Source organism: Carassius carassius, chromosome 10 (assembly GCF_963082965.1).
Source record: "Carassius carassius chromosome 10, fCarCar2.1, whole genome shotgun sequence".
Taxonomy (NCBI): Eukaryota; Metazoa; Chordata; class Actinopteri; order Cypriniformes; family Cyprinidae; genus Carassius; species Carassius carassius.
In genome coordinates this window covers 8,992,551-9,495,387 of record NC_081764.1, presented here as the reverse complement: position 1 = coordinate 9,495,387, position 502,837 = coordinate 8,992,551, and the positions used below count along the sequence as shown (strand labels likewise).

Sequence of the window (502,837 nt, the reverse complement as noted above, 5' to 3'; positions counted from 1 at the left end):
AACTGCAACAATATACCAGTATAAAGATTATAGCACAACTGCAACAATATTCCAATAATTTGTCCATAACTGCAATAGTATAGAAAATATAATTACAAACGATCATAACTGCAACAATATTCCAGTAAAAAAAATAAGCCCAAAGGTTTAAATTACTGTAGATCACAACTGCAACAACATACCAATTCAGTTTGTTCATAACTGCAACAGTATATAAAAATATATATATATATATATATATATATATATATATATATATATATATATATATATATATCATAACTGCAACAACACACAATAAAAGAATTGTTAAAAACTGCAACAATATAGCAGTTTGGTAAACAAATAAAAATTAATAATTAAAATTGTCCTTAAAACTGAACCACATGTGAACAGATTAATTTATCTTGACAACAGATGGTGCATGAAAAAAAATAATTCAACCATGAAATCAAATAATCAGCAAGTATTTTAAGTCTGTGACACTGTCAAGAATTTCTGCTAGGCAATGTAGGAAGATCTGACACTCAAAGTTTTACTCCATCCTTTCATAGTCCGCAATCTTGTCAATCAGTGAAAGAACCTTTGGTCTGACTGACGATTTCTTTCTCGATGTGGTCTTATCCACTTCCGGTCCCTTCTCGGGGTTCATCTTAAAAAGGCATCTGTTGAATGAAAAAAAAACCTTAGTAATAAAACATGGACTGTAACATATGCTGTGAATATATTTAAAATAAAAGCAGAACAATAAGAACTTGTAAAGGGCATGCTTGTGGTGGATGTTTGCTATAAAGAAGTATGTGAGAGGTTGTTGTGTGTGAGGCAGACTGAGAAGGTTGTGACAATGTAAGAGAGTGTGTTGTGTGAGGATGAGAGTGTGAGGATGCATGTAGGGCTGCACGATTAATCACATGCGGTTGTGAGATGCGTTTGCAGATGAATCGCATTCGATTATGAACAGGATATTGTGTAGCTTGTCAGTGAACTACAGCTCTGTGTATTAAATGTTGCTCGATTTGAAAACAGGTGGATATTTACTACTAATCACAGGACCGGCTTTACTGACGAGACACGCCTGAAAAACGCATGTAATTAATCATGCAGCCATAGAAGTGTGTGTGAGGATTGCGCGTGAGAGTGTGTTAGTGTGTGTGAGGATGCATGTGTGACTGTCTATGTGAGAGTGTTCTTGTGAGAGAGAATGTATATGTGAGAGTGTGTGAGTGTAAGGATGCATTTTTAAGAGTATGTGAAAGTGTGTAACTGTGTGTGTGAAGATGCGTGTAAGAGTGTGTGTGTGTGTGGATGCATGTGTAACTGTCTATGTTAGAGTATGTGGATGTTTGTATTCGAGTGTGTGTGTGTGAGAATGCATGTGTGAGAATGTGTATGTGAGATTGTGTGAGTGTAAGGATGCATTTGTAAGAGTTTGTGAAAGTGTGTAACTGTGTGTGTGTATGTGTGTGTGTGTGTGTGTGTGTGTGTGTGTGTGAGGATGTGTGTGAGAATGTGTATGTGAGAGTGTGTGAGTGTAAGAATGCATTTGTAAGAGTATGTGAAAGTGTGTAACTGTGTGTGCGTGAAGGTGTGTGTGTGTGTGAGGATGCATTTCTGAGTATGTGTATGTGAGTGTGTGAGTTTGAGTTTGAGGATGTGTGTGTGACAGTGTGTATATGAGAGTGTGAGGATGCATGTGTGACTGTGAGTGTGTGTGTGAGAATGCATGTGAGAGAATGTGTATGTGATAGTGTGTGAGTTTGAGGATGCTTTTGTGAGTCTGTCTATGTGAGTGTGAGGATGTGTGTGTGACTGCATGTATGTGAGTGTCTGTGTGTATGAGAGTGTGTGAGTATGCATGTGTGACTGTGTGTGTGTGTGTGGGTGCGTGTGTGACTGTGTGTGAGAGTGTGTGTTAGAGTGAGTGTATGTAAGGATGCGTAAGTCAGTGTGTGTTGAAAAAGTGAGTGAATGTGTGTGAGGACACGCATGTGAGTGTGATACGTGTGAGTGAGTTTATGAGTGTGTGTTTTTACCTTTGCACAATCTCTTGCGTTTCTCCTTGGTTTCCTGGGTATGAAATGTTCAAGCAGTAGTATGAAGCAAACATCAGCTTCAGAGCGTCGTAGAAGATGGTGATGTGGCCGTTAACTATGATTTGGTCAACAGAAAACAAAGTTCTCTGTAGTCAAAGGGGGAACTTCCTGTTGTCATGTATAAGAAAAAGAAGAGATCAGTTACACTGTGATAAACTTACTGCAAATATTAAATTGTTTTCCTTTAAATATATTAAAACATACCACACACAATTATTTTTCTGACAGCTAGTAAATTGACATGAAAAGGTCCCTGCCTGTGACACAGAAGATAACTGCTGATGATGATGGTAAACATGACTTTTAAATGCATCATAATTTCTGAACCGTAAGTGCAAGCTGCTAGCAACAAACCAATAGGTAGTGTGCCTCATTTCTGTGTAGCCCTTGATGTTGTGAATTGTGAGTTTTCAAAGAAACACCACAACTATTACAAGTGTAATCTGTGAACATCTTTGCATTGTGCAACTCACCCTTTCATGTTGACATTGGTTTTAGCCACTCACAGAACTTATCTGTAAGGAGAAAAAAAAGCATATAAATGTGAAATTTTAGGAAATCTACAAAAATACAAAGAAATATAATGATATTTAATATACCTGTTCACCCCATCAGTGAGTATCAATAATCCCTATAAGCTTCAATAACAGTCTTTAATTATAGAAGGGTGATTTAAACGGTCATGAAACAGAAGTTGTGAAACTTTTTTCCCTAGGCTAGATTACAAGATTACAAGGTTATATCAATTCTCAGATGACACACTGCAGACATTGTTTTTTCATTCACAATTTTAACTGGTCAATGGTTTTAGTCACCAGCTTTTTTAAATACTTGTTTTAATATTTTTAATATTTGCTTAACCAATAGACAGATATAAAGGGTAACCAACATATATAATTTATTAAAAAGTGATTAAATACTGACTGTAACGATATTTCAGACCATCAGTGAGACTATATCTGGAATTAAAAGAGTAAAACATGCAGACAAAATAAAGTAGTTAAGTGAACTTCATTATAAAAGCGTAATAACCAGTGCTTGAAGAGGGATAACGGTTAAGTGCCCGGCGAACATAACGTTTCAAATCGCGCGTCACTTTAAGCGCTGGTCCTAATGAATCTTTTTCTAAATTCAGAATTTTCATCCAATCTCGCCTCGAAAAATATGATTTTTTTTTAGCTTTTAGACGACGCCTACGATTATGTATATCAAAACCGATTAAAAACACTGCATTATGCATCGAAGTTCGGTAAAGTTGGCAAAATATCTACATATTCGAACTTAACGTTAACAGATTACCTTCGCTAACTGTTAAATTCATGAGTTCTTAAACCACAAATGATAATAATATTTAATAACAGCATCGTAGACAACCAGCCAACGACTTTCCTTAAAGTCAGCCTGTTTTTCCCTCAGGGACAAAATAACGTTAGAAGTTAGCCACACTTAACGACTAACGGCACTGGTCAGCGCCGAAGTTAAACACTGGTTTAACGATTCAAAAAGGTAAACATTCTAAATGCTGGAACTCAAATATAGTAGAAATAACATATAGTAATGACCAGAATTAGAAAACATGAACTTTACCTGCTTTTTTCGCCTCAGATCGAAGATTGACAGTAGGTCGAGTGATTCCTTCTGCGCGCGCTGCAGCCCCACTGCGTGCTTGGAGGAGAACGTATCCTTGCGCTAGGGCGGGAATTCCTTCAGTTCGAATGTTTAAAATGTTTTTTTTTTGTAATTTAAATATCAGCATATTATTATAGTATTATATCACATTATGAAACGGTACTATGAGAATAAATGCGTAATAAAACACCAAACTGAGCAGAACTATTTTGACAAGCGGAAGAAGATGAAGATATCAGTTGACAGTACTATGGAAATACATTCTTTTGCTCGAATTGATTCTTTCGGGAAGGATGTTTCAACAAACCGGTTCAAAAACTGATTCACCTGCTCTTTTATGCAAACACGCAATGTAGGCAACATATACATATTATATCAATAATAATAATAATAATAATATTAATAATAATAAAAATAATAATAATGAACGTGAACTTTTGTACAGTTGTTATTTATATTTTTAATCTGTTAAAAAATATGGCATTATATTAATAATGCCACACACACACACATACATACTGCACATAAACATACATATAGCGCACTGTTTTTGGTGTGTTATGTGAAATAAATCTTCAAAAATATTTTTGTGGCGTTATGCACATTGACATGTTTTTCATGTGATTTTACATAGGATATGTAAATACACAGTCTATTTCTGTAATTTTACAATTTTAAACTTTATTTCAAAATTACGTGAAAAAACTGTAAACAGTAAAATTCCGTAAAATAACAGTTTTTTTTTTTACAGTGTACGTAACCGAGATGTTTCACTTTATCAGGAATCAATTTTGAAACGCCGTACCACTTTGCCCTCCACGGCTTACAGGTTTTCAGGACCGTGCATTTCTTTTTGCTGTCTGTGTGTGAGTGCATGCAGTTAGTCGTGAAACAGACTTTAAACATGGCTGCCACCAGATACCGTCGATTTCTGAAGCTGTGCGAGGAATGGCCAAAGGACGAATCCAAGAAAGGCCGAGATTTAGGAACGTTTTTACGCCAAAGAGTCGCTAGTGCTTTCCGAGAAGGGGAAAATACGCAGGTATTGTAAGGGAATTATTGCAGGATTTAACGTTATTTGCAGTATTATGTATGTATGAAGAATTATTGTTTGTGCAAGTACACTTGGCAATAAAGCCCTTTTCTGATTCTGAAGGTTTATTTCCTCTTCAGTGTCTAATATGTTATGGTTAATGTTATGTTAAAATATGTTATGCCAAAATGATTTAAGCAACTGTTCAAACATCTTGCCTTGCCTATGTTGTCTTGTGTTTTACACTTTAGATTTCAGATCCAGAGAAATGTGATCAGATGTATGAAAGTCTGGCTCGCATCAACAGTAATGTGTACAAAGAAAAGGTGCGTCGTCTTTTCTATGTTTCTAGATCTAAACCTTTCTGCGTTGATTGGAAATTTTTTTTTTTTTTTACATCTTTAGATTTATTTCAACATACGTTCTTTAGGAATATTATATTTTAGTGTCTTTGAAAGATGCGTATCTTATTCTTTAGGGACTTTGGAGTAGATCAAGACAATTACAGTATGTGCGTATACTGGATTTATCGTCAAAAGACCTTTCATCACATTTGTTTTTACTATTAGTGTGGGTTTATATATATATATATATATATATATATATATATATAATTTTGTTGGTTTAATTTACCCAAGCCTCTTTAAATAAACGTGACCGAATCATAATGTTTGTTTTTCAGTTTCCGAGGGCAAAAGATACAAGTTTTACAGGTGTAACGTTGGAGGAGTGCCGAATACTTTTGGCAACAGGTGAGGATTTCTTAAGCTCAGCTGTTAGACATTTTCAATTTAACTACATTAATTGGTTGATTTAATTCTTATCTGTCAGGATACGATGGACTCAGAGATCGAGGTGATGTTAAATAACACAACTTTATTGAATTTTAGGATAGCAGGTGTAAGGGATTCGGGGAAAAAAAACCCGGAGCAACAAAACATAGGCATTCGGGATCCACAGCGGGTAATTTTTCACTCAACGGGTTAGGGACTCAAATTATCTTTCAGAATAGTTCAACAAAGGGTATCAGAATCCACCACGGGTGAGTATTCCTCTTCAGATCAGTGAATGTGAATTGTCTTTTCCAGACGAGAGGATTTAAGTGAACATAAGATGCGGGATCCACAACAGGGTAATGCACATTCTTGAAATCATGTATTCCGTAAATCCAATCCCAGAATGATAACACTGGCCTTATTTCTTACAGGATAAGGTGAGGGTTCAGCGGGAGAAACTGAGGTATCAATGAGCCTTGGATGAGTGCTGGAAGCTAGGACATCGGTGATCAACAGCAGCTCTTCTGAGGATTACAGACAGAGTCAGAGGTTAGTGATACACAGGTGAGTATTTTCAGTGAACAGAGTATTCAACAGGTTTTCTCTAATAGACGGATGACAGAGGAAATACGGTCAGTTCCTGTTGGAGGCTTGACGCTAGACTGCAGTGAGTGTGAGTGTTTTATGGAGCTGGTTGATGAGGTTACTGATTGTGAACAGGTGTGGGTGATTAGAATTCTGGGGAGATTGAACGTTGTGTGGATCGTGATGCAGAGTCTGCTGATTGGTTTCTGACATTACCCCCCCCTCTAGAGTCCGCGCCAGCGGACCTTAGACCTCGATGTCTTGGAGGTCTGCCTCTGGGTCGAGGTGCCGGTTTGTCAGGATGCTGAGCATGGAATTCGAGAAGCAAAGTAGGATCGAGGATATCCTTTCGAGGTATCCAACATCTCTCTTCCGGTCCATATCCCTCCCAGTCGATCAAATACTCCAATTGACCATTTCGACGTCGAGAGTCCATCACTTCTTTAACCGTATAGATGGGATCCGGTTCTATAGGTGGAATAGGAGGATCGTCTCCGGGAGCCAATTCTGCTGGGGAGCCAGGTACAGGTGGGTAATGAGGTTTGAGAAGGGAAACATGGAAGGTAGGGTGGATCCGATACTGAGCGGGGAGTTGAAGCTGATATGTGACCGGATTGATCTGCTTGACAATGGGGAACGGTCCGATGTATTTTGGGCTAAGTTTACGGCAGGGTTGTCGGATTCGCATATCTTTGGTAGAAAGCCATACCAATTGTCCAGGTTGGTAAACGGGAGTTTGGCGTCGATGAGCATCTGCAAAATGTTGTTGACGATTAACTGCTTGTTGTAGGTGCTGATGGGCTTGATTCCAAACATTTTCACTCTCCCTAAACCATTCATTGACTGCAGGTACTTCAGATGGTTCCCCAGACCATGGGAACAAAGGAGGTTGATAGCCCAGTACACATTGGAAAGGTGTGAGTTGAGTAGATGACTGTCTGAGAGAGTTTTGTGCGTACTCTGCCCAAATCAAGTAGTGACTCCAGATGTGTTGATTGGAGTGGCAGAATGTACGCAAAAACCGGCTTACATCCTGGATCTTCCTTTCAGTTTGTCCATTAGTTTGTGGATGATAACCAGATGAGAGGCTTACCGTCACATTCATTAGGTTGAAGAATGCTCTCCAAACCCAAGAGATAAATTGGGGACCTCTATCGGACACAATGTCTTCTGGTATTCCAAAGTTTCGGAAGACGTGTTCCATTAATAACTGTGCCGTGACAAAGGCCGTAGGAGATTCTTGAGTGGGATTAATTTGCAAGCCTTTGAGAACCGGTCGATGGCAACGAGGATACAGGTATTCCCGGCTGAGTTTGGGAGATCGGTGACAAAGTCAACCCCGATATGGGACCAGGGTCGATTTGGAACAGGGAGTGGGGCCAGTTTACCGGCTGGAAGGTTTCTTGGGACCTTGGACATGGCACATGGAATACATCCCTGGATAAAGGTTGTGATATCTTGTTGCATGTTTGGCCACCAATACCGGAGTTGGAGCGTGGAGCATGTCTTGTGTACCCCTGGATGCCCTGTGCCAACTGATGAATGGGCCGAAGAAATTAAGGAATTGCGGAATTCTTGAGGCACATAAATCTTTCCTGGAGGGCATTCTGGAGGTCCAGGATGCTGTTGAGATAGCTCAAGTAACTGTTCATTGATGTCCCATTGGATGGGGTTGACGAATATCTGTTCTGGTAGAATGGTCTCTGGTTCTGCGATCGGATCTTCAGGGGCATGGATACGAGAAAGAGCATCTGCTCTGATATTCTTGGAGCCCGGACGATAAGAAATTCTAAAATGGAAACGAGTGAAGAATAATGCCCATCTGGCTTGCCGTGGATCAAGTCGTTTTGCTTCTTTTAGGTACTGGAGGTTCTTATGGTCAGTGAAGACTATGAACGGGTGCTTAGCTCCTTCCAACCAGTGCCTCCACTCTTCCAAGGCAAGTTTCACTGCCAAGAGTTCGCGATTACCTATGTCGTAGTTGCTTTCAGCAGTGGACAACTTCTTTGAAAAGAAGGCACAAGGTAAGGGCTTGGAGGAGCTCTCAGAGTATTGAGATAAGACAGCTCCTACACCTGAGGTAGAGGCATCGACTTCAACGATAAACGCCTTTTCAGGGTCTGGGTGCTTAAGCAGGGGAGCAGTGGTGAATGCAGTCTTGAGTGAGTGAAAGGTACGGTCAGCCTCTGGGGTCCATAGAAGGGTCTTGGGTTTACCTTTAAGCAAAGAGGTTAAAGGAGCTGTTAACATGCTGTAACCGTGAATGAATCTTCGGTAGAAATTAGCGAAGCCGAGAAATTTCTGGAGCTCTTTGATCGAAGTTGGAGTGGGCCAGGACATGATGGCATCAGTCTTCCTATTATCCATTTCCACACCTCTTTCACTAATTTGGTAGCCCAAGAATTCAACCTGAGATTGATGGAAAGTGCACTTTTCAGCCTTTAAAAACAGATTTTGAGTATTGAGGAGACATGATGTTGATGTTCTACTGGATTTTTGGAGAAAACTAAGATATCATCAATATACACCAACATAAAGTGCCCCAGGAAGTCTCGGAATACCTCGTCCATGAAGCTCTGGAAGACCGAAGGAGCGTTTACAAGGCCATAAGGCATGGCGAGGTATTCATAGTGTCCTGCAGGAGTGATGAATGCCGTCTTCCACTCATCCCCTTCTCGAATCCTAACTTGATTATAGGCACTTCGGAGATCCAGCTTGGTGAAAATTTTGGCTTCTCTGAGTTGCTCCAGGGCTGAGGGAATGAGTGGTAATGGATAACTGAACTTTGTGGTGATCTTATTTAAAGCTCTGTAATCAATACAGGGTCTTAGACCTCCATCCTTCTTGGATACGAAGAAGAAGCTAGCCACTGCGGGGGAAGTGGAAGGGCGGATATAACCTTGTTGTAAGGCTTCTTTAATGTATGCTCGCATGGCTTCTTGCTCAGGAATTGACAGGGAATAGATGCGACCCTTTGGCACAGATTCTCCGGGAATCAGATTAATTGCGCAATCCCAGGGTCGATGTGGGGGTAACTTGAACGAGGAGTAACAGTGGGGAAAAGTGACAGATACATTTTCTGTGGGACTTTCAATAGAAGTGGAACTCAAACTAATGATTTTTGGTGATTGGGAGTTGGCCTGAACGGAGTGAGGTTCTTCTGAAAGGAGACATCTATTGATTTTGCCAGTCTGCCAGTTGATATCAGGTTGATGACGGATTAACCATGGCCGTCCTAAGATAACCTCAATCTGACTGTTTTCCAGGATAAATGGTTCGAAACTTTCTTGGTGAGTGTTATCGGTGTACAAAGTGATAGGTGGTGTCGGAGTGATAACGTACCCCTGGTTGATAAATTCGCCAGTTACAGCGTGGATGGAGTATGGTTTTGGAATGTTGATCCTCTGGAGTTTGAGTCTCTTACAGAGCTTCCCTGATACGAAGTTCCCCGCTGACCCGGAATCAATGATGGCAGCTGCGGAGACTTGGAGATTGTGGAATTTCAGAATTACTGGAATAGTGAGAGGAGTTGAAACTGGAATTAAAGTTTGCACTGAACTCACCATCAGTCGAGGCGGACGAGTAGGACATGCTTTGAGAAAGTGACCTGCTGTCCCGCAGTACAGACATAACTTCAGTTCTCTTCTTCGGGTACGTTAAGCCAGGGAGATTCTATGAGCATTGACCTGCATCTTTTCGGGTGAACTCTCAGAAGTGGAGTCAGATGGAGGTCGATTGAAATGTGTATTGGGTAATCGGGAATCGTGATAACAACTCTGTGATCTTTGATGAATGCGCAGGGTTTGTTGTATGAATTTTTCTAGCCCTAGATTATCATCATAAATGGCGAGTTGTAGGCGGAGAGCAGGATTTAAACCTCGACGAAACACAGAGATGAGGGCCTTTTCATTCCAACCACTTGCAGAGGCTAGTGTCCGGAATTCGATGGAATATTCTGAAACAGATTTGTTATCCTGGCGGAGCTGCAACAATTTGTCACTAATGGAGGAATCACTGATGGGTTGTTCAAACACCTCCTTGAAATGATTGACAAAACTCTGCAATGATGTAGTAACTTCTGTTTGTTGCATCCACAGTGACTCTGCCCATCTTAATGCTGATCCAGATAGATGTTGAATTATGAACGAGATCTTTGATCGATCAGTGGAGTACGTCTGAGCTTGTATTTCAAGAGCAAGTGAACACTGCAACAGGAATCCATTGCAGTCCTCCGCCCGGCCGGAGAATGGCGCTAGTCGGGAGGCGGAGTTAGCCAAGCACACCAGCGTGGGAGCAGTGTTTGCGGAAGTACCGGGAGCTGATGTTGCTGAAGCGGTAGCATTGCTTGCAGATTGTGTGGGAATAGCGGCGGGTGTTGGCTGTGTTATATCCATACCATCGATTTGGAGTTTAGTAGGTCAAGCCTTCTGTCGGGATACGATGGACTCAGAGATCGAGGTGATGTTAAATAACACAACTTTATTGAATTTTAGGATAGCAGGTGTAAGGGATTCGGGGAAAAAAAACCCGGAGCAACAAAACATAGGCATTCGGGATCCACAGCGGGTAATTTTTCACTCAACGGGTTAGGGACTCAAATTATCTTTCAGAATAGTTCAACAAAGGGTATCAGAATCCACCACGGGTGAGTATTCCTCTTCAGATCAGTGAATGTGAATTGTCTTTTCCAGACGAGAGGATTTAAGTGAACATAAGATGCGGGATCCACAACAGGGTAATGCACGTTCTTGAAATCATGTATTCCGTAAATCCAATCCCAGAATGATAACACTGGCCTTATTTCTTACAGGATAAGGTGAGGGTTCAGCGGGAGAAACCGAGGTATCAATGAGCCTTGGATGAGTGCTGGAAGCTAGGACATCGGTGATCAACAGCAGCTCTTCTGAGGATTACAGACCGAGTCAGACGTTAGTGATACACAGGTGAGTATTTTCAGTGAACAGAGTATTCAACAGGTTTTCTCTAATAGACGGATGACAGAGGAAATACGGTCAGTTCCTGTTGGAGGCTTGACGCTAGACTGCAGTGAGTGTGAGTGTTTTATGGAGCTGGTTGATGAGGTTACGGATTGTGAACAGGTGTGGGTGATTAGAATTCTGGGGAGATTGAACGTTGTGTGGATCGTGATGCAGAGTCTGCTGATTGGTTTCTGACATTATGCTCACCGGTGCTGCTTTGTTTTTTTTTTCTTTTCTTTTCTTTTAAACTGTAATAGTGATTTCAAATAACTTTTCTAATTTGAGATGAATAGCAGCCATTACTCCAATCTTGAGTTTCACACCATGACATGAAGTGATTCTAAATATGCTTGAGTAACATTTCCTGTGGAAACAGTGATACTTTTTTTTTTTTTTTATCAATAGAAAGTAAAAAGAAACAGCATTTTTACTTCTAATTTCTTGGTTTTGCAGGAAACACGTATGAAGAGAAAAAAGGATTGCGGAAGACACTAATGGAGCGCTTCTCCTCCAAACCTGAAGATGGAACCCCTGAAAAAGCTGAAAAATAATCATCATATTGGCACAGATCTTATTTATTCCCCTTTGCACTTTTTCAAATAAAAGGATTAAGGCGTGTATGTAAAAATTCTCACAGCTGCAGCTCTCTTCATGTTGATCTTTCATGTTGAACCGAGACTTCCAAGATGTAAAACTGATTGTTTTATTTGGAATTCTGTGTTAAAGTTGGAGAAATGTGACTAATTCTGGAAAAAATATAGTTATACAATGTTAATCTTCGGTTTTATTGCATATTATTTCTCTTGAATCCATAATAAAAAATATTTTTTTGTATTTCCCATGTAACAGTCCAGTATCTCTCATTTTGATTTCACTGGATAAATGCCATGCTGAATTATGTACACTCTTTATGGTTTTTGCTTCTATATTTGTTTATGCCCTTCATGTTGTGGTTTTTTTTTTCCTAGATGGTGTGTTTTGAAGAATTATTTACAAATGGTCAATAATAAAAAAAAAAGACTTTCTTTGAGGGTTATACACAGGTGTTTTATTCCTAATATATTAATGTGAACTTTTTATTGGCTCAGTGCATGCCCCATACAAGAGTTATGCTGACTTTTTTATATTTATATAATTTGATGTTTGTAAATTTTCATATAATTTATGAAGGAATAACTGAAAGTGCAGTTCAGCTGTAGTACATAAAGCTGATGCACATTGGGGAATTTTCTGGCAGATATTGATAATATGGTCTGTGCCATGACAAAATATGTTCACAGAAGATAGCTAGATGATAAAATCTTAGCCGAACCACCACCCTTGCACAGCCACAAAGGTTTATGATGAGATCTTGGTGTTTGGAAAAAAAAAGAAGTGTGGTGTTTTAACTAAATTTCCTTCCAAAAAACCAAGAGTCATGAAAACATTTTTATTCATAAAAAATTGTCAAGAACCAAGCAAAACATGTTAAAGAGCCTATAAAGTGATTTGTATGAAATGCTGAACTCAAGTGAATTGATGGAACAAGTTTATATAATTCATGGATGCATTAGAACAATTTCATTTTATTGCCTTTCCTTCTTTTATAATTAAGATGCATTGTTCATTTTCTGATATTACATAACGTTTATAAAATATATAATAATTCTTCAGAATTAAAAAGGTAACTTCAAAATGACCAAAAAGCAAAATAAAAAAAGCATGATTGCATTTGTGCTCTATTCAGTGTTAGTTAAAATACTGTTTATTTTTATTTGCCTCTTTAGTCATCTTTTTTGGGGTCTGGATTGTCCCTCAAAATGCAGTAGTTGAGGCTGGTAGCGAGGCAGAGCCAGGCCAAGTATGGTACCATGAGAAGTGTTGCAGTGCGGCTGATGGGATACCATCTACCACTAAGTTGTTTTATTCTCTTATTTGTTGTCCCTCGTCTAAACACTTGATTTTGGTGTAAAGTCCTGATGTTCCCTTTCCAGCTGTCTGTGATCTTTTGTCATTTTTATTTTATAATCTCTGAATCATATATATCAGTTCAATCTTCTATACAGTTTAAAACCAAATAAAAGGAAAAAAAGAGATTCTTGTATTTCAAATGTGCAGCTGTTTTTTTTTTTTGTATTAATTGTATATAGTAGACTGCAAAAATGTGACAATGTCACAATGCCTTCTATGTTTTAAATTGTATTATTTGATAAACTGGATAGATTTGTCAGTTTTGGAAAATCTTATAATGCTAAAATGCCTATTTACTCTAGTTAAATTACTTAAAATTAACAATGTCATTCATCTTTCATAATATGGTGCATCTCACACTGAAAACCAAATACATATATTAATACATATTTTAATTATTTATTATTAAGGAAATGAAACATAATTAAGTTTTATTTATATGCACATTCTTCGTTTGTTCTTATTAATACAGAAACTGCAACTAACGTAACGAATTAAAAGTGAAATTTCGAGAGCGTGAAGTATTTAAATACACTTTGTTTCATTTACATCTTACAAGAATCATTTAAACAGTGTGCAATGTGATGACGATTTTGTTATCTGACATCATTCTTCAAATAAAAAATGTTACACGTGATAAGACACAGACATTAGGTTCAGCCAATAATAAAGTAATCATCGTCAGAGCAACGCCCAATCAATTGCAGTAAAATTGGTTGGGCGAAATTGGACAGGTGAGAACGCTCTTCTGAATCAATTAGACTCTGGTGACTTGCTGTGTAAAAGCAGTACGTTGACTGCAATAATTTATAATCAGTTTTTTTTAATTCAAATTTAGTATTTAACATTAAAACTCTTGAAAGTTAGTAAGCCACGAGAAGGTTTACCGCTTTCGTATGGCTCATGTCATGGAGGATGAGGGGATCTGGTCCGATAGAGATCTTACAGAAGCATTATTTGGTGACACTGATCGCCCCGGGCTGGATGAACACACCTCTAAAACAAATGTAGAGGACTGTGAAGCGTCTGGTGGACTTTACTGGTATGTTATAAAATGAATGATAAATGTTACATTTGTTCGTTATTCCTATGTTCTAACTTGGCCTGGTATCATAACTGTTCCTATCCTGTTGTTTTACTTCCTTTTAACCGCCTATCTCACAGTAAGGATCAAGACTTGTAATGCATCTTTTAAAAAAGGGTTTAAATAGTGTGTTGAATTTCATCTTGATTTCTCTTTTTGTTAGCACAATTGAAGGGTTGACTAAAGCTCTTGGATCAGTTGCAAGCTTGCAATTATGGGACTTAATGGGCTTTTCTCTGCCTGTGCCATCCCTCTTCACTTGGGAGAGCTCCAGTCTGAAATCTTCTGACATGCACTGTGAGGAGAGTGAGGTGAAAAGGTAATGTTTATGATTCACAAAAAGACATTTCAGGCACCCAGTGTTAACTATTTATTAATGTTCATCAGCCTTTGCACAGAAAATGAAGCAGTTTCTTTTCAACCATTTTCCTTGTTTTAGGGAAGATGCAATGGAAGTCAGTTCTCCGCAAGAAACGTATGTTGCCCAGTTTGAATCGGAGTACATCAACCATTGTAAGTTTACAGATGAATCTTATCAAACGGTCAACCAGATACTGTAGTCTGGTCACATTTCATCCCTCGAAGACTGGGGGGAAAAAAAGATGCCTTTTAAGGGCTGCTGTGTAATATTTGTATTGTTTTCTAAGGCCTCTAAATTATTAATATAATCCAAACTTTGCAACAAAAAAAAAGAACACCATCTATTATGTGCTGCTTTTATTTATTTTTTCAGTAAATTTATTTTTAGTATAATTCCAAAAACCCACCACCTCAGGTCTTGGAACACATCTTTTTGCTGTAAGAGCTTTAAAGATTTTTTTTATAAAGTAAACGCACACAAAAAAATATATAAAATGTGTGTGTTCGTGATCTCTTAAGATGAAGACTTACTGGACTGAAGCAGCTTGGGTTTACTTGATTAGTAGTTCTAGTAGCAATGTGGTTTTTTGTTTTTTTTTAATTAAATGTATGACATATATCATGCTTTTAAGGAATGTTAAAATTTATCATTGTATTGCATTGGATTTTATGTTTTCCCCCCTACAATTAAAACCATAGTGCTTTTGATAACAAAACTAAGCATTAAAACTACTAGGACGTATTGTTGGGAGATGTATAAAAGTAGTCGTTTTTTTTTTTTTTTTTTTTTTTCTCTCATTTACATTATTAATTTCATCTTCCATCAGCCGTAAAAGCCTGATATCTGAAATCTCAACTTTGATTTCCTAGCGGTCCCTTTATATCAGGAGTTTTGGATGAGTTCTATGAAGAATGATTTACACAGAGTACAGCACACTGGGTTGTCAGAATTTGTGTCCTCCATATGCATTTCTGGTCTGAAAACTCCCCCTGCGTCAAGCCCATCCTCTGTGTTGAGCCCTCCAGGACTACAGGCCAAGTCATACCCTCTATGGCAGGAGCTACCGCAAGTAAAGCGTCATCTGAACTCTCTGAGTGTGCATGAGATCCAGCTTCAAGAGGTGTGTGTATTGCAGAACACCAACAGGTCTTGCATGCAAATTATGACACTGGTCTGTCTACTGTTTTTCCACAATACTTATCCCTTGTTTTTGTTTTTGGTCTAGGCCATGTTTGAGCTGATTGTGTCCGAGGCCTCGTATCAGAAGAGTCTGATCGTAGCACTGAATGTGTTTCAGTGCTCCGCAGAACTCAAAGGGATCCTGCCCCGTGTGCAGCACCGTGTTCTGTTCTCCAACCTAAAGGATGTCTGCAGAGTCAGTGAACGGTAAGGATGGATACTTGAATATGCTATTAACTTCTAGATCTTATTTTATACAACCTAGAAGTTGGCATGTAGAATGGTATACATGAATTCAAAAGTTATGCTTGGTTAAGTTTCAGCAAGCATTTACTAAACCGATAAAGTGACTGTATAGACATTTTGTAACTTTACAAAAGATTTCTATTTCAAATAAATGCTCAAAGAAGCCTGAAAAAATGCATCTTGGTTTTCACAATTTTTAAGTGTTTCTTGAACACCAAGTCCTCATTACTAGAATGAGATTCTGAAGACCGAAATGACCACTGTTGGAACATTTTAAGCTTTGCCATCACTAGAAGAAAATTCATTTTAAACTGGAATCTGTTATTTCAAATGATTTGTATTTCAATATTAATTTTTTTTTTTTTTAAATTCTTTAACTTTATTATTATATATATATATTTTTTTTTGGTTAATTCAGATTTCTGCAGGACATGGAGTCCCATCTTAGGCAGTATGTGGTAATGTCCCGGGTTGGTGATATTGTTTTGAATCAACGGCAATGTTTCCAAAAAGTCTACGTGCCATATATTACCAACATGATGTACCAGGAGGCTCTTGTCGCTCAACTGACGTTTGTTCTGTTTTCATGCATCTTCCATATTGAACATAATTAAATGACATGCTAGCATTCTGATTCCGTCTTGCTCCCCCCACCAGGCAGGAAAATAAGAAATTTGCACTGATCCTGAAGAAACTAGAGGGAGATCCACAATGCCAGAGACAGACCCTGAAGTCTTTTCTGATTCTTCCCTTCCAGAGGATCACCAGGATGACGCTCTTACTTGAGGTCTGCTTTAATTTACACAAGCCAGAGAGATGTGCAGACTCTTCAGAGAACATCCTGTTGCCATCGTTTAGTGAATGTGAACATTTTATGTTTTGCTCAGAACATCCTCAAACGAGCTGAACGTGTTGGTTCTAATGTCCCTTATCTGATGGAAGCCATTGGAGCTGTACGTAAGGTAGGCTGTATCATGCTTTTGCTTTCAAAATAATAAATGCCTTCCATTTATAATATCAGAATTGGATCCTAATTTATTACTTGCTGATAAATATTACGTATTAATTGTTACCATACAAATTAATGCATATAAATGTCTAGATAGTGGAAGAGTGTGACAGGAATGTCGAACTAATGAAGAGGACCGAGTTGCTTATTTGTTTGGACAAGTTAATGGACTTTGGAAGTGTTAAGGTATAAAATCTTATTCCTGTAATTCCCTTTTTGTGTTTTCTGCCGTCATATTTAAAACCACTTTCTTTCTGTTCTCAATCAGTCCGTTCCATTAATCAGCAGAGGGCGTCATTTGATTCAAGAGGGAACTTTCAAGCATCTAATGATTGGCGGCAGTCACAGAGGCTCTACAGTGTCTTGCAAAGATGTGTACATACACCTTTTCAATGATCTCTTGCTCCTCTCTGTTAAAAGGTATGATATGCTAGAAGATCTCCATTTTATGGACCCTCTAATTTAAGAGTTACCTAGGTTTGGTAACGGATTTTTTATTTTTTCTCCATACTCCACTCAGTGGAAACAGATTTGTTGTGCAGGACCATGCACCATTTCCTGATAAAGTACGTGTAAAGGAGCTCGAAACAAGTTTGGGATTTCCTCCTGAATCCTTCCGGCTCCATCTGAACCAGAACTACAACCAATCTTCCAGAGGCCTGATACTGGCTGCATCAACGAGGTAATTTTCAGCTCAACTTTTTGCCTTGTCTTGGCAATACAATCTATTGCACAGTGGAAGTGTATTCATCCTTATTTAAAATAATAATAAAAAAATCCTTATTTAAGGTAACTTCTAAAATGGGGAATCATTGTGTCCTCAGGTTAGAAAAAGAGACCTGGATGAAAGTTTTCTCTTCAAAATAGGAGGCAGAGAACGTGGAAACGCAGCAGAGTTTGTTCTTAAAGAAATGGGCACCATGAAGTGCTCTAAAAAGGCTAATTTTACTGGATCTTTTCATTTTAATTTATTTTTAAAGTTTCAATATTGATATGTATATTAAATAAAAGGCTGTACGCAACTGTTTAAACATGAGCTTTATTTCAACAAAACGCAGAATGTACAGAGTCTTTACATTTGTAACCATCCAATTGCTGGGATTTATTGTTTAGGGGTGTACAATGCTCTCAAGATTTTTCACCTGTTAAAATATTTTTTTTTGTGGATTGGGAAATAACGTTACGTGAATGGCTGAGGAGACATCAAGTCAAAGTCTGAAAGGTTTCTTGCCACCCAAACACCCGCTGCAAATAAACCCAGGTTTACAAGGAGATTCCTATAACATGAAAACAAAGGAGATGGTCACATGGTGGCAAATATTTAAAACCATAACGTACGTTACATCTGAGCGTCATTTCGAGTTATGAGTTGCACGTAATTCGTTTGAAACTGTAGCCTAATAAACTTTCTAAAATCACTTCTGTCCGCCGCGAAATGGCAAGCTGAGCTTCTCCATCACGTGAGACCACCTGATCATGGCCCTTCTGTTTTCTTTCCGCTCATTTTATTTGTTACTTTATAATAGTAATACCGAGCAAGCCAGATGCACTTTGACATTACCTTGAGATTTCTACGTTAAATAACGAGGTTCACGATATCGCGCTACTGACCCTCGACTGGAACAAACCGTATTGAGACACGTGCGGTTTCACTTCATAGACATCATATAGGTAGACGCCCCATCGAACGCTACTGCCTATTGGCACGAACGAGCCGTGGAGCCGCCATCTTGGACCGGTCGCCAGCTCCACTCAGTGTAACTTGTTTGCCAGGTGCAATGAGCTGTCAGCGCATTAAATTAATCCTATCTCACTGAATACCTAACTGATTTTGACGCGGGTTTTTTTGCTGCAAAGTTCATTCATGCAGCTATGATACAGTTCACATGGTTCAGCGTATTTAAATATTTATAATGGGCTTTACAGTTACATATTATATTCTGATATAAGAAATAAGCGACCAGCTGGGGCCGGTTGCACCAGCTGTGCGTAAGTTATAACTTAGCCTAGTTTTGACGTAAATGGACACTAAGTTACGACTTACGGACTACTAAATATTTTTGCGTTGCACCATTAAACTTAGTTTAAACAACTATACGTTGTAACTAAATATTTACGGAAGCCTCTGTCCATGAATAACGGTCGGAATAAGATGTCAGCCAGATTAGATCACATTGATGAGCTCGTATTTGATCATGAAGAGCCGCAAGTTCGTCAACGAGTTTTACGAGACGGACATCATCCGTTGGATATTTATGATGATGTCGACATATATGCTCGTTTGCGCTTTAAAAGAGAGGGCATAAACGGATAACGGACATGATAGCGTCTGATATTCAGCACGAGACAGACAGAAACGGCGCTCTCTCCCCAAGCCTTCAAGTGTGTGTGTGTCGCCTTACGTTTTTTTGCAACTGGATCAATGCAAAATGTAATCGGCGATTGCATACAGATTCATAAATCTACAGTATGTAGAGTGATCCGCAGGGTGTCACTAGCCTTGTGTCGCCACATGAATAACTACGTGTGTTGCATTTATTTTGTTTATGTCCTGCCAAATCTCACCTTTTTTCAGGTTTGTGACAGATGAGTTTAATTTACTTTCAAGGACGGTTTTCTTTGTATCTGTCATGGGCTATGTTCCATTCAGCTTAAACACTCCCAAGAAACTCCAGGACACAGTTGATTCATTTCCATGAAGTTTACTGGGAATTTTGTGAAACTGCAATACAGTACAATGAGATGTCTATATTATTAATCAAACTCAAATACACAATAACAGTGTAAGTAGCACCACTTAACTAACATAGCAGTGTAGCCTATATGATAAACACAATCAAGCTAGTAGAAACAACCAGCAGCAATAAACAAACTAATTTAACCGTCTCAATAATCTTACTAACTTAAAAGTAAGCAGTAACCAAATATTACACGATGAGAAATACTTACAGACGTTGCCTTAGCAAAAAGGAAAAAGGAAAAGCGATCGACTCAGAACGACTGATAGAGCTCACACATTCCTGTAGCTGATTACCGCATGGCAATTTTACTTCCTATTTCCCCACATGCACTAGTACTAAGTTACTATGGTTACAAGATAGACAAACCACACTGAACTGCTGAAACAAACACATTTTCAAGCGGCATGACACTCCCCGCTTGGGGTCTTTAAAGAGCCCACATTAATTAACAGAATCAGTCTTTGGAGAGAGAAGCAGAACCACTTCTTTAATGGGCCGAGAAAAAGCCTTTCTGGTTCCATCCTTGACGATTTCCACTTGAACCTTCCGGACCAGTCCATCTTCTCCTGGAAAGGTTTTTGTGATGATGCCCGTAGGCCATTGATTTCTCTTTGCCTGATTGTCTTTCAAGAGAACTATGTCTCCTTCCTGGAGGTTCTGCCTTTTTCCTTGCCATTTGTGCCGAAGCTGCAATGTTTTGAGGTATTCATGTTTCCACCTGTTCCAAAACATGTCTGCTAGGCCCTGAACCCGCTTCCATTCCTCTCTGATGAGATGCGCTTCCTCAAAGCTTCCTGACGGAGGAGGAGGAGCAGATCCTGTCTTGAGAGTCAGGAGCATTGCTGGGGTGAGGATGACGGGCGATTCCGGATCCGATGATACTGGGATGAGCGGTCTAGCATTCATGATTGCAGCTACCTCAGCCATAAGTGTGGTCAGAACTTCATGTGTAAGGTGAGACCTCCTCTGCTCAAGCAGCATGCAGTCCAAAATACGGCGGGCAATGCCAATCATGCGTTCCCAGGCGCCACCCATATGGGACGCGTGGGGCGGGTTGAATACCCAGGTGCAGCTCTGTGTGTCCAGGTACTCTTCCACACTGTTGAAGCCTGGATTAGTCTTGTCCATCTCCAGCTCACGAGAGGCGCCGACGAAGTTAGTTCCGCAGTCAGAGCGAATCTGCTTTGCAGGGCCCCTGACTGCAAAGAACCTCCTCAAGGCATTGATAAAGCTGCTGGTACTCATTGCTTCAATTACCTCGATGTGAACTGCCCTTGAGCACATGCATGAGAACATCACAGCCCATCGTTTAGAGTTGGAGACTCCTCCTCTTGTGCGGCGTGAGACAATGTCCCATGGTCCAAAGACGTCGACACCTACGTAGGTGAAAGGAGGTGCTACTTGTAACCGTTCTGCCGGCAGAGCTGCCATCTGCTGATGTTCAGTCTTCCCCCTCAGCCTTCTACAAGTGACACATCTGTGAAGCAGACTGCTGATGCAGCGTTTAGCTCCTACCAGCCAGAACCCTGCCGCTCGAATGGCACCTTCGGTCAGATGTCTTCCTTGGTGTTTCACCGCTTCATGATAGTGAGACACAAGCAGGGTTGCGAGATGATGTTGGCCAGGAATGATGATGGGATGAGCCTCGTCCGTGCTCAGATCTGACTTTCCAATCCGACCTCCCACTCTAAGAAGTTGATCGTGGTCCATGATGGGGTGCAATTTCCACAGGCTGCTGGAAGATGGGATGTTGGATCCTGAGTTGATACACTTAAGTTCCTCTGCATAGCACTCATTCTGGACACTCTTCACAATGCACACTTTGGCCCTTAGCAACTCTTCCTCTGTAGAGCGACAGATGTGCCAGCCCTGACATTCATTCTGGGTGGAGTGGGCAAAGGAACGAGCCACGTGGATGAGGTGCGCTATGGCCGTGAGGAGAGTGCTGAACTTGGAGAAGCGTTCAAAGCGTTGTGGGTGCACCACATCTCTGGTAACATGTGTGAGACTTGTCACCACCTGAGGACGCACTTCAGAGTCAGTGTCAGGGTCAATAAGGTTATAAGTCTCTGGAAACTCAGGTGAATACGAAGATGTATCATGGAGAAAGGCTGGTCCTTTGAGCCAAGTTGTGCTGCTAAGCAAAGCTGGTGTCACAGTTCTTGACCCAATGTCAGCTGGGTTGAGGTGCGTTGGGACGTACTTCCACTGACCAGAACAAGGTGATTGATGGATTCGTTGGATCCTGTTGTGTACATAGACATAAAATCTCCTTGTTTGGTTCTGGATGTACCCTAATACAACCTTGCTATCTGTGTAGTAGGTGATGTTGTCGAATGTTGTGTCCATCTCTGTGACTACCATCTCGGCGATCTCAATGGCGAGTACAGCCGCACAGAGCTCAAGTCTAGGGATAGTTAAACCAGGTTGGGGGGCCAACTTTGCCTTCCCGAAGACGAAGCCAATCTCAGTCTGTTCTTGGTGGCTTGTCACCTTTATGTAGGCAACGGCTGCTATAGCCTTGACTGATGCGTCTGCAAAGACACAGAGCTCTCTTCTTAGCGCACCTGCGGTGGAGAAGGACGTATAGGGGCATGGTATCTGGAGCCCCTCTAGGTCTTGGAGTGACTGTTTCCATCTAGTCCACTCAATCTCCATGTCTTTGGGAAGAGGTGAGTCCCAGTCCTCTGATTGCGTGGTGAGTTCCCTGAGTATAAGTCTTCCATGAACCGTGATGGGTGCAAGGAACCCTAGAGGATCGTAGAGGCTGTTCACGGTTGAAAGTACCCCTCTGCGAGTGAATGGCTTCTGATCATCTTTGATTTGAAACATGAAGGTGTCTGTGCGCATGTTCCAGAACAATCCAAGGCTACGTTGAATGGGCAGATCATCAACAAAGAGATCTAGGTTGTTGACGTCCTTGGTGCGATCTTCGGTTGGAAATGCTTTGATGACTGCCAGTCGATTTGAAGCAATTTTGTGCAGCCTGAGGTTAGAAGCTGCAAGCATCTTCTGTGCTCGCCCGAGGACGCTGATGGCCTCTTCCTCTGTGCCGAAGGACTTTAAAGCGTCGTCAACGTAGAACTCGCGGTCGATGAATCTTCTTGCATCACTGCCATAGTCGGCTTCTGCTTCCTTAGCTGCCCGTCGCAGACCATACACTGCAACGGCAGGCGAGGGACTGTTCCCAAAGAGGTGAACTCGCATTCTATAGTCCACTATGTCGGAGGTAGGGTCGTTGTTTCTATACCACAGGAAGCGGAGAAAATCGCGGTGGTCCTCCTTAACGACAAAGCAGTGGAACATGTGCTCAATGTCGGCGGTGATCGCCACCTGTTCCTTCCTGAACCTCATAAGAACACCTAGAAGGCTATTATTAAGGTCGGGCCCAGTGAGCAAAACATCGTTGAGTGACACTCCTTCACATGACGCGCTGCTGTCGAAAACCACACGGATTTTATCTGGCTTCCTAGGATGGTACACACCGAACAGGGGCAGGTACCAGCACTCTTGTCCAGGCTGCACTGGCGGGGCAACTTCTGCATGTGCCTTCTTAAGCATCCTCTCCATAAACTCTAGGAAATCGGCTTTCATCTGTGGTCATTTTTCCAATGAGCGCCGGAGTGAGAAGACGGTCGAAAGCCTGTTTCCTGTTGTTAGGCAGCCGCTGTCTTGGCGACCGGAAGGGTAAAGGTGCAACCCAACTTTTGGAGCTGTCCTGATAGCACTCAGCTTCCATTATCTTCAGAAACTCTAGATCCTCCATGGATGGAGCGAGTCTGTGGTCGTCGGGAGTACGAGCGAAGACAGTCTGCCCAAGGCAGTCTCCACTGAGCATCATTAAGCCACAGGTGGAGGTAGGTGCAGGATGATGCTGAGTTTTAGGCACTTGACCAAATACCTCTTTCACTCTGATCTGGTTGTTGCATGGCTGAAAATAACTTGTACGACCGTTCTCTAAGATGGCTGTTTTGTAACTCCTCACTTCAAGTGGTCTGTGGGCACCTCCAAGACACACATCGCCGACGACAACCCATCCTAGGTCAAGCCTTTGAGCAAACGGTGCATCTCCTGGGCCACTTATCTGTTCTCGGACCTTGTGTGCCTGTAAGATGTCTCTACCCAGTAAGAGGAGTATTTTGGCGTCTGGATCCAGAGGCGGAATCTTGTCGGCGATGCGCTTCAGGTGGGCATGATGGTAGGCTGCTTCCGGCGTAGGAATCTCGGAGCGAACGTTAGGGATTTGGTTGCACTCAAGGAGTGTAGGCAGAGGAATGCTCAATTTCTTGTCCACCGGCTCCACAGTGTATCCGCTGGCTCTCCTCCCCGCTGTCTCTGAACGCCCCGCACAGGTCTTGAGAGTATATGAGTAGGAGCTTCCAGAGATCTTAAAAACCTCGAAGAACTCCGACCGCGCCAGGGAGCGATTGCTCTGCTCGTCCAGTATGGCGTACATTCTCTTGGACTCCTCCCTGCATCCATTTGGGAACACGCTGACGAGACAGATCTTGGCACATGCTCTGGCACTCAATCCTTCACCACATACTTGAGTGCACGTCGACTTGACCTCCTGGATGTCTGCTCTGTCCTCCTCGCCGCCGTCCTCTGAAGTGGAAGGGGACGACTTAGATTTCCAGGTAGGTGGGCAGTGAGCAGTGCTCTCACACTCTGTACATTTTAACTCAGCAGTGCAGTTCCTTGCAAGATGCTCTGTGGAGGAGCAACAGCGAAAGCAGATGTAATGCTCTTTCAAAAGCTGTTTGCGATCGTTTATGCTCTTCTCACGGAAGCCTCTGCATTTCCTCAGAGGGTGGGGCTTTTTATGCAAAGGGCAGTATTTATTTGGATCAATTCGTTCCATACTTTCTCTGCACTCGGCCTTAGCAGTTCCTGAAACCTGCGTCTTGTGAACATAAACCGATGTCTTTATGGGCCTCTCCCATTTACTCTTTCTCTCTGCTGGAGCTTGCGTGAAGAGGTTAAAGCTTGGATCGGTGCGAGCCCTTGCCTCCATGGCGATGAAGTTTACAAACACGGAGAAGGGTGGGAAGCTAACAAAATGTTCCTGTTTGTATCTGGTACCAAAGTAAAGCCACTTTTCTTGCATGTTGTATGGGAGTTTCTCAATGATAGGCTTAATTCCTCTGGAGGTATCCAAGTATGACAAGCCTGCAAGGTAGCCATCTTCCTTGGCAGCTTGTAGCTCTGACAACAGGTCGGCTAGATCCCTGAGTCTCTGTGGATCCTTTGTTGTGACTTTTGGAAAGTTTTCTAGTTTGTTGAACAGAGCCTGCTCGACGGCCTCTGGCGAGCCATATATTTCGTCGAGGCGCCCCCATGCCATGTTCAGTCCGATCGCTGGATCCTTAATGTTGACTGTTTTTATCCTTCTTACTTGTTCTGCTGACTCTTTTCCCAGATACTTGGTGAGGAGGTCGAGTTCTCCTGCAGCAGACAAGTCTAGATCGGCGATAGCGTTCAGGAACGATGTTTTCCAGGCCCAATAGTTCATTGGCTGGTCATCATATGTGGTGATGCCTGAAGTCACCAGGCGGCTGCGAGCAAGGTATTTGATGAGGTCTCCAGTGGACGTAGAATGGCCATAGCTACCTCCATAAGGCGTCCTGTGAGCAGGCAGGTGTGCAGGAGATGAGGAATCTTTCTTGATGTTCTGTTGCGGAAGATTCCCACCAAGCTGAGGAGTTGAGAGGCTGCTTGAAGCTTTGTTGTGGCAGTGCCCCACTGGTCTGAGGAACTTGGTGTGGCATAATGTCAGCGGAAGCAGCAGCTTGGGTTTGACTTGCATTGAGTGGGTGGTGTGTTGAAGGGATAACATTGATTGGTTGGTGTGGAGGATGAAGCGTTGGCGAAGCATAGTCACTCCCTCTTCTGACGGATAGATCCCTGCTGCATAGGCTGGCTTGTGTCGACACATAGGCGGCGACGAGCTGGTCTTTGACCGATTGGGGGACTGGGCTGTTAGCCTTACTGCATACTTCAAAGCCCATATCTTGTAAACCAGCCACGAGAGCATTTGCCTCTGCAATGGCAGCATCCTTTTCTTTTTCGTCATTTAATGCATCAAGATTAGCTTGAACTCGTGCCTGCTCCACTTTAAGTTCAATTTCCTTTAGCGCATGTACCGCTCTAGCTTGCGCTGCTTCGGCCTTTGCCTTTGCCATGGCGACGGCCATGCTCATCTTCGAGCTGGACGATGTACCAGATGAGCGACTGCTTCTTGAGCGCACAGTCTCAGTCTGGTTATCTCCATTTCCTTTTTTATTGTTGTTACGTTGTGACATTGTGACTCACCGCGTTTTCAATATCAGGAGAAGGAAGCTAGTATGTAGCTGACAGGGAGCTGTAGCGTTAGCCGCTTATCTCTTGGTATTGAGTTGCTCTGTAGGATGGCAATCCTTGTGTCCCTCATTAGCTGTGATGCCGTCTTTTCACTGTCATGGGCTATGTTCCATTCAGCTTAAACACTCCCAAGAAACTCCAGGACACAGTTGATTCATTTCCATGAAGTTTACTGGGAATTTTGTGAAACTGCAATACAGTACAATGAGATGTCTATATTATTAATCAAACTCAAATACACAATAACAGTGTAAGTAGCACCACTTAACTAACATAGCAGTGTAGCCTATATGATAAACACAATCAAGCTAGTAGAAACAACCAGCAGCAATAAACAAACTAATTTAACCGTCTCAATAATCTTACTAACTTAAAAGTAAGCAGTAACCAAATATTACACGATGAGAAATACTTACAGACGTTGCCTTAGCAAAAAGGAAAAGCGATCTACTCAGAACGACTGATAGAGCTCACACATTCCTGTAGCTGATTACTGCATGGCAATTTTACTTCCTATTTCCCCACATGCACTAGTACTAATTTACTATGGTTACAAGATAAACAAACCACACTGAACTGCTGAAACAAACACATTTTCAAGCGGCATGACAGTATCCATTAATTAAAATAAGAATTTCTTCCTGTTTCTTTTCTCCATGTGTGGGATAGATATTTTCAAAGTGTAATGTTTTGAGTTCGATAACGTGTGCTTTAATGTCTTTTTTTTTTTTAACTTTCAGTTTAGGCCAGTCAAGAATGAGTTTCAAATTACGCGCTGTTCAGACTATTTCCTATTTGCCTATTAGAAGGCTTGTGATTGGGTTAAGAAAAATAGACGTCATTCTATGCGACAACGCATTACTTTACGGAGAGCTTACGACCTACTAGCTACGTTCTGCCTTAAGAATAAATGGTGCAACCGAATAAAGTACAGAGTTAGTTATAAACTAGCTAGTTGTTACTAAGCCTCTAGTTTGGACTTTACGTTCCAGTTTAAGTAGAACTTACGAACGGCTGGTGCAACCCTACCCAGACGCCCAAAATCTAAATATGTGAGGTAGAACATTTATAAATCACACACTATAAATATGATGAAGCAGAAACAGATAGTTGCAGTAAAATAAGATATTTTAATAAGATGAAGAGACGATTAATTATAATTTGTGACATAATCTCTCTCTCTCTCACACACACACACACACTCACACTCTCTCTTCTCCCTCCCTCCCTCCCGCTCTCCATCTCACACACACACTCTCTTCTGTGACTTGACACCTTGGAGCTTGTATTGCTGAAGCCTGGCGGATCAACCTCTCTGCAGCTCTCAGCACCTTTTATAATAAGAATACAAATAATACATATTTATATAGCGCTTTACACCATACTCAAATACACTTTACAGAACAGAGAAAATATGAACAAAGCAACCTTAATATACATTACTTCCTGATATCACGTGCGCAAACACAAATAAGTTAAGTTCTGTCGAACAATGTATGTATTAACTTCAGATTGGATTGTGTTGGTAATAGGCACTTAACGTTACCTAACGCTAAAAGTGAGTTTCGTGCATCTAACAAGTGCTTTTTCGAACTTCTTTCTGATCTGAATAGTAATAGTAAGTTATGTGGGAAACACTTGAGTTGAGGGAGGTAACGTTACATAGTCTAACTAACGTTAGCTAGCTACGATTTCAGTACAGTACTATCAAAGATCCTTGCTCCTTCTCAATTATCTGGATTTAAGGACAAACTACAACCAATAGTACAATAGTAATGTTAAATCTTACTTGTGAAAAGTAATCCCGAGCCGTGCTTGCGATGGTACGCCGATTAGAACAGGAAAATGCTGCACAGTGCTCTCGTATCTTAACTGCTGCTACGCAACGAAACTAGGAGTACGACCGGTGTTGTACCGAAATCTGACTCCCCGGACAAATCGCACTCCCCTTCGCGAGCACGCGCGTCACACATTTGAACGCAGCGCTTGCAGTTAACCCTTCAGCGGTTTATTATAAGCCTTTTATTGATCGTTTTTTTTCCACAGTTGGCACCAAGAACGAACATAGAAGCATTGTCTGATTAACAAACAGCTAACGGTTGCAAAAACGCCGACTGGAGAAGGTCGTCAACGGAATTAAACCGCAATTTCCAAAGTAAAAGTGCAAGTTTTACACTTAAATTATTAACTGCGCCAACTTTATCATCTCGCAATGCTCTTCCTATAAAACCTGCTTTTCATTTAAACTGATATTTAATCACATTTTAGTTTGTTAAACTAGGATGAATTTAGTTAGAATTTAGTTCTCGTAAAATATGTATTAATAATATCTAAGGTATTATTATCACGCAATATTTATTGTACGATCAGTATTTATTATTTGACAGTGCCTTTGCATCTTGCCCTATAGACTGTGTGTGCAAAAAACATTTGACTGTAGCTCCAACAGGACAGGTTTGGTGGGGGGAGTGTGATTTTTCACAGCACTAATATTGCACCTGTGGAAATTATACTCCCCCCACTAATACAGGTTAAAAAGGTCACAGTGAAACCAAATGTATGCTGATGTCACATCTTGCCCTACAGACTGTGCAAAAACACTTGACTGTAGCTTCAACAGGACAGGTTTAATGGGGGGAGTGTGATTTTTCACAGCACTAATATTGCACCTGATACTGATGATTCTTCTGCACAATCTGACTTTGCTGCAGCCTGGAATTGAACTACTGGTTTCGTCTGGTCAGAGGAGAACTGGCCCCCCGACTGAGCCTGGTTTCTCCCAAGGTTTTTTCTCCATTCTGTCACCGATGGAGTTGTGGTTCCTTGCCGCTGTCACCTCTGGCTTGCTTAGTTGGGGACGCTTCATTTACAGCGATATCATTGACTTGATTGCAAATAAATGCACAGACACCATTTAACTGAACAGAGAGGACATCACTGAATTCAATGAACTGCCTTTCCTAGCGTTAATTCCACAAACGTTTTCCTAGTTAATGTTGTTTAGTTGCTTTGACACAATCTTTTTTTGTTGAATGCGCTATATAAATAAAGGTGACTTGACTTGACAGAGAAACCAAATTTATACTCATTTTGAGACTAGACAAATACAATCAGCAAGGCTGATAAACCCCATGTTTATTTAGTAGTTTCTGTAAATAGCTGTGGGGTAGCAGGCAGATGCATGTGCAAAAGAGAACTCATTCAGGTGTATGTGCACTTACTGAGAGGCTGCTCTTTTTTTTGTACAATTGAGGCTCTCAAGACTCTCTGTTCATGTGATACATAACGACTCTTTTCAGGGATACTGGTTATAAAAGAGGTGTCAGGGAGGAGACCCAAACTTGTGACCTCTGAGAAGGACTGTACTTAGGGTTGATACAAAATCTTCAATCTCCCCAGGTTGTCCGGTCAGAACAATAATGAGGACGAATTTTACACTCTCATGCCACTCTTTAATGAAACAGTTTGACATAGACGATGTGAGTTTTGTCCATGGTTTTGTTCATGGTTTTGTTCATGGTTTCTAAATAAAACAGAAAATCAAAGTGGACTCATGAATAATAAGTATTCATCACCATCGTAACATTAAATGCAGTTGAGGTATGAAAAGAAGATTTCTAAATCGCTACAATGGATAGAATATAACAATAAACAATCTCAACAGTGCCAAACATTATACAACTAGTACATATACAAATGGCACATACAATACTATCTTGAATTGCACAGATATAATGATTAAACTGCCTAAACATTATCAAAGAAATGGGAAAGTGTGAAACTATAATGTAGCCTAAATTTGGTTTGGTTATTTAGCTCCAGGAAAACACACATCAATAGGCAATGTAAAGTGTACGGAATCGTACACATACACCATTAATCTAAGCAAGGAAAAGATAACAATATTTACATAGACTCACATTCTCATGGACGCATGAAACAGAACTGAAGAATAAAGATATTTTCTCTAGATATATCGGATCAGGAATGGAGCGAGTGTCTCCGATGAAATTTACATGCATACTGACAACAGTTCGGCGTTGCGCTAGTAGAGACTGTCTGATTGGTGGAGAAAAATAAGGGGGATTGCTGATTGGCCTAACTGTTGCTGGGCACGTGGAAAGTGGAAAGTGAAACTACAGTAAACCAGATAATAACTATAATAACACAAACATAAGATAAAGTCAGAGCCTTATTAACAGCCGCCCCCAACTTTGGGCAGCAAAGTTGAACACGAGTCAGTCAGGAATGTCTCGAGGAAGTGCAGGCAGCTTGATGAGCTTGGCGACAGGTCTGGTGTAGGATTTGTCTTTGATCTGAATCTGAGCAATACGAATCCTGCCATCCGCTCCAGGGAAAACTTCTGTGACTTTGCCAACAAGCCACAAGGCACGCGGAAGCTGCTGGTCAACAACAAGAACAATGTCATCAATACGGATGTCTTCTTGGTCTTGTTGCCATTTGGAGCGGCTCTGGAGGGATGGTAAGTAGTTCCTGATAAAATGGATCCAAAAATGATCCGCTAAGACCTGGCAGTGTCGCCATCTGCGTCGACTGAGGAGCTCTGTACCTGAGTAAACAACCTGCGGAGTAGATGGGTCCAGCCGCCCCATCAGCAGCACATTTGGAGTGATTGGATCTGGGTCTGCCACATCAGAAGAGGTGTAACCAAGCGGTTTGGAGTTGATAATACTCTCAACTTCAGTAAGGATGGTTCTGAGGACCTCTTCGGTGACCGTTTGTGATCCCAGTATGGCATGCAGCGCTAACTTGATGGTGCGGATTTCTCGCTCACAGGAACCCCCAAAATGAGGGGCACTAGGTGGGTTGAAGCGGAAATGGATTTGCTGGCTAGCGAGTTGTGACTGCAGAGCGGGGGCAAGTGAGTTGAAGGCCTCTTGAAGTTCTGAGCTGCCACCTTTAAAGTTTGTACCTTGATCGGACAGCAATTCATGAGGCTTTCCCCGTCTAGAGATGAAACGACGTAGACTCATGAGGAACGAGTCAGTGTCCATGTTGGCCAGCAGATCTAGGTAGACTGCATGTGTGGTGAGACATTTGAATATTATGGCCCATCGCTTCTCATTGCGCCTCCCTATTTTAATGAGGAAAGGACCAAAACAGTCCATGCCAGTTGAGTAGAAAGCTGGATGGTGTAACCTTAGACTGGAAGGCGGGAGGTCGGCCATTTTGGGAATAATGGGTTGGCTACGCCACTTGCGGCACTCTGGACAGTGGTGTTGCTGCTTGCGCACAGCCTCTCTGCCTCGCAAAATCCAGAACCTTCTGCGTAGCTCAGCGAAGACTCTTTCTGGGCCTGGATGTGCAAGCTTGCTGTCGTAATCAGCAATGATCAACTTTGTGATAGGATGATGAGGGTCTAAGACAAAGGGATGCAAAGTGCCTGAGCTGAGATATTCACAGTGTCTTAGTCGGCCCCCGACACGGATTAACTGAGTCTCTGGGTCGTATTCTGGGGCCAAAGTGATAAGCCTACTGCTGGATGGAATGGGCTTTTGGGATGAGATGAGAGCAAACTCCTCTGGAAAACAGTCACTTTGCACTTGTCTGAAGAGAGAGAGTTCAGCTTGTCTGAACGACTCAGCTGTGGGTTTAGAGTCGGTGGCCGCCCCGTGACATGCTCGAGCTGTGGCTTCCAGCAGCTCTGGGAAGCTACTAAACTGGCTAGTGTCGGGTAAAGGTGGATGAGGGGAAGTAGAGATGACACCACAAAACTTGGCTTTGCGCAGCTCTGCTGAATCATCAAGGCATGTAATGTCTGGACAGGAAGACCAGGTTGACTCACTTTCATGAAGGAAGGCAGGTCCAGATCTCCAGCGGCTGTGACTCTGGATCTGTGAGAGGGTCAGTCCGCGAGTTATATCGTCAGCGGGATTCTCACTGGAGTGGACATAGCGCCATGAGCTGCTCTCAGTTAATTCCTGGATATCCGCAACTCTGGCACCGACGAACACCTTGTAACGGCAGGAAGGAGACAGCAACCAAGCCAACACGGTGGTGGAGTCGGTCCAGTAGGTGACGGAGGAGATGGAGACTGTGAGTTCTCGTTTCAGGACTGCACCAAGCTGGGCCCCGAGGTGGGCAGCGCAGAGTTCCAGCCTGGGGATGGACTGCTGGCGGACTGGAGCAACACGGGAACGGGCCGCTAGGAACGCTACCTGGACATCATCAGCGGCGCTGACAGTACGCAGGTAGGCGACCGATCCATAGGCCCTCTCTGATGCATCTGAGAAAATGTGGATGCTCTGGGAGGCCGCTGGGAGGTCGGTATCTGAGTGGACATAACAACGATTAACAGTAACGTTAGAAAGTAATGGAAGTTCACTCACCCACGCCTGCCACAGCTGGAGCAGATCCTCGGGAAGATGAGGATCGTCCCAGTCCCGTTTCTTTCCCCAGAGGCTCTGCACCAGGATTTTGGCCCGAGTGGTGTAGGGAATGAGCAGTCCTAGAGGGTCATATTGTTGAGCTAGGACTCGGTAAATGTTGCGCATTGTGGGCTCAGATTGCTTTGTGTGGCGAAGGCGATAGGTGAGAGTATCTGTTTTGCAGTGCCAGTGCAGCCCTAGGGTCCGTTCTGGGGGATCTGCACCCTCCATTGATAGCCACAGATCTCTGCTCTCGGATTTGAGTTCAGGTGGCAGATGACTGATGATGTCTGGAACGTTGGTGGCCCATTGACGCAGCTCAAAAACACCTGATTGGAGCAGAGTCTGAAGTTTGTGAATGAGCTGCTTTGCTTCTGAGATGGTTGGGAAGCTTTGAAGAAGATTGTCTACATAAAAACAGTTCTCCACTGAAAACCGAGTATCTTCATCATGGCTGCTGTGGTCAATGACGTGCTTTTGGAGGGCAAAGGTCGCGCAGCAGGGACTGCAGGTGGTGCCAAAAGGGAGCACCTGCCACTGGTAGATGTCAGGCTTGTTGCTGCGGTTCATGTCCCTCCAAAGGAAGCGGAGGAAGGGCTGATCATCAGACAGGAGGCGGACCTGATGAAACATGCCCTTAATGTCGCTGCTCACCGCAGTGGGATATTGCCTGAAACGGAGCAGGACACCAAGAATACTGGAACCTAGGGTTGGCCCTGGAAGTAGATGTTCATTCAGGCTGGTGTTTTGGAAGGTGAATGAGCAGTTGAAGACAATGCGGTCTTTTCCATTGTGATGGACCATGTGATGGGGGATATACCACGATTGCCTGCTCTGGTCTTCAGGTGATGTGAGCCTCTTGATGTAACACGAATCCACCAGTTTCTTGATTTCTTGGCTGTATGATGCAGCCTTGACTGGGTCTTTGGCGAGACGACTCTCTGTGCCTCGTAGTTGACTCAGGACAGCTTCTTTTGGGGCACTGAGAGGAGGAAGACCTTCCTTCCAGAGCAGTGGGGTGGCATATCTCTGCACGTTGTCAATGTTAACTCTGACTGTCTTCTCCTCCAACAGTTTGATGGCCGCCTTATCCTGTTTTGACCTGGTGATGAGCCTTTCGCTACGATAGGGAAGAATGTCCATCTCCCATAATCTGGACACGTGATTGAGAAGGTCATTAGAGGAAGTGGGAGGGTTAATAAGGAGACACTGGGGGGTGGACGTCTGGTGCAGCAGGACTTTGGCAGGACCTTGCAGAGTCCAGCCGAGACGAGTTTTCAATGCTGCGGGGCCCCCTGGTGGGCCTAGGTGCACAGGCTCAACTGGAGAGAGAAGATGGGGGTAGTCTGAACCAATGAGGAGAAGTGGATGCCCTTGGCTGATTGAATGTAGCGGGAGGCCTCTGAGATGACGATACGTTTTCCGTAGGGCCTCAACAGGATGAGAATGCTTGGAAAGACCAAGCTCTACCGCAGTGAAGGCTTTGTGGATGCGAAATTGTTTCTGAGGATGGGCAGATGAGGATATGGAAAATGACACTGACTTTCCTGAAACAGTCTTCACATCTTGACGGATAGTTCTGAGCGCTAAGTCCTCACTCTGTCCCTTGAGATGTAGCTCTTGAGCGGCACTGTGAAGCAAGATGGTGCGTTCAGAGCCATCATCGAGGATGGCATAAGTCTCTAGTCTGCGTTTGCCATTGTGGAGAAGAACTTTGACCATCTTCAGCAATACACAGCTACTCCTGAGGTCTGGATCGAGGTAGTAGGTAGCTGGTTGTCCAGTCGCTGCAGTTGGATGGGCTGATTTGGCTGCGGGAGTGTTGACCTCATGCAGTATATCAAGATGTGTCTGATTACACTGCTGACACTTAGCCTTGAGATAGCATTGAGAAGCAAGGTGACTTCTGCCACATCTCTAGCAGCGCTTGCCAGTTTTGATCCATGACGCTCTCTGATCAGTGGAAAACTTCTTAAACTCTGAACACTGATTGAAGTAATGTTGAATGTCGTCGCAAAAGGGGCAATACTTCTTAGGTTTCTCAAGTTTAGTGCTGACGTGAGGTCGAACTTGTGACAGAGACTCAGGTGAATTAGGAGAAGGATCAGAGCCAAGCAAAACTGTGGTAGGGCGTGCACTGGACTTCTGCAACTTGGGCTTGAAGCCCTTCTGATATTCGTCTCGTGGAGACCGTGAATGGTAAGGTTGATAGTCCTCATCCTGAACACGGACCTCGTACTCAAGCCAATTAGAGAAGTGCACCAAGGTAGGTATCGGAGTGCGGATGGGGTCTATGTAACGCTTGAATTGTGCTCTGAGTTCATGCGGCAACTTGGACAGAAGTCGGGAGGTGTGTGACCCGCAATCCAGCTCAGTCTTGCCCTCCTTGCCCAGTTGATCTAACATACCGACCAGAGCTCTGACTTTGAGGCCGAAGATGCGAAAACTTCGACTATCCCCACTTCTGATTGGAGGCTCGGCCAGGACTTTATTGATGCGCTGCAGGGCTAGTTTGTGAGGTTGCCCATACATTTCAGTCAGTGAGGCCATTGTCTTCGAGTAGGGGGTTGGACTATTACAGTAGGAGTCTGCAATGAGGAGCGCATCTTCGAACTTGAGGTGATCAACTAGTATTTGGTATTTGAACCGCTCAGTTGCATCTCTAGGCAAGAGGTTGTCAAGCGCTATCTTGAGGCGGGCAAATTGTCGTGGATCATCATGTGTGAAACATGGAATGTCCGGCTTTGGACCTCTGTATGTCGCCTCCACAGAGTATGTATTGTGAGGGAGAGTATACGGCTCTACATACGCTGGAGTGGAGTGAATCCCTCCCTCATATGAAGGCAAATATGACATCGGAGGCGGCGGAGGAGGTAGAGGCTCGATCCAGGGAGGAATTGGTACAGCGTCAGGCCAGGGCGGAAGATCATCCACTACTGCTTGAAGATTGCGATTAGGAGTGGATGTTCTCTCAGGAAGTTGATAAGGCATATATGTGGTGGCGCTATCCCCAAACTGAGCAGAATGCCCTGGATCGAGGGGTTGAGGCTGAGGCGCTGATCTCAGGGAGAGAGAATTGAAGAGGATTTGCATATCTCGCCTGAGCTGGTTGTTCTCCTCTTTCATCTCCTGCAAAGCTGACATGACTGCTTCAGAGCTGAGGTTCTGAGATGCAGGTCCAACTGGATCTGGAGTGATGACTGGAGCATGAGGTTGAAAAGCTGCTCCCTCGTTGGAGTGGCCATGGAGTGTGAGAGAAGAAGGATGACGTGGCGGAATATTCACCAGAAAGTCATCGAGGTAGCGAGGCCGACGGATATCACGGCGAGGACGAGTGTGCTCCATTGTAGAGCTGAGGAAACTGAAGATCCGGCTCGAAGGACCATATAAAAGAGGTGTCAGGGAGGAGACCCAAACTTGTGACCTCTGAGAAGGACTGTACTTAGGGTTGATACAAAATCTTCAATCTCCCCAGGTTGTCCGGTCAGAACAATAATGAGGACGAATTTTACACTCTCATGCCACTCTTTAATGAAACAGTTTGACATAGACGATGTGAGTTTTGTCCATGGTTTTGTTCATGGTTTTGTTCATGGTTTCTAAATAAAACAGAAAATCAAAGTGGACTCATGAATAATAAGTATTCATCACCATCGTAACATGAAATGCAGTTGAGGTATGAAAAGAAGATTTCTAAATCGCTACAATGGATAGAATATAACAATAAACAATCTCAACAGTGCCAAACATTATACAACTAGTACATATACAAATGGCACATACAATACTATCTTGAATTGCACAGATATAATGATTAAACTGCCTAAACATTATCAAAGAAATGGGAAAGTGTGAAACTATAATGTAGCCTAAATTTGGTTTGGTTATTTAGCTCCAGGAAAACACACATCAATAGGCAATGTAAAGTGTACGGAATCGTACACATACACCATTAATCTAAGCAAGGAAAAGATAACAATATTTACATAGACTCACATTCTCATGGACGCATGAAACAGAACTGAAGAATAAAGATATTTTCTCTAGATATATCGGATCAGGAATGGAGCGAGTGTCTCCGATGAAATTTACATGCATACTGACAACAGTTCGGCGTTGCGCTAGTAGAGACTGTCTGATTGGTGGAGAAAAATAAGGGGGATTGCTGATTGGCCTAACTGTTGCTGGGCACGTGGAAAGTGGAAAGTGAAACTACAGTAAACCAGATAATAACTATAATAACACAAACATAAGATAAAGTCAGAGCCTTATTAACACTGGTCAACACAAGTATTTTGACATTATTTTCTGTGCATGTGTCCCATAAAATGTAAAATTGACTATTTTGCGTTCACACTGTGAGGCACAGCAGAGTGCTTGTAGTGAGCACACAAAACCGTGCAAGAGTTAACTGAGTTCATTCTTCTTTTGCTTAATTTTTTTATGTAGCTTTGCTGTTACATTTAACAAGGTATTTGTCCCTTCAAGCTGGAGAAGGAGCAAAAGAGAAATCAATTAGTTGTTGGTGGGATGCCTGGTTCTCTGCTTGTCCATGTGAGGCTCTCTCTTAATGTGACATGTTCATGTTCTATTTTATTTTATAAATTTGGTTTCACTGTGACCTTTTTAACCTGTATTAGTGGGGGGGGGGGGGGGTATAATTGCTGTGAAAATCACACTCCCCCCACCAAACCTGTCCTGTTGGAGCTACAGTCAAATGTTTTTGCACACACTTTAGGGCAAGATGTGACATCAGCATAAATTTGGTTTCACTGTGACCTTGTTAACCTGTATTGGGAGTGTACTGTGGAATGTATGTACTAATGCCACGTAGCTTTGAAAAATGAACAGTCTACAAAAATGTTTTAGTAAATCGCTAGTTATTCTATATTATCATCAAATACCTCAATCTCTTTGTTCACTTGTTTTTATTAAATTAATACTGGTTTTGTATTTATACGTTTTTTTGTGAATAAGTTTATCAATATTTAACATCATAATAGTGTTCTTTAAAGTTTTACCAGGACATTTGTTTTGAAATTTTGAACTTTTCATTTGTGGTGTTCCCGGTCAAAAAAATGTCTGGCCTACAGAAATTGCTTAATAATCTCCCATTATGCTACATTATCATCAATTATTGGATTCTATCTTTTTGTCAACTTGTTTGCTTTCATTTAGGACTGGTTTTGTATTTATTTTTTGGTCATGTTGTTCGAATGCCCCATTAATCATAAAGGAAATATGAACATTTTCCAAAAAATGAGACATAATGTGTGAGCCAAGTCAGTAGGTGTCAGTCCAGTGTAATAAAATTAAATAGTATTTTCAGGGGAAAAAAATCCTTTTGACCCGAACACAAGAGATAATTTATAATAAAAATATTAATTTTATATTTATTATTTTCAGTATTCAAGAATGACGGCAATGGTATTGTATTTTTTTTAAATCAGCAGTAGGGTCATCAAATTATTTAAATAGAAAATAAAGGTTTTGTTTGGGTCATACTAAATGGTACTTTTGTCAAAGTAATTTTAAAAATCATTTCAACCATAAACAGTGTGTACAGTACAGTACTCGGTGAACTCAAACAACGTTCTTCGCAACAAAACAAACAAAATTAAACAAAGTAATAGGAGATAAGACAAAATGTACTAGATCATAAGAGGACTATACGATACAACAACATTTATGAGACCAGTACACAAAGGCACTGTCAAATAAATACTGATCATACAATAAATATTGCATGATAATAATACCTTAGATATTATTAAATTCAAGGCATTGATGTTTGCCTTCAAAAATACCACTGGCTCTTCACCCCTTTACCTAAAATAATTACTTCAGACTTATGTGCCCTCTAGAAGCTTGCGTTCTGCAAGTGAACGTCGCTTGATTGTGTCATCCCAAAGAAGCACAAAGTCACTTTTACGGACTTTTAAATTAAATGTTCCCTCCTGGTGGAATGACCTGCCCAACTCAATCCGAGCAGCAGTCCTGAGCCATCTTAAAGAATCGTCTTAAAACACATCTCTTCCATCTTTATTTGACCCTCTAACTTTAGCACTCACTATTCTAATTCTATTCTTAAAAAAAAAAATCTAACTACCTTTCTAATCTTGTTGTATTCTATCTTTTTTCATATATATATATATATATAAAACTCTAATAGCGTGCTCTATTCTTTTTCTATATGTTTTCTTTTTATTTATTATATTATTTAAAAGCCCTTGCGACGTGTACTGTTTAACCTAACTGAGACTTGTTTTAGCACTTATATATCATTGTTTTTTTGTTGATTTTGATTGCTTCAATGTCCTCATTTGTAAGTCGCTTTTGATAAAATCGTCTGCTAAATGACTAAATGTAAATGTAGCCTAATACATATTATTTTATGAGAACTAAATTCTAACTAAATTCATCCTAGTTTAACAAACTAAATGTGATTAAATATCAATTTAAATGACAATGAAAAGCAGGTTTTATAGGAAGAGCATTGCGAGATGATAAAGTTGGTGCAGTTAATAATTTAAGTGTAAAACTTAAACATCGCGGACGCGATGAGTCAACGAAAGGTAGGAGCCGTATGATGGGTTATCACGAGGAGGCACTTATGAGAGGTTCATTGCAGCCTCTCTACAGGTTCTCTCCTTGATAGCCTATGGCTACAGTAAAATATGCATACACTTCCCCTGTGCACTAACGCCAATAGGAAGTATCCGCGCTCTGGAGTGTATTTCTTAAGTCGCCTCGCGTCTAAAGCCTGGTTTATACTCGACGCGTCCACAGGAGCGCGAAGGTGCGCGCGGCAAAAATGACGTCATTGCGGTGTGGGCGGTCCTGCGCGTTGGGTTCGCAAGACCCAATTTCGCCTGGCGGTGTGCGCGACATTTCTTGTAACAACGCGCGCGGCGCCGCATCCAAAGATGAACGACTTCGAAGCGACTTTGTCCGAGCTGGTTCGTCTGTACCAGCATATTTATGATCCCTCCATGCGGGACCATAGAGACAGCCAGATGGCACAGAATTCCTGGAGAGAAATTGCAAAGACGTTGGGGAAGGAAGAAGTTTTTTGTCGAAAAGTATGGATTTCAGCAATTAATAATACAAACTCCGTTACTGTGAACTAATATTAACAAACTATAAAAATTGTATTTTCATTAACATTGCCAAAGAATAAAAGGTAACGCATGTCTACAGTGGTCAACATTTGAAGTGGATCTGAAGTTTATCAAAGTTGTCCAAAGACAACAACAGGTATTGGTCATAATTCATGTATAACTTTGATGAAAGGTTTTGCTCCACTTCAAATGTTGCCTACTGTACACTAAATGACATTACATTTACAAGATGCTAAATATCAAAAGAGTTCTATGTATATCTTCTCAACATCATATTTTGTTCTCATTTCAAATCAGTGATTGGTCTATGAGCATATTGATACTGTTTATATAACAAGAATGAAAACACACCTTCTGCGTTACATTTTTTTGTTTTATTACAAAAGTTGTAATAACATATACATGTAAATAGAAAATAGGTATTGTGAAACACAAAACAAACACAAGACAACATCAACACTGTTCAATTACTTTGTTGCTAGTTTGCAACTTCACTGTAGACAGCCCCTTCTGACGACAGAGTCCTGCCAAGGTACAAGTCCCTGTTCTGTGTTAAAAAATGACTTCAGGTCATTTCTCACTGCAACTGCAGCCCGGGATGCTCGTGCAGATGACATTCTTCCTGCTGCAATCAAGCCGTTGTCCCCAGACATTCTCCTGCCATCTGTTCCCCCATTGCTGTGGTACCATCTGCAAAATTGGGTGGAATGTACTTGGATGCAGTAGATGTTGCAGCATCAGTGAGGGTTAACATATTGTGAAGAGCCACACAAGCCTTCACAACATCCACAGCTTTCTCAGGATGAAATTCCATTGGCCGTCCAAGAATCCTCCAGCGAGCAGCAAGGATACCAAAAGTGTTCTCGATGACTCGCCTGGCCCGTGAGTGTCTGTAATTGTAAACTTTACGAGCATCATCCAAGTTAACACCTGTAAAACAAACAAGAGCACAGATTAAAGATAATGTTCTTTCTTGCATTTTTCATATCAAATACATGTTATATTAATTTATGGCACAATTTGATTTTGTTTTTACCTGGATATGGGCGCACCAGGTTCACATGGAGTGGAAACGCAGCATCTCCCAGGAACACATGTGGCAGTTTGATGTTGGTGCCCGGCAGGTTTTCAGGCTGTGGGAGTTCAAGAGTGCTGTTAAGAAGTCTGGAACCAAAAATACTGTCCTTGAAAATTCCACCATCACTTTCACGTCCATACGAGCCAATGTCCACCATGGTGAAACGATACTTGGCATCACAGACTGCCATTAGAACAATGGAGTGGGTTCCTTTATAGTTGAAAAAGTCACTTCCAGCATTTGGGGGTGCCTTGATTAGGACGTGTTTCCCATCCACACACCCCAAACAGTTGGGAAAGTTCCACACTCTCCAAAATTCATTCTTGATGTCAAGCCACTCGTTGCCTTTTGGTAGCGAGACAAAATCACCTTTTAAAGCAGTCCAGATTGCTTGGCAGACCTCACTCACTATCACTGAGACTGTGGTCGATCCCAATTTGTAGCTGGAGGCAACACATTTTTGGGAACTTCCAGATGAAAGTATGCGAAGCGTGACAGCCAGTCTCTCTTGCATACTTACTGGGCTACTGTGGGTTCTTTTATGGCCCAAATAAGGTTTGATACGGTGTAGCAAATCGTCGAACCTCTAAGCAGACATTCGAAAGTAGCCAAAGTGCATTTGCTCGTCCACTGCACGCATTTCTTTGATAAGAGCACTGTACTCTCCATCTCTTTGCCGAGTGGTGTTTAAAGGGCTTCTTCTCCTCCTTTGTCTTTTAGTTAACATCAACAAACACAACAACTCTTCTTCAGCATTCATGTTCTTCAGCATGTTGGTTAGGGGCGATATGTGCGGCTTGACTATGAATACAGTGATGCACTGGAGTTCCATGTGCTCGCTCTCCCCCACTCGAGCGCGTTAATCAACAGTTTTGCTCTTCAAATGGTGGATTACGGCTCACACAGCCGCCGCGTTTTCGCTAGCGGCTTGGCCCGATGTTATCTTGTTGGATTGAATTCTGCCGTGGATACGCTTCAGGATTATATACAACGAAACGCATCGAATGTGACGCATGCGTTTTTCCCTCATGTTTGCCTAGGACTGTGCCCGCCTCCAGAGAGCGCTGTTGGACTGCTTATGCACATCTAAGCCTCTCACTGCAGTTTCCACACTCTAACATTTGACTGTCTCGCAGCAAGGGCACCTCGAGCGTCATTTAACTGAGCTATCATTTGAGCACCCCCTCAGACACTCCGCACAATCCAGCCTTCAGAGTTTGAGGGACGGCGTGGAGGCTGGCAAAGATGGCCAGCGGATGACGGTTCACACAGCCGCCGCGTTCTCGCTAGCGGCGTGGCCCGATGTTTATCTTGTTGGATTATATCCTGCCGTGGATACGCTTCAGGATTATACACAACGAAACGCAGCGAGTTTGATGCATGCGTTTTCCTTCATGTTCTCTAACATTGACTGTCTCGCAGCAAAGGCACCTCGAGCGTCATTGAACTAAGCTCTCATTCGCGCGCCCCCTCAGACACTCTGCACAATTCAGCCTTCAGAGTTTGAGGGACGGCGCGGAGGCTGGCAAAGATGGCCAGTGTATGACTGCTCACACAGCTGCCGCGTTCTCGCTAGCAGCGTGGCCCAATGTTTATCTTGTTGGAATAAATCCTGCCGTGGATACGCTTCAGGAAAATACACAACGAAACGCAGCGAGTTTGACGCTTGCGTTTTCCTTAATGTTTGCCAGGGACTGTGCCCTCCACCAGAGAGTGCTGTTGGATTGCTATGCACATCTAACCCTCTCACTGCAGTCCCCACACTCTACATTGTCTGCCTCGCAGCAGACGGTGCTTCGAGCAGCATTGGATTGAGCTGTAATGCCAAACGTTCCCTCAGACACACTGCGCAATCCAGCTTTCAGAATTCGAGGGGCGATTCAAGGGTCTGAACGGATACACCATTCAGTTTCAATAAGGCCCGCCTCCTTCCCGCAGAATTCTTTCCACGGTGGCGAAGCCGATGGAAATAGCGGTGCTGCGACAGGAGATGTCAACTCTGCTGAGCAAAGGGGCTATAGAGGAAGTACACCCCTCTCAGATGGAGGCGGGGGTTTTTTACAGCCGTCATTTTGTGGTTAAAAAAAAAAAAAAAAATACACTGCAGATTACGACCCATTCTGGATTTACACCATCTGAATCTTGCACTCAGGCTGAGGAAATTCAAGATTTTAATGATCATCAGGAGACTCAGGAAGTTCCTCAGATTCGCTTTAGAGAGCAAAGCGTATCAGTACTTCTCAAAGTGCATGGATGGATCTCTGGCCCCGTTGCGGCCCCAGGGCGTTCGTGTTTGAACTATTTTAGGCGATTGGCTGGTGTTTAGCGCAATCGCAGACTCAAGCACACTCTCATGGGGATCTTGTGCTGAATCATTTAACAGCTTGGGCTTACGCATGGAATGTTTCACCCCGTTGTCTCCGCATCGGACGATTCCGGTGACACGGCGATGTGTGATGTTGCTAAAACTATGTATGTCAACCGAATTCTCCTGACCGGAGTCCGGCTGGGGATTTGCGCTTCCCGAGAGACTGTCACGACGGATGCGTCTTTGACCGACTGGGGAGCTGTTTGTCAAGGGAGTTGGCACATAAACAGGTTGGAACTACTGGCTGTTTTTCTGGCTCTCCAGTATTTCTCGAATCTGCTGATCGGCCGTCATGTGCTGCTCAGATCAGACAACACAGCGGTTGTGTCATACCTGAATCATCAGAGAGGATTATGCTCTCGCCCCCTGTGCAGGCTGGCGAAACATGTTCTTTGATTTCAGAACTAAATTCTATCGATCCGAGCTGTTCACGTCCCCGGACGTTGGACTTTGGAGCGAATTTGCTATCCAGGCAGACTCTGGAGCAAGCGGAGTGGGGATTGCACCCCCAAACGGTGAGTCTCCTATGGCAGATTTTCGGGGAAGCGAAGTGGAATTGTTTGCGTCAAACACGACTACGCATTACCCGCTTTGGTTCTCCCTATGCCCTCCAGCACCCCTGGGCTTGGATGCATTAGCCCACAACTGGCCCAGGACCAGTTTGTATGCGTTTTTCCCCAATCTGTCTGATTTCGGCGGTATTATGCAGAATACGGGTGGACAGGGTGGAACAGCTGCTGCTGGTGGCTCCGCGGTGGCAAACACACAGCCGTGGTTTGTGGATCTGATCAATCTGTTAGCGGGCTCTCCATGGGAGATTCCCCTCAGACAGGATTTATTATCACAAGCACAGGGACTGATTTGGCACCCGAGGCCAGATCTATGGAATCTGTGGGCGTGGCCTCTGAGCGGAGTGAGTTCATATGTCCCGGTCTTTCTGCTGAAACTACCGATACTATACTGAATTCTAGAGCAGCTTCTACGAGAAGCTTATATGCTTTCAAGTGGAGACTGTTTACGGCCTGGTGTGAAACTCATAATATGGATCCAGTTTACTGCCCAGTGGCGTCAGTACTGGAGTTCCTTCAGGAACGTTTTTCGGATGGAGTGACACCAGCTACCCTAAGGTTTACGTGGCAGCTATTCAGCTTACCACAAATATATAAATGGTGCCTCAGTGGGCCGTCATCCACTGTTTCTCGTTCATACAGGGTGCGCGACGGCTGAGGCCTTTCCGCCCGTGCGGGTTCCTTCATGGTTTTTCCATTGTGTTGCATGGTTTATCAGGGCATCTGTTGAGCCCTTGGAATTTGTTTCCGGATAAATCCTGACTTTTATAGCACAGATTCTGTGGAAGTGTTGTTGCGACCAAGGCCTAATTATGTCCCTAGGTCGCATCTATCCCTTTCGCTTTCAGCAGGTGGTCCTGGAGGCTTTTTCTCCTGCTGCGGCGGAGTCTGGGGATCTAAGTCTTTGCCCTGTGAGAGCGTTAAAGACTTATGTGGATCGTACTGCCCCATGGCGTGAGTCTGACCAGCTGTTTGTCGGTTTTGGACATAAGAATAAGGCCATGCAGTTACGAAACAGCGCATGCCCCATTGGCTGGTGGAGGCTATTTCCTTGGCCTATGAGGCGCGCGGGCTCGCTTCGCCCTTAGGAGTAAAAGGTCATTCCACGAGAGCAGTGGCTTCTTCGCAAGCCTTTCTCAGTGGATCTTCTATGGATGATATCTGTGCTGCGGCAGGCTGGTCCTCACCGAGCACTTTTATCAGGTCTTACAGTCTGGATGTGAGGATGGCTCCTGGCTCCCGGGTTCTCTCCGCTTGAGCAGATGCTTCCTTGGATCCAAGCTATCAGGTACGTCAGGCGTGATGGTATAGCGTTCCCATACGTGGTGACATCACCGCAGCATCGAAGTGACCTATGAAAGGGAACATCTCGGTTACGTATGTAACCTTGGTTCCCTGAATAGGGAACGAGATGCTGCGGTTCTGGCCGTGCCATACCTTGATAGCTTTCTTCTTCTTCTTCGTCATGAAATCTGAGGTAAATGGCGCGCGGCACCAGGTATATATATACTTACGCATGCTGGGCGGTGCCACGCGCTATTTGGCCAATAAGATTGGCGGGATGGTATAGGGCTTCAGACATTCGTCACACCGAAGGTGTTCCCATACGTGGTGACGTCACCGCAGCATCTCGTTCCCTATTCAGGGAACCAAGGTTACATACGTAACCGAGATGTTTCACTTTATCAGGAATCAATTTTGAAACGCCGTACCACTTGGCCCTTCACGGCTTACAGGTTTTCAGGACCGTGCATTTCTTTTTGCTGTCTGTGTGTGAGTGCATGCAGTTAGTCGTGAAACAGACTTTAAACATGGCTGCCACCAGATACCGTCGATTTCTGAAGCGGTGCGAGGAATGGCCAAAGGACGAATCCAAGAAAGGCCGAGATTTAGGAACGTTTTTACGCCAAAGAGTCGCTAGTGTTTTCCGAGAAGGGGAAAATACGCAGGTATTGTAAGGGAATTATTGCAGGATTTAACTTTATTTGCAGTATTATATATGTATGAAGAATTATTGTTTGTGCAAGTAGACTTGGCAATAAAGCCCTTTTCTGATTCTGAAGGTTTATTTCCTCTTCACTGTCTAATATGTTATGGTTAATGTTATGTTAAAATATGTTATGCCAAAATGATTTAAGCAGCTGTTCAAATATCTTGCCTTGCCTATGTTGTCTTGTGTTTTACACTTTAGATTTCAGATCCAGAGAAATGTGATCAGATGTATGAAAGTCTGGCTCGCATCAACAGTAATGTGTACAAAGAAAAGGTGCGTCGTCTTTTCTATGTTTCTAGATCTAAACCTTTCTGCGTTGATTGGAAATTTTTTTTTTTTTTTACATCTTTAGATTTATTTCAACATACGTTCTTTAGGAATATTATATTTTAGTGTCTTTGAAAGATGCGTATCTTATTCTTTAAGTAAGTAAGTGAAGTGACATTCAGCCAAGTATGGTGACCCATACTCAGAATTTGTGCTCTGCATTTAACCCATCCGAAATGCACACACACAGAGCAGTGAACACACACACACACTGTGAGCACACACCCGGAGCAGTGGGCAGCCTTTTATGCTGTGGCGCTCGGGGAGCAGTTGGGGGTTCGATGCCTTGCTCAAGGGCACCTAAGTCGTGGTATTGAAGGTGGAGAGAGAACTGTACATGCACTCCCCCCACCCACAATTCCTGCCGGCCCGGGACTTGAACTCACAACCTTTCGATTGGGAGTCCGACTCTCTAACCATTAGGCCACGACTTCCCCAGGGACTACTCATAATGTTTGTTTTTCAGTTTCCGGGGGCAAAAGATACAAGTTTTACAGGTGTAACGGTGGAGGAGTGCCGAATACTTTTGGCAACAGGTGAGGATTTCTTAAGCTCAGCTGTTAGACATTTTCAATTTAACTACATTAATTGGTTGATTTAATTCTTATGCTCACCGGTGCTGCTTTGTTTTTTTTTCTTTTCTTTTAAACTGTAATAGTGATTTCAAATAACTTTTCTAATTTGAGATGAATAGCAGCCATTACTCCAATCTTGAGTTTTACACCATGACATGAAGTGATTCTAAATATGCTTGAGTAACATTTCCTGTGGAAACAGTGATACTTTTTTTTTTTTTTAATCAATAGAAAGTAAAAAGAAACCGCATTTTTACTTCTAATTTCTTGGTTTTGCAGGAAACACGGATGAAGAGAAAAAAGGATTGTGGAAGACACTAATGGAGCGCTTCTGCTCCAAACCTGAAGATGGAACCCCTGAAAAAGCTGAAAAATAATCATCATATTGGCACAGATCTTATTTATTCCCCTTTGCACTTTTTCAAATAAAAGGATTAAGGCATGTATGTAAAAATTCTCACAGCTGCAGCTCTCTTCATGTTGATCTTTCATGTTGAACCGAGACTTCCAAGATGTAAAACTGATTGTTTTATTTGGAATTCTGTGTTAAAGTTGGAGAAATGTGACTAATTCTGGAAAAAATATAGTTATACAATGTTAATCTTCGGTTTTATTGCATATTCTTTCTCTTGAATCCATAATAAAAATATTTTTTTGTATTTCCCATGTAACAGTCCAGTATCTCATTTTGATTTCATTGGATAAATGCCATGCTGAATTATGTACACTCTTTATGGTTTTTGCTTCTATATTTGTTTATGCCCTTCATGTTGTGGTTTTTTTTTCCCTAGATGGTGTGTTTTGAAGAATTATTTACAAATGGTCAATAAAAAAAAAAAAAGACTTTCATTGAGGGTTATACACAGGTGTTTTATTCCTAATATATTAATGTGAACTTTTTATTGGCTCAGTGCATGCCCCATACAAGAGTTATGCTGACTTTTTTATATTTATATAATTTGATGTTTGTAAATTTTCATATAATTTATGAAGGAATAACCGAAAGTGCAGTTCAGCTGTAGTACATAAAGCTGATGCACATTGGGGAATTTTCTGGCAGATATTGATAATATGGTCTGTGCCATGACAAAATATGTTCACAGAAGATAGCTAGATGATAAAATCTTAGCCGAACCACCACCCTTGCACAGCCACAAAGGTTTATGACGAGATCTTGGTGTTTGGAAAAAAGAAGAAGTGTGGTGTTTTAACTAAATTTTCTTCCAAAAAACCAAGAGTCATGAAAACATTTTTATTCATAAAAAATTGTCAAGAACCAAGCAAAACATGTTAAAGAGCCTATAAAGTGATTTGTATGAAATGCTGAACTCAAGTGAATTGATGGAACAAGTTTATATAATTCATGGATGCATTAGAACAATTTCATTTTATTGCCTTTCCTTCTTTTATAATTAAGATGCATTGTTCATTTTCTGATATTACATAACGTTTATAAAATATATAATAATTCTTCAGAATTAAAAAGGTAACTTCAAAATGACCAAAAAGCAAAATAAAAAAAGCATGATTGCATTTGTGCTCTATTCAGTGTTAGTTAAAATACTGTTTATTTTTATTTGCCTCTTTAGTCATCTTTTTTGGGGTCTGGATTGTCCCTCAAAATGCAGTAGTTGAGGCTGGTAGCGAGGCAGAGCCAGGCCAAGTATGGTACCATGAGAAGTGTTGCAGTGCGGCTGATGGGATACCATCTACCACTAAGTTGTTTTATTCTCTTATTTGTTGTCCCTCGTCTAAACACTTGATTTTGGTGTAAAGTCCTGATGTTCCCTTTCCAGCTGTCTGTGATCTTTTGTCATTTTTATTTTATAATCTCTGAATCATATATATCAGTTCAATCTTCTATACAGTTTAAAACCAAATAAAAGGAAAAAAAGAGATTCTTGTATTTCAAATGTGCAGCTGTTTTTTTTTTTTTTTGTATTAATTGTATATCGTAGACTGCAAAAATGTGACAATGTCACAATGCCTTCTATGTTTTAATTTGTATTATTTGATAAACTGGATAGATTTGTCAGTTTTGGAAAATCTTATAATGCTAAAATGCCTATTTACTCTAGTTAAATTATTTAAAATTAACAATGTCATTCATCTTTCATAATATGGTGCATCTCACACTGAAAACCAAATACATATATTAATACATATTTTAATTATTTATTATTAAGGAAATGAAACATAATTAAGTTTTATTTATATGCACATTCTTCGTTTGTTCTTATTAATACAGAAACTGAATCTAACGTAACGAATTAAAAGTGAAATTTCGAGAGCGTGAAGTTGTATTTTGTAAAACGTATTTAAATACAATTTGTTTCATTTACATCTTACAATATTTTGTTATCTGACATCATTCTTCAAATAAAAAATGTTACACGTGATAAGACACAGACATTAGGTTCAGCCAATAATAAAGTAATCATCGTCAGAGCAACGCCCAATCAATTGCAGTAAAATTGGTTGGGCGAAATTGGACAGGTGAGAACGCTCTTCTGAATCAATTAGACTCTGGTGACTTGCTGTGTAAAAGCAGTACGTTGACTGCAATAATTCATAATCAGTTTTTTTTTTAATTCAAATTTAGTATTTAACATTAAAACTCTTGAAAGTTAGTAAGCCACGAGAAGGTTTACCGCTTTCGTATGGCTCATGTCATGGAGGATGAGGGGATCTGGTCCGATAGAGATCTTACAGAAGCATTATTTGGTGACACTGATCGCCCCGGGCTGGATGAACACACCTCTAAAACAAATGTAGAGGACTGTGAAGCGTCTGGTGGACTTTACTGGTATGTTATAAAATGAATGATGATAAAATGAATGATAAATGTTACATTTGTTCGTTATTCCTATGTTCTAACTTGGCCTGGTATCATAACTGTTCCTATCCTGTTGTTTTACTTCCTTTTAACCGCCTATCTCACAGTAAGGATCAAGACTTGTAATGCATCTTTTAAAAAAGGGTTTAAATAGTGTGTTGAATTTCATCTTGATTTCTCTTTTTGTTAGCACAATTGAAGGGTTGACTAAAGCTCTTGGATCAGTTGCAAGCTTGCAATTATGGAACTTAATGGGCTTTTCTCTGCCTGTGCCATCCCTCTTCACTTGGGAGAGCTCCAGTCTGAAATCTTCTGACATGCACTGTGAGGAGAGTGAGGTGAAAAGGTAATGTTTATGATTCACAAAAAGACATTTCAGGCACCCAGTGTTAACTATTTATTAATGTTCATCAGCCTTTGCACAGAAAATGAAGCAGTTTCTTTTCAACCATTTTCCTTGTTTTAGGGAAGATGCAATGGAAGTCAGTTCTCCGCAAGAAACGTATGTTGCCCAGTTTGAATCGGAGTACATCAACCATTGTAAGTTTACAGATGAATCTTATCAAACGGTCAACCAGATACTGTAGTCTGGTCACATTTCATCCCTCGAAGACTGGGGGGAAAAAAAAGATGCCTTTTAAGGGCTGCTGTGTAATATTTGTATTGTTTTCTAAGGCCTCTAAATTATTAATATAATCCAAACTTTGCAACAAAAAAAAAGAACACCATCTATTATGTGCTGCTTCTATTTATTTTTTCATTAAATTTATTTTTAGTATAATTCCAAAAACCCACCACCTCAGGTCTTGGAACACATCTTTTTGCTGTAAGAGCTTTAAAGATTTTTTTTATAAAGTAAACGCACACAAAAAAATATATAAAATGTGTGTGTTCGTGATCTTTTAAGATGAAGACTTACTGGACTGAAGCAGCTTGGGTTTACTTGATTAGTAGTTCTAGTAGCAATGTGTTTTTTTTTTTGCTTTTTTATTAAATGTATGTATGACATATGCTTTTAAGGAATGTTAAAATTTATCATTGTATTGCATTGGATTTTATGTTTTCCCCCCTACAATTAAAACCATAGTGCTTTTGATAACAAAACTAAGCATTAAAACTACTAGGACGTATTGTTGGGAGATGTATAAAAGTAGTCTGCTTTTTCTTTTTTTTTTTTCTCTCATTTACATTATTAATTTCATCTTCCATCAGCCGTAAAAGCCTGATATCTGAAATCTCAACTTTGATTTCCTAGCGGTCCCTTTATATCAGGAGTTCTATGAAGAATGATTTACACAGAGTACAGCACACTGGGTTGTCAGAATTTGTGTCCTCCATATGCATTTCTGTTCTGAAAACTCCCCCTGCGTCAAGCCCATCCTCTGTGTTGAGCCCTCCAGGACTACAGGCCAAGTCATACCCTCTATGGCAGGAGCTACCGCAAGTAAAGCGTCATCTGAACTCTCTGAGTGTGCATAAGATCCAGCTTCAAGAGGTGTGTGTATTGCAGAACACCAACAGGTCTTGCATGCAAATTATGACACTGGTCTGTCTACTGTTTTTCCACAATACTTATCCCTTGTTTTTGTTTTTGGTCAAGGCCATGTTTGAGCTGATTGTGTCCGAGGCCTCGTATCAGAAGAGTCTGATCGTAGCACTGAATGTGTTTCAGTGCTCCGCAGAACTCAAAGGGATCCTGCCCCGTGTGCAGCACCATGTTCTGTTCTCCAACCTAAAGGATGTCTGCAGAGTCAGTGAACGGTACACTGTAAAAAAAATTCTGTCGTTTTTACAAAAAAAAATTGGCAGCTGGGTTGCCAGAATAATTTTGTAAAAATTACAGGTCACTGTAAAAAAAATCCTGTAAAATGTACAGGGATTTACTGTAAGAAATACAGACTTTAAGTTTGTTTATACAAAAAAATCCTGTTGTTTTTACAAAAATAATTTGGCAGCTGTGGTTGCCAGAATAATTTTGTAAAAATTACAGGTCACTGTAAAAAAAATCCTGTAAAATGTACAGGGATTTACTGTAAGAAATACAGACTTTAAGTTTGTTTATACAAAAAAATCCTGTTGTTTTTACAAAAATAATTTGGCAGCTGTGGTTGCCAGAATAAATTTGTAAAAACAACTTTGTTTTAAACTGCATTTTAGTACAAAACTGCATAAAAACATCCATTTTCTGCATTGTCTTGTCTTCTTTATTAATATTAAAGCAGCACAACATACACATTTGTAATATGTACAGCTTAATTATCTCATTGGAACTGATAGAGGAAAGATGGAGGTAAAGAGATGGAAGGAAACAAAGACGAGAAAAAGAGTACAAATGAAAAATAGAGAAGGAGAGGGCAAGAAAGAATATTTGTTAAACAATGAATCTCTGCAAACTGACTTGCAGGACAATATCACTCTGCAAACTGACTTGCAGGACAATATCACTCTGCAAACTGACTTGCAGGACAATATCACTCTGCGAACTGACTTGCAGGACAATATCACTCTGCGAACTGACTTGCAGGACAATATCACTCTGCGAACTGACTTGCAGGACAATATCACTCTGCGAACTGACTTGCAGGACAATATCACAAAATATAAGAGCAATAAAACTAAGTTGCATACAAACTCACCTGAAAAAGTTATCTTCAGAACAGAGCATAGAAGCTGAAACAAACCTTATTAGGCTGTTTCGCGCTGATGGATTACACCCCAGCAGAATCGGAGCGGAGCTGCTCTCTGACAACATCTCCAGGACACTTCGCTCCATGTGACTAGTAAGACAATTCTCTAATAACTATAATGATGACTTTTGTTCCACCCGCTTAAATGATAAAAGTACTTGTGCTGTAAAAACTATTAAGACTGTGTCTGTTCCCCGAATAGTGAGGTCAAAATATAATGTAGGATCTAGAAAAAATCTTATCATTAAACCAGAAAAATGTAAAGTAAATGAACAAAAACAATTTTTAAAGTTTGGGCTCATAAATATTAGATCACTCACACCCAAAGCAGTTATTGTAAATGAAATGATCACAGAAAATAGTTTTGATGTACTCTGCTTGACTAAAACCTGGCTAAAACCAAATGATTATTTTGGTCTAAATGAGTCTACTCCACCAAACTACTGTTATAAGCATGAGCCCCATCAGACTGGTCGTGGAGGAGGTGTTGCAACAATATATAGTGATATTCTCAATGTTACCCAGAAAACAGGATACAGGTTTAACTCTTTTGAAATACTTCTGCTAAATGTTACACTGTCAGACATGCAAAAGAAATCTAATGTATCTCTTGCTCTGGCTACTGTGTATAGACCACCAGGGCCGTATACAGAATTCCTAAAAGAATTTGCAGATTTCCTCTCAGACCTTCTAGTTACAGTTGATAAGGCGCTAATCATGGGAGATTTTAATATTCACGTTGATAATGCAAATGATACATTAGGACTTGCGTTTACTGACCTAATAAACTCCTTTGGAGTCAAGCAAAATGTCACCGGGCCCACTCATCGTTTTAATCATACACTAGATTTAATTATATCGCATGGAATCGATCTTACTGCTATAGATATTGTACCCCAATGTGATGATATTACAGACCATTTCCTTGTATCGTGCATGCTGCGTATAACTGATATTAACTATATGTCTCAGCGTTACCGTCTGGGCAGAACTATTGTTCCAGCCACCAAAGACAGATTCGCAAATAACCTGCCTGATCTATCTCAACTGCTATTTGTACCCAAAAATACACATGAATTAGACGAAATTACTGACAACATGGGCACTATTTTCTCTAATACATTAGAAGCTGTTGCCCCCATCAAATTGAAAAAGGTTAGAGAAAAACGTACTGTGCCATGGTATAACAGTAATACTCAAATCTCTCAAGAAAGTAACTCGTAGTCTTGAACGCAAATGGAGAAAGACTAGAAAAAAAACTAGAAAAACTTGGAAGTTTTTAAAATTGCATGGAAAAACAGTATGTCCAGGTATAGACAGGCTCTAAAAACTGCTAGGGCAGAGCATATCCACAAACTCATTGAAAATAACCAAAACAATCCAAGGTTTTTATTTAGCGCAGTGGCTAAATTAACAAATTACCAGACGCCACCTGATTCAAATATTCCACCAACGTTAAATAGTAATGACTTTATGAATTTCTTCACTGATAAAATAGATAACATTAGAAATACAATAGCGAATGTAGATTCTACAGCGTCTAACACTTCAGTTTCATCCATCGCACCCAAAGATAAACTGCAGTGCTTTACAAATATAGGACAGGAAGAGCTAAATAAACTTATCACTGTATCTAAACCAACATGTTTATTAGATCCTGTACCCACTAAATTACTAAAAGAGCTGTTACCTGTAGCCGAAGAACCGCTTCTCAATATCATTAACTCGTCGTTATCTTTAGGTCACGTTCCAAAACCATTCAAGCTGGCGGTTATCAAGCCTCTTATTAAGAAACCAAAACTAGATCCTAGTGTACTGGCAAATTATAGGCCTATTTCAAATCTTCCATTTATGTCTAAAATTTTAGAAAAAGTTGTGTCTGCTCAATTGAGCACCTTCCTGCATAAAAATGATCTGTATGAAGAATTTCAGTCAGGTTTTAGGCCCCACCATAGCACAGAAACTGCACTTGTTAAAATTACAAATGACCTGCTTCTTGCGTCAGATCAAGGCTGCATCTCATTTCTAGTCTTACTTGATCTTAGTGCTGCGTTCGACACCATAGATCATGACATACTCATAGATCGATTACAAAACTATACAGGTATTCAAGGGCAGGCTCTAAGATGGTTTAGATCCTACCTGTCCGATCGCTACCATTTTGTTTACTTAAATGGGGTGTCATCTCATTTATCATCAGTAAAATATGGAGTGCCACAAGGATCCGTCCTAGGTCCCCTTCTATTTTCAATATACATGTTGCCCCTTGGTAATATTATTAGAAAATACAGAATTAGCTTCCACTGTTATGCTGATGATACTCAGCTATATATCTCAACGAGACCAGATGAAACTTCCCAATTATCTAAGCTAACAGAGTGTGTTAAAAATGTAAAAGATTGGATGACAAATAATTTTCTCCAATTAAATTCGGATAAGACAGAGATATTGATTTACATCCCGTGGTAACTAGGATTTACACAAGCTCCAGTCTGGATCCAGAACACCTGAGAAGAGATGATGCTGACCCTCAGAGGACCCGAGATGATGCTAACCTTGAATCAACAAACAGAACTAACAATTATTGCTACATGCGTGACTGCATCCTATAATTACTATTAATTAATAATATTGATAGTTCATCATCTAGCTGACTACGTCTTGTATTATTATTATTATTTTTATTTTTCTAAAATCCTGTCAAACGTGCACAAACTACTAGCTACTACTAAATATTGTAGAAACATAATTTTCTGTAAAGTTGCTTTGTAACGATTTGTATTGTAAAAAGCGCTATACAAATAAACTTGAATTGAATTGAATTATTCAGAGTAATGTCCAAACAAATGTCCATAGTTTCAGACATCGCACCACTCATGATCTGAAAGGTTCACATTGAGTGAAGTTTGTGTCTTCTACACAATGGTGCCCTTCTCTGGGTTGATCTTGAAGAACTGAGCATAGAAGCTAAAACAAAATTCAGGGTAAAGTCCAAACAAACGTCCATAGAGTTTCAGACATCGCGCCACTCATGATCTGAAAGTTCCTGAATTAAAGTAAGGACTCTTGGGTTCACATTGAGGCGTGAAGTTTGTGTCTTCTCCACTTTGGTGCCCTTCTCTGGGTTGATGGAGAAAAAACACCTTGAGAAAGAAGAAAAACAGGCAACTTCTTAATTATAAAATAGTTTTATTAACAGAAAAAAATAACTTAAATTTCTTTATTCAAGATATTTTAGGTATTAAAGGGTTAGTTCATCCAAAAATGCTGTCATTGATTACTCGCCCTTCATGTCGTTCCAAACCCGCAAGACTTTAGTTCTTTCTTAAGTCTTCTTAAGATCTTAAAATAAGATTTTTTTAATGCAATCTGAGATATCTGTCCCTACATTGACTGCTACGCAACTGAAACTTTGCTTTCAGTTAATTTAGTCTTATTCACAAATAAACATTCATCAGCTTACACATCAGTTGTGGTAAATAGAAGCTCAAGCATGTTCACTTGACATGTGAGAACCAGGCAGCCTGTTTGAGCTTTCTCAAGAACCAATGAGGTTTGTTCCTGTCCGTCAAGCAGGCCTGGTTGAGTTTGTTTGTGTTTGCTGACCAATGTTTATGTAAGGGATAATGTATAGAGAGGCGGTCGTTATAGCAAATAACAACCCCAAAGCGGAGGGGTCGATTGTCGAGTTCACGCGCGTGATCATAGGTAACTAAACCTATGCGCGTGAACTCGACAATCGATTACTATGGACTTCGACCGAAAACAGGATGTAAATACAGGTATGTGCGCTGGCTGAAATAACATTTTTATTAATGTGTTCACTCTGAAGGAATCACTCACATGGCTGGTGCACTTGTAATGACACATCAAGGATGTTAAGAGGCTAAAAGCAGGTTTAAAACTTGCCCCATTGAAGTCAACAGGGTGCAAATTGTAAAAAGAGGATAACATGGTGTAGCCAACACCGATTTGTCGTTGTTCTCTGTACTGACAGCACTCTAAATTTACAAAAAAATGAGCTTAATGTTAAAATTGACCGGAGTTCTCCTTTAATACACCCTAGGTTCATTTTGCGCCAGAGTTGTCCTTTAATTTTATGAAGCGACGAGAATACTTTTTGTAGGCAAACAAACAAAAATAACAATTTTATTCAATTTTTTTCTAGCCTGTGTCAGACTCTTGCACTGTTGACGTAACATAAACAGTGCAACGCTTCCAAGTCCTCCAATAAGGAACGAATCGCACGCATGCATCGTGGTGCTCACCTGAATAGCGTCGGCATTCTGGAAGCGTTGCACTGTTTATGTTACGTCAACAGCGTAAGAGTCTGAGTACCTTAATTTTTTTAAGTTCAATAAAGTGAAATTGTTGCATAAAGCCTATTCAAGAAGACATACCTCTGCAGAAACTCCAGGGTTGATGCCAGCTCTGATGGGTAATGGATGTTGAAGATATAATAGCTCCCAAACATCATGCACAGGGCGGAAATGAAGGAGGAGATGTTGTCCAGTATTATGTTTTGATCCACACACAGCATGAACCGTTTCGCTGAAAAACAGGATCGACCTAAAAAGAAAGTAAGAAAAAAAAAAATATTCAAAGATACTACAACATTACAGTAACAAAACTAAAAACTTCATTAAAAGGAACACTCCACCGTTTTTTCATATTAAACTATGTTATTCCCTCAACTAAGACGAGTTGATACATGCCTCCCTCGTCTCAGTACGTGCACTCAATCGCTCTAGTGCGCGGCGACACTTTGATAGCACTTAGCTTAGCCCAGTTCATTCATAAGGTTCCAAACAGAGATGAAGTTAGAAGCGACCAAACACCTCCACGTTTTCCCCATTTAACTACAGTTACACGAGTAGTTACACGACCAAGTATGGTAACAAAATAAAACGTGGCGCTTTTCTTGACTTGACGGGTAAAAAGGATAACTATAATGTATTGCGGAATAGCACTTGGGACTCGGGAGCACTTCGATATTACTGCGCCGAGTCGAAGTGCTCCCGAGTCCCAAGTGCTATTCCGCCATACATTATAGTTATCCTTTTTACCCGCTAAGAAAAGCGCCACGTTTTATTTTGTCACCATACTTGGTCGTGTAACTACTCGTGTAACTGTATTTAAATACACGGAAAAAAATTATTCATTGAATTTACTAAAAAAAAATGTATCGTGATTGGTTGCACACAATTGATTTTAGTACATTTAAACAAATGCATTAGGTTGAACTAGTTCAACTTAACGCATTTGTTTAAATGTAGATAAAATGAATTGAGTGCAACCGCTTACGATAATTTTTTTAATAAAATCAGCAATCATTTTTTTCAGTGTAGGGAAAACGTGGAGGTGTTTTGTCGGTTCTAACTTAATCTGTTTGGTCCCTAATGAATGAACTGGGCTAAGCTAAGTGCTATCAAATTGTCACCACGCGCCAGAGCGATTGAGTGCACGCACTGAGATGAGAGAGGCATGCATCAACTCGTCTTAAGCAAATAACAGTTTAAAGGGTTAGTTCACCCAAAAATGAAAATTCTGTCAGTAATTATTCTCCCTCATGTTGTTCCAACCGCGCAAGACCATCGTTCATCTTCGGAACACAAATTAAGATATTTTTGATGAAATCTGAGAGCTGTCCCACTCCTCCATAGGCTTCTAAGACATTATAACGTGCTGGCCCAGAAAAGTTAGTAAAGACATCGTTAATATAGTCTAAGTGACTCCAGTGGCTCAATCTTAAGTTTATCAAGTGACGAGAATATTTTTTGTGCGCGAAAACAAAAAAATAACAACTTTATTCCACTATTCATTTCCTTCTCTCTGGGCCTCGAGTTAGTTTACGTAGTGTTTTTGCGCAGCGCGTCTGTGTTACACGTCACCACGTAGGCTCACTATTGGCCGACGCTGGTCATGTGTAACACGCCTGGTGATATGTAACACAGACGCACTGCGCAAAAACACTATGTGAATCAACTCGAGGCCCAGAGAGAAGGAAATGAATAGTGGAATAAAGTCGTTATTTTTGTTTGTTTTTGCGCATAAAAAGTATTCTCGTCGCTTGATATACTTAAGATTGAGCCAATGTAGTCACTTGGACTATATTAACGATCTCTTTAATAACTTTTCTGGGCCAGCAAGTGTCGGTCACCTAGAAGCCTATGGAGAAGTGATCCAGCTCTCAGATTTAATTAAAAATATCTTAAGTTGTGTTCCGAAGATGAACGAAGTTCTTACGCGGTTGGAACAACATGAGGGTGAGTAATTACTGACAGAATTTTCATTTTTGGGTGAACTAACCCTTTAATATGAAAAAACTGTGGAGTGTTCCTTTAAGAATCTGACTACAAATACAGAAAAAAGAGAAAGGAAGAAAAATACAAGAGATTTTAAAAGAACAGGGAACTTACCACAAACAACAAGGGTGGGAGTCAAATGAACTTGGTCCATCTGTACTTCCTCTGCCAGGCAGGTGTCCTCCACATAACAGAGCATTGCGTCTTCCTTCTCGTTAAAGTAGGACAGCAAAAGCAGCAACATCTCTTTGACGTATTCAGAGCAACCACTCAGCTCACCCCTGATCACTTTCAAGTTTGTTACAGCCTGTAGGAACTTTTTGTTCCTGTTCACACCAACAGTATTGAGGTAGTTCAAGAGTCGTTTCCCCTTCAGATCCACATTCCGGGTGAAAGTTTCTAACATCCCAATTCCGGCAAGTTCTTTGAAATGGATTCCCATGCCAAGTTCACTGAATAGAAACGGCCACTCTTTCAGGAGGCATTTTATATCTCCGCCCTGGTTCACTTGTTTACGCTGTGTGTAGAAAGTCAATTTCATTAGACGTTTGACCTCCTCTAGATTTGTATCAGTTTGCTGGGAAATCATCTGCAGTGTTTCTTTCTTTTCTCTCTGGCTCTCTGGGGTCTCTTCAATGGGGAGGAATTTTAAATCCCAGTTAATACACCCATAAGTGTCCTGCATGGTTGCTCTTTGTTTTGGAGGGACTTTGTCTGTGTCAGACTCATCAGTGGGAGGCTTTCGTTTTCTCATTTTGGGGGTCGTAGAGCGCTTCGCATTTTCGATTCTATATTGCAGTTGCTTTACTAAAGAGTGGTACCCTGGCCCAATCACATCTCCCTCGATTACGTCTTGCAGAGATTTAGGATATTTCGCCACCATCTTTTTAGCAACTTCTGTAGAACTTTTTTTACTTGGGCAAGAATTTTTTCGCATCATCTCACAGACGACAATCCGAACCATCTCTCTTCTGATCCGTGGACTTGGACGTTTACCTCTCTCTAATAACTGTATCAGTTCCTCTGGTAACTTATCCCATGGTACCAGAAAGGTGTCCACCCAGTCTGGATTAGGGCTTTGGGAGTGGTCGGAAGAGATTAATTGTGAACTTCTGGATAGAGACTCTAAGTTTGTGGGAGGTCTAGGCGTGGCATCAACAGAAGAGCTGCTGCTTTCAGGGGTCTGGCCTGCACAGACAATTATTAACACAATGTGAAATTTGTTATTTCCAACCTTTCAGATGTTTTAGGACATCTAAGTGTTGGCACTGGTTGCATTCTCTAATGTAACATCACTTACATCTCAGCTTCCAAGCAACAATGACTTTTCGGGCTTGAATTGGCCTCAGCGCTGACAGCAAATCAGCTTCCTCAATAAATTTAAAATCCTCATATGACTCCACACCAAGAGATTGCAGTGTCTCTTCTAAAATGTCCTTTGTCACCTCTGGAAGGTCCGGCAAGACCTCAGTAATGGCGGTACGTAGAAACATTCTCTCAGAATCAGACATTTCTAGAATCAAGCAAAAAAAAAAAAAAAAAGGTATTTAGTGAAGTAACAACATGCATATAAGAGAAGCCACTTCTTTTGAATGTGTCTGAGCATTTTAACTTTATGTATTTAAAAGTAAAAAAAAATTGTTCCTTTCACATTTTTCAAATGTTATGTTTTGTTTTTACTATATTTTTTTTCCTAATCATAAATGAGCATTTTTTGTGTGGTTTCTCCACCACTGTGGCCAAGACTCTTTATTTCGACAACACACTGTGTTTCAGTGGAATGACTTGATGCCCGTTAAAAATTTATGATGGTAACGGATAAAAATCTACCAAATCGTTAATGTTAAGACATTGCAACCTGGTGTTCCGTTTTGTCACTGAGTACAGATGGTATTCAGAATGATAGTCAGCTTTATGTACTTCCATCACAAAATACACAGTGTCATCATTTTGAATTAAAATAATGAGAAGTTCTCCAAATTCAATGGCCTCATCATTTTTTGACACAAGAAAATTACCCTTTTTATATGATGTACCTTTGTACACGATGTCTGTGGATACACTAGTATTGATTTCTGAAAAGCTAAACTCTCTCACTGCATGTTTAATTGTGTCACTGTAAAGGTTGGGGTAAAAAGTGCAAGTCTTTGACCTGCAGAAGCTGACTGCACCCTGGCCCAGCTGAAAGATATGCCTGAAACATCTGATGTCTTTCGGATAAAGTTAGGCAGATGTTTTTAAAGTTTTTTAAATGCCTGGCACACCTCTTGAAGTAGCCGTGTTTGCTTTCAAAACGCATCGTCCATAATCTAATCAAGGGGCCAAATTTTAAAATTAGTGCTGGATAGTGCCGCAAGTAATGGTGTTTTGGTTTTAGTAAACTTTCAGGAAATAAAGACTTTCTTGATTCCAAATATTCTTGGATCAGAATGTCAAGATAGGCTACCTGTGCTGATGAAATTGTTTGTGCACAAATCATATCAACAATGTCTTTAAGTTGGAGAGTTAACTGCCACACATCATCTTCTGGATTTTGCACTTTGTCACCAATTAATACAGGAAGCAATCTTAAGAAATTCCAATTCTGAATGGCTTGCCCTGAAAGCTTGGGCACTTGAGAGTTGACAGCACATGGCTTTGTAAGAGCATCAGTTCCTTTGTACTTGAACTGCTTGATGCGCCGGTTCAAAATTGAATATGTGAACCATTGCTTCTTCTTGATGAAATACTTCAGGTACAATGCAACATCATAGGACAAGACACCCTCAAATAAGTCATGACCTAAACAAGGTGGGAGACCAGGCTGGCAAACATGAAAAGATTTCAAAGTATTGAAAACAGAGTTTCCCTTTATGCCTTTGTTGTCTTGAGCTTCTAGATCACGAACAATAGAATTGTAACGTTCGGGTGTGCGCTGTAAACCACAAACATTAGGGTCATCATTTTGAAACTCATGTCGCGTGACTTCACAGTACCTGCAAAAATATTGTGAACGACTGAAATTTTCGGTAAACCCACCAATGCTGTGTGAACCCAAATTATCACCGGCAATACAATACAAAGATCCTTTGACCGTTTCACCACCTACAGTTATTCCATTTTCCTCCAAATCTTTTAAATCCACCAACATCTCTGAGAAAACATTAGCAAATCCGAATTGTTTTAAATCATTCTCTACATATAATAACACAAGGGACATGTGATCAGTATTGTTCCGAACATGTGCAGGTAGATTAGCCACAGAAAGATAAACTGCAACAACTTTGTGCTTTTTCTTAGCAGAGCCGAGAGGATTTACAATTTCAAAAGCATCCTGGTAGAGAATTAGTTTCAGGCATTCTGGATTTTGCAATAAAGAACTGGTTAGACTTGAAGCTTTTACCATCACTTATGTCACTAAAATTATCCGGGTCTGTTTCATGAGACTGTTGTGACACTGAATTCTTCCAGAATTCTGATTCCAGTAAGTTACTTAATGTTTGCTTTACAGGTATGTAGTATGCAAACCTTTGTCTCATATTTTCATCATTTCCTAATGTTACTTTCTTAGGCTCTATGTAATGGAACATTTGTTTGAATGTCTGAGCTCTTGAATATGTTGTTCTCAGCGGACCCTGATGACAGAGGGAGAACAAATCTGAATCCTTTACACAATCGCAGACTTTACTGACAATATCATCTGTAAGACGCATGTCATTTTTTAAAAGTGACTGCAGTTTACTTAAAGTGTATTCTCTTCCTAACTCGTGTACATTTTGCATCTCTTCAACAATCGTTTGTATTGATGAAACTGGAAGGAGGAGCTGCCCTTGCAATTTTAGGTACAGTAAACATACATTCCTAAGAAAGGACTCCCTAAAATTCTGTGGCAATTCAATGTTGTCATCTGTTTCATCATTAAAGACCTGGGAAGCATCTTCACATGCAATGGCAGTAGATGACTGAGAAATAGTTTCCCTGTAAATGTCACTTATGCTATCAACAGAACATGATCTATGCTTCCTGGACATATGAGCAGTAAATGATGATTTCACAGTGAATGTATTTTTACATCCTGTTACTGGACATGCCACAGGTCGCCCCTCCACTATATGCTCTTTTAAGTGGCACGTAAGTTCTTTAACTGTGTGAAATTGTTGATCACACAGTGAAATGGCACACTTAAAATCTGCAACAAATGCCCCAGCAGTAACAGAGGTTTCAGACTCATTGTGAGCCCGATAAAAATGAGCTTTAAAAGCTGCATAAGTACAAAATGTCCGTTTGCAGTCAGCGTCAGCACATTTGAAGAGACAACGGGGCTCGTTCCTATGAACTCTACAATGCAGCACATAACCCCTCAATGTCTCTAGTGTTTTGCTGCAATAACGACAGTTAATCATTTTTTTAACAAACTAATAAAAATGGTTATTTTTAATCCTAATGTTACTTACTCAGCATGAAAGAAACTAAAACCCTGATTAAACCCCAAATCATCAGCATCATTGAATAAATAACCTCAGTCACAAACATATACTTGTATAGTTACTGTTTTTTTTTTTATATAAAAAACGAACTGTTTGTTCACTTACCAGTGCAAGAGATCGCAATTTTACATGTAAACTCCACTAGCTCACTGGAAGAATTGGCGGGCACTCCCACTCATGAAGTTCGTCAAAATGGCTGATCCTGTGATAATCAGAAATCTGCTTTGCTGCAGAAATGACAGTAAACATTAGTCGACTTGAAGCAAACTAACAAAATCGCTCTTTTTTTAAACTAGTTAACATTACTCAGCATGAAAGAAAAAAAAACTGAAAAAGTTTTGAAAAAAAGTTGAAAAAACCCCACAGCTTAACGTTAACAGCCTAATTAACCAAAGTTCGTCTGCATCATTATGATGGCATAGCCTCAGTCAAAACATACACTTGTACAGTTACAGTTTTTTTAAATAAAACAAACTGTTTGTTCACTTACCAGTGCAAGAGATCGGAATTGTGTGTCATGCACAAATCCACTAACAGTTAATGTTAGCTGAGCTCACTGGCAGAAATGGCGGGTGCCACAATGACTTGTGAAGTTCGTCAAAATGGCTGATCCCGTGATAATCAGCAATCTGCTTTGTTGCAGAAACGACAGGAAACGCTCTTTTTATCTCAGTTAACGTTACTCCGCATGAAAGATAAAAACTGACAGAGTTGAGCTGATAATAAAACCCAGTCTAACGTTACAGCCTTTATCAACCAATCGTTAAGGATGGCTGAAGCGAAACAGTCGTTCCGAAGCTTTGCGAGATCCCGAAGCGCAGATGTGTCGAAACACTGATCCGAAGCGTGATTCGAAACACCCATGTCACGTGACTATGACCAAACGAAGCCTCGAAGTGTTTCACTAATTGTTTCATCAGGTGTGGTCCGCCGAATCAGCGTTTGATTGGAACGGTCGGGAACAGACCACACAATCGCACATCTGTATAAAAGTGAAATAAACGCATTTTGACCTCGTGGGTTTTTGTGAGAGGAGTTTGACTTTGAGATAACGGATTTTTGGTGATATAGTGACATAGTGCGATTTGATTAGTTATAGGCAATTTAGACTTACATTTAAATTTACACAACACATTGACTGAGAGGCTAGAGACAGACAGAGTATACATATAATGACACATTAATAGATACATAGATATAAATATATATAGACAGCTAGATTAATAGATAGATACATATATAGATGGATTACAGATACATATATAAATACATATATTATAGATAGATACATATATAGATAGATTATAGATACATATATAAATACATATATTATAGATAGATACATATATAGATACATAGATTATAGATACATATCTAGATACATAGATCGATTCATATATAGATAGATAGATTTGGATAGATAGATAAAATGGAAGCTCCCCAGAAGAGATGCCGTACATCTGTGGTGTGGGAGCATTTCCATTTAGAAACCCCAAATAAAGTGAGATGTGTGTATTGTGATCGGCAGCTAGCCTACTGCAACAATACATCATCCATGATGCGCCATTTGAGGAACACTCATCCTGCCATTTTGCAGGGTGCAGAGGATGGCATTCCCCCTGTACCTAGGCCTGCTACTGACACTGCTGGGCCATCTAAGCAAGGTATGCATTGTTTGGGATATAATTATAATTGAAATATAATTACAACCTTTTGGGACACTGTTTATAAAGTTTATAAGTTATATAAAGCACTGATTATAAACACTGGAAGGTTTCCAAATAATGAACCAGTAGGCTATACTTTTAATAGATGTGCACTAATTGAAGCTGTATTTTTCCAATGTATTTGTCTGAAAGTATGTTTTGTCTTCTCTTTTAAAAGTCAGACAGAGGGAATTGGATGAGGCTCTTATAAACATGGTGGTGAAGGATCTGCAGCCCTTCACCATCGTGGACGATGAGGGATTCAGGGCATTTGTGAACAAGCTTGATCCAAGCTATGTCCTCCCATCCCGGAAGGTGCTTAAAATAATGGTCAGCGAAAAGTACAACAAAGCCAAGGAGAAGACAATGGAGGACCTACAAAAGGCCGAATTTGTTAGCCTTACAGCTGACATGTGGTCCTCCATTAATATGGATGGATATCTTGGTGTGACTTGCCATTACATAACACCAGAGGCAAAAATGGCAACTGTTGTACTGGGTGTAAGGAGGTTTTACCAAACCCACACAGCCCAGCATCTCATGGAGGCTAAAGCCTTGCTAATGGCTGAGTGGGGAATAACCTCCAAAGTTCAGTGCATGGTGACTGACAATGCATCTAACATGATCCTAAGTGCCCAGCTACTCCACCTTCGCCATGTCCCATGTTTTGCTCATACTTTAAATTTGATTGTGAAAAAGGCACTAGATCAAACCCCAGTCATCAATGAAATACGCCAGAAGGCCAGAAAGATAGTGGGGTTGTTCAGATCCAGCTGCAAAGCAAAGGACAAGCTTGTGGAGATGCAGAGCTTGATGGGAAGACCAACTCTGAAACTGATACAGGAGGTTGACACGAGATGGAACAGCACATTTGACATGCTACAGCGCTTGTATGACCAACGTGAACCAGTGGCTGCTGCACTTTCCAACTTAAACAATGATACTGCTCCCCTGACAAGTATTGATTATGACATTATTGAACAATCATTGTCAATACTGCAACCATTCAAACTCGCAACAACAGAGATGTCAGAGGAAAAGAGAGTGTCTGCTTCAAAGCTTATACCACTGTACAGGATGTTGCAGCACAAGCTTGCACAGAAAAAAGGAAATGCAACGCAGGAATCAACTGTTCAATTAGGTAGGCCACAATGACCATACTACCCATGTGATTGGCCATAACTGTCATATTATTGTCATTATTATAAATATGTGTTTCTCCTGTTTTGGCTCATAGGCTCACATCTGCAAGAAGGTCTGCACTCCAGATGTGGAGGTTATGAGAGTTTTAGAGCCTTGGCACTGGCTACACTGCTGGACCCAAGGTTCAAAAATGTGGCATTTGGAAATGCTGCCAAAGCCCAGGAAGCTGAAAAGCATATCACACTGGAGTGTGCTTCACTGATGCGTTCAAACACAAATCCTGGTGAGCAGTTTCAGTCTGTGTTATGTTATGTAATCTGAATCATGTAATATAATATATCCTTCATATATGCCGTCAGTTTAGGATTTGTTACTAATTGCTGTTTTCATTTTTATTCAGACCCAGAAATGTCAACATCACACCCATCATCATCATCATCACCATCAACATCAACATCAACACCAGTAGAAACACAGGACAGTTTATGGGAACTTTTTGATACTCGCATCCATCAAACCAAGATGATACACAATGCTACAGCTGATGCCACAGTGGAAGTGAAAAAATACATCAACGATGCGTATTTGCCCAGAACTCATGATCCACTAACTTACTGGAAAGAGAGAGCAGTAATCTTTCCTCATTTGTATGTCCTTGCAAAAAAATATATTTGTACGCCAGCAACAAGTGTCCCTTGTGAGAAGATTTTTTCAAAGGATGGAGAAATTATCTGTAAAAAAAAGTAGGCTAAGTCCTTCCACAGCAGATAAATTAATATTTTTGAATAAAAATCTCTAAAAAAAGTGAGACATTGTGGCTTGATTTCTTTTATTAATATTCATTTTTCATGACCAAAATAACATTATGCACAGTGAGGAGCCTATAGGTTACAAGCTTCACATATTAGAACATTATAATAATAAAAAAACAACACATTTTTTTAATGGCTCGTCAAGGTTGTTTCAGATCAACACCTGCAAGTGACCACTAGGTGTCACCGTTGAGACGGGTGTCGGATTGATTCGAAGCCTCGAAACAATATGGCACATTTGGTTCAACTGTTTCATTGGTTCACGAGGCCTCGATTTTGCCATCACTACCAATCGTCCGCATCATTATGATGGCAAAATAGCCTCAGTCAAAACATATAACTTGCTTGTACAGCTACTGTTATTTTTAATAAAACGAACTGTTTGTTCACTTACCAGTGCCAGATATCGCAATTTTACATGTCATGCACAAATCACAAATGGCGGGCGCTCTCACTTGTGAAGTTCATCAAAATGGCTGACCCCGTGATAATCAGCAATCTGCTTTGCTGCAGAAACAGGAAACGTTAACGTTAGTCGTTCGAGCAAACTAACAAAATCGCTCTTTTTATCTCAGTTAACGTTACGCAGCATGAAAGAAAAATACTGACAGAGTTGAGCTGATAATAAAACCCACATTAACAGCTTCGTCAGCATCATTATTATGATGGGAAAATAGATATCAACATATACTTGTAGGCTACAGTTCACGTTACTGTTTTTGAAGAAAACGAACTGTTTGTTCACTTACTGCAAGAGCTCGCAATATTACATGATGTCACGCAAAAACTCCACTAACTCACTGGCAGTGGCAGAATTGGCGCGCGCTCACACTTATGAAGTTCGTCAAAACGGCTGATCACGTGATATTCAGAAATCTGCTTTGCTGCAGAAACTACAGTTGGTCGTTTTAGAGGAAACTAACAAAATCGCTTTTTTTATCCTAGTTAACGTTTCTCAGCATGAAAGAAAAAAAACTGAAAGAGTTGTGCGTTGAACATGAAACCCAGTCCACGCAAAATAGCCTCAGTCATAACATATAATTGTCTTACAAGTAATGTATTTCAAGTTTGTAGAAAACAAACCGTTCACTTACCAGATTTGATATGTCATGCAAAACTCCACGCACTTGCTGGCAGAATTGGTGTGCGCACACTCTCGTCGTGAAGTTCATCAAAACAGCTGATCCGTGATCCCGCGATAATCTGAAATCTACTGCTCGACATTCAAACGCAGATGTTCATGTAACGTTACATGGGAATGTAAATTTTACATCGACAAAATATAAATATGAATAAATTATATTATTCTGTAAATGAAAAAAAAGAAAGAAATTATTTTATTTGATCATTTACAATTTAATTAATTGTTCAAAATAACAAGTGAACGGTTTGGCTATTGTATAATGTCCCCTTAACTGTTGACAGATAGCCTACAATGTGCAATTCCTACCAGTTTATATTTAGCTAGTCATTTTACAGTGCTGTTGGACCTAAAAGACCCATTGCCTGTTTTTAAATATGAATTTTAAAATTCATATTAACACAGTTTGAACATTGAACATATTTTGTCTGTAAAATACAGGGACGTGCGGTCAGGGTAGGCAGTGCCTCACCAAAGGAAATGTTGACATTACATTTATTAATTCCAAGAGCTTTATTAATTCACCACATGATTAATTGCATTAATTTTATTCCAAATATTATTTTTTGTAACAAAAATTTTCAGGAATACACATAATATACTCATTTTGCCATTGTTTGCTCCTAAAAACCGTTGTTTCATGCAGGAAATTCAAAAGCCATGGCCATTGAAGCAGAGGTGAGCGGTGCCTCTTTGGTCCATAGAACGTAGTTTATGTAGGTTTGCGCATGCGCAGTCAGTTCTCATGCTGTCTTGAATTATCAACATTGAGGCAGAGACCGAGCTTGCTTCATGTCACGTGATCTACTCGCTCTCACTCAATCCGCGCGCTTCCCGAATACTAGCATCTAGTATACTTGCGTGTCGGTGTGTGCGCCTAGCAGTTTGTAGGAGCGAATAAGCTGTTTTTGTACTTTAAAGCTGTACTGCTGACGCAATGTTTTCTGACTGTAGCCTGGTGCGCCGTCACCAGACCAAAAGTGTGTGTGTGTGTGTGTGTGTGTGTGTGCGCGCCGTGGCTGTCTGTGCGCGTTTGCGCATTTTGATGGAGTGACTAGGCTGCCGCGCCGCCTCCTTCTCTGTGTCCCTCACAAAACATTTGTTTGTTGTATAAGTCATAAGATAGATGTGTCTATTAATTTGATTATTATATTTGATTGTGCATTAGCCTCACATGACTGACTTTGCTGAATGCAGGCAGCGATCTGATGATGCCTGATATGAACTTGGGTTGCTAAATTAACTGAATGAATATATGAACATATATTCCACACATTGATAGGTCACAGCCTACCCATGACAAAATTTCACCGCACGTTACTGGTTACTCGGTAACAATAGTTCTTTAAATGATATGTGTCTTTAAATCACCAGCCACTCATTCACCCGTGTTTTATTTCTTTCACACTTGTCCCTTTATGCAAGGGCTTATCTTTCACTCTCTCGCTCTCTGGGCCACCAGAGTACTGCGTCCGTTCCTACCAGTTCACACTTAAGTGAAGGTCCAGAGAAGGTGCGCAGCACTCTAACCTCCCAAACACGAGTTATATTTTCATGCAATCACACATACACATACATCAGACCAATCCTAGTATTTAAAACTGTTAACCACGCCGGGATTTTTCACAAAGGGGTCTTGAATTTTACATACACTTATTTTTTAACTGTCAACCACGCCGGGATTTTTCACAACAGTTAAAATATGTAAAACCACGCCGGGTTATTCTCACCCTTAAACCTTGCCAGGATTTTCACAACAGTTAAAATACGTAAAACCACGCCGGGTTATTCTCACTCTTAAACCTTGCCAGGATTTTCACAACAGTTAAAATTTCTTAGTCCAATTCTGATTCTTTTTGTTTTAATTAAAATACTGATATTCACCTCTTCTTCAGTCTTTTAAATTTGGTAATTGCCAATATGCAGTACTTTTGTTAAAAAGGTGTCTGCTTACCTTTTTTTTTTTTTTTCCAGCTGGTTGACTGAAAAAGAGATGTCCTTCAGCGTTCAGTCTCGTGACGAATCCGGGTGCCCCCTCCAAATTGTTGGAAAGTCTGCCCCAGCAGAGTTTCCTCCCAGTTCGTTGATTCGTCAAATGATAAACTGGAGACTTGTATATGGTTAAGAAAATCTTTTAATAAAGAATCAGAATTGTCTTTTCTGAGCTCAGGATTACAGTCTACCAAAGACAGGCCCGGAGTGGGTAATCGGGAGGATCGGGAGATTTCCCGGTGGGCCGCTATACTTTTGGGCCGGCCGGCTGGCCGAGTAATTTTTTTTTTTTTTTTTGTCACGTTTGAGTCTATCTTCTCTTTTAATCACGCTCCGCGTCCGCATTCTAACACAGCAGCGCGCAGCCTCTGCATGGGTTGTACCATATGAGGGAGTTCTCCCCTCCCCTCCCATAGAGTTGGTTGGGTCCATAGCCCTCCAAATCGTTTTCTCAGGAAAGCTACCGCGGCACCGCCGGCGGCTACTGATAGCTGGGCCAGCCCGCTTCAGGGAGGAATGGATGGTAGGAAGAGACCAGGAGGGGCTGAAAAAGCCAGATTAAAAAAAAGAAAGGCATTGGAGGAGGATGCTGCCAAATGTGTTAAGCTTACCAATTTATTTTCAAGAGGACAAAGTCAAACACAAGTGGCAACAGGTAAAGAGAGATAATGTTAGGCCTATGATTAGCATTAGCAACGTAATTATTCTGCTAATACCATTGTCAACTTATTCACAAGCAAAATATAACATTTAATCTAAATATTAGCCTTTGTATCATCCAATACATGACGATTCATAGACTTGGCAAATATTATGCAATTTAATATTGATAACAACTCAAGCTTGAGCTGTGTAGCGTTATGCAGTAAAATTACTTTTTATTATTATTTTATTTTAATTATTAATTATTTTTTGTAGCATCTGAGCAGCAGATAAGCCAGTCCCCTGCTGAAAATGAGGAGGCCTTGATGACTACAGCTACAGGTAGAGAGTATACCAGAGTAAACAATATGAATTAAAGTTATACCTCAGGTGTTGTTCAAAACCCTATAACACCTTTTTTGTTCTTAGTCAAAAATGTCCTGGCTACAAAAAACTGTTTATAAATCACTTGTTTTGCTATATAATCTCCCAATATTGGATTCAATCTTTTTGTCAACTTGTTTTCTTTCACTTAGGACTGGTTTTATATTTCTATTTGCATCTGATTAATCATAGGCCTCATAGCATTTGCAACGCTGCAACATAATTATTCAGCTAATACCGTTGTAGCATTGTCAACCTATTCACAAGCAAAATATAAAATTTAATTAAAATATTTGCCTTTTTGTATCACCCAATACATGGCGATTCATAGACTTTGCAAATATTATGCACATTAACATATTGATAACAAAACTCAAGCTTGATCTGTGTATGCACTAAAATGATCTCTTAATTATTTTTTGTAGCATCTGAGCAGCAGATAAGCCAGTCCCCCGCTGAAAATGAGGAGGCCATAATGACTACAGGTACAGGTAGAGAGGATACCAGAGTAAACAATATGAATTAAAGTTATTTAACCCTCAGGTGTTGTTCTAAACCCTATAACACCTTTGGTGTTCCTGGTCAAAAATGTCTGGGCTACAAAAAAATAGCTTATAAATCACTTGTTATGCTATATAATCTACATATTGGATTCAATCTTTTTGTCAACTTGTTTTCTTTCAAATAGGCCTGGTTTTATATTTCTATTTGCATCTGATTAATAATAGGCCTCATTTATCTGAGAGTAGGTATCATGTTTTTTGAGTAAAAAAACATTATTTTTGAATAAATTTGGAAATATTAAATAAAATATGGAGAAAAAAAAAATGGCAATGACGGCCCCCATGAGATCTCATTTCAACAAATCCAGCCTACTGTCTAATCTGAGTCTGACACCCCTGGTATATGTCTTTCTGTCCTATTTGTTGTGTAAGAGATTCCAGAGGCACAGGCAGATGCAAGTGTAGATGAGGAAGCCAGTAATTTTGACACTGTCACTGTTTTCGGTTCAGATCGATACAACCCAAGATGTCACATCAAAGGACCAATGTGCTATCATTGTCAGATATGTCACAGATGTAGTTCATGAGCGGTTGGTTGCTGTGGGTAACTGTGAAAAATCCACTGGTAAATATCTGACACCGCTACTAAAGAACACATTGGACAAACTTGGCATTGATATGGGCATGTGTGTGGGCAACTCCACTGATGGAGCAGCAAATATGCAGGGACCGTATAAAGGGTTCTCTGCATTCCTGTCTGAACAGTCTCCAACACAAATTCATGTCTGGTGTTATGCCCATGTTTTAAATTTGGTACTGGCAGACACAACAGGTAGTGTCATAGAGAGTGCATCTCTCTTCTCACTTCTAAATGATGTGGCAGTTTTCCTCAGGGAGTCTTATAAACGCATGCAGACTTGGGAAGAGACAAGTGAGGACACACATCACAGGAGACTGAGCCCAATAGGGGAAACCAGGTGGTGGGCTAAGGATCAGGCTCTCACTAAGGTCTTTGGGTCTTTTGGTAATCCCCAGGATGCATTGTTTGTTGACCTGCTGCTGACCCTAGCCTCTGTTGAGAAGGATGGGAGTATGAAGTCAACAGTGAGGGTAAAAGCAAAGGGATTAATTGAAAATCTTCTGAAATATGAGATTATCCTTATTGCTCAAACTTTCCTTCGCATTTTCCAACATACATCCCCCCTCTCCAAGTACCTACAGACACACGGAGTGGATATTTTGTCAGCTCAGCGTCTGGTTGAGGGGACAAAGGATAACCTCAAAAAATATGTCAGGGACTTTGAGGGAGTGAAAGTGGCAGCTGCTAAGTTTGTGAGTTGGGCCAACGACAAGCTGGAAGAGATGGACAACTATGAACTACTTGTGCAGACTGCACTTCCAGAGAAGCGTGTCCGAAGAAAGAAAAGAATGCCAGGAGAGCTTTTAGATGATGAACCAGTAGCCTCATCTGATTCTGCCTTTGAGGTAAATGTCCATAATGTTATTCTGGACACTGTGGCAGGTAGCATAGATAGAAGGTTTTCAGCAAATGCAAAACTTGCCTCAGATTTTGCTTGTCTTGACCCCAAAAACTTTCCTGAAATAAAGAGAAATGGGCTCCCTAACTCAGCACTCCAGGAAATCAGCAAATGTCTGCTTAGGTTTGATGACAGAGCTACTGTTAGCACATTACAAACTGAGCTTTCTAGCCTGGCATACCAGTGGGACAGACGGAAACAGTCCTCTCTTGAAGGTTACACTGTCAGGACATGTAGTGAGGTGACACAGGAAGGTCAGGAGAATAGTGGCGGACTACCATATATGGAAGAACCAGAGATGGAACTTGAAAGCAGGACCTGTTCCTCCTGCAAAAACTGTGCCATTTGTGTCCATTTAATACTCTCACAGTATAACCTCCTCACAGATGCTTATCATGTGATTGGGTTAGCATATAAGTTTCTGTTGACTTTGTCCATCACGCAGGTTGCATGTGAGAGAAGCTTCTCAACTTTAAAGTTTGTGAAGAATAGGCTACGAAGCTCATTGAGTCAGGACAACTTGGAGGCTTTTATGTTGATGTGCACAGAGAAGGAAATCCACATGTCTATAAGCAATTACACAGTTATTGATAAAGTGGCTGAAACCAGTGCACTGCTTAGGCGGCTACTGATGCTGTAGATGCTGTTGGTGCTGTAAACAGTTAAATTTGCCTGTTTGTGGAAGAGTGTTTCAAATGCTTTTTTTTATTTCTTTCTTTCTGCTTTTGTTAATTTATCAACCTATCCTTGTGGAATAGTGGAATATTTTTTTGTTAACTTATCATCTTAGGTGAATTATTGTTTAACCTTTAAATTATTTGTTTGTTGAACCATAGTATTAATAAAAAGTAGTAAAAAATAGTAAGAGCTGAACTGTTGCTTCATTTATCCAATTTGGAAAAAGTGCTAATTTAGAATTCCACCATGGAAAAAGTGGGCCGGTCTTGGGCCTGAAACTCCCGGGCTGAAAAGTGGTCCCACTCCGGCCCTGAGCGATATCATTGACTTGATTGCAAATAAATGCACAGACACCATTTAACTGAACAGAGAGGACATCACTGAATTCAATGAACTGCCTTTCCTAGCGTTAATTCCACAAACGTTTTCCTAGTTAATGTTGTTTAGTTGCTTTGACACAATCTTTTTTTGTTGAATGCGCTATATAAATAAAGGTGACTTGACTTGACAGAGAAACCAAATTTATACTCATTTTGAGACTAGACAAATACAATCAGCAAGGCTGATAAACCCCATGTTTATTTAGTAGTTTCTGTAAATAGCTGTGGGGTAGCAGGCAGATGCATGTGCAAAAGAGAACTCATTCAGGTGTATGTGCACTTACTGAGAGGCTGCTCTTTTTTTTGTACAATTGAGGCTCTCAAGACTCTCTGTTCATGTGATACATAACGACTCTTTTCAGGGATACTTGTCAACACAAGTATTTTGACATTATTTTCTGTGCATGTGTCCCATAAAATGTAAAATTGACTCTATTTTGCGTTCACACTGTGAGGCACAGCAGAGTGCTTGTAGTGAGCACACAAAACCATGCAAGAGTTAACTGAGTTCATTCTTCTTTTGCTTAGTTTTTTTTATGTAGCTTTGCTGTTACATTTAACAAGGTATTTGTCCCTTCAAGCTGGAGAAGGAGCAAAAGAGAAATCAATTAGTTGTTGGTGGGCTGCCTGGTTCTCTGCTTGTCCATGTGAGGCTCTCTCTTAATGTGACATGTTCATGTTCTATTTTATTTTATAAATTTGGTTTCACTGTGACCTTTTTAACCTGTATTAGTGGGGGGGGGGGGAGTATAATTGCTGTGAAAATCACACTCCCCCCACCAAACCTGTCCTGTTGGAGCTACAGTCAAATGTTTTTGCACACACTTTAGGGCAAGATGTGACATCAGCATAAATTTGGTTTCACTGTGACCTTGTTAACCTGTATTGGGAGTGTACTGTGGAATGTATGTACTAATGCCACGTAGCTTTGAAAAATGAACAGTCTACAAAAATGTTTTAGTAAATCGCTAGTTATTCTATATTATCATCAAATACCTCAATCTCTTTGTTCACTTGTTTTTATTAAATTAATACTGGTTTTGTATTTATACGTTTTTTTGTGAATAAGTTTATCAATATTTAACATCATAATAGTGTTCTTTAAAGTTTTACCAGGACATTTGTTTTGGAAATTTTGAACTTTTCATTTGTGGTGTTCCCGGTCAAAAAAATGTCTGGCCTACAGAAATTGCTTAAAAATCTCCCATTATGCTACATTATCATCAATTATTGGATTCTATCTTTTTGTCAACTTGTTTGCTTTCATTTAGGACTGGTTTTGTATTAATTTTTTGGTCATGTTGTTCGAATGCCCCATTAATCATAAAGGAAATATGAACATTTTCCAAAAAATGAGACATAATGTGTGAGCCAAGTCAGTAGGTGTCAGTCCAGTGTAATAAAATTAAATAGTATTTTCAGGGGAAAAATATCCTTTTGACCCGAACACAAGAGATAATTTATAATAAAAATATTAATTTTATATTTATTATTTTCAGTATTCAAGAATGACAGCAATGGTATTGTATTTTTTTTAAATCAGCAGTAGGGTCATCAAATTATTTAAATAGAAAAATAAAGGTTTTGTTTGGGTCATACTAAATGGTACTTTTGTCAAAGTAATTTTAAAAATCATTTCAACCATAAACAGTGTGTACAGTACAGTACTCGGTGAACTCAAACAACGTTCTTCGCAACAAAACAAACAAAATTAAACAAAGTAATAGGAGATAAGACAAAATGTACTAGATCATAAGAGGACTATATGATACAACAACATTTATGAGACCAGTACACAAATACAAAGGCACTGTCAAATAAATACTGATCGTACAATAAATATTGCATGATAATAATAATAATACCTTAGATATTATTAAATTCAAGGCATTGATGTTTGCCTTCAAAAATACCACTGGCTCTTCACCCCTTTACCTAAAATAATTACTTCAGACTTATGTGCCCTCTAGAAGCTTGCGTTCTGCAAGTGAACGTCGCTTGATTGTGTCATCCCAAAGAAGCACAAAGTCACTTTTACGGATTTTTAAATTAAATGTTCCCTCCTGGTGGAATGACCTGCCCAACTCAATCCGAGCAGCAGTCCTGAGCCATCTTAAAGAATCGTCTTAAAACACATCTCTTCCATCTTTATTTGACCCTCTAACTTTAGCACTCACTATTCTAATTCTATTCTTTAAAAAAAAAATCTACCTTTCTAATCTTGTTGTATTCTATCTTTTTTCTTTTCATATATATATATATATATATATATATATATATATATATATATATAAAACTCTAATAGCGTGCTCTATTCTTTTTCTATCTGTTTTCTTTTTATTTATTATATTATTTAAAAGCCCTTGCGACGTGTACTGTTTAACCTAACTGAGACTTGTTTTAGCACTTATATATCATTGTTTTTTTGTTGATTTTGATTGCTTCAATTGTCCTCATTTGTAAGTCGCTTTTGATAAAATAGTCTGCTAAATTACTAAATGTAAATGTAGCCTAATACATATTATTTTATGAGAACTAAATTCTAACTAAATTCATCCTAGTATAACAAACTAAATGTGATTAAATATCAATTTAAATGATAATGAAAAGCAGGTTTTATAGGAAGAGCATTGCGAGATGATAAAGTTGGTGCAGTTAATAATTTAAGTGTAAAACTTGCACTTTTACTTTGGAAATTGCGGTTTAATTCCGTTGACGACCTTCTCCAGTCGGCGTTTTTGCATCCGTTAGCTGTTTGTTAATCAGACAACGCTTCTATGTTCGTTCTTGGTGCCAACTGTGGAAAAAAACGATCAATAAAAGGCTTATAATAAACCGCTGAAGGTTTAACTGCAAGCGCTGCGTTCAAATGTGTGACGCGCGTGCACGCGAAGGGGAGTGCGATTTGTCCGGGAGTCAGATTTCGGTACAACACCGGTTCAAGATGGCGGCCGCAAATCTCATCGCCCAGCGGCCAATAGGGTGTCTACCTATATAATGTCTATGGTTTCACTTTATCAGGAATCAATTTTGGTGGAACCGACGGAGGAGTGGGGCGGCAAGAACGGACCGGAAACGGAAGTTAGACTAACTTGTGTTTGCAACCGTCGTGAGTGTTTGAAATAAATTATACTGAATTGCTTTAAGTATAAAAGTTGCTGAAATAAGAAGAATACGATGGGGAAATCGAGGAAAAAGAAAAAAGAGGAGGCTGGATCAGAAACAAGAGCTAGAATTGATGAATCAGAGATTGAAGATGAAAGTGATGAGATGGGTTGGACACAAGTGGACGGAGGGAGAATAAAAAGTGTTGAAAAAGCAAATAATAAGAGGAAGAAAGATAATGAAGATGATTCAGTAGGTACAGATGAGGATAGTGAAAGGGGGGTAATAAGTGAAAGGAGAGAGGAAGAAAAAATGATTGTAAGATTTAAAGAGGGACAAGGAGTAAAAGGGGTAAACCCAATTGAGTTAACAAAGGAGTTGAGGAAACAATCAGGAGAGATTAGGGGTGCAAGAGTACTTCAGGATGGAGCATTATTGGTGATTTGTGATAATGAGGAGCAGAGGGATAAGGTGATGAAAATGAAGGTTGTGTGTAAACAAGTGATTTCAAGTTGTAATCAAACAGGTGGAAAATCATGGGTATGTGGAGTAATTACAGGGGTAGCATTGGATGTCACTATGGTAGAGTTGATGATAAATATTAAAGGAGGAAATGTAATTGAAGCAAAACGATTGCAAAGGAATAGGGAAGGGAATAAGGAAGAAAGTCTTTCTGTAATGTTGCGTTTTGAAAGTGGAGGAATGCTACCAAGTAAAGTGATGATTGGATATGTTAGCTTTCGGGTGAGAGAATATGTGCGTGCTCCGCTGAGATGCTATAACTGCCAGAGATATGGTCATATTGCGAGTGTATGCAGAGCCAAAAAGAGATGTGCACACTGTGGGGAAGAACATGAGTACGGAAAATGTGGAAGAGGTGTGGAGGCAAAATGTTGTAATTGTGGAGGAGCCCATAATGTGGCATATGGAGGATGTAAAGTGAGAAAGAGAGCAGTAGAAATTCAGAAGGAAAGAGATGGAAATAAGCTGTCATATGCGGAAGCAGTTAAAAAAGTAGACTCAAGGAAAAAGAAAGAGAGTGAGGAGAAGGAGATGTGGAAAGATCAAATCAGAAATGAAGAAAAGGAAAGGGAAAAATCGGATGACACAATGACAGTAAGTAAAAAGAGTTTTGTGTTATTCATGGCAGAGGTCATAAATTGTTCAGCGCAGACTGAAAGAAGAACAGAAAAGATACAGATAATAGTGAGAGCAGCAGAGCGGTTCCTGGATATCAAAGGGCTAACATGGGAAATGGTTAGAGATGGTCTAACTTTAGAAGTACAGCCTAGTCAAGAATCATGGGATGGACAATAATTTTGATGTTAGTAATTTTACAATGGAATGCTAGGAGTTTGGTGGCTAATGGACTGGAATTTAAGGGTTATCTAAATAAGATGGAGGAAAAGCCAGATGTGATATGTGTACAAGAGTCTTGGCTGAAACCTAAATTTGATTTTGTAATTAAAGGGTATGTTTCTGTGAGAAGAGATCGGGAAGAGGGAAATGGTGGTGGGTGTGTTACTTTCATTAAATCTGAAATACAGTATAGAATGGTGGGGAAAGGAAGAGAAATGGAATATGTGGTGGTGGAGGTATGGAAGGATGATAAGAGTGTTGTAATAATAAATTTTTATAATCCATGTAGACAAATGACATTGGAAGATATGCTGGAGATAGAAGGGCAAAGTAGAGAGAGGGTGATATGGTGTGGGGACTTCAATGCCCATAGTAGTATGTGGGGAGGAAGTGTAACTGACAGAAATGGGAAGGTGAATGAATTTGATCTGTATGAATGATAGGGGAGGTACACGAGTAGACATGAGAACAGGTCAAGAAGCGGTGTTGGATTTATCTCTTGTAAAAAGTAGGTTAGGGGGAATAATTAACTGGAGGGTATTAAGGAAATGTACTATAGGTAGTGACCACTTTCCTATTTTGATTGAAATGTGTACCAATATGAATAATTGTGTAGAAAGAAGTGAGAGAAGAGAAGGGAGATGGAAGTATGAAAAAGCTAACTGGACTGAATATGTGAAAAGGGTGGAGGAGGGTTTAGACATAAATGAAATAAGAAGGGTAGATGATATAGAAGCTATAAATGAGAAAATTATAGGAGTTATGAAAAACGCAGCAGTAAGTAATATTCCTAAGGGTAAAGGAAGAAGAAAGACAAAAATGGTACCATGGTGGAATAAGGAGTGTGATGAAGCTATTAGAAGGAAAAGGAGAGCATACAAGAAGGCAAGAAGAATGCATAATTATACAGATTTAATCGAATATAAGAGAGAACAAGCAAAGGTTAAAGAGGTGGTAAGAAGGGCAAAAAGACAACATTGGAGAAATTTCTGTGATAGAATAGGGAGAAGTACACCAATAGGAGAAGTATGGAGTATGATCAGAAGGATGAATGGAATAAGGAAAGATATGGAATATCCTGTTTTAAATGAAGGGGAAGTTACAGCAATAGAAAACTGTGAGAAAGCAGAAATGTTTTGTAATACATTTATAAAAGTAAACAGTACGGAAAATCTGACTGAAGAGTTTAAGAGGGAGAGGGAGGAAGTATTACGAGAGCATCCTCATCTATTGGGAAAAAGACAGAAAAGAGATGATATGATGGATGTCCCGTTTGAAATGTCGGAACTAAAGCGAGCGCTGAGGAGAATGAGAGAAACTACTCCAGGGCAAGATAAAATCAGCTATTATATGATCAAGCAGTTAAGTGAGGAATCGTTGAGAGTAATGTTAGAATTCTATAATAAAGTGTGGGAAATGGGGGTGCTACCGCAAAGTTGGAAAGAAGCATTGATATTGCCAATAAAGAAACCAGGGAAGGATCCAAGTAATCCGGCTAGCTATAGGCCAATAGCCCTTACTCCTCATGTAGGTAAAGTGATGGAGAGAATGATAACGGATAGGTTAGTATATTTTTTGGAAAAAGAAGGAAAATTAACACCTTTTCAAAGTGGATTCAGGGTAGGAAGAGGAACTATGGATCCGGTTATGTGTTTGGAAGCGGAAATAAAGAAAGCTCTGTCAAATAAAGAATCAGTAATTGCTGTGTTTCTTGATATTGAAAAAGCCTATGATATGTTATGGAGGGAGGGTCTGATGATTAAGTTGGAAGAGATGGGGGTAGGGGGAAGAATGTTTAATTGGGTTAATGACTTTCTTAAGCAAAGAGTAATAAGGGTGAGAGTAGGAGATACTATATCATCTCCAGGAATAATAGAAAATGGTACTCCTCAGGGAAGTGTGATAAGTCCAGTACTTTTTATAATAATGATAAATGATATATTTAGTAAGGTGGATAGGAGTGTTGGTAGATCACTGTTTGCAGATGATGGGGCTTTGTGGTTCAGAGGGAGAAACAATAAGTTCATTATGGGGAAAATGCAGAAGGCTGTGGATGAGGTAGTTAAATGGTCATATAAGTTGGGATTTAAGCTATCGGTGGAGAAGTCACAAGTTATAATATTTTCCAACAAGAAAGTAGGTAATGAATGGAAGTTAAGGATATATAACAGGAATATGGCACTAGTAACATCAGTTAGATTCTTGGGAATGTGGCTAGATACTAGACTTACATGGAAAGAACATATTGACAAGACAGTGAATAGGTGTAAAAGAGTGTTAAATATAATGAAATGTATGGCAGGACAAGAGTGGGGAGCAGATAGAGGGGCACTTCAAACAGTATATATAGCAATGATAAGATCTGTACTAGATTATGGAAGTATAGCATATGGGTTGGCAGCAAAGTCACAGTTAGAGAAATTGGATAGAATTCAAGCACAGGCATTGAGAATTTGCTGTGGAGCATATCCAACAACACCTATAGCAGCAATGCAAATAGAGATAAATGAAATGCCGCTTAATATTAGAAGACAACAGTTAATGGCTGTGTATTGGACAAATCTTAATAGTCAGAATGAGGTACATCCAACAAGGAAAATATTAGGAAAATGTTGGGAACAAGGAATGAAGAAACATAAGAGTTTTGGGTGGGTGGTAGAAGAAGATATTAAGGAGATGGGGATAGACAATTATAGATGTGTACCAAGAGTAATATATATGCATACTCCTATATGGATTATTCCTCAGCCGGTAGTAGATTTAACATTACTGAAGATAAGACAGAATGATGGAAGTAATGAGAGCAAATGAGTATTTAAGAATAACGTATGGAGATAATATACAGATATACACAGATGCTTCTAAAAAAGGAAGTAGAATAGGAGTGGCAGTCAATGTGCCAAAGTTAATGGTGAAGAAAAAAGCTAGAATTAGTGATCATTTGTCGGTGTATACAGGTGAGTTGATGGCTATTCTGCTAGGAGTACAAATAATTAAGGAAAGGAAAATTCAAAATGCAGTCATATGTTCAGATTCTTATTCAGCAATAATTAGTATTGATAATCAAAAGTCAGAATCAAGACCAGATTTAATCATGGAAATTATTCAAAATCTCTTTGAATTGAACCAAATTAAAATAGAGGTACAGTTTATGTGGGTCCCAGCGCATGTGGGAATTAAAGACAATGAGGAAGCAGATAAATTAGCTAAACAAGCAGTAGATGAAGAGATGGTAGACATTGAGTTACAACATAGTTTAAAAGAAATTAAATCAGTAATAAAAGAGAAAATGAGTAAAAAGTGGCAACAATATTGGGATAATGAGAGTAAATGGAGACATTTATATGCAATACAAAAGAAAGTGGGAAAAGGTAGAAAAAGAGGGAGAAATAGAAGGGAGGAAAGTATAATTACAAGATTAAGGGTGGGACATACCGGTTTGAATAAAACATTACACTTAATATCTAAGCATCCAACAGGTTTGTGTGAGAAATGTGGACAGAGTGAAACTGTAGAACATGTGATTATTAATTGTAATGGGTATGATGAAGAAAGAGAAGTGTTAAGAGAAGAATTATGGAAGAATGAAGGGAAAGAGTTAACATTAAAGAATATATTAGACTCAGATATAGGAAATAGTATGGTTAATGTGTTGTTTCAGTTTTTGAATAATACTGGTTTAATACTGGGGGGTTGGGTGATTAGAAATGTTTCTGATCCAAGATCCAAGCTACCGGGTGATGGCAGTAATGCACTGTTAAGTGCGGTTGCCAATAAAACAAAAGAAGAAGAAGGAATCAATTTTGAAACGCCGTGCCACTTGGCCCTTCACGGCTTACAGGTTTTCAGGACCGTGCATTTCTTTTTGCTGTCTGTGTGTGAGTGCATGCAGTTAGTCGTGAAACAGACTTTAAACATGGCTGCCACCAGATACCGTCGATTTCTGAAGCTGTGCGAGGAATGGCCAAAGGACGAATCCAAGAAAGGCCGAGATTTAGGAACGTTTTTACGCCAAAGAGTCGCTAGTGCTTTCCGAGAAGGGGAAAATACGCAGGTATTGTAAGGGAATTATTGCAGGATTTAACGTTATTTGCAGTATTATGTATGTATGAAGAATTATTGTTTGTGCAAGTACACTTGGCAATAAAGCCCTTTTCTGATTCTGAAGGTTTATTTCCTCTTCAGTGTCTAATATGTTATGGTTAATGTTATGTTAAAATATGTTATGCCAAAATGATTTAAGCAGCTGTTCAAATATCTTGCCTTGCCTATGTTGTCTTGTGTTTTACACTTTAGATTTCAGATCCAGAGAAATGTGATCAGATGTATGAAAGTCTGGCTCGCATCAACAGTAATGTGTACAAAGAAAAGGTGCGTCGTCTTTTCTATGTTTCTAGATCTAAACCTTTCTGCGTTGATTGGAATTTTTTTTTTTTTTACATCTTTAGATTTATTTCAACATACGTTCTTTAGGAATATTATATTTTAGTGTCTTTGAAAGATGCGTATCTTATTCTTTAGGGACTTTGGAGTAGATCAAGACAGTTACAGTATGTGCGTATACTGGATTTATTGTCAAAAGACCTTTCATCACATTTGTTTTTACTATTAGTGTGGGTTTATATATATATATATATATATATATATATATATAATTTTGTTGGTTTAATTTACCCAAGCCTCTTTAAATAAACGTGACCGAATCATAATGTTTGTTTTTCAGTTTCCGAGGGCAAAAGATACAAGTTTTACAGGTGTAACGGTGGAGGAGTGCCGAATACTTTTGGCAACAGGTGAGGATTTCTTAAGCTCAGCTGTTAGACATTTTCAATTTAACTACATTAATTGGTTGATTTAATTCTTATGCTCACCGGTGCTGCTTTGTTTTTTTTTTTCGTTTCTTTTAAACTGTAATAGTGATTTCAAATAACTTTTCTAATTTGAGATGAATAACAGCCATTACTCCAATCTTGAGTTTCACACCATGACATGAAGTGATTCTAAATATGCTTGAGTAACATTTCCTGTGGAAACAGTGATACTTTTTTTTTTTTTTTAATCAATAGAAAGTAAAAAGAAACAGCATTTTTACTTCTAATTTCTTGGTTTTGTAGGAAACACGGATGAAGAGAAAAAAGGATTGTGGAAGACACTAATGGAGCGCTTCTCCTCCAAACCTGAAGATGGAACCCCTGAAAAAGCTGAAAAATAATCATCATATTGGCACAGATCTTATTTATTCCCCTTTGCACTTTTTCAAATAAAAGGATTAAGGCATGTATGTAAAAATTCTCACAGCTGCAGCTCTCTTCATGTTGATCTTTCATGTTGAACCGAGACTTCCAAGATGTAAAACTGATTGTTTTATTTGGAATTCTGTGTTAAAGTTGGAGAAATGTGACTAATTCTGGAAAAAAATATAGTTATACAATGTTAATGTTCGGTTTTATTGCATATTCTTTCTCTTGAATCCATAATAAAAATATGTTTTTGTATTTCCCATGTAACAGTCCAGTATCTCTCATTTTGATTTCACTGGATAAATGCCATGCTGAATTATGTACACTCTTTATGGTTTTTGCTTCTATATTTGTTTATTTGTTGTGGGGGTTTTTTTTCCTAGATTGGTGTGTTTTGAAGAATTATTTACAAATGGTCAATAATAAAAAAAAAAGACGTTCATTGAGGGTTATACACAGGTGTTTTATTCTTAATATATTAATGTGAACTTTTTATTGGCTCAGTGCATGCCCCATACAAGAGTTATGCTGACTTTTTTGTATTTATATAATTTGACGTTTGTGAATTTTCATATAATTTATGAAGGAATAACTGAAAGTGCAGTTCAGCTGTAGTACATAAAGCTGATGCACATTGGGGAATTTTCTGGCAGATATTGATAATATGGTCTGTGCTATGACAAAATATGTTCACAGAAGATAGCTAGATGATAAAATTTTAGCCGAACCACCACCCTTGCACAGCCACAAAGGTTTATGACGAGATCTTGGTGTTTGGAAAAAAAAAAAGTGTGGTGTTTTAACTAAATTTTCTTCCAAAAAACCAAGAGTCATGAAAACATTTTTATTCATAAAAAATTGTCAAGAACCAAGCAAAACATGTTAAAGAGCCTATAAAGTGATTTGTGTGAAATGCTGAACTCAAGTGAATTGATGGAACAAGTTTATATAATTCATGGATGCATTAGAACATTTTCATTTTATTGCCTTTCCTTCTCTTATAATTAAGATGCATTGTTCATTTTCTGATATTAAATAACGTTTATAAAATATATAATAATTCTTCAGAATTAAAAGGTAACTTCAAAATGACCAAAAAGCAAAATAAAAAAAAGCACGATTGCATTTGTGCTCTATTCAGTGTTAGTTAAAATACTGTTTATTTTTATTTGCCTCTTTAGTCATCTTTTTTGGGGTCTGGGTTGTCCCTCAAAATGCAGTAGTTGAGGCTGGTAGCGAGGCAGAGCCAGGCCAAGTATGGTACCATGAGAAGTGTTGCAGTGCGGCTGATGGGATACCAAGACACCATTGTGGCTGCTACTGTGCCGGTCAGCATCACTATCTCTATCATTGCCTAAATATGAAAGAAGAATAGAACATTGCTGTAGTTAATCGTACAAGATATTATATAAACACGGACAAAAAATACAATAGAAGTCAATGGGAACCATTTGTTTACTAACATTCTTCAAAATACCACATTGTGTGTTCAGCAGAAGAAAGAAATGCATATAGGTTTGGAATGACAGAGTGAATAAATGAGTTTTTCAAGTCTTCAAAAAAAAAATAATAATAATTCTCTGATACTATCTCACAACGACTAGAAAACTGCAGAAAAACTGGTCCTGGTTTACCTTTGACACAGTTTCTCTGTATTTTAACCGAAATACCAGTAGGATTTTTGAAACTCAGAATAATATCTAACCAGTTTAATTTTGTGAGCGCCAAAGAAGAGGGGGGTCCAGGCCCAATTAAGCGCCAACTGCATCCCATAGAGCCCCAGTGGTACCAATGCATCCTGGGTGAAGCCTCCAAGCTCTTTCCACACAAGGTATGAACCGTAGCTTTAAACAAAAAAAAAAAAGAGAGCGAGATACAGAAAATCATTTACACCATTTGGAATTACCTTTAGTTACTCATTAACTTTAACTACAACTTCCTTCAAAGTTACTAAATGCGTAACTGCCAGATATAATAAGTGGCCAATGTTTGAACAAACCCCATGCCAGTGTAGAGAGTGGTCCACACCACTGGAAAGGCAGCATTAGGTGGTCTCCATGAGGGTTTGTTGAGCGTAGTGTACCAGGTCTTCACCTCCTTCCGTGTAATTAAACCTCCAAATATTCCACCAACGTGTGGGAGAGCCGTCAAACTTAGCATAGGAATCCACATCCTTTCAGAGCAAACTGGCAAAATAAGGTTTCTTAACATCTGACATTATGTAACATTTGCACCCTTATGTCTCTATAACTTCTTCCAAGTCTGAAAGCTTATCTCCACAGAATGTGAGAGCTTTAGTGCTCGTTTGCAGTAAAATAATTAGAACAACACAATTAGGCCTTCTCTAACAATTAATTAAACTGCCTCATAAGCTCACAAAATATCAGCACAAAAACAAGTAAAACATTCATATATGACAACATTATGCTATAGCTGATGGGTAAACTACTGAACAACAGAACAAAACTAACATACTAAAAAAAAAAATTCTGGTTCATTGCCAGTTCAGTTTGTCCTTCTCTGGGATCGACTTCAAGTACGTACTTCAAGTTCGACTCGTAAAATAGTTTTTAAAGACGAAGATATAATTAGACTTTTTTTGTGCAAAGAGTGTGAAACAGCATGACAGGTTTGCATAATGTTAGTCACGCGATCAGCAGAACATTATTTAACGCGCGATACTGCTTGTGGAATTTAGTTCACAATTCATACGACGAACTAATTAGAGACATAGCAAAGCAAATGACCTGTTGTATTAAATAACAACGCTGCTGACTTTACCTGAATCGACTGGTCGAAGCGCTGTTTGTAGAAGAGACGTCTCGATGGCCTTCTATGACCGGAGTGATCTTGAAATCAAGTTTGTGTAACACACAGTGGGCGTGCAAGAAGGTAGGCTATAGGCTGCTCTCGCGTTCAATGCTACTGAAACGCTGGCCACTTGAGAGAGGCATGTGTATGGCGGGTACTCCGTGCCAAAATCAAACATCCGAACGACCGACCGACTGATCGAACGTCTATCCGAGCGTCTATCCGAGCGTCTTGAACTTTCAAACGGCTGACCCACGTGACGACCTGACGTGACGCCAGCGTCTTGAAATTTGCAGCTTTTTAACCATACAAGTATACAAGCTGATGTGTAAAGGCTATAAATGGACATGATAGGCAATACATATGCCTACAGATGTTATACCTAAAATAATACTCAACCATTTCCTGCACTTCCCTGAATAAGCCTATTGTAGGCTAAGTGATGAACTGACCAAATTACCACCTGTAAGCTATATCATGACTTTCTGTGTATTTCATGACTCTGTTTCAAACACCAGACTGACCTATTGTAACTGTATAGGCTACAGTGGTAGGCTTTTAATTAATGTTGTTGTATTTTTCCTTTTTTATTTTTTTAAGTGACGTGACATTCAGCCAAGTATGGTGACCCATAATCAGAATTTGTGAACTCTTGGGCTACAAGACAGTGAGTTCCTCTAACATAAGATGTTGATGTTTTTTTTTTTACTCTGATGAACTCTGATATATAAATCCTGTCATAGAGAGAGGTCATGTAAACAGTAAACACTGTTTCTAACATGCATTTTCACTGTCTCTTGTGTTCTCATTTTGTAAAAATATTATTAAATAAAGTGCTAAAGGGGCATAAAGGGGCGTTTTCTTATGTAGTAAATGCATCTTGATTTAAGAATGTTTAGATATTTTGAATGGATAAAAGGCTAAGTAAGAAATCATTTTTTTAAAAGTAGGCCTACATTCATTTATTGCACATTTTATTTAATGTAACATCGGAGATGCAGAGCACATTAGTAAGGCAACTGTATCAGAGCAGGAAGGAAAGTGTGCAATTGCTCTCAAGCTCTTTTGGAGTGTTTTTGTGTTGTTTCCTGAACACAAACCAGTGAGATCCATCAAAGAGGAGATTCACAGAGTGCAGGTCAGTGGTTGAGAAATCGGTTTAAATTCGGATAATCTGATAAATGATGTTCATTTGATAACATCTTGTTGTGACCTCTGAAAGTAATAATTATAATTTGCTTTATGATTTCCAGTGTGGTTGGATGCATCGACGACACACATAATCCCATCATCGCACCTTCCAAAAATGAACCAGATACTGGATGCCTGGATTAATGGGAGGATGCCAGATGGAAGGGTAGAGATATATAAGGACCGCAGCTGTTAAATGAACACAAATTATTCACAATGTATTTGGTCATTTTTATTTACTACAAATACAAAAGCAAAATTACAAAAGCCATTTTAATATTCTTCCAATATTGAGTGGTGGGACAGGTCCAACCTCTGTTAGAAGTCAAATGTGAAAACCTTCTGGATTGTTTCTATATATACACAAAGTGAAACTGTTGTGACCTGTAAATGCAGTTTAAAATATGTATAAAATGTTGACCCTTAAGACCGATTTATGCATCTCTGATTTATTTTTGTATTGTTTTGTGAGGTGAATAAAATTTGTCATTTGTTAATAAGTGTTATGTTATGCTGAGAATAAGGGTTTCTGTTTTGGGGGTCACCTGTGAATGAATTGTAGAGCACCTCCTAGTGGTCCAGTTACAGGATATTTCAGGGGGAAAAATCTACTACAATATTAATTATTGTTACTGAAAATGTTATAACATAAACAATAAAAAATACTTTTCCAACAAATGTGACAAGTTGAAAAAACTGTCATATTAAGAACCTTTTTTGTTGATACTTCAGGATTTAGCATTAAGCTTTGTATTATTAGAAAACCTGTAGACCTCCCTCATGTCCCCCTGAGACGAGAGACTTCCTGAAATTAAGTCTGGGTTACATTACACTCTTAAGGGTATCATAAAGTAGACATGTAGGCCGGCTTTGTATTTGAACTGCCAATATGTCTGATAAATGGTAAGCATATTTTACGTAGCCTATATAATTCATTTCCTATTATTTTTATATTTAGGTAAAGCAGATGGGATACTGATTACAGTTTTTGCTGCATTTGAATACACTACAGCGTATTTCTATTCAATAAGATCTATTCCCGATTTAATGGGAGATGGAGAAAAATTATGTGGAATTAGGTTTGTCAATAATATTTAGCCTCTGCTATATTTAACTTTAATAATAAACCATACATAACTTTCTAAATCAGTCATTGATTGCAGTAATCAAATGTGGACTAGTTAGAGGATACAACCGAAGAATAAGAAGTTAATCTAAGGTTTATTTAAAAAAAACGTGTTACAACGTGTCTTCACACGTAAACAAAACGTTGGGAAGACGATCAGTTACTCACGCTTCCGACCGGTCGCCATGGGAACGCGTTAACAACACGTAAGCACATGTAGGAACGTGTTACATATGATTTTATTTAAATATTAATGTTTTCATAACTCAGCAACCGTTTGCACTATGAAAAAAAATCTAATTGCATCTGATAGAAGACACTTGCGCTTTAAGACAACATACAGCTTAATACGGTAACTGCATGCTTTCCAGCAGCAAATCACAGCAGCTTTCGGGGAGAGGGGGAAGGGTGGAGTTGAAGCGGGAGATACTGAGCGCAGCAGGTTTGAAAGTTTGAGAGTGTGAAATATAGACAAAAACATGGCGAAAAAAGGTTTTACACGAGAGGAGGCAATTGATTTGATCTCTGATTACACCTGGGAAGAGGCTGAACATGATTCATCGGACCCGGAGTCTTTATTCAGACGTTGAGGAGGTGTACTGCTTTTGATCCAGTCGTGGATTGGTAAGTGAGGCTTATTTCTTTCTTTCTGATGAATCGATGAGAAATGAATAAAATAATCAGACTCCGTGTTTCAGTTTCACACACTTATATGTGCGTTGCACACACGTGTAAGTGCGTATGGACATGCATGCATGCGTTCATATTTGCTCATGTAACGTTAGCGTTGTGTGTATGGGTGCGTGTGCATGCATACATAATTTTCTGTGTGTATGTAAGTGCATGGACATCTCTCTCTCTCTCTCTCTCTCTCTCTCTCTCTCTCCCTCTGTGTGTGTGTGTTAGTGATGTGTCGTTCTTGAACGATTCGTTAGTTTTGAACGAATCTTTAATGTGACTCGGGAAGAATGAGTCGTCTCGGGGAGTGATTCGTTCAGTCGCGCATGCGCATTATTCTATAGGTTCTGTTCTAGTAGTAGTGATTCACCTGTCAGTCAATGCAGTCTTGAGCCGGAAAGAGAATTGATTAGTTCATAGTTCGGGTCTCGGGTTTTTGACTCGTTCCTTAATCACGTGACAGCCCCATACGCTTACCCAATGCAGTCTGAGCCGGAAAGAGAATTGATTAGTTCATAGTTCGGGTCTATCGGGTTTTTGACTCGTTCCTTAATCACGTGACAGCCACATACGCTAAAACCAATGCAATATGAGCCGGAAAAAGAATTGATTAGTTCATCTCATGAGTCTTCGGGTCGGGTCGAGTCATTCCTTAATCACGTGACAGCCCCATACGCTAAAACCATAGACCAGGGGTTGGCAACCTACGGCACGCGTGCCAACAGTGGCACGCAGAGGGATAATCGCTGGCACGCAAGCAATAAGGAAAACTGTATAATGACGAACAGTTTGATGTAATAACTTCTCATAGTCACACAGCCTGTTAGGAGCTACAAATACTATTAAAGTGTGAGAATTAACTTGCATGGATGCACGTGCAAACACTGCACATACTAGGTGCTTCAGATCAAAGCCTCGGTCTAACAGCACTCGTCAATGTCAAAATGACTGAGATGGCCAATCAGATCAAAGTAGGCGGGGTTTACTGTTCACAGAAGCAGAGCGCGAAGCGTCAGTAACGTTAAAGAGAGTGAGGTAAGATGAAGCTGCAAATCAATTAACATTAGTCAACTTTTAATAATACGTTTTACCATAGAAATGTTAAATGACCTAAAGCTATATCCAGTGATGAAAAATTTTCAGAAATATGGCCATTTTGAGAGAAAGAAAGTGTGTGTGGGGGGGGGGGGGGGGGTAAATTGTCTCTCTCTGTAGACAATGAAGCGATTTTGCCCCTTTGTTGTTGAGAAATATAATGTAGCGATTCAGTATCGATTAATAAAAGTAGCGTGACAACACTCTTAGGTTTATGAGCTTCTGAATGCTACTTTTTGCACAGCACGATCTCAGATCTCTGTGTGCGAGTGGTGTGTGTTGTGTGTGTGTCTGTGTGTGCACGTTCATCAATTAAAGCAGTGCATTAACGTTGATTAAACGTTAAAAAAACTTTTTTTATCGTATAATAAAAAATTGTGTATGTACCGTTTAAATACAGAATTATATCGGGGTGTGGGGGGGGGGCTGTGCACACTTGGCACAGTGGTTAACCATAAAAATAAAAAATGGCACGTCATGCCGAAAAGGTTGCTGATCCCTGCCATAGACAGTAAAAGAATGCAGTATTGAGCCGAGAGAGAATTGATTAGTTCATCTTTCGGTTCTTCGGGTTGTTCGTTCTTTTGTCCCGTGATGTGACAACATTGGCTAGAGTAATTATTAAATCAGATAAACCATACTTTTGTAACATATGACACTTTATAAACATTAAAAAACACTGTGTACATACTTTTGAATTGTTGTTTATTGTTTATTTTTGTGCCATTAAAGCTTTGTAACAAAGAGGACAACTATTCCAAAACAAATCAAAATAATAACAAAGTAAATAATTAAAAATAAAATTAAAATTAAAAGATAATAAAGCCACAGGGTCTAATAACCTTAACAAATGAACTTTAAAAAGTACAATATAAAAAAAAGAAAAACTAAATATTGCACAACAAGCTTTGCTTTTTTTATATAATAATTTAAAATGAATACATTTTAAAATAAATAACACTTTTGTGCCAAAATAAAAACTTTATATCAAAGAGGATAACTTTTCCCCAAATAATTTTAAACCATTTAAATAAAAATAAATGAAAATTAAGAGATACTAAAGCTACGGAGCCTTATAACTGTTGTAACTTAAATGAGATTGAGAATCATAAATTCTTAGTACAATGTTTAATTCATTGTTCAATAATAAGAACATTAACTACACATATAGTAATTAATTGGGCTGTTCCCCTTTAAGAATTCATTGCCCATAATGCTATTCAGGTTGAGAGCTCACTAGAAGTGAACGTTGTATGTGTAAACTGCTAAAGCAAACTCATTCTCTGTAAAACTGTCTGAAACTACAGTAAACCAGTTCTTTGTTTTAATTCGAGTCGTCAGAGTTCATTATTGCTTGTTAAGTGAAGAAGACACGACAAAGTTTGGTGCCGAAACCCGGGAATCAAGCAAGCAACATCCGAAATGGCAGAGCGACTTGAAAGATTAATCAGAAAACGGAGAGCTGTACGCGCTTCCACAACGAGACTTTTACAAGACATCGAAACAGAGGTAGACAAAGAAGATCCGGTCATTGAACGATTACGTGAACTGTTAGCCCTGTTGTCTGTAAAGGAGGAAACGCTGCTGGAGTTGGATGTTGGAATTGAGGAAGGGACGGACACCGATGATTTGGAGAATGAAATCGCTGATGTTGAGGAGTATAAAGAGCGAGTCATCACCGCGAAATCACGCGTGCACCGAGTGATACAGAGAAACCGGGAAAGTAGCAGACCAAGCAGCACAGAGCCCTCGCTGCACAGACAAACAGTTAAGTTGCCCAAGTTGATTATAGACAAGTTTAATGGTGAAATCAGTCAGTGGCAAGACTTTTGGAATCAGTTTGAAACCGCTATTCACAAGAATGATGCGCTGAGCAAAACAGAGAAGTTTAATTATTTAAAGACGTACCTAACTGGCGCTGCTTCAAAGGCAATAGCGGGACTGATGTTAACAGACAGTAATTATGATCACGCGATCGAGCTGCTGCAGAATCGGTTCGGAAGAAAAGACCTGCTTGTTAATGCTCATATGACCAAACTACTGAATCTCTGCCCAGTAAAGAAATCAACCGAAGTCACTGCTCTGAGACAACTTTATGATGAATGTGAAGTACATATCCGCAGCTTAGAATCGCTGGGTGTCGCATCAGAGGCTTATGGCAGCTTGTTGTGCCCTGTCCTGCTACAGATGATTCCAGATGACATTACTCTCCAGTATAGTCGACAGAGAGGAACCAGTGATGAATGGAAAGTCTCAGAAGTTATGGAATTCCTGCAAAAAGAGATTCTGAGCAGAGAAAGAACCATGCAGCTGATTAAGCCATGTAATTCCAGAGACAGTCAAAGTTACCAGAAACCAGTTAAAAGACAAGACACATCATTTGAAATGAAGCACAGAAAACACAACATGCCATCAGCTGCAGTACTGCAAACCACCAGTCAAAGAATACAGAACTGCCTTTTCTGTGATAGTGCGGCACACAAAACGGAACTGTGTCCCGAAACTGATATTGCAGCACGAAAGGACAAACTGATGAAGATGGGAAGATGTTTCATATGTCTTGGGCCAAAGCACATCGCAAGATTCTGTAAGACTAAAATGTGCTGTAATATATGTGGAAGCCGACACCACAGTGCTGTATGTGAAAAAAGAGAGACACGTACTTCTGACACTGATGATAACAAGGACAATGTAGTTTCTTCCTTTGCCTCCCATACAGTAAAGATACAGCCCGCTAAACAGAACAACACTGTACTGCTGCAGACTGTTAGAGCATGTGCAGAAGGACCTGCTGGATGTAGAAGCATTCGCTGCTTACTGGATGGAGGCAGTCAGAGAAGCTTCATCAGTGAAAGCACAGTGAGAGCTTTAAAGTTACCTGTGATCAAGCAAGAAACAGTCACTCTTCATACTTTTGGCTCTACAGCACCAGTTACAGCAAAGCGCAACACAGTAAAATTAACTCTGCAGAACATCTGGGAGAAGGGACAGAAAATTGAAATCGAAGCACTTGAGACACCCCAAGTGTGCACTGCCGTGATGAAGATCCCAGGTGAGCACATCCAAGCAGAGCTGGAACGAAAGGGCTTGCAGTTAGCAGATTATACAGACGACAGCACTTATGATACAGAGTTGTCGATGCTGATTGGTGCCGATTACTACTGGCGTATAGTGTCAGGCCGAGTAGAAAGAATTACAGATGCACTTGTAGCCATTGAGAGCATCTTTGGATGGTCAGTGCAAGGCCCAGTCAAAATGTCCAGTGTTGCTGATGCAGCTTGCATGCAAAAACAAGTTACTGAAGACTCACTGGTTTCAGAGAGTCTGAAAGCTTTCTGGGAAATAGAGTCGCTCGGTATCACCATGAAGCAGACAGACAGTCCTGAGGAAGAGGAGGCTCTTCACAAGTTTGAAAAGACAACTCAGTACAAAGATGGAAGATATGAAGTTGAACTGCCGTGGCGATCTGACAAGCCGGAACTTCCTGATAACTACACAATAGCAAGGAAAAGATTTGAAGGTCTTAAGAGAAAGCTGGAGTCAGATGTAGTGCTGTGTCACCGATATAATGAAGTTGTGAATGATTACCTTGAGCAGGGCATTGTCGAAGATGCGGTGGAGGAGGAGTCATCTCCGATCACTGTGAAATACTATATGCCTCATCATGCTGTTCTCCGCGAAGACAAGGTAACAACAAAACTCAGAGTAGTGTTTGATGCCTCATCACATGACACAGACTCTCCATCACTTAATGACTGTCTGCTTACTGGTCCTAATCTGAATCCAGATCTGCTCAGTATATTAATCAAGTTCAGACTGCATGCGATTGCATTTACAGCAGATATCAAAAAGGCTTTTTTGCAGATTTCTCTTGCTGAGAAGGACAGAGATGCTGTGCGATTTCTCTGGCTCACTGCACTGCCTCATGAAGTCGAAGATGAGAAGCTGCGTGTACTACGGATGACTAGGGTGGTGTTTGGAGTATCTCCCAGCCCATTTCTCCTTGCAGCTACAGTGAGAAAACATTTGAATAAATATGAAGCCCAACTTCCTGAGGTAGTCAAGATAATAAAGGATTCACTTTATGTCGATGACTTTATCTCAAGTGCAAGTGACTTAGAGAATGCCTTCTCCATAACTGCTAAAGCCAAACAGATTATGTCCACAGCTGGCATGGACCTTTGCAAATGGACAACGAACTGTCCAGAGTTGAAGGAGAAATGGAAAACAACGATGAATGAACTTGGACCAGAGACAGAGACACCAGGAGCTGTACTGAAGGTGCTAGGCTTGGTGTGGAGGACTGAAAAGGATGATTTCGTCTTTGATCTGACTGCACTGCTGGACGCTGTAGCAAAAAGAGAGAATACCAAAAGGAGCGTTCTGAAACTCTCTGCTCGCATATTCGACCCAATAGGCTTTCTAACTCCTTTCACTGTGCGGGTGAAATGCCTTTTTCAAGAGATGTGGATACGAGGCCTTGGCTGGGATGAGGAGCTGCCTACAGATCTTGTACAAGAATGGCAAAGCTGGTGTTCAGAACTTCCACAGATCCACCAAATAGGCATTCCCCGCTGGTATGGAATTAAATCTGAGCACAAGCACGATGCACAACAACTTCACGTGTTCTGTGACGCAAGCGAGAAAGCTTATAGTACAGTTGCATACTTGCTGCGAGAGTCGGATGATGGAACAAAGATCACGTGCCTAGTTGCTTCAAAGTCCAGGGTGGCCCCGCTGAAAAAGATGTCCCTGCCACGTCTTGAGTTGATGGGAGCAGTGATTGGAGCAAGACTAGGAAATAACTTGCTAAAGCCTTTGAATATGGAGCTACAACAGGTTCACCTGTGGACAGATTCAATGATCGTACTACAGTGGATTCGCAGTCCAGCATACAGATGGAAACAGTTTGTGTCAAACAGAGTAGCTGAAATACAGTCTTTAACCAACCCGGCAATGTGGTCTCACTGCAAAGGCAAGGCCAATCCAGCAGATCTCCCAACCAGAGGTCAGACCATAGCTAATCTGAAGGAAAGCGGACTGTGGTGGAGAGGACCCCCATTTTTGATTACCCCAAATCTGTCTGAAGAAAATGATGACGATCAGAGTGTCGAATATGTGATTAATGAGCTAAAACAAGTTCAGCAGATCAGTGTGCAACTCAGCAGCAACAGTGATCAAAGTGAAACAGAACCCGTGCTAGACTTGCAGAAGTACAGTAAACTGAAGAAAGTATTTCGGGTCACTGCTTGGATTAAGAGGTTTGTGCACAACACAAGTTCAAACTCAAAGAGAAGAGGTGAGTTGACTGCAGAAGAAATGTTTGAGGCTGAGAAGTACTGGATCAAAGTGACACAAGTTTGCAGTTTTAGTCATGAGATAAGTGTGCTGAAAGCTGGTAAAACCCTGAATTCAGATTCCAAAATCAGAGATTTAAAACCTTTCCTTGACACTGATGAATTGCTCTGTGTTGGAGGCAGATTGCAACAGTCGGACTTCAGTTACAGAGAAAAACACCCATGGATTCTACCTAGCAAATGCAGATATTGTGAGCTGCTGATCCAGTACAGCCATGAAGTTACCATGCATTCTGGTCTAAGAGACACTCTTGTACAAATAAGAAGTAGACACTGGATTTTGCGAGGCAGACAACTTGTAAAAGGTATCCTGTCAAAATGTACTGTTTGCAAAAGATTTAAAGCAAAACCCGCACAACAGGGCACGGCTCCACTCCCACGAGACAGAATAACAGAGACCCCTCCATTCGCAGTGACCGGTATAGACTTTGCAGGTCCACTGTATGTGAAGAATGATCGTGTGCTATGTAAGGCTTATGTTGCTCTGTTCACATGTGCAGTCACCAGAGCAGTGCATTTGGAGCTCGTGTCAAGTCAGTCAACAGAAAGCTTCCTGTTAGCACTTAAGCGATTTGTTTCTAGAAGAGGATTGTGCAAGGTAATTTATACAGACAATGCCAAAACTTTCAAAAGAGCAAACCAAGACCTCAGTGAGCTGTGGCGAGCCATCAAAGATCCACAACTGCTGGAATACTTCTCAGGGAAGGGCATCAGCTGGCGCTTCATTGTAGAGAGAGCGGCCTGGTGGGGTTGATTTTGGGAAAGGCTAGTGAGGTCTGTAAAAACGTGCCTGAGAAAGGTGCTAGGAAGGGCATCGCTCACCTTTGAAGAAATGACTACCCTTCTCACAGAAGTAGAAGCCACACTGAATTCCAGACCCCTTACCTTTGTTCACAATGAAGCTGATGAGCCGCAACCACTGACACCTGCTCACTTCCTGGTCGGTGAACGACTGACTTCACTGCCGCCAAAACCATTCCCTGCGGACCATGATCATACCACTGTGAGTAAGGAAGAGATGACAAGGAGGTGGAGATACAGAAACAGACTCATGACCAATCTGTGGAATCGTTGGAGGAAAGACTATCTGCTAGACTTGAAATCTGCACATTATTGCAGCACACAGAAATCCACTGTGCTGAAAACAGGTGACATTGTTCTTATAGGAGATGCCAACATGCCAAGACAAACCTGGAAATTAGGAAAAATTGAAGAGCTGTTTCCAGGCAGAGATGGCAAAGTTAGATCCTGTGCTGTTAGAACATCCACAGGAACTGTACTAAGGAGACCCGTTCAGTTGCTTTATGCATTAGAGATTTAAGTTGATGAACAGTTGTTCATTGGGGGGGAGGATGTTGTAACTTAAATGAGATTGAGAATCATAAATTCTTAGTACAATGTTTAATTCATTGTTCAATAATAAGAACATTAACTACACATATAGTAATTAATTGGGCTGTTCCCCTTTAAGAATTCATTGCCCATAATGCTATTCAGGTTGAGAGCTCACTAGAAGTGAACGTTGTATGTGTAAACTGCTAAAGCAAACTCATTCTCTGTAAAACTGTCTGAAACCACAGTAAACCAGTTCTTTGTTTTAATTCGAGTCGTCAGAGTTCATTATTGATTGTTAAGTGAAGAAGACACGACAATAACAATAACAAATTACCTTTAAAATCACAACAACAACAAAAATATTGCACAACAAGCTAGTCTTTTTCTAAATAAATAAAAATAAATAAGCTTTAAAATAAATAACACACTGTGGCTATATTTTTAGGACTTGCTTTAAGGCATGTTTGCATTAAAAAAAAAACAAGCTCCCTGACCTTGGATGGGCTGAGTCTGTTTCTTCTATCTGAGATAATCTGCCCAGTTTTAGAAAAAAATCTTTCAGATGGCACAGATGTGGCCACAATGCGAAGTCTTGTCTTTGTGACTTCAGAAAGGCTTTTGTATACTGGTGAACATCTCCTCCACCAGGCCAGAGGGTCTGATGTGCGGGGTAAGAGTGGCTCTGCATTTTAAGGAACGAGTCAAACTCGACCCGAGACCCGAAAGACTCATGAGATGAACTAATCAATTCTCTTTCCGGCTCAAGACTGCGTTAGTTATGCGTATGGGGCTGTCACGTGATTAAGGAACGAGTCAAACTCGACCCGAGACCCGAAAGACTCATGAGATAAACTAATCAATTCTCTTTCCGGCTCAAGACTGCGTTAGTTTTGCGTATGGGGCTGTCAAGTGATTAAGGAATGACTTAAACCCGAGGACTTCTTGTCAGATGAGAGGTGAGGTGAGCTAATCACAGACTGAAGACCCAGGTAAAGAATGATTTTTTTTTCTGTATCTTATAGCATTTTAGTTTTGAATTGTTTTTAGTGTGATCAACGTTTGCGTAAGTACTAGATGTGTTGGGGAAGTAACACATAACATTTTCATTACATTTTGATAAAATGAACGAAATGACTCGAAAAAAGATTCGTTCATTTTGCTGAACGAGACTCAAAAGTCCGAGTCGGTAAAATGATCCGAACTTCCCATCACTAGTGTGTGTGTGTGTGTGTGTGTATGTGTATGGGTGCGTGTACATGCATACATTATTTTCTGTTTGTATGTAAGTGCATGGACATCTATCTCTCTCTCTCTGTGTGTGTGTGTGTGTGTGTGTATGTGTAAAGGTGCGTGTGTGTATGTATGTTTGTGTAAGTGCATGCATTTGTGCATGTGTTTGTGTGTGCTACTGCTAATGTGTGCATGTGTAACGTTATATCTGTGTGTATGTGTATCTGTTTGTGTATGTGTGCATTTGTGTATCTTATACAGTCTATGATGTGTATGCAAATGTGTGTGTGTACGCGCTTGCGTGACTTTGTGCATGCATGCATTTATGTCTATATCTTTATATTAGCGTGTGTGTGTATGTGTGTGTGATTGTGTGTATGCAAATGTAAGTAACTGCAGGCTTTATTTTTATTATTTCATTGTATTATTATTATAGTTATTTATTTATTACATTATTATATATTTATATATTATTTTTACAAATTTTCTCTTACTAATAAATTGCTTCATAATGAAAAGTATTTTTATGTACATATATAGTGAGTTTGTAACACATGTTGCTTTTTTTTCAGTGTGGCTTACTCCAGTTATCTATGAAGAAGCAAATGGGCCATCTACATCGAACACAACCCCATCTCAGAGGGGCCGGGGCAGTGGTCGCTGCTGTAGCTGTACAATAAGTACATGGGGGGACTTGACACCTCCAACAAGATGCTCAGAACAAAGTCGGTGCCCCATAAAACAGGTCATATGTGACCATTTTCCAGCACTTCCTGGACATTGCAGTGACCAACAGCTTCATTTTACACAAAGAGCTGTGTGCCATCCACCATGATAAGCTCATGACACGGCAAAACTTTCAGGAGCTGCTAGCAGCTCCGCTCACAGATGTTCCCCTGGATGGCCGGCTGAGAGAGAGATGCGATCATCTGCCTGTTCCTGTGAGTGATACTCAATACCTTTCACAGAGTTGCATACGATGCAAAAGGAGCACCCCATGAAAGTGCCAGGAATGTGATGTGGGACTATGCTTGCAGTTAGACAGGAACTGCTTCAGAGAGCACCACATTTAAATGACTGGATTGAAGGATCCAAAAACGCCTGGAGGACTGGAGTACAACAAATGGCTCCTGAGTGAAAACCGTGCAATCCAGTGTCTCAAAAAGACTTGTATATATGTATTATAGATCCTTTTTCAAGATTGAGGCATTAGATTCTTTCGATCATGAGTTTTCAGATTTTTTCTAAATAAAAACCAGTAAAATTTCTTCCCGTTTTAAATTTTTTTTGTCTATTTAAATTCTATTTACTAACTCATTACACAAAGTAATGTACAATAACTGTAATTTCCTGAAAGCCTATAATTTTCTGAAAAAAATGACACCTTACACTTGAAGATACCACATTATGTTCTAATTTTATACTCAAAAAAACTAAATGAGTGAAAACGGCCAATTTTAGCTTTGGGTTCTAAAGGGTTAATGAGAGAAAAACTATTTTGCCCAAACTTTTATTGGATGAAGTTTGTATTCTTGATAAAAAAATGTAATAGTAAACTTATAAAGTTATTGTTACATTACACTGTTTACACATCCCCTCGATGTAAATTTTTCTGGAATAATTTTTTGACTGTATTCACTGGAAGAAAGCGTGGTTACTCCCTGAGAAATATTGTATTTCCAATAAAATAAGAGAGGTACACTTTAAGATTCTTCATAATGTTTACCCAACTAACTCACAAATTTCCTCTTTTGTTGATATCTCTGACCTTTGTGTATTCTGTAAAGTTGAGAAAGAAACTTTGTTTCATTTATTCTACCACTGTAATCAGGTTAAGCCTCTTTGGCAGAGCTTGGGTCTTTATCTTTCTCATTTTGTCAAATGTGATTTAAACTTTTCATTGAAGGATATATTCCTATATTTTTCTGGGAGTGACTGTGCTATTGATAGTGTTGTTAATTTCTTTGTGTTGCATTGTAAATTTTTAATTCACAAAAACAAATTTCTCAAGACTTTGCCTAGACTTGAGGCCTTTATTGCTGAGATTTCCCTCGTTGTTAAATCTCTTAAACTCATTGATAATAGTAAGAACAAGAAGTTTCTTAAGGACTATGTACAGTTTTTTCCTATTTGAGGAGGCTGTTGTCTTCTTTTCTTTCTTTTTTTATTATTATTGTTTTCATTGCAGTGCTGTATGTTGTATTTCTTTGTTAAAAGGAATATCAATAAAAAAAAAGATTTTATTTAAATGATCATTACTTTTTTTTGGCTCATTGTATATAAGTTGCAGACATAAAAATCAATGAACCTTAATTATAAAATAAGATATATTCAGCTGATCTTGTCTAAATATACATATGTTTTTAATTAACCTTTCCACTTTAACATTTATGATGATTATTTGTAAAAGATTATGATAATTTAGTAATTTTATTAGGATTGAGTAAGTGTTGAGATCTCTAAGTTCTTGAAACAAAAAAATCATGCTTGATTAGATTTACTTTTTATTAGGCTTACTTTATTTGTTTGATATTATGTATAAAAAATAATGCATGTTTTTAATCTATAGGACAGTTTTCCTGAATTGCTAAAATACATTTCTTGAAACCATCACCCACTTTCTCAAAAATTTTAATACAAAACCAAATCTTCAAACTACATTCAGAGACCATCTGACGCTTTTCAAAATAAAGAAATTTACTCAAAACCATTTTATCTGTGCTCAAAATCAAACAATGCTTTCAGATCATACACAGCTCAATATCATAAACACTGCAGAGCATTCATTAGATCATTCACTCCAAATGTATAAATCTAATATGAAAACCTTCTGGATCAAAAAGTAAAAAATTAAATAATAGACTACATTTATTTTAAGTTAAAATGATTATACTGGTCAAGACTATTGAATGTCTGTATATAGACTATAGGTAGTATTTCTGCTCTTTGAAAGTAAAACACATATCCCCACAAGCACGGGATTCAGGAAAGTTGTTTTTGGGGTACAATATTTAGGCTATATGTATTGCCTATCATGTCCATTTATAGCCTTTACACATCAGCTTGTATACTTGTATGGTTAAAAAGCTGCAAATTTCAAGACGCTGGCGTCACGTCAGGTCGTCACGTGGGTCAGCCGTTTGAAAGTTCAAGACGTTCGGATAAACGTTCGATCGGTCGGTCGGTCGTTCGGATGTTTGATTTTGGCACGGAGTACCCGCCATAGCATGTGAACATCTGAAATGTGTTGTGAAATATGGATATGGAAGGCCATGAGGGTCAAATTCACGAGAATTTTAACGCGTCAACAACACGTTAAATACGTTTATTTCACACGTAAACAACACGTATTTAACGCGTTAGATACGTGTTGCTTACGCGTTAAAAATCAGCGCGTATTTAACGTGTATTTCACGTGTTAAATACACGTGAAATACACGTGAAGTACGCGTTAAAAATCAGTTTGAACGGGTCAATGTCATTGGCTGCTGAGGACTTGGGTCAAACCACTTCTGTGAGCTTATAGGGGTGTACCATTCATAGACAGGCAATCACCATTAAAGGAACACTCCACCGTTTTTTGAAATAGGGCTTATTCACATTATTTCCTACATTTAGATAGGTGGGCAAATGCATTTTTGTGTCAGTGCATGCATTGTTTTAGTTTGACTGGGTCGGCGTTAGCTTAGCTTAGAACAATGAATGGAAACCCTTGGTAAAAGTGATCAAAAAACTTTAAAAAACCCACCTAATTACTTCTTGTGGCCTGCGTATTCACAACGAGTACAAATAGCGATCCAGATTAACACTAGGCGATTTCCTAGGCAGATATTGACTTGGGACTATATTATGGGGAAGCACAGGCGAAGCACTGCTACTTCAGCGCAGAGATATCACGCAACACATGAAATCCCACGACTTCCGTCAACATACCGGCGTGAATAGTAGCTGCCTGGCTATTTTCCTTACAGTACACGAATGGCGATGAACAAGGCTGATTTTGAGAGAGACGAAGAGGGTGACTTCTCAGACAGTCAAGAACCAGAACCATACCTATTTGAACCAGAGTTTACAGAAGACGAGCTGAGTGCTTTGGAAATAGAACGACAGGAGGAGGAAGTTGCGATAGCTCAACAGCCCGAGGACGTGAGGATGAGAGACAACATGAACTGGTGGTGTGAATGTGGGGGAATATGCCAATCTATGCCGACGGAAATAGAGTGTCTGTGCTGTAGAGAGAGGGACATGTTTTTGCCATTGATGACCAGGCTCAACACGTCAGATCAAGATGAGCGTGCCCGAAGTTGTGTCACATCTACAGAGGATTTCACGGCGCTGATCCATTCTGCAGTACTCGATTTTTTTTCCCGTGTGACAAAGTGAACTGGAAAAAATGCCCCACGCCGAATGGACCAAATGGACAGCTGTCCACATAGTAAGTGATTATTTTAATCATGACGCATGTATAGATCGACCCATTATACCTTTATTCACAGAGTTGATGTTTTCACAGGCAATATAGGTTGGTGGCTTATCGTGTTGTGCTGGAGTGGGCCTTGAAGGGAGAGACATTGGGCAGAGGAAATCGAACACCATTGCCATTATGTGTGGTCATTGCTATTCGTAAAAAATATCCATCAAAGTCTGATATATATATTGGCTTTCAAGAGGCACAGTTGGCAATAAATATGCTGTAACTGATTTCATGAATAAAGTCTTTGCAAATCCTGTCATCTCTGTTTACTTGATTTAATAAACTCTGGTAATGTATTACCAACATGTGATAAAAAAGCTTTTACTATATAAGTATTACATCCAAGTCAATGTGCATGCTGATTCGCCATAAGAGAAAACAGAGAGAAAACTGAGCAAAAACTGTTATTTATTATTATGAATAAACGTATGACAAAAAAATTACACAAATATGATTTGGAGAAGGCACTGAAGGTCTAAAACTAAGTTTTGAATCTTGATGTGTGGCCTTCGATGACATCCTCCTTGCTGGGTTTTGGATGGAGGCCAATATTTGCTGCCAGGCACGGGACTTGAATGCGAGATGATGAGTCTTTATATTTGATGGATGGGTCTAGTCTTCTTTTAACAACATCCTCCATAAGGTCATCTCTGAAATTTTGGGTTGTCTTTGTGTAAATAGGTCTTGCAATCCACTGTTTTGACTGTTTTTGGTACACAATGTTGTGTCTTGGGAGGCCTAAAATTAAAACGGTCAGGGATGAGTTATAATAATTTGGTAAGTCGGATATCCATTACCAGAACAAGTATTGTTACATTCTAAAACATTAATTTGGTCAGATATAAGTCAAGGCCAGATATTAGGCTATTTTAAAATCAATAGACATTTCTATTGCTGAAATGTAAAATGTGGTTCAGGTTCTAGTTTATCAGAGTGTGAACATAATTTACCTTCTCCATTTTAGATATGAAAAATAACAATCTTCAATTGGTCATAGGAGAATTTATAATTGGTATATTTTTGGTACTTACCACTTGTTTCTTCCGGTTTACGTGGTGAGTCATGATTTTCATTTTGGTCCATAATGGCCAACATTGTGCGTGCCTGCATGGATTGGTACTCAAAATGCAGGCGCTTCGGGCAGTACTTCAACAGGGCGTTGTGGAAAACCTCGAGTTGTCCTGTTAAAACATAAATCAAAATTGACAGTAGAGATTAGAAAACGATACAAGTTACTGAAACTTGTGTGCTTGATCTGTACTATAGTGGAAATAGTCAAGTTTTGACTAGTGTAAAATGTAGGCACTGGTAAAAATTTCAGGGCATGGCCCCTCACTTGTTTAGACATACCTGTGTGCTTGAACAGCGCCATTTGCTCCAGATCTTTCAGTAGACGCATGTTCAACATAACTTCAGAGAGAGCTTTGTAGGCAGGTGAGTCCTGAGGCAACCATTTCTTCTTCCGTTGTTCATCTGATGAGAGGTCAGCGTGGTAGCACTTGTATTCAATTCCGTTTTCCTCCCATCGATGGACACCACATATGTGATGGAGGATGGACGTCCATCATCTAAGCAACTCCTGATAATTACATTAGAGCACAAACAGAATTTTTTTAGACATTCCATTACATTCCTTTTAAAATGAATCTGAAAAAAAATGCATGCTATAATGTTGTTTGTGTCAACTGTCTGTGATAATAGCAGTTGTACTGTGCATTTTACATCTATTCAATAAGCTTGTACCTTTTCATCTCCTTTAGAGGAGCTGCAGCTCCACCACATATGGTTGCTCACGCTTCTTACCCATGGAGCAAGGTCCTTGCAATGTTTACGGTTAGAGGCCATAACCAATTTCTTTTTTATTCCTGAATTATAACAGAAAAATGTTAGAATGAAAGTGGACCTCAGACAATGCACATATAGATTTTTTTTCTGCAATGGTACCTGTCAAACACAGAGTATCACAGAGAACAAAGGAGAATAAGTATTAGGGATTGTGCATGTAATTAGACTAATAGACTTACCTTTTGCTACATGCCATGGGTCAAACTGGTGTGCGATGTCCGGATTGTCCTCTCGCATCATCTTCCTGATGGAGGGATGTCTGTCAGTGTTCACCACTTTCACATTAATCCCTTCATCTAAAACCTTATCCAGACCTTTTTTGAAACCGATTGGTTCCATGGCGACAGAATTTTTGGCTTGGGTCACCTAAGGGGGACAAGGTTACACATGATGACATTTTAGACCATATTTAATGAAGGTTTGTGTCCATTATTGACTATTTTTGTTTGTTTACCTGAATCAAATCAAAAACAACAATTTGGTTGGTAGAGTCATCCATGAATGAATATGTGGTGTATTTGCACGAATGGCCTGGGCTGTCGCTCCTCCTATCCCCACAGACATGCACACCCTCACCATCCAGAGTCTGGCAGATGAGTCTGGCTTTGATGATGCTTTCCTGCTTCTTGTAGGCTTCGCTGATGACAGGAATGAGGTAGCTTGACTGTATGTTGTAAAATGCGGATTTTTGTGGTAGCTGAAGATTCAATAGCCCAGCCCAGTCAGCAATGTCTGTGTATGTTGCACCTGTGAAAAGTGTGGCTGCTGCTGAAAGGAGGTTATTTTCAGCCATTCCCCGAGTATTGGGACATGACTCCCATTCCCCAGTGTGTCCATTGTTGCATTTCCATGTGATTTGTATTCTGCTGGCAAATGTTTTTGTGTTCTGGTTGAGGTCGCACATTACTACTCCGCAAATTGTACATTTTCGAAAGAGTTCCATTAGTTTGGACTCGTTTACCATCCACTTCCTTTCCTTCCATCCTCGGTGTGGTCCAGACAGGCTAGCTGAGCTTCCTGTGCTGGAGGTGGAGGGGCTTGATAGAGGAACAAAACTGATGTCCGCTGGGTCAGTAGCCGGCTCGGAGGTCATGCTGACATCAAAGGCAGATGTTGAGCTGATGTCCATTTCACCAGAAACAATGTGGTGTCTTTCCTGTTGTTGACAAATCCACATTGAATTATTTTATTACTCACATTTGCATTCTAGTGTTTGAGTACAATGTGTTTGTCACATCACATAAAATGACTTCGATTAAACTGGCAATCATTTGACTGCTCTATGCCTGCATTTGAACGCGTTTCACGTAAATGCCAGCAGAATGACTAAACAATAACTGTAACCTTTTCATAACTTCCGTCATGAATCAAAGATAACACGCAACTTGACCACTCACATCAAAGGTAAGACTCATTCTTGGACCGCACACAGCCGTCATGGTGCAATGTCCTGCAAAAGAAATATATTTCATGTTATTTATTAGTTTTTGCATTCATACAGTATATGTAACTATAACATGAAAAAGGGTTCATCAGCCTACCGATTGTTGTGTCCATGTGGGTGCAAGGGCAATCCATGGCTTAGTACATGTTGCTATCTGTGCAGAAGTCGTCAGCTGCAAAGGCAATGGAACCTTGAACATGGCAGTTTGTGATTTCTGGGGGGTTGATTGTGGTAAACCCGCAAATTGGTGAAAGGATTCCTCAGGTTCTGATAGCTCTTGCAGTACATCACTCAGCTCACCCTGATGGATGATTGTCACAATAAATGAAAAGTGTTACTCCACAAATTCAAAACATACAGGAACATGATTCAAAATCACATGAATGCAATGTCATATTGGATATTCATTGCCATTCATTAGAGCAAGGTGAAGGTAGTATCAGAGGACTGATTAGGCATAATGAAATTAGAGACTGGACACTATCAGTGTTTCACGTAGGAAGAAAAGGGCTCCAGCCTACATTCTCTACAGATACTACCAGTGCTTATGTACTACTCAGTCAACTGACTCATCTTCTCTGACAGTACAGGATCTATAATAATAAAAATATATAAAAAAAAGAATATATATATATATATATATGTGTGTGTGTGTGTGTGTTACATAAACAATGAAGACCGTTCTGCTACCTCCTTTGGTCAAAATGCTAGTAGCCTTCTCTCTAGTAGTTATACTAAAAATCCCGAGTCTAAATCGGTGAGAGAAATATAGCTAGCTAACTTACCCCTCAGTCATTTCATTTTACAGGTTCGTAGTCTAGTCTATCCGTAGTCTAGTGCAGCAACTATTTTACATCCGAATAAAAACATAGATTAACATAAGGAAGAGATATAAAAGACAACTTACATGTGCACTTTGTTCTTCCTGTGCTTTGAAAATAGATGGGACGGCCGTATCTTTCAGACGTAGTACCGTCTTTCTGGACCCATATTCCATTTTTTCAAAGTAGTCCTCTGGTGCAAAATGTTCTTCGCAACACGATACTGCTTTATTTTGTTGAGAGGCGTTGAACTACAGATCTCCAGAGCTGCTAGCCATTTATTTCTCAGTTCCACATTAGATGGAATTCTGTGAAACATTACATTCGTGTATGTCCTTTGCTTGTTCTCACAACCTTTTGCTATGCAGGTAATAACCATGTTTGCTGTAACTTCTCAAAATAAATCATCCACCGCCCAGCATGCGTAGGCATATATATACCTGGTGCCGCGCGCCATTTACCTCAGATTTCATTCCTTCAGTACGAAGCGAATCTTCTGTGCCCTATTGTCTCGCGTTCTCAGCGATCGTCTACGAGCAGTATACTCCTCTCCGCGGACGCGATGAGTTTCAAGAAGTGCAAGGACCCGTGTACCAGGTACATCGTTCAGGGGGACACTCATGACAGGTGCGTAGTTTGCCTAGGCTTACACCACGCACAGGAGGCGCTTAGCGGCCTTTCTTCATGCCCCCATTGCGATGGCCTGCGACTCAGGGTGCTTCGCTCTAGGGTAGATGTGTTCTCCGATGTCGCCGTGTCTAACCCCCGCCACACCACTTCTGCGACTGCCGAGGCACCGCACGAGGTGATAGCTTGGGGTGACACGTGTGACATGGAGTTCGAGGACAGTTCAGCGATGGAAAATTATTCTCCACATCGCTCGCTCTCCCCTACCCTAATACACAGGAAAACTTTTGAACCTGTCGTCTTTTCCTGTGAGGATTTACGGCCCACACCGGGGGCATGTAGTGCCATCTCCTTCGGTTGTGACCGCCATGATGACGACGTTCTTTCCACTGCGGCCTCGGGGTCCGAGGACTTCGCGGCCGACACGAGCCCTCTCCCTCCTAGTGGACAGGAGAGGCGTGTTTCCCCCTCCTACAGTGAGCTGTTGGATGTGGTTTCCCGTGCAGTGGGTACATTGGGGCTGGAATGGGAGGTTGAGAAGGCCGAGGCCCAACCTTCTTCGAAGCTGGACGACCGTTTTCTAACTAGTCGGACACCTGCGCAGCCCCGGAGGCCTTTACCCTTTTTCCCGGACCTCCACCAGGAGGTTTCGAGGTCCTGGAAACAGCCGTTTGCGGCGCGCATCACGAACGCTGCGGCCGCGGATTTCGCCACCATTTCGGGCATGGCGAGTCATGGCTATACAGCGATACTGCCGGTGGAAGAGACTCTCGCCGAACATCTTGTGCCTAATTCGGCCGCGGCGTGGAAGTCCCGCCCCCTCCTCCCCTCGAAGGCGTGTCGAGTCACGTCTAGTTTAGTGGGAAAATCCTATATGGCCGCTGGCCAAGCGGCTGCTTCGCTTCATTCTATGGCGGTCCTTCAGGCCTACCAAGCGGAGCTGTTAAAAGGATTGGACGAGGGGGACGGCATTACACCTGAGGCGGTCAAGGAACTACGGCGAGCAACTGATTTGGCGCTTCGTGCTACCAAACATACTGCTCGAGCAGTGGGCCGTTCCATGGCTGGATTAATTACGGTTGAGCGCCACCTCTGGCTTAATCTCACCGATATAAAGGAAAAGGATAAATCTTTCCTCATGGATGCCCCTGTGTCTAAGGACGGTTTATTTGGAGAGGCGGTCACTTCAGTGGTGGAGAAGTTCAGAGCAGCAAAACAACAATCAGCCGCTTTCCGCCAGCTGATTCCCCACAGACCCAGAGAGGTTGAACGCCGTCAGGCGCCCGCGCGTTCTCGCTCAACCTCCTCTCACCGCCAGCGAGTGCCCTCTCGGGAAGAGCCTTCACCTATGGCGCCCCCTCGCAAGGACTGGGGCCCTAGGGTTGTTCCACCGGCTCAACAACGCCAGCGAAAAAGGTTGAACCTGAGTTCGACGGCCAATGCCTCTCGTTCTCGGGCACCTAACAGCAGCTCCTGATTTTTTCGCTGCCTGCCAGGGACTGTGCCCTCCGCTAGAGAGCGCTGTTGGACCGCTTTCGCGCATCCAACACTCTCATTGCAGTCCCCACGCTCAAACCCTGACTGTTTCGCCGCAAACAGTGCCTCGAACAGCATTGGAGCGAACTGGAACACCAATCGCTTCCTCAGACACTATGCACGATCCAGTTTTCAGAGCTCGAGGAGCGCTTCAAAGGGTCGTCATCGAACGGCCCGTCATGACGGCTCGCTCAGCCGCCGCTGTTTCGCTAGCGGCAGAGCCCGATGCTCAATCTGTTGGCCTAATTCCTGTCGTGGACACGTTTCAGGATTACGTACAATGAGATACAACGCCTGCTATGCATATACTTCCGTGAGTCTTTCGTGCCCGGACATTTCTATGTGTGCAACAGCGTTGCAGGAAACGAACATGTTGAAACCGCTAATATTGTTTCGGGCCGCGTGGGAACGCTTGCCCGGCATTTCTCAATGGGTGTTACGCACAATTTGTCACGGATACACCATTCAGTTTCGGAAAGGCCCGCCCCCTTTCCGCGGAATTCTCTCCACGGTGATGAAACCGATGGACATGGCGGTGCTGAGACAGGAAATGTTAGCTCTACTGAGCAAAGGGGCTATAGAAGAAGTACACCCCTCTCAGATGGAGTCAGGGTTTTACAGCCGTTATTTTGTGGTACCAAAAAAGGACGGCGGATTACGACCCATTCTGGATTTACGCCGTCTAAATCTTGCACTCAGGTCGAGCAAATTCAAGATGTTGACGGTAAACTCTATTTTGTCTCAGATTCAACCAAACGACTGGTTTGTCACGATCGATCTGAAGGATGCTTATTTTCATATTCAGATCATCGAGAGACACCGGAAGTTCCTCAGATTCGCTTTGGAGGGCAAAGCGTATCAGTACCGCGTTCTTCCCTTTGGCTTAGCGCTAGCTCCCCGTACATTCTCAAAATGCATGGACGCAGCTCTGGCCCCGTTGTGGCTCCGGGGCGTCCGTGTGTTAAACTATCTGGACGACTGGCTGGTGTTAGCGCAATCTCAGACTCAAGCACACTCTCATCGAGATATTGTGCTGAATCATTTACACAGCCTGGGTTTACGCACAAATTTCCAGAAAAGTGTATTAATCCCCTCTCAACGGATTACCTTTCTGGGAATAGAATTGGACTCTCGCGCGATGACAGCAAAGCTTTCTGTCCCGCGCGCTCAGTCGATTACGTCATGCGTTCAGCACTTCAGGGCGGGTCACACAGTGACAGTGAGACTGTGCCTCAGACTACTAGGTCTAATGGCGGCGGCGCTTCCCGTGATTCATCTGGGTTTGCTTTACATGCGCCCGTTTCAGTGGTGGACGAAACGACAGAATATTTCACCCCGTTGTTCTCCGCATCGAACGATCTCGGTGACGCGGAGGTGTGTGATGTCGTTAAAACAATGGACATCAGACGAATTTCTCCTCACCGGGGTTCGGCTGGGAATTTGTGCTTCCCGAGAGACTGTCACGACAGATGCGTCTTTGACCGGGTGGGGAGCTGTTTGTCAGGGGCGCCCAGCCCACGGAGTGTGGACAGCGGCACAACGCAGCTGGCACATAAACAAATTGGAATTACTGGCGGTTTTTCTGGCTCTCCAGTATTTTTCGAGTCTACTGACCGGCCGTCATGTGCTTCTCTCAACGTGGCTCCGCGATGGCACACAGCCGTGGTTTGCGGATCTCATCAATCTGTTAGCGGCTCTCCGGTGGAGATTCCCCTCAGACGGGATTTATTATCGCAAGCACAGGGACGGATCTGGCATCCGAGGCCAGATCTGTGGAACCTGTGGGCATGGCCTCTGAGCGGAGTGAGTTGATATGTCCCGGTCTTTCTGCTGAAACTACCGAGACTATACTGAACTCTAGAGCAGTTTCTACGAGACGCTTATATGCTTTCAAGTGGAAACTGTTTATGACATGGTGTGAAACTCATGATGTGGATCCAGTTTACTGCCCTGTGGCTTCAGTACTGGAGTTTCTTCAAGACCGTTTTTCGGAGGGATTGACACCAGCCACCCTGAAGGTTTATGTGGCAGCTATCTCAGCTCACCATGAGCATATAGGTGGTGTTTCAGTGGGTCGTCATCCACTGGTTTCTCGCTTTATACAGGGTGCGCGACGGTTGAGACCTTTCCGCCCTGTGCGAGTTCCTTCATGGGATTTATCCATTGTGTTACTGGGTTTGTCAGGGCATCCGTTTGAGCCCCTGGAAACTGTATCGGATAAGCTCCTGACTCTGAAGACACTTCTTCTCATGGCTTTATCCTCCCTCAAGAGAGTTGGGGATTTACAGGCTCTCTCTGTCTCACCCTCGTGCATGGAGTTTGCACCAGGCTCTGTGAAAGTGTTGTTGCGACCTAGGCCTAATTATGTTCCTAAGGTCGCGTCTAATCCTTTTCATTTTCAGCAGGTGGTCCTGGAGGCTTTTTCTCCTGCTGCGACAGAGTCTGGAGATCTAAGTCTTTGCCCTGTGAGGGCGTTGAAGACTTATGTGGATCGCACTGCCCCATGGCGTGAGTCTGACCAGCTGTTTGTCTGTTTTTGACATAAGAATAAGGGCCATGCAGTTACGAAACAGCGCATGTCCCATTGGCTGGTGGAGGCTATTTCCTTGGCCTATGAGGCGCGCGGGCTCGCTTCGCCCTTAGGAGTAAAAGGTCATTCCACAAGAGCAGTGGCTTCTTCTCAAGCCTTTCTCAGTGGATCTTCTTTGAATGATATCTGTGCTGCGGCAGGCTGGTCCTCACCGAGCACTTTTATCAGGTCTTACAGTGTGGATGTGAGGATGGCTCCTGGCTCCCGGGTTCTCTCCGCTTGAGCAGATGCTTCCTTGGATCCAAGCTATCAGGTACGTCAGGCGTGATGGTATAGCGTTCCCATACGTGGTGACGTCACCGCAGCATCGAAGTGACCTATGAAAGGGAACATCTCGGTTACGTATGTAACCTTGGTTCCCTGAATAGGGAACGAGATGCTGCGGTTCTGGCCGTGCCATACCTTGATAGCTTTCTTCTCTTCTTCGTCATGAAATCTGAGGTAAATGGCGCGCGGCACCAGGTATATATATGCCTACGCATGCTGGGCGGTGCCACGCGCTATTTGGCCAATAGGATTGGCGGGATGGTATAGGGCTTCAGACATTTGTCACACCGAAGGTGTTCCCATACGTGGTGACGTCACCGCAGCATCTCGTTCCCTATTCAGGGAACCAAGGTTACATACGTAACCGAGATGATTTCATGTGTTGCGTTATATCTCTGTGTTGCGTGATATCTCTGCGCTGAAGTAGCAGTGCTTCGCCTGTGCTTCCCCATAATATAGTCCCAAGTCAATATCTGCCTAGGAAATCGCCTAGTGTTAATCTGGATCGCTATTTGTACTCGTTGTGAATACGCAGGCCACAAGAAGTAATTAGGTGGGGTTTTTTTAATTTTTTGATCACTTTTACTCAGGCCATGCTAGCTGGCAACAAAGGATTCCATTCATTGTGCTAAGCTAAGCTAACGCCGACCCAGTCAAACTAAAACAATGCATGCACTGACACAAAAATGCATTTGCCCATCTATCTAAATGTAGGAAATAATGTGAATAAGCCCTATTTCAAAAAACGGTGGAGTGTTCCTTTTAACTGCTTAGAAGCAGATCTTTTAGAAGTGGTGAACGCCTCACTTCTTTCTGGGACATTTCCAAACTCCTTAAAAATGCAGTTGTTAAGCCCCTCCTGAAAATGAGCAATCTTGATGACACCATTTTGAGCAATTTTAGACCAATATCTAATCTTCCTTTTATAGGTAAAATTATAGAAAAGGTCGTTTTTAATCAGCTGAACAAATACTTAAACTCAAATGGATACCTGGACAATTTTCAATCTGGTTTTCGACCGCATCACAGCACAGAGACAGCACTCATTAAGATAATAAATGATATTCGCTTAAATTGTGACTCTGGCAAAATATCTGTGCTTGTATTGCTAGATCATAACATACTACTAGAGAGATTGGAAAACTGGGTCGGGCTTTCTGGGATGGTACTCAAATGGTTCAGGTCATACTTAGAAGGGAGAGGTTATTATGTGAGTCTAGGAGAGCATAAGTCTAAGTGGACGTCCATGACATGCGGAGTCCCACAAGGGTCAATTCTTGCACCGCTCTTGTTTAGCCTGTATATGCTTCCCCTAAGTCAAATAATGAGAAAGAACCAAATTGCCTATCACAGCTATGCTGATGATACCCAGATTTACCTAGCCTTATCTCCAAATGACTACAGCCCCATTGACTCCCTCTGCCAATGCATTGATGAAATTAATAGTTGGATGTGCCAGAACTTTCTTCAGTTAAACAAGGAAAAAACTGAAGTCATTGCATTTGGAAACAAAGATGAAGTGTTCAAGGTGAATGCATACCTTAACTCTAGAGGTCAAACAACTAAAAATCAAGTCAGGAATCTTGGTGTGATTCTGGAGACAGACCTTAGTTTCAATAGTCATGTCAAAGCAGTAACTAAATCAGCATACTATCATTTAAAAAACATTGCAAGAATTAGATCTTTTGTTTCCAGCCAAGACTTGGAGAAACTTGTTCATGCCTTCATCACCAGCAGGGTGGACTATTGTAATGGGCTCCTCACCGTCCTTCCCAAAAAGACCATTAGACAGCTGCAGCTCATCCAGAACGCTGCTGCTAGGATTCTGACTAGAACCAGAAAATATGAGCATATCACACCAGTCCTCAGGTCCTTACACTGGCTTCCAGTTACATTTAGGATTGATTTTAAAATACTTTAATCGTATATAAGTCACTAAATGACCTAGGACCGAAATATATTGCAGATATGCTCACTGAATATAAACCTAACAGAGCACTCAGATCATTAGGATCAAGTCAGTTAGAAATACCAAGGGTTCACACAAAACAAGGGGAGTCCTCCTTTAGTTACTATGTCGCCCGCAGTTGGAATCAGCTTCCAGAAGAGATCAGATGTGCTAAAACACTGGTCACATTTAAATCTAGACTTAAAACTCATCTGTTTAGCTGTGCATTTATTGAATGAGCACTGTGCAATGTCCAAACTGATTGCAATATATATTTTCACTGTTTTTTTTTATTTAATTTTACGTAAAATCATTTTCTAACTGTTTTAAATTCATTTTAAATAAGTACAGTTTTAATAATTTTAAAAGTTTTAAAATTGATTATTTTATTCTTGTTATTATTTTTCTTCATTACTATTTTACTTTCTTTTATGTAAAGCACTTTGAATTACCATTGTGTACGAAATGTGCTATATAAATAAACTTGCCTTGCCTTGCCTTGCCTTAATTTAGATTTTCTTTTTATTTCTTATATCTTGAGATGTTTTAAGTTTAAATTTCACCTCAGTGAAACACTTTAAGCACCAAAACTTTTTCAGTAAGTTACCTTTCTTGTAGAATTGTGCTTCAAATAAAGAACATTATGTTGACCAGATTGTTAATTAATCTTTTAGGCTACAAGTCAATACTGTTTATATGGACAGCGATTTAAAAAAAGTGGACTTGTAAGAAAAAAGTTAGGCGCACTAGTGTAACAAGTGAAAAAAATTAGCCAAGAACCCTGTTGTTTTATTCTACTTCATGAGACCTTTCAGATGACATATGACACATGAATATCCGAGTTGTGTGATAATTTTATAAATATTAGAGTACACGGCAAAATGATTATTATTATTTTTCTCAGCAAATAACTTGGCAATATTTTGGAGTTGATCAACATGCTATATGCATTGTAATGCTCAGACTCTAAGCTTTCAAATGATATCTATTTTTTCTTGATTTTAATTCAGCAGTTTGAAAAATATGATTAGTAATAATGATGCGATGTGGGGTTGGGGGGGGTTCACGGTGGTATGGTGGTAGCAGTAGAATACTTCTGTTGTCCTGACCCTGTTGTCAATGTGTTGTGGCAATGTATTGTCTGCTAGATGTGATGTGTTGTGTTGTGTAATGTGGTCGGGATTGTGTAAAATGTTAATGTTAGTGTTTATAAGGTATTTGTTGCATGATTGTGTAGTTTACACTACGTAGTTTATATTTGGTATATGTTTTTAGAAAGGCCTGACCAGGGACTGGGGTTGCAAATTAGCCTATTGGCTAGAAACCTTTTATGTAACACATTTACACATTTTGTTATGGCTTTGTCTATGATAATTATGTATGTAACAATGTGCGCTGCATTGTCCCTGATAAATAAACTAATAAATTTAAAAAAATTGTCTGATTAGTGCATAATCACAAAACAAAAAGTGCAGAATTTGCTGAACAAAAAGAGGTTTCAATAAGTGCCACCTGCTGGTGATAGCTGTAAATGTAAGCACAATAAAAGCTGTTGATTACTCAGATGATTGTTTTCTAAAGACAGATATTGATTTCAATGGTTTGTATCTTAAACCTGAATTGATTGCTTACCTCCATTGTAACTATTTTCCCCACACAAATGTTAATGCTTGATGCTAACTTAAGTCTTATACTATCACAAAAACATTTGAAACAGATACACTTTTTAACTAACCTTATTTATGTCCTGAGATATTGAATATCAAATAAGACGGATATAAATAATTTCTCTTGAACACTAAATTTTTTTCTTACATTTTTATCAGTTATTTCTCAGTAGGAGAATGTCCAAATATATATAGTTTTTTTTACTGAAAGTCAGAGTTGAGCAGTAAGTAGTTACTAGTAATTTAGTTATTTTAATTATATTACTTTTGCATCAACTAGTAGTGTAACTTATTACTAATTATATTTCAGTAATAATTTTACAGTTACCATCCATAAAACAGATTTGTTGCTTTACTTCTAACCCTTTAAGAGTGACCACTATTAAAGCTAAAATATCCACTAATGTGTTTATTTACAAAAAGGCATGAGTGGTAAAAAATAAATTTTTCATATAACTGAAACTTAAATATATTATTTCTATAGGCTATATAAAAAAAGAAAAGAAAAAAAGACTAATTAATAAGGCTGAATAAGCTGATCTATAGCATGTTAAATGGTGGTTGCCTGTCTATGAATGGTACACCCCTCTAAGCTCACAGAAGTGGTTTGACCCAAGTCCTCAGCAGCCAATGACATTGACCCGTTCAAACTGATTTTTAACGCGTACTTCACGTGTATTTAACGTGTATTTAACACGTGAAATACACGTTAAATACGCGCTGATTTTTAACACGTAAACAACACGTATTTAACGCGTTAAATACGTGTTGTTTACGTGTGAAATACACGTATTTAACGTGTTGTTGACGCGTTAAAATTCACGTGAATTTGAGCCTCTTGGCCTTCCATAGGTGCTGCATGGGGTGAGTTGGGGTGTGCATTAAGGCCCTTTGGCTTGCAGGCTAGGATTGATAATATAATGGTGATTGAAAATGGAGCAGGACTTACCAAACAAAGATCGGCAGAGTGCCAACTCTTTAAAGGGACGTTTTTGTTTGGTAGGCTCCTTGTTCTTTTTTCCAGCCCAGTTCAGTCTTGAAGCCAGATCATTCGACAACTGGTGTGCCATCATACGGCGGACCCTCACCTCTAGGGTAGTCCCTCCAATGGTGGCGAGATGAGCAGTCTGGCAAAGTATTACAAATTTGCAGCGTTAAAGGGATACTCCACTTTTTTAGGCTCATTTTACAACTCCCCCAAAGTTAAACAGTTGAGTTTTATCGTTTTCGAATCCATTCAGCGGATCTCTTAATCCTTCTTTAGAAGAATGTCAGTAACCAGACAGTTTCTGGTACCATTGACTTCCATAGTATACATTTTTTCCTACTATGGAAGTCAATGGGACCAAAAACTGTCTGGTTACTGACATTCTTCTTCTTCCTCACCAATCTCGTATATTTTAGCAGTAAACGCAATGTATTTGTCCCTTAATGTCTGTCCCTCCCCTGCCAAAGCGTACTCTCCCGTCATCTACAGACTGTAGCTGGATGGTTAAAGCATGCAAAAATAAGGCATCAGGAGACCAAAAAGTATTTGTTGATCACGGCAAATATTTATTGCCATTACAGTCAACAGCTCATAATATCTCAGATGTAGGCTAATGCACAATCTGCTTATGACTCCCTTTCTTATAGTCATGTAGCACAGCCATAGGAAATGAATGGTGTGGGCATTCAACAGTGCAAAGCTAGCTACAGTGACCTTATGTAACTCCCGAGTAAAAACAGCTCAAGGTCTTGGATTTCTTGATTCCGCTTTGGTGAAACACCCCTCTATACAGTGCTTCAAGATCGAACATAATTTTCAGCCAATTTGGTCTGTGCAGAATTATTATTTTTTTCAGTCTGAATGTAACTTGGATTGATAAAGGCATACTGAAAAAACAGCAGTTTTAAGGAGATATTGAAATGTGAAATGTGAAATTAACCCATGAGTCTACTGTCATAAAGGTCAGGCAGTTTAAGGAAGTTGTGCATATCAGTGAAGTTTTCTGACAGAATAATGATGTAACTAAAACTACCATTGCCTGTCGGTTTGTGCCATTTAACAGTGTCTCTTCTGCATAGTCCAGGGCCTCCATGGTGTGGAAGGGCAGCTCCAAGGGCTCCGACAGTGGCTGTACCACAGACTCCAATTGTCCACACCTGCAGGACTGGCGGAATTGCCTAAACTCCTCTCACAGGTCCTTCACCTCCTTGGACAGCTATTGCAAGTGGTGCAAGTTGTTTGCAGAAATAAAATAAAATGAAATAAAAAATGTTGTTTTGCTTACTTTGTGTGCAATAGTGTTCTGTAAAAGAACTGAAAAGTCGAAAATCTCTGTTAAAAACAGCAATTAAAATTCACAATCATACAGTGTAACTGTACTTTATACATATGTACTCAGGTAACCAATCTGTTATTAAAAATATAAAAACAAAGAAAGTTTCATATAAACAACATAATATACAAATTAAATATACAGTGGTTTATTTTTTTCAGCTACAGTTGATGTAATAGTAGCATTCAAGAAATAAATGTAAAATATAAAAAACGAAATAAACTTTAATGTAGGCCTATAAAATATACAATTCTCATTAAAGCTTATGAATTACGCCTCATTAACAGCACTCCCCCGCACCCTCAGATCACCATAAATGTTAAAGGGATTTTAATGCTAAAATATCCTATTTTTTATGATGCACTTTCTTCCTATAGTGAATATCAAGCTACAATATATCTGTTTGTCAGCTCAAATGTTTCAGTGATCGAACTTTTGCCTAGCATGTCAGAGGTCCGGGTTTGGGTTTTAACCATAGACTGTATAAAAACATGGACGTAGTGTCCGTGACGTCACCCGTAGACTCCTGAAGTGTGTTTTTGAAGCCTAAAGTGTGTAGAGCGGGCCGTCGCCATCTTGGCAGCGCGTCACCGCGCGACTCTCCCGGACAATCAAAAATGGGCAAAAAGGCGGGAGCTAGTTGCTGTAGCCACACCCACCTAGCACGACGGCAGTGTCAGCAGCGGCAATCCACCTGTTACTCAAGTGGCTACGCCCTTAATTATGCAGAACTTCAAGTCTTAATATAATTTAAACGGATGAGTTATAAAAAAATTCACCCCCCTCACAGTTGTCATGAAGGGCAAAATTAGCTATTTAGACCAAAATCATTTTTTGAACCAGGCTGTAAACATGTTTTTTCCTGCTGTAAAGTTTGGCATTTTAACATGGGGAGTCTATGGAACTGACTCCCTTTTGCAGCCAGCCTCAAGCGGCCAGTCGATGAATTGCAGTTTTAGTCACTTCCTTATTGGCCTCACGAGAGAGAGCGGGAGGTTGGCGCTCGGTTTTAACCCACACTCGTATGTTTTTTTTAATTTATTTATCAAAACTGATTATGTTTATCAGTTGTTGTATATCAGACAGGGATACGTTTGTGTATATTTATGTTTAGTAATTTCACCGGAACGAATAGACCGTCTCCACAACGGATTGAAGCGCGTGTCCGAGTGCAGACCTGATACAGTGCAGACTGTACACAGCATCCGGGCCACTGATCGCAGCGACAACAAACACTTTGATCACTTGATAAAAAATAATAAAAAATAAAACATTTCAACTCTAGATCGCCTCTTATTAAATTAAACTTATTGTACTAACGTACAATTGATGCTCAGCTAAATAACTGGAGATGTTATATTTATTTGTATTGGTACATTCGTGCTGCAAGATGTTTCTATTATGAAGTACCGGTATGTGGGCTATGCCAAAAATCAATTTCAGTGACTGCAGCACTGCGTCGGTTACTACACTAACCATCAAGTTAAAAATCAGCCTAGTATTTGATTTGGTACAATTTATTAATATCGAACATTAAGCAAGCTTACCTGTACGCTTGTGCCAAGGGTCCAGAAATGAGCTGTTTCCGGTGCAGTACGTTGGGTATACTACCCGTTGATCTCCCGGTCAACCAAAAATCGATGGATTTTCAATCATATTTCCCGGTCAACTATATTTCGATGCATTTTCAATCATATTTCCCGGTCAACTATATTTCGATGACTTTTCAACAACCGCGTCGTTTCTCTGTCCACTATAAATCAATGACTTTTCAAAACATTCAGGGATCACCCGGTAACCAAATATCAATGCTTAATCAATCATAAAGATAACTATAGATCAATGTTGTTCCAATATTGTTGCCATCAACATTAATAACATCAGGTTTTCATCGATATTGTAATGGTGATTCAACATTTATTTTGCATTGAAATTTCAATATCAACCATAATGATGATTCAGATGGAAAAACAATGTTTATTCAATGTTGGCTTGCTGTCTGGGTACGCATTATGGACTGAACGGTTCAATACGCGTATTAGTATTGAACCGTTCGGTACGAGGCTTTCGGTTCGGTACGCGGTATTTTACGGTTCGTTGGACTAATTAATTATATTTGGAAAATAAAAAAAATTGTGAAATATAATGATATGCGTTCAACAAGGTAGCCCGATAACCCAAATGACGTAACAGGCAACGCCCCTGACACCCCCGAAGAAGAAAAAAACACCAACTTATATGTTTATGTTAGGCTACTCAGTCAGGCGCTCGCTCACTCAGTACGCGCTGAAGGCTCGTTGCAAAATGGCCAATGCGTTTAACAGACCAGAAATAGAAGATCCTCCAATAACCAACAGGTCTGGTGTTTGAGTGCACTTTGGATTCCCTGTAAGCTATAATGGTGATGGAAAGAGAGTGGTGGATAAAAAAACAACGATATGTCGCATCTAGGGTAGCCTACACCAGCGGGAATACAAAAAAAAAAAAAAAACACCAGCGGGAATACTTGAAACATGTCAACTCATTTATGCCGACATCACCTTAGTGTGTCAGTATCTGGGAAAAGACGGAAAAAAGGAGAAACATACACGCGTGAAAACTATCCCCGCAGCATTTAGACAGACATTTCCAATGGATTCAAACAGGGCAAAAGACATCACCACGGCGTTTGGTAGGCTGCTTTGTTCAAAAAAACATAAGCCCTATAGAGAACCAATTGAGTAAAAACACAGTCAATATAAAGAGTTATAGAGTTCCATATAAAAAGTTACATCTTTGTATTTGTTCATAACTAATATAACATTTTCATTTTTTTTTTTATAAGGAGCTGTTTTAAAGAAAACACCATAGAAGATGGGTAAAGAATAGCTCCATCATTTTTCAATGTAAAAAAAAAAATACGTTGTTAGTTTTAATAAATAAAACATTTTTTAAAAATCAAGGAAATTTATCTGCCAATTTTTTCTTTTTGCTGTATATAAAATGTACCGAACCGAACCGAACCGTGACACCAGTGTATTGTATCGAACCGAACCGTGAATTTTGTGAACCGTTACACCCCTAATATATATATATATATATATATATATATGTATATATATATATATATATATATATATATTTATATAAATGTTTTCACTGAGTTTCGGTTAATTTTTGTACTCCTATTAAAGACAACACGGCAGAACGAGCAACTGTTTTGTTGATATTGTGTGTGCAGTTACGAATAATGTATTACTCTTACCTTTATGAGCAAAAATGAGGCATATCCACGGAAAAAAATGCAAGTGATCATGCTGCCGTCTCCCTGTCCTGAAGCATCTCCTCACAAACTATTGGATATAGCTTACATTTATCTGGGTCTAACGTTTAAACATTGTCATATGCTTCAACTGTTTTATATCTATAGATTTTATTTTAGGTAAGTCGTGATGATTTGAGAAGGCTAAATTGATCAAACATTGGCTCACTGTCTGCCGCTGGCAGCTTGGTCGTTACTTAAAAAAACCTAAAACTTATATTTAACAAACATAAAATGCTCCAAACGCTTTTCTAACTTAACTTAATAAAATATATTATATTAACAAAATATAATCACTTTGCTATTACATACAAAACTGAACTATTTTAATAGCTGATCCAATAAGTACAAGCTGTTTAGGGACTGTTCACCTGTTCAAATCAGACAGGTTTGTCTGATTTGTCCCATTTTTTCAGACACAGTGAAGATCTGATAAGAATCAGTGTAGAGGGCCAAGTCTGGAAGATTTTGATGCTAGAGAGAGTGTGAACAGCTGGATAAGCCAAGGCCAAAGATCAAGAAGGCCAAACTACAGGAGTTGGCCATCCGAGGGGCATGTGACTGCAGTGGAGGATAGTCCATAAGACATTGAGCCATGAGATGTTCAGTTTGAAGCCCTTAAAACCCTTAATTTAGATTTTCTTTTTATTTCATATATCTTGAGATGTTTTAAGTTTAAATTTCACCTCAGTGAAACACTTTAAGCACCAAAACTTTTTCAGTAAGTTACCTTTCTTGTAGAATTGTGCTTCAAATAAAGAACATTATGTTGACCAGATTGTTAGTTAATCTTTTAGGCTACAAGTCAATACTGTTTATATGGACAGCGATTTAAAAAAAAGTGGACTTGTAAGAAAGAAATTAGGCGCACTAGTGTCACAAGTGCAAAAAATTAGCCTAGAACCCTGTTGTTTTATTCTACTTCATGAGACCTTTCAGATGACATATGGCACATGAGTATCCGAGTTGTGTGATATTTTTATAAATATTAGAGTACATGGCAAAATGATTATTATTATTTTTCTCAGCAAATAACTTGGCACTATTTTTGAGTTGATCAACATGCTATATGCATTGTAATGCTCAGACTCTAAGCTTTCAAATGATATCTATTTTTTCTTGATTTTAATTCAGCAGTTTGAAAAATATGATTAGTAATATGGATGCGATGGGGGGTTGGGGGGGGTTCACGGTGGTATGGTGGTAGCAGTAGAATACTTCTGTTGTCCTGACCCTAGTACAAGCTCTCATTTTAATCCTGAAAGTCTTAAATGCTTATGTCTTATAACATCACCTGTGTACCTAATTACTGATTGTCTGATGAGTGCATAATCACAAAACAAAAAGTGCAAAATTGCTGAACAAAAAGAGGTTTCAATAAGTGCCACCTGCTGGCGATAGCTGTAAATGTAAGCACAATAAAAGCTGTTTATTACTAAGATGATTGTTTTCTAAAGACAGATATTGATTTCAATGGTTTGTATCTTAAACCTGAATTGATTGCTTACCTCCATTGTAACTATTTCCCCCACACAAATTTTAATGCTTGATGCTAACTTAAGTCTTAAACTATCACCAAAACATTTGAAACAGATACACTTTAACTAACCTTATTTATGTCCTGAGATATTGAATATCAAATAAGACGGATATAAATAATTTCTTTTGAACACTAAATTTTTTTCTTACATTTTTATCAGTTATTTCTCAGCAGGAGAATGTCCAAATATATATAGTTTTTTTTACTGAAAGTCAGAGTTGAGCAGTAAGTAGTTACTAGTAATTTAGTTATTTTAATTATATTACTTTTGCATTAACTAGTAGTGTAACTAATTACTAATTATATTTCAGTAATAATTTTACAGTTACCATCCATGTAACAGATTTGTTGCTTTACTTCTAACCCTTTAAGAGTGACCAATATTAAAGCTAAAATATCCACTAATGTGTTTATTTACAAAAAGGCATGAGTGGTAAAAAATAAATTTTTCATAAAACTGAAACTTAAATATAGTATTTCTATAGGCTATATAAAAAAAGACTAAATAATAAGGCAAGGCAACTGCCTAAATAATAAGGCTGAATAAGCTGATCTATAGCATGTTAAATGGTGATTGCCTGTCTATGAATGGTACACCCCTCTAAGCTCACAGAAGTGGTTTGACCCTAGTCCTCAGCAGCCAATGACATTGACCCGTTCAAACTGATTTTTAACGCGTACTTCACGTGTATTTAACGTGTATTTAACACGTGAAATACACGTTAAATACGCGCTGATTTTTAACGCGTAAACAACACGTATTTAACGCGTTAAATACGTGTTGTTTACGTGTGAAATACACGTATTTAACGTGTTGTTGATGCGTTATAATTCACGTGAATTTGACCCTCTTGGCCTTCCATAGTGAAACGATCACTTAGCATAGTAACAATTGAAAAATGTGTTCAAGTAGATCAACGCGGCGCTGCGCTGGAACAGATGTCAGTTTTGAAAATTAGCTTTCCCAAATGTGTCAAATATCACAAGGGCAAAAAGTGCTGGTATAATCGAAGACGAACCGTTAACTGCCTCAAAAACGACAACAAAACCCCTTCACTGACAATAAATATATGAATATTTGTTGAAATGTGTGTGTATACGTATATAGATTTAATAAATAATGTGCTAGCGTGAATATTATATGCAAAAGAACACAAAGAGCTCATGGAAATTAGTATTCCCTTGTTCTAGCTGTGTAAGAGCACCAAGGAAACGTGCAAACATGCAGAATGTAGCCTACAGACCATGAGCACGACTCCCTCAGTAGGCTATCTTCATGTGTTTCATAGACTGTTTCTGTGACAGATGCAGTATGTTTTTACTTGTACAGTAGTGGCCAAAAGTTTTGAGAATTACATAAATATTGGAAATTGGAAAAGTTGCTGCTTAAGTTTTTATAATAGCAATTTGCATATACTACAGAATGTTAGGAAGAGTGATCATCAGAAGAATTGCATAGTCCTTCTTTGCCATGAAAATTAACTTAATCCCAAAAAAACATTTCCACTGCATTTCATTGCTGTCATTAAAGGAGCTGCTGAGATCATTTCAGTAATCGTCTTGTTAACTCAGGTGAGAATGTTGACGAGCACAAGGCTGGAGATCATTATGTCAGGCTGATTGGGTCAGAATGGCAGACTTGACATGTTAAAAGGAGGGTGATGCTTGAAATCATTGTTCTTCCATTGTTAACCATGGTGAACTGCAAAGAAACACGTGCAGCCATCATTGCGTTGCATAAAAATGGCTTCACAGGCAAGGATATTGTGGCTACTAAGATTGCACTTAAATCAACAATTTATAGGATCATCAAGAACTTCAAGGAAAGAGGTTCAATTCTTGTAAAGAATGCTTCAGGGCGTCCAAGAAAGTCTAGCAAGCGCCAGGATCGTCTACTAAAGAGGATTCAGCTGCGGGATCGGAGTGCCACCAGTGCAGAGCTTGCTCAGGAATGGCAGCAGGCAGGTGTGAGCGCATCTGCACTTACAGTGAGGCGAAGACTTTTGGAAGATGGCCTGGTGTCAAGAAGGGCAGCAAAGAAGCCACTTCTCTCCAAAAAAAAACCATCAGGGACAGATTGATCTTCTGCAGAAAGTATAATGAATGGACTGCTGAGGACTGGGGCAAAGTCATATTCTCAACAGTAAAGCATCCTGACACCATTCATGTGTGGGGTTGCTTCTCATCCAAGGGAGTGGGCTCACTCACAATTCTGCCCAAAAACACAGCCATGAATAAAGAATGGCACCAAAACACCCTCCAACAGCAACTTCTTCCAACAACAGTTTGGTGAAGAACAATGCATTTTCCAGCACGATGGAGCACCGTGCCATAAGGCAAAAGTGATAACTAAGTGGCTCGGGGACCAGAATGTTGAAATTTTGGGTCCATGGCCTGGAAACTCCCCAGATCTTAATCCCATTGAGAACTTGTGGTCAATCCTCACAAACAAAAACAAAAACCCACTAATTCTGACGAACTCCAAGAAGTGATTATGAACGAATTGTCACAGTGTCTGGGTTGTGTTCCCTGGGTTTCCACTAGGTGTCCTCCTTTCTCACGGTGTCTTTCTCCTTATCACTTCCTGTTCCCTTATTTGGTCACCTTCCTCTTGTTTAGTAATTGATTGTTCCCCACCTGTCTCCTGTTCCCTCATTATCCTTCTGTGTATTTATACCCGGTCTGTCTGAGTCTGTGTTACGGAGTCCTTGTTTAAATGTTTGAAAGTTTATTCATGTCCGTCACTTCTTGCCTTGCTTTGCCTTGTCTTCGTGTCTTGTTTATGTTGGATATTCTGGTTTTGACCCTGCCATGACTGTTTACCCCTTTGGATTACCCTTTAATAAATGACTTACCTGCAATTGGTTCTATCTCCGTGCCTCATTGGATCCCTGCCGTGACACGAATGGGTTGCTATCAGTCAGGATTTGGCCCAGAAGTTGTTTGAGAGCATGCCCAGTCGAATTGCAGAGGTCCTGAAAAAGAAGGGCCAACACTGCAAATACTGACTCTTTGCATAAATGTCATGTAATTGTCGATAAAAGCCTTTGAAACGTATGAAGTGCTTGTAATTATATTTCAGTACATCACAGAAACAAAGATCTAAAAGCAGTTTAGCAGCAAACTTTTTGAAAACTAATATTTATGTAATTCTCAAAACTTTTGGCCACGACTGTAGACGTGATGTAATGTGCACACTAGCTATTAGAAATGTGCAGTGCTTTATTGTAATTCATTCAAAACACTATTTTATTAAGATGTTCATATAAGATATTTGTTAAGTTCATTATTTTAGAGTGGTTATGTGAACTCCTCTGTCGTAGAAACTGATTTATTAATGCCATTTTTACTCTTAAAATGGAATTGCAGTACAGTGTTATATAAAAGTAAGAAATTAATTAAATGTAAAAAAAAAAAAAATCCAATGTAATTTTTATTGCAAATTAGAATTTATTATGAATTTTGTTGTGGTCAAATATTTTAAGAAAGAAAGAAAGAAAGAAAAGCAAGCTTAATAAATAAAAACCAAATGGCTTTATACAGTATTATGTTATGTGTTTATTTTGTGAAAGCAATTTCAAATTCAACCAATCTCAGAAACACAAGATTGAAAAATGAAAAAATGAAAATGTGTGTTGTGTATGCATTATGTACTACTCGCATAAAGATGTTTTTAGCACAATTATTATTTATTATTCGAACTCCTCAAAATGGTTTATGCAAAACATTAAAAATATAAATATTTAAGAATGTTAAAATATTAAAAAATGTTGAACATGTATTCTGTATATTAGCTATATATCTGCATAGTTTTATATTTTTGTGAACATAAATTTAGTGAATTTATGCAGCTGTTAAACTTGCAACTATAAAATCCTAACAGTAATCTTTTTATAACAGATGAGAATATTGAGAGCTAATTGGGCTGGTATTATCTCAGCTGAGCATGTGTGTCTTTTTTTGATTAGAGAGTGCAATCTTTTTCCACAAACATATACTTTTCAATGTATTCCCACAGCTGGTCCCAGAACAAGCCAGGGCACGAGCAGCCTTCTTGTTCTCCACCATCTCAAATATGCCAGAATAATGATAAGAAAGTATGACTTCCTGCTTGAACTGTCTGATTTAAACCAAATTAATCTTCAGTAAGTAAACCTTATAGTTCATAACTTAGTTACCTTACTGTTCGTATTAGTAAGTTATTTAATAAATAATACATTTTTTTATTCTTCCAAAATGCTTTGTTTAATGTATGTAGATGAATAATTTAAATGAGATTTAAAGATTTTTTGCAAGTTTAAATTAAATGGCATTGCATAATTCTTAAGGACCCACCATGACAGAAAACAACTTCATTGAACGAGTCAATCTTTTGTTCGTTATCTGGCTCGGCTCGGTTCATCTTCAGTTCTCTCTTCACAGCAGTTTAGTCAGTGTACTGTTTGAGTAAATGAATTACTCCAGGATATTGGTTTGTTTGAACTCAGAGGGAGTGTCAGCCACATTAAAAAAGTTAACAACTTAGGTCATTTGTGGATTAATGCGTATTGGAGATGAGAACCTATTCAAACGATTCAGTTCGATTTGGTGAACTGGTTCAAGAAGATCCGGTTACATCGAGTGATTCATTCGCGAACCGGATATCATTGAACTGTTGTGTTTTGAACTCTCTCACAACAGACACGGAAGAGAAGACAATGCTGAGTAAAGTCGTAGTTTTTGCTATTTTTGTACCAAAATGTATTTTCGATGCTTCAAAAAATTCTAACTGACCCTCTGATGTCACATGGACTACTTTGATGATGTTTTTATTACCTTTCTGGACATGGACAGTATACCGTGCACACAGTTTCAATGGAGGGACTGAGAGCTCTATGACTACCGTATTTTTTGGACTATAAGTCGCATCAGTCCAAAAATACGTCATGGCGAGGAAAAAAAAATATATAAGTCGCACTGGACTATAAGTCGCATTTATTCAGAACCAAGAGAAAACATTACCGTCAACAGCTGCGAGAGGGCTCTCTATGCTACTCAGTGTAGACTAGAGCTGTAATCGGGCCTTAAAAGTTAGGCCCGACAGGACCCGAGCCCGACAAGTACATTTTGATTGACAGCTTTTTAAAAGCCCGAACCCGTTTACAGCCCGACATTATTCAAATGTGCACACGCATGCAGCTCTTTTGCCTTTGTCAAAAATTAGTCATTTATTCATGTTTTAACATTATTTATTAATAACTAACGTAGACTACACCACTTGGAAGTTGGAATAAAGAAATAAAATAAGTCCTCTGTGACATCTTAACATCTCAGCACTCTAAATAGGCATAGGCTCCTTTAGCCTATAAAAAGGACCAACACACCAATAAAAACTAGTCTTTTTAACAAATTAAATTAAGATAAATTTTTAATTAAGATGGGTATTTGGCAATAACGAAATTAAGATAAAGGCTCCGGATTTGCTTCGCCACTAGCAGCTGACATTTAATAAAAGAATAATGCCAACATTAGCGTATATACTCTGTCCACATTATGCATTTAAGACTCAATGAATATTTAGTTATCATTTGAAAAACCTTTACTCACAGAGATTAGGCTAAGCCTACATGTTTTTGTGGAGGAACATTATTGAATCCACTGTAGATGTCTTCAGTGTGTTCCTGCGCTCACTGATGGTGCGTCATTATTCACTCATTATTTTCATTATAAACATGGTCAAAACTTTTCCACACCTCAGACTTTGCTTTAGTTGCTGCTGCAACAAAAACGTAATCGCCAGATGCAAGCATCCGTTACACCTACTCAGCATTCATTTTCGCATCTTTCTCGCTCTAATCGAAACACATCACATGACCGCTCGTTTACCTCGCAAAACCGGAGCTCAATCCCGAGCCCGCGTAAGATGATATAAATTAAGCCCGAACCCGACCGAACCCCTCGGGTCCCATCGGGTTCGGGGCAAAGATCTTAAGCTCTAGTGTAGACTACAGGAGCACTGAGCAGTATAGAGCGCCCTCTCGCGGCTATAGATTGTAATGTTTTCTCTTGGTTCATTTCTCTTGGTTCATGTCAAATTAATTTTGATAAATAAGTCGCACCTGACTATAAGTCGCAGGACCAGCCAAACTATGAAAATAGTGCGACTTATAGTCCGGAAAATACGGTAAATCTAAAATATCTTAAATTGTATTCTGAAGATGAACGGAGGTCTTACATGTTTGGTACGACATGAGGGTGAGTTATTAATGACATACTTTTAATTTTTTCGGTGAACTAACCCTTTAAATCCCTGAAAGGGGTGATCCATAAATTATCATCAATGTTGAACAAGAATGTCATTGTGAATTACCATTTTACTTCCATAATATGAGATTTTAGATATCATGTGTCATCATTTTTAGATATCAGGAAAGGATTGGTTTTTGAAATCATGTGATCCTAACGTGGTCGCCACAATGATGGAATGTGCTCCATGTAAAACAAACAGCTTATTCTATCCCTCTGATATGCCTTTAACTTCTTCAATCAAACTTGCAGCAAAGTTGTTGTTGCCTTTTACAGGCTGACAGACATGTAATTGATACCTGATGTTGATGTATCCATGTACTATAGTTGTATTCCTTGTCTGAAAAAGATTTTCAGTCAGGATCCATTTCCTTATTATATATTATCTGCCTCAGTAAAAAAAAATTAACCTGACTGAGGTTAAAAAGGATATGCTATAAGATTGACGGACATTCCTAACTTACTGTATTATAAATAAGAAAACATTTAAGCATTCATAAAATATTTTTCAAATATTGTACTTATTTTTGAAAAGACTTGTTTCCTCAAAAAGAGACATTAAATATTTTATTCTATAAATATATTCTTCATATATTTCTCATTTTTAGAACTTTTTTTGAAAATAATGATTAAGTTATCTGATATTTTTCAGAATTTAACCTCAGATATTTGACCTTTTTAAGAAAAACATAGAAACCCCCTCAAAATCCTTATTATTTGTACAAATAATATATATATATATATATATATATATATATATATATATATATATATATATATATATATATATATATATATATATATATGTGTGTGTGTGTGTGTGTGTTTTCCAAAACGTATGAAACTAAAATGTATTTAAAAATGTAGCATCATTTCTAAAAACGTACCTGTGTTTTAAGCTAAATGTTGAATTATCTTTTTATAAGACCTAGGGCATGCTTATTTTTCCATAAACTCATACAAATGGCTCTGAGATTAAACGTTTTCATCACTTAGGTAGCTAAATTTCTATTCTTCTTCTATACGCTCTAACCAAAATAACATGGCACAATTACAAGCGATTCAGAAGTAAAGTTTTAGCCATTTGTCTAATAGTAAAACACCTGTTTGGGAGAATGCTGAACGCATAAATCCAATGGGAATTTGATTCGTCTGTCTTAAATGACTGCAAGGTGGATTTAAACAGAGCTGCTGCCAACACGTCATCGTGTGATGCTCAAACACATTCACACATCATCATCTTCTGGTCCTCCAGCATATTCTACCTTCTTGTCGCTCCAGCAGCCCTCGTTGTCTGCCTGAACTCTCACCCTGGTGGTCGGGAAATGTCAAAGAGAGGCCCGTGCCGCAGCAAGGGGGCGTTACGGGGGGAAAACAACTGCCTTTATTGTTGTATTTTCACGCATTTCGCTTTTTCTTAGTATTGCCACTAGAATAAGCATCAAAAACGACCACCACGCCGACCGACAAGTCCGATGGTGTAGCATCCAGCGTAGACTGCTGTTCGCATCCTTCATCTCTCTCGTCTCGTATTGCAAGCATTGCCAAACATGTGAGTAGCAACCGCAGCTGAATTGTTCTGCAGTAGCCTAAACATGTTTTGATTCTGCTGGTAGGCTACAGCGCGAGTTCGATCGCATCCTGCTCTCATTCATCTCATTAGTTGGCGTGAATATGCTGTGTTTGATGCACAATAGTTACTAGCATCCAGCTGCAAACGGTTAGTGGTAGTGTAACACTAACGTTGATACAAAGGCTGGAACACAGCGAACCTTCTCCTAGAACACCGCAAGTATTGCTTTTACTGGTTCGACTTGTACTTTGCTTTTCTGTCTGAGCATTAGAAAAGCTAGCCCCGCAGATTTGTTCTGCATTTCTCCGTTTTTTCGACTGATTCTTGGCGGTGATGTGCTACAAGACGTTCAAGTTGCATCTATTTGTCACTCAGTGTCTATTCGAGAGACCTGCCGCACGAGATTCGGATGTAAGCTTCTGGGTTATTGCATGATCTGCAGAAAGAAAGAAAAAACCCACACAAATTTCCAGGTGCCCAAAGTCCTGCATAACAGACTTCAGAGAATCAGATTTCAGGTTCGAACTGCTGTGTGAGGTTCTTGTGTGGCCTGATGTTATGAACTGACATGCTCACAACAGATCAATATATTCAATGCATTATCAATATCATTTCCTTTTTCTGTCTACATTACCTAGATATACTTTGTATGTTAGTTTGGGTGTATGTGGAAAGCAACTTTATGACTGGGCCTTCATGTGCATGACAAACTTTATGAATGAATTGCACATGAATGTTAATGAAGAGTCTGGCACACTTTTAAGATGCTGCCATCTTCCATCATTAAACTTTTTGCATTTAATCGTGCATGCTTTATTTTGCTGAACACTTTTATACTGTTGTTTTGAGATGCTCATGATGCTATATTGACCAGTGTGAGCACTGGATTATTAATTTTGAGTCTGGTTAAATTTTATATTAATATTAGACATAAAACAGACAACATATGACTATGACAACATATGATATGATCATTATATCATGTATATATTAGTTAATAGTTTATACATTTCCTTTAATATAATGTTGGCATTCATAAACTCAAAAAAGAATTTCTCTCTCTCTCTCACCGTGTTTAATGCCATTCATTTTGACATGCTTACAAATAAAATTAAGATTCAGTTAATGAAAGGGTTTTAAATCATGTTTATTGGGACAGAGGTTCTATTAGATAGGATTTATTGGTTATTACACACTAAGTAAAGACACCTGTTGGATTTTTGTCTGTGGGGTTTAATGTAATAATGCATCCTTACAGTACCTTAACTATTAAGTAAAGATTTACTACAGACACAGTAATACAGCAATGCATAAATATGGTACTCTGTACTCAGAGTTATTTGCATACTCTGTGATTCAATAGATTCATAACATAACACAAAACCTCATATATTATTAAAAACAATACAAAAATCTAACTTAAAAGTTGCATTTTACTGCATTTTCTATGTGTTTCTACATGGCAGCATAATGTTTACATTAAAGGGATATTTTATTTAAAAACTAAAATTCTCTCATTATTTACTCACCCTCATCTTGTTCCAAACCTGTATGGATTTCTTTCTTCCTGTCGAACACAAAATAAGATATTTTGAAGAATGTGTGGAAGTTAATGGCTACCGCCAACTGATTGGTTACCAACATTCTTCAAAATATCTTGAGGGTGAGTAAATGATGACAGAATTTAAAATGTTTTGGCTGAACTATCCCTTTAAATTGGAATAGCACATTAACTGATTTTTTTTATTTTCTTTGCTGAAGCCACCTGAAATATAAGTTGTGCCTGTCAGTTATTTTTCTAAGTATCTGTGCATATATTATAGGACCTGAAGTTGAAACCAGTTGTTGGCTGATTCCACTTAAGAAAAAGATTCCCAGTATAAAGTAATTACATTTTATTTATCCAGCGGGAGTCAAGAGGAGACAGAGCAATTTCATTCCCTGTATCTTGATCACAGCTAAGGCGTTTTTGAAAAAGAGGACAGGAAACCCAAAGGATTGTACATCAAGTCCTTTCTTTTTCTCTGCTTCATAGGAAAAATGAAACATTTGTGCCCTGGAACTGGATGCTCTTACCAGCACACCCCACTTCCACCATGACACCCAGCAGAGGATTCTGGGATTGACACAAGCATCACTCCCACTGATGGCCTGGACCAGGTGAGCATCTAAGCACTCTTTTTATCTTCAGTCATCTCTTCATGCATTACCTATTTATTTTACTTAAAACAATGTTTGCTTATTAACTTTCAGTTGTCTCCATATAGTCCCAGCAATTTAGAATATGTCTGTTACTGTTTAAGGTTTCAGCTGGCCTGCTGAAGCTATGGGGAGCTGCTGGAGCTGTCTATATAGAGACGCTCTCCGAGACAACCATCTCAACAAATTTAAGGTGCATTTCACAAGACACTTTCTGATAAAAGCAAACCTTAAAAAAGCAGTGTGGCAGTAAATATAAATTTTAAGTGCAACATTTGAGAATAGTTAGCCTAGGAGAGCATTGCTGTAATAACCTGTTATGTCTGACAGGTGACTAATGTGGATGATGAGGGAAATGAGTTGGGCTCAGGAACCATGGAGCTCACACAGACAGAGCTCATCCTGCACACACGTAAACGTGATGCCATCCGGTGGCCATACCTTTGCCTGCGTCGATACGGTTACGATTCCAACCTCTTCTCTTTCGAGAGTGGCCGTCGATGTCAGACAGGACAAGGTGAGATGATTTTTACTTTTACTTTGTGCAGATTTAAGACTAAATTGTGTGTAAAGCATATACCAAAACCTTCAGTGAACTATTTTTTGATCTTTTGGTAGTAACACTTTTGTTTAGGGACAATTTCTCACTATTAACCAGTTGTTTATAAGCATGCATATTGGCTGTTTATTAGTATTTATTTCTGCATGACCATATTTTAAATCCCTTAATCTTACCCCATACCTAGAATTAACAACTATTAATTAACTATTAATAGGCAGCAAATTAGGAGTTAATTGAGTCAAAAGACATAGTAAATAATTAGTTTATCATGAGAATTTGGTCCCAAAATTAAAGTGTGACCGATTTGGTTTAATGCTGTCATCCTAATTTAGGATTTGCGTGCCACTATATTTTTGCACTTTCTCCCATGCATGAAAGTAACACTCCACCTATGCATTAATTAATTTTTCTTGCTATTTTCTTGCATGTTTGACAGGGATCTTTGCATTCAAGTGTTCTCGTGCAGAAGAGATCTTCAACCTGCTGCAGGAGTTGATGCAATGTAACAGCATCAATGTGGTGGAGGAGCCCATGATCATGACCCGGCCTGGGCATGCACCAGAGATGGACATGCCTCGAACTCCACAGACACCCAATAGTGAGTTGGAATATCTACACGCTTGACCACACAGGGTTTCATATCTACATATATGTGTAAATCAAAACTGTTTTCATCAGTTGCTCTGTCTTTACTGTTTTAATACAGTCAAAATATTTGAACAGTTGGGATCATGTTAGATATCAGTTATGAAATATGGATAGACAAGTTAATTATTATCACACGTCAACCGTATTGCTTTTTTTAGCAGTAGAAAAGTGCATGCACATTTAAACACCTAGCCACCTGTGTTTACATATTTTCACACTCCAATCATTAAATTTCTCTCACAACTTTATTTTTATTTTTAGGTGTGCTATGAAGCATTTACATTTCTGTCATAACACTGACATTAAGATTTTTATAACATTTATCTAACTAGTCACCATTTTAGCTTTTTGGAATAAAAGTTTATTTGTAAAGCGCTTTTATGTTGTTTCAAAGTAGCTTTACAGAAAATGCTTGTTTCACTGTTACAGTTCACCTAAATAGTCATAATGAATTTTTGAAAGCATAGCTATTCTATGTAGGTATGCATAATTATTTTAAAGACCCCAAAGAAACAAAATTGGAGTTTTGTGGCTTTTAGTCTTATTAGCATTTGGCTTTTGTTAGACAGACCATTGAGGTCATAGGCAACATGGCCAAAGATAGTAACGACTCATTTAAAATGTTCTTGATTACATATCTTGCCCACATATCAACAGAATGTAGCTTATAGGAGCAAGACTTAAATGTTGCCTGCTTATGTGTACTGTGCTTTGGCCTTTTTGTGTAGCCCCTGCATTCCCGATGCAGGGTTTTCCTAATGGATACCCAGGATACCCAATGAGTGCAGACTCATCGCAGCCCTCTCTCACGAACGATCACAGACACAGCCTCATGGGACTGGAAGACCAAGTGAGAACAAACACCTGCCCGTGCACACATACAGTAGCATCAAAAAGTATCTGGATGCTCAAGCAGCTTTGCATTACTTGAAAAGCATGTTGTGTTACTTTTTTATTAAGTAAATTACTTTACTTTATATTAAGTAAAAAACATAAAGAAAACTTTTAGATTTACAATATCATCTGTGGAAATACATCATGACCGTATGTAATAAGAGTCTATTTACAAATGGACAGCTCAGATCCTGTGCTTCAAAAGTGGACCACTTTATCTTTATCCAGGTGTTACAATGTTTATAATGCAAAACGTAGTCCAGGTAAAAAGTGTGTCGTCAGTCATTTATACATCAATTTAACTACCTTTTCTCATTTGTTTCCAGACCCATACATATGTGAATACAGTGGGCATGGAAACAGACCTCTCAAGCCACCACTGTGTCCACTCCCTGCCCGAAGTGCGGCCCACCACCTACCCGGAAACCTCAACTACCACCACCATACGTGGGGGCCCAGTCCCAGGCCAGCCCAGCATGCACTGTTGCTCCCTGGATGACCCTCACAAAGACCCTCAGGTCTTCCTCCAGCCTGGAGCCCAGGAGGTGAAGTTCATGTTAGGTCCGACCCCAGCACAGCGCCACCTTATGGAAAGAGACAGAGATCGCCATATTACTCACCCCCTTCGAGCACCAGATGGCAACTCCGGAACAGAAGGAGAGGAGACTCCGACTGTACACATGTGCAACACACACTCTTACCACCATTGCCATCATCTAATCCACCGACACCCTAGCATGGAGCCTTGTCCGGAAAGCCAGCTGACATATGAGAATATCAACGGACTCCGTGGGGCACGTAGGCAAAGGCTGAGTCCAAGCACTGTGTCTCAATCTCAGTCTTTGGGCTCCAGTAGCAGTAGCAGCACCACCGGTGATTCCCGCTCACACATGCATCCACACTCTCTCCCGCTAACACACACACACGCTTCCCCGCTGCCTCCGCAGGGATATGGTTGTGACCGGGGAATGGGGGTCGGTGGTCATCGGCGCACCACGTTGCTCAACTATGAGAACCTTCCGTCACTCCCCCCGGTTTGGGAATACCGTGCACTTCAGCGTGAGGAAGAAGAGGATCAGGATGAAGAAGAGGATGAGGACGAATATGAAGAGGAAGAGGAAGAAGAATATGATGAGTATGAGTATTCCGAAGGCCCCATAACCCCAAATGGATACCATCAAGAGAGTGGTGGCAGCAGTGGGATTCATCGTGATGCCCTACAGAACTATGTTAACACTGAACAGGTGCGTAAACAAGAGCATGAGCAAATACATGTAGAGAATATGCCAAATCTAATCCCAGGGTAATACCAGGGAATTGTAAAATACAGATTTCCAGGCCTGGGAAGTCATAAATATACAGAAAAGTTGTTGGAAGTCGTGGCCTATTGGTTAGAGAGTTTGACTCCTAACCCTAAAGTTGTGGGTTCAAGTCTCAGGCCAGCAATACCACGACTGAGGTGCCCTTGATATGAATTAATCAAATGTCATTCAAATATAATAAAATTACAAATTAAATAGATATATATATTTTAAAATAAAATTTTAATACAAATTAAATACAATAATAATTATTATTTTAGAAATGTCAGGTAAATTTCTAGTGTGAATGTTTATTTAGCTCTAAAATAATTTAATTGGCTAGTTATTGCTCTTTGAAAGTTCAGTCTGTATAAAGTTATTTAAAATTTTATATTGACTAGTAACACTGAAATGTACTTACATGCAAACTCTCAATAGCTACAGCCTCCAACACGTCTTCGTCACTCTTGCCCTCCCCACTCTCACCCCCCTGAGAGGGCCAACCGAGTTTTCAACTTCGACTTCAGACGTCAGCGAGCGGGACGTGGCAGTGGCACCTGTGAGCAGCACAGCTGTCACCCGCCTCCTCCTCCCTCTCGCCAGCTCAACTACATCCAGGTGGACCTGGAGGGCGAGCCCTCCATTTGCTCGGGACATGGAGGAGGGGCTCCAGTACCACAGAGACCCCCTCCCCTCAAACGTGGCATGGCTGCCACCACCGCAACAGCTCCGTCCTCCCGCCGTGGAGAATGCTACGCCGTGATTGACCTGAAGAAGACAGCAGCCATGTCCAACCTACAGAAGGCTCTCCCTCGGGATGACGGCACCTCACGGAAGACACGCCACAACAGTACCGACTTACCTCTGTGAGAGGGAAAAAGAGAGTTACAGGTATGACAGGAATAAAAATGAGGGAAATGTTCGGGAAAGAGTGTTTTGGTGGTATTTCCTCCCACCATTATAGTGAAGCCTCTATTTTCTCATTTTCTACACTCATACCAACTGCTGCTTGATGAAATAGTAACTCCATTGAGCCAAACACCGAACATTTTATTGTATTTTTTTTTCTCACATTTTGCGTGGGAAGGTTTGGAAGATGATAGTTGACTACTTATCACCGTGGTTTTTGGTTGCTGCCTGGGCTTTGGGCCAAAGAATTGGGTTCAGAAAAAAATACTTCATTCAGGAAACAATCTGCAATGTCTTAATCCTTTTTTCAGTTTTGTTTTGTTTGTTTGTTTTTTCTATTTGTCATTTATGGTTTGTTGATTTAAAGGAATAGATCACCCAAAAACTAAAACAGCGGCTTGCTAGATAACCAAAATATCATATATATTTTGAGTGAAATTAAGATGAATAGATGATTTTTAGGTGAGCTATTCCTTTACTTTTCAATAAGGCAGCATAGCATTTTGACACTTGAGCAGAACAGACTTGAACCACCGTAAGTGTTTCATTACCACATGTCAGATCATCAAAACAGATAAAAGTTTCTTCCGAAACTAACTGAAGACAAGCTCTTCATCAACATAAAGATACTCGAGAAGTCTCTCTCATTGTCTGTTTCAGTTCGGCCCGTGTATCTTTTGGTCATTTGACTTTCTACTTAAAAAGAAATAAAGATAAATGAGAAACAGTTTGATTTTCGTTTTTTCGTTTTGTTTAAGAAACGGAAATATATATATATATATATATATATATATATTATTATTATTTTTTTATTTTTTTTGACAAAACCGAAATTACTTTATTCTATGACATTTGAATTTTACTGTAGGCCTATATGATCTACAACGACATGAAATATGCTGTTTCCCATCTGAACTCATTATCTGTAATGATGTCACACCATCACTATATTCATACTGTCATCTACGGAGTTCGTGAATTCAGATCATAATTCTAAGTAGGCTATAGCCTACTTAAAGCAGACTAATTATGGGGAAAACTTATTTTATTTTAAATTTTATTATAAATGTGGGTTGGATTTTTCCCATTATTATTTTTTTCTGAATGGCCTAGAATAAATTAAGGAGGCAAACAATTTGTAGTATATTTTATTCCATGTCGTTGTAGATCACAGGCTAAAGTAAAATTCAAATGGCGTTTTATGAATAAAGTTGTCAAGTCTGCTTTGTCAATAACATGCAGCAGCCTGAAAATATAATGTTATTTTATTATTATTATTATTATTATTATTTTATCTTGCAAGCACCACTAGCAAAGAATCGGCAGGATTAATAAGCTCTGCTGTCTGCCGCTTCTCTGCTGTTGAAGATGAACTGAGCTCGCAGAATACAGAATACAGAGTTGAAAGGGGTGTTTCAGCGCCGCCCACACATTCAAACAAATATTAAAGCATAATCTCATTTTATACCCATAAAAAAAAATACAAAAAAATCCAGCTAAATTTTCGTTTTCCGTTTTTTAAACAAAACAGAAAAACGAAAAATCAATCAGTTTCTCATTTATCTTTATTTCTTTTTAAGTAGAAAGTCAAATGACCAAAAGATGCACGGACCCAGTTCCCATGTGTAGCTATTTGGAGGCAGCATCAAGGATGATGAGAGCTAATTGTTGAGTATTTGTATTCCTTTTGATTCTCCTGTTCTCAAGAATTGATTCGATCAATTCAGTTTGCACTTATTAGTCTCAAATTGTAGCTGAGCCTCCCTTTATTTCAGTTATGGCAAAACAAAGTTTACACAATTAAAAGTAATTCTTTAGAACATGATCCATTGTAACTCTTTGGGTTTGTGGTGGTTTTGAAATAGAGAATTCAATGTTTTAAAGTGCTCTGTTTTGAGTACTAAGATCCAGACCTCGGCCCAGCAAAACACATTGAGAGGAAGGATAATTCTGATCCAAAAATTAGCTTATTCTGTTCAGTATCTGCTCAATCATTTGCTCTTTGATAGTCCTTTTTTATTTGACTAATATTTATCTTTTCCTATCAGATCACGGTCAGATATCAGAGCAATTTAAGGCAGACATTTGCATTGAAAAGTAAGTAAATAAATATTTGAAAAAAAAAAAAAAGTTAAAGTATGATACAATAAAAAAAAAACTGCTATTCTCACATTCCCGAAGTGACAATATACCTGAGAGTGACAAATCTCTGTGATTTTCGAGAGTGTATTTATGTACATCTATGTTTTGTAAAGCTACGTAAAGCACCATATGCATATTCAGAGGTATGAATGTTAATTATTTTTTTATATCTTAAAAAGTATGCCAGGAATCATGAGGCAAACATATTTATTTAATTTAGAATTATTTATCTATCTAGCTGTATGTTAGTTTATTTATTAATTTATTTGTTGTTTCGTATTTGAATTATTCATACAAGTAGATAACATGTTGTTAGATTAGTTGTTTTAGAGATACCAAAGGAGGTCTGGGAGACCACAGAATCTACTTTGGTATTAGTTAATGTCTTTTTTAAACTGCAGTTTCATGTTGAATAATATCTGTATTTGAACATATTGTGCCAAAAATATAAGGATATCACTGAACTATGTGCCATTGGTAAATGTTGAATTTTAGGGCTAACAATCAGCAAAATGTAAAACATAAATGCAGCTGTTCTTTACAATTACATCATGATCAGTTCAGGGCTTGATAATATTTTGTCTACAAGTACACTAAAAAAACTAGACATGTCAGTGTATTCCCAATGAAATCCCATTGTATCTATCCTAATTAGTTAAAGGTGATATTTTATAGTCTCTAACATTACTGCAGTTTTTCATTGGAAATTCATAAATATCTATTTTTATAACACAGTGTACTAATATAGTTATGCATATTTTGTTTCTTGATTTAAGCATTTGCTTTCTAATGGTTGTTTATTCAGCCCTAAAATGGATTTATCTCTCACCAACGATACTGATGTAGCTATACATTTCTGATGTTATGAAAATTTTGCTAGGGACCTCCAAGAGCTGAGGTTTTTATCTTACTTGCTGGGCGCGGATGTAGACCCAGTTTTTCAGAATCTTATTGGCAGCCATATTGTTCTGAGCGCAGGGCTTTGTGGGCCTTACTTATTGTACACATATTTTTTAGCAAAAAATTGATCATAACTTGTAACTTAGAAATATCTAATGTGAGATGGGTTGTACTTACTATTTTAACTCCATTGGAAATTAACAACATCACAGTAGATTTCAATGTTTTGCCAGAAGCCATAATTAAAAGAAAATATTTTATGGGTCAGGTACCAGTATCTTGTTTTTAAAGGAAAATGTTTAGAGTAATAAATGTAATAAATGTGATTTATTTTTCTACCACCAAAATTTTCAAAAAAAAAAAAAAAGTGAAAATAACTGATTTAAAGATTATATGCTACATCGTTGTGACGTTTTCATTTTGAGAGCCTTGCAGTTCAATACAATATTGCTGCCAAATAGTAAATCCAAATAAAATCAGCATAATACACTCACAATCACATTTACATACTTGTACTTTTAAGAATGCGATGATGAACTATTAGGACATTTTAGACACTTTTCAGAGGATCAATCTAGTTTTTAACATCTATATTTTGGTATTGTGGTATGATAAACATTTTGCAATAACAGCTAATGGATTCATATCAGATATATTTGTTTGAGTTGTTCAAGAACATGTTCTGTGATACAAGTCACAGTTGTGTGTGTATTCGGAAAGGACTGGATCAGCAGTGGATTTACTGTCTTTCTCAGGCTTCATCTCGATAAACATGCGCTATATGTGTATTTAAACCAGGCTTGAGGAGAAAAAAATCATGTTGTTGTACGTTTGGGATCATATAGAACTTGATTGTGCCATAAGTGATTTTCATCCACTCTTTTAAAATAAGGTGTAGCTATAGTGGAAATTTAAAGGTACGGTAGCACATACTAACTAGAATCCTGTGTTGACTTTGATTGCGTGGGGCCACTTTGGAGTGTAATTGCTTGTTTTGTTGGTCGGTTGGTTTTATATCTTCCATAAAACTCGTTAATTTCATTCATCAAGGGAAATTAACCTTTGAGTTACATGTAAGTTAGACCCAGGTTAAATGCACTTAAATTGTAATTGGGTGAGCAATCATCTGAAAGTACTGTAAGTCCCTATGTGAAATCATATATATTTTTTTTTTTTTCCAAAATTGACCAAGACGTATAATGACTGAATGTGACTATTGACCTAAATGGGACATAGTTTAAACCTTTCAGTTTTTTTTTTTGTCGTTGTTTCCATGAAAACAACATTGAACCTCTTATTTATGGAATGCCAACTCTCATCAGATGATTATAATTCAGTTTCTCATCTAAAGCTGGGAAGGTATTCCACTTGAAGAGGGTTTTGCAGTGACCTTATCAAATGACCTGTAAACTTACATTGCCATAATAAAGCTTAGGGTGAAGCTCAATGACTGTGATGTACTGTACATTAATGTGAATGTGTCTCAAATGTGTCAGAGAACGAGAGCTGCCCATGCATGGACTCTTTACCAGAGACTGCATTTCTGAAGCTCCTCAAACTGTCTCGCTCTCAAACCATATTACTCTCTGTATGAATGTACCACGCAGAGATGGACTTGAAATGCTCAGATGAGTTAATTTACACTCAATGTTTCTATCCTCCCTGATGAAAAGATGTGTTAATGTTAATGTTTCGTCTCAAGAATTCCGATTTCAATTCGATTTTTTGATTGTTACTTTATATACAGTATTTACATTTTCTTGTATGTAATTCTGTGTATGTACATAACATATATTAGTATGCAGTTGTAGTCAGCTTCTCCTGTGTTCGTTTGTGTTGGCGCAACAGACACTACTTTTGCCACAGCCATTTGTAGAAATAGCAACGCCTTGACAGTCATTCCATTAGATGGACATTGCAGTCTCTATAAACAGATCAGAGATCTCATATAGTCTGTTGATGTTGCAGTTGCAAGCCTTCCCCATTCTTACAATGCAAAGCAGGCATGCTCCATGTTGAATGTTATTTTCGGTCATATAAAGTTTTGAAAAGAAAGGCTTGTATAATAAAAATACATTTGATTAAATGTAATGTCAATATTAAAACTGGAAATGTCATCAAGTGTTTGCTCTGATGCATGTTTGAATGTCTGAGAACAAGATGGATTGTTCTCGAAAGAAATGAAACATTATGTACTCTCATTTTCCGTTGTGAGCTGTCTACTTAGTACACTAGATGGCAGCAAAGGCTACAAGAATATGTTAAAGAAGACCAAAGAAATGTTCGAATCTGGTTGACTTTTCAATGAGAACACACACACACACACACACACACCGATAAGTAAGTAAACGAACAACGGAATAGACATACGCTGTAAAACAATCTTTAGTAAATTTAGTAAATAGTAAAAAAAGTAAATTTAAAATAATTTGATAAAAACATGTTAATTCAATATTTATTTGTTATTAATCATCTGTACTTTTTTATAGTATTTGCGGAGTCATTATTACTATTGCTGCCTGGGTTGGATTATAGAAAATATCAGGGTTATTGTTTTATTTAAAATGTTTAGAGTAAGACAAATAGTTTTAAAGCAGTTTAAAGGGGAGAAAATTATCAATCTAATAAAGACCATAAGCTACTCTTGTCTGATCATTATTACGTTTTCATTTCATCATATTACACTCACAATAACAAGTAGGCTAACGTACATTTTGTACTTGAAACACTTCCAGGCGCTTTTCAGGGGGTCAGTCTTAACATCTATAGTTTGGTATTTTACTATGAAAAACATTTCTCTATATTTTGGGGGGATTTTAACAAACTATTTAAAAATTACTATTTAAAAAGTAATAACACTGATAAAAACATTGGGAATGCCTTTAACACTATAGGCTATACCATATAGGCTATATCTATGGGCTATAGTGCTATGTAGCCTACACATAGCACTACTAGTTGTAGACAGGCAAGCACCATTCACATTCTTAAGAAATAGTAAAATCAAGCTTATTAATAATATTTTTAATTCATAGGGAGAATTCCAGACGGCTTTTTTGCGGGAAGGGATTCAGTTGTTCACTTTCGTTTTGAACGTCCTAAAAAATTGTGTCCTCTTCCCGAATGCCCTTCAAGGGCGGAAAAAGCCGTTTGGAATTCTACCTATAATGATGGTTTAAAAATATTAATAAGCTTGATTATACTATTTCTTAAGAAGTTAGCGATGGTCACTTCACTTAAGTGACTTCCGATAATGTTATCTTCAGTTAGAAAATCTTGCAACGCATTTTAATGCAAAGTTGTGGTTGATTTAGACTTCACATACAAACGTTGCCTAGAATCTGCTAATTAAATTTGTCTTTATTTTAATACAGAAATACTATTTAAGATGGTAGTTTAAGCAAGTTTAGTTTGAAAAAGCTTAAACTTATATAAGACACAATTAGACAATATTTAAATAAAACAACAATGAGAAGAAATATTTGCAACAACTGGTAGAGTGCTGAATGCTGCACGCACGCGCAGCGTTGTCAAGGTCTGTCGTTCCCCTCGCCAAATGAGTTCCAGACGCTTTTATGAGACAACCTTCAATTTATGGATTTATCTCCCGGATAGCAAGATGTCAAGGCTTTGAGAGTCTCGTTATGGTCCGGTAAGATGGATTTAAAAAAGAAACAAATATAGTTTCGTGGCCTGTTTCATTTACATTTCACCAGGTTAAAATAATAGATCATGCTTTATGCTTTATTTATTTGTAACACATTAACCTCGATATATTTTTAGCTTTTTCTTTCTGCAAATTGTATAGTTGTATGGTGTATTATAGCGATATGACAGCACCCAAAATACTATCAAAACACTCCAACGCATCTCCGGATGGTTAAAAAGGCGCAAAGGAAACAAAAACCTCGAAAAATGATATAGGCTAGGGCGGCTACGACCCGCCAAATCACAGAGATGACGATTCGCACGGGACTATGTCATCACTGGACCTCGGTGCTCGGCGAAATATATGGTAGGTCATTAGCGGGGGAATTTTTACTTTATAAATTACAGACATGGCCGATTCGCACGGGATTAAGATCACAGACAGCCTCTGCAATTATTACAAAACACTGGAGGTCACCAGGTAATACTAATCCAGTGCGAATAGGGCTTTTGAATAGACCTCAAACTGGTGTTTCATTAGCGTAATCTCCATATAACAGGTAGCCTAGGAAATAACTTCAATGAAGGAAAATGCAGTCAAATGGTAATTAAAAATAGCCTACAAACTGATACAGGTTATTTTGTGTTGATTGTACATTATTTCTACTTTATTATTTACTCAATATTAAGGTTATTTAGCAGCTAGCAGAAAGCTTCTTATGTAAATGATAGCGTAATCGCATTGAACTGAGCAGTAAGGTCACTGTGGGGAAAATGGGAGTTCCCTTTCATAGGTCACTTCGATGCGGCGGTGACGTCACCGTATGGGAACACCTCTCGGTGTGACGAATGTCTGAAGCCCTATACCATCCCGCCAATCCTATTGGCCAAATAGTGCTTGGCACCACCCCACGCATGCGTACGCATCGTATACCTGGGTGCTGCGCGCTATTTCGCTCAAATTTCATTTATTTCAGGAAAGCAAATCATCTGTGCCCTAGGAATAATCTTGCGTTCTCAGCGGTTTTCTCCAAGCAGTGTTAACTCCTCTTCACGGACGTGATGAATTTTCGGAAGTGTAAGGAACCGTGTACCAGGTTCATCATGAAGGGAGACTTTCATGAAAGGTGCGTAGTGTGCTTGAATTTACATCACGCACAGGCAGCACTTAGCGACCTTTCTTCTTGCCCCCACTGTGATGGCCTGCGGCTTAGAGTACTGCGCTCGAGGGTAGAAGTGTTTTCTAAGGTTGCCCCCTTGTCTAACCCCCGCCGTGTCACTTCTGCGGCTGCCGAGGAACCGCACTAGGCGATGGCTTGGGGAGACATGTGCGACATGGATTATGAGGACAGCGCTGCGCTGGAGTTTTCTCCACGTCGATTGCTCTCCCCTACCCTAGTGCAGGAAGCGAGCTTTGTCGAACCAGTCGTTTTCTCAAACGAGGATTTACAGCCCACCCTGGAGGCATATGATGCTATCTCCTTCGGTTGTGGACGATATGACGACGACATCTTATCCACCGCGGCCTTGGGGTCTGAGGACTTCCCGGCTGACGCTAGCCCTCCCCCTCCTAGTGGACAGGAGAAGCGTGTTTCCCCCTCCTACAGCGAGCTGGCCGCAGGCCAGGTGGCCGCATTGCTCGACTCTATGGCGTTCCTTCAGGCCTACCAAGCGGAGCTCCTAAAGGAACTCGATGAGGGGGAGGGTATCACACCCGAGGCTGTGAAAGAGCTGCGGCAAGCAACGGATTTGGCGCTATGCGCTACCAAACATACTGCTCGAGCAGTGGGCCGTTCTATGGCTGGATTGATTACGGTTGAGTGCCACCTTTGGCTTAATCTCACCGATATCAAGGAAAAGGACAAATCTTTTCTTATGAACACCCCTGTTTCTAAGGATGGTTTGTATGGAGAGGCGGTCACTTCGGTGGTGGATAAATTTAGGGCAGCGAAACAGCAATCAGCCGCCTTCCGCCAGCTGATTCCTCGCAGGCCCAGGGAGATTGAACAGCGGCAGGCGCCCGCGCGTTCTCGCTCAACCTCCTCTCACCGCCAACGAGTTGCCTCACGAGAAGAGCCTTCACCTATGGCGCCCCCTCGTAAGGATTAGGGTCCTAAGGTTTTTCCACCGGCTCGCCAGCGACAGCGAAAGAGGTTAGACCTGAGCTCGACGGCTAATGCCTCTCGTTCTCGGGCCCCTAATAGCAGCTCCTGATACTCTCGCTGCTTGCCAGGGACTGTGCCCTCCACTAGAGAGCGCTGTTGGACCGTTTTTGCGCATCCAACCCTCTCACTGCAGTCCCCACGCTCAAACATTGATGGTTGTGTCGTATCTGAATCATCAAGGAGGATGGCGCTCTCACCCCCTGTGCAGGCTGGCGAGAAATATTCTTCTTTGGTCTCAGAACAGATTTCTGTTGATCCGAGCGCTTCATGTCCCCGGACATTTGAACTTCTGAGCGGATTTGCTATCCAGACAGACTCTGGAGCAGGGGGAATGGAGGTTGCACCCCCAAACGGTGAGCCTCTTATGGCAGATATTTGGAGAAGCAAGAGTGGACTTATTCGCGTCGAGCATGACTACGCATTGCCCGCTGTGGTTCTCCCTATGCCCTCCATCACCCCTGGGCTTGGATGCGTTAGCTCACAATTGGCCCAAAACCAGCTTGTATGCTTTTCCCCCGATTCGTCTAATTCCAGCGGTGTTATCCAGGATACGGCTGGACAGAGTGGAGCAGCTGCTGCTGGTGGCTCCGTGGTGGCCCACACAGCCGTGGTTTGCGGACCTGGTCAGTCTGTTAGCGGGCTCTCCATGGGAGATTCCCCTCAGACAGGATTTACTATCGCAAGCACAGGAAATGATTTGGCACCCAAGGCCAGATCTATGGCCTCTGAGTGGAGTGAGTTAGTATGTCCCGGTCTTTCTGTTGAAACCACCGAGACTATAATGAATTCTAGAGCAGCTTCTACGAGACTCTTATATGCTTTCAAATGGAAACTGTTTATGACCTGCTGTGGAATTCGTAATTGGATCCGGTTTACTGCCCAGTGGCTTCAGTACTGGAGTTCCTTCAGGACCGTTTCTCTGATGGAGTAACGCCAGCCACTCTGAAAGTTTACGTGGCAGCCATTTCAGCTAACCACATATATATAGATGGTGCTTCAGTGGGCCGTCATCCGCTGGTTTTATACGGGGTGCGCGACGGCTGAGGCCTTTTCCGCCCTCTGCGAGTTCCTTCATGGGATTTATCCATTGTGTTGCAAGGTTTATCAGGGCATCAGTTTGAGCCCTTGGAAACTAAACCCGATAAAATCCTGACTCTAAAGACAGTTCTTCTTGTGGCTTTATCCTCCCTCAAGAGAGTTGGGGATTTACAGGCTCTTTCTGTTTCACCCTCGTGCATGGAATTTGCACCAGGCTCTGTGAAAGTATTGCTGCGACCGAGGCCTAATTATGTCCCTAAGGTCGCTTCTAACCCTTTTCGCTTTCAATAAGTGGTCTTGAAGCCTTTACCCCCTGCAGAGGCGGGGTCAGGAGATCTGAGTCTTTGCCCTGTCAGAGCGCTAAAGACTTATGTTGATCGAACAGCCCCATGGCGTGAGTCTGACCAGCTGTTTGTCTGTTTCGGACACAAGAATAAAGGCCATGCTGGCACAAAGCAACGCATGTCCCATTGGCTGGTGGAGGCAATATCTTTAGCCTGTGAGGACTCGCTTCGCCCTTAGTAGTTAGAGCTCATTCCACGAAAGCAGTGGCTTCTTCACAAGCTTTTCTCAGTGGATCTTCTATGGATGATATCTGTGCTGCGGCAGGATGGTCCTCACTGAGCACTTTTATCAAGTTTTACAGTCTGGATGTGAGGACGGCTCCCGGGTTCTCTCCGCTTGAGCAGATGCTTCCTTGGATCCCAGCTATCAGGTATGTCAGGCGTTATGGTATAGGGTTCCCATACGGTGACGTCACTGCATCATCGAAGTGACCTATGAAAGGGAAAATCTCGGTTACGTATATAACCACGGTTCCCTGAGTAGGGAACGAGATGCTGCGGTCCCGGCCGTTACATACCTTGATAGCATTCTTCTTCAGTTCATGAAATCTGAGCGAAATAGCGCGCGGCACCCAGGTATACGATGCGTACGCATGCGTGGGGCGGTGCCAAGGTGCCATAGGGCTTCAGACATTCGTCACACCGAGAGGTGTTCCCATACGGTGACGTCACCGCAGCATCTCGTTCCCTATTCAGGGAACCGTGGTTACATAAGTAACCGAGATGTTAAACGAAATGCAATCCCAGTTTAATTGATGGGATTGAAATGCATATCCAGAAATAAGATATAGCTTTCAGAGTCTGGTTCTAATTGGAGTTGTAAACATTCGACATATGCCTACAGAAAATCCAAAATCTGTGGTTTCTGATTTAGCTAAATTGCCTTTTTTAATTTATTTTTTGGACAACTAGGCCTATTTGTGATATCATTTAGGCTAATGGAGAGCAAAAAGATTAGATTTCTTAAATGACTAAACCCTAGGAAGCCAGACAATGTTACTTTCCCACAAACAAGATCAGGCTAGAATGTTTTGAGGTCAAGTAAATATTTGTTATTTTGTACTTACTTTTTTCTGTTCTTCTCTCTTTCTCTCTCTCTCTCTCTCTCTGCCCCCTCAAGCACATACTGTCAGTAAAAAAAAAATAAAATAAAAGGTTTTAATTTATATTTGACTGTTTTACCAATTATAACTGCAGAGAATGAAGGAAAACAACACATGAAAATGTCAAGATGCACTTCAGACTATGATATAAGCCTATGTATAATGATCTGACAAGCAAAATAAAAATGTGGATGTGTACATGCATCTTAACAATAAACAAGGCAAAAGAAAGTGGATGTTTAGTTAGAGCAATTTTACAGTCATTCATCTTGTTATGGACATATTAATTAGAACCAATAATTCAGTTTGACCAAATTTTGATTCATTAATATATATGTTTTAATTCTATGAACTGTATTGTAAACATATTGCAACAAAAAATATTTAACTTTTATTTATTGTTATTTCACTCTTTACTTTTTTCTTGTATTTATTTTAATTTTAAAAAGAGAAAAAAAATAGAAGTTGGTCATGCACTACATTCAGGAGCTCTGACATTTAGACTAAGTAAGATACTGTGCAAAAATATCATGATATAAACTGACAGGCATGGTCAATTTTTAGATGTAATTTTAGAAGAATTTGCCAAAGGTGTTGAAAAGGTGTTAAATGTTCATGCTCTAATTTTAATTGTGATTAAATTGTCAATACTTGAATCATTTATGTACAAAACTCATTGATCTAAAAAACTGCATTATTGTGTTTAAATCAAATTGCTGTTAATAAACTAGATTATAGAAGGATTATCATGATTTCACTGATATATAGATAAATTGTATATTAATAAAATGCTATTTTAATTTATTTTAATAATAAAGACCTGAAATACTCTGAATTTGATTGCTAGTCAAGACATTTTTTTCTCTCACATTTGTATTCACAGAAAATATTGAATAGGCTTTTTGTACCTTATACAATGCATAAATTAATATGCATGCCATGCAGTATGTAGTGCCTTCTCATCCTTCACCTAATCTAGCAGGAAATAATCTGTAATCATGTGGATAATTCAACTGTTAAATAACAGTTTTTTTTAAGAATTCAGTCCTGAGTTATATCAAATCCTGTTATAAAAACTGTTGTGCAATGTACCCATTAGTCATTTATTGTGATGATATAAGCATGAATTTTGTAAGAAGGGCAGAGTCAAGACACTAGACACAAAGAGATTGCAGAGCAAGTTTAGAGGTCAAATTAAGTTATAAAAATACTCCATTTAGGACAAGATAATATGAGAACTTAAAGTTTTCATCTATTATTGCAGTGCTTGAGCCTTACTATTATTAAATTATTAATTAAATCACGTTTTTGAGCAGTTTAACCTTAACACAAGGCCATCTTGACCTTGCAATTGTAGACACAACCGAGCCATTCTCAGATATGTCTTCCATGAAAACAATGAACACTTATCAGAAAACACAGTCTCAATGAAAACATAAGAAAAAACTCTTTAAATTGCAGTAGGAAAAACATTTGAATATTAATTAATTGTGTAAATTTATAAAAGACCTCTTATTTATTACATAAACATACACATATATTTTTTAATATATATATATATATATATATATATAAACCGTAGGTATAGACATAGAATATGCCATTATGAAATTCCTTCTGTCAGGACATAGTGGTAATGTTTCCATAAGAGATACAAATTTATATTTCTGTTTTATATATGATTGTTTAATCTCAGTTTTAGCCTACAGGAAGTATACAGTTCTGCTGGTCTTGAGTGATTTTATGGGAAATGAACGTCATAATTTTTCTTAAAGAGAAATCAAATAGTATATTTTTAAGAACTTTCTAGTGGAAGTTTTGCGATCGCCAGGTACACATTTTTCCCCTTGTGTGTCAGAAATCAATGAACACAGACGAAAGTACCGTGATAATGACTAGCAGCTGTCAGGTTACTGGATTCATCAGATCAACCCCTCATACCTTCCAGAAGCTGAGCATGCCATTAAAGAGCACTGGAAGAACTGCACAGGACATTATAGACAGCATCCTTTAGCTACACTGCTGAGAAGAAACCTTTTTTTTAGTAAGATGCCTGCAGAACTACTGGACTGAATGGAAGAAGTGAACACATCTCTACTCTCACCCTCAGGATAAAAAAACCTGAGAGGCTGATCGCCGGCCGCCCACCCTTGATAATGCTTAAAAGCTGTGGTAACGAATCACGCCCCAGCGAGTCTAGATATTCACTGTGTCTAGACTCACTTCTTCAAATCATTCACACACATCTACGAAAGCACTGCGGACATAAACACTGCGAGTATGGCAGGCTCCTCCACCAGGCGGACAGGGAACCAACAGGTTAATCCAAGTCCTGAAGAGAGAGGCCAATGGGCAAACAAGATTGAATTTCTGCTAACTGTGGCCGGAGCTATCATTGGGCTCGGGAATGTTTGGAGGTTCCCATATCTTTGTTATAAAAATGGAGGAGGTGAGTAGTTTTGGACTAGTTGTTGACAGATTTGATTATGGTTTTTAATTTATGTGTGATTAAGGGACTAAAACTTAATCTGGAACTTTTTATGTGTTATAGTCTTATCATTCACTTCATGTCTGTGATGTTTACTGAGAAGCATTTATAAGCCATCTGTCGATTTACATAAATTGCTGTGCTTGTTTATTATGTCATACAGCCAGTTAACATATTCACTACCAGGTACACCTTTATATGTGATCTGCATTTGTATTCCATTAGGTAGTTAACATTAATCCTAAAAAAAACATTTTATAAAAATTCAAAAATGTAAATTTTTCCCTAAACAATATTAAAATGTTGATTTTTATCATTTATTTTACATTCTATTTTTATCCTAATGTGCCCGACATTAAAAAGTGTACAAAATGAATGTGACATGAGGTCACAATAACCTTGGTGATATTTATTAAAACATTTAACCTTCTAGTACTGATAATGTATGTGGAAAAGTCATATCTTCAGTTGAATTGGGAGATTCCACAACTTGAAAAAAGTATGTATGGTGCCAACTGACTGTTATACTGGACATCGCTGACCTTCTAACGGTATACAAATGATGTCAAATAAATAAATACCATCTCTTAAATCCTCAGGGGCTTTTTTCATTCCATATGTCTTGTACCTTCTTACTTGTGGTATCCCACTTTTTGTGCTTGAGACATCTTTGGGTCAGTACACGAATCAGGGAGGCATCACATGTTGGAGAAAGATCTGTCCTCTTTTTGAAGGTGGGTTCCTCACTTCTTGGTTAGTATGCATTGTGTGATACTTATTACAATGTGGTGAAATTACATGTTTGTCATGTTTTTGTATTTTTTTTTTAAATAGATACATGTCTGAAGCATACAGTTAAAATTTAGATTTTCTTTTTTTAAATACTTGTTGCTTGTAATTACAGACTTGATTCTGCTTATTACAATGCATTTGCTAACAGTTTCTGTGGCCTTGAAGTTAATGTGCTAGAAGTCTATATTTAAAATAAAGGATAGTGAACTGCAATAATGGAGTCTGCTTGAATTATTTTTATTAGACTAATGGGATATGCAGTGACAATTACAGTTCATATTAAAACAAACCATGTATTAAAACTTTTTCAACAACTACATTTAGTGGCAGTTATCTCCCTTAAGATAACTAATTTAGTGGCCCATAACACCAATCTCTTATTACTTACTAAAATAAACCTATAAAGAAATATAATAATAAAATATTTAAGTTAGTTATAGTAAACAGTGTACTCTGTCTCTAACATGTACATTTTCATATTTTATTGCATACTGTGTGTTACATTATTTAAATTTATTGTCAAGTATTTGTTTAAACAGTCAGTACTAACACAACTCTCTTTTTCAGGAATGGGTTATGCAAGTCAAATGATAATTGTCTATGGCTCAATCACCTACATCATCATCATAGCCTGGGCCTTTCTGTACCTTTTCTCAGCCTTCAGTGTGGAACTGCCCTGGGCCAGCTGCAGCAATCTGTGGAACACAGGTACATTTGGTTAAAGATCAGATGTATGTATATATATACATGGAGGCCTTGTATCACATTTACTTGTAAGTAAATATGGAGTTTTTAAGGCTATTTTTTGTCTCTTCTTTCACCAAACATTGATGCTTATGCCAGGGTTGGGAGTGGGATATCTACTGAATATTATTTAGTTACTATATATGAACCAGATGTTTTGTGAAATTATTGCATCAGGTAAGGTCTTGGTATATGAGTTCCTGATGTTTATACTTTTTTTTTTTTACCATATTTGTATGTCTTTGATTTTAGATACTTGTACTGTGCTTGGTGGGAAGAATTCTAGTTCAAAGTGGATGACTCCTCTTAATGCCTCTTCCTCTGTGATGGAGTTCTGGCAGTGAGTTAAATGAAAATTCAACGAACATACACTAAGATCAGTAATAATAATAAATATAGCAATAATATTAAAATAACAATCAATATTAAAGTTTGACATTGTAGAAATTTTATTGTACCATGGTACCATGTAAATACAATGCTGTATGAATATGGTAATGTTTTGCTTGTGTCTGTCTCACATAGCAGTTGATTTACGTAAGTCTGCCAACTAACGGTTTTGTCATATTGCTTAAACGCTTTGTGTGTGTTCAGTCACAGAGTTTTGCGACTGTCCAGTGGAATAGAGCATTTGGGCACAGTAAGGTGGGACTTGGCTCTTATTCTGTTACTTGTCTGGATCCTGGTCTACTTCTGCATCTGGAAAGGCGTGAAATCTACTGGGAAGGTTACAGTCTTAACAGACATACATATTAGCTGTCATTAAAAAACTAAGGGCGTAATGACAAAATGTTACTGCAAATGACTTGTATAAGAAAATAATTGTAAATCTTTTTATTACCGGTTTTAGAACTGAGATAAATTTCCAGCATGCAGTACCCAGACTGTCTATCTTATTGTCAATTAAAGATCTAATTAAAATTATTATTATTATATTTACAGGCAGTCTATTTCACAGCAACATTCCCTTATGTTATGCTCCTGATACTGCTTGTACGAGGGGTCACTCTACCTGGTGCCATAAACGGCATCTACTATTATATATACCCAGACCTGACACGGCTAGCTGACCCACAGGTAAAGGCATTAGAGAGCCTAGAGTGAGTTACAGAAACACTGGACTGGAGAATTTAATCGACCATAAGTATACATATTCTGTATCCTGTTACTCTTTCTGAATTGTATTACTTGTTAATTTCTTTGAAAAGGTATGGATGGACGCTGGTACTCAAATCTTTTACTCTTACGCCATATGTCTTGGATACCTCAGCTCTCTTGGAAGCTACAATCAATATAACAATGACTGTTATAGGTGAGTGTGCATTGTATGAAGGACAACAATTTATTAAAACTGATAGATTCACTTAATGTGTATCTCACTTATTCATGTTTAAATTAGAGCTTTATTTCAGTGAAAGAATCAGAAATTGGTCCTGCTCACTCTTTCTACAGGGACTCTTTCTACCTCTGCTTTCTGAACAGTGGAACCAGTTTTTTAGGTGGATTTGCTATTTTCTCTGTTCTGGGTCACATGGCACTGGAGCAAGGGGTGGACATATCTCTTGTAGCCGAGTCTGGTAAGAGAAAACATATTTTATTGTTCTACCAAATGAACTATCAAATTGAAATTTAAATGGAATAACATTGTTTGTTTTAATACGTAATTGTCATTGCATATCCCAATGGTCTTTAATAATACAATTATTTAAAGCAGACTCCATTATTGCAGTTCACTACCCATTATTTATTTGATCACTAAGTAAGAGTGGGGTAATGCACGGATACTGTAAGGTACTTTAGGTGGTGTTGGTCATTGTACCCCCTTCCCTTGGCTGCCGTTAGGTCCAGGACTTGTGTTTATAGTGTACCCTCAGGCGGTGACATTGTTGCCGTGGTCTCAGTTCTGGGCTGTGTGTTTCTTTATCATGATCATCCTTTTGGGCTTGGACAGTCAGGTTAGACCCCCTTCTCTTTCTTAGCCTAACTTCTGTTGCTTTGCTCTTCTCCCTCTTCCTGCCTCCCCATCCAATGTCCTTTTTTGTGTCACTCAGTTTGTTGGACTGGAGAGCATAATGACGTCAGTGACAGATATCTTTCCCACGGTGTTGAGACGTGGCTTCAGAAGAGAGATGCTACTTTTAGGAATTTGCCTTGTCTGTTACTTGATGGGCTTCTTCATGATCACAGAGGTGAGCCCAAGACAATTCAGCTAATAAATTATAAAGTAACTAATGAATAATTTATATTTTGTTACTGGAAGTCATTCGCGGTCCTACAGAAGTTTGCGATCAACCTCAGAATCAGCTCAGATTTTTAATTCACTTATATTACACTGATATCAAACATAAGGCTTGTACAATCCATGGCTGTGCATTCTGTTCATTAGAATATCGTTGCTAGTGTTCTACTTTTTATTTCACAGGGTGGTCTGTACATCATTCAGTTGTTTGATCATTACGTTTGCAGTGGAGCCACTCTCCTGTTCCTGGCTACATGTCAGTCTGTGGCCATTGGATGGGTATATGGTTGGTAGCTTACATTCAAATACTCCTTAAATTGCTCTAACTACTATTTAATTGGACTTAATGTGCTTATTTTCACCAAGGTGCTGACCGATTCTATGAGAACATAGAAGACATGATTGGCTACAAACCCTGGCCCATGATGAAGTACTGCTGGCTCTATGTCACCCCCTCTGTCTGTGTGGTAAGTTTGTTTCTGTCACATTTTAAAATCAGAACAGTTTAGTGATACATTATTTGATGTGCAATAATTTATATAAAAATGTTTAAAAAAATAATTTGTTAATTATTTCCTATAGGGCACCTTTATCTTCTCTCTGGTCAAGTACAGTCCCTTGAAGTTTAATAACTCATATGTGTATCCATGGTGGGCATATGCTATTGGCTGGTTCCTCGCAGTATCCTCTCTCTCCCTCATCCCCATTATCATGATTTACAAACTCTATAAGCAGAAAGGGACCTTCTGGGAGGTAGGTGTTGTCAAGAAAAATAAAAAGAAATGCCTTTATTTTTTATTTTTTATTTTTTTTTATGTTCATTTCAGCACTTTATACATGTCTGGAAATATTTCTGAAACCTTTAACAGAACCAGCTGGCTACTGCTTCACAACAGGAATGAATTCCTTTCATTTCCTTTGAATTCAAATGCAATAAGGTTAAGTGAAAAATGTTTTTGTATGTGTTGCCCTCAGCGTCTCCAGTTGGCTTGCACTCCAGCAGAGGATCTACCTCAGTCTCAGAGTCTCTCAGCACATCATTATACTCTGTCATCCTGTAAAGACAGAGAAAAGAGCCCAGACCGCCATTAATATTTAAATGCCATTACCTCAATTGTTCCTAAATATTAAATAGCAGGTCAGTCAATTAGTCCTACTGGGTAAATTCATTAAGTTTTCCAGCTTGTAGAAAAAATTTTTTAGGTGGCCTAGTGAAAGTTAAATTTATATATTACAGAGGCAAAACATTACTGTAAGGTGTCAGCTTACATGACTGCAGATATCCTTCCTTCTGCATAAAATAAGCTAATATGGACTGTAATCTATTAGTGCTGTTTCTTAGCCCAAGTTATGACAAAATACTTTTAAGAAGTAATGATTATGCAGATACTTTACAGATGCAGATACTTTTACTATACAAACATATACTGTACAAGATGAACAAAGCAGTCATGCGTTTTGACAGTTGGGTGTTCTCTGAGGACAGCTTATTAGAGATTTTCTTTATGGTTTTCTCATGCAAGTTAACCTGCTATAAAATCAATAAAGCAGTCAGGCATTGTTTTTAAAGTAGATCGGCCATGATGAACAAAGCAGTCATGCGTTTGGACAGTTGGCTGTTCTCTGAGGACAGCTTATTTGAGATTTTCTTTATGATTTTCTCATGCAAGATAACCTGTTATAAGATAAATTGAGCTGTCAGGCATTGTTTTTATGTGATCCCTGGTCAGAGCTTTATTGATATTTCTTTCAGTGATATTCAGTGTTTCACATACCTTGAGGGCATTATGTAAAATTTGCTTAATCAGCACCAAGGTTTTGGAAAGTACAAGTCACGGACAGGAATGATGTATTTTTCTACTTGTATGTTTTGTAGTATGTAGTCTTTAGTCATTTTTTTAAAACGCATATTCTAGTTTTTTTTTAGATTTATCATACATATAAAACAGATTTTTTATAGATTATGTATTAACAGAATGTATAGCAGAATCTTTTTAACATCCGTCAGATTAGTCTACAAATCAAACATATCTTTATTTGTATAGAAGAGAGTTTCATGAATTTTAGAGAGACAATGAACAGACTGAAGAGAGAAATGGTTTTTGTTTCCGTCTGTAAATTTTCCAATCTCCCAGATGATAAAATTCGAAACTCTATTCTATTCCTTCTTGATAGGATCTGCTTAATAACTTCATAGACAAGCACCCATTTTTAGGCTCCAACAATAATAGGATTTTCTAGGTCATAACCTCTATGACTTTGTTTACTTATTTCCATAGTCATAGATTAAACTTAATCCAGGATAGCTGCACTCTGAAATGTGGGTTTCCATAAAAATCCTTTGAAGCCTTGGATCATGAAACATCTGTTTAGAAAACCAGGATTATGGTGATAATGGTTCAAACTGATGTTGCTCTGCCAAAAAAAAATCACTGCTAGGCCACATTGTGTGCTATTTGTTTAACCCTTTTTAAAGTTCTTTGCCTTACATATATTCAATATAATTGCAAGTATTGAATATTTAATAATTAGCCTCACTGGCAGGAGTTAGAAAAGACACAATGATTTAGAAAATTGTATGATCAAGTTTTCTCTAATTCTGTTCCAAAGAAATCATTTCAAATCTATATGCAACTAATGCAGAGTGACTGTGTTGAAATCATGATTGTCATCTCCAATTACATTCAAGCTTGATGCCAAATAATTCATAACCTTTCTGTGTGTCCTTTGGTGTAATGTAAAGGAATGTACACATTAAAAAGACATATTTCTTTAATGAACCAAAACTTGTACTGATAAGACGCCACCATGTGGCCATGGGTTTGTACAGGAGAATCAAGAGAGCACAGAGTATATTTTATGAAAACTCTGAAAGTTTAATGTAATAAAAGGACTGTACAAAAATAAGGCATAAAGGTTATGCAAGCATACGTCTTAGTTAGGTAGATTCACTCTGAGAATTTTAATGTCATCCATAGGGCGGTCCTGACTGTTTGTTTCAACCATGCCAATACGATTAAGAATTCCAATGCCCTGGCAGACCCGTCCAAATATAGTGTGTTTCCCATCCAGCCACTGTGTGGGAGCCAGCGAGAGGAAATACTGGCTTCCATTTGTATCTGGCCCTGCATTGGCCATTGCGAGAATTCCAGCACCTACAAAATACATAAATAAATCAAGCACTTGCTGATTTGTAATATAAAAACTTAAGGTGTAACCTAGTTATTATGCTGGACTTTTTTGGGAACTGACAAAATACTTCCCTAGCAATTTACTCTACTTATCTATTGAAAATAGCAGTGCTATTTACAATATTATTAAATCTACTCATGCATTATATTACTCACCTGTAAATTTTAACTCTGGATGCAATTCGTCTTCAAACTGCTTGCCATATATAGATGCACCACCACGACCTGCAAATATAAAATACATTTTTATATAAATAAATTGTGCAAACTAAACAAACCATTACAGTAAATTAAAATTAAAGTCTACTGCACTGAAGACAAACATAGATGGTATCAGTTGATAAAACATATTCACCACCTTTATTTCATCCTTCATGTATGTAGAATTTGATTCCTTTAACATCAAACAGCTGCTTAAATCAGCGTGCTGTGTTTCATCTTGAATGAAATATCTAAAAGGAGTGTTGAATGAGTATGGTTTTCATCCTCACCTGTCCCTGTTGGATCGCCTCCTTGAACCATGAAGTCTTTGATGATGCGGTGGAACTTGGTGTTGTTGTAATATCCTCTTCTGCCCAACTCTGCAAAATTCTTGCATGTTTTTGGCGCATGATTCCAGTACAGTTCTAACACGATAGTTCCCATCCTGGAAAGACAGTGTAAAGTGATGGTTGGTCGTAATATGCATGCTGGTAAAGGTTAATGTCTACTAATCTCAGATTTGTGTGCGAAACAGTTTGTTTTCCCTCAAGTAGCTGCATTTTGTTTAAGGAACCACTGTAAGTTACAACAGATTGAAACAGATGGCTCATAAAAGACAAGTAAAGATTACTTTAAATTATTACCATTCTGGAAAGAAAAATGCGTAATGCGTTAAAGAAACATTAAGGACTCTTTCATTGACTCAATTACTAGTAAAAGTAAATTAAATATTGGTATACGTTTAGAAATATTTTGTTTGTGAATGTTTTAGCCTATTTGCCATGCCATCTTGCTTCTGTATATGAGCATGCAACATCTTTCAGAAACTTAAAAGTTCAAATAAACTTTAAAATAACAATCGTTTCTTATATATATATATATATATATATATACGATTAATTTAACTAAAAATGGGACGACGTAATAACGTTCCAATGTAAAATAATCAGTGCACGTGTGACTTATTAAACAGCTCAAAAGAACCGAATGAGTCGTGAATCACAATCTAAGTTAACCAGTACAACTGAATGACGTGATTAGATCTTTAACTTTTTTAATACAAACATGCGGGAAAGCTTTGTATTTTCTACATCTATAAATAATGAAACAATTACAGCAATGAACTAGGCTTGTTATTTGTATTATCAAAATGTGGCTCATTCAGTCACAAATCTATTTACTAATGTCTATATTGCGACTTACGTCCAGCGATACTGTGGGGGGTTGCCAAGAATCCGGCGGAATTCCAGACATGTCTTTTGCTCAGCAAATAGGTTTCTGATAGAAAGTATTTTTAATTTTTAAATGAGGTCGTAAAGCGTGATAAGGAAGTAATAATTCGGTTTATTCGTTTTTGTAAACAGTCAAGGCCACATGTTGTAAGTGCTGCCTCCTAGAGGACTGGATGATCATGCTGTCTGAGTTTATACATTAGATCTCGCAATATAAAAGCAGTCCCTAGCCTGTGTGGCTTTCTATTGCTCTGCAAGTTTTTGTGGAAAGTAAACGCTGTCTGATAGATATTGTCTGATCACTATATACATATATATAGTGTATATATAAATGGTTTAAATCTGGTTGATACTATTTTTTTTATCTGGCATACAGATTGAATTATATAATTTCAAGTAGGTCTAAAAATCCTTATCCAGCAACCAAATAAATAGTTAATGGACCTTATTGGTCAAAGTGTCAATCCGGTTTCATCTACAAATTAACACACAAAGTCACTTACATATTTGATCGGAATTCAGTTTTATTGTGTTTATTGACCAAAATACAGAATACATTTACATGTAGTGTGCATTTAAACAAAATAAGTTAAACAATATGGCAAGGAAAGGTCAGAACCATATTTTTTAATACATGTTATAAGAAAATTAGATATATCAGGTACAGCATTCCTATTACTTTTTTTTTTTAGATAGGCTAACAACTCTGATCACTGTTTAAAAAGTAAATAAATAAATGGAAAAAAACACTGTTCCATTGTGGCAGTGTAGGTATGGAGGGAAAAGGAAAAATGGTGATCAAATTCCTTGTGATTGATGGCATTACCAGGCAGTATTAGACAGAGTATCAAAATCTAAACTTGCCTGGTAAGACACAAATCAGTGGATTTTACTGCAGCGGAGAAGCAGAGGAAAGGGGTCTGATGTCATGTGACTGCAGAAGAGATAAAAGCAGAGTGACATAATTAAAGTGGTTATTTTTTCAGGAGAAAGATCTTGAAGGAAACGGTTTAAAGGGTCTGTTAGTAAAGGAGAAAGTGCTAGCAGAGGTTCAAAGAGTCACTGTCAGAACCAAGCATCAACATCTAAATGGACTTGAGACAACTTGTCAGTTTAGGTTTTATATGGACAAAAACAGCTGCAATATTCTTCCAAATATCTTCTTCTGTGATCGTTTATGTCATACAGGTTTGGAACGACATGAAGACAAATAAAAGATGACATAATTTTAATTCAGAAGTAAACATACCCCTGAAATTACTAAATGAATAGAAAATGCATAATTTCCTTCTTCCCATACAACCAAAAGTTTTACTGAGTCATGCCTGCAGATTTATTTTTGTCATGCAAGTTGTCCCATCAGTCTGTATTATTTATATCTCTCCCGTTGTATTTACTCGTTTAATTCACATAAAAGATTTTGTCTTTTCTTATTTACATTCCATTGTAAAATACAAAATGACCTGAAAAATATGTAAAATGGGTTTAAAATCAGTAAATCTCTCTCTCACACACACACACACACAAAGAAAATCAACCTTAATGATTTTTCAAATGTTCCTGACTGGCATTTCTTCCTCTTCGACGTGGTGAACAGGAAAGGTGAACTGGTGCGCTTCAATTGGTGCTTGTCACACAGATCTCAGGTGTCATGCACACAATAAAATGCAAGAAAAGGAGGATGAACTGATCGTTGAGTGGCACATAACACATTAGAGGGTGTGTGAGTAAGATGGAATTACTTTTGTGACATTCATGAAGGCCTTTGGATGTAACAGGGTGGGGTTCAGAACTTTACTGATAGCTTCTTTTAATTATATTTCCTTTCATTATAATCAAGCAGTCTCATCCAGTCTTCCTGTTTTAAATCATTAACTTGATTTATTAAAGAGCATTTAAACATTCTGAAGTCAAAATATTCTACATTCCAAACTTGATCACATTTAATTTTTTTAAAAGCATTTTATGTTCCTTTTCTGTTAAAGTCGTAGTCACTGAGCCCCCAGAGTGCATCGTTACCAAACAGTGTTAGAACATCAGTGAACAGCCAAGCACTGCTGGGTAAGATGTACCTTAGAGACAATGAACAAACTTCTTCTGCATGAAAGTATTCAAATGATCCAGGCAAAGTATGCACATAAAACCAAAACATATTTTACTTTGTGTATTTGTATGTGCTTGTATTTGCATAGTCTGCATGTCCACACCCAGATGCAAAGCATTTTTAACGATGCTCGTGGAGGACCATCTGCATCATTACCAGGCAGTATTAGAGAAGATATAACATCCAAAACTGCCTTGTAAGATGGAGATGGTCATCCAGTGTTTGCCACATTGTTTTTTTTTTCTCCATCTAATTGTTTTCAGTTCAGCATAAAACATGAAGGGAGCCAATGGCTCAGTGCTTTTCTCTGTCAATGTAATCTGTAAAACGATAAAAGTTATATATAAAAGTTACTGTAATTTAGTAAGACATTGTAAGGTGTTTGTTAATGAATATCTTTTTTCCTGACTGGCCCGTCTTCATTTATAGCTTTAAATATTTCCATTAAAATGCCGCTCATCTTGCAACAGACCCCAAAGGCTTTTGATGCAGGCATATTACATACATGACCACTTCCAGTTTCACGATGCATTAATGCATTTTCTTCACAACTATTATTAGAAACAACGCAAACATCGTAACACCAGAAGTTTATTTCTTAGGTGTACGCCCTGGTATGCCTCCTTGGAAACCATGACCTTTGAGACGTCTCCATGACCTGGGAGAGTTTGACTAATTGGTCACACCTTAATCAAAACAAAATTGCGTCTACAGCTTCCAAATCCCATTACAGCCACACAACATAAATGGTAAGGAAAGCGCTTAGTCATGCTAATCAAAATGGCTGATCTTTGTCACCTATACCGGAGTGTGCACCTGACTGACCCCTCACCTGTACAATAGATTAGATAAGATTCGATTAGATAACTCACTTACTTCTGAAACCAAGCTAAGAGAGTTTTTACATTTTGGCTCTATTGCTGTTTAATTATTATTGTTGTAAGAATTGTGTGTATGAGATTGTATCAGAGCGTGGGTCCATGCGTCAATCAATTCTAAAGGTCTTTCAACAATTTCTAATTCATGTTTAATTTGTTCAATACAACTCTATATTATAACATAAAAAAATGTTAGTTTCATTATTTAACATAATTTCTTTCTTTTAATGCTTTACATATTCTACTTCATACCCCTTTGTTTTAAACTGATCAAACAGGTTTGACACATTACGGAAGTGAAAGTTAACATGCTGTGCACTCATAGTCTTTTATGTTTCACAGATCTTAATGATTCATATTTCATCCTGAAATTCATACTCGATTTTTACATTAAAGAGCATAGGGAAGATTTTGTTTATCTAAAATATAATTTATATTGGTTTCCACCTCATTGTGTTTTTTAATAGTTTGCTATTAGCATTTACTATTAGTAAAATATACTAATGTATATATTAACTGAAATACCTGAAAATACAAAATACATTTTTTTTATAATTAATGAAAAATTAAGTCAAATTGTTGAATGTATTAATAAAAAAAAAAGTTACCCTATGAATTCCTGTTGCCGTCATTCGGTATGGAGTCATGGACAAGAGATGCCATTGTGTCGCAGCGTCGCTTTAGCTGAGGAAGAGCACTTCCTGGTCCTTCTACTTGATAAAGGTATGATTGCTCCTTCCACGTTATACCAGACCTCTCGAACCGGTCTGAAGGTACCTGATGAAGATTCATTGACTATAGAAATGGAGTCTGAAGCACGAGAAGAAACACAATCTCCAAAAGCTCCTGAAGCGAAGAAACTGTTCCTACAAAACATCTAGGTTTTCAGGTACACCTTGGAGCCCTGCCCAGGTGTCATTTTTATGCTGGGGCCAATCCCTAGCCTTCTTCTAAGAGCAGGTGTGTCTTGTGTTCTGTGATTGGTTAGTTTAGTGTGGAAGTGCCTCAGGGTTTCTGAGTACACAAATGAGACAAGCTTTTAACCTTCAAAAAGGCCACGCCCCATCCTCAGTTTCTCTTGTTCTGGGACAGACTTTAGGGCAACAGACTAGAATAAGTCCTTTTCTCCTTTTTATTCAGTGTTACTCTCCTTTCCAGTGCTCATCATTAGATTAGAGTTGTAAAAAAAGACGTTCAGCAATCAGTAAATGTGTCCTCTGTGTGCCCCTATGATCATTTACATTGTTTACACTGATAATAAACTCCACTGGGGCATTGAATAGGCAATATGAAAACTGCAGAAATGAAACCCAGCTAATAGTTATGCCTTTTACACTATTTTTACATGATTTACTTATTTGCCTGTTAAAAGCAATACAAAATAAATAATATCTAATTACATGCTAAATAAATTGTAAACATTTTTTTTTTACAAAGATTATGCAAGATTATCAGTGTCAAAAATATTTAACATCATTAAAAAGACTTTGAGTGTGAGTATTGTCCTTTTTTTATAGATTTAGACAATTTGATTGTTATATTCAGACTTATCAGCAGTGAGAACTTGTGTTCCTTTTTAGAACTTAAAGATGAAGAGAAAGTAAGAAGTCTGCCCATCTGTAACATTTGAACTTAAATATGCAATATATGTGGGAAAAGGCAGTTTGTCAAAAGACTGTTGACTATAAAAATAAGGATCCACTCCCTATGCTGTCATAAAAGCACTATTAAATTGTGCTGTTAGCATTTAGAGCTATATTTAAGGTTTCACTGGGACAACGAAGTACTTGTGCTAAAGGTCTGTTCAGGACAGGCCTACTAAACAGGTTTCAGGGATCAGTAACATCACTTGCATATTAGGCAGCTTCAAAAAGAGCAGGTAAAGAATGTCAGTACAGTATTACGGTATACAATAGATTTATGCACAGTACACTTTTCTGGCCATGAATCTGCAGATCCTATGTTTTTAGTGTATATATATATATATATATATATATATATATATATATATGTGTGTGTGTGTGTGTGTGTGTGTGTGTGTGTGTGTGTGTGTGTGTGTGTTTGCTGCACATATAATCATACTTCTTTAAACAACAACAAAAAATACTGTATATATGGGGCTCTGTAGTTTTACAGCCTATTATTGATTCACAATTTAGAACATGCATCTAAACAAAGAATCTGCGAAATCCAACTCTAGCAGGAGTTTATGCTGGGACACGAGGACTGCATTGTAACCCAGGCAACAGGTCAATGCCTCACCATATCCACAAACCTGTGTGGATTGCTAATGAGGTCCCTGAGGTCTTATTTGTGAGGCGAGAGGATGGAGGAACACAGGGATCAGCTGGCTGTTAGGAAGGCCTCCTGAGAAACCTGTACCTGAAAGAAGCAACAAAACATCAACCATCAACTGTTTCCACAACACAAACATGCATGAGGGGAAATACGCACCTGTATGTGAAACTGATCTAAACTTACTCGACTGGTTTGAGCATTTTAGGAAGAGTAAGTAAAAGAATAGTTGGACAAAGGAAGTGTATAAGTGTGAGACGAAAGGTGGAAAGAGAGCGGGATAAAAAGAGGGAATGGAAGAGGGAGGGTGGAGGCAATGACCTGAGGGATTATTGGCCCAAGGGAATGAGTTGCCAGGATTCTCTAGCACACAAACACTCTATTGTGCCTCTTGTTGTTGCATCACATTCTCCCCACAGACAAGAATATGGCAGAAGGTTAATGATTTAACAATCTGAGATTTTGAATTTGAATTATTATATACATTTCTTTCAGCAGCAGAATAGCCCAGTAGGACTGTGCATCATCCTCTTGCTATTCTGTCATAAGTACATTGGCCAACTATTTTGCTTCTATTTTGTTTCTACAAAATCATAAGACCAGGCTTCAAGTCTCAGCAACATTCTACATTCTCAAAATTCAAATTATTTACAGTAAATTATCTATATCAAATCATGGCATATAATCAGATTTATTCTGAAAAAATGCATTTCGGTGCATTGCTGGAGAACGCAAATAACATATCGTATTATTTACCCCCACTAGGTGGAAAATATTGCTAGATAATCACCGTTTCCTATTAGACAAAAGTTTCTTCCTCAAGGGACGAAGGGAGTGCATGGCTGCTTAGAAAGCCGAATCCTCCATTGACCTGCATTCAAATTTCAGATAGTTTTTATCTTAATGCAGATATTTTTACTTTTCTATATAATCGATTATATGGCACTAAATCTATTAATTCCAAAGATTTTACCTGTCATACAAATGAAAATAATTCAAAGCAATCGCTACTAAATAAAATTTTATGATATCTTAGTCTCGTAATAATCAACTACTTTGATTGGTTAAGTCTAAGCAGCGTTGCGAAAAGTAACACGTAACACGTGATAACTCCGTCCCCTTCGCTAGCGTTCTGAACAATAATTTACTGCTGACCAGAATCTTATTATCAATTAAATTGTAAATATACTATTAAGAGTTAAAAAAAGAAGAGTTACAATAAAATATATATATCCGACAATTTACCAGCCGCGAAGCTCCGCCCATTTCCGCACTAAATGTTTCAAGCCAACTGCCATTCTCCTTTCATCTCCCCCTATGGGCGAGTTTCTTCTGAGAGCGAGCACAAGGTGAGCCCTTTACCCAGAGCCGCTAACCGTCTATGTTTTTATCATACAGTCTATGGTCTATGTCTAATCTATGAACTTGAGTCAAAGCTTGATTTCTTCATCTTGTCCTTTAATTATACGTTATCTCTGAGGTAAGAAGAATTCCATTATGGACTTACAAATATCCACTTTATTGTGACCATCTTCTATATTATCACATTTGTTTTACATTGTTATCAGGCTTTTTTTTTGTCCCAGGGAATCTCAGTAAGCTAATATTCAGATATTTAGACAGAAAGCATTACGTTCTCATAAAATAAAATAAAATAAAATAAAACTCTGGATGATAGTCCATAAGCACGTGACATTGAAGACCGTGATTTCCATCACGCCCACTCATGTTCACACCATAGACAGTAAAAGAAATGAACACAGCGACCCCATTGGAACTCAATTGAGACAAGTGAAGCCCATTTTTAGCGTTTTTTAGCACTTCCGTTTCTGAGCAGACTCAAACTAAGCTTGATGACGTCAGCAACCTGTCTGACAGATGTAAATCTTCTAGTAGCTGTGCGTGCAAACTGCCATCGTTAATCTTGCAGAGACGGCGAGCTTGAGCGGGGAGTTCTTTGGCGTGAGTGAGCAGGAGTAAGTATTCTGATTAATTATTTTGTATAGTATTTTAAAATGTAACGCCAGTACGCCATATTAAGTTAATTGCCTGCGAGCTTCTCCTCCTGTCTGTACGGTAATGCGACAGAGAGTCGAGTGGTTATGACGCAATCGTTAGCCTATTTTTACAAAAACTGTTTCTACGGGGCCCTAATGTAACATAGAAGGTAATGGAGCCCTTTATACATTGTCGTGTATCTTTAGAAATGAATAATGGACAAACGGAGTCTTTAAACGCCTCAGATGTAAAGTTATTCGCTGTCAAAGTGACGCCAAAATGAATGGGAATCAATGGGAATGCTAACGCAAGTGAAGTTCTGCTACAAGATGGCGGCACGCGGCCAACTTCAACTTCCAGTCGACTTCCTTGCCGCCTGGTTCACACGCTCTAATAGAGCATCACAGTCCCGCCCACAGCCGGTGCCGGAAGTAAAAATTCAATACAATTTCTGCATTGACAGTTGGGGTATAAGCCATAAAAAGGTAACCATACATGGTAGACTTAAAACCAGCTACGGCTGTAGTAAGCGATAGTATATGCTCACATAAACGCCAAAGGTTCATGGGGCACTAACCTTGTTTTGAGGTAAATGCCTTTTATTCGCGATGTCTTGGATAAGTACTTCATACAATCCTGAACAATCCCACAGTGATGCATCTGATTGGTGGAACTCGTGTTACCGTCTGGTTATAGCCCGCGAAGGTCCGTGAAGACTGAAGATCATTAATAAAAAAATAAATTAAAATAAAAACCTGTGTTGCGTTTTTGCAAGGTAGAATTATCAGTGCAATCATGATCTCCTTGGCTGCCATGATGGCTTTTTTCATGGAGGAAAACAAAAGTGTTTAAAGGGGTGAAAACCACTTCAGATCGTGTCATGTAGTTGAGTGTAGCGTGTCCGAGGGTCAGCTTGTGGGTTTTGTAAGGGCCAGCATGAGGGACAAGACCTACAAAGTTTTGGTGAGTTTTGCAGGGAGGTTACGTTAGTTAGCATTATCGTCCACTTTAGCTAGGCTACTGTAGCCTTCATATGGTAGAGTCATATCAAGCATTTTATAATGCCACTGTCAAAAAAATATTTAGCCTAGGCATACCTTTTTGTGCATTTACTGAACATTTGTGTAATGGCAACGACATATGTTGACGACTGAGCGGTGATTGCAGTCAGGTACAAAGCACTGCACCATGTTGCTGACGTTATCGTTAACCGCTTTCACACACGCACACAATATATAAAATACACGATACCTATATAAAACACTGTTTATTTACACGATTAATACAGAAAGAACTGCTATTACTGCACATTCACTATATAAAATAAAATTAACTGGAGGAAAAAAAAAAGTTAACGCGGCCGTTGTCATATTTGAAGTCGCTCAAAAGGCTCGTTCGCGGTTGTGGCTTCAGTCGACTTCAGTGAGGCGCGGTGGTTTATGGGATGAGTAGTTCCTTCGCTCGAAATGAAAATATGTACACAGTCTTGTACCTTTGACTTTTTTTGGATTTTCTCTTAATTTTTTCACTCGAAATGATATGTTATATGCTTAATAGTTCAGCCGTTGCTGGTTATCCTCACATATGCTCTAAAACTCTTTAGATACGGATTTTTCCGAAAGTCAATGGGAGAAATGAACAGGCAGCAAGGAAGTCGACCGGAAGTTGAAGTCGGCCGCGAGCTGCCATCTTGTAGCAGAACTTCACTTGTGTTAGCATTCCCATTGACTCCCATTCATTTTGGCGTCACTTTGACAGCGAATAACTTTACATCTGAGGCGTTTAAAGACTCCGTTTGTCCATTATTTATTTCTAAAGATACACGACAATGTATAAAGGGCTCCATTACCTTCTATGTTACATTATGGCCCCGTAGAAACAGTTTTTGTAAAAATAGGCTAACGATTGCATCATAACCACTCGACTCTCTGTCGCATTACCGTACAGACAGGAGGAGAAGCTTGCAGGCAATTAACTTAATATGGCGTACTGGCGTTACATTTTAAAATACTATACAAAATAATTAATCAGAATACTTACTCCTGCTCACTCACGCCAAAGAACTCCCCGCTCAAGCTCGCTGTCTCTGCAAGATTAACGATGGCAGTTTGCACGCACAGCTACTAGAAGATTTACATCTGTCAGACAGGTTGCTGACGTCATCAAGCTTAGTTTGAGTCTGCGCGTCAGAAACGGAAGTGCTAAAAAACGCTAAAAATGGGCTTCACTTGTCTCAATTGAGTTCCAATGGGGTCGCTGTGTCCATTTCTTTTACTGTCTATGGAAATGAATGGGAAATTTACTTCCGGCACCAAAACTCTCTCGGGCTGTGGGTGGGACTGTGATGCTCTATGGGATTAAATATTTGCAGAACAAACTATACGTGAAAGAAATCCGATTCCAAGAAGGAAATTACTGAATTTGAGATTCACCATTGCCACTCATAATAGTGCAGTTGAACAAATCATATTTTATTATGTGTATGCAAAAGCCTATAGACCAGTTCAGTAAGCTTTTCTGTTGACCGCATAATGACCAGAGAGTGACTGACATCTGCTAATCTAATTAGATAGAGCTTCTCATGATGCCCAAGGGATAGCACAATATTCAATACACTATGTGCATATTTGAAAGCTAATAACCATGTATTTGCTTGAAGGAGATGTGGATTTATTCATGCAGATGTTTCCCTTTAATATTGATTAGGCTTAATAGCAGGAAAGAGGATTTGACAAAGTGATCCTGTGGGCCAGTTGTATTACAGTACTGCAGATGGCGTTCTCAGGTTTCCCTGAAATCTCCTTTAGATGTGTGGTTAGATTTGTGGAGAGAAACATATCAGTAGACACTGACCCTTTAACCTTTTAATCTGATCTTTTTTATTATTATTATTTTTATTTTTTTATTTTTCAAAGGTAACTCTGATTTTTATGTTTCTGATGAATTCAGAATGATATTAGAAATCACATTTCATCTGGTTTTACAGAATTTATTGTTAATTGTTTTGGAAATAAACAAGACTTATTGAGCTTGATTTGTTTACTGAACACCGGGCTGTTACTCTTTCCCAGCTCTGTTTTTTTTTCTATTAGACTGGAAAAGAGGACTTATCAAATGTCCTGATTAGTGTATTCAGCCTTGTGTTAACAGGTACCCTAAAGAACTAATGAGAAAACGTTTTTTTTTTGGTATGATGGATCTGAGTTATTCAACCCAGTGGCGAATTCTGTGGTGTGAATTATGTATTATGAAAAATTAATGTAAAATCTGAAATGCTTGTGCATGTGATTCAGATCAGTGAATAATGCAAGAATCTTTACAGTGGCACTTCAATATTATTTAATGCACAATGTTTGCATGGAATAAATCAGATGGCTTTTGCTTGTCTGACATTTTCAGATTTTTTTCTAATTTGTAATCTAAAGCTTTGTGGCATAAACCAAGCAAGGGAATGTAGAGGCATGCATGTGTCTAATTGCAGCACCATACAATCCATCTTATATCGTCCGTCTTTTTGTGTAATGTAGGTGTATCAAAGGCTGTCGAGCATTTGAACCAAACTATTGCACCTGCCCTGATCAGCCAGGTGAGTATTTCAGAATGTTACACTGAAACCAAAGAAAGCCAGTGTTATCACTGTAAATGTGTTGGTTTGTTAATTATATTTTATTGTCTGCCTTGCTCTCTTTCTCTCTGTCACATAGGGAATTCCTGTAGTTGAGCAAGAAAAGATTGACCAGTTCATGCTGGAACTGGACGGAACTGAAAGGCAAATACATACTCAAAAGTGATTGTTTCCCAAATTTTGAATAATGCGAATATTATATGTTGTGTCTAGTCATAGTCCTTTAATTCCTGTGTTTGTTTCGAACATCAGCTAAATTTGGAGCCAATGCCATCCTGGGTGTGTCCCTGGCTGTAAGGCAGGAGCTGCAGAGAAAGGTGTTCCTCTGTATCGTCACATTGCTGACCTTGCTGGAAACCCAGAGGTCATCTTGCCTGTCCCGGTAAAAAAAACATAACAATCTTGTATTTGAAATTGTACAATAAGGAAAAGTGTCATGTGAGTGAAAATGTTTCATAGGTATATAGATCATTAATTCAATTGAGCTCAAAGAGATAATGCAATTTTATTTTAAGAGGGTATTCAAGTGCAGACCAGCACTTTTGTTCTCATAAATATATATATATATATATATATATATATATATATATATATATATATATATATATACATATAATGTTTTTTTTTCATTTTTTATTTTTTGCTATTTCAATCTTTATAAGAAAAGAAAAGAAAATTATAGGGTAAAATATTGTTATGCTCCTATTGAATTTTGCGTATTGTTTTCCTAAAGGCTTTTAATGTGATCAATGGTGGCTCACATGCAGGCAATAAGTTGGCAATGCAGGAATTCATGATTCTGCCTGTCAGGGCCAGTAGCTTTAAGGAAGCCATGCGCATTGGTGCAGAGGTGTACCACAATGTAAAGAATGTTATTAAGGAGAAATATGGCAAGGATGCCACGAATGTTGGGGATGAGGGAGGATTTGCACCAAACATCCTGGAGAACCAAGAAGGTATTTAAATAAAACAAATCACACTGATTGAGACTATACAGCTGAAATGACATAATTTTTATTTTTTGTTTGCTTATAATAGCCCTAGAGCTGTTAAAAAGTGGCATCAGTAAAGCTGGATACACAGATGAGATTGTGATTGGCATGGATGTGGCGGCATCTGAATTCTATCGTGACGGAGAGTATGACTTAGACTTCAAGTCTCCTGATGACCCCGATCAGTACATCACCCCCGATGAGCTTGCTGACCTTTACAAAAGTTTAATTCAGGATTATCCTGGTATACATCAGTCATTTGCTCTCTTTTTTAATTACATTACCTATTTTTTTCTTTGAGCACAGACGCAAAGATGTGACTTTGTTTTTATCATTACTCTAGTGGTCTCCATTGATCAAGATGATTGGGAGGCTTGGACCAATTTTACCAACAGCACAGACATACAGGTGATGGGAGATGATCTTACTGTCACCAACCCCAAACACATTGCTAACGCAGTGGAGAACAAGGCTTGCAACTGCCTGTTTCTCAAAGTCAACCAGATCGGAAGTGTTGCTGAATCTCTGCAGGCCCAAATGCTTGATATTACATATATATGAAGAATAACAATTTGCCCATACATTTTTTCAGTGCTGACTTTATAATCCCAGTTAAATATTATTCAAATTATTTGTAATATGCCACCCTGCAGGTGTAAAATGGCTCAGTCCAATGGCTGGGGTGTGATGGAGATTCATCGCTTAGGGGAAACAGAGGACTGTAAGAAAGTACTGTAATATAAGGTACCTACATGGGGTAGGGTTAGGTTTATGGGTTTGTTCAGGCTAAGAACCTACTTATTAACTAGTTATTGTAATTACTATAATAAGTACATAGTATGTACATGAGAAACAGGACTAAAATAAAGTTATGCTACCGATAATTCTGTTAGAATATCAATATTTTTGGTTCTAAACATAGAGGCATAAATAAGGATATGTGTTTCACTTTTTCTGCATACCTGCTTGTTTTCTTCATGCACAGAATTGAAGAGGAACTGGGGGATAAAGCTCAGTTTGCTGGGAAGAACTTCAGAAATCCACAGAACTGAGACCACAACAGTACAGTTTGAACTACTTACCATCCTACAGTAAATGGACTAATAGTTCAGTTCAAGATGTGGCAATATACCAACAGGAAGCAGTATGTGCTTTGACTGAAGAATAGGAGGATACAGGGACCATATCATCAAGCATACAGAAAAAAGCATTATAAACTTTGTGATTGTGTCCATTCGGATGAGTTTTACATGTAGTTGCTTGATAATGAATGTATTGCAAAAAATAATAATAATAATAATAATAATTTAAATCGTCTCCCATTTGCCTTTTTCTGACAGGTTTGAGCATGTCTTGTGCAGATGGTTATACAAATCTTTTGATTCTGTTTAACTTTTCTTTTTTATATACCACAATGGTTGACTGTTAGTTTTCTATAATTGCATGAAGCTTTTAAATTAGAAAATAAATGCATAAACTGCAACACTGTGGTTTGGGGACCAGTTCTCACTATTAATTAGTTGCTTATTAGCATGTATTATACTGATATTTAATAACTATTAATACACAACAAATTAGGAGTTTGAGGCAAAAGTTGTGGTTAAAAGTGAGAATTGGTCCCCAAACTTAAGTGAAAAAATAATAAGGAAAAACTATTGAGGTTAAAAAATAATAATAAAAACAAGTATTATGATTAATAGAAATATGAAGCTGAAACTTACTTGTTTTAATCAGATTCACCGGATTCTTGTTAACAGTAAAGCTGTAGAGATATGAATCCATCTAAGCATACACAGTTGTATTTATATCCTACAACCCCCACAATTACTATAACAAGACGAGATTGTAATTGTTCATTGTTCGTGCATGGTGCCTTTTTTATTAAAGATGCAAAGGAACGCCATCAAGACTAGGGTGGTTAAATTGAATGAGACATCTATATTAGTAAGTGATTATTGACACGGGAGGATGTCCAAACACATCTCCCTGAAGCTGATCTCCATACACAGCGGACACGGAGATGATCCCATTAGCGCTGGCTGCAGCGGCACATGCTCAGTTATTCTTGTTGAAGGAGATCTCAGCAGGCTGTGCGTGAACACTGAGGTCATCGCCTGCGCTGAGGAAAAAATACTCCGCGCAGCCTCCATTTTGAGTAGAATGAAATAGAGGAAAGCATAGTTTTGAGCCGCCGCCGCCGCCGCAAACAAACTGTAAACACTAGCGAAACAGCCTCTGCCATGGACGACCTGTTCAGTCCGCGAAGGTTTGTTGCTTCTTTTTATTATAGATGCATGGTTTTTGAGCGCGGCAGCGCTTTTTGCGACATCGTGAATACTTTTGCATTCTAGTGCAAACCGAGATGATTTTAAACTTGACAGCTCGTCTCGCTCGGCCACACACACGCAGAGGCCAGCTAGGAGCCTGACGAAATAAAATGGAGCAGATGTTGTGCAGATAACGTTACTGTTGCCGACTGCTAAGTATTAATGCACGTTGAGCGCGGTGCTGCTGCTCTTGCTAATTAGTTTGATTCGTCTGTTCTTTACATTAAATATTTGTGCAGGAAATTGTTTTCTTTTGCGCTAAATTATTAGATAGCGTACGGCGTTTGTGCATATCACACTGTAAGTGCATTGTACTGATTTTGATTTGCACTGTGTTTGATTCTGCACGCAGCAATGTAATGATTTATGTGTAAATATATGAGCTGGACGTCCAAGCCCCAGTTTATATAACCTTTGGAGGGAACGGAGCAGGCGGACGTTGATTGGCTGGATATGCAACGTAGGCGGGATTTGGATTGATCATCACGACTGCTGATAGGCAAATCACATTTTATGATTAACACTGAAAGGAGGCGATTTAAAAGGGTGGAAAACAGAGACATGAAACGACTCACGTGATATGGACTACGTTTTTCAACTTATAGTACATTTATAAGTATTTTTGTGATAGTATATTATAGTATGTTTCTCTTAAATATGGTGTTTGTAATCATGTGTTGCTTATTACAGGCGTAAATTTTTAGTATTTACTGGTGGAATATTGGCTGTACTGTATTGCTTCGGTCTTAAAATATTTATGTACTGATTGATTAATGCACTTGGACAGCCATATTTCAAAAAATTAATAATATTTTGTCATTCAGGCAGCTGAACAGCACACAAGGAGAGATTAGAGTGGGACCAAGTCATCAGGTAAAAAGGATTACAAAGAGTTATAAAGTCATGTAGATATGCAGTGCATTAAAGACACTGTCAGTAATTGTTGATAATTAAAAAATAAAAAAGTTTTATTGATAAAAGTGAAGTAAGAAAGTTCACAACAAAACATTTACTGAGTGTAGCTTTAAAGGTCCTGAAATAAGTTCTACTGTCCTCTGTTTTATTCTTGACCGTTATATTGTCATATACAGGCCAAGCTACCTGAATTACAGCCACCACCTGCTCATGGAACAGAGTCCGTCACAGAAAATGAGGAGCTGGTGTGGGCACCTGGGGTCAATGACTGTGACCTTCTCATGTACCTACGGGCTGCCAGGTAATGGTTGCTTGGCTGGATGCCAGTTCCTATTCACTGTTTTACATTTATCTTCATAATCGCTTTAAGGGTATGTCTAAAAAGGGATCTGAGTTGAATGGTGTATGATTCAACATAACCTGTTCTGTGTTCTCTGAATAAACAGGAGCATGGCAGCGTTTGCAGGGATGTGTGATGGAGGTTCAACAGAGGATGGTTGTCTTGCAGCTTCACGGGATGATACCACATTAAATGCTTTAAATACGGCAAGTGCTTATCATTTTGTGGCTTTGCTATGCTTCGTCATAAAATACATTTTGAACATTAATTCCTCTGAATTCAAATGAGTTTCATTGGCTGTAGCATTTTTCAGAAATTATCATAAGTATAATTGAATATCGATTGTAATTTATGATCTTTGTTGTAATTGCATTGAAGGATAGAATATAAACTAGGACGAATATAAACTTTCAACAAAAAAATAATAATATATATATATATTTTTTTACCTCCACTCTTACTATTTGCTGTGCAACTAGATTATATAATTTTATTTTGATTTGTGCACAGCTCCATGAAAGCCAATATGATGCAGCCAAAGCCCTGCAGTGTCTGGTGAAGAAACCTGTTCCAAAACTCATTGAGAAAAGCTGGTCAGAAGATGAAGTGGTGAGAAACTGTATTTTTCACTTCTATCTTGACATTTTTCACTGATACAGCCTGGTAATTTATAGTGGAATGTAGAAGTGTGATACTAAAACTTTTCAAAAAGTCAAAGTTAAGATTTCTCAATCTGTTGACATGTTCATTTACAGAAACGGTTTATCAAAGGTCTCAGACAGTATGGCAAAAACTTCTTTAAGATCCGTAAGGAGCTGCTGCCTAGTAAGAAAACGGTATGGATACCTGCCATTGAAATCTAACTATAAGTGAAAGTGGAAGTGAAGTGACGTGTGGCCAAGTATGGTGTCCCATACTCAGAATTTGTGCTCTGCATTTAACCCATCTAAGTGCACACACATGGCAGTGAGTAGTCTATACACACACACACACACACACACACACACACACGAAGCAGTGGGCAGCCATTTTTGCTGTGGCCCCAGGGAGCAGTTGGGGGTTCTTTACCTTGCTCAAGGGTCTCACCTCAGTCGTGGTACTGAGGGTGGAAGAGAGTACAATCCCTGCCTAATCCGCGACCTTTCGGGGTTACAAGTCCGACTCTTTGGCCACGACTGCCCCCTTAAATGTGTGCTAGTTTCTGTCAAATTGGAGTCTTTTATTTTTTAAAACACATTTGTCATCTCAGGGTGAGCTAATCACATTCTACTACTACTGGAAGAAAACTCCTGAAGCCGTGGCATCACGACCTCATCGGCAGCAGAGAAGGCAGCCAGTGTCTCGCAAAGTGAAAACTCGCAACGCGACAGCTGCAGCCAATGCAACATCTCGCACTTCTTCCAGTAAGCACTATGCACCATTTGTCTGTTCATTTATTGCAGACTCTCAAAACATGATAGCAAGTCTAATATGGTTCTAATTTAAAAGAAGTAACTCCACAAGAAGTAAATGTATTTTTTGTATTTTCTGTCTCCCTGTCTGAAGTGGAACTTAGTTCAGCGAGTGAAGATGATCTGGATAGTGAAGATAGTGAGCAGGGTGGCAAAGGTCAAGCCTGCAGTCACTGTCTTACCACTAGTAAGTTTTTCACCCTTCTCCAGTGGTGTATATAGCTTCTATATCGAGAAAGCTGTTTATACTTTATAATTTGTTGAGCACATGCGTGTGTCCATCAACCATCAAGCTCTTCTGAAAGTGACTTTATGCAGTACTTCGTTAGTCACCCTACACTGCATTCAGCCTGCTTAGGTTTGCAGTTCTTGAAGTCAAATTGAGATACAAAATTGACCCTATTTCCGTAATGGCTTATGAAAATGTTTGTCCCAGTTTTGACAATTCAGACAATTCCTGATGGATATAGTCAAGTCCTGTCTTATTAAAGTAACAGCAGAATAATAGTACTAAACATGTTGCTGCTTGTCATTAAAGGGATAGTTCATCCAATAATTCAAATTCTGTTATTATTTACTTATGTTCTCCCAAATCTGTATTCATTTCTTTCTTGTGCTGAACACAAAAGTAGATTTTTTGGAGAATGTGGGTAACAACAGTTGCTGGTCCACATTGACATTGATAGTAGGAAAAAAACACTATATGGAAGTCACTGGGGACACTTTAATATTAATAAAACGACAAAACACAAAGAGAAAAATCCCGCACTGCTCTCGACTGAAGAACTTCAATACAGTTGCTTTAATATCAATCAATGTATAATTTATACAGTTAAGTAGATATAGTGTTTTATTTTTATATTTTTCATTCAGTTTCTTGAATGCTACTGCTAAATACACCTGTCCCTGAAAAAAAAGCACTGTTTGTTTTATTTCTATCTGTAATGTGTATCTTTGTTTTTATTTTTTAAATAACAAAGATAAAATAATGACAGAGGTTTTTATCTTCGCCCACTTTGGCCTAAATATCCGCCACTCTTTTTTTATTTGATATTTTGTTACCTTGTAACAAAGGCTTTGTTTTTAATTAGTGTGGTTTTACTGCTCAGACAGCTTACAAAAAGGTAAAACCAACATGACAAAGAATCGTGATAAATTGTGATTCATGATTTTCCTGAAAAAATCAAGATATATTTTTGCCATATCGCCCACCCCTCCTTTGAACAGTAGAATATTTTAAATTACAGAAGTAAAATAGGTTGCAAACACCAATTAACTGTTTGTGACGTCTTTGTCAATATGTCTCTCACAAATGTTTCCCTCAGGCTCCAAAGACTGGCATCATGGAGGGAGAGACAATGTCTTGCTGTGCTCTAGTTGCCACTCTCACTTCAGCAAGCATCGGCGCCTGCCACCTGTTCCTAAACCAGCAGATCCGCCCTACCTCTTCAAACCTGTCAAAGAAGAGGAAGAGGGAGTCAGACATGGGATGAAGACCCGTCGGAGCCGGGTGCCATCACATGTAGGTCTATCTTCCACATTAGTTGTGCTCAGGGTGATGTAAAAAGTAGTCTTGTGTAACCAAACCTTTAGACTGATGCTGAAGGACTGAAATCCATGGCAGCTCTCATTGGCCAAGGCCCACCCATGAGGCTGTTTTTAAAGATTCTATGCTGTGAAATGATTAAATGATAATGTTTCACATTCTTTTGAGAATCCAGCGTTTAGTTGATCCTGAGAAGTGCTTGTCGTCACAGTTATAAACACGATGGCTTTCTTGTTTCGTTAGGGGGTTTGGCGCCACTGTATCTTTGATTCTGGGCAGAATGTTAAAGAACACACCACACTTCCCCCGGAAATCCTGTATAATTAAACCAATCCAATGACGACTTTTTCAGAATTTCTGAGTGTTTCACCTTTTGTGTGCCGTATGCATCAGATGTTCAGCCAATGTTCCGTGGGCATGACGTCTGACGCTGAGACTATATAAAGAGTAGCTTGCTTATTTTAGTCTTCCTGTGTCTCTACATGTAGATTTCATCTCTTCGAAGTGGGCGCAACAGACCAACCGGAAGTCCCGAGGGGGACATGTCTCCCACCCTCGAGGATGTGCGATCTAATGGACAGTCCCCCAGAGCCAGTTCCACTGCGATGGCAACCAGGGCTTCCAGCTCCGATATCAAGAATGGAGTGGCTGGGAAGACTAACAAGGTAGTGATAAAAAGGAACCTACTCCGTTTTAAGTTTGCAAAAAGTGCAAACCTGTGTTTATCTTTTTTGTTTTTGTGTTGTTTAACCTTTTAATTTTCAATTATTTTCTTATTTAACTTTAGAAGATAAAAGTAGAGGCATCTATAGTAAAGGGTGTGAAAAGACAGAGAGAGTCAGCAGCTCCAGATGCAGATGAGCCTGAAAGAAAAAACATGAAACAACCCAAGAATCATGTAAGGGAAACTCTGTTTTATCTCGTTAGTGGAGTATAAAATCTTAAGTATTAAAAACTTGGCTAAGTGATCATGCCATTTCATTTTTACATGGCAGATGATAAAACTGGTAGAAAAAATTCCATAGACTCACACTGATGGAGGGACTGAGCCACTGTTAATAATGTCTATACCATATAGCTATGCCATGATGTCTAGTTTTTAAGCGTTGTTTCTCTAAACCAGGAGGGTCCCGATTCTCCATCAGAAGGTGAGGGTGAAGGCGAGAGCTCAGATAGCCGCAGTGCCAATGATGATGGCAGCAGCGACACTAAAGACATTGATCAGGACAACCGCAGCTCTTCCCCCAGCCTGGCGAGTCCCTTGCAGGCCAACGAAAGTGACTCAGACTCCCCGGCACCACCCCCTGCACCAGGCTCAACCCCACAAACCCAACCCCAGCAGCCTGCTGCGACACCCACAACACATGCCCCCTCTGAAACACCACCATCTCCTCAGCCCTCTTTGCCTGAATCCTCATCTGCCCCTTCACCTGGAGCTTCTACCGCCATCTCGAAGGCACCATCCCTAGAGATTTCCCAGGAGGTTTTATCCTTAACCACTTTCAGAAGCGGTCCCAGGGGGCCCGAAGCCCCCACCTCTTATTCAAACTCCTCGTCTCAGCAGGTGCAGTGTCCACGGCAGGGGCAGTCATTTCCTGTGCCGCTCAATTATCAGCACAATTCAGGTCAGCTGCAGAATCCTTCATCCGGCGTGAATCCTCCATCAGGGTTTGCTTCCAGACCACTCCACCTTCAAAGAGAGAGCCCTCTTCCTCCTCTTCCCTCTACAGCAGCATCCCAAATCAAGCCCCCTCCGACCACTCCAATTCCACCTTCTCACAAGCCGCCCCCTCACCTTTCTGCACCTCCACCCCATTTCCTGCAGATCCATCCCAATTTGCCTCCACCTCCTGCTCTAAAGCCGCTTGCTTCCTTGCCCTCACAGCACTTGCCTTGTTCCCAGCCTCCTCCGTTACACATAATTCCACAAAATCACCCCGCTCAACCTTCAGTTCTGACTCAGTCACAGAGCCAGCAGGTCAAAGGTCATACCAGTGGTGCCCCTCCAACTGCATCGAGTTCTCAACCATCGCTCACACAAAATCGTCCTGCTCCTGAGTCCACTACTTCATTTCCTCTTTACACTTCTCCTGTCCCTGCCCATCAGCCTTCCACATCCTCCTCAGCAAGCACTCCTGTTGGACAGGCTCATATCAAAGAGGAACCAATTGATGAGGAGGAAGAGTGTGATAGCCCACCTCCGCCTCGCAGGAGTCCCTCTCCAGTACCAACAGTGGTTGACATACCCAGTCATGCAAGTCAGTCAGCAAGGTATGGCGATCACATTTGTCGGTATTTTACATTTTTTATATTTATTAAATGAAAAATATGTAGATATATATAAGTTTTCCCAATGTAGTAGTCTATTTTTTATATTGCAAACAGATTTTGATAAAATGTATGTTAAATTTACTTATTTTTTATCATTAAGGAAACTGAATTTCCTTTTGAAAACATTTCAAAATGCCATTCACTAAGATGAAACATTTATTATAATAACTGTGCATACATAGCACATATTCAGCATACATAGTAAATTCAGTTTTGTCAACTGCAGATTCATCAAACACCTCAGCCGAGGTTACAACTCCTGCTCTCGCACAGACCTGTACTTTACCCCACTGGCCTCCTCAAAATTGGCCAAAAAACGAGAGGAAGCTGCTGAAAGATCTAGAAGAGAAGCAGAGCTGAGCGCTCGACAGGGACGGGAAAGAGAAAGAGAGAGAGAGCGTGAGAGGGAGAGAGAAAGAGAGCGAGAAAGGGAGAGAGACTCTGATAAAGCCTCTGTAAGTATACAGTATGTGGTGTTTACTTTTGAATTTGACATATTTCACTCTTTAAAAAAAAAGGAAACTATGGTTTACTTAAACTATTTCTAGCTAGTTTATAAAATTTTTTACATTTGTTATGGCAGTTTCCCCTCAAAGTATTCTTACTGTAATGTAAAAAATGTCATGCTAAGTACTGTAATCCAAAAAAAACAAAATTATATTAGTATGTATACATCATTATAGTATTTTTTTTTTACTGTTAAGATCATGTTTTTTTTTATTAATCTGTGAATTTATTTTGAATTTAAATATAAATAAAAGAATGAATGTAATATTAATTTAAAAACTTAGCAAAAAAGAATAACCACTTTTTGTGGTTTTGCTTTTGTGGTGAAATATGTCTCCAACATGCTTTTATAAGATTGATCCTTTTTCAAAAATGTATTTAATATAGTTTGCCAGTCACAGATCTGCTTTCTCTTTAAAATCACTTTTTACTAATTTTGATAAAGAATCTCACTTTAAAGAAGGTTATAATATAACACCGTTTTTTATTTTTTCACATAGCGTGCATCAAGCTCATCACACGATGGCCGAATAGGTGAACACCTGCTTGCTGCCCATGTGCAACCAGGCCGTCCGTCATTCGAACCTCCTCCCCCAACCACTGTGGCTGCAGTCCCACCATATCTCGGCCCTGACACTCCAGCCCTCCGCACACTCAGCGAGTACGCCCGCCCCCACGTCATGTCACCCAGCAACCGCAACCATCCTTTCTTCATGCCGCTTGGGCCAGGTGAGCACCTGCTGGCTTATCACATGCCAGGGCTCTATGCAGCAGACCCAGCCCTTCGAGAGCGAGAGCTTCGTGAGCTTCGAGAGAGAGAGATCCGAGAAAGAATCAAGCCCGGATTTGAGATGAAACCGCCAGAGCTTGAGAACCCACTTCATCCGTCGGCAAATCACATGGAGCATTTTGCCCGCCATGGAGCCCTGCCTCTGCCTCATGTGGCTGGGCCTCACCCCTTCGCCCAGTTCCACCCAGCCATGGACCGCAGCATAGCAGCACCCCCTCGGCCAGAAATCAGCTATGCTGAGCGTTTGACAGCTGAACGGCTTCATGCTGAAAGGATGGCCTCTGTTGCTGCTGGTGACCCTGTTGCACGGCTACAGATGCTCAATGTTACACCACACCACCACCAACACTCACATATACACTCCCATCTTCATCTGCACCAACAGGACCTTCTTAACCAAGGTGAGAACTTATCTAGATCACATTTTTTTCAAGAAAGTAAATGGAAATATCAATGTATTTGTATTTTAGCCCAAGGGCCTCATCCTCTGGTGGACCCATTGGCTGCTGGCCCCCCTCTGGCACGATTCCCCTACCCACCTGGAGCCATCTCCAATCCCCTACTCAGTGAGTTACCCAATGAGCATGAAATGCTCCGCCACCCTCTGTTTGGTGAGTCACCAAATAGACTCCCTGTTTCACTTTTAGGATAAAAGAAAGTTCAGAGTTAATTCTGAATGATTAACATTTTCCATTCATATAGCCAGGTCCAAACGTAACCCATGTCCACTGCTGAGAAGAACTGAAACACCCTCCCCTTTGATTAGCCATATCTCCGTTAGTTGCATGCTTCATTCTTACGGGCTGCTGAAATCTTCATAATTAATAAAGGAGTACTCTCAGCTCCTTTTTTAAACCATGTTTAAATCCATTCTGTGGAATTAATATGTAAGATTAAGATTTAATGTATTTATTATATTTATATTTTAGTCAGTGAGATGTTTTTGAAAGTCTCTCAAGATCAAAAAGCTGCATTTATTTGATTTATTTGAAATAAAATGTTTTCTATGTTTTAAAAATGTCATTTATTTCTGTGAAGGCAAAGCTGAATTTTCAGCACCCATTACTCCAGTCACTTCATTCTTCAGAAATCATCCCAATATGCTTATATCGTGCTCAAGAAACATTCCTTATCATCATCACTGTTGAAAACTGTATCTTAATATGTTTGTGTTAACTGCGTAATTTTTGTTCCAGGGTTCTTTGATGAATAGAAACATCAAAAGAACAGCATTTATTTGCAATTTAAGTATTTTGTAATGTTATAAATGTTTTACTGTCATCTTGATGACTTTAATTTAATTTAAAAGTAATGAATACAAAAAAAACTGACCCCAAAATGTGTAACTGTGTACTACAGTATACTGTATATTAAATTAAATGCATGTGTATATAGCAGACACTTTTATCAAAGGCGACTTACAGTGCATTTTTTACCTAACGTGTTCCCTGGGAATCAAACCCACAACCTTTTGCACTGCTAACGCAATGCTCTACCACTGAGCCACAGGAACATATAATATAATATTAATGCAATTTAATATAATTTAATATTTATACAAAAATTGAATATCATGCTCCAAATCAGTATAACAAATGTTTATAGAGTCTGTCTGCGCCAGTATTTTGCTGCTGATTATAATCAGTTGTGACTTTCATTATTCAAAGAGCCAAAATAGCTGAAATTTACATCCCTAATGTAATGCAATAATGTGTGTAAACCTGTTATTGCTTTGTTACTTCACAAGACCATCCAGCATCTACATAAACATTACACTACCACGGTAGGAAATAGTTCTCTACTATTTGAGGGAAAAGTAACCAAAGTAAGACATTATTTGACTTTCTTTAATAGGAACACCATTCCCCAGAGAGTTACCAGGACCCCTGGCTCCGATGTCAGCTGCGCATCAGTTGCAGGCGATGCAGGCACAGTCAGCAGAGCTGCAGAGGCTGGCCCTGGAGCAGCAGTGGCTACATGGACATGCACACTTACATAGTGCTCCTCTCCCCAGCCAAGAAGACTACTTCAGGTGAACCACATTAACATTCTGTTCTAGAGTGCATGAGTAAATAAGCCTATAGCAAGATGTTTTGATTAAAGATTCCAAAGATTTTTTTCTTTGAAGTAGCGTGCCCATAAACCAGATAAGCTGTGTTTACTGTGAAATTTGTCACCCCACAGTACACTGAAATTGAAAATTTGTATTACCTGTTTACTCGGATGCTTAAGTGACAACATTTTGTTCTGTTGTCTATTTGACAGCCGTCTGAGGAAAGAGGGAGACAAGCAGTCCTGAAATGAACAAATCCTCTACTGTGGATTACAGAGTGATTCTGTGTTCAGGGTATCAGGGCTTTTATTTCAGAAAATCCAGTGTGGGTTTATCCCTGTTTTGGCACTTATAAACGGTTGACCGAATCCTTTGTGCTGTATGAAATAACTAGCCTTTTGGAGCACAGTGAATTTGCTTTCCTTGCATGAACACTATTTAAAAAAAATTCTGTAATTTAGAAGTTTCTGTAAGAAATTAAATTCCCACGTAATGTTGTTATTGTGCTAAAAGCACAGTACTGTAGATTTACTAAGTATTTGAAAAGTGCTGTCCAATATCCAGAGTTTATCACAATTTAGTTTCAAAGTTTACTGAAACATTGGTTTTAAGATTGTAAATATGTTTGAAATAATATATTAACTGTTGAAATGTAAAAGTTGTAATGATAGATTTGGATACAAATACTTCAGATGATCTGTGTGCAAGAAGTGCATGCTTTCCATTCTCTATCCTTCCCTTTCTATGTCAGCCTCTTCATCTATACCTCAGTGTGCTCATCGATATACAGTAAAGCCTACCTGTAGTAAACTCCACAACACCTTATTTTATTGAGCAAGTTAACTTTTTTTAAATTTAATAATGTAGACCAAATCTAGGCTGAGTATTAGCATTATGATTGTAGTGTTGATCCTTCCCTGTCTGGAAACAGAGCTTATCCAGCTCTGCAGAACAGCCGCTTCACTGCCATGGACATATGATGCTGTGGAAGACTGATCAGGCCAACAGTCACCTGCTTGCAGTGTTTACAGCCATGCTTAAGGACACAATCTGATAGAGGAGGCTTGGCTCAGAAGTTTAGGAAGTTCATTTATGGAGAGGTACTGTACCTGCAGTTAGCAATAAAATGCATATGATATATTTAATGGTATCATCAATACCAGCTTCAATTAAACATCCAGGTTACTGTTTAGTAGGTTACATTTTCATAGGCAGGCTGGTTGGGAAAGAGCACAGCATTCTCAGAATAAGATGAAATTCATTATGAACACAAGAGAGAGAAAGAGTAATTTTGTGATGGTTTAATGCAATACAAGTGTATTGTTTTGCACTACTATTAATTGGTAAAATAACAGAAATCATGAAATGTAGTGTCATTGTTTTGTATGTGTTGAACCAGACAGTTGATGAGTGTTATCTGTTAATGCCGTTATTGTGGAACTTTGATGGGTCCCTTTTTCCAAAACTGCCAAAAAGTCATTATTTTCTTTGAATTAGTACTAAACATTTGTACTAGCATTTTATAAAGTATATGGATATTTTTAATGGGAAATATATTCAAATTTTTAATATCCATGTCTTTATGTATATTTGTCTGTACATGCACAGTGTTGTCTGATTGCAATTACCTTATAGTTGGACATTTCAAAGATGAATGCATGATTACAAACAGCTCAAATAATTTTTACTCGTCCTTTAACATGTCATATGAACATAGTCAACTCGGCTCTTTTCATCAGTACATTTTCTTTTAGTAATAAATTCATTCGTTTTTTGTAAGCATATTTTCTTGAGGCTGTTTCATATACACTTAATACACTGACACAGGTCTTTGCTTATGTGTGATAGAAATATTTGACACTCAGAATCAGTCATATTTTTCTGGCACTTTCTGATACCTCCTTAACTTCCAACTATATTTTATGTGCAAATTTATATTCTTCATGAAATGTGCTCAAATCTGTTTCTTCACTGAAAACTATATTAATTATTATTATTCAAAAATTTTTTTAAAGCTTTGGCTGCATGATGTTTTCATATGTAATAGATGCATCTAGAGTGATTATCATTGAAAATGTTTTTTATATGTACACTGCAAAACAGTTTACTTGTTAGTTACATAAATATGTATAGCACAGCTTGAGTCCTGAATATAACTGACGCAAAACTTACCAGTTTTTTTTTTTTTTTGGTCCATATCAAAATAATATTTAAAGCAATATATGTCTTCTAACTGAACAAGTGTTTGTATGGAAAACAACAACTAATGTTTCCTCATTTGCTTTCTATGCTTTTCTTTAACAAAATTGTCCTTTGATAAGTTATTTATTGATTGAACACCTATTTTGTAACATGAATATGTTAAACATGAAAATATCAGACTGTTAGTAAATATGGAATACAATCTAATATGTGTATTTACTAAAGTGTTTGTTGTGGATTTGTGCGAAATGAACCCTTTTCCTGTACACTGGCCCCTTGTGAGAAATCATCAGAAAGCTCTAATATTAGATTTTTATGGCTCATCCTTCTTTTACATATCGCCGCAAGTACTGGATGGCAGAGATCACACTCATGTTTGCCAGAAGAGCTGAAAAATAATATAGGGAAAAACGATCATGTTAATTTTGTGTGCTCATATTATCTGAATAAATTGCCTAATTTAATATGTAACAGCCTGGTCATTGTGTCTTATTGCAGAAATACATGGCGTTCTTACCTGCTTTTACATGTCGTTAGATTGTGGGTTGCTTGACTTCAGTACCCAAGACGCAAAAGCAATGCAAACAAGGCACATGTCTGCTTGCTTTAATGAAAAAAGGAAGCTATCTCTATCTGTAAGCAAAATTTTGCAGTGTTAGACTTGACATTTTCATATCTATTTCATCTATTTGGTCTCAAAAATGCCATTAAGATTGTACCTGCATTTGCAAAAGTTGCCCCAACATGTATATGATGTTCTGTCATTTGTCCAAGGGCCCGGTTTTCTAGGAAAAGCTCTGGAAGCTTTGACTCCGCTATAGAAGAACTTGATGATGTTCTCGTTCTATAACCATAGACTGTGTCAGCTGCCTTGGGAAAACACCCATGGCCATTCTATACCAACTCCTTCCCATTAGAAGTTTTTTCCAGGTAGTTCTCCAGCTAGTGATAAAGCACATGTTTGATGTTTCAGAAGGGCTTGTACACCTCAAAGCTCGGACTGGGGCGTTCCCGTCTTCACAATCTGACTGTATCACCTCTTCTACCTCTGGAAATTTTAGGTCTTTTATCACTGAGTGAGAAGAGGAATAGATAGGTACCAATGTTTTCTCACTCTTTGTTGAAACTTAAATGAGAAAATTGCCAACCTCAAAATCTGAGCTGAAGTCATCATAAGTCTCAGCCACAGATGAGCTCTGTGAAAAACAAAGCCAAGTTTTACTTTCTGGGATCCAAGTCTGGTATTGCTCTGCTTTGATGTCACTTCCCAAGATTTCGAAGAAAGACAGCAGACACTGATCGTCTAGAATATCAGTATTCGAAATAAAAATGGGCTGTTGTTGTTTTAGCTTTTAAAAATACATCCTGCATTTCTGCTTCTGTCTCTGAATACAAATATAGCGAGGGATCACTCTCAGGGCACAGCTTCACCATCTCATTTGATTCACTTGGCCAAGTTTCTTCTGAGTCTATGCCAGACTCAAGAAAACTTTGGGTTTGCTCTTTGTCTTCAAGGGTTTCAGGGCTAGGGTTTGCACTTGTATGAAGAGGTTTCACAAACTCATCATTGAAATCAAAGTCAGTTGAGAATTCACAGCTCGATCGGTCTGGTTCATGGTCATTCGAATGTGTGAAATAGTCTGAATCCGCTTCGTCATCTACCGGGCCAATCTTCTAAACTATCATCTTTAGGTTCCACATCACCCCTATCCGGAACATGAGCATCGATAGTGACCACAGGGCTGCTTTCTTCTGGAATTATGCTTTCTGTTAATAGAGACCTGTTATTGGCTTAGAATTGGCTATTCTAAGCTGCAAAGTATAATTTATTGTCAGGTTTATAACCAAATATGGGTCGAGTTGGACCTGAAGTCTTGGCACTGTTATAGGAGGATTGTGTCTCTTGGGAGGATTCTTCTCTATTATAAGTCTGTCTTAAGGGCTCTTGCGGTTCTGTTTTATCTTCTTCAGTATCTGAAGGAGCAGAGGGTTTAGAGGCACCCAGAATAAATCTGGGACTTTCCAACCCTGAGTCATTATTAAAGTGGCTTAAATTATCAGATGAATGTTGACATTCACAGTTAATATCTACGAATTTGTCATATTTATCACGCACAGTGCTTTCCTGATCCCAGGCAAAGGGTCACTGAGATGTGCCATCTGTTTAGGGGTTAAAAGTGAAATTAGGGAGTCGGCAGGATTTCTTTCTAATTTAGCGTCTGGCATTTATGAAATGCTTTCCTTTTTTAGAATAATAGGACAACTTGTTTTCCCCCCTTTCATCCTCAGACGATCCAGTGGGCGAAATACATTTAACATCTTAAATATGAAGTACCTTTTGAATATTGGGTGAGTCAGAAGAAAAATGTTCTTGTTTTGTCCTGTGTTGTTTGTCTCTCAGTAATTTCTTTATCTGGTTCTGTATTGTTATTTAAGGAAGAGCACTTCATCACTCCGCTATTCTGTCTAAAGTGTTAAGAAAGTGTTTTTTATTTTCCGTCTTTTTTTGGGCTCCTTTACTCTCAGGCGGACTGGGCTGTCATTTACAGTCACAAACCAACGTTCCTTCTCTTTTTTGGCCACTGGTGAACAGTCCGCCACCTCAGTTAACCTTTCTATACCATCCTTTCTCTTTTCATGCCTTATATCTTCTATAGACATTTCTCCTAATTTTTCTAAGTTTAACTTCTCAGTCGGGTTGCTGTCTTTATTAGCTTTGTTGTGACATTCACATGTAGCCCATGGTTCATTTGCTCCAGTATCCGACATCTGCTCAGTGGACCTGGTATTTGGGCTAGGATATTCAGTAAACTCTGAGCTCTTAGGTTTATGTTCTAATTTACATTCTCTTATTTGCTGTCGCTTTTGTCCTTCTACACTATCTTTTTCACAGAGTTGATCAGGGCTGGTCTGGCTGGAAAGAGAGGACAAGTGGACAGAGGTTTTGTCATCATCGGTGTCACTGAAGCCAGACTCGTCTAAGGCTGCAAGCTTGGCCTGCTGAACAGAACATTCCTCAGTGTCCGTACAGAAGCAGTCCCAGTCCTGCTCTGCTATCAGCACACTGTGGTCTAAGTCATCCATTGCAGTTGAGTGCAAAAGGTTTTTTATGACATCTGAAAAATAAATAAAAAAATACAATTATAATGTTTTTTTTTTTACCAAAATATATACACTACCATTCAGAAGTTTGGGGTCGGAATTACATTTAAAGCATCCTTGTTGAATTAAAGTATTTTTGAAAGTATTCTTTCAAAAATTAAACTAATAAAAACAATTCACTGACCCCAAACTTTTAAAGAGTAAAGTATTTTATTCAGCTGATCAGTATATATGAATAAAGTATATATATATTTTTATTTTTGGTATGTAAAAATCATCTGTCATTCATGCAAACTTTTGAGCAACAAGAGCTGAAATCGCAAGGGGTTGAATTCAAAGGCATCAAACCTTTACAGTAGAAAAAAAATTTTAAGACAAAGTATTGAGTGAAAACACAGAAACTATATTTTAAATGTGGTATACATTTTTAATGCCTTTGCATGTAAACCTAATTTAAAATTCTTGTCTGTCTGTGAAAAGTTAACATAAATGACAGATAATAACATTATCACTAATATGAGATTTTATTATGGTTGTGAGAATTTTTATTTTTAGTTACAAAATAAAAAGGTCAAACTCAGCTGATCTATATTAATCTGCTAAATTAAACTATTGTAGAAAATAAAGGGAAAAAAACTAACTATTTTTTTTTAAGTGTGATCATGTGATTAGTTAATGAATATCGAACAATTTTGACAGTGGCCATCACACAATTTTTTTTTTTTGCTTTTTAAGCAACACTGGACAGAAAACATTTCAACTGTTCAAAAAGCAAAATCTGTATTTTTTCACTAGGCCAATCAAATGCAAAAGATGAGAACCCAAACTCCTTTTCAACAAATTAAATGAGAAGTATCCTTAAAAAAAATACAGTAATATGCTTAGACTGTCTCCAAAGCTCCTGTGAGGATGATCTTGGCCTAACTGTCAGCTGACTCCAGATCAGACTGTATCGAGAGTATTCACAACAACTCACTGCAAGGTGATTTGTGGATTGAAAGATCTCAGTGAGAGGAAATAGCCTCATGAGAGCTCCATAAAACACATCAGCATGATGTGCTGTTTGGGTGACTTGCCTTTTACAAATGTGACCCTGGACCACAAAACCAGTCTTAAGTGTCAATTTTTTGAAATTGAGATTTATACATCATCTGAAGCTTTCAATTGATGTATGGTTTGTTAGGATAGGACAATATTTGGCCGAGATAAAGATATTAGAAAATCTGGAATCTGAAGGTGCAAAAAAGTCAAAATACTGAGAAAATCACCTTAGAAATTGTCCAAATTAATTCTTAGCAATGCATATTACTAATCAAAAATTAAGTTTTGATGTATTTACGGTATTACATTTACAAAATATTTTCATGGAACATAATCTTTACTTAATATCCTAATGATTTTTGGCATAAAAGAAAAATATATTTTCAATAATTTTGACCCATACAATGTTTTTTAGGGTGTTGCTAAAAATATATCCCAGCGACTAAAGACTAAATATTTTTCTTTGTCCAGTTGCTTAGAAATGACCTAGATGTGTCTCTTGATGGCAAGAATAAAATCCTGATTTTACAATCTTTAATGAGAAATGGTCTTATCTTATCTAGCTTGTGGTGCGTTTTCTTACAAACACACGTGGATGTGCATTTAGCATACAGAAAATGCATTCAGCTATACTCAGTTTTTTTTTATTTCTCAGGAGCATCAAAACTGTTGTGAAATTATTATTTGATCCAGCCATTGTCTTAATACACAAACTGAGTGTTGTTTGATTATTTAACATTAATGATACCCTGTGCATGATGTTCTTTTATACTGAGTACATGGTTAAGTGGTTCATTTTGATACAGCAGCACTAGTACAAATAGCATAGGCCAATGGAAAATAGTTCCAACCCCAAAACTCCTCTTTGTAGTTCCACAAAGTTCTAGCTCCACAGAATCTGCATAGTCAAATTTATTTTCAACATCTCATCTCTTATATATTTTTCCTACCTTCAGTTGTCAATTATGCTTTCAAAACACTTCAATGTTGATCCGACGCTGCCATGGCAGGCCTTCCAAAACCCCACTGCCCTTGCGATGGGAGAGAGGAGCCCTGCGTCCAGGTCTGTTATAAATAGAGATATGTGTCTGATCACATGGATCATGTGTGTGTGTGTGTGTGTGTGTGTCTGTCCTGCATTCTGAGAGGGCAATTCCGTTTCACATTTATAAATAGGGTTTCTCCGGGGAGATGGTACAAATCTGTCACTGATCAGCTAAGCTGCTATTCAGTAAAGGGTTAAATCCTAAAACAACATGCTGGATGGAAAATCCTTCGCTTTTATGGTTTAACAGAAGTTATAGGATCAATAGCCACTTATCTGTGGTAATAAAAGTCTGATAGTGTTATATAGTGTTATGAAGTATTACTGTAAATATGATAAAAGAATGTTATATTTAGTTAAAAGAGACGTTTACCAAAAACAACGGAAAAATGGCCAATAATTAATCTGCAATAAATTAAATTATTTGATAAGCTCATTTAGTAGTGAAAATATACCAAAATTGGTAGAGCATTGGTAGAGCAAGGTTGGGGGTTCGATTCCCCAGAAACACATGATAGGTAAAAACTGATAGCCTGAATGCACTGTAAGTCGCTTTGGATAAAAGTGTCTGCTAAATGCATACATTTAATTTAATTTAATTTAAAATAGATATAGTGTGACACATTGAATAAAAAGAAATGCAAATGTTTTATATTTTACAAAATATATTTTCGTAATACAATCATTTAAAAAACTCAGTTAATATACATGGTTAATCAATAATAATAATGATAATAAGCAATAAGCATACAGCATACAACAACAATAATAATAATAATAAATTGCAGGCGTATCGTTTTACAGAATGTGCAAAGAGCATTTAAGGGGTTCCAGCCAAAGCAAGCAGAATCCTATTAAAAAGTCTAAATTATACTATTTTTTCCTAGTGTTTATTTGTTTTAGACACAGAAAATTGTATATATTTACAGTGGCATTTAGGAAGTATGTGATATGGCAATGAAAGTTCATGGTAATGACAAAACAAATATTGAGTTAGTAGGAGAAAGTAGCACTTTAAGCAATACTGGTTTGCTGTCATATGAAGCTGTAAAGGTTGTGGCTGCGTTTTCAGCTTATCAGCCATGTTTTTAGACTGATGCCAATCCAACCTGAATGTCATTTGCTATTCATGAACTTCAAAATGATTTTTGGGTTTGAATAAAAACTTCTTGTATCCACCTGTGTGTCTTATGTACCCACTGTAGGTCTGGGAGCAGTGAGTGTAGCTGGAATACCTGAAGATTCTCCGAAGCATTCTGACATGGAGTTTGAGATGATAAAGCACTGGAGAGGCCATAATATAACAAAGAAGATGACAAGAAGCACTATGATGAAAAGCACAAGCCTCTTCCAGTTCCCATAAAAACCTAGGAATCGCAGCAGCTTGTGTCCACATCCCTCTCTTGTCTCCTCTCTCCTCGGTGTCTCCTCTGATTTATGCTCGCCAATGTCAATGCAGATGCAGTTGGGGATCATTGGGTTTGAGTAGCACAGCCTCTTTCCATCTAGGAAAACATTCTCCAGTTGTTGCTGGTCGCCAGGAAGTTGGCCCAAAACTACCTGGCTAGTGGCTAGATCTGGTGTACCATGCTCAGGCACGGATGTTGGCTGCCGACAAAGAGGGCAGGTGATCTGGGTACCTTCCTGCTCTGGTGAAATAGCCACAAAGCGAGACAGACATTCCAGACAGAATGTATGGGTACATTCAAGAAGCTTTGGTGTCTTGAAGGTGTTGTCATATGCACAAAAGCAGATTGAACACTCTGGACCGGCATCCCAGGCATTGTCCTGATCATCACCGGAAGCCACTTGTGTCATGTGTTGGTGCCGTATTGAATTGGTACGTGATGCTGTGGATACTACAGGGTCCTCCATCCTGTTGTGTGATCAGAAGAAAATCTGAAATGCAAAATGAATCCTTCAAGTTATTCAGTGGCACAATGATTACTTAAAAAAAGATACGTATGCTCTACACTACAAAAAAATAAATAAATCCACTCAGAAAATGCTAGTTAATTTCACAAATAATTACAAAGGAACAAATAACATGAAATTAAATGTAAAATTTGAAATAAAAAGAAAAACTGAATTTATATTTTAAACATACTTCAATAATGTTTGTTTCATTTACATATATATTTTTAAGTAAATCCATTTATGAGTTAAAGTATGGCAATATATGATTAAAAAAACTCAAAATATATGGCTGATGCCCTGCTAAATATATATATACATATATATATATATATATTTAACTGAATTAAAATCTTAATGCTAAACTTTTCTTTATGTAACTGAATGAATAGGAAAAGAGCAGGATCCTTTTTTAATTTTATAATCCTAAATGGTTAAATGGTAAGCTAGCAGTATCTGACATCAAATGACCACCACATGTAAATGTGATTGCTATGAGCATCACACAGTGCTGTATTTGATATATGTATATGCAAGTGATGCTGAGACAAAAAATATGCAAATATCTAAAAAGCAATCATGAAAGGAATATGTATTGCAAACTATTTCAGACAAGGACTGCCATGGTGCATATCATCTTACATTTTAATCAGCATCACATATACTTGTTCATCATTTTTACATTTATTGTACTGTGACTAAACAAGAGTACACATCTCCAATGTGGATCAAAGGATTTCCCTTTCATTCAAAATCTGAAATGAAATGAACCTAATAATCACCCTAAGCTTGTTCAATTGCCCAACAAATGCTAATATTAACAGTTGCTAAATTTGCTGTTGTTTCATAGTAACTCAAAAAAAAAAAAGTTGCTGATCAAAGATAGATTTATCTATCTATTTATTTTTAATGTTTGTTGGGGCAATGTAACCCCCCCCCAAAAAAAAAAAGGATTACCTTATTACCTTAAAAGTGCAAGACTATATTCTTTTTTTATCTCGTAGATGCTTGCTTCTTCCTCTTGTAGATGGTTTCAGATATGGCTGAAAGGTTTGAAAAGTTCCCAAAACAATTATTTAAATGCCTGACTTTCTCCTGTCTGTCCTGGTCTTCCAGTAAAGTGTCACCTGCTCTTCAGAACTCTGAATGATACTTCTGAGCTGTGACTCAAGTGAGCATAAATCATTACCTTGTTCTCCCTCTCTCTCTCTCTCTCTCTGATCCTCAACCACTCCTTCACACATACACTGTCTGATACACATACATGTGCCAACTATGGAAAAGCAGGAGTGGTGACAAAGAGAAGGAAGTAGGAACTGATTTCCCGATAGTATTAGGTTACACTTTGTCATTGAATACCTTAGTTAACATAAGAATGACAAAGCATAGCAAGTGACTAAGCTTTAACACAACTTATAAAGTACATTCATTTCAAGCATTGTGAATTATTAAGATTTTAATAGTTTCAGCTGGAGAGACACTTAAACTGAATATTTTGTATAAGATATAAATGCGTTTGTTTTTAAAGTGGTACTTTACCCCAAAAATGAAAATTCTGTCATTGTTTAAGCAGCCTAAAGTTATTCATAACTTGTACGAGTTTTATTCCTCTGTTAATATATTTTCAAGAATGATGGTAAACAAAAACAGTTGACAATAGCCACTGACTTCCAAAGTTCTCAAAGTATGAGAAAAATAAATAAATAAATATATACCGCGTGTGTGTGTGTGTGTATATATATATATATATATATATATATATATATATATCAATGGCTGCTGTCAATTGTTTGGTTCTTTAAAATATATTCTTTTGTGTTCAATAAAAGAAAAAAACTCGTACAGGTTTGGAAAATCTTATGTTAGTAAATGATCACGTTAGTTTCATTTTTTGGTAAACTATCCCTTTAAAATAAATAGAATTTTCTAAAAAAAAAAAAAAAAAAAATTGTGTTGATAAACTACAACATTCTGCATGTTTATTATTATTCATCTGGTTTCACAAAAACGATGCTTACGGGAAATGATAAGATAAGGTTTTGTTATTCACATTACACGCATAATAAAACCATAATAAGAAATTGGTCATAAATTCAAACCATTTTCAAAGTCACATGACGTTTGAATATATAACCACTCTCTCTCACCTGGAGATAAGCGGCCAGGTATAAGGAAAATGGTTGGGATGTGTTTACATGTGCAACAACAGTCAGGTTTTTTTTTCTTTTTCTTTCACAAGTCTCACTGAGGGTGTATGCACAGTGACTTGTGTTTTCAGTATAGTGTGCCAACTACTGTTGCGACTTCACTTTTACTGAACGCTTTAAACAATCCCTTATAAATGTGTATATTTGCAATTGTATTAAATAGTGAGACATGATAAAAATCACATAGAGGATTGAGGTAATGGAAATACAGTAATGTCGTACTTGCTCCATTCTGATCTACTGTCTTATAAGGAAGTGCTTTTAATATTTTAGGTAAATGGGATCAAAGTCCCTCCATCTGTTTACCAAAGACTGACGTAAACTGGTGACTGGTGACATTCACAGGAGCGGTTTCCTGAGCACAAGGATAGTTACTGTAAGTTTGATTATGTGAAACTCCAACCTAATATTTGACCATTTTAATAATTGTTCTACAGATGACAATGCAATGATAGCACTAGCCAGCAATTAAAATGCTAAAGAGTTTCATAAGCACCACTCTCAACCACTTATAAATGATATTTTATGATATAAAGTTTTTATTTTTATTTTTTAAATACAAGTCAATGGTTTCTCATAAATCAAAATATTTTTTTATTTCTGTAAACACTGAAATCTTCATCAAATATAATTCAATATGTGATTAATACTCTGTCAGGACATCAACATACAAAAAAAAAGTTAATAATCAACACCCATCGAAATGTAATTCATATACAAAATCTATTGAAATGCTTTCCAGTTGCTGCACAACAGCCAATAAAATGACATGAGAAATAAGTTGAATTTAAACCATTATCACAGATGTATCCCCATGAAACCACATCATTTACCTCCACCTTAAGTAAACAATCCTTGCTTTCGGTAATCCAGCATACTAAAGATTTTAAACTTTACAATAAAAATGTTCAAATAAATACCCTTCCTAAAATGAAATAGAAAAGGTGTAGAAAAACCATAATAATACTTTAAATAAACAGAACCATTATTACAAATGAGAAAACCTAAAAACTACACCGAAAATCATCAATATATATATATAGGCATAGGGGATGATATGGAATTTTAAAGGCCGCTATTTGCAATAACATCTACTAAAATAAAATAAAGTAAAACAAAGGTAACTGACTTCTCCAGTCTCCTTATATAGAAATACCAGTGTATTACTCCTTTTATAACACTACAGTGATAAAGCATTTTGTTTTGTCCAACCAAGAAACAAGATAAATTTAATAAGTTCTTTCAGAATTTGACATTCTAATTTTGTATAAAATTTCCAAAATCAAAAATGGTGACTGTAGGTCTTCATTCATTAGCATGATCACTTAATGGCACTTTGTCTTATACAATGGAAAGATGGGATAAATAGTTCTGTGTTTGGCAACAATTCTTTGCTTGTATATTGTGTATTTATAGCAAGTTTGCAACTTTAAGGCCTAGCAAATTTTAATTTATCATTATTTACGATCTTCAATGGAGTTTTAGAGCATGGATTTACAGCAACCAATATATTCACAATAGCTATGGCTCTCACATATGTGAAATTATTCCAAAGATTCCTGAAGAGAAAAGACAAGAGATACCTTGGTCTCTGAAATTTCTAACTCAAAAAGAGCAGCACTGAGGATGTAGTAGACTCTACTCATGATGAGATTAGTTACTCCTGTGGGTTAGATGCTGTTTTCTGTTAATTCTATGTTATTTTATATATAAGAACTTAGTGTGGGAGTACTTTAAATACTAGGGTATTTTATACATCATTAATACGTGCTAATGGAATTTGTGGAGATGGTATAGGTTTCATAGAAAATATATTTGTGTATACAGTTACAAAACAATGATTTCAACTGAATATGCGAATGTCTTCTTCATTTTTTTACTTTGTGAAGTGGGAGGAGCTGGTAGTGTGCAAACATGACTAACTCCGGAAGTCTTGTTTTGGATCCTAGTTACAATGTCACAAGATTCAAAAGTTCAATATCACACAAAAATACTGCTAATAAATATAAACATTACAAAATTCTTTCCAAAACAACTTACTAGACTTAATTACAGCTTAACAATCAAAAATACTCTAGTAGTGCAACACCTGGTCTCTTAAAAAAAAAAAAAAAAAAAGGAACAGTGTATTGTGTGAAAATATATAAATAGAAATAAATAATTTGCTTCAGTGAAAAGAAAAGAAATTAAAAAAGATAAATCCTACATCAAGACATGTCCCTTCTTCATGTAGCCAACAAAGGAAAAGTTTCACAAAAAAAAGGCAATCCTATAAGAAAACAGTGCTTTGGGACAGACCCATGTTTTAAAAGGGTCCTCATAGCTGGCCCTCGAAAGCTGGTCACACATTGTATACCTTGGTTACTGCTCCCGTCGCCACAGTAGCACTGCTGGATGCTGATGATGGCCTCTCCCTCCTAACATATCTTGGCTTGCGGACTGTAGATGATTTAACAAACAAACAAATTAATGAATGAATGAATAAATGAATAAATATATGTATATGTATGTATGTATATATATATATATATATATATATATATATATATATATATATATATATATATATATATATATATATGAATGAGATATATATTTTCCTAAAAGTTTTTACAATCAGATATTCCCAATAGATGTTTTGAAATGTAGCACAGTAGTAATTAGGACGCACCACCAATTTGAACCACTAAATTCAAAATACAGATTATGTAGTTCAAATTTCTCCTACCTGAAGATGTAGTTTCTGGAATCATGACAGCCTTAGAGGAAAAATTAACAAGTTAATACTTTGGTATCCACACAATGTTGCGTTTGTTCATAGAACAAAAAAAATATTTAGACAAAAACAAAAAAGGAAATTGATTATAGATATCTTACCCTCTCACTTGGTTGGAATATAAAATCTGATAAAAGAAAATTACATAATTTTACAATCCCCCCCATAACTAATTTTGAATTAAAACACCTCCAATAATAATAACAACAATTAATATATACATACATAAAATATTCAACACAGTTGGGTAAACAAAGTTAACCAAAGCTTTAACCGATTACATATTTAAGGCTTTTAAGACTTTTTTTTTTACCCTTGTTGCGGCTGTAGAAGACACCAGGGAGGCGGTTGGAACGCTTCAGGTAAAAGAAAGATGCAACCGAGAGGATGAGACACAGGCTGATCAGAAGAGTTCCTAGAAGGACAGAAGCTGCTACACCTGGACCACCTGCCATTACAGACACAACGCACAAAAGATGAGATTACGGAGTGCAATTCAATAGAGAAAAAAAGGTTTTAAAGATGCCTACATAACTATTATTATGGTAGTTACTTACCAATCACTGAGAATAAAGGTACTAGAATATGACTAGTCCTTGCTAGAAGGAGAATTAAAAACAAACAATGAAATTGCTAAAAAGATTTTAAAAAACTAAATACATCACAAACAACCCATATAATGTTGCAAGGAATAATTCACCAAAAAAAATGAACATTTGCTGAAAATGTACTTACTGAAAATAGCTCTTCATCAGGTAAAAAAGCCCATTATGTTTTCCTCTCATATTAATACCCACCAACATATTTGTTCAGAACTGAACTTTTTTTGTGGATTTTTGTGACGTTTTCATCAGCTGTTTATATCAACTCATATATTGCAGAAGATCCATTGGTGAGCAAGTGATGTAATGCTAAATTTCTGCAAATCTGTTCTGATGAAGAAACAAGCTCATTTACATCTTGAATGGCCTGTGGGTGATTACATTTTTGAGATTTTTTTATTTTTTTGGTGAACTATTCCTCAAACAACAAAAAATCTAACAACTCTCAAATTGCAGCTTAAACATTTCAATAAAGCATGATAGAGGAATGGTGCATGCATGTGCACAAAGTGTGTTTACTTTTTAAAATACATTATAAGCAATCTTTCAGACTGTACAGATGCTAATTAATGACCATGTCACAGCACTCACTATTGTTCAGTAAAGATGAATTCCCCTGCTCCGTTGAATCGCAGGAAACACAAAAAGTTGTACTGTTCTCCTGAACTAGAAGGAGTCCTAGAGGAGGATTCAAGGTTACAAAATATATATAAATCATACCAAATGTCCATGTCATTTCTCAGGAACAAAATGTGCCCTTAAAAATATGAATATGCTCATGTTGTGTATAAAAAAAGGACATTTGTTTGCAGCTCTGTTTAAATTTAACTAAATTTATATTATTTAAGAAACATACCAGGATCACAGAGTGTAATATTCACACAGGTTTCATTCATTCTCTTTATTCTTTCACAACAGTCATTGGAGTTTTCTAGCAGCGCCTGAAACACATACATAAACAAAAGGCATCAAGAATGGAATCGATCTTGAATTTAGTTTTAGAGAATGGATTTAAAGCAACCAATGTATTCACAATAGTTATGGCTCTCACATACTGAGAGTTGTGTGAAATTATACCTTGGTCTCTGGGATTTCTAACACAAAAAGAGCAGCACTGAGGATGTAGTAGACTCTACTCATGATGAGATTAGTTACTCCTGTGGGTTAGATGGAGTCAATATGGATCTGAAGACCTCTATGTTTATGTTCTAAAATGCCCCAACTGGAGGTATGCTGTTTTCTGTTAAATCTAGCATGTCATTTTATATATTTAAATGAAAACGTAGGGTGGGGCCATCAGGGGTTTCTGTGGACATTATACCCATCACCTCAAGACTGGCCCCTTCCTAGACGTTTAATTCTACAATCTGATTATTCACGCTTTATTTTATTATTTTGGTCGGTGGCTGTATATTCTGTAAAGAAGCACAATTTAACACCAGTTATAAAGACGCACGGTATAAAGAAAAAAAAAAGCTAACGTTACCCCACCAAACAAGTTCTTCAACAGTCTATTTACTAAGCAGCTGGCTAATTACTTTAGCTTGCTGTGTGGATAACTAGGATGTCATAATACAAAACAATCTATAAATAAAAGAGAAGCCATGACTGTTTCGTTTACCGTAGACATAATTCAGATTTTATGATAATAAACACGTGAACTTACCTGTGAAACGCAATGTGTCAGAAATCTGTAGTCAACGGCACTTCACTTCCTGATTAATAAAATGCACTGCCAAAATACAAGTCTTTTACTGTTGTAGCTTTGCTGTCATTAGATAGCGTTTATTATATAACCACTATTAGAACATTTTTATTATTAATTTATGCTCAGGCTGTGATGTGAATTCTAGTAACTAATGTATGAAAGAAATCTCAGAAGTCAATATCGTTGTACGATTAGAGATTTTATTTATCGTTGTGGCATTTGAAGCATTTAAAGAGTTTCTACTGAAAACATATAGGCGTATTATAAAAAAATAATAAATTAATGGTCACGAGACTTTTTATTATGAAGACACTAGAGTTTTCGTAGTTTTGGTTGCTAGGATACAGTTTAGTCTCAACAACGACGATTTATGGTGAACCATACCATAGATATACATAATAAAGGCCTTTATTATGTAACGTTATATATCTATGAACCACACTGCTTTTATACGCAGAAAGATGTTATTGCAGTAAGTACGATTGTTTAACAAGATCAGTAACCTCTAGAGTAGTGGTGAAATTTTCACGAATCCACACTATACCACCGCACTAAGCTTTTAAATGCCACAAGCATATAAATATTAGTTTTAGCTACATGAGACACTGTACAATGCCTTCATAATGTCATTACAAACACGCAATTTAATAAACTGCATTGTAAAGTTTATGTTGTTTATGTTGTACATAAGCGCAATTGTGTTGAACCTAAGTTGTCTGTCTGAAATAAAATAAACTAAACTAAAACTAAAAAAACTAAAGTGAAAATAAATCACTGAATGTATGAAAAAAGCATACATACTAAAATGAAATTATATATTATTATTATAATTATATATAAATTATAAGTATTTAAATAGCGCCATCTAGCGATCTTTCCAGGGCTAGGTGCGTGGTCTATTTAAATTCAGTAGCATGGGAAAACATAACTGCCAGGCCAGCATCAGCGAGCACCATAATTTACATCACGTTACGTTGCTTTAGAATCATTACTGCATATCAAACAAGTAACGTTAAGGTAAGTATCATTTCTTTAAACATTAATTTCTTCTTTAGCTCCGCCATGATGACGGCAGTCGCGAGAAAATTCATTTTTAACACTTGGCGTTTGCTCAGATAAATTCTAGATAGAATATATATATATATATATATATATATATATATATATATATATATATATATATATATATATACAAAAATCATTGTTTAAATCAATAATTAACGGTTAACACAGATAAGTGTTTTGTGATTTCATGTTTATTATTTCTAGTGGAAATAAATGTGTTGACATTCAAAGCCTGGATATGAAGCCTAATATCTGGAATATAAAGGAGATGTTGAACATCCTCGCAACTCTTGGGTAATTTATGTCCCTTAAATTAATTCTTTACTTGAGAATTTGTCAGGAAACATTTACTATTATTTACACTTAACCAATTAATTACCTTGAAATATGGCCTAATAACATAGTGTTTAATATTGATGTTTATTCTGCGCTCTATTCGTAAAAGAGGGATAAACAATGATAAGGGTCCGGGAACCAGTGACTACTCCAGCCTGAGTGACTCCCAGTTTCTGTTGGGCTCTCAGATGTGGCCTGCATTGCCATGTTTTGTTTGGTATAATATAATGAACATGTTCTTGATTGTTTTGTTTTTTCCTGGTCAACAAACCTTTAATAAATGAAAATTAATGTGACATTGTTGTAAACGAGTCTAAAAATTTATTCATATTAATTCCAAATTGTCTAAATCCTCTACAGATGAAGGAAATTATGGTGTCCGGGAGTTACAGTTCTAAACCTTTTTCGGTGGTGATGGCAAAATCTCAAACTTCACTGGTGGCAAATTTGTTGCCATGTTGGACAGATATGAGGAGGAGAAAAGAAAAGCCAAAGAAAAACATGAAAGGTAGTCAGTCTATTCTTGATCCTTGTGCAATGAAAAACTAACTTTCCTTTTATCTGTTTTTAAGTTTCCTATTGCAGTTTTTCACATAGCTCTGATTCTGTCCTGACACATTGTTTAATATATATTTTATTCCCTTTTTAGGGAAATTCTCACTCATGGAATTCTACAATTGCAGAAAACTCTGGAAAATGTAAGTATTGTACTTAAGGCACTCATGCATCTTTAACACATTTAGAATGTTTATATTGCACAAAGTCATGGTTTTAATACTACTGGACTTTGACTTACATTTTTCCTTTTAGACCAGAGAGACTTTGTTAAATCACATTGGATACATTTTCCAAAACAAGTATGTTTTGCTTATGCTTATAACTAAAAATAACAGGTAGCCCATGCTGCCACCCTAAATTCCATAAATACCTCATCATCAAAGATAATTGTTGATCATATAATAGCAGATACATATTTTAAAAGTATTTTCAGTGTTGTAGCTGTTATTTATAAGACTAAGACATTATTTTGTCTATTGCAGTTAAAGGTTATTTAAACAGTGTGAACGTAGGTATAACATGTCAGTTTGAGACTCTGCAGAGCCAAACACTAAAAAAAAAATGGCAGACAGGGAAGCCAAGGTAAGGACTGCATATGCGGTATAACAGATGCAAAGCTAATACTAATGTATTTTATACTGGCCTTTGTAGTAAAGCTACATTTATTTTCTATTAAATAGAACAGTCTGGCTGCAAAAGAGTTGAGCTCAAGCATGTTTAACCTCCAACGGGATCTGAAGCATCTGAAAGCAGAGCAGAGCAAGGAACAGGACATGCTGGGAAATATTCTGTCTCAACTTAGCACTTTGTTTTCTATTCAGAAGCCGATGACAGGACCTGGCACTGCTAGAATGACTGACAGTGAGGTCCGGACATCACCTGGTTTATTAGAGAGGTTCTGTGTCATGTGAGCTGAAAAACACCACAAGAGCCAGATGATATGCATCACGCCTGTCATTTATTCAGGAAAAGCAGTAGAACAGAACCAGTGTCCACTTACAACACAGAAGACACAAAACAGAAATGCACATGCTCTGCTTGTAGATAGACAGCAGTCACAGATGATGTTTCACCTGATACTTCGCAGATATTATGGTGCGAACAATTACTTGAGACCAGACCTTCAAGCCCACATGTGGATGTTCAAATCACTGGATCCATTGAGGACAATGGAGGACAGTATGTAGATAGACATCTGGAGCCTGAAAAACCATTGTATGGGAGAGAGAACTGATCTGTCACTGATGCAATACCACCTCTGAAAGTACGTAGGAGGCGCCAAAAACCACTGAATTATAGGGGGAAAAAGAGAGCCTTTGTTCTCCCACAGAGACAGCTGGTTAGAAAAAAAGGAGCGATGAAGTTCTCAAAGTACAGCCAGCATAATGTAGACCTTCAGTGTGAACAAAAAGACAGAGTACCTTTGGCTTCTCTTTGTGACAACTGGAAAATGACCCACAAGTCTACTGCAGAGAATCCCTTAAAACTACAGCAGCAAGCCACTGTAGCACCAGTCAGTATGTGTGTAGCTGAACAACCACTAAACCGCTTCAGTTTGTGGTCTGAAGACACAGACAGCTCCTAAATTATGATGGAATACAAGATGGCTGAATGGGAAAATGTGGTGCCTGAACCTAAAACTAGTGTCATAGGAGCAGAAGGTGGCCTCTGGCAGCTTTTTGACTTTACTAATGACTCAGAATGAGATGCAGAATTCTTCAGTATTGTATTCTGACTATGCTTACATTGGAGAAATTGCTTCGAGTATCTCCTATGTTCATTTTTTAAAAAGGTAGAACTTGAAATTGCCTGTGAACAAGCAAACCTTGTACTCTAACCACTTTCCTTGCTATAATAGACATTTGTTCTTCTTCTGTTGCTTGGCCTTGTCAATTCTTTTCAAAATATGACTATTATAAAAACTTAAAGTCAAATATAGGCAGACTTTACTACATCTATAATATTTTGTTCTATTTTACTTGTATCATATGACTCTAAAGCGATTACATTCAAACACATTCTGTAATTTAGGCATGTCATATTCTAAAAAATTGGCCTTGCAAATATTTAGGACAAATACAAATAATTGTACAAAATAGTTTAAAAACATATTAAACTGTTTTTAAAAACATATTAAACTATTGTTTGCAGTTGAAACTTGACAGATTTAGCTGTTAACTTTGACAAATTAACATTTTTAATAAATTGCATTCACTGCTTAAAATTACAGTACATGTACTGTATTGTGCAACTCTGCAATGTATTTTTACTTACATATTTTAGCACAGTGTCTTGGAGTGTTACTTAATCTGAGCACTAAATGATGCGAGTTTCTCATATCCTTCGGCATGTATCTTAACTCATATTATATACCTCAGCTATTGGTAATATTATCTGAAACCCCAAAATGTAAAGCATATCAAAGTTAAAATCACTAAAAAACTTGCAGCATTGTAAATCAAAATTGTTTCATAACTATTAAAGAAAGCCTTCTTCTACAGTTTTCTTACAGTTCTGTCTTGTGAATGAAAAAAAAAGCATCTTGTCTTGCAAAATCGCATGGATAGTGTTGTCATTCCTCTACCAAGTCAGCAGGAGGGGGCATGAGTCCACAAGGATTCAGATTTGCCACCAAACACACATCATAACTGTCGTGCATCAGCGCCTGCTTTGCCACCACAGTCCATACATTTTCCCAGGGATCCAACTGCAGGATGTCTTTAGTGATGGTATCGTGACGATCTTGGAAAAGAGTGGAGTACTTACAATGTTGTCTATTAGTTTAATTGAATGTAAATGAGTGTTGAATTCAATTTTGTGATTGCATGAATTTAAATTCAAGTTGAACGCTGAAGTAAATGGACTGATATTGACATTACAATATTTTACCTGCTCCTTTGTAGTATCCACAGACAAAGTTTTCCGTCAACAACACCAGCATTTGATGCATTGCTGCGAAGTGATAAGAGAGGCCATGGTAAAGGAGGACCGTCCCTCCAGAAATCCCCATCAGGGTTGTAGATCTCCACTACATTAAGACAGTGACGTGACTGGCCACACCCAATACCACCTGCAGGAGGGGACACTGAAATTTATTCATGGGCTATGCCTAGTTTTTGATATTACCTTTTTTTTCTTTCTTGAGGTGAATCTGCACCCACCAGTGGAAGACGTACTTTCCTTAAGAGATCTGGAAGGTGCCAGATCTCTATTCCCGTGTAATATTAAGGTCGTCTGAGTCTAATAATGCCCCTAGCTGGTGTGCCTCCAACTCCAGTACTTCATCCCCAAGGCACACTTCAGTGAAGTGCTGCCGCAGATAGCGCTGAGCCTGTTCCCTGCAGTGAGTGGAAGATTGGAGCTGTACATGTATTCCAGCAGAAGGGCCAGGCTTGGGGCCGGCATGTCCCTTAACACCACCTGACAGTTGGTACACTCACAGGCCACAGGTGAACATTACACGGAAGTAGGGGCTGAAGGCAGAAAGCACCACACGGTGGCATTGGAAGCTAACACCTTCAGCAATTAGAACCACATCTGTTAACTGCTCAGCATCCCGCATTCGATTTAGCTGTTCCAACAGCATCAAACCATGCCTGGCTCTCAGATCCATTTAGTTTTTTGTCTCGACAGCATAAAACTTAGAGAAAATGTTGGAGAAGAGAAGTTTAGCCTACATACATCCTGTAGATCCTTCAGAAGTGTCAAGGAACTTGTATCTGAAGAGATAAGACAAATTAATAGCTAATGCAGCTAAATGACAACTGGCAGGGACATGCTAGTGCACCCTTTAATGAAAAATCGACAGAATATCATTGTAAGTTCATTTTGATGCACCAATAATTTTATCTTGCTCTAAGTTTCAGTGCTAAACAGGTCAATGCTCCGACATGTTAAAATAAGTCTGTTATTGGCCCTTGGCTCAAGGGAAGCAACAAAACAAAGGGACACGAAAAACCCAAATTATAAGCTCAAAGTAATATTTATTTACTTACAAAATGACAACACTATATTATAGAATGAAAAAAATTAAAGATATTTCTGTATTCATCAGTAAGGTCAGTGTGTAAAGCAAGATGCAGGTGTGAAGTGTAATGTAGTGTTGAAGTGGAAATGAAAAAAGTAAAAAAAAAAAAAAACACAACCAAAGAGTCCACAACCAAAGAGTCCACAACCAAAGACTGACTCTCCCCAGTCAATTGGTGATCTTTTAAACAGCATCCAAGGCACGAACACAGGCGTTTCCAGTAGACTGGCAATTTAGGTAATTAATGGTCTCAGGTGCCAACCGTAATTCACAGAATCAACCGCAGATGTCGTCACACCCCTCCCCATAAGACAGGGACTCCCACAAAGATCCCTGTAACAAAACAAAATTCAGTCATAGGGTACACTCAAGTTCAGAACCACAGACAGCTCCCAAAAACACAGGAATAGCGTCAAATCCAGTAGATTAAACTGCATCTGGGGCGCGTGACAGCGCATCAGCTACCACATTTTCCGATCCTCTGACATGTCGAATATCTAGACAGAAGGACTGCAAGAATAAGGGCCACCGAACCAACCTCTGATTCGGACACTGCAAAGAATTCAAAAAAAGTTAATGGATTATGATCAGTGTAGATCACAATAGGTGCACTCGAGTTAAGATAAACCGCAAAATGCTGCAATGCCCAAATAAGTGCTAATGCTTCCTTCTCAACAACAGAATAGTTACATTGGTAGGTGTTAAACTTTCGCGAAAAGAAACTAACTGGATGGTACACTCCGTCCACATCAGACTGCTGCAGGACAGCTCCAGCTCCCACATTACTAGCATCAACGTGCAACGTGGAAGGTTTATCAAAGCACGGAGCCATAAGCAGGGGCGTCATGCATTCATGATTTTTTAGGGGGCACATTTTTTTTGGTGGGGGGGGGGGGGGGGGGGTCGGGGTTATAAGTCATTCTACGAAAGCACTGTATAACTGATATAGGCTTTTTATTATTTTTTTTCCTTTTTATTCAAAACCATTCCATACATGCTTAATATATCAGGAAATATCTCGTTTCTCAAATGTGTAGGTAAACGCGTTTTGCACCTTTATAGATTGTTATTTGATCAATATATGGAAATGTAGTGTAGTGTAATCTATTAACTACACATAAAAACCTGACTTTACTCAAGTGCCATATCATGCCATAAAATATTTTTAATACGACTGAATTTGCATTTAATGTAAATTTTAATAACAATATTGTAAGATACTTATTTTAACACTTTCATTTTACAGAGAGTAAAGAACATTTACATTATCAAAAAACTTTCATTCAGTCTAGCCAGAGTTCAGGCACTCTCAAAAACTCCCATTAAAATCACTGAAGCACTTTACATTATGAAACGAATTTCTTACGCACATCTGCACTTTTTGTTGTTTCTGATGAGAGAATTCGCTAAATAATTCAGTCAGCGAGCAAGTGAACAAAACACTGCGTTTCAGTGATGACTCTTCTGGACGTCTCTGATTGGCCATTGCATCCATAAGCGCAACAGAATAGTTTCTGATTGGTTATCATGAAGCGTTGTTACGAACGCGTCTGTCTCTGGCTCAGCGCCAGCCAGCGAACGCAGATTTGAATTTAGCAGCTGATGCTGTGCACTGAACGATCCAATTACACCGCTGTGATTGTATCAAATAAATAAAAAATATTCTGCAATTTTTTTTTTCGTTTGGAAGCTGCATTTAAAATCCACTTGGCTCAGAAATCTGAGGGGGCACGTGCCCCCTCACTTCGAATGGGCACGACGCCTCTGGCCATAAGCACGGGCGCTGAACACAGCAAAGATTTTACATTCTCAAAAGCCAATTCGCAAGTGTTAGACCTGATAAACTTTGTCTTTCCCTTTAACAAGTCTGTAAGCGGTGCCACCACAGTAGAGAAATTTCGACAAAAAGACCGATAGTATCCGACCAACCCTAAAAACCTCATAAGCTCTTTCTTTGTTGTTGGGGAAGGAAAGTTCTGAACAGCCTGCACTTTAGCCTGCACCGGACGCACTTCACCGTTCCCCACCACCTTCCCGAGATATGTCACGGTCGCCTTCGCAAACTCGCATTTGGCCAAGTTCACTGTAAGTCGAGCATCAGCCAAACGTCTCAACACCGAACGCAAACGTTTTAAATGAGACTCCCAACGGTCACTAAAAACTACCAAGTCATCCAAATAAACGGCACAACCCTCAAGACCACAAGTTACTCGGTTCATGAGGCGCTGAAAAGTCGCTGGAGCATTTCGCAGGCCAAAACTCATAACCTGATAAGAATGTAACCCTGACGGAGTGACAAAAGATGAAATTTCTTGCGCTCTCTTGGTTAAAGGCACTTGCCAATAGCCCTTCAGTAAGTCAAACTTGCTGACGAACTTGGCTGAACCAACCTGGTCCACACGGTCTTCAACATGGGGCAGAGGAAAACAGTCTGGTTTTGTTAAAGCGTTAACTTTGCGAAAATCCGTACAAAATCTCACCGAACCATCTGACTTTCCAACTAAAATACATGGGGAAGCCAAATCAGAAAATGAAGGTACTGCAATATTGTGGTCTTGCATATACTTAATTTCCCTCTCCATCAATTCCCGTTTCTCAGGTGCAACACGATAAAAACGCTGCTTAATAGGCTTTGCGTCCCCCACATCGATATCATGTTCAACCCAATCAGTACGTGACGGTGCATTACCGAATAATTCAGGAAAACTACGTAAAATCACATAACTCCTGACATCTTACAGGAGATAAATTGAGAGTAAACTCCAAGTTGTGCAATGACTCAGAATTATTCAAACGACCCCGGAAAACAATCATCGGGCGAAATGGTCTCCTCTTCCTCACCCATCAAACTCACATTACCCTCACCGATGGAAACGGCCGAAAGTGCTGGATGCAAAGATGTCGAATTTTCTTTTTCATGATAGGGTTTTAATAGATTTACATGGCACCGTTTAACTGACTTTTTCCGCGACGGCATTGAGACTTCATAGTTTTCAGTCACTTTCCGTTTTCCAACAAACGGGCCATCAAATTTGGCTTCAAAAGGAGAAGATACCATCGGTCGTAAGACAAGAACTTGATCACCAGGTACAAACACTCGACGTTCAACCGTACGATCATACAATCGTTTCATGTTTTTTTGATGTTTTTCGAGACTTAATTTCGCTAGTTCTCTAGCCTGGATGAGTCGGTTTTTAAACCCCAAAACATAGGACACCAAGTTTTTAGGAGGCTCTACAGCTTTACCAACCTGCTGAAATACAGCCAACAGTCCACGAACATTATGGCCAAAGACCAAGTCGTTAGGGCTGAAACCCATACTTTCCTGCACTACTTCACGTGCAGCTAGCATAATCCATGGTAAACCCTCTTCCCAATCTCTATCCAGCTGCACACAGTATGCACGGAGAAGTGATTTTAACGACTGATGGAATCTCTCCAATGCACCCTGACTTTGTGCATGAAACGCAGTAGATGGATTATGCGTAATGTGCAGCGGTTTTAAAACTTGCTGGAAGAGATGCGAAGTTAGATTTGAACCTTGATCACGCTGGATGATTTTCGGAATTCCGAAAATAGATATAAACTGGGTTAGAGCTTTCACAATAGAACGAGACGTAATTGTACGTAATGGATATGCCGCAGGAAAACGCGTGTTCAAACACACAGTAAACAAATAACTACTACCAGACTTCGAACGAGGAAGTGGCCCTACACAATCAACAACAAGATGCTCAAATGGTTCACCAGTAGCCGGAATTGGTTTCAACGGAGCAGGTTTCAAAACCTGGTTCGGCTTACTGGTTAACTGGCAGGTTTTACATCTCTTAATATAAGCGGAGACATCTCATTTTAAACGCGACCAAAAAAAATATCGCAACAGGCGATCATAAGTCTTACGCACCCCCTGGTGACCCAATTGATCATGCGCAATTTCGATCATCATTTGTCGAAACTTAGTAGGAACAACTACTTGGAAAACAGGATCCCCAACGAAATCTTTGTGAGGACTCCATTTTCTCAACAGCACTCCATTGTGAACGAAATATCCACGGGCAACGTGACACTGCTCTACTGGAAGAACAGCACTCTGAAAAAGTTCATCCAAAGAGGAGTCAGTTCGCTGTTCCTTTCCTAAATCCTCTACAGAGACAGGAAAAGACAAAGCAGACAAGTCAGGCATAAACAACTTAGTACAGCCTTTATCAGATTGAATCTCGTTTTGATCACACATTTCATCCTCATTGGCACATTTCATAGCACGAGTCACGACACATGAATCCTGGCACAAAACACTCTGCTCAGTTTTAATTTTATTATCAGTGGTTACTATGGGAAACACTGAAGTATCAGCCCACACACGTTCACCTACAAGTCCATTACCCAAAATAATATGGACCCCCTCAACTGGCAAAGCTGGTCGTACGCCCACTACAACCTCACCTTGAATCAAATCGGACTGAAGCTTTACTTTATAAAACCCTCTCACCAGTATGAGACTGAAGAAAATAGCAAAACTGATTCCAAAATAAAATGAATCCATTGCGCCAGTGTCCCGCAAGATTTTAACAGGGATTTCCTCTCTCTCCAACCAGAGATACATGCCCTTCTGTAATAAAAGGAGTGTAAGAAGAGAAATCAACATCAAGTTTTTGACTATCAACGATTTCACTCCCTACCAACAGGACTGGTGCTGCAAGAGCAGAAGGCTTAGCTTGTGAACTTTGTGCATTACTTTTGGATTTATTTTTAAGGACTGGACAATCTACTTTCCAATGTCCTTTCTCATGACAGTAATTGCAAATCTTACTTGGATCAAATTTTCCTGTGAAAACACGGTTATACGTAGATGGAGACTTTTCATACTGAACATCACGAGCATTTCAATCAACAAAAGTGGTTTTGTGCGTCAATACAAAATCATCGGCCAACATAGCCGCTTCCTCTGGCGTCCTAACATTATGCTCACTGATATACATAGCAATACGACTTGGAACTGAATTTTTAAATTGTTCCAACACCATCAAATTAATTAAATCTTCCAATGTTTTAAGGTCTAATGCCTTACACCAATGATTAAAGTGTTTTCTCAGATCACGCACAAATTCTAAATTTGTTTGTAACTAGTCTTTTTTCTGCAATCGAAAGTGCGGTCTGTATACTTCGGGAACACATTCATATGCCTTTAAAATGAGAGATTTAACTATCATAATTTTTACACTCCTCAACTGACAATGAAGTAAATGCTACCTGTGCTTTCCCAGTTAAAACACACTGCAGCAGTGCAACACGATTATCATCTGACCAGTTCCTTAATTCTGCCATGCGTTCAAATAGAGTGAAGAAAGTATCAGGATCTTCCTCATTGAATTTGGGGACAAGTTTTAGATTAGAAGTGATCGAAAAAGACACACTGAGCTCCCGACCAAAACTAGAAAGCTTACCTTCTTTCATTAGGTTGAGCTTGAGCAATTCCAAATCCAATTTTGCCTTTTCTAATTCCATTTTACCCTGTTCAGAACGCAGTTTTAACTTCTCGTGATCCATCTGTAAGAGTAGCAGCTCTTTCTGTTGTTCAAAAGACAAATTACTTTTTAACTCAGATGCAGTTGGTACATATTCCTTCATCTCAGGGTCTAATAAACCTTTTTCGATCAACTCAGTTTTCAAAGCTATTTTAACATTTTCTTTGAGCTTTTTTTCTTTAATCAAAATTTCATAACGTTCGGCAATACTTAATTTGTGCTCTTTAGTACACCGGTCCAAAAATTCATGCGAAGGTGAACTAACAAACTCATCAATATCAGCCATGCTAAATATCACCAGAATAATTTAATTAGCACAGTGCAATCAAATAACGAGTTTTCCCTCTACCTTTCAGTACCTCTACCTAACTCAACCCTAGTCTTCATGCGATTACCGGTGGGGGGTATTTATGCACTATAGCCCGCTGGGTGAAAAACGCAACTGGTCAAACCAGCGACGCCTTCAACACCACGGATGTGCTCCCGAGATAATTACTACTTCCCACTTTCACCTCAACACTACACAAAAATAACAAATCCGACACGTCTCAAAAGAAACATGCCGCTATACCTATCAGAGAAAACTCACGTTCAAAAAAAAAAAAATTGCACATGTACTTACCAACTGGTCCCACGGTGAAAAAATTTCACACGGTGAAAAAATTCTCTTTGGTACAAATCAATTTCGTATGTCCAAAAATAATCAATACAATCAAATAACCAAAGCAAGGACGAGCCCCCAATTTGTTACGACCCTTGGCTCAAGGGAAGCAACAAAACAAAGGGACACGAAAAACCCAAATTATAAGCTCAAAGTAATATTTATTTACTTCCAAAATGAGACAACACTATATTATAGAATGAAAAAAAATAAAGAAAACAACAGTATTTCTGTATTCATCAGTAAGGTCAGTGTGTAAAGCAAGATGCAGGTGTGAAGTGTAATGTAGTGTTGAAGTGGAAATGAAAAAAGTAACAAAATACAACACAACCAAAGAGTCCAAAACCAAAGACTGACTCTCCCCAGTCAATTGGTGATCTTTTAAACAGCATCCAAGGCACGAACACAGGTGTTTCCAGTAGACTGGCAATTTAGGTAATTAATGGTCTCAGGTGCCAACCGCAATTCACAGAATCAACAGCAGATGTCGTCACAATACATCCTGGAGATCCTTCAGAAGTGTCAAGGAACTTGTATCTGAAGAGATAAAAGACAAATTAATAGCTAATGCAGCTAAATGACAACTGGCAGGGACATGCTAGTGCACCCTTTAATGAAAAATCGACAGAATATCATTGTAAGTTCATTTTGATGCACCAATAATTTTATCTTGCTCTAAGTTTCAGTGCTAAACAGGTCAATGCTCCGACATGTTAAAATAAGTCTGTTATTGTTGTATGAGTCACATTATTGGAAACAAGCTGCATTATATTAGCACATGCATCAGTGAATCATACCAGATCTCTGGCTTCCTGTGGTGTCTGCCTTCAGGCAACCATTCGTCCATTACCCTCAGTCAACCCAAACACACTGGCTGCCTTGCGTCTGACAGTAAACACTGGGAGAGGGAGCATGCTCAACCTTCCTTGCCCATTCCAGCTAAGCAACAGTGCTAATTATAGACCACGATTTGTCAAACTACCGATTGGGGGAAACAAGAAAAAAATAATGACAACTGAACATTAATTGTTATTACAGCATGTTTAGAAAGTTTTATATATTTATATATATTGTCAGTTTGCTTATTGTCGTTGCAATGCTTATGTTTTGGTATTTTTGGCATGAACGTTTGGGAAAGGCCCTCAGTACATGAAAGCTGAGGTCAGATTTCAGCCCGTCAGGCATTGTGCTGATGACTTACATAGGCAAGCACCACTCATATTTTCTTTAAAATTTTAAACATCTAGTTTAATATTAATATTTAACTATGTTGCTAATTTCCATGATTGCTGGTTTGCCAGTGTACTTATATGTTCATTTCTGTGCTGTTTTTGTGTTTGTAGTTGATATGGTTGGTGACATATGTGTCCACTGTGCTCTTTAATTTGGATATGGGTCTGGGTGCCTCCATGGGTTTTGCTCTACTCACTATTATCTTCAGAACTCAACAGTTCAAAGTCTTACCCTGCTTCTTATCTGTCAGCAGAGTTTCTCACTTCTGTCACCTGCTCCATTCTCTTACTGCATCAAGTCTGAACTTATCGCATGACTTCTATGTTTCTTTCAGGCCCATTTACTCACTGCTGGGAAACCTCCCTGGCACTGAGCTGTATCTAGATATGGAAAAACACAAGGAGGTGAGGATTACATTTATATTTATTCGTTTAGCATACAGGATAGAAATGAAATGTTGAACTGTGTGCCATTTTTCATGATTTGTCTATTTATTGCATTAAAATTTATGTTTATTAAAAAATCACGTTCTCACTGTAACTCCAAAAATATCATACAATAAATACTGCTGTCTTTGAAGATATACCTACATTATTTTCATTAATGCATATTATTTGCTGATTTTTACTCAAAGAGAGGCCTGGACATCGGGAAAATGCTCACCTATAAACAGAGAGAGGCTAAAAGACAGGTAGATGATCTCTGCTAACCATTTCCATGGTTACTGGATAATGATATTATAAACTGCTACATTAGCATGAACTAGGCTTAATCCTGTACTATTATATATGCTCTGTTCCATAACCAGCTGCCTACAAAGATTAGATACCTTGTTTTGTCCAAATTATAAGGCAGCTTTACTTTTGTGGAGAAGGCAATTTCAGAATGCATTCCGATTAATAAAATGTTATTTTATAAAAGAAAGAAAGAAAAAAATAAATACAGAAAAATTGATAAAAAATAGTTGTGTAATTACAAATGGATTATTTTACAAAATATTTGGAATGGGGACACCACCACTAGACTCCAGCAGAAGAAGACACTTCTGGATAGGGTTTCTCTGGGATCCCTTCGGAAGTGGACCTGGGGACATCCATTCCATCATCTTGGATTTCTCCACTGCTAACTTTATTGATACTGTGGTGGCCATTAAGACATTAAGGAATGTGATTCAAAATTCAGCTAATTCGGTCAATGACTGAAAAATATCTGGGCTATTCTTTGTTTTCACCCAAGCACTGGTGGTGGAATAGCTTGAATGTGGTGGCTTCTTTTCTGATGTCATCACTGAAGGACATGTCTTTGTTACTATGCATGATGCAGTTCTGTATTGTCTCAAACATCGGGGAGCCAAGATGGTCCACAGCTATGAGAATGCTCTAGTAGGTTCACCATTATACACATTCATTAATATCATATTCACATAGAGTATACAATTCATGGAATTATTGTAGAATATATACATGATTTATATATATATATATATATATATATATATATATACACATGATTCTTCTTGTTCTACAAGCTCTTCTTATTTTATTCAAGCTATATAAAGAAAAGAAATAGAATTTGACAAAGGAGAGTCACTAATGAAACATGTCTGTTACTTTTTTTCCATTTGATGATGAAACATAGGCTTTAAAATGTATTTAATATGTTTGTATTGTATTTTATGGTTTTAGTTTACCTGTAAAGGATTGTTGTGAAATATACTGACAACATTTTATGAGAATGTATGCAAAATGTCAAATGTTAAACTGGAAAATGCAATTTTTTTTTTTTAAGAAAACAACCTAATTTCTGATTTGTCATTTTAATAATTTATTTGACAAAGTGTTTCTGTGCATTTTAACAGCAACAATGTGATTCAGTTCCAACAAATAAATAAAACAAGATAACTTAAGTCAATCTTTGGATGCACTGCAATTAACAAATAAAACATTACAAAATAAATTACTGAAATCCAAACGAATCATACAAGATTGTGCAAGTTTATATGCTTCTTTTCAGGAATATCTGAGGGAGAAAGTGTAAGGAACATCCTGGCAGAGATGGCGGCTGACTAGATGCTACATAGGTTAAAACATTTAAATCATTTTTTGTTAATAATTACGATAAAACTAACCTGCAGTCTATTGACAGAAAAAGTCCCTACTGAGTGTCCCTGCAGATAACTTTCCTCAAGTGTTTGGTGATTTAGATGTCAGTTTAAATGTCTAATCAGTTTAGATATTTTTGATATCAGTTTAGATATTTAGTTAAAATGGGCTACAATTCTATAGTGTGCATTTGTGTTAATGTAGGGAAGAGCGAACCAAACAGTACTATGTACGAGTGCATTTTAGTGTTTGTTGGTATGAGGTCAGTGCCTCAGAGTGTATGAGTGATGCAGAGGCATGACTGTGTATAGTGATTTTCTACTGGTAAGGTACTGTGTGTCTGGATGTTTATTTGAAAGAGGAAGTGGGTGACTATATATAGATTGCAACACAGAAGTGAATGTGCATTGTTGTAACTGGATGCATCCGTTTACAGGTCTTGGTGTTTCTACGTGCTGGTCTGAGTTGTGAAATGAGTTCTTCTTGCTCTTGTGTCTCTTGTTGTTGAGAAACAAATTGTTGGTAGCGTGCCTACCGCTGGTAATCTGGACCGACATTGATCCAATTATTGGCAACCCACTAAATCCCTCATGCCATACTCATCCTGTTAACAAACCCAACCTACAACAAGATAATGAACTTCTTTTAAAGTGGGTTCAATCAGAGAATGTGTAATATGGCGAGAAGTTTCACTCTCACTACACTTCCGGCTTCTGAACTGGTAGCAGTTACACTCTGATTCCATATGAGGGCGCTCACTTTTCTCAGGACATAATTTTTTGTCTAGTAATTTGAATATTGTATTCGAAAGGAGATGCAAAGAAATTACCTATTGCTGGGTGTTAGATTTTTTAGAGTCACTTATTTGCTTTAAAAAGTATTTTAAAATGTCAATGACGTCATACACATCGTTAGACCAGAGATACTGCTTTACAGCAATCCTTCAGTCCATTTGGTGCTTTAAGAGAATGTCCAGAGAATGTCTAATATCGCAACCTGGCCGATTTTGGACATTAGCCAACTGGGCATTTGGCCAACTTTCCCTCCCACGTGAACCACCGTAAATTCAGGTAGGCTTTGACAATTAACACAGTCCACATGGGTTACCTTTTTTCGTCCTTGGGAAATAAGAAATAGGACAACCCTTGACCTCTATTAGAACAATTTATCATTGCACATTTTTTTTCCTTTTTCAATTTTTATTGATATTTAGCACTATTGAGCGTGACATTTGTTTGTGTTTTTTTAAGGTGGCAGTACTATACCATATGTATCCGGTATTTCTTAACACAAGAATAACACACACAACAAGTACTCAAATTCAATTTTTTTTCCTTGTAAATTTCACATACATAACAATAGGCAGATAAAAGTCCCAGCAACCAAAAAAAAAAGTGGCGTTGAAAAAAAAACTTGAAAAAGTCCGCCTTAACATTCTGATCCCGCTGATTCTGATTCGGATGCCATCATGCGGTATCTCTGGTCGTAATCAGTCCTTCACTGACCAATCAGCGTTCATTAGCATAATGCTATCGTGTTATGGGCAACAACAACTCAACCTGTAAGAAATCGAAACGACATAAGTACTCGTTCATTCAACTTTTGACCTATAACCCATGTTGAACTTGCAAAACCTACAATCAGATCTGAGATTTCTCAACGGCAATCGGGTGAAAGGGACAAATTTAGCCGTCTAGCCCCATAGACTCCCATTCATTTTGCACTCATGGCGATCGCCCCCAGTGGAACTCTGGTGGAACTGCAACCAAAATTCGGTACAATAGGAGTAGGAAGGCTCTCAGTAGACGGGCTCTGGTTCAACCAAAAGTCATGTAAACAGTTTTTGGTGTAGCTTAAATGTAAATTAAATTACTTATCCACTGAAAACATAAAAATAAGGGATTACTGCTCATAAATTCTATGAAAGTTACTTATGCTGGGTATGCCCCAAAATATTTTTTACATCTTATAAGATTTTCTAAATGTAATAGACTACAAACGTGATGATAAAAAAAATCCCAGATTTAACTGTTTTGCTCCACACACAAACAGATTTTCAACCAGAGTCTCGACTGTGAACACAGGAAATCTCGCAAAATCTCGCGAGACTTCAGAATAACATTTGACTTTGCAGCGACACTTGTGTTGTCAAATTGATGGAGATGTTTTTTTTATTTGCTGGTGTTTTTTCAATTGGCATGTGTTTTGTTAAATTGCAGCGTGTTGAGCTCTCTTGGCAACCATATTAAAGGGTGATTGCTTTCCACACAATATCATAAAACATTCCCTTAAAAAATCCCGTCACAACTCCGATATAAATGAATAATAAAATTAATGTTAAATTAAAACAATTAGGCCTACACTTGCACAGTTAGATTTGCAGAAAGAACTTCATGGTAAACCCGAATGAACCTAAAATGCAAATTAAGCCTAACTAGCTATAGTAAAGTTTCATTTCCAAAAAGCATAAATATATCCTTAAATAACATTTAAAAAGTTGTAATTACATAGTTATCACATAGTGTGATTTTTGGTCAATTGTATAAAACTACTAAACATTATTAATAATAATAGTGTATGGATTAAAAACATATAAAAACGTATTGTCCCTGTTTTTTTTTAGTAGTAGAAAACCAAAAGTGAGATTTTAATAATACTTTGGCCACTGAACAAGGACATTTCCCCAGTTTTCATTTCATAAATCTTAACACGCTTGGTTCAACAAGTGTTTTTATAATGCATACAAACAGAGTAATGTAAATAAATTATTTAATAGCAATATGTTCAGCATTTACGTCACGACACTACGTGATGTCCATCGCCTAACATTTTTTTTTTTTTACCTTTTATTTGAAATAAACTGCTCGAAAGATCCGAATCATGGGAATGTAGAACTTCCAATAATAAAGAAGTGACAGTTGTACTGGATCTTAGCGAGTAGTACCTCTGGTGGTCATATATGGAGGTTTTAATGTAATAAAAGTAGAATAAAACAAAACTTTGCCTGCTTAGGGTTCCCCAGAAATTGTGTTTCTATTCTAATAATTCAGCATTTTAAAGTCCTTCTGAGAGATTCTGTCGATGTGGTTTATGAATTATGTGAGACTTTGGGTCATTCTTCTGTTGGGGTGGCAAATGAGAGGCAGAATTTGGAATAACGCTTGTTTGTTTTTTTCTAGTAAAATATATTGCTATGCATTTCAAATTAGTTTAATGTAATATATCAATTAAAATGAAAGCTTAAGAACATTTTGATTTTTAAATAATTTCAATCAAACACTGCTGACACAGTCACTTATGTCTATGTAATTTTGAAGTAACACCACAGACATAATTCTAAAACCACAGACTTTATATTGCAAGTTACTAGCTCTGTGGTGTTACCAGAAAAGACAGTAACACTACAGACAAATCAGCCTAAATCCAGACTTTTCTTAAATAGAGGCTGCCGTCATGATGTTTTCAAGATCAAGGGACTTTTTGGAATGTATTTGTAAAAATTAAAATATGTAAAAATCTTAGTTATAAAAGTTATTAACATAACACCACAGACACTAATCAAGTGCGACACATGAAATTGTCAGACATTAAGATAACTTTAAGAAATTTAATAATAAAGAATGTAATCACCATGCACCCCTGAGATCACCCAGCACCTGCAGTGACCTTTGCACACAAAAAGTAGTCTAAGTAGATTTCCCCCCTTTCTTAAAGGGGCAAAATCCATTGTGGTAACACCACAGGCATGAATTTGGGGGACACAACTTTTTTCTTAAATATAACAAAAAATGTATTTTTTAAAACAATTTAATAAAATTGTACGTGCTAAATAAAATCTATATTCACATTATAACCACTTTATTTGTGTTAAAAATTTTATATTGTTGTAATTAAATTCCATGATACCTCTCTAAGGTATGGCGGGAACATGCAGATTTTGTTACAAATCTCCCAAACTCAATTAAATATGTATTTTAAGACTAAAATTTAACTATTAATGGTGCACAAATTGTGTTAACCCTATAGAATATAAACATGTACACTTTATATAATTTATTGGTATTTAAAGTTTATTTCAACTGTAGTAAAGTAGAGGGACACCATTTGCCACCGCAATTGAAGAATGACCCATTTGCTGGATGCTAATATGGTGTTAAGGTAAGTAATAGCTAGTTCTGTCATAGCTGTGCAGTTTTTTAACCTCTGTTTTTCTCAGTAGGTTTTTCTATAGAAGAATTATACATGTCTTTCAGTTCATTTGTATTCCCACGTATGTATTGGGCAAAAACAAATTTAGTTGGAATCATGTAGAACTAGCATTTTTTTTTCATAATATTTTTTTTTAGTCAGATGAACACACATATAGATACAGATCTAACCAGTGTTTTAAATTATTATTAAAAAAATAACGTTAAAGCTATATAAATGTAACCAAATATTTCATTAAACAAAACACAAATACACATCAGATGAGCATTTTTATTAGTTACTGGTTTTTGTGGACATTTTACAAGGATTTCATATTATATGAGTTTTTCTTTCTCTGCCCACTCTCTTCTTTCTCAGAAGGTTCATTCCTCAGCCTCTTTACCCTGTAAACAAATGAAAAATAATTAAAAACAAGCATTATCAAAATGAGCATAATATTGTTTCATATTGTAGATTTTGTTTAAAATGCTTATGAATAGCAAAATGCTTGTGCACAAGTAATGTAATAAATAAAAGTGTGATATTTACCCTCCCGAGTTCACGGCTTTTAACTCTCAGCTTGTTGACCTGGGACTCAGCGATGTCAGCTCTCTCCTGAGCTTCCTCCAGCTCATGCTGCACCTTTCTGAACCTGGTCAGGTGAGTGTTGGCCTGTTCCTCCTGTCAATGAAATAACACTTGTTTAGGTTTATCATAGCCAGAATATTTTGTAGTGTACCATACTTTAAACTTTAAAATTGCTCACAGCATCTTCACTCTGTCTCTTGTAGGCCTTGACTTTTAGTTGAAGTTTGTCCACAAGGTCTTGCAGTCTGATAATATTCTTCCTATCTTCCTCAGTCTGTGTCAGGAAAACATAATGCCTTAATTGGACCATTTATCATATCTACATTTAGTACATATTTTTGTTTCATGGAGTACCTGATAAGTCAGTTCCTTCACTCTTCTTTCATATTTGCGGACTCCTTTCACAGCTTCAGCACAGCGTCTCTGTTCTGCTTCAACTTCGCCCTCCAGCTCCCGAACCTGAAATACAGATTATAATTAAAATGATTCCTGACTTTATGCTTGTGATAAAGTAAATTAATTTATCGTGTACATTCAACAAAACCGTTTGCACAACAATCTTTCATCTCTTAATACTTTATTTTGGTCAATTTTTTCGATTACCTTTTTATACTGTATGAAACCATGATCCGCACTCACAAAAATAGTCTTATTTTAACATCTTATTTTACATATATCACCAGCAGGACAAAACATCAACATTTCGGCTCAAGGCCTTAAGTGCGTTGAATAATTCAGTCCCTCCACCCACTTTTTAAACCATTAATTATATTGATGTCATCATTCATCTTCAAAATTAGCCAATGTTAAGTCTCTAAAAATGTATTGTACCATGTGTATAGCCACCTACCCTAGCTTCCAGTTTCTGGAGCTGCTTCTTTCCACCCTTCAAGGCCAGACTCTCAGCCTCATCCAGACGGTGCTGCAGGTCTTTGACTGTAACCTCCATGTTCTTCTTCATCCTCTCAAGATGAGCACTTGTATCCTGCTCTTTCTTCAGCTCCTCTGCCATCATGGCAGCCTGGAATAATTTTTTATTCAGAAATTCAGTTTCTTTGGTTAATAAGGATGTGTGAATTAGTAGTCGACAGCAATTTAAAAAACATCAAAATATACACAACTTATAAGTGAACAGTTTTTTTACTTACATCAGTTATTGCTTTCTTTGCCTTATCTTCAGCATTGCGTGCTTCCTGGACTACATCTTCCATCTCACCTTGAATCTGAACAAGATCTGCTTCCAGTTTCTTCTTTGTGTTAATAAGACTGGTATTCTGAAGACATTGAAAAAATGTTACAAATAATTTTGATTTTGAGTTATTCCTTCAGAAAATACAAATTATTCTTCTTACTTGGGAGTGTAAGAGAGTCACTCGCTCACTGGCATCCACAAGTTCCTGCTCAGCCATTTTGCGAGCTCTTTCTGTCTGCTCCAGAGCAGATCTCAGCTCCTCAATCTCTGCCTGCATCAGGTTATTCCTGCGTTCAACCATAGCAACCTGCTCTTTCATGTCCGCTTGTGTTCGTAAAGCCTCATCAAGATGGAGTTGAGCATCCTAAAGCAATCGAGAGATAATTCGATCATGTGATTTCAGATCAAGATATAGTGATATATTGCTGTAACAGAACAAACCTTGAGCTGTCCCTGGACGTTCCTGAGCTGTTTCTGAGCTTCAGCAGCCTGGCGATTTGCATGACTCAACTGAATCTCCATCTCATTAAGGTCTCCTTCCATCTTCTTCTTGATTCTCAGAGCATCGTTTCTGCTTCTGACTTCAGCATCCAGGGTGGTCTGCATGGAATCAATGATTCTCTGGCTGTTTCGCTTGATCTGTTCAATCTCCTCGTCCTTCTCAGCCAATTTCCGATCAATCTCCCCTTTCACTTGGTTCAGCTCAAGCTGAACTCGAAGAATCTTGGATTCTTCATGCTCTAGGGTCGCCTGGAAATTAGGATAATTTGTAGGGAATAGTTTGCTAGAACAGTGGAAATAATGAAAAAAAAAGCACCACATTACCTCAGCTTCTTCAAGTGCGGCCTGGATTTCAGATTTCTCCATTTCAGCAGTTTTCTTTCCTTTCTCCAGCTCATGAATAGTCTTTCCAGTTTCACCAAGTTGTTCAGTCAAATCGGAGATCTCCTCTGTATACATGAAAGGACGCATGATTAACAGTGGGTTGAAACATACTATTCTGGAGAAGATCTAAAAGAGCAAAAGAAAAGATCACTGATAATTCTGCAGTGAATCATTGTACATACGCTGAAGGTTCTTGTTTTCCCTCTTCAGAGTCTCCAGGTGGTCCAAAGCCTCCTCATAAGAATTTTTCATTTTGAAAAGTTCTGTGCTAAGAGAACGAGCCTCCTTCTGGGCTCCTTCCAGCTCTGCCTGGCTCTCCTCATACTTCTGCTTCCATTCTGCCAAGACCTTTATGACATTTAACATTATGGTGAGGTGCATCACAACAATATTGAATGTAAGTGAAATAATGTGCAAAAGACGCGGTTGCTTTACCTTATCAAAGTTCCTTTGTTTCTTGTCAAGGTTGGCAGCCAAAGCATTAGCTCTCTCCACATCAATCATGAAATCCTCAACTTCATTTTGCAGTCGCTGCTTGGTCTTTTCCAAAGAGGCACATTTGGCATTGACAGCCTCAATGGACTCCTCAGCATCCTGCAAACGTTGAGCAAGCTTTTTCCTAAGAGCAACAATGAAATGTTAGACATTGCTACTGCTTAATTTCTTGTTGTGACAACATTTAAACAGGTGATTTCCTTTACTTTGCTTCCTCAAGCTCTTCAGTACGCTGAATGGCATCAGTCTCATATTTGGTTCTCCACTGAGCTACCTCACTGTTGGCCTTTGACATGCCACGCTGGAGCTCAGATTTGGCCTCTTGTTCCTCCTCGTACTGCTCTCTGAGCATATCGCAGTCATGTCGTGATGACTGGACAGCATGAGCCAGGGCATTTTTGGCCTTTTTAAACAATAAAAATGTTCCAGTGTTATTCAGTAGGTTCAGTTCATAAGGTCATTAATTAAGAAAATGCTAATTCCTTACCTTGACTTCTTCCTCAATTTGCCTCTTCAGCTCTTCAATCTGCTGAGTGAAAGCCTGTTTGCTTCGAGTCAGCTGAGAAACCAAAGCCTCTTTTTCTTCTAGTTGACGTCCCATTTCACCTTGCATAGATTTAATGATGGTTAATAACTGTAGTGTGGTATAGGTGTGTGCATTGAGAATGTCATTTTATTATCCCTTCTGTAAAAATACTACTTACCATTTTCAGTCTGAAGTCTTGCCTTTTGAGCACCTAGATCACTGATTTGGCGTACATGTTCGTCATGCTTTGTCTTAAACTCGCTCAAATGATCTTCCTGTGTACGGCACATCTTTTCAAGATTTGTCTGCAAAACACAAATGTTTTTTGATGGATTTTTTTATTTTTTATTTTTACACAATACAGTGCTGTTTTACGTCCAATACTCCATGAATATGTTAATACTTGCCTTAGATTTGGCAACAGCCTCCATACTGCTTGACAAGTCATCAATCTCCATTTTAAGCTCACTTTTCTCTTTTTCCAGCTTCTGTTTCACACGCTGGAGGTTGTCGATCTGCTCTCCCAGTTCTGCCATAGTGTCGGCCTGTTTCTTGCGGAGTGCCGAGGCCGTCGCTTCATGCTGCAAAGAGGACTCCTCCAGATCACGGCGCAATCTCTGGAACTCAGCCTCACGTTTTTTATTCATCTCAATCTGGGCAGAAGTGGCACCACCTGCTTCTTCAAGCCTCTCGCTGATCTCCTCAAGTTCCCTGGAGAGATCAGATCTCTGCTTCTCGACCTTAGCACGAGCAGCACGTTCTGCCTCAATTTCTTCCTCAAGCTCCTCAATACGAGCCTGTGGTAGCAAAACTTTAATGAGTAACAGTTAATTACAAGAAATAAGCATAAAATCTCAGTAGTACTTTGAGTGACCTGAAGTTCTTTAATCTTCTTCTGGAGCTGAATACCAAGAGACTGTTCGTCTTCAATCCTGTTCAGAAGTTGACTTGACTCAAAGTCCTTCCTGTTAAAAGAAAGAAAAAAAACCCCGAAATGTTATAACTATTCTGAAAGTGAACAAGGGGTCTGAATTACGATGGTAAGTAGGATAGAATGACAATGTTTTATTAGTTCCTCACTTTTTCAGCCTTTCTTCTAGTTGTTGCTTGTCATTCTCCAGGTCCATTATGGATTCCTGGGCAAGTTTGAAATCACCCTCAAGCTTTCTTTTGCCTCTTTCAAGGTCCATACGGAGTTTCTTCTCCTGCTCCAGAGAGCCTTCCAGCTGTTTCGCAAATGTGAAACATTAGTAATCATTATTTTCCTCTAAAAGATTAATTTAATGTTTGATTTCTGCTTTTTGTTGTAACAATAACTAGACAAATAACTACTAGTTTGCACTAATTTGTTACATTTCAAACTCACGTCATCAACTTGCTGCTCAAGCTTTGCTTTGGCTTTTGTCAGAGTGTTGACTTTGTCCTCCTCTGCCTGGAGATCATCAAGAGTCTGTTGATGTGCCTCTTGGAGGGCTTTCTTCTCCTTTGTCAGCTTAGCAATAACCTCATCTTGAGCTGTCAATTCTTCAGTAAGGTTTTTAACCTAAGAGATACAGTGGGTAATTTGAGTGACTGCAACCTGATTAAAAGAACATGTTTACCTGTTACTAAAGATATCAACCTTGTTCTCAGTGGCATGTTTCTCCTTCTCCACTTTGGCTAAGGTAAGCTCTAAATCATCAATGTCTTTCTTCAGCTCAGAGCACTCATCCTCTAGTTTTCTCTTCTTGGCTGTCAGTTCAGCATTGATTTCTTCCTCATCCTCTAATCTTTCACTTGTCTCTTTAAGTTTCGCCTCAAGCTGGATCTTGCTTTTGATTAGTCCTTCACATCTCTCCTCAGCATCAGAAAGGTTTTCTGTTTCCTGTTTATAAAAGCATAATTTGTTGTTAGATTAATTTTTTTAAGTTGTGTATTTGTTATGTTATAAAGATGAATAGATTATCTGTGATCTTTTCAGCTGGAAAAACTCACAGATGCCACTTGTAACTGCAGGTCATTTTTCTCCTGCAGGAGGGAAACCATCTTCTCTTCCAGCTCCTTCTTCTTGGCAAGTGCCTTTGTTAGATCCTCCTTCATTTTTTCAAAATTCTCTTTCATGGCTGCCATTTCCTTCTCAGTCTCTGCACTCTTCAGCAGAGGCTTGATCTTAAAGTACAGCTTCATCCATGGCCAGTGTTTCACATTCATGAATGAGCGGATGTTGTACTGGATGGAGAAGATGGACTCTCTGATTCATAGAATCAGAAGAAATAATCAGATCCTGTGTGTGAATATGAAGCGTTACCCCCTAAAATATATTTTTAAGAAAAAACAAACCTTCTCTCCATCATTTTGACAAACTCTTTCCTCATAACATAGCCTCTGCAAAGTGCTTGAGTCATGGTCACAAGGATAACGAGTTTTTCATCTCGCATCTCCTCAAGGGTACCCAGAAGCCCAGCTTTGAAGAACACCTGTAATTTGATTTGGTTTTCACATTGTTAGAGACAGCTGTATTATCAACAGTGATTGCAGTTTTGTAAACATTCTTACCTTGGTGTGTCCAAACTTGTACTGGGTATGATCCACATCAATGGAGGTAAGGAGCTTCTCTGAAGCCTTCTTATTGTCAATGAACTGACCCTCAGGGATGACACTAGCATTCAATACTTTGTATCTAAAGAAAAGTCATTCAAAATATGACATTATTTACCTTGAATTAATTCAATAATGTGGTTTCAGAATCATACCAAGTTGAAATTTGCACCTGGATGGTACATACATGAAGTACGAAGTACTGGTCTCACTCACTAATCTTGTGTACACGTTTTTGTGTGTAAAAGCTGTTTATATGCATTTCCATTTATTCTGCATTTATAAGATATTGTTGGCAATGCAAGAGAAGCATATATGTGTGTGAGAGAAAGCACATTTGTTGCATGCAAATTACTAGCTGTGGGTACATGCTCCTCATTTAGAAAAATCTATATTCATCCACATTACAACAAGGCTGAGAGAATTTTTTGTAAAACATATTTACCTCTGCTTAAAGTCACCATAGAGGATTCTGCTTGGGAAACCTTTTCTGCAAATTCGAATTCCTTCCAGTACACCGTTACAGCGCAGCTGGTGAATGACCAGAGGGTTCTCCATTAGACCTAAAATAAAAAGAGTAAAATGTCATTATTGTTTTAACTTTTTATAAAAGTTGCTCATATTCATTTTAACACAGAATCACTCATTTAAATATATTGCATGCTTTTCTGTATTCTAACATGAATGGAAAAAATATTGACCTGGAGTCTTTGATTCATTTGGAATCAAGCAACGCACAAAATGAGGATGAGTGCTTCTCAGGTTGGTCATCAGTTTGCCCAAGTTCTCCTGAAGGTTGAAAAATAAACAGATAAGCTATCACCCAGTACCCCTTAATAAAATATAAAATATTAAGGAGTAAAATGATTACCCGGAACAGAGCAGAAACAGTCTGGAAGGAGCCACCCTTCTTTTTCCCACCCTTTTTGCCACCAGATTCAGCTGTTGATTAAGCAGTATAGTAAAGAACTCTCTGGTAAACAATGCCATGTACAGAAATACATTTTTGACAAAACTCCATTTTCATATTTGCATCCTAATGTTACAATTATAAATGTGTCAATTGGTTTGACAGACCTTCAGAAGAAGCATGAGCAGCATACAGGTGAGCCAACAGTTTCACTGAAGATTTCTGGTACAACTGAACCACAGAGTCATTCAGAGGGTCCTTGTTCTTATCCAGCCAGCCTGTGATGTTGTAATCCACAATTCCAGCATAGTGCACCAAGGAGAAATGGGCCTCAGCCTTGCCTTTGGTAGGTTTGGGCTTCTGGAAGCATGCATTTTTACCAAGATGCTGGTCATACAGCTTGTTCTTGAAGGTTGTGTCTGTTGCCTTAGGGAACATGCACTCCTCCTCGAGGATGGAGAAAATACCCATTGGCTGCAAGAAACCAAAGAAAAAAGCAAATTTCCTTAAGATAAGAAAAGGAATCAAAGCAAAGCAGTTATGCTTAAAAAGGAAAAACACTATGTCCTAAATTTGAAATTTGTTACCTTCTCAATAAGCTCAATGCAAGCAGCCAAGTCCATACCGAAGTCAATGAACTCCCACTCAATACCTTCTTTCTTGTATTCTTCTTGTTCCAGCACAAACATGTGGTGGTTGAAAAACTGTTGCAGTTTCTCGTTTGTGAAATTAATGCACAGCTGCTCCAGGCTATTGTACTGTAGTGAACATAAAATATTTCAGTATCAGAACCAAGAATCTAAAGCACCAGATTCATATTTTTTTATCTTGTCAACTTACATCAAAGATTTCAAACCCAGCAATGTCAAGCACTCCGATGAAGTACTGTCTTGGCTGTTTGGTGTCCAGCATCTCATTGATTCGGACAACCATCCACAAGAACATTTTCTCATAGACTGACTTGCACAGAGCCATGGCTGAATTATTCACCTAATTTAGAAAAAAAAAAAATTCAATTTTATACCATTTCATTGTTTAAAAAACTATTAAAATATAAAAAATTTAGTGATGTTATCATTAATTATACATTTTCAAATGCACACACCTGAGGAACTGTTTGACCTTTGGTCACAAATTCATTCCCGACCTTCACTCTGGGATAACACAAAGCTTTCAGCATGTCGGCAGAGTTCAGTCCCATGAGGTAAGCGATTTTATCAGCCACTGGAAAAAAATATTTAAAGTAAATTATTAATATATTATTAAAAATAATACATGTTTCCATCCATATTGTAACTATATATGAATGTTTCTACAGCTGAATTTAGACTGAATTCACACCCTCAGTTCCATCAGGCTCTGCTTGCTCTTCCCTCTGCTTCTGCTTGAACTTCATGTTCCCATGATGCATCACAGCTCCTGTCAGCTTGTAGATGCCTATTTTCTCATCAGCAGTAAAGCCCAGGATATCAATGGCTGTCTGCAAGTCAGAGACAATCATGTGTTTCTTGTCATTTGATTCGGACATAATAATGTTAAAGCCTTTTTTGATGAGTATGCAACGCAATTACAAAATTGTCTTTTAATGTAAATTACTTGACAAGCTGATTTCTGCTTACATCAGTTGCAACGAACTCTTCCACATCATTGATGCTCTTGACTGTGATCTCACCATGACTGATCATGGGATAGTCGTATGGGTTAGTGGTGATCAGAAGAGCCTCTACAAAAGGAATATGACAAGAAAGAAAGACTTAATACTACTTCAAAGATTGAATATTCTTTCCTGCATTCTTCAGAAGAATTGTATTAAAATCAAATTAACTATTGTAAAACATGATCTTAATGTAATAATGTACAATTTCTTACCCAGCAATTCTGGCTTATGGCCAGTGCAGAGCTGGTAGAAGATGTGGTAGCTCCTCTCAGCAGACAACTGGAAAGTTACTCTGGACTTTTCCAGCAGATCTATGGATCAGTAAGATGATTATCAGAGAAATAAAAAGAATTATTATAATATCAGTCAGTTGAAATCTAAAAAAATGAAGGACTCACAAGTTTCAATGTCAGCTGAGGCCAGTTTTCCAGTAGTGCCAAAATGAATTCGGATGAATTTACCCTAGATAATTTAAAGGTAAGAAAACAAAGTTTATCAGGAAAATATGTATAAAAATTCCATTACAGAGTCAAAGCACACAGAAGACCATACTTACAAAGCGGGAAGAGTTGTCATTCCTCACAGTCTTGGCATTTCCATAGGCTTCCAGCAAGGGGTTTGCTGCAATGATTTGATCTTCAAGTGACCCCTGGTGGGCACATAATGTGTTAGATATGCCATTCAAATAAGTGTTCTACTGCTTGTTTTAGATTGCTGTTGTAACCATACAATCTAATAATTCCATCCTCATTATCACATTGGCAAAAAAATAGCATAGATACCTTCATTTTTCCAGGAATGGCATCTGTCTTCTTCTGTCCAGATACAGCAATTGTTGCAAAGTACTGGATGACACGTTTGGTGTTCACAGTCTTTCCTGCACCAGATTCTCCACTGAAAATATGGTCCAATATATTATACTATGCAACAGACTTCACAGTTTCTGCTTATCAAACAGTAATGCTTTTGCATCTGTGATCAAAATACTTACGTAATCAGGATAGACTGATTTTCACGATCTACAAAAGAGAAAGTCATTTATTACATTCTAATACTAGCACAGTTAGTTTTTTTTAAAACAAATCTTTTAAGAATCTTAACCACTGAACTTCAGCCATAAACATTGGTTTTTTCGTACCAGTGAGCATGAACTGATAGGCATTGTCAGAGATGGAGAAGATGTGAGGTGGTGCTTCTATTCTTTTTTTGCCTCTGTAGCCTGCCACAACTTTAGCATCATACACTGGGAGCCACTTATAGGGGTTCACAGTTACACAGAACAACCCGGAGTAGGTCTGCAAAAGAGGATTTTAGCTTAACCGAAATAGCATAATACATTTAAAGTATGAAGTTCTGTTCATTTTATTACTTACGTAGATCATCCATGCTGCATAACGCTCTTTGAGGTTGTACAGCACAGTGGGTTCATTGAGGTGGGTCATCATGGCCATGTCCTCTATCTTATCAAACTTGGGGGGATTCATTGGGAAAATGTCATCCTCCTTTACTGTGAGGGTCTGGAAGGAGAGTCATTTTACAGTCACCAAAAAAGCAATGCCGATGTCTGTAAAATTTATTTGGCAAATTTTAAGTATCTCTTATACCTACTTTGCCACACAGAGTTTGCACTGTTGCTTTGCCACCTTCCTTACTCTTGAGGACCCCTTTGAGGTACATCTCCTTGGGTTCAGTCACAAAATAAGCAGTTTTGGCATCAAATGGCTTATTTTGAGCTTCCAGTCGTTCCTTCTCTGGCTTGCGGAGGTAAATGGCCGCAGGGCCAAAACACTCCATTTCCGGTTCCATAGTGGCACTCTTAAAGAAAAACAACAAATACTGTTTGTAATGCAAGTTATATTCAAAGGAACATGTACGATTCTGTAAGTGTGATATTACCCTTTAACATTAGGCTAAAGTATAAAATAACCCATTACTTCATGTAACCCAAAGCCAAAAATTCTACAGTATTGAATCATATATATATATATACAAATAAAACTTAATATTTGAGGGATGGTGGTTGAGAATGACAAAACCTTGTTAAAGAACATTACGTTATGCATGAATTGTCACAACCAACTTCAAAAATGTCAGTATGTCACATTGGTAACATTTAGACCGTTCACTTAAAAGATGCTCCATGTTTACCTTTGTATTGTACCAACTTGATATTGATATTGCACCAACTTGATGGCGATATGGCAGTTCACCACCTCTGTGTACTGTAAACAAAAGCAAGCCAGTTGTTAGTTAGTTAGTTGAAACTTGCCAAAATTATAAAATAAGTAGTTAAGGCAAAAATAATTTCTTAAAATTAGCACAGGAGAAGCACAATGTTTTAAATTGAAATAAAAAGCCTAAAATATCCCTATATAGAAAAAGAAGAACTGTGCGTAGAAAAACCATCTGCGTTGTGGCTTAGCGTTCAAACACTCACCTTAGCTGTGTAGTTGTGAGCCCAAGGAGGAGTCAGGAAAGCCCTGTTTTATACTGAGGCGCAAGTGTCCTGTCAGCACATTTCAGCATCTCATTTTTGGTCATGAGTCCTGTTTGCCCACTTCCATTTGTCCCCTTCAGCAGCATCACTGTATTATTTTTATCCCTTGAAAATGAGAAGGAGTTCCAGGATGGTTTTATCTTTTTAAATTGTTATTGTCGTAGTACAGAAATCTGGAAAGCTTTTTTTTTTTTTTTGCCCATTTTAAGTGTTTCAATGTAAATCTGAACTGTTATGAATTTTTTGTCTATATTGGTCAGAAATTTGCATTGTTACAGTTTGCACAAAAATGAATCGAGTGAGAAAAAAACAAAACTATTCCAAGAGTCCTGAGTCATGACCCTACAAGGACAACATATTTTTCTTTTTAACTGGAAGTATTCAGCTGGTACAAATAAGGAGAGCAAATCAATAACCACAATGTGCAAGTCAGTACAACTAACCCTCAGTCATAAATCCTTCTTATGAATGTCTGGCAATAATAAGTATTTAACCACGCTGATGAGAAGACTTCAAATGTCACCAGTATAAAGTTGCAGGAGCCTTACAAATTTGACATGTTACAAAGAAATCAGATTGGTATACTTCTGTCCCTTCAAGAAACAAGCAGGGATGCCAAAGGATCATGCCCTTCCTCGCTAAGAACAGCTGAGGCTCACCAGGCCTCTCCTGGGAATGAAACAAAGTCCAAGGTGGTGACAAAATCCTTGATGTCAACAGCTTGAGTCATTGTGTGCTAATAGCTGGACCTTTCTATGCCGAGAGTGCTGGATTAATGTGTGCATGGCCTTTTTTTTTCCACTTTTAAGATTTAAAATAGTGGATCAGGACCTCTTTAGTCTGATGGTCCTCCTCTGTTTGGCTAAGTGTGACATGAGATTTGATTTAAAGTAGGCTTTGTGAGCCTTAAGGTCAGTCTTTCCACTGGAAAGGTGATCTCATACTGGCAAAGAGCAGAAAGCTTTAAAAATTGTGGGGGAGTTACTCTTGAGATATAATGGGCTCCATCGAATAAAAATGTGAAACTTGATCGCCCACCCCTAACACTACATTCTTATTTGGACAAATTGCAAATATAGCCACCAGTGCAGTCTTTGACCAACCAAATGGCAGCAGGCTCAGGGGATTTATTATGTCTTGAACTTCCTGCATTATATTACAAAACAAAATCCAAGTGTTTTAGTGTCTGTCAAGAGCCTGCAAGTGTGCGGCATTAAAGATTGTGGATTGGTATAATGGTTGTTGGATGAGACAGTTGTATCATAGTTTCAAGTTGTTTCTGCTTCTTATTTTAGGACTTTGAAATATAATACAGCGTCTTTGCTTCTTGTGGCAAAAGACAAATGAGTTTGTATTGGCTTTGCTTTAATGTTTAATGTCTGAGTATGATGCCGCATTTACACTTTAAACCATGCAGAGATCAGCGGCTTACAAAGCCTCTTGGTGGATGCAGTTGGGTTGAGTACAGTTGAGTACCACCACAGATAAGTATACATTTTCATTATATTCATATAATTATTATTATATAGATCGAGCTATAGCATTTTAAATGTTTTTGCCTTACCAGATTAATAGCCTGATTAAAACATAAGTGACAAAAATAACCAGCGAAGTATCGAAGCGCGAGAATGATTCTTCTAATGTTATTATCCAAAATTCAGTGTAAACTATAACTGATAATGGATAGTATATTTCTGGTATCAAGGTCGCGCTGTTAAGGCTCACTCGGTTTGTCACTTTGTGAGAGACTTCAGAACAAACGAGCGTAAAAGCACAAATAAACTCAGAAGAAACACACTGAGGTAAAAATTCAACATGTATAGTTTATTCATAACATGATATAGTTAAATAACACCATGACAAGTGAGCTATTTTGCCTCAATATTCTCAGATGCAAAAAAAAAAAACAAAAACAAAAAAAAAACATTCTAAACACCTACAGTGTGCGCGCATTGTGCGTGTTCGCATACAGTGCGCTCGTTCACTGCATGATTCTGTCTATTAAAATACTGTCAGAATGATCACAAATTCAAGACATAGGGGCAGAAAATGTGTATATTTATACCACTTCATATAGGTAATGAATTTCACACGAGGAGTGCCTTTTTTCCTCCAAAAATTACAATATACAAATGTGATATTGATTTTACAACAGTTCAATAAACTAGAACTTTTATTAAGACTCTTACGTTTTAGACACCATATTTCCGGTATTTGCTCTATTTCGCCAACAAAAGTAATCCCATACAAAGCCACATGACATCGTTTGGTGCTGAATGAATCAAACGTTTAAATGATTCGGTTCATTCGCTATGACTCACTATTAACAGTGACTTGCTGCCACCTACTGGCGGTTTTAATCTCACATTTAAAGTATCTTTTTTTTTTATATAAATAAATTCAAATATCAGTATTCAACGTTTTATGTTTAACATATCAAAACATTATTTATGCATTTGTAATTGCAGGTTAAATGCATTCATGTTCTGCATTAAAAAGTGTGTAAATAGGTGCCAGCATGATAACACACTCAGTTGAATGAATGACTCAGTGACTCGCTCATTAAGTGACTTGTCGCCACTTTCTGGTTTAGTTGGGAAGTATGGGAAAATATGAATTTTTCCCTCAACATTTCTTATTTGTATATTCATAAATGCATTTAAAACATTATTCTCAAAACATTATTTATTGCAGTTGTAATTATTGTATTTGCAGGTGAAAATATTTATTCTGACTCATAGCAGACCTATTGAATTTATTGATAATTTGTAATAATTTGGCATGAAAGATGATGCATACATCTAAAAAGTAAAAAAAAAAATAGGCCTTTGTAAAGGTAAATAAAAATTGTTAACTCCACCAAAATCTAATGGATGCAGTTATTTTGCAGGGATATTTTGTATGGAACATTGTCTGCTGATATGAAAATTTCACTGTATATCGTAGTAATAAACATAATTTATCACAGCAATGATATTTTGTTTTCTTTTTTATTTAAACACATTAAATATTACATATATGTATGTAATAAAATGTGTATTTCCATTACAGGTTTAGGTCTTATAAGATGGTATTAAAAAGGTCTTAAAAAGTCTTAAATTTAACTTGCTCATGTCTGTAGAAACCCTGACATTTTCATTTATATTATATTTTTGATGCAGTTGCATGATTTTGCACATACTGTACTTGCTTTGGGTTGCTTTTAATATTTATGTTAACCCACAGGGTGTGGTTTTCTAAAATATTGCTTCAAAGCATGGCAGAATGAGTACCTGAGGGAGAGAAAGATAAGATCACCACAGAGAAGCAGAGAAAGTTTATGAGGACAGAAGGCAACAGACCTGTAGGAGCATGTTGACGTAACAAGGGGTTATTCTAGTGGCAGTCCTGACATCAGAGTCTGATAGTGTTTTGACGATTGGGAGAAGTAGATGTGCCACTATATTGTGAATCATATTCTATCTAGAAAATTGGCCCACAGCGAATTGCAGTAGCCTATAGTCTTAAAAGGACAAGACGTTGGTTAGCTGATACAACTTGGACACCCTTTAGATTTCACAGGGGACTGCTATCCGATGTCGCATTACTTCACAAAAGTGTAAACTTTAAGTGGCAGAATACCATGTAGGCTGATTAATAGTCATTTATTTGGTTGTAATCCAGTGTGCACCAGTTCAAGCGTTGCAAAATGCATTGAGGTTACATCATATCCCCAAAGAAGTACACATGAAAGGAAAAAATAGGACACCTACTATATAGGACGAATAGGACGACTTCAGTTCTGTGTAAGCAAAGGACACATCACTTTTTAAACAATTTACCATGTAACCATAGGTTCTGATTGACATGGATACTTTAAACCATGTGAGAAGCTTTAATCTTTATTAAAGATTTATTAGATTTTTGTCATCAGCGAAATTAAGAGAACAAGTCAAAATGTTAAAAGAAAAACAGCAGCCATTGTTGTTTGGTGGTCAAATGTATTCATCACATGACTCATACTCAGCACAAACTCATATTATATGATTGTTTATTGCTGTCTCTTATTGAAATGTGATTCACTCTGCAACCTCTTTTCCCTGTGAAAAAAACCCAAACATAAATAACATTCAAATATTCTGGACTTTTGGGTTTAGTTTATGTATACTCCCATGGGATAAATAACTTTTAAAAAATACCTTTCCAACATAATGGCCCTTTGCCCTGAGCTTGTTGAACACTCAGCAATGTCAGCTCTCTCCTGGGCTTCCTCCATCTCATGCTGCACCTTCCTGTACCTTGCCAGGTGAGTGCTGGCTTGTTCTTCCTTTGAGGATATTACCCAGGAATCAATAGATTATTTAATCGTAAAACAAAATAATAATGTCTTGATTATGATGCAATATGACCATTATAATACTTACAGCTTCCTCAACTTGTCTCTTATAGGAGTTCACTTTCAACTGCAGTTTGTCGACCAGATCCTGCAGTCTGGTTACATTCTTCTTATCCTCTGCAGTCTGTTAAAAAGACTCGGCATTGTAACTAAAGTTGCTCTGTTGACGAGACACTCTTTTTCAGAAGTTAAGTAAAATCACCTACCTGGTTAAGTGAGTTCCTTCACTCTTCTCTCATGCTTCCGAACTCCTTTAATAGCTTCTGCACTATTTCTTTGCTCAGCCTCAACCTCACTTTCCAGTTCACGAACCTGGGAAATAGATCTAAAATAAATTACAAAAAAAGTACCATTTGGATTTCATAGCCTTCTTACTGTGCATATTATTATTTTTTATTAATATTACACAAGTATACCCTAGCTTCCAGTTTCCGGAGCTGTTTCTTTCCACCCTTCAAGGCCAAACTCTCAGCCTCATCCAGACGGTGCTGCCAGACTTTGACTCTAACCTCCATGTTCTTCTTTATCCTCTCAAGATGAGCACTTGTATCTTGTTCTTGCAAATGACTACAGCTCTTTTTCACTGTTCACTAGATGTAATTGATAGGAATTGACTGGATAAAAATGTGTGTACTTCTATGGACACGTAGTCATATAAAACATATCAATGTGTACTTTCATATAAATAGGCACTTACATGATGAGACCAGTTGTCCTGTATTTTGGAAATTAACATGGTTTACTATTGGCTATTCTATCTAAGAGCCCAGATGAATTAAATTGGAAACACTTGAAAACAAACCTGGGAGTGTAGAAGTCCTACATGCTCACTGACATCCACCACTTTGCGGCCTCTCTCGATCTGCTCGAGAGCAGATCTCTGCTCCTCAATTTCGGCCTGCATCATGTTGTTCCTGTGCTCAACCATAGCAACCTGTACTTTCAATTCCTCTAGTCTATACCCCTCAGAGCACCATCCAGGTGCAGTTGGGCATCCCGTTAAAAGATTAATAACTTGATTCAATGTAATAAGTACTTAAGAGGATAAGGTTCAGCTCCCAGCTGAGGAAAATTGGAACTTTTACAAGAGCTCCACGATTTTACTTTGAGCTGTCCTTGGACGTTCCTAAGCTGTTTCTGAGCTTCAGTCACCTTGCTATTTGCATGGTCCAGCTGAATCTCCATCTCATTTAGGTGTCCTTCCAGCTTATTCTTGACTCTTAGGGTTTCATTTCAGCTCCTGATCTCAGAGTCTAGAGTGCTCTGCATGGAATCAATCACTCTTTGGCTATTCCTTTTGATCTCTTCTACTTCCTCATCTTTCTCAGCCAATTTACCATCAGTCTCCCCTTTCACTTGGCTTAGCTCAATCTGGATAAGAATAATCTTAGATTCCTCATGTTCCAGGGTTCCCTGTTGACCAGTAGAAGAACAATAATCAGTTAATCAGCTTTGTTAAGTATTATATTAGTTATTCTGAAAAACTTCAGCTTACCTCAGCTTCCTCAAGAACGGTCTGGATTTCTAGTCCAACTCATGAATGGTCTTCCCAGTCTTACCAATTTGTTCAGTCAAGTCAGAGATATCCTCTATGAATAATATACAAATATTAGTATTCATATGAAATTATAGATAATGTCTCTCTATCATCTGCACTTTGTAATTGCGAAAACAATCGTACATTGAAGGTTTTTGTTTTCCCTCTTGTGGGTCTCCAGATGGTCCGGGCTTCTTCAAAGAAGTTCTCCATCTTTAAAAGCTCTGTACTATAAGGGAACGGGCCTCTTTTTGAGCTCCTTCCAGTTCTGCTTGGTGTTCCTTTTTGCTTTTTCCTTTAAATTTCACTCAGTTGATCTTCAAGGATTCGACACATCTTCTCTAAGTTACCCTGAAAGTAAAATTGCTATAAATATGACTGTTATAATAAAAATACAATGTTCAGGAAAAGCTATTTTTGTGCTTTTGATTTGGCGACAGCCTCCATATTGCTTGACAGGTTATCAATCGCCATTTTGTATTCACTCTTTTCTTTTTCCAGCTTCTGTTTCACACGCTGGAGGTTGTCGATCTGCTCTCCCAGCTCTGCCATAGTGTCGGCCTGTTTCTTGCGGAGTGCCGTGGCCGTCGCTTCATGCTGCAAAGAGGACTCCTCCAGATCACGGCGCAATCTCTGGAACTCAGCCTCACGTTTTTTCATTCATCTCAATCTGGGCAGGAGTGGCACCACCTGCTTGCTAGCAATGTGTAACATTTTACTAGATTTTAGACTTATTCACTCTTATTTGTAAATAAATAATTTCACTAGATTTTATAAAATTATTGTGCATTCGTGATTTTTTTAAGAATGTAGAATATCTTTTGCTGCTGAATTATCCACTAGTTTATAATAGTATTTTTGTCGTAGATTATGATTATATATTTATTCATTTGTTATTTTTAATTAAAATGAAGTTATGTATGTATAGATTGTGATTAACACAAAAGAGTGATGATCTGGTCAACAAAGAAGTATTGAAATTCTACATTTAAATCAAATGTTTAAATTTGGTTAAAAAAAAACTTTGCTGGTATTGATTGGATCGGTATCGGATCGGTTCTGAAAAATCTTTCTCAGTGGCATGTTTCTCCTTCTCCACTTTGGCTAAGGTAAGCTCTAAATCATCAATGTCTTTCTTCAGCTCAGAGCATTCATCCTCAAGTTTTCTCTTGGCTGTCAGTTTTTTCTAAATTCTCTTTCATGGCTGCCATTTCATTCTCAGTCTCTGCACTCTTCAGCAGAGGCTTGATCTTAAAATACAGCTTCATCCATGGCAAATGTTTCACATTCATGAATGTGCGGATGTTGTACTGGATGGAGAAGATTCATAGAATCAGAAGAAATGTTCAGATCCTGTGTTAACATGAAGTTACCTGATACCATATATGCAAAACCATACCTCCTCTTCATCATTTTGATGAATTCTCACCTCATAACATATCTGCAACAAAGAGCCTGAGTCATGTCAACATAATAAGTTATAAAATATGGTATGATAGTGTGTACCTTGGTGTGTCCAAACTTGTACTGGGATCTACATTAATGGAGGTAAGGAGCTTCTCTGAAGCCTTCTTATTTTCAATGAACTGACCCTCAGAGATGACACTAGCATTCAATACTTTATACCTGAAAGAGAAGTGATTTCAATCCATTTCAGATAAAGTTTCTTCTGAAGTACACTTTCACCACAAAATAAAAGTGTCATAGTAAGAAATAAAATATGCATGACATTCACATGTGGTATGTATGTGAGATACCTCTGCTTAAAGTAAACAAAGGTGATATTGTTATACTATGCACTATTTATCATTGTGGAAAAAATAACAATACCAACCTTGACCACTGTATAAGTACATACATTACTAACATAAGCATTTTTCGAACACAAGTAATATGAACACATATTTAACATGGTAAAATTACCCTAAACAGACACTGCTTCTGAACAGAATAATACATAGTACAAATATAATATATACATTTAATAACACATTTGTTAAGAAATAGACCCTGCGGAATGTTAACACTATCAGATATATGTAGTAATTTTTATGAGCCACTGGAAAAATTTATATATTTTAAATAAATAATTTATATGTATCCATATTGTAACCATATCTGCATGTTTTTATAGCTTAATTTGAAGTCACACCCTCAGTTCCATCAAGCTCAGCCTGTTCCTCCCTCTGCTTCTGCTTCTGCTTGAACTTCAATTTCCCATGATGCATCACAGCTCCTGTCCTTGTAGATGCCTATTTTCACCTCAACATTGAAGCCCAGAATATCAATAGCTGTCTGCAAGTCAAAAACAATCAAATGTACCTTTTACAATGTATTTGATATAGTGTATAAAATATATAAAATATAATATATAGAGTATAAAACCATAAGATTATGCATCAAATGTTAAGTGCTCAGACATTTGGCTTCCACTTCCACACCATTGATGCTCTAGACTGTGTTCTCACCCTGACTGATCATGGGATAGTCGTATGGGTTAGTGGTGATCAGAAGAGCCTCTACAAGTGCAAAATGACAAGAAAGACAGACTTCATACTGCTGCACAAATATAATAATTTAATGCTCACATTATCTGTTGTTTCAGATAATCTTTATTTATTTAAAATTATATATTGCAAAATATGATCTTAATGCAATAATGTTCAATTTGTGTCCCCCCATGTTTGATAAGATTCATTGGAAAAATGTCATCCTCCTTCACTGTGGCAGTTTTTTAGGGGGACAAATACTAGGTTCAGATTACTAAAATGCTTTGTCTCAAAACTCTCTCTAACTGCCCTTCGCATCCCTCTCTGGAATATTATTTTTTATCTGATGATAAATTTAAAGTTATTTTAAACAGAGTATTGCAGTTCTGCTACAATATTTCCACTTTTTCAAAATAGTCTGGAGCTTTGCATATCAAAGACATGTACTGAAGCTTTAAACAAAGTAAACAGGCATATTCCAATTTTTTTATTATTATTTTTTTTATTATTAAAATTATAGAAAAGACATGTAACAAAAACTTTAGAATCATGTGAGAAGTTTGATGCTCTTTTATACAATTCATAGCATTGTAGTGTTGTCACTTGTGCATAAGCTGCTAATTTATTGATTTCGTTTCTGCATCTTCATATTGGATATGGCTGTTTGAGACAATGACCATTTTCAGTGTTTAAATAGAATAGTTGTTATACTTATGTGACCCGAAGAGAATTATTTGACCTGTTTTTTTTTTTTTTTAAGGTTTCTATTTTTACGGTACAGTAAGGGCAACTTCACCTCTGCCAGCTTTATTTCTTGACCCATCTCTTGTGGTTGTTAAAGAACTTCCCATCAGTTCAACAAGGGATTAAATGATTTATACCAATTACACTCAGAGTTTTCTTGGGATGGGAAACAAGATAGGGGCTCTGTAAAAATTCTCAAGAGGTTACCCACAAGGGTGAGCTCATCTCCTCAATGAAAAGGGATATATGATATTTAAGATTTCATATCATCTTATAAGAATTAAGAACAAATATAGATGCACTCATGCAGCTACCCTTCGAAAACAACACAAAATATATAAAAGAGCCTGAGGGAGAAGAGGTAGGTGAGTACTTTTATTTCTATCTCATTTTAATTATAAAAAGTGAAAAAAAGTTATGTAAACATGAGATTGCTATCAATTCTTTGCTATACTACCAAGAGAAAACAGATATTTATAAAAGTATTACCAACTCCACTTCAAAATCTTAGTTAAATATAAAATTAATAATTGCAGAATTATTATTCTCCCTAAATCTGTGCAATAATAATGGCATATCCCTAGATTTATTTTTTAACTGAAAATAATTCTGATTAAATAAAGGGAAAAAAACTACAATTATAATAACACCAATTTCTTAAATTATGATACCAACCTATGGTATTTTCTACATATCATGTGACACAGAAGAAAGGTCAATTACCTGGCCTTGGCTGTGTGAATAAACGACTAAAAATAGGTTACTCCTACTACTATTTGAATATCTTGTGATGAGCTTTTTTTTTTTTTTTTTAAATATCATAAAAAGGTATTGCATATCAAACAGTTACTGATCCTTTTCAGGATCTTCAAATATGAGCCATCATTGCATTGTACATACTGTAACATTCAAAGTGTACAGAAGACCGACTGGAACAAAACTTACCGCGATAAGCAATTGAACCTAAATTGAAAGAGTGGTCATTCCCACAGTACACAACACATTACAAGCAATAAAGGGATTTATTTAGCATAATCATTATTTTGCCATGACTGATATGATTTTTAAAATCCATGTGCACCAAGCGTGAGGTTTTTTTTTTTATATCAAAACTTAACTTGAAAAATCTGAACACAGTATACATATTTATAAAAAACACTGACAATGGCAAAACAATCCGTTTTAAATGATTGGACATTGAATATTTTTCCTTAGTACTCATGAGCATCATTGAGGTTTCATTTATATAGTCCCACCCTGATTTTAAGGTTTATTAGAAAGGCAGAGGTAAAATGAGTCTATACTTTAAAATATGTACGGTACCAACTCATTAATATTAATGAGCACGAGGGAAAGCAGAGGCATATTCAGAATATTGCAACGTTGTGAGCGCTTCTCAACTACTAAATAATAGCAAAGGGATTTGGGATAAGACGAACAGAGACAGGATACAAAAATGGAATTGCAGAGTGTGAAGAAACAAAACACATTTAAAACAAAATTAGGCCATTAGCACAAGTTTTAAAAAAATTGAGAGGGGGCAAAAAAAGTAAAAGGAATAAAACAATAACAAAAGGAGTACTGTGGCTTTCTGTGAAAGCCATCACTTTGCTCTTAAGTTACAATACTGCAATACTCGGAATTCATTCCTGTGACAGACGACACCCTCTGGATCCAGCTGTTCCACCTTCACTGGTGGTCCAGGAAACAAATCACACCTCAACTACTTCCTCAGTAGCCCTACAGCTCTCCATCAGTTTTTTCAGCATCCAATGTGACACAGGTATTGCAGCCAGTAGAAGGTGTACTGATAATTTCCTAAAACTGTTGAGCACAAACAGAATATAGAGTAAGAGAGTTTGCTGGTGTGACGGGAACATTCATTCAATTAAATCAGGTTACAGAGAGACTCACATTTTTGAGGAACTCCTCTGCAACTATGCGAGCCCTGGCGTTGACTGACAGTTTCATCTCACTGATTTCCTTATCGATCTCCTCCATAAAATGGATGACAAAGTCCACTAACTTATGCTTGTACATTTGTTCTGTGTGGAAGTTAGTAATGAGGAAGCTGATGTCATATCCCTGACAAAAGAAAGGAGGGTTATTCACTGTTAAAATATCATATTACATGTAGACATTTCACAGCAAAGAACTTATGATATTTGTTGGCAAGAAATAACAATGAATGGCGAACACAAAGCTTTGTAATCACAGAAATAGGCCTAGGGGTTTTGTAAGTTTCTCCGCTCGCTCTCACCTCGACAGGTTTTCTTCGCAGGATGAAGAAGTTCTCAGCTCTCATCATCATGAAGCGCATGAACTTGTGACATAGGATCTTTTCAATCTCATCAGCCTTTAGTGGACCGGTTGAGATGCATCATCCAATCACAGACCATTAAAGACAGAAACAAGCCATCAAACTGGATTCTTAGCTTGTTCTTGGCCTTCCACAGTGGTTCTCAGCCTTTGTGACTCAAAATGCCCAAAATCACCAACGCAATATTCAAAGGACCCCCTCTACCAATACTGACATACTGGAATATATATGTTTGGTATTTCTGCTGTAATTATGAAAAAAATGCTTGTTTTCCAATTTTTATATATTAAACGAATCAGTTACGACTACACCTAGCTTGTTTGTGTTTTTTAGCACATGCTTATTTTAAAACATTAATGAAAATGTATTAATTTAAATCCCCCTGCCCACTTAGTAAGACTCTGGTAAAAAAATCCCCTGGTTTACCGCATTCAGTGGACTGCATGTGTTGAGTCAGAGTGAAACCAGTCTCTCTCACTTGTCTCATCACCACCACAATACTTCTCTTTTTGTATTATTAGTCACATTTTAAATTTTCAATATATACCAATACTTCAAGATCCATCTCTGAAAGAATAGCAAGAGTGAGTTGAGGGTAAAACAACAAGTGTTCTAACCTGTTTGACAGCAATGCTGACTCGCACAGAGTTGATAGAGCCTTCTATAAAGACCTTCTCTTTATCATTCCTACTGATTACAACAGGCTGAAGCAACAACTCCTTACTGCTCCTGTTGAGATAAGACAGAAATAGTAAAGCATACACACAAACACACTGACATTCTGCATACAATGCAATAGAAGTAGGCTAAGTGTCTATTGCAGTAAGCACCACAACTGGTTTTAAAATGGCATGCTGAATCACCATCATATTACCATAGACATTAAATCAGGCTTCGGTTCACTGCCTACTGTGATTTTAATCAGCTGACATACGGTCATTCTAACACATTTTTCTGATACAAATGCAAGGATCAGCATAATTTACATACTATTATAGAATTGATTAATATTTTGAATTCAATTTTATTTTTATATTTTCAGTTATAATAATTAAGTTTAAATTAATACATTTGAATTCATTCAAGTTTTATTATTTTTGTTAGGCAAGTGTCATTTTATTTATAGCTTCTATTAAGTTTTAGCAATTTTAGTACTGTCAAGGCAACATTTCTAATTTTCATTTAAATTTTAAGCTTTTCATCTAATATTTATATTTTGTTTAGGCTTTAGTGAACAAAAATAAAACTGATTTTGTTAACAATAACAACACTATCAGGGGTCTCATGATGTCATGCATTTAAGGACCATGGAATAATCAGCACGAGCAAAAAAAAAAAAACCCAGATGCTCAAGAGTAAAACATTAGAAATTCTCATATGTTCTCTATTTCTTTAAAAGCTGAAATTAAATTTTGAAGAATATATATTCAATTGGTAGGTTAGGTTGGGCTGTTTACTGCAACTTTTGCTACAATAGTATTCGCTATTTCGCTTTCAAACTATCTACCTCAAATTGTTTATATTGTAAACATTTTTATGTTAAGTTTTAACCAGCCAGATCTATGCCACTGACCCTATTTGAATCATGTAACTTTTACACACAAATAAAACACATATGCAAACAGTCACATACACACTTACCGGACTTCAACCTCAGGTTTGTTGTGTCTTTCAACCACCTGTGAGGAGAAGTTTTCCAGACAGAGAGCTGCCTGCAGTGTAGCACGCACCGCATTCAGGTATGGGCGCAGAGTCGCCGTCTGATGAAACAAATCAAACTAAATGAGTACTCAGGATGATGAACAATGTCAGCTACCTTACAGCAAGCAAGCACTTAGCAAATGGCTCACAACTTCCACTCGTTTTGTTCCACACACGCCTGAACCTGAAGGGGAGTTCTTGGGATACTGAACTTAAGCACTTAAGTCCTCCAAAGAAAGAAAAAGAAACTATGCTGTACACTTTAAGTGGCTCAGTCAACCTGCAAACACCAATAATCTTTTCATAGACTGCACACTTCTGAAGCCTGACACTTCCTGAACTTAAATTCAAGACATGGAGGAAGTGCAAAACCTGCATGAAAGATGATGCATATTAAAACTCTGACCTTGTTTAGTATTATGTGGGCTGCCTTGAATTCAGAAATAGCTCACCGCATAGAACTAGACTATAAAACAGCGAGTTGCCTGTACACATAATTAACATACCTAAAGCAAGTTAATATTGTTATAGCTGGGATAAGCACCTATGACATATTGTGTTGTGGATAAGCAAAACAAGTAAATATCACATTAGTAACCAGCAACCAGATCAAGAGAATTTGCACGTATACACCCGTTTATGCGTAACAATACAGATGAAATAAAATGTGTAGCACGACACTGGTATATTTAATAATAAAGGGTTGCTTGTTTATTTGCTAGTCATCGATTAAGATTTAATATGAAACGGGTCAGTTTGAGTTGGCTTGCCCATAATACAAAAACCCTGTATTACAGAGCGCTGCAATTGTTAATACATATTAAATAGTCAAATCAATATCAGTGAACCCGCGACTGAGGAATAAGGGTGGGGATGTTAGCTCTACGAGCCGAATGAGCAACTTCATACCAACGCAGAAACAAACACCAGCAATCAGACATTTGCGTCACAACAGTATAATCATTCATGTAATAAAACTTATATATACAAAACAAAATTTATCTTGTTTCTCGAAGTGCTGAAAGGCAAACCTACCATTTCTGTGTACCCGTTGGAGCAGAAGACGGAAATGCTACAAACACCGGGCGACTTCCGCGTGTAACGCCACTCATCTCATTGGAAGATACCAATTTTTCACCAAGTAAGGGGCGACGACTGTAAACTAATTTTTCTGTACCTACTGTTTTTAGTCAAAGACATCTTGATACTAAAAAGGGCTAGCATGCCTGTATTATGCTTCATTCGCTGACATTAATGCTTACTGTGGACTTTACTTGATACAGACATTTTTGCAATGTTGTAAAATGAGGTTGTCATGCACAGTACTATTGTATCTAAACTACTCTACCAAGTAATATTTTTGATTCATTTTAAAAATATCATTTTGCACGAGGGTCTCTTTTGTTTTTTTTAAGTGCTCCAAACGGATTTAAAAAAAAAAAAAACAGCAGTATGGGGAAGAGATCATACATTAAATAACTTTATGAAAAAAAAGTTTAGGCTATATCTCCAACAACTTGATCCCAAATAAGTAGTTTTAAATGTATTTACCTTTTCACTGGTGATTTCAAATTATTTTTATGTATGCACCCTTTACTGTTCACATATAAAATGCTCAGGGTAATATAATAAAATTGAATCATTAATCTAATCTTGCGATATATTTACGCTGTTGTTTAAATGAACAGGTTAAAAAGGGATCACCATTAAACACCCGTCAAATAAGTTTGTGCAATCATTTAAAAAAAAAAAAAAATCAGATTTATTGGACAAGTATGTTGTTATTTTTTGCAGTTCATCAAAATTTCATATGAAAAAACGCTCTTCTAGCTTATATCCACAAAGCGTCTAGTTAGCTAGTACCACGTATCCGGTTTAGTGCAGCAAATTAAACTTTTACTTTCATTTAAGAATAAGCATGACATCTTGCAGCACAGAAACTAAAGTGGGTGTGTCTCTATGAAGCCGTTTTCTAGAAGAACTACATCCGATCAAACCCTTAGTGACAGCATAACTAAAGTCAACAAAAATATCAATACATACATATATATATATATATATATATAAACCATTCCCCTTTATCTATGTGTTCTCTTTCCAAGAAGCTATACAAAAATATTATTATTCTTTTTCACAGAAAGTCTATTTTGATTTCTTCGCCTTGGTTGCCTTCTTCACCGCGACTTTTGGCTTTTTTGCAGCTGCTTTCTTCGGTTTGGGTGTCGCCTTCTTAACACTCGTCTTCTTCGAGGTCTTCTTTTTAACAGGGCTCTTCTTTGCACTCACTTTCTTGGTCGCTTCTTTTTTGGACCCCGACTTTGAAGGTTTTTCTGTCTTAGTCGTCTTGGTGGCACTCTTCTTTGTTTTTTTCTCAAATTTCTTCTTATTTAGCTTGAATGAGCCGTTGGCTCCCAGTCCCTTCACCTGCACGAGCGTGTCGTTGAGCAGGAGCGCGCGGATGGAGTAGCGCAGATACATGCGGCCGTTCTGCTGATCAAACCAGCTCACTTTCTTCGCTTCGTTGTATATCTTGAAAAGCGACGAGCCGTTTTTCTCGCCCAGGGTTCGGATCGCATCGATGACGAGCAGGCTGTACTTTCCGGGCCCCTTGCTCTTCTTTTTCTTCTTTTTGGCAGGAGAAGCAGTCACGGCAGGTTTTGCCTTTTTCGCCGAAGCCTTCTTCGTTTTGGGGGCTGCTGGAGCAGGGGCTTGGGCGGGTGCCGACTCTTCGACCTCAGCAGACATGATCAAATGTGATGCGTTTATATGGGCGTATTCGAGAACGCGAGAATATCAGCTCTAGAATGCGAGCCTCATCTCAGAGTTCTGAATCATCAGATTTAACGGCGCTACGCGGACGTGATTGAGAACAACAACACCGTCGTCAGAGGCGCTTGTGGAGTTGTGTTTTCTTCCACGACTTTGGGATCTATTATCTTGTTAGGATGACATATATTACTAAGTTAAATGATTCATATGGGAAGTGCAAAAGATGCTCTTTCTGACAGTGTGCAAACGTGGTGAAATAAATGCAAAACCGTGGCGCGAGAAAGCAAAGAAAAGATCTTGCCCACACAATGCCTTGCGATTTTGGGTAGGGGCACTTACTTTGCCAACGAAAATCTTTTTAAGGATATTGAGACGGTTCGTACAATAAACTTGCTGTGAAAATTTATAAAGTAACGATTCTGAAATTATACTACTCAGTCCGTGTTTACCAAACGCCTTCGAGATGCAAGCAGTTTAATTTCACTCAACTAACACATTAAACGCCCTCCCGTGGCTGTGTATTGGCAAACTTTTTATTTCCTTTGCTTTTTTTGTTCCTGGTGACTGTATTCTCCTGCGCTTGTGTGTGAAAGTGACTTTTTTTGCTCGAATAAAAACATTATTATTTGACAGTTGCATGCTACGTTAGTCATTAAACTTTTTATGTTTTAAAAGGTTTATTATATCAAATAGTGTTGAGTATGGGATCAGAATCCCAGTTGAGCTTCAGTTGCTAGAATTTGAGGAGTCTGACAACTCGTTACAGGAACATCTGATCATAGTTAACATCTCAAAAGGATCTTTACTGCACTGAGCAGTTAAAACGACATATTAGAAATCTGTGAAAGCTAAAACGTTCTGTGATTTAATTTTGACCATCTGGATAAACATAATAGTTGGTACAGTAAGAAGAGAACATAAAAATAATTACGACACGATATAACAAATCAAAGTTCAGTTTAACATTGAGACTAACTAACAATGTGGTATTTTTCAAAAATGCTGTGCAATCTCCGCCCCTATTGTGGCATGAGCTGTTAAAAACTTCAGGGGTCGCCACAGAATACATTTGTATAATTAGTCCTACCTTACAGGATACAGATTTGGTTGATATAACCATACAGTGATACTTCTGAGAGTTTCAAAACATATCAAGGGAATAGGATATATATATATATATATATATATATATATATATATATATATATATATATATATATATATATCACTGGTGTTCAGTTACAGTTGCATGATTATTTGCGAAATGTGCATATGATTTTGTTGTTGTTTAGGGTATTTCGTGGCCCCACCCATCACATAAATGGCAATAAGCTTCATAACATTTTATTGAACTAATAACTAATGCCACGAAATAAGTAGATATTTGTATATAATCAAAAGAAAAACCTGAATGCATCATGTCTGATCAACATATCAAGTTGTGGAAGTTCATTATTCTGCAATACCTCAGTTCAGTTTCTCAGAATCAAAACAAATTTTTTTTTTAAAATGAATCCACTTTCTCCTCTAAATGCCTTTATCCCAGACATTCAGCACTAGATGGCAGTCTATCTACTGATAATGGTTTGTGATGAAATTTAATAAACACATGTATAGTACAATGTGTTCACACCTTCCAAACCTTGTAGGTGTAACACATAATAACAGGGTACAGACCTCTTAAATTCATTACAAACTGTAAATCTTACATTTCTGCACCCGATGAATTACAATTTGATGAGGAAATAATCCAACATAGGCATTTTTGATCTGTTCAATACCCACCTGCAGGTGAGTCATGCGTTGACTGTAATATGCATGTTGTCATATTTACAGTTACAGAGTTGTTGTAGCTACTTCCTGTTGCACACAAGCACACAAAGAGCAAACACCTGTCAAATAAAATAAGTCTAGCACCTTCTCACTTGAGACAGAGAAAGGTTAAAGGTCAAAGTGCAGCAGAGGTCACGCTAGTCAATATTTTTTTTCTGTCTGTGTGTGCGTATATATATATATATATATATATATATATATATATATATATATATATATATATATATATATATATATATATATTAATATGCGACTGTCTGTCTTTTAATAAGTTTTAAAAGGGGAAACGTTTTACAACCCCTAACAAACTCAATAATCATTAGACACACTCCCAAAACAGTAAAAAGGTTGAGTTAAAACCTGATGAGGTTGTTTATCTTTGTATTTGAATGTGATTGTATGAGAGTTTGTGTTTATTTGTAGATCCTAGATGGATTTGATGGTGAAATTTCATGCGACCAATTAAATGTGAAGTGTTTAAATGTGCATGTAAACATATAGGAACAAGTGTGTGTACTTGTGTATGTTAGGGGGTGGGTGTACCAGTGCATTTCAGACAGCAAAGAGGCACAGTTATGTAGGAATCTGAGCCAAAAGAGTCTCACGACAGAAGAGAGTGAACAGGAGAGCAAAAATATCCAGATTTTGGCTGCTTGTGCTGTGCAGATCGATCATTGTATGACATTCATAAGAGCTATAGAGAGCAGAGCAGACGGCTCCTTATGCATTCGAATCACTCTTTTGGTACTTTGGTGTCATACAATGATCGGTGCAAAGCGACACTTCAAGTTGAATGAACGAACAAATACCTAACATGTACGTGTATTTGCATTGCTTTGATCGTTCTTTGTAGATCTCACCTTCTCACACGCCACGATTGGTTGATTATGTAACATATCTGCATGTTATTGGTCAAACTACTTTGGATGTTTTAGGCAATATAGAAATCCTGGCAAGGACGCGTCCTGGGAAAATGGCTCATATGGTCACCCTAGAAAAGATAAAATAAAAGAGAAAAACAGGAGAGGAGACACTGACGAGCACATAATGAGAAAAAAGATAATGTCTAGGAATTGATAGACTGTAGATGGTACTGATCTGAACACAATAGTGTGGCTAAAGAAAATCCTATTGAAGATAAGTAGTATAAAGTAGATACTGGTAGAGTAGATAGAGAAATAGACATAGAACAGGTGCATACTATCTCTTTGACTTTGTGTGCTATCCTGAGCAGCGAGTGTGTGTGTGTGTGTGTGTGTGTGTTTTGCCCTTGCTTTTGCTGGTAAGCATACATGATGTGTGTCTGTGTGCTTTGTCAGAGGGACATCCTGGTGACTGGGCCATCCAACTGCAGATGTGAGGGGAGCTGCAGTGCAACAGCATTACCCCCTAAAATACATCACCCTCACTCTCAGGATTCGAGAGTTAGAAAGACTCCAGAGAACTGCAAAAACGCACAGGCAAGCATGGCCTAAATGATCTTCGGTGAGAGATTTGAGAGTGTACTGGGCACAAATTTTTTTTAAGTTACCCTTAAGATGAATAAATGCTGTAGAAATGTTGTTCATTTTTAGTTAATTTTAAACAACTCTATATTACTGACACTAAGATAAAGTCTAAGCATATGGACAATTTGTATATTATGTTGAATATGGTGATTGAGATTGAAGATGCATGTTCTTTGTTTTTTTATGTCTGTGTATGTTTATGTGTGTCATGAAGGTGTGTGATACATCGAAACGTCTCATCCAGCTGCAGCACTGTATGCTGCAACGTGAATCAGACTCCTATCTGATTCTCTCCTTTCTCTAACCTTTGTATGGTCTCGGGGCAAAGAAAGCAAAGGGTTTCTTGTAAGCCACTGTGGTCAGAGTGTTGAGATTTCAGTCCCATGGCATTATAGGTTACAAAAAGACAGCCTTCTGATCCCTGATGCCTGAAAGACAGAAAGTGTGTGTGTTATAGAGGGCAAACAGTGGGAGTGTGAATTTACTGAATCTGCTCCTTTTAGCCATTTTCACAAATAGATGTAAGTCTGTTCAACACATTGTCAGTATCTATTAATACCCTTTTGCCTATGATCTGCTGACTACCAACCAGATATGATATTTCACATACACTCACTTACATACACATTAAAAACACACAAACTCATGCTGCAGCATTTTTATCCATACTGTTGCATGAGTTCTGTCAGGCCTTTGTATACAGAACACAGAGAACATGGGATATTTTGCACAGGGGTTTGGGGATGTTTTTGCTCTCAATGGTCTGTATCTTATAAAGTAGAAACACAACTTTATAATGGCATATTTTTAAGTATTTACAGACCATAAGGATTTGAAGTTCAGCCACAAATGTGGATGGCTTTAGTACAGTCCTCTTATTTTGTGGATATTCAGTCCATTATATGCCACCTTGCTTGTTTAGCTGGTGAATGAATCAAGTGGATCAAGAACAAATATACAGTTACTCACACTGAAGGAGGCTTCTCTGCTCTTCTCATTTCCACCAACAAGATCACTATGGTGAAGCAGAAGCCAGCTTGGCTGTTACCACAGTATCCTGGCTGAGTGCCTGGCTTGTATGACAAGGAGATAAAAGGAGTGATGGGGAGAGAGATAAAAGGAGAGGGAGAGGGGGGACTAACTGTCTGCAGGCACCCAGTCCGGAAACCCAAAGCGGGCAACAGTTACCCAGCACATCCCCTTAAAGCTGAAAACACTCGTGCACACATACACTTACTCTCTTACCACATGTTTTTGCATACTGCACATAGTAATTAAAACAAAGAGTGCATTTGTCCCCAAGGAAATTTCCACATCTAGCTATTTGTATCAGAAGCAGACCTTTTTAAAGTTGAACAACTACTTAATGTGTGTAATCATTGCTATATTGTATTTTTTATCATCTAAATAAGACAGCATATATCTATATTTGTCATTATTTATGCTTATCAGGCAGACTAATGGGAAAGCATGGCCTGAAGTAATCGGGAGGCTGAGTGTTGAGAATTGTATTGATTTATCTGAAGCTCCATGAAGCCGTAAATGGCCAGAAGATGGCGGCTTTGAGTTAAAAATGACTGAAAATCTGATCTCCAGTCCTTTTGTTTTGATTGAAGCATGCTAAAGATGCTTAGTGCCATCTCAGCAGATTCTTAATAGAAGTCCATTATGGCTTAATATAATGGGGACAGGGGAACAACTGCTGAGTATCACCTAATGTAATTATGAATAAAAATATAGCCTGGGATCCAAGATTTGAGTCGCTCTTGTCCCAACCATTCACTAAAACCTTTTTTTAAAATTTTTTTAGCTTAAACTTTTCTTTCCTATTAATTTTGTCCTACTGTCATGGGCGTACACAACCAAAACATGCTCATACATTTATTTAATTTGGCACTACACTAATGGATAGCAGTGACTTTGCTTGAGATCTTGTAAACTTTCACTTTTCAATTTTTAGAAATCTCATTTAGCCATAATATTCATTTAAGGGTATAAATATTCAACTGAATGTCAGAATAAAGTTGTAATGTTACTTGCCTATAAACACATGATACAAACAGGAAACTCCATGCTAGGGCTTCCCAACTATGATTAAAAAGATGCTGGAATCTACCTTTGGCTAATTAACCTTCAATGGTCCATTAGGTTGAACTACTTACTTGTTAGCATCACAAAATACACCTGACACCATCTCTAAAAGATTTTATACAGGCATACATTTTTAGCATCTTCACAATTAATAAATTAAGACTGAAGTATGCTAATTTTGAAAATGTCCTGGCTGAAATTTGAAGCATCAGCTTTAATATGTGTGATAATGTTTTGGTAATTGTCTGCACAGAGTGGATAATTGACTATAAAGTTTGTGTGTGTGTGTGGCATGAAATTAATTGGTGGAATTGGAACTGCATGGTTGCACTTAATGAATGTTACATGTGTGTAAAAGCAAGTGTCCGTTACAGCACCTGTCCATCTTTCACACAGATTGCGGTGCACCAGCGCTCCGTTTCATACCGGAATTCAGGCAGCAGCCATGTATCCTGATGTGGTGAAAACCAGGCCTGCAAGGCATTCTGGGTATGGGAGGGGGAAATTGTTATTCACACTACAACATCTTCACACACATTCAGTGACATTCACAAACAAATACACCCCCCACCCACACACACACACATACACAACCACACACACACACACAATGAAATCCTTATGATTTCCACATTGTCCAAATCGGGACAAAAGTATGGTTTCAGACATCATTGATTTCACAACTGTGTCAAAAAGGAAAATAATTCTAATAGAAGATTTTATTTATTTATTTCACAATAAAAGTCCTTCAATTACTGTAAAAGGTCAGTCTTCAGAGAATAAAAAAGAATTAACAATGCAGGATTTATAAAACAAAAACAAAAAATGTACATACTGGTCAAGAAAAACACTCATAATCTCATCAGGAAATCAGGACTGGTAATAACTGTTCTTTTGCCTGAGAAAGGGAAAAGATAACTGACAGATTGTTACTGCAATGTTGTTAATGCTGCCTTCCTGATTTTCTTTTGTGGAGGAAAGAAATGGGCAATCATGGGCTACATTGTTGAGCTTATGCTGTCAAGTGGAGAGAGAGAGAGAGAGAGAGAGTGAGAGAAAGCCAAATGTAATAAGAGAGAGTTCCAGGTTAAACATGTTTATCATACAAGTTTTATGAAATCTTTAGATTTGTTTAAACTTGAGCAGATGCTCCATAAGATGCACGAGCACAACAACAACGATTGCCCACTGGAGCAGTTAGTCATCACAGAGAACTGACTCCATTATATTTAAAATGTATACTGGAAACGATCAATGCTGCTTTTTACCTTCTTGAACAGCATTAAAAAGCTTTTTGATTAGCCTTTAAAAAAAAAACAATTAAAAAACAGAATTTATGTGAAATTTATGTTTAAGCACTATCTATCTGAAGTTGTCACTTTTTGATCATGATAGAAGGATGGATGTAAACAAACAAATATCTATATTTCATTTACAGATCGATTTTCATAAAGCATGCAAAATGACATTTCTCTATTTTTTTAATGGCTGCGGCAGGCAATGTCTATGAAGCAATGTCATCTCTCTCTCTCTCTCGTTCACCTTGCCTGACTCCCATTCGCTCTCTCGCTCAGAGTGATGGAAAGATCTTATGAGAGTCAGGGTAGGTGGTCAGCGGTTTCGTGTTGTCATTGACCGCGCACGAGAAGTATCTGCCGAGACAGACAATACGTGCGCGCTGGCCAGAAACTTATTCCCTGAATAATTAAAGATCGGGAGAAGTCGATGGAGGACGTTGTATTGCTTCGTAGAGGTGGGGTGGGGTGGGGGGTACTCATCTCACCTGCATGCAGGTTTCTACTTTAATAGGCTATCAGTTTCATAAACTTCGATTTAATTTTCTCAAATCAATTTCAAAGCCAGCATTATACGGGCTGTATTCTTTGTATTTTTTGCATTATATGTAGTTTTTAAATATTAATTATCTATAAATATTATAAATGTGTACACAATTTTTTTCGTAGTGTAAACATGCATCGTTTTCTGAAATCGTTAACAATCAATGACTTCTTCATTCCCGGGAAGCAACAAGATGCTACTGTGTGAAATGTGAAATAACTAGCAGCGCAGACCTGCAGCCAAGGAGGCGTGGTTGGATCCACGAATGGATAAATAGATGCATGGGGTAAATTGCAGTTGCAGGTGTCAAGCTGTAAAAAAAGTGAACTCCAATTGGCTAGAAAGTCATTTATGCTGACGGGAGGAGTCCGTTCTCTGCCTCTGCCTCATATACAACTCTTTTGAACACTGGTTTTTGACTAGTCGCTGGTGTGACTACCTGTGGCTATCACTCTGACACTTATCCTCGTATGCACAAGTGCCTTTTGAACCGTTGTCGCGTGTCCTGAAGTGACGAGATAAAGAAGGTCGGTTACTCTTCTTGGACTATTTTTTTACCTCAGCTTTTCGCCCGAAGCATAGGATTTTGTTTTGAACATTATCTGAGGATCTATCTCAGTGTACACCAGCACATATAGCTGAGGTAATCAGCTGTAGTGGAATTTTTGTGGTATTTGCACCTTGAAAGTGGGGAAGTGTCACAACGCTCCCGGCGACTTAATGCTCCTGTCACACAAGAGACGCACTAACTCTGATTTAATATTTAATAATATAGCCATTTAAACTTACGCTGTCATAGGTGTACTCAGTCATTTAGACTTATAAGACATTCAAGAAAACAATATTTGGGACTGGATGAACTTGGAATAGCTAACTTAAGAAAAAAAGGTAAAGTTTTTTTTTTCGCATACGAAAGTTTGCATTCCTGTCCTACGGGAAAACTTCTACAGATGATGGAGCTCCCTGCGGAAACCCGATGGATGATGCATGCTCATCATTCAGCTTTAATTGCTACCTCAGAATCGGTGTCTCCACACGCTGGTTTAGGACATAGTTCGGGATATATGGAGCCAGGTACCCCATTATTGCCACCAGACGAGGTGGATGTATTTCTCAGTCATCTGGACTCTCAAGGAAACCCCTATTATCACACACAAGGGTCCCACTCCCATACTCGTGCACGAATGTCTTACAGTCAAACGCATGGTGAGTAGGCCTGGAGTTTTTTTTTTCTTTTTTTTTCCTCAGTGTTATATTTTGGCACAATTTTGAGATTTAAGGAAATGCTTTTTACCGCAACACTTAATTTTTTCTAAAACTGTAGGTCATATTTATTGGGTCACATTACTGCCTTAGCCTTTAGTGTCAAACAGATTTAATTTTCCACCATTATTAGATTTATATTGCTGTTATTATACATAATGTTATTGTGTAATTATGTGATATCAATTTCAATGAACACAAGTTCGAATTCAGTTTGACGACTCAAATGGTTTGAGTTTGCGCATACTGTTCTCTCATTGTAATTGTGCTGAGTGTATTTACAAATAGCCTACAAATTAAATAAATTTGCAAATATTGTTATTTTTATATTTTACTTTTTAAATTGTTATATTATATTGGATAATATTAATAGACTGTATTACATTAGATTTATGTTTTAATGTTTTAACTAAGGTAGCTATTTAAGAAAAGAAAGAGTTGCATCATAGCCTATAACAAAATTTCGTTTCGAAAAATATTCTGCTGAATTAAAAATATGTGATGTAGGCCTATTAAAAATACTCCGAGATGTTAATAATAATCCCAAATTGATAGTTTTCTGTTCGTTTCTTCACTAAAAATAAAGGCCTCCCACAAGTTAATTTGTCAATTATTTTTGCTGCGATTTAAAACATTTTCGAGTTTCTTCATTTGGATTGTGCAGTAGGCTAGTCTACCTACTTTTTTTATCTAGGCCTAGTGTTTTTAAAACAGTTTTAAAGTGTGGTCAAACGCGGAGGAAAAATTAGAATCGAACTTACTTTTACCAATGCACGTGTACTTTTTTCCCCTTTTGGCAGCACGGCTTACGGGTGGCTCAATGTGTCGATCTCACCTTATCCACAGTCAAGGTCTTTCTATCCTGGACAACAGCAAATCGACCTTTCCGGTGACCCAGCACCACAGTACATGGGCCGTCAACCACCTGGGCAAAGCAGTTCTTCATTCAACAATTGCCGAGAGCTCAAACGGCCTGTACACGGGCACCGGAGCGCATGGCCCGGGTTCGATGTCGTGCCTGTCAATGACGCAACACTGCAGCCCTCAGCTCTACTGCCTGCCCCCTACTCCACCCAAAGATGCGTCCCCTGACCCTGCTTGTTCTGTGGTGAGGGACGCTGGGAAGTACCATCTGCCTCTTGTCGACGGGATGAAGATCGAGTGCTCTAGACCAATCCGTGGCAATCTGGCACAAACTACAGCTCATGTACCTTCATTTTCTGAATACGCACTAGCTGGAGCACACGAGTACCCAGGCAGTGTGTTTCATTCCAGAAGTCTGCTTGGGAGCAGCGCGAGCAACATGACGTCAAAATACAAAAGTAAAAGCCACGCTTTCTCAGGTAGGTTCAGAGTTCATAATTCATATTAACAGCGGAACTTAAAACTGGTCAATTGTCTAGCGGTAAATGAACCAAACATATAGTTTTCATATAGGCTATAATTTCAAACCAAATAAACATGTTCTACTATATAATTATTTTATGAAGCAAACATTAGTATTGCAATAAATTATAAATACGTGTAACATGGGCACTGTAATGTGTTGACACAACTTTGTTGCAGTAGGTACAGTTTTTCAGGACTGAAATAAAGGAAAATGCACTTATTGTAATATATAACAATGTATTCAATATTATTATCTAAAGATATTCTGTATAAATCTGACTACACATATTACTTTTATATATCATAGGTAACGATAGATTCTTTTTATATTCAATAACATATATTCAGAAATAATTTTAATTAGTTTTATTTTAGCTTAAACATTAATGCTTAATAATTAGTCAAATGACATAATTTGCATTATAAGTATTTTTATTTAGAATGACATAAATAATAATTTAGTATTATATTTATTTAGAACTGTTTTGGGCCATGTCTAAAGGTTCGGTTTAACACACTTGACAAGGAATGACTTTAATGTAAAAAGTTAGAAATAACTTTTAATTTATGAAGTCAATGAATTAAATAAGTTGTCTTGCCTTTGAATACTGTTGCTTCCTGTTGGGTGTTATTTATTAGATACACACCAAATGACGGCAATTACTGGTAGACCCAATTGGAAGACAGATATCCCAAAAGTATGAAAGTGTGCATATTCATAAAACAAATGTCTATTTATCTGATTATCTGTCTATTTGTGCATAATAAATATAGTCAGCATGAATAAGTTATTTACATTGTTTTTCATTTTTTTCATTTTGTGCATCTCTGTGGATAATGTGTGCCAGAAGGGCGTGAATGTGTGAACTGTGGAGCTACATCAACTCCTTTGTGGCGGAGAGATGGATCAGGTCATTATCTGTGTAATGCATGTGGTCTATATCACAAAATGAATGGCCAGAACCGACCCCTCATCAGACCCAAGCGCCAACTGGTAAGTGTATTTTGGGAATGTCAATGTGTGTGTATATATAGAGAGAGAGGGAGAGAGAAGAAATAATTTTTTTTATGTTTATGAAAAATTAAACAGTTGATGAATGTGGACCTCTAGACAGTATTACCACATAAGGAAAAACTGTAGTAATGGTGTAGTATTTCACTTTCTATAATATTGTGCCCGTGTAATGTATGATGTCTGCTGCATTACATCTTGGTCTGAGCTGACGATGGGACAGAACTCATCAAAGTTGCTGCTAGGACACATGTCCTACAGTGAAAATAGAAGCCAGTCCTAGAGGCACATAAAAGAATGACATGCACTGACAGAGAATGTGTACAGACAATGGCGTGAGAAGGACAGAAGAAGAGTGAAAGGCATGTGTCTGGGTGTGTAATGGACCATTGAGTTTCCATGGCCCTATTGAAGGGTTTAAAAAGCAAGTAACAAATTCAAATTCATTAACATGTCAAGTGTAAACTTGACCATCTTAATCAGATACTTCTTTCCAGGCACCCACCTATCGTTTTACCTCATTTTATGTATTCCATGATTGTAATGTTATTAATTCCTCTCCACCAAATATATGTTTATGCTGAATAATTTCAGAATTTCAAATATAAGCTGAACATTTTCATGATTTTATAAATAAGTGGACACTGATCGCAATTTCATTTTCATGAAAGTCCAGTGTGATGGTTAAGCACAGGGCAGCTGCAGAACGGCTGTCACTGGAGGGAAATGTAATAAATTAACTTGAAAGTGACTGCGTCTGTATTTTGTGTGACCCTCGATTTAAAGTGTATTAGCTATAAATTAGGCTGACTAGCTTGGGGTCTTATTCTTTAGTCAGTGTGTGACGAGTGCTTCTGCATCAGCTACAGGTCGTATATTTGAAAGAGCACCTGCAGAGACAGCTCGGTCCATTTGTTTCCTTGGCAGGATGTCTGCTTGGTACCGATAATTTTGTGAGACCCAAAAATACTTCCTTTTGCGGTTGTTTTCTTGCTGTATTTTCTTTTGGCATGTTGAGGATCTACTATATCTCTATAGTTACGTGAATTTATGGTGTTTGAGGGCGTACTTCTGTTTGACATGTGAGTTTGACAGACAACTTAAAGTAAAGATTCTGAAGTCAGTATCATCGTTTCTTTATTTAATTATTATTAAGAATGATTATTTCTTATTTCTAGGTGTATATTATTATTATTATTATTATTATTATTATTATTATATTATTATAGGTGTATATATTTTTAAGTTTGGTGTATTGTATTAAATAAAAATAATATTAATAATAATGTTAAAAATAAAAATAATGTTATTATAATACTAAAGCAATACACATGCTATATTCTTACTTCTCTTACTGTATAATACAAGGCTGGGATGAGAATCAGCACCTCCAAATCCGAGGCCATGGTCCTCAGTCGGAAAAGGGTGGCTTGCCCACTTCAGGTTGGCGGAGAGTTCCTGCCTCAAGTGGAGGAGTTTAAGTATCTTGGGGTCTTGTTCACGAGTGAGGGAAGGATGGAATGGGAGATTGACAGACGGATCGGTGCAGCTTCTGCAGTAATGCGGTCGATGTACCGGTCTGTCGTGGTGAAGAAAGAGCTGAGCCGCAAGGCGAAGCTCTCGATTTACCGGTCAATCTACGTTCCTACTCTCACCTATGGTCATGAGCTTTGGGTCATGACCGAAAGGACAAGATCCCGGATACAGGCGGCCGAAATGAGCTTTCTCCGCAGGGTGGCTGGGCGATCCCTTAGAGATAGGGTGAGAAGCTCAGTCACCCGGGAGGAGCTCAGAGTAGAGCCGCTGCTCCTCCACATCGAGAGGGGTCAGCTGAGGTGGCTCGGGCATCTGTTCCGGATGCCTCCTGGACGCCTTCCCGGGAAGGTGTTCCGGGCGCGTCCCACTGGGAGGAGACCCCGGGGAAGACCTAGGACATGCTGGAGAGACTATGTCTCCCGGCTTGCCTGGGAACGCCTCGGTGTCCCCCCAGAAGAGCTGGAGGAAGTGTCTAGGGAGAGGGAAGTCTGGGGTTCTCTGCTTAGACTGCTGCCCCCGCGACCCGGCCACGGATAAGAGGAAGAAGATGGATGGATGGATAATATTTTGTAATTAATTTTGTAAATCTTAAATGTTATTTTATAATATCATATTTCATCATCATAGACAGAAAATCTTTTTTAATGTCTTTATTTTATGAGACAAATATGAATATAATCTTTGACAGTATCAGAACTGTAATTTCACCTTTAATGCCAGGCCGACCAAATTTTGCATAGCTTCAGGCTTTGCTAATTTGGAATTTTTTCTTTCTTTCCTGTTCAACCATATTTTCATTCACAAGCTTTATTTTTTCCTCATTGCTCAGTTACTTCCCATCAACCATGTGTTATATCATATTTCTTTTTATGTGTGTTTTATGTTGCAGTCAGCATCTAGACGAGCAGGTACCTGTTGTGCCAACTGCCAGACAGGGACCACCACACTTTGGAGACGTAATTCCAATGGAGAACCTGTCTGTAATGCCTGTGGTCTATACTACAAACTACATAATGTGAGTAAATGTTTTTGTGTAGCCTTACCGTAACACTTCCTATATACAGACTACACCAAAATGAATGACAGAATAACATTGCTGCTTACATGTTGAATTTCCACTTTTAAGTGGTCTCCATAATGTATCCATTGTTTGCATTAAAAATGTTCAGAATTTTTTTTGTTGAATATGCATGCAGTCCATCCTCCTAATATTTAAAACATTAAATAGAATAATAATTATATAATCTAGTTTACAGTGTTTATATTTGTTTGTGGATTCAGGTGAACCGTCCACTTACTATGAAGAAAGATGGGATACAGACACGCAATAGGAAAATGTCAGGCAAACTTAAGAAGAGGAGAGGAGAACATTTTCAGCAATTTGACAGTTGTGTGCATGAGAAACCATCCACCTTCAGCCACATCACCAACATACCCCACCCCTTTAATATGACCCAATCAATCCAATTACATCCCGCATTCAGTCACAGCAGCTTAGTCACTGCTATGGGCTGAGAGACACTTGTAGAAGATCCTATACTTAATGAACACATTAACTGCATTCTTCAGTTTTAATGTTCAGGTCAAGGACATTTCGTTAATGTTTCAGGCTCAAATGTTCATTATGCAAATCTCAAAATTCTACTCATTCTTGATTTAAAATATTGCACTTTATTTTGTGGTTTTCTGAAATGTGATGTAAACCAACCCAGAATCCTACTGTTGTACACCATGAGTTTAACAGCTTATCATTAATAAATAACCCCTATTTATTTAAATATAATCACAATTCCAAAATGTTTATGCCTCTTCATGTCATCTATAGCACTGCACCTTATGCAACTGAATTAGAAGCAGCCCTGCATTAAAAAAAGGATAATATAAACCTGTCCCTAAACCATTTGCCATTATATAACTATATTTCTTTTTTTTCTAATTTCTTTTTTCTTTGTTCTTATTTTCAAGCGTTAAACTAGTATCAACATCAATATTATCAATTAATATTTTCTGTACACACATGCATTAACACATACATTAATACACTTTTACTGTGTGCTTGTTTTACATTTTATTTAATAAATGATTTAAACAGTGTTTTTTGTGCGAGTTCTTGCCTTATTTGCAAAAACATTATCAAATTGACATGTTACAAATATACAGTACAGACCAAAAGTTTGGACACACCTTCTCATTCAAAGAGTTTTCTTTATTTTCATGACTATGAAAATTGTAGATTCACACTGAAGGCATCAAAACTATGAATTAACACATGTGGAATTATATATGGGATTAGATACATAACAAAAAAGTGTGAAACAACTGAAAATATGTCATATTCTAGGTTCTTCAAAGTAAAAATAAAATAAAGAAAACTCTTTGAATGAGAAGGTGTGTCCAAACTTTTGGTCTGTACTGTATATAAACAATCCAAAAGACACGTGTGGCCTTAAACTCTGGTGCACTTGCAAACACTTATCAGCATGCTGACAGGACTGAAGCAGTGAATGAAGAGCAGGACTCCAGAGGGACAAAAGATAAGATATCTCCAGAGAGATAAAAGCGAAAGAGCAGAGAAGGTCTTCGTGGTTTGTTTTTAGGAGACGGTGCAAACAAAAACAGTCCAGACAGAACTGAAACCGTGACAAGTGAAATCAAATAAATCATTCGTACAATTTTGTAAATGAAAAACAAGTATGGAGTACATGTAAATGTATTCAAAGTTGTGTTGATTTATAGATCATGCATTTTATATGTAAAGTAAATCTTTAAATAATATCTAAAAATTAAGGGCCCTATCATACACCCGACGCAATGCGACGCAAGGCGCAGGGCAAGTGTGTTTGCTAGTTTCAGTCTTGTTCGCATTTTCCCATCCAGCGCCACGTTGTTTAATTAGCAAATGCATTTGCGGTTGTGGTGCCTTTCCAGATGTGTAAGCTGCCCATGCCTCACTCACTCATGCAACCCCATACCTTCACAGATGCAGGCTTCTGAACTGAGCGCTGATAACAACTTGGGTTGTCCCTGTCCTCTTTAGTCCGGATGACATGGCATCCCAGTTTTCCAAAAAGAACTTCAAATTTTGATTCGTCTGACCACAGAACAGTTTTCCACTTTGCCACAGTACATTTTAAATGAGCCTTGGCCCAGAGAAAATGCCTGCGTTTCTGGATCATGTTTAGATATGGCTTCTTTTTTGACCTATAGAGTTTTAGGCGGCAACTGCGAATGGCACGGTAGATTGTGTTCATGATAATGTTTTCTGGAAGTATTTCTGAGCCCATGTTGTGATTTCCATTACAGTAGCATTCTTGTATGTGATGCAGTGCCGTCTAAGGGCCCGAAGATCACAGGCATCCAGTATGGTTTTCTGGCCTTGACCCTTTACGCACAGAGATTGTTTCAGATTCTCTGAATCTTTGGATGATATTATGCACTGTAGATGATGATAACTTCAAACTCTTTGCAATATTTCTCTGAGAAACTCCTTTCTGATATTGCTCCACTATTTTTCGCAACAGCATTGGGGGAATTGGTGATCCTCTGCCCATCTTGACTTCTGAGAGACACTGCCACTCTGAGAGGCTCTTTTTATACCCAATCATGTTGCCAATTGACCTAGTAAGTCTTCCAGCTGTTCCTTATATGTACATTTAACTTTTCAGGCCTCTTATTGCTACCTGTCTCAACTTTTTTTGGAATGTGTAGCTCTCATGAAATCCAAAATGAGCCAATATTTGGCATGACATTTAAAAATGTCTCACTTTCAACATTTGATATGTTATCTATATTCTATTGTGAATAAAATATAAGTTTATGAGATTTGTAAATTATTCCATTCCTTTTTTACTCACAATTTGTACAGTACAGTGTCCCAACTGTTTTGGAATCGGGTTTGTAATAAATTATGTTTGAAAATATATTAAAATAGCAAAAAGTTATTTAAAATAGCAATAATATATTTTGATCAAATAAATGCGACCATGGTTAAAAAAGAGACCTCTTTCAAAAAACATCTTACCATATCTTAATAACCCTGATCTTTTGAACACTAGTGTGTATATAGTATATTATTTTACTGTATAGATATTTGTTAACAACATTATCACACTATGTGTGTACAATCTGACCTAACAGATGTAGCTGTTTGCAAACAGTCTGTTTGAAAACTGGGACACAACAGAACGCTCCCATACCGGCCAAGCCACATTCAGCCCCTTTCAGTCTGTCTTTTCTTCTCCTGATCTTCCTGTATAACAGGTAAATTAATTCATCCTCTGTCTTAGAACAATCACTTATTTTAAATGACAACCCAACTGTGAGTGCTCAGTTCCCCTCTCCAGGGACAGTTTGTGTGGTGTGAGGTGGTTTGTGTGAGAGTGTGTATGTGTATTACTGCCATCCTACTGGAACAGGGTAACAGATCTGCTTACTTCTCTTTCCTTCCTCTCTTTCTCCACTCTTTTATTTTCCCTGTCCTAGTGGTTTTGTCCTGAGAGAAACCTTAGAGGCAGGAAAGTAGGCCGGAGGCAGGAGGGGACTGAGTCTTAATACACTGTTACAAGTTATCTGGCTCAATAACAGTAAATACAGACATGCTCATTAAATCATGAGACTATGATCAAATGATAACATATTGAAGGCCTGAAATCAATAGACAATGTATTTTATCTCAATAAAATAAGCTAAGTTCACATGTCTAATGAAATACATTTTAAACAAAAAATACTGCATTATATCAAGCTACATATATAATAAATAGCACTTTAATCAAATTGATGTGGAAGAGAATTCAGTCAATTACCAAATTCATGTGCAAAACCAAATTCAAATTTTTGCAAACCTCTATGGGTCATGGATAGAGCTGTGTAGGTAAGATACAGATTTATAGATTATACTGATACTTTTGAGAAATCAAATCATGAACAAGCAAAATCTGGACACACTTTTTAAACAACATAATGTTGTAATGTGTAATCGTAATGCTCTGTCCATGAATTGCTATTGTGTCTTTATTGTTTGAAATGAAAAAACCAAGAGGCTTAGTGGTAGAATAGGTCTCACATTGTTACAGTAACCCAAGAGATGTATTGAGTGACAGCTGGGTCATTAGAACATCAACTATAATTAGCATAATTGTGTTAAGTTTATCTATAAGTTAAAAAAAATGTTTAAATACATGCAGATCCAGACGTCACATATGTGCCACAATAATATTATGGATTTTAGTGTACATTAAATGTAAAATATGTATAAGTATGGAAAATGGGTTTAAATGGAGAGGCTGATGGTTGTTATGCTCTGTTAATGTAATGTACTGATGTTATCAAACTAATTCAAGCCATTACACATAACACTTTTTTTATTACAAGTAAATGGAACCATCATGTTTAAAGTCTGCATGCATCCACAAACTCTCTCCACACACACTGTTTTACCCTCTTTTTACCCATCCCACACTTACATTCAGATAATTGTTTGTTTAGAGCCTGTTTCTAATTTAATAGCTGTAATCTAATAGCTGGCTGTTTATCATTCAAAGATAAGATGGAGGGCCTGCTAATTTTATTAGTCTCTTCAGTAAGGGATGTGGGAGGCTTTTACCGCCCTGCTAATTGGAACAATTAATCGGACAGTGGATGAGCGTAACCTGAACTGTTCGAAACAGATTGACCTCTGTTACTTCCTTTCTTATGGTCTAGCAATTCATATTGAAGTGTCCGTCTTGACAAATTGATCCAAAAACATAAAATGACAGTTTGATGCACTCCTAAACAATGACATGTAAACTTCAAAGGGCAAAGGTTACAATCTTTAGCCTTTAACACGTATTGGCGGCACACATCTAAAACAATAACTTTTGCATCTACCACGTTAGATGGACTCATACTCTTATCCATTTATTTTAAAACTCATATGCATCGAATGATCTAGACATACACATAGAACACAAAATACCTGTGTGACAAAGTTAAATTCTTCAGCAGACAGTGACAATGCTGCTGACCTGGAAGAAAAGCGCAGAACAAAGAAAGGGAAAATAAGAAGAAAGGGGGGTGTGGGATAAAGGTTGTATGGACATAAAAGCCCATACAAAGGAAACATAAAGAATAGGTGGGAGAGAACAATGGGGTGACAGAGATAAAGTGCATTCAAAGAAAGGATGGAAAGTGGGATAATGGACCGGAACAAAGCACCCTTTTAAATGAGTGTGCTTTTTTATGGACGTGGACCTTTATATTATAAGAATGTGTTACTTTATGACTCTGTGAAGACAACATATTGCAGCACACAGGAAAACATGATATACAGTACAGACCAATAGTTTGGACACACCTTCTCATTCAAAGAGTTTTCTTTATTTTCATGACTATGAAAATTGTAGATTCACACTGAAGGCATCAAGAGCTATTTGACCAAGAAGGAGAGTGATGGGGTGCTGCGCCAGATGACCTGGCCTCCACAGTCACCAGACCTGAACCCAATCGAGATGGTTTAGGGATGAGCTGGACTGCAGACAGAAGGCAAAAGGGCCAACAAGTGCTAAGCATCTCTCGGGGAACTCTTTCAAGACTGTTGGAAGACCATTTCAGGTGACTACCTCTTGAAGCTCATCAAGAGAATGCCAAGAGTGTGCAAAGCAGTAATCAAAGCAAAAGGTGGCTAATTTGAAGAACCTAGAATATGACATCTTTTCAGTTGTTTCACACTTTTTTGTTATGTATATAATTCCACATGTGTAAATTCATAGTTTTGATGCCTTCAGTGTGAATCTACAATTTTCATAGTCATGAAAATAAAGAAAACTCTTTGAATGAGAAGGTGTGTCCAAGCTTTTGTTCTGTACTGTATATATTTATATGTTGATGTGTTTAATTCTTGCAAAAGTGAACCTCAGATAATAAAAATAAATTATATATAAATATATATACTAAAATATACACTAAAATGCACTAAACTTTTCATTCACCCAGAGACTTGAGCAAATCTATAAAATGCAGAGACACTATGTTCAGCTAAAAGCTCAACTAAGGGAAATTATGTGATTAGTAGTACTTAGGTCCCTAGCAGTAGCCCATTGATTTATAGAAGGATTGATGTTTTTTGCACAAGTTATTGATTCATTGAGAGATTAAAACCACTATGCAAAAAACGACTGATGCATTTTGGCAACTGTGTGCCATTACAAATCAAGACTAAACGGATGATTTTCATTGCTTGCATGTAATGCATCTGCATGACATACATCATCAAGAAGTAAAAACACAGAGGACTAAAAAATCCATACAGAATTGTCATAATTTTCTAAACAAATTCAAGCAAATAATATATTTATATGAGTTATGAAATATGGATAATTTACAATAGGGTGAATTCAGGTAAATTGGGACACATCTGGAATTGAGAGGACTGGGAAAAACATGTCTCAAGAGAACTGAAGATGAACACCGAGCCGAGCCAGATAATTACTCGTTCTCGAGTCAAGAACCGTTTCTGTCAGACGTGTCTGATTCGAGAACTGAGGAGCTGATGATACTGCGCATGTGTGATTCAGCGTGAAGCAGACTGACACAGAGCATCTGAACCGAACTGATTCTTTTGATGATTGATTCTGAACTTATTCTGTGCTAATGTTATGAGCGCGGGTAAACCAAAGGCTTGAATCAAGGGCAATCATCACCAATGACGCCATTACGTTGAGCGCAAAAGAACCGGTGAACCGTTTTCTTCAACCGGTTTATTACTGTCCGAAAGAACTACTGGTGATCCGAAAACCGATGCAACCGGTTCTTGACTCGTGAAAGAGTCAATCTTTTGTTCGTTATCTGGCTCGGCTCGGTGGTCATCTTCAGTTCTCTCTTCACAGCAGTTCAGTCAGTGTACTGTTTGAGTAAATTAATTTCGATTTGGTGAACTGGTTCAAAAAGATCCAGGTACATCGAATGATTCGTTCGCGAACTGGATATCACAAACTGCTTTGTTTTGAACTCTCTCACAACAGACACTGAAGAGAAGACAATGCTGAATAAAGTCGTAGTTTTTGCTATTATTGGACCCTCTGATTTTACATGGACTACTTTGATGATGTTTTTCTTACCTTTCTGGACATGGACAGTATACCGTACACACAGTTTCAATGGAGGGACTGAGAGCTCTCGGACTAAATCTAAAATATCTTAATCTGTGTTCCAAAGATAAATGGAGGTCTCACTGGTTTGGAACGACATGAGGGTGAGTTATTAATTACATAATTTTGATTATTGGTTAAATAAACCTTTAAAACGAATAATGACTACAACTGGACTGACTTTGGGGATACTAATGCCCTCTACATGTGAGCAAGTGCTATTGCAGGGTCCACACGGACACTAAAGAGAGTGCTTTAAGAGGGAGAGAAAATACTCCGTAAGGAAACAATCCATGAGATCAAAGAAAATAATTAAAAATGTACACACACAAATGCCAACTGCCCATGCTGATGAAGCTGATAATGTTAATGTTAGTGGTAAGTCAAACACAGAGCGTGACTTTACCCCTCTTTGAGCTCATTTCAAGATCAGTGCAGGTCCAGGGTCAGGAAGGAGACAATCTGCAGCTTCTACCTCATGGGAGAGTGTATGTTTTATTTCCTTTTTTCTCTATTCCCTTTTTCAGTCCCTCTTCTCCCCTCTCTTTCAATTTATGAATTTTAAACAGGCACTCTGAAAGACCTTTCTGATGAAGGACCCTGATTAGAGAGGTTAACAGACTCAAGCTGTCATATCAAAGGCTTGTACATACATGCACTCACACACAAAATAAAAGACTGAGATTCCTATCTGAGTCACAGAAGAGAAAGGAAAGTAAAAGACTGTGTGTGTGTGTGTTGTGTTTAGAGCTCTAGAGTCAATGTCACAAACACTGAGCAGCACATAAAAGCCTTGTTGTGTTAGACTCACACAGAGTTCTAATGCCTGCAGCATTTAACCGTGTTCTGTCTCTTTCCTGCTGTAATTAATCAGAGAAAATTGCTTCATTAATATTAGTAAAAAAACACATACAATGAACTTCTGATCTTTACAAAGAAGAAATGAGTGGTCAATCAGTCAGCAGACTGCAACAAGCAATTTTTTAGACATCTATCACCATTCAAAAGATTTTGGGGTCAGAAGAATCATGCTCACCAAGGCAACATTTATTTGATTAAAAATACAGTAAAACTATATATATATATATATATATATATATATATATATATATATATATATATATATATATATATATATATATATATATATATATATATATATATATATTTTTTTTTTTTTTGAAAACAGTTGTACAGCTTAATTATTTAGTGGAAACAATGATAAATTTAGTTTTTTCTGAATTCTTAGATAAATAGAAATTTCAAAAGAACAGTGTTTATTTGAAACAAAAAACATTTTATAAAATTTTTTTATTTATAATTTAAAATTTAAAATTTTATATTTATATATATATATATAAAACTAAACTAAACTAAAATCAAGTTTGTGCTTTTGGATCTGAAGTCATATTCAGATGAGGCTCAAGGTCATACTGTCATATGTAATGGAACTTAAAGGAATAGTTGGACAATGAAGTAGTAATTCACCTAAAAATTAAAGTTCAATAGTTTTCTCTCATGTTGTTCAAGACCTGTATTATTTTTCTTTCTTCTGTGCAACACACCCCATTAAAAGATTCCTTAAGAGGTTAAGTCAAAGGTAAGTAGTAAAAGGTTCCATACAAATCTATTAAAAAAGCTTTAGTCCGTTAGCTCAACACATCTTCCTTTTAGAACAATGTGATACTGTAAATTAACCCATGACAGCACATTTGCCAGTCAAAGAAAGAGTGCGTAAGAGAATGAAAGTTACCTGTGTATGCACTTCTTAAAAAAAAATCCAGTTAATGGCAATAATAATGAAAAACAAATAAAGGCTTTGTTGTTATCTATGGTGTCAGGTACAAACAGGGAAGTATAACAACACAGATGGCATTTAATATTTTAGTACAGCTGCTATTTGTATTCTCGCATATTAAGAACGAATTTGCCTACAGATTCCCCCAAGTTGCGACAAGGTAACTGGAATAGATATTCAAATCCATAAAGCAAATCGCTAAACACTGATAAGACTTATCATGGCCCTTCTTAACGTTTTTTACCACTCTTAGCTGCATTTGCACAAAAAAACCTACATACATAAACAGTGGAACAAACAAATGGAAAAAAAGGATATTTATAAATGTACAGTAACTGATGGTGAGGTGTGTGGAAACACATTTGGCCTCTGATTTTCCAGCAGAGATATTTGCCTACACTCACAACGCATTCTGCCCTAAAGCAATGTCTCAACCTCTCGATATGCCAAACACAAATACTTTCCACACACTCTTGCAAACAAAATGTAAATCACTAAATATACAGTACACTGCAACTACAGCAGTTTAGCTATTAGAGTTGTTTTATTAGCAGTCATATAACAGCGTTTATTAGTCTGGAAAGAATATTCCATCTTTTCTTTTTTGCTGTTAGCATTTATCAGGAATAATCGGACTGATAGTCAGGACTGAACCATCTTTTTGTGGGGATCATATATATATAGCGTTTGAAGTTCAGATGTATGGTGACTGGTTGAGCATCAGGCTTAGTTTCCTCCAATTTGGAGGATTCATTTTTGGCCCCACCCTTCCCCTTCTTCTTAGAGGAAGATAGAAGCTGCTTGCTTTCTTCTTTCAGCCCCTCTAACAGAAGAGAAATAATGAACAGGCATTCATGGAGAATGCGCACACAACGTGACTAGACAGAATGTATCCCTCATGTTTTGGCTGGATACAATTAGCATATGATTATCAGTTTTAAACTGTTACATAAATCAAAATTTTATTTTAAATCTAGTCTGACTTACTTTTTCTCAAGCTAGGCAATAATTTGAATTAATGTATATTAAACAAATGCTAAACATCTTGTGTAGTTATGGATACATTCAATCTACTCCATTTCACTGGGCCTGAAGTGAAGGGTGTGCTGTAATGTTTGTCTATGTATATTTGTGTGGCTGAGGACTACCTACACAAAGTGAGCTTTGAGGGTCAGGAAAAGGATGTGAGCTTTTTTTTGCACTTATATTTAAGATTCAGCATGCATTTTTGGTGTGTGTAACTTTAAATGAGAGTAGGTTTTATATGCTGTCTATGAATGAGTCTACGTATAAATATATGTATAAATATGCAAGTCACCTGACAAGAAAAAAACTTAGAGGAAGGAGGTTAAAGGGGCCAAGAAAGAAGTAAGAGAGAGTAAAAAAGAGTGTTTTTCTCTTTGTTTACCTGGAATTCTCCACTTTAGCCGAAGCCACCTTCAATGGAGCCTGTTTCTCCTGTTGACAGTGTAACTTTTAAATTCATGAACAGCTAAAGGTTCATCTCCCTCTTAAAAATGTTTCGACCAATCACAGAGTAGTCATCTGTCACCTGACCAAAGGTAAAAAATTGAAAAAGAAAATTGTCAAAACTGCTTGGCTAGAGCCAGAGTACATGAAGTGTGTAAAAAATGTCAAATCAATTAATGAAATAAGTCAAACTTATATATGAAAACCTAAACAAAATATGAAATCAGATATAATTAATTAATTCTAATTTATATATAGAAAATCATGTATAATAGGTTCATTTCAATTACAATTCAAAAGGTTTCGGTAAGTTCGGGTTCGTAAGATTTAAGTTTCTTATATTCACCAAGGCTGCATTAATTTACTAAAAACAATAATATAGTGAAATATTATCATAATAAAAGAATTCTTTCCATTTTTATATATTTTAAATGATTCCTGTACCTAAAACAAATCTCACCCCAAAACTTTGAACGGAAGTGTAAATATTTGTAGTCACCCGTTCCACTGCTCCTTCTTTCTGCTTTGTCTTTGCTGATTTTGAGCCGAGGCAGTGCTGTCTCTGTGTAGTTTTTATCCTCAAAGCCTTCCATGAAAGGAAGGGGAAGCACTTGACTGAAAAATTAGATATGTGCCATAACAGTTTCGTGTCCAACAGTAATGAGAAACTTTGCAAGGCTAGTAAGTGCTCCACGATAGTATTCAATCTTTTGGACGGATATAATAGCAGCAAAAAGAGTGTGTAATGAACCTGGTGTGCATACTACACCTCATTCTAACAGTTTTGGGTCAAACTGGGTCACACACACACCGACCCTATCACCTTGCATAGCACTAGGAACTGGCTTTCGAAACATCTGCACAGATCTGACCTTGCGAGTTACCTGGGGAATAGACAATAACTTAAATAAGGAGCTGATCATGTCAATACAAATTTGTAGCAAAATATTTGTTCACCTACCATGGTGAAACTGAACATTTGGAAACAGTCAGAGAAATAAGAAAAAAAGACAAATTCTTTACCTATTCATTTTGTGCTGTTTGTGTTTATACTACTGTTCAAAATTCTGGGGTCAGTACGTTTTTTTTATTGACAAAATAAAATAATAATAATAATAATTTTGGCTTTATTTATTTAATCAAAAAAATAAATAATCCAATCCAATAAAATATCCAATAAAAACAACATTGTGAAACAATATTGTGAAATAATATTACAATGTAAAATAACTGTTTTCTATTTAAATATATTTTGAAATGTAATTTGTTCCTGTGACGGCAAAGTTGAATTTTCAGCATCATTACTCCAGTCTTCAGTGTCACAGAAATACATAAATACCTCTAACGCTGGTATCTCCACAGTATCACTGACACTGAGTGACCCTTGTAGGATGGTGCCAGCAATGACTGTTCCCTGGCCATGGATGGAGAAACAGTGATCTACAGCCATCAGAAGAGAACCTGATGGATCTCTATGAGGAAAGAAGGCTCAGGCCTTCAATAACTGAACACAAAGACAGATACATCTTCAAAAATATGATCCACACCATGCAAAATACAATATAACTCCACAAGTTTGGATTTGAAAATGTTAGATTCTGTGTATTAATGGAAAGAAGGAAATCTTTTGCAATGACCTTTTGTATGGTCAATGTTCAAATTTGCCTAAATTTGACTTAGTGTCCTATATATATTGCTTCTTTGACATCATAACTTTTCTTTTTTTAGGCTTCTTTTGGGGGGGGGGGTCAACCACCAACATCATCAGAACAATGATCTGAGCGCCTGAATGCAAGTATACAGATGAGAGTAAAACATATAACTTCAACAATGATAAAGTACAGTCATCGCTGCTAGACAGTATTTCAGAAAGAAAGACCAAAAATAATAATCACTTTCCTTTCCCTCTTTTTCTCTCCCTCTCTTTGGCACTCATTCTTTCCTGAGAGATCCCCTCTGGGGGGAAAGAGGAAGTCAAGCTGGAACCCTGAACAACCCCCCTTCCGCCTTAATTAATCACATGTGCCATAAATGCTCACACACACACACACACACACACACACACCAGTACCATCAACGCAATTACACTAGACGTTCCCACTACACTCTGAGTTCTCTTGGGTTTGTTTGGACCTGAAGGTTAACAAAAACCCTCTAGACATTGTTTCTCATCATTTATTTCTTCATACATCCCTCGGTGAACATCATACTTATGAAACTGTGTATGCAAGAAAACAAGCCATGTGAGCTTTTAGTATGGAGAAATATTAATGTGTTGCACCCATAACTATCCATTAACAAATATATATGATTCCCCTGTAACAAAAATAATTTCGTAGTTCATAGTTGTAAAGTTGTAAATAAGTATGTTTTGAAACATAATACTATTTCAGCATTTCTACTTCAAAATTTCACGCTTTTTTCAGTGTAACTTATTTGATCAATTTACTAGCAATTTTACTAGAAAATTGTTTCAAAGGAATTCCCACACCTGTATTTTTTTCAGTGTGTTAAAGACACTTTAAAACACAACTGTGTTTTATAATTTGGACGTGCATTAAATAACAGAATCCGATCATGATAATATGTTGACAAAATGCTATTCTTTGCTGTAACTGTGAAAGGTGTTCTAATTCTAAATGCATTTTTATTTTATATTTTGTACCATTACAAGTCTGTCATTAAAACTAAGCAGATGTCTTTTGATTTGAAAGTGTGATTTAATTCTACGGTATCACGTTTGAAACATCCGTTTTTAATGTCCCTAGTCCCTAAATGATCAACATTATCAAAACTTATGAAAAACCTGTTGTACACTCTAATACTCTTCATACTATTTTAGCAAATAAAAAACCTTTTAGAATGATTACATTTTTTTTTCCATCTTTAGGTAATAGTACTTTTTGATGGGATCTTTAATGATTTTTATAAAGTGAATATAAGAATAACTTTTATATTGTAAGTAATATTTATATCATCATTAACATTTACTGAACTGAAGAAATGTAGGATTACTCAATTATCCATACATCTTTTTTTTTATTTTTTATAATGTATCAAGTATGAAACAGTCTTGAGGAACCAACACATCTTAATCATTATTGTAAAAGCATACAATATCATATTACTAAACACATATCATTGATCGATTTAGAGTGACTAATTATATTTATATTAATATTTATTTAAAGCAAGTAGTCTGTAATACTGTAATAAAAATATGACAGCATTACAAGCTCTCAGAATTTCCCAGTTTTATAGAATAAAACTGATGTTTTTTCATTTTTAAGTGTGAGCGCCATATTCTCCTGTATCATACTATCATATCAGCACATATGCATATTTTTAAGATTTCATTTTATATTTTGTATAAAAGTAAAAAAAAAAAACTTTCATAAAAAAATCTGTCTATTATATCATATTTCAGTCTTAACAGGGTTAACATGACCACTTCAAATACACCACCTACTGATCAAGGTAGTTCTAGATAGAGTTGTCAGATGTACTGACAGGTTCTTCAAGTAGTACGCTATGAAAAAGATAATGGTGCGTATGAGGGACGCGTGTCCCGGGCAGTCCACCAGTGTGGATGTCGAAGGCAGCGGTGGATGCAGTGCTGCTCAGTGCACGGGCAAGAGACGTTTTTCCACTGTCCACATGGCCGAGGACACCAACGTTAAAGTTCAGCGTTTTAGGAGGACTGGAATCTGCCATCACTAGAACCGCGCGACTTTGATCTGCTGACAGACCGCAACGCAACGCTTCTGGTTCAACCCGACCAGCTCGATATTTAACTATCAGTTAATAAAGTGTCTCTAATTTGGGTGTTAATATCTTTTATTAACATGCTAACGTAAATATTGCTGCTCTTAAGTTACTGTTTTCAGGAAACTTTTCTGAAATTTGACAGTTGTTCTTCCTGTGCTGCAAATAAACAATCCCTATAGCAGCAACTCAACTCAATCCTTTCTTCAGAGCATTTGTTTTAGAAAAAGATAATGCGTCATTGGTTATATCTATATATATATATATATATATATATATATATATATATATATATATATATATATATATATAACGTTAAATGTTTAAATTGTTTACAGCATGTTTGTTACACAATTAGAAGTTTATTTACACTTTATACGGAATAAGAGTTTTGTGGAACTCACACAGTGGTGCATCTTCGTTCCAGTACAACATTTCAAACAGCACACAAACTGAAAAAAGGGGCGTATTCGCAGTGAACAGACGGACAATGGGAGCGTCCAATGATTAAACAGAGTTTCGACCAATTGACCAATCGTTGCAAAGATCAACAAAAAAACAACATTTCCAGGGCGGTACTTCCTCAAAATCGCCTTAGTTACCCACATGGAAACGCGGGTCTCTTGTGTTTGATTTCAACGGCCTTTCGTGTAATAGGCTAGAAATTATTTTACTCAGTTTTTAGATTGTTTAAATAACTAATAAGGAACATGAAGATCGAAGAGGTAAAAAGCACAACCAAGACGCAGCGCATCGCTTCTCACAGCCATGTAAAGGGTCTCGGGCTGGACGAGGCCGGTAATGCGAAACAATCCGCGTCCGGACTAGTGGGGCAGGAGACCGCTAGAGAGGTAAAATATTTAATATTTTGCCAGTTTGTTAATGAATGCAGAATCCGTTAATTTGATTACACTCATTATTGACTGGTTGTTTGTGAATGTGAATAACGAATACAAAATGTCTAAATAATGGTAACGTTATATGTTAGGATTCAGGAGAAGGGTGGCCATTCGTACCATTTTCGCAGGACACGTCCTGGCCAGGAATTGTATATTGCCAAAAATATCCACGTTTTGGCTTTGTTTGCACTGCACAGACCAGTGGCTTCTTGTGCTTTTGAATCGCTCTCACGTTACTTTGATGTCATGCACCGATCAGTCTGTTCAGTGCTGCTTTCCAGTCCAACAATAAAATGTACACGTATTTGCATCACTTTGACCGTTCTCTGTAGATCCCACCTTCTCACGCACCACGATTGGTCGATTAACGTACAATTTCTGCAGGTTATTGGTCAAGTGATCATTACCGTCATTAAGTATGTAAAAAGGAAACCAAAGCCAAAACCTGGATGTTTTAGGAAATCCTGGCCAGGACGTGTCCTGCGAAAATGGCACGAATGGCCACCCTATTCAGGAGCAATATAAAAATGCATATGTGTGTTTCACTTTCACCAAGAATATTTTACTGTGGTTATAACAGTTCCTGGTTTTGGAGACTTTTAATATTTTCTGGCTAATTTCCTGAAGTTTAGCTACTTGATATTATTATACTGTTCATTTATAAAGGACGAAATGTTGCTGTAAATCCTTCCCATTTTCAAAAAAATGGTAAAGATAAAGATTTTCTATATTTTTACCCTTGTTTATTAGGCTTGTGGCATCATCGTAGAGCTGATTCGTTCCAAAAAGATGGCTGGCAGAGCCATTTTACTGGCTGGACCACCTGGAACAGGTAAGGTAAGAACTGACAACCTTTATTTTATCAGTCATTTTATTAGTTTCAGAGATACCCTTTGTGAGAGTGTTTATGGTTTGATAATTCTATTTCTGTCCTCTGCAGACTGCTCTAGCATTAGCCATGGCACAAGAATTGGGAAATAAAGTGCCATTCTGTCCTATGGTGGGCAGTGAAGTGTATTCATCAGAAATCAAAAAGACTGAAGTGCTGATGGAGAACTTCAGAAGAGCCATAGGTGAGCTCTCATGGAAAGAACCCATATCTGTGCACCATAACCTGTAAAAATGCATTGATAATAGTGAACAGGTATTCATTTCATTTAAGAGACACTGTTTATAATGAAGGTGAAAAACACATTAAATTATATTTTAACTTTTTATGCTACTAGTTAGTAAATAATTCCCCATGCACAAACATTGTAGCTTGATATCAGTCATTAGGCAAGAGTGAGATATGCATGCACACATTATTACAGTGCTGACATAGAAATACACTGGCATTGGCAATTGAACACACACAGGTTAATATATTCACTGGTATTTAATATATAATGAATTCTGTAGGTTTTTAAAACCTTATGAGTAGATCCGCTAGTATTTAATATGTTAGCATATGTTCTTTTCATTCTTGTATTTAAAAATCTTATTTTTTGATTGTGCAGGTCTGCGTATCAAGGAGACTAAGGAGGTTTATGAGGGAGAGGTCACTGAACTGTCTCCTTGTGAGACGGAGAACCCAATGGGGGGCTATGGAAAAACTATCAGTCATGTCATTATTGGTTTAAAGACAGCAAAAGGCACCAAACAGTTGAAGGTAAGGAAGTGGAAGCACTTTTCTTGCACACTTAACCTTCAAAGATAAAGAGCTGGATGGAAGCTGATTTTGTCTCTGTTTGAAGTCATATCTCATAATGTTTGTTATGCTTATGCAGCTGGATCCCAGTATCTATGAAAGTCTACAGAAGGAGAGAGTGGAGGTCGGTGATGTTATCTACATCGAAGCGAACAGTGGGGCAGTCAAGGTATGAAAAAAACCATAAAAATCTCCTCCCTATATCTGCTCTAGGCATGTTGAAGTAATCTTTTGTCTGTTCAGGTGGGCAGGTAGTCTGGCAGCGGTGTAAAGGACAAGATTGTCTTTTATATTATTGAAAGAAATTAATACTTTTATTTTATAATAATATATAATTATAAGTGACAGTAAAGACATTTATTAAGTTACAAAATATATTAATATCACAAACACAATTTTAGCTTTATATTTTTTAAAGGATAAAAAAAAAAGCGGCACTTACTTCACAGAGCCGTAGTTCGCTGACAAGCTACGCAATATCACGTTCATAACCACATGCGATTCATCTGCGATTATGACGGGGTATTGCGTGGCTTGTCAGCGAACTACGGCTCTGTGAAGTAAGTGCTGCTCCATTTGAAAGCAGGTGATAGTATTTGGTACTAATCACAGAACCAGCTTTACTAAAGAGACACACATGACAATTGCAAGCAATTAATCGTGCAGCCCTTATATATATATATATAAATGCAGACTTGGTCAGCATAATAGATTTAATTCAAAAACATTTTGAACAGATGTGTACATGCATGTATAGTTGCACAACTCTAGTGTTTAAACAAAATCCTGCACCACATAAAGTGCAGTCCACTTCCCTTGTAAATAAATTGACCCTATTTAATGGTCCCAAAATCTCTTAAGGCTTTTATTGAGTTCATTCATAGTCAGTCCTTCTGTTTTTGGTCTGCAGAGGCAGGGACGATGTGACACATTTGCAACAGAGTTTGATTTGGAGGCGGAAGAGTACGTACCTCTACCGAAAGGTGATGTACACAAGAAGAAAGAGATTATTCAGGATGTGACACTTCATGACCTGGATATTGCTAATGCAAGACCTCAGGTATGTGCACACAGGCATCATGTTTTCCAGCATTTCAAGTGGATCCCCATAATGCTGGTCATATAAACATACTATGTTTTCCAGGGAGGCCAGGACATACTTTCTATGATGGGTCAACTGATGAAACCCAAGAAGACAGAAATCACAGGTATCATACTTTTTTTTAACACTGATAATCAGAACAGGATTTTTAATGAAGCCTTGTTGAACTGTCTGTGTGTATTCAGATAAACTGAGAGGGGAGATCAATAAGGTGGTGAACAAGTACATTGATCAGGGTGTGGCAGAGCTGGTTCCTGGTGTTCTGTTCATTGATGAAGTTCACATGCTGGACATCGAGTGTTTTACCTACCTACATCGAGCACTGGAGAGCTCCATCTCTCCTATCGTAGTGTTTGCATCCAATCGTGGAAACTGCCTTATAAGGTGTGTTTTTGATACAGTGGGAAACGTAGTAAAGTAAATTAGTAACAATTTTACTGTAAAGTTCAGTTAGTTAACATTAATGGATAAGGTATCATGAACTAACAAAGTTAGAAAAAATTTGTATTTAATTTTTTTAGTTAATTTTTATTTGGTAGCACTTAACATAAGGTCCCATTAGTTAATGTCTGTTATTGCTTTAACTAACTAACAATAATTTTTTGCACAGTTTTTTGAACAGTTTTTAATTCAACTGTTCATTGTTAGTTCATGTTGGCTTAAATAATATTAACAGCTACAACTGTTTTTAATATTTTGGTAATTGTTGAAATGAACATAAACTAAGATGAATAAACACTTTACAATTAGTTAACAGTGATGAACTAAGCATGAACAATACTTCTACAGCATGAATAATACTTCAACATCTACAGATCTTAGTTAATGTGAATTTAAACATTTAATAGTACATTATTAAAAGCTATATTTGTTAACATTACTTAATGCACTGTGTTCTAACATGAACAATGAATAACTGTATTTTCATTAACTAACATTAACAAAGGTGAATAAATACTATAACACATGTATTATTCATTGTTAGTTCATGTTAGTTAATACATTAACTAATGTTAACAAATGACACCTTATTGTAAAGTGTTACCAATAAATGCTTTGGAATTATTTTTCAATGTTAATTCATGTTTACTATTGTAGTTAATTAATGTTAATAAATGGAACCTTATTGTAAAGTGCCGTTTATTTATAAATATATTATTGTTAATTGCTTATTTCTGTTCATTATGTACATTAATGTAAATTTATACAACTTGTTAAAAATATATTAATATATGTAAAAACGTCACATTAAACTACATTAATAAGTGTTGTAAAATTGTTCATTATTAGTTCCTCATAGTTTGCTGTGACCAGCTATTAGAAGGATCCATTTGATTGCTTGTGGAGTTGATTGACAAATTTACAGTTATACATAATAATGTTTTAGGGGGACAGAGGACATCAGCTCTCCTCATGGTATTCCACTGGATCTGCTGGATCGAGTCATGATTATCAGAACGATGCTGTACACTCCTCAAGAAATGAAACAGGTGTGCACAAACTTTTGTGTCTAAACAAGCTGCTTACAAATAAAGCTTTTACATTCTTAAAGATGAATTAGACATTTCATGCTGTTGTTTAATTTGCATGTTGCTATAGATAATAAAGATCCGAGCTCAGACAGAAGGAATCAACATCAGCGAGGTGGCTTTATCTCATCTTGGAGAGATCGGTACCAAGACTACACTCAGGTAAGACTTTTTAACTGCGTTTTGAAAAACACTTATTTATTTAGATTAGCATTGAACTGTCATATTCTGTGTTGCTTGCATTCATTATTTATGCAATTTGGTTATGTCATTTCGGCTAATGTGTGAGTTTGTGTAAATGCAGATATGCAGTGCAGCTGCTGACCCCTGCAAGTCTGCTGGCACGAGTTCAGGGAAGAGAAGTAGTAGAAAAGGAACAAGTGGAAGAAATTAATGAACTCTTCTATGATGCCAAGTCCTCTGCAAAGATCCTACAAGATCAGCACACCAAGTTTATGAAATAACTGTACAGACTGCTTTAGTGTGCTTACTGGTTGTTTAGTTCACATTTGTCATGACATTCTAACAGTATGACCACTGTTTTAAGCCAATTCAGCATCAGTGCATGGCTACTTTATTGTTTTACCCAATTGTGTCAGTTGTTGTTAGTCAAAAAACTGGTAGAAAAACAGGAAAATAATACATTCTCTATTTAACATGCTTAGACAGCCTGATTTCTTTAGTTTCATGCCCCAGATTTGTCATTTTCCTGCAGGATAAGTTTTTCCATTGTCCTGTCTGCTGTTCTTTATTGTTTTGAAAATAAATCATTTTTTTGATAGTAATGTGAAATGTAAATGGGAGTTTTTTTTTATAATCGATATTTCATTTTCACCCAAAATCAAATGCTCAACTTCTTTTCAATTTAAAACTAAACCAACAAGTTTATTTATTACTTCTATATCTAATAAACTTTGCAAAGTAGCATTCTAGGATATTTTTCATAAAAATATATTAGTCTGTTTTAATGGTTTAAAGCCGTTTTAGAAAAAGGTACATTTAGGTACATATTAAGAGCAGGTTATCAGCTGTGCTAAATGTTGAATGATGACGATGTTTAGAGTTGTTTTCAATGTTAATGCTTTAAATTCATTTATAAATCCATATTTTAGCTGTACGATTCAGTAAAACTGGTTTTCTACTGTTACTTTCTCTTGCTGGGTTTGTTAAAGACGGTCTCAGATCCTGAGCGAACTTTGCTGAAGACGGATGGCGCGACCTTCCCAGCCTGTTCTAAAAGAAGAGACAGAAAGATACTCAGTATACACAATAATACAAACTATAATATCCAACACATCTGAATTTCAGTTACCTCATTACAAAAGGCTCCATTTATGTTAATTATTCATTAATGAATTGACAAAAATTCATGTGTATTGAAACTGAAAAAAAGCAAAGTAAATGCCGCAAAAGACAAATTTCTCATTAATCGTGTTTCTTAATGATTTACAATCTTTTAATAGTCTTTGATGACAACTTGGTGACATTTTCAAATTTAAGAGAACTGATGGTCTGTTTATACAATGGTGATAAAATAGTACATTGTAAAATGTTACAGCTGGGATCTTAAAGCTGGGTTGAGATTATAAAAGGCTAGAAAAAAAATAACGGATATCTTTCAGGAATCAGAAACAAAATAGTCAATATATAAGACAAATTTGAGACGATAAACATCACATAATTAAAGTGATTAGTAGAAGAATGTCTTCCCCCATGTTTTTGTGTTCTGACTTCCTGCTATATATGGAGTGGAAACATTACAAGAACCACACACACACACACTCACACGGCTCTTCTTTTTTCCTCTTGGCTCCGAGTCAAAAAACAAGGACACTTGGATTCAGTGACATTTTTATTTCACACACGATCTTTTAACTGAATTATTGCGGTTTCTGCTCGACTCACCACATTCCTGCATCACTTCAAAGGTCTTGCTCTTCATCTCTGTTCCAGATGCCAATTTATCCTTGGCTCCAATCAAATCCTCTGCTTTTACCTCAGGCCTCTTAACTTCTTCACCCTGCTGAGGAGAAACAGAAAAATGAATGACAAGAAAAAATGTAAACTTAATTTCGTCTGTGGTCATCCTTCTCTTACTTGAGACATGGCCAACTCTCAATATCAGATGTGAAGTCCTACAGTCTTGCTGAAGATTCTGTTTTATACTGGTCGTAAGTGTATTTATACACAAACACACCCTACCCTTGCAGAGTCCAATCCCAAAGGGTCCATAATTCCTTTGGCCAAAGCGTGAGTCACACTGTTCCTCCTCCCATTTAATCTCAGTCACTGTTCCTGCAGGAATATACAATAGTTATTTAAAGATGACATCTTCAGTACTTCCAGCAGTGAAGAAATGAAAAGAGTTCATGGTTTGTGCCTTGTATCTGTTTTATTGCTCATGCTGGAGTGCTTAAAAATGACTTCATATGTTTATTTGTACAGTTGTGTTTGTTCTTTTGAGTTTTGCTAAGTGATTGTTTGTGAATGTTAATTAGTCTCAGAGCAAAGAGATATTCAGAAATGACTTAATGTCCTGCTATTCCTAATATTTTTATTTTCTTAGCCCTTTTCACTGGTTTGCAAACTCAGGAAAAATTTCATACAGCCTCACGCTAGAATCTATGGTCAAAAGTACAAACATTTCAGTAAATCAAGATTTTTTTATGTTTTTAAAAAATTCCCTTATGCTCACCAAGGCTGCATTTATTATATATATATATATATATATATACATACACCACACACACACACACAGCAAAAAAAAAGCTATAACGGAAGGTTTGTTGGAGAGATTAATATGGACATTTTCCTGCAATTTACTTCTTTTTTATGATGTATCTTTCTGCACTGCTATTAAGAATCCAAATAAAAAGATTTGAAATACAAAAACAGCAATAAAACAGTAAATACTGTTATAAAAAAAGTTGTATATTCCTATAATGACAAAGCTGAATTTTCATGTTAAATAATTTTCCAGTGATACATATTTTTAGGATTCTTCAATGAATAGAAATTTCAAAAGTACAGCATTTATTTAAAATAGAAAACTTTCTGATAATGTAAGTCTTTACTGTTACTTTTGCTTATTCCTAACTGAATAGAATTAGTATTGCTCTTTAAAAAAAATATCTTACTGACTCCAAATATTTGAAAACAGTAATGTTTGTAAATAAAATTTTTATAAAACAGTGCAATCAGGAGAAAAGGGTTTATTTGTTCCCAGATATTAAAACAGACAATATTTTCAAGTCTCATCTTACATGTTTTAAAAGAAAATGGTACCCAGTATCATTTGAATTTATTATATGTATAACCATTTTGTACATCAATCATGTAAACAATCATTCATACAAAATTTACCACTTATGTATACAGCTAGAGTATATCTAGTAGTATTGGTCAATTTACACCTCTGGTGTGTCTAATTAAAAATAAGCATTACTGTTCAAAAGATGAATCTTATTGCATTTGTAGTATTTCATAGTGATGAAGGACAGACATGCACTTTGGAGCAGTAGTTACATACTGGAGGACCCCTTGATATATTTGCATCACATTGCAATATTCTCTGTATGTCTTTTTTTTTAATCAATCAATAAAATATTCTATAAGATATGCCCTGTGTGAATATGAACCTTCAAACCATCAGTATCTTAGTGAACTACTTTTGATATCATAACCAAAACTGAACATAGAAGTACTGCATCTTCTGCAACAAAAATGGAAAAATGTTCAAGAAAACAAAATATGTTTGTGAAAATGTACACATAATATTTATTTCTGTTTATTAAGATTTCTGGTCCATGACATCAGTGAGGTTTAAGCATTAGCAGCTTTCAAGTAAAAGCTCATGTATGTTTCTTGCTGTATTTCGATAACAACTGAGTCTTAACAAACTGCACAAGTCTTGTTTCTGTAAAATATACTGTGACAACCACACCCAGGAGACAAACTGCCCCCACGGCAATGTGAACCAGCCTTAGCAACCAGCCATCATCACAGCAGAACATGCTCTGAAAGACAAAATGGTTAGAAATCAGATTTAAATTGGCTCATCACAACAAATTATATAATTAAACAATAAGACACTAGCATGATACCTCTGAGCAGGCTGTGAGGATGGAGCTCACGCCAAGTGCAATAATGACAGCAGAATGTGGGCGGAGCCCCCACAGAGGTCTGTATTCACTTTGCAGAAAATACCCATGTATGTAAACAATACTGTGAGTGATTCGTAAAGCCATGTTACAGCAGTTAGCCAAAATGAAGCCAATGCCACCTAACATCCAGGTTAGCCAATAAGAAAGGAGAAGAAATGATGCTGACAGGCCCAGCATCACCAGATTATATCTAAAGAGAGAGAGAGAAAAGCATGTTGTTTAAACAAGTTCTTAGAAAAATGGAAAATGCTTAAATACTTATCTGTCTTAGAAAATAGTTTGTAAATAAATTATATATATATATATATACTGTATATAACACTAAAGTTTAAATGTTTGTGTCAGTAAGATTTTTCGAGAGAAGTTAATACTTTTATCATGCAAGGACGCATTAAATTAATCTGTGAATGATTTTTTTTATCTCAATCAAATGCTGTTCTTGAAGAGCAAATAAATGTTGTTGTACAAATAAATGCATTCATACGATGAATCCTTAAAATGCATCATGGTTTCTAAAAAAATATAATGCAGCACAAATGGTTTCAACTGTGATAATAAGAAGAAATGTTTCATGAGCACCAAATCAAAACAAATCAACACATTAAAATAATTTCTGAAGAATCATGTGATACTGAAGACTGAAGTAATGACTGCTGAAAATTCACAGAAAAAAAAGAATACTTTGAAAAACATCAACACAGAAAACAGTTATTTTGAATTGTAATAATATTTCACATTATTGCTGTTGTTACTGTATTTGAGCAAATAAATGAAGCTTTGGTGTGCATAAAAGACTTCTTTCAAAAACATTACAAAATCTTACAGACCCCAAATGTTCGAGTAGGAGTGTATATATATATACAGCATAGTAATTATATGTTGTTCACCTGTCGACTTCCTCTTTGCTCATCTCAGCAAAAACAAAACACTCTGTTACTCCATTAATCGCTAACAGCAGAACATAACAACTATAACACCGTAGCAGAGCCGGCCCTGCAAAATACACAAACAGACCATTTAAATGTTTACAGCACGCTTACAAAAATATCAAAAAATGTATCTGACTAAACTGAAAAGTTAGTATAATCTAGTATCCACTGTAAGCAACAAGCATATTAATGTTTTACCGGCTCCACTGCTCAGAAGCTCCCCACCGTAGATGTCAAGTGCCAGATGAGAATATGCATAACCAAAAACTGCGATGATCAGACCAATCAAAAGCACCAGCTTCAAAAGACATTCCAGTACTTCAGCCGCCATGGAAACTTCCTCCTGTGGACCAATCAACATTTTAGAGTTAGCAAACCCACATCTGGGTGGCTGCACCACATTAAATTAGGAACATAAACAGATACTGACTTGTTTTTGATGTCGTACATCTCGTCCACGCTCCAGCACTTTAGCAAAGAACACGTAGAAACTCTCCTCAATAGGCAAAAAAAGAAATCTAGCCACCATTGAGCCCAGATTGTTTATTATATCATAAACCCCTGTAAATAGAAAGGAAAATAGTAATTATAATATGAATACGCTGTTTGTGTATAATAGCTTGTGTATATGAATGTACAAACTCACCTTGGTCTCCAAAGGTAAGCACATTCAAAAACGTCATCACATAACGCTCGCCTATAAAATCAAAACAAAATATTTAATAGAAGCATTCGATCATTCAGACAAAAAAATTACTGCATAACTTACTAACCTTCTGTAAGTATCTGTTTGAGAAATGACTGTTTGAAAAAGCTCCAGGTCAGTGTGGTCAACTTCCAGTTTAACAGTGGCTAAAAACAAAAAACAATGTAGTTGTTTCACTGAAACAAAAAAATTATGTGGTGTCGTATTATAAAATAAGTCACCTCATGATCCACTCGAGATGGCAGAAGGTCTGTTATGTGACTAACAGGGAACAATTTACGCTCTGCTTCCTCTGAGCCAAGGAAATGGATGAAGTATAACACGTAACAAAGCAACAAAAACCCTGCATAGACACACTGTCAAAAAAAAAAAAAAACACACACAGAATCAGGATTAGAAACCAGATACTATATATGTTGTATATGTTCAGTGTCTAAACATGCAAACATATATACCTGGGCAGCAGAGAAGATATAAAGTCCCCATTGAGGCGCTGAGACCACCATCACTACAGTGACGAGACATTTAGCAATCATGGCTAAGCTTTCGGCAATCACCTGCAAATATGTGTCATTTGATCAGATACATTCATCTTATTCAATCTACAATGACACTATAAAGTGCAACATAAAGCATGATAGACAGATGCTGACACCTTCAAACGGACGAACATGTGCACATGTGCAAGAACCCAGAGGGGTTCAGCCAGCAGCTCTGTAAGTGCAGCTAGGCAGAACAATCCAACTGCGGGAACATAATGTGGGATGGACTGAGGATCAGGTGCCTGGAGCACCCACCACCACACACACACTAACAGCACACCCCACACACAACCCACAGGGAATCTGGGAGTATGAGAAGAAGGTAAAAGAAAGAATAAAAAACATTTTCATTTTAGGCAAAATATTCCTTGAAATTTCAGATATGATCTGAATCATCATCTATAAATCTCTGATTGCAATCATTAAATCCTTTTTTTTTCCTTTTTAATATATATACATAGAGAGAGAGAGAGAGAGAGAGAGAGAGAGTTAATTAGTGCCTGCCCACCTTTCAGTGTGTTGGTTTCAGAGGTAAACCCATTTTGGTTAAATAAACCTACAGGAATTTCTGCTTACGTGAGCCATAACAGATTGATGACCTGTCTCCAGTTACGCCCCGCCCCCTCGCTGCTTAGACACGCCCTCCGGAACGCCTCCCTAGACAGAAACACCAATGTAGAATAGAGCAGCATCAACCTATAACAAAAGCAGACGTTGCAGTTAGTGGCCCATTGAGAGGAATGTTCGAGTTTATGATTTGGAACTGCAAACCCACCTCACATTTACCACGCCTATCAGTTCCTTGGACACAAACCGCAAAGTAAATGCATTCAAGAGAAAAGTCAACACTCGAAACATCACCTGCAATGTAAAAAAAATATATCAACATACTGCTTTATCATATGTCTCTAATATATGTGTATTTGGTGTGTTCACAATAGTAGTGTGTGTGAGTGTAGTAGTAAGTTACCTGAAGCAGAACATTATAAGAGGCCAGTGTTGAAGCACTCTTGAGCACATCTTCTGAACTCATTTTAAACTTTCCTCTTTTTTAACTCAACAATTGAAACTCACTAACAACAAAATCACCGAAATCCGTCGGTGGAAAATAAACGTTAGCTTCGCTTCATTATAGAGATATATTACTTTGATAATGTACTACAATAGTCTCCTATTGCTTTTGCCATTTAACAACTGTAGCAGTTGTCAAATAGAATATACTTCCGTTTCTCAGTTGAAAGATTTCAAAATAAAAGTCCGCGTCAGTGGCGTTTCTAATGACGCTTTAGGGGAAACTGGACGACCCGCGTCATTTTATAATTATTCAAAATGTTCATAAGATTCTGCAATGAGACAAAAATCTACGTTTGACTGTACATTATATAACTTTTAACTTGTTACAACTAACAGGAAGTTTTTCTGGAAGGATTTTGATTCACTTAACTCGAATCATTTGCATCGCCTTCAACAAGATTCTTTCAGTCGCCCTTTCTGCAGATTACACCGCCAGTGTGTGACGAGAATCTATCTGTGTTATGAATCATTCACTCGATTAATTAAAATATTGTATATGTATACTTGGAAAAAGTTGCAAATGATTGCTTCATCAGAAATGCTCATCTCTGCAGCACAGAAGTCACTGTGTCCTCGTAAGAAGCGTTTATCTCCGGCCACATGTCTTGATGTGACTGTTCAGATAATGGCTGTGGATCTGGGCGTCAAACCTGCTCTACTTTACGACAGTTATGCAGCATCTCCAGAACAGCTTCAGATGTACCTGGAGTTGTAACCAATCCAATACGGATTCTGTCCATTTATGACAACACGTTAATTTTTAATCGTCTGTTGAGTCCCACCTGGACGAACTGCTCAAAAGCAAAGATCTCATTATAATTGACGTATGTCCCTCAAGAAAACAACCCGTCTTGGCTGGCTTTGAAAATAAAACTGAGGATATGATCAAAACTCTTTCAGGATTCTTCATGAATGAGCTGCATAAAGACTCCTCAGTGATTGTACTGGGAGAGGAGTTGTATAATGACTGGAATTTGTGCACTCTTTTTGGAATCCTGTTAGGTTATCCAGCCTCATACTGGTTTGACCAAACTGAAGGATTCAGGAACTGTCTGTGTATGTCACCTCTGGTGGTGTGCACCGTTTGGGTCAAATGGCACACCCGTGACATCAATCATCGCTGTTGTCTTTACTCTTTCAGTGTTCCTGAAGAGCTATGGCCACAAGTACAACGGCATGTACATCAACGGACAGAGAGTCTGAGAGAGAGATTTAATAAACAGGCAGTTCTGACTGATCTCTGCTTTTCTAGGGAAACTGTCACTTTACCCTCTAAATTCGATTTATGTTTATTTTTTATTATTAAAATATGTGTTTACATACATTGTTTAAGTTTTTTAATTTCCTTTTTTTTTCACGCATCACCTGTTTTCTGTATCATTTATGCTCTTTTTTTCTTACCAAAGCAACGTGTAATAATGTGTGCATATAATAAATTTAGGCAGTGAATCTCAACCTTTTTGATTTCAGATTCCCAGTTCCATGTTGGCACTCATAGGGTTCATGTCGGGGAACTGGGACGGACATGGCAGATGATTAATTTTGTGCTCAGTGACACAAATCAGTCATCATTGTCCTGATGGAAGATCAAAACATGGCTCTTTATAAGATTTCTAACAGAGGCAGTCAGGTTTAGATTTTTTTTTCTGTTGATATTTGATAGAATCCATGATGCCATGTATCTGAAGATGTCCACGACCTCCGGCAGAAAAATGGGCCGACAACATTAAAGATCCAGCAGTATATTTTACCGTGGGAATGGGGTACTTTTCATCCCTGTTTGCACCAAACCCATCTGGTGAGTTTGCTGCCAAAAAGCTTTTTTTTTTTTTTTTTTTCATCTGACCATAAAAGCCAGCTATTTTCTTACAGCCACTTTCTATTTCATAAAACTCTACAATCTTGTTCTGCACATCAGAACTATATTCTTTGGTTTTACTACTTTTGATGGATGACTAAGGGAATTTGGCCTTTGTGTTCCTCATATTCATAATCATGTGGAACAGGAAGTCTGGAGAATTTCATGCTCATGTAAACATGAATGGGAATATACTTCAGAGATATTTTTCTCATACAAATTTCATGTTTAAATTTTTTTACTTACAGAGGACAGTTAGAATTTTGTGATTTTTTTAATGAAAGATCAAAAAGATTAACAATGTAGATTTGTTTTCACAGTCGCCTTTACTCATATTTACCAAGGGTGCCAATATTAGTGGAGTGCATTGACTGTATATCTAAAATTATATACATTAAACTCAAAGCGATATATATATATATATAACAAATCTTAACTGCTTGATTGTTTTTTATTGTTTAAAAAAGTAAACTTAAATTATCACCCAGCTCCAAAACTTCTCAATGCAACTATAAGGCTTGAAGATATTAAGATGTTATAAACATTAATGTCATGATTTTCTGTAAAATTGCTTTGAAACAATCAGTTTGTATTGTGAAAAACATACCACAAATACACCTGAACATGGCCTATATTTTCAGACAGAACAAATGATTAACGTACATTTTTTAATGTGTTAATGCATTTTAAAAACATCATAGTACATTCACATACATTTGAAAATATTCATCATAACCAAACTTCTATTAGTAAATAAAAAAAGCCTTAATCCATACATCTTATTTAGAATTTCATAATTACCATTACTATTTCCCACACTTAATCTTGAGAAGCTCTAACTTCTCAGAGAGTAAATTCTAGATTGGAAATAAAGCTGTCCCTATAAACCTACTTTATAATTTTGAAGTATTTAAGCTTAACTCATTAATGCCAATGCTGTATTCAGTATTGCAATTCAAACTCTAGCTAATGAATGTGTGTATATGTTAAAGTAATTCTGTAGCTTGAGGTAGAGATCGGTTGTTTATGTAAGCAGCACAGATCCAAATCTAATGTTCTAGTAATCTTGTGACGAGTCGAATGCTGAGGATCAGCATTGCTTCAAGGAAAAGAGTCAGTTTCTCAGAGTTGAATTGCTGGCAGCACTTCTCCACAACGCACACTCACCCTGATGTCAATAAGACGATCACCTCTAGTGGGTCCTATATTCACAATGGCTATTGGAAGCTTTCTTTCACTAGCAGTGAGGAGAAACCGGTACCCCGACAAAACCTAAAAAGGAAAACAAATGCCTTCACCTTTTTCCAAATGTCTTGAGAAAGCATTGAGACAAGGGGGAAAAATTATTTGCATTATCTAGGTCAGGAATACTCATTAACTAGTTAACAAACTCTAGTCAACACACACCTGAACCAACTACTCAAGGTCTTTGGGTTTACTTGATTACAAGAAGGTGCACTGCAACAGGGTTGGAACTATTTGCTCTATCAGTGTTATTTTAGTATTACTGAGATATTATTGTGATTATAGTAAATACTATTATAGTATTATAATATATAGTGATGATACTTTTCCATTTTGTTTTTAATATATTTTACTTTTATAAATATTTTATTGTTTAATTATTTTAATTATTTTACACTTCTACCTTGTTCGTTTTCATCATTTTCAGTAGTTTTTTATGTCTATATAGATTTTTTTGTATTTATTCTTATTTCAGCTTTAGTTTCAGTTATTCTTGCATCAAGTTAAACTAAATGAAAATGAAAAATAAATGAAAGCTTATTCCTACCACAGAATTAAAAAGGTAAAAAAGGTAACTGACTCTATCTCACAATACTCCAAAAGTTTTTTTTTCTCAAATACAGTTTATATTGAGGCCAAAATAGTAATAAGATGCCAAAATTGTTAGATATAATTTAAGAATTGCAAGAAAAAAAAGTCTAAGTACCTTTTTTTATATAATGGTGGAATATATAACAAATAGCTGAAATAAAAATGTATTTTCTTTCATTTCAGTTTATTTTAACATTTATTTTACTTCAAGTATACCAAAATTATTTTGTGGTTTTAGTTTCAGTTAAATATTATAACCACAGGGATTTTGATTAAAATCATTAAAATATTTTTTTCCTCTTAACTCATTAGTGCCAATATGCTGTATTTTTAATTGAACTTTTAACTCTAGCTAACTAACTAAGAACATGTGAATATGTAAAAATAATTCTATATACTGAAGTAGCAATCTGGTGTATTATGTTTTTTCCCCAAAAAACTGTAAATAAACAATATGTTCTTTGACTCCTATATGTGCAATTCATCACTTTTAACTCTAGCTAACTAACTAAGAACATGTGAATATGTAAAAATAATTCTATATACTGAAGTAGCAATCTGGTGTATTATGTTTTTTCCCCAAAAAACTGTAAATAAACAATATGTTCTTTGACTCCTATATGTGCAATTCATCATTACACCAGTAGATGGCAGCAAGTGAGTAAGAATGTAACCATGGTCTCTAGATGAATAGGAAATGTTTTTTTAAAAGTGATATTGATAAAAGGTTAGTCACCTGAAGAAAGGATCCAGCACAGCAACTGTAGTCCGGTTCACTACATCACCAAAGAACGTCACCTCAGGTTTGAGTACACCACCACAGGCATCACATGCAGGTACTGTGAAGTTCAGCACCTGCTCATCTTCCAGAAACACATCTCCATCTGGGGTCACAGCACCTGCACTTGCTGCACAGCCAGGGTTAAGAGCTGCAAAACACTCCTGAAGCTCGGCACGTGGAGTCAGTTGCCCACAGTCCAAACACACAACCCTAATAGCAGACCAAACTTAAATTACCATAATATTTTTTTTTAACTCTCTTAAATTCTCTCTTAACTCTGTAATCAAATAATCTTCAATCATGCCCTGCTTTACCTGTGTGTAGATCCATTAAGTTCAGTTAGTCTCTGTTGTCCAGCTTCTACATGCTGAGTGACAAGCCAGTGCACTTTTCCTTTTTTTCCCAGTCTCGTAATGTGAAATGCGCTGAATTCGCCTGGTGTGAGGAGAACTGTGGCCACCCACGTAGTTCCATGCCCAGTATCGTTGCCTCAATTTCGCACTGTTCACAAACTCTGAGTGTTGCATAGGCTGCCTGTTAGTCCGTGCGTACAGTCCCACACCTTCTGATCTATAGTCTGGAATTCCAGATTCAGTGGAGAGTCTGGCGCCGCTAACCACAAACAGACAAGAAGCCTGTGACACAAAGGCCTGGAGCTGTTCCAAAGCACTGGAGTCAGTTGAGTCACTTGCAGGAACAAATCAATAGCTTGTATTGTAGAGGCGCGTCTTCCCACTGCCACACAAGGTGGCAGGGATCTCCATGAAAACAGCATCTACAGGACTGTTCCTACAATGCCAGATAACAAACAAAACAACAACAAAAAAACAACTGTTTATCAACAACAAGCAACTGTCCTGCACAAAAGTTGGTCTATTTAATGACATGTACATGTTATAGTCTGAAATATGGTGAAATAAGTTGTTTAATAAATAAAGTTGTTCAGTTAATTTGTTATTCAATTAAATATACTTGAAAATGTTTAAAATATACATGACATTACCTAATAATAAAAAAAACTTATGAAAATCAAATCATATATATATATATATATATATACACACACACACACACACACACACACAGGTGCTGGTCATATAATTAGAATATCATCAAAAAGTTGATTTATTTCACTAATTCCATTCAAAAAGTGAAACCTGTATATTATAGTAATTCATTACACACTGACGGATATATTTGAAATGTTTATTTCTTTTAATTTTGATGATTATAATTATAATATAATGACATCTAAGGAAAATCCCAAATTCAGTATCTCAGAAAATTAGAATATAACTTAAGACCAATACAAAGAAAGGATTTTTAGAAATCTTGGCCAACTAAAAAGTATAAAAATGAAAAGTATGATCATGTACAGCACTCAATACTTAGTTGGGGCTCCTTTTGTCTGAATTACTGCAGCAATGTGGCGTGGCATGGAGTCGATCAGTCTGTGGCACTGCTCAGGTGTTATGAGAGCCCAGGTTGCTCTGATAGTGGCCTTCAGCTCTTCTGCATTGTTGGGTCTGGCATATCGCATCTTTCTCTTCCCAATACCCCATATATTTTCTATGGGGTTAAGGTCAGGCGAGTTTTCTGGCCAATTAAGAACAGTGATACCACGGTCCTTAAACCAGGTACTGGAAGCTTTGGCCCTGTGTGCAGGTGACAAGTCCTGTTGGAAAATGAAATCTGCATCTCAATAAAGTTGGTCAGCAGCAGGAAGCATGAAGTGCTCTAAAACTTCCTGGTATATGGCCGTGTTGACCTTGGACCTCAGAAAACACAGTGGACCAACACCAGTAGATGACATGACACCCCAAACCATCACTGACTGTGGAAACTACACTGGACCTCAAGCAACGTGGACTGAATGCCTCTCCTCTCTTCCTCTAGACTCTGAGACCCTGATTTCCAAAGGAAATGCAAAATTTACTTTCATCAGAGAACATAACTTTGGACCACTCAGCAGCAGTCCAGTCCTTTTTGTCTGTAGACGCTTCTGACGCTGTGTGTTGTTCAAGAGTGGCTTGACACTAAGCATGCGACAGCTGTGTGTAGTGGTTCTTGAAGCACTGACTCCAGCTGCAGTCCACTCTTTGTGAATCTCCCCCACCTTTTTGAATGGGTTTTGTTTCACAATCCTCTCCAGGGTGCGGTTATCCCTATTTCTTTTACACATACACTTCTTATACACTTTTTTTCTACCACATCTTTTCCTTTCCTTCGCCTCTCTATTAATGTGCTTGGACACAGAGTTCTGTGAACAGCCAGCCTCTTTTGCAATGACCTTTTGTGTCTTACACTCCTTGTGCAAGGTGTCAATGGTCGTCTTTTGGACAACTGTCAAGTCAGCAGTCTTCCCCATGATTGTGTAGCTTACAGAACAAGACTGAGAGACCATTTAAAGGCCTTTGCAGGTGTTTTGAGTTAATTAGCTGATTAGATTGTGGCACCAGGTGTCTTCAATATTGAACCTTTTCACAATATTCTAATTTTCTGAGATACTGAATTAGGGTTTTTCCTTAATTTGTCAGTTATAAACATCAAAATTAAAAGAAATAAACGTTTGAAATATATCAGTCTGTGTGTAATGAATGAATATAACATACAAGTTTCACTTTTGAATGGAATTAGTTAAATTTTTTGATGATATTCTAATTATATGACCAGCACCTGTATATATATATATATATATATATATATATATATATATATATATATATATATTATAACTTAAATATATATGCATCCATCTTTTGATCAAAAATATTGGCTTGTAAATAGCATTCATATCCGACTATGGCATCATATAAACCTTTAAGTGCAACATAAAAACGGTGTATGGTATGTATTATATCATAACATTCCTGAACATAAATCTTGTGCAATATATTTAATGGTATCCGGATCATAGTCAATTATAACGTTATAAACATAAAAAAGTCATGTCAGTTAATTGAAGTTTGTGATGTCAGTAGGTGGAATATAAATAATGTTGCTCACTTAATACTCATTGTATAACTTGATTGAAATGCACAAGTAAGTTAGGACACTAATAAACATAGCATGGACATTATGCCTATACTTTTAACAAATATTTCAGACCACACAGCTCCTGTATTAATAAAATCCTTGACACCAAAAGTATTTCGCAAACATTAGTACAGTAGCTGTAGCCGTCATCTAAACAAGAACTTCCGTGTTGTTACACAGGTGCATGATGGTAAATGTAGTTTAGTTAATGTCCTCCTGTTTTGGCACGTTGAAACATTTCCAGCTGTGATAAAACCTATAAACTCTCCAGTATTGCACTCACAGATATATATATGATAAATATTAATAGAGTACTTTATTGTATGTCAGTGATGATACAAAATAAACCATATATAGCATGGCTCATGCTGCTTTAACACTGTCAAAAAGTTTGTTTCATAGATGTTTAGAATATGCTGCACACATCTTGATTGCAGAACTGTAAGATGTCTGTCAAAAAAAAAAAAAGAAATTCATCAAGAATTCATTAAAAACAATTGCCCAAATTAAAAAATGCTTTAATTATCAGAGACTGATTGTACTTATTTGCTTTTTTTTATAATCAAACTTTTTTAAAGTTCAATGGTTAAATATATACAAATTTATTGGTGTGCATATATAATAATAATTTGTTTCCATTTATTCTCACTTGAGTGTGTACAGTTGAAGATGCTCTCAGTCTGTGAATAGAACTCTTCTCCCAGTATGGTGTGGTAGTCCATGTGACTGGTGTGAACAAGACACTTTGTAGCATCTTTAAAGAGCAGGTCACTCTCTCCGTACTGCTGAGACTCAAACAGTTGGAACCCAGAATCTGGACGAGCTGCTATGGTTTCCTATAGCACAAAACACATCAGGTTTTGGATTCCAAAAGTCTCTTAACTCAATCAAATGATAATCACTTCAGTGTGCAGACCTGTGACTTCATTAAAAGGTCATAAATGCGAGCTATAAGAACAGGACGTGTCATAACAATATTTGGAGGGACTGCCCCTAAGTTACAGGTCTTCCACGCCGTCAGAGGAGCCCGGCTGCCATCTCCGCAGAGTAACTCAAAGTCCCAAGTAAGCCAACCCTCTGCCCATCCACTGGTGTTTAGACCTGTCCATCAAACACATCACACATATTACCAATGAGATTCATACCAATGACATTTCTCAGCGTTTACATCTTACGTTCAATGTTTCTCTCCAGATTGTGGTGTTCCATGAAGGCCACGTCTCCGAAGCTCTTTCCACTGGGGTCTCCAACCAAGCACCTGTAAAGTAAAAGCCATTTTAAAGCCTGCAAAGCTGCATGGTTTGCACTATAGTACATTAGTAGTAGGAGATAAGACATATAGTTCAAATATTGTTTTATTTGAACTGTTCACAACAGCAATTCCTCACCTTAATGCACCCATATTGCCGTAGTAACGCTCATTATGGTTGTCAGCACACCGTTTGGTGGCAGCTTCCTCAGTCCCACCCATACACACCTTACACAGACTGCCTTTACCTCCTGGCAAACAACCTTTCCAAAACACCTCAGTGTACACTGAAAACAGAGTGGGTTACATTAAGGGAATTGTCCACCAAAAAACTTACACACAAGATGCAGATGATATTATAACTTTAAAGCACCATTTCATGTTGTCCTCTCACATCAAAATTCACCAACATATTTGTTACTTGTAAAAGATGCTTGATATGTGCATGTCTCTCCTGATTCAGTATTGATGACTTTTTCATTGTGGATAGTGGACTAATGGTTTGAAGTTGAAAACATCTTAATGATGGATTTGTTCATTACAAACATGCAGGCTCGGCTCGGTGTTCATCTTCAGTTCTCTTTTCACAGCAGTTCAGTCAGTGTACTGTTTGAGTGCATGCATTACTCCGGGATATTGGTTTGTTTGAACTCAGAGGGAGTGTCAGCCACATTAAAAAAGTTAACAGCTTAAGTAATTTGTGGATTAATGCGTATTAGAGATGCGAACCATTTAAAACGATTCAGTTCAATTCGGTGAACTGAATGATTCGTTCGCGAACCGGATATCCAGCTGCTTTGTTTTGAACTCTCTCTCACAACAGACACAGAAGAGAAGACAATACTGAATAAAGTCGTCTTTTTTGCTATTTTTGGACCAAAATGTATTTTCGATGCTTCAAAAAATTCTAACTGACCCTCTGATGTCTCATGGACTACTTTGATGATGTTTTTCTTACCTTTCTGGACATGGACAGTATAGCGTACACACAGCTTCAATGGAGGGACTGAGAGCTCTCGGACTAAATCTAAAATATCTTAAACTGTGTTCCAAAGATCCAAAAGGTCTTACGGGTTTGAAACAACATGAGGGTGAGTTATTAATTACATAATTTTGCTATCTGGGTGAACTAACCCTTTAACTGATGAACTGTAGTCGTGTGGATTACTTGTTGATTAATGTGATGTTTTCATCAACTGTTTTGATCAATTGATTCTGACGGCACCCATTCACTGCAAAGGATTCACTGGTGGGCAATTGATGTAATGCTAAATTTCTCCTAATTTGTTGCAATGAATAAACAAACTCATCTGCATCTTGAATGGCTGGGGGTGAGTAAATTTTCAGCAAATATAATTTTTTGTTGAACTATTTCTTTAAATGATGGGTTCCCAGACTTTTTGGTCAGCTGAAATAGATGCATAGATGTAAACTATTTACTTAAAGTAACCCAGTGAGATTTAATTATTTTTTAAAATAATTTAACAACACAGTCATTTTGTTATGGTTCTTTGACACCAGTTACACGACATTAAAGCAAACAGACACCATTCTGAAACCCTGCATTAAAGTTAACTAGTATATTATATTCAAACTTTGTTTATTTGATAAAGATTATTTGATAAAGATACCAAGTAATAGAGAAGAACATGGAGTACCATTATTCGGCTGACATGCGGCGCTGCTGTTGTGCTCTGTGCTGAGCGTGTGTCTTGAAGGTAAAACCCAGCCAGCAGGGCTGTACATGTGACCATGGCAGGAGCGTCTGCCACCCAGACTTCCGAAATATAAACTCCTACTTGTCCGACGTACAACTGCCACACCATACACTGATGGTAATTCTGCAAAGATAAAAAAAAGTGTGTAAAAGACGTATGTAGAGATGCATCATTTATGCTAAGCTGATTTCAGCCCTTTATTACCATCACTTTCAAAATGGCCTCCAATTCCTTCAGGATTCTCACATTTCTCTCCTAAATTTTAAATGAACCAGCAAAGAGAAAATCAAAAGAAGGTGAGAAGAATGTGAAGATATGAGTATGTCATGGTACATTAGGATGTTAGATGTTTTACATACCGTAATATTCAGTCACAACAGGGACAAGGCCACATTTCCCAGCTATGAATGCGTGAGTGGCATCCAGAGACACAGCATCCACCTCATCCCGCTGTGAAAATGAACAATACATTCTGTTCTAGGCACTGATGCAAAGAAGAATCACCATTGTTGGTATTAACTAAAACTAAAAATCATTTCCATTAACTTAAAAAATATTTGAGAAAAAAAATTAATTACAAAAATTTGAAATGTTGCCTTAGCACCTAATTGAAATGAAATAAAATTAAGTACTATAATTACTAGAACTAAAAAAAAAAATAATAATAATACATTAAAGCAAAACAGAGAATATGTATAATATCTGCTGCTAGTGAAATAGGGGTTGTCGTATAATTAAGGAAATTAGCACCAGGTGCCAGATTAAAGCCAATAATTTTGAGGTATCTGTAAGTGTTCTCTAAAGTTCTTTTTAGAATATTTCATGTTTAGGCCATAAAATATTTTTTTGTGATGAAACTGTACTTTGCATTTGTTTATAAAATATAAAATAAAATAAAATATGTAGATGTTTGCTTAAACATAAATCACAAGTGCTGAAAATATGTCTTACGGGACCTTGATCTTCTCAATGCAGTCACTCATAGAGGAGGCTTTCACACACACCAGAGGATCTGATTTTATGCTCAGAGCCCACTGCTCACATTTCTTCTGTTCAGCATGACTTATACAGCACCACCTCACCACACTGTCCTCCAGTGAGCTGCCTAACCACACACACTCACATTAAAGTCTATGTTTTTTATTACCAAGATTAATAGGTTCAGATGGAAAGCAATCTTTTACCTTCATGTCCAAGGCCCTTAAGCAAGGCCACATAGTCCAGTCCCAGAACCTGGCTCACATCCATGTCTTCCATCAGAACTGATAATTTCTCCGTCACATCTTTGAAGACAAGGTCACTCCCACTGTAGGATGCTGATTCAAACAGCTGGAAGCGCTGACGCTCCCTTCCCCTCAAACCAAATAACATCTTCAAAAGAAAACACACACAAAAAAAAAAAAAAAAAAAAAAAAAAAAGATTTTTTTCTCTTATAAGATCCTGAAATCCTATCAGTACTTTCTGCTAAGACACCAATGACATTACTAAGGGACATCTGCAGGGACCAACTTGAGCCTGACAGGACCATCATTCCATTCGTTGAAGGAATGGTTCAAACAAAAATAAAAAAAACATATACAGCTTTTGTACAACATGAGGGTGACTAAATGATGTCTCTTTGTTCAGAAGGTAAACAAAAAGAGATTTCTGGTTGAATGAGTTCTAAAACATACCTGAGCAGTGACCAAGAACTTCCGAGCAATTTTACGGATGTTCATTCGTGTGACCACACCCCCTCCAGGGCCTCGTCCAAGATTACAATTTCTAAAACCGCTGAGGGGAGCATGAGTTCCATCTATACATAACAGTCTGAACTCATCTTTCTCACTTTCTGTTTAAGAAAAAAACAACAACTATAAGCCAGGATCAAACTGAAATTTGATTCCTGAGAGGAAAAAACTGTTAATCACATATAGGATTTAATCATTAGTTCATCCACACTTTAAAAGCATAAATGTTTTTGCAAGAGTGCATTATAGTGTTAACCATCTATGCTGTCCAGAGCTGTGTGATCCACAAAGGCTACATCACCTGCCCGTGACTGTAAACATCTACGAGAAAAAGAATGGATACTGTAAGACCCTCCAGGTAACCGGGCAGGGATTCATTGATACAGGTGTAAATAAGATTATTTTAACCTGAGCGCTCCTTGGTTGTGGTAGAATGGTTCACTGTGAGATGTTTCACAATGGAAATTTTTCTGACGAATGTATGACCTCTGACCCTGGCACAAGGAACAAAGGCTGGTTGCCATTGAAGATGCTCCAGGCACACAGCTGGCATTGAAGAAAGTACTAACCGCTGACAAAATAGTCAAAATATTAGCAGTAGGAATACATACATGCATATTTTTGAAAACTTTGTTTGCTTTGAGAGATCATGACGGAATATTTTCTATTCTATGATCCGGATTACCAAGTGACAGGAAATACAAACAACAACAAAAACAAAAATCTGGGAAATTACTTCTACCTAATTTCATTCCATCAACATTTTCTACATGAATCCTTTAGAAACTGTTGTATAGGGTGTTGTTTTAATATTATGTATATACTAATATAGTACTTATTAATATTTTGAAATATTTATATTTTTGTTAAAAGGAATAGTTGACACAAAAAGGAAAATTGGACTAGAGTCATGTGGATTAATATTGTGACTCTCATTCTGACAGCATCTATTCACTGAAGAGGATCCATTGGTGAGCAAGTGATGTAATGCTAAATTTCTCCAAATTGATGAAGAACCAGAAACATACAGTGGAAATCTAAATTAGGGAATAACCTACAATTTCCTAAATTTCAAGGATTTATTTGAAATTATCCTAACAGGAATAGAAGGAAATAAAACTGATCAAAATTAATAAACACTATTAGATACTTCCAAATTACTGGCGTTTATCTGGCACCTTGTGCTAACTTCCTAAATTACATGACAAACCCTATTTAATTAGCAGCATTCCTCTGATTTTCGCTGAGATCACAAGATGGTGGGACGTTCTAAGGTGACTGAACCCTTGCAGCAGGAAGCGTTCCAAATCTGTGATTTCTAGAATATTGCAGATTTACAATTACACTAATTCAATCACCCCCAAAATCGGGGTCCATGGAAGACAAAAGCACGAGAAGACAGGATAATGCTGAGACTATCAATGGGGAATCGGTTCAACAATGCAGCTGGAATTGTTTGCTGAAAAGGATAAGGATCTGTCTCGGCACGTTAAAGAGAAGTCAGACTGAAAATGCACTCAGCAGTGAACAAGCCTCTCATCAGTAGAGAGAATCAAAGCTTGACTAACCTTTACTGAGGAAAATGTAGTGTGGAGAGAGGAGAACGGGATCAAAGTTCACCTTAGTGATGAGAGCAAGTTTAATTAATTTGGGTCAGATAGGAAACATTATGTTCAGAGTCAGACTAGGGAAAGATTGAACCTTGAGTGTATAAAGAAGTCATTGAAGCTGGAGGAGGAAGTCTTATGCTTTGTTCAGAAGGAGTTGGGCCTCTTATACAGATACATGGCAGGTGAGTGCAAATGTTTATCTGAACCTCCTTCAGCAACATGCAGTTCCTTTCCTGCAAGCATCTCCCAATCAGCCTGCATTTTGCAATCATGCAAGACAATGTCCCAGCCACACTGCAGAAAGAATAAAGCAGTTCTTTGAAGATGAAAACACTGAAAGGATGAAATGGCCGTCCTGATCTAAACCAAACTTAAATTCACTGAAAAATCCTTGATGACAAAGTTATGACTAGGAAACCCACTACAATTACTGAAATGACAGGAAGAAGAGTAGACCAATATCCCATCAGCGCAGTGTGAGAAACTAGAGATGTCCTGCGGCTGCAGATGTGCTGAAGTCATTCAAAGCAAGGGCCTCTACAATTCCTACTCATTTTCTCCACTGTTCTCTAATCTAGACCTCCACTGTACATCTTGAATGGCCTGAGGGTACATTTTCAGATTTTTAAAAAATTTTTGGTAGAGCTATTGTTTTAAGTTTGATTAATTATGTTATGCACATTTGTTTTTAGTTTTTTTTTTGGTTCCAGTAATTGTAATACTCATCAAGGCAAGTTTTCTCATTTAAAATCAAATAAATTTTTTTAAGTGCATTTTTCATGTTTAATAGTATTAGTTTTAGTTAACACTACCACAGTTCATATATAATTTGTGACTGGTTGTCTTACCCTGACTGAGGGGTTCATCCTCTGCCCAGGGCAGGAGGTTTCGAGAAAGGAGATGTCCCAAGGGGAGACTCCAACCTGCAGTCCAGCGAGCTCCACTATGACAACTCCTACTGCCCTTCAAAGAGCGCATATCTAAAGTACTGTTGTTCCTCACCACAGCAACTGCAAGAATACATCCTCCTATGAAATGAGGGGGAAGACAAATTGAAAAAGGAACATATTTACATGTTACTGCTTGCAAAGTGTGAGGCATATGACCTACAAGAAAGCATTAATATAGAGCAAGAACTGAAACTATGTTTTTTTTTTTATGATACCATCTCTGTAGATCTCCTTTGCAACTACTGTGAGTCCAAACTGTTTTACTGCAGAGTACACCTCTCCAGCATCCAGAGTCACAAGGTCAGCTTTATTATCCTGACGAGAGGATAGCAGAACATAAAGCATCTACTTTTATGTCCCAGGGGTTGATTTGAAACAGATTTTAGCTTGTGCAATATCATATGTAACCCACCCGTATCTTATTAATGCAGTCCACAGTGCCATAAGCTTTCACACATGAGAGACGGCCGAATGCAGTGACAGCCGCAGGTGGAAGGACAGCGACCAGAGCTTTGGCCAGCTCAGCACACTTCTTCTGCTCCGGCTCGGAGACTGTACACCACCGCATCTTCTTACCTGCAGGCAGATAAGACAGGCAAACACTAAACAAACACTGCTTAATAGGTCACAAATAACATAGGTTTTACAAAAAAAAAAAAAAAGTATTTATTTTTTTGTGAGACCAAATTTTGTCAAATTGTGTTTTATGTCACAAACACATCTGTATTTATTTTGAAATACAAATAAAAAATTCCAACCCATAAAAATCGCATGGTCGACATCACTTACGTAGTTAAGGCATACTACTGTTTTATACGTCATAAATATCGCAAAAATTAAGTTCTGTAAGTTAAGGTGCGTATAGAATTTTTTTTATATGTATACCCCTCTTTTACAATTATTGACAATCTGATACACACTAATAATTTTCTAAATTTTAAAATGTAGACTAGTTTTATAACACAGTCCCTACTAACTTTGTCTTGTAGAAAAATAAAATAAAAATGTGTGCGCCACATTGCATTCAATGCTAATGAAAATTTTGGCAGAGGTCCAACAACTTTTTCTTCACCAAATTTGTATGTTTATCCCCAGAACATATTTTTAAAAACCATTTTCACTTTCTAAACTATGAAAAAGTAAATAGCTTAGTATGATGAAATGCATGCAAAGAATACAACTGGAAAAGGCAAGCGTTAAATTGGCATCTTATGTTAGGTTCGTTTTAGCAAACGGGACGCGCACTTACCCCAGCTGGTGATGGAGCACAGCAATAAGATAACAATTACTCTCACTCGCTTCATCATAGTATCAGAATCTGCTCCGGGAAAATGAATCACAGTAACTGTCTACATAGAGTCCTGCAGAGACGTTTCAGTGAAAGGGGCAAATCGCCCACCGAAGATCTCACTGTCTAGGTTTGCGTCAGTCTGAAAAAAAAACCCCTGTTCTGGGCAAGCGGTTGTTTTCAAAGCGAATAGTTCTTATAATAAATGCGCTCATATGGAAAATATTACACTCGAACTTATGTCACGTGGAACACTATCGTCCAAGTATCCTTCCTTGCTTGGCGTAGTATGGCATTTCCAGAAAGCGCGTTTTGTTCGGAATTGTGTTCGTATTAAATGCAACTGGACTTTCTCCACTGAAGCAGCAACGCAGTCCATGCGAACGTCCAAAAGATGATTCCAAGTTTGAGATCCAACATTCCAACGTCATGCAAAACCAACAAAAATTTGACTCAGGTAGGCTACCCAGTTTTTAGCATGTCAAGATAAATAAGGAATTTCAAGACAACAAAACATGGGATTTAATGCTTTATTAAAAATTGAATACATATTTACAACAGTGTCTTTGAATAAATAACTGAAATAAAACAGTTTTTTTTTGTCACACAATTTATCTTTTCCCCCAAGGGTTCCAAAAATACTGTTTCATCTGAAACTGTTTCTGGCATAAAGTTGGCTTTATATTCCATACTTTGTGGGTGTTTTTACATTAACATTGGAGGATAGTAGTTGGCTCTGGATGGTGTTAACTCTGGCAGCATGGCGAATCATGGTGGGGATTCTGTTTGTTTAATCTCAAAGATAGAGAAGAAATGCGAAACTCAAGCTGCAAAGAAATTATTTCACAATCTGCTCAGTTACTGGGATTTTCATGCACAACCATTTCTAGGGTTTACAAAGAATGGTGTGAAAAGGGAAAAACATCCAGTATGTGGCAGTCCTGTGGGTGAAAATGCCTTGTTGATTCTAGAGGTCAGAGGAGAATGGGCCGACTGATTCAAGCTGATAGAAGAGGAACTTTGACTGAAATAACCACTCGTTACAACCGAGGTATGCAGCAAAGCATTTGTGAAGCCACAACACGCACAACCTTGAGGCGGATGGGCTACAACAGCAGAAGACCCCACCGGGTACCACTCATCTCCATTACAAATAGGAAAAAGAGGCTACAATTTGCACGAGCTCACCAAAATTGGACAGTTGAAGACTGGAAAAATGATGGTAGAGTCAGAATTTGGCGTAAACAGAATGAAAACATGGATCCATCATGCCTTGTTACCACTGTGCAGGCTGGTGGTAGTGGTGTAATGGTGTGGGGGATGTTTTCTTGGCACACTTTAGTCCCCTTAGTGCAAATTGGGCATCGTTTAAATGCCATGGCCTACCTGAGCAATGTTTCTGACCATGTCCATCCCTTTATGACCACCATGTACCCATCCTCTGATGGCTACTTCCAGCAGGATAATGCACCATGTCACAAAGCTCGAATCATTTCAAATTGGTTTCTTGAACATGACAATGAGTTCACTGTACTAAAATTTAAATAAATAAAATATATATATGTTATTTATTTTTATTTTTTTAAACCAACAGTCTTAAATACATAAACACCACACAAAATACATTATACCTCTACGGGTGTAATGACAAATTCTAAATTTAAGCTACTCAAATGACTAACATAATAACATTAGATCTTAAGAATGTCTATAACAATTCGTATTATAATATTTCCAATATGGCATATAGCAAAAGCAAGGTTTTATGCAGTCTCTAAGCTTTATCTAGTGGCACTACACACAGCTGTTTTTGAGCATCTGAGATTTATGTTTACGTCAATTCTCTAAAAATATGCGCGTTAAATGTAAACCACCAGTGTTCTCTGTGTGATAGTGTAGCTTGAGCAACCAAGAATGTTTCCTTGTACTGTTATTTCTGAATTTTTTACTATACATTTAAAGACATGAATACCTGTATGATTGTTTGTAGGAGAGAAAAAGAAAGATTGGATACCTCACTTAACTCCTTTAAAATGCTTTCTCGTTCCTCAGTTTCTCCCTCAATGCCTGTTGTTTCCAGCCAGTTACACAAGACCTTTTGAATCTTACGCCATGTCCTAAACACACACACAGACGCACGCACGCACACACACACAAACTGGTTTTCACTTTATTAGTGAAGACATCTCAGTAGGTGCAATATTTTTTTATATGAAGCTGAAGATATTTGTTAAACCCCTTTTGTTAGATCACAAAATGGAAATGCAAAACAACCCCTCTAACATCTAACATGTGCAGAATCCAAGTATTTTCTCCTCATTAGTTTCTCAAACAAAGCAGAAACAACTATTAACAACAAAGGCCAAGTTTCCTTTGTGTTTGCTAGAATAAATAACCACTTTAATATGATGACTTAGTCAAACTACAGCTGGAGGATCAATCACATTTCTTCAAAACAGCTCCAGGATCACTTTAGATGTCTGTTATATGCTTTATATAAATCACTATATATGGACTGAAGACTGAATTTAGTTGTTATATCTGATTTCCATAAAAATAAATTAATATAGTAATTTATTTTATACTAAATTCTAAATGCGGTTAATTCATCCTAGTCAAAGCCAGATTTACTTACTGTAGATGTTTTCTGTCTTGCTGGTATCGTTGCATTTCCAGTCTAATATCTAGTAGTTCTTATGTGAGATTTTCAGTTTGCTCCACATCTACAGTTTCATCTTCCTCATTCTCCTCAGGTCTTCTCTCATACACACCTACCGGACAAATAATAAGCATAAATGGTCTTTCAATATGTTACTGAACCTCAGACTTAAAATAAAGCTCTCTTCAAATTCTCTCCCAAAAAAAATTCTAATCAGTCAATATCGATAATTTTTAATTCTTTGAAGCTTAAAGGCAGATTTTTGCTCTTAAGTGAAAGTTGGAACCAGACCGTTAACTGTTGTTTTGAACTACTCTTAGTCATTAGAACATGACAAACACTTCACGATTTTGAATTTAATTTTCCTTAACAAAATAAATATCTTAATAGAATAATTAATTTCTTAGTTTCTGCATTCTCTAATGAGTGATATTCTTTCAAATCATGAGCAGGTTTGTGTTGCCTGACTTTGATGACTCGTATCTTCAGCACTGTTTGTAGAACGGGCTGCAATATTAATAATATTACATTCTGAGTTGACAGTAGTAATAGCTTGATTTAGGATGCAAATGTAAATTTACATTCATAATGAAAAACAGTAACATTTGTATATAATTGTAACAAACTCATTTTTATATAGTGAAATTAAATTATTCCGATTGTTAAATACTGTCTCCTTTAATACATTTAATGTCTACATTAATAACATAAAACATTTTTATAAATGATATAATCACTTTTCTGCTTTATATGAAACATTATATCTAACATTTACCAAACTCTTGTTGTAATCATTTTATCAAGAAAAATTATGTCACAATGATTATCATTATCATTTTATCTTCCAGCCCTTCTTCATATTATGAAAGACTACTTGTTTTTACCTTGTATTAGGAGAGGGTTGGAAGTGAAATGCGTAGAATGCAGTGGGAGCTCCTGATCTTTTAAGCTTTTTTGCTGTAAAAAAAGAAAAGTGCATAATTCATACAATAGAACAGTCTTTAGGGAACGATTAGCTTATTCAAATAAAGAATTGGCAATTCACATTTAAGCCAGAATATGAAGCTACTAAACAAAAACACCAGTAAGTAACCGAATAAATAGGAACTGCCAGTGGAAAAAATTATAAAAGTAACATTATACAAAAGCATTTAAACAAGTGTTCTAGCAGCATCGATGCTTACCTTGCCATGTGCTAAAGAGACAGTAAATGAAGATGGAGGAAGCAGTATGTCCTGGCCATGATTGGCGATATATTCAGGAGGACCAGGTTTAAAGAGGAGGACCTTTGGTTTCAGGTGACTCTGGTGGGTTGTGGGTCAAACAGACTGAGGGTAACGGAGAAGTCTCTCTTACAGACACCCTCTGACTACTGGAACACCATAAATAAAAGCAGATGTTCATTATTATGTGAACATAGTTATTAAAAAAATGATTGCGACTTTAGGTTTAGCGGATCCACCTGCTGATCTTGAAGTCATGTGGCAGAGGTTTGAATGGGGACTGCAGCAGGTCATCTGGTCTCTCGGTTGCAATCTAGAATCTCAAACTGACCACCTGATAACAGAACAGGACGATCAAGCAGAATAGTTTCCCTAAGTTTTTAAAAATTTGAATAAAATGTTAAAAATTAAAACTGAATTTGATGTTGTATCATACACTTTTTTTGTGTTTTACAATTAAGTAATTATACAATCAATTATAGCAGCTTGTAGTAGATTCAAAGACAACAAAACCTAATCCAATTAACCACTTAATCAACAAATATATATAAACAAATAAAATCTGAATTAATATCTGCAATAAAAAGGAGTTTACTCACAGCTGACTGATGATGGAATCTTTCTGCCTCTGCTCTGCCGCCTGGCTGCTGATTGGACAGGGGGTGGTGATGGGGGTGTGGTCTTCCGGCAGAAAAGAAGACACACTCTTCTTGGGGTGGCTGTCTGTTTTACCCTTGAAAGGCTTGCACAGTGCCTGCTGCTTCCATCATTTGGCACAGCGCCTTACCAATTCCTGCAGGTGTCGACAGCTCTGTATGTGACACAAATGGCTTGATATTACTGCAATCGCATAAACAAACCTGTACTCTACAGACCAAAACTCAAAACAAAACAAATAAACAGTAACTATAGTAACAGCACCTGTTCATAGCTGTGCTGGGCAATATTAGTTATACATTATACTCTGCAATCCAGAACCGCCACATGCAAAACACCTGAAAACATATAGACCAAACTATGAAATTATGAAGTTGCAGGAAACCTGAATTATCAGTAATAAGTGGTGCATGACCTGGCAATTCCTTGGCCTGGAAGTTGAGGGACCAATGCCAAAGGGCAGTCTCAGTTTGCTCTGCTTCTATTCTTCTGCTCTGCAGCTGTATGTCGAAAAACATTAAACCTCAGACACAAAATACTGTATAAAAACTTCAAAGAGACAGTAACAACCAATCATAAGTAGCTGCAGCTCAAAAAAAAGGAAATGAAGCAATGTAAGCTTCTCCAACTACTGCATAGTAAGTTACCTGTGTTCTCCAGCAGAAAAAAAAATGCTGACAAATCCTCAACCTCTGAAGCTCAATACTTCTCTTTTTCATTACCTAAATACACATATACATGTGAATAAAAAAAATTAAAAAAAGAAATTACAAAAGATTATTTCTCTTTCTCTCTCTCTATATATATAATTAAGAATGGACTTTTATGAAATGTATACAGATATGGAGACTTGGACAGACACCTAAGTTTTGTGATGCTGAAAATTACTGGACCATGTGTTGAGGGATCTTTTTGCCAGGGTTCTGCTGTAGTGTCTGCCGGTCTTCTCATTGGCCAGTCTCTCATCTCTTACCTCTGTGCTACGCTCTTTCCATCTTCTCAAAGCCACCTGGACATGAAAAAACAACACTGAATAATTTCATCATTTCACAGACTAATAACAGTGGTATTTATATAAACAAGGTACATATATCCAGGTGTCTTCGAGCTTGTTTCAGGGCTTCCTCCTGTTGGTGATGGTGAAGATGAGCAGGTATGGTTCTCTGTCTCCATGCCAGAAACACCTATCAAACAATTCAAATATGTATTATTTAGTCTAAAATTATAAAGTTGCACTTATAAATAATAGGTGTTACTTTTTACTTATTATGCAGTTGTTTTGATATAAGCACCTGAGATAGAAGGTGCTTTTGAGAAAAACATTTTGCTCTGTTTTCCTTCTCTCCCTCTTCCATCAACTGTGACACGTTCATCCTCCATAAACAGAATATTCTCCTGTAGAAAAAAAATTAATAAACAAGTACAGAATAGATCACATACCTTAAAATAAACACTACAAAAAATGATAATTAATAGGTCATATTAATACCCGACAAGGTGTTGCTGATGTTCCTGGTAACGGCGCTCAACATTTTGGCTGATCAGTTGAGTCTGCAAATGATATGACTATACACATACATGTTCAAACAATAAGTTCATTCATTTTCTTAGCTATAATCTTGCTTTATACAATCTGAAATACACTACTATAACATAGCAGTATTTCAGATATACTGTATACTGTCAAAACAAGCTAGAGAATGTCTGAGCAATCTGCTTTTGTAGTGTTTCTCCATACGTGCAAGTTTCATGCTCTTCTGTCTTTTGTAATCCATGTACTGTAATACAAGCTCATAGTCACTTATCTTAGATTCACAATATTTTAAAGCAATAATAACAACGACATCAGCAACATATGATTTAAAAAACATCATCAGGGGTTTTCTTAGTAAATAGAGTCATGCCACTCTTACCTTATGCCAGTCTGCCATGGGTCTTCTCAGACAGCGCTGTCCATAATGATCCTCTGATGCTCGAAAAGTCTCTGACTGATCAACAAAACACAAAAAAAGCTCAAATGTCATCAAAATTCTCTGTGGCTTATTCAGTAGTTCTGTAGTTTCCATTATCTGATTCACACCTAGTCTGTATGTTTGCGACGAGGTTTCTCCACTGGTTCAGGGCCTTGCGTAGCAGAGTGCGTTTGTAAAGTGAGTCAGCTGCTGCTTGTTTGAATCTCTCCTCTATACACTGTACAGCACCGCAGTACCACTAAGACCAGGCACAGGCACAAGACAAGTGCTCGGAATGCAACAGAGTCTATGAAAAAGACTCAGATTACAGTAATATTCTGAAATATTATTTCAATTAAAAAAAGCTGTGTTGTGTTTTCTTTTTTTAATATATTTCACAATGTTATGTATTCCTGTGAATGCAAAGCTGAATTTTCAACAGCCATTACTTCAGTCTTCAGTGTCACATGGTCCTTCGGAAATCTTTCTAATATGTGGATTTGGTACATTTCGCAACATTTTCAATGTGGAAAATGCTGCTTAATATTTTTGTTGAAACTGTGATACATTTTGTGTTCGAGATTCTTTGATGAAAAGAAAGGTCAAAAGAACAGAATTTATTTGATATAGATTTTTTTGGTAACGTCACATGTCACTTTTGATCAATTTAATGCATCCTAGCTGAATGTAAGTATTATTTTCTTTAAAAAGATATCTCACTGTCCCAAATTTTCACTGTCCTCCAAGTTTCTCCACCAGGTGTAAAAATTCCCAACAGCAAGTCTGCTGCCTAAATAGAGGACAAATACATGTACATTTTTCAGTACAATACAACACAGACATGCACACACTGTTTTAGCCACAGAAACTTGCCTTTACTGCTGTTCAGCTCTCTCTTTCCGCTCTCGATTCTCTGTGCGTTGTGCTGCAAACTCCATCCAAATGTTTACATATTGTGGGAAGATATGTCGGGCAAAGCAGGCATCAGCGCGTAGTTCCAGCTCCTATGTAAATACAATTACATAGATTGTTTGATAAAATATTAGAAGCATTTTTAAGACAAAAATGAGGAAAAGTGCAGTCCACTACTAACTTCAGGTGGCCTATAAGATAATGAGAGTGTGGTGGCTACCTGCATTTGTCTTTGCTCTGTGAGCAAACCATTTAAAAGTCTCACCAACTTATGTTTATTAACAACCTAAAATATATAAAGCTATATGATATGCTTCAAATGAAAAGGCACGAGCTGACTGTTTTACCAGCAGTGCACATATTAAACTCATTTATGTGACTAACTTGTGCTGGGCTTGTGCAACAACAACTCATTTGCGGCTCCAGGCTTCTGTCCTCAGCATCATCCAAGCGCAACTGCCACCCTTTCCAACACCTTGCCAGCAACTGAAAATGTCAATATCCATTTCTGGCATTTACACTTTTTACACAAAATTCATAAAACAATGACTGAAATAGAAAAAAAAGAAAAAAAGACAACATTCATAATAATTACTGATAGACTAGGTGACAATAATAGCTCTTTTGAGGATGAGGATGGTTTTTTTTAGTAGTTTTTATAGTATAATGAACTCTTTTATTTAAAAAAATAATAACATATTTTTTACTAATATGTTAAAGGGACAGTTTACCAAAAAATAATATCCCGTTGTCGTTTACTCACCCTCAAGTTTTTCCAAAGCCTGTATAAAATGTATTTCTTCTGCTTAACACTAAAAGATATTTTGAAGAATGTGGGTAACCAAACAGTTTCTGGTCCCCACTGACTTCTATAGCATTTTTATCCCATACAATGGAAGTCAACAGGTACTAGTATATTTTTAATTACCCACATTCTTTTATGAATTTTCTTTCATATTCAACAAAAGAAAGTCAGTCATACAAGTTTAGGTAAGTTGAGGGTAAGTTACTGATCACAGAAATTTCATTTTTGGGTGAACTATCCCTCTAATAGAACAGCCCTGCTATGAGTTGTGTTTTTGATGTGCATTTGTGTTTTTCATACAGTGTGATGATGATGCTGGACACTAATATTCTTGTTGAGACGATGAGTTTTGCTTTGAGTGATGTTTAAAGCAAGGCTTCTCAAACCCAACTGCTGTGAAGAAATACAGGGACATCATAATTAAACAAGAAAAAAAACAGAATATATATAAAAGCTATATAATAAAACTTTAAAACATTATAACTTTTAAAGACAAGTACACAACTAACCAGAAGACAGAGATGTCTGTGATGCATGGCAGCCTTTTCACTCTTAGCCTTCTTTGAGCACAAACTTACTTCTACAAGACAGCTCAGGAAAACAACTGCACTAGGTACCATCATGCTTTCACTGACATATTTCATTTCTTCTTCCAGTTTAAAAGTATATGGGAACTATCTGTTCAACTGTGTAAGCAAAGATACAGTTTCTTCAGTGTGAGAACGCCAGCCGCTGGGAGCCGTGCTGGGCCAATTTGTCTTCTCTCTGATCTCTGTCTCTTTTAGCAATCCTGGACTGCAGCACATTAGCCGCGATTCCACTGTTGGGCTAAAAGCGGGCTAGCTAGTGCGTGCCAGGACCAGTCGCATTTCCACTGTCACTTTTGGGCTTGATCGTGCCTCGTCGGGGCTTCCTCGGGGCCAAGCGGGCCAGCTGGGGCTAGAGGAGTGGTTATGAACAAAGGAGGAGCTTCTCCGCGTCTGGAGAGCGTCAGCGCCGTGGATCATTTCAGAAAGATAACAGCTATAACACCAGCATTAAAAACTTTTTAAAATAACTTGAGCTCAAAACTCACTTTCAGTCAGCAGCGAGTGTTTGAAATAACCCGATCCGATGTGGATTATAATCACCATAAAAGGCAGAAATATTTAAATTTTTAAGCCTGATAAATTAATTCATTAAGCTCAATGTATCTCATATAGTATAACATCAATGCTTTTGAATTTAAATATTTAACAAAGCATGCAAACAAAAGCCCACTGTCATCATGTTCATTTTGTGATCGCGCTAGTTCCAGTGATTTATTTCTTATTAGTTTTCTGATAACTTCTGTTTGTTGGTGAAATAATGGGGTATCGTGACATTGTTTCTGAAAGGCGTGTAAAGGGTGGGTTTTAGTGAAGCGCAGCGGAGCTTCAGGCCCGACTGTGGAAATGTAGCGCTATTTTGGCCTCGGTGCTACTGGCCCGAGGCTATTAGCCCCACCCGGCCAGTTTTAAGCCCTGGCTCGCACTGGCCCGACAGTGGAAAAGCGGCTATTGTTCCACTGAGACCAAAACTTCTCCAGCACAACAGCACGCCATACATCCTGAGCAACAGCTGCAACAAGGAAGACATATGAACTGCATAAAATGCAAAAAATAAATGCATAATTGTGACTGATCAGTCTGTCACTGTATCCCAAGTTATAGCAATTAAAAAGTCTTACATATTAAAAGTTTGGGGTCATTAAGATTTTTTTACGGTAAAATGTATGCTCATCAAAGCTGCATTTATTTGATCAAAAATTACTTTTTTTCTATTTTAATACATTTTAAAATGAAATTTATTCCTGTGATTGCAAAGCTGAATTTTCATCTGCTATTACTTCAGTTTTCAGTATCACATGATCCTTCAGAAATAATTTAAATATGACTGGTGTTTAATAAACATAATAAACATATTATTATTACTGTTGAAAACAGTTGTGCTGCTTAATATTTTTGTGCAAACCATAATATATCTCTTTTTCAGGATTCTTTGATGAATAAAAAGTTCAAAAGAACAGCATTTATTTGAAACATAAATTGAACTGTAGTATATCTCATAAATATAAAATAAATGGCACCTATTTTCCTGTTTTTAGCCTGTCTGTACTCTGTGTGTCTTATCCATCCATCTAGTACATGTCTTAACAGCTGAAGACAATAGTAACGATGAGTTTTGGACTCCTTCTCTTTCAGAACACAGGCTTGTTTCATCCTGTCTCTCCAGTGCAGCCATGCCTGTGAAGAATAGCAGTTTTAGAGATCACAAATTCATCATACACAGTTTCATTCACACGTTCATACTCTGCTCTGTACAGTGTGAGCCCAGTGTTGTAAAGCAAAATCTTCTTGATGATACTCCACATCCCTGTGCTGAAGTGTCATTCCACACAGTCTAAACCTTTAATGACCAACACATACATTTTTCAAATTAGAGGTTTACTTACAGGCCACAAAAATAGGCCTCAACTGTGATACCCAGGCATCTTTATATTTAATAAACTACTGTTTATATTATATAAATGTAAAATTTTTATAGTTTTACTCAGCAACAACGCATACAAATTTAACAAAAATGACAGTAAAGACATTTATAACGTTATAAAAGGCTTTTATTCTAAATAAAAGCAGTTAAATTTTAACTTTCTATTCATCAAAGTTTCTATTCAGCATGGTTTCTGCAAAATTAAGCAGCACAACTGTTTAAGAACATTGAAAATAATAATAATAAATGTTTCTTGAGCACCAAAACTTTCTTGAGACTACCAAAGGGATGATTCTTTCAGTCATTGCAAGAGAAGTCGTTCTAAATCTTTGATTTCTAGAATAATGCAGCTTTACAAAGACACTAATGAATTTAAGTCCCACAAAAAGGCTGGTCGTCCATGTAAGACAAAAGCACGAGAAGACAGGATGATGCTGAGACTCTCAATGGGGAATCGGTTCAACACTGCAGCTGGAATTTGTTGTCAATTCAGTGCTGAACAGTTTAAAGGGTTAGTTCACCCAATAATCAAAATTATGTAATTAATAACTCACCCTCATGTCGTTCCAAACCAGTGAGACCTTCGTTTATCTTCGGAACACAGTTTAAGATATTTTAGATTTAGTCCGAGAGCTCACAGTCCCTCCATTGACACTGTGTGAACGGTATACTGTCCATGTCCAGAAAGGTAAGAAAAACATCATCAAAGTAGTCCATGTGACATCAGAGGGTTAGTTAGAATTTTTTGAAGCATCGAAAGAATGTGAACGAGCCGTTATCTGGCTCGGTTCGGTGTTCATCTTCAGTTCTCTCTTCACATCAGTTCAGTCAGTGTACTGTTTGAGTACATGAATTACTCCGGGATATTGGTTTGTTTGAGCTCGGAGGGAGTGTCAGCCACATTAAAAAAGTTAACAGCTTAAGTCATTTGTGGATTAATGCGTATTGGAGACGCGAACCGTTTAAAAGGATTCAGTTTGATTTGGTGAACTGGTTCAAAAAGATCTGGTTACATCGAATGATTCGTTCGCGAACCAGATATGACAAACTGCTTTGTTTTGAACTCTCTCACAACAGATACGGAAGAGAAGACAATGCTGAATAAAGTCGTAGTTTTTGCTATTTTTGGACCAAAATGTATTTTCGATGCTTCTAAAAATTCTAACTGACCCTCTGATGTCACATGGACTACTTTGATGATGTTTTTCTTACCTATCTAGACATGGACAGTAGACCGTTCACACAGCTTCAATGGAGGGACTGAGAGCTCTCGGACTAAATCTAAAATATCTTAAACATTGAGACTAATAAAAAATGTTTCTTGTGCAACAAATCAGCATATTAGATTGATTTCTGAAGGATCATGGGACACTGATGGCTGGAGTAATAGCTGCTGAAAATTCAGCTTTGCCTTCAAAGGAATAAATTACATTTTAAAATATATAAAAATAGAGACATGTAATGTTTCACAATATTACAGTTTTTACTGTATTTTTGGACAAATCAATGTTGAGAATAAGAGACTTAGCTTACGTGTAATGGAAATCTGCCCTTATATTTAAGGTCCATTACTTACTTGTATTCCACCACTCATCTTTCCAAGCCCCTAATGTCTTCCTCAAGACCACCTTACAATAATGAGATCTGAAAAGAAAATACTAATTTCATTAAATAAAGGTCACATATCTCACTGTACCACTGCAGTATTTCTTTGTGCATAAAGTGAACACATTACGAGACTTGACCTGGCTTGTGATGTTGTTATTCGTCCAAATGTCTTGAACAACAAACCATAACTGCTGCTCTGCTGTGCTGAATAAATTTTCTTCCGGTAAAATTATGTCATAATAAAAGACCTTCCCTAAAAAAGGGCAATTTGAACATTTTGATAAAGCATTAATATTATAATTAATAACAATGCAGCTGTGTTACAGTAATATTAATGCAGATATTTAAAACTAATTCAGGTGTAGTTCATTGATTTTTAAATTAGTGATTACTGATGCAGCGTTTAGAACTGATCTTTAATGCCTTACTGTACAAAACATTTTGTGAAATTAATATGATGTCTAAGTTGCGTTTTTTCGTTTATTTAAGAAGTCATGACAAGGTTAAGGTCAACATATCAGTTTGTGAGATTTCTATACATATATATATATATTTTTTTTTTCATTGTTCAGTTTTATTTTATTCTGTTTTAATCTTATTAATATTATAATAATTTGTAATTATTCCTTTTTTATTTTTCCTTTTTTGAAATGCTGTTGGATTAAATTAAGTACTACGTGGTTGACAATAAAATTAAAACAGAATCCATCGTGTCCATAATATAATTTAATCGAATAAATAGCAGGTAAACATTTTTATCTACAGTCAAAATTATGTAAAAAAAAAAAGGTTTAAATCCTGTCACGTGACTATAATTTTCAATGGGTGGCCACGTTGATTGCCTGAAATGTATTCTTGCTCTAAAATTCTATAACGTCTCTTGTCAACGCCCTTGAATAAAATACACACTTCTAAACACGCAGTTTGGTGTTCTTTGTTATTAGATTTTAAATTGCAATCAAACGTGAGTGTTTGTTTCTTAAAACTTTAAAGAAGGCGTGATTAGACACTATATAATCCTTGATTGGGGCCTCTCTCAGAACCAGTCAGAGATCTGAAGAAATTCGCCGCTCTGCGACTGAACAGAGACGAAAGAGAGAGCTCAGAGAAAGTACCCCGAGGTACAATGATTGTTGCAGTCGGACTACAAGCTTTAATTATCAGCAGAACCCAGCTATCTGCTGGAATTGGTCCTAATATATGTGAGCTTTAATGTATTGACGCGCTTTATATGTGCGTTTCCAGCTTTATGAGACGGGATAAGTTTCCTAGCTTGCTAACCCGGCTCACTAGCCTATAAATAAACAAACAGATTCGGAATTTTATGAAGTTTTTCGCTCTCTCAAAAAACCCCAAAGGAGAAACAAGCCAAATCTATAATTAAAAGGCGGAAACAGTGCAAATAGAGCCGTTTGTGCACAAAAACCGAAGGAAATCGTCGGCTAGTTGAGTTTAGCCAGTTTGCTAATGAAATGATTCTCTCTGACTATTAGCGAATAAATCTGGAGTGACAAGGGATATCCGAGCCTCCTGTCAGGATTGTCTACAGAGAAACTTTGCTTTTAGGCAGAAAGCTTAACCTGTGTGTGAAATCTGGACTGAATGCAGAATCTCTTGTAGTTTGGTATAGGGCAGGTTACGTAGCCAGAAGCTAACTGCGGTATCCAGACGGAGAGAGTAGGTGCTGTGACACCGTTTCTAATATCAGGTGAGTTCATCAGCATGTCGAGACAGGAGCTTGGTTATTTCAAAACAGACACGTTGTTCGTGCTAGAGATATTATTACAATGTTCCTTCATTAGGCTGATTAGTATTGTGTTGTTTGCTTGTTGTCTGCCTCGTCATTTGCTAATAAAACAGCTTCTTTGGAGCCAAACATTTACCTGATGATAGTAAATAACTACACCTTCCAATCCTCATTAAAAATAGATCCAAGTTAAATTTAATTTGAAGTTTTCATAGACTTTAAGGGGTTTATATACCCATTGCTAAACTGATTGTAGCCAGTTTGTACAATCACATTCAGTTGCTAAATGATTTTGGACTTGATGGTTAGTTTTTTGGTAGTATTTTGAGAACCAACCACATAAATCTGCACTACGTTGTCACAGCGGTTAAACTAATGCTATAGAACATCATTCACAGGCGCCCAGAGTGTCTGATATTGGGGCTTCACTTCAGGTTGACCACCCACCTGAGTCATGGAGAAGGATGAAAATGATGAAAACATGGTGGAAACGGTGAAGGACTTAGTTGTGACCTCTGCCTTTAGATACACCAAGGTGAGATCAATCCCCTAAAGGAAACCTCTTTTGAAAAACATTCGCATTAGTCTTTTTATATTATGGTGTGATATACTTTGAACACATGTTGTAAGTTTTAGAGCTTTAAATGTCCTACTAATTAAAAGACCACACTTAAAGCCTATGAAACTAGGCTTTAAAGTCATGATGAAATGGATGTAGCGGAGATCTTTTCATCTGTATTGTGATGTAAAGTCAACTAAGAAAAATAGAAAATGTAGGGTTCTGTCCATCGATTGTTGATCAGATTTTGAGAAGATGATGATTGGAGTAGTCCTGATTGCATAACCAGAAAGAAAGTGTTCAGCAGAAGATCCATTAAACATAAACATTAAAAGATTAAAAAACATTAAAAGATGGAAAAAAAACACGCACACCAATTATTTATTAAATAAAAAAATCTGTAACATGCATTTCAGAACTAGTGAATTTTTATTTCATGTTTATTTCAAGGGTGCTTTCAGACATGGTTTGATTGGTTTGAATCTGAGTTTTATTGCTTCTGCTGGATTGACTGTGCTATGTTTGTCATCAAATCAGCAGATGCTTAAAGTTACCCTTGTTGCTAGGTAAGGGACGCAGAAGGTAATTTATTAAGTTATAATCTTTTTTTTTTTTCCTAAAGTTTCTATTTATGGGATTATGCCTTCATTATAGAGACAGGACAGTAGAGAGTTGACAGGAATGCACTGGGTGAATGGAGAGAGGGGATCGGGTGAGGGTCACTGTGAGCACAGTTGCACTGTATGTCAGCGCGCTACCCACAAGGCCATCGTCACCGACAAGTCTTAATCTTATTATAATTTTTTACCAATACTAAAATCCATTTTTTAAAAACCTTGGGTGTGAACTGTTCACATCCCATTGAACCAAACTTTTACAAAAGTCTGAAAGCATCCCTGAATATTTTGGATGTAAAGTGTTCTATTAAGTTTTGTAATGTTTATAATTGTTTATTGCAGGAAGAGCTTCTGGAAATCAAAGAATTGCCGATTTCCAATGAGAGGCCAGAGTGTCTTTCAGAGAAATATGACAGGTGAACTTATTTAGTGTTTGTTTGCCAGTTCAGTTTGAATATTTCTGAATGTTGCACCATATTATCTTGCATGAAAAGGAGATTGTCTACTGTTCCATAACCTCTTGTATACGTAAACATGAAGCTTTTCATGTTGTTTTTTTTTTTCAAGCTTTGACAGCTAGTATTGTCAGTGGCACTTAACACCCGACAGCTGCTTTCCAGTATTACATGATCAAAGAGTCAATTTACAGCAGTAATTTGTTTGAATACTATTGGTGTCTGATGCTTATTTAAATTAGTTTATATGGAGAGCCTAAGCCTTATATGTGTTAACGGTACTCTCTTCTTCATAGTGATGGGGTTTGGGACCCTGAAAAATGGCATGCCTCACTATATCCCTCTTCAGAAAACAGCTGTCCAGCAGAAGGATACAAGAAAGATTATGCAGAGGACAGAGTTCTGCTAAAACGCAGAATTGCAGGTAATTGGCCAAGAAATCAGAACCTTGTTGCTGAAACAAAACCAGAATTAACTTTGTCTTCTCCAGATCCTCGGGAACGTGTAAAAGATGATGATCTTGAGGTGGTTCTGAGTCCACAGCGGCGTAGTTTTGGCAGTGGTTGTCAAGTGGCACCCACTGCCCTCCCTCGTCGCCCCATCAGCCCTCTGGAGAACAAAGAGAATGAGTCACTACGTTTGGGGGGAGCACGTCGCATAGGGAGTGGCCGTATCATTGCATCACGTGTATTTGAGAGGGACGCACGAGTTGACAAGGAGAGGGAACGAGACCGAGAACGTGAATTTAAGGATAAGAGATTTAGGGTATAGTGCTAAGACATTTTGATGCGAAGAAACTTTGCCATTATTGGATTGTTCAAAGAATAAAATGTATTGTTTTCTGTGTTCTACTGTAGAGAGACTTTGGAGACAAAAGAGTGTTCAGTGAGAGAAGAAGAAATGACTCCTATGCAGAAGAGGAGCCAGAGTGGTTCTCTGGTGGACCCACTAGTCAGTCTGAGACCATTGAGCTCATTGGCTTTGATGACAAGATCTTGGAGGATGACAAGCGCAGGACCAAACGTTCCAGGAAGAAGCCAGAGTCTGTTAAAGAAGGCATGTATTGTACATGTTTAGGACAATGCAAACACCTTAGAAATGCTTCAGGTGTTTAATAAGTGCATTTATCAGCCAGTGTTGCCAACTAATTTTCAGAGAAAATTGCTAAAGGAAGGTCGATTTGTTGCTAAATGACGTTATGATGTCATTGCATGATAACGTTGTTTACGTAATCACGATGCAAAATTGTCACTGCATCAGAAATCAGCAAAAATACTTTGTTAATTTTTTGTTCATAAAATAATATAAATGCATAATTTAATATTAAAATGTAAACAAGTATTTTTAAAAACATTGAATTGTTGAACACTTACACATTTTATTAGCTAGTAAACTAGTAAAGCTACAAATTCTGAGCAATAGTTTTAAGCAGTGTATTAGTTGGTATGCTACACTAAAAATCTGTAAAACAAATAAGTAAAAAATAGTTAGTAGTAGGTCTGTGCAAAAAATCGAATGCGATTTTCATGTTCATCTCGTCAGTAAAGGCTCTCCTGTGATTAGAAGTACATCTCCAGCACGTGCGTTCAGATCAGGGTTGCCAGGTTTTCAAAACAAATCCTGCCCACTTGCTTCTCAAAACTAGCCCAATCGCGTTTCCAGGAGGTTTCCCGATAACAATTGTATCCCGGGGTTAAAATACATGTTTTTTGGCAGGGTTGCTTTGGTAAAATTAGCATTTTAGAGGCTAAACATAACATTATTGGTATTTGGGTCGCTTCAACCCGCGGACATGAAAAACAACCGCGGACTTGGCAACACTGGTTCAGGTGGAGCGACATTTACTACACAGAGCCATAGTCCACCGACAAGCTACACAAAATCGCTTTCAAAATCAACAAAGCATCACCTCCGATTTTGTGTGGATTTGCTGTGAACTATGGCTCTGTGTAGTAAAGGCCAACCAATGTTGCCAAGTCTGCGGTTGTTTTCATGTCCGTGGTTCGAAGTGACCCCAATACAAATCACGTGATGTTTAGCCCCTAAAATGCAAATTTTACCAAGGGAACCCCGCCAAAAAATGTGTATTTTATAGGCTGGAACGAAACGCGATTGGGCTAGTTTTGAGAAGTAATTGGGCAGGTTTTGTTTTGAAAACCTGGCAATCCTGATCTTAATGCACATGCTGGAGATATACTACTAATCACAGGAGTGCCTTTACTGACAATATGCTCTTGAAAATCACGTTTGTTTTTTTGCACAGCCCTAAATAGTAGTTAAATGTTAGTGTGAAGGAATTTTCCGTATTGATTTTTCACAGGTTTATTTTTAACTGCATTTTTTTATTAGGCGTTGTATGCCGCGTTTCCACCGAAATTACCCGGAACATTTGTACCAGGAACTATTTTTTCCCAGGAACTTTTTTTCCCCCCAGACTTGTTGCTTTCTGTGTTTCCACCGCGGTGTAAAGTACCGGGAAGATTAAGCAAATAGTCTGGTGAGTTATGCCGCTATTCCACCGCAGGAACTTTACCCAGGAACTAGGGACTTTGGCCTGGTACTCGGTGTGTTTCCACCGCAGAAACCAGGAACTAAATGAAGTTCCGGGTAAAAAAATGCCCATGAGAAAGTCCCTGCTGGCGAGGTGGTACTTTTTCAAAGTTCCGGAACTTTCGGGGGCAGGACTTGGCCGCTAATCATCCTGATTGGTTGAGGTCACGCAGCATTGGTTGAGTTCAACCACCATTTATTCGGAACAACATTTTCTAAATATTACTGTTATTGTGTCATGAAATGTAATTTTAAAAGTATTTCAGGTGAGAATGTAGTTGTTTAAAACTCAAATCTGTGGTTTATTTATAAAGACAGCGCCTATTTAAAAATGTGTTTGGCCGATCTCAGAGACGGTGAGCTCCACGCGACCAGCGGGAGTTCAGTGATCATGTATCCGCCGAGAAGCAGCCTCACCTCGGCTAGACCTTCTGATGTGTGCCGCTGGCTCTGATGTCTCTTTAGTGGTTAAACATAAAATATAATTCGTTTTGGGTAAATCTAACAGGTTATCTTTGGTCTGTATTCAATTTATCTATATGTTAAAATGAAAATAAAAAAGGCAAATCTATATAATGTTTTGTTTCATTGTAATGGCTGTATATATACACATATCCCTGAACTAAGTACATTTCTGCAGCTGTTATGCTTAAATGAAAACGAAAGGAGGCAGTGGTATTTGATATCCTATTTCGTTTTATTGTAAATATACAGAGAGGAAAATAGCAGTAGCCATGGTCAGCTGACTGAAGTTATCAAGTATATGCTGCTGTTTGCAGATTTACTGGATTTGCGTCGTCGTGGACATCACACTCCCGAGTCGAATGCACAAAGTCTGCACTACCGAGAATGCACGTCCAAAATCAGCGTACTTTGTATTGAGAAACACGCGCAGACCTACGTCACCAGTCTATTTGCCTAATCTTCCCGGTACTTTACACCGCGGTGGAAACGCAGAAAGCAACAGGTCTTGGGGGGGGGGGTGTTCCTGGGGGAAAAAAGTTCCTGGTACAAATGTTCCGGGTAATTTCGGTGGAAATGCGGCAATAGGTCTGCGCGCGTTTCTCAATACAAAGTACGCTGATTTTGGACTTGCATCCTCGGTAGTTCAGACTTTGCTCATTCGACTCGGGAGTGTGATGTCCGCAACGGCGCAAATCCGGTAATTCTGCAAACAGCAGCGTACTTGATAACTTCAGTCAGCTGACCATGGCTACTGCAATTTTCGTCTCTGTATATTTACAAGAAAACGAAAGGAGGCAGTGGTATTTGATATCCTATTTAGTTTTAATTTAAACATAACAGTTGCAGAAATGTACTTAGTTCAGGGATATGTGTATATACAGCCATTATAATGAAACAAAATATTATATAAATTTGCCTTTATTTTCATTTTAACATATAGATAAATTGAATACAGACCAAAGATAACCTGTTAGATTTACCCAAATTAATTATATTTTGTTTAACCACTAAAGAGAATTCAAAGCCTGCGGCACATATCAGAAGGTCTAGCCGAGGTGAGGCTGCTTCTCGGCGGATAGATGATCAATGAGCTCTCGCTGATCGTGTGGAGCTCACGGTATCGGAGATTGGCGAAACACATTTTTAAATAGGTGCTGTCTTTTATAAGTAAACCACAGATTTGAGTTTTAAACAACTACATTCACGTAGGGGTGGCACAGTTCGCTGAAAAAAACCCGAACTGTTCAGTTCACCCCATGCGGTTCGGCACGCACTGGGACCGCGGTTCAACTTAAATCTGACAAAGCATCTGTAATATGGTTTGCTATAAATAACATGTAAAACAAACAGGGTTCAGCTAATATGTTTCTGTTGATGCATGCGCATTCTGGATTCCCATACATTACAATAACAGCGATGAGAGAGAGAGAGAAAAAAAAAAACCCTGGCCAAATCATTCACTCTTGATCAATGTGCATGCTGGAATATGAGCAGTCATTTATTCCGTCATCATCCGGGTGCTGAAAGTGTGCGCACAGATGAGATCTGAACAGCACACGTTGATATGTTTAAACTAAACTCATTTAAGCTTTGTCAGTTTAAACATTAAAGGCCGGTGACACTGGCTGCGTGGCGTGAGTGTGGCGTTTCTGCTGTGTGTCAGTAGCATGGCGGCTGCCTCACGTTTTCTGCGTCTTTACACACCAGAACCGTGCCTGACGCGGCGCTAGCGCGCTGCTGCTGCTGTAGGAGACATAGAGGGAGGCCGCCGACAGACCAGGCTCTTGTCTTCACTACAACCATATCTATATTTCATGTTGAGCATTAATATAAAGCCTACTGATAAAGGACACCGTCAACAGTATTGACGGCAAAATAGACTGTTTGACAGGTGCAATATTTGAAAATCGGTAATTTATTTATTTTTTAAATTACATTTATATCTGAATTTTTCAACCTATAGACTTTCAAACATCAAAATGTCATGAATTATGTATTTGTGTACAAAATGACATATAAACATATTTTCCTATTCTATTTTGCCTGGAAACGCTTCCAACATGCTTGCGTGTTGCGTGAAAAATAGGCGTCGGTTCTATTTCTACCATGCACGCGTTTTCCGCGCGTCTCTCACAGGCAGTCTGCAAGCTCTAACCTGTTAACATGGGTGCCGAATTAAAAACGGACACACCACGCAGCTGAGATGCTTGCGCCACGCATCCAGTGTGTCGCCGGCCTAACGCTTGTTTCACATATACTCCGTCTGCAGTGCGTTTGCAGTCCGTGTGAATTACGTATGTGGTGCTGAAGCAGCACGGACTCATTGTGCTTTCACACACTACGCGTTTGCAGTCCGCTACTGATCCGCGGCTTTTTAAGCCACAAAACACAACATTTGTCCATTATTTTGATATCAAATCATGTAGTAAAAAAAAAAGCTTTTTCAGCGTTTTGATACTTTCATCACAGTACAGTAACAATCTTTCATAGACATATAAATTCAAATATAAACAACGTATTACTCATGCATTTGACTGCTAGGTTTTTATAAGTTGCTGAAACAAGCTGCAACACATTTAAACAGAACATTAGCCTACTTTTCTTGTTAGGCTATCACAAACATTTAAAATTAAAACTCACCACTGACAGAAACAGTCGTCTCTCGTGCCTTTTGCATTTAAATCTTTTACACTCAATCCAACGGGTCTTAAATAACTTATTTAAGCATATATAGCATATATAATGTTGCCTTGTTTCTCTAAAGTTGCTCTTTTTCTTGTTTTAAATCTAGCCAAAACCCATGTGTTGCGTGTGAAACACAGTAGGCTTTAATTAGTATACATTTATTGTGAAATGACTGCATTTCCGTGTCAATCCATGTTCATTTTTACCGCGAACAATGCGCAGTCACTTTAATTAAGCGCATGCAGCACAGCAAAAATAGACTCAGTACATAAACGATCGTTGCACTGCTCCTGGAACGCACTGACGGACCGCAACCGCGTGCAGTATGAATGCTGGAATCTGTTAACATGGGTGCGTAAAAAAATATACGACCAACCAATGCTGCGTGAACTCAACCAATCAGCATGTTTAGCGCCCAAGTCACGCCCCCGAAAGTTCCGGAACTTTGAAAAAGTACTACCTCGCCAGCAGGGACTTTCTCATGGGCATTTTTTTTTTTTTACCCGGAACTTTATTTAGTTCCTGGTTCCTGCGGTGGAAACACACAGAGTACCAGGCCAAAGTCCCTAGTTCCTGGGTAAAGTTCCCGCGGTGGAAACGCGGCAGTAGTTAGTGTTTTCGGCTTACAGGGTTACGATGGATGATAGATAACGGATAATGTCCTGGAAAATTTCTAGTATCATTTTTCTAGATGTTTTTCCTGCAGTGTACTAAGTGATTGAAAATGGCATTTACACGCTAATAAGGTGTATCATTACTGAACAATTATTATTAATAAATCGAACAATTGCAAACAGCAAGAAACCTGATTCAGATGGTGTGTACTCTTATTTGGTTTCCTCTTTTTGTTTAATTTAGATGAAAAATGTGTGCCTTTTTTATCGTTTGAGTCACTTATTAAAAGTTTTCAAATGTTTTATAATTTTGTTGCTTGATGCTTTTAGAAGAAGAAGTTGCTAGGGTAGTGTGAAAAGTTGCAAAACCTTTATCATGTTTTTTTTTTTCTTTCATACCTACAGTTGAATGTAATGGTGGGCTCTCTGGGGATCGTGAAGCGGTTCAAGAGTTAGCTGATCAAGAAGTTCCACATGCTGAGGTTCTACCTGAGCAAACCCCTGGAGAATTTGACTTCAATGAGTTCTTCAATCTTGAAAAGACCATGCCTGGTCTGGCTTCGGTAAGATATGGGGAGCACTGCATGCTTCTAAGGGTGATGGTCACATAATATCTGGCTTGTCTTAAAGGGAGAAAGAATAGAAAAATCACACCTCAGGTATTTTGGGGGTTTTGAGAAATGTTTGCTCCATGTAGTTATTAGGGATTTTCTGGGCACTTTTAATTAGTCTATACAGTACACTATACAGAAAGTAAGTTGTTATTTATTTATTTTTTTTTCTTTTTCCTCTACGCTGTACCATTCACTGTGCTCCTTATACGTTTGTAACTCTTTAATAGTTATTTTCAAGGCAGATTTGTATTGCAGTACTTCTCATATGGCCGGATGTGACTCTCTATAATGAATCTGTTGTGAATATCACTTCATTTGTTCATAGCTTTAGATAAATGTGCCTACTAAATTAATCTAACGATAGGTAGTTATGTATTTGTGATTGCAGAGCAGTTCAGCAGACCTTTTTGGATTCATGTTGCTGTTGATTACTGGTGTTAGAAATATGAAATGATTGGTTTTGCAGATGTGTGGTGTCAAGCTATTTGTTTTTTTTTTTATTTGTTGTATAGAAAGTATATGAAATGCAAATTGTATATGAAATGCAAATTTATGCCCATCTGACTTTTAATGATTGTACTGATACTTTTGGGATTGGGTTTATGGGGTTGTGCCAAATTATAATTTAGATTTTGGAAATATGTGGGGATCTTGTAAATGAAACTTTTCTCCAAAATGCCCATTTTCACCCCATTACGCTAAGCAGTCTGCAGACACTCTTCACGTAAGTGTCATCCGCTCCCCATGGCCGTTTCCTGCTTCTGTGCTGTAACAGTTTAAACCAGGCCTTCCCTTTCTTTCCCCCAGATGATTGAAGATGTCCTTGCTGAGGGTCCTGTCATGTCCAGTCGTTTCAGTCGCTGGTTCTCCAGTAACAGAAGTCCCTCTGGCAGCCACTCCAGCAGTCTGCGTTCCACACCACATGAGGAGTTGGAGAGACTAGCAGGTAACCCTTTCCTATTATAGTGCACAAACATGGACATTAGTTTTTAAAATCGGCATAAGCAAAAAAAGAAAATTATTTAGCTGTTTATTTTTGTCAATTTCCTGCAAACCATGCAATAGAGCTGTAATCGGGCCTTAAAAGTTAGGCCCGACAGGTTTCGGCCCGAACCCGACAAGTACATTTTGATTGACAGCTTTTTAAAAGCCCGAACTCGTTTACAGCCCAACATTATTCAAATGTGCCCGCGCGCACACACAGCTCTTTTTCCTTGTGTCAAAAATGAGTCATTTATACATGTTTTAATATAATTTATTCATAACTAACGTAGACTAGGCCATGTGGAAGTTGGAATAAAGAAATAAAATAAGTCCTCTGTAACATCTTAACATCTCATCACTCTAAATAGACATAACCATTAAAAAGGAGTTGAGAAAAATTTTTTTTTTGAAAAAAATGGAATCCATAAAAATTAAATCGGAATTTGGGAAACAATTTAACGGAATTTGGGGAAAAAATAAAGCTGATTTCATAGGGCCCTAAAAATAGTCAAGTAATAAGTAGTGAAGTTACTTTTCAAATGCGGTAACTAGTAAAGTAATCTCATTACAATTTACAGAAGTAACTAGTAACTAATTCATTTTGAGTAACTACCCCAACACTGTATTAACGTTGTTATTTAAATAAAAGTGTATTCTATATGAGATAAATGAGTTAAATCCCATTTATTAAAAACCTGCTATCAAATGCTTTTCTACTGGTCATCTTCAGTGCTCGTAGCTCAAAACCGAAATGCAGAACATTTAACTATTGCCATATACATAGCATTATAATTAGAGCACTTGTAAAATTGTGAATTCTTAGGGTTTCACTGACGTTTAATGTTAACTATTTTAATCGAAACAAAACCCCATGTGTATCTGAGATGTCCGTTACACATTTTCCCTGTGTGTTAACGTAATTATGACGAATGTCTGACTTGACTCTTGGTAATGTATTTTGCCCTGCCTCCAAAACACATGATTCGACTATCAGTCGAATATCGGCAAGATTTGAAAATAGTCGGGGACACCCCTATACACTGCCATTTAAAAGTCTCTTATGCTCAGTGTTAAAAAATAAATAAAAAAATATTCTGAATTATTATTTAATTGTAAGATAACACGACTTGCCCACTACTTAATACCTCTGATGAAAAGTTAATGTAAATATGGAATCTGTAAAGCAAATGTAAAAAGGTTGCTTGATGCGTTAGTGTGTCCTTTTTTGTTGTATAATTTTGTGCGTGTCTGTGTCAGGTCTCGATCCCCATACTGGATCTCTGAATCAGGGTACGTCTTTATACTTCACCCCCATCTCTTCAGTGGAACGCAAAGAGAAGGTGGACATATTGGAGCTGCTGCATAAAGCCAACATTGACCTGAAACCTCTACTGTCTAGTTTGAATGTCAACAAGGCTCACCTAAAAGAGAGCAGTGAGTAGCATTCTGTGTTTTTAGTATTTTTATTGGAATATTGAGTAGCTAGTTTTTTCTTTTGTAAATATATACAACTTAATCTCTAGACAGCAGGCCACAGATGTTACTCATCAATATATCAAATTGCTACTTCTAATAAGATAATCAAAACAAACTTTTTCTGTTTGCCGCCTTATAGCAAGCTCAGGGGTGGTGTTGTCTTTGGAGGAAGTGGAAGGGAGTCTGAAGGCCCTGAAGATGCAGCCTGAACCGGCTCCATCATTACCTCAAAAGCAGCCCAGCGGAGGTGGGGGAACTCCCTTCATGGTGGAGCACCTTGAAAAGGCTCTCACGGAAGGTACCGGAGTTGCGCCACGACCACGAGACCCTGACATGTCTGCATTTAATAAGTTAGTCAACACCATGAAGGCAAGTGGAACCCTGCCCACCCACCCCAAAGCCAGCGGCAGCAGTGTAAGTATGCAACCATCAGTTATGTTTGCATGGTTTTGTAAGAGCTTGCTACCTACTGTCCAGCCTCAGGTAAAGCTGGATGTATGAGACGGATGCATTGATCGTCCAGATTGTTGCATTCAAAGATTACCTGCCTTTGCATGCAAGCAAGCCAGCGCTGTTTACTTGCTAGTTGATCTGGGCTAGTAAATGAGTGTTTATTTTGACTAGTGATGGGCATAAATTTGTATTTAGCGGTTGTGGCTCATTTGTCCGTGAACTTTTGCATGCTTTGCTTGGCATTATCCTGTTCTGACTACAGTGAATCTTTTATAACATGCTTGGCTTATTTTTTTATTTTAATTTTTTGGCTCAAGCTATCACTGGTATGATGTAGGCACCATCAGTGTTTATGGCTTTAGCTAACAAAACTTGATGAACCAAATGGCATGCATTGAATCAAGTCTGCTTTTGTCTGGTTCATGTTCCAACTCGCACCATGATCACTTTTTCCCTGGTTTTCCCTGGTTCAGTTACAGCAGCAGTCAGTGGATCCTGCTCTTGTGTCCTTATCAGAGGCGCAGGTACCCACCTCCCAGCAGAAAAACATCTTTCAGGTGATCTATCAAGGACATTCTATTTGTTCAATACTAGGGTTTCACCGAAATGAAAATTCTTGGCCGAAACCGAAAAAGAGAAAACCAAGGCCGAAAACCGAAACCCCGAAATAAATTATGCCAATTATTAGTACAATTGCATTTATTGCTATGACCGTGTACTAACTTTACTAAAATCAAGACATTGCAATTGCATAAATTATTAAATATTAAAGTTTCAAAGAATAAATCTATTACAAATTATGCAAATATTTAAGCACATTGCAACAATGCACAGTATAAAATTCAAACTAAAAATTTATCCCACTTGTGTATATTAAATAATAATGTACAGGCCTATTGGCCTTCAGAAAGGTTTAAAATTAAATGTTCTCTCATAAAAACAAAGTGCATTTAGGTCAAGTGCATTTTGAAATTTTTATCTGTAGGGCTACTACAAGAGAGTGCATTACTTCTCCGTAGGCAAGAGGGTTATCACTTCTGGGGATGGGGACTTCAGACAGATCTAGCTGTGGAGCTTGTCATCTGCCTGACATTTGAGAAATATTGTAGTATTGAGTGTATTTAAATAGGGCCAGGGCATAAATAAACATTTTTATCAAATTAAAGCAGAAATCTAGCAGAAATATGGCTACAATCGGATATGTATGTGTATTATGTATACATATATATACACATATATATAGATCAAGTACAGTCGCGATGAAGTGCTGAGGATCCGAAAAGATCTCCGTGAAACGTGTGCTGAGAGACTCTATAAGAGTGTACTTTTCTTTGTTTTCACTTCGTGGTCCATCTCAACCTCTTTGTTAGGAGACGCTTTGGTGATGAGATTAAAGTAATAATCAACGTCTGCTACAGATGCATCAGAGGATCTGATCTCTTTAGTTAGCAAAAGGGGCAAGAAGAGAGAGAATGTTCTCTATTAAGACCCACTGGTGTGAAGTGAATGTCGCGGGGAGCTCCTGGTCTGCGCTATGCAGGTCGCGGTTTCTGTTTGCGTCATCACATTTCGTGTTGTTTCGGTGAAAAATGCACTTTTGGGCCATTTTTTGGCCGAAAATTTTCGGTGGCCGAATATTCGGTGCATCTCTATTCAATACAAGTTCTATCAACTAATTTATACTTGTCAGGACATCAATACACCTAGTTATGTGATGTGACTGATGTGTACCACTGTAACAAATTGTGCAAACTGTTTTCAGTAATCCCTAACCTGAAGTTCATGCACCCAAATCTGTTTGCCAAAAAAAGTTGTAATAACTGAGGCACTAGTAAACTTAGTAATTGACATCTGTCCTGCAGTTTTGAGGCAAAACAAAGCAATAACCGCTTTATTAGCTCTGTAATTGAGGCTCACATCTTGTTCTTATTGTATTATAACACTGCTGCAGTGAAGTTACGGGTGTTGAGAATTAATTTTGTGCTTTAGGAATTGTTGGTTGCCCCTCATGGCCCTGTTCCTGCCCCTGTGCCTGGCCTCATACACCATCGCGCTTCACCCCCACTCTTCCAACAGAGAGCCCCTATACAGGACTTTTTCCCGGGCATGCCACCTATAACTGGTAAAATGAGTTCAATTGATTTAAAACCAATAGAGGCATGTTGAATGTGAAAACGCAAATATAATTTATTCCATGTTCCTCACCCATCTTTTGTTGAATCTCAGGGTTCCCTGCTGGCCCACAAACTGTGTTGGATCAAATTCCAGACTTGAATCGGGCCAGGACTTTACCACAGGTAAAACTCAAATACTATGGGCAGATATCAAAATGTAAAAAAAAAAAAAAAAAAGATGCATGTATCATTTCAAAAAGTCTACATTTAATCAATTCTGTCTTTGGTTTTAAAGGGGCTCGTTTTCAAAGTCTTTATTTTGTTTTGGGGGTTTCAAAAAACACTTTTTCTCACATTTTACATTACCGTATTTTCCGGACTATAAGTCTCACTTTTTTTCATAGTTTGGCTGGTCCTGCGACTTATAGTCAGGTGCGACTTATTTATCAAAATTAATTTGACATGAACCGAGAGAAATGAACTAACAGAAAACATTACCGTCTACAGCAGCGAGAGGGCGCTCTATGCTGCCAGAGATGCTGCTCAGTGCTCCTGTAGTCTGCACTGAGCAGTACAGAGTGCCCTCTCGTGGCTGTAGCCGGTAATGTTTACTCTTGGTTCTTGGGTCTAAATAAATGCGACTTATAGTCCGGTGCGACTTATATACAGTCGTGGCCAAAAGTTTTGAGAATTTACATAAATATTAGTTTTCAAAAAGTTTGCTGCTAAACTGCTTTTAGATCTTTGTTTCAGTTGTTTCTGTGATGTACTGAAATATAATTACAAGCACTTCATACGTTTCAAAGGCTTTTATCGACAATGACTTATGCAAAGAGGCAGTATTTGCAGTGTTGGCCCTTTTTCAGGACCTCTGCAATTCGACTGGGCATGCTCTCAATCAACTTCTGGGCCAAATCCTGACTGATAGCAACCCATTCTTTCATAATCACTTCTTGGAGTTTGTCAGAATTAGTGGGTTTTTGTTTGTCCACCCGCCTCTTGAGAATTGACCAAGTTCTCAATGGGATTAAGATCTGGGGAGTTTCCAGGCCATGGACCCAAAATTTCAACATTCTGGTCCCCGAGCCACTTAGTTATCACTTTTGCCTTATGGCACGGTGCTCCATCGTGCTGGAAAATGCATTGTTCTTCACCAAACTGTTGTTGGATTGTTGGAAGAAGTTGCTGTTGGAGGGTGTTTTGGTGCCATTCATTATTCATGGCTGTATTTTTGTGCAGAATTGTGAGTGAGCCCACTCCCTTGGATGAGAAGCAACCCCACACATGAATGGTGTCAGGATGCTTTACTTTTGGCATGAGACAAGACTGATGGTAGCGCTCACCTTTTCTTCTCCGGACAAGCCTTTTTCCAGATGCCCCAAACAATCGGAAAGGGGCTTCATCGGAGAATATGACTTTGCCCCAGTCCTCAGCAGTCCATTCACTATACTTTCTGCAGAATATCAATCTGTCCCTGATGTTTTTTTTGGAGAGAAGTGGCTTCTTTGCTGCCCTTCTTGACACCAGGCCATCTTCCAAAAGTCTTGGCCTCACTGTGCGTGCAGATGCGCTCACACCTGCCTGCTGCCATTCCTGAGCAAGCTCTGCACTGGTGGCACTCCGATCCCGCAGCTGAATCCTCTTTAGGAGACGATCAATGGAAGAACAATGATTTCAAGCATCACCCTCCTTTTAACATGTCAAGTCTGCCATTCTAACCCAATCAGCCTGACATAATGATCTCCAGCCTTGTGCTCGTCAACATTCTCACCTGAGTTAACAAGACGATTACTGAAATGATCTCAGCAGGTCCTTTAATGACAGCAATGAAATGCAGTGGAAAGGTTTTTTTGGGATTAAGTTAATTTTCATGGCAAAGAAGGATTATGCAATTCATCTGATCACTCTTCATAACATTCTGGAGTATATGCAAATTGCTATTATAAAAACTTAAGCAGCAACTTTTCCAAGTTCCAATATTTATGTAATTCTCAAAACTTTTGGCCACGACTGTTTTTTTTTTTCCTCGTCATGACGTATTTTTGGACTGATGCGATTTATACTCTGGTGCGACTTATAGTCTGAAAAATACGGTACAACACCTCTCTCCCCAGTCAGGCATGAACGGCCAGAATAGTTCCTGTATTAAATGAAGGCCCGCCTTCTGAAATACAAAATGTGCTGTGATTTGGTTAGCTGGGCCAGTGTGTACTGTGATTGACAGCACTCTGCACCTGATCGGGAAATTACATGCCGCTTGCTGCAATCTTCACTGTAAATATTGCGTCAAGATCAAATCAATTTGAGCGCAATTTTAAACCCGGAAAATGGTAACCACTAAGTTCGTCTGCCTTGGGAAAACTAGTGCGTCTCTGACATAGTGATAACTTGTTGCCTTCTCTAGTGCAGCTCAACCAGGTCTTGTCCCATTCGTCAATCTCTGTGATATCGCAAAGCCCGGAAAATATGCATTGTAGTCCAAACGAGTTTGTTGTAGTTTTTGAAAAGTGATTTGTTAAAATATCTCCTGAATTAGACTTTGTGCTTTGTAACTTTGCAGATTTTCTTTTCTGTTTGGGGAAAGGCTGTTAACAAATTACAATAAAATGTACTGTTCTTGGTTTTGCATTATTTGTTAATCAAATGAATTCCTTATTTTTAGATTAGAGCTTTGCCAATGGGAGTGGACCAGGCCAATCTGGAAGCTTTGTTTCAGCAGGATCTGGCAGCTCTTAATCGCCAACAGTACCAACAAGGCTACAACAAACAGGCTCACGATATGGTGTTTCGCAACAGGTAATTTGGATTATCAGAGACCATAGCAGGTCACAGGCAGCCACAGAGCATATCTTGCCAATGGTTTCATCCTTATGAATCATTGAGCTTTCTTAGTACTCATCTTATGCATCTGTATCATCCTGTTTTGTAGACAAACCAGGATGAACCGTTCACCTGGACCTCACCTGCCTGGCCGGGCCTCACCTGGCAATACAGTAACAAGTGTAGTAAGTCAAATCTGTGATGTTTAATGTAACGGTCATTGAGACATTTGATCATACATCTAAGGGCCGTATTAACAAAAATCTTAAAGGAACACTCTACCGTTTTTTGAAATAGAGCTTATTCACATTATTTCCTACATTTTAGATAGGTGGGCAAATGCATTTTTGTGTCAGTGCATGCATTGTTTTAGTTTGACTGGGTCGGCGTTAGCTTAGCGTAGCACAATGAATGGAATCCTTTGTTGCCAGCTAGCATGGCCTGAGTAAAAGTGATCAAAAAAATTTAAAAAACCCACCTAATTACTTCTTGTGGCCTGCGTATTCACAACGAGTACAAATAGCAATCCAGATTAACACTAGGCGATTTCCTAGGCAGATATTGACTTGGGACTATATTATGGGGAAGCATAGGCGAAGCACTGCTGCTTAGGCGAAGCACTGCTACTTCGGCGCAGAGATATCACGCAACACATGAAATCCCACGACTTCCGTCAACATAGCGGCGTGAATAGTAGCTGCCTGGCTATTTTCCTTACAGTACACGAATGGCGATGATGAACATGGCTGAATTTGAGAGAGACGAAGAGGGTGACTTCTCAGACAGTCAAGAACCAGAACCATACCTATTTGAACCAGAGTTTACAGAAGACGAGCTGAGTGCTTTGGAAATAGAATGACAGGAGGAGGAGGTTGCGATCGCTCAACAGCCTGAGGACGTTAGGATGAGAGCCAACATGAACTGGTGGTGTGAATGTGGGGGAATATGCCAATCTATGCCGACGGAAATAGAGTGTCTGTGCTGTAGAGAGTGGGACATGTTTTTGCCATTGACCAGGCTCAACACGTCAGATCAAGATGAGCGTGCCCAAAGTTGTGTCACATCTACAGAGGATTTCACGGCGCTGATCCATTCTGCAGTACTCGATTTTTTTTTTTTTCCGGTGTGACAAAGTGAACTGGAAAAAACGCCCCACGCCGAGTGGACCAAATGGATGTATTCCAAATGTACCAAATACCAAATGTATTCACATAGAGTTGATGTTTTCACAGGCAATATAGGTTATATAGGAAGAGAAATAAAAGACAACTTACATGTGCACTTTGTTCTTCCTGTGCTTTGAAAATAGATGGGACGGCCGTATCTTTAAGACGTAGTACCGTCTTTCTGGACCCATATTCCATTTTTTCAAAGTAGTCCTCTGGTGCAAAATGTTCTTCGCAAACACGATACTGCTTTATTTTGTTGAGAGGCGTTGAACTACAGATCTCCAGAGCTGCTAGCCATTTATTTCTCAGTTCCACATTAGATGGAATTCTGTGAAACATTACATTCGTGTATGTCCTTTGCTTGTTCTCACAACCTTTTGCTATGCAGGTAATAACCATGTTTGCTGTAACTTCTCAAAATAAATCATCCAAAAGCGAAGACACTCGGTGCAGGTCACGCCGGTATGTTCTTCTTCTGTTTTTTTGACGCGTTGCACGCCGCTATGTTGACGGAATTCGTGGGATTTCATGTGTTGCGTGATATCTCTGCACCGAAGTAGCAGTGCTTCGCCTAAGTAGCAGTGCTTCGCCTGTGCTTCCCCATAATATAGTCCCAAGTCAATATCTGCCTAGGAAATCGCCTAGTGTTAATCTGGATCGCTATCAGAATCAGAATCAGAAAGAGCTTTATTGCCAAGTATGCTTGCGCATACAAGGAATTTGTTTTAGTGACATAAGCTTCCAGTAAACAGAGACAACAACACACAGACAAAAAAAAAAAAAAAAAATTACAGGAGAATTACAAATTGGCAAATAAATAAGTGTATAAACAATTGTGCTATAAATGATAATGGAATAGGATTGAGTGAGATGCAGGAATGTTCTAGGATGGAGGGGTAACAAATAAATATAAGGATATTGCACATTTTTGCATAAGCATACGTTTAAGTGGGAAACATTTAACTGTTCATGAGGTAGATTGCCTGGGGGAAGAAACTATTCTTGTGCCTTGCTGTTCTTGTATTTGCGGCTCTGAGGCGCCGGCCAGATGGCAAAAGTTCAAAGATGGGGTGACTTGGATGTGAGGGATCCAGAGTGATTTTCTGAGTCCTTTTCCTCACTCTGGATGTGTACAGTTCTTGGAGGGTGGGCAGGGGAGCACCAATAATCCTTTCAGCAGTCCGAACAGTTCTCTGTAGTCTTCTGATATCTGATTTTGTAGCTGAACCAAACCAGACAGTAATTGAAGTACACAGGACTGACTCAATGACGGCTGAGTAGAACTGTTTCAGCAGCTCCTGTGGCAGGTTAAACTTCCTCAGCTGGCGAAGGAAGTACAACCTTTGTTGGGCTTTTTTCACAATGGAGCCAATGTGATTGTCCCACTTCAGGTCCTGAGAGATGGTGGTTCCCAGGAATCTGAATGACTCCACTGCAGCCACAGTGCTGTTCATGATGGTGAGTGGGGAAAGTGCAGGGGGGTTTCTCCTAAAGTCCACAGTCATCTCCACTGTTTTGAGCATGTTCAGCTCCAGGTTGTTAAGACTGCACCAGACAGCCAGCTGCTCAACCTCCTGTCTGTAAGCAGACTCGTCACCGTCCTGGATGAGGCCGATGACTGTAGTATCGTCTGCAAACTTCAGGAGCTTGACAGAGGGGTCTTTAGAGGTGCAGTCGTTGGTGTACAGGGAGAAGAGCAGAGGGGAGAGAACACATCCCTGAGGGGCACCAGTGTTGGTGGAGCAGCTGTTTGACATGAATTTCCCCAGTCTCACTAACTGTTGCCTATCTGTCAGAAAGCTGGTGATCCACTGACAGATAGAGCTAGGAACAGAGAGCTGGGTCAGTTTGGTTTGGAGGGTTGTTGGGATGATGGTGTTGAAAGCCGAACTAAAGTCCATAAACAGGATCCTCACATAAGTCCCTGTTTTGTCCAGATGTTGCAGGATGAAGTGCAATGCCATGTTGATTGCATCATCCACGGACCTGTTTGCTCGGTACGCAAACTGCAGGGGGTCCAGTAAGGGTCCAGTGATGTCCTTCAGATAAGCCAGAACCAGTTTTTCAAACGACTTCATGACGACAGACGTTAGAGCCACAGGTCTGTAGTCGTTAAGTCCTGTTATCTTGGGTTTCTTTGGAATGGGGATTATGGTGGAGCGTTTGAAGCAGGAAGGCACTTCACACAACTCCAGAGATCTGTTGAAGATCTGTGAAAAGATGGGGGCCAGCTGGTCAGCACAGATTTTCAGACAGGCTGGTGTAACGCCATCTGGGCCTGGTGCTTTTCTTTTGTTTTTCTTGAAGACCTGGCGCACATCATCTTCACAGATTTGAAGAGCAGGAGGTATGGAGAGGGGGATTGCAGGAGGTGTTAATGGTTGTGTAGGGAGATGGTCAGAGTGGGTGTTGGGGGTTTCAAATCTGCAATAAAACTCATTCAGGTCGTTAGCAAGTCGTTGATTAGCCTCAGTGCAAGGGGATGGTGTCTTGTAGTTTGTGATGGCTCTCAGTCCTCTCCAAACTGAAGTAGAGTCGTTGGAAGTAAACTGGTCTTCCAACTTTTTAGCATAGGTCTTTTTAGCCGCTCTAATCTCTTTGTTCAGTGTGTTCCTGGCCTGATTGTACAAGACCCTGTCCCCATTTCTGTAGGCATCCTCTTTGGCCTGACGAAGGTGTCTGAGTTTTACTGTAAACCATGGCTTATCATTGTTGAATGTTAAATAAGTCCTGGTAGGAATGCATATATCCTCACAGAAACTAATATAGGATGTTACAGTGTCTGTGAGTTCGTCCAGATCGGTGGTAGCAGCTTCAAAAACGCTCCAGTCTGTGATGTCAAAACAAGATTGTAAATCCTGCTCTGTTTCGCTGGTCCATCTCTTCACAGTCTTTACTACAGGTTTAGCAGATTTAAGTTTCTGCTTGTAGGTCGGTATAAGATGAACCAGACAGTGATCAGAACGTCCCAAAGCTGCTCGTGGAACAGAGTGATATGCATCCTTTATTGTGGTGTAACAGTGATCCAGTATATTACTGTCTCTGGTGGGACAGGTAACATGCTGTCTGTATTTTGGCAGTTCACGGGAGAGATTGGCTTTATTAAAGTCCCCAAGAATGATTAAAACAGAGTCCGGGTGTTGTTGTTCTGTGATCTGATCAGCGAGTTTCTGTAAAGCTGAGCTCACATGCGCTTGAGGTGGAATGTAAACACTAACCAGAATGAGCGAGTGAAACTCCCGCGGCGAATAGAACGGCTTGCAGTTGATAAACTGCGTTTCTAGATCAGGACAGCACATCTTCTTTAACACAGTTACATCTGTACACCACCGTTCATTGATGTAAAAGCATGTCCCGCCGCCGTGCGATTTCCCCGTTGATTCTGCGTCGCGATCCGCTCTAAACAGCTGAAAGCCCGGCAGATGGAGTGCGCTGTCCGGTATGGCGTCATTCAGCCAGGTTTCCGTGAAACACAGAGCAGCAGAGTGAGAGAAATCCTTATTTGTCCGAGAGAGCAGAAGGAGTTTGTCCGTTTTGTTGGGTAGAGAGCGGAGATTTGCGAGATGGATGCTAGGCAACGGCTTTCGAAATCCGCGCTTCCTGAGTCTGACGAGCGCTCCCGCTCGCTTTCCCCGTCTGCGCGTCCTGAAGCGCTTGATCAGCGCCGCTGCTCCTCCGATAACAATGTTCAGTAAAACGTCTGTATAATAGAAATCCGGAAAAATATCATGTGGTGTGTTCTGCCGAATGTTCAGCAGTTCATCCCTGGTGAAACTGATCGTGTTTGTTAAACAAAAAACAGGAAAAACGAACAAAAACAGTACAAACACTGGAGAGCCAAGCACTGAAGCAGCCATGTGCGGCGCCATCTTGGATTGGAAAGTCCAAAATTTGTACTCGTTGTGAATACGCAGGCCACAAGAAGTAATTAGGTGGGTTTTTTACATTTTTTTGATCACTTTTACTCAGGCCATGCTAGCTGGCAACAAAGGATTCCATTCATTGTGCTAAGCTAAGCTAACGCCGACCCAGTCAAACTAAATGCATGCACTGACACATAAATGCATTTGCCCACCTATCTAAATGTAGGAAATAATGTGAATAAGCCCTATTTCAAAAAACGGTGGAGTGTTCCTTTAAGGCTAAAAGAAGCTCCTAACTTGCCGATTTAGGAGAAACTCTTCAAAATAATGGGCATGTCAGTCCTAATTTTAGGACACACTACCGTTTTAGAAGCATTTCACAATTTCCCTTTAGTAGAATTAGGTCTCTTCTTTTCATGTACAAGTTGGGCAAGAAGTAATAGGGTTGTGACCATAGCATTGTGTATCAATGATAGTAGGAGATCTCGCCTATGGCTGATGCCTTTGACATTCAGATGAGTCATTGCTGAAACACCAGATTCTGTTTAATGTGTGCGCTCGCTGACTGAATTCTGCGCTTGCGAATTCTTTAATCATAAACGACAAAGTGCAGATGTACGTGCGACGTGAGTATAAGAGATTTATTCATCATACAGTGTTGACCGCTTCAACCAACACTAAGCCAACACTGAGCATTTATGGCCTATTCTGCTCTCAAGCACACACAAAGCTTGCCACAAAGTACTGGCAAAGAGATTGACTATGAATGTGTCAGGAAAAAAAAGTATGGAAATATTTAGTTCATTAATAAACTACTGTTTTCTGAGTCAATGTCAGCTGCAAAGATGAAGCTGATGATGCTGACTTGCCATCTCTTCAGTACAGTGATGTGCCTTTAGAGAGAAATGCACATTTCAAATGGATTACATAATGGGAGTTTTTGATTTTAATTAGTTAACTTGGAAGTAGACATTACAGGCTTTCTGTAGATATAATTTAATTTTTATGATGCGCTCCAGTTTACGGAGCCTGCGAGATGGCAGTAAGCGCATCCTGTTTTTCTTTACTTTACAAAAGCACAACATTTTGCTAATATTGTGAGTACACAAAAGTAGCCCCTTTCAAATTATTAATCTTCTGTATTGAACAAACATGATGGCGGATTTGTTTCCACTGTTGTCAGGAAAAAATGCCAGTGATTGCCCTGGTGCCTCTGTGTGCTAATAGTTTCCACATTCCGAAAAAACACTTGAATGTGTGCTTAATAGTACACATTTATACAAGTTAACGTTAGAGCAACGGTCGTACAAAGTAGCTACAACTTGCAAGGTAATTTTCAAATGACAAGCCTTATTTGAGGTCGATGAATGATAGACAAACATTTACCTCATTCTAACAACTCTGATTAAAACACTGACTGAGACCCATCCCCTCTCAGCCAATTACTGTTGGCTTAGTAAGCTTGATGACATCATTCATAGCAACCAGGTCAGCCTTTGTCGTAGCATAAGATTTTTACCAGTTCCTTAGTCAAAGTTGGTATCAGCAGCTTTGTGAGTAGGTTTTAAGAGGAAACTCTTAGCTAAAACATTAACTGTTACTAAGGAGAGCTCTTAGTGCTAAGATAAAAAAAAAATTGTGAATACGGCCCCTGATGTATTATCAACTTATAAAGCCATTTTCTTAAGTAACTTAAATGTCTCTATATAGACCAAAAAACACAAATGGAAACGATTGACTTGTTTGATTTAAGCAACATATTTTCTCCCCTGCTGCAGTTGTCTCCATCCTTCACTCCCACTTCTGTGATCAAAAAAATGTATGAATCAAAAGAGAAAAGTCGAGATGATCCTGGGAGTAGACCAGGAAGCAAGGAGGAGACTGTGAACTCCCATAATTCACAGGAGGGTATGAAAAAATGCACATATATCAAGAGATTAGAGCAGGCTGAATAAACGGAGTAGCTCTCTTTCTATTTTTCTTATTTCCTAAAGAAGTTTCCTTTCATTTATAGATGGGCCTCCATCACCCAGTTCCTTTCTGGAAGATGGGGACACCAGTGGTCCTCAGACTGGTGGGGTAAAGGCATGCTCCACCCCTGTTCCTACTCAGAGTCGTTATAATAAAGACCCAGACCGACCCAGGCCTCCTTCAACAACAGGCCACACTCCCACTATGCTGTCACCAGGACCATCTTCTCCCTTCCCCAGACCCCAGATGTATCCAGTCCCTCTGCTTCCCCAGGTCCCCTTGGTCAGACCTCCACCCCAGCTTCACCCGGGCGTGATGCAGAGGATGCTGGCTCAGGGCATCCAGCCTCAACAACTCGGACCCACATTATTACAAACAGGTTGGTTTAACACCTTTTTGATTTCTCTTCCTTCATAACCATTCCAGCCATATTCCTGTTGGTAACTGAAAACCGTGTTAGTGAAGTTCTTTCATTTTTCCTCTGCATGAATAGGCATGTTCCCTCAGGCTGTAGACCTGTCTCAGCTTCAGGGTTTACCCCCAGCCCTCTTAGGGCAGCCTCTGTATCCCCTTGGTCCTGCAGGGCATCCACTCATGACCCCTAGAGCTGCAGGAACACACATGCAGTTAGCAGTCATGCAGCAACAGCTTCAACAGCAGCAGAGACCAAGTAAGTACAGCACCAGTGTTTTAAAATTACTAAATTAAGAGTAGTTGCATGCCTTAATGCATTAACATTCACAATGAGAAATAGTTACACTTGCTACAGAAGTTATTAAACTTTGTTAAACTCCTAGTTCATGTTAGCTCATTAAATAACGCTGTTGAAATTTTTGATTTTAACCGTGTTTATTGGAATACATAAGATGAATGTTCTGAATAATTTTTCATTGGCAGTTTAATAAATTAACTGTTGATTAAAGAAGCCCTAATATATAGTGTGAACGAACAATAAAGAATCAAAACACTTTCGAACAATATCTAGGGTATGTTGTAGTCTAGATTAAAATGTAAAAAAAAAAAAAAGAGATTGAAAATAAATCATGTAAATATGTATGTAATTTGGTGCTGTGATGAACAACACCAAAAATCCACAAATCTTAATGGCTATTTAAAATTATTTAAAGAATTCGTGCTCTGCATTTAACCCATCCAAAGTGCGCACACACACACACACACACACAGCAGTGAACACACACCTGGAGCAGTTGGCAGCCATTTATGCTGGAGCGCCCAGGGAGCAGTTGGGGGTTCAGTGCCTTGCTCAAGGGCACCTCAGTCGTGGTATTGCCGGCCCGAGACTTGAACCCACAACCTTAGGGTTAGGAGTCAAACTTTCTAACCACTAAGCCATGACTTCCCCCTAAATGCTAGGGCTGCATTTTCTGCAGTTTAGCGCCATCTGCTGTCAGAGGGAATGTGCTTTCATTCAGCGCTCCTCTCACGTGTTCCCCCATGTGAACACTTCTCATGCGTGCTTGTTTACATCAGAGTGCACAGTCTTTTGAGCAGCATACAGGGGTGTTTTTTTTACTAGTAAATTATTTTTACTAGCTGATGGGAAAAGTATTCTTAAAATGCATTCCAAATTCTGAATAATTTGTAATATATAATTATTCACAGTATTTAGTAGTGCCCACAATAACAATATTGTGCATATTCATTACCGTGATATCACATTACCGAATACCAACACATGTCTAGTTGCATGATATATCGGCACTGAAAAGGTATCATGATACCATGCTGACACCATACGATTCCTCATTTAACTAGTACTGGTAATGACAGTGTTTTAATAAGATCCGTATTTCCTGAGTTGCTTCGACGTGCAGGAAGGTGTGTGTGTAGTGCTCTGCTTCAGCTCCCTGCATGCTCACTGGCTATGCCAAACTTTATATATCTGTGCTGCGCAGCACTGCTTAAAGTTACTGAATTAAAGCGTGAATAAGAAACCTGCATAAATGAGGAGAAATTGCGGGATGTGCTTGATTGTATTAAAAAAAAAAAAAAAAAAAAAAAAAAAGACTTGAGTGCAAGAAACCTCTGGGGAGAAAAAAAAAAAAAAAACTTGTGCGCCATCACATACCCGAAGCTCATGCACTAAAGTCTTGAGTGCATATTAAGATCTTTCAGCAGTTACTGTGCTTCAGTGGTCAAATACTCAGACAATTGTCTTAAAATGCCCATCTTGGTCTATGGCTGAAATTAACAAACGGCTGAGAAAGAAAATGCGTGTATATCAATAAATTGGGTCCAAACAGCTCTTAAAAATGACCGCAGACAAATATTCCTGCTGCTGTCTCTACAATGTTAATCAAGAAAAATAGAAAATCACTCACTAATCTGGACTAACTTTACTATCTTTAATAAGGATAAATGTATGATGTTTCATTCATATAGTTAAGACTATGCAGTCCTTTTACTTTTTATATTTTGAGTACTTTGAGTACAATTTCTGTATCTCCTCCTCGAATTCTACTGTTAAATAAACAGTTTTTAGGGACAGTAGGTCTATTTAATCCGTCTTTGTTTTATTGTATTGATCCTTTTTGTTTGTTACTTGCATCTGTTCTTATAACAAAAATGACCATGTCATGATATAAATTGTGAAATTAAATTTACATTAATATTTTAAAAGCATTTCTGAGCTATCTGAAATGGTTGTGCAGCTTAATGTTTTTCTGGAAACAAAAAAAAAAAAAGAAAATAATCTGAATTCTTTGAATCGAAGTCAAAAATGTATATCTTTTGAAACTTTCTTTTCTTTACTGTCACGGTTTACTGCTATGTACCATCTCGCTGGCCAATGGCTGATAATCTGATTATAATACAATCTAATGTTGATGAATGCAGTTTAAAGAATTGCTGATATTATACTTTATTTACTTGAGTTGTCAAAGTGTGTGGAGTTCCGATCCATTTCTGATCATCTCAATGCCAAAAATCAGCCAATTTATCAGTTGTTTACTAGATTCAAGCTTTTAAACATGTTTATTAATGAAAGTTTACTTTCAGACAGGAAAGCAAATAAATATGCTGATGGTTTATCTTTTTATGGTTTAAAATTTTTATTAAACATTCTCCACAGATCTGCCAGTGGCTCCATCAGGAGGCCCACAGTCACAGAGCCACGGTCCCCATCGGACAAACCATTCCCAGCGAAGAGGGGGTAGCCCTCCTCTAGGTCTGGCCAAGTGGTTTGGATCTGACGTGCTACAACAGCCCCTCCCTTCCATGCCATCGACTAAAGTAATCAGTGTTGACGAGCTTGAGTTCCGGCAGTGATGACATCCTCGGAGCAGTCAGCAGGAGCGAAGCAAGACATCCCTTCCCTTCCCCACTACCCTCTAGTTGGAGAGATATGAACTTTGATTTATACCATTATGTACAGATGTCAGAGCCCTTGGTTTTTTTTTTTTTTTTTTTTTGGAGAAGGCCTGAAGTTAAGGGGGAAATTTCTCATAGTTTTTGTTTTGAATTTTCGTTTTTTGCAGTAAAGTAAATAATGTATAGGCCTGGTTTTGTACAGATTATGGAAATTTTTCTTTTTCCACCTTGTACATAGAATTGACTTTTTTTTCTCTCTTATTTTTCTGTCTTCATGTGGGGAAGGTTATCCAGCTAATGAGAAACTGCAAAGTTACTTTTTCTTTGTCCAGTCACACTATCTGCAGTGTTCCATGTTTCCCATCTAGGGTTGATCTGGGTGGGAATGGGCAGTATTGCTGATTTGTTGGAAAGGAGATGTTCGTGTGTAGTGTTTTAATGCGTCCCTGATCCAGAGATGCATGCCCTTGAAACTTGGAGTATTGAAGCCAGATTGTTCTGCAAGAGGGGACATTCTTTCACCCCAAGAAGTGAATGCTAGTTGTGCCTTTGCCCCCCCCCCCCCCCCCTTTTTTTTTCCTTCCTCCAGCCAGTCTTCTTAGTCACCTTATGAGAAGCACTGCTCTGAATCACATTTGTTTTAGGGTGGCAGGGGTTGACAATTAAGTAATTTGCTATTAATTTAGGTAGCACAAATAGTTAATAAATATAAGAAAAATTTAATAAAAAAAATCATTCACATAAAACTGTATTTGACTCATTGATTTCAAGGTCTTAAATTAAAAAAATGGTTGATTGAGGAACAAGTCTTCTGCATGGAATGGCTGTAGCTATATTGCAGTGTCATTTGCTTTTAGGCTACAGTTCATTCATATTCCAGTGTAATTACACAGTCATCTTAGTCTATTCTTGCCAAGTGTATTTTCAAAGTGCCAAAACTGCTGTAGCAAAAATGTTGTAGAATTTCATCGCTTTGCATGTATCCGGTGTCTTTGGTCCATAAATTAGAGTCTGTTCTAGTGTTACCCATGCATGTCCAAGCTATACTCCCTTTACCGAACTTTGCTCTGCACAGTATTGTTCTGTGTTGTATCGGGCTTTTTACAAACCCAAGCACACTGGATAATGCATGAACTTAAACAAACTAAAAAAGCTCAAAAGCAGAAAAACTACATGAAAGTACAACACAAAATTAATATGAAGGCAAAACAAAGTCCTAGAGGCTAAATTGATTGCAATTATGAGTAAGAAAGTTTAAGTTGAACTTTTTTATATATAAATGGAAATTTGGATTTGCCACCCAAGAAAGACAATGAGCTCAAAAACAGTAAATAAATATTTTGGTGTGAAACCAGGGTGATATTTGTTTTTGTGACGGAAGCATCCACAACACAATCTTGACAGTGACAAGACCGATAATAAAAAACGGATGAGTAAATAGGGGAATATATATATATATATATTTAAAATTGCATTATGTAACTATATTTGATTTAAAAAAAAAAAAAAAAAAAAGTATATCCCTAAAGTATTTGTACATCTGATTACCACAATTACAAACAATACAGCATCCAGACACACTGCAAGCCAGAGTACAGTCTTCAACAACTATCTTAGTTTATTGTCTGTGTCTTTGTGATTGAAAAGTACACTATCAGTTCAGGAGAGCAGCTGTCTGTCTAGGCCAGCGGTTCTCAATTCCAGTCCTCGCGCCCCACTGCTCTGCATATTTTGCACGTTTCTCTTTGTTAACACACCTGATTCAGATAATCAGCTCGTTAGAAATGAACTCCGTGCATGAACTGTTTTTCAATTGTTCATTGCTCCCTACTCTCTGAGCAGGGGAAATCTGTTGAAGTTTACCTCACATCGAAACATTCATTCACTGATTTGTGCTGTGCAGCGTCTTTAAACATGGACAACTGTGACATTATATACCTCTGTAAATCAATACAATTTAAATTCACGTCTTGCACACTTCAATGCACTTTGATTGGAACATATAGCTACGTTCGCTTTGAACTGGAATCATGACTGAATATCCTGTGATGACCACTTCGCAGGGCACTTATGTTCGAATAGAACAAATGTCTAAAGCGCTAAGAGAAACGTTCAAAATGTGCAGAGCAGTGGGGCGCGAGGACTGCAATTGAGAACCGCTGGTCTAGGCTACTGTGTCATTTCAAGAGTTTTGACTGTTCACTTTAATTTCGTTCTCGTTTACCGTATATTTCCTAAATATGTTACGGTGTAGAGAAAGGGTCTGCTGTCATGTATTCAGTGTCTGGCGTACATTTGAGGGAGGGGGCTCACTGGAAAACAAGGATGTGAATTCATAACGCTGCGAACCAGGAAGACGGACACGAAACTTAAATTTCGATGTGGGACTAGTATCCGCGCCTTATCTTTGGATTGAACATTGTTAAAAGAGAAAATATTAAACGCAAACGACACCCCCCTCCCTTTAAGCAAAGGTCAAAGTTCACAGGAAGCTGGGGGGCTGCCATTTTTCCCCCTGCTAACATGTTAAATGCTAAAAAGGCGAGGAGTGGTGGTCGCTGCTGAGTACTTCTGTTTATTGGGTGTTTGCCGTTCGTTTGCCTTTGTCTACCTCTTCCGTCGTATGCGTTAGGCTCGGTTGTTAAATAAAGGCGGCATGGAGAGGACCGAACAGCCGTGGAATTCCTCCTACACGTACCAGGTGAGCAAACACAGCGCCGAGATGCTACACAATCTCAACAGCCAGAGAAAAGATGGAGGCAGGTTTTGTGATGTTATCTTGCGCGTCGGAGAGGAGAGCTTCCCCGCGCACAAGGCGGTGTTGGCGGCGTGCAGCGAGTATTTTGAGTCGGTGTTCAGCTGTCAAACGGAAGACGACGGCCAGGGCAAGGAGCTGGAGATGCACACGATCAGCCCCAAAGTTTTCCGAGACATCTTGGACTTCGCGTACACGTCTAAGATCGTGGTGCGTCTGGAGTGCTTCCCGGAGCTCATGACCGCGGCGAAGTTTCTGCTCATGCGATCCGTCATCGAGATCTGTCAGGAGGTCATCAAACAGTCCAACGTGCAGATCCTCGTGCCTCCTTCCCGAGGAGGCGAGCACAGCCTGTTCAGGGCCGCGGAGCAGCTGTCATACCCCCTGCCCGTGGACATGTCCAACGGGAGCGTGTCCAACGGCGCTGTGTTTACCGACAATAATGACAGTGACAGTGCCGATCCGACGCAGCCTAGTAACCGATCGCAGGCGGCCGCTACCGGAGCACCAGCCGCCGATCGCTTAGCGGATTCCCCGTTGGAGTTTCCCAACAGCGACGGCGCCAAGCGAGCTAGAGGGAGACCCAAAAAAGAGCCCACAACAGAGCCGATCACTTACAATAACAGCATGGCTCAAAGCGAAAATGAGGGCATTTTCTCGTGCGGGGTTTGTGGTAAGGTGTTTCCAGAAGACGTCCAGTTGAGAAACCACGAGATGCAGCACGGGACGTTCACTGGCGGGGTGAGCACGGGAGTGGAGCTGGTCGCTGTGGACGGCCCGACGATGGTCTCTCATCCCCAGTCGAAGTTTCAGGAAAACGATCTGCCCGCGGACAACCGTAAACGCGAGAGGACGAGACGACACGTCGCGTGTGATCTGTGCGGGAAGGTCTTCCGAGACGTCTACCACCTCAACCGGCACAAACTGTCACATTCGGGCGAGAAACCGTACGCGTGTCCGGTGTGCGGGCTGCGCTTCAAACGCAAGGATAGGATGTCTTACCACGTGCGGTCTCACGACGGCTCGGTGGGTAAACCGTATGTCTGTCAAAGCTGCGGTAAAGGATTCTCCAGGTGAGTGCAGTCATTTATAGATGCATTTATTACAAATAGAGCATTCGTTTATGTGTTTGTGTCATCATAAATTGTTTGTGTGATGTTTTTGTAGGCCAGACCATCTGAATGGACATATTAAGCAGGTTCACACCACAGAGAGACCTCACAAATGTCAGGTGAAAAATACTCAGCTTTATGTACTTGTGTTGTTTTAAATGTGTATGACTTTCTTTCAGAAAGTGAATTTCTGGAATCATTTACCAGGTAATTGTTTATATATATTGAAAGTGACAGAGGACTGTCATACTCCAAAATGACAAAAACCACCATAAAGTACTATAAACATGGTCCATACAAATTATGAAGCCATATGAAGCTTTGTGTGAGAAACAGACTTGGGACCAGATGCATAAACATAGCCAGTATCTTCAGACAGTATCTTAAGAACGTCTCCGGTTATGGATGTAATATCAGTTCCCTGAAAGGAGGGAACTTGGGAACTACTTTGGGAACTACTTTGATTTACTAGTAGGTATCCAATGCCGCGTTTCCACCGTGGGAACTTTACCCAGGAACTAGGGACTTTGGCCTGGTACTCTGTGTGTTTCCACCGCAGGAACCAGGAACTAAATAAAGTTCCGGGTAAAAAAAAATGCCCCTTTAGAAAGTCTCTGCTGGCGAGGTAGTACTTTTTCAAAGTTCTGGAACTTTCGGGGGTGGGACTTGGGCGCTAAACATCCTGATTGGTTGAGTTCACGCAGCATTGGTTGTTCAACCACCATTTATTCGGATCAACATTTTCAAAATATTACTGTTATTGTGTCATGAAATTTAATTGTAAAAGTATTTCAGGCGAGAATGTAGTTGTACATCTATAACATAGATATAGTGATTTCTGCTATTTTTAAAGCAGAAAAATTACATATTGTGCCTTTAATGTTTTATTTTTTTTTATGTCTTGCAGAAAATGTTAGATGACTTAAGACTACTCCAAGCACTATATGCAACTGCCCCCTGAATTTTAATTGTTTTTCACTTAAATTCTTGGCACAAGAGCAAACTGTTTTTTTTTCCCAGTTAATTTAATTAATTGCTTTTTGAATCTATTTAATTAATCAGTTGCTGCAGTTCACAAATCTGCTGCTCTCACTGCGTCCTACGTAATTCTCATGCTCCATTCCAAATCGTAGTATGTTGAAATTAGTATTCCAAAGGTATACCCTCGTACATAAATGAAATGAACTAAAATGTGTAGTGTGTACATATGAGGACGTTTTAAGATTACAGTGAGAGGATGCAAGTAACTATGTGACAGAGTGGTCTATTAAAAGTATTTCCCAAAACTATTCTACTCTTCTGTTTCACACTCAAACGTATGTACTTTTTCTTAACAGAAAAGCATATACTTTTAGGGGATAGTATAAATTGGTGAATTAAGATGCAAAAAATGACTCATTCACAAACCAGATAGATCAGAAAGTGATAATTTTCACAAAAGACAGATAATTTTTTAATAAACACTGCAATATTCTATAGAAAAAATTTGAATTTTTAATACATGGTGATATACAATTTTTTGTTGGTTCTTCACTCAAAGCTATAATATAATTTGGCTCCAAAATATTTGCAATATGTAGCACACAAGTCATATTGACCACTTTTAGGATGGGATGATCCTTTAATGATGCCTTTTTATTGTTTCGGATGTTGTTTTGACAGCCCAGGTCCTCATTCACATTCATTCTATGTAGAAGATTGGAATTTAAATATTCTAAACCATATCTTGAAATGTCTCAGATTTGCAATGCATCCTTTGCAACACGAGATCGCCTGAGGTCACACCTGGCATGCCATGAAGACAAGATACCATGTCAAGTGTGTGGAAAATTCCTCCGGGCTGCCTACATGACCGACCACTTGAAAAAACACAGTGAAGGACCTCATAACTACTGTGGAATATGCAACAAAGGTACTGGTCAAACATGCATTTTAATTAACTAATGTTTCAAAAGATTATATAGACAGCAGAACATGTGCTGTGAATTTATACGAAATACGCAGCTAATGATCCATGTTTTTATTGCCAATGACACCATCCTTAATAAGTTAGTTTAGGCTCAATGCAGTAAACTGTCTAAGGGAAAAAAGGCTCAAGTTTTAAATAGTAGTACTGAAAAGGTTCGTGGCATGTACTTTGTCATAGAATAAACCTCTGATTAATAAGACTGAGTATTGTTCTGCTTTTTTGTTTTATTGTTTTTATTTGTTTTTCCTACTTGTTCTTCCGATGGTCTCAGGTTTTTCTACTGCATCCTACTTAAAGGTGCACATAAAAACGCACCACAGCTCGTCCATGCTCCCTTCCTCTGCAGCACATCAGTTCCCTGAACCTCGCACCAACAGACCACAGATGCACAACGGCGCCCCCTACCACTCAGGACGCCAGTGCGCAGTGGAAGGCAAGCAAGCCTCTCCCCACAGCGTCAAATTGTTGCTCGCTCACTTGCTGTCTTTATCACTGCTGCTAATCAGATGCTGCATCTGCTTGCACAGAAACTCACCCGCATATACAGGTTGTAGCGCTGCACATCTTTCATTTAATGCAGCATAATGTGCAGGGAATCAGGGTTATGTTGTTTAGAATTTGGCTGTTCTCCTCGATATCACACCATCTTTCAGGACTTTTCTCTCAGTGGATGAGAAAGGATATTTGTTGCTGAAAGTATGGGTTGTGTTTCACTTCTTAAGAGGAAAGCTAGCATGAATTTCTTTAGCTCAGATAGTAGATATGTGCAAAATGGATACCAAAATGGGCAATTGTAATGATACCTTTGTATAACTGATGAAGTATTGCATATGTAGAGTTGTAATTTTGTAAACTTTAGGGTTTATGATTATAATATACAGCTGCCAGATTTAAATTCTAAGAACGTTATTCAAATAAAAGGACACGTTTCACATTTAAAGGAATTGTTCACCCAAAAATGGAAATTTGCTGGAAATGTATTCACCCTTAGGCCAAGATGTAGATGAGTTTGTTTTTTCATTGGAACAGTTCTGGAGAAATGTAGCTTTACCTTACTTGCTCACTAATGAATCCTCTGCAGTGAATGGCTGCCATCAGAATGAGAATGAGTCCAAACAGCTGTTAAAAGCATCTTAATATTCCACAACTGATCCACATGACCCCAGTCCATCAGTTAACATCTAGTGAAGAAAAAAAAAATCTTTTTTAACTTTAAACCATTACCTCTGGCCAAAATGCAAATCTATAATCTGTTATAATGGTTACTCTGGATTACTTATGAATTATTTTGATGTTTTTATTAGCTGTTTGGGCTCTAATTCTGATGGCACCCATTCACTACAGACGATCCATTGGTGAGCAAGTTTCTCCAGATCTGTTCCAATGGACAAACTCATCTACAACTTTCATTTTCAGTTTGGGTGAACTATTACTTTAAAGTATCTTCAGTGGTCGTGATTTAAATAAGATGAATTTAGAGATACAGTTGATTTAAGACATGAGTTAAATAATAGTTGCAGCCCTATCAATCAGCTTTGTCTGCTAGTCACTTACATTGCTGCTGACCAATTTAGCATGGCCATGTGTCCCATTCTGTGTGGCTTACTATCATCTCCATCAAGTGCTGGCATAATGAAAGCATTTTTGATCAATCATTCATGCATGTCCACATAAGTGCACATGTACACGCTGTACATTGTTTCTGTGGATTTAATGGACCTTTTTCAAAAAATTATTGCCATAGAATCCAGCAGCTTGTGATTGGGAATGTCTTTATTGAACATGATGGGAAACATTTTGGAGACCGCTTTTTTTCTTCTTCTAAAGGACTAAGTGTTCTAGAATATTTCCATGATTTCTTAGTAATGGGGATGCCAAGAATTATTCAAATGAAATGTTTTTCTTGTTTCAAGTGAGTTAGTAGGCAAAACGTAATGCAGAAAGGCAGCATTAACTTTACATCAGTACAGAATTGCCATTACAATATCATTCCAACAGTATCATCGAGCTGCTGGCTTGGCATGTAATGAAAGAAAAAGATTCATTTATTTAAAAGTTATTTTTGTAATTTTAGCTTTGAACAAACAATTTTCACAATTTCTGATGGTTTCTGAACTGATGTGAAGCTAGTGGTCATCTGACTGTATTGACTGCGAATTGTCCCCTTTGGCCTCTCTGTCTGTTCCTTTATCCATATCTCTTACCTCTTGGGGCGGTTACTGGCGGTGTAGACCTTTGCACCAGTCGCCGGCTCCTGGTTACCTTTCCAGAGACCGAGGGGTCTTTTCGGGGGCTAACTGGGCCAGTTCTACCCCAGCCTGTCCCTCCGGCCCTGGGCCTGCAGCCTGAGTTGCTTCTGGGCAAGCCAGGTCCAACTCCCTATTTCTGGGAGTGCCGCTCTTCTGGAGCACCAGGGTTTCCACTTCATGGACCTCTTACAGGTCAGTACGGCTGTTTGGAGGGTGGCAATGTGGTGAGCCAAAGAACTGAGGTTGTCTGGATGCTGTAACTAATAAGTTTTGCACAAATATCGGCTAAGCACTTAAGTTCTTACATAATAATTGGCTCGTGGGCATTTTGCTCATGCTTTTGTCTGGTGGTTCTCAATGCTGCTTGATTTTCATCCGTTTGCGTTAACAGTACCCACATCTGACCTCTTTTGTTTTTCGTAGTTTATACTTTGGAAGAACTGGATTGTATTTAATAATAGTTTCAAGGGGCCATAAAATGCCCTGTAGCCAGCTGGAGCTTAAATTATATATATTTGTTTGAGTACAAAATAGTGGAATAGAGTTAAAGACACTGATGTCCTTATTGTAGACACTGTATATCCTGTACTTACTGCTTATTGCATTTCTGGTTAGATGCTAACTGAATTTCGTTGCCTTGTACCTTACATGTGCAATGACAATAAAGTTGAATCGAATCGTATCGAATCTAAAGAGCATGGAACTCTAGACCATTGGTACTCAACATGTTGCTCATAGAGATTCAATGTGACTCTTTAATGACAGTGTTGTAGCAAAAGTTCTCATTTTTCCCTAATAAGGTGCTTCTAAGCCAATCAGAAATGATCTTTGGTCTCATGCCCTGAAGTGTCACTTTGTTGTTGGCAGCTATACATGTGGAAAAAAAGCACTAAAGAATTTTAAAGAATTGGGTATTAATTTTCATGGTGGTTGATTAGTATGGGGAAAGTGTCTACTTTGTACCGAAGAAGTCTAAGAAGTTATACTTAAAAACGAAAATTGTCATAATTTACTCACCCCCATGTTGTTCCAAAACTGGATTTTTTTCTTTTTTGAACATAGAATAAATTTTTTTATTTTTTTCTCTTATCCATACACTATAAATCAATAGGCTCCAATGTTGTTCGGTTCCCAGATTTCTTCAGAAAATCTTCTATGGTGTTCCATGGAAGGAAGAAATTCATACAGGTTTAGAACAACTTGAGGGTGAGTAAATAATGGCAGAAATTATGAAAAAAGTAATTTGTCATTTTTGTTTCCAAACTAAAGTTAAGTGCCACTGCTCTAGAGCCTAGAGGTACTCAGTGGACTGAATAATCTGAATCAGAATTATATTTCCTTTAGGTGCTGTACACAATAGAATGCAGTTTCCCTTAATTAAAGATGCAATTTCTCTTTCTTAACCCAAGTATAACAGCAAAAAAAAAATTAGAAGTATAAAGGAAATAATTTAATTTTTAGATACGTTGCTAAATGTGAGGCTCCTTCTCTCTTCCTATATATCTCTGTCCCCCTCCTTCCCTGATATCCCCTTCCCCACTCCGTGTTTACCTCAGACGGGCAGGAGAATGCTGGGAAATGCCCCCATCAGGATTCTGATGGATCGGATGCAGTTTTCGGGGACCTTTCCAATGGAACGGACCTCAAAGCTGAACAGAAAGTTGAGGGAGAAGAAATGGAGGTGACATCTTTCATCTTCAATGGCCAAGCTGAGGATGCAGTGACCTCGCCGGGGGGATCCAAAAACATCCAAAAAATAGACCAAGAAAAGAAGTTTGCCTGCAGCGACTGCGGCCAGACTTTCCGCACAAAGTCTTACCTCAACAAGCACCATCACCGGGTTCATAAGAAACGCGCTGCAGCCGGGTCCGGTCTCGGTGATCTCGGCTCGCCTTTTTCCCCCCAACAGAATATGTCACTTCTTGAATCCTTTGGTTTTCAGATCGTCCAGTCAGCCTTTGCCTCCTCACTAGTGGACTCTGAGATGGGCAGCAGTGGAATTGGTTTAGGGGAGAAATGACCCCTTTGAGAGACAGACATTTCTTATAACCTTTTTGGATAACCAAACGTTTGAAAACTGCGAGTTTAGTCTGTTGTCTCATACTTCTTGACGCCATATGTGGACTACTTTTTTTTTTGCATTTCTTACTATTGTAATGTTTGTTAATGTTTTGACTTTGCCGTCATGGATGCCATCTTGGTGTGAAGCAGCTAATCTGTTTATTCCACTTTGGACAAATCCTCAATTTCATTGGTTTATCCTGATATTATTATTTTTTTTGACACGCGTATCTCAGCTTCCAGATGGTGGATTGAGGATGATGTTTGCTTTAAAAGGCAAACTGATCCCCCAAACTTTTTTAGAATTTACCTCTAGTTTATCAGTGCCCAGACTTACCTCACCAAGAAGCAGAACAATAGCAAGTGTTACAATTTTAACAAAATCTAAACAAAACAAAAGTTTTCACAATCAGAAAACATTGAGTCATTTACGCAACTGTTGTAGTCCAATGACCTTTAACCTACAGCAACCAGTCATAACATATAAATGTTTTAGTCTTTTGCTGAAGGAATTACTCTGACAAATATTTAAATGAATTGAAATCCTTGAAAACTTCAGGCCAGATAATGGCTGTAATCTCTGTAATTTTTTTTTTTGTGGTGTTTCTTTGTTTCTATGTTTTGAGACAAATGTCCAACAGGGACCAATTTCAGGTTTCACTGTAAGATATAGCAAGAAGCAAAGAATATATTTTATTAACTTATTGATACCGGTGTCCAAGTCTCCTTTACGAAAAGGTATATATTGAGTTTTGTTGCGACGTGCTATTTTCTTGAATCATGCAGCCGACAGGAGGACAGCGTGAGAATGATGACGTGTGTATGAGTACACGTATGTATGCTGCAGTCTCTCCAATGTCCTTTATCTCTAGAATGTAATATATACAGAGGGCTTTGTAATCTTTTTTTAATATATCAAAAGAGTTTTTCTAAGTGGTTCAGTACATTCCTGCTTAACTTAAGTCTTGTCACTATACATGACATGTAACATTCATATATATAAAACAAATATGTATATATGTATGGCCAATTATATCATTTTATGTAAACGGGGTTCTTGTATGTAGATATTTTCCTTGGCCTTGTTAAATGAATGGATTTTTTTTTTTCTTGGAAGAGTAAATTTTAAAAGAATTATTTTAAGTTGATACTGACAAATCCATCATTTTGTTGTGTCTGTATTATGCAAGTATTTGAGTGTGTATCTAGTGTTAGACTTATTCTAAATGCAGTGTTAATGCTGGTTTCTTTTCTTTTTCTTTTACCCTGCAGGTTATTAGTATAGTGTACAGTAAATGTATTTGGAATGTAAGCGGTCACTTAAGATGGAAGCTATAGATGACAATGTACACAAAAATCTTTATTTTATTACCATATGTCCTTGTTCGACTTAATGTTTTCATGCGCAGCCGTAAAATCTGAAGCGGACTGATCTGGGCAGTGGAAAACCTGCAGGTTTTTTTGCTTCAGCTTGCTTATTTTACTAATCATTGCTTATATCAGCTCATAACATCTGTTAATTGATTGCAATTTTATGCTTCTAATAGTAACAATCATTGTCTGCCCAGTAAGTGTGATTTGAATATTTGCAGCCCTTATTTATTTATACATTTTAAGTTGTAGGGAATTGGTCTGTTATTTTTGTTGCTGTTGTTATTTGTCTTGTATGGTGTTCTGGCTTATTACATCACTGGAGACATTTGTTTGTTTGTTTTCTTGCTTATGTATTTGTATATTTGTATGTTGCAAAGTGCCTTCCCAGTACTGATTGTGAACAGCGATGGGTAGGAAAAATCTGTCATTTAAAGGACCTATCTTATAAAAACCATATACAAACAGAGTTTCATTGACACTTTTGTATAAAGACATGCACATAGAATTTTTGTCTGTTTGGTATTCTACCTTTTTTTTCTGACAAAATGTTGTTTCTCTGCAGTTTGTCACAACCTTGATCAATTTTTGGACATTTGGATAGAAGCATACTTTTCTATTGATGTTTGTTTTTGTACACTGTTTTTTGTGTCTCTGTCTATTTGGCACAGAGATGGGTATAAAATAAAATTGTATTTGAGAATTTTCTTTCTTGTGATTTTTTTTCTTTCAGTGTTTTTTTTTTTTGTACAAAATGTGACTAGTAATCTTTTGTGAAAACAATAGTGTAGGTTTTCATTATTTCATACTTCACTGGTGAAAAATCCAATCATAACACATACATTTTATATGTATAAGATTAGTAAGTGAGGATGATGTGGTAAGAAGGCCAAAATGTAGCAGAAAACCAAAGTTATGCTTTTCATTATTGCTAATATTGTGCATACCTTTATGCATGCACAAATCTTTGCATGAGTGCTGCCATGATGACTATTCCAAAGCCAATCTGTTTCCTGCTCCTTGTCTGATTGAAAGTCAAAATTATAAAGAAACTCAAAGGCTTGTTTCATTTACACCAATTCCAAAAGAGGTAATCCATTCTTAGTAACTTTTGAAATAATACATTTATAAAGCACAGATTCAAGGTTTAAGGCATCAGTGACTGGCGGTTTCTGCTTCATTAATGAACCACATTTATTTATGCATATTGTTTTCAATGAAAAATTCCAGCCACATATGTCTCTGAAATAAACTAACCACACCCCATATACTCAATGTATTTATTCGCAATATTGCATAATGCGGTACAGCACTGCTTATTTAGTGTTTCCATTTGTATTAAATAGCTGGGCAGTAGAAAATGTACAGGAAATGCAGAAAGATTTGAAATGTTGGATATTTAACTTGAAAGAACAGCAGTGTGAACCAGGGCTGAGGTGCAATGGATGAATAAATAAACCATTTAAATGATTAATTTTTTTTTTTGTACCTCTGTTGAAGAGCATGTTTAACTTCCTTAAATTTGCAATTCTGGTGAAGTTTTTTAATTATTTATGATGATTACTATGATGAATAGACTATATATGAATTCACTTTCAGCAGCACAATCCACTAGTATAGATCCATTGGTATGAAGCAATAATTTTATATTTTGAATTTCTATAAAAAATTGTACAATGTCCAATCATAAGCAAATACCTAAGCACCAACTAGCTGAAAATGTGTCCCATTTTACCTGAAAAAGATGTAGAATATTTAACACGGTTTACCAAAAAGTGTTCTACTTTTGCTCACTTCACCCTAATTTTAATAGCTAACCCATTTCATTATAGCCAAAAACCAACTGGTCTGTTGTATTAGAATTTTCTTTTTTAATTAACAACTTCAGTATCAATAACTGTGATAAGGATAACACATGAATGTCTGTAGCTTTTAAACAGCCCAGTCCAGTACAAAACTACATTAAATGAGTCAGCTGGGTAACTGGTGACCCAAAACAGTATGTACCTTCAAAGTTGGCAGAAGTTTAGGTTGGGTTGACCATATATGCAGAAATAAGCAACATATTTAGCAGAATAGCCTTGTTAATCTATTCTAAACACTAGACAGAATCACGTGTTCACTGTGAACTAAAGCTCTCTGTTGTTAGAAAAGCTTCAGGGGTTCACCACTGTAAGAGTGTAGCAGAGTCTCACTGAACTTAAGGAGAAACATTCAACAGAATTGTAATAACTGCACACCCTGAATGACCCTGCCAAAGTCAACTTACACAAGTGTTATCTTAAACTATCTACTGTTTCAAATGTACTAACAAAACTATAAAAATTATTCTGATGGGAATCGTGGTAAAGGGAGCTACAGAACACCTCCTTCCATTCATTTCTAAGCAGTTAGGACTATGGTTAGCAATATATATATATTTTTATTAATGTGAAATGGTGATGCATGATTAATGGATGAATCAAGTAACAAAGCAAGTCGATATTTTTTAAATGCAGAATATGACATTTAATCAGCAAGTAATGCACGTACAAAGAAACATGGCAAGATGTAATCTTGGTGTGGTGAAGAACAATTAAGGCATCATTTTAAAGACATTATTCTAAAACATATTAATTTAGTTGGTGAGAATTGTTAACACTCTATAAAGCAGTGGAGTGAAAGATTTCCCCTAGTTGATACTGAGCTTGTTTTCCTTCTGGATCCATCTTCACCTGTCTATGGTAGTTGAGTCTGTAAAACTCTTAAGTGATCATGGATAGGGTCTTTCCCTTGGTTTCGGGTAGAACCATCTGAATATATGAAGCAGTCAGGAGGCACACAGCCCCAAATGGCACAAACCAATACTGTCCTAAACGGTTCTGCAAAAAACACATACAGAGGACATTCAGAAAGAAATCCTATTCTTAATGGGTATTTTGTCAAATTTCCAGTTAAAACATCTAAAAATCATTTAAACACACAAAAAAATACATAGCATTTATCTTAATGTTCGAAAATAGGACTTTTTCCCCCACAAGTTCTCACCACAAGGAAAGGGAAGATCATCCCAGTAATGAAGAGGTTCATCCACATTAGAGAGCCAGCAGGCATGTAGGCGGCAGGACGGGTCATCGGGTTAAAAATGTCTTTTGGAAGGATTCCAGTCACGCCAGCTACCGTAAGAATAGGAACACAGTTTTAAAATAAATATGAAATAACATAAGGGTGTTGTAATTTACCTGGTCCCATGCCAAAGGTGAGAATGTAGGTGAAGATGCAAGTCATGCTCAGGTAAGGCATCCAGGTAACCATATTCTATTGGGTAAAACATAAAACCATAAGTAAAAGTCATAGTTAACCAAAGATGATGTCCTTAGCTGAACACTCCAGATGACAATGAGGTTAAAGCTGGACATTATGTGTCCACTTTGAGGTTAGACATTAGGTTAGACATTAGCTTGTACATAACCTTCCGTGTGACTGTGTGTGTGTGTTGGTAAAGGGAAAAAGAGGTAATACAACACTGAATAAAACACAACTCTAGTGAAAGAGCCACAGTGAAGATCACAGGCAGCCCATCCTGCCATGAGAACATAGCCGCCCATCAACATCAGCCTCCTACCCAACCTTTCTATCAACGGGTTCTGACACACACATATTTAAAAGTTCATGTTTAACCATGTCATTCCAAACAGAAGTTATTCTGTATTTAGCCTAAATCAGCCTAGCATTCAGGGTGCATTAATTTACTCACATCTCATGCAAGTGGGTCAAAGGATTGCCTGTATTGTTCTGAGACAGTTACACAATTGTTAACAGATGAATGGCAGACTCACACACAGAATGCAAGCGGTGAATTCACACATCCCAGTGCCAATGGTCACATACTTAATCTGTCCTGGAGATATACCCGCTTGTTGGAATACATTTGATGCATAGAAGTAAATCTGAGGATTGAAAGAAAAAGGTCCTTAATCTTTTGGATTTCTGAGTGTGCAAAACACACACCAGGACTAACACTTGAAATCCCTCTGAAGCATTTTGAGTCATTTTCAAAAAAGGTGTTAAGTACAGGAGAGATTTATCAAAGCATTATGCTTTGCAAGTCACTAAGTCATTTGCTGTTTTAGTTTCCTCATTTAAGTTACAGAAAAAGATTCAAATGTGGTTTTCAAATGTGGCTTTCTTAGGTTTCTTCTTAGGTTCTTCTTAGGTTAACATTCAATTTATGAAGCAATGCACCGGTGATCCAGTTACACTTGAATTTCCACCTAAGATCCAGGAAATAATGACAGGACTGGACAGAGGCAGGGTCTCACCGAGTCATTACTGCACAGTTGCATGGCACTGCTCAGGACTGCCACAGTGATGTGCTGCCAGCCAACGCTGCGGTCAGTGAAGAGCTCCTATGGCTGTTTGGCACGCTCTCCCTTAGTTTCGTTCTGCAGAATCTCATCCAGCTCTTCTCTCTGCACCTCACAGCCTCGCAGATGATGCAGTGCTCTGGAACAAACATGATTAATGGATATAATCATGTTTGAGAATTACATGCAAATTTCCAAAAGATCATAGATGACAATGAGATAATTAAACAGAAAAAAATACATTTTGCCATTATTTACTTGCCTTCATGTCATTCCAAACATGTATTTTTACTTTCTTTTGTGAAACACAATATGAGTATTTTTTCATATGCAAAAGAAGTGAATGGTTTACTTTCATTGTGTGCAAAAGCAGCTTTGACATTCTGGAAAAAAACCTGATTATCACATTAAAAGTGTATATATATATATTTCATAAGCCCCCAACTGTATTCCCAATCGCTCCATAAATGTCTCATTGACAAAGTTCTGAATGACCTGCAGGAACGAGCACAGAACAGAAAACTGGCAATTGGCCTTAACAGACAAAGAGACTACTAATATGACATAAATGTAAACATTTTTACTCATTTGCTCACAAACACAAAGCCAATGGAACACTTACAACAGTCAATGCATTCATTATAGCCAGGTTGTATCCTCAAATAGCTGTAGAGGTCACCATTAATACCAAAGTGTATGTATGACTTTGTTTAGAAAAATCAGCTATAATGTTTACAAGCATTTAATGCACTTCTAGGCAACAAAACAAACAAATCAACTTCACAACAAAATAAATAAAATTAAATTATAAAATGACTATTAAACATTTAATTTCTAAGTGTCAACATACTGTATGATGCTATGTATGAACCTATAAAAGGGATTTTAAGTCCCTTGATGTGGTCAACAAATTAATTTTAATATATATATATATATATATATATATATATATATATATATATATATATATATATTATAATATTTTACTCAAATGTCATTATTAGTTGCATTTTATATGACTTTACAGTGAAACTTATTTTTTTCAGCTATTTATTTAATTTAAAAACAAAAATCAGACTAATGAAAAATAACAACTGCAATATGACATAAACATAAAAAAAAATTTCCCTTTGTGGTCATGCTGTCTTCTTTATATGTACTAATACTGCTTTGAGAAAAATAATCCAGAGGATTAAATCCAAGAATTGAGAAGGTAGTTGTCAGTTTGTGCTCGCCATTAAATGAGGCAGTAATGCTCTGAGAAAGGTGCGTAGAAAAGAGTTCAACACTATGACACACGTCTACAAGTATAACAGCCAATAAGTAACCTCAGAATAAAACCAACCACCCTCTTGACTAGATAAAACACCTGTTGAATTAAACTATATTGCTCCATACAAACATTGGCACTGTATCCACTTCAAGTCCAAGTCCATTTAATAGAAAAATGAGATCATATTAAACTAGTTCAACTCTATCAGAATATAAATATAACTGTAGGTACTGTAAAACAGAATACTTACATATTATTATTTATTTTTTTAATACAAATAATTTTCAGGTTGTTTTACATTCAATCATCACATGTACTTGAGAAATATTTATGGTATCGCAGTATACTGTAGAACAGGAGTAATAATATTAGGCCATATCCCTTCATTCCATTAGGGGGCAGCATAACATTATCATATTTTTGCCCTCTTGAAGTTTGCACTATGATGTTGAATTGCAAATAAATAAATAAGTACTACATAAATAAAAAATTTAAGGAATAGGTAAAAGCTTGGTTTATGGTTGACTTCTGAAATAAATTAGCATTTAACACTTTGGATCAACTAAGAAAATGCTTAAAGAGATGAGTTTAGGTAACACAAGGAAATGCTTACCCTAAGACCTGGACATTTGGGTTCTTCCCCTTATGTGTTGTAACAGCAGACCACAAAGAACGATCAAACAAATCAATCCAGTCTTGAGGAACCATTTTAACCAGGTACGGTAATATGCCTAGACTACCTGTGGGAGTGCACCACATATACAGTACAGTACAGTACAGTAAAGGTAAACTCAACAATTGAAATAGAGATCAGATGTAGCCAGGTCAGTGTAACCAGGACCCTACCTCTTTCTAAAGACATTACTAACCACAAAAAAAAGTGTATCTCACATATTTTAATAGACGTTCAACAATACATTTAATATTCAACTCACTCTGTAGGTTCTGAATATCAAAGAAATTTTAAAGAAATTGCGTACTTAAAGAAAAACAACTAAAATAGTTATGTCATTACTTATATATAATAAAATAGTTACAGGGGTTTAAACAAAAATGTTACAACACTCCCCGATCTCAAGCGAATGCACGCCTCTCTTTAGCGCACACGAGTGCACGCACGCACACGCACGCACAACAGAAGGATGTCAGGAGTGGAGAGGGTTCTGAGCTATGACTGATTATTAGTGACGTGGTGTTGTAGTTAACAATGTTTTACCTCTTATCTGTATCATGATAGTGAATTAGAAAAAAATACAGTTAAGGCTTTATATGACGTCAGTGGTACGACGGCGGTGCTCAAGTTAGACGTCAAGTTTAAAATACCTGAATCGACACATGGCGTCTTTTGTCGAGAAGGATACATGAATCTGAAGAAAGAAGCACACAGCTTTACTCTGGAATTCAGATTTCCTTAAAGTTGGCTAAGGTAAACGTTTTAATATAAGAAACGACGCTGCGAATCCTTACCACCAAGACACATAAACGCCTTATAATGATGTATCGTGCTTTTTGGGATACAATATTCCTTCTCACCGGTGAGTAAAAATATTTGATGTTGTGTTCATTCGATTCAGCAGTTACTGCTATTATTTTTATTAAGTAAATAATAATATGCATCAATTATTGAGGCCCGAAAGCAAACCATTAGAGTTAAACGTTTGAAATATAAAGAAAACAACAATGTCATTTTTAATATAAGAAATAGAGTTTTTTAGCGTCATAATTTGACAGTCCTCTAATCGTCAATATAAAAAACAATGATATTAGGGGAAGTATGTGAAGTGAGTCTTTTCTGACACCCACCGTTTCACCCTCATCAACTGTAATGACAGACATATTAGTAATGTCCAACATGTAATTATTCTGCTTTGTTGTACAGTTTTTTGTTTGTTTGTTTGTTTTTTAGCTGTATAGCATGAATAATGTGCTCTCAGTGTTTATCCAAGTCATGGAAGAAGCAGTGGTTTGCTGTCCTTTTTTGTCCAGCAGCTTATTTGGCTCATAAGTCTTGCTTCTAACGAGGTTAACAGAGCTTAGTTTAAATATAGAGCTATTCTTTAGTGTCCATCTTTTATGGCTTTGTTTCTATAATGAAGGCAAGTTCTTAACTCCGCAAACAATTTAGATTAGAGAAAGTCAGTAAAGTTTAATGAAGCAATTTTAAAATCATAAGGACATCATGTCTGTTGTTGCTTTCTGTGCTTTTAATTTTAAGCAAATGCTAATATGCATTCAATCATGACTGGGCAATTTTAACCCTGCCTGATGCAGGATGCTCTGTGGTAAAGCATCATAACTGTTACGTTCCACGTATGGCTTTCTGTAAAGCTGGTTTGAAACATGTGATAATATTTCATATGAATTTGATTTGATTTGACTTAATGCCCCATAAAGTCGCTACTTTTAATGACTGAGTGATTGTATCTGTACTGTAAGCAGCTGTTTTTGTTTTTTTTAAGGATATAGGCAAGGTTTCCTGTGATCAAGGTCCCATAATCTCAGTAAGTGATTTTGGTACAATGATGGTTAAGGAACGGCAGATGGTAAGTTAAGCAAACCCTTAGAAGGAATATCCTTGCAATGATAAGAAAGGGTTTTCTTAACTTAAAGGGCTAGGTCACCAAAACATACAAATTCTCAAGCTCATATTGGTCCAAAACTGTGTGACTTACTTCTATGGAAGATAGATGTAAATATTTTGAGAAATGTCTCAGTATTTTTTTTGTCCTTACAGTGGATGAGTGACCTTTACTTAAAAAGAGATTCTAGATTTATAGGCTGTCAATCTTTAAAAATATATATATATGTATATTATATTATATTATGTATATATATATATTAGCATTTCACATAAAGTTGAGAGTTGAGAGGCCTTATTAGGTGTATTTATATAGTGACATAATTTAATAGAATTAAACACAAGTTAAATTGACAGCCAGTGTCAACAAAATATGTTTTTTCAAGAACTGATTGTTCTGCATCACTGTCTAACGCCTACATAGGCAGCTGCTTCCTTACCATCATGGAACCTTATAATTTGGAAAACACAATAGAGACAGCATCTCTAACCCCTAAACAGAGAGCTCTTTGCAAGGGTTGCTCGACTAAATGTTTTCACTAGTTTGGCATTAGCGTGTTGCTAAACAAATAGCACAATACTCTAATTAGCATATCAGAACTTTCTGTTTTTTAATAATAAATATTTTCTTAACTCATCTTAGATTTATTTTCCACTGAGCTCATTGCAATGCAATTCTACGCATATATGATGCCTTAAAACTCTATTGCTAGATACGTTTTAGAGCAGAGCGATACATTTTGGGATTTGTGGTGGTTCTTCCATTTTCTGTAAATGTACGAGTGAATTAGTCACGCCATATCAACGATTCCTCCGGCAATGTGTTACCTGTGTATGCGGAGAGATCCGCATCACAAATCCACTTTAATTTATCTTAACCCAGCCATTCCCTTGTAGCTCTTAAAATAGTCTGAAGGTCAGAAGTCAGTTGCTCCCACTGATGTTCCAGGGCATTTTAATTGATCTCTGAGTCTAAAGCAGGTGGGCTTTAAGTAGCTATTTCTCATTTGCACTGGACGCCACTCAAGCATTTTTCTCTCTAGTGTGTGATGCTGTTGTTCCGCTGTTTTCTCATTGCTGTAACGGTCATGAGTCTGGCAATTTTTGACTTTGTTGGATCCTCATTTTCACATTTGGGTAAGGTATTCACAATACTAGATTTCACAGAGGCAGTAGCAGTGACATTTGAATAGTTTTGAACACCTCGTCCTCATCTATTTAGCTGTTCTCAATGACAATAGAGTTCCATTGTGGTGCTATTGTTTTTGAATATGTGCTTGCTGTGTTTGATTTGTAGGATCCCTTTTTACATATGGGCAGGTGCAAGAGAATTCTACCTCAACAACAACCATTGCAACCACCACAACAACAACTACCACCACGACCACAACCACCACCAGCAGCACGACCACAACCACTACAACTTCACGTGTCAAAAGTATGCTCTGTCTGCTTTTTCCTTTATGCTTAGCTCATTTTGGGTTTCACAGACCTGAAATCCCATGTATATTTTTTGAATCGGTGAATATGGAATATATTAAATATTAGACTACAGAAATTAAAAAGATAATAATATTTCAAATATTTAATTTATATCAAATTAACATTTTATATTTAGACTTGTGTAATAATTAGTTTGACGTCTGGAGGTTGCCAAGTCGACATTACATGAAAACTTGATGATATCATCCCATGAAAATGACAGACTTCTCTCTGGTGATGTATGCCAGACACCTCCAATCATTTTGTCTGCTTAAACACTGCCCCTCAACAATCAACTGCAATTATTCATTAATTTTTCAGTGCAATGGCCACATCTCAAAATCTAATCAACAATGATGTAAATTCGTAAATAATGCCATAAACTTTTTTTTTTCATAATGAAATCACACGTGGTATTAGTAGGCTGCTAATACAAAGGCAGAAGGTTTTAACCATGGTCCTTTATTTATTATACTGCAAACAGTTTTCATCCAGTGTAAATACCTTCTACAGGCCAAGCTCACAATGATTAGAAACAGGAATCTGTCAATTTCAAGAAATCCCCTCAGATCTTGACCGCTAGTCCTGGCTAAGTCTAGCTATTTCTTGTCTTACACCATGTCTGCTTTTGTGCTCTCTTTAGATCAAAAGTGTGCCTTAGGGAGGATAGAGTCTGAGAAAGGGGCAGCCTTGAAAAAATAAAATCTAAAGGGCTGTGATCTATGTACAAAATCTTCTAATTCTGATTGACTGAGAACTTAGAATTTATTTTCTATCTTCCACTTCTTCGGTTCTTCAAGATATCACAAATTTGGCTCCAGTTTTGATGGCAATAAAAGCTGGAAATGTAATATATGTAGATCATTCTGTTTGTGTTGAAGCGGGGTCAGTAATGATGTAGTAATCTTTTGTTATGTTCACAACTCTATGAGGAACTGAGTTACTGGGCAGCAGTATTAATGGTCATCAGGCATAACATTTGCAAATACATTTTTAAGGAATTCTTGCATAGATCTTTGTATTTTATCAACCAAGAAATGGTGATTTATGTCCATATTTAACCCAGGTTCTTTTATTTTGTTTTGTTTGCATACATTTAAGAATTTATAGCAGCCGCTGTCCACTCTCACTTCGATGACTGCCCTGACTCCCATAACCACTTCTGTTTTCATGGCACATGCCGCTTTCTCATACTGGAGGAAACCCCTGCATGCGTGTAAGTTCTAAGATTGTCTTATTTTCTAATTGGATTATTTTTTTCCATGTATATTTCCTGCATTCTGACTTTCTGTAGTCTGTTAACAATCTGCATGTTCACATTAGCTTTTTCAAATTTGATAATAAAGAACTGTATGTTTTTAAGGAGTCAAAACTGATCTGTATTGTCATGCAGTCTTATGTTATTTTTATATATTTTTCAGTCCTTATAGTGCTGGTTTTGTTTTACAAGAGCAGTTTACAACATGCTGTCAGAAGGTTGGAAATTTGATTTTAATGCTGTCACTACCAAATTTTTATATGAAACCAAATATTCACTGAAAAAAAAAAAAAAGATTCCTGAAATCCTTATACTTTGATTGTAGTTTGGGTCAGATTTTATTATTCATTTATTTTTTAATCTCATTTGTATCTTTTGTTCTCTCTGGTCAAACAACATATATTTCATATAGTAATGGGATTAAACGGCTAAACAGTCTGACATGCATTTTGATTGCTGACTCGCTTGGATAAATTCTTTTGGATAAATGCTAACAGCATCTTCGTTAAGCTGTCCTTGTCAAGACAAGAGTGTTTTGTCCTTTGCTAAATTGCATTTCCATGTATAAATCTGGCACATAAGCAGTATTCAACTCTGTGTTGGTGCTTGTGTCTAAGTGGGTATGAGTCCTCCTGTTTTCAAGGAATTTATTGTTTTTTCTATTTCCATATCATTATGTAGTAGTTCACCACAAAAGTCAAATAAATTGTAGTCAGTTTGTATTTGATTTATATTATGAACATGATACTGGCAGGGTCCTCATTCTGAAATGAAATGCTTTTATGAACATTTATTAAATATACTCACGATTTTGGTTTTAGTTTTATAAAGCTCCCTTTTCAGTTATAATAAAAATAACTCTTGTGCATTTTTGTGTAGATGTCATCCTGGCTTTGTGGGCATGCGATGTGAACATGCAGACCTCTTGGCAGTGGTGGCATCTAACCACAGGCAACAGACTGTGGCCACCATGCTGGTGTTGTGTGTGGTGGGCAGTGTTCTACTCATGCTGCTGTGCACTCTACTAAAGTGAGTATTATTCAATTAAATCTACTCATTTATCTGTATTTTTCACTTTAAAAAATGTAAAAAATACAGTAAAAATGTAATAATGTGAAATATGATTGAAATTTTAAAAACTGAAATTTTCTAAAATGTAATTTATTACTGTGACAGCAAATTATTAATTACTCTAGTCTTCAGTGTCACATGATCCTTCAGAAATCATTCTAATATGCTAACTTGTTGCTCAAGAAACATTTCTTATTATTATCAATGTTGAAATCAATCTTATGCTGCTTAATATTTTGTGAAAACTGTAATACACTACCATTTAATGGTTAAATAATAATAATAAGAAGAAGAAGAAGAAACCTTTTATTCAGCCAAGAAACATTACATTTCTATTCCAAATAAATAATGTTCTTTTGATCTTTCTATTCATCAAAGAATCCTGAATTATATATTTTTTAAATCACAGTTTCGACAACAATATAAAGTAGCAAATAAAATGTTCAACATTGATAAAATTGACAATTATTATTAATTGGGCAACAATAAAAATTTAGCACAAAATCTGCATATTAGAATTTCTGCAATCGTGTAACATTTACAGTACAAACAATGTTTGTATGTAGAACTGTATAAAAAGTATGATCTCATTATAAGCATTTAAGAATGTAATATAATCTAATTACAAGTGCTTAATTTTTTAAAATCTGATTATGAATTCCAGCATATATCATAATTTCCCCAGAGCAGGTTATTTGTTTGGGTTTATTCTGTTATCTGTCTTTCTGTCTTTGTTGAATTAACTGTGCAATACAATTTTTGTGGAAGGAGAAAGAGGTCATTTACAGACTTCACACATTGTCTTTCTAGTTGTTGGTGGAGACGGGGTGGTTGTGGGCGAGGTAACAGCATTTCGTGTTGGTCAGAGAAGCCTAGGAGTATTCTGACGGGTGGGACATCCTGCTGTCACTCAGAAACAGGTATTCCGGTGCTATATTTCCATTTTTACACAACTTTTTGCTGAGCTGTAATGTCGTGTGTAAAGTGTCATGCGGTGTCTAATTATGATCATCAATAGGGGGTGTTTGCATACTGAGACCAGCATATGTATGAGGCCTTTAACTTTTAATGGCCTATGATTTGTCTTTGCTCAAGGGTTTAAGCTGTTAGTTTAGCCATCTGTTGTCACTCTGCCCTAAGATTGTCAGTGAACACGAGACTACAGTAATAGTTGGTCATGGTGAAACAAAGACTAATAAGCTTTTATTTGAAATGTGTAGGGCATTAAATGTGTCAGTGCTTTCAATCGGTTCTTTTGTTTAACTCGTAATTAAGCCTAATTAAGATACAAAGATTGAATGTGAAAGATGTAAATGTTTCACATTCAATAAACACTGGTAAACACTGCAAGTTTTGACACACCTACTTAATATTTACTGTTAGTTTAAAATGTAGAAAATAAAAATTATAAGGTTTGGGGGAATTTTTATTATAGTTTGAAATAAGGTATTTCTACTTTCATACATTTTAAAATGTAATTTATTTCTGTGATGCAAAGCTGAATTTTCCCATCTTTAGTGTCACATGATCCTTTAGAAATCATTCCAAACATGCTATTTTGGTGCTCAAGAAACATTTCTTTTATCTTCAATGTTGAAAATAGTTGTGCTTATTGATATTTTTGTAGAAACCATAATACATTTTTTGTTAGGTTCTTTGAAGAATAGAAATTTATTTGATATAGAAATCTTTTGTAACAAACTTTAAATGTTTTACTCTCTACTGTCTTTTGAACATTTTAATGCATTCTTCTGCTATAAAAGTATTAATTGATTAAAAAAATACTGATGTGAAACATTTAAACAGTAAAACAAATTAAAAAAAAGAAACCGTTTGTCTAGGTCACACTTTATTTTAAGGTCCAATTCTGACCATCAACAAACCATTAACTATGACTTTTGCCTCAAATTCCTAATTTGCTGCTTGTTAATATTTAGTAAGTTCGTTGTTAAGTTTAGGTATGGGATAGTATTAGTATATGGTCATGCAGAATAAGGCATTAATATGTGCTTTATAAGTATTAATAAACAGCCAATATGTTAATAATAGGCATGCTAATAAGCAACTAGATAATAGTGAGAATTGGTCACATTACTTAAGTGTTTCCTTTGTCTACAAAACTATTTGAAAATAAATCCTTAAAGGGATAGTTCACCCAAAAATGAAAATTACCTCATGATTTACTCACCCTCAAGTCATTTTAGGTGTATATGGCTTTCTTCTTTGACAAATGCCATTAAAAAATGTCCTTCATCTACTAAACTTTATAATGGCTCTAAATGGTGGTTGAGATTTTGAAACCCAAAAAAGTGCTTTCACATGTTAGTTTCAGAAATATATCCATGTTTAAAACTTTATTAACTTAATTTCTAAAACTTTATTAAGCTCAGGTGAGAAGTGACGAATGCGGAAGTGCAGAGGAGAGAGCAAAACAAAACCCCAGTCATGAACAATAAGTACAAAACAAGGATTTGCAAAGAAAAAATTCAATATAAGCCAAGTGGTTTTCCTTTGCTGTTAATAAAGCTTGGCTCCCGTGAGACTAGCATATTCTCACCGGAGCTTACACTACATCTTCATCCTCACCACTCTCCTGTGAATGTGCGTATGAGTTTATAAAGTTTTAAATATGGATATATTTCTTACACAAATGCATCACTTTACTTCAGAAGGCCTTCATTAATCCCCTGGAGCCATGTGGAGCACTTTTTATGATGGATGGACATACTTTTTTAGGCTTCAAAATCTCAACCTCCTTTACTGCCATCATAAAGCTTAGAAGAGCCAGGACATTTTTTAATATAACTCTGATTGCATTCGTCTGAAAGAAGAAAGTAATATACACCTAGGATGAGTGGTAAATCATGGGGTAATTTTCATTTTTGGGTGAACTATCCCTTTAAGCTTTTAGATCAAAAGGTTTTTAAGAACGATTTTGAAAAATGATTCAGTAGTGTCTAAACTTTAGCTTGGAAGCATATTTCATGTTATGTTGTGAGCATATGTTCCTTGTTTTAGTGGACAGATTATGTGTAATCACTGGAGGAACTGAATATCCCCAGACATAATTACGCAATTAGAAATGGAATTGTTGGAATTTTGTCCGTACAAATACCCTCAGTTATCACTGCCAGTCTGCTCAACAGAGCTGCTTGTTGACCGAGTATTGCAAACCTTTAATTAGATTTGTCAACAGGACGTTGTCACATAGTTTGTCAGCATTGTCAGGCATTTCTAATTGTTAGGTAGAACTGTGCCTGTGTTTCCACAGTAACATATCAGTACATTTGCATGTCATCAGACTATGGCAAAACATTGTGTCATGTTTGTCTTACATGTGTGTGTTTTGTCAATTTTCTCTTCCACTTCCAATTTATTGTCTTCTCATCTCATCAGAAAATGTTCCTTACACACAAGGTATTAATTTGTAAAGTGTTTTGGAGTAGTTTGATCAAACCCCTCTGCCTTTCCTCCTTATAGAATCTTATTATGTGAAAAAAAGGCTTTTACATGACTTGCAATGACGTAATCCTTATATGTTTCATTTTTGTCTTTTCCCATGCAGTCGTTTGACATGCGTTTTCTGGAGCTCATGCAGGTGCTCTGTTAAAAAGAGACAAAAAAATATTTCATCTTACTCCTGGACTTCACTATGACTGCGTTTCTCAAACTACAGAGAGCTGAGAGACTACTGAGAGCATTTCGATGTGGGCAGTGGGAGAACCCAAACATGGAACTTTACATTCAGACTGACTGAGTCATTCCTAAAAGGATATTTCTGGAACAACAACAGCAATGACAAGAGTTAAAGATGGAACTCAGAAACTGAGAAACTCTGAAAGAAGAACTCAGAACAAGCTACATGGAACTTAGCTACAGCATCCAGTGATGTAGACACATGGCCATTTGGAATAAGGTACGGATCTATGGCCCCAAAGAAAAAAAAAAACTTTGAGAGAGGTTATAGAAAAATCATTCTTACTAACGGAGCTTATCTTAAAGCTATAATTACCTTTATAGATGTATAAGACAACATTCTCCAAGTTTTTGTCTTTTAAAATACTGTTATCATAAAAAAAACACTAATAATATGCTATTAATGAGATGTGAAACTCACTAAAAAGTACTTTAAGATATACTTTTTAACAAGGATATAATATCACATTATTTTCTGAATCACATTATGGATAAAGAATGGGAGATTATTTAACATTAACGAGTCAGTCAAGTAGCATGTAATATTAAAACTACAACAGACTCTTTTGCCAATTTATTTGAGCTTGATCTCCTTATAATGTTGATTAAAAATTGTAAACAACTTTTCATAGATTAACAGCAAACATGAGACACTATAGCTGGCTCTGAGGGACAAATAATTTATTTTACATTTATAATTACATTTTTTTTTTTAATAAAAATATTGGAAATGTATGATAAAACCATTCATAAATATGACATGTAACTTAAAGTTATGCATAGATTCACAAATCCCACAAAAAATTGTCTTCATGCACAGAAATTGCTTGTTCGTGTAATGTGCTATCAAAGATTTGGCAGCATCAGTAGGGTAAATGGTTTAGAATGGGAGCCTCAGTATGTTCACTATTTTTAGCCCTGGCAGGACGTCACATTACATCTGCATGTTCACATATGGAATAATTGGATGCATGTCTTACCACATAATTGCACACATTTCATTGTGCTCTTGTGCAATGTACATTTCAAACACACTGTGAATACACCTTTAAATCTGCACCTATGTTTTTCACAATGGATGTTGGTGATGGCCATAGTGCATCTTTATTCACGCACTTGAGGAATAAAACACTTCACTGTATGTTAATTGCCTAATTCACTATTATCATGTTTATTGGGGCACACATATGCATACAGAGGCTCAAATCATTATTGATATTATTCAGTTTGATGCATGCTGTCCTTACCAACTTATGCTTATAAAGATAGATGGAAACTTTTACACTGAAATATTTTAATCCATATGTTTGTTGTTTTCTCATTATCTTATTCTGTCCTCAAGCTTTTGCCAATCTCATGTTATAAAACAAATGTTGAGTGACCCTTAAGGTCAGAAGGTTTATGTATAAAGTATGCCATTGTAGGTTTTATTCAATCTAAACCCTTCTCAGAAGCTGGCAAATGACTGATCTAGCACAAAGAAAGATAGAAAAAAAAGAGAAAATTTGTTGGGCTTATTTTTGGCCATGTTAATGAAATCTGATCACTGCGTGAAGCCTCATGAAATATTTGATATAATGATCCCAAAAGTCATCCAAGTAAAAAATTAAATGCTTACGCTGTCAGCATGGGCAACATTTGTGAATGTTTTTGATTATACTGAAAAAACTGATTCAGGATGATTTATCTGTTTATTGATCTACATGACTGATCCTGATATTTCACTTTTATTGTAAACATAAGGACTGAATATAAAATTCACAAATAGAAGTGAATGAGAGTGCAATGACAGAAAACAAAATGTGGGTGAGTGTTAAACCTAAGATTTTTCCAATGTAATGTTTTTTTTGTTTAGGAGTTTGTTAAAATTGTAAAGCAAGCATTGGGAATTTCGGACTGAACAGTTTTGTAACATGCAGTCATTGCATAATTTCCATATGTGGAATTGCAGTCATCCATGAAGATTATGATGATGTCAAACCTAAAGACTAACGGATGAATTGGTCTTAGCACTAGAGATGATGCTCAGTGTTGCATCTCTTGCTTTGTTCCAACTGAATCCTGTTTCAACCCAAGTAGTTGCTTTTTGACTGACATATGTGTATGGTATAATGTAAACACCATCTGTCGTTCTATTTAAAATACTGTCTTGTTTCATGTTGGGGGAAAAAAATTGTGGGGAATATTGTTTTGGTTGTACTGTATGTGAAGAATGAGGTGTTTTCTCTGATCATCAGTCAGGCATGAAGGTAAGAGTTAGATGATTCCAATAGGACTGTCACATGCTTCACTGTATGACATTTTGTTGAGTGTTTTTTGACCTCTGTCTAAGTTTGCATATTTTTCCAAATATCACAAAGTGCAGCAAAATCTGGACTGGACCTGATTCTTACCTATCCTAATTTCTCATTTCATCAAACTTTTTATGAAGCATACTTTTCCTCCTTGCCAGTTATAAACTACACTCTGTTTATTTATATCCTTCATCATCTGAATATTTTAAAAGGGTCAAACAGAGCCAGAGTGCTCTTTTTGCTGCAGGTAAAGCTCAGCTCCTTTATTTACTTACTCAACAATTTATTTATTTATTTGTTTGGCTAAACCTTTTGTGAGATGGGGGGGAAGGCCCCCAGAGATCATGACCTAAAGCAGTTGAGCTTGCACATGAGTGACCACATGAAGTTAAGTGCCTGCTTGACTGGCATTGCGTGACTATTTTTTCATTCACTTGTAATTTGCCGTTCACTTTTTGGGGTCATAGACTTTTTTTGCTTCAATTCTCTCCACTTATTTTATTCTATTTATTTATATAGTGCCCCAGTAAAGAATCCGTACTTGATAAATAGATGCCTTTAAAGAAACTTTAACATCCATGGAAACTTTCCACAGCATAAAAGTTTAATTATGGTGGAAAAAAGAATTTTGATTATTAAAATGCTCTTCACAAAATGGTTCTTTAGTGGAACTGTTCACTGAAAGGTTCTTTGCGGAACCTAAAATGGTTCTTCTGTGGCATCAATTTGGAAACCTTCTTTTTGAACCTTTATTTTTGTCATTCTTCTCATCTTTATTTGGCGTATTTCATTTTAACTGCTCTTAACCTCGATCTCCACTCCCTTTCTTCTTATTTCACGATCCTCTGTTGATTTGGTTTCTCAATCCCATTAAGGTTTTCAATTGGATTGCAGCACAGCCCCTCATAGCCGACTGGCTGAGCCTCTAAAGCCAGCTTTGTTTTAAGCGCTCTGCTGCGGGAACTCAATACACACAACACGCTTACAGAGCAGCGAGATAGAAACACAACAGAAAGGATGTATTCCAGTTGTCGATTATGTGAAGATCGCCTGAGGAAACACTCTGTATAGGCAGATGGAAATGCACAGTCTGTGTCCTGCTGCCGTTTGCCATCATTTCATAATCTTCTCATCCCTAATGCAAATTCCACAATAATTGAAGAGCATAAAGGTTTTTTTTTGCCATTCTCATTTTTGGACTTGTTTTCGTCCTTTGACTGTCCAACCATAGCTGGTATCTGTGCTGGAGCAGATGGGGAGGAATAAGAGTATTTGGGTATTAGGGTTAAATGATCTCCCTCTCCACCAGCCATCCACAGCCTCTACAGAAACTACCTCTATTGTCTTTAATATTATTGTCTGTCTGAACTATTTCACTGTAGAAATGATTTGCAAATGGCAAAAAGAAAACAATTAAGACTATATAACCACTTCTGTTTTTCAGATTCATAGGATTCAGTTAATGTCCCTCGATCAGTCCACTATAAGACAATTACTACAGCGCCATCTGCTGTTTATAGAGAAAATAAGTAGTTATGAATTTATTTTTATTCATTTTTATTCTTATCTATTTAACTAAAGATTAATTAACTTAATTCATATACAGATTAATCGATTTATTAATTATTTGTTAATTGATTTAAAAAAGATGCCTGAAAGAAAACATATTCTATGTCAGGACAGAGGCCAAAGTAACAAACCGGATGAGATTTTTTATTAGAAATATTTAGCAAATAATTCTGTGATTTGAAAATAGAGAAAAGTTGTGTAGGGTTTCTAATTATAATGGATAAAATCTCAATATTTTCTTTAGAGCACTATATGTATTGGCAGTCATACATTTGTATTTTGGGACTGATGTCTGAGCAGTATTTTACCAGATACTATATTTACAAAAGAGTGGATAACAACCAAACAATTTTCACAATTAAATATAATTTTTAGCAGTACATTAGGAGTTCATTAAAACTATACTGTTAAAAGTACATTTCCAGAACAATTTCCAATCCTACTTTCTGATATTTTTGGCTTAACTCTTATGTTTCCTCATACAAAACAAGCATCTGCAGAAAATATGGCTCATTTAAAAATTAGTTTAAGCCTGCAGCAACATTACATAATCATCAGGCTGCATCCTGTTTCAGTCGAGCTGGTAGTTCATCTAGGCTCTGTAGTCTATGCTGTGGGGGAACATCAAGATGCCCATTAAAGTTTTGTCTGTCAAGCAGGTAACCTTGAATACCCAATGAGCGTGAGGTCAGGTAGTCATTCACATAATGGTCCCCAACATAAACTACACTGGAGGCTGGAACACCACACCGCACGAGCGCCTGGGTAAAAATGCCAGGTTTTGGTTTAGCAACCCCAGCTTCTTCTGAGGTCAAGAGAAATGAGAAGTGAGTGAGAAGGCCACATCCCCGAAGGATCCCTTCCAAACGCTTGTCAAAGTTGGAAACAATGCCTTGCTTGAGTCCCAAAGCGGTGCAGAACATCAGAGTTCTATTAGAATCAGGAAACTCCTGATGGTGATACAATAAAATTAGTTTCAGTTACTTGTGCATAACCGTATGTACTTGCCTACGTTCAAGTTATTTCAGCTTTTCATTTTAGAGGATAATCAGTAACTGGCAATGGAGATTTGTAATGAACGAGCGCCCCCTACAGGAGGATCTGTTAGTTAGTAATAATAACAGCCGAAAATGCTGAGTTTGACGAATATCTTTATAATTTTAAGGGCTAAATACCTGAAAAGTAAAATACCCCTTACCTCCCAGTTTTCTGGTCCACTAAAGTTATGATAGAGTTTGTTGGCTAGACTATCCAGTAAAGCAGGGTCATCTACCCCACACTGGGCAAAAGTGTCCCTCACTAGTCCAGTCCACCACTCCTGGCTGTTCATGCCCTGAGCTCTGCCATAGTTGGGAAATAGGCAAGATAGCTGCCTGTAGGCCTGTCTGAAAGCAGTTTCTACCTGTGCAGCGGGCAGCTTTAGTCCTGCTCGCTCTGCTTCGCTGCAGTACTGCTCTCCAACCGAGCGACGGACCTTTAACACTGTGTCCTTTACATCCCATAATACCCAACGCACCGGCCCCCGCATCACCAATGCTACTAAAAACCTACAAGCCTTATGCTCTGATAATACAAAATGCACACATAACCTACAAATGGCAACGTAGTGTTAGAAAGCGAGGTAAGAGGGGGTAAACGTTCTGGTTACTGGATGATTACTAGTTGTTTTCCTCTAGGGGCGCCTGTCGGCTCAAAAAGCAGAATCCCACATTCGACCGCGTTTAAATAAATGAATTGTTGAAGTAAGTTAATATTTTTAAATAGATTTGATGATTGAAAAGATTCTGAAATAAATGTCAAATTCGCGCCAGCAAAGCCTCATCCAGAATACAAGAACGGTTGATCCATCCTGAGCAGCGATGAGAAAAGCAACTAGTAGCACGTGAGGATTTGCTGCTTCAGCAGGGTCTTGAGCAATCATTTACAGCCGAGCAAACATATTTTGAAAATGCAATAACCGTTGTATTGAAAACGTATTTTCAAGAGATAAAATTGTTATAAGCAAGACTAATCATGCATGACTAATTAGAGACAATTTATGGACAAGTCGTTTTGACAACAAAACCCATTTATTTCTAGTAGCCCTTCTACCAACTATTTCTACCAGACCGCCATGTTGAAATCGAAAGCGAGGCTCCACGATATCAGAATCAGAAAGAGCTTTATTGCCAAGTATGCTTGCGCATACAAGGAATTTGTTTTAGTGACATAAGCTTCCAGTACACAGAGACAACAACACACAGACAAAAAAAAAAAAAAAAATTACAGGAGATTTACAAATTGGCAAACAAATAAGTGTATAAACATTTGTGCTATAAATGATAATGGAATAGGATTGAGTGAGATGCAGGAATGTTCTAGGATGGAGGGGTAACAAATAAATATAAGGATATTGCACATTTTTGCATAAGCATAAGTTTAAGTGGGAAACATTTAACTGTTCATGAGGTAGATTGCCTGGGGTAAGAAACTATTCTTGTGCCTTGCTGTTCTTGTATTTGCGGCTCTGAGGCGCCGGCCAGATGGCAAAAGTTCAAAGATGGGGTGACTTGGATGTGAGGGATCCAGAGTGATTTTCTGAGTCCTTTTCCTCACTCTGGATGTGTACAGTTCTTGGAGGGTGGGCAGGGGAGCACCAATAATCCTTTCAGCAGTCCGAACAGTTCTCTGTAGTCTTCTGATATCTGATTTTGTAGTTGAGCCAAACCAGACAGACATATGTCTGTCATACATATGTAGCTGAACCAAACCAGACATATGTCATATCACCCAGGCCTAACATAGTAGTAATGCTTAAAACACATTTGATAAGCTAGCTGATAAAACACAACAACCGATTATCTATCAAAACTGATTGACTAACACTTTTTAGTGTTTTTATTCTTTCATGTTAACTGAAGGCAAATCTGAATGATGCACTATTATAACTTGAATGGACAAGTAGTCCTACAGTTGACCAGGACATCCTCATCTAATCTTATTCCTGACAAGTCACTCACCCAATGCTGGATGGAGCTGTACAGCTGCAGCTCACGTGATGAATGTTGGGAGGAGGGGTGTGCATGAACTAGTTGAAGAAACTTCTTATTAAAATAGGGGTCCTTTGTCAGTAGAGCACAGTCTATTAAAATTGTGGTTGTGGTTCACTCTGGACGAGTGAACCACATAGTGAAAATGATAAGACACTGACAAAAATGTAGTACAAGTTAATGTGTCTAATGGCACTGTCAATGTGTATGTTCAAAGAAGGCAGTCTCTGTCTGTGGGATTTCAATTAATCGGTCATACAGAGCCCCAAAACCACTGTTAGACCTGTTTTAAGACACAAGATAAGAGAAAATCATCATATTGCAGATTTCATTCAAGATGAACTTATATTTCCATTAGCTTTTTATCTTAAGTCTGAGACTAGAGCACAGTATTGTAAACACTGTAAAATGATACTACAAGAATTATGTAACTGTAAGAAATGACATCAAGCAATGTTATATTATATTATTTAGAGTATTTGTAATGTGACAAAACATTACAATAGCATCACATGATTCATTCAGAAAAGTCAAATCACACACACACACACACACACACACACACACACACACACACACACACACACACACACACACACACACACACACACACACACACACACACACACACACACACACACACACACACACACACACACACACACACACACACACACACACACACACACACACACACACACACGTTTGTTTTTGTGAAAAGTGGGGACATCCCATAGACGTAATGGTTTTTAGACGGTACAAACGGTATATTCTATGGCCCTTCACCAACCCTACACCTAACCCTAACCCTCACAGGAAACTTTGTGCATTTTTACTTTCTCAAAAAAAAAAAAAAAAAAAAACTCATTCTGTATGATTTATAAGCGTTTTGAAAAATGGGGTCATGGGTTATGTCCTCATAAGTCACCCTCTCCTTGTAATACCTGTGTCATACCCATGTCATTATACAGAGTTGTGTCCTGATATGTCACAAAAACAAGAGCGAGCGAACACACACACACACACACACACACACACACTATTAAGTGACATGGAATCTGACTTACAGAAGCCAATAGCAGATGCCATGCACAGCTTTCACTTCTTATTGCATAATTCTATAAAAATATTTGTTGAAATATTAATAGATTGCACAAGCCAATGTTATATTGCTGCTGCTGCTTGCACGAAGTACCAAAATCGTATAGCTAAAAAAGTTAACATGTACACAACCTAAATATTATCAATGATGACACTGAGAACATAACTAAAATGCAGTATTAAATATGCAAAATGATGATTGCATAACAAATTTCTATGTTAGAGTCAACGAATAAATACTTCCCAAGAATCAAATCATCCTAAATGAGGCAGTTGGTTCATTCAACAATGTTTTGTTAACCCCTCACTCATTGTCACAGGTGTCTCTCTGTCCACAACCGTCTCAGAAGGAGAGCTTGAGGGTTTCTCTTGGTGTATTTGCTCAGACTGTCCAGTTTGACTTCTGATTTGCTCTTGTACCTCTGTGCTTGAGTTCACTTGGCCAGCAGTCTGCCTGTACATTCCAGATTTCCTGATTTTGTGGGTAGACTTGTGAAAGTGAGCAATGGCTTGTATAATGCTGTCAGAAGTCCAGTGTTGTCAGGTGAGTGTGTTCTCTACTTTGAATGGACCGTCTCGTGTACGAAGCACTCCAGAACAGACTGCAGAAGTCCGCAGCTCTAGTCCTACCTCATGAATCAATTTACACAGATAATTCTGAGTCTCATTCACACACCGGACCTCTGGTTTAAAGTGAGGAAAATAAATTTAAAAGAACAGTAGTTAGTGGCCTTAAAAGTCAAACATGTATATGTATGTAACATAGAATTCAGTGTACTTACCCAATGTGAAATATGGTGGATAGAAATGTATGCATCGCAGACCCATCAGAATCAGTGGGCTTTTACCATGAGGATACAATAAACCCCTCACTGCAAGCTCATAATACTCACAAAACTGCAAGAGACATAATAACGTACTCAGAGACATGCATGCATTAACCAAATGTTTTCACGTAGTCTGACTATATGAAATGTAATATGTAGAATAATATTTTTATAGCGACTTTCTGGTTGGCTCCCTGTATCATTGCAAGAACTCTTTCTAGCTTATTCTGGGTAACAAGGTCTAGACAATAAAGACACAAAGTGTATTACAGTATGTTAGTCTGTATTCTATACATAACAAATATGATAGTTACCATACTGTAATGTACAAAATACTGTATGTGTTTTTTTTTCTATAACTCGGCCTGTGTCAATGAAATTATCAATTGCATTTCCAAACTCCCTCTCAATTGTGTAGTAAACAAACACAACAACTGTCTGCATAAAATTGCCTACTACACATCTGCTCAGAGTTCTGATTTGTTCATTTCTTACTATGGCTTCAGAATCAAATAGTGGAAAATAAATAGGCAGGCAAATATATATAGATATAATAGTAGTTTAATGTGAGGTGAATTATTACATAATATAACATAAAATATAACAAACTTTTACCCTGGTTACATGTGATTTGCACAGATGCTCTAGCACTCCATTTCCTTTCCCAACACCTAAAACTGAGATGGAGACGTGAGAGGATTGAGCACAGAGTGCATCCCACAATAAATCACTTTAAAACTCAAGAGCTGAAATTTTCAGTTTACCTAACACACATATATATATATATATATATATATATATATATATATATATATAGTAGTTATGCAAGCATAACTAAGATTATTTGCATAATTTCATGACAAATTAGTATTACAGATGCATCATCGCCCTCTACTGGACGAGATCCTTCAATACCAAGCAGTCAAGTAAACGCTTTTTTTAGTCTACCGCAAACCCAATTCCTACTATGCATCATATTGTTGTCTGTCTCCCTATTATAAATGTCTTAATAAACGGGATTCAGCAGCTATTGACAAACGGGAAAGTGTCACAATGTTTAAAATGAGAAAACTTTTGTTACAAACATACAGGAACTGTTACTTTGGTGAAAAAACGACAACACAAACATTACAATTGTTTTAGCAATGGATTTTATGATAGTAATGTGACATTTTGTGTTATTAGTTAGATATATTTGATCTCTTGTAAAATTACAGAAATATCAACATTTCAAAACATTGTTAATCAATAGGCAATATTTTAACATACCTAAATTGTGCTAACATTATTAAGTTTATTTTTTTTAACTATGAGACATTGAAGTACAAAAATGTGTTTTTCCAGCAGTTTTGCATGTTTTTTCGCCACCTAATTCAAATTCAAAATCCTCTTGAATTAAAATAATTTTGTGAATTCTATCAAAAGTAAAATGCTAATATAATATAAAATCCAGTCTTATATTTCCTGGAGGTTTATGTTTTTAATTGATAAATAAATAAATAAATATGTAAGGCATCTGGATTTGATGTATTGTTTAAAAATGTTTGAATTGTTTACCGCAGACAAAATGCAGTTGCAGTAAAACTGTTTAAGAAGGTAAAGCAAAGTAAATGTTGAACAAATAAAGTAAGCCTGATCTTGACTGTGTCAGGAACGTGGTCTATTTAAAAAGTCTTCTCCATTATTAAAAACAAAAGCTATGGGAGTAAAATTAAGATTTGACTTCCACTTTTGCTATAATTGTTTATTGTATAACACATAGTTGACCTGTCAAAAAGAACCCTTTACATGCAAAAATATCATTATAAAATAATTCATGGTTTACAGTTTCAAGTCTCTTGCACATTGAATATTCTGACAGTGATATGAGATTGCTGATAAAGAAGTGTAATGGGTTAACAAGCATAAATCTTTGTTTGGAATAACCCGATAAAACAACAGGTGTTTATTACATGTACAGGTACATGTCTAACCCTAACCCAAAAATATTAGAAAAGCAGAACATATATACAAAATTTGTATATAACACTACTGAATACTACTGAATATTGCTTATTAGCATGCATATTACTAGCATCTTTTGGGTGTTTATTAGTACTTATAAAACACATTTTAATTATTTATTCTGCAAATTCTAGACTCCTTAACCCTACCTAATATATTACCAACAACTACCTAACTTACGATAGATAAGAAGTAATTTGGAGTTAATTGAGGGGAAACGCCATTCCCTAATCCATAGGGTTACTAAAAGAATAATAGTTTTTCCTTGTCATTTAAAGTATCTAGTCTACATAACCAGTTAAAAGGTAACTTTTGCCAAAAATTCCTCAAAATTCCAGACTGCATGAGATTCAGTGAAGGATCCATTTGATATTCATCAAATATCATATTTAAAAAATACAGTCATACAGGATGGACCGTAATTGATAGCAGAATTCTTATTTGAAGTTCAACTATCATTTTAACAACCTTTGTTTTGACAGTTCGCAAAACAAGAAGTTAATGACTAAGTTGAAAAGGACGGGTTTGAAAATATTATATTATATTTCTGACAAATAACAATAACCGTAACTTCGTTAAAAATACTTGTTTTCATAATGTAACTGAGTTGCAATGTATGCTAAATCATTTTGCTCTAGCTTCAATGAGTGATCCACATGTGTTTACTCAACTCTTTCATAGGACTTCAACATGTTAACATGACATACTCTATTCTTGCGTCTGCGATCAGTGGTACCCACAACGTAATCCGTTTCACTCAGTTTCTGTTCAATGACATACGGCCCTGAAAACTTAGCCTGTAGAGCTGAGCCAGGAACAGGAAGTAACACAAGAACAGAGTCACCCGGTTGAAAACTGCGACGTACTGTTCTTTTGTCAAAGTGGACCTTCATTTTTGACTGTGTCGTAGAAAGATGAGCTCTTGCCAGTTCGCAGGCTTTATGCAGACGTTCCCGGAAAGAACTTACATAATCTAGAACAGAAATAGGTGCACTATCCTTACCCATCAACTGCTCATTTAACAACTTCAAGGGGCCACAAACAGTATGAGCAAACACAAGCTCAGCAGGGCTAAATCCTAGTGACTCCTGAACAGACTCTCTCACTGCAAACATGAGCAATGGCAAGGCATCCACCCAGTCCTTTCCAGTCTCAATACAAGATGTGCGGAGCAAAGTTTTTAGGGTTTGATGAAAACGTTCCACCGCTCCCTGTGACTCTGGGTGATACGCACTAGACATGTGATGTTTTATTCCCAACTCTTTCAACATTTGTCCAAACACTTTTGAGGTGAAGTTGGAACCTTGGTCAGTTTGAATAACTCTGGGCAAGCCAAATGTTGTGCAAAACCTTACGACCTCTTTCAGAACTACTTGTGCTTTCAATGTACGCAATGGTATGGCTTCAGGGTAACGGGTAGCAGTACACATTATTGTCAAAATATACTGGTGACCATGTTTCGACTTTGGAAGAGGCCCTACACAATCAATTACCAGCCTCTCAAAAGGTTCTCCAATGACAGGAATTGGCTGAAGAGGAGCTTTAGGAATGGTTTGATTGGGTTTACCAGCACGCTGACAGATGTCACATGAGCGGCAGTAACGAGAGACAGCAGACTTGATTCCAGGCCAGTAGAAATGTTTAACAATCCTCTGAAATGTTTTTGTGACACCAAGGTGTCCAGCAAGAACATTTGCGTGTGCGAGTTGCAAAACATGAGAACGGTAGCTGGAGGGCAAAACAATCTGATATACTGTTTGCCAGTCACCTCCGTCTGAAAACTTGGGCTGCCACTTGCGCATCAGAATCCCATCGTCCCAAAAGTACGCTACCTTTGCCAACAAAAGATTGCGACCATCCACTGCAGCACTTATGCAGTTTACAAGTGTAGGGTCTAATTTCTGGGCAGCAGCCAAATGTTCCCTACCCACTATGGAATGAAGTTCGACTGGAAGCTGGGTGTCAGGCTCAGAGACCATCTCATCCTCAACAGATAACCTGCACTCTACCAGTTTAGGTTGCTCCCTCAGGAAAGAATCCGAGAGATCAACGACATCTTGAAAGCTTCTTGACTGAGAACGTGTTACAGCACATGCTGGAAAAGTTAGAGGATGTGATGCAGAGAGATCATGGGAATCACAGACTATTGGCTTGCTTACAACTATTGGACTGGGAAAAACGTTACCACCGGCAAGGTCATTACCCAGTATGAGACCGACATTATCTACAGGCAACCGTTTACACACACCCAATTGAACCAAGCCTGTAACAAGGTCAGATTTCAAGTTAACATTGTGTAATGGAATGCTAATGCAGCCCATCTCGATACCACGCACAAGGACATTTGCACCAGTATATGACACATCAGAGAACGGCAAAACATCCTCAAGCACAAAGGATTGAGCCGAACCAGTATCTCTCAGAACCTGCACACACTTCTCTGCAAAGTCACCAGCTAGCGACACAGAAGCATTCAAAAGAAAGGGACCATAGGATGATGTGTCAGCAGCAAACAAATCAGGAACAGATTGTACAAATGCCACACCTTTAGGCTTTATATTTGTGGCTTTCTGCTTCCATGCCTTACAATCCCCAATCATATGACCAGGATCAAGACAGTAAAAGCAAACCCTCCTATCTGTGCTCTTTGAGAACGACTTCCCTCCACCACTAGTCTTGCTGGCATTCACTCTGAGTGCATCTTGAACTCTGGACTCTGTGGCCATGGATGTTTTAGACTGATGTGTTGAGGAAAAGAGAGTTCGGTGAGTAAGTGCGAATTCGTCGGCAAGCACGGCTGCATCAGAAAGTTTTGCCACTTTTTGTTCGTTTAAATGAACAACAATGCCTTCCGGCACACAAGTTTTAAAATCCTCAAGTAAGATCAATTCTTGCAATTCTTCAAACGTGGTAACCTTACTAGCAAGACACCACTTTTCAAAAAACACCTTTTTCTCTCTTGCAAATTCCACATAAGTGTGTTTGGCTTGCTTTGAACACGACCTGAACTTTTGCCGATACGCCTCCGGCACCAACTCGTATGCCCTCAACACAGCGGTTTTCACAGTATCATAGTCTAAGGACTCCTCAATTGGCAAAGCAGCACATACCTCTTGTGCTTTGCCAACGAGGTTACTCTGCAACAGTAAAGCCCACGTCTTTCGGCCAATTCAACTTTGCAGCTACCCGCTCAAAAGCAACAAAATAAGAGTCTACCTCTGATTCACGAAAAAGGTGGCACTAATTTGATGTATTTGCCAACATCAAATTCAGGTTTAGACACAATGCCATCACTAGAGGAAGGCGGCCTAGAACGAGGTATAGGAATCGGGCGATTACGCAGAGTTTCCACTGCTAACTCAAGCTTACGCAACTTAATGTCACGATCTGCTTGTATTTCAAGAGCTCTCAGCCGAAGCACCTGTGTATCATGCTCCTGCTTTCTTAATGCCAGATCAAGCGCTTTTAATTTCAGGGCTAACTGAGGATCTTCAGAAGCTGCGTTTTTACAACTAGCTACAGAGCTTGAGTCATCTTTTGATTCAATGCCAGCCTCATCCCCCTGCTCTAGTGTTTCTTCTGGGAAAACACCTGCCTCTACTAACTTGCTATACAGCTCCTCTTTTATTGTTTGTTTACGTGCAGCTTTAGATACTGTAATATTATAAAAGTCAGCTATCAAAAGCAGATCTTTTTTTCGACAAGAGTTGTATTCCACCAAAGAAGGAGACAGGGTGAACTTTATCAAATCAAAATCCATGTTTCCAATAAAATATAAGACCTCCTCACCCACCAAAGTTTAAAGCAGCCAAACAAACTTACATCCAACCACAAGAAAACTGCAACTCAAATTTGCATTAAAAAGTTAAAAAAAAAAGTTAAAAAGGAACGGACAAGCCCCCAATTGTTACGTGCCTCCCTGGTCTAGGGTCAGGGATGGCAGAAACAAGGAAATTTCTAAACAAGGTAGAAGACAACTTTTCTACTGACCACCTGGAGACCTTCTCTCCTGTCCCAGCATGCCACAGAAAACCACACAGACTTGTCACGGTCTAGAATTTTGGTTTATTTTACAAACTCAAAGAAAGATGCTTAGCATGGAGCAAAAATAAAGTTCAGGAAGGGACCAGGCCAAAATAACAAACATAACAGATCTAACTTACAAAAAGGAGTACTTTCTAATCTCTCAAAACAAAATCCAAAATAAACAACAAAAGTCTTACCTTACTCCCTTTCTAGCCAAAAACAGGTGAAAACATGGACAATAAAAGAAATGGCGTCCTCCTCCCTACGGCTCCAAAATTATTTAAACTTTCACCTTAAGGTCTAACCTTGGGAGATTACTTGTACAAAAACAAATAACACACAACTCTCCAAAGTTTCAAACTGTATACACCAACAACAATGTAAACAGACAACTAGCACACACACGCTATGGTCTAGGGCAGGTGAAAAGTCTCCAGAGGCAGCAAATGCCAAGAAGGGCCCCTTCAGATGGAATCTTCAGCTTTTATCCACAAGCCTTCCTTCCAGCAGCCAATCAGAGCAACCAGGTGATTAATGACAACCAGAACCAGGTGATCTTCATTAAGCTTTTGGAGGGTGTAGAGAGATTAGAGAGACAAAACACTGCCAAAACAAACTGTAATCAACATAGTGGCAATAATTAAATACTGCACAAATAACACCTTAAACAAATTACGCCTGGGGACGTAACATTAATTAATAACTTTTTTTTCGATACATTTATTCTAAGACTAATTATCAGTGTAGTTTAATCAGATTTCATAACATTGTGAAAGAGGTTTCATCCAGCAACAATATTCTTCTACAAATGGTAAAAGGGTGCTTTTCTTGTCTGTGTAAATTTGTGTTGTGCTCTACACTTTTAACCCAAGGACTTAACACAACAGAGTCAAAGAAAGATTAGTTATTAAGTAACAATGAGGTTAGCGCATGTTTTCTCATTTTTATTCGGATAAGTAGTTTTTTTAATCAGTTCCCACAGTTCCAGTCAAATTCTTAAAAAAAAAACTTCCTATAAATGATTCAAATTGTGATACTTATACATAAAAATAAAAGAGGATATTTGGTCCAATGAAAATGTGTGTTTGTGAGTATGTGTACTTAACTGTGTGTGAAAGGAGGAAAAGTTAGTGAGAGTGTTATGTGTGTGTGTAATGAGCTGAAGATATACTGGGGAAGTGGGAGTATAACTTCAGTTCCCAAAGGCCCCGGCTGGAGTAAAGGTGTGGAGGTATCAGCATTGCACACATACCTGTCTTCAATACACGGGCACGTATAGGTTCAAAACGAAAGTGCATTTAGACAGGTAAAGGAGAGGGAAGAAGGTAAGACATTTGCTTTCTCTCTGAAGTGTTACTGTTAAATGTCTCTATCTGCCAAGCAGCTGTAAAACAACAAAGATTAATTGAAGATCTCGGTTAATAATTGATTCTCTTAAACTTGTACATACCTGTAGACTTGAATGACCATGTGAAGTGTAAACAAAGCTTTAACAAATGAATGTGTCTGAAACAGGATTTGACTATTTAACGTCATGCATGAAATGAACTTCACATATTTGTGGATCATCCTTGTACCTGTAGTGCATATTTGTTTTGTTTCTGGACAGATTGCAGATATGGGGATTCAGATGAAAGCTTTAGTGCTGGGTGCTGCAATGGCAGCCGTAGCTTGTACAACCATCATCGCTTTGATTCTCTCTCTTGCTAATCATCAGACTTTGGATCAATCATACTCAACAAAGGTGCAAAGATGTTTAACTGTCAGTTACAGTTGTAAAAGCCAATCCTAAAATGTTCTTTTTTCTGCTTGCACTGCCTGTTGTTTATTAAAAACAGATCATCTTAACAGGTGTCAATATTTGCTTTATTGGATATTATAAGAAATATATATTGGTGTTGGATAACAGTTCTACAACTGTGACTCTGCTCATTCTACAATTTGTTATCTTTGAGACATTTAAAAAATAAGTTATCTTTTATGTTAAACTTTTCAATGGTCAGAGTTTGAGCTATAAAGGGTTTAAAGAAAAAAAAAAAAGCATTCATGTCCACTTTTGTAGAGGGCAATCACCCACAGGAAAGTGGAGGGTGAAAGAAGGGAAATGGGAACAGCACATTTAAACCTGTATCCGTGAACACATAACTCTTGTATATAACACTATTGTCACATTAGTGATAACATTTTGACTACTCACAATTTGTGTCTATTTGTTTCTAAAACAATTGTTTATTGTTAAGATATTCATGAATTGAATTTACAAGTTTTTAAAGACACGCACTCCTATTTTTAATTATTTTAAATAAAACCCTTGACACTTTACAACTAACTTTACACATTAACATTTCAAGCGGAAATGCATCCTTATTTATTGAAATTAACATTAACCTAAATTAATAAATTCTGTAGAACTTTACAGTTATGTTCCATTTGTTAACATTAGTTAACTATAGTAACTATAGTTGTTAAGATGATCTAAAAATGAAAAATAGTTTTAAAGCATTTGTTAATCTCAGTTAATGAATTTCAACACTGACTAATGAAATCAAAAGCTGGTCACACTTTAGTTTGGGGGTCAGTTCTCACCATTAACTGACTAGTAACTATGACTTTTAACTAATTAAACTCCTAATTTGTTGCTTATTAATAAATAGTAAGGTAGTTGTTAAGTTCAGGTTTGGCGTAGGAGTAAGGAATCCAAAATATGGTCATGCAGAATTAGGTATTAATACTTTGTAAGTACTAATAAACGGCCAATATGCTAGTAATATGCATGCTAATAAGTAACTAGTTAATAGTAAGAACTGGTTACCCAAAAGTTGTATTTCTTAATAATAATTGATTGCCCTGAGCTAACATGAAAAATAAACCTTTGTATTTTTATTAACTATTTAAGATTAATAAATAGCCTACTAAATACTATAACAAATATATTGTTTGTTGTTAGTTAATGTATTAATTTAGGTTAACTAATCTGACCTTATTTTAAAATATATTATTGCAAAGTATTGCTTATGGTTTAACTAAGGTTACAAATGGAACCCTGTTGTAAAGTGTTACCAACATTTTCCTTCTTGACGGAGAAAGTGTGAACAACAGTGTGGACTGATGGCAATATCTTGACTTCTATAGTTAAAAGCTAACCTAGCTAGTTTTTATTGTTGAGAGTTTTATTCAGAGGTGGGTAGAGTACCCAAAAACTGTACTCAAGTAAAAGTAAAAGTACTTCTAGAAATATTTACTCAAGTAAAAGTAAAAGTACTAGTCTTGAATAGTTACTTGAGTAAGAGTAAAAGAGTATCGGATAAAAAATCTACTCAAGTAGTTAGTTACTAGTTACTTTGGGTCATATATACTGAGCCTATTTTTATTTAGATTTATAGATAAAATGTATGTAATGTATGTGTGCGTGTATAAATGTATATATTTCATCAGCCTTTACTCCAATTTATGTAATTTATTATAAAACCCTGTCTGTTTACTTAAGTAACAGATATAGGTGTCATGCCATAGCATATTTTTAATACGACTGACTTTATATTAAATGTGAATTTAACATTGAAAGTTAATGTGATATAAATATTGCTACTAATCTTTCATTGTTCAGAAAGAGAGCAAATAACATTTACATTATTAAAGATAATTTTCACTGACAGTCTAGATTTCAATCACTCTCAGAAACTCCCATTAAAATCACTGAAACTGTTAACACTGTGAAATCAATATCTTAATTAAAGATTCGTACACACATCTGCACTTTGTTGTTCCTGCGAGAGAATTCGCCAGAAAGAGGTCTCCAGTCAGTGAGCGAGTGAAGGAAGCACCGCATTTTAGCGATGACTCATCTGAACGCCTCTGATTGGCCAATGCTTTAATAAGCTTAAAAGAATCATGTGTGTTTGGTTATAATGCGCAGCGCTGTATAAGCGCATCTATCTCTGGCTCAGCGCCAGCAAGCAATCACAGATCTGAATTTAGCAGCTGATAATATGACTCGCTGAACGTACTTGCACCAGTGTGATTGTATTAAAATTAATAAAATCTTAATCGGCTATTTTTTGTCTTTTGGAAGCTGCATTCAACTTGACTCCCCTCTGTTATAAGCCACACACGTACAACAAACTAATCTCACAGTGGTATCGTGTACTGTAATCGAATGTAGCCCAAGTTATTACCTGTTAAACAGTAGACGGCACACGCGGTGTTCATCTAATAAGGATCTCCATCGCTAGCAAATAATAACCTTTGCAGATTTCAATTCAGTGCAGTTCCAGCCACGTTTTCAACGCTCTTTCTGTTCTTAAACGTTACAACTCCGAGTGAACCACTTCAGACGCTCAGCGCGTGCGGCAGGGAACTGAACGACTCATTCAAACTGATTCATGAACCAATTCACTCTTTTGCCAATTGGTTTGATCAAGCCTTTGAACAGAATTGACTCAAAAGAATGAATCATTCACGAATGGGCATCGCTCATTGCCCAGAGAAAAGTAGACGGCGCGTTTGGAATAAACTGAAGCATTATAACATTTATTGCATTAAGATAAAGTAACGAGAGGAGCGTCGCCCACAGTAACGAAGTAAAAGTACAGATTTTCCCCCAAAAATTTACTCAAGTAAGAGTATAAAGTACCCATCTTTAAATATACTCCGAAAAGTATTCGTTACCCCAAAAAATTACTCAAGTAAATGTAACGAAGTAACTGTAACTCGTTACTACCCACCTCTGGTTTTATTCAACTTTAATATCAGACTGAAAAGAAGAGCAAAAATACACTTTTAGATATCAGTGTGCATATGTGATGGAGGCATCTTTAGTAAAACAGCTCCATATTTAACGAAGGACATACAAAAGACCCTAACCAGAAGCATCGCAACCTGCTTTCCAGAATACAGAAGATGGAAAGCATCTATTTCACACATCATTTACGCAGTCTGTCTCACAAAAACAAACCAATCTATGGTTAAGAAAACAACTTAAAACAACTATGGTTAACTTAAAACAACATGAAAAAATTAAAACAACATGAAAAAATGATTTCAGACCACAAATATACCAGACAACCAAATAAGTTCTATACAATTCCTCAACACAAAATATTTTTATGAATCCTGTGGTCTAACTTGAATGTGATAGTTACTGTCAAATGTTTTCCCTCAGGATGTGTGTGTATGTGTTTCGCTCAGGAAAGTAAGCACACCCAGTGAATCAAGTTTTGTCGAAATTTATGGAACTCTTTGTCTGACTTCCTCAGTATGGGATTGTGTTTGATGCCGGCTCAACTCACACGGCACTTTTCCTGTACCAGTGGGTGGGGAAAAAAGAGAATAACACTGGAATAGTCTCTCAGAAACAGAGCTGTGATGTGGATGGTGAGTACAGCGCTGGAAACTTGTCCAGCTCTCTGTTCCCTAACATTACAACAATTTGCGGTGATTTAATTATGTCTTTTAAGGTGACAAAGATGAATCGAATGCATTAAGTCAATATTACTTTGTTCGCTTTAGGTTTCACAAGGAATAGAAAACAAATGAAACAGTTTCAACAGGGCCATCACAAAAATTTACGTGGCCTAAATGGCTGGGATGCCGGTCTGTATTAGTAAGCTATTAAATGTGAGTTTTAATTGTCAAAGCATTTTTATCATTTTTAGGTAATGGTATATCAAGCTATGTACAGAACCCTCTGGCAGCTGGAGAAAGTCTTAAGAAATGCTTGGATGAGGCCAAGGCAGCAATACCAGAAAGAGAGTGGAAAACTACACCTGTGTACCTTGGTGCCACTGCTGGCATGCGGCTTCTTAGGTGACTGTACTTAACAATAATTGACAGAAGTGTCATATAAATGAACTGGATTACACTTATTTTTACATTGGTTTCACAGCTTACAGAACCAAAGTTTAGCAGACAGCATTCTCGAAGAAGTCACCAAAACAATCCAAAGCTATCCATTTGATTTTCGAGGGGCCAGAATACTCTCTGGCATGGAGGAGGGGGCTTTTGGCTGGATCACCATCAACTATCTCATGGAGAGTTTTATGAAGGTGAATAATGGCTTTCCAATACTGATGAAATTAGGATTGAGTGGCTATTAATGCAGAGTTCTTCAAACTTAAGGGTCAGCCCATTTCTTTTACAATGATCCAATGAACATTATAAAAACCAAACAATGCAACATCAATAATTTTAAACTAAAGTTATTACTTTGTTATCATGTCAGATATCTTTATTTGTCATTCTTCTTAAAGGCCACTGAACACATGTACAGTAAATATACAATTTTCATTTTTGCTTTTCATGTTGTTTTGACAACAAAGACTCAGTTAATTAAATCAATCAACAGTAGAAATGATACTTAATCACTATTAATAGCTTCTCTTTTGTTAGAGCATCATGTACCTCAATACTGCTAATGTTTTTTTTGTGCAGCATTCATTTGAGGGCCATTGGATCCACCCAAAAGCAGGAAAGATCCTTGGGGCTCTTGATCTCGGTGGCTCATCAACACAGATCTCATTCACCCCAAAAGACCCAGTGAAAAACCCAGATTCAGCTTTTAGTATCCAGCTCTACGGGTACAAATATAAGTTGTACACACACAGCTACTTGTGCTTTGGCAAGGACCAGGCTTTGAGGAAACTTCAGGTCTACCTTCACAAGGTTGGTTTTTAATTCTATTCATTATCTCTGTGTAGGTTTTTACCATAGTTTTAGCACAACATATTTACTGTATGTAGTTTTGGAAAGAAAGTATCTACCAGAGGTGGAAAGTAACGAATTACATTTACTCGCGTTACTGTAATTGAGTAGCTTTTTTGTGTACTTCTACTTTTTTAAGTATTTTTTTTAATCTGTAATTTTACTTTTACTTAAGTATATTTAGTTTGAAGTATTGTACTTCGCTACATTTTAAAACACATTAATTACTGAGTAAAAAAAAAATCGCTCCCTGGAAGCTATGTCAGTAAATAATGGGCAGGAGGGCAAACTGGCGCTAAAATCACAAGACAGATGCAGACGGACAAAACAGGCGTTAGTGGTGCAGACACCGCTGAAAACGAAACCCCGTCATATTCTGAAGTTGAACTTGAAGGAAATGAAGTGAACCCCTGCCCATATTTATACTCTATTATGCTGTGTATGCTGTGCTTGCCTAGGGAGACCAAACTAGCAGTTTATAAAATCTCGACAAGACATCAACCCCACGTAATGTAAAAAAAAAAAAAACCAACGGTCAAATATGTACTATTGTGTATTATGTATTGTGTTAATCAGCTACAAGTCGGCTGACTCGATTTTCTTCTCATACATTCCCGCAGCGTCACAGTGCATTTCCCTAAAGAAGCCGAGCGACTTCAATGGGGCTTTCTTTGAACAGTTTTTTTCTGTGCTCCGAAGCTAGACGGTCATTGGATAAATGCTGCGATTATGTCCCGCCCACGGACGCTCAGCGTCTCTGGAGGTGAATGAAGACTGGGCTTCCGCGTGATGATTGGAGGATCTGTCGATCTCCTTTTGACTGACAGCGGTCTGCACCATAAGAAGTCGGTGAAGCTGTTTCACGCTCAGTCCCATGATCGCGGATTTCTCAAGTGTATTCGAAAGACAAACTGCGGCAATATTTCTTGATATTTGTAAAAATGCAGAACCACCACAAAATTGAATTGGTAACTAAGATTGAAAATGTGCGCGCGCACGCACGTACACGCACACACACACACACACACACACTATAGCCATCTAGTGGTTAAAGTGATTTATTACAATTTTTAAACTGAATTTCCCCAAAAATGGGCAAAAATCTTACATTAAACCTTATAAAATTATCCATGGTATCCCCATGTATGAAAGTTAGAAATCTGGGTCTTTTATGAAGTGAATTTTACCTGAAATGCTTTTTTCTTTTTTTGTAAAAAAAAAAAAAGCCTATTTAAATAAATATTTATTTATTTATAGAAATGTAAAAGATTTAAATCCTCCAAAAACTGTACAAAGTTTAGTAAAAACATAATTGAACAGAGTAAAATTATATTTGTAAAAAATTTAAATATTTTACTATTACAAAATGAAATGTTATTGTCTGGGGTCAAAAAGACCCCGAGTGTCACTACAAATGAAGACCATCAGAGGGTTATAATGTAGGCCGAAAATGAGCTTCCCCTCTTTGAAAGACCAGCAGCCGCCAATGATATATATATATATATATATATTTATATTTATATTTATTAAATATATATTTATATATATATATATATATATATATATATATATATATATATATATATATATATATATATATTTTTTTTTTTTTTTACAACAGGACAGCAAACTAAGAGACTTGCGTTTTAGACACCATATTGCCGGTTTTTGCTCTATTTCTACAACAAAAATTTATTCCAAACACAGCCACCAAAGCAAAATTTTGCATCTCTGAGCAACATGACAGTGTTTCGTTTCTGAATGAATCAACCGTTTAAATGATTTGGTTCAATCGCAATGACTCACTTATTAACAGTGACTTGCTGACACATACTGGCCATTTTAATTTCACATTTAAAGTATCTTTTGATTTTTTTTTTTTTTTATAATTAAGTTTTTATAATTTCAAATGAGTATTCAACATTTTATGTCTGGCATATCAAAACATTATTCATGCATTGGTAACTGCAGGTTAAATGCATTCTTGTCCTGCACTAAACAGTGTGTAAATACATCTAAATGCCACGTCCGATGAAGCTTTTGCATTTCCTCTGTATTGAAAAGATGAGTTTGTTGATAATGATTTGCCTGGTAACAGCCCAAATGTTTTATTATTCTAAATAACTGATTCCTTTAATTAAAAACAACTAGTTTGAGGTTAATATACCTATCCCAGGGGTGTCAAACTCAGTTCCTGGAGGGCCGTAGCCCTGCAGAGTTTAGTTCTAACCCTGCTCCAGCACACATATCATGTAGTTTTCAAATAAACCTAAATGATTAGATTAGCTGGATCAGGTGTGTTTAATTAGGGTTATATCTAAACTGTGCAGGACTGTGGCCCTCCAGGAACTGAGTTTGACACCCTTGGCCTGTCCCATTTTTGACTCCCTCCCACTGTTAAAATGTAACTAAGTAATTTTTACTCTGAGTAAATTTTAAATGAGCTACTTTTTACTTTTACTTGAGTTGATTTTTTAGACTGGTACTTTTACTTGTATTTAAGTAAAATTTCATTAATGTAATGGTACTTTTACTTGAGTAGAATATTTTTGTACTCTTTCCACCTCTGGTATCTACCAATAAAAATAGGGTCATAATTGAATGTCTGATATGGTGTTTGCTTCATCTAGACTGCTGGATCCTCACCTGTTATCAGTCACCCATGCTACCATGTCGGATTTGACCTCAATCTTACTTTGAATGACCTTTACAACTCCCCCTGTGTGGTCAAACCGAACAATTTTAACAGCACAGCTACAGTCCAGTTCTCAGGAACGGGTAACTCATCCCTCTGTCTCTCTCTAATGGAGAACATTGTTAACCTGACCGACTGTGCATTTTCACCAGACTGTGGCTTCAATGGTGCCTATCAACCTCCAGTCAATGGCGAATTTTTTGTAAGTGTTTCTGTCCTTATCAGATCATCATCACTGTAGGCTAGTACAATACTGTAGGCAAGTACAATATCACACTAGTGCAAATGTGATACTCATCGTATACAACAGTTCATTAAGAAGTTAATATTGTGTTATTTTAGAAACAATGTTGTCTGTTTTGCTCAGTTTTGCCAACCAAAATATAAAGACAAATCAGAAATGTTTATCCCCGAGTAACCCACAGAGGGATTTCATTTCTCAATCCACGTTTTGAATGAATTGGGTGAACCATTTGGTGCGTTGAACCATTGGCCATAGTCGTGTTGGATTTGGAGAGACGCTGCACAGACCGATTGGTGTGTGACATCAAAGTACCGCGATAGAGATTCAAAAGCACAAGGAGTGTCTGCTCTAAGCTCTTGCGGTTTTTTGATGTCACACACAGATCAGTCTGATGGTGATGACCCACTTAAAGTGGAACAAGCCTAATGATTCAATGAACCGTTTATAAAGAACCATTTACTTCACTCCTGAATGAATCAGCCATTTGAACGAATCAAATGAATGAATAAATGACTCGATGAATTAATCATTAAGACATTACCACCATCTACTGGCAGTTTTAGTTTATTATTTAGAGTATCATTTCATTAAAGAAATAATTTCATATTTTCATAGTAATAATAATAAAATTAAGAAAATAAATTATTAAAGTTATAGTTCACCCAACCAAAAATGACAATTCTGTCATCATTTACTCACATGGTCAAAAAGAGTATATGTAATAAATTTGATCAAACTAAATATTTCTTGCTGAACCTACTTTTCGTAATCTGTGTTTGATGCTTTGCACAACAATGACTTTATATGTTCAGAGTAATTTCTCCAAATTTGATGTGCAATTAGATTAATTAATCACCACATCATGTAAATAATTAGATTAACATTTTTTATTGCTTACCAGCCCTAATATATATATATATAAAATGACTCCTAAGAGCCGGTCATTTTGGTGAATCACACAGCACAACCAGTAATGTCTGATTCCCGAAAGAATGCCTCTTGTTGTCAATCCTTCATGGAGCTGAATCTATCAAGCGGTTACTGAATCGACACATACAGGAGTAGCCTGCACGTTACTATTTTAAGTGATATTTATATCAAAATGATCCTCTGCTATTTATTTATTCTTCTTATACATCTCAGGCTTTTTCTGCATACTTCTACACCTTTGACTTCCTTGGACTTGTCCCAAAAGCTCCACTGACCCAGGTTCTTTCCACTATTGAGACCCACTGCAACAAAAACTGGACCTCTGTGAGTTCACAGACACTAATTGCAGTCCTATATTTGATAGTAAAATGCCTGGAAAATTGAGAAGTGAAAGTGAATCATATTATGAGTCCATTTGATGATGCTGGTGTTATCTTTTGTAATACTGATTCTTAAATTCATTTTTATGACCATTATTTCCTTCTGCAGCTTAAGGCTGGAAATCCAAACACTACTCCAAAATATCTGAAAGATTATTGTGCTTCTGCTCATTATATTATGACTATTCTCTTGAAAGGATACAAGTTCGATAACACCTGGGATCAAATCTCTTTTAAGAAACAGGTAAGGTTTCATCAGCTTATATTATTAGCATTCCTTTACTGAAATAAACCGGTTCAGTAATGTGAATTTACGAATTTCATGCATACAGGTCAATCTCCTCCTTATTAATATAGCAGACTGAATATGGATATTCAGTGATTCATAAATCGTTTAGAGACTAGAATTTAATTTCAGATTACTTGCATTGCTCAAAAGCACAGTGGAAGTATCTTAAACTGACATCATGCCATGTGCTCAGCCTGACAGTATATCACAGGGATAGGCAACTTCGGTCCTGGAGGGCCATTTTCCTGCAGAGTTTAGCTCCAACCCTAATTAAACACACCTGAACAAGGCAATCAGTGTTTTCGGGATTACTACATAGATACAGGCAGGTGAGTTTTTATGAGGGCTGAAGCTAAACTCTGCAGGATAGTGGCCCTTCAGGACCGGAGTTGCCTATCCCTGGTATATCAGATGACGGTCGACGTGATTTTGCAGAGTAAGACATTTTCCTGGATCAACATCTTTTGATTATCCTGGATCAATATTATTGTCCAAAAATATAAACTTAATCCAATCCCTACCCCTAAACCTAACCCTACCAATAATTTATTCCTAAAATCAGTGGGAAATGATAACTGATTTACAAGGGTGTAGAAGCACCTAAACCTGATTTTAAGCCTAAAACAGATATTTTCTGAAAAGTTATATCTCAATTCTGATTGGTTGATTGGAATGTTGTACTTGGTGAAATCACGCTCACCATCAGACTTCTGGGAATCTCCCTGTAAATGGCCTTACTTTCCCCATCAGTGTGATTTGTACTCATATAAGATTGTATGATGGTTACAGGTGGCAGACACAGATGTTGGTTGGACATTGGGCTACATGCTGAACCTGACCAACATGATTCCTTCTGAATGGTCCAGAGCGGTGACAGGAGTGCCGCACAGTCAGTGGGCAGCTCAGATTTTCTTCATCGTATTTGCCCTGATTCTCATTCTTTTTATAGCCATTCTCTTTGTTTGTGATCTAAGCCACTGAGTTGTGTGTCATGAATGTGTGTGTATGTATTAGTATTAATTGCTTAAATTTCAGACGACAGATACAAAGATCGACAAACTTCTCTTTTGACTACTGTTTCTCATGTGATTTGAGATGTTTGTTTTTTCAACAAAGACCTCACAAATAGTGAAATAATCTATGCATTTTGACATTATGATGACACAATGAGATGACAAGTCCTTGTTTTTCTAACATTCTATACCATTTCTAGCTAAATGTAGCTTTTTGTTGTTTAAAGTATTGTCTTGTTTTGAAGGCTTACTAGTCTGTCAATGATTTAGTCTGTGCTAACTTATAACAGTGATTTTTCATCATTCATAAACTCTAAATCGTAAGAGTATAGCTTTTTTTATTTGCTTGTATTCATTTTTACTTACACTCAGCACTTGCAGTAGGAATTAAAGCAATTAACAGACATTACATAAATGTATGATTATATTATTATTATGTGTGAAATCATTATTGTACTTTGTACATATTTATAAAATACAGAAATGACATTCTCCCTAAGCAACAAAATATAAGCAGCTTACTTTTTTTTTGCCTTTTCTTGTTACAAATTTTTTACACATTACCCACAATTTTTTTTTAATGTAAAGTATGCTATACTCAGTAATACTGCATTTAATTGATTAGTAAAAACAGTAATATTGTGAAATATTATTACTTTTTATAGGTTTTATTTATTCCTCTGACAGGAAAGCTGATAATTTATGAATTATTAAATAAATAGATCAATAAAAAAATATCACCATTTATTTTTATATAATTTTTATTTTATATTTCTCCCTGAATTTATATATTCTTTACTGTCACTTTTGATCAATTTAATGAATAATTGCTGAATAACAGTATTAATTTCTACAAAAAGTATCTAACCAACCCAAATTTTTGAAAGGTCATGCGTGTTGTGTGTGTGGGAGTGTGTTTTCAACAGCAACCGGATTTCTTCTGTGATGGTTCTCTTCTCAATGTTATGTGTCTCTCCTTCTGTAACTTGCGCTCCATTAACAACCTAGTAGCAACAAGAAATTAGTCTTTATGCATGGACAGAAATACACGTTGAACAAGTAATAATTGGTGTGATGGGTTTTGTCGGTTTCGAGTCTTACTCTGCTAGAGTTGTCATGGATTCTGACACATTCGCCCCAGTTGCAGCACTGCACTCCATGAAATTTATGTTGTATTCCTAATGAAAGGAAAATACAACCAGACTTTGAGTAGAAATATACTCAGGCAAAACAATTGGACAGTACTTTTTGGGTCACGATGAACTCTTACTCTGGCCAGATCTGCTCCTTCTTGAATCTGGACTGCACGCTCTACAGAATCATTCTTGTTTCCAAGCAACATCATGATGACATCATCAGGAGCCCTTTCCTGCGTAACGTTGTCATAATACAATTTAGAGAAGGGGACGTTTCCATATATTTTTACTAAAATATAAGGAACATGAAGGAATGAAAACATTAGATACCTGAGCTCGAGAGATCCAATCTCGTACAGAAATAAAACTGTTTGAACATGTGATTGCATACATGAGCAGAAGCCCATCAGCTCTGTGGAACACTTGAGTGGTGATGCTGTGAAACCTTATAAAGTTTTTTGGGGTTAAATTACAAACAGACAACTTTTTTCATCATGTGTTAATTTGTTCTGAGGTCTTACCTCTCTTGACCTGCTGTGTCCCATATCTGCAGTTTAACAGTTCTGTCAGGCAGAGCAATAGTCTGTATACAGGTGTCAACACCTGGGTGAAAAACATAAAATATGTAACATAAAATATCTTTAAAGTTATTCTCCTTTATATATTTATACATTTGAAACTGATCATTATCATTAGGCTGCATTTTTTCTTCTTAGAAATAATTTATTTCTATATAGTGTACCATGGCACCTTATACAATACCATTGTAAATTTAAGGTCAGTAAGATGTTTTAAAGAATTTAACACCTTTATTCGGAAAGGATGCATTAATTTAACCAAAATTAACAGTAAATACATGAAAAAAATCCTGAAAAAATGTATGAACAAAAATATTAAGCAGCGCAAATTTTTTTAAACTGTTTTGAACATTGATAATAGTAAGGAATGTTTATTAAGAATCAAATCAGCAGTATTTGAAAATCTAATAATATTTTACAATAGTACTGTTTTTACTGTATTTTTGATCAAATAAACTGTATGAGCATAAAATACTTTCTTCAAAATCTTGAATGGGAATGTGAATAATTGCTTCAGTAAACAAGAATGCCTGCTCTCCATCGCAAAGCACTCACCAATAGTGGAGCGGTAATCCTCAGTGAACTGTCCTTCATGGAAGCGTCTGATGAAGGAAGTCTTCCCCACACTGCAGTTTCCCACCATGACAACGTTAAACTGAACTTCTTCAGCATCTGAAACTATATGACAGAGTTTGTGTGTAGATGAGTATTAGATATTAAACTTTAAGAAATAATTACATGACAATGTTTTATCACTGTACTCACTACTGTTCTTTAAATTTACAGTCTGCTTAGCTCCAGTGCTTCTATCAGGTTTTATGATTTGGCCCAAAGAAACGGGACCAGCACCAGTGGCTTTTGGAGCAGGCTCTTCGTTTCTGGAGCAGGAAAAATAAAATTAAATAAAGATATACTATATATACAGATAAATAATTATTATATAGCTCTGTGTCATACTTGGCTTCCATGTTCCTCTGCTCAGAGACTGGATGGGTAATCGGTTGATTCTCTGGTTGTAAGGTGAGGCATGGATCACAAACCTTTAGAATACAGGTATTTGTTAGTGTTTAAAAGCAAGTAGCATTAGAGACTGAAGTACAAAATATAAGGACATTTTCTAAACAAAGAGATATATACCTCTGAGACATCACTGCACAGCTTGTCCTCAACTTCAGAGTTGTCCGGTTTATGATCTCCATCTTCTAATTCATTCCCAAAATCAGAAGTGGCCAGACTACTAAGGCCTTGTTTGCTCTTATTAGCACGTCTGGACCCAAACTTCCTTTTAGTTGATGGAGACGTCCTTTCTTGGCTAACAGGGTTAGCGCTCTCTTCTAGCTGACTGCTACTTGTGTGTGCACTAGAGACATCAATATACTCTTTATTTAGTTTGTTTTCAGTGATATTAGACACTATAGACACCTCAACTCTTTCAAGATCCTTGATTTCTTGCTTATTCATTCTTAAATTCGAAATATCTTTCTCCCCATCCTCTTTGTCTTCATCCTCCCTTTCTGCTTTGAGCTGCTGTCTGGAATTCTTGCGAGTTGACCCCATTTTTCTTCTTCGTCCTCCTGGTGAGTTGGGTTCACTGGGAACCAATGGTGTCGGCTGGAGAGATTTGATTTCTGAGTTTTCTGGCATATTGAGATCAGGAGCATTCGCTATGTTGTTTGGCTCTTTGATGATTGATTCCCGATCATTACTCATTGAACTTTGAGACGTCTCATTTAATGCTCTCTCTATCTCACTGAGAAGTGAATCCTCTGACTGATTAGAGTAATCATAAGATGTTTGGTCTCCTAAGCTCATTTCAGAGTCCAGAGACATCTGCAGATTTGTATTTGTATTTTCTATTTCCTCATAACCATCTCTTTTTCCTTGTATTCTTCCTTCTCTGAGATTCTTCCGAGTCGAGCCCATCTTTCTTCTCTTCTCAGTAGTAACAGTCTCTGACTGTGAATGTTTGGTAACATAAGCATTTACTAACTTAAGGGTGTTTTCAGGTGTCTCAGGCACTGTTGGTCCACTAGGTTCAGAATTGTTCTGATGGTCATTTTCTTCTTTTAAATCAGTTGCACTACCTAACATTTCTGATTCAAGATCTGTGGTACTGACTGAAGACACTTCCTTGGACTGATTGATGCTTGATGCTAAAGGCATATCATCCAAATCATCTTCTGCTTTCTTAGTTTCTCTATTCTCTGCCACACCAAGTGCATCTGCATTATCTGCATTTTCCCCATGTATTACTCTAGGATTTCTCCGGGTTGAGCCCATCTTTCGCCTCTTTTCTTGGGTGGAACTGATTTCATGAACAAAATCATCCTGAGTGCTTTTTAGTTCTTGTGTGGGAAAAACATGGCCTGTGTTTTCAGTTTGTTCAGGCTCTGATCCTACATAAACATCTACAGACACGGTTTGATCAACATCTTTGATAACCTTCAAGACAAATTTGTCCTTTGTCCTGTCATAGAGATTGATTGCCTCATTTTCACTATTACTGTCGTTTCCAGTACTTTCCATCCCCTTTTCCTCGCTCACCTCCGATAGGTCATGGATATTTGGAGAAACTTCCTTCCCTCCATTTTCTGATTCAGGGAACATTTTTGAAGAAGAAACTGGATGAGAAAAGTCAACAGGGAAGTTTTGTTCTACCTTTTCATCAAATTTACATTCAGTTTTTCTTGCACTGGTTGCTAAATGTGGTTCGGTATCCTGCTCCTGTGTCATTTCTTTGCTATCTCTATCCATCTTTTTGGATTCTTCTTTTTCCTGCCCTTTGTTCCCTCTGAGCATCTTACGCGTTGACCCCATTTTTCGTTTTTGAATGACTGGATTCAAGCTTGATTGATCTTCTCTATGAGACTCTTTAGGAATGACACTTTGTTTGACAATGACAATTTGTTTAGGACCTAAGCATGTGTCAGCATATCCCAATTGAAAGTCTGAAATCATCTCAGCTGCAACATTTGAAGAACATTCAGATTCTATCAATAGGTCTGGATTTATGGAAGAATTTGGATAATTTTGTTCTGAGATATCTGTCTGCACATCTGATTTACTAACAATATCCTGGATCTCATGGCCTTCTCTATCAGCAGATGAAATAAACAGTTGCTGGGGTTCAGGAGATCCTGCAATGGCTTCTTCAATAGTTAAATTCTCCTCTGACTTTGTGGCCCCATCATCATTTGTTGTATTTTCAGCTTCTCCCTCTTTCTCTTCTTCAACCTCCTCATCATTCACCATTCTCTTCGCTCTCTTCCGAGTTGACCCCATTTTTCTCTTCTGCATAGACCTATTGGAGAATAGATGCATTTCAGCCATCTCTGTTGGCGGAGCATTCTCAGTTGAGACATAAATTTGGGTTTCCTCCATAAGCAGGGCATCAGACGAGATCAGAGCAGAATGACTCCTACAGGCAAATCTGTCTCTAACAAAATCTGCAGTTCTTTCTGGGACCTCAAATAAATGTGAGCCAGTATCATCCTGTGATGGCCCAGATTGTGTTTGAGATACATCTGATCTCTGTTTTAGTTCCAAATAATCACATGGCTCCTGCACTGACATGTCCACTGTCTTTGTGGTCTTTCTGTCCTCATCTTTATCTCTTATATTCAAAAATTCTTGTGTTTCACTGTGATCAACCATGTTATCCTGGTATTGAACTTCTAAGTGTTTTTTTGTGTCTTCCTCTTCTAACAATAGTTTACTATCTCCATTTTTTTCCTCGGATTCCACTCTTACTTTTCTTTGTCCATTTTTCCCTCTGAGAGGTTTACGAGTTGAGCCCATTTTTCTCTTGTGAATAACTGTGAATTCTGAGTGTGCCTCCTCTCTTTGAGTATCTTGAGGAATTATAGTGGTGTCAAACTCAGCATTATCAGATACTTTAAATGCTTCCGGTTTTGCATCAGAAGAAGTGTCATTTTGAATCAAATCTGACTCAGTAATCATAACACTCTCCACTGTAACTTTATCTCCAATAAACTCAACTTCTTTGTCTAAAACACTAGTTTTACAGATGTTCTCTTCTGTTGCTTCTTCTCCAAATGCTGTTGAGTCAAATGTTTTGTTTTCTAAGTGACGTTCTGTGTCTCCTTCTGCTGGCATTATTTCAACATCAGTATTTTCCTGGGAGACTGCATGAATTTTTGGGAGGGTTTGTGATTCTGAATTGTCATAGACACTCACTGCAGTATATCTGGATTCATCTGGACTGGGTTCATCCTCCAAACTGAAGAATTCTTTCTCATCATGTTCTTGTCTTTGTCCTTTTTTCCCTGTGAGAGGTCTACGAGTTGAACCCATTTTCCTTTTATGAATAGCTGGACTTGATTTTGAGTGTGCCTCGTCTCCATGAGATTTAGGAATGATGTAGATGTCACTTTGCTTGAGAATTGTGTCTGTTTCTCCTGAAACTTCTTTTGCAGTATTTTGAGATACTTTCAGTGCGTCAGGAGAACTTTGAATCAAATCTGACTCCGTAGTCATATTACTCTCCACTGTACCTGTATAACCAGTAACTTCAACTTCTCTGACTAATGTCACACTAACATCATTGATTATCTCTTCCGTTCCTTCAGATTCATTAGATGTTGAGTAAAATATTTTGTTCTGTAATTCAATTTTTAATTGTGAGTCTTTGTCTTCATCTGATGCCAATTTGTCAGCATCTCCAGCATTTTCCTGGGACTCTTCGTTCACTTTCATGAGGGTTTGTGATTCTGTGACATGACAGATACTTACTGCAGTGGATTCCTCAGACAGGAAATCTGAACGACATGATGACTGCAGGAGAGCAGATTTAGATCCTTCAACAGGACCAACATCATTGTCCTCACATAATTCCATCTCCTGTTCTTTTGCACCTAGTTTTACACTTTGTAATGTAGATTCATCTAGAGGGGGTTCATCCTCCAAACGAATTGTTTCTTTCTCTACATTGATCATATCTTCACTGTCAAGTGTCTCATTTTCATCATGATGTTCTTTTTCTTTTCTTTGCCCATTTTTCCCTCTGAGAGGTCTACGAGTTGAGCCCATTTTTCTCTTGTGAATAACTGTGAATTCTGAGTGTGCCTCCTCTTTCTGAGTATCTTGAGGAATGATGGTGGTGTCACTTTGCTTGGGAACAGTTTCTTCCTGAACTTCACACTCAGCATTGTCAGATACTTTTATTGCTTTCAGTTTTGCATCAGAGGAAGTGTCATTTTGAATCAAATCTGACTCCGTAGTAATATTACTCTCCACTGTAACTGTATCTCCAATAAACTCAACTTTTTTGTCTAAAACACTAGCTTCACAGATGTTCTCTTCTGTTGCTTCTCCTCCAAATGCTGTTGAGTCAAATGTTTTGTTTTCTAAGTGTCGCTCTGTGTCCCCCTCTGCTGGCACTATTTCAACCTCTCCACTATTTTCCTGGGACCCTGCATGAATTTTTGGGAGGGTTTGTGATTCTGAAATGTCACAGACACTCACTGCAGTATATCTGGATTCATCTGGACTGGGTTCTTCCTCTAAACTGAAGATTTCTTTCTCATGTTCTTGTCTTTGTCCTTTATTCCCTTTGAGAGGTCTTCGAGTTGAGCCCATTTTTCTCTTTTGAATAACTGTACTTGATTTTGAGTGTGCCTCTTCTGTGTGAGAATTTTCAGGAATGATGCTGATGTCACTTTGTTTAAGAACTGTGTCTGTTTCTCCTGAAACATATTTCTCAACATTTTCAGATATTTTCAATGCTTCGATGTGTACATCAGGAGAAGTATGAATAAAATCTGACTCTGTAGTCAAATTACTCTCCACTGTACCTGTATCTCCAGTAACTTCAACTTCTCTGACTAATGTCAAACTAACATCATTTATTTTCTCCTCTGTTCCTTCAGCTTCATTAGTTTTTGAGTCAAATATTTTGTTCTGTGATTCAATTTTTAATTGTGAGTCTTTGTCTTCCTCTGCTGCCACTTTGTCAGCATCTCCAGCATTTTCCTGGGACTCTTCATTCAGTTTCATGAGGGTTTGTGATTCTGTGATGTGACAGATACTTATTGCAATGGACTCCTCAGATGTTAAATCTGAACTACATGATGACTGCATGTCGGTGGATTTAGATCCTTCAACAGGACCAACATCATTTTTCTTGCATATGTCCATCTCCTGTTCTTTTGCTCCTAGTTTTACACTTTGTAATATAGATTCATCTAGACAGGGTTCATCCTCCAAATTAATTGTTTCTTTCTCTACATTGATCATATCTTCACTGTCAAGTGTCTCTTTTTCATCATGATGTTCTTTTTCTTTTCTTTTACCATTTTTCCCTCTGAGAGGTCTACGAGTTGAGCCCATTTTTCTCTTGTGAATAACTGTGAATTCTGAGTGTGCCTCCTCTCTCTGAGTATCTTGAGGAATGATGGTGGTGTCACTTTGCTTGGGAACTGTGTCAGTTTCTTCCTGAACTTCACACTCAGCATTGTCAGATACTTTTATTGCTTCCAGTTTTGCATCAGAGGAAGTGTCATTTTGAATCAAATCTGACTCCGTAGTCATATTACTCTCCACTGTACCTGTATCTCCAGTAACTTCAACTTCTCTGAATAATGTCACACTAACATCATTGATTATCTCCTCTGTTCCTTCAGCTTCATAAGTTGTTGTGTCAGATATTTTGTTCTGTGATTCAGTTTCTAATTGTGAGTCTTTGTCTTCCTCTGCTGCCACTTTGTCAGCATCTGCAGCATTTTCCTGGGACTCTTCATTCAGTTTCATGAGGGTTTGTGATTCTGTGATGTGACAGATACTTGTTGCAATGGACTCCTCAGATGTTAAATCTGAACTACATGATGACTGCATGTCGGTGGATTTAGATCCTTCAACAGGACCAACATCATTTTTCTTGCATATGTCCATCTCCTGTTCTTTTGCTCCTAGTTTTACACTTTGTAATGTAGATTCATCTAGACAGGGTTCATCCTCCAAATTAATTGTTTCTTTCTCTACATTGATCATATCTTCACTGTCAAGTGTCTCTTTTTCATCATGATGTTCTTTTTCTTTTCTTTGACCATTTTTCCCTCTGAGAGGTCTACGAGTTGAGCCCATTTTTCTCTTGTGAATAACTGTGAATTCTGAGTGTGCCTCCTCTTTCTGAGTATCTTGAGGAATGATGGTGGTGTCACTTTGCTTGGGAACTTTGTCAGTTTCTTCCTGAACTTCACACTCAGCATTGTCAGATACTTTTATTGCTTTCAGTTTTGCATCAGAGGAAGTGTCATTTTGAATCAAATCTGACTCCGTAGTAATATTACTCTCCACTGTAACTGTATCTCCAATAAACTCAACTTTTTTGTCTAAAACACTAGCTTCACAGATGTTCTCTTCTGTTGCTTCTCCTCCAAATGCTGTTGAGTCAAATGTTTTGTTTTCTAAGTGTCGCTCTGTGTCCCCCTCTGCTGGCACTATTTCAACCTCTCCACTATTTTCCTGGGACCCTGCATGAATTTTTGGGAGGGTTTGTGATTCTGAAATGTCACAGACACTCACTGCAGTATATCTGGATTCATCTGGACTGGGTTCTTCCTCTAAACTGAAGATTTCTTTCTCATGTTCTTGTCTTTGTCCTTTATTCCCTTTGAGAGGTCTTCGAGTTGAGCCCATTTTTCTCTTTTGAATAACTGTACTTGATTTTGAGTGTGCCTCTTCTGTGTGAGAATTTTCAGGAATGATGCTGATGTCACTTTGTTTAAGAACTGTGTCTGTTTCTCCTGAAACATCTTTCTCAACATTTTCAGATAATTTGAATGCTTCGATGTGTACATCAGGAGAAGTATGAATAAAATCTGACTCCGTAGTCATATTACTCTCCACTGTACCTGTATCTCCAGTAACTTCAACTTCTCTGACTAATGTCACACTAACATCATTGATTTTCTCCTCTGTTCCTTCAGCTTCAAAAGTTGTTGTGTCAGATATTTTGTTCTGTGATTCAGTTTCTAATTGTGAGTCTTTGTCTTCCTCTGCTGCCCCTTTGTCAGCATCTCCAGCATTTTCCTGGGACTCTTCATTCAGTTTCATGAGGGTTTGTGATTCTGTGATGTGACAGATACTTATTGCAATGGACTCCTCAGATGTTAAATCTGAACTACATGATGACTGCATGTCGGTGGATTTAGATCCTTCAACGGGACCAACATCATTTTTCTTGCATATGTCCATCTCCTGTTCTTTTGCTCCTAGTTTTACACTTTGTAATGTAGATTCATCTAGACGGGGTTCATCCTCCAAATTAATTGTTTCTTTCTCTACATTTATCATATTTTCACTGTCAAGTGTCTCATTTTCATCATGATGTTCTTTTTCCTTTCTTTGACCATTTTTCCCTCTGAGAGGTCTACGAGTTGAGCCCATTTTTCTCTTGTGAATAACTGTGAATTCTGAGTGTGCCTCCTCTTTCTGAGTATCTTGAGGAATGATGGTGGTGTCACTTTGCTTGGGAACTGTGTCAGTTTCTTCCTGAACTTCACACTCAGTATCGTCAGATACTTTTATTGCTTCCAGTTTTGCATCAGAGGAAGTGTCATTTTGAATCAAATCTGACTCCGTAGTCATATTACTCTCCACTGTACCTGTATCTCCAGTAACTTCAACTTCTCTGACTAATGTCACACTAACATCATTGATTTTCTCCTCTGTTCCTTCAGCTTCAAAAGTTGTTGTGTCAGATATTTTATTCTGTGATTCAGTTTCTAATTGTAGGTCTTTGTCTTCCTCTGCTGCCACTTTGTCAGCATCTCCAGCATTTTCCTGGGACTCTTCATTCAGTTTCATGAGGGTTTGTGATTCTGTGACATGACAGATACTTACTGCAGTGGATTCCTCAGATGTAAAATCTGAACGACATGATGACTGCAGGAGAGCAGATTCAGATCCTTCAACAGGACCAACATCATTTTTCTTGCATATGTCCATCTCCTGTTCTTTTGCTCCTAGTTTTACACTTTGTAATGTAGATTCATCTAGACGGGGTTCATCCTCCAAATTAATTGTTTCTTTCTCTACATTTATCATATCTTCACTGTCAAGTGTCTCTTTTTCATCATGATGTTCTTTTTCTTTTCTTTGACCATTTTTCCCTCTGAGAGGTCTACGAGTTGAGCCCATTTTTCTCTTGTGAATAACTGTGAATTCTGAGTGTGCCTCCTCTTTCTGAGTACCGTGAGGAATGATGGTGGTGTCACTTTGCTTGGGAACTGTGTCAGTTTCTTCCTGAACTTCACACTCAGTATCGTCAGATACGTTTATTGCTTCCATTATTGCATCAGAGGAAGTGTCATTTTGAATCAAATCTGACTCCGTAGTCATATTACTCTCCACTGTACCTGTATCTCCAGTAACTTCAACTTCTCTGACTAATGTCACACTAACATCATTGATTTTCTCCTCTGTTCCTTCAGCTTCAAAAGTTGTTGTGTCAGATATTTTATTCTGTGATTCAGTTTCTAATTGTAGGTCTTTGTTTTCCTCTGCTGCCACTTTTTCAGAATCTCCAGCATTTTTCTGGGACTCTTCATTCAGTTTCATGAGGGTTTGCGATTCTGTGACATGACAGATACTTACTGCAGTGGATTCCTCAGATGTTAAATCTGAACGACGTGATGACTGCAGGAGAGCAGATTTAGATCCTTCAACAGGACCAACATCATTTTTCTTGCATATGTCCGTCTCCTGTTCTTTTGCTCCTAGTTTTACACTTTGTAATGTAGATTCATCTAGACGGGGTTCATCCTCCAAATTAACTGTTTCTTTCTCTACATTGATCATATCTTCACTGTCAAGTGTCTCATTTTCATCATGATGTTCTTTTTCCTTTGTTTGACCATTTTTCCCTCTGAGAGGTCTACGAGTTGAGCCCATTTTTCTCTTGTGAATAACTGTGAATTCTGAGTGTGCCTCCTCTTTCTGAGTATCTTGAGGAATGATGGTGGTGTCACTTTGCTTGGGAACTGTGTCAGTTTCTTCCTGAACTTCACACTCAGCATTGTCAGATACTTTTATTGCTTCCAGTTTTGCATCAGAGGAAGTGTCATTTTGAATCAAATCTGACTCCGTAGTCATATTACTCTCCACTGTACCTGTATCTCCAGTAACTTCAACTTCTCTGAATAATGTCACACTAACATCATTGATTATCTCCTCTGTTCCTTCAGCTTCATAAGTTGTTGTGTCAGATATTTTGTTCTGTGATTCAGTTTCTAATTGTGAGTCTTTGTCTTTCTCTGCTGCCACTTTGTCAGCATCTGCAGCATTTTCCTGGGACTCTTCATTCAGTTTCATGAGGGTTTGTGATTCTGTGATGTGACAGATACTTGTTGCAATGGACTCCTCAGATGTTAAATCTGAACTACATGATGACTGCATGTCGGTGGATTTAGATCCTTCAACAGGACCAACATCATTTTTCTTGCATATGTCCATCTCCTGTTCTTTTGCTCCTAGTTTTACACTTTGTAATGTAGATTCATCTAGACAGGGTTCATCCTCCAAATTAATTGTTTCTTTCTCTACATTGATCATATCTTCACTGTCAAGTGTCTCTTTTTCATCATGATGTTCTTTTTCTTTTCTTTGACCATTTTTCCCTCTGAGAGGTCTACGAGTTGAGCCCATTTTTCTCTTGTGAATAACTGTGAATTCTGAGTGTGCCTCCTCTTTCTGAGTATCTTGAGGAATGATGGTGGTGTCACTTTGCTTGGGAACTGTGTCAGTTTCTTCCTGAACTTCACACTCAGCATCGTCAGATACTTTTATTGCTTCCAGTTTTGCATCAGAGGAAGTGTCATTTTGAATCAAATCTGACTCCGTAGTCATATTACTCTCCACTGTACCTGTATCTCCAGTAACTTCAACTTCTCTGACTAATGTCACACTAACATCATTGATTTTCTCCTCTTTTCCTTCAGATTCATAAGTTGTTGTGTCAGATATTTTGTTCTGTGATTCAGTTTCTAATTGTGAGTCTTTGTCTTCCTCTGCTGCCACTTTTTCAGCATCTCCAGCATTTTCCTGGGACTCTTCATTCAGTTTCATGAGGGTTTGTGATTCTGTGATGTGACAGATACTTGTTGCAATGGACTCCTCAGATGTTAAATCTGAACTACATGATGACTGCATGTCGGTGGATTTAGATCCTTCAACAGGACCAACATCATTTTTCTTGCATATGTCCATCTCCTGTTCTTTTGCTCCTAGTTTTACACTTTGTAATGTAGATTCATCTAGACAGGGTTCATCCTCCAAATTAATTGTTTCTTTCTCTACATTGATCATATCTTCACTGTCAAGTGTCTCTTTTTCATCATGATGTTCTTTTTCTTTTCTTTGACCATTTTTCCCTCTGAGAGGTCTACGAGTTGAGCCCATTTTTCTCTTGTGAATAACTGTGAATTCTGAGTGTGCCTCCTCTTTCTGAGTATCTTGAGGAATGATGGTGGTGTCACTTTGCTTGGGAACTTTGTCAGTTTCTTCCTGAACTTCACACTCAGCATTGTCAGATACTTTTATTGCTTTCAGTTTTGCATCAGAGGAAGTGTCATTTTGAATCAAATCTGACTCCGTAGTAATATTACTCTCCACTGTAACTGTATCTCCAATAAACTCAACTTTTTTGTCTAAAACACTAGCTTCACAGATGTTCTCTTCTGTTGCTTCTCCTCCAAATGCTGTTGAGTCAAATGTTTTGTTTTCTAAGTGTCGCTCTGTGTCCCCCTCTGCTGGCACTATTTCAACCTCTCCACTATTTTCCTGGGACCCTGCATGAATTTTTGGGAGGGTTTGTGATTCTGAAATGTCACAGACACTCACTGCAGTATATCTGGATTCATCTGGACTGGGTTCTTCCTCTAAACTGAAGATTTCTTTCTCATGTTCTTGTCTTTGTCCTTTATTCCCTTTGAGAGGTCTTCGAGTTGAGCCCATTTTTCTCTTTTGAATAACTGTACTTGATTTTGAGTGTGCCTCTTCTGTGTGAGAATTTTCAGGAATGATGCTGATGTCACTTTGTTTAAGAACTGTGTCTGTTTCTCCTGAAACATCTTTCTCAACATTTTCAGATATTTTGAATGCTTCGATGTGTACATCAGGAGAAGTATGAATAAAATCTGACTCCGTAGTCATATTACTCTCCACTGTACCTGTATCTCCAGTAACTTCAACTTCTCTGACTAATGTCACACTAACATCATTGATTTTCTCCTCTGTTCCTTCAGCTTCAAAAGTTGTTGTGTCAGATATTTTGTTCTGTGATTCAGTTTCTAATTGTGAGTCTTTGTCTTCCTCTGCTGCCCCTTTGTCAGCATCTCCAGCATTTTCCTGGGACTCTTCATTCAGTTTCATGAGGGTTTGTGATTCTGTGATGTGACAGATACTTATTGCAATGGACTCCTCAGATGTTAAATCTGAACTACATGATGACTGCATGTCGGTGGATTTAGATCCTTCAACGGGACCAACATCATTTTTCTTGCATATGTCCATCTCCTGTTCTTTTGCTCCTAGTTTTACACTTTGTAATGTAGATTCATCTAGACGGGGTTCATCCTCCAAATTAATTGTTTCTTTCTCTACATTTATCATATTTTCACTGTCAAGTGTCTCATTTTCATCATGATGTTCTTTTTCCTTTCTTTGACCATTTTTCCCTCTGAGAGGTCTACGAGTTGAGCCCATTTTTCTCTTGTGAATAACTGTGAATTCTGAGTGTGCCTCCTCTTTCTGAGTATCTTGAGGAATGATGGTGGTGTCACTTTGCTTGGGAACTGTGTCAGTTTCTTCCTGAACTTCACACTCAGTATCGTCAGATACTTTTATTGCTTCCAGTTTTGCATCAGAGGAAGTGTCATTTTGAATCAAATCTGACTCCGTAGTCATATTACTCTCCACTGTACCTGTATCTCCAGTAACTTCAACTTCTCTGACTAATGTCACACTAACATCATTGATTATCTCCTCTGTTCCTTCAGCTTCAAAAGTTGTTGTGTCAGATATTTTATTCTGTGATTCAGTTTCTAATTGTAGGTCTTTGTCTTCCTCTGCTGCCACTTTGTCAGCATCTCCAGCATTTTCCTGGGACTCTTCATTCAGTTTCATGAGGGTTTGTGATTCTGTGACATGACAGATACTTACTGCAGTGGATTCCTCAGATGTAAAATCTGAACGACATGATGACTGCAGGAGAGCAGATTCAGATCCTTCAACAGGACCAACATCATTTTTCTTGCATATGTCCATCTCCTGTTCTTTTGCTCCTAGTTTTACACTTTGTAATGTAGATTCATCTAGACGGGGTTCATCCTCCAAATTAATTGTTTCTTTCTCTACATTTATCATATCTTCACTGTCAAGTGTCTCTTTTTCATCATGATGTTCTTTTTCTTTTCTTTGACCATTTTTCCCTCTGAGAGGTCTACGAGTTGAGCCCATTTTTCTCTTGTGAATAACTGTGAATTCTGAGTGTGCCTCCTCTTTCTGAGTATCTTGAGGAATGATGGTGGTGTCACTTTGCTTGGGAACTGTGTCAGTTTCTTCCTGAACTTCACACTCAGTATCGTCAGATACGTTTATTGCTTCCATTATTGCATCAGAGGAAGTGTCATTTTGAATCAAATCTGACTCCGTAGTCATATTACTCTCCACTGTACCTGTATCTCCAGTAACTTCAACTTCTCTGACTAATGTCACACTAACATCATTGATTTTCTCCTCTGTTCCTTCAGCTTCAAAAGTTGTTGTGTCAGATATTTTATTCTGTGATTCAGTTTCTAATTGTAGGTCTTTGTTTTCCTCTGCTGCCACTTTTTCAGAATCTCCAGCATTTTTCTGGGACTCTTCATTCAGTTTCATGAGGGTTTGCGATTCTGTGACATGACAGATACTTACTGCAGTGGATTCCTCAGATGTTAAATCTGAACGACATGATGACTGCAGGAGAGCAGATTTAGATCCTTCAACAGGACCAACATCATTTTTCTTGCATATGTCCGTCTCCTGTTCTTTTGCTCCTAGTTTTACACTTTGTAATGTAGATTCATCTAGACGGGGTTCATCCTCCAAATTAATTGTTTCTTTCTCTACATTGATCATATTTTCACTGTCAAGTGTCTCATTTTCATCATGATGTTCTTTTTCTTTTCTTTGTCCATTTTTCCCTCTGAGAGGTCTACGAGTTGAGCCCATTTTTCTCTTGTGAATAACTGTGAATTCTGAGTGTGCCTCCTCTTTCTGAGTATCTTGAGGAATGATGGTGGTGTCACTTTGCTTGGGAACTGTGTCAGTTTCTTCCTGAACTTCACACTCAGTATCGTCAGATACTTTTATTGCTTCCAGTTTTGCATCAGAGGAAGTGTCATTTTGAATCAAATCTGACTCCGTAGTCATATTACTCTCCACTGTACCTGTATCTCCAGTAACTTCAACTTCTCTGACTAATGTCACACTAACATCATTGATTTTCTCCTCTGTTCCTTCAGCTTCAAAAGTTGTTGTGTCAGATATTTTGTTCTGTGATTCAGTTTCTAATTGTAGGTCTTTGTCTTCCTCTGCTGCCCCTTTGTCAGCATCTCCAGCATTTTCCTGGGACTCTTCATTCAGTTTCATGAGGGTTTGTGATTCTGTGATGTGACAGATACTTGTTGCAATGGACTCCTCAGATGTTAAATCTGAACTACATGATGACTGCATGTCGGTGGATTTAGATCCTTCAACAGGACCAACATCATTTTTCTTGCATATGTCCATCTCCTGTTCTTTTGCTCCTAGTTTTACACTTTGTAATGTAGATTCATCTAGACGGGGTTCATCCTCCAAATTAATTGTTTCTTTCTCTACATTGATCATATTTTCACTGTCAAGTGTCTCATTTTCATCATGATGTTCTTTTTCTTTTCTTTTACCATTTTTCCCTCTGAGAGGTCTACGAGTTGAGCCCATTTTTCTCTTGTGAATAACTGTGAATTCTGAGTGTGCCTCCTCTTTCTGAGTAACGTGAGGAATGATGGGGGTGTCACTTTGCTTGGAAACTGTGTCAGTTTCTTCCTGAACTTCACACTCAGTATCGTCAGATACTTTTATTGCTTCCAGTTTGGCATCTGAGGAAGTGTCATTTTGAATCAAATCTAACTCCGTAGTCATATTACTCTCCACTGTACATGTATCTCCAGTAACTTCAACTTCTCTGACTAATGTCACACTAACATCATTGATTTTCTCCTCTGTTCCTTCAGCTTCATAAGTTGTTGTGTCAGATATTTTATTCTGTGATTCAGTTTCTAATTGTAAGTCTTTGTTTTCCTCTGCTGCCACTTTTTCAGCATCTCCAGCATTTTCCTGGGACTCTTCATTCAGTTTCATGAGGGTTTGCGATTCTGTGACATGACAGATACTTACTGCAGTGGATTCCTCAGACAGGAAATCTGAACGACATGATGACTGCAGGAGAGCAGATTCAGATCTTTCAACAGGACCAACATCATTTTTCTTGCATATGTCCATCTCCTGTTCTTTTGCTCCTAGTTTTACACTTTGTAATGTAGATTCATCTAGACAGGGTTCATCCTCCAAATTAATTGTTTCTTTCTCTACATTGATCATATCTTCACTGTCAAGTGTCTCTTTTTCATCATGATGTTCTTTTTCTTTTCTTTGACCATTTTTCCCTCTGAGAGGTCTACGAGTTGAGCCCATTTTTCTCTTGTGAATAACTGTGAATTCTGAGTGTGCCTCCTCTTTCTGAGTATCTTGAGGAATGATGGTGGTGTCACTTTGCTTGGGAACAGTTTCTTCCTGAACTTCACACTCAGCAACGTCAGATACTTTTATTGCTTCCAGTATTGCATCAGAGGAAGTGTCAATCTGAATCAAATCTAACTCCGTAGTCATATTACTCTCCACTGTACCTGTATCTCCAGTAACTTCAACTTCTCTGACTAATGTCACACTAACATCATTGATTATCTCCTCTGTTCCTTCAGCTTCATAAGTTGTTGTGTCAGATATTTTGTTCTGTGATTCAGTTTCTAATTGTGAGTCTTTGTCTTCCTCTGCTGCCACTTTGTCAGCATCTCCAGCATTTTCCTGGGACTCTTCATTCAGTTTCATGAGGGTTTGTGATTCTGTGATGTGACAGATACTTATTGCAATGGACTCCTCAGATGTTAAATCTGAACTACATGATGACTGCATGTCGGTGGATTTAGATCCTTCAACAGGACCAACATCATTTTTCTTGCATATGTCCATCTCCTGTTCTTTTGCTCCTAGTTTTACACTTTGTAATATAGATTCATCTAGACGGGGTTCATCCTCCAAATTAATTGTTTCTTTTTCTACATTGATCATATTTTCACTGTCAAGTGTCTCATTTTCATCATGATGTTCTTTTTCCTTTGTTTGACCATTTTTCCCTCTGAGAGGTCTACGAGTTGAGCCCATTTTTCTCTTGTGAATAACTGTGAATTCTGAGTGTGCCTCCTCTTTCTGAGTACCGTGAGGAATGATGGTGGTGTCACTTTGCTTGGGAACAGTTTCTTCCTGAACTTCACACTCAGTATCGTCAGATACTTTTATTGCTTCCAGTTTTGCATTAGAGGAAGTGTCATTTTGAATCAAATCTAACTCCGTAGTCATGTTACTCTCCACTGTACATGTATCTCCAGTAACTTCAACTTCTCTGACTAATGTCACACTAACATCATCGATTTTCTCCTCTGTTCCTTCAGCTTCATAAGTTGTTGTGTCAGGTATTTTGTTCAGTGATTCAATTTCTAATTGTAAGTCTTTGTCTTCTTCTGCTGCCCCTTTGTCAGCATTTTCCTGTGACTCTTCATTCAGTTTCATGAGGGTTTGCGATTCTGTGACATGACAGATACTTACTGCAGTGGATTCCTCAGATGTTAAATCTGAACTACATGATGACTGCAGGAGAGCAGATTCAGATCTTTCAACAGGACCAACATCATTGTCCTCACATAATTCCATGTCCCGTTCTTTTGCTCCTAGTTTTACACTTTGTAATGTAGATTCATCTAGACAGGGTTCATCCTCCAAATTAATTGTTTCTTTCTCTACATTGATCATATCTTCACTGTCAAGTGTCTCATTTTCATCATGATGTTCTTTTTCTTTTCTTTGACCATTTTTCCCTCTGAGAGGTCTACGAGTTGAGCCCATTTTTCTCTTGTGAATAACTTTGAATTCTGAGTGTGCCTCCTCTCTCTGAGAACCGTGAGGAATGATGGTGGTGTCACTTTGCTTGGGAACTGTGTCAGTTTCTTCCTGAACTTCACACTCAGTATCGTCAGATACGTTTATTGCTTCCATTATTGCATCAGAGGAAGTGTCATTTTGAATCAAATCTGACTCCGTAGTCATATTACTCTCCACTGTACCTGTATCTCCAGTAACTTCAACTTCTCTGACTAATGTCACACTAACATCATTGATTATCTCCTCTGTTCCTTCAGCTTCAAAGGTTGTTGTGTCAGATATTTTATTCTGTGATTCAGTTTCTAATTGTAGGTCTTTGTTTTCCTCTGCTGCCACTTTTTCAGAATCTCCAGCATTTTTCTGGGACTCTTCATTCAGTTTCATGAGGGTTTGTGATTCTGTGACATGACAGATACTTACTGCAGTGGATTCCTCAGATGTTAAATCTGAACGACATGATGACTGCAGGAGAGCAGATTTAGATCCTTCAACAGGACCAACATCATTTTTCTTGCATATGTCCGTCTCCTGTTCTTTTGCTCCTAGTTTTACACTTTGTAATGTAGATTCATCTAGACGGGGTTCATCCTCCAAATTAATTGTTTCTTTCTCTACATTGATCATATCTTCACTGTCAAGTGTCTCATTTTCATCATGATGTTCTTTTTCTTTTCTTTGTCCATTTTTCCCTCTGAGAGGTCTACGAGTTGAGCCCATTTTTCTCTTGTGAATAACTTTGAATTCTGAGTGTGCCTCCTCTTTCTGAGTATCTTGAGGAATGATGGTGGTGTCACTTTGCTTGGGAACTTTGTCAGTTTCTTCCTGAACTTCACACTCAGCATTGTCAGATACTTTTATTGCTTTCAGTTTTGCATCAGAGGAAGTGTCATTTTGAATCAAATCTGACTCCGTAGTCATATTACTCTCCACTGTACCTGTATCTCCAGTAACTTCAACTTCTCTGACTAATGTCACACTAACATCATTGATTTTCTCCTCTGTTCCTTCAGCTTCATAAGTTGTTGTGTCAGATATTTTGTTCTGTGATTCAATTTCTAATTGTAAGTCTTTGTTTTCCTCTGTTGGCACTTTTTCAGCATCTCCAGCATTTTCCTGGGACTCTTCATTCAGTTTCATGAGGGTTTGCGATTCTGTGACATGACAGATACTTACTGCAGTGGATTCCTCAGACAGGAAATCTGAACGACATGATGACTGCGGGAGAGCAGATTCAGATCTTTCAACAGGACCAACATCATTGTCCTCACATAATTCCATGTCCCGTTCTTTTGCACCTAGTTTTAAACTTTGTAATGTAGATTCATCTAGACGGGGTTCATCCTCCAAACTAATTGTTTCTTTCTCTACATTGATCATATTTTCACTGTCAAGTGTCTCTTTTTCATCATGATGTTCTTTTTCTTTTCTTTGACCATTTTTCCCTCTGAGAGGTCTACGAGTTGAGACCATTTTTCTCTTGTGAATAACTGTGAATTCTGAGTGTGCCTCCTCTTTCTGAGTATCTTGAGGAATGATGGTGGTGTCACTTTGCTTGGGAACAGTTTCTTCCTGAACTTCACACTCAGCATCATCAGATACTTTTATTGCTTCCAGTTTTGCATCAGAGGAAGTGTCATTCTGAATCAAATCTGACTCCGTAGTCATATTACTCTCCACTGTACCTGTATCTCCAGTAACTTCAACTTCTCTGACTAATGTCACACTAACATCATTGATTTTCTCCTCTGTTCCTTCAGCTTCATAAGTTGTTGTGTCAGATATTTTGTTCTGTGATTCAGTTTCTAATTGTGAGTCTTTGTCTTCCTCTGCTGCCCCTTTGTCAGCATCTCCAGCATTTTCCTGGGACTCTTCATTCAGTTTCATGAGGGTTTGTGATTCTGTGATGTGACAGATACTTATTGCAATGGACTCCTCAGATGTTAAATCTGAACTACATGATGACTGCATGTCGGTGGATTTAGATCCTTCAACGGGACCAACATCATTTTTCTTGCATATGTCCATCTCCTGTTCTTTTGCTCCTAGTTTTACACTTTGTAATGTAGATTCATCTAGACGGGGTTCATCCTCCAAATTAATTGTTTCTTTCTCTACATTTATCATATCTTCACTGTCAAGTGTCTCTTTTTCATCATGATGTTCTTTTTCTTTTCTTTGACCATTTTTCCCTCTGAGAGGTCTACGAGTTGAGCCCATTTTTCTCTTGTGAATAACTGTGAATTCTGAGTGTGCCTCCTCTTTCTGAGTACCGTGAGGAATGATGGTGGTGTCACTTTGCTTGGGAACTGTGTCAGTTTCTTCCTGAACTTCACACTCAGTATCGTCAGATACGTTTATTGCTTCCATTATTGCATCAGAGGAAGTGTCATTTTGAATCAAATCTGACTCCGTAGTCATATTACTCTCCACTGTACCTGTATCTCCAGTAACTTCAACTTCTCTGACTAATGTCACACTAACATCATTGATTTTCTCCTCTGTTCCTTCAGCTTCAAAAGTTGTTGTGTCAGATATTTTATTCTGTGATTCAGTTTCTAATTGTAGGTCTTTGTTTTCCTCTGCTGCCACTTTTTCAGAATCTCCAGCATTTTTCTGGGACTCTTCATTCAGTTTCATGAGGGTTTGCGATTCTGTGACATGACAGATACTTACTGCAGTGGATTCCTCAGATGTTAAATCTGAACGACATGATGACTGCAGGAGAGCAGATTTAGATCCTTCAACAGGACCAACATCATTTTTCTTGCATATGTCCGTCTCCTGTTCTTTTGCTCCTAGTTTTACACTTTGTAATGTAGATTCATCTAGACGGGGTTCATCCTCCAAATTAACTGTTTCTTTCTCTACATTGATCATATCTTCACTGTCAAGTGTCTCATTTTCATCATGATGTTCTTTTTCCTTTGTTTGACCATTTTTCCCTCTGAGAGGTCTACGAGTTGAGCCCATTTTTCTCTTGTGAATAACTGTGAATTCTGAGTGTGCCTCCTCTTTCTGAGTATCTTGAGGAATGATGGTGGTGTCACTTTGCTTGGGAACAGTTTCTTCCTGAACTTCACACTCAGCAACGTCAGATACTTTTATTGCTTCCAGTATTGCATCAGAGGAAGTGTCAATCTGAATCAAATCTAACTCCGTAGTCATATTACTCTCCACTGTACCTGTATCTCCAGTAACTTCAACTTCTCTGACTAATGTCACACTAACATCATTGATTATCTCCTCTGTTCCTTCAGCTTCATAAGTTGTTGTGTCAGATATTTTGTTCTGTGATTCAGTTTCTAATTGTGAGTCTTTGTCTTCCTCTGCTGCCACTTTGTCAGCATCTCCAGCATTTTCCTGGGACTCTTCATTCAGTTTCATGAGGGTTTGTGATTCTGTGATGTGACAGATACTTATTGCAATGGACTCCTCAGATGTTAAATCTGAACTACATGATGACTGCATGTCGGTGGATTTAGATCCTTCAACAGGACCAACATCATTTTTCTTGCATATGTCCATCTCCTGTTCTTTTGCTCCTAGTTTTACACTTTGTAATATAGATTCATCTAGACGGGGTTCATCCTCCAAATTAATTGTTTCTTTTTCTACATTGATCATATTTTCACTGTCAAGTGTCTCATTTTCATCATGATGTTCTTTTTCCTTTGTTTGACCATTTTTCCCTCTGAGAGGTCTACGAGTTGAGCCCATTTTTCTCTTGTGAATAACTGTGAATTCTGAGTGTGCCTCCTCTTTCTGAGTACCGTGAGGAATGATGGTGGTGTCACTTTGCTTGGGAACAGTTTCTTCCTGAACTTCACACTCAGTATCGTCAGATACTTTTATTGCTTCCAGTTTTGCATTAGAGGAAGTGTCATTTTGAATCAAATCTAACTCCGTAGTCATATTACTCTCCACTGTACATGTATCTCCAGTAACTTCAACTTCTCTGACTAATGTCACACTAACATCATCGATTTTCTCCTCTGTTCCTTCAGCTTCATAAGTTGTTGTGTCAGATATTTTGTTCAGTGATTCAATTTCTAATTGTAAGTCTTTGTCTTCTTCTGCTGCCCCTTTGTCAGCATTTTCCTGTGACTCTTCATTCAGTTTCATGAGGGTTTGCGATTCTGTGACATGACAGATACTTACTGCAGTGGATTCCTCAGATGTTAAATCTGAACTACATGATGACTGCAGGAGAGCAGATTCAGATCCTTCAACAGGACCAACATCATTGTCCTCACATAATTCCATGTCCCGTTCTTTTGCTCCTAGTTTTACACTTTGTAATGTAGATTCATCTAGACAGGGTTCATCCTCCAAATTAATTGTTTCTTTCTCTACATTGATCATATCTTCACTGTCAAGTGTCTCATTTTCATCATGATGTTCTTTTTCTTTTCTTTGACCATTTTTCCCTCTGAGAGGTCTACGAGTTGAGCCCATTTTTCTCTTGTGAATAACTTTGAATTCTGAGTGTGCCTCCTCTCTCTGAGTACCGTGAGGAATGATGGTGGTGTCACTTTGCTTGGGAACTGTGTCAGTTTCTTCCTGAACTTCACACTCAGTATCGTCAGATACGTTTATTGCTTCCATTATTGCATCAGAGGAAGTGTCATTTTGAATCAAATCTGACTCCGTAGTCATATTACTCTCCACTGTACCTGTATCTCCAGTAACTTCAACTTCTCTGACTAATGTCACACTAACATCATTGATTATCTCCTCTGTTCCTTCAGCTTCAAAGGTTGTTGTGTCAGATATTTTATTCTGTGATTCAGTTTCTAATTGTAGGTCTTTGTTTTCCTCTGCTGCCACTTTTTCAGAATCTCCAGCATTTTTCTGGGACTCTTCATTCAGTTTCGTGAGGGTTTGCGATTCTGTGACATGACAGATACTTACTGCAGTGGATTCCTCAGATGTTAAATCTGAACGACATGATGACTGCAGGAGAGCAGATTTAGATCCTTCAACAGGACCAACATCATTTTTCTTGCATATGTCCGTCTCCTGTTCTTTTGCTCCTAGTTTTACACTTTGTAATGTAGATTCATCTAGACGGGGTTCATCCTCCAAATTAATTGTTTCTTTCTCTACATTGATCATATCTTCACTGTCAAGTGTCTCATTTTCATCATGATGTTCTTTTTCTTTTCTTTGTCCATTTTTCCCTCTGAGAGGTCTACGAGTTGAGCCCATTTTTCTCTTGTGAATAACTTTGAATTCTGAGTGTGCCTCCTCTTTCTGAGTATCTTGAGGAATGATGGTGGTGTCACTTTGCTTGGGAACTTTGTCAGTTTCTTCCTGAACTTCACACTCAGCATTGTCAGATACTTTTATTGCTTCCAGTTTTGCATCAGAGGAAGTGTCATTCTGAATCAAATCTGACTCCGTAGTCATATTACTCTCCACTGTACCTGTATCTCCAGTAACTTCAACTTCTCTGACTAATGTCACACTAACATCATTGATTTTCTCCTCTGTTCCTTCAGCTTCATAAGTTGTTGTGTCAGATATTTTGTTCTGTGATTCAGTTTCTAATTGTGAGTCTTTGTCTTCCTCTGCTGCCCCTTTGTCAGCATCTCCAGCATTTTCCTGGGACTCTTCATTCAGTTTCATGAGGGTTTGTGATTCTGTGATGTGACAGATACTTATTGCAATGGACTCCTCAGATGTTAAATCTGAACTACATGATGACTGCATGTCGGTGGATTTAGATCCTTCAACGGGACCAACATCATTTTTCTTGCATATGTCCATCTCCTGTTCTTTTGCTCCTAGTTTTACACTTTGTAATGTAGATTCATCTAGACGGGGTTCATCCTCCAAATTAATTGTTTCTTTCTCTACATTTATCATATCTTCACTGTCAAGTGTCTCATTTTCATCATGATGTTCTTTTTCTTTTCTTTGTCCATTTTTCCCTCTGAGAGGTCTACGAGTTGAGCCCATTTTTCTCTTGTGAATAACTGTGAATTCTGAGTGTGCCTCCTCTTTCTGAGTATCTTGAGGAATGATGGTGGTGTCACTTTGCTTGGGAACAGTTTCTTCCTGAACTTCACACTCAGTATCGTCAGAAACTTTTATTGCTTCCAGTTTTGCATCAGAGGAAGTGTCATTTTGAATCAAATCTGACTCCGTAGTCATATTACTCTCCACTGTACCTGTATCTCCAGTAACTTCAACTTCTCTGACTAATGTCACACTAACATCATTGATTATCTCCTCTGTTCCTTCAGCTTCATAAGTTGTTGTGTCAGATGTATTGTTCTGTGATTCAGTTTCTAATTGTGAGTCTTTGTCTCCCTCTGCTGCCACTTTGTCAGCATCTCCAGCATTTTCCTGGGACTCTTCATTCAGTTTCATGAGGGTTTGTGATTCTGTGATGTGACAGATACTTACTGCAGTGGACTCCTCAGATGTTAAATCTGAACGACATGATGACTGCAGGAGAGCAGATTCAGATCCTTCAACAGGACCAACATCATTGTCCTCACATAATTCCATGTCCCGTTCTTTTGCTCCTAGTTTTACACTTTGTAATGTAGATTCATCTAGAGGGGGTTTATCCTCCAAACTAATTGTTTCTTTCTCTACATTGATCATATCTTCACTGTCAAGTGTCTCATTTTCATCATGATGTTCTTTTTCTTTTCTTTGTCCATTTTTCCCTCTGAGAGGTCTACGAGTTGAGCCCATTTTTCTCTTGTGAATAACTGTGAATTCTGAGTGTGCCTCCTCTTTCTGAGTATCTTGAGGAATGATGGTGGTGTCACTTTGCTTGGGAACAGTTTCTTCCTGAACTTCACACTCAGTATCGTCAGAAACTTTTATTGCTTCCAGTTTTGCATCAGAGGAAGTGTCATTTTGAATCAAATCTGACTCCGTAGTCATATTACTCTCCACTGTACCTGTATCTCCAGTAACTTCAACTTCTCTGACTAATGTCACACTAACATCATTGATTATCTCCTCTGTTCCTTCAGCTTCATAAGTTGTTGTGTCAGATGTATTGTTCTGTGATTCAGTTTCTAATTGTGAGTCTTTGTCTCCCTCTGCTGCCACTTTGTCAGCATCTCCAGCATTTTCCTGGGACTCTTCATTCAGTTTCATGAGGGTTTGTGATTCTGTGATGTGACAGATACTTATTGCAATGGACTCCTCAGATGTTAAATCTGAACTACATGATGACTGCATGTCGGTGGATTTAGATCCTTCAACAGGACCAACATCATTTTTCTTGCATATGTCCATCTCCTGTTCTTTTGCTCCTAGTTTTACACTTTGTAATATAGATTCATCTAGACGGGGTTCATCCTCCAAATTAATTGTTTCTTTCTCTACATTGATCATATCTTCACTGTCAAGTGTCTCTTTTTCATCATGATGTTCTTTTTCTTTTCTTTGACCATTTTTCCCTCTGAGAGGTCTACGAGTTGAGCCCATTTTTCTCTTGTGAATAACTGTGAATTCTGAGTGTGCCTCCTCTTTCTGAGTATCTCGAGGAATGATGGTGGTGTCACTTTGCTTGGGAACTGTGTCAGTTTCTTCCTGAACTTCACACTCAGTATCGTCAGATAATTTTATTGCTTCCAGTTTGGCATCAGAGGAAGTGTCATTTTGAATCAAATCTAACTCCGTAGTCATATTACTCTCCACTGTACCTGTATCTCCAGTAACTTCAACTTCTCTGATTAATGTCACACTAACATCATTGATTTTCTCCTCTGTTCCTTCAGCTTCATAAGTTGTTGTGTCAGATATTTTATTCTGTGATTCAGTTTCTAATTGTAAGTCTTTGTTTTCCTCTGCTGCCACTTTTTCAGCATCTCCAGCATTTTCCTGGGACTCTTCATTCAGTTTCATGAGGCTTTGCGATTCTGTGACATGACAGATACTTACTGCAGTGGATTCCTCAGACAGGAAATCTGAACGACATGATGACTGCAGGAGAGCAGATTCAGATCTTTCAACAGGACCAACATCATTTTTCTTGCATATGTCCATCTCCTGTTCTTTTGCTCCTAGTTTTACACTTTGTAATGTAGATTCATCTAGACGGGGTTCATCCTCCAAATTAATTGTTTCTTTCTCTACATTGATCATATTTTCACTGTCAAGTGTCTCATTTTCATCATGATGTTCTTTTTCCTTTCTTTGACCATTTTTCCCTCTGAGAGGTCTACGAGTTGAGCCCATTTTTCTCTTGTGAATAACTGTGAATTCTGAGTGTGCCTCCTCTTTCTGAGTACCGTGAGGAATGATGGTGGTGTCACTTTGCTTGGGAACAGTTTCTTCCTGAATTTCACACTCAGCATGGTCAGATACTTTTATTGCTTCCAGTATTGCATCAGAGGAAGTGTCATTTTGAATCAAATCTAACTCCGTAGTCATATTACTCTCCACTGTACCTGTATCTCCAGTAACTTCAACTTCTCTGACTAATGTCACACTAACATCATTGATTATCTCCTCTGTTCCTTCAGCTTCATAAGTTGTTGTGTCAGATATTTTGTTCTGTGATTCAGTTTCTAATTGTGAGTCTTTGTCTTCCTCTGCTGCCACTTTTTCAGCATCTCCAGCATTTTCCTGGGACTCTTCATTCAGTTTCATGAGGGTTTGTGATTCTGTGATGTGACAGATACTTATTGTAATGGACTCCTCAGATGTTAAATCTGAACTACATGATGACTGCATGTCGGTGGATTTAGATCCCTCAACAGGACCAACATCATTTTTCTTGCATATGTCCGTCTCCTGTTCTTTTGCTCCTAGTTTTACACTTTGTAATATAGATTCATCTAGACGGGGTTCATCCTCCAAATTAACTGTTTCTTTTTCTACATTGATCATATCTTTACTGCCAAGTGTCTCATTTTCATCATGATGTTCTTTTTCTTTTCTTTGACCATTTTTCCCTCTGAGAGGTCTACGAGTTGAGCCCATTTTTCTCTTGTGAATAACTGTGAATTCTGAGTGTGCCTCCTCTTTCTGAGTACCGTGAGGAATGATGGTGGTGTCACTTTGCTTGGGAACAGTGTCAGTTTCTTCCTGAACTTCACACTCAGCATTGTCAGATACTTTTATTGCTTCCATTATTTCATCAGAAGAAGTGTCATTTTGAATCAAATCTGACTCCGTAGTTATATTACTCTCCACTGTACCTGTATCTCCAATAAACTCAACTTTTTTGTCTAAAACACTAGCTTCACAGATGTTCTCTTCTGTTGCTTCTCCTCCAAATGCTGTTGTGTCAAATGTTTTGTTTTCTAAGTGTCGTTCTTTGTCTCCCTCTGCTGGCACTATTTCAGCATCTCCAGTATTTTCCTGGGTCCCTGCATTTATTTTTGGGAGGGTTTGCGATTCTGAAATGTCACAGACACTCACTGCAGTATATCTGGATTCATCTGGACTGGGTTCATCCTTCAAAATTAAGATTTCTTTCTCATCATGTTCTTGTCTTTGTCCTTTATTCCCTCTGAGAGGTCTACAAGTTGAGCCCATTTTCCTTTTATATATAACTGGACTTGATTTTGAGTGTGCCTCTTCAGGAATGAAGTTGATGTCACTTTGCCTGAGAATTGTGTCTCTTTCTCCTGAATCTTCTTTCTCAGCATTTGTAGATACATTCAGTGCCAATTCTCTGTTTTGCTCTGGGTTTGCTGATTCACTATCATTATACACAGTTTCCACATTTGATATCACAACGGGTTCTGCATCCACCTTAGTTCCTTCACTTTGCCCATCGCCTTTATCAAAAGATGCATTTTCAGATTCTACACTGACAAGTATTCCTTCCTCTTCACTTTTCTCATTCACATTTTCATGTGAGTCATAGCCTTCTTTATCAGGATATTGCATGAAAAGCTGTTGGTGTGCGTGAGATCCTGTATCTGTTGCTGAGAGTTTAAAACTAAACATTTCCTCTGACTTTGTGGTCACATCATTACTTGCAGCATTCTCAGTATCTTTTTTGCCTTTTCTAACCTCATCAGTTTCTAGCATCTTGCCAGCAGCATCTTGTAGTGGAATCTGTGTTCGAGATATATTCGATGAATATTGCTCTTGTTCTCTATTTAGCTCCTCTTTTTTAGCTGGAACTTCACATGGTTTCTGATGTGAAATCCAAACAGCCTCAGTGCTTGTTTCTGCATCTTTTTCATTATCTCTTACATCCATTATTATCTGTATTACATTGTGATCTCTCACATCATGCTGGTCTATAATTTTCAATGCATTGTCTGTTTCAGATCCTCTTCGATTGCTCGTATTTTCATTTTCTCTCGCAGCTAAAATTTGGGGGTCTTCATTTTCTTCCATAATACATTCTAAATCAGTCAGAGTATCACATGTTACTGAAGCAAAATCATAAACATTACTTTGTTGTTTAATTTTCACTTGAATCTCTTGCTTTTCATCAAAAGCATCACTCATCTCATGTGGTAAGTTGGTTGCTGTTGGTTCTGCATGGCTAATATTAGTCACAGACACATTAAAACTTCTACTTCCTCCTACTTTAAGTTGAGCCATAAAACCATCACAGTTATTATCAAGAGTAGCTATGTCATGCTGGCTTAAAGAATATTCTTGATAGTTTAACTCAAGTTCCTCTAATTGCGCATCTTGTTTTGGTAATAAATTACTAATTTGATCATTTGTAGAATGTTCCTCTTTCTGTTTTAGAACCTTCTCCTTGGCTTCTGTGTTTACATCTGTAAAGTTGTAAGATGTGTTTGTATCTTTACTTGTATTAAGCACACATTGGCTGTTATTACTTAAATCACTTTCTGCCTCTTTCCAAACTTTGTTTACAAAATCCTCAGTGTGTGAACCAAAATTAAAATCAAATCCCTCGTGGAGTGATGGAGCCCCAAGGTGACTAGATGTTTCGGGTAGGGGCTTTTCTGAATCAACGAGGGGAAAAGTAACTGATTTGTTCATAGTTTCAGTTCCTGCTGAAACATCAGGATCTTTCAGCTCAGCTCTCTCAGCCAAAAGTGACTGATTTACAACCAACGCTGATTCTGTGTGGGACGATGAAACATCTCTTACCACATCATCCCATGTTTGCTCCATCTCTTCTGACATGGCGAACTTTGCTTCGCCTAGAACTTCTGCTTTACTTTCATTCTCTGTCATGTTTCTTGATTGTTCTTGCACACCTACATTTTCCCTGTTTTTCCCTCCGAGAGGCCTGCGGGTTAAGCCCATCCTTCTTTTTTGTCCAGAGGTACTGGCTATTGGGATGTCTTGGCAACTAGGTTCATCAAACATGACTGAATCCTTCTGCAGCAAATCACTTTCAGCTACAGTGACAGCAATAGAATGGACAGATGGCACCATTTCCTCGTCTATAGGAATATCCCTTACAAACTCATGTGAATGAGAGGTTATTTCTTGATAGTGGATTGTATCTTTTTCTTCATTTTCTAAAACCGCAAGCATAAGAGGTGTTCCAGGCTCCTTTCTCAATTCAGAACTTTTTGTCTGAAGGGATAAATCAGAAGGAAAACTCATTGACCTTGATTGTTCTTCTTCTGTTAGAGAAGCATGTTGTTCCTCAGTGGTTGATGTGTTTGGTTGAGTTACATATTCTTCATCAAACTCTCCAGTTCCCCTGATTTCATCAAGTTTTCTTTCAACTTTAATCCTACCGGTACTCTTGCGAGTTGATCCCATTTTTCTTTTCCGTTCTGGCAGTTCATTCTCCATGAGTGAATCCTTGTGACCCCTTGCATGTGGAGGACATTCTAATGCAGATGTTTGCTGATCAGTGCTTGAGCTTGGTGGATGATCAAACTGGGTTGAATGGTACTCAGTGGAGGTGTGAAATTCATTTCGCTCAGACTCTGCAATTTGCTGAAACCCTTCATCATCTTTCTCGATATTGCTGTTAAGAACTTTAGGACCTCGTCGAGATGAACCAAGTCTGTGGTTCTTCTTGGATCTTTTGCCTGACATGACTGTTCATGTGTTCATATGATAAGACAAACAATGGAAAGGAGTCATTTCTAAACATCTTTGACACTTAAGAACATGATTAAAAAGGAAACCAGAGAGCATTAGTGATGCGACACATGTATATGACTCATACTAACTGTCACACGTGCTCTCAAATCATTGATTCCAATGAAGATTTTTGCTTGTGATGAATGACAGTGAAAATCAGACCTAAACCTAACAAGCAGTTTTATATAATAGATAGATATAAGGTTAATAGTTATATTTTCAATATACAGTATGACAAATGTTTATCAAAAAAAAAAAAAACATGACAACTTTCATTACGAGTCTGCTTACATTCATCCTAACATGATGAACATCACTTAAATAAAAATGTATAAAAAACACGTTGTTGTACGGATGAAGGTTGAGTCATGTCTTTGCTTAGATGTACGCAATGTGAAAAGACATTCCGCTCAACTAAATACCATGACTACATAATAATCCCAACGTCAATATGAATAATATGAGGATAAAACCCCATAATTTGCATGTAATATTTAGCATTTACCATGATGCAAAATGACAGAGCGTAAATATGACATGCTCCCTACAACTTGTGACACTAGGAAAGTACCATGATAAACTGATTTTACCTTCTGATGTCACTTTCAGGGATCCATTCACTTTGCAGTCCTGGGTGTTTTAGCAGCGCAGTTTTAGTTGTCTGTTTCTCTTTTGAAAGAGGCTCTATTCAAGCAGCTTCCTTTTTGCTGCTACCCTCAACTTCCTGTGTTATTGACACAAATTGCATTAAAAGTGTGAACTTGAAGTATATATTTCATCAAGAGAGTTGCTAATCATTCTTACCATGTGAACGGCATAAACCATTTCGTTCTCTTCTTACTTTTTGATAGCACAGTCCAAGTGCATGTTTGACTTTTTTTTTTTTTAATTTCTAAAACATTTTGCAAGCATGCCCAAAGCAAACAGCAATGCCCTTTTCTGGCTCTTTAGTGGACATTTTAAGGCTTAGAAAAGCAACCCAATACCCTATGATTCAATATAAAACACAAAATACATAAGATATAGTCAAATGAACCAAAATAGGTAATAGTTTACGATTGTTGCAGCATTATAGGTTAGTTAATTTGTAAATCTATTGTTCATTACTAATTCATGTTTGTTAACAATACATTGTTTATTCAACTTGAAATAATGCATTATTACATAAAGAAAATGATCATAACCTATATCATAATTTCTAGTTCATGATGCCTAATATCAGTACATGTGATAAATTAATTGAACCTTATAGCAAAAGGGTTACCAAACTTTTTACTGCAAATAACATCTGAACAGCTAATCAGTTTGAAATGTAGAGAAAAGTCATACAGTGAATTAATAAGGAACTTATTTTAATGGAAGTACATACAAAAAAAAAAGGTTTCAAATGATCATCCAAGTCAGACATGAGTTATTTGATTCAGAATTTTTCACTGCTCAAAGAGCAGAAAATTACATTCAGGCATTTAGGCAGGATGAAACCACTGCTACCCATTAAGCACAGATATCTTAAATAAAAAAGGATAGTCAGAACACTATGGGTAAGATACATTCTATAAAAGACTGGGGGCAAAAAAAACAAAAAACAAAAAAAAAATTCAGTTTTCAATCATCCTAGTCTTTTGAGGAGGTGCGCACAGGCACGGTGATGATCTTTACGGTGATGAGGCTGGCCTTCAACATTTCTCACTTCCGACCATTGGAACATGAACGACTGAAAAGAAAGAAAAATTACGTCAGTATAACTGTAAATACTCTAGCTGTGCCATTACACAACTATTCACAAGTGTAAACCTACCTGCGTGATCTTGAGAAAGACCTTGAAGGTTTATAGTTTCTATCGCGGGACAAAGACCTCTCTCTTTTCCTCTCTCTGGAAAGGGACCTATAAAAGTCAAGTAAATGCAAGAATATATATTATAGTTACCTCATTACTAAGGAGCTGTAAGAGGAGATGCAAAGTTACAGTTTATATCCATATGAATAGCCATAATTAAAATGGAAATGTGGTTATGGTGTTGACATTAGTTGCAGAAGGGTTATAAAAATATTTAAGCAACTTACCTGCTCCGACTACGACTAAAGCTCCGCCTCCTAGGAGACCTATATAAAGTCAGGGGACAATATGGCCAAAAAAATATTAATAATGCATGAAGCCTCATGCAATAGTTTTTGGAGTTGATACTAATTGGCCTTCAATGAAGTTTTTATGAAGCCCAATATGGGCCAAACATTTTTAACTATCAGAATTACCTGTTCCATATTCATTTGCCAAACCTTTGTGCATTGATCAAAAAGATTTCAGTAGGAAACTACTGAAACACAGAGGGATGTTAATGTTTTTTTTGTTTTTTTTTAAGTCACTGTTTGGATCGTATTATATATATTAACATCAGGAAAAAGGTTATACCTCAAAACCACCAAATAAACAAATTTCAATGTCATGAAGCGGGAGGAAAAGGCATTAACTTACTATTTTGTTTTCAACAAGCTAGTTATGATGCAGTGAAGCTGAGTACTGGTCAGGAGGGCGTAATTTGCGGGGAGATTTTGCCAGATGGTTGCTAGATGTTAACAGCTATACAGTAGGTGGCTGAAGATGTCAGCCAGATGAGGATTGCTGAGGATATGTTGTCATGTAGACATTTGGGGAGGGCCATAAGACCCGTTGATTAACGTTGGAGTAGGTGAAGGACCCTGAGAGAGGCATGCTCAGGAACCAATGGGCTGGTGGCCATGCTTGGATCATGTGAGCTGATTGGTGTACGCTGGTCACATGATGCTGAAAGAGGGCTAGTTGACTGACTCAGAGGAAGATGAGTAGAGGCTTGGTGATGTCTCTGAAAGGGGGGGTGGGGTGGTCAGCTTCATTAATATAAATAGAAAAATGACATAAAATCCAAACAATGAGAAGATTCTTTGAAAATCTGTAACTACAATTCAATATAATGAATATTCCTGAGCAAAAATTCAATGCACTCATTTAGAGAAGAGAACATCGGTAGAGGGGAATGAAGCATTAGCTAACCAATCCAAAAGCTGAAAACTGATCAGTGCAAGGACAGCACAGGGAAGGTTTTCAAACAGCTTGCCTGAATTTATGAAAAGATGCTGGCTTTGTCAGTCTTCACACCTAGGCTCGTCATTCTGCCCATGACTAAACTTGAGGTGAAAGGATTTCTTTAAGACATCCAGCCTTGTTTGAGAGCAGAAAAAGGAACCATACCGGCGTCTAGGGGGTGGGCTGCGGCGTCTATAATCATCATGAGGGCGACGATTCCAAGAAGGGGGTGGTCCTCGATACCTTGACCGTTTTTCACCACTGGACATTTCAACTCTCACTCGACAACCACACAGTGTTCTGAAGCAGACATATAAAAAAAAAAATATTGAAAGACCATGTCACCTTTCTACATCAAACAGTAAATACATTGAGTTAAAGTAACAAATAGCTGCATCATTCTGATTACTTTATTTTAAATAGCATCAACAATGGCTGCGTTTACACTTCGCATTAACACGCAATCACCATGATCCGATTAAGCAGATCTGATAATCAGTCTTACACCATGTCATCAGACACGGTGTGTTTACACTTTGCAACATCAAGTGACTACTCCATCTGGATAACCGATCAGAACACTCTTAAAGGTGCAATATTTAAATAAGTCTTACACCATGTCTACACCGGAAGCGAGCGGTGTGCTGCGACTCTACAAAATATTAAAGAACCAGTTATAATCAGTAATGCTGTCTACACTGGATGTGGCGTGACACAACATGACACAACAAATACTCGACAGTAAACTGTGGCCTTGTTCCATTTATGATGTACTGACACAAAGTGCAATGGTCACTTTATCATGTCCAGTGTAGACAGCCTCAAGCTGTTCCAGCGCAACAACGGTCCGTCTGATGTAGACAAGGTGTTAAGTGTACGAGTCCCACTAGCATTCCATGTCCTGGTGTCCTCCCATCTTTCTTCAGACAATTCGGGAGAGAGGGGGATGGGGATTTGCGTTACGTTGACCTGCAAATGCAGACATGATGGCTAGATTGTGTTTACATTACACTGAGATCCGATCACAATGTGTCCTCAACTACCTCAGGACCAGGGGGGTATTTCAAAAAGCAGGTTATTTGTAATACCTGGGTATGTTTGAGGCTAAGCGAACTGATAACCTCATCTTTTGGTTCCAAAAATAAGGTAATATATTACTCTAATATGGTTATTCATTTTATTGGCATATATAACAGTTACCTGTTTAAATTATAAAACACTATGACAAGGTAATGTTTCATTTATTATATATATTTATTCACTCATTACATTTTATATTATCATCTCACACACAGATCGGCATTTTCTATTATGTCTAAGTTCTAAATCAAAATTAATATGTGATATGACTTAATATATAATTAGCATTAAACAATATAATTCAGATTCTCAAGGATTAAATATTAAACAAAACAATTAAATAAAAAAAATTTGCACAACCATCAATTAAATACAAAATATACACTAAACATGTAAACGACCAATGCACAAAATATGAAGAAACAGCATGGCACACTTTTTCTTAGCGTCCGTTTCCATAGTGACTCGTCACTCTGTAGAGAATGTCTTGAGTCTTAATCAGGAACATACTCTGAATGAATTTAAGCAAGGTTTGGGGTTAATCAACCAAAAGTTCAGGGTTTAGCTGACGGTAATTTAACCATGCTTTCTAGAATACACCCCAGGACATGCTGATCAGATAACACTTGGATGGGTTAAATGCAAATCACAAATTCTGGGATATCATATTTGCCTACTTAACTAATATCTCAAGTAATGAAAATGTTTTTTTTATTGTCTTATCTTACAATAATAAGCCCTGGTACAACTATGTACATTTGGGTAGTTTCTTTCAAACAAGATCCAATTGTGGAAATCCTATGCTTAACCAGAATAATCTAATCTGCAGGACAATGGCTGTTTCAGAGGACTAATTTAATTAGATGCTCTTACCTTCCGTCAAGCTCCCTCACAGCATCAGTTGCATCTCTGGGGTCCTCAAACTCCACAAAAGCAAAGCCGGGGGGATTTCTTGCCACCCACACGCTCCTCAAGGGACCATAATAGCCAAATGCTCTCTCCAACTCAGTTTTGTTACCACTGTTGCCCAAATTACCAACATATACCTTACAATCCAGTGGGCAGTCCCGGCTTAGGGAAGGGTCTGTGGCAGGGGGAAAAAAAAGTTTAATTTCAAGTATTATTATCACTCTGTATTTTTAGGTGCCATATGTCTATCCCACCTTTACTAACACACTAAAATGGATCATAGCTGGAGTGGAGGTTAGAAAATTTTAATAGAGACTTACCTCCCATACCTTCACCAACCCCAGACTCTGAGCTGCACACCTAAAATGCTGCAAGAAATTAAACATAAGCACAGAGACTATGAATATGCAATTAATCTGGACGATACAAGCCTAACGAGTCAACTGTGTTACGTTTAAACGATGCAATATGTAACGATCAAAATTGTCACTAAAGAGGTTGAAAAAAGTGACTTTGGAGACAATAAAAAAGTATAGTACAACGTTTTATTAATCAACGTCTAATTAAACATAATACGAATAGATATGTTACACACTAAACGTTATTTACCAAGCTAACAGGCTAGCTTGATCGTTCACATGCCTACACACTTCAACAGAGAAAGAACAGCCATACCAAAGTGAAATAAATGGTAAGATTCGACTACATTGTAATTTACGTGCCCCTTATAGTTATTAAATAACAAAGGTTTCATTTCCTTACCGCTAAGTCTGCTTTGTTTGCTTTAGCGAACTGCGGCTAAACACTGTGATGCTAGCTCGCTAATAGTAACCGGAGCCTCGCGAGCTAATCTAAATGTAAAACACTTCCGGTTATCGTCAAGAACGCGGACATCGAAAGAAAAGCTCATAGGCCTAAAAATATCAAAGTGCTACATTTCTGCCCAGGAACATCCAACACAGACCTAAGACAACGATATTTGGAAGGCTGCAAATGTTTTAATAGTTCACATCACAGCGTCTAAATGATGAATTTGGACGAATAGGTCCAGCACAGTTATAAATAACAGACCTTACCTGTTCATTCTTCTATGTTATAATGAATGAATCTCAGAACTACTTCGGAGAACACTCAAGATTGTTTTAATTAGTTGTTAACATTAAACAAATTAATTATATATATTTGTATTAATATGTTCAATACTTGTTTTAGCATAATAGGTAGCCTATGTATACCTACTTATTTCTCTGATATTTTATATAAAGGCTACAATGTATTTGATTAAAAATAATCACATATTGTTTTGGAAATAAAAAAAAAGAATGAAATACAAATATATAATAATAAAAAAACGTTAATTATAATTATTATTTTTGTTACTTTTGGTATCTTGGGGTCAATAGTTCAGCCCTTGTTTTGGATCAAGCAAAAACCAGGGGAGTTATGTAACACATACCTTGTATTCAAATAAAGAGCATTTCACTGACTGGCTTTATTTTGAGTGTCTTTTTGCCTCACTGGGCACTCTGCATGTTTACATCTACCTCACCCTTATCATACCACAACTCTTCTGGTGTTTTGTCATTAGGGACCGAGCACCGATGGTGTGAGGACCCTATTGTATCTGCTCCGTTTATTATTATTATTCTGGTTCTTCTTCATCTCCAAAATGAATCAGATTTTTGAGGGCTTAAACATGCTCAAAAAGTCATGAAACTTTGCACACGCGTCAAACCTGGTGAAAATTTTTTGTCTAATATAGGATGCAGAAGAGGGTGTGGCAAAATGGCTCGACAGTGCCACCTATACTAAGAAAATCAACAGCCTTCCAGCCATGTTTCACGTACATGCACGAAAATCGGTACACACATGTAACACACCAATACCTATGAAAGTCTCTTGGTACGAAATCCGAATCCCAACAGGAAGTCAGTTATTTTGAATTTTCTCTGCAAAATTTGTGTTGTTTTTGCCATTTCCAGGGGTTGTACTTTAACGAACTCCTCCTAGAGATTTATTCAGATCAACACCAAACTTGGTCAGTGTAATCTAAAGGCCTTTGCGATGTTAAATTTCGAAGGACTTGAGGTTTCGTTAAAGGGCGTGTCCATGGCGGCCTGACAAATTTTTATGTTTCGCCATGAAAAAGGAAGTTGCTGTAACTCAGACATACAATGTCCAATCTGCCCCAAACTTCACATGTTAGATAAGACGTCTGCCCTTAACAGATCTACATGCCCATATTCAGTTATAGTCATAGTGTCACCTTCTGGAAACAGGAAGTGACATATTTTACACTGCGACAGACTACTGCTAGAAATTTTTTTTTTGTGGTCAGTCTAATCTAAAGGCCTGTGTAATGTTAAATTGTGGAGATCTTGAGTTTTTGTTAAAGGGCATGTCCATGGCGCCATGACAAAATTTGATGTCTCGCCACAGCAAGAGAAGCTGTTGTAACTCAGCCATAAAATGTTCAATCTTCCCCAAACTTGACATGTTCGATAAGAGTCCTGGCCTGAACACATCTGAAGGCCAATAATCCATTATAATGATAGCGCCACCTGCTGGCAACAGGAAGATTGGAACATATATGGAATATACTTTGATATATTCGACTTGTATTTATGACTTTGAATGCATATTTCTCACTGTTCACCTTTTTACTAAAGCCACTCGCTGGTGGTGAGCCCGGGTGCGAGGGCCCGTTCATCGCTGCTTGCAGCTTTAATTTATATTTATTGCTGTTTTTTATGTAATATCTAAACAAAAAGCATTCCTTCGAGAGCCCAATATATATTTTCCTCATTCTTATGTTCCATGTGTAGGCTATTTGTATGCAACACAATGTGAATTTATGTTACCACACAGGACACAGAATGTGTTTTTCCTCCCAGATTAGTACTGCACATTCTGTTCTGTTTTGCTTCCTGATGACTGGTTAGCCTCTCATGAACCCGCCCTCTCACTCTCTCACCATAAAAGCAAGATATACTTACGCACTGAAGCACACACACACACACACACACACATACACAGACACACACACACACACACACACACACACACACACACACACACACACACACACACACACACACACACACACACACACACACACACTTTTTGTGGTTCTTGTGGCTTTATTTAACTCTTGATAAGTTACTTAGACTCACACACAATGAAACGACATTGGTACTAAATTAATGGAAAGTATATATTTTTAATACATTTAATGTAAAGTTCATACTTCTTACAACTAGTGGATATTTCTATACATGTTAGTGGCACTTAAAAAAGACATAAAACATAATCATTAGCACTTTACATTCCTATATCTGTTAAATGTAACCTTAGACTAATTTGAAATGTAAACATGCATTGTATGTAGCAAATCGGGTTATCTTTAATAATTCTTTGTGAGAACATTTTAAGAGATCTAAGATTTAATTTAAAAAATCTCACATTGACGTACATTGATAAACTCCACAATTTTGATTGAATTGTGTTTTCTCTTCCAATTTGCTTATACTGTATTTAACCTATAGTGCAAAACAGCAAGTGCTAACTTGTTTGGTCTTGGAAGAATTTTCTCCCCCTTAAAAGAGATTGTTTAGCATGCTGTAAATGTCCCTACTACCTGACAGATGACTGAAAAAGGTGTCCTGAGATGACCTTTGTAAAAAGAAGAAGAAGAAGAAAGAAAAAAAAACTGTATGACCATCTGAAGCTTTTGCTTTAAATGACTCTGAGGTGCTTTCTGTCAAACAGTTATTTGTTTTGGGTTTTCTGACATCTTTGGAGGATAGGTTTTTTAAATGGAGGTTGCGATCTTTGGAATAGCATACTAGTCAACATTTTGAAATGAATATGTTTTTTTTATGTTTTTGAAATAAGTCTCTCATGCTCACCAAGTATGTATTTATTTTTTATAAAAAAAAAACAAAACAAAAAAAACCAGTTAATTTATATTGTATAATGTAATTAAAATGTAATTTTTTCTATTTACTTTTTTTTTATTAATTTTTTTTTTTACAATGTAATTTATTCCTGTGATGGCAAAGATTATTTTTTTAATAGTAATATTTCACAGTCTTACTGTTTTTACTGTATTCTTTATCAAATAAATGCAGCTTTGGTATGCAAGAGACTTCTTTAAAAGCTTTTTAAAATACTTCATTATTCCAAACTTTTGTCTAGTAGTAATTATGCTATTTCTATGTATAATTTGCAGAATAGCACTTTCAGATTCATGGAATACCCAGATGACATACTACATTTACCAAAATATGCAATAAAGCACACTGTTCAGAATACTGTATCCCTCAAAGCAATGCTTACACTTGGCCTTCCATTTCCTATGTGATATTTGAAACAAGCAATATCAGCTGTGACAAGACTGAACATGGCAAAATATAAAGAACATTTAATTAAAAGCACTAAAACAACTGTATTTTATTTTAAAGCTCTGGACACCACTTACATCCATCATGATAAATGTTATCTAAAATATCTGTTTCACATGATTATTTTTAAAAAATTTAACGCAGTCTGAATAGTAAGAGAGTTTGCAATGCTAAATGGAATTTGGTGGTCTCTGTTGAGCTTTTTTTTGTCACCAATTACATTTATATTTCAATAGTAACAACAAACTCTCTGATTGGTGGATCGCTTTTCTGGATTATTGGTAGTACAGTTCTTTACTGGGAATTCGGCAATTAAACACACACACACACACACACACACACACACACACACATATATATATATATATATATATATATATATATATATATATATATATATATATATATATATATATATATAAAATATTGCTGAAATCACATTTGTGCCTCTACAAAAGATATATAATGCTTAACTATCTCCCATATGGTAGGTCTGTTTATATGGTTTAATTAAAAGGCTGTTAGTTCATGGAGAAAATTAATTAGATTTTTACTTCCTGATTCCTTCTATAAGGCTGCATAGTCACCTATAGGACTCAAACTAAGAAGACAAGACTAGTTGTCATGACAATGTCAAAATATGCATATTGATTTACACAGAATCAAAGAAAAGAAAAAAAAGCTTACATAAAATGTTAATCCTTTTACAGCTTGAAACTACTTCACTTTAGGACATTCTAATAGTAAAGTTTTTTTTTTCAGTTCTTTGTGACCCAGTTCTTTGTGACCCACGCTCTTAATGAAACACGTCATATTTCTAAGTTATAGACGTCAGTTTCCTGTTATTGGCGCCATAAATGTGGTTCTATGTACCTGCTGGTGCAGACCACCATGACATCTCACGCTTTCTAATGCCAAAAAGCAGGTCCGTGCATTCAGGCGAATAAAGACACTTATTACACATGTTAATTCCGCTTCCCAGAAGTTTGTATTAAATGTACTTCAGCTGCAGGCTAAAAACAGACGACGCGTGTGCGCCAGACCAGGTTTGTCAAGTTCAGTAGCACTTCTTACCTCCGTTGTGCAGATGAGTCAGTCAACAGAGTCTCTACCCTCTACCACACGTGCCACTGTGAGCTAGAACATTTAGTTCTTGACGCGCGGACCTACTGATCTGAGAAACCAGTGGAAAAACGAGCAGGATTATTCTCGACTGTAACCCAAAAATCGACATTATTTGGCGACAAGGTGATACTCCTATAATCACTCATTATTGCATGCTATTCCTTTAAATAATTTTCGTCTACAATCCTCATGTCCTATCTGAAAATATGTAACATTTTGATACCATTGCATAGGCTGTGGACCCATAAATGATTCTTGTTTCCACTGCTGGACGATTTAAATATTTGTATATTAAATGACAAAATAGGAATAATGTGAAAAAGTAGCATTGCGACAATTGAGTGTTTTGCATTACAAAACAGATTATCCATATCCTCTGTAACCATCTGTTAATGGTTAGTGAATCCATGTTCAGTGAGAAATAATCTAGTAATTAGGTCTAATCTAAATAATCTACTATGACATGCATTTAGCATGATGGCTCTAGAACACAGGATGTTAAAAGGACTGAAACCAGTATCCTAATACCTGTTATTGACAAGCTTGAAATATTTATTTTAAAATTGCTCTGTGGATGATGAAAAAGTACATATAAGTGCATATACCTATATGTAGGCTATGTAGAAACTGTATACATATTTTGGACATACTACCAGATTTTCAAATTGTGTAGGTTTCTGATATTACAGCATAATATTTTCCATGTATTATTTCATATTTCACCTATATGCTAAAAATGTAAATCTGAATACTGCAAAGATACTAGGAATTAAGTGACAGTTTTGATGATCCATTAATTCATTAATTGCTCTGGAAATGCATGTTTTTTTTCTTTTCAAATTGACAGATGAGTTCAACTTCTATTCAGTGGTTAATAAACCACAAACCACAGATGGTGATCTGTTTAGATCTAAACCATAATTTAAAAATATTACTTTAGTACATTAATGAAGTACATGAGGTACATCTGTTGTCAGTAAAAGCTATGACTGTTAATGACTAATTAGTAACTCTAGAAACAGGAGTGAATTGTTCTGAAATAACAGTTTCAGGTGTGTTGAGGCAAGTTGGAGCTAAACTCTGCAGGACACCGGACCTCCAGGACCGAGTTTGGATACCCCTGACCTAGATTAATGGGCTGTTCATCATTTGATAGAAGAAAACCATCATATTCTGAATGTAATCACCACAAAGCCCTCAGTAAAGAATAATGTCTATATACTAATTTGTTTAACAGCAGAAGTGTTTATATTTTTATTTCATTTTCATGTCAGAATCATAAGAAAAAAACAAAATATTGATTAAGAATAAAAATGAACAGAGTGATTTTTATCTGATAAATTAAATTATCAGGCAACACAAACAGGAAAAAGGTCAAACAAGTTCACTCGGAGTGTCCCCACTTGGACCTTGGTGGCAGTGACATATTGGTCTGAATCCTTATCTTTGAAAGCCCCTCACTTGTTTGCTTGTGTCATTCCCACTGAGGAGTTTCACATTATATGCTCTTTTGCAGATTCCTGCTGCTAAGATACCAATAAGGCTTTCTTTCCTGCTTGAGTACTTCAATGTCTAGATAATCCTGGAAAAAAGCAGGCCTATTGATATACTAGAGCTCTATGATTTTGGACACATTTGAAAATGTTTGTATCAATCAAAACAATCAAATAAATGAACTAAACAACATGTATCTATCTCTGATATTGTATCTGCACAAAATACATAATAACTTGAACCGCTTAAACAGATCTTATCTTTCAATCACATCATGTTCCTTGTTTACCTAACCATCTGAAATTATAAAAAAATATGGCTTGAAAAGGGAAATCAATCCCTTTAAACTCAGACAGTCATGCATGGCACCTATTGTGTTCCTGCTGACACCTTTTGTTGCTCTGAATAAGCCAGGAACATTTTGTTACAGTTCCTCTATAGAGGCCTTTGAAGCAGATAACATGTTGCCATTGCTGATGTTATTCAGTATTTGGCATGCTAACTTAAAAAGCTGGATTTGATTTCGAGATATCATCATGACATGGAATTATTCTGTGTAGAAATGTAAATAATTTAATCTAATTTATTGAAGATGCTGTTCAGCTTTAAATGTATAGTATTAGAAATTTCTAACAGAACAGACAATGCATGATCTTAAACAGGAAATATTTCTTTACAGAATATTTTGTTTTGGTTTTAACTGAAAAGAAAATAAAAACAACAGTAAAACCTGATAGCTGTAAATAACCGTACAATATAAAAACAGATTAAAAAACAATAAATGCAGTGTTACTGTAAAATACTATAAAAAATGTATGGAAGCAAAAAACTATTAGCATGTTTATGAAAATATTTATGTCATTCAACAACAAAATCCATGTGACTTACAAAACAATAACATTTATAGTAAAGTGTTTTTGAAATTACAATAAATAGGTTCCAGCATGAGACTTTACATTTGCTAATATTTTACTGATAAACATTTACATTTATGCACTTAGCAGATGCTTTTGAACATTCAAGCTATACAATTATTTTGTATGGATAGTATTTAGTATATTTAGTTTTATTATAAACTAACTAATAATAACAAACTAATAATAAAGTTTGTAATGAATCTGTAACCAGGTTTATAAATAGCCTATATATATATATATATATATATATTACCACACACATGTTTTTTTTTCAATGGATTCTATCATTTTAAACTTCCACGGTTACAAAACGTCATTCAGTCGTGTTGTTCTTTCCGCATATCGCTTTGCTCTGACTGTGTGGTTGCACATGCTGTACTTAACTTGAGCTGTTCAGTCAGCACATAACGGGTTACGGGTCAGGGTGTCTACTAGGACACTGTGTTCTCATCAGCGCGAGCTACAGTACAGCTGGAACATTGTGTTACTTTGTGGACAGTTTCCAAGCCCTGCCCTTAATTTTCACACTACAATGCCCCCCCCCCCCCTCCGCGTTAACTCCTCCCCCTTTAGTCTCATTTCATTTTCCCCAATGTCTCGCAGAGGCGTATCTTGCTGACGAGTATTAGTGTGTAGAAGTGTAAAATACTGCCGGTAGAACATCTAGTACTCTCGCGCTGAGAGGGCGGGCTCATTTCCCTTTAAGCTGCTTGGCATTCGCCGGTAAAACAAACTGAAGTTGCATATGGACGGATTTATGGTCAAACACACGAGAGGAACGAGTAACAAAAGGGAAATATTGTAAGTCTTTATTTCATGCCCGTTTTTATTCTTTATCATCACATAAACTACCTTTTATATTTAAAACTGCGTTCTTAATATGGTCAATACCAGCCTACACTGCATGTTTTCTCATGGTGCTATGCTTCATATCTAAAATCAAGTAAAAAAAGCGCACTTAATTATAATTACACACGTTATTTAACAATTTAGCTTATTCCACTTGTCCAAAATGTGGCCTTATATTTTAATTAAAATGAAAGAATAAATACTAATGTTGGAAAGAAAACCGTAGCTGTCATATAAGTAATATTGCCTATTGCTTTGTGTTTAATAGCCCGTTGTTGCGTTTGAGATGTACGGAGCATTTTACGAAACTGAGAGGACGTGATGCACCCATTTTTAATTCTGATGCTAGAGTGCTCCTTGAATTTATTTTCATTTAATTTGACTTTTTTATATTACATTTCACCTTCATATTGTAGCCTACACACTAAAATCTACACAAGATTTTCTCATTAATCCATCAAACCCTTAAGGACAGATGTTTTTGGTGTTTATGGTGTAGAAATGAGAAATATGTTTATGGACTGAAAATGTGTTGTTGTTGTTTTTTTGCCTTATGGTTTTTTATTTTTATTTTAAGATGTGCTGAGAATTCAGGTTTTCATTTGTAAATTATGTCATTTCACGTCCCCGTTATATAGATGCGTCTCATGAACTTGGTTACACTGACTTGCTTCCTCAAGCATATTTTCATAAAATCTTTTTAGATTATAATTCATATTTGGTAACACTTTTGAATAAGGTTCCATTAGTTAATTTTAGTTAAGTACTTTAGTTATGAACTAAACAAAAACAATCCTTCTACAGCATTTATGAATCTTAGTTAATGTTAATTTCAACATTTATTATTGCATTATTCAAATCAAAAGTTGTGCTTTGTTAACATTAGTTAATGAACTGTGAATTAGCATGAATTAACAATGAATAAATGTATTTTCATGAACTAACATTAACAAAGATTAATAAATACAGTAAAAAATGTATTTTTCATTGTTTTTTTCACATTAATTAATACATTAACTAACATTAACTTATGGAACCTTATTCTAAAGTGTTACCTCATATTTTAATGTAAATTACAAGTGGATCCTTGTGTCTTTTACAGAAAATCCCATTTGGTTAGTAAGCAACCACATATTAAATTCAGGGAGGATTAAATATTATAATTAGAGAATCAACCATTGAAATTATTTTCCCTTGTCTTAATATTAGGGTCAGATGCATCCCCTTCACTATTTATGTGATCACACCCTTGGTTTTTGCATAAGAGATGTTTTCAAGAGTTGCAAAACCATCATTGTCTACAGATAATTAAATTTTGATGTTTTGGATAGCTTGAATGTCATTAATACAGAAAGAGACTGGGTGTCTGACAAGGTTATTAAATAGGAATCTGTGTGCGTACATGTTGTTGTTTTACTGCGAACGGTATGTTCAGGGATGAAATGAGTCAACTGCCTCTAAACGCTCTTCTTTGTAACAGAAATGCCTGTTGCAATCTCACCACATTGTGGACATCTGAGACGGAGCTCCAATAATGGCTTAGAAAAGTCACACCACCTTTAAATGAGTCGATCGCTGGAGAGAAAGACTTAGTTGGCTGGAAAAGCATGAATTAAGGGTGGGTGATATGCAGGGCCAACTCATGCCTTTACGGGGCCCTAAGCAGAATTTTATTTTGGGGGCCCCTTGGTGACGTCAATACGACTGATTATTGTCAATGCTTGATTATTCATACACTACAAATCTAACACACATTATCAGTTTTATTTGTAGCTGTTTTGCTTACATCATACAAATGTTTTTACCCTTATATGATTTTTAATTGTAACAGTAGCAAACTCACAAGAGTGGTCAGGTGTTAATCTGCACTTTAACATTCAAAGTCTTAGAGGAGTAAGTGGGACACCTAATGTGGTGTTCTGAAAATTAGCTAAATAAACCAGCCTGGTGGCCACGGGGTCCCTAAGCAGCCCCTTAGTTGGCTTATGCCCTGGGCCGGCTCTGGCAATATGGCAAAAAATATCATATCACAATTTTTTTCAGGAATATCGCTATTCATAATTTTATCACGATTCTTTGTCATGTTGGGTTTACAATTTTGCAAGTTTTCTGAGCTGTACAGCCAAACTTTTTTCACTATTTTAAAAACAATTTAAAGAAGAATGGCAGACACCATGCCAAAGTGGGTGAAGATAATTTCTTTGTATTTGTTATTATAAAAGAAGAACAAAGATACACATTACAAATACACATAATATACAAATAAAACAAAGGAGTAGTTGTATTTAGCAGTAGCATTCAAGAAACTGAATGGACAAATATAAAAATAAAACATTTTAGTTTTAATAAAACAAGCGCACGTGAAAACACCACACAAATGAAATGTTTAACCGGCAAGGCTTTAAAGCACATACAAATAATGTACTTTTGTGATTGTGAATAAGTGCATTGTCCTGTGAATGTAACTCTACCGCTGAGTTAATATTTGATGTGAATGTATGTCGGGAGTATAGTACCAGAACTGCAACTTATTGAATGTGCGCTGTAGCACGATACTACAATATTTTTAAAAAGTAGTTTTTAGAGTTTTTAGGCTACTTCTTGTACAATAAGATGTTTAACATAAAATTTGTATTTTATTTATGCGTCCATTACAGTGATAAGGCTTTCTGGTATTGCAATTGTATCTTTGACTCTTTTTGATTTACTATACATCCACCTCCTTCATCTTGGATTTTCAGGTCATGCTCAATGAACGATACGCTTCCACAGCGAGGTGGCACCATGAGGTTAGAGCCAGGATGGTAGCAGACTATTTTTGTAGATGCGTCTTCTGCGAGTCAAATAGTCCTGGACTGTTAATTGTCACTCTACCATATTCCCATTCCAAGACATGATTCCTAAATTGATATGCAGTGAGGTGAATGTTTGTATTAATTAATATATATTATACTTTCAGTGCTGAAATATGTTAGTTATACATTGATAAGTTTGGCAAAGGGAAATTCCAGAATAAAATAGACATACAATTTTTTTATGTCTGTATTTAGGTATCTGCTACTAAATCTGCTCTTATGCATTCATTGAATTTTCCTTGAAATTTATTTGCTTCCTGTAACCTTCAGTTTGTGTATGTAGATAAAAATGAAGGTCTTTTATTGGGAGCCTTGAGTCATTGTAGTGTCTCGTCGCCTAAAGTAAAGTGGACTGGACTGAATGTTCCCTTCTCTGTTCTGTTTTGTTCCTGTGTCTTTTTACTAGGTTTACTGACATAAATCTCCCAAGACATCCTTCTCTAGAATCTGAATTTGTGCCAGGAACTCTGAATAAAAGGAACATAGTGTTCCGCCACACACGTTCACAAGCTTTGGTGAACATTTAAATAAAAATAATCCAAAACCCTACATGCATATGCTTTTAAACACGCACACACACAGAGAGGTAAAAACGGTCAATTGTTCTATACAAAACAAAAACAAAACAATTAAGACAATCTTTTGAATAATGACACAAATATATACGAGCAATTGCGCACCCTCACATTTTTATTTCTTATGCATATTTGAGTGCATCCTTTTCAAAACTATGTATCATAACTTTCAAGGTTTGATAATGAATGAAAAAAAACAAGCTAGCATCACAAAAGAAGGATTACAAAATATTTTTCTATAATAAAATGCCCTCCAAACATATGTGGAAATTTGATTGTGAAGATTTGCATTTGTCTAAAGACAGCAGCGCTTTATTATTTTCGGTTAAAATTATATTTGGCTAAAATTAATTTTGTTTTCTAGGGGAACACGGGTATGTATGAGTGGCAAGATGTCAGCTTTAGAGGACATCTTTTCCACTAACCAGTGCCCAACTGCTGTCTTTACCTCACAAGGCACTGATGTCACTCCAAACGGTGACTGTGGAGTATGTAAGGTAACCCTGTTAGTTTACAATTTCAGAATTTGCATGTAGTAGTGAATTATACATTGGGTATAAAGTGTGCAGTCACTAGTGAAAGTTATATTTTATACTTTTTTTAAAATTGAATATAAACTTCTTTTTTAATTACATTTTATATTATGTTTAATTAAAAAAAAATCACAATGTCTTTGGAATGTTCTGTCATTTGAGTCTGCTAAAATGATACTATTTTCATATAAATTTCAAACGTTTTCAATACATTTTACATCCACTCGTTCATGCATGCTTGTGCTGTTGATTCAAGGAGCATATGCTTATTGAAGTGGACTTATGAGAGTTAGTGAAAACATGACATAAATCAGTGGATTTTGTTTCACATTCGGAATGTTCTGTTCATTTAAAATAACAATGAGGTTGTGTAAGGATGGATTGTTATTTTTTTCTCCCATGTGTCTCTAAAGATTGTGAAACAGCATGGTGTGGAGGGGGAAAAGCCGATGATTGGGGACAGGGTGCATGTCCACTACACTGGCAGACTCCTAAATGGCAAGAAGTTTGACTCCAGTCTAGACCGTAAAGAGCCTTTTGTTTTCAATGTGGGAAAAGGTAATTGATTTCACTGATTGATATTTCAGATTTAATTGAATCAATTTACAAATGTAAAGTGTTGTTATTGAAATGTTAAAAGAGGGCCAGTTGTTATTTGATGAAAGAAACTTAGTGTGACAAATGGATAAGCATGTAGAAAATTTTATGTGCTATGCTATCTATACATATTTTTCACATTCAATAATCATAACATGGCCCACTATGCAGTGTATAGATTATTTGGTTGATTCAGTTGTGGACAGTGGTCTCATGTATTGGGTTTTGACGGACTTGCTTAACCTTAAATTAAACTGCCTACTCAACTCAAATAACTTTAGTAGTAGAAAACCAAAATGAACTGCCTAAACCCTAATAAAATCAGACATTAGTCACATGAACTCTCTTGTGGTTAAGTGTAATTGCTTTTTCAGTTAAGCAACGTACATCATACTGTTCATGTACCACCCACATGCTAAGCAAAACTCTACTCTTCCCCACATAACAGAAACTCTTCTAATATCATCATAAAAGGACATTAAACATGTTTAATTTCAAAAACACTTAATTTTAACATTTACCCATCCAGTCCCCTGCAAGGCATGCCGGGAACTAGAATCCTCTTGTGCAGTTTCAGCTACAAATCTTTAAAATAATAATAATAAACTTTATTATTATTACTAAGCTTCATAAAACCTAAAAATAACATTTGAAATAAATCATTAATGTAGTCCCACCACAATTAAGCTTTTATTTTGCACCTTAAATGAGTTACAAAGTAAATTACTAGTTCATTTTGATTAAACTGAAAAGCGCAAATCAAATATAATTTGAAAGTTTTGTCTTATAAGATTATTTTAAAAGAATAAAAAACTTTTTTTTCTTCCTTGAGGATATTAAATAGTTTATTTTACACTGAAATGTCTATGATTTTTAGGATGCTGCTCTATCAAAAGTGTCTGTTAAATGGAATAATTATGCAACCTGCCAATTTCATTTCTCACTTAAGAGCAAGGCTGAAATTCCTGTTTAATGACATTTGCGTTTGACAGTTGCATTTAAAAAGGGGTGTAATTGCTGGAATTGTGTAGACATGTGGTGCTTTCCTTGTTATCTGCTGTTTCATTCACAAAGAAACAATTTGTATTTAATCTTAAAGGGTATTGACAGAAATTATTAATATGAAAATGAGCCACAAATAAATGTTTTGTTTAGTATGTAAACTATAAATGTTTTTTTTTTGAGTCTCTGTGGATTATGAAGTTTTATTAATAAGAATATTTATTAAATAAGTAATATATTTGTATATAAATGAGCAATATAACAAGTTTATACTTTTATTTACTTTTAAGGTTTTTTCTTATAATGACAAAAGCATTGAATTCATGAAGTACTGTCTGGATGATTCACACAGGTCAGGTCATCAAGGCATGGGACATTGTTGTGTGTTCTATGCAGAAAGGAGAGGTGTGTTTGATGCTCTGTAAGCCTGAATATGCATATGGTTCAGCTGGCAGCCCCCCTAAGGTTCCTTCCAATGCCACACTTGTGTTTGAGGTAGGAACATCTAGCAATTACATATCCTACAAATACACGGATGAATAATGAAAATTATTTTGTAAAGAAGTTTGCAGAGAATATATTATTGTTTTTTCAACCATGAACACTTTTGACACTTTCTGTGGACATTTATAAAGTATTTTATTTTTAAATTTAATTTTGTAATGTGACTTTCATATGACAAATAGAAAAAAAAATCATCCACTGAGACAAAAGTGTTAGAAACATTGTTATATTTGTCTATCTGTGGTGTATACAATGCTAGACCCAGAAGACAAAAACCTATTTTCGTATAAACTTATTATCTTTAAAAGTGCAAATGGTTCTGCTTCCCACAATCAGATCGAGCTGCTGAGCTTCAGAGGGGAGGAGCTTTTAGAAGATGGTGGGATCCTGAGGAGAATAAAGGTCAAAGGCGAAGGCTATAACAATCCTAATGAAGGGGCCACAGTACATGGTACATTTTGAGAATTTAGAATGTTCGGAATGTGCTTGTTCTTCATTGATAATGCATTCACATGATCTCTGTCCCTTTTGGATACAATATTAATGCTGTCTGGTCTCTGTTCCTCAGTACACTTGAAGGGGTGGTGTGGAGGTCGGTTATTTGATTCTCGAGATGTCACCTTTGTTGTGGGTGAATCAGAGGATGTGGGTGTTCCTTTAGGAGTGGACAGGGCCATGGAGAAAATCCAAAAGGGGGAATGCTGTTTATTATACCTAAAGCCAAAGTAAGATTTACTTTTAATAGTTACTGTATATTGTTTGGCAAGGATTAAAGGAGTCATATGACGTTGCTAAAAAAGAACATTATTTTGTGTATTTGATGTAATGAAATGTGTTTATGCGGTTCAAAAAACACATTATTTTCCACATAAGGGCTTTTTGCTCCGTTATAGTTCCAGAACTAAATATACAGTACTAAAGTACTGATTAGTAAACCAAAAGTACAGTGTACGATTTTGCGCAAACTATTTCCTAGTACCATTTAAAGGTTTGCATTCGCACCGACAGTGTGTACTAGGATGTGACGTAAGCCGGTCGACAACGACGTCATTTGTGCACGGCTTTCCACAACGTTAACAAAGAAGAATAATAAGAATAACATTTATCGCTGTTCATCATACTTGCGAAATAAATTGACACAATGTTTACAGTATGTTTACGCAGTGTTTTAAATCATGGCGGGTGAGGGTGTTTTCAAACGAGTCTGGCCAATCAATGTCTACTTACGTCACAGTTAGTACCAGTTGTGCTGGTTATACCCTACTCCGGAGCAAGAGCTAGTATGGTTCTCGAAAAAGGCATTCCGGTACTAAAATCGCACACAGTTCCTGCGGTACGAAAAACTGGGTAGTTCCACAATTAGTTCTGGTATTATGAAAAGGTTCCTGCAGTGCGAAAGGCCCTATAATATACATTATTGTTGCTTCTCTATGCCCCCCTTTCTGAAATACATACATTTTTACAAAGCTCATCATTCTGAAAAGCGAGGTGTGCTCTCATTGGCAAGCTATCCAATGGGATTTGGTTGAATAACTCAAGCATGTGATGGAAATGTTTCGCCCCTTGTCATACTGTGATGCCGTCTCCCAGCACGACGAGACAAAACCAATAAAACTCATTACAAATCATGCATTTGTAGCATCCAGTGGGGACATAATTACTGAATATAATGACTTATACTGTGTTTTTTCACATTGTTTTGCATCGCGCCGTTTAAACATAAAACCATGTCTGCATTTGTGATTGGAGAAATGACAAACAACAAGCACTACTTTACACTGCTCAAAACTCACGTTTGAATCATCAGTGGCAAATCCTTTAAATATGAAAACAAACTTACAGGCTGTGAGTCAGCATTATTTGTCAGGACACCGACATTGTAGGCTACTCTTCCAGGAAACAGTTCTCGTCCTCTGTAAAATGCATTGCAAACATCTGAATATTTGGTTTGAACTGTTCTGGAACAGTGTTATAAATACAACTTAACCACTGATTTCTAGTTGTGTCCTCTTTTGGAAGAGCAAACAAAGTAGTTTCGCTTTCATTACAAAACACACAGCTTCTGCATCCGACAACTCGCTGCCGTATGAAGCAATGACTTTGCAGGCAGCATTTTTGCATGAAGGCACCTCTTTAAACTGATTTTGGACAGGCTTCTTAGGCAGCGTAACAGTTTGGTGTTAACTAAACAAAAATTGCATTACTATAATAGTGATTTCTCGCTAGAAATAACATCAAGAGTGCAAAAAGTTAGTCAGAAATATACATTTAAACAAATACTGACCACCAAATGCAACTTTCAGATACCATCTTTATTTTTTAGCTCAATAGTCACAGAATGGAACGCACAGGATTGTGGAATATCAACGGCAGCGTCGGATACATCTATGCTGCCTTCAAAATGCCTTAAAACAGAATTTGGATTCGGATGTGCTTTGATGACTTCCTGCCTTTGAATGCTACCTCCGAAGGCAGCATTTTAGAGCTTTCGGATGCAGCCAGCATCTCCAAGATATAGTGGCAGCGGCAGCAACAAACCTACAGCAAGAATAAAACTTACCTTCTTTCTTTGCATGAACATTTGGGCAGTGTTATGCAAATCTTTCCACACAGTGACGTAGATGTAGGGACATGTTTAAACGATAGGATTTAGGAGGCTGTGGATGAGTCTTAACATTTAAATTGAACATCTCTTTGGGTTTGAGACTTCAGTCTTTGCAACTTTAGGGATCTTATCTATCCACGAACAGCTTGTAACACTCCAAAGAGAAAGGAAAACTTGAAATCACATCATATGACCCCTTTAATATAATATAATATAATATAATATAATATAATATAATATAATATAATATAATATAATATAATATAATATAATATAATATAATATAATATAATATAATATAATATAATATAATATAATATAATATAATATAATATAATATAATATAATATAATATAATAAAGCTGACAACCAAGATTCAGCCATATGTAAACTAATATAAAATATTTCCATGCTCATTACCTGAATATAAAAAAGCCATTAACCATAATGCTGCTCATATCTGACATAATCATATTATATATACATATATAGTAAGATCTCCATCTTACTCAGTTTATTTTATGCTTTCAGGTATGGTTTTGCCAAAGAGGGTAAAAAAGAATATGACATTGGATCAAATGCAGAACTACTATATGAAGTTACACTGAAAAACTTTGAAAAGGTGAGATAATTAAAATTTTCTACCCAAAGTATTTATTCCAAAAGTGTTCTGTTTCAGTGTGATCTTAGAATTGTGGAACCGTACGTGCATGTGTGTGTATGTGTGTGTGTGTGTACACATATATATCCTTTGAATTATTTATTAATTGTTTTATTACATAAATAATGAATCAAACAGACAGGGTTAAAATAGCCAGACTTCCCTCCCAAACAAATATCTGTAAAAGGAGTTGAAAATCCCATAATACAGTTAAATTGCGCCATCTAATGGTTATAGACAGAACAGACAGAAAATCTAGGAAGCCTAACAATTCCTCATGTTGTTTTCCCCAGGCCAAAGAATTCTGGGAAATGGACCTTAAAGAAAAACTAGAACGTGCTGATTTAGTCAAACAAAAAGGGACGCAGTATTTCAAGGTTTGTTTCCTTTTTAGTTGTTTTTTAATGTTATTGTAAACAAGCATTTGTTTTTGCTTTTGTAATAGTGAATATATAAAACTAAAAGTAATTTTAATATATGTATATGTATTTACTTAATTATACTACAAATAAATGCTTTTTCAAATGCTTTTTACAATCATCTATTGAGTCTTGTTTTTTAAGTGTTCAGGAAATTAACAGCCTGCTTTATACTGTGCATTCAGGCTGGACGGTACAGCTATGCTGTAATTCAGTACCAGCAGATTGTAAACTGGTTAGAGATGGAGTGTGGTACTGGAAAAGAGCAGCTACAAGCCATCCAGGCCCTGCTATTAGTGGCCCATCTGAATCTTGCCCTGTGTTTTCTGCGATTGCGTGAATACTCTCAAACAGTGGAGAACTGCAACAAGGTAGATTCAGACAGCGGTGAACAAAATATCATCTTATGTGTTTCAAAAAAACAATTTCTTACTGTGTTTTACTGGTTGTCATTACTAGGTTATTGAACTGGACCCAGAAAATGAGAAAGCTCTGTATCGACGAGGTGAAGCGCGTCTGTTGCGTAATGAGTTCAGCATGGCTATGGTGGACTTCAAGCAAGTTTTGCAAGTTAACTCATTCAACCGTGCTGCTCGCAGCCAGATAGCCATCTGTCGGCGCAAGATTCGTGAACACGATGAGCGTGACAAAAAGATCTATGCAAACATGTTCCAGAGGTTTGCTGAACACGATGCTAAGGTATGCCAACTTACACACTGAATTCTTGACAAATTCACTCAGGAATGTGGCATTAGGAAGTGCTTTATTCTTTACTTGAATAAAAAATGCCCTTGCTTGTACTCAACAAATCTAACCAAAAACAAAAACAAACGAAGCCTAGCATTTTGAGTAAAAGAGCCAATCCCTAATCGGTAAAGCCTGGTGGCAACAAGTCAGCGTTCAGAGACATGCACTCAGGACTAGTCTAGCCTGAAAAATACGCTTTTTTAACGCTATTTGAGCAAAAGAAGCAACATTTATGATTTCATTGGTGATTTCAAATATGAAATTTGATCTTAAGCTTGGTGAACAGTTTTGGAGAATTTGATGTTTCCCCATTCAAAGAAACAGGAGCTGCTCTTACATGCCAGAGAAGCATTTCAAAGATGGCCACCTAGTGACATTAGAAGTGCTTGAAATTCGCCAGTACGTACACTTCTATATTTTAGCTTTTAGAGTATTGCACTTTTTTGTGCATACCGGATCTTCTGACATGTTACCTGTACTCAGAGCAGTGGTGTTTAAAGTACCTGACATACTCAAGTCAGGTACAGATATCTTACCAAAAAAATACTTTGGTAGTCACCATTTAGAATATTACTTGAGTAAAAGTCTTAAAAGTATGTGATATTTATTGTACTTAAGTACGAAATGTATTGTTTACATCCTAAATGTACTTAAGTATTGCAAGTAAAAGTACAAGTAAATGCAAAATGGAAATATATATATATATATATATATATATATACACACACAAACACACACACACACACACACATATATATATATATATATATAAATAAATGTTCATACACAGCTTGAGTAGAAAGATTGTGTTCAGCTTTAACTATTTCTTCCATTTTGTATTTTTTTTAAGTATAAGAAGTACTTGTTCCAGAACTTCATGTCTTTCATTCTAACATAAGAAAACATTTCTGGAATCTGCATCTGAAATAGCATGTATTTACACAGTTTATGACATGGGTTCATTTAAACTGCAGATACAGTTGTATAAAAAGGCCTAATGCTTTGCTTTTAACATAAAACTTTGAATACTGACATTTGAAATAATTTATAAAATGGGGGGTGGTGTGGTAGTCGAAATGTGAAATTAAAACCGCCAGTAGGTGACAGCAATTGAATGTTAATGAGTGAGTCATATATATGTTATGTATAAGGTTATATATAATTATATATAAGATTATAACATATGTAAAATCTCTCTGATTGTGAACATGTCAATATGTTAAAATGCATATGATGGGTTTTATATGGCACTATATGTAGCAACCATACACACACACACACACACACAGACATAATTTATAATATATAACATATTAGTCAACAATAACTTTTAGTTACATATGCAACTTAAAATATACAAAAAAGTTGTTTTTGTAATTTTTTTAAATACATGTCTATCTTTTAAATGTATTTATGTAATATCAACATGTATTGACAGGTTTTAGGATAGATATATACATGTACATGTCAAATATGTCCATGTACTGTATGTGTTTACACATACATTTATATTTATTTGGGCTAGATATATATGAAATTGTTACAGTTTCTAATGTTTTATATACTGTATGTTTTTAATTCATATCACTATTTTTCATATATGTACATATATTACATTTGCATATGGGTTTAATGCAAAAGTAATATATGTATATAATATATACATGTATAAGAACAATGCTGAAAAAAAAAAAAAAGTTCATTTTGTGATTCCAGAAGTTCTGTATTCCAGAACTGTATGTTCTTCTTTTTCTTCTTCAAAATAATAAAAATAAAGGTTGTTGATGGAAGAAAAAAAAATTGAGGTTAAATTTAATATTTTCGTTTTTGGCAAACTATCATATAAATAACTAATATATTTATTGTTTTGGGGACTTTGAAAATACTATTAGTTATATGTTGATTCTGTTTGTAGGTGGGACGATTAAAAAGGAAGAAAGAAGACAGTGGAATTTCAAATCAGAATAAGCAGGGACTAAAGAGACCTCGTCTCAGTCAGGACGGCTCCTAAAACTCGAGACGTATTCAGGACGCCCAAAGCAAGGAGGTCAGGCTGTGGAGATGGCTGGACCATCCTCAATTGCGTCATGAGAGAGGCCATGGGTAGAGGCGTGGATGAAATACACCTTGACCTCAGACCTCATTATTTTTTAGACTGAAAAACAAATGCTGGGAAGGATTTGTATAGTGGTTTATTTATGTTGAGGAGCATAAGACCTTAGTGACATTCCTAAAATGAAAAAAACAAACAACAACAACAAAAACCAAAGCGCACAATTCTATGACCACCAGTAAACCTGTACGGTGCATGCCTTGGCTATCAGAAAGGCATTTATCCGCTGCATTAATGCAAAAGCATTACAGACTTGAATATAACCTAGCACCTTACAATTTACTGTACAGTATTCAGTGTATTTGCATTGACTTTGTGCATAATCAGATTAGTTTAAGTTTGCAGTGGTGGAATGTGGACTGGGGGGGCTTGATGCTTTTTCTATTATATTTGTATAAGTGTGTATAATATTTAGATTCAAGTGACCATAGTGGGAAGCTGGACCTAAAAGTGCAATCCTCTTATTGGGGAAAACCTATTTTGCGACTCTACCAGCTGTATTCTTTGAGAAGTCGCCGAAGGCCCACATTCACAAACACACTTTTGAGAGACTTGTGCATGCTTCTTTACTGCATCCTGGGAACGTCCTCGATTTGGGACTGTATCTGCAGGTTACTTTCAACCTGAAACCCAGTAGATATACTTGACTGAAAAATTAAATAGCTATATTTTTGAGCTGCATTTCCAACACATTTAAAAGCTCAAATGCTTTTTAGACAGATCTTTTGACAAGATAGGAATATTTCAAAGAATTGTTTTCTTAAAACCCACTTGTTGATTTGATACTAACCAGTGTGGTTTGCATGTCTTTCAGTATGTTCCCAATATTTCAGACCATTTTAAAAATATTATTAATAATAAACGGTTTGTTACCTTTTTTCTGTTTACAGTTTGATGCATTACAGCAGGCCTGTCAATAAATATTCAAAGAAAGCTGTTTAAGTGTCCTTTGTTTTTGCAGTTGTTTGCAATTCAATTAACATGCTTTTTTGAAATATTGTATTTACAAAACTGTCAGTAAGATTTTTACTTCAAATAAAGTAGTTGCTGTTCTTCCAAACTTTATAAATCTTAAAAAAAAAGATTCCACAAAAACATTAAGCAGCTCAACATCGATTAAAAAAAGAAATGTTTTTTGAGCACCAAATATTAGAATGATTTCTGAAAGATTATGTGAGCTGAAGACTGCTGAAGATTTAGCTTGACATCACAAGACATAAATTTATATTGCAAAACATTGTAGTAGAAAACAGTTATCTGTAATATTTGTTAATATTAATGCACTTTGGTCAAATAAATTCAGCCTCGGTGGGCATAACAAACTTCTTTCAAAAACATTAAAGAAAATCTTACCAACCCCAAACTAAGAGTATAGTCTAATTGTCCGTCCGTCCGTCCGTCCATCCATCCATCCATCCATCCATCCACCCAGTATTTATTAAAACTGTAGAAAATCTCCCAAAATGCATGACGCAACTATTGAAGATGAAACCATCAACCATCAAGGAAGTTTGTTTCAATTAACAAAAAGCAGCTAGAGGGACCATTTACCCCAAATGCACAATCTGAGACAAAAGGCCTCTGGAAAAACTGTCAGTGATGTAGTGTAAATATAGGGGCATTTGTCATTATATGCAAACACTTTGAAATATAAAAATGTTTTTGTATGATTTAATACTTCAAAATAACCACTTTAGCAAATAGTGTAGAAATTTTTTGTTTATTAAATCACTTTTGCATTTCAATACTCCTATAGTTTACTGCTTTAGAAACCAAGCTGTGTACAACATTTGTACAGGCATAATTGACAAATTAATCTACATTGTAATTGGCCCCCTTTACAAATTCAAATCACAAGAAATCCATTCCCCTCTATTCCCTGGAACACAGTTTTAAGCAGCGCAAACATTCTGCTTTTTCATCCTCTGCCAGTGTTTGAGTGGCCTTTTTGGCCAGAGTGTGTACATTTACATTTAGCCATTTTAGCAGACGCTTTTATCCAAAGCGACTTACAAATGAGGACAATAGAAACAATCAAAAAACAACAAAAGAGCAATAATATATAAGTGCTATAACAAGTCTCAGTTAGCTTAAATGCAGTACATGTAGCAAGGGCTTTTAAATAATATAATAAATAAAAAGAAAACAGATAGAATAGAAAAAGAATAGAGCAGGTTAGAGTTATTTTTTATTTTTTATAATTGTATAATAAATGAAAAGAAAATAGAATACAAAAAGTTTAGAAAGGTAGTTAGAATTTTTTTTTTTTTTTTTGTATGGAGGCCTTTAGCCTTCAACCCAGTTGTAGACTAAAGAAAAGCACCATCACTGGCTTCTCATTCTTGAGAATTATGAACAGTCTCAAACTTACTTTAAAAACTTTCATTTTTTCCCCCTTAAACTGCATACAACTTTAATCTCCTGTGGTCGTGCAAATTAAGTGGCAGTTTAAATGTAGAATTTTCATTGACTGTTGTTGTATTAACTACACTGTTAATTATTAACATTAATAAATTCACATTAACCATACCTCAGTAAAACAGCAGTACAGTATATTATAACTGACAGTCTGTCATGGCTGACCGCAATCGTGTCTAACCTCATTCTCTAACAATTTTAATCCAAGAATTCAAAATTCAACCTGCTTTCATCTTTAATCTAGCCATTTAATATTTGCTTGGATGCTTCAGAAAAATCTTTAAAGTAAAAACAAGCTGCTGTCACCAACCCATTTCAAACAGCAATCATTTTCAATAATTAGACTCTTGATTTGAATGGAGCATTTATTAAAATATTAACCACTGACCTTTCTAGTGCATCACTTATAAAAATGTACATATGCTTGAATGGCCTATAGATATTACCTTAAATTAAGCATTTTTACTAAAAATATAGATGGTAGACTATAGAATATAGACTGAACATCTAAGCAGATTTAAGTTGCAAAATATGGATTTTCTTGGTTAATCAATTTTCTTGAATCTACTATATAACGGTAAATGTTATAATATTTGTAATACGAACCCCCAACATAATTTACTTTCTGTAACACTTTCTCAAAACACCAGCACTTGACTATAGGCACAAAACAGCAAAGTGTTGCATGACTGACCCATAGAAACCTAAAGAAAAAAAATTAAATACTGTTACACCCTAACATTTGATTGAAACGAACCAAACGTGCCTTGTCCTTCTTTTACAAGGCACAAAGTCTGTCAAAGCGAGCTGCTCTGGTTAATCTTTCTTATTGAAAATAACACATTATCCAACATTTTCTAATCATATAACAACTGTAATGAGCATTGGTCCATCCAAAATGGGGCTGGTCCACTGCCTCATGATAATAATATTTTGTCACAGTGTTTCTTTTTGTCTTTCTGATGTCAAAGGTAGATCACTTGCTGGAGTGCAAAGGATACGCAGTCTCTAAAAAAAAGGTTAAAGCATTTAGCTGCAAGTTCAGTGCTTTGCACAGGGCTTCTTTATACTTTTAAATATAATTTAGTGTTCTTTACGGTTAAATCATGCGTGGAATTACCTGTTTCAATGTACCAGGAGTGATGAGGACAACATAGATCATCCATATGGGAACCATCAATGTTGAGGAGAGGGTGAACCAGCAGCCAACCGCATAACCCCACCACGGGTATTCAGATGTGTTGTTAAACTTTAGAGGAGTAAATTTGACCAAAGAGAAGACAAATGTGCCCTAAAGAAGCAAAGACATGTATTAAATGTTGTGTAAGTGAAGTATTAAATGAAGTGTTGAATGCATAATAAAGAGATTATCTGATGTTCTTCCATAAAGTTTTACTTTGGTGGAAACTGCAATTCTTTGCTTAATATGACCATACCACATTTAATCACGCAAATCACGTACTTACTATACACACAATAGGAGTGATATATTTCCAGCAGTACTTCATTAATGTCAAAGGACGATAACCGATCATATCAGCAATATTTTCATATAAACGATCAGCACCTGAAAAACCAGAGACACAATCAGAGGAAGGAGGTTATACACAAAACAATAAGGAGGAGGTGAACAAATAAATTACCTGCACATTTAAAAGACGCCTAACCAGTTTTGTGCTCTTTTCTTATTGTTTATGATACATGACCAGAATTTTACTATAAACACAATGCTGAATGGTATGGTGGTGGCTTTGCTTGAAAATCTTAGCTAACAACACAAAAACTGCAGGTTTTAAATAAAGGTGACTGTAGCACCACTAGTGTCCTTGAAGAAAGTACTTAATGCTCTAATTACTCTGGTAAAGTCGTCCCTGAATAGTATAACTGTAAAGTATGGTGTTTGAATAGCATATCAGAAAAGATGAGCTATCTTTACCACAGTATTTCCACACAAAAACCTACAATTTGTTTGATCGTGGCTGCAGTAATTCATCAAATGATGATCAAATACTGGAGTAGAACATTATAATATTAGTTGTGCAAGGCAGACAGGTTTATACATCATGATTTTAAGTGTCGATCCAGTATTATCACTCACCATAAAACCAGCCAATACATATTGACTGTGCAATGGCAAAAATGAGGAGGGTCATTCCACTGCAGGAATAGTAATCGAATAACTGGAAGATATACAGGCCACCCTATTGAACCGATGCAAAAGAGATCACATTGATCATTGCTCAAATCTCATATTTTTACATTGGTCATTAAGTGATCTAACTTGGACCATTAAGAACAAAATAAACCCCCGGTAATGACTTATTGATGAATATAATCACCTCTGTTACCATCAAGAGGCCAATGAGGAAGCAGCCCACACAAATGAGGAGGAGGAAGAGTTTACGACGGTGTCCTTGGAGGAAGAAATTGGAATTCATGTCTGTTATGGCTGTCATGAGAGACTCTAAAGACACAAACTGAAAAAGAGAAAGAGGTGTAATTAGTGTTATAATGTAGTACTACCCTAAAAACATATTTAGTGTTAGTACACTGCATGCACAAAAGTCATGAACCTGGGGTACTTTTTAACAGGATACTGTGTGTAATGAAGTTTTCTGTAGTATATTAAATATATGCTATGTTAAACAACTTCATCTGAGCAGTAGTTAATAGAAACCTAACAGAAATTTCCACACAGTCAAACACATTATGTACTTGAGAGATGATGTGCCCTCACCTCACTGTCAAGCCCCAGCAGAATAATCATGAGGAAGAAACATATGGACCACAGCTGAGACAGAGGCATCATAGCTACAGCTCGTGGATATGCAATGAAGGCCAAACCAGGACCTGGCAAAACAAGCGATTTGAGACTTAATGTGTAGGAAATGACATAAAGGACATGACTCAAAGGAGCTGCTGTTGTTTAAGTTACCTGATTCTGCTACCATTGAGATATCGACCCCCTGTTCAAAGGCCATGAAGCCCAAAACTGAAAAGATGGCGAAGCCAGCTACAAAGCTGGTTCCACTGTTCAGCAGGCACAGGTAAACACAATCTCTATAAGCAGAAAGACAAAGAATGCTATATAAACCCATCACAGTAAATGAATAATGTTCTTGTGATATTGAATCCTGCATATATACAGGTAAGAACATCTGTTGCCTCCACACATACATTTATGGATTTCAATGTAAATTTAATTGAATATGGGTTCTCGTGACATGGGTTCGCTCACTTGTAGCAGTTGTTGTTGTATTTATTGTAGCTTCCCAAAGCTGTAAGGCACCCAATGCAGAGAACGTAGGAGTAAAATATTTGTGTTCCAGCATCCATCCATACCTGGTGGCGAGAGAGAGCAAGTTCACAACTACTGACCAATCCATTAGGTATTTAGCAATACATGACACATGAAGGGTCTGGTCTGGTTCCACTCAGAAACATCCATGTTTTCGATCCAACTTGATGCATCATCGCATTAAAGAAATAGACTATTCACCAGTAAACCTGTTATTAATTTATTCCACAATGGAATATGAAAAAGTTGCAAAATAGGCAAGTTACATGAGTAACATTAAACTGGTTGCGTGTTCTCAACATTGACGCCATTGTGAAAGGGAAAATAGTTTTTCTAGGCTACAGATTTGACTGGTCTGATGGTCATGTGAGTGTACATCATTATAAACAAAAGTAATGACCAAAGTACTATTCATTTTGTTAGTTGCACATGTCTTTTCAAGTGAAAAAATGCTTACTCATCTCCTACCATCACCGCTCATAAAAGATGTGAGATTTGTTTACCTGTGGGTCTGCAAGGCGTGCTGGGTTTGGGTAGAGGTAGAAGTTGATGCCATCGATGGCTCCAGGCAGCGTAATACCTCGAATCAGAAGCACCAGTAGCATAACATATGGAAATGTAGCAGTGAAATATACAACCTGAAAAAGAAAGACAAGGACACTCCTGTTTTGAGATCCAGCATTCCTGATTTAAATCTATATAAACACTAGCAACCGGACTATGTCAATATCCATGACAAACAGCCCATGTGAGAACATTTGTCATCTGTATTAGATATACAACTCCACTGAGCTTATATTTATATATATATATGTGTGTGTGTACCTTTCAAATAGTTCTCACCTTGCCTGTGGACTTCACTCCTTTCCACACACAGAAGTAGCAAATGATCCAGGACAGTAGAAGACACAGAGCCAGCTCCCATCTCAAACTGCCCAGCTCATTCATACTTCCAGTTATATTCAATACTCGTCTCCTACAAAATACATTCTGTGTAATTCTCTCATAACTTTATTTTCAAATTCATGTATCAACAATAATGACACTTGAAAGTTATGCTTGCATTTAGCATTATTACACATTTGGCATTTCAACTGATCATACTTGCACTTTAAATTATTATAAATGAGATTTTAATATGGTCCCCTAAAGAAAGACATTTTGCACAACATCGTAAATACTGAAAGCAGAGCATAACTAAAAAGATGTACATTCACTACTTAACAGGCCTTCTCTGTGATCTTTAAGGTTTAAATAATTAAATTATTACATACTTTAAATAAATAAATAAATAAATAAATAAACAAACATATAAAAAGCAAATAAAAAATTATATTACACACACACACACACACACACATACATATATATATATAAACAAATTTTCAATTCTGATAATGATCTGTAAACTCACTCCCAAAATTCTTTAACAGGTGATGATGCATTCTCCATAAAGCTCAGGTTTCTTGTCCCTCCCATTTGGTCAAACTCAACACAGTTCTCTGTTAGGTTGAAAGAAAAAAAAAAGTTTCTACAAAACATGATCCATCGAAAATAAAAAAAAATTACTATTTTTCACAATAACTAGTTTTATAACATACCTGAATTCCACCAGTTCCTGCAGCTAGCCCATGGTAGTTCAGCACTAAAAGAAGAGAAGAGATAGAAGAAAGCCCAGGCCAGAATGATGATGTAGTAGGCACTGGAATAGAAGACGACCACCTGACTCCCATAACCCAGACCTATAGAATATACAAGTAAAATATTTATTTATTTAATGATGAACTTTATGTATTATCTTTGAATTTACACAGGAAATATATTTGAATACAAAACACTAATTAATTTCTAACTATTGCTTCACGTTACAAATCACAAACTTATTGAACCATTATTTATGGGTGATTAATTTTAGCATTTGGGAATAAGATTGGAAGGAGAAAGGCAGGTGTGGAAGCTGAGAGCAAAGAACTTCTGATTTGAATGAACAGTAAAAGCATGTTCTTTACATATTTTACATACATACTTTTTTTGTGGATCCAAAATATGGATCCAAGTAGTATAATAGTATAAAATAGTATTATATTTTTGATACCTAAAAAGTCAAAGTGGGTGCCTTAATTTTTCATTTTTAGATAAACCTTACACACATAATTTCTAAATTATAAAGGTATTTTTCAAGTATTAATTTATTACTAGATTATATATTTAGATACAACTGCACCTTTTACAAGACGTTAAAGTAATGGCTCTGGAAAACTACTAAAAACTGGGAAAATTCAATAAGCAGCAGCAACCTTAATATTTTAAAGTCTGCCACAAACAGAAAGCTTCTCACGTTTCTGACCACTATTGTCACTACTGCTGTTTACTATACCACTACAACTTTCTAATTTTAACATACAGAAATATGGTTGACACAACAGCATTTTCTCCATTGTACATTAACAATGATATTAAAAGTGATTAAAGTTGAAACAATGAAATCTCACCTTCAAATAGTGGGCAGATCTTCCTCCAACAGGTGACAGACCCTTGGCTGGTGTACTGACCCAAAGCAGTCTCCATAAGAAAAAGAGGAATGCCGCAGGCAAACAGAAAGACCACATATGGAATGAAAAACACTCCTAAAAATAGGCGAAAATGAAATTAAAATAATAAAATGAATTGGCAAAATGCAAAAATGCTAAATGAAATGGTAAAATGATTTTTTATAGAGCTCACACACAGTGCAAACATATACAAACCTCCTCCATTCTTGTAGCACAGATATGGAAATCTCCACACATTTCCCAAACCAATGATTTGGCCAGCAACAGCTAAGATAAACTCCACTTTACTGGACCACTGGCCTCTTGCTCTGGTTTTAATGCCTGTGTTAATTCTTTCTGAATCTGAAAAGGCCAGTTTAAACTGCAAATCTGGATCATGCTGCATTTCCATGTCACTACAAAGAAAGCAAACACCTGTCAAAACATTGATGGCAGAGAAGCACAAACAAAATTTAGAACAGACCAGTGATTAAAACATGTAAAGGTCAAAAACAGCAATGAGTCTTTGTTCAGTACCATCTGGTTGTTCCACAGGGTTCCCACTTTTTCATGAACGCCAGATGCAACGACTTTTTAAAGCACCTTTTATTTTATATCAAGCACCGATCAAATTCACCCCCAGCATATGTAGCGTCACTAAAGACTTCTTACCAGTTATATTTACATTCAAAATTTCTGAGTAATAATGATGTTTTGAATGTATAGGTATCATATATTTAGACCGTTTTAGAGCAGTCGTGCTCAAAGAAATTGAATGAAATCCATTGAAGTCAGTAGTATTCAAATACAATATCTCAAATTATTTTATTTATTTTTCGGACTATAAGTCGCACCTGAGTATAAGCCGCATCAGTCCAAAAATACGTCATGACGAGGAAAAAACATATATAAGTCGCACCGGGCATTTATTTAGAACCTAGAACCAAGAGAAAACATTACCGTCTACAGCCGCGAGAGGGCGCTCTGTGCTGCTCAGTGTAGACTACAGGAGCAGTGAGCAGCATCTCTGGCAGCATAGAGCGCCCTCTGGCGGCTGTAGACGGTAATGTTTTCTGTTAGTTCATTTCTCTTGGTTCATGTCAAATTAATTTTGATAAATGAGTCGCACCTGACTATAAGTCGCAGGACCAGACAAACTATGAAAAAAAGTGTGACTTATAGTCCGGAAAATATGGTAATTATATACACTATTAGCACTTTAAAAGAGACAGAAATTTAGATGTTTGTGAAAGATGTTTTCTCTGTTTTGGAGGGAGGCTCATTTTTAAATCATACCCTTTTTATTGCATCAAAGTTTGTTAATACTTTATTATATTTATGGTGTGGAACATTTTATCAGTTGTTTATTATTCATGCAACGTATTGCTGTTATAGTTTTTATTTATAACCATTATATAGCGGATAACTTTGTCTAGTGCTCTTATCAATGTTTATAGCATGATTTGTGAAAGGTTAACTACTATACTGAATGACTTAGCATAGATTTCCTAATGGCTAGGGCATTTCCTTTAATTCTGTACCCTACTTGTTCAACATATCTCTGCACTAGTGATAAATGCTGCAGGTTTTGACAGCGTTGATAACGTTTCTGACAGGTAATATTTCCCCCCTTAACGAACGTCATTGTCAGCAATAACCTGTCCATGGACTTTTTTTGAGTACTGCCAGTTTAAGTGCTGGGGATGCAATGTCGCCAGATATTGCAAGTAAAATAAACAAAACCCTATATAAAATATATATAAAAAATAAACCAAATTTATTTAAAATCTTCTGTAAATTAGATAAGATAAATAAATCACTGACCCTAAACCACAATTCCCTTCTTTTTCAACTTTCTAAAGTGTCAAATTAAGTGGAAAAGACAAGTCAAAAAAACACTTATAATAGCTGGATAGCTGCGTCTGCGCTCTCACTTACAATTCTCCAAAGAATTGTTCACTTCAGCAGCATCTCTGAGCGATCATTTTCATGCCACGGATGGTAAATATTCTGAATTAAACTGAATTATACATGCAGACATTCAATATGAAGAGTTTAACAGCAAATTGATATAATGTTAATATTCACTACTAAACACCTAAAGCACTAAACACCATCATGGTAAGACTCATTAAACTGAAATATGAAATAAACATTAATTTAACAACATTATATGTAACATACAACTAGTGTTGTCTAGGGCTGCAACTAACGATTATTTTGATAATCGATTAATCTGTCGATTATTTTTTACGATTAATCGGTTTATGTACTTATATTTTAGTTCCCCCCCCCCAAGTAAATTATTAATAAAGGGTCTTTTTCATTCAGCATAGATTTTTAAGAGATTTTAACCATTTTGCATTGTCATATCCTCATCAAAAATATACCTGGAGTTGTTTTATTATGTGTTAGTAATCCTTTTGTTGAACTCTTCTGCAATCAAAACACTGACCCATACTCTAGCAAATTTCACAAGGAGATTTCAAATAATGTTTTCACCATGGCAGTCCTTAGAGCTCCTAAAGTAGTTTAACATCCCGAACAAAGCTTATTAAGGAATCTTTCAGAACATATTTTCACGAAGAATAAGGATAAAACAGAATAAGATTGCAGTGTGTTGTATTTTATTATTTACTGGGAAACAGCTTTATAGCTTATGCTGTGAAATTGTAAACAATCCTTCGAATAAAGTGCCAATGGCATGAAACCTGAATGGAACTCACAATTGAAAGTAAAATCCATCAGATGGTTGTCCAGAAAAAAAATAGACACACACAAAAAACCTGCTGTGTGAAAAAGAGCAGTGAATACTTAGAAAAAAAAGTGCATTTCAAATATCTTTAAACATTTACCTCTCTCATTCAGTCATAATTAGGCTGCACGACTGGATTATGAACTGGTAAACGACAAACTGATCACAGAACATGTTTGTAAAGCTTTAAATGTTAACTGTTAAAAAGCAATGTTATCAGCTTTTACGAATAAACATTTGCAAACAACATTGTACTGGAGAATCTGCACAAATAAAAGTCTTAGGGGCCGTTCACATATCGCGCCTAAAAACGCGTGGAAAACGCTAGGCGCACCGCTTTCTCCTCCTTTCCAAAGCGCTCAGGCACAAGCGCTCCTGAGGCGTCTGCCTTTGCTAAGCAACCATGACGTGCTCTCTCCTTGAAGGAAAAGGATGAAAGGATGAAATTTCAGCCAAGGATAAATGGATTCGCAGCTCTAAAAATAGCTTGCAGTAGCTCTGCTACTAAATTTATTTCAAAATTGAAATCCATATACAGCTATGATCAGCTGTTCCTTCATCTTGGCTGAGCTTTAAACGTTGTTACGGGAAAGGATGAAGCTGATAATTTAGTTCTTGTCACATGACCCGCGGTGCGCTTGCCGCATTCTGAAAAGTTGAAATATTTTTAACTCGATGCGGTGCTGATGCGCCTGAAAAAACGGGCGCGTCGCTTCCATTATGAGCGCGCATACTGCGTGGCTACATTGGAAATAACGAACATGAGCGCGCAAAAGACGCGATATGTGAACGGCCCCTTAAACAGTTCAGTAGTGCAGAGTTTACAGGTTAATCTTCTTTTTTGAAGGCTCAAAGTAAAGTACTCCCACATCCCGCTGAATGCTGCAGAGACGCTGTTTCGGGAAGCACGTGACATAAAACGAGGCCAGCTATTGGCTATTCGCTACTTCTCCTGTTGTACTGGCTGAGTAAAACCTCCGGTGGCTCATTACTGCCACACTTTGGTCACCGCAGATTTGAAATATGCCTGAAATGAGCCGCTTACGGCAAATAAGTTATTTAGCAACGAATCGATGACTAAATTAGTTGACAACTATTTTAATAATCGATTTTAATCGATTAAATCGATTCGTTGTTTCATCTCTAGTGTTGTCACGGTACCAAAATTTAAGTATTCGGTACCGATACCAGTGAAAATCCACGGTTCTCGGTACCAATTTCGGTACCAAAGCAAAACACAAAAATATGCTAATAAAAAAAATAATAACTTTTTAGCACTAAAAATAAAACCAATGCCATTCTTTATACCTATTTACAAATGTGTTTAAAGTTTTTCTACAAGTTATATAATTATGAAAAACAAGTTTCACCCAAATTTAATTTGTCTTTTAATTTATGAATTTTATTTTTGGTAAATAAAGGGGATTTGCTGTTAAAATTAAAACATGGAAGAAATATTGTGATTTATTTATTGTGATTAGTTTACATATAGCGTGTCGATTCAGAGTGGTAAGACTCTCGCTCTCTCTCTCTTTGCATGTGTGAGAAACAGCGCTATCAGTAAAGCGACGGTGAGTCGTGCGCCTTCACAAAGAGTTTACAGATCATCAATTACAGGTGCGCTGTGCGTCCAATGAGATGAACTGAAAAGTTCAGATCGCTTGATGGAGAGAGAACTCTGAAGCTCAGATGCTGAAATTAATGCAAGCGTCATGCGCTTCAGTCTATGTAGTAAACAAACCCGCACGTCTCTGCCATTCATTAATTCACACAGAGACGCGCAGAACACGGATTCATATTTCAAGCAACATTTGCGGCTTAACATATGGAGATTTGATTTGATTAATTTATGCTAACTTTGACAGATTCCATGACTGTCCATATTAAAATGTAAGTTTCATTTTCATGACTGGATTTTGAGATTCCGTCCTCGTTTTCTGCTTCGCGGAAATCATAGCGCTGAACCGGGTTTGAACGGGACCTCTGTACTACCGGTACTTAAAGGAACCTGGTACCGTCACATTTAAATTGTTTTAGTACCGACTTGGTACCGAAGTACCGGGTCTTTTGACAACACTACATACAACCCTAATAAACATAACATAAGAAAAAATAAGAAGAGACGGTTATTTAAAAGAAAAAACATCAATATATATATATAATATATATATTATAAAATATATATATATATTAAATGTAGATGGCAATGAGTACATGTTATTTACGCAACTCCTCACAGCTGAAATAATCTTGTGTCCCCAAAACAGGAGGCACTGCAGGGTGCTTAGTCACATTCCCTTCTCTTGCTCTAATTTTTTTGTGCGGTGACCTTATAATATGTGAAAAAAATTAAACAGGCCGCTACATTTCGTAATGATCCCATTGACACCTGGGGACCAGCAAAGATACTCCATGGAGAAGATATATAAAACAAAAAGAAACTTAAAATTTTTAAAGATATTTCTTACTATTAACTAACTTTTAAAAATCAAATGTTAAGCTAATATAATGTCACATTAGTAGATAAGAAAAAAAATAAGAAGAAACAGTTATTTAAAAGAAAAACATCAAATTCAAACTAAATTTGAAATGCAATGCAGAGAATTCTGGGAAAGTCAGTTTACGGTTTTTCCCTGTAAATTTAATAAGGAAATAACCTTAACCATTTAACAGGTTTGTACTGTAGCATTTTCACTGTTTTTCACTCGCCCCCTGCCTCCTTGATTTTTTCCCCCCTCCCCTCGCGTGTACAGTACTAGTCTAAAAAAAAAAAAAAGGGCCACTGGCTCCATTATATGGAGATACTTAGGTTTTAAAGGGTTAGTTCACAAAATAATCCAAATTATGTAATTAATAACTCACCCTCATGTCGTTCCAAACCCGTGAGACCTCCATTTAACACAGTTTAAGATATTTTAGATTTAGTCCGAGAGCTCTCAGTCCCTCCATTGAAGCTGTGTGAATGGTATACTGTCCATGTCCAGAAAGGTAAGAAAAACATCATCAAAGTAGTCCATGTGACATCAGAGGGTCAGTTAGAATTTTTGAAGCATCGAAATTACATTTTGGTACAAAAATAACAAAAACTACGACTTTAATCAGCATTGTCTTCTCTTCCGTATCTGTTGTGAGAGAGTTCAAAACAAAGCAGTTTGTGATATCTGGTTCGTGAACGAATCATTCGATGTAACCAGATCTTCTTGAACCAGTTCACCAAATCGAACTGAATAGTTTAAAACGGGAACGAGTCAATCTTTTGTTCGTTATCTGGCTCAGCTCGGTGTTCATCTTCAGTTCTCTCTTCACAGCAGTTCAGTCAGTGTACTGTTTGAGTACATGAATTACTCCAGGATATTGGTTTGTTTTAACTCAGAGGGAGTGTCAGCCACATTAAAAAAGTTAACAGCTTAAGTCATTTGCGGATTAATGCTTATTGGAGACGCGAACCATTTTAAACGATTTGATTTGGTGAACTGGTTCAAGAAGATCCGGTTACATCGAATGATTCGTTCGCGAACCGGACATCACTAAACTGCAGTGTTTTGAACTCTCTCACAACAGACCGGGAGAGAAGACAATGATGAATAAAGTCGTAGTTTTTGCTATTTTTGGACCAAAATGTAAATTCGATGCTTAAAAATATTCTAACTGACCCTCTGATGTCACATGGACTAATTTGATGATGTTTTTCTTACCTTTCTGGACATGGACAGTATACCGTTCACACAGTGTCAATGGAGGGACTGAGAGCTCTCGGACTAAATCTAAAATATCTTAAACTGTGTTCCGAAGATAAACGGAGGTCTCACGGGTTTGGAACGACATGAGGGTGAGTTATTAATTACATAATTTTGATTATTGGGTGAACTATATTCCTAGTATTCCTATAACCATGTTCCATGTTTGCTTAATTTTAAATAATTAAAAGATAAATTAAATGAATGTTTCATGCCTTCATTTGATAACCAGAAAAATTTAAATACACAGAATTTCTGAAGGGAAAAAACATTTCACATAAGGCTATTTTAAGCATTTTTTCCCACTAATTAAGTTGTTTTTATGCATTTAAATAATTACACATGCTAAAACACAGAATTAGGTAACAATGAAACATATGATGAAGAAAAAAATCAAACGTTTCATAGGGCCCTAAACGTAATTTTTGGCATATTTGTTTTTGCAGTAGTTTTTAGGGGGTTATTTTTCCTGTAAAGATATCAAGATATATATCGTATATAGACATATAGCAAAATATATCGAGATATATTTTTTGCTGCATATCGCCCAGCCCTATGATAAAGTAATGCTTTCTTTATACAGCCAAATCTTGTTCATGTGGATGAAATGTTTATGGTGAAAAAAGACAAAAAAGTCCTGAAAGCCAGTAATAAACACATGGCATAATATTGCGTTCAATATCATTTCAACTACTATGTGTAAGGTATTTCTCTAACGAAATCCAAAAATACATTAAAGATGCAATTTAAACAAACGAACAAACAACAACAAACCTTCTATGAAGAGTCTTTTTTATATACATATTTTTAGATGGTGTAACTTTCTGGACATTGTAAAAAAAAAATATTAAAAGGTTGTAATGTTTGTAGCCTATTTGTCATATTATTCCTCTAAGGAATATTTATTTTTAAACATTAGCTACTTTTTTTTTTTAAAAAGTCTGCCAAGTTAAAGTCAGAATCACTCTTTTTTTGTCATGTGACAAAAGAGGACCTTTATTTCACAATTTGTAGAAAATTTTAGAAAATGATCAAACGGTTTAAAAAAATTTAACCAACATGAATACAAATATTATGAGCTTGGCAATTTGTGTTTTAAACTACGTTTTAAAACGATATATCCTTTTCATCTTGTAAATTAGAGTGAGGCAGGTAACGTTAAATTTCCTGCCTGTATGCTTAATCATAACCACAAACAGCACTTGAGGCAACCCTGACGAAGGCACTATTTATCGTCACGGAGCAGAGATAGTATTGTCCCTAATGATCTGAATATAGAGGAGGAGGAAACTTACTCAGTTATTGCGCTTGTCTTCATGCCCTTTGGCCTATATTCAGCAGCCGAACACTAGTGTTGTTCAAACCCACGCTGAGGAGGAGACGCCGGGCGCAAAGTGAAACACTGCTAAAAACAAAAGCCAAAAACAGTCTAACTACACGGGTAGTCTCAGCGCTCAATTGAACCTCATCAATAAATTAGAAAGCACTGAAAACAATGCAGACCGATAACGAAAAGCTGTTACCTGATGCAGGCGACGACGGGTCAAAAGTTCAGGAAGTCTACCGCAATGAAGTTAGGCTTAATTCAGTGTGATTGGGTTGTTAAAATGCAGTCGCTGAAGCCCACCCCTCTCATACTCTCCACCTTTCGTAAGGGAAAACGAGTCCATACAGTACCGACAGTGTAGAATCACGTGTGTGTGTGTATTTGGGCGTGTGTGTCTAACACAAGGCGGGGCTTATAGCTGAACAACAATGAATGAAAGCATGCTTCTAAATATGTTCATCTTAACATTTTTATTTATTGCCAAATTGCAAAATATCTGTTAGTTACATTAAATCAAAAGGGTTACTCCTCTCTTAACACAAGTAAACAACGTTTGGACATGAGGAGCCACTTCAGCCCTAGACTGCTTTGAGAACACGGACTGGATCATGTTCAGGGAAGCTGCCAGCCTGCCACCTATGACCAGCACGTCTGTTTAGAAGAATATACAAACTCTGTGACTGGATACATTGAGAAGTGCGTTGAGGATGTCACTGTTGAAAATCCATAATTATGCAAGCCAACCAGAAGCCGTGGCTAACAGTTGAGGTCCATTCCCTGCTCAGACAGAGGGATGCTGCCTTCAAACTGGGTGAGGAAGTTAGTATCACTTCTGCGATACTAAGGATGCCAGACGCATGTCTGTTAGGGCATCCAGGCCCTAACAGATTATAAAATCACATCACATGCCAACAACAGTGACACTCACCTTCCTGACTTGTTGAATGACTTCTATGGACAGTTTGAAGCTTTGAATGACACAGAGGCACTTAAATCCATGCCCACTCCTGAGGAGCAGGTGCTCTGTCTGGCTTCAGCTGATGTAAAAAGGACACTATCTAGAATGAATTCATGGAAAGCTGCAGGCCCAGACAACATTCCAGGAAGAGTGCTCAGGGACTGTGCTGACCAACTGGCAGACATCTTCAACATCTCCCTGAGCCAGGCTGTGGTCCCTGCATGCTTCAAAAAGACCACCTTAATCCCGGTGCCTAAGAAGTCAACGGTGACATGTTTCAATGATTATCGCCCTGTAGCACTGGCTCACATCTCAATGAAGTGCTTTAAACGTTTGGTCAAAAATCACATCCACTCCACTTTGCCCTCTTTACTAGACCCTCTATAAATTGCATACTGCCCCAACCGCTCTACAGATGATGCTATCTCCTACACACTGCACTCCGTCTCATCACATCTGGACACAAAAGACTCATTTGTCAGAATGCTGTTCAATGACTTTAGCTCAGCATTCTGTACTTCCTGACAGAGAGACCACAGTCAGTGCGCATGTGTGGCAGAACATCAGGCACCATCACATTAAGCACAGGTACCCATTAAGGCTGAGTTCTCAGTCCACTGTTTATCACACTGCTCACACACGACTGGACAGTCAGAATCCAACCTTGTTGTCAAGTTTACCGATGACATGACAGTAGTGGGCCTCATCAGCAACGATAATAAAACACCATACAGAGAGGAGGTGGAACAACTGGTGAGCTGGTGCTACAGCAACAGTCTGTCTCTCAATGTGGACAAGATGAAAGAGATTGTTGTGGATTTCTGGAGAAGTTCAACTGATCATCTTCCCCTGCACATCAGTGGCTCTGCTGTAGAGAGAGTCAGGAGCACCAAATTTCTTGGTGTGCACATTTCTGATGACCTCACCTGGTCCATCAACACAAACCCTATTGTGAAGAAGGTGCAACAATGTCTTCACTTCCTGTGGAAGCTGAAGAGAGCCATTCTCCCTCCACCCATTCTCACCATCTTCTAAAGAAGAACTGTGGAGTGCATCCTGGTCAGCTGCATCACTGTGTGGTTCAGAAACTGCAAAACACCAGAATGCAAGACCCTCCAGTGCATAGTGAGGACAGCTGAGAGGATCAAAGATCATCTCCCTCCTCTCGATCCCATACATCTATTAGGTACGCTGTGTACGCAGAGCCATTGTGAAAGATTCATCTCACCCCTCCCACCATCTGTTTGACCCTCTGCCATCAGGCAGAAGACTACACAGCATCAGGACCTGCACGGCAAGGTTCTGCAACAGCTTTTCCCCCAGGCTGTCAGAATCCTGAATAAGCTGATTCCACCCAGCATCCTACTCCCATCATAAACTGCCCTCCTATCCCATGTTTACAGGAAAATACAGAACAGAAAAGGGGGTGGGGGGGGCACTCCAATGGACATTTGCATACATCTGCACTCAGCACTTTCACTTAGCTGTGCAGTGTGCACTATAGACACATCTTGCACAACTGCACAATGGTAGGTTTACATACATCCGCACTCAACCAACCCAATGTGACACTCTGTGCAAATGCACATATTCTAACCTTATATCGGCTCTGATCCAACTCAGCTTTGCACAAGCACTTTATTCTTAAACTCTAACATTTACTACAAATTCACATTTCTACCTCTTTTAACACTTCTGACTTGTTATATTTATTGTGCTCGACATGTTTATTGTCCGTTATATTTAATATGCTCTTATATCTGATCCCTGTTGTCATGAAAACGTGTGTATACTTGTTTTGTCAGTGTCTTTGCACCTTGGTCCGTCAGAAACGACATTTCGTTCTTCTGTATACGTATGTGGAAGAATGACAATAAAGCAAAGTTGAAGTTTAATTATCTGTTATCATTTCTATTAATGAAGATAGGCCTACAGTATTCAGTCAGAAATAATTACGCAAAATCATACGCGCACGACTGTGCTTTATATATTTTTTGCTTATTACATTTCCGCTAACGGACACATAGTTGCAACAGAAGCAAAGCATCAAACTTTTTGCTCACCAAGCAACGCCGACCTTCACCCGGTCTGGAACACGCTGTGTGTGCGACAAAAAGAACTTTTTTTATGTGCTTTACACTAGTAAATAGAAGTGCGAAGGTTACCATCTAGACACTTCTAAATGGAATTTGTTTTTAAAAACACGTTGGCTGCGTTTGAATCTTGTAATTTATTAATTTAAATACAATTTAAATTTTAACGCAGGGGTCCGTCTTTAAACTAGATACAACGTGATTCAGTGTATCTTTGAAAGTAAAGAGCAAACAAGAGAATTCAAAACACATTTACAGGTGAATTTCGAGTTGATATCTAGCTGTTGAATTTCGATGGGAAAACGCAATTCTTATAGTCTACCACAAGAGGTCACTGTTGATTTGGTAAATGGCGTCTCCTTCCACAAACCGCAATGTTTTGAAAGTACTAGGCTACTGCGTGATAGTGAAAAATACTTTTTTTTTTTTTTACCAACAACAGTTCTACTCCTTATATCTCTCCTTAAACATGTTCAAAATGGAATTGATTGTGATCTGTATTCCACCTAGATTTATGTATGACTAATTTGTTTCAATTAGCTGAGTTCTACAAGCACTCACTTGAATAAGTAGTTCTGGAGGATTATGCTTGGAGAATGTCATATGGACTGTGTAGCAATTACACATTGCGTAGTGAAGCACAAACAGAACATATTCGATTCAGGTATTACAGCATTCTTTCTTGCCTGATGGCATTTGACAATGCAAATGGCATGGTGTCCAGTTACTCAATGTCCAACTTTAGAGAGTACTGTACTGAACTTATCGCAAAATTATCAGACAGGCTCAAAGATGGAGAAAGATCTAGAAATAGCTAAAGAAAGTTGGGTGAGGGAAAGAAACCCATCGGTTGTCACTTGCCCCACTGATAAGACTTTTCTGTTTTATCTCTGAAAAAACATGCTATAAACAGGGGCACACAAAACCTAAGAAAACACAAGTTCTGATTATGCATGGTCTTGTTTACAACCTTTGTAAAGCAGAGAATAAAAACCCCGGTCAACCGCTCAGGACCAGCAGTCCTCTTTCAGGAGCTCTTGAAGCCGGTTTGGCCACTCCTTAGGCATTCTCTTTGACAACATTATTTTGAACTGCTAACCTAGATACAGGCACTGCATGAAAGAGACATACGAGACGGATTCTTCAAAATTAAAGGTATATTTTGATTACTCTTTTGTCACATTATATAACACTTTCTTGTAGTGAAACAGCAGACATAGGCCTACTGTAGTTTTCAAAAAATTATTAAATTGAAATAAATAAATAAATCAATCAAAAACATCATCTGTCATCAACTGTAAGTCAATTGTAAATTTGAGCTGATTATCTTTATAATATACTTATACTATAGTGAGTGTTTTTTTAAAGATGTGTGGCATGTATACTTTCAGGCTTTTAATGATCTGATTGTGGTGTATAGCATACTTAACTTTAATAACTGACCTAAATTAATTAACTGCAATTACAGTTGAAATGTTTATTTCAGTATCTTGCAAAGCAGTATGTGCAATTTTAAGGCTGCTGAGAATAATAAAGAGGAAACATGTAGCCAAAATATTACATTTATTTGTATAAGTGTGGAATGTGGAAATGTGTAAAATTTACCAATAGACAACAGCTGTATCATTAGTTCGTTGTGAGGTAAAAGCACGTGAAAAAACACGTGCCATCATGTGCCAACAGCTGTTTACAGAATTCACTGATATGATCATTTCCTACAGATGAGCTCATGGGGCCCATATCTACCCCAAACACACATGGGCCCTGTTTTTCATTATGCCTTAAATATCTGTTACATGACAACTTTATTTGTATATATAATATATGTTTATCAACAATCCATTGTCAGCATCATGGAGCATGGCTCAAGGCCAGGGGTGAAGTTAAACCTCATGAATGGTGCCCTAGTACAGGCCAGACCTAAACCCCAGGCAAGAGAGCAGTGGGCTAATAAACTGGAGTTTCTCTTGGCGGTGGCAGGGCACATCATTGGCCTGGGAAATGTGTGGAGGTTTCCTTACTTGTGCTACAAGAATGGAGGGGGTGAGTGCAAATGTATTTTAAATTTTGTTTTATATACGTTGTTAATATAAAATAATATTTTATCTTTAAAAAGTTCCAAAGGCTCAGATACACAGAAGATAAAAATCTGCGGTAGTTTGTTATAATTTAAATATTTTGAGATATAAGTCTCAGTGTCTAAGGGCTTGAGATCAGTGTCAATCATTCTGTGTTTTTGACAAGAACCTCATTGGTATGAATACATAAAAAGTCTGTTCTCTTTTAAGATAAAGAAGGACATGATATAAATACATACACACAAACACACACACAATGTTAATGGGATACATTTTAATCTTGCCTAAAATATGTTGTAGAGTAACTTATTAATATACACTACTATTCTGAAAGTTTGTTGAATTTATTTGTATGTATTTATTATTATTATTTTCTAATTAATACTATTATGCAGCAAGGGCAAATTAATATGATAAATGTTTACATTGTAACAATTATTTTATTTCAAACAAATTCTGCTCATCAAATATTATTTTACAATATTCTTAATTGCTTTTTGTGGAAACCATAATTGTGTGTGTGTGTGTGTGTGTGTGTGTGTGTATATATATATATATATATATATATATGTATATATATATATATATGTATATATATATATATATATATATATATATATATATATATATATATATATATATATATATATATATACATACTATTTTTTTAATAATGTTTTAATAATATAGTTTTTTATTTTATTTTTGTTTTTGTATTTAAAAAAAAAATCATAGTGACCCCAAACCTTTATTGTCAACATACTTTGTTGTCATGCTTACATTGCAAAATTAAAATAAAAAATAAATTATTGAAAAATAAATAATTAAAAATGATTATTATTGAGAGTCATACTTACATATACCTATAGAATTGGTTGATATGGTATAAAATGGTATTTTTTTAACACTTTTTTATTTTGCCATATAACTTCAAACAATAATTTGCCAATAATCACTTTTTAGACTTCACTTTCTTTATAAGGGCGATTTAATTCTGACTACATACAATCTTCAAAGTGTTTTGGTGTGTATTGCAGGAGTTTTGATGTGAATATAGTTTTTTTGTATATTGCACATTTTGATTTGTATATGTTTGCTTTATGTTGATAAATCATTCTGTCATTTAGGGGCATTTTTTGTGCCTTATGTGTTGTTCCTCTTCACCTGTGGCATTCCACTTTTCTTTTTGGAGACCTCACTGGGTCAGTTCACCAGTCAGGGTGGAATAACATGCTGGAGGAAGATCTGTCCACTATTTGAAGGTGAACAATGGTCTCATATACATTGACTTTTAAATATCAGTGTATTACTGTTTTTTACTTTACTACTTTTTCATTTTTTCATAGGTCTCGGTTATGGTAGCCAAGTTGTTGTCCTCTATACTGGAGTCTATTACATTATAATTCTTGCTTGGGCTTTCCTTTACCTCTTTTCATCGTTCAGTTCAGAGCTGCCATGGGCGAGCTGCAGCAACTACTGGAACACAGGTATCTCATGCATAACAGTGTGAATTATCATAATACTGTTATTATGTCAATTGAATAACTACTGCCTTCTTTATTTAGAGAACTGCAAAGAGTTGAGAAAAAGCAACATTACTGAATATTCCCCAGATAAAAGCACATCTCCTGTTATTGAGTTTTGGGAGTAAGTTGTTGAAAATAGCACCCCATTAAACCGGATATATTTATTAGAATTACGCAATTAAGGCAACACAGGATAACAAAACCCTGACAGCTAATTAAAATTATTCTCAATAAAGGTTGCTAAACAGAATGTTATTCCATATTTGTGCCTACAGGAGAAGAATTTTGGGCTTGTCTGAGGGAATAGAACAGATTGGTAATGTTAGATGGGACTTGGCACTTTGCCTCCTGCTGGCCTGGATAATCTGCTACTTCTGTGTGTGGAAGGGAGTGAGGTCCACAGGCAAGGTGAGAAATTTGCGAAAACTTTTAACAATGTGTGTTACAGGAACATGGAACAGTAACATGGTGAACGCTCTTTCTCTTATTTTCAGGTGGTCTACTTCACTGCTACTTTTCCCTATTTAATGTTGGTAGTGCTGCTTGTCCGTGGACTTACTCTTCCTGGAGCAAAGAATGGCATCATATTCTACCTCTACCCTGATCCAACACGTCTCACAGACCCACAGGCACTGAACTGCTCTCTTTTGCCCTTTGTTTCATTTTATAATGTCGAATTGTGTTTATCATTTATTATGATATAATAAATACAATAATTGATGTTTAGGTGTGGATGGATGCAGGTAGTCAGATCTTTTACTCCTATGGTGTTTGTACAGGAGTACTGACTGCTTTGGGAAGCTACAACAAATATAACAACAACTGTTATAGGTACTTCATATGATCTATCGCACTCTCTAGAGCATTAGTATATTCATTGCAAACTGCACTAAAAAACTTTTTGTATTCTGCTATTTGTCTTTCAGAGACTGTATCTACTTGTGTCTGCTCAACAGCTTAACTAGCTTTGTGGCTGGTTTTGCTATATTTTCGGTCCTGGGCTTCATGGCAGATGAACAGGGAATGGATATTTCAATGGTTGCAGAGTCAGGTAAAAATCATATATAAGGCTTGAGGTCTCTTAAAGCAAGTGATGTCAATATAGCATAAAAATAAGCATACAGAAACATAAAAATCAGAGCTCTGGAAATAGTAACTTCAAAATAAAGCAATACTTTTGGTTACAAAGTTGTACTGCTGAAAATTGAGCACAAACAGACTTTATTTTTATTTTATTGTTTGTATTATAAAGCACTGCCATTCACTTTAGATGCAGTGATTAGGTTGTGTCTAAAAAGGGGGTGGGGAGGGATTTGTTTAATGATTTTTTTTTGTGGCAGGTCCTGGTTTGGCATTCATTGCTTACCCCCGTGCTGTAGCTTTGATGCCCCTGCCTCAGTTATGGGCAGTCTTCTTTTTTATCATGATCATATTCCTGGGACTGGATAGTGAGGTAAATACAGGAAGCAATACAGACGGTTTTCCTATATTTAATTCCTTATATCTTTGTATGGATACCCTGACGCTTTTTCTATTAATCTGTCAGTTTGTGTATCACGAAGCCCTGGTAACGGCTATCTCGGATATGTATCCCTCTTTCTTCCAAATCGGACATCGGCGTAAATTTCTTCTCCTCTTAATAAGTGCTGCCAGCTTCCTTGTTGGTCTGCTAATGGTAACAGAGGTGAGAGTCACAAATGAGAACACAAAGATGTTGATTAATTGATAAAAAAAATAAAATAAAATAAAAATAAAATACAAACATCACATCTGCAGTACCTGTCATTTCTGTCAGCATTTTTTTGTTTTTCTGTTTCGCTCTCAGGGTGGCCTGTATGTCTTCCAGCTTTTTGACTATTATGCCTGTAGTGGAATGACTCTTCTTACTTTTGCTATTCTTCAGTCCATCTGTGTTGGATGGGTATATGGTAAATCATTTATTTGACTCTGCAAAGAAAGACTCTGTAAAGAAATGTACACAAATGGTACATGTTTGCAACTCCTTCGACCTCTCTTGAATTATTTAAAGAACATCTGCTCATATAATTAATTCAACAGTGTACTCAATTCCTAGCACATTAAAAGCGAACTGAATACAAAGTGATGTGATAAAATGATTTACAATGTACTTTTGAGTTTCAAAAACGTCTGAGTTTTATGTCAGGTGCTGATCGCCTCTATGATAGCATTGAGGATATGATTGGATATCGGCCCTGGCCCTTCATGAAGTGCTGCTGGAAATATCTAACACCAGCTGTATGCACAGTGAGTATCATTTAAATCCCTTGAAATCTTTTTCTGAGGCTTTTTTAAAATTTTATTTTCATATTGTAACCACAAACTATCCACAGGCCTATGGAAGCATATGGGTAGCAATATTCCATTTGGAATGTAATATGCAAAATGAAAATGCAATATGTAAAATGGCAATGCATTTCTGTATTAACATTTTCGAATACATTTGTGCAACGTTTGGTGCAAAATGAAAATGAAAATTAAATTACATAATTTTCATTTGCCATTTCATACACTAGTTTTAATATGTAAAATGAATAAAATTTTAATGCTTTATAAGTTGCAAAATTAAAATGAAAATGTATTACAGAAATGTTTAGATGTGTATAACATGTTCAAGCAAAAACTGTGGCAAAATTATCATTCAAATGTTATTTTTCTTATTTGCATTTACACTCACAGTCAAGACACTTACGACTGCATTTTCATTCAATGTCCCGCAATGAATGTAGCAAAATTCAATGTGCACATTGAAAATGCATTCCGAGCCGATCACATCTCCGCCCCTCGCGCCACGTCAATCACTGCTTGAACAAGGTGTGGCTTGCAGAAGGTCAAGAGACTCAAGACTCAAGAAGAGGATTCAAGTGAGAGAACATGGACAAGACATTTGTTCCTTGTAAATTTGGTAATTTCGGTTTATTGCTTCAATATTTCATTCGCACTTGTGGGTGATTGGTCGAATCGCTCCACCTTCAGCACGTCTTTTCATTCTTTCGGACAGAATAAGAGTCAGTACGAGTGCGGCACTATAATGTCTGAAACCACCGCTCACTGTTAATTAGCATAATATTTGAATCAGATGTAGCTGGGCACATAATTCACTGCTGCGACTTGCAAGTGACCCCTTTAAATTATTTCTAGGTTATAGTATTGTATGAATATTGTCCCACTGATAAATACAGTGCAAATAGTTCTGTCTCCTTGGATTAAATGTAAAATTAAATTTATGCATTTAGCAGACGCTTTTATCCAAAGCGACTTACAGTGCATTCAGGCTATCAATTTTTACATATCATGTGTTCCCGGGGAATCGAACCCCCAACCTTGCACTTGATAGCGCAGTGCTCTACCAATTGAGCTACAGGAACACTGTAATTAACATTGTAATTAACTGTAATTATTATTGGATAACAGTGAAGTTCAAATAAATATAGTTAAATTCATGAAATAAATAAAAAATAGGATTTTTTGGGAAGGTAAGTCTGGCAAGTTATACAGCATCGCGAGTCAGACGAGTATGAAGATCTGAGCTGAATTTGGTGAAACATTAAAGTTCTGGTCTGTGTCAATTACTCTATTAATAAATAATAATAATAATGTTACCCGTATTTTTTCGGACTATAAGTCACACCTAAGTATAACATCATGACGACGAGGAAAAAAACATATATAAGTCGCACTGGACTATAAGTCGCATTTATTCAGAACCAAGAACCAAGAGAAAACATTACCGTCTACAGCCGCGAGAGGGCGCTCTATGTTTTCAGTGTAGACTACAGGAGCACTGAGCAGCATAGAGCGCCCTCTCACGGCTGTAGACGGTAATGTTTTCTCTTGGTTCATTTCTCTTGGTTCATTTCTCTTAGTTCATGTCAAATTAATTTAGATAAACACTGTTGGGAACGTTACTTTAAAAAGTAATTAGTTATAGTTACTCACTACTTGTTCCAAAAAGTAACTGAGTTAGGAACTGAATTACTCTATAATAAAAGTAACTCGTTACCAGGGAAAGTAACTATTTGCGTTACTGTAAAAAAAAAAAAAAAAAAAAAATTTGCTATATGTCAAATTTTTTTTTTTTTTTTAGCAGTTTTCACAAGTCAGTTGAAATGAGCAGAACAGACAGGTGTTCGTACATAACTTTCGATATTTATTGCACGTCAACAGACAGCAAGAGTTTTATCCTGCACTCTTTGTAAGAAAAGTGTTTTTGGCCACTAGCTTTGTAGATGCGTGTGTATCACATTACATGCACACATTACATGCACGTTCTTGCCTTTGACTACAATGAATTTGAAGTAGTGCTTATATCTCCACCTTGAGCCAACTTTTCATCGGATTGCTCCTGACTCGCCATTTCTGCTGCTGCTGCGAATCTCTGTGTAGCTGTTGCGTGTGTGTGACTGTGTGTGTTTTGGCGCCGCTGACGCGTGTGTGTAAAAACACTGGCTCTGATTGGCTACCATGAAACACATGACTCTGCCTTAGCCAATCATAATCGCTTATCTTGTTATTAACCCACCTGCTCACTCGCTGTGTGAGCCAGGGGTGCGTTCGGATTGCATATTAAATCAATGCATAGTAACGCACCGCATTTAACGTTCAGTAATGTTAACGGCGTTGTAACGACGGGAAAAGTATTTCCACTTTACTTTTATCCAAAGAGACAGAACTATTTGCACTGTATTTATCAGTGGGACAATATTCATTGTGGAGCGACTCGACCAATCAGATGAAAGCAGCGTTTCAGCTCCGCCCACCAGTGCGACTGAAATAGTAAAGCCATAAACCGAAATGATCAAAACGTACACGGACCAACTGTCTTGTCCATGTTCTCTCACTTGAATCCTCTTCTTGAGATTTGAGTCTCTGACCTTCTGCAAGCCCCGCCTTGTTCACGCAGTGATTGACGTGGCGTGAGGGGGCGGAGACGTGATCGGCTCGGAATGCATTTTCAATGTGCACATTGAATTTTGCTACATTCATTGCGGGACATTGAATGAAAATGCAACCGTAAGTGTCTTGACTGTGAGTGTATGCAATTAAGAAAAATAGCATTTGAATGATAATTTGCCACAGTTTTTGCCTGAACATGTTATACATATCTCATTTCTGTAATACATTTTCATTTTAATTTTGCAACTTATAAAGCGTTAAAATTTGTATTCATTTTACATATTACATCTAGTGTATAAAATGACAAATAAAAATTATGTAATTTAATTTTCATTTTGCACCAAACGGTGCACAAATTTATTGGAAAATGTAAATGTAAATACAGAAATGCATTGCCATTTTACATATTGCATTGTCCTTTTGCATATTACATTCCAAATTGAATATTGCTACCCATATGCTTCCATGCAGGCCAGTGTGTAGAGGTAGGAAAAGATTTGTCTGTGACCTGTAAGTCTGTGTCTGACACCTGTCATTGGTGTCTGTCTTTAAACTGACAGTACTTCAAAACAGAAGAAAGCCCTTCTCCTTTTCTGAGACTTTGTGCACAAAGCATTCCAAACTAACTGGCGGCTCCCTATTGCTCATCATTTTCTTTCCTTTCTGTTTAGGGAACATTTATCTTTTCCTTGGTTAAATACACTCCTCTGAAGTTCAACAATGTGTATGAGTATCCCTGGTGGGGTTATGCGATTGGTGGCTTCTTTACCCTTTCCTCCACCCTACTAGTTCCACTGTGGATCATTTATTTGGTTAGCACTACTCCAGGGTCAGTGCGACAGGTATGCCCATAAGAACAGCTTTGACAGCTTAAACATTTTCATTGAAATGTATTTCACATATTTTCCCATATATTTTGAGGTAAAAATATGTGTGTGTGTGTATGTATATATATATATATATATATATATATATATATATATATATATATATATATATATATATATATATATATATATATATATATATATATATTTCATTTATTTATTTATTTTTAATTTTCTATTTATGCATTTATTTATTTAAAAAATAATGTTAATGAAATTTCAAATTTCAAATAAAAAAGAATTAACGCTATACATAATTTTTCATATCAGAGAGTAAGAGTCTTGTGTACTCCTGCTGAAGACCTGCCTGATCCTAAACGCCCAAAACAGAAGCTAAACACTGTTTCTTTTGAGACCTTCACAGACCTATTGACTTTAAGAACTGTTTATACACCCAACTCACTACCTCACAGAGACATTGTCTGATTGTCACATTTTAGTCTTGTATTTGGCCTTCTGATCTGTGGCTAACATTGTTAACCAGGTGTCATTTGACTGGCATAGTAATGAACCAGCGCAGTAACCACCATAGACAGTGAGGGGGAAAAGTCCACCCCAATAATTAGAAATAGCCACATTGTCCCCTCCCCAGAATTAGAAATTCTTGCACTGCTCTGCTGTACTCCATTACTCTGTTGTTAGGATGACACATTTTTTTTTATTATTTATTTTATTTTTTTTACTATAAAAGTTACATATTAGGCTTGTCTGCCCCAATGTTCAACAGCGCTTGTCAGTGTAAAAATGACTGAGATGGCCAGTCATATTTAAAGTAGGATAGGTTTACTGTTCACAGAAATAGAGTGCAAAATCCAGCATGATTTGCCAGTTTTAATGTTGAAAGAGAGTGAGGTGAGATGTAAGTAGCAATACATGTAATATTTGACAACTGTTTTATGATAGAAATGAAATTGGTCCCTCATAATGTTCAAGGCATGGTTACGGCTATGTTATGAAGATCATATGATGGTTAAGTATTGAAATGTTTATCAAAGCAACAGTTTTTTAGTTGACCATACAGTTACATGGTAAAGTTCATATGGAGAATAAATTTGTATATATGTGTATTTCAAATGAATTAACGGGACAAGGCTTGTTTGCTCTTTATAAATGCATTGAAGTGTTACAACAAAAAGGGCATTGAAGTTCACCTGTTATGCTTTTCAGCTTTCCCCGTGTGAGAATAAAGTGTGTTAATCAAACAAACTCCAAAAAAGTGTATAAATGTGAAAATTACAATTGAAAGTTTTTGGTATACAAATGTGCAAAAGTATAGCTATTTTTATTACGTCTTCACATGTTTTTTTTTTAAAGATTATTTTTTTTAAACAATTGTATTATTTTTAGATTTATGTAATCATTTCTTCTGTTATGGTTTGGTTAGGGTTAGACAAATTAATGATAAAAGATTTTGATACACTTTCTGAGACTAACATGCCATCTGCTGGGTAACTAATGACATTACAGCAACGGCATTGACTTCTCAATTAACCTATGCAAACATTTAAACAAAAAGATTAACGCTTAAACTGTAAAGTTTGGGATTATAATCCCGCCAAATGTATTGCAGTCACAGAGCAAAAAATAACAAGCAAAGATCAAATATTTAAAAACACGTGTAAAATAATAACGCACAAAGCCGAAAAACAAATGCAGTTTTTTCCCCTTTGCTCTTGTTCCCTTTCATAGGTCACTTCGATGCTGCGGTGACGTCACCTGCTATGGGAACACCCCTCGGTGTGACGAATGTCTGAAGCCCTATACCATCCCCCCAATCCTATTGGCCAAATAGCGCTTGGCACCGCCCTACGCATGCGTATGCATCGTATACCTGGGTGCCGCGCGCCATTTCGCTCAGATTTCATTCCTTCAGGGAAGCGAATCATCTGTGCCCTAGGATTCATCTCGCGTTCTCCAGCGGTTTCTACGAGCAGTGTTAACTCCTCTTCGCAGACGCGATGAGTCAACGAAAGGTAAGAGCCGTATAATGGGTTTATCACGAGGAGGCACTCATGAGAGGTTCGTTAGCAGTCTCTCTACATGTTCTCTCCGTGATAGCCTACGGCTACAGTAAAAAAAAAAAAAAAAGAATCCGAGCTCTGGAGTGTATTTCTATAAGTCGCCTAGCGTCTAAGCCCCACCGTTTCGCTTCTGCGGTCGCCGAGGCCCCGCACGAGGTGTTGGTTAGGGGCGATATGTGCGGCTTGACTATGAATACAGTGATGCAGTGGAGTTTTTCCACTTGCTCACTCTCCCCCACTCGAGCGTGTTAATCAGCAGATTTGCTTTTTCAAACTATGTTTGTCCAACCGCGGCTTCGAACTCAGAGTAGGCTCTGGCCGGCACATGAGGTTCTCTCCCTCCGACCGGACAGGAGAAACGCGCCTCCCCTTCCTCAGTGAGCCATTTATGTGGCTACCCGCGTGGTGGATAAACTACCCCCCCGTGAGCCGCTACCCTTCTCACAGACCTCCACCAAGAGGTTTCAAGGTCCTGGAAGCAGCCTTAATCAGCGCACGTCACGAACGCCGCGGGTTTCGCTACCATTGCTGACATGGCGGACTGCTGTTATACAGCAATGCCGCTTTTTGACTACTCTCTAGCCGTACGGATCGTGCCGAACTCGGCCGCGGCCTAAGGTCTCATCGAAGGCGTGTCTAATTTCGGCAAATTTACTTCTCTTTATGGCGGTTCTTAACGAGAAAGCCTCTCGTCCTCAACCCCCATGCTCTAACATTGACTGTCTTGCAGCAAAGGCACCTCGAGCGTCATTGAACTGAGCTATCATTTGAGCGCCCCCTCAGACACTCTGCACAATCCAGCCATCAGAGTTTGAGGGACGGCACAAGAGGCTGGCAAAGACGGCCAGTTTATGACGGCTCACACAGCTGCCGCGTTCTCGCTAGCGGTGTGGCCCGATATTTAGCTTGTTGGATTGCCGTGGATACGCTTCAGGATTATACACAACGAAACGCAGCGAGTTTGACGCATGTGCTTCCCTTCCTGTTTGCCAGGGACTGTGCCCTCCACTAGAGAGTGCTGTTGGACTGCTAATGCACATCCAACCCTCTCACTGCAGTCCCCAAGCTCTAACATTGACTGTCTCGCAGCAAGGCACCTCGAGCATCATTGGATTGAGCTATCATTTGAGTGCCCCCTCAGACACTCTGCACAATCCAGCCTTCAGAGTTTGAGGGACGGCGGTCTGGAGATCTAAGTCTTTGCCCTGTGAGAGCTTTAAAGACTTATGTGGATCGTACAGCCCCATGGCGTGAGTCTGACCAGCTGTTTGTCTGTTTTGGACATAAGAATAAAGACCATGCGGTTACAAAACAGCGCATGTCCAATTGGCTGGTGGAGGCAATATCTTTAGCCTATGTGGCGCGCGGACTCGCTTCGCCCTTAGGAGTTAAAGCTCATTCCACGAGTGCAGTGGCTTCTTCTCGAGCTTTTCTCAGTGGATCTTCTATGGATGATATCTGTGCTGTGGCAGGTTGGTCCTCACCGAGCACTTTTATCAAGTCTTACAGCCTGGATGTGAGGATGGCCCCTGGCTCCCGGGTTCTCTCCGCTTGAGCAGATGCTTCCTTGGATCCCAGCTATAAGGTACGTCAGGCGTTATGGTATAGCGTTCCCATAGCAGGTGACGTCACCGCAGCATCGAAGTGACCTATGAAAGGGAACATCTCGGTTACATATGTAACCATGGTTCCCTGAATAGGGAACGAGATGCTGCGGTCCTGGCCGTGCCATACCTTGATAGCATTCTTCTTCAGTTCATGAAATCTGAGCGAAATGGCGCGCAGCAGCCAGGTATACGATGCGTACGCATGCGTAGGGCGGTGCCAAGCGCTATTTGGCCAATAGGATTGGCGGGATGGTATAGGGCTTCAGACATTCGTCACACCGAGGGGTGTTTCCATAGCAGGTGACGTCACCACAGCATCTCGTTCCCTATTCAGGGAACCATGGTTACATATGTAACCGAGATGTTTCCACGTTCTGCCCTTGGTTTCTAAAAGTTGCAGTTTGAGTTTTATGTAAATCAGGGCAGGCTTCAGCGTCACCATTGGCCCGAAAAAAACTGGGGGAAAATCCCGTCCCATTTCGCAGGAATGACTCACGTTCTCTCCCACTCCCATGTTGTATTTATTTATTTTTTTCAGCCGGAATCTGTCAGTTACAGTGAAAAAATACAGCATAGATCACAGCATGCCCACTTTAGTTAAATATTTTTTTTGTTATTTTATTGAACTGAAAGCAATCTTAAACAATGCACATTATGCATTTCACACACGTTTTCTATTTTATTTTTTTTTCATTTGAGCATAGACATTGCACTCTGAGAGGGGCACTCTCTATTGAACTGAAAGCAATCTTAAACAATGCACATTATGCATTTCACACACGTTTTCTATTTTATTTTTTTTTCATTTGAGCATAGACATTGCACTCTGAGAGGGGCACTCTCTATAGATTTATTTTTCATACATGGAGTTTCTCGCTCAAGTTCACATTTTAAGAGCAAGTGAGAGCACTGGTGCCTCCATCTGTCCTGCTGTTCAGTGTCCACACACACTTCAATAGCGCACATTTCTGTAGGCCAACATTAGATTGAGCGGCTATATGTTATTACTACATACATCTTTACATACATAAGTACAGTGTTAGCAATTATCATCATTGCTTCTTTGAAAACTTCTCCGTCTGAAAATGCCTTTTTCTTCTTGATCAGAAAATGTGTAGCTCTAAACGAGGCTTCGGTTGCTTTTTGTGACTTTTTCATCGGCCTCGTGAAAAAAGACTGTTGCTTACCCAAATCTGCCTTTAGCTCACGGGCTTTTTCTGTCCGTAGTGCACTTCCCGGTGGGTAGTTAGTATGGTAGCTTTTGTAACGCGTAGTGAAGTGTCTCTCCACATTGTGCCGCTTTGCCGTCGCCACAGTCGTAAAAAAGAATTCCTCCTCCCATTCGTTGTGAAAGTGATAAGTTTTCTTCCTTTTTTCTGCCATGTTTTTCAGCTACCATCTTCGTCGCGCCCGCACCCTCAGCACTGGTTTTGTCTCACGCAAAATATTTTTGAACTAGAGTAGGTCAGAGTTCACCTAAACTTATCTAAACTCATGTATAATGAACATATTTTTAAGATATTGTCATTTTTAAATATATATAAATGCAAGTGTGATTAAAAAAAAATAGCAACAGAATAAAATTTAATTTAAGACGCAGCTCCCAAGTGCTATTTTTAGAACAGGCCTGCGGGCGACTCATGTGGTCCTTGGGGGCGACCTGGTGCCCGCGGGCACCGTGTTGGTGACCCCTGCTCTAGTGTGAAGATCAGTGTTGGGAAGATTACAAGTTACCCTGTTTACATTGTAATAGTAGTGTAACTTTTTCAATTACTTTATTAAAGTAATGTAACTAATTACTTTTGAGTACTTTTTGATTACTTTTCTAAATTTGTGAAAATTAAAGAATAATAAATGAAAGCATATACATAAACTTATCAATACAGTTATCTAATAAGCATGTGACGTATTCTGTGTAATAAACTCCTGAAACATTGGTGTTTTTTTGAAACTGCTGTCTCTGTATATGATGATCGTTTTCTCAAAATAAGTAAAATGCACATAAAGTGACACAGAGCAGTTCTAGAAATTATGTTTATGTGCTCGTGTACTCCTATATTGAGGCAGCAGAGGTTGAAAACACTGCGAGCTTCAGTAGGCCTATGTGTAGTAAATAAAACAATTTTCTCCATTAATTTACAGGAGGGGCGGAAGGGGGAAAAAATTCAGACTGGAAAATTCAAACTCATACAAACAAATTCATGGACAAAACAATTTTTTGTATGGACCTGACATAAAAAAGGTTTAAATCTTTAATTTGGGGACATGCAAAATAATTCAAAGTTCTGTCCTGAACTGCAACTTCACTTCTATTTTTCTCTTCAGTCTCTTTATTTTGCCCTGTTATCCATCTCTCTCATTACTTTAATACTCAAGATTGAACAAAACTATACTTTACAATACAATACTCTACAATACTACAATATCTTTATAGAAAAATCCTAATACTGTACACGAGTCATGTTTTTCCCTTACAAAAAATTACCATGCTTTTATTAGCCTATATAAAAGTAAAATAACCTTGTTTTTTTTTTTTGTTTTTTTTTTGCAAATGGATTTGTATTTATTTTTAAATAAATACATTTGTAAAATAATTTTACATTTTTGGTTATCACAGTTAAACAATAGTAGCCATTTTCTCTGGATTTTTAGTTAAATATTTAAATGTTAATTTTCGTAAGGGTTGTGTTGTTGTCTGTCGTAGCTCCCCCTAAACCTAGGCTATAAAAAAAAATCTGAATTTTTTTTCCAGCTAAATTACTACTGTAACATTGCAACAGATAATAATGATGTCCTTTATATAGTATTTTGAGTGATGACTGATGAGCAACGTGCTGCTGCTTAATTAAAAAAACAAAGACAAAAAAAAGCATCTTTACAGATGAAACTGACCTGAAACCCTGAACAGTAATTCTGCTTCTCTGCTCCAGCAGTACACTCTATTTTCTCTCTCTCTCTCTCTCTCTCTCTCTCTCTCTCTCTCTCGCATTGATTACTCTGAGTCTGATCCAAACCGTTTGGCGGAGGCGCGGAGAGCGCGCGAGTCATGACTAACAATTCATGACTTATTAGAGATTTAATTATCAAATGGCGGATTCGCAAATGATCGCTTTAGTACATTCGGCAGGCAATTATACAATAATGATATTAAATAGTGGGGCAAAATCGGCTGCCAGGCCACCGGGAATTGTCCCGGTTCTCCCGGTGTCCAGTCCGCGCCTGATTTCCACAGACACGCAGAACGTGCAAGTCATATATTGCATTTTTGGGGCTTTATATTCACAGACACTAGTCGATGTCATGTTTTGATTCAAGTGTACTGACCTACTTTTGATTTAGTCATCCAAAATGTGGCATATTCCGTCCGCATTAGGCATTTCGTTTTTATGACTGGATTCTACGAACCAGACTGTATTTCCGCATCCCGGAAATTATTAGGGCGTATGTCTCAGAATAGTCAGTGCAATTTGGGAAAGAAATCAGTTAAATCTGTATGTGGATGTGTGTAAATATTCAAATGTAATCCCCTTTGTAATCGTAAAAAATTTCATAAGTAACTGTAATTTCATGACTCATTTTTTCTTAGTAACTGTAACTAATTACAGTTACAATAATTTTGTAATTAAATTACGTAACGCCGTTACATGTAACTAGTTACTCCCCAACACTGGTGAAGATGGATAGCCAGCGTTAGCAGGCAAATCCCGGACGATCTCAGGTAATTGGTCTTAAATATTTTGTTAGTGGGTGACAGAAACATTCCCTTTGTGTGATATTTAATGTCAGCAAAGCTGGTTGTGTAATCAGCGGTAAATCTCCATCACAGGCGCGCTTTCACAAGGAGCAGCATTAGCGTTCGACTTGAAGCAGCTGCACAGAATGATCACTCACTGTATGACATCAACGTATCGCACGAGCGATCCGAATGCATTGGATCCGTGTGCTCTCTTATTGCTCGCGCGGTACTTTGATGTCCTACAGTGATCATTCTGTGTAGCTGCTTCAAGTCGAACGCTAATGCTGCTCCTTGTGAAAGCGCGCATGTGATGGAGATTTACCGCTGATTACACAACCGGCTTTACTGACAAGATAAATTAAATATCGAGTGTGATTTATCGTGCAGCCCAACTGCCTAAATTATAAAGTATTGGTAAATAAACCAAACTAACAAGTCACGTGTTAACAGGATATCGGCCTACTCGGACTACATAGTGCTTTCAGAAAATATCATAGTACACAAAGGGAATGTTTCTGTCACCCACTAACAAAATATTTATGGCTAATTACCTGAGATCATCCGGGATTTCTTCTTCTTCTTCTTCTTCTTTCGGGTTTAATGGCGGTTGGCAACTAATCTCAAAGGTGCATTACCGCCACCTACTAGACTGGAGTGTGGTAATTAGAATGACATCAAAAAGAGAAGAAAAAATAAATTAGTAAAAAAAAATAATAATAAAAAAAACGTATATAAGACCTTTACAAAAGAAAATTCCTTCCTATTAAATTCTTTCACTTAACCCAGTGTTTTTCAAAAACAAAATTAATAAATTGTGTATACTCCCAGATGCTTTCCCTAATAAATGCTCAAGTGTCATGCTTTTTTCATCCATCTGTGCCTTTAATTCTGCCAGATCTTCTTCATATTTTTTGCAGTCTAACAGTATACGCTTCACTGTCTCTTGCACATTACACTCAGTGCATAATCCAGTGGGATGTTTTCCTATTCTGTGCAATGTTGTATTTAAACCAGTGTGACCCATTCTAAGACGTGAGACTAACATCTCCTCCCTAGGGCTTCTGCCCTTCCTCATTCTTGTGACTACTTGATTTTGTATGCTGTGTAGATGACGTCCTGTATCCGCTGTGTCCCAATATTCTTGCCATATATTAAGAGAATTTTGCTTTATGATGGTTTTGACCTCTGCTCTGCTTATTGGTACTTGTACATCTACTGTTTCATGCTTTATAGAATTTTTTGCTCATCATCCGGGATTTGTCTGCTGACGCTGGTTATCCATCTTCACACACCTGCCAAACAGCCACGAGTCGCATTGGAGTGACGTCAACTCCCCCTTGGACTGATTGGCTAGAGGCGCAGCTGTCAATCTAGGACTTGCGGGCCAATGGTGACGCTGAAGCCTGCCCTGATTTACACGAAACTCAAACTGCAACTTTTAGAAACGCAAGCGCAGAACGTGGAAACAAGGGCAAAGGGGAAAAGACCACAAGCACACAAAAAAATGACATATGAGCAGGAAACCTGATTTTGTTTGCGATTTGGAAAATTTTGAATTCATGTTTCAGTTTTGTGTAATCCATGACTGCGCTGTTTGTTATTTAAAAAAATGCATTTGTTTTTCGGTTTTGTGTGTTATTATTTTACACGTGTTTTTAAATATTTTATGTATGCTTATTATTTTTCGATCTGTGACTGCAATACATTTGGCGGGATTCTAATCCCATAGTAAAGGATCATCAGAATCAGACTGCAAATGAACATTATGAACCTTCACATGCCCAGAACACTGCTTGAAACAGTTTTTACTTTTGATGGACTGGAAAGTAGTCTTAGCTTGTCCAAGGGTGAATGAATGCACCACCTGCTGGACATAAGAAGTGTATTTCTGTCTCCTGTAAATGCAAGTTCGTTGTTATCCTCTTACTATGCGGAGATTGTTGGATAGCTCCATCTACTGGACAATGTTTGGACTTATAGATGGACCATTACCAATATACAGACACAAATATTAATATAACATATTTTTTAAAATGTGCTTTGGATTAAACCCATTATTTCTTCTTAATTATCTAGTCCAGTCGAGGTTTAGTATTTTTAAAGGAATTGCATGTTTTACCTCTAGATACTTTGTTGCATGCACACATAACCCAAGGCAACAATAAATAGAATTGTCAGTACAATATTTGCAGTAGGTCTACACTACCATTCAAAGGTTTTGGATCAGTAAGATATTTTATTTGTAAAAAAATGAATACTTTTATTCAGCAAGGATGCATTCAATTGATCAAAAATGACAGTAAAGACTTTTAAATTGTTATACAATATTTCAAATAACTGCTGTTCTTTTCAAATTTCTGTTTATCAGAGAATACTGTAAAAATGTGTCATGGATTGCACAAAAATATTAAGTACCACATTATTACTGTTTTTATTTTTAATTTTTGATCAATAAATGCAGCCTTCATGAGCATAAAATACTTTTATCAAAAACAATTTAGGTAACACTTTATTTCAATAGTCTACTTTAGACATTCTGCTTACTATAACTTTTCAACTACATGTCAACTACCAGTCATTAGAGTATTACACATTATTTATTGTATACAGTATACAGTTTATACAGTTTGGGGGACTTAAATGTCCTTTTGGACTGAAATGAGGTCCATGGTTGGTAAATGTGAGCACAGCTCCTTAATGAGATCTTGGAAAGCTTGTACAGCTTGTTAGTGAAGGTGACTAAACAGGGAGATTAGATGGTCCCAAACCAATCTGAGATTAAAGTACTTTACCTCAATCCACTACAAATTGCTTCCAGTTTTCCTCATCAGACACACATGACATTTTTCAAAATGAAAAGTGTTAATATTTATGAGTTCATAGTTTTGTGCAAAATATAGATAGATAGTGACCCAAAGGATGTGCCATACTTAAAGATGTCTGAATGTCATTACAGTAGATAACAAAGGGTCAAACCAAGTGGCATCAAAATACATTTTGAACAGTATACTTTAGCATTTCAATCTTATTTTATAATTTGTCTTTAAAATAAATGCCGCCTTCTTTGATATTTTATCAAATGTAATGACATTCATACAATGATGCATGTGTGATTTGTGCAAATACTTCATGGGGACTTTAATAAATAATATGGTTAGATATAGCTAGGTTTGTTATGTTTGATGGATTGATTTTTTTTTCAGTGTATGCATGTTTATAATGTAGCACTATGACAAAATAAATTGTAATACAATTAGATACAATTAGTATCTTTGCAAGACTGTTAAAAGGATAGTTCAGCAAAAACCTGCATGACGTTCCTTCTTCTGTGGAACAAAAAGTCAATTCATTTTGAACAACATGATAGTGAATAAATAATAAAAGAATTTTCATTTTGTATGAACTATCCCTTTAATATAAAATGTGTATATGTGTCAGTTTACAGTTACATACATCATCAAACAGGCACATGATGTTAAGTCTGCACATTCAACTGGGCCATTAGGGTAATTGCATATAGACTGGAAGCTGACCTGGTTTGAGTCTTGCGGCCGACTCAACTTTCTGCTCATGATCGTTTCTTCCTTGCACAGTTGGATCTGTGATAAGCCCTTGAGCGCTAAAACGCCAAACACAAGAAGCCTCTAATCACTAATCTCTATTTAAGCCATGTGTGAATTTTTACATTCTCTTCACACCGATTTTCTTCTCACCTAAACTTAACTATCATTTTCTACAGTTTTTCTAAATTCATTCCCAATTTCATTTGTAACAAAATTAAAAAGATTTCAAAGCACCAAATGTCTTAAATACAATGCAAATCATACACTATCATCCAATAGTTTAGGTTCAGTAAGATTTTTCATTTGAAAATTGCGTTTATTTGTAAGAGTAAGATTATCTTTATTTGAAAGTAATTAATACATTTGAGTGGTACCAAAATAAATAAATAAAAATGAGAAAAAAAAGAAATCTAATAAATGCAGTTCTTATGCAATTTCTGTTCATTAAAGAATCCTGAAAAAAAATGTAGCATGTACAAAAATATAAAGCAGCACAACTTTTCAATATTGGTTATAATGTGTCTTGAACACCAAATCTGCATATTAGAATGATTTCTGAAGGATCGTGTGACACTGAATACTGGTAAAAAATTCAGCCTTACCATTCACAGGAATAAATTACATTGTAAAATATGTTAAAATGGAAGAGAGTTATTTTAAATTGTAATAATATATAACAATATTACAGTTTCTACTGTATTTTTGACCATATAAATGCAGACTAAGTGATATTATAACACTAGTAGCTAATAGCATAAAACCTTTTTGATCTCAAACCTTTGAATGGAGTGCACGTCAAGTTTGGTATAATACAAAAATATTTTTGAGAACTGTGTGTGCTGTTTTACTTGGTGTGAATAAATTGCAGAATCGCTCCAGACCTCATCGCAATCATGATTCAATTTAGGCTGGCATCCAGGTTTAAAAAAAATTAAATTGGCTTTCAATTGCATGTCACCACTGGTGCTAACATTTGTCCATAACTGTAATGGATCAAAAACCTAAACTCAGAAGTTTTACTGAAGAATTTTCATCAACATTTACTAATAATGTCTTAAAATATGTTTGCCTTTTTTAAAATGAATCCCAAAATTTAGCAGAGCAATACAAAAGAATAGATCATTCCATTTTTATACTGTAATTGAAATCTGAGAATAGTTGTTTCAGACATTAGCACATAGTTTTGCAACATCTAGGTCAAGCTTTGTGGGTTACATGGGAGCTGTTTTTATTTTAGAAACACTGGTAACATTGGTAGCACAATCTTTCAAACCTTAATTAGAAAAAACAATAATATATATTTTTGTAGTATAACATAAAATATATTAAGAATTGTGGATGGTAGGTGTTCCAGAAGACATTACTTCAGTCAAGAGGAACAGATGCCATGTACATGCTTTGGTTTGGCTCTGGTACTTCAACATGAGAAAGGCTTTGCTATTGCGTAGAAGGTGTGAATCCAATCAGGCAGGATTGAGGCATTTGAAGAGAATGCAAACAGCAATGGTGTTAACAGCTTGTCAGGGTCTTTTTGTGCATGTAATGGGATAATCACAAGCTGCTTGTGGCTGGAAATCCTCCTAAGGTGTTGACATCTCAGAGATGTTAATCTGACAGATGGGACAGGCTCTTTCCTGTTTGTCCATACTTATGTCCTGATTAAGTGCAAAACTCATTTACTTTATTTGTGACCTTTTTTAAGGTCATATACTCTACAGTATATCATTTCAATGAATGCCAACACAGTCAAGACTGTGGAATTCTCAGTTTGTATAAAAATTCATAAATATCACAAATATGTACATAATTTGTAGAGTATTATTTAAAAACATAAACTTTAGTTCAAATTTGACAGAAGTTTAATAAAAGTGGCACTTTGGTTTGCTCATTTTCAAGGAGAGTGTCTCATTCAAGCACATTTAGTGAATATTTAACATTTTGGTGATATAAAATTTAAAGACCATTGCTTTCACTCGTTTGGTTTCTGCTTCACCATAGCAATTACAAATGCAGATACAAAATCTGATCATTACAAATGTTTTCAGAACAAATCATACACTAGTGTTTTAGTTTTAAAAGAGTTTTTAAACATCATTCCACCATTTAATTGTTGTATTATTTTAATTCTCCTACTAATCTCACACTCACATTTACACAGGCTTTCTAGTGGCTTTTGAGACATATTTTTAATTACTGATCATCTTTTTGCAAGCATGAACTTCAGTAGAAAATTAACTGCAAGAAGAGCATGATTCTTGGACACTGTAAAAAGAAAAACTTGCATTTTATGTTAAAATTTAGAAAAGTGCATTTTCCATAAATACTATTAGATAAAAAAAGTAAATCAGCACTGATTTGCAATTTATAACAATCATGATAACAGAATGCTAATAATGTTATTTTTACATTTTACAGTTTTCAACATGTAAAAGAATACATTGAGTCACCTGCTTGGTCAAAACCAACTAATCCTTTTGGGTTGAAGCCACCTCATTGGATGTGACTGATGGTTCATCAAAAAAAGTGTTCTAGCCCTTATTTAAAGGTGGAGTAGTGTACTTAAATCTGTTAAAATGTTGTTTGAAGCAGTGATCCACACCAAAACAGATGCCATTTATCTTCATTGACAAAAACAATTAAAATTATCATCAAATCATCAAAAATGATCCTTTCTAGTAAACCAAAGTTTATCCATAATGCTTTATTTAAGACGAAAAGTGCTATTTATTCATCAGTATTTAATATGCAATCTAAAAAAATATGGATTAAAATATGTAGATATATATATATATATATATATATATAGATAGATAGATAGATAGATAGATAGATAGATAGATAGATATATGGAAAAGGCTGTATAATCTTAAATTAAAGCATATTAAAATAACATGAAATTTATTTAATTTTAGTGAAGTACAATAAATTCACTCACCTACTTAAATAGAAATGACAGATGTTAACGGGGGTGTTGATGGCGCAGTGGATAAGACACATGCCTTTGGTGTGAGAGACCTGGGTTTGAATCCACTGTGAGACACCAATGTGTCCCTGAACAAGACACTCAACCCCTAGTTGCTCCAGAGGCGTGCGACCTCTGACATATATAGCAATTGTAAATCACTTTGGATAAAAGCGTCAGCTAAATGAATAATGTAATGTAATATGACAGATGTCTTTGCTGATTGCAGGTGAATCACCATCTTCAGTTGAAGATGCCATTTGAGGAGAAAATGTAATTTGTAATGTCATTAGCCCTTTGTAACATGATGTAACATGTTGAATGGGATTACAATTAAAACACATCCCAAGAGCTAGACCAGGGAAAGGGCCAGAGGTATGTGGGGGTCCTGGCAACATGGACTAGGCTGCTACTGACTATAATCTGCAAATCAGTGATTATTAATACTGAACTTCCAAACATCGCCTTTAAATTAGATGTTACATATTTGGCTCAATATTAATCTCTTCTCTGAGAAATTGCAGACGTAATTCAACAGACATTAAAAAATGTCCATTACAGAAGAAGCCTTAATTTGGATAAGCAGTCTTAGAAGGATAAAACAATTAACTTTTTAATTATTGAGCACCAACTGAAGAATTACATTTTGCCAATTGCTAATTTACCCCGAAGACACTGCATACTATTTAGTCAAACAATATGTGATTGGGTAAAACGAGAGAGCAAAAGTGGTGGGTCAGAAAATTAACTGGAATTGGATAATTAGATCTATTACCTCTGCTTGGGAGTTGTACTTTAGCCAGACGTCATTGGTTAAGTATATTAGCTCAGTCACCACAAACTCTAATTTCATTGCTGCAGATCTCTGATTTTTTAAAGCAACTTTTACTTATTCTAAGGTAAGCTGAGGGATCAGTTAATTTGCAGTAAATACAAATTAAATAATCTGCATTCATATCTGTATAATAATGAAATGTCAGAATAGATAATATAATAATATATTTGGTAGGAGTAGACCAGAAAGTAAAAGTCTTTGGTGGCACTCATCCCAATGACCTGACCTCATAACTATTGGAAATCTTGGGTGGTAAAGAGCACCTTTCAAGTCATTTCCACCAAACTTCCATACTGTGTTAGCCAAATCCACAAACTCTCAAAGGCACCTCAGTACACCCTTTGTGATTGATTTTCTAAGCATACCTTATTAGAGATTTTGGCAATGATTTAGGGAAAGAAGGTAAGTGTGTTAAAACAATTCACTCTCAATAACGTAAAGTAGATAATTAGATCTAAGCTATTATTCTGGTCACAGATCCCACTTTGGCCAGAAGCCTTGAGGTAAGGAAATTAGCACCAGTATACTGCTATGGCCTGAGGATACAGCTATAGCCTTTAATTTCTTTTTTTTTTTATGTTTCAAGAAAGGTCATATTAGGTCAAATAGTACAGCATGGCACAGTGGTCATGGGTTAAATTCCCAGGGAATATATAAACTGATTATACTGTGCCATTTATACTACTGGTTTGGTTGACACACACACACAATGTTTTTACAATGTTTTCATCTGTATGTGAAACGTTTTAGAATTGTGAAAGAAAAACTTCTGTTTTTAGCACATCGTTGATGTGTAAATACACCATTGGGTAGATGATTTTAATGTTGTGGCTGATCAGTGTTTAAGGATTTATGAATATTTCTAATTCAAAACTACTCAAGTTTTTACCTTTACACGTTTTACAGAAGCTTTTATTCAAAACAACATCTATTGCAACATCTTTAAGGTGCACACTTTATCAGTTTACACATTCCCTGGGAATCAAACCTATGACTTTGGCGTGAATTATGTGCATATTTGGTTTAACTTTTAATATTTTATTTGAATATTTGAATATTTAAATATTAAAGGGTTAGTTCACCCAATTTTCAAAATTATGTTATTAATAACTTACCCTCATGTTGTCCCAAACCCGTAAGACCTCCGTTTATTTTTGGAACACAGTTTACGATATTTTAGATTTAGTCCGAGAGCTCTCAGTCCCTCCATTGAAGCTGTGTGTACAGTATACTGTCCATGTCCAGAAAGGTAAGAAAAACATCATCAAAGTAGTCCATGTGACATCAGAGGGTCGGTTAGAATTTTTGAAGCATCGAAAATACATTTTGGTCCAAAAATAGCAAAAACTACGACTTTATTCAGCATTGTCTTCTCTTCCGTGTCTGTTGTAGACAGTTCAAAACAAAGCAGTTTGTCATATCCGGTTCACGAACGAATCATTCGATGTAACCGGATCTTTTTGAACCAGTTCACCAAATCGAACTGAATCGTTTTAAACAGTTCACGTCTCCAATACGCATTAATCCGCAAATGACTTAAGCTGTTAACTTGTTTAATGTGGCTGACACTCCCTCTGAGCTCAAACAAACCAATATCCCGGAGTAATTTATTTACTCAAACAGTACACTGACTGAACTGCTGTGAAAAGAGAACTGAAGATGAACACCGAGACACTAAACCCATTACATGCCACTAAATCCAAAATGCAGCAGCAAGAGTTCTTACTAGAACCAGGAAGTATGACCATATTAGCCCGGTCCTGTCAACACTGCACTGGCTCCCTATCAAGCATCGCATAGATTTTAAAATATTGCTTATTACTTATAAAGCCCTGAATGGTTTAGCACCTCAGTATTTGAATGAGCTCCTTTTACTTTATAATCCTCTACGTCCGCTACGTTCTCAAAACTCAGGCAATTTGATAATACCTAAAATATCAAAATCAACTGCAGGCGGCAGATCCTTTTCCTATTTGGCGCCCAAACTCTGGAATAACCTCCAGACACACTCTTGCAGTTTAAATCTAGATTAAAGACCCATCTCTTTAACCTGGCTTACACATAACATACTAATATGCTTTTATTATCCAAATCCGTTAAAGGATTTTTAGGCTGCATTAATTAGGTAAACCGGAACCGGAAACACTTCCCATAACACCCTATGTACTTGCTACATCATTAGAAGAATGGCATCTAAGCTAATATTTGTCTGTTTCTCTCTTGTTCCGAGGTCACCGTGGCCACCAGATCCAGTCTGTGTCCAGATCAGAGGGTCACTGCAGTCACCCGGATCCAGCACGTATCCAGACCAGATGCTGGATCAGCACCTAGAAAGGACCTCTATTGCCCTGAAAGACAGCGGAGACCAGGACAACTAGAGCCCCAGATACAGATCCCCTGTAAAGACCTTGTCTCAGAGGAGCACCAGGACAAGACCACAGGAAACAGATGATTCTTCTGCACAATCTGACTTTGCTGCAGCCTGGAATTGAACTACTGGTTTCGTTTGGTCAGAGGAGAACTGGCCCCCCAACTGAGCCTGGTTTCTGCCAAGGTTTTTTTCTCCATTCTGTCACCGATGGAGTTTCGGTTCCTTGCCGCTGTCGCCTCTGGCTTGCTTAGTTGGGGACACTTCATCTACAGCGATATCGTTGACTTGATTGCAAATAAGTGCACAGACACTATTTAACTGAACAGAGATGACATAACTGAATCCAATGATGAACTGCCTTTAACTATCATTTTTGCATTATTGACACTGTTTTCCTAATGAATGTTGTTCAGTTGCTTTGACGCAATGTATTTTGTTTAAAGCGCTATATAAATAAAGGTGACTTTGACTTTGACATGATTTCCAGCATTTGTTAGCCTTTGCAGCTTGCAGGCTAAACAAACATTCAAACATCCCCTGAATGCATCAAACCTTTAATGGGTGCCTAATTAGTAAAATACATTCATAAACCATCAAATAAAAAATAAAGCAATTCAATAAACCAAAGTAGGCTAAACAAGGTGGTGTCGTGGATGGCTGCCCCGTTTTGTATCACTTTGGTACTTTTACTATTCTCGGTTGTTGGTTGTGTCAGAGACCAGTGGTGTGGCAAGTCAACCCCCGGGGCCATATGCAAATACATTTGTTCGCCCCCTTAAATGGTATAGGTTAATGTGCTCTCCAACACTCCTTACTGTTGTCTTTTCTGAGGTAAAAAAGCTGTTTTATTGATGGTATGAATGCTTGAATATCAGAATATCAGAAGACGTTAAAAACTTCTTATGTAATCGATCAATCAATCAAAGTTTCGAAAAGCTTGTGAATAGTCATAACAGTCGTAACATGATATTTACCTCAGAAATGCCAAGAATGTAACTTCGCCAATATTGATTTCTTATTTTCAACAAATTTAGTCAGTTAACCACCACAGCCCTTTTTTTTTTTTTTTTTTTTTTTTTTTTTTTTTTGAGTAGGTGGAATTTTCACGCAATATAACATAACTTTAATGTCATAATTTTGACTTTATTCTAAAAATATCATGGCACTAAAAGGAGGCCATATTTACTAACTTAATGCAAACACTCTTGGCACAACAGGCCAAAACTCAGAAGGACAGACAAAAAAAAAAAAAAAACACATGGGACTGCATTACATTCTCAACATTTGGACAAACCAGAGACTTATGCAAGGATCCTGTTAGTATTCTTCAGGTCCTGCAGATGACATAGCTTTACTCAGCTGTTATTAAGTCTGTTCTGTGCACTTCTATAACTGGCTGGTTTGGGTCAGCCTGCAAATCAGACATAAGAAGACTGCAACGGACTGTAAGCTGAAA

General features: G+C 37.7%; 32 protein-coding genes, 1 long non-coding RNA gene and 9 pseudogenes across 49 annotated transcripts; 20 read left to right on the top strand and 22 right to left on the bottom strand.

Moving 5' to 3' along the window:
• Positions 1–4,598: 4,598 nt before the first annotated feature.
• LOC132151266 (ubiquinol-cytochrome-c reductase complex assembly factor 2-like) lies at positions 4,599–11,990 on the top strand. The gene is made up of 4 exons (XM_059559380.1): positions 4,599–4,764; positions 5,007–5,081; positions 5,438–5,507; positions 11,549–11,990. The coding sequence occupies exons 1-4, from the start codon at positions 4,627–4,629 to the stop codon at positions 11,644–11,646; spliced, it is 381 nt and encodes a 126-aa protein (XP_059415363.1). The 5' UTR covers positions 4,599–4,626; the 3' UTR covers positions 11,647–11,990.
• A 1,874-nt stretch (positions 11,991–13,864) lies between these two features.
• LOC132151722 (rho guanine nucleotide exchange factor 5-like) lies at positions 13,865–17,896 on the top strand. The gene is made up of 12 exons (XM_059560042.1): positions 13,865–14,087; positions 14,293–14,448; positions 14,569–14,642; positions 15,360–15,610; positions 15,716–15,876; positions 16,334–16,486; positions 16,573–16,702; positions 16,803–16,877; positions 17,018–17,110; positions 17,193–17,344; positions 17,445–17,606; positions 17,749–17,896. The coding sequence occupies exons 1-12, from the start codon at positions 13,942–13,944 to the stop codon at positions 17,789–17,791; spliced, it is 1,596 nt and encodes a 531-aa protein (XP_059416025.1). The 5' UTR covers positions 13,865–13,941; the 3' UTR covers positions 17,792–17,896.
• A 191-nt stretch (positions 17,897–18,087) lies between these two features.
• Positions 18,088–18,443, bottom strand: LOC132151265 (mitochondrial import receptor subunit TOM6 homolog). The gene is given in 2 exon segments (XM_059559379.1): positions 18,088–18,201; positions 18,331–18,443. Coding segments are annotated over 2 exon segments (195 nt in total). The 5' UTR covers positions 18,429–18,443; the 3' UTR covers positions 18,088–18,104.
• A 26,902-nt stretch (positions 18,444–45,345) lies between these two features.
• LOC132151264 (ubiquinol-cytochrome-c reductase complex assembly factor 2-like) lies at positions 45,346–47,108 on the top strand. The gene is made up of 4 exons (XM_059559377.1): positions 45,346–45,499; positions 45,742–45,816; positions 46,337–46,406; positions 46,725–47,108. The coding sequence occupies exons 1-4, from the start codon at positions 45,362–45,364 to the stop codon at positions 46,820–46,822; spliced, it is 381 nt and encodes a 126-aa protein (XP_059415360.1). The 5' UTR covers positions 45,346–45,361; the 3' UTR covers positions 46,823–47,108.
• A 1,916-nt stretch (positions 47,109–49,024) lies between these two features.
• On the top strand, positions 49,025–72,975 carry LOC132152282 (uncharacterized). Its single transcript, XM_059561084.1, has 10 exons — positions 49,025–49,251; positions 49,472–49,627; positions 49,748–49,850; positions 50,537–50,776; positions 50,882–51,042; positions 69,516–69,619; positions 70,985–71,044; positions 72,309–72,584; positions 72,693–72,854; positions 72,971–72,975. The coding sequence occupies exons 1-10, from the start codon at positions 49,106–49,108 to the stop codon at positions 72,973–72,975; spliced, it is 1,413 nt and encodes a 470-aa protein (XP_059417067.1). The 5' UTR covers positions 49,025–49,105.
• A 9,035-nt stretch (positions 72,976–82,010) lies between these two features.
• On the top strand, positions 82,011–83,621 carry LOC132151263 (ubiquinol-cytochrome-c reductase complex assembly factor 2). Its single transcript, XM_059559376.1, has 4 exons — positions 82,011–82,176; positions 82,419–82,493; positions 82,846–82,915; positions 83,237–83,621. Exons 1-4 carry the CDS (start codon positions 82,039–82,041, stop codon positions 83,332–83,334), a joined length of 381 nt encoding a protein of 126 aa, XP_059415359.1. The 5' UTR covers positions 82,011–82,038; the 3' UTR covers positions 83,335–83,621.
• Positions 83,622–84,192: 571 nt separating this feature from the next.
• Positions 84,193–86,255, bottom strand: LOC132151720 (translocator protein-like). The gene is made up of 4 exons (XM_059560040.1): positions 86,144–86,255; positions 85,362–85,535; positions 85,068–85,206; positions 84,193–84,716 (listed from the first exon to the last, which is right to left on the bottom strand). Exons 2-4 carry the CDS (start codon positions 85,532–85,534, stop codon positions 84,540–84,542), a joined length of 489 nt encoding a protein of 162 aa, XP_059416023.1. The 5' UTR covers position 85,535; positions 86,144–86,255; the 3' UTR covers positions 84,193–84,539.
• A 16,800-nt stretch (positions 86,256–103,055) lies between these two features.
• On the bottom strand, positions 103,056–105,941 carry LOC132151716 (uncharacterized). Its single transcript, XM_059560031.1, has 7 exons — positions 105,902–105,941; positions 104,959–105,660; positions 104,684–104,870; positions 104,403–104,524; positions 104,010–104,238; positions 103,691–103,840; positions 103,056–103,397 (listed from the first exon to the last, which is right to left on the bottom strand). The coding sequence occupies exons 1-5, from the start codon at positions 105,917–105,919 to the stop codon at positions 104,224–104,226; spliced, it is 1,044 nt and encodes a 347-aa protein (XP_059416014.1). The 5' UTR covers positions 105,920–105,941; the 3' UTR covers positions 103,056–103,397; positions 103,691–103,840; positions 104,010–104,223.
• Positions 105,942–130,162: 24,221 nt separating this feature from the next.
• On the top strand, positions 130,163–137,415 carry LOC132151261 (fibroblast growth factor receptor substrate 2-like). Of its 2 annotated transcripts, none has more exons than XM_059559374.1 (8): positions 130,163–130,403; positions 132,460–132,584; positions 132,728–132,816; positions 132,954–133,140; positions 133,622–133,783; positions 134,562–134,683; positions 135,054–135,971; positions 136,467–137,415. In XM_059559374.1, exons 3-8 carry the CDS (start codon positions 132,751–132,753, stop codon positions 136,896–136,898), a joined length of 1,887 nt encoding a protein of 628 aa, XP_059415357.1. In that variant the 5' UTR covers positions 130,163–130,403; positions 132,460–132,584; positions 132,728–132,750; the 3' UTR covers positions 136,899–137,415. The 2 variants fall into 2 exon arrangements, with proteins under 2 accessions (XP_059415357.1, XP_059415358.1); XM_059559375.1 differs by having other exon boundaries at positions 130,163–130,942.
• A 12,908-nt stretch (positions 137,416–150,323) lies between these two features.
• On the top strand, positions 150,324–157,316 carry LOC132151714 (sodium- and chloride-dependent GABA transporter 2-like). The gene is made up of 14 exons (XM_059560029.1): positions 150,324–150,726; positions 151,365–151,499; positions 152,125–152,265; positions 152,554–152,641; positions 152,896–153,028; positions 153,244–153,378; positions 153,510–153,613; positions 153,754–153,878; positions 154,144–154,256; positions 154,353–154,490; positions 154,724–154,826; positions 154,907–155,007; positions 155,123–155,293; positions 155,516–157,316. The coding sequence occupies exons 1-14, from the start codon at positions 150,558–150,560 to the stop codon at positions 155,630–155,632; spliced, it is 1,773 nt and encodes a 590-aa protein (XP_059416012.1). The 5' UTR covers positions 150,324–150,557; the 3' UTR covers positions 155,633–157,316.
• A 79-nt stretch (positions 157,317–157,395) lies between these two features.
• On the bottom strand, positions 157,396–159,269 carry LOC132151715 (peptidyl-prolyl cis-trans isomerase-like 1). The gene is made up of 4 exons (XM_059560030.1): positions 159,142–159,269; positions 158,223–158,388; positions 157,888–157,956; positions 157,396–157,695 (listed from the first exon to the last, which is right to left on the bottom strand). The coding sequence occupies exons 1-4, from the start codon at positions 159,184–159,186 to the stop codon at positions 157,475–157,477; spliced, it is 501 nt and encodes a 166-aa protein (XP_059416013.1). The 5' UTR covers positions 159,187–159,269; the 3' UTR covers positions 157,396–157,474.
• A 10,995-nt stretch (positions 159,270–170,264) lies between these two features.
• On the top strand, positions 170,265–171,644 carry LOC132152281 (enolase-like; annotated as a pseudogene).
• A 1,415-nt stretch (positions 171,645–173,059) lies between these two features.
• Positions 173,060–184,377, top strand: LOC132151717 (arginine-glutamic acid dipeptide repeats protein-like). 4 transcript variants are annotated; one of them, XM_059560035.1, is made up of 17 exons: positions 173,063–173,322; positions 174,208–174,256; positions 174,475–174,599; positions 174,745–174,844; positions 175,149–175,247; positions 175,394–175,474; positions 175,888–176,041; positions 176,184–176,276; positions 177,415–177,611; positions 178,124–178,300; positions 178,423–178,533; positions 178,759–179,906; positions 180,193–180,421; positions 180,974–181,664; positions 181,734–181,829; positions 183,118–183,295; positions 183,529–184,377. In XM_059560035.1, the coding sequence occupies exons 1-17, from the start codon at positions 173,297–173,299 to the stop codon at positions 183,560–183,562; spliced, it is 3,588 nt and encodes a 1,195-aa protein (XP_059416018.1). In that variant the 5' UTR covers positions 173,063–173,296; the 3' UTR covers positions 183,563–184,377. The 4 variants fall into 4 exon arrangements, with proteins under 4 accessions (XP_059416016.1, XP_059416019.1, XP_059416018.1 ...); XM_059560034.1 differs by having other exon boundaries at positions 181,734–181,874; XM_059560033.1 differs by having other exon boundaries at positions 173,060–173,322; positions 180,974–181,874.
• Positions 184,378–185,045: 668 nt separating this feature from the next.
• On the bottom strand, positions 185,046–188,602 carry LOC132151721 (uncharacterized; annotated as a pseudogene).
• LOC132151718 (RING finger protein 223-like) lies at positions 188,347–193,716 on the bottom strand. The gene is made up of 4 exons (XM_059560037.1): positions 193,586–193,716; positions 191,942–192,605; positions 190,612–190,726; positions 188,347–188,634 (listed from the first exon to the last, which is right to left on the bottom strand). Exons 2-3 carry the CDS (start codon positions 192,579–192,581, stop codon positions 190,614–190,616), a joined length of 753 nt encoding a protein of 250 aa, XP_059416020.1. The 5' UTR covers positions 192,582–192,605; positions 193,586–193,716; the 3' UTR covers positions 188,347–188,634; positions 190,612–190,613.
• A 2,995-nt stretch (positions 193,717–196,711) lies between these two features.
• LOC132151719 (uncharacterized protein C1orf159-like) lies at positions 196,712–199,948 on the bottom strand. 2 transcript variants are annotated; one of them, XM_059560038.1, is made up of 9 exons: positions 199,872–199,948; positions 199,283–199,362; positions 199,062–199,146; positions 198,797–198,883; positions 198,161–198,202; positions 197,917–198,051; positions 197,705–197,730; positions 197,556–197,586; positions 196,712–197,266 (listed from the first exon to the last, which is right to left on the bottom strand). In XM_059560038.1, exons 2-9 carry the CDS (start codon positions 199,343–199,345, stop codon positions 197,169–197,171), a joined length of 567 nt encoding a protein of 188 aa, XP_059416021.1. In that variant the 5' UTR covers positions 199,346–199,362; positions 199,872–199,948; the 3' UTR covers positions 196,712–197,168. The 2 variants fall into 2 exon arrangements, with proteins under 2 accessions (XP_059416021.1, XP_059416022.1); XM_059560039.1 differs by lacking the exon at positions 199,283–199,362 and having other exon boundaries at positions 199,872–199,929.
• An 895-nt stretch (positions 199,949–200,843) lies between these two features.
• On the top strand, positions 200,844–201,512 carry LOC132151713 (uncharacterized). Its single transcript, XR_009436438.1, has 3 exons — positions 200,844–200,930; positions 201,183–201,272; positions 201,424–201,512. It is a non-coding gene; the product is annotated as an uncharacterized LOC132151713 (long non-coding RNA).
• A 646-nt stretch (positions 201,513–202,158) lies between these two features.
• Positions 202,159–203,583, top strand: LOC132151712 (uncharacterized; annotated as a pseudogene).
• A 16,296-nt stretch (positions 203,584–219,879) lies between these two features.
• On the bottom strand, positions 219,880–230,612 carry LOC132151711 (myosin heavy chain, fast skeletal muscle-like). The gene is made up of 40 exons (XM_059560028.1): positions 230,587–230,612; positions 230,047–230,253; positions 229,812–229,955; positions 229,577–229,733; positions 229,430–229,457; positions 229,221–229,332; positions 228,995–229,087; positions 228,837–228,900; positions 228,651–228,749; positions 228,401–228,504; positions 228,123–228,261; positions 227,887–228,005; positions 227,622–227,771; positions 227,369–227,539; positions 226,949–227,255; positions 226,743–226,813; positions 226,573–226,660; positions 226,317–226,434; positions 225,830–225,953; positions 225,614–225,750; positions 225,269–225,524; positions 224,916–225,158; positions 224,661–224,837; positions 224,375–224,520; positions 224,169–224,259; positions 223,702–224,091; positions 223,473–223,599; positions 223,256–223,374; positions 222,975–223,171; positions 222,709–222,892; positions 222,456–222,621; positions 222,214–222,338; positions 221,830–222,138; positions 221,549–221,752; positions 221,345–221,470; positions 221,047–221,217; positions 220,551–220,655; positions 220,375–220,470; positions 220,158–220,289; positions 219,880–220,012 (listed from the first exon to the last, which is right to left on the bottom strand). Exons 2-40 carry the CDS (start codon positions 230,242–230,244, stop codon positions 219,992–219,994), a joined length of 5,808 nt encoding a protein of 1,935 aa, XP_059416011.1. The 5' UTR covers positions 230,245–230,253; positions 230,587–230,612; the 3' UTR covers positions 219,880–219,991.
• Positions 230,613–234,993: 4,381 nt separating this feature from the next.
• Positions 234,994–237,183, bottom strand: LOC132152280 (myosin heavy chain, fast skeletal muscle-like; annotated as a pseudogene).
• Positions 237,184–240,936: 3,753 nt separating this feature from the next.
• LOC132151734 (actin-related protein 2/3 complex subunit 4-like) lies at positions 240,937–245,257 on the bottom strand. The gene is made up of 6 exons (XM_059560063.1): positions 245,137–245,257; positions 244,042–244,160; positions 243,018–243,129; positions 242,341–242,436; positions 241,995–242,165; positions 240,937–241,904 (listed from the first exon to the last, which is right to left on the bottom strand). The coding sequence occupies exons 1-6, from the start codon at positions 245,137–245,139 to the stop codon at positions 241,899–241,901; spliced, it is 507 nt and encodes a 168-aa protein (XP_059416046.1). The 5' UTR covers positions 245,140–245,257; the 3' UTR covers positions 240,937–241,898.
• Positions 245,258–245,951: 694 nt separating this feature from the next.
• LOC132151710 (histone H1.10-like) lies at positions 245,952–246,935 on the bottom strand. Its single transcript, XM_059560027.1, has one exon. The coding sequence runs from the start codon at positions 246,844–246,846 to the stop codon at positions 246,244–246,246; it is 603 nt and encodes a 200-aa protein (XP_059416010.1). The 5' UTR covers positions 246,847–246,935; the 3' UTR covers positions 245,952–246,243.
• Positions 246,936–254,535: 7,600 nt separating this feature from the next.
• LOC132151260 (GATA-binding factor 2-like) lies at positions 254,536–261,435 on the top strand. 2 transcript variants are annotated; one of them, XM_059559373.1, is made up of 5 exons: positions 254,536–255,347; positions 256,205–256,747; positions 257,645–257,787; positions 260,231–260,356; positions 260,623–261,435. In XM_059559373.1, the coding sequence occupies exons 1-5, from the start codon at positions 255,092–255,094 to the stop codon at positions 260,854–260,856; spliced, it is 1,302 nt and encodes a 433-aa protein (XP_059415356.1). In that variant the 5' UTR covers positions 254,536–255,091; the 3' UTR covers positions 260,857–261,435. The 2 variants fall into 2 exon arrangements, with proteins under 2 accessions (XP_059415356.1, XP_059415355.1); XM_059559372.1 differs by having other exon boundaries at positions 254,537–255,347; positions 257,642–257,787.
• A 13,569-nt stretch (positions 261,436–275,004) lies between these two features.
• On the top strand, positions 275,005–280,498 carry LOC132151708 (ruvB-like 1). Its single transcript, XM_059560023.1, has 11 exons — positions 275,005–275,353; positions 276,152–276,238; positions 276,342–276,474; positions 276,901–277,052; positions 277,171–277,260; positions 278,002–278,151; positions 278,236–278,299; positions 278,379–278,577; positions 279,581–279,683; positions 279,793–279,884; positions 280,027–280,498. Exons 1-11 carry the CDS (start codon positions 275,213–275,215, stop codon positions 280,184–280,186), a joined length of 1,371 nt encoding a protein of 456 aa, XP_059416006.1. The 5' UTR covers positions 275,005–275,212; the 3' UTR covers positions 280,187–280,498.
• mustn1a (musculoskeletal, embryonic nuclear protein 1a) lies at positions 280,281–281,980 on the bottom strand. 2 transcript variants are annotated; one of them, XM_059560024.1, is made up of 3 exons: positions 281,820–281,980; positions 281,628–281,745; positions 280,281–280,955 (listed from the first exon to the last, which is right to left on the bottom strand). In XM_059560024.1, exons 1-3 carry the CDS (start codon positions 281,826–281,828, stop codon positions 280,867–280,869), a joined length of 216 nt encoding a protein of 71 aa, XP_059416007.1. In that variant the 5' UTR covers positions 281,829–281,980; the 3' UTR covers positions 280,281–280,866. The 2 variants fall into 2 exon arrangements, with proteins under 2 accessions (XP_059416007.1, XP_059416008.1); XM_059560025.1 differs by having other exon boundaries at positions 281,628–281,742; positions 281,820–281,950.
• A 1,175-nt stretch (positions 281,981–283,155) lies between these two features.
• On the bottom strand, positions 283,156–287,303 carry LOC132151259 (protein RFT1 homolog). The gene is made up of 13 exons (XM_059559371.1): positions 287,033–287,303; positions 286,838–286,923; positions 286,639–286,758; positions 286,176–286,365; positions 285,976–286,077; positions 285,742–285,876; positions 285,588–285,666; positions 285,461–285,511; positions 285,245–285,375; positions 285,013–285,157; positions 284,773–284,878; positions 283,826–284,075; positions 283,156–283,738 (listed from the first exon to the last, which is right to left on the bottom strand). The coding sequence occupies exons 1-13, from the start codon at positions 287,093–287,095 to the stop codon at positions 283,574–283,576; spliced, it is 1,623 nt and encodes a 540-aa protein (XP_059415354.1). The 5' UTR covers positions 287,096–287,303; the 3' UTR covers positions 283,156–283,573.
• A 324-nt stretch (positions 287,304–287,627) lies between these two features.
• Positions 287,628–288,602, top strand: LOC132151258 (UPF0739 protein C1orf74 homolog; annotated as a pseudogene).
• Positions 288,603–291,562: 2,960 nt separating this feature from the next.
• On the bottom strand, positions 291,563–293,824 carry LOC132152279 (NAD-dependent protein lipoamidase sirtuin-4, mitochondrial-like; annotated as a pseudogene).
• A 915-nt stretch (positions 293,825–294,739) lies between these two features.
• Positions 294,740–303,569, bottom strand: sxph (saxiphilin). The gene is made up of 17 exons (XM_059559370.1): positions 303,155–303,569; positions 302,318–302,481; positions 302,121–302,220; positions 301,804–301,983; positions 299,754–299,916; positions 299,602–299,666; positions 299,289–299,446; positions 298,799–298,985; positions 298,571–298,719; positions 297,974–298,064; positions 297,819–297,869; positions 297,555–297,737; positions 296,036–296,183; positions 295,823–295,905; positions 295,564–295,748; positions 295,297–295,483; positions 294,740–295,097 (listed from the first exon to the last, which is right to left on the bottom strand). Exons 1-17 carry the CDS (start codon positions 303,210–303,212, stop codon positions 295,054–295,056), a joined length of 2,196 nt encoding a protein of 731 aa, XP_059415353.1. The 5' UTR covers positions 303,213–303,569; the 3' UTR covers positions 294,740–295,053.
• A 4,101-nt stretch (positions 303,570–307,670) lies between these two features.
• On the bottom strand, positions 307,671–313,812 carry LOC132152278 (protein SFI1 homolog; annotated as a pseudogene).
• A 2,715-nt stretch (positions 313,813–316,527) lies between these two features.
• LOC132151705 (eukaryotic translation initiation factor 4E transporter-like) lies at positions 316,528–344,133 on the top strand. 4 transcript variants are annotated; one of them, XM_059560021.1, is made up of 20 exons: positions 316,528–316,641; positions 317,141–317,228; positions 317,702–317,802; positions 318,786–318,859; positions 319,195–319,322; positions 319,389–319,663; positions 319,756–319,954; positions 325,618–325,775; positions 326,634–326,772; positions 328,068–328,244; positions 328,426–328,700; positions 329,213–329,296; positions 330,729–330,861; positions 330,966–331,036; positions 333,516–333,649; positions 333,783–333,858; positions 340,484–340,613; positions 340,720–341,055; positions 341,170–341,346; positions 343,768–344,133. In XM_059560021.1, the coding sequence occupies exons 3-20, from the start codon at positions 317,722–317,724 to the stop codon at positions 343,962–343,964; spliced, it is 2,844 nt and encodes a 947-aa protein (XP_059416004.1). In that variant the 5' UTR covers positions 316,528–316,641; positions 317,141–317,228; positions 317,702–317,721; the 3' UTR covers positions 343,965–344,133. The 4 variants fall into 4 exon arrangements, with proteins under 4 accessions (XP_059416004.1, XP_059416002.1, XP_059416005.1 ...); XM_059560019.1 differs by having other exon boundaries at positions 317,666–317,802; XM_059560020.1 differs by lacking the exon at positions 316,528–316,641 and having other exon boundaries at positions 316,654–317,228; positions 317,666–317,802.
• A 2,294-nt stretch (positions 344,134–346,427) lies between these two features.
• Positions 346,428–354,930, top strand: LOC132151704 (POZ (BTB) and AT hook-containing zinc finger 1-like). 3 transcript variants are annotated; one of them, XM_059560016.1, is made up of 6 exons: positions 346,428–347,834; positions 347,929–347,992; positions 349,614–349,785; positions 350,114–350,275; positions 352,074–352,283; positions 353,648–354,930. In XM_059560016.1, the coding sequence occupies exons 1-6, from the start codon at positions 346,663–346,665 to the stop codon at positions 354,109–354,111; spliced, it is 2,244 nt and encodes a 747-aa protein (XP_059415999.1). In that variant the 5' UTR covers positions 346,428–346,662; the 3' UTR covers positions 354,112–354,930. The 3 variants fall into 3 exon arrangements, with proteins under 3 accessions (XP_059415999.1, XP_059416000.1, XP_059416001.1); XM_059560017.1 differs by lacking the exon at positions 352,074–352,283 and having other exon boundaries at positions 346,430–347,834; XM_059560018.1 differs by lacking the exons at positions 350,114–350,275; positions 352,074–352,283 and having other exon boundaries at positions 346,433–347,834.
• Positions 354,931–358,023: 3,093 nt separating this feature from the next.
• Positions 358,024–361,850, bottom strand: LOC132152277 (solute carrier family 2, facilitated glucose transporter member 11-like; annotated as a pseudogene).
• Positions 361,851–362,259: 409 nt separating this feature from the next.
• tgfa (transforming growth factor, alpha) lies at positions 362,260–373,597 on the top strand. 3 transcript variants are annotated; one of them, XM_059560012.1, is made up of 7 exons: positions 362,260–362,677; positions 365,018–365,158; positions 366,304–366,418; positions 367,340–367,489; positions 368,342–368,451; positions 370,928–370,948; positions 371,097–373,597. In XM_059560012.1, exons 1-7 carry the CDS (start codon positions 362,635–362,637, stop codon positions 371,102–371,104), a joined length of 588 nt encoding a protein of 195 aa, XP_059415995.1. In that variant the 5' UTR covers positions 362,260–362,634; the 3' UTR covers positions 371,105–373,597. The 3 variants fall into 3 exon arrangements, with proteins under 3 accessions (XP_059415995.1, XP_059415998.1, XP_059415997.1); XM_059560015.1 differs by lacking the exon at positions 370,928–370,948 and having other exon boundaries at positions 371,208–373,597; XM_059560014.1 differs by lacking the exon at positions 370,928–370,948.
• Positions 373,598–375,436: 1,839 nt separating this feature from the next.
• On the bottom strand, positions 375,437–376,733 carry hdhd3 (haloacid dehalogenase-like hydrolase domain containing 3). Its single transcript, XM_059559369.1, has 2 exons — positions 376,289–376,733; positions 375,437–376,040 (listed from the first exon to the last, which is right to left on the bottom strand). Exons 1-2 carry the CDS (start codon positions 376,616–376,618, stop codon positions 375,645–375,647), a joined length of 726 nt encoding a protein of 241 aa, XP_059415352.1. The 5' UTR covers positions 376,619–376,733; the 3' UTR covers positions 375,437–375,644.
• A 2,769-nt stretch (positions 376,734–379,502) lies between these two features.
• LOC132152276 (pseudouridylate synthase TRUB2, mitochondrial-like) lies at positions 379,503–382,944 on the bottom strand (annotated as a pseudogene).
• Positions 382,945–387,459: 4,515 nt separating this feature from the next.
• On the top strand, positions 387,460–398,949 carry LOC132151702 (ectonucleoside triphosphate diphosphohydrolase 8-like). Its single transcript, XM_059560011.1, has 9 exons — positions 387,460–387,821; positions 391,333–391,450; positions 391,732–391,882; positions 391,962–392,121; positions 392,507–392,737; positions 395,407–395,673; positions 396,859–396,969; positions 397,135–397,269; positions 398,104–398,949. The coding sequence occupies exons 1-9, from the start codon at positions 387,612–387,614 to the stop codon at positions 398,293–398,295; spliced, it is 1,575 nt and encodes a 524-aa protein (XP_059415994.1). The 5' UTR covers positions 387,460–387,611; the 3' UTR covers positions 398,296–398,949.
• LOC132151701 (uncharacterized) lies at positions 398,649–403,734 on the bottom strand. Its single transcript, XM_059560010.1, has 9 exons — positions 401,179–403,734; positions 400,999–401,081; positions 400,807–400,919; positions 400,597–400,719; positions 399,985–400,066; positions 399,794–399,908; positions 399,598–399,696; positions 399,429–399,505; positions 398,649–399,331 (listed from the first exon to the last, which is right to left on the bottom strand). The coding sequence occupies exons 1-9, from the start codon at positions 403,693–403,695 to the stop codon at positions 399,247–399,249; spliced, it is 3,294 nt and encodes a 1,097-aa protein (XP_059415993.1). The 5' UTR covers positions 403,696–403,734; the 3' UTR covers positions 398,649–399,246.
• Positions 403,735–430,650: 26,916 nt separating this feature from the next.
• LOC132151700 (serine/arginine-rich splicing factor 3-like) lies at positions 430,651–435,258 on the bottom strand. 2 transcript variants are annotated; one of them, XM_059560008.1, is made up of 7 exons: positions 435,128–435,246; positions 434,686–434,733; positions 434,330–434,540; positions 432,542–432,676; positions 431,380–431,418; positions 431,114–431,200; positions 430,651–431,029 (listed from the first exon to the last, which is right to left on the bottom strand). In XM_059560008.1, the coding sequence occupies exons 2-7, from the start codon at positions 434,690–434,692 to the stop codon at positions 431,002–431,004; spliced, it is 507 nt and encodes a 168-aa protein (XP_059415991.1). In that variant the 5' UTR covers positions 434,693–434,733; positions 435,128–435,246; the 3' UTR covers positions 430,651–431,001. The 2 variants fall into 2 exon arrangements, with proteins under 2 accessions (XP_059415991.1, XP_059415992.1); XM_059560009.1 differs by lacking the exons at positions 430,651–431,029; positions 431,114–431,200; positions 431,380–431,418 and adding an exon at positions 431,994–432,155 and having other exon boundaries at positions 435,128–435,258.
• A 4,440-nt stretch (positions 435,259–439,698) lies between these two features.
• LOC132151694 (peptidyl-prolyl cis-trans isomerase FKBP5-like) lies at positions 439,699–456,701 on the top strand. Of its 2 annotated transcripts, none has more exons than XM_059560000.1 (11): positions 439,699–440,016; positions 446,948–447,080; positions 447,530–447,674; positions 449,068–449,210; positions 449,556–449,670; positions 449,788–449,944; positions 452,356–452,446; positions 452,779–452,862; positions 453,090–453,275; positions 453,364–453,603; positions 455,567–456,701. In XM_059560000.1, exons 2-11 carry the CDS (start codon positions 446,964–446,966, stop codon positions 455,660–455,662), a joined length of 1,374 nt encoding a protein of 457 aa, XP_059415983.1. In that variant the 5' UTR covers positions 439,699–440,016; positions 446,948–446,963; the 3' UTR covers positions 455,663–456,701. The 2 variants fall into 2 exon arrangements, with proteins under 2 accessions (XP_059415983.1, XP_059415982.1); XM_059559999.1 differs by lacking the exon at positions 439,699–440,016 and adding an exon at positions 442,909–443,105.
• A 764-nt stretch (positions 456,702–457,465) lies between these two features.
• LOC132151692 (sodium- and chloride-dependent GABA transporter 2-like) lies at positions 457,466–472,209 on the bottom strand. Its single transcript, XM_059559987.1, has 16 exons — positions 472,027–472,209; positions 471,799–471,908; positions 464,228–464,427; positions 463,973–464,107; positions 463,082–463,222; positions 462,895–462,982; positions 462,324–462,456; positions 461,984–462,118; positions 461,421–461,524; positions 461,118–461,242; positions 460,920–461,032; positions 460,522–460,659; positions 460,281–460,383; positions 459,649–459,749; positions 459,303–459,473; positions 457,466–459,190 (listed from the first exon to the last, which is right to left on the bottom strand). Exons 2-16 carry the CDS (start codon positions 471,819–471,821, stop codon positions 459,119–459,121), a joined length of 1,782 nt encoding a protein of 593 aa, XP_059415970.1. The 5' UTR covers positions 471,822–471,908; positions 472,027–472,209; the 3' UTR covers positions 457,466–459,118.
• A 3,683-nt stretch (positions 472,210–475,892) lies between these two features.
• On the top strand, positions 475,893–485,167 carry LOC132151691 (sodium- and chloride-dependent GABA transporter 2-like). The gene is made up of 15 exons (XM_059559985.1): positions 475,893–476,036; positions 476,731–476,924; positions 478,087–478,221; positions 478,306–478,446; positions 478,525–478,606; positions 478,761–478,893; positions 478,980–479,114; positions 479,213–479,316; positions 479,412–479,536; positions 479,826–479,938; positions 480,032–480,169; positions 480,311–480,413; positions 480,650–480,750; positions 484,071–484,241; positions 484,557–485,167. Exons 2-15 carry the CDS (start codon positions 476,735–476,737, stop codon positions 484,710–484,712), a joined length of 1,827 nt encoding a protein of 608 aa, XP_059415968.1. The 5' UTR covers positions 475,893–476,036; positions 476,731–476,734; the 3' UTR covers positions 484,713–485,167.
• The last annotated feature ends 17,670 nt before the right edge of the window (positions 485,168–502,837 follow it).

What these genes read in the sequence shown, in the direction of transcription:
- LOC132151266 (XM_059559380.1), top strand. Translation starts at nt 4,627, where the DNA reads ATGGCTGCCACCAGATACCGTCGATTTCTGAAGCTGTGCGAGGAATGG. An exon ending in GTAATGTGTACAAAGAAAAG is followed by an intron (nt 5,082 to 5,437) that starts GTGCGTCGTCTT and finishes TTTGTTTTTCAG; the next exon opens with TTTCCGAGGGCAAAAGATAC. An exon ending in CCGAATACTTTTGGCAACAG is followed by an intron (nt 5,508 to 11,548) that starts GTGAGGATTTCT and finishes TTGGTTTTGCAG; the next exon opens with GAAACACGTATGAAGAGAAA.
- LOC132151722 (XM_059560042.1), top strand. Translation starts at nt 13,942, where the DNA reads ATGGCTCATGTCATGGAGGATGAGGGGATCTGGTCCGATAGAGATCTT. An exon ending in GTCTGCAGAGTCAGTGAACG is followed by an intron (nt 15,877 to 16,333) that starts GTAAGGATGGAT and finishes TGGTTAATTCAG; the next exon opens with ATTTCTGCAGGACATGGAGT. An exon ending in CCATTGGAGCTGTACGTAAG is followed by an intron (nt 16,878 to 17,017) that starts GTAGGCTGTATC and finishes ATAAATGTCTAG; the next exon opens with ATAGTGGAAGAGTGTGACAG.
- LOC132151264 (XM_059559377.1), top strand. Translation starts at nt 45,362, where the DNA reads ATGGCTGCCACCAGATACCGTCGATTTCTGAAGCGGTGCGAGGAATGG. An exon ending in GAGAAGGGGAAAATACGCAG is followed by an intron (nt 45,500 to 45,741) that starts GTATTGTAAGGG and finishes TTTACACTTTAG; the next exon opens with ATTTCAGATCCAGAGAAATG. An exon ending in GTAATGTGTACAAAGAAAAG is followed by an intron (nt 45,817 to 46,336) that starts GTGCGTCGTCTT and finishes TTTGTTTTTCAG; the next exon opens with TTTCCGGGGGCAAAAGATAC.
- LOC132152282 (XM_059561084.1), top strand. Translation starts at nt 49,106, where the DNA reads ATGGCTCATGTCATGGAGGATGAGGGGATCTGGTCCGATAGAGATCTT. An exon ending in GAGGAGAGTGAGGTGAAAAG is followed by an intron (nt 49,628 to 49,747) that starts GTAATGTTTATG and finishes TCCTTGTTTTAG; the next exon opens with GGAAGATGCAATGGAAGTCA. An exon ending in GGAGGCCATAATGACTACAG is followed by an intron (nt 71,045 to 72,308) that starts GTACAGGTAGAG and finishes ATATTTTGTCAG; the next exon opens with CTCAGCGTCTGGTTGAGGGG.
- LOC132151263 (XM_059559376.1), top strand. Translation starts at nt 82,039, where the DNA reads ATGGCTGCCACCAGATACCGTCGATTTCTGAAGCTGTGCGAGGAATGG. An exon ending in GAGAAGGGGAAAATACGCAG is followed by an intron (nt 82,177 to 82,418) that starts GTATTGTAAGGG and finishes TTTACACTTTAG; the next exon opens with ATTTCAGATCCAGAGAAATG. An exon ending in CCGAATACTTTTGGCAACAG is followed by an intron (nt 82,916 to 83,236) that starts GTGAGGATTTCT and finishes TTGGTTTTGTAG; the next exon opens with GAAACACGGATGAAGAGAAA.
- LOC132151720 (XM_059560040.1), bottom strand. Translation starts at nt 85,534, where the DNA reads ATGTGGATTCCTATGCTAAGTTTGACGGCTCTCCCACACGTTGGTGGA. An exon ending in ACTCTCTACACTGGCATGGG is followed by an intron (nt 85,207 to 85,361) that starts GTTTGTTCAAAC and finishes TTTTGTTTAAAG; the next exon opens with CTACGGTTCATACCTTGTGT. An exon ending in GCGCTCACAAAATTAAACTG is followed by an intron (nt 84,717 to 85,067) that starts GTTAGATATTAT and finishes TTTCATATTTAG; the next exon opens with GCAATGATAGAGATAGTGAT.
- LOC132151716 (XM_059560031.1), bottom strand. An exon ending in TTGTTTTTGATTTGATTCAG is followed by an intron (nt 104,871 to 104,958) that starts GTAAACAAACAA and finishes TGTCCCCCTTAG; the next exon opens with GTGACCCAAGCCAAAAATTC. An exon ending in CCCATGGCATGTAGCAAAAG is followed by an intron (nt 104,525 to 104,683) that starts GTAAGTCTATTA and finishes GTTATAATTCAG; the next exon opens with GAATAAAAAAGAAATTGGTT.
- LOC132151261 (XM_059559374.1), top strand. Translation starts at nt 132,751, where the DNA reads ATGGGGAGCTGCTGGAGCTGTCTATATAGAGACGCTCTCCGAGACAAC. An exon ending in ACCATCTCAACAAATTTAAG is followed by an intron (nt 132,817 to 132,953) that starts GTGCATTTCACA and finishes TATGTCTGACAG; the next exon opens with GTGACTAATGTGGATGATGA. An exon ending in ACTATGTTAACACTGAACAG is followed by an intron (nt 135,972 to 136,466) that starts GTGCGTAAACAA and finishes AACTCTCAATAG; the next exon opens with CTACAGCCTCCAACACGTCT.
- LOC132151714 (XM_059560029.1), top strand. Translation starts at nt 150,558, where the DNA reads ATGGCAGGCTCCTCCACCAGGCGGACAGGGAACCAACAGGTTAATCCA. An exon ending in GATCTGTCCTCTTTTTGAAG is followed by an intron (nt 151,500 to 152,124) that starts GTGGGTTCCTCA and finishes TCTCTTTTTCAG; the next exon opens with GAATGGGTTATGCAAGTCAA. An exon ending in CACGGCTAGCTGACCCACAG is followed by an intron (nt 153,379 to 153,509) that starts GTAAAGGCATTA and finishes TTCTTTGAAAAG; the next exon opens with GTATGGATGGACGCTGGTAC.
- LOC132151715 (XM_059560030.1), bottom strand. Translation starts at nt 159,186, where the DNA reads ATGTCTGGAATTCCGCCGGATTCTTGGCAACCCCCCACAGTATCG. An exon ending in GGCAACCCCCCACAGTATCG is followed by an intron (nt 158,389 to 159,141) that starts CTGGACGTAAGT and finishes ATCACTTTACAC; the next exon opens with TGTCTTTCCAGGATGGGAAC. An exon ending in TCCAGAGTTAAAATTTACAG is followed by an intron (nt 157,696 to 157,887) that starts GTGAGTAATATA and finishes TGTATTTTGTAG; the next exon opens with GTGCTGGAATTCTCGCAATG.
- LOC132151717 (XM_059560033.1), top strand. Translation starts at nt 173,297, where the DNA reads ATGGACGACCTGTTCAGTCCGCGAAG. An exon ending in CATTAAATGCTTTAAATACG is followed by an intron (nt 174,845 to 175,148) that starts GCAAGTGCTTAT and finishes ATTTGTGCACAG; the next exon opens with CTCCATGAAAGCCAATATGA. An exon ending in AACATCTCGCACTTCTTCCA is followed by an intron (nt 176,042 to 176,183) that starts GTAAGCACTATG and finishes CCCTGTCTGAAG; the next exon opens with TGGAACTTAGTTCAGCGAGT.
- LOC132151718 (XM_059560037.1), bottom strand. Translation starts at nt 192,581, where the DNA reads ATGGAGGACCCTGTAGTATCCACAGCATCACGTACCAATTCAATACGG. An exon ending in ATGCTTCGGAGAATCTTCAG is followed by an intron (nt 190,727 to 191,941) that starts GTATTCCAGCTA and finishes TATTTATAACAG; the next exon opens with ACCTGGACGCAGGGCTCCTC.
- LOC132151719 (XM_059560038.1), bottom strand. Translation starts at nt 199,345, where the DNA reads ATGAGTAGAGTCTACTACATCCTCAGTGCTGCTCTTTTTGTGTTAGAA. An exon ending in TATTACACTCTGTGATCCTG is followed by an intron (nt 198,884 to 199,061) that starts GTATGTTTCTTA and finishes ATCCTCCTCTAG; the next exon opens with GACTCCTTCTAGTTCAGGAG. An exon ending in ACCTTTATTCTCAGTGATTG is followed by an intron (nt 198,052 to 198,160) that starts GTAAGTAACTAC and finishes CTGTAATGGCAG; the next exon opens with GTGGTCCAGGTGTAGCAGCT.
- LOC132151711 (XM_059560028.1), bottom strand. Translation starts at nt 230,244, where the DNA reads ATGGAACCGGAAATGGAGTGTTTTGGCCCTGCGGCCATTTACCTCCGC. An exon ending in TTGAGCAGCAAGTTGATGAC is followed by an intron (nt 224,521 to 224,660) that starts GTGAGTTTGAAA and finishes TTTGCGAAACAG; the next exon opens with CTGGAAGGCTCTCTGGAGCA. An exon ending in AAGACTTCAGACTGAAAATG is followed by an intron (nt 223,375 to 223,472) that starts GTAAGTAGTATT and finishes AATCTATGCAAG; the next exon opens with GTGAAATGGGACGTCAACTA.
- LOC132151734 (XM_059560063.1), bottom strand. An exon ending in AAACCTGAGGTTGAAGTCCG is followed by an intron (nt 243,130 to 244,041) that starts GTAAGTGTGTAT and finishes TTATCTCAACAG; the next exon opens with GAGCAGTAAGGAGTTGTTGC. An exon ending in TGCGAAGAAAACCTGTCGAG is followed by an intron (nt 242,166 to 242,340) that starts GTGAGAGCGAGC and finishes TTCTTTTGTCAG; the next exon opens with GGATATGACATCAGCTTCCT.
- LOC132151710 (XM_059560027.1), bottom strand. Translation starts at nt 246,846, where the DNA reads ATGTCTGCTGAGGTCGAAGAGTCGGCACCCGCCCAAGCCCCTGCTCCA.
- LOC132151260 (XM_059559372.1), top strand. Translation starts at nt 255,092, where the DNA reads ATGATGGAGCTCCCTGCGGAAACCCGATGGATGATGCATGCTCATCAT. An exon ending in GTCTTACAGTCAAACGCATG is followed by an intron (nt 255,348 to 256,204) that starts GTGAGTAGGCCT and finishes CCCTTTTGGCAG; the next exon opens with CACGGCTTACGGGTGGCTCA. An exon ending in TAAAAGCCACGCTTTCTCAG is followed by an intron (nt 256,748 to 257,641) that starts GTAGGTTCAGAG and finishes AATGTGTGCCAG; the next exon opens with AAGGGCGTGAATGTGTGAAC.
- LOC132151708 (XM_059560023.1), top strand. Translation starts at nt 275,213, where the DNA reads ATGAAGATCGAAGAGGTAAAAAGCACAACCAAGACGCAGCGCATCGCT. An exon ending in CGTGGAAACTGCCTTATAAG is followed by an intron (nt 278,578 to 279,580) that starts GTGTGTTTTTGA and finishes ATAATGTTTTAG; the next exon opens with GGGGACAGAGGACATCAGCT. An exon ending in CTCCTCAAGAAATGAAACAG is followed by an intron (nt 279,684 to 279,792) that starts GTGTGCACAAAC and finishes ATGTTGCTATAG; the next exon opens with ATAATAAAGATCCGAGCTCA.
- mustn1a (XM_059560024.1), bottom strand. An exon ending in TGAAGTGATGCAGGAATGTG is followed by an intron (nt 280,956 to 281,627) that starts GTGAGTCGAGCA and finishes CTCTTCTTTTAG; the next exon opens with AACAGGCTGGGAAGGTCGCG.
- LOC132151259 (XM_059559371.1), bottom strand. Translation starts at nt 287,095, where the DNA reads ATGAGTTCAGAAGATGTGCTCAAGAGTGCTTCAACACTGGCCTCTTAT. An exon ending in CAAACAGATACTTACAGAAG is followed by an intron (nt 285,512 to 285,587) that starts GTTAGTAAGTTA and finishes TTGATTTTATAG; the next exon opens with GCGAGCGTTATGTGATGACG. An exon ending in AGCAAAGAGGAAGTCGACAG is followed by an intron (nt 284,076 to 284,772) that starts GTGAACAACATA and finishes CTCTCTCTTTAG; the next exon opens with ATATAATCTGGTGATGCTGG.
- sxph (XM_059559370.1), bottom strand. Translation starts at nt 303,212, where the DNA reads ATGATGAAGCGAGTGAGAGTAATTGTTATCTTATTGCTGTGCTCCATC. An exon ending in GTGCTCCATCACCAGCTGGG is followed by an intron (nt 302,482 to 303,154) that starts GTAAGTGCGCGT and finishes ATCTGCCTGCAG; the next exon opens with GTAAGAAGATGCGGTGGTGT. An exon ending in AAAGGAGATCTACAGAGATG is followed by an intron (nt 301,984 to 302,120) that starts GTATCATAAAAA and finishes CTCATTTCATAG; the next exon opens with GAGGATGTATTCTTGCAGTT.
- LOC132151705 (XM_059560021.1), top strand. Translation starts at nt 317,722, where the DNA reads ATGGAGAAGGATGAAAATGATGAAAACATGGTGGAAACGGTGAAGGAC. An exon ending in TTAAGGATAAGAGATTTAGG is followed by an intron (nt 319,664 to 319,755) that starts GTATAGTGCTAA and finishes GTTCTACTGTAG; the next exon opens with AGAGACTTTGGAGACAAAAG. An exon ending in GCAATACAGTAACAAGTGTA is followed by an intron (nt 333,859 to 340,483) that starts GTAAGTCAAATC and finishes CCCCTGCTGCAG; the next exon opens with TTGTCTCCATCCTTCACTCC.
- LOC132151704 (XM_059560016.1), top strand. Translation starts at nt 346,663, where the DNA reads ATGGAGAGGACCGAACAGCCGTGGAATTCCTCCTACACGTACCAGGTG. An exon ending in AGAGACCTCACAAATGTCAG is followed by an intron (nt 347,993 to 349,613) that starts GTGAAAAATACT and finishes GAAATGTCTCAG; the next exon opens with ATTTGCAATGCATCCTTTGC. An exon ending in ACGCCAGTGCGCAGTGGAAG is followed by an intron (nt 350,276 to 352,073) that starts GCAAGCAAGCCT and finishes CTGGCGGTGTAG; the next exon opens with ACCTTTGCACCAGTCGCCGG.
- tgfa (XM_059560012.1), top strand. Translation starts at nt 362,635, where the DNA reads ATGATGTATCGTGCTTTTTGGGATACAATATTCCTTCTCACCG. An exon ending in GAGGAAACCCCTGCATGCGT is followed by an intron (nt 366,419 to 367,339) that starts GTAAGTTCTAAG and finishes ATTTTTGTGTAG; the next exon opens with ATGTCATCCTGGCTTTGTGG. An exon ending in CTGCTGTGCACTCTACTAAA is followed by an intron (nt 367,490 to 368,341) that starts GTGAGTATTATT and finishes TTGTCTTTCTAG; the next exon opens with TTGTTGGTGGAGACGGGGTG.
- hdhd3 (XM_059559369.1), bottom strand. Translation starts at nt 376,618, where the DNA reads ATGCGGGGGCCGGTGCGTTGGGTATTATGGGATGTAAAGGACACAGTG. An exon ending in GTGGACCAGAAAACTGGGAG is followed by an intron (nt 376,041 to 376,288) that starts GTAAGGGGTATT and finishes TATCACCATCAG; the next exon opens with GAGTTTCCTGATTCTAATAG.
- LOC132151702 (XM_059560011.1), top strand. Translation starts at nt 387,612, where the DNA reads ATGCATGAAATGAACTTCACATATTTGTGGATCATCCTTGTACCTGTA. An exon ending in ATCAATCATACTCAACAAAG is followed by an intron (nt 387,822 to 391,332) that starts GTGCAAAGATGT and finishes TGACTTCCTCAG; the next exon opens with TATGGGATTGTGTTTGATGC. An exon ending in AAATCTCTTTTAAGAAACAG is followed by an intron (nt 397,270 to 398,103) that starts GTAAGGTTTCAT and finishes TGATGGTTACAG; the next exon opens with GTGGCAGACACAGATGTTGG.
- LOC132151701 (XM_059560010.1), bottom strand. Translation starts at nt 403,695, where the DNA reads ATGGTTGATCACAGTGAAACACAAGAATTTTTGAATATAAGAGATAAA. An exon ending in GGATTACCGCTCCACTATTG is followed by an intron (nt 400,067 to 400,596) that starts GTGAGTGCTTTG and finishes TTTTTCACCCAG; the next exon opens with GTGTTGACACCTGTATACAG. An exon ending in AAGGAGCAGATCTGGCCAGA is followed by an intron (nt 399,506 to 399,597) that starts GTAAGAGTTCAT and finishes TCCTTTCATTAG; the next exon opens with GAATACAACATAAATTTCAT.
- LOC132151700 (XM_059560008.1), bottom strand. An exon ending in GTGAGGGAGCTTGACGGAAG is followed by an intron (nt 432,677 to 434,329) that starts GTAAGAGCATCT and finishes TGTCTGCTTCAG; the next exon opens with AACACTGTGTGGTTGTCGAG. An exon ending in TCTTTCTCAAGATCACGCAG is followed by an intron (nt 431,030 to 431,113) that starts GTAGGTTTACAC and finishes CTTTCTTTTCAG; the next exon opens with TCGTTCATGTTCCAATGGTC.
- LOC132151694 (XM_059559999.1), top strand. Translation starts at nt 443,050, where the DNA reads ATGGACGGATTTATGGTCAAACACACGAGAGGAACGAGTAACAAAAGG. An exon ending in GTGACTGTGGAGTATGTAAG is followed by an intron (nt 447,081 to 447,529) that starts GTAACCCTGTTA and finishes GTGTCTCTAAAG; the next exon opens with ATTGTGAAACAGCATGGTGT. An exon ending in CACTGAAAAACTTTGAAAAG is followed by an intron (nt 452,447 to 452,778) that starts GTGAGATAATTA and finishes TGTTTTCCCCAG; the next exon opens with GCCAAAGAATTCTGGGAAAT.
- LOC132151692 (XM_059559987.1), bottom strand. Translation starts at nt 471,821, where the DNA reads ATGAAGACAAGCGCAATAACTGA. An exon ending in AAGACAAGCGCAATAACTGA is followed by an intron (nt 464,428 to 471,798) that starts GTAAGTTTCCTC and finishes CTTTCTTTGTAG; the next exon opens with TGACATGGAAATGCAGCATG. An exon ending in TCACTCCTATTGTGTGTATA is followed by an intron (nt 459,474 to 459,648) that starts GTAAGTACGTGA and finishes TTGCTTCTTTAG; the next exon opens with GGCACATTTGTCTTCTCTTT.
- LOC132151691 (XM_059559985.1), top strand. Translation starts at nt 476,735, where the DNA reads ATGGAGCATGGCTCAAGGCCAGGGGTGAAGTTAAACCTCATGAATGGT. An exon ending in CAGCAACTACTGGAACACAG is followed by an intron (nt 478,447 to 478,524) that starts GTATCTCATGCA and finishes TTCTTTATTTAG; the next exon opens with AGAACTGCAAAGAGTTGAGA. An exon ending in TAACACCAGCTGTATGCACA is followed by an intron (nt 480,751 to 484,070) that starts GTGAGTATCATT and finishes CTTTCTGTTTAG; the next exon opens with GGAACATTTATCTTTTCCTT.